This window comes from Hyperolius riggenbachi, chromosome 5 (genome assembly GCF_040937935.1).
Source record: "Hyperolius riggenbachi isolate aHypRig1 chromosome 5, aHypRig1.pri, whole genome shotgun sequence".
In the NCBI taxonomy this organism is placed as follows: Eukaryota; Metazoa; Chordata; class Amphibia; order Anura; family Hyperoliidae; genus Hyperolius; species Hyperolius riggenbachi.
The window spans coordinates 141,625,572-142,202,287 of NC_090650.1; the positions used below are offsets into that span (position 1 = coordinate 141,625,572).

The window sequence follows — 576,716 nt, forward strand, 5'->3', positions numbered from 1 at the left end:
TTGCTAGCTAGCGGCTACTTAGCGACAGCAAGCGTCCAAAACCAGACAGACTGGAATGAGGCAGCCAATGCGTTGCGGCGATGGCGTGCCTCACAAAGACAGGACAGGATAGTCAGAAAATAGCAGGATCGAGATAGATGAACGTAACACAGATAAATATACAATAAGTATGTTTTCCTAGCGTATTACAATTACAGCCATCAAAGAAACTATTTGTAACGTCTGACCAACATATGTATATATCGGCAACGAACCGACACACGACACAAGCAGGAACGCCGACTAGGACTGGAGCAATACAGGGAACAGGACTCCGAAGGATTCGCTATCTCCTCGCAGAGATGAACGCAATCCACAAACGGTAACAGAACAGGATTCAGAAGGATTCGTTATCTCTTCGCAGAGATGAACGCAATCCACAAACAGTAACAGAACAGGATTCAGAAGGATTCGTTATCTCTTCGCAGAGATGAACGCAATCCACAAACGGTAACAGGACAGGATTCAGAAGGATTCGTTATCTCTTCGCAGAGATGAACGCAATCCACAAACAGAACCAGAAGCAGGGTAACTACCTCAGCACGGGTGGTCACGGTACGCGCAACCCACCAAAACGTGCTGGAAAGCTGACTAACTGCACACAGGATACAAACAGTCCGTGTACGTATACATCAGCGACACTGACGCATTAACGCAACACAAATACAAGGAAAACAACAAACGTGCTGGTATGCATATATATCGGCAATGAACCAATACATGACGCAAAGACCAGCAAAGTATCTTTATAACAAGAAACACGATCGGGGGCTAAAGCGACAGCAAGACTGGCTTACACTGAAGCTATGAAAACCCAAGGAAACCCTGCAGGAAGCAGATCTTTATACTGAGGTCATCCAATGGGAGCAGACATGCAGATTCCCACACAGGTGAATGATAATCAGTCACAAGCTGACAGCAGGGAAAGACAGACAAAGCTATGCAACTTGCATGGAAATAGATCAGAACTGCCTGAGCTGCAGCACTACTACTTCCAGTAATAGCTGCTGCAGCAGCGATCATTACAGTACCCCCGCCTTTAAAAGCGGATTCCAGACGCTTTTCAAAACCGAAATTCCCAACAAAACAGTCTGACTGATAATTCATGATGACCGGGACAGCCCGGCAAGACCGAATTCCAGAATCAGTCCCCACAAGACTGGACCCATCAGAACCAGAACCTACAGAACCACGCCCATCAGTACCACAAGCCCCAGTGTGACACCCATCAGAACCATGATTTCCAGAAGAAAGCCCTCCGAAATTCCCTGAGCGATACCCACCGCCTTCCAGGAACCGTTCAGAAACGCCAAAGCCTTTGCAATGCCCACCGGTACTGTCTTTACCAACACAAAACCCACTGTTGAACCAGTCCAAGGTACCAGGACAGGTTTTTTCAGAGACCTCCCAGAACACCTTGAAGCTCCAAAGAGATCCCCATATGTCAGAACGCCCCTTAGGCTCACATGGAGAACTATCAAGAACCCCTATGGAACCTAGGGCAATTCCCGAGTCAGGGCCACAAGGACAAACATCAATATCAGGGCTTTCAGGGACCAGAACCATCTCTGGGCATGCAGGCAGACTGGCAACATCAGAACGTGTTCCCACTAAGGAAGCATCAGAGCACGCTAACACCTTAGACACACTTGGGCATTCTGGCACACAAAGAACATCTGGGCACACCGGCACAAGAGAAACCTCTGGGCATGTCAAGGAACTGTGAGCCTCAGGGTCAGCCAAGACAGGACCAAAACCAGGACTGGCCAAAAAAAAATCATCATGACTAAACTTCGCAACCACTGGACTTTTACACGAGAATGCTGGATCAGACTTAGATGTCGCTGATTCCAGCAAAGTCAGTAACAAATCAGATTCAGGGGCACCAACAAAACTGGACAAATCTTCTGATGTATGCACTGAACCAGATAGGGACTCCACAACTACCTCTGGACTGGACAGAGACTCATTTAATACACTGGATTGGAGCTCATGAGGCGCTGCAGAACAAGTCAGTATTGCAGCAGCCCCCACTGGACTAGGCAAAACTGAGGAATTCCCTGGACAGGAAGGGGACTCTGGAACCTCTGCCACAGCGGCCAGAGAACTAGAATCTTTCAGGATACAGGGCTGGGTTTCAGGAACACTTATCGGACCGGACTGAAATTCTGAGATTTCTATTATTTTGACCAGAGAATCAGAATTATCCATGTTACAGGGCAAGACTTCTGAAACATTCAGAGGACAGGGCTGGAGTTCCTCGGCTGTTACAACACTGGAGAGGGACTCAACAACATTGGTTAAATCAGACTGTGTACAGGGCAAGGTATCTGACACACTTGCTGACGAGGACAATATTTCAATGGCTTCTGCTTTGCTGGGCAGAAATTCATCAAGTTTTATTAGAGCAGACTGTAATTCCAAAACAGCTGCTAGACAAGTGAATATTACTGCAACACCAACTGAGGTAAGCAGTGCTTCAGCCTCCTCTGCTAGAGGGTTTAAAGTGTCCAAAATACTGGGTGAAGCATAAGACTCTGCGACCACAGCTTCACTGGACAGGATCACTGAACAGTCCATATTGCAGGGCAAAACCATGGAAGCACCTGCTGGACAGCATAATGATTCTGTGACCTGAGTTTCATTGGAGAGATCTACTGCACAATTCATGGTACAGGGCAAAGTTATTGGAAAATTTTCTGAACAAGGTAATGAAGATCCTCAAAAGACTGGCACCACACAAGGTATAAATAGCTCAGTGGATGTTTATTGCAGCATCTAGCAATAAAAGGGCAACGACAGCCCGCTGTTTCGGCCTGTAAGGCCTTTGTCAAGTTGCACAAAAACACAGTGAAAAACACATAAATATATATATAATAACCCCGCCCCCTTAGGACATGAGCCAATCCAGTCTGGAGGAGAGAGCGGACCTGATGGGAAACAGTCTCCCAGAATATGCACCAATAGGCATGTAACATCTAAATATTTAAAATGGAGAACTCACCAATCAGGGAGCGCTGCACCGTCAATGTGACTCAAGTGTTAACGGCTAAGGACGGCGCATCAAGCCCACACCGCAAACCCTGTCATCGGGAAGCAGTAGTGATGACGCCAGAGGTCATGTGCATAAGGCACATGACTCAAGCGTCCAATCACGCGTGTCGTCCAGCCGCTCTGTACGTAACGTACACAACACTAGACAGTCAGCGGTGGGAGGAGCGGCAGGTGTTGCCAAGCAACATACAAACATAAACAAAGCTGCATACTCACAATACCGCCGGCTGTCACAAAAAAGGTTAGCAGCGCTCGCTCCTCATCACAGGCTGGACCTGTGAAAATAAAAACAATAGCAAATAGATGCATTAAGAAACAAACACAAGATATAAACCATATATATACATACAGATCAGAAGATGATGGACATGACAAAATTACTCAATAAAGTAGGGACGCAGTCAACTATATCAAATACAAAAATTCAGGTCATATTCCCTATTAAGGCCAACTCTACCCATGGCGTCAAGGCGCCTGATCCACCCAGCCTCCCTCCTTAATAGCTCTTTAGTGCGATCACTACCCCTCCATGAGGATGGCACTCCATCTATGGCCATCACTCTTAGCTGAGCCACACTATGATGGCAAAGGGTAAAATGCTCAGCCACAGCTTGACCTGCAGTTTTGTTACGAATTGCTGTCTTGTGTCCAGAAATGCGTACCTTCAGACTTTTAGTGGTCATGCCCACATAAACATAGCTACATGGACACTTGATAAGGTAAACCACATAGGCAGAATCACAAGTGAATCTGCCCCGTATGTGGTATGTGGTACCCGAGGAAGGATGTTGAAATGTATTCCCACGCATGACGTTGCCACACATGTGGCACGACATGCATGGGAACATGCCACACTTTGATGATGGAGCCTGGGCCATGGAAACAGCTCGACCACGCAATTTATCTCTGACCGTAGGTGCACGTCTGAATGACATGAGGGGAGGAAAACGAAATTCCGGTACTCGTGGAAGGCCATCACGGAGAAGATGCCAATGTCTGCGTAAACTTCTAGATATCATGTCACTGCAGACGTTATATGTAGACACAAAAGGAACCCGAACAAAATTCCGCCTAGGTCTATTGCGTCGTACGGCAGGTTCCGTATTTAACGTCGCCTCCGGATAACCTCGCAAACGAAATTTGTGAGCAAGTTCTATCTTACGTGTTTGACACAACCCAGGCTCACTAACAATGGAATCAATCCTCTTAAATTGGCTACTCGGGATGCTGTCCCTAATTCCCATTGGATGGAAACTCCGGTAATGCAGGGTGGAGTTCTTATCTGTGGGCTTAGTATACAAATCCGTAGAAATGGTACCATCACGCCTACACACAAGTACATCAAGAAAAGAAATGGAAGTTAAACTCCAATTCACAGTGAGCCTGATGGAGGGACACTGTAAGTGGACCTGTTGTATAAATTGATCCAATGTCGAACGCGGCCCCCTCCAAACGCAGAAAATGTCGTCTATGTATCGCCACCAGCAAATCGCATGGCGGCGAAACAAAGAATTAAGATAAACAAACGACTCCTCATATAACCCCATATACAGGTTTGCGTAGGAGGGGGCCACGTTCGAACCCATGGCAGTGCCACGGCGTTGTCCATAGTATCGTCCCCCAAACTCAAAGTAATTGTATTTCAATACGATACTAAGAAGTTGGATCAAAAAAGCACGTTGATCCGATGAACAATCTGTGTGTGTCATGATGTACCAATCCACAGCCTCTACACCCCCATCATGTGGGATGGAGGTGTAGAGGCTCTCCACATCCAATGTGACGAGTGCCACCTCACCATCCAGATCAGGCAAATTCGCTAGCTTTTCAAGAAACATACCAGTGTCTCGCAAATAAGAATCAAGTGACTGCACCACCGGCTGTAACAAACGATCAAGATATTGTGCCAGTGGAACAAAGACGGAGCCCACCCCAGCCACAATAGGTCGCCCAGGAGGGGACACAAGAGTCTTATGTATTTTTGGTAAAATATAAAATTGTGGCGTGGATGGGCTCCGCCGTTGTAAAAAGTTAAACAATTCACGGTCAATGATATGTCTCCTCAAAGCCGTCTGTAGAACCTCCACTATACATCTCTGTATCTCAATCAAAGGGTCGCTATCTAGTACACAATAGACGTCTCCATCAGCCAACTGTCGATTGATCTCATAGTCGTATTGGCTGCGATTCATGACTACTACGGCACCACCCTTGTCAGCCGGGCAAACTTTAATACTCTGGTTTGCCTGAAGAGATTTCAAAGCTGCACCTTCCAAACTAGAAAGATTGTGTGCTACCCTGAAAGAACCACCCCTAAAATCCTGTTCAATCTGCTTTAAATCATCTAATACTCTCTCTACATAAGAATCAATGAGAGCATGACTTGGGGGTTTAAAACTACTGGTGTTCCGTAGGCCAGAGTCTCTAAGACGTAATGTGTTCATAGGATCTTCGTCAACCTCCCCAAATCTAAATGGGAGGGGAACACTAAAATAATGTTTCAATTTAAGTGTCCTAAAAAATCGGTGGAGGTCCTGTTCTAACTTGAAAAAATCTGGTAAATTGGTGGGACTAAAAGAAAGTCCATAATTGAGAACCTGTGTTTCAATGGCAGTCAATTCATAATCGGAAATATTTACCACAAGTGTGTCCTCCACTAGTGGCCCCGTCTGGGCCGAAGGTTCATGACTTTGATAGGTGGTTTGCCTTTCACGCCGGCGCCTATACCGCCGGCCCCCTCTGCGTTGCCTACGTCTTGGGGGCGTGCTGGTGAGGCCTCCCGTGAGGTGTTTACATCCTCTGACGCAGAAGAACCAGCCCCAGAGCCTTCTCCCATGGGTCTCCTCTTTGGAGGTATCCTCCTGGGGCGTCGTGAGGGTGTCTTCTGTGACGCAGTTACCACCTTCTGCCATGGATAAACATACCCAGTCACATAATCTGCCTTGTCACGATTGAATTTAGATCTCTTCGTATCCTCCAGGGTCTTAGTATACAGCTCCATCTTTTTCTCTATACCATCCTTGTAGCTTGTCCAATCCTCCTCAGATAGATGTTCTTTAATTTGGCTCATTATCTGGGCAATCTTATCCTCAAGTATCGGCATCTCCTGCTGGATCCGGACTATTGTCAGTAACATGGCATCATAAGATGCCTTGTTCCAAATTTTCTCCCAAGTGCCACAGAATTCAGTATCTTTTGAGAACAATTGGGGGGCCACATGTGACCTAATACCCCTTGGTATTCTATGAGCACGACAATAGTCAGCTAATGTCCTTGCATGTAGATCCAAGCCAATGAGATTCTTCTTGAGGGACTCCAATTCAAACTGCAAAGGTTTAACATCAGGTTTGGAGAGGTAGGGTGTCCCAGACCCCACCGACGCCAGGATAGAGGCAGCCTGTACACCCGAATAAGAAAAAGTGTCCACCACTTGTCCATCTGCATCAGTCATGGTGCTACACTGGTGTTGGTACAATATCCAGCAAAAGCAACAAATCAGGAGCACCACAAAAATTATTCCAAAAGAAAGGTGTGCCTGGTCTTCACCCCTGTACCAAGGGGTCAAGCAATGAAGATCCTCAAAAGACTGGCACCACACAAGGTATAAATAGCTCAGTGGATGTTTATTGCAGCATCTAGCAATAAAAGGGCAACGACAGCCCGCTGTTTCGGCCTGTAAGGCCTTTGTCAAGTTGCACAAAAACACAGTGAAAAACACATAAATATATATATAATAACCCCGCCCCCTTAGGACATGAGCCAATCCAGTCTGGAGGAGAGAGCGGACCTGATGGGAAACAGTCTCCCAGAATATGCACCAATAGGCATGTAACATCTAAATATTTAAAATGGAGAACTCACCAATCAGGGAGCGCTGCACCGTCAATGTGACTCAAGTGTTAACGGCTAAGGACGGCGCATCAAGCCCACACCGCAAACCCTGTCATCGGGAAGCAGTAGTGATGACGCCAGAGGTCATGTGCATAAGGCACATGACTCAAGCGTCCAATCACGCGTGTCGTCCAGCCGCTCTGTACGTAACGTACACAACACTAGACAGTCAGCGGTGGGAGGAGCGGCAGGTGTTGCCAAGCAACATACAAACATAAACAAAGCCGCATACTCACAATACCGCCGGCTGTCACAAAAAAGGTTAGCAGCGCTCGCTCCTCATCACAGGCTGGACCTGTGAAAATAAAAACAATAGCAAATAGATGCATTAAGAAACAAACACAAGATATAAACCATATATATACATACAGATCAGAAGATGATGGACATGACAAAATTACTCAATAAAGTAGGGACGCAGTCAACTATATCAAATACAAAAATTCAGGTCATATTCCCTATTAAGGCCAACTCTACCCATGGCGTCAAGGCGCCTGATCCACCCAGCCTCCCTCCTTAATAGCTCTTTAGTGCGATCACTACCCCTCCATGAGGATGGCACTCCATCTATGGCCATCACTCTTAGCTGAGCCACAGCCATCAAGTGTCCATGTAGCTATGTTTATGTGGGCATGACCACTAAAAGTCTGAAGGTACGCATTTCTGGACACAAGACAGCAATTCGTAACAAAACTGCAGGTCAAGCTGTGGCTGAGCATTTTACCCTTTGCCATCATAGTGTGGCTCAGCTAAGAGTGATGGCCATAGATGGAGTGCCATCCTCATGGAGGGGTAGTGATCGCACTAAAGAGCTATTAAGGAGGGAGGCTGGGTGGATCAGGCGCCTTGACGCCATGGGTAGAGTTGGCCTTAATAGGGAATATGACCTGAATTTTTGTATTTGATATAGTTGACTGCGTCCCTACTTTATTGAGTAATTTTGTCATGTCCATCATCTTCTGATCTGTATGTATATATATGGTTTATATCTTGTGTTTGTTTCTTAATGCATCTATTTGCTATTGTTTTTATTTTCACAGGTCCAGCCTGTGATGAGGAGCGAGCGCTGCTAACCTTTTTTGTGACAGCCGGCGGTATTGTGAGTATGCGGCTTTGTTTATGTTTGTATGTTGCTTGGCAACACCTGCCGCTCCTCCCACCGCTGACTGTCTAGTGTTGTGTACGTTACGTACAGAGCGGCTGGACGACACGCGTGATTGGACGCTTGAGTCATGTGCCTTATGCACATGACCTCTGGCGTCATCACTACTGCTTCCCGATGACAGGGTTTGCGGTGTGGGCTTGATGCGCCGTCCTTAGCCGTTAACACTTGAGTCACATTGACGGTGCAGCGCTCCCTGATTGGTGAGTTCTCCATTTTAAATATTTAGATGTTACATGCCTATTGGTGCATATTCTGGGAGACTGTTTCCCATCAGGTCCGCTCTCTCCTCCAGACTGGATTGGCTCATGTCCTAAGGGGGCGGGGTTATTATATATATATTTATGTGTTTTTCACTGTGTTTTTGTGCAACTTGACAAAGGCCTTACAGGCCGAAACAGCGGGCTGTCGTTGCCCTTTTATTGCTAGATGCTGCAATAAACATCCACTGAGCTATTTATACCTTGTGTGGTGCCAGTCTTTTGAGGATCTTCATTGCTTGACCCCTTGGTACAGGGGTGAAGACCAGGCACACCTTTCTTTTGGAATAATTTTTGTGGTGCTCCTGATTTGTTGCTTTTTCTGAACAAGGTAATAATTCTGCGATTTCAGGTTCACATAGCAGATGCTCTGAGCTATTCACGAAACTAGAGCGAGGTGTAGAAACAGGAAGATCAAGACACAATGTTTGCGCATCTGCTGGATCAGACAGGAGTTGAACTTTATTAACACAGGTAATTTCTGCAGAAGTGTTTGCAGAGACAGACAAGATTTTTCTGGTGTCTGTTTCACTAAACAAAGAGTCATGAGTACTGGCTAGGCTGGACTCGGAAGTCAGCAGGACCTCTGGATTCTCTGCTGAGAAATTTGCGCAGGGCAAGGTTAAGAATGTATCAGTGGCTTCTGTTTTACTGGGAAGTAACACTGAGTTATCCATGGTACAGGGTGGAATTGCAGGAACTTCAATTTCACACAAAAAGAGCTCCGAATCACCTGCTGAATCAGCCAAAGGTGCTGAAGCAGGCGGGTCAGAACGCCAAATTTGCGAATTCGGAGTCACAAAAAAATCATCCAAAATCAGTTCCCACACATCAATCAATGGAGCCACAAAGTCATACTCACACACACCAGTTTTTATTAGGTTATAGGCAGACTTAATGCATGCATTCAATACCAATTCACTTTTTGCACTGTAAAATTGACAAAATGAACTTGAATCATTCTTCCATTCATTGACCAGAGCTTCCATCTTTCCTTTCTCAAATGGAGGATTCCAAGCATACTTAACAGGCAGATCATGGTTTGCAGATATGATTGTGGCAGGCACATGTATAGGGTTAATTAGCAGGTGATTGGCAGATTCCTTATTCTTAAGAATCTCCAATACCTGTAGCAAGTGTTGAACTGTAGTGTATGCAAACTTCCCTTGGTTCACAAATAAGTTGATTTGTTCAATACTCTGTAATATCTCATCATAATCATACTCAGATAATTCTTTTAAACAAAAATCTTTATTTTCCCTAGCCAGGGAGGAAAGTTCATTAGTAGTTTCATAAGTCCATTTAACTCCCCTGAAAGACAATTGCATTTCATTATCTGTTAATGGCAGAATCTCATTATAGGTCTCAGTCGCTAAGGATAACGATTCTGCAGATTGGACACGTTTCTTAGAACGTTTGCGTTTTGCCTTTGACCTTGCGGTTTTTGGTGATTTATTCAAAGCTGCAGGAAAATTATCAGTAACACTTTCTGCTTGCTGCTCATTCTTGCAAGCAATTGAAGGAGCAGCTGATTGGCCTGCTGCCAGGAGTTCATTAAGAGGAAAAGGCAATGGATCTATGCGCAACCAGTTATGGATCACAAACGCTAGAAATTCCAGTGGTCTCTCTTTCAAATCAGAATGATTGAGAACATCAAATGCCCACTGGAATAATTCCCCTTTAACCTCCCTGGCGGTAACCCCGTGTGTGACACGGGGTAAGCCGCCGGAGGGTGCCGCTCAGGCCCTGCTGGGCCGATTTTCATAATTTTTTTTTTGCTGGACGCAGCTAGCACTTTGCTAGCTGCGCCAGCACTCTGATCGCCGCCGGCCCCCGCCCGATCGCCGCTATTTGCTGCGGCGCGCGCCCCCCCCCCCCCAGACCCCAGCGCTGCCTGGCCAATCAGTGCCAGGCAGCGCCGAGGGGTGGTCCGGGACTCCCAATGACGTCCCGACGTCAGTGACGTCGGTGACGTCATCCCGCCCCGTCGCCATGGCGACGGGGGAAGCCCTCCAGGAAATCCCGTTCTATGAACGGGATTTCCTGATCGGAGATCGCCGAAGGCGATCGAAGCGGGCGGGGGGATGCCGCTCAGCAGCGGCTATCATGTAGCGAGCCCTCGGCTCGCTACATGATTAAAAAAAAAAAATTTTTAAAAAAACTGCTGCGCTCCCTCCTGGCGGTATTTTTCATACCGCCAAGGAGGTTAAACAAAATATAACTTAGTTGGAGTGCCCAGGTTGAAACAGGAGTCGCTTGGAGATCAGGATTGGTCAGGAACCTGGCACATTCAGAGAAAAACTCATTTTCTGTTTCAGAGCTAAGTTCTTCAAATTTCTTAAAGGAACAGGAACCATAATTAACAGTGTCATACTTTCTGGGAATCCCCCCCACAATGGGGATTGGTAATGGGGTTTTCATAATGTGAGGCTTGGTGGTGTATTCTCCACAGTCAGCATGCAACGCATGAGCTGGCGTGGAGGAGGTACACACACTAGCACCAGGAAACAGGCTATCCCTAGTATAGTGGAGGGGAGGACTGACTCCAATAGGAGATTGTGGCGCACAGAGCTGGTGCAGATCTGACAGCCACAAACAATGCTTTCGATATAACGTCTCAGCGCAAAGTAGCGCTGAGCGCACAAATCAGAACTGAGGAGATCAGGACAGGTAGACAGAATGAACGCTTGCTAGCTAGCGGCTACTTAGCGACAGCAAGCGTCCAAAACCAGACAGACTGGAATGAGGCAGCCAATGCGTTGCGGCGATGGCGTGCCTCACAAAGACAGGACAGGATAGTCAGAAAATAGCAGGATCGAGATAGATGAACGTAACACAGATAAATATACAATAAGTATGTTTTCCTAGCGTATTACAATTACAGCCATCAAAGAAACTATTTGTAACGTCTGACCAACATATGTATATATCGGCAACGAACCGACACACGACACAAGCAGGAACGCCGACTAGGACTGGAGCAATACAGGGAACAGGACTCCGAAGGATTCGCTATCTCCTCGCAGAGATGAACGCAATCCACAAACGGTAACAGAACAGGATTCAGAAGGATTCGTTATCTCTTCGCAGAGATGAACGCAATCCACAAACAGTAACAGAACAGGATTCAGAAGGATTCGTTATCTCTTCGCAGAGATGAACGCAATCCACAAACGGTAACAGGACAGGATTCAGAAGGATTCGTTATCTCTTCGCAGAGATGAACGCAATCCACAAACAGAACCAGAAGCAGGGTAACTACCTCAGCACGGGTGGTCACGGTACGCGCAACCCACCAAAACGTGCTGGAAAGCTGACTAACTGCACACAGGATACAAACAGTCCGTGTACGTATACATCAGCGACACTGACGCATTAACGCAACACAAATACAAGGAAAACAACAAACGTGCTGGTATGCATATATATCGGCAATGAACCAATACATGACGCAAAGACCAGCAAAGTATCTTTATAACAAGAAACACGATCGGGGGCTAAAGCGACAGCAAGACTGGCTTACACTGAAGCTATGAAAACCCAAGGAAACCCTGCAGGAAGCAGATCTTTATACTGAGGTCATCCAATGGGAGCAGACATGCAGATTCCCACACAGGTGAATGATAATCAGTCACAAGCTGACAGCAGGGAAAGACAGACAAAGCTATGCAACTTGCATGGAAATAGATCAGAACTGCCTGAGCTGCAGCACTACTACTTCCAGTAATAGCTGCTGCAGCAGCGATCATTACATCGGGCTTCTGCAATTTCTACCTGGTCTGATTGGATCGTTTGTGCTCTTTTTAAGGGCAAACTTTTTGATTGGGCAATCGATGTCTTAGATCACACTCAGTTTAGACAAAGTCCTTTGCAATTTATAGCTTTTGTAATTCACAATTGGTTGCGCATAGATCCATTGCCTTTTCCTCTTAATGAACTACTGGCAGCAGGCCAATCAGCTGCTCCTTCAATTGCTTGCAAGAATGATCAGCAAGCAGAAAGTGTTACTGATAATTTTCCTGCAGCTTTGAATAAATCACCAAAAACAGCAAGGTCAAAGGCAAAACGCAAACGTTCTAAGAAACGTGTCCAATCTGTAGAATCGTTATCTTTAGCGACTGCGCATCAGACCTGCAATGAGATTCTGCCATTAACAGATAATAAAATGCAATTGTCTTTCAGGGGAGTTAAATGGACTTATGAAACTACTAATGAACTTTTATCACTGGCTAGGGAAAATAAAGATTTTTGTTTAAAAGAATTATCTGAGTATGATTATGAGGATATATTACAGAGTATTGAACAAATCAATCTATTCGTGCAGCAAGAAAAATTTGCATACACTACAGTCCAACACTTGCTACAGGTATTGGAGATCCTTAGGAATAAGAAATCTGCCAATCGCCTGCTAAATAATCCAATGTATGTTTCTGCCAAAACCACATTTGCAAACTGTGATCTGCCTGTTAAGTATGCTTGGAATCCTCCATTTGAGAAAGGAGAGATGGAAGCTCTGGTCAATGAATGGAAGAATGATTCAAGTTCATTTTGTCAATTTTACAGTGCAAAAAGTGAATTAGTATTGAATGCATGCATTAAGTCTGCCTATAACCTAATAAAAACTGGTGTGTGTGGGTATGACCTTGTGGCTCCATTGATCGATGTGTGGAAAATGATTTTGGACGATTTTTATGCGATCACATACGTGGGAGCACCCAGATCCGTAGTCAGATCCGTTAGTGTGCCGGGACCAGCTGGAGCTGTAATCCTACACTAAGCTAGATTCTGTTGATAGCTTAAAGTACTAGTTTGATTGTGATTATCTGTTATGACCTTTGCCTGCCTCGACTATTCTTCTGAACTCTGACCTTGTACCTCGTTATATCTGATACTCTGTTGCCGAACCCCGGCTCGTTCCTTGACTCTGCTTCTGCCTCCTGATTTTGTACCCCGATATATCTGATACCCCGTTGCTGAACCCTGCCTGTACTTTGACTCCGCCTTTGCCTCCTGATCTTGTACCTTATCTGTCCGTGTGTGTACGACCTGGCTTGTCCGACCTCGAGAACCGACCTTATTGTTAGAGGCGGTTCCTCGCTCTGTTAGTAATCCTTCCTCCTGAAGGTTACTTCCAGTCTGTCCTTCCTACTGTCAGTCTGACTCCTCCCGTCTTGGAGAGCTCAGATCTGCGGAAGGAATCTGTGCAGTCCTCCTTGCTGCACTGAGGCTTGTCCTCTGTATTACTGTTGCACCAATCACAACACTCTACTCAGGTGAACAGAGGTTAGCTAGTATATTGGATTATCGGTGATACTGCAGATCACATATAATCTGGTATACGTCTGTATTTCCTGTGATACTGCAGATCACCGGTAATCAGACCTCTCTGTGCTTCACCGATCGTTACACTTGTCCAAAGCTTGTTAGACTTCCAAATGTAAGTGACAGCCACATCAGAAAAAAGTGATTAATTTGCAAGCTCTCAAGGGCAGGTCCCTGGCACCCTCTTGTGTCTTGGAATTTGTTATTCATTTCATAGCTTGCACTCTGCTATACATTTTTATTCATCATGTTACATTTGTCATTGTAATCACCAATTCTGTATTTTGTACCAGTGTCCATATTTGATGTATATCATTGTATCATTATGTACCCCTTGTTTGTTTTCCTACATTGTACAGCGCTTTATAAATCAATAACAATAATAATTTGTTGTTCATTTTGCTCTGGTACATGTGACCATCATGTAATTATGCATAGATATGTATGGTTCAAAAGACTTCAGTTGTAAAGGACTTTAGACATCCCATTACTTTCCAGGTATTACAAGAGTTAATGACTGTTACTTTTGAGGTTTGTTTATTTAGCTCTGAAGCTCGTCTTTGTCAGACAACCTTCTATTTCGTTTTCTTTGGGGCTTTCAGAATATATGAATTAGTGTTTAGATCTCAGAATGCTCCTGCTTCTTAGCTATTTTAGGATGCCTTACTTAGAGATAATACTGCTTACATCTATGTAGTCATTCTAAGACAGATAGGTATTCTAGGGGGTGTTTGCATCTCTTTGTTTCCTGCGGCTAATTCTCGTGTGTCCTGTTTCAGTACTCACTAACGTTTTGTCTTTTAGTCCTTGTTCTTCATCATCAGTATAATTCCCCACTAAGAATGTTTCAGTTTAACCCTGTTCTTAAAAATGTTTTAAATTTAGGTATTATGTGCTCTGTCTATATATTAATTATGTATTTCTTCGTTCAGGTCAGCTCTGGGTAATACATCAGGGCCGCCATCAGAAATGTTTGAGCCCCATACTGGGCAAACCTACTGGGCCTCCCTCACTCCCTTCTGCCCCCACATGGAAAATCACAATCTTTGAAGGGCTGAACATACCAACATCTGTCCACTTTTCACGTGCTCCCTTGGCTGGGAGCTCTCTGTGTATGCTCAGTTTGTCAGACTGTAATTGCGCTTGCACAGAACGCTCCCAGCTATGGCAGCACGATGGGGGAGGCACGCGGCCCGGAACAGTGCATGTACAGAGCCCAGCAACCCAGCTGGATTGTGTGGACTTCACAGGAGCACAATGGACTGAACTGGAAGGGTACTGAGAGAGCTAATGGATTACAGGGGATTGGAAGGAACCCAAGGTAAGTAAAGATCCTTTTCTACCATTCGTCTGTTTGGTGTACTTTAATCACTAACTGACTAAGGTAACTCCTGGATGATCCTCCCGGCACCTCTCATCACATTAATGGGCAACCCATGTTTGTCACTGTTCGCTGGGCCCCAGATTCACTAGGGCCCCATACAGCAGTCCCCCTGTGATGCCCTGAAGGCGGCCCTGTAATACGTGGTAGGCCATTTATATGGATACACCTTAATAAAATGGGAATGGTTGGTGATATTAACTTCCTGTTTGTGGCACATTAGTATACAGTGGTGTGAAAAACTATATGCCCCCTTCCTGATTTCTTATTCTTTTGCATGTTTGTCACACTTAAATGTTTCTGCTCATCAAAAACCGTTAACTATTAGTCAAAGATAACATAATTGAACACAAAATGCAGTTTTAAATGATGGTTTTTATTATTTAGTGAGGGAAAAAAACTCAAAACCTACATGGCCCTGTGTGAAAAAGTGATTGCCCCCCTTGTTAAAAAATAACTTAACTGTGGTTTATCACACCTGAGTTCAATTTCTGTAGTCACCCCCAGGCCTGATTACTGCCACACCTGTTTCAATCAAGAAATCACTTAAATAGGAGCTATCTGACACAGAGAAGTAGACCAAAAGCACCTCAAAAGCTAGACATCATGCCAAGATCCAAAGAAATTCAGGAACAAATGAGAACAAAAGTACTGTAATTGAGATCTATCAGTCTGGTAAAGGTTATAAAGCCATTTCTAAAGCTTTGGGACTCCAGCGAACCACAGTGAGAGCCATTATCTACAAATGGCAAAAACATGGAACAGTGATGAACCTTCCCAGGAGTGGCTGGCCGACCAAAATTACCCAAGAGCGCAGAGAAAACTCATCCGAGAGGCCACAAAAGGCCCCAGGACAACATGTAAAGAACTGCAGGCCTCACTTGCCTCAATTAAGGTCAGTGTTCACAACTCCACCATAAGAAAGAGACTGGGCGAAAACTGCCTGCATGGCAGATATCCAAGGCGCAAACCACTTTTAAGCAAAAAGAACATTAAGGCTCGTCTCAGTTTTGCTAAAAAAACATCTCAATGATTGCCAAGACTTGTGGGAAAATACCTTGTGGACCACCGAGACAAAAGTTGAACTTTTTGGAAGGTGCGTGTCCTGTTAAATCTGTCGTAGAAGTAACACAGCATTTCAGCAAAAGAACATCATACCAACAGTAAAATATGGTGGTGGTAGTGTGATGGTCTGGGGTTGTTTTGCTGCTTCAGGACCTGGAAGGCTTGCTGTGATAGATGGAACCATGAATTCTACTGTCTACCAAAAAATCCTGAAGGAGAATGTCCGGCCATCTGTTCGTCAACTCAAGCTGAAGCGATCTTGGGTGCTGCAGCAGAACAATGACCCAAAAGACACCAGCAAATCCACTTCTGAATGGCTGAAGAACAACAAAATGAAGACTTTGGAGTGGCCTAGTCAAAGCCCTGACCTGAATCCTATTGAGATGTTGTGGCATGACCTTAAAAAGGCGGTTCATGCTAGAAAACCCTCAAAAAAAGCTGAATTACAACAATTCTGCAAAGATGAGTGGGCCAAAATTCCTCCAGAGCGCTGTAAAAGACTCGTTGCAAGTTATCGCAAACGCTTGATTGCCGTTATTGCTGCTAAGGGTGGCCAAACCAGTTATTAGGTTCAGGGGGCAATTTCTTTTTCACACAGGGCCATGTAGGTTTTGAGGTTTATTTCTCACTAAATAATAAAAACCATCATTTAAAACTGCATTTTGTGTTCAATTATGTTATCTTTGACTAATAGTTCACGGTTTTTGATGAGCAGAAACATTTAAGTGTGACAAACATGCAAAACAATAAGAAATCAGGAAGGGGGCAAATAGTTTTTCACACCACTGTATATGAGGGGGGAAACTTTTCAAGATAGGTGGTGACCATGGTGGCCATTTTGAATCCAACTTTAGTTTTTTTAATAGGAAGAGGGTCATGTGACACGTCAAACTTATTGGGAATTTCACAAGAAAAACAATGGTGTGTTTGGTTTTAACGTAACTTTATTCTTTCATGAGTTATTTACAAGTTTTTCTTTGTTTACAGCCATTGACATGTTGCCGAGATTAACACATGAGGAATGGGTAGAAATTGTGTTGATGTCTGGTGAACGCAGTAACTGGGCCATTGCAGCAGATTTCAATGCAAGACACCGTACGAGTCCACCCATCTCCCATGCTACAGTTAGAAAACTGCTTGCTAAGTTTCGTGAAAGGGGTTCAGTGTTGGCTTTGCCAAAATGTGGACGCATGAAATCTGTCACTAATGAAGAAATATCAGTGGCTGTCCTAGCTTCATTCAGCAAGAGCCCACAGCGCAGCGCTCGCTGCATGTCACTGGAGAGTGGCATTAGTTGAACATCCCTTTGGCGGATATTAGCTACTCACACATGGCACCCTTACAAACTCCAGCTACTGCAACATCTTTAAGAGGATGACCCAGATCGGTGCACTGAATTTGCAGAATGGGTAAAACAAAAATTGGAACAGGACCCTCAGTTTACGCAGAAGATTTTGTTCAGTGATGAGGCAAACTTTTATGTGAATGGTGAAGTTAACAAACAAAACCACCACTATTGGTCTGACACTAACCCACATTGGATAGATCCCTCCAAGACTGTTGGAACAAAAAAATTGATGGTATGGTGTGGTATAAAGGGTACAAAGATAGTGGGGCCATTCTTCATCAATGGAAACCTCAAGGCCATTGGGATATGCGAAATTGCTACATGATTATGTGTTTCCCTCTTTATGCACTGAAGCTGGCACGTTACCTGAGTTTTTCCAGCAAAATGGTGCACCACCACATTATGGGTGTCAGGTCTGAGCATTCCTAGATGAAGTTTCCTAGAAAGTGGATTGGTTGTCTTGGCCAGTTGAATGGCCCCCAAGGTCTCCCGATCTGACCCCCTTAGACTTTTATCTTTGGGTTCATCTGAAAGCAATTGTCTATGCTGTGAAGATATGAAATGTGCAGCACCTGAAACTACAGATACTGGAAGCCTGTACTAGCATTTCTCCTGCGGTGTTGCTATCAGTGTGTGAATAGTGGGAGAAGAGGGTTGCATTGACAATCCAACAAAATGGGCAGCACATTGAACACGTTTTAGTGGTCAGAAACTTGTAAATAACTCACGAAACAATAAAGTTACGTTAAAACCAAGCACACCATTGTTTTTATTGTGAAATTCCCAATAAGTTTGATATGTCACATGACTCTCTTCCTATTGAAAAAACAAATGTTGGATTCAAAATGGCCAACTTCAAAATGGCCGCCAGAAACCCTGGGGCGGTGGCTGCCAACCAAGCTGTCTGCGTGGGACAGACAGCTGTGAAGGGCTGGAGGAAGCCCCAGGTAAGTAAATCACATTTAGTATATTAATGCCTGATGATTTCTTTAAGTTCAAAGGCAGATAAAGCATTAGTACATCTGGGTACCAATGACCTGGATCAGGGCCGGATTTACCATAAGGCACTTTAGGCATGTGCCTACAGATGGCTGATGATGGAAAGGCGCTCATTCCCTTCCCTAAGTGCCTCCCTCCCTCCTTCCCTATGCAGAGTCTTGATAAGAGTGTAAATGAGAAGTTACTCACCCAGTTCCACTAACAAAATCACCCATCAGTCAGGGGCACCTCTATCTACTTAATACTGAGGGTCCTCTAGCTATTTAATACTGAGGGTACCTCCCTAATACAAATTGGCACCTGTAGCTACCTATGACAGGCAAGGGAAGAAGAGGAGTGATAGCTGGGTCAGCCTGCACACTTCAGGTGCAGTTTGGTAGTTGTTTGTAGGCTCACGGAGGGAGAAGTCTAAGGTGCCAGGACATCTGTGCCTATAGGCTCCTGTGAAGTAAATCCGGGCCTAACCTGGATAGAGTGAACAGCCTGGCTTTAGAGCAGAAAATTAGAGCTAATGTTTAATGTTATTCATCAGCAGCTGAGTTCTGCATTCTTTTTCAAAAATGATTCCAGGGCAGTTATGGGCTGATACGACACTGACCTTTATTTGCAGGGATAAGATATGGGCCAGCAGAATGATGCCTATATTTGTTCTCTCTTTAGGGGTTTCTCTTACAGGCATTAGGAAGTTGAGGGTTTACTGATAGGTTTGTTCAAGAATGGCACAGTTAATCTTGGACATACGTAATATGAGCTTACTGGAAATGGTTGAGTTGGCCATGGGTTTGGGTCAATCAGGCTTTTAGCCCTTGTTGGATGGTAATGCCACCAACTTGTTGGGGGGGGGGGGGGCTGGATTAACTGTTTATAAGTACTAGAGCCACATGGCCAAGCATACTTAGGGCACTGTGTTGTTATTAGAGTTTTGATGGTTATTGTTTTATTTATATATTCATTTGAAGTTCTAAAACTGTTTTAAATCATTCAATCTGGTAAAGGGTTGTGCCCATTTAAACTGCATAAAGGGGTGCTGGGGAAGACATATGCAGACATATGGCACCACACTCTCCAGATCTGTGAATATTGACTTTGTGGAAGCATTGCTAAGGCAAGCTATGCTTTAAGACAGCTGTGGTAGTCAGTATGGGAGAAAAGAAGAATCAAACTGTCTACAAAGCTTCAGGTGTACAAGGCAGCCATACTGCCCACACTATTGTATGGCAGATTGACATTTACTATATATGAGCGCCATGCCAAAACACTGAGTTGCTTTCACGGGTATTACTTAAAGTGGGATTATACTCTCAGGGCTAAAATTTCAGTAACTCTTGGGTACATAAAAGAACATTTGAAAGCATTGCCAAGCAATACCTGTATGTAAAAAGCTAAAATCAGAAGTGCACCCACAAGTGTAGGTTGGTATACAGCATATATATAAGTATGTATGGTTATCTGTCCAGGGCTCCTGCAGTGTCTCACAGCTACCCTCCAACAAATCCTTCTATGCTAACACCAGCATCACCTTGCTCACACAAGATAAAAACCCATGCTATGGTTAGCTCTACCCAAAGCAATTCATCGTCAGTATTTATCCTGGTTTTTTTTTGCAGGTGCTCAAAACTTAGCCATTGTAGGATTTCAGGAGTCACAGGAATATTCGCAACCTGCTGCACTGTGCAGCCATACTGCTTATTTGCATAATCTTTGATATCTATTATTGGATTACAGCATGCCCACATTTAAAGTAAGTTTTATAAACTGTATATTTAGCTGCTGAAGGGCAGTAGAAAGTGTGTGGACAGCTGTTGCTGCATTAGCAGCATCTGCATTTATATACATGCATGACATGCGGCAGAGCTTTCCAAGTCCAAATCATCAGCAGCAGCTGGACATAACATACCCAGCGTCACTGAAGCGAAAAAAAAAATATGATATCATGAAATGGTTGTGTAGTAGGGGTAATTACTAGAACATTGGTAGCAAAAACATATTCTCATATTTTTATTTTCAGTTAAAGAGTTTTTTTTATAACATTGCATCATTCTCTAATTTTTGCAGTTTACACACTACTCGGCATTCTAAAAGTTTTTGCAGAGCAGGCAGTGAACTTTTGACCTGTCCTGAACTGTTCTCTGCAAAAGAAAAACACAATACAGTAGAGATAACCAAATCAGAACGCAGAGCTCAATGGCTATTTGCATAGATAACAACTGGAGTTTCTTAACTCTTCCTGTACTGGAAACAAATATAAGACATAGCTCTGCTCCTAATGCTTTATTTCTTAGCTGTACTACACATAAAAATCATTATATCATCATTTTTTTTTCGCTTCAGTGTAACTTCTTCAATGTTATGTACTTGGTCATCCTCATAAATGGGGGATGATGTGGGGGAAAGAACAGTCAGCAGCCCCACGCTGTGCTTGTGAAAGCCATAAATTGACATGACTGAACCTCATAGCCGGCCTTTGATATGAGCGACCGGAGCGGTCGCTCAGGGCGCCAGCTTCCAAGGGAGCGCCTATAGCTGGTTGCCTATACTGAGGGCACCTACACCTGATTTCCTATACTGAGGGCACCTATAGCTTTACTGAGGGCTCCAACACCTGTCTACCTTTACTGATGGCTCCAACACCTGGCTACCTATACTGGAGGCAACTACGCCTGGCTACCTATGGGGGGGATGGAGACCTTCAACTGAATTCCTATACTGGGGGCACCTATACCTGACTACCTACCTATACTGAGTCTGAGGGCGTTTTGGGGGGGGGGGCACTGGGGCTATAACGCATGACGCAAATTGTCAGTGCTGTGCTATCATTCTAAATGGGGGGAAGGCGGCTAACTGTCCCACTGATTGTTTTTATTAATATTCCTGAAAGGTTCTAGCCTTTATTTTTAAGTGAATTCAGGATAATGCACTCTTTCCATCCATTCGTGGTCATTAATAGTATTTTTTCTATTATACATACGTGACACAGAGATCTGAGCATTTGGCGTGATGTGTCACAACGTCAAAAAGGTTGGGAACCACTGTTCTAGGAGATATCTCAGGAGAAAAGGGGAATTGCATATGGGCTTGTGTGTGTGTGTATACGTGCGTGTGTGTGTGTATATGCACGTTCGAGGAGGATGAAGGGGGGGCATAAAAACCAGGTTTCGCTCAGGGCGCTGTGAAACCTAAGACCGGCCCTGCTGAACCTGCAGCTGAACTGCCATAATCTTCAGCATTTTGTCACAGCATATGGAAGTACCTTATACATGTCATATAAGCATATCCAAAAACACTGTTCAAAAGTCAAATAAATATGCAGTATGGGTACTCTTGAAATGTTACAGCAAGTACTCAGTGTTAGGTATATTCAGGGAAGCAATCCTTTCTGACATCTGAACAGCTAGCTTTCTTCTATCTGCTTCCACTTGCTGTGACAGAATGTTTACAGACAATTATTTTGAGGACTTGCAGGTCCTCCTCCTCGGTGTAACAAACAGTGGCCAGGTTTAACCCATATGTAGCTTAACATTTGACCTTTTTGCCCCACATAATCAGAAGAGCTCTATCTGAGCATATAACCAGCAGGCAGTGCCACAGGCAAATTCCTAAGCATCTAAGCCTAATGGCCCTGATGGAAGAAGGCAAAAAGGGAGAACACAAGCTCCATGCAGAATCTACCACTGTTGGGACCCAAATGCAAACATTTACACTAGGCACTGTAGCAGCAAAGCAGTTTACTGACCCCTTAGCTACTGTTCTGATTCATGTCACCATGTGTAATGATATTATGACATTAGTTTAAACACTGACATGCAATAATGTGGAAAAAAAGCATTATTTTTCTTTGTATTTTCTGCTATTATTGCACATTGTTCAAACTGAATGGTTTCCAAGCTACGCTCCCTTCTGCCACAAGACAAAGAATGATTGCCAGTCTATACCAAAGCTATTTTCAGTCATTTGAAGAAAAAGGGTAATAAAAAAGTGATGATTAGTTTCACAGGCCCTGCTCTACTGAGTGCAGTCGCAGTACTGATTTAGGTGGCGCCATAGGAAGAAAAGCTACTGTACTTACATAGCTCACAACTCACCCTATTTTGGAGGTACAGTCCCTCTTTCAGAACCAGAGCCCACTGTTCTTCTTTCTGCCTCAGTTGTCCCATCATTTAGGATTGATGTAAATATATATATAAATACATAGATTAAAAGAGGAACTGTAACCAAGGATTGAACTTCATCCCAATCAGTAGCAATCTGTAGCTGACACCCCTTTCCCATTAGAAATCATTACATTTTCTCGAATAGATCATCAGGGGTGTCTGTATGGCTGATATTGTGGTGAAACCCCTCCCACAGTGTGATGTCAAGACCTAGGTTTTCACAGTTTCCCGTCTGTGAGCCTTGTTGAATTATGGGAAATAACAGCTGTTTCCAACTGCCAAGCAACCAGTATCTCTCGCTGTGCATTTGTAGATCTATAAAAAAGCAACCTCTTAGCTCATTGCACTGTTAGTGGGTGTAGTTATAGATAATGACAGTTGGTGTTTTCATGTCTGCCAGTAGTAAAGGATTATTATGTCCAGGCTAATTGTGGATCAAACAATATGAACACATTAAATGGCGAATATCTATAATTTCTTGATCTCTCTCTATTTTTTAAATTCTCACTTTGCAATGTATTATTTTATCCCCCCCCCCCCCCCTTTTCGCTAAAGTTCCTCTTTAACTACTAAAAGTTATGTTAAAGAGTAACTGTCAGGCTGCAAAAGTTAATTTAAACCTCTATTCTCCTGTGTTAAACAGTTTAGAAGGAAGCCAAAAAGGCAATACTAAAGTTAAAAATCTCTCTTACTTTGATTTTTGCTGAACAACAAGGCTCCTTATTCCCAAGCTCCTAAGGAGGCCTGCAGGATGCATAACAGATACTGCAAAGCATTCTGGGGCTGCTTCTTCTCCCCACTGCACTACCTTGGTCCTCCCCTTCATTTCCCTATCCAGCCCTAAGGCTGCTTTCACAGTGAGAAGTTACAGGCTCATGTTACAGCAGCTTGTAACTTGCAGCCCAGCTAAAATCAATGTGCTGTTCACAGGGCACATGTTCCGTTAGAGTATACTGCATGAGTCCGCTATTGTTCCTAGCCACATGGCTAATTAATATTCACTGCACAGTAGTGTTGTCCAGATCATGAACCATTAGGATCTTTGATCCTGATCTTTTTTGTGAGTCAAATCATCTGGAAGCAAGGTAAGGGAGGATATTACATCACAATTGGCTTCATACAAGACAGACAAACATGGAACCTGCCATGAGCTGTCAGGAGCATCATTCTCTGCAAATACTATATAAAAATTCTGTAAAATCCAAACGTGGACAGTGAAATGCATATGTAATGTAAGTACAGCCAATATTTAGCTACTGATATATGTGTTTTTTTTTCTCTGAGACCCTATACCTAACAACTCCTCTTTAAAAGAAAGGATTGCTGTAATTTTAAAATGAAAATATTTATTTGCTTTTGATTTATGCGTGGTGTGAATGGATGGGGTTGTGCTGGGGGCATGGCTGGAGAAGAAGAGGTGCATCTTTAGCCCAAATGTTTTAGTGCTTAAAGGTCTTGTCACAGAAGGTTGGGAGGTATATACACATTTCCAGTATACTTCTTGGAAGGCACACATATCTACTATATACTGGTACTTAGGAATAGAATGCCTCAGGCTTATGCTCAGATCATTCCACACAACCCAGATAGCATAAACAATCAACAATATCAACTGCTGTGCTCATTACTGATGACAGGCAAAAGATGTAGGATTCACTTAGAAAGAAAAAGATTCCATATAATGTGATCAGGAAATTCGATTTCCTTTTAAGTGGGTCCCACCAAGCATGCTGAAGATTGTCCCCAGGCAATGATTGTTTCCTCAAATGCTCATGATGAAATCTGATGTAATGCTCATTACCATTAGTTTAGATGGATTCTAGAGTTTCATATTTGTGAATGACGCCAGATACAAAGCTCATAATGATTGCTTTGGACTTGGTTAGTGAGCCCCACACACAATGCTTTTAAATAGTTCACATCACATTTCTCCAATATTTTTTCTTATACTGAGGGATGTGTTATTGGGTAAAAATGCTCACACTTTAATACAGAACAGTTTTCTATTTATATCTCCTTTACATTGATGTGATTACCCTAAGGAGTGACTTTCTATTTTAGAGCCCCTGTATGAAGTGGCAAAAGATGGCTGCTTCATACATTGCCTTGTACTTCTTCTACTTGCAGAAGTTTTTAAACGCTGGTGACAATTTGCAAAGGAGGAACACCACTGCATTCAGCAGCTATCTTCCATCTCTGACTCCCAGCTGTCATCTGGTTCTCTAGGATCACTTAATGGTGGAAATATCAGTGACCCTAGGTGACCTATTGTGAGGAAATATCTAACCCCTCAGTAAAGCAATTGCCTTGACTGGTAGTCAGAAGCTAACTCAGGGCCCTTTTCCACCAGCGCGTTTGCGCTGGCTGAATCGCAAAACCGCAAACCGCTAGCGATTTTACAATCGCTACGGTTTGCTTTTTAACATAGGAATCGCGGTAGGTCATTTCCACTACCGCGATTCGCTTTTGTCGGGAACGCGAACGCGCGGCGGAGCGATAATTGCCGCGATTTTGCTATGCAGTGCATAGCATAGCAAAATCGCGGCCGCAAACGTCGGGGGAATCGCCGGTTTTGCGATTCAGCAATCGCTAGCGTTCAGCATGAACGCTAGCGATTGCAGGTGGAAAAGGGCTCGGTCATTGCCTGCATAAGAGGAGCTTCCAATCACTGGTGATAATAGGCTCCTCTGTGGACAGAAATTTAAAATGTTTCAGGTGGCCAAGCCAATCATAAAAGTTGGAATGAAGGCCACCTTTGCAATAAAGCTGACAGTTGGCATTTTCAAGGCATAGTTTACACAGATATTTGTAAAATGGCAGGAAAAGCACATACAGATTTTTGTACATCTGTCCAGATATTTCTAAAGCAGTGGCGTAACCAGGCGGTGTGGGGGCAGTCAGACTTCTTCCTATTCCACCAGTGCTGTCTCTTCTCATTCAGACCCACATATTAGTGTGCTCACAGTGACAGGTCTTACCTCATCCACCGTCAGGTATCTCCAGCGCTGCGGAGGTACTCTGCATGTCGCGAGACTTCACTGGTGGAGGAGGATGGAAGAAGTCTGCCCCCTTCTTTCCACCGGGGAGGGATCTGAGTTTAGGAATGGGGGCCCCATAAAAGCTTTGCAAGGGGGCCCTGTGACACAGTTACTTTATGTTATCAAACATTTGTTGTGCTAGAAAGACTGTGACAGTTAGGGGCATAACTAGAAATCACTGGGCCCCACTGCGAACATTTGGATGCCCTCCCCCCCCCCCCCCCCATAGGTGCCAAATAATCTTAATGGGGCAGAGTTTCACCATAAAGTAATCGTAATGCACCAGAAATGAATCGTAAAGTGGACAGCATTTCACCAGAAATTAATCGTAAAGTGGGCAGCATTTCATCAGAAATTAATCGTAAAGTGGACAGCATTTCACCATAAAATATTCGCAATGTGGGCAGCGCATTCACCAGAAAATCATAATGTGGGCAGCAGTGACCAGAAAATAATCGTAAAGTGGGCATCAGTCACCAGAAAATCGTAATGTGGGCAGCAGTCACCAGAAAAATCGCAATGTGGGCATCGTTCACCAGAAAATCGTACAGTGGGTAGCAGTCACCAGAAAATTGTACAGTGGGCAGCAGTCACCAGAAAATCGCAATGTGGCAGCGTTCACCAGAAAATCGTACAGTGGGCAGCAGTCACCAGAAAATCGTACAGTGGGCAGCAGTCACCAGAAAAATCGCAATGTGGGCAGCAGTCACCAGAAAAATCGCAATGTGGGCAGCGTTCACCAGAAAATCGTACAGTGGGCAGCAGTCACCAGAAAATCGTAATGTGGGCAGCAGTCACCAGAAAAATCGCAATGTGTGCATCGTTCACCAGCCATCTTCCCGTAGCCCTGCTCTGCCTCCCGGGAGACTGCAGGCTGCAGGGAATGAACTGGCGCAGCGTCTATTAGACACCGCGGCCAGTTCAACACCTGGCTGGGGGGTCCCACAATTGGCGGGGCGGCAGCACTCCCCCTGCACACGGTTGGCAAGCCCCAGAGGGGCCCCCTGCGGCCGATGGGGTCGCATCCCCGGTAGTTATTTTTTAATGTTCACACACACGCGCACACGCACACTCTGCAGCAGCGGTTTTAACTGATACCTCAAACACAAGAATTTACAGCAACATTACAAAGGCAGAATTCACGAGAGTTCAGATTCCTTTGTGCACTCCAAGGCAGGGACAAATGGCTAAATCATTTTGAATCCATGTACGGTAAGTAGAGAGAAAAGAGCGAGGACAGCACGGTGGCATAGTGGTTAGCTATTGACTGGTGCTAGGACTATGTTGTGAGCTGGAGAAATTCAAGTCATATTGGTGAATCGCAAAGGACAGGGGTGGGGGTGCGCGGAGTCTGACGTTTCTTTCTGGTAGGACTCTTTATTTGCACGGCCCTTTTCTAGAGACTTCATTGTGGTACCTGGTCATTTTTCTTCACTCTGTATTCTCTGTTGGTACATTCTATGTTATCTTCTGTGATATTTATATATATTTTTCACTGGTTCACTTCACTTTTGGGATATATCTTTGTGGTTTAGGTAACTCTTTGGGTGTCCTTACTTACTGGTCACTGGTTATATATGCACCAGCACTTTATGAATTGCCTGTATCTAACTTAGTTTGCACACATCTGTGTGAAATGCATATTACACATTGTGATATTTATATATGTTTTGTAATTTGAAGCATTTTCAAGTTCATGGCAATTACTGTGTATCTGAAGGCAAATTTGGAGAAAATTATACCTTAATTTGGCATTACACATTTCTGCACATTTGAACCCTTGAATCCGCAGAATTATTAGCATGGTATATAAATAGGCTGGTTCAGCAAAATTATCAATGCCAAATACTGGGGATGGTGGATTGGTGGTGGGTGCAGAGCAATGGAGCAATGCTGGGGTCAGACTCCCAGGTTAGGGGTCAGAGAGCCTTAGTAGGTGCTGCATTTCCTACCCTCATCTTATACTCGGATCGTTCATTTTTTTTTGGGGGGGGGGGAGGGGGGAATAAGCTTATACTCAGATCCACTTATACTCGAGTATATACGGTACATCAATCCTTTTTATGAAAGTTTGTACTAAATTCTTCTTGCATTAATAAAGAGATTGAAAAAGATTTTTTACAAATCGATTTCTTGATTGCTATTTAAACAGATATTCTTTAGTTGTACATTATAATGGTGGAGCGCGCCAGATGATACAGGTGAGTCACTACACTGCTGAAACCTGCAGGGGCCTCGGGGACTACAATGAAGTTGGAGGTAGACCTGGGGGAGCACGGCAGATGGCTCAAGGGCCCTAGGGGTTGGTGGGGGAATTTGGCAGAAACCCTAATGCCACTGAAAGGGGTTCTTTTTGGGGGAGGGGGGGGGGCAGGTTAATTTTGACAGGGGCCTCATTGTAACTGTTACTGACCCTGTTTACAGCATGTTGTAGCTCCCTATGGCTCCCAATGTAAGCCATGTGACTTGCATCAGGAGCTATGCAGAGCTAAGGTATACTGTACAGAGTGGCTGCAAATAGCGGACTGACCTGCCACTGGAGCAGGTAAGGCTCCGCTGCGCAACTCTACCAATTAAGGGAACAATATGTTGGAGACTGAGCAAAGGAGAGCAGCTAACGCTTATGCTAGGTACACACGATACAATTTTCTGGCACATTTACCTGCCAGATCAACTTTTTTCCAACATGTCCGATCTGAATTTAGATCAATATTCTGAAAATCGATCAAGGAATCGATCGAAGTTCAGATTGGACATGTTGAAAAAATTGATCTGGCAGGTAAATCTGCCAGAAAATTGTATCGTGTGTACCTAGCATTAGGTAATTATCTACTTTTTTTTTAACAATTATTACACCTCAGGTTCTCTTTAAAGCTAATGTAACCCCAGATTAAAAAAAAAAAGTCAGATACTCACCTGAGAGGGAAGGCTTGGTCCTAATGAGCCTACCCTTTCCTCTACCGGTGCCCTCCGTGCTGCGCTGTCTCCCCCGTTCGCATCCGTGGGGACTTCGGAAGTCTTCGGGAGCCGAGTCCTCCCGAAGACAGGCGGCGTACACGCGAGTGCGTCATAGAGGGCGCGTGCGCAGTGTAGAGCGGCCTGTCTTCGGGAGCACTCGGGCTCCCAAAGCATTTCCGAAGCCTCCCTTCGGCCGGGAGTAAACGGTATTTGACCAAAACGGTTGAATACCGCTACGGGGGAGCCAGGACAACAGCGGGCACCGGGAGAGGAGAGGGAGTGCTCTATGGGACCCAGAGCCTCCCTCTCCTTAGGTGAGTATCTGACTTTTTTAAACGGGTTCCCATTAGCTTTAAAACTTTTAGTAAGTATTCCTATTTCAGTTATTGTTCCCGACTCAAGGACCAGTTTATGCCTCTTTTTTTTACTGTATTCAGTCTTAACCTAAACATTTTATAGGTTTTTCACTGTGCCATGAATGAAACATCCGCGTGTGAGCTTTTTTTAATTATATTCAAATAACCATCTAAACAAAACTTAATGTTAAACCATTGTAGTGAAGGTAATGACATCCTGCCCACTAGTTTTGATGATGTAATGGAAAACAGTAGGTCAACCAAGCAATTTCTGTGTGGAATAATCATCGAGAATATTCGCTTTGTCTTTTTCTTTTCTCATTATTAATGCATGAGTTCTGTTGTTATGAGTCAATTCATATTAAAAATGTAGAAGTTGACTTGGAAAATCTAAAATAAAACACATCAATATCACTTGGGTCTGCAGAGACAGTTATCTGGCTCTGATTGTGATTCTGTTATTTCCGCCTCAGCATACGTTAAATTAACTTCCTTCTGCCCATGTGCCACTTGCAGACATACTAGAGCCAGTCCTGCGCGATCATTACACTGTTGGTCAATCTAAATCATTAGCGCAGCACATAATCTAGTTTTCCTGGATAAGGAATTGAAAAATATCTGGAGATATTTTCTTCTGCTTGTACAGTGTATTTACAGAAGGACTAGCAATCGGAATACTGGGCAACATGACAAAACTTTATCTTTATTGGTAATTATTCCCTTTACTTCTAATTAACACTAATTGCGTTCAGCACTTTAAATCTCAGTTAGAAATTCAGCGCAACTGATCCCATCTAGCAGCCTCACTGATCCATATTTGTGATTCATGCATGATTACCATGGGAATAACCTAGCTGCACTTATCATGGCAATGAGGAGAAACATCCCAGTGTCTCCTGACATATGGTTAACCGGAAATCCTCTCCCTAAAGGAAACACTGGACTGCACAACTGTATATGGCTGCTGATTATTACAAAATGATGATACTGTTATATCAAAGTAAACCTGAACCGAGTAAAATCATTTAAAGTAAACACATGATGTACCTGCAAATTAATATTGTATACTTGCCTCACCGTCAGTTCCACTCATAAGCTCACCATTTTCTTCTTATAATGATTCCTTCCAGTTCTGACAAGATTTTGTCAGAACTGAAATACAGTACATCAACTGCTGTCAGTTATATATCAGTTGCTGTCAGTTATAACTGAAAGAACAACTGATATGCAAGGTTATATCCATGTTTCCCTATTGCTCAAGTGGACAATATTATAGTTTAAAGAGGATCTGTAACCTCAAAAAATCCCCTGGGGGTACTCACCTCGGGTGGGGGAAGCCTCCGGATCCTAATGAGGCTTCCCACGCCGTCCTCTGTCCCACGGGGGTCTCGCTGCAGCCCTCCGTGCAGCCATGACGTAATATTTACCTTCCTGGCTCCTGCGCAGGCGCTCTGACGGCTGTCGGTTTCGAACTACACGGAAATACCCGATCGCCGTCGGGTCTGCTCTACTGCGCAGGCGCAAGTTTCCGGCGCCTGCGCAGTAGAGCGGACCCGACTTTGATCGGGTATTTCCGTGTAGTTCGGAGAGGAAAGCAGCCACAGCACCCCCGCTGGAGCCAGCAAAGGTAAATATTGAAATTACAGTCGGGCCTGTCGCCGGCTGTTCAGAGGGCTGCAGCGAGACCCCCGTGGGACAGAGGACGGCGTGGGAAGCCTCATTAGGATCCGGAGGCTTCCCCCACCCGAGGTGAGTACCCCCCAGGGGATCTTTTTCATGTTACAGAGTCTCTTTAACAGTGTACTGACCCGAAAGCTGTTACGGGTCATTGCCTTTCGGGAGTCATTGGCATTTTTAAAATGGAGGACATGGAATTCCATTGATCGCAATGGACAAACAGGAGAAAGAGATTGATGAGTAGACTACACAAGAGGAAAGTATGACGTATGTTTATTTTGAATTTGAATTTTCAGTTTATGTTTGCTTTAAGTATATATCCAGTTACAAACACAGGATATCGACTGAAAGTGAAATGATAAGTAGGGTCCCCCTCGACTGTCCTGTTTGTAGTAGACCTTGGATCCGTGTGACCTGCAGAGGCTCCCATAGCAGCACGCAGGGCCGGGCCGAGGCATAGGCTGGAGAGGCTCCAGCCTCAGGGTGCAGTGTAGGAGGGGGCGCACAATTCATTCAGCTGTCATTCCTAATTGTGTTTGAAGCAGAAAGAAATAAGAAAAGGAGATACATGGAAGTGACTACAAGCCAGATAACTAAAGGTTAAGGTGTTGGGGGCCCTGTGGTGCCTCTTAGTCTAATAGCAATCAGTGTGTGACGGCTGGGGTGGAGGGATGGAGGGGCACACTTTGGTGTCTCAGCCTTGGGTGCTGGAGGACCTTGTCCCGGCTCTGGCAGCACGTATACTGGAAGCAGTTACTTCTACTATGGGAGCCGCTGCAGGTCACGAGGATCTGTGGTTTATAACAAGCAGGACAGGCGGGGGGACCCGGTAAGCCCATCCTGCTGCAGGAGGCGGCTGCTCAAAACCAGCGGTGGCTGAGAGCGAAGGGGTGGGCAGGATGACATCTGACGTGTGACGCGCCTGAGAGAGCAGTGTCACCTGGTGTCATGAGTGGGACGGCCCTGTTCTTCAGAGTCAACCAAGATTAAAGAAATTGAAATTGTGACTCACTTTATATTAAACATTAAAGAAATGATTACTTGACTCTGTATAGCAATCATTTAAAATCCCAGCATAAACATTCTACTGGTCTTTTTGGCAATAAGGCCATTGGCCAGCCCTCAATATTTTATTCTGCTATTAAAACACCTATTTTTGGAAAAATCCCTGTTGCATCTGTTAACACCAGCATTGATGGAAGAATACTGTATTTCACATTTTCACAGCCATCAGAGTGCTTGCGAATTAAACCTGTGTTCCTCTAGCTTCAAGAGTGCCCTTGAGTCTTTGAGTAGTGAAGTACTTTTCTCTGAATTACCTATATGGGCTATTATATATTTCTACAAGTTGATCAGATCCTCTTTCAATCTTTCCTCAGTAGTAACATTTCTCTTGGGAGATCTTAACACAGGGACAAGACACTGGCACACGGAAGGGGGTGTCATGTGTGCGGCGAGGGTCTCAGACTCTGACTGGTGGTATGAGAGTGGGCGGGGGCGGCGCAGAGATACATTACCTCTCGGCGGCAGTGATGGCGTCCCAGGTCTCCATGGCTACCTTCATCCTGGCTCTGACGTGACGTCATCACGCCGTCCAGCCCCGCAGCGGCCACGCTCCTCCCCCTGAAGGCCATTGGACGTCAGAGTACGCGTCCATGGAGAGAGGTCTGCCTGTGTACTATAGTCAGGCAGAATGAAGGCAGCATATCCGCCCTACTCTACAGCTCCAACCAATGAGCTGAGTGAAGAGGGGCGGGACATGGGACCAGCCAGGATGGAGGGAGTCATGGAGGAGGACACACAACAAGGGGAGGTCTCGCTGCGCCGCTGGGGCGGACGATCAGAATACCTCGGGTGCAGGTGCAGAGTGAGGCCTCCTGAAAACAGAAAAGCCCCTCGGCCCCCACCGCCTCTAGTAGTGAAGACGCACACGTGACAGGCAGCAGGAAATCTGATCCAGACAGGCTCTAATGTAAAAGTGACACTGCTGAGCAAGTGGGGTAAAAAGAATATGCTGGTCAGCATCAACCTACGGTACTAGTTTTACTGATCTCCCTCTGGCCTTCATTAGCCCCCACTATCCAGGGTCAGTTACAACAGGGCCTTGTCAAACTGAATCTGAGTGCCCACCAACACCCTCCTTTCCCCCACAAAAGGTATTAATAACAGCCCTTCCCCCACCCAAAGACCCCTGAGCTGGCTGCTGCATCCCCCAGGTCTCTGGGTTCCCTTTCAGAGTTTATAGCTTAGCAAATCTACTCCCCAGCTGGCGCCCTCCTCTGTGGCTCCATGTGTTCCCGTTAAGACATCCTCACGACCTGCAGCATGTTAAAGTAATATGCCGCCAGGTGACTGAGAAGATGGTGGCCAGCGGGGATGAAGATGGGACCGCACAGATCAACGGAGGAGCATAGGAGCCAGACAGGTGAGAAGCAAAGCTGTGTAAAATTTTACCAGGGACCACAATGAAGTTGGGGGTGAGGGGAGCAGGCAGCCAGCTTGGGGCCCTGGTGCAATTGCCCAAGTTGCCCCTATGGCCACCATCACCACCAACTAAAGTGGGAATCTCCTACTAAAGGGAGATCTGGCTATATATACTGAACGGGGATCATCTAGCTATATAAAATGGGGAACATGTTGGTTACCTATCCTAAATGGGAGGTCATCTAGCCACCTATACTATAAATGGGAGGCCATCTGGCTTCCTGTGCTATAAACAGGGGTCATCTGGGCACCTATACTAAAAAAAGGGGGGTAGTTTTGCCACCAATACTAAAGGGGGATTATCTGGCTATCTAAATGCTGCCACATTATATATATATATATATATATATATATATATATATATATATATATATATATATATATATATATATATATATATATATATATATATATTGGGGAAACACTGCTGCATCGTGTATTTTATGGGCAAATGCTGTGCATGATGTGTATTTTGTGGGCAAATGCTGCGTCAGTGCATGCGCATGCGCAGTAGCATGTGGCTTGCCGAAAAAGACCTTTCTGGAATCCCCCCCATTAAAATCCTGGGTTTGCCCCTGGATGAGACAGACGTGTATTTAAACTGTGTGGTACAAATCAGTTGTGTAAAAAAGTGCCTATCAAGGGTTTTCCAGATTTCATTTTATGTTAAGATTACTTTTCTTTCTTAAGATCAGGTGTGTAACTAGAAATCAGCGAGGGTCTCCAGCAACATTTGGGATGAGGCCCCACCCAAAAAAGGCCTCTATAAACAGTACAACAAGATGTAATAGAGTATATGCGGTTTTCTATTGCTCTAAAATAATAATTAGACAACAACAGGTCTAAAGAAAAATAAATAAGCAGGCAAGTTTCACAAAAAACATACCATATTTTTCGGAATATAAGACACAATTTGTCTCTCCCAAAAATGGGGAGAAAAAGTCACTGTGTCTAATATTCCAAATACAGGGACCAGGGGGAGTGGAGGAGGGCAAAACTGAGGGCGCAGAGGGGCATAGCGGGGGACAAAAAATGAAGACATGAAAGCAAACGACACAGGGCCCAACTAGGACAAAGAGGAGCACACAAGACCCAAGGGGGATAGAGGACAAATGGGGGACACAGAAGGGCACATGGGGACACACAAGGACACATAGATGGGGACACAGGAGAACACATGGGGGATACAATAATTGGGGGAGAACATCTTCAAGACATTCCTGGAACATGGATGCAGAAGTTCTGTGTCCCTCCGCCACCCCCCCCCCCCCCCCCCAGAAAAAAACACACACTAGAGAATATAACCCATGTGCTGTATAGGGAAGAGACTAGACTATCCTAGACTAGTCTACCCTAGTTTGCAAGTGGCTACCTTCTAATGGCTGGCCGAAGCAGTCACAGCGGTACTAGAATTGGGCAGAGGGCTGGTGCCATTGCCTGCTGAATGCCCAGTTTACAGCAGCCCTCCGTGAGGGCTATAGTTATGCCACTGCTCAAGAAATGTTCTACATTTAGCACCTAACTTTTTGTGTAAATTAATGCATATGCATACAGTAGAGTCTCGGTTATCCGGCACCGATGGGGATTGGCCGATGGCAGATAAGTATGCTTTCTGGTTGCTTGAAACTCAAAGTTAAAAACAGGCTAAAAGCTAATTCTGCACTATATTCCACTCTATATACAGTAGCATGAGCTCTGTAATAAATGTTTAAATACAGTAATTGAAAGTATATTAACCTTGGGGGAGCTGTGGAACCCAGTCTTTAAGAGCAGAGCCCACAAACAGCCTAAGACGTTGGCCTTCACTATTGTAAGTACTTCTAGCTAGAGCCGGATTAAGGCCAAATGGGGCCCTAAGCAAAATAGCAAATCTGGGCCCCCTCCCTCAAGCCACCTCATATCTCCCTCTGTTCCCCCTGTGCCACCTCTTGTCCCCATGCCCCCTCTGTTCCACCTCTTGTGCCCGTGTCCCCTCTGTAGCCCCTGTGCCACCTCATAGACCCCCGTGTCCCCTCTATTCCCCCTATGCCTCTCACACAACACACAAGGACACTGCCTGCCACACCATATCACACAGAGACACTGCCTGCCACTCCGTAACACACAGAGACACTGCCTGCCACACCGAAACACACAGAGACACTGCCTGCCACGCCGTAACACACAGAGACACTGCCTGCCACGCCGTAACACACAGCGACACTGCCTGCCACGCAGTAACACACAGAGACACTGCCTCTCACACAACACACAGAGACACTGCCTGCCACACCGTAACACACAGAGACACTGCCTGCCACACCGTAACACACAGTGACACTGCCTGCCATGGCGTAACACACAGAGACACTGCTTGCCACACAATAACACACAGAGTCACTGCCTGCCACGCCGTAACACACAGAGACACTGCCTGCCACGCCGTAACACACAGCGACACTGCCTGCCACGCCGTAACACACAGAGACACTGCCTGCCACACCGTAACACACAGAGACACTGCCTGCCACGCCGTAACACACAGCGACACTGCCTGCCATGCCGTAACACAGAGAGACACTGCCTGCCACGCCGTAACACACAGAGACACTGCCTGCCACGCCGTAACACACAGCGACACTGCCTGCCATGCCGTAACACAGAGAGACACTGCCTGCCACGCCGTAACACACAGAGACACTGCCTGCCACACCGTAACACAGAGACACTGCCTGCCACACCGTAACACACAGTGACACTGCCTGCCACGGCGAAACACACAGAGACACTGCTTGCCACACCATAACACACAGAGACACTGCCTGCTACGCCGTAACACACAGAGACACTGCCTGTCATACCACAACACACAGAGACACTGCCTGCCACACCACAACACACAGAGACACTGCCTGCCACACCACAACACACAGAGACACTGCCTGCCACACCGTAACACACAGAGACACTGCCTGCCACACTGTAACAAACAGAGACACTGCCTGCTACACTGTAACACACAGAGACACTGCCTGCCACACTGTAACGCACTGTAACACACAGAGACACTGTCACACCACAACACACAAAGCTTTGTGAAATAATCCAATCATATTTTGAGTGCTCTGAAAGTCATAACGTTTTTTCTACCCCTGGTAATCCATAAGCCTGTGCAATACTTCTGTGGCTACCAATATCAAACTAAATGCAGTAATCTTCCAGACATAGAATGTGTCCCAGCAGCACAGAACAATACATGTGTAGATTGTGTGTACAAGCAATGAGTTACTGAAAAAGGAAGACAGCATTGTGACAGGGTAGAGTTTGCCTGCTGTCCTTCTCACCATCTTTGCCTGCCAGAGAGCTGCCTGGGACTGGAGATCAGAGAGGAGAGAGGAGGAGGCTGGAGCTGATGGAAAGCCTGTTGTAAGCCTGCTCTGGAAATGCCTGCTCTCCTATCCTGATTCATGCTGAAGCCCATATTCCTGTGATGGGAGGAGAGAGAGCATACAGTGCAGGGAAACTGCCAGAGCAGAGACATGCAATGCATAGCCCCCAACCATCCCGTTTTCGTCGGGATGGTCCCGATTTTTTATCCCGCGCTGCCCCCCTTGGTCCCGGCCGCTGGGGAGAGAGGGGGAAAAAAGACAATCGAGGCACCAGCCCCGGGGATGCGGTATGCGGATGGATGGCCGCCGCCATTAAATTTCTTCCTCCCTCCTAATGTGCCCCCAGTGTCCCCCCCCCCCCCTGCAGAGTAAAAAATGCGCAGCGGAGCGGGCTGTCATCTTACCATTGCCTCTCCGTGATCTCATCTGGTCTTCTCGGCTTCCTGTGACGTCACAGGAAGCAGAAAGCCTAGAAGAGCCAGATCCCGGTACGCACGAAGAGGCAATGGTAAGATGACAGCCCACTCCGCTGCGCATTTTACTCTGCAGGGGGGGGGGCGACACTGGGGGCACATTAGGAGGGAGGGAGAAATTTAATGGCGGCGGCCATCCATCCGCATACCGCATCCCCAGGGCTGGTGCCTCGATTGTTTTTTTTCCCCTCTCTGCCCACCCATGGCCACCCACACCCTCCTCCCCACCCACTGGCACCCTCACGCGCCTCCCCTTTTGGGAGTAATTAATATTACTTATTAATTAAAAATATTTATTTAAAAAACTTTTTGGTGGATGTGACTAGGGGGGTTGAGGGTGTGGGCAGGGGTGTGGCCTAAGTGCCCCGTTTTCTATAATTCAAATGTTGGGAGGTATGGCAATGCAATGCTGCAGGACGCTAGGGCTGCTTCCGTTAGAGCAGAACTCGGCTTCCTGCTGTTGCCTGGCAACACACAGCCACAGCTCAGCAGCGTCTAAGGGCTAAGCTATTAACTGTAGGGGGGGAGCAGAACTTTAGAAGTTAAAAAAACAGGCAGCTCTGTTCTCCAACGTTCTCTCCTTCCCCCCACATCCTGCAGCAGGACCACAGGAGCCTTGCTGGTATTACAGTCATGGTGATACGCCAGCAACTAGGATACCAGGCCGGATTACATGCTGATGGGGCCCCTTAGACTTTGACAGGGCCCCAATCAGGTGCTTAAAATGATTAGTGGGATAATCCGGCCCTGCTGCTAGCGATGTGTGCTGGTTGGTTGAGACTTAAGCAGCCCATACACTCAGCCGATTTTCTGGCCGACCGATCGATCGCGATCGATCGATCGATCGATCGATCGCAAATCGGTTGGCCAATCGACCGATCGACGGCCGATTTCGATCGATTTCGATGGATTTCCATCGAACTAGCAGGGTGGAAAATTTAGGTCGATCTGATGAGATTGCTTATCAGTTTGCATTGGCCTTAATGGAAATCTGATGGCAAAAAAATGCCATCAGATCGAATTTCAACAGATTTCAAACTGAAATCTATTGGAATTCTATCCTGGTAAAAAATGTTCTAAAAACGCATCAGATAGATCATCAGATGCATTTCTTATCTGTCTGCTGCCAATCTGACGAGTGTATGGGCACCTTAAGTTGAGTTTCTGAAGTCTCTTGTGAGTGGCCTAAGGATTAGCACAAGACCTGCACACAGCAGACATTTACTGCCAAAGCACACAGCTTAATGAGGTGCTTAGTTAGTAATGACACACCTGCTCACATGTGCTAAACCTCTTAAATCTTTAATGAGTTAGCAGTGCAGTAAGTTATTTTTTATATAAAGATAGGTGTACTGGTTTGTAGTTCCTTCTATATGTGTGCTGGGGCACAGCATCAAAATGTCTGATCAGCCCTCCCCTGCAGAAAAGACACTTTCAGATAGAAGCGAATGGATCAGAGTTTTTTTTAACACTGATGCTAGGCCACAAAACGTATTAAGATCTGTTCTTTCATCAATGATATACTTCAGTCACTTTATATGGGGAAATACAAGCACCTAGTCTGCATAAAATATATTAAAATTAGATTCTGAATGATAATGCAATATACTTGTAATAATAAGTTTGCTTTAGTTCTAAAGTAGCAGCTTATCACTGACAATGTTTACTTTACAAAAATTATTTTCACATTTTTTTCCCAGCACTTAAACAAGAAAATCACACGGAGTTAATTTACAACTCTAGAAACAGCATGGGCCATTATTCAAGCAGAGATCAGCACAGACTGGAGCTTGTTTATTTCAGTATATGTACAGAGTGACAGTTTATACTCTTCATCCTACACTATAAAAGGATAATATACAGTATATAATGTAAATATACTGCATTATTAAACAGCACTTGTTTCCATTCAAGTTAATGTGCATTTCTCCCATGCCTTGGTGCACTTTTCTGTTGCATTTTTGGCTGCTATGGAAATATGTATTTTCCTGAAAATATGAAGCATGGTGTGCATACGTCTGACAACTAGTATGGTTTTCTTATGGAAAACACACAAGAAAATGCAATTTATAAATACACTCACAAAAAAATCTCACAAACACACACCTGGCCTGAGGCACAAACAGCAATAAAATTGCCATGCACAGGGGAGCAGTCTGTGTTACCCATAATGCACCTTACATGAGTAACGCGTGACGTACCATGGATTACCATAGCAATGCATGCGTTACCCCGCTAATAGGGTAATTCGCGGTGCCATTTGTGCTGGTGAAAGTCTTACTGCTGCTTTGTGCATCAGGCCTATAATGTAAAATTAAAGTCCCACACTTGCAGCTTGCCATATCAGCTATTTTCAGCCACTGGGATCGTGTTTACTACATCTGGTTGGTTCAGATGCCCTTTGTTTCCTTGGTGTCCTTATTGTGCATTGTCCACAGGATTAGCAGACAGCGCTTTCTGCAATTTGGCCTGATGAAGGGCCCTCTGTGCCCGAAACGAGCGTGTCGTTGCCTTTTTTCAAAATTTGCATTAAGTCTACAATAAAATTGATGTCTGCACTATAAATTCTGTATTGGAAATATCCACAAGGAACCTCCAACAGAGAACGTTTTTACCCTTTTCTATGTCTGTGTCAATAAAGTTTTGATATTTTTTGCATTGAAAAGGTCCTGCTGCCCGTACTTTTTTCACTTCTATGGTCCTTTCTACACATGTGAAGCTTTGATAGGGGAGAGTGGATCACCCCAAAAAAGGATCAAAAGGTTTTTTCTTTTTCCCTTTTGTGTAAAAAGATAATACTCCCAATTATATATGAAACTGAGGCACAAACAGCAATAAAATTGCCATGCACAGGGGAGCAGTCTGTGTTACCCATAATGCACCTTACATGAGTAACGCGTGACGTACCATGGATTACCATAGCAATGCATGCGTTACCCCGCTAATAGGGTAATTCGCGGTGCCATTTGTGCTGGTGAAAGTCTTACTGCTGCTTTGTGCATCAGGCCTATAATGTAAAATTAAAGTCCAGATAAACTTCAATGCTGGTAAATGGTGAAAAGAGTTGCAAATTGTTTGAGGGATGATAGCACCTCCAAGGGATCTACGGACAGCAGTAGAGAGGTGGTGAATTTGCTCCCACCGGTGGGTAAGGGAGTGTACAGAGCAATGTTGTGAGTATTGGAAAAATCGCACTTCCAGTGGCCCTAATCCGCTAGGGGGGAATTGCTCTCTGCCCAAATCAAAATAACAAATTACATCCTTGCCTGTGCTATGCTTAAAGCAGGGGTTCCCAAACTTTTTTGGTCAAGGGCCAGAACAACATACTTCAGACTGCTGGGGGGCCGGAACATACATAAAATGATGTTGAAAAACATTACATTGAATCTAGGTACTGATTCCCCCCCAATCATGGCCGGAGGAGAACTCCCAGCAGCAGCCACTCAGTCATGCGGCGCCCAAAGAACGTCTTTGTGCACCAGACAGTGAAGCATACCTAAGTGACAACCTGCCACCCAGTTGGACAGCAGTGTCACCTGAGGCAGAATTGGATTGGAAGCCAGCAAATTACTGCTTGCTGGCTTCTACATACAGTGGGTTGCAAAAGTATTCGGCTCCCTTGAAGTTTTCCACATTTTGTCATATTACTGCCACAAACATGAATCAATTTTATTGGATTTCCACATAAAAGACCAACACAAAGTGGTGTACACGTGAGAAGTGGAACGAAAATCATACATGATTCCAAACATTTTTTTACAAATAAATAACTGCAAAGTGGTGTGTACATAATTATTCAGCCCCCTTTGGTCTGAGTGCAGTCAGTTGCCCATAGACATTGCCTGATGAGTGCTAATGACTAAATGGAGTGCACCTGTGTGTAATCTAATGTCAGTACAAATACAGCTGCTCTGTGAGGGCCTCAGAGGTTGTCTAAGAGAATATTGGGAGCAACAACACCGTGAAGTCCAAAGAACACACAAGACAGGTCAGGGATCAAGTTATTGAGAAATTTAAAACAGGCTTAGGCTACAAAAAGATTTCCAAAGCCTTGAACATCCCATGGAGCACTGTTCAAGCAATCATTCAGAAATGGAAGGAGCATGGCACAACTGTACACCTACCAAGACAAGGCCATCCACCTAAACTCACAGGCCGAACAAGGAGAGCGCTGATCAGAAATGCAGTCAAGAGGCCCATGGTGACTCTGGACGAGCTGTAGAGATCTACAGCTCAGGTGGGAGACTCTGTCCATAGGACAACTATTAGTCATGCACTGTACATAGTTGGCCTTTATGGAAGAGTGGCAAGAAGAAAGGCATTGTTAACAGAAAGCATAAGAAGTCCCATTTGCAGTTTGCCACAAGCCATGTGGGGGACACAGCAACCATGTGGAAGAAGGTGCTCTGGTCAGATGAGACCAAAATGGAACTTTGTGGCCAAAATGCAAAACGCTATGTGTGGCGGAAAACGAACACTGCACATCACTCTGAACACACCATCCCCACTGTCAAATATGGTGGTTGCAGCATCATGCTTGGGAGGTGCATCTCTTCAGCAGGGACAGGGAAGCTGGTCAGAGTTGACGGGAAGATGGATGGAGCCAAATACAGGGCAAACTTGGAAGAAAACCTCTTGGAGACTGCAAAAGACTTGAGACTGGGGCGGAGGTTCACCTTCCAGCAGGACAATGACCCTAAACATTAAAGAGACTCTGCAACAAAATTTTGAGCCTTATTTCTTCTGTCCTATAAGTTCCTATTACTGTTCTAATGTGGTCTGTCTTACTGCAGCCTTTCCTACTTGCACTGTCTCTGTAATAAATCTTATCTCCTCTCCTCTGTCGTGTCTGTCGGGCTGAGGCTGGAATGTGTGGAATGTGCAGCACTGCTTGTCATTGGCAGAAGTTTTACACACACCCTCCAAGCTCTGCATGAGTCACACAGTAAGCTAGTTCTCAGCCTATGATACTCTGGTTAGAAGCCAGTCTTTTGTTTGTAAACACTGCCTAAAACTGTTAATTACAAACCAGGATTGCAGCAGGGAGTGGCAGAAACAGCACAGAGGGGCCCAGGAGAACATAAGGAATAGAATGGTATGCTTTTTATTGTAAGAATTTTAGAGTACAGATTCTCTTTAAGCCAGGGCAACAATGGAATGGTTTAAAACAAAACATATCTATGTGTTAGAATGGCCCAGTCAAAGTCCAGATCTAAATCCAATCTAGAATCTGTGGCAAGATCTGAAAACTGCTGTTCACAAACGCTGTCCATCTAATCTGACTGAGCTGGAGCTGTTTTGCAAAGAAGAATGGGCAAGGATTTCAGTCTCTAGATGTGCAAAGCTGGTAGAGACATACCCTAAAAGACTGGCAGCTGTAATTGCAGCAAAAGGTGGTTCTACAAAGTATTGACTCAGGGGGCTGAATAATTACGCACACCCCACTTTGCAGTTATTTATTTGTAAAAAATGTTTGGAATGATGTATGATTTTCGATCCACTTCTCACATGTACACCACTTTGTATTGGTCTTTCACGTGGAATTCCAATAAAATTGATGCATGTTTGTGGCAGTAATATGACAAAATGTGGAAAACTTCAAGGGGGCCGAGTACTTTTGCAACCCACTGTATGTGGTTGGGCGATGCCAGCACTGCTATTCTATATGCAACCTTAGGATCCTACTGAGGCTTCACTTGCTGATCAAAAGCACCCCGTTTTTGAGCGTGGCCCCCTTTCACGTTGGGGCCATGCAGCTCTTTTTTTTTTTTTTGTATTCTTTTTATTAACATAAAATATAAATACAATCCAACATGACTTGTACATATCAGGAATATTCAGTCATTTTACATTTAAGTACTGATCATACTAATCTCAATTACAGATAGTCATGAAGGTATATCATACAGGAGAGAAGCATAAAAACGACGGATTATTTAACGGATCATATATACAACACAAGTGCCAACAGGACACTTGTATAACAAAACTACATCTACATGAGGGCATATCGTGTAGTTCAGTGGCGGACACAGCCAGCAGTGGGCCCCTGTGCAAAATATCAATTGTGGGCCCCCCTGACCCGTGGCAAAAAATGGGCGTGGCGGTAACCGGCACAAAATGGGTGTGGATAGAACCTGCGGCGCACAGCGCCGCAGCAAAAAATGGGCATGGCAATGACCGGATAAGGGCGGAGCTAACTGTAATTTAAAGTGATCCCGGGGTGAGAGTGATATGAAGGCTGCCATATTTATTTCCTTTTAAACAATACTAGTTGCCTGGCGGCCCTGCTGATCTATTTGGCTGCAGTAATAAACTGAATTACACCAGCAACAAGCATGCAGCTTAATCTTCTCAGTTCTGACAATATTGTCAGAAACCCCTGACCTGATGCATGCTTGTTCAGGGTCTATGGTTGAAAGAATAAGAGGCAGAGGACCAGAACGGCAACCAGGCAACTGGTATTGCTTAAAAGGAGAGAAATATGGCAGCCTCAATATTATTCTCACCTCAGGTTCCCTTGAAAAGTGCAACGCAAAGACAGTGGGCCCAAGTTTTGGTGACCCTTTCCCCAGAAAATTCACATAATTGTGCAGGTTTTCTCAAGAAAATACACATAATGTGAGCAGATTTGCCCAGAAAATACATTCAATCATGTCGGCAGATTTGCCCAGAAAATACGTGCAATGATGTCGGCAGATATGCCCAGAAAATACGTGCAATGATGTCGGCAGATATGCCCAGAAAATATGTGCAATGATGTCGGCAGATATGCCCAGAAAATACATGCAATGATGTCGGCAGATATGCCCAGAAAATACGTGCAATGATGTCGGCAGATATGCCCAGAAAATACGTGCAATCATGTCGGCAGATATGCCCAGAAAATACGTGCAATCATGTCGGCAGATATGCCCAGAAAATACGTGCAATCATGTCGGCAGATTTGCCCAGAAAATACGTGCAATCATGTCGGCAGATTTGCCCAGAAAACACATGCAATCATGTAGCAAATTTGCCCTGAACATACATGCAATCATGTAGCAGACCTGCCCAGAACATACACGCAATCATGTGGCAGACCTGCCCAGAACATACACCTGCTAAAATAAATAATAAAAAAAACATTTACTCACCTGCAGCAGCAGACCTCCTGTTCCAGCCTCCATCCGGCGCGCAGCTCCCATGGGTGGTTGGGTGGATAGGTAGCCTGGTGGGTGAGTGGGTAGGTAGCCTGGTGGGTAGGTAGGTAGGCAGCCGGGTGGGTAGGTAGGTAGCCCTTAGCCGGGTGGGTAGGTAGCCTGGTGGGTGGCTGGGTAGCCGGGTGGGTGGGTAGCCTGGTGGGTGGCTGGGCAGGCGGGTGGGTAGGTAGCCTGGTGGGTGGGTAGGTAGGTAGCCTGGTGGGTCTTTAGGTAGGTAGCCTGGTGGGTGGGTAGGTAGCCGGGTGGGTGTGTAGGTAGCCAGGTGGGTGGTTAGGTAGCCGGGTGGGTGGTTAGGTAGCCGGGTAGGTAGCCGGGTGGGTGGTTAGGTAGCCGGGTAGGTAGCCAGGTGGGTGGTTAGGTAGCCGGGTTGGTAGCCAGGTGGGTAGGTAGCCGGCACGGTGGTTAGGTAGCCGGGTAGGTAGCCGGGTGGGTAGGTAGGAGGGTGGGTGGTTAGGTAGCCAGGTAGGTAGCCGGGTGGGTGTGTAGGTATCCGGGTGGGTAGGTAGCCGGGTGGGTGGTTAGGTAGCCGGGTAGGTAGCCAGGTGGGTAGGTAGCTGGCAGGGTGGTTAGGTAACCGGGTAGGTATCCGGGTGGGTAGGTAGCCGGGTGGGTGGTTAGGTAGCCGGGTGGGTAGGTAGCCGGGTAGGTAGCTGGGTGGGTAGCCGGGTGGGTGGTTAGGTAGCCGGGTGGGTAGGTAGTCGGGTGGGTAGGTAGCCGGGTGGGTGGTTAGGTAGCCGGGTAGGTAGCCGGGTGGGTGTGTAGGTATCCGGGTGGGTAGGTAGCCGGGTGGGTGGTTAGGTAGCGGGGTAGGTAGCCGAGTGGGTAGGTAGCCGGCAGAGTGGTTAGGTAGCCGGGTAGGTAGCCGGGTGGGTAGGTAGTCGGGTGGGTGGTTAGGTAGCTGGGTGGGTAGGTAGTCGGGTGGGTGGTTAGGTAGCCGGGTAGGTAGCCGGGTGGGTAGGTAGCCGGCAGAGTAGTTAGGTAGCCGGGTAGGTAGCCGGGTGGGTAAGGTAGCCGGGTGGGTGGGTAGCTATCCGGGTGGGTGGCCCGACTCCTATCCTCCCTCCCTCACCTCGGGGGGCCCCCCTCCCGGTATGCGCGGCGGCCGGCGGGAGAGCAGAAAATACAGGAAGACTCCGGCCGGGGCTGCAGCAGACGCTAGAGGCAGCTGCCGCTTGGTCTCCCGTGTCTCCCACTTTGTACACTGCTCGCTACTTCCTGGTTTAGTAGCGAGCAGAGATACAGAGTTGAAGACAGGGGAGACCAAGCGGCAGCTGCCTCTAGCGTCTGCTGCAGCCCTGGCCGGAGACTTCCTGTATTTTCTGCTCTCCCGCCGCATGAGGGGGGGGGGATGAGGTGAGGGGGAAGGACAGGAGTCGGGGCCCCCCAGGTTAAAAAAAAATAAAAAGTAGAGTTAAAAAAAAACCCAGCAATACTTAATGGGCCCCTGAAGCAGGGGAACTTCAGGGGCCCTCGTGCAGCGGCACGGCCTGCACGGCCGTATGTTCGCCACTGGTGTAGTTACAGATTGTTATTGCAGCTCTTTTTCTTGATGCGGGGCTGCACAGTATCCACGTGAACCCGTCTGCACATGTGCAGTACAACAGAGCCCGTGGCTCCGGCTTACTGTGCATGCGCGGGCGGGCTAGGTCAGCTATTGCGCAGGCCACGCTGGAGCAAGAAGGGCTGCGCAGGCCCATTGAGATTAGCGACAATACATTGTCGCTAATCATCTGGGGGGTTGCGCTTAGCGACGGGGGCAATACAGCAGGGAGGGAAGCCTAAATAGGATCCTGAAGCTTCCCTCTCTTTAGGTAAGTATCTGATGTTGTGTACCCGAGCTTTCGCTCAGGTACTCTTTAACAATCTTATGTGTAGATAGGGAAACTAAAAAAAAAAATGTAGCCACCTTATGAGGGGAATCCTACTTCAGCAGTAATTATGTTTTTCCTTTCATTATTTTAAACTGATAATTCATAATAAGCTGACTAAAATAATACTTGTTTTCTTTTCAAGGATGTTGATGAGGAATATGACTGACAGGACACATCCCTGTTTTTGTTTAAAAATTCAAATTTATGAATGTGATCATGTGGTTTGATTGATATTCCTCTTAACTTTATAGCTAAATATTGCAATGAAGAATAGATTTTGAAAATCGTTAATAATGTAATGACGTATTTTGTCAATGAGGACACATTTTCTTTTTATGTTGCTGACCTCCTAGACCTCTTTTCAGAGCTACCCTGATATAATAACAAGAGCTGTATAACTTATCATAATCAATGTCATCATTACCAGTTTTTCCCAGTTTGCTGCAGACCGCCAATTAAAAAGTAGATGTACATGGCTGCAAAATTCGCGGACCGCATACCACTAATTTTTCTACTGAGAAGCAATGTATGGTGCTCTGTAAATCCATTTAAAGAGGAACTGTAACCAAGGATTAAACTTCATCCCAATCAGTAGCTGATACCCCCCTTTCTCATGAGAAATGTTTACATTTTCTCGAATGTATCTTCAGAGGGGTCTGTATGGCTGATATTGTGGTAAAACCCCTCTCACTGTGTGATGTCAGGACAGTTTCCTGTCTGTGAGCCTTGTTGGACTGTGAGAAATAACAGCTGTTTCCAACTGCTAAGAAACCAGTATCTCCCTCTCTGCATATGTACAGTATATCTGTATATCTATAAAAAAAACAACCTTTTAGTCTATTGCATTGTTAGGGGGTGTGGTTACAGATAACAGCAGTTGGTGTTGTCTGTTTTTTTCATGTCTGCCAGTAGTAAAGATGATTACATGCAAGGTGATTGTTTATCAAACATAATTAAAAAATTACATGGCTGATATTAATCATTTCTTGATCTCTCTTCTATTTTTTTACTTCTGAATTTGCAATGTATTGACCCCCCCCCCCCCCTCCACCTTTTCCTTTTTGCTAAAGTTCCTCTTTAAGGGGAAGGAGCTACTGATCTTTACATTTGTGGAAGTACAACACTGGTGGATAAAGCATGGATTACAAGCGAGTGAAATACTACATAGGAAGTAAAAATAAAAACTATAGTACATATAGTATGGATAGCACTCTCGCCTTTGCATGAGCAGTAAGCAGTAACTGTTTAAATAGAGCATATCATGAGGATTTCACTCTAACTGAATGTCCAATGTGAAACTGATTACTGCACGGTGCACAGTGCTTTTTTTTTAATTTCTGTAGTTTCCTCCCACATCCCAAAAACATACACATAAGATAATTGGCTGCCTACTAAAATTAGCCCTAGACTACGATGGACGGATGACTATGTTGGGGAGTAGATTGTGAGCTCAGTTAGTAACATGACTATAGATACTCTGTAACGTGCTGTGGAAAATGTTGGTGCTAAATAAATACTAAGAAGAAGAAAAATTCAAGATGTAAAGTAAACATACAAATATGATCAGATCAGTTTTCACAATCCGTTTGCCAATGTAAATAGAGCCATCCGGATCCGGTGAAGCGGATACCGGATCCGTTTGGCTCAATATTTCTAATGTGAACCGGGCCTAAGCATGTTGCCTGTCTGGTTAATAATTTTCCATGACAAATAGTCACTTGCTGCAAAACAGGTCAAATATTAGTACTGGTAAATGGATCTGATCATTGCTAACTATTTAAATTAGTGTAATTTTTTACTAGACTCGGCATATATGGATCCATTACGGATCAAACTGCAATTTACATTATTTGACTCTGCTAAAGTCTATTTAATGGATGATTCCCTCAAGTGTCATTGCACTGCAAATTAAATATGAATTACATTTCCACAAATGTCTGAAAATTAGCTAATTAAACAGATACGTTAAATGACAGAACTAAAGATAATAGCATCACTTTATGGAACAATAGTCTCTGCCTGGTAGAGCTTGCTTATCTTTGTTAACACAGCAAGAAGTAGAAACACCTTCAGACAGGTAATTAAATGTGATTCCAGTACACATACTTTTCAGGGAGTGAAAAGGCATATTTAAATGACCTTACAAAGTAAATTATAAGACAAAGATAACAAAATGAAACATGAAAAATGAGTTGCGATAACAGATATAACTTGAGAGCTACTTTATTTAATAATTTGTGTCATTTTGTTAATTAAAAAAAAAATATTCAAATAAAATGTGGAGGCCTTTCTTAGCTTTTTTTACCAAGTGATTACTTAGTGACATTAGCAACTTGTCTTCTTGTGTAATGTGTACATGTATTCATTTTGTGTTCTAATCTTAGTGTTTAAGCGATAAGCTGGCTCCTGCGCAGAATTGTTCCTAATTTAAAATACAACTGAGGCTTCCATTCACTTGCTACCAGCCTCTGCAGCCTTTTCAGTAAAGCGAGTTCCTGATGGCTTTGAAAATGTACTTTCTGATGGCTTTGAAACCTGAACTTTGAAGAGTCATATTAATAAGTGGTTTGGAATATACAAGCGCTACATTGTGTCAGCCTACATCAACCTCTTAGCCTTCCACTTCACAAATTTCCGCATTCATTTTTATGCATAATCAATACCTCAGGTAATTATGTGTTCCATCTGACATTTTCTTTGAATCTAGAGGGAAAAGAACAACAAACCAACTTGTTTCTACATTATGAAGGAATACAAAAAGTGGTCAGAAAATTTCCACGGAATTCTGTTTCAAGTTTCTGAATTGAAATGTGCTTACTGCAGCCTTGGAAATTAGTATTATGTGGAAATATCGCATTTCCACAACACTGAAATTTTAACCCAATCACAGAGCTCGGATGCATTGGACCAATCACAGGCTGCAGAATTTTTCAGTAGAAATCGGAATACTGCGGGAATTTTAGACCAATCACAAGACTCAGTAAACTCGGGGCAGTATCTGTCTTGTGATATTCTGATTTCCGAGATACACCTATGCATTCTCTGATTGGTCCAATTCTACTTTCCCAAATTCTGATTGTTGTGATTGGCCTAAAAACTGAAATTTTAGGCCAATCACAAGACTCTGAAATGCTAGGTAGTATTGGTTCAATCAAAGAGTGCAGAGGTTTACCTCGGAAATGGTAATACCCCATAAATATTAGACTTATCACAAGACTTGGATACTACTGAGTTTTACCAAGTCTTGTGACTGGTCTTACATTTCTGGTATTGGTATTCAAATTTCCACTGAAAAATTCTGCAGCCTGTGAAGGGTCCAATGCTTCTGACTCCAAACAGAGAATTTGATATTGTGTCAAAGATGTCTGCATAATCTGAAAAAATAGCATAACAGTTACAGAACTTAATTTAACCACTTCCCGACCGCCTAACGCACAGGGGCGGCCGGGAAGTGGAGCCCGCAAGGACCAGCTCACCCACAGAGGCGGCGGTCCTTGTAAGGGCATGGGCGGAGCGATCGCGTCATCCGTGACACGATCCTCCGCCGGCGCCTGTCTCCGCATACCCGCCGCAGCATCCCGCCGGCCATACGGAAGTGCCGGCGGGATGTTAACCCGACGATCGCCGCATACAAAGTGTATAATACACTTTGTAATGTTTACAAAGTGTATTATACAGGCTGCCTCCTGCCCTGGTGGTCCCAATGTCCGAGGGACCACCAGGGCAGGCTGCAGCCACCCTATGTCGCACCCAAGCACACTGATTTCTCCCCCCCTGCCCCAGATCGCCCACAGCACCCCTCAGACCCCCCCCCCCCGCCCACCCCCCAGACCCCTGTTTGCACCCAATCACCCCCCTAATCACCCATCAATCACTCCCTGTCACTATCTGTCAACGCTATTTTTTTATCCCCCCCCCTGCCCCCTCCTGATCACCCCCCACCCCTCAGATTCTCCTCAGACCCCTCCCCCCTGTGTACTGTATGCAACTATCCCCCCTGATCACCTGTCAATCACCTGTCAATCACCCATCAATCACCCCCTGTCACTGCCACCCATCAATCAGCCCCTAACCTGCCCCTTGCGGGCAATCTGATCACCCACCCACACCAATAGATCGCCCGCAGATCCGACATCAGATCACCACCCAAACGCAGTGTTTACATCTATTCTCTCCTCTAAACACCCACTAATTACCCATCAATCACCCATCCATCACCCCTTATCACCACCTGTCACTGTTACCCATCAGATTAGACCCTAATCTGCCCCTTGCGGGCACCCAATCACTTGCCTACACGCTCAGATTGCCCTCAGACCCCCCCTTATCAATTCGCCAGGGCATTATTTACATCTGTCCTTCCCTGTAATAACCCACTGATCACCTGTCAATCACCCATCAATCACCCCCTGTCACTGCCACCCATCAATCACCCCCTGTCACTGCCACCCATCAATCAACCCCTAACCTGCCCCTTGCGGGCAATCTGATCACCCACCCACACCAATAGATCGGCCGCAGATCCGACATCAGATCACCACCCAAACGCTGTGTTTACATCTATTCTCTCCTCTAAACACCCACTAATTACCCATCAATCACCCATCAATCACCCCCTATCACCACCTGTCACTGTTACCCATCAGATCAGACCCTAATCTGCCCCTTGCGGGCACCCAATCACCCGCCTACATGCTCAGAATGCCCTCAGACCCCCCCCCCCCCTTATCAATTCGCCAGGGCATTATTTACATCTGTCCTTCCCTTTAATAACCCACTGATCACCTGTCAATCACCTGTCAATCACCCATCAATCACCCCCTGTCACTGCCACCCATCAATCAGCCCCTAACCTGCCCCTTGCGGGCAATCTGATCACCCACCCACATCAATAGATCGTCCGCAGATCCGACATCAGATCACCACCCAAGCTCAGTGTTTACATCTATTCTCTCCTGTAAACACCCACTAATTACCCATCAATCACCCTTATCACCACCTGTCACTGTTACCCATCAGATCAGACCCTAATCTGCCCCTTGCGGGCACCCAATCACCCGCCTACACGCTCAGATTCCCCTCAGACCCCCCCTTATCAATTCGCCAGGGCATTATTTACATCTGTCCTTCCCTGTAATAACCCACTGATCACCTGTCAATCACCTGTCAATCACCCATCAATCACCCCCTGTCACTGCCACCCATCAATCAGCCCCTAACCTGCCCCTTGCGGGCAATCTGATCACCCACCCACACCAATAGATCGCCCGCAGATCCGACATCAGATCACCTCCCAAGTGCAGTGTTTACATCTGTTATCTACCCTAAACACCCACTAATTACCCATCATTCACCCCCTGTCACTGCTACCCATCAGATTAGACCCCTATCTGCCCCTAGGGCACTCAATCACCCGCCCATACCCTCAGAACGCCCTCAGACCCCAGCCCTGATCACCTCGCCAGTGCATTGCTTGCATCTATTCCCCCCTCTAATCACACCTTGCGACACCCATCAATCACCTCCTGTCATACCCTAGCACACCTACCCATCAGATCAGGCCCTAATTTGCCCCGTGTGGGCTCCTGATCACTCGGCCAAACCCTCAGATCCCCCTCAGACCCCCTTCCGATCACCTCCCCAGTGCATTGATTGCATCTATTTTCCCCTCTAACCACCCCCTGAGACACCCATCAATCACCTCCTGTCACCCCCTAGCACTCCTATCCATCAGACCAGGCTCAATACAACCTGTCATCAAAAAGGCCACCCTGCTTATGACCGGTTCCACAAAATTCGCCCCCTCATAGACCACCTGTCATCAAAATTTTCAGATGCTTATACCCCTGAACAGTCATTTTGAGACATTTGGTTTCCAGACTACTCACGGTTTTGGGCCCGTAAAATGCCAGGGCAGTATAGGAACCCCACAAGTGACCCCATTTTAGAAAAAAAGACACCCCAAGGTATTCTGTTAGGTGTATGATGAGTTCATAGAAGATTTTTTTTTTGTCAAAAGTTAGCGGAAATTGATTTTTATTGTTCTTTTTCACAAAGTGTCATTTTTCACTAACTTGTGACAAAAAATAAAATCTTCTATGAACTCACCATACTCCTAACGGAATACCTTGGGGTGTCTTCTTTCTAAAATGGGGTCACTTGTGGGGTTCCTATACTGCCCTGGCATTTTAGGGGCCCTAAACCGTGAGGAGTAGTCTACAAAACAAATGCCTCAAAATGACCTGTGAATAGGACGTTGGGCCCCTTAGCGCACCTAGGCTGCAAAAAAGTGTCACACATGAGGTATCGCCGTACTCAGGAGAAGTAGTATAATGTGTTTTGGGGTGTATTTTTACACATACCCATGCTGGGTGGAAGAAATCTCTCTGTAAATGGACAATTGTGTGTAAAAAAAATCAAAAGATTGTCATTAACAGAGATATTTCTCCCACCCAGCATGGGTATGTGTAAAAATACACCCCAAAACACATTATACTACTTCTCCCGAGTACGGCGATACCACATGTGTGGCACTTTTTTGCACCCTAACTGTGCTAAGGGGCCCAAAGTCCAATGAGTACCTTTAGGATTTCACAGGTCATTTTGCGGCATTTGATTTCCAGACTACTCCTCATGGTTTAGGGCCCCTAAAATGCCAGGGCAGTATAGGAACCCCACAAATGACTCCATTTTAGAAAGAAGACACCCCAAGGTATTCTGTTAGGACTATAGTGAGTACATAGAAGATTTTATTTTTTGTCACAAGTTAGCGGAAAGTGACACTTTGTGAAAAAAAACAATACAAATCAATTTCCGCTAACTTGTGACAAAAAATAAAATCTTCTATGAACTCACCATACTCCTAACGGAATACCTTGGGGTGTCTTCTTTCTAAAATGGGGTCATTTGCAGGGTTCCTATACTGCCCTGGCATATTAGGGGCCCTAAACCGTGAGGAGTAGTCTGGAAATCAAATTCCGCAAGATGACCTGTGAAATCCTAAAGGTACTCATTGGACTTTGGGCCCCTTAGCACAGTTAGGGTGCAAAAAAGTGCCACACATGTGGTATCGCCGTACTCGGGAGAAGTAGTACAATGTGTTTTGGGGTGTATTTTTACACATACCCATGCTGGGTGGGAGAAATCTCTCTGTAAACGGACAATTGTGTGTAAAAAAAATCAAAAAATTGTCATTTACAGAGATATTTCTCCCACCCAGCATGGGTATGTGTAAAAATACACCTCAAAACACATTGTACTACTTCTCCTGAGTACGGCAATACCACATGTGTGGCACTTTTTTGCAGCCTAACTGCGCTAAGGGGTCCAAAGTCCAATGAGCACCTTTAGGCTTTACAGAGGTGCTTACAATTAGGCACCCCCCAAAATGCCAGGACAGTAAACACACCCCACAAATGACCCCATTTTGGAAAGTAGACACTTCAAGGTATTCAGAGAGGGGCATGGTGAGTCCGTGGCAGATTTCATTTTTTTTTGTCGCAAGTTAGAAGAAATGGAAACTTTTTTTTTTTGTCACAAAGTGTCATTTTCCGCTTACTTGTGACAAAAAATAATATCTTCTATGAACTCACTATGCCTCTCAGTGAATACTTTGGGATGTCTTCTTTCCAAAATGGGGTCATTTGGGGGGTATTTATACTATCCTGGAATTCTAGCCCCTCATGAAACATGACAGGGGGTCAGATAAGTCATAGATGCTTGAAAATGGGAAAATTCACTTTTTGCACCATAGTTTGTAAATGCTATAACTTTTACCCAAACCAATAAATATAGGCTGAATGGGTTTTTTTTCATCAAAAACATGTTTGTCCACATTTTTCGCGCTGCATGTATACAGAAATTTTACTTTATTTGAAAAATGTCAGCACAGAAAGTTAAAAAAGTAATTTTTTTGCCAAAATTCATGTCTTTTTTGATGAATATAATAAAAAGTAAAAATCGCAGCAGCAATCAAATAGCACCAAAAGAAAGCTTTATTAGTGACAAGATAAGGAGCCAAAATTCATTTAGGTGGTAGGTTGTATGAGCGAGCAATAAACCGTGAAAGCTGCAGTGGTCTGAATGGAAAAAAAGCGCCTGGTCCTTAAGGGGGTTAAAGCCCAGGGTCCTCAAGTGGTTTAAAAAAAACACCTTTCTGTAGAAATCAGGATTTTTTAAATTCCAATTTTCATGGAAATATGTGGAACTGGCAATTGGCATTTGCGATTGTATATAAACAGGGGCGTAGCAATAGCCATTGCAACTGCTATGGGGCCCTGGAGCATAGGGGGCCAGGTGGGTACGTAATGCATTCACCATTAACTAGCTTGAGCCAAAGGAAAGGGAGGAAACCGGCACTGCTGTCATATACTTTATTCCAAATACTTAAAAAGCGAAGTGACATTATCCATTTCAGTAGACAAAATCCAAAGACACATACCATTGGTGACTGTGGGTGGTGCGGTGGGTGCGGAGGGTGCAGAGCCTTACAGCCGTTTCGCGCGTCTTGTGCTTCTACAGAGGCTGCCTCCGTAGAAGCGCAAGACGCGCGAAACGGCCGTAAGGCTCTGCACCCTCCGCACCCACCGCACCACCCACAGTCACCAATGGTATGTGTCTTTGGATTTTGTCTACTGAAATGGATAATGTCACTTCGCTTTTTTAAGTATTTGGATTAAAGTATATGACAGCAGTGCCGGTTTCCTCCCTTTCCTTTGGCATTTAGATACTACTTTGACCTGAGCACGCTGAAGATATACAACAGACAGCGCATACATGATAACATTGGACTGTGTATAACGCCTTTCCCCCCCTTCTCCTCCCTGGACAGCATATGGCTAGTGCACTGCCAGCATTTCCCTTTTTTCTTCCATCTATATGGCATATTAACTAGCTTGTGTTTCCCCACCCTCTGACTTTGTCTCCTTGCCTATGAACCATGGGCAGTGTTAATTACATGAGAAAAGAAAATTGCCCAATTAACTCATATCTATAGGGTAGGGGCAGGTGGCATTGCTTAACCAATTTAGGACCACGGGCTTAAACCCCCCTAGTGGCCAGGCTATTTTTTTTACAAAATAGGCCACTGCAGCTTTAAAGAGACTGAAGCAAACAAAAATTGCTATTTTTACCTGGTAGTACGCTTCGGTAGTCTCAGTAGATGTAAACCGCCGCATCCCCGAGCCAAAATGAGGGGTTTGTACCCCCGAAATCCCGGGGCAAACATCCACAACTTTCTTGGTCATGGATTTTGCTGCCCGGGAGGCAGAGCTTTGAGCTGCAGCTTTGCCTCTACTGATGTCAATCGCCGTGCAGATCTCCGCCTCTTTCCCCCCCCTCTCTGTGAAGGAAGACTAAAAGGGGCGGGGAGAGGCGGCGATTGCCGCTGGGAGACTGATGACGGAGCAGAGCTCCGACACTCAAGTGGAGATACTCAAGTGGAGATGCGCACGCATAGGCGCGATCTCCTGCAAAAACCCCGCCCCAGGACTTAACGCCAATTGGCGTGGAGTGGTCCTGGGGCTGCCATCGCGTTCACACCAATCGGCGTGGAACGGTCGGCAAACGGTTAAGAGTGGCTACATCTGAGGGCTGCATGAAAGTTTTGCCATGGGGCCCCATGATCTCTAGCTATGCTACTGTATATACACACTGCTCATTCAAAGAGTTTTATGTATTTTCATGACTACGAACATTGTAGATTCACACTGAAGGCATCCAAACTATGAATTAACACATGTGGAAGTATAGTACATAACCAAAAGGTGTGAAACAACTGAAAATATGTCATATTCTAGGTTCTTCAAAATAGCCACCTTTTGCTTTGATTACTGCCTTGCACACTCTTGGCATTCTCTTTATGAGCTTCAAGAGGTAGTCACCTGAAATGATCTTTCAACAGTCTTGAAGGAGTTCCCAGAGATGTTTAGCACTTGTTGGCCCTTTTGCCTTCACTCTGTGGTCCAGCTCACCCCAAACCATTTCGATTGAGTTCAGGTCTGGTGACTGTGGAGGCCAGGTCATCTGGCGCAGCACCCCATCACTCTACTTCCTGGTCAAATAGCCCTTACACAGCATGCAGGTGTGTTTGGAGTCATTGTCCTGTTGAAAAATAAATGATGGTTCAACTAAATGCAAACCAGATGGAATAGCATGCCGCTGCAAGATGCTGTGGTAGCCATTCTGGTTCAGTTTGCCTTCAATTTTGAATAAATCCCCAACAGTGTCACCAGCAAAGCACCCCCACACCATCACACCTCCTCCTCCATGCTTCACGGTGGGAACCAGGCATGTAGAGACCATCCATTCACCTTTTCTGCGTCCCACAAAGACACAGTGGTTGGAACCAAAAATCTCAAATTTGCACTCATCAGACCAAAGCACAGATTTCCACTGGTCTAATGCCCATTCCTTGTGTTCTTTAGCCCAAACAAGTCTCTTCTGCTTGTTGCCTGTCCTTAGCAGTGGTTTCTTAGCAGATATTCTACCATGAAGGCCTGATTCACACAGTCTCCTCTTAAAGTGAACCCGAGGTGAGAGCGTTATGGAGGCTGCCATATTTATTTCCTTTTACACAATACTAATTGCCTGGCAGCCCTGCTGATCTATTTGGTTGCAGTAGTGATTGAACTGAATTACACCAGAAACAAGCATGCAGTTAATCTGGTCAGTTCTGACAATATTGTCAGAAGCCCCTGACCTGCTGTATGCTTGTTCAGGGTCTATGGTTGAAAGAATTAGAGGCAGAGGACCAGCATGGCAGCCAGGCAACTGGTATTGCTTAAACGGAGATAAATATGGCAGCCTCAATATTATTCTCACCTCGGGTTTCCTTTAACAGTTGTTCTAGAGATGTGTCTGCTGCTAGAACTCTGTGTGGCATTGACCTGGTCTCTAATCTGAGCTGCTGTTAACCTCCGATTTCAGAGGCTGGTGACTCGGATGAACTTATCCTCCGCAGCAGAGGTGACTCTTGGTCTTCCTTTCCTGGGGCGGTCCACATGTGAGCCAGTTTCTTTGTAGCGTTTGATAGTTTTTGAGACTGCACTTGGGGACACTTTTAAAGTTTTCCCAATTTTTCGGACTGACTGACCTTCTTTTCTTAAAGTAATGATGGCCACTCATTTTTCTTTACTTAGCTGCTTTTTTCTCGCCATAATACAAATTCTAACAGTCTATTCAGTAGGACTATCAGCTGTGTATCCACCTGACTTCTCCACAACGCAACTGATGGTCCCAAACCCATTTATAAGGCAAGAAATCCCACTTATTAAACCTGACAGGCAGAGCCGGGACAAGTTCCTCCAGCACCCAAGGCTGAGACACCAACGTGCGCCCCCCCCCATCCCTCCCAATCCAGCCGTCACACACTGATTGCACCCCAGGGCCCCCAACACCTTAATCTCTAGTTATCTGGCTTGCAGTTAATTCTCTGCTTCAAACACAATAGTGGAATGAAAGCTGAGTGAATTGTGCACTGCACCCTGAGGCTGGAGCCTCTGTCGCCTCTACCTTGGCCCGGCCCTGTAAATGGGGGAATACTTAGTACAAGGGGGAGTATTTAGTAAAATGGGGAGAATTAAGTATAAATGGGGGAGTATTTAGTATAAATGGGGGAGTATTTAGTATAAATGGGGGAGTATTATGTATAAATGGGGGAGTATTTGGTATAAATGGTGGAGTATTTAGTATAAGAGGAGTATTTAGTATAAATGGGGGTGTATTAAGTATAAATGGGGGAGTATTTAGTATAAATGGGGGAGTATTTAGTATAAATGGGGGGTGTATTTAGTATAAGGGGGGAGTATTAAGTATAAATGGGGGAGTATTAAGTATAAATGGGGGAGTATTTAGTATAAATGGGGGAGTATTTAGTATAAATGGGGGTGTATTTAGTATAAGAGGAGTACTTAGTATAAGTGGGGGTGTATTTAGTATAAATGGGGGTGTATTTAGTATTATTGGGGGAGTATTTAGTATAAATGGGGGAGTATTTAGTATAAGAGGAGTATTTAGTATAATTGGGGGAGTATTTAGTATAAATGAGGGAGTGAAACGATAGGGTGTGCAACTCAGACGTCTGATTATTGTGTGATCTGCAGAATCACAAATAATGCAGATTCTATACCTGATTATGTGGTGATCTGCAGTATCACCAATAATGCCAGTATAGATGAGAGGACACAGGAGTGTAGTGATTGGTGCAACAGTAGTAAAAATAATAGACCTTACCAGTGGAGCTGGTAAAGTACTATTAGTCACTGGAGCTGTATAACTTAAACTAAACCTCACCAGAGGAGCTGGTGGGTATTTAGTCAAAAGAGCACCTCACCAGTGGCAAGGGCCCACTGGTGAGTAGAGAGGTCAGACAGGCAAGGTTTGGCAACTGAGAGGCGAATAGAGTACAGAAACGTGAGGCAGAAGAATAGTAAATAATCAGGCAGAGGTTCAGCAACTAAGTCAGATAGGCAGAAGTACAGAAACGATAAGCAATAGCAAGGTCAGAGTATAGCCAGAATCATACACAGGTAATCAGTAATACAATATAACAATAGTCCTAGTCTTGTGTGAAATCCCTGGTTTCCTCCCAGATCAAAGCACACCGGATACTAGTCTAAGGTCTGAGCGCTAACACGAGTGTATTCGCAACAGCAGACGAGTTGCGAGTGATCAGTGAAGGCTTAAGAAGTAGAAGAGAGCCCACAGTCGCGCCCCTCACTAATCAGCCAATCCAAGCGGCGTGAGTCACGTCTGACATCAGCCGACCGGCAGGTCAGCTGACGCGCCTTCCTCCAGCATAAAGTCCTGTCTCCGTGCGTGCACGCACGAGACAGCGACCCTATGAGCAAGAGACAGCTTCGTTCCCGGCATGCTAGACGCCGGCGGAACGGATGAGGCCTGAGGACAGGGAACAAAGGCGGCTGCAGGTATAACCTGCGTGTCCACAGCCCCCATATTTGCAGATGTTACATGGAGTATTTAGTATAAATGGGGAGTATTTAGTATAAGAGGAGTATTTAGTATAAATGGGGGTGTATTTAGTATAAGAGGAGTATTTAGTATAAATGGGGGTGTATTTAGCATAAATGAGGGATTATTAAGTATAAATGGGGGTGTATTTAGTATAAATGGGGGAGTATTAAGTATAAATGGGGGTGTATTTAGTATAAATGGGGGTGTATTTAGTATAAGAGGAGTATTTAGTATAAATGGGGGTGTATTTAGTATAAGAGGAGTATTTAGTATAAATGGGGGAATATTTAGCATAAATGAGGGAGTATTAAGTATAAATGGGGGAGTATTTAGCATAAATGAGGGAGTATTAAGTATAAATGGGGGTGTATTTAGTATAAATGGGGTAGTATTTAGTATAAATGGGGGAGTATTTAGTATAAACGGGGGAGTATTATGTATAAATGGGGGAGTATTTGGTATAAATGGGGGAGTATTTAGTATAAGAGGAGTATTTAGTATAAATGGGGGTGTATTAAGTATAAATGGGGGAGTATTTAGTATAAATGGGGGTGTATTTAGTATAAAGGGGAGTATTAAGTATAAATGGGGGAGTATTAAGTATAAATGGGGGAGTATTTAGTATAAATGAGGGAGTATTTAGTATAAATGGGGGTGTATTTAGTATTATTGGGGGAGTATTTAGTATAAATGGGGGAGTATTTAGTATAAGAGGAGTATTTAGTATAATTGGGGGAGTATTTAGTATAAATGAGGGAGTGAAACGATAGGGTGTGCAACTCAGACGTCTGATTATTGTGTGATCTGCAGAATCACAAATAATGCAGATTCTATACCTGATTATGTGGTGATCTGCAGTATCACCAATAATGCCAGTATAGATGAGAGGACACAGGAGTGTAGTGATTGGTGCAACAGTAGTAAAAATAATAGACCTTACCAGTGGAGCTGGTAAAGTACTATTAGTCACTGGAGCTGTATAACTTAAACTAAACCTCACCAGAGGAGCTGGTGGGTATTTAGTCAAAAGAGCACCTCACCAGTGGCAAGGGCCCACTGGTGAGTAGAGAGGTCAGACAGGCAAGGTTTGGCAACTGAGAGGCGAATACAGTACAGAAACGTGAGGCAGAAGAATAGTGAATAATCAGGCAGAGGTTCAGCAACTAAGTCAGATAGGCAGAAGTACAGAAACGATAAGCAATAGCAAGGTCAGAGTATATCCAGAATCATACACAGGTAATCAGTAATACAATATAACAATAGTCCTAGTCTTGTGTGAAATCCCTGGTTTCCTCCCAGATCAAAGCACACCGGATACTAGTCTAAGGTCTGAGCGCTAACACAAGTGTATTCGCAACAGCAGACGAGTTGCGAGTGATCAGTGAAGGCTTAAGAAGTAGAAGAGAGCCCACAGTCGCGCCCCTCACTAATCAGCCAATCCAAGCGGCGTGAGTCACGTCTGACGTCAGCCGACCGGCAGGTCAGCTGACGCGCCTTCCTCCAGCATAAAGTCCTGTCTCCGTGCGTGCACGCACGAGACAGCGACCCTATGAGCAAGAGACAGCTTCGTTCCCGGCATGCTAGACGCCGGCGGAACGGATGAGGCCTGAGGACAGGGAACAAAGGCAGCTGCAGGTATAACCTGCGTGTCCACAGCCCCCATATTTGCACATGTTACAGGGAGTATTTAGTATAAATGGGGAGTATTTAGTATAAGAGGAGTATTTAGTATAAATGGGGGTGTATTTAGTATAAGAGGAGTATTTAGTATAAATGGGGGAGTATTTAGCATAAATGAGGGAGTATAAAGTATAAATGGGGGTGTATTTAGTATAAATGGGGAAGTATTAAGTATAAATGGTTGTGTATTTAGTATAAGAGGAGTATTTAGTATAAATGGGGGAATATTTAGCATAAATGAGGGAGTATTAAGTATAAATGGGGGAGTATTTAGCATAAATGAGGGAGTATTAAGTATAAATGGGGGTGTATTTAGTATAAATGGGGTAGTATTAAGTATAAATGGGGGTGTATTAAGTATAAATGGGGGAGTATTTAGTATAAATGGGGGAGTATTTAGTATAAATGGGGAAGTATTATGTATAAATGGGGGAGTATTTGGTATAAATGGGGGAGTATTTAGTATAAGAGGAGTATTTAGTATAAATGGGGGTGTATTAAGTATAAATGGGGGAGTATTTAGTATAAATGGGGGTGTATTTAGTATAAGGGGTGAGTATTAAGTATAAATGGGGGAGTATTAAGTATAAATGGGGGAGTATTTAGTATAAATGGGGGTGTATTTAGTATAAGTGGGGGTGTATTTAGTATAAATGGGGGTGTATTTAGTATTATTGGGGGAGTATTTAGTATAAATGGGGGAGTATTTAGTATAAGAGGAGTATTTAGTATAATTGGGGGAGTATTTAGTATAAATGAGGGAGTGAAACGATAGGGTGTGCAACTCAGACGTCTGATTATTGTGTGATCTGCAGAATCACAAATAATGCAGATTCTATACCTGATTATGTGGTGATCTGCAGTATCACCAATATTGCCAGTATAGATGAGAGGACACAGGAGTGTAGTGATTGGTGCAACAGTAGTAAAAATAATAGACCTTACCAGTGGAGCTGGTAAAGTACTATTAGTCACTGGAGCTGTATAACTTAAACTAAACCTCACCAGAGGAGCTGGTGGGTATTTAGTCAAAAGAGCACCTCACCAGTGGCAAGGGCCCACTGGTGAGTAGAGAGGTCAGACAGGCAAGGTTTGGCAACTGAGAGGCGAATAGAGTACAGTAACGTGAGGCAGAAGAATAGTGAATAATCAGGCAGAGGTTCAGCAACTAAGTCAGATAGGCAGAAGTACAGAAACGATAAGCAATAGCAAGGTCAGAGTATAGCCAGAATCATACACAGGTAATCAGTAATACAATATAACAATAGTCCTAGTCTTGTGTGAAATCCCTGGTTTCCTCCCAGATCAAAGCACACCGGATACTAGTCTAAGGTCTGAGCGCTAACACGAGTGTATTCGCAACAGCAGACGAGTTGCGAGTGATCAGTGAAGGCTTAAGAAGTAGAAGAGAGCCCACAGTCGCGCCCCTCACTAATCAGCCAATCCGAGCGGCGTGAGTCACCTCTGACGTCAGCCGACCGGCAGGTCAGCTGACGCGCCTTCCTCCAGCATAAAGGTCCTGTCTCCGTGCGTGCACACACGAGACAGCGACCCTATGAGCAAGAGACAGCTTCGTTCCCGGCATGCTAGACGCCGGCGGAACGGATGAGGCCTGAGGACAGGAAACAAAGGCGGCTGCAGGTATAACCTGCGTGTCCGCAGCCCCCATATTTGCAGATGTTACAGGGAGCATTTAGTATAAATGGGGAGTATTTAGTATAAGAGGAGTATTTAGTATAAATGGGGGTGTATTTAGTATAAGAGGAGTATTTAGTATAAATGGGGGAGTATTTAGCATAAATGAGGGAGTATTAAGTATAAATGGGGGTGTATTTAGTATAAATGGGGGAGTATTAAGTATAAATGGGGGTGTATTTAGTATAAATGGGGGTGTATTTAGTATAAGAGGAGTATTTAGTATAAATGGGGGAGTATTTAGCATAAATGAGGGAGTATTAAGTATAAATGGGGGAGTATTTAGCATAAATGAGGGAGTATTAAGTATAAATGGGGGTGTATTTAGTATAAATGGGGTAGTATTAAGTATAAATGGGGGTGTATTAAGTATAAATGGGGGAGTATTTAGTATAAATGGGGGAGTATTTAGTATAAATGGGGGAGTATTATGTATAAATGGGGGAGTATTTGGTATAAATGGGGGAGTATTTAGTATAAGAGGAGTATTTAGTATAAATGGGGGTGTATTAAGTATAAATGGGGGAGTATTTAGTATAAATGGGGGTGTATTAAGTATAAATGGGGGAGTATTTAGTATAAGAGCATAAATGGGGGAGTATTAGGTATAAATGGGAGTGTATTAAGTATAAATGGTGGAGTATTTCGTATAAATGGGTGAGTATTTAGTATTTTAAGAATAAATGGGGGAGTATTTAGTATAAATGGGGGAGTATTTAGTATAAATGGGGGTGTATTTAGTATAAGAGTAGTATTTAGTATAAATGGAGGTGTAATAAGTATAAATGGGGGAGTATTTAGTATAAATGGGGGAGTATTTAGTATAAATGGGGGAGTATTAAGTATAAATGGGGGAGTATTTAGTATAAATGGGGGTGTATTAAGTATAAATGGGGGAGTATTTAGTATAAGAGCATAAATGGGGGAGTATTAGGTATAAATGGGAGTGTATTAAGTATAAATGGTGGAGTATTTCGTATAAATGGGTGAGTATTTAGTATTTTAAGAATAAATGGGGGAGTATTTAGTATAAATGGGGGAGTATTTAGTATAAGAGGAGTATTTAGTATAAATGGGGGTGTATTTAGTATAAATGGGGGTGTATTAAGTATAAATGGGGGAGTATTTCGTATAAATGGGGGAGTATTTAGTATAAGAGTATTTAGTATAAATGGGGGAGTATTTAGTATAAGAGGAGTATTTAGTATGGGGGAGTATGAAGAGACGCCGGCGGAACGGATGAGGCCTGAGGACAGGAAACAAAGGCGGCTGCAGGTATAACCTGCGTGTCCGCAGCCCCCATATTTGCAGATGTTACAGGGAGCATTTAGTATAAATGGGGAGTATTTAGTATAAGAGGAGTATTTAGTATAAATGGGGGTGTATTTAGTATAAGAGGAGTATTTAGTATAAATGGGGGAGTATTTAGCATAAATGAGGGAGTATTAAGTATAAATGGGGGTGTATTTAGTATAAATGGGGGAGTATTAAGTATAAATGGGGGTGTATTTAGTATAAATGGGGGTGTATTTAGTATAAGAGGAGTATTTAGTATAAATGGGGGAGTATTTAGCATAAATGAGGGAGTATTAAGTATAAATGGGGGAGTATTTAGCATAAATGAGGGAGTATTAAGTATAAATGGGGGTGTATTTAGTATAAATGGGGTAGTATTAAGTATAAATGGGGGTGTATTAAGTATAAATGGGGGAGTATTTAGTATAAATGGGGGAGTATTTAGTATAAATGGGGGAGTATTATGTATAAATGGGGGAGTATTTGGTATAAATGGGGGAGTATTTAGTATAAGAGGAGTATTTAGTATAAATGGGGGTGTATTAAGTATAAATGGGGGAGTATTTAGTATAAATGGGGGTGTATTAAGTATAAATGGGGGTGTATTAAGTATAAATGGGGGAGTATTTAGTATAAACGGGGGAGTATTTAGTATAAATGGGGGTGTATTAAGTATAAATGGGGGAGTATTTCGTATAAATGGGGGAGTATTTAGTATAAGAGTATTTAGTATAAATGGGGGAGTATTTAGTATAAGAGGAGTATTTAGTATGGGGGAGTATGAAGTATAAATGGGGAGTATGAAGTATAAATGGGGGTGTATTAAGTATAAATTTATACTAAATACTCCCCCATTTATACTAAATACTCCCCCATTTATACTTAATACTCCCCCATTTATACTAAATACTCCCCCATTTATACTAAATACTCCCCCATTTATACTTAATACACCCCCATTTATACTAAATACTCCCCCATTTATACTAAATACACCCCCATTTATACTTAATACACAGTATACAGTATAAATGGGGGAGTATTTAGTATACAGTATAAATGGGGGAGTATTTAGTATAAATGGGGGAGTATTTAGTATAAGAGTATTTAGTATTAATGGGGGAGTATTTAGTATAAGAGGAGTATTTAGTATAAATGGGGGAGTATTTAGTATAAATTGGGGAGTATTTAGTATAAATGGGGAAGTATTTAGTATAAATGGGGGTGTATTGAGTGTAAATAGGGGTGTATTAAGTATAAATGGGGGTGTATTTAGTATAAGAGGAGTATGTAGCATAAATGGGGGAGTATTAGGTATAAATGGGAGTGTATTAAGTATAAATGGGGGAGTATTTAGTATAAATGGGGGAGTATGAAGTATAAATGGGTGAGTATGAAGTATAAATGGGGGTGTATTAAGTATAAATGGGGGAGTATGAAGTATAAATGGGGGTGTATTAAGTATAAATGGGGAATGTTTAGTATAAATGGGGGTGTATTTAGTATAAGATGAGTATTTAGTATAAATGGGGGAGTATTAAGTATAAATGGGGGTGTATTAAGTATAATTGGGAGAGTATTTTGTATAAATGGGGGAGTATTTAGTATAAATGGCCAGAGCCGGGACAAGGTCCTCCAGCGCCCAAGGCTGAGACACCAAAGTGCACCCCCCATCCTCCCCACTCCAGCCGTCACACACTGATTTCTTTTAGACTAAAAGGCGCCCCAGGGCCCCAAACACCTTAATCTCTAGTTATCTGGCTTGCAGTCTCTGCCATGTATCCCCTTTTCTTATTTTTCTGCTTCAAACACAATAGTGGAATGAAAGCTGAGTGAATTGTGCGCCCCCTCTTACACTGCGCCCTGAGGCTGGAGCCTCTCTCACCTCTACCTCGGCCCGGCCCTGCTGACAGGGCACACATGTGAAGTGAAAACAATTTCAAGTGACTACCTCTTGAAGCTCATCAAGAGAATGCCAAGAGTGTGCAAAGCAGTAATCAAAGCAAAAGGTGGCTACTTTGAAGAACCTAGAATATGACATTTTCAGTTGTTTCACACTCTTTGGTTATGTACTATACTTCCACATGTGTTAATTCATAGTTTGGATGCCTTCAGTGTGAATCTACAATGTTCGTAGTCGTGAAAATAAAGAAAACTCTTTGAATGAAAAGGTGTTGCAAAAATGAGTTCACCTCAATTATAGTCTTATGAGAAAAGCCACATTTAAGACTACAAAATTCTAGTTAACAGGCATTCAACCACAGGTAAGTCTAATGATTCATTTAAGAGGTGTCCAGCAGACAGGTGAATGTAAAAGGGTATTTCTTAACAAAGAAAAGCCCTTCTCATTTAATGCTGTCAGCAATGGCTCCACATAGAAGAGAAATGTCAGAAAATCTGAGAAAGGAAATCATTACTTTACACAAAAAATGTGAGGGCTACAAGAAGATCAGCAAAGCTTTGCATGTCAGTCAAAATACTGAAGCAAAAGTGATCCAAAATTTAAGAAAGATGGAAGTGCAAAAATCTTACAGAGACGTCCAGGCCGTCCACGGAAGTTAAACTCTCAACAGGAGCGAGAGGTTATTCTTGAAGAATGGAAAAAGATAGATGTTGCAATATGTCGCCAACTTGTTCATTCCATGCCTAGAAGACTTGGGGCTGTCCTTAAAAATCACGGTGGTCACATTCATTGAGCTACTGATTAAATTCATACTTTTTAAAGGGGGTGTACTCATTTGTGCTGATTAGCTAAAACCCAGGTGTATAACTAGAAATCATTGGCCCACCCTGCAAAACTTTGGATGGGGCCCCTCCCAGCTGTCGTTGCTGGAGGGGAGATCGCTGAAGGTAGAGCCTGAGGTGAGGGAGGGGGTGAGTCAGGCCTCCCTCCCTGCTGCTGTTTGTGCATGCTGCGCTGCACCCTTTCCTACCCCTAAAAATGGCCCCGGAGGGCCCCAGAGCCAGGGTTTCCCTTCTCAGGCTTCTCTCCCTAAGGGCCTCCCTGCGGCTGCATCACTTGCAGGGGCAGAAGCGGACAGAAACTCACTAAGTGGAAATGAGGCCTAATAGCTCATTAGACTAATGATTGGCAGTGTTTGGGTGACCTTCCTGGAGTTTATCTATGGGAACTAGTACTAAGTAATAGCAATGTTGTCATAGTTGCAAGGATAATGGGGGACTCAAATTAGAATTCCATTGATCTCAGTTGGGGTAGAATTCTGGTGGTGTCATGTTCTAGTGTCAGGAGAAAGTAAACAGTAGCCAGAGGCAACAAAAATAATGCACCAATACAAGTATCCGTTTTAAGGTTTAGACCTTGGAAAATAGCCATATACATGTACACCAATTATTGTTTTTTGAATTGAAGGGCACACAAAATATAAAAAAAAAACACCTGTCTCAAAACAATTAAAGGGACATTTGCATAGATAAATCAGTGGCAGTGATTACAAAAAGCAACTGAAACGTAAACCTTCATTAATGCCCTTTAGTTTTATTGTTCCCAACTAGTCGATCCAACAATCCTCATGCCTCAATAAAATACTGGTGTGGATGACTCTTTCAATCATAGTCACTTCTTCAAGTGTACACCAATGCTGAGGCTGAAGGGTGTACTTTGTGAATCCATTCACTGACAGAATCATCTCACTGTTCTATTCCCATCCTCCTCACCCAGTTTATATCTTCTTAATCTCTGCATTTCCTTTGATGTACATTGTACACTGTAGTTAAAGAGAAACCGTGACCAAGAAGTGAACTTCATCCCAATAAGTAGCCGATACCCCCTTTTACATGAGAAATCTATTCCTTTTCACAAACAGATCATCAGGGGGCTCTGTATGGCTGATATTGTGGTGAAACCCCTTCCACAAGAAACTCTGAGGACCATGGTCTTGGCAGTTTCCGGTCCGTGAACCTTGTTGCATTGTGAGAAATAGCTGTTTACAGCTGTTTCCAACTGCCAAAAAAGCAAGCGGCAGCTACATCACCTACCAGCAGGGACGGATCCAGACCAAGCTGCGCCTGGGGCAAGGTCAGGTTTTGGCGCCTAAAGGTCAGGTTTTGGTGCCTAAACTGCCATTCCCCATCCAGTTTTGGCGCCTAAAGGTCAGGTTTTGGCGCCTAAACTGCCATTCCCCATCCAGTTTTGGCGCCTAAAGGTCAGGTTTTGGCGCCTAAACTGTCACTCCCCATCCAAATTTTGCTGCCTTTTTAGGAATTCAACAAACTGCGCCTGGGGCAAGATACCCGCCTGCCCCCCCCCCCCCCCTACATCCGTCCCTGCCTACCAGCAGTAAAAATGTCACCATGTGACGAATGTCAGACTGTAAATCAGGGATTTAAATATTTTACAATGGGTAAACACTGACTAAATCATTTATACATAATTATTGTAAAAATAAAGAACTTTTTTATTACATAATTTCCATGGAGTTCCTCTTTAAGTGAACATCACTGATTTTTTTTAATTTGTTCAAAACTTTAATCACCCCATTTCGTCTGACAGAAAAGAGATGAATGAGCAGACAGCTAACGTCTATGGTACTGTTCTTTACACTTCTACATTAAGGACTATTCACTCACAGATCCATGAAGCCACTGTTCTTTACTTGTTTCTGTTCCCCAAAACATGTACATATACATGTATGTAGTCTTGCAATTTCACATTCTTTATATCACATTCTCACATTCAATACTTTTGCAACATCATTTGAAGATGGGAATTAACTACTTTATGACCGGAGCCCTGGTCTTTTTTTTCTTTTTACATTTCTTGATCACTGTGGCTCACAATGATCAAAAGCCAATGAAAAGGGCTCCTGACCAAGTTACGAAGCTCTGCTGTCTTTAGACAGCAGAGATCTGTGCCAGCGGGGGCATGCTTTTGCAGCTTTTAAATTATGCCGCACCAGGCTTAGGCAGCAACCAGTGCGGGGTTGTTTTAACTACATACAGTCCCAATGGCAAATATGTTTCATTAGCCAAGGCCACCCAAAGGTATTGAGATATCCCCTGCCACAGCTATCATTGTTTCTGCCAATAACACATGACAACATCAAAGTGGATGAATACTTTTTATAGGCACCATACATATGACTATATCTAACGTAACAGCTGGTAAACATTGCTATATACTTTTAGGACTATGTGCTTTTACCAGAAATGTTCAAGATAGAATGGTTAGCAAGAAGAATATTTTGACAGGATTACAGTGGCAATTACAAATTACAGTTGCAGGCTACCGATATAAATATGAACAAAACAGTTTGAAAATGATGTCCCAGGGATTCCAATACATTAGATAGCAGCAGTACTTTGTACTCTTTCTGTCTGATAATATGGTATTATTATGGTTTGGCGGAAGCAGCAGAACCCCACAGTGATTTAGAAACCTCAACTTTACAGAAAGGAATTCAAACAAAATTTGGAAAATGAAAGCACCTCTATTGGGATGTTGAAGAACATTAGATAATGGCTTGGTTGGATGGCAAACGATTTTGTTATTTGCAAGCGTAGCTTTCACATGAATGCTGAATTTGCTCTTTTGTCTCTTTATGGGTTTCAGGAAAATAAACTGTAAATCAAAGCAACTGAACAAACTAAAGGGTTACATTACATTGAGAATGCTGTGCAGGTTCACAATTGCCTGTCTATTAGATAACACGAGATATTGGTACAAGTCCCAGATGTGATGCTCATATAACTGCAGACTATCTCAGCTCTTTGCACATAATGAGCTGCGATTTATGAAGGCAATAGGAGTGCATGTGTTTGCATGTTATAAAAATTATTATTGGGCAGAAGAGTAAAAAACCAAAACAATCACGTGACAGGCAGCCTATTTGGCCAATCAAAGTGCGGGGATCATTTCCTTTAAAGTTACTGGCCCCGAAGGGATCCAGGGCAGGATGATTGGAGCGCCCATTATTGGCTAATAGTGGGCGTAAGCTACTAGTGCTCTCTAGGCCGTGCAAACCGAGTGCTCCTCTGACCAAAGTTAATAATGCACACTATGCTGCCAATAGCAGGCATATCGTGCATTAAGGCGTACAGGGTTAACTAGCACGAGTAACAGGAGGTTATTTGTGCTATTTTTCTTAGTGAATCAACCCCATATTCCTTTGCAACCTAGGCAGGTACTAGCACTGGTTAATAAATCATACTAAAAAACATAACACACTTACAGTATGTGCTGTTTAACTGCCACAGTGGTGTATTGATATCAATTTAAAAAAAATAATAATAGCAGGTTACATACATATATGCAATCAAAACTGGATCAATCAATCCTCATAAAGGGTCCCATACACTGAGCCGATTAGCGGCCAGTCGATCGATCAGAAATTGATTGCCCGGCCGATCGATTGCGGCCGATTTTGATCGATTTCAATCGATCAGACATGCTGGAAAATCTAGGTAGATCTGTTGAGATTGCTTATCATTTTGCATTGGACCTAATGGAAGAACCCAAGAAAATGCCATCAGATCGATTTTCAATAGATTTCATACTGAAATCTATTGGAAATCTGTTCCGAGTAAAAAATGTTCCCAAACATATTCAGATAGATCAGAAATATTTCTGATGATGTATCTGCTGCTAATCTAACGAGTGTATGGCCACCATTAGACGGGTTAGGTTACATACCCATCTATGATCAAGTCTAGGATTAATGATCTCTTTAGAGTCAGATTAATGACTATCAGTTCAAGACACTCAGCTGGAAACAATCTTTACCCATGATGCTAAATATTAACCACTGACATTTTTTGCTTTTTATTACTCACTTAACCACCTCTTATTTCCCCCCAATCCTTTAGATTGTAAGCTCACAAGGGCAGGGCTCTCTCACCCTTTTGTGTCTTACAATTAGTTACTCATTTCATAGCTTGCACTCTGTTATACATTTTATTCATCATGTCAGATCTGCCATTGTAATCACTAGTTCTGTATTTTGTACCAGTGTCCATAATTGATGTATAGCATTTTCTGTATCATTATGTACCCCTTGTTTGTTTTCCTACTTTGTACAGCGCCACGGAATATGTTGGCTATTTATAAATCAATAATAATTTAGTGCATAAAAACACTACACAACACCCACGTGGGTTTTAAAGTGAACCAGAGACGAAGCACCCTTACGAGCACCCTTATGTATTTTACCATATACTGTATATCAGTGGGAACATTAGAGAAAACACCTACCCTGCTCTCTGTTTTATTCTTCACTGCTCAGTCTGCTTCTAATCAGCCCTGATGAAATCCCCGACTGAGCATTCAATGGTCAAGTGAAAAGTCCAGGTTAGCACACCGTTTCAAGATAAAAAATGCTTAAATTTTTTGCTTCATAAGCACGTGAACATGACAATTGATTCGGGGCCACAGCGGGTCCCCGTTTTGTTTGCACTATCTGAAGAATAAATTGAAGCATTTTGCATCTTGAAACAGTGTGCTAAGCTGGACTTTTCACTTGACCATTGAAATACCGGATGCTTGGGTTCAGCACCCACATTTTAAGGCACCCACTCCTTGGGCAAGGTGTGCCAACTCTGCAACACAATTGCATCGACTGAGCATTCAGTCTGGCTTTGCTCAGGAATCATTATAGCTAAGTCATTATAGCAGAGCCAGAAGGGGGCAGGCTTAGGCTTGAAAAGACATCAGAGAAGACAGACTCAGCTATAATGATTCCTAACCAAAGCCAGACTTAATGCTATGTCAGGGTTTTATCAGGGCTGATAAGAAGCAGACTTAGCAGTGAAGAATGAAGCAGAGAGCAGGGTAGGTGTTTTCTCTAATGTTCCCACTGATATATATGTAAAATACATGAGGGTGCTTCGTCTCTGGTTAACTTTAAATTTATTTTGTGTACTTCTATGCAGCATATAGTGGTCAAATTGACAAATAAACCAGCTGTCTGAAGACAGCACCCACTGTTCCACATTGAACTCAACACACACGTCCAATCTCAAATTGTCCATCACATTCATTGCATAATACCATGGAGGAATATCAACTCTGTGTAAGAGCACAATCTGAAAGAGAGCGATCTCATAGCTCCATTAGCTGTATACATATGATGGAAGTTCTATGGACCACAATCCAACAATTTGTTGCACAACCTATTAACTTGGCAGACCAATCAAAGTAGGATTCCAGAATTCCAAAAAATACTGCACAAATACTGTATATGTCAAGGATCTAATGTATCAATACATGGCAGCCATGAAAATTGCAGTAGTCCTTACTCAAGTAATCGCTATTATTTTCTGTATCTGTAAATATCTCATCATTTTACAGCAGATAGGCAGAGCAGTGTGAATCAATAAATTGCTCCTAGCACTTGTGGTAATGTGCACCCTAACATAAAGCATTTTTTAAAAACGTTATTATCAATAGTTTCCTTTAAAGTATTACCGAGGCCCTATTACACGCCGGAGCGTATGCACAGGATGGACCAATCTATTTCAGATGCCTGTTGGAGATGCCACACAGAGCAGGGTTCATTCGTGCATATGTTTTGGTCATGTCCTAGGATTGTTCCCTTCTGGAAAGATGTACTATCAATAATTAATAGACTCTTGAAAATCACTCTCCCACTGGATCCAGGTCTCTTGCTACTGGGGAAAATGGAAGAGGATATTCTAACTCAGCACAAACAGCTATTGGTCAGGACCCTCTGTTTCCAAGCCCGCAAAGAAATACTTAAATTGTGGAAAAAAACCTCTGCTCCTACATTGGGAATGTGGGCCAAGTCTATTAACTGCTCCTTACCTTTATACAAAACTACATATCTGAATAGAAGATGCCCAAAAAAATATTATAAAGTCTGGGGCATATGGGAATCCAGAATTATGGACCCCACGGACTCTGAATATATCCCAATACTGTCATAATATTTTTTCTTTCTCCCTATCTTATAATAAATAGATAAGGCGGACAGCGGCGGCTCCAGCTTCAGATTTTTTGGGGGGCTCAGAAGGGGCACAATGGCTGGCTGGCGGGGCTCAGGGGGAAAATTTGCGGCGTGCGAAAGGAGTGGGCGTAGTCATGACGTCATGTGGGTGGGGCTAACTGTAATGTAGTTGTACCAGCTAACGTAGTTACATAAAAAAAAAAAAAAAGAAGTAAATGCACGTAATGACTGACAGCCGTTCACCAGTAAATGCATGAAATGAGAGACAGCCTTTCAATAGTAAATGCACATAATGAGAGACAGCGTTTCCCCAATAAATGCCCATAAGAGACAGCCTTTCACCAGTAAATGCACGTAATGAGAGAGAGCCTTTTACCAGTAAATGCATGTAATGAGAGACAGCGTTTCACCAGTAAATGCACATAAGAGTCAGCGTTTCACCAGTAAATGTACATAAGAGACAGCTTTTCACCAGTAAATGCACGTAATGACAGACAGCCTTTCACCCGTACATGCATGTAATGAGAGAGCCGTTCAATAGTAAATGCACGTAATGAGAGACAGCGTTTCACCAGTAAATACACGTAATGAGAGACAGCGTTTCACCAGTAAATGCACATAATGAGAGACAGTGTTTCCCCACTAAATGCACATAAGAGACAGCCTTTCACTAGTAAATTCATGTAATGAGAGACAGCGCTTCACCAGTTAATGCACATAATGACAAACAGCCTTTCACCAGTAAATGCATGTAATGAGAGACAGCATTTCACCAGGTAATGCACATAATGACAGACAGCGTTTCCCAAGTAAATGCATGTAATGATATAGATGTCCCCAGTATATGTAACCAGGTGTATGTGTGCCCAGTATATGTAGCCAGGGGTATATGTCCTCAGTATATGTAGCCAGGGATATGTGTGCCCAGTATATGTAGCCAGGGGTATATGTCTCCAGTATATGTAGCCAGGAGTATAGCTGCCCCCAGTACATGTAGCCAGGGGTATATGTCCATAGTATATGTAGCTATGGGTATATGTAGCCAGTATGTGTACCCAGGGGTATACGTCCCCAGTATATGTAGTCAGGGGTATGTGTGCCCAGTATATGTAGCCAGGGGTATAGCTGTCCCCAGTATATGTATCCAGGGGTATATGTCCCCAGTATGTGTACCCAGGGGTATACGTCCCCAGTATATGTAGTCAGGGGTATATGTCCCCAGTATATGTAGCCAGGGGTATAGCTGTCCCCAGTATATGTATCCAGGGGTATATGTCCCCAGTATATGTAGCCAGGGGTATATGTCCCCAGTATATGTAGCCAGGGGTATATGTCCCCAGTATATGTAGCCAGGAGTATAGCTGTCCCCAGTATATGTAGCCAGGAGTATAGCTGTCCCCAGTATATGTAGCCAGGAGTATAGCTGTCCCCAGTATATGTAGCCAGGGGTATATGTGCCCAGTATATGTAGCCAGGGGTATATGTGCCCAGTATATGTAGCCAGGGGTATATGTGCCCAGTATATGTAGCCAGGGGGTATATGTGCCCAGTATATGTAGCCAGAGGTTTATGTCCCCAGTATATGTAGCCAGGGGGTATATGTGCCCTGTATATGTAGCCAGGGGGTATATGTGCCCAGTATATGTAGCCAGGGGGTATATGTGCCCAGTATATGTAGCCAGAGGTTTATGTCCCCAGTATATGTAGCCAGGGGTATATGTGCCCAGTATATGTAGCCAGGGGGTATATGTCCCCAGTATATGAAGCCAGCGGTATATGTCCCCAGTATATGTAGGTAGGACTTACCATGTGATGTCCCCAGTATAGCCAGGTGTATAGATGTTCCTAGGAGGGGTGGCAGCGCAGAGAAGGAGAGCTGTGGGGACAGCGGCAGAGAAGGGGAACTTCTCCCCCCCCCTTCCCTCACCTTGGGGCTCCCCCTCTCTGCCTCGCTCCCCCCTCCAGATATAAGCGGCTGGCAGCAGAACACTTCCTCTCTTCCCAGCGTGGGAGATAGAGATCGATCTGTGCGCTGCTACTCTGGTCTAGACTAGCCGCTGATATTTGGAGGGGGGAGCGAGGCAGAGAGGGGGAGCCCCAAGGTGAGGGAATGGGGGGGGAGACGGCCCCTTCTCCGCTGTTGTCCCCACGGCTTCCTCCTCTCTCCGCTTCCACCCCTCCTGCTGCTTGGCAACCCTGCGGGGGGGGGGGCTTTTGGGTGGGCTGGCAGCTTGTCAGCTGGGGCTTAAGCCTGGGTAAGCCCCAGTGTAGCGCCGCCACTGAAGGCGGAGATGGAGGGTCGGGGGCGAATCGAGGTTCGGGTGGTCATCTCTTTTCTTTTCTTTCTTCCTTCTTTCTTCCTCTTTCTTCCTCTTCTTTTCTCCACTCTTCTCTTCTCATCTACAGGGTGGTTTATTGAATATTGATAACCCAATATGTGACACTAATTTGACACTACAAACTGTATTTATGCGTCTTTATTATTATTGCTTATCAAGAATGTTTGTACAAGAATCTCTCAGACTGATTGTCATATTATGGAAACCACAACTGTACTTTACTGTTCTATAAACACTTTGTTGTATTCTTCCTTTTCAAAAATCAATAAAAATTAAACTGTTAAAAAAAGTATTACCGAGGCGAAGCAGCAGTGGCTGAATAGTGTACTGGTTAAGGGCTCTGCCTCTGACACAGGAGACCTGGGTTCGAATCTCGGCTCTGCCTGTTCAGTAAGCCTGCACCTATTCAGTAGGAGATCTTGGGCAAGTCTCCCTAACACTGCTACTGCCTATAGAGCGCGTCCTAGTGGCTGCAGCTCTGGCGCTTTGAGTCCGCCAGGAGAAAAGCGCGATATAAATGTTCTGTGTTTGTTTGTTTGTTTGTTTGAAGCTAAGGGTAAAAAACAGATAATTACCTAAAAAGAGTAAGCCTTTGGATCCCTCAGGAGCTTGTTGGATTCTCGATTACGACAACGCTCCTCTTCATACACAAGCATAGTTGTGCTGTACCTGCACAAGTACTGCTGAGCCTGCACAATAAGCCGGAGCGACTCATGCACCAGTGGCTCTGTGCTACTGTGCAGGCAAAGCTATGCTCATGCAGGTGCAGCACGGCCACACTTGTGCATGAAGAGTGCGTGGTCACAATCATCAGAAGGGTCTTGAAAAGTTATGGTAGGAGCGAGGAGAATGAGGGAAGCCTTTGCAGGATCTAGAGACTTTCCTCTTCTCAGGTAAGTATTTGTTTTTTTACCCTTAGCTTCTTCTTGGGTTAAGTTTAAGTCTAGCTACCTACAAACCATTGATTTTCTTCAGCCAAAGCTATTTTTCTTGATCATGTCTCCAAGAATGTAAAGGTGCCCACCAATGTTGCTGGCATTCTGGAGCACACGAGACGGAACCCTGCGACTGATTAAGGAGGCGGAACGGGGGAGCGCGGACTCGGCTACACGCACCCGGGCGCCAGGCGGATGGGCATTGGACAGCCATCTGTATATGACATGCGAGATATACTTCTGAAGGTGTAAGTGAGATTGCTATTGCGCATAGAGATATTGTCAACTGTAATACGCTATGTGCGGTTGTTCTTTCTTTTTATGTTTTTATGGAGCAAGCTTTTAACAGTTAATAAAGGAAGGACCTTATGAGAGGCCTTTTTTCAACTATTGAGGACCGTATTTTTGATCGAGTGGTTACAACAGAAAGCGCAGTCTCCACCTGTGATAAGAAAGGTGGGCTACATCTGGTGAGAAGTGTGGTGTGGAATACGTTGAAGTGGCACGGTTGTTGGGTGTTGACACAGAAGCACGGTGTTTGCAGTACCCTGATTGTTCTATTGGTTTGAACTGTATTACCCTATGTGGAGCTCCTCTCTTTTTCTTTAGAGATAACTGGAACTGGATATAGCACCATACAAAAAGTCCATTTGAGAGTATAATCTGGTGAGCATCTAGTGAGAGGGGTGAGGGAGATAGGTTGACAAAACCACCTGGAGCACAAATCACTGGTGACTGTGGGAGCTGGATTATTGTAAAACATAGATTGAACGTTATTGCCCTATGTGGAGTTTGTTTTCTTACAGGAGTGGAGAGCGCAGCAACATCTTTTGAAATATGGCATACTCTTCTGAGTTGACAGAACAGATCATCTTTGCCAATGTTTCTTGTTCTCTGAAGGAAACTCTAAGTTTCTGCAGAGTGGAGCTGCTGGCACATCCGCCCCTCCTCTCACCATAAAGCAGTATACGCTGCTTGGCTGCAGCATAGAGACAATCAGGAACAATTATTCTATGTGCCAATTGTCTGAACTGTGCGCCAGGCTTCTGCCTTAATATATCAGGCCCATTAAATCTGGTACACCTGTGTCTACAGGGCGTTCCTTCCAATGCTCAGCTGTGTGACAAGCTCAACACTTCTATACACAAAATCTGTGAACTGATACATTTGTCATAAAGTTATATTTATGAAAAATTTCTACAGCGAATCTGGTATATGCATGGGCACTGCCTTTACATCACTTTATATCTGCTTTCACTAATAAAATAGCACAAAAAAATGTCACACCCTGTTCCTACCACGCTTACTATCCTTAAGAAATCACCAAAAATAGGATTGTCTTTGAAAACCTACAATAAATAACAGGAAGCTTAATAAGAAACACAAGTATAATTATAATCTCTGGCCTCCAACATACTTCAAGCTGAGCCACCATGACCTTACTATCATATTCACCCCTTTCCTCTTCTTTTGTATTCAGTTCCCTGTAAATATCATTTTTTTCATTATTAAAGGAAACAAGGATATGGAATGTATGCTGTGAGGGATCAGTTTCAAATGGTGAGAATTTAGTGCATACATGTCAAACTCTGGCCCATTAAATTTGGCCTTCAAATGGTTTCCCCACTTTGCATTATGTTTGGCCCACTCTAGCCACTTAAGGACTGCAGTCATAAAACCCCTTAAGGATCAGAGCCTTTTTTTCCATTCAGACCACTGCAGCTTTAACGGTTTATTGCTCGGTCATCCAACCTACCACCTAAATGAATTTTACCTCCTTTTCTTGTCACTAATACAGCTTTCTTTTGGTGCTATTTGATTGCTGCTGCAATTTTTAGTTTTTATTATATTCATCAAAAAAGACATGAATTTTGTCAAAAAAATGACTTTTTTTTAACCATTTACCGGCAACCTAGCGTATTAAAACGTCATGCTTTTGTCTGTTAATGGCAACATGATGTTTTAATACGTTGCGCGTTTCCGCCGCCGCTCCGCACGTGTGAGCGCCGCTACCGCCACCGTTTCAGTCGGGTTCCCGTGCTGGGTGATTGGGGAAGAGGACCGAGAGGTCCTCTACCCAATCGCACTGCCTGGAGTGAATGGACGCGACCGTGAACAGCGGCCGCGTCCATTCATAGAACAGGAAACTGTTAAAGTTTAATAAAGAGTAAAAAAAAAAAAAGTGATCACTTCCTATATGGGAGAGTGCATGGGTATGTGTAAAAATACACCCCAAAACACATTATACTACTTCTCCTGAGTACGGCGGTACCACATGTGTGGCACTTTTTTTGCACACTAACTGCGCTAAGGGGCCCAAAGTCCAATGAGTACCTCACGGTTTAGGGCCCCTAAAATAGTATAGGAACCCCACAAATGACCCCATTTTAGAAAGAAGACACCCCAAGGTATTCTGTTAGGAGTATGGTGAGTTCATAGAAGATTTTATTTTTTGTCACAAGTAAGCGGAAATTGATTTTAATTGTTTTTTTTTTCACAAAGTGTCATTTTCCGCTAACTTGTGACAAAAAATAAAATCTTCTATGAACTCACCATACTCCTAACGGAATACCTTGGGGTGTCTTCTGTCTAAAATGGGGTCATTTGTGGGGTTCCTATACTGCCCTGGCATTTTAGGGGCCCTAAACCGTGAGGTGTAGTCTTGAAACCAAATGTCGCAAAATGACCTGTGAAATCCTAAAGGTACTCATTGGACTTTGGGCCCCTTAGCGCAGTTAGTGTGCAAAAAAGTGCCACACATGTGGTACCGCTGTACTCAGGAGAAGTAGTATAATGTGTTTTGTGGTGTATTTTTACACATACCCATGCTGGGTGGGAGAAATATCTCTGTAAATGACAATTTTTTTATTTTTTTTACACACAATTGTCCATTTACAGAGAGATTTCTCCCACCCATCATGGGTATGTGTAAAAATACACCCCAAAACACATTATACTACTTCTTCTGTGTACGGCAATACCACGTGTGACACTTTTTTGCAACCTAGGTGTGCTAAGGGGCCTAACGTCCTAATCACAGGTCATTTTGAGGCATTTGGATTCTAGACTACTCCTTACGGTTTAGGGCCCCTAAAATGCCAGAGCAGTTTAGGAACCCCACAAGTGACCCCATTTTAGAAAGAAGACACCCTAAGGTATTCTGTTAGGAATATGGTGAGTTCATAGAAGATTTTTTTTTTGTCACAAGTTAGCGGAAATTGACACTTTGAGAAAAAAAAACCAATACAAATCAATTTCCGCTAACTTGTGACAAAAAATAAAATCTTCTATGAACTTGTCATACACCTAACAGAATACCTTGGGGTGTCTTCTTTCTAAAATGGGGTCACTTGTGGGGTTCCTATACTGCCCTGGCATTTTAGGGGCCCTAAACCGTGAGGAGTAGTCTTGAAACCAAATGTCTCAAAATGACCTGTGAAATCCTAAAGGTACTCATTGGACTTTGGGCCCCTTAGCGCAGTTAGGCTACAAAAAAGTGCCACACATGTGGTACTGCCATGCTCAGAAGAAGTAGTATAATGTGCATCAATGCGCGCAATCCCCGGCCCGGAAGAGTACCAGGACTGAATGCCAATGTGCGTTACGTGGTCCTGGGGCTGCCACTTTGCCGCCGCCAATGTGCAGTGGGTGGTCGGCAAGTGGCTAGACCACCAGGGAAGCTATAATTTAGGTGAAGCCCTAGAATTGCAGGGAAGCCGTATAGGGAGGTAAGGGGAAAGCACTAAACACTAAGGAACTGTATAGGGAAGGGTGGGGGCCATTAGACACATGGGAACTTTTTAATGGAGGACGGTGGCCAGTAGACGTTGAGGTTGGCCCTTGACTTGGTCCCAGTGTACAATTTCGGCCCACTTTGTATTTGAGTTTGACACCCCTGATTTAGTGGGACAGAGGAGCTCAAAGCAGGTTTGTATCCCAAGTGAGTGAAGATTTATTTGGCAGCAGTCCAATCATGAAGCAAAGCTACAAAATAAAGGTAAGACCAACTCTGTCCAGATGCCTACTTTCACCTCTGTACCAGGGCCGGATTTCTGGAAAGGCCCCCAAGGCCCGGGTCTTGGGTGCTGCCATACTTGACAATCAGCAAAAGCCTTTCTTCTGGAGCTGCTACATGATGTAGCACCTGAAATACATAACTTCCATGAACATTTGTTCACATTTATTGTTGTCTGTTTTTTTATCTTTAAACTCATCCTTCCATCCAGGTTCCTATCTCTATCCTAAGTTTTAAAAAGAGAGTTGTTTCTTCTTAATTGGTGTGATCGTTAAAGGGAACCTAAACTGTGAAGGGTATGGATTTTTCCTTTTAAAATAATACCAGTTGTCTGATTCTCCTGCTGATCCTGTGTCTCTAATACTTTTAGCCACAGCCCTTGAACAAGCATGCAGATCAGGTGCTCTGACTGAAGTCAGACTGGATTAGCTACATGCTTGTTTCAGGTGTGTGATTCAGACACTACTGCAGCCAAAGAGATCAGCAAGACTGACAAGCAAATGGTATTGTTTACAAGGAAACATCCATATCCCTCTCAGTTTAGGTTCCCTGTAAGCACTCCGTGGCAGACTGCAGAAGGCTCCACAGTAAAAAAAATATATATATTTCCGGAATCTCTCATGAGCTGGCAAAAATATGTATTTTATAATAACGTATGGGTTGGAGATGGCATCTTCTGTACCCCAGGATCATATGTTACAGTGTAAGATTTTTATGTTGTTCAAGAAATGATATTTTTTTGACAGATTGTGATGATTCATGTACTTGGCCCACAACCAGTGCCCCTGTATGAAGCGTTTATTAATGTCTGTAAGCTTTGCTTTTGGTAATTGCCTTAATATAAAATGATCAGATATCAATTGGGTGGTAATCAACAAGCACCTGAAGGGGGAATATTTTATGAGTATTAGTAGATAAGTTATTCATGCACATATACTGTATATTCTGGCATATAAGACTACTTTTTAACCCAGGAAAATCTTCTCAAAAGTCGGGGGTCGTCGTATACGCCAGGTGTCGTCTTATAGGGCAGGTGCTGAAACTTCCGAGCCGGACTGGAGAATCTGCGGTTGCCACATATGGTGGGGGGAGCTCAAAAAAGTCAGTGGCCGCATCTCCACCGTATGTGGCGACCGTATGAAAGCAGCAAGAAAAACACACCTTTTTCACCCGTCTGGCCCACCCTTGTATCCTATTACCTTGCCTCCTTCTCTGCCTCTCAGATCTCGCTCCTAAGGACTGCAGTGAAGCGGCGCAGGCGCGCATGTGCGAGATCTGAGAGGCAGAGAAGGAGGCAATAGTACACAAGGGTGGGCCAGACGGGTGAAAAAGGTGTGTTTTTCTTGCTGCTTTCATACGGTCGCCACATACGGTGGAGATGCGGCCACTGACTTTTTTTAGCTCCCCCCACCATATGTGGCAACCGCAGATTCTCCAGTTCGGCTCGGAAGTTTCAGCACCTGCCCTATAAGACGACACCTGGCGTATACGACGACCCCCGACTTTTGAGAAGATTTTCCTGGGTTAAAAAGTAGTCTTATCCGCCAGAATAAACAGGTATATGTGCATGAATAATGCTCTAATAGTCTTGGAGACAGGGATATCTGACCAATCCAAGCAGGCTTTGTATACAACAACCAGCCAATCGCCAGTAAGGTACATCACTTGCCGTGATTGGCTGGTTGTTGTATACTGTATACCACACAGTACAACACCAGAATCTGTACCTGTTTATAGCACCAGTACAGTATACAAATGTCCAAGAGTCAAGGGATAGTCTCATAGGGCGAGTATATCCTTAAAGAGACACTGAAGCCAGTTTAAAAATGGCTTTTTACCTTTTATTTATGTGAGGCATGTTAAAATGCCGCTATTCCGCGGCAGAACGAGGGGTCTTAAGTTACCCCCCAAACCCCCGGGGCACACTGCGGGAAGCACTTCCTGGAGAGGCAGAGCTTTTGGCTGTAGCTCTGCCTCTACATGCGTCTATTAGCGCTGATCACCGCCTCTCCCCGCCCCTCTCAGTCTTCCTTCACTGTGAGGGGCGGGGAGAGGCGGAGATCCGCAGCTGATGGACGTGCATGGATGCAGAGCTGCAGCCAAAAGCTCTGCCTCCAGGAGCAGCAAAATCCACAACCAAGAAAGTCATGGATTTTGCACAGGGGATTTGGGGGGTAAAGACCCCTCATTCTGCCGCGGGATAGCAGCATTTTAACAGGTGCAAACATGCCTCAAATAAATAAAAGGTAAAAAGTCGTTTTTAAACTGGCTTCAGTGTTTCTTTAAATGTATATTTTAACTGGAAAAGTTGGGGGTCGTCTTATACACCGGAATACGCGGTATATAAAGCTGACTTCTGCATTCTGCAGCGCTTTACAGAGAATACTGAGCAGTTCACATCACTCATTTTTACCTCAAAGGGGCCCCATCCTGTGTCCTTATACAGAGCAAGCTTTAGGCACAATGGGGCCCGTGGCAAAATAGACATAGGGCCTCTTAGTTTTTAATATTCTACTGACAGTAAAACACTGTGGAGAAAGGCACTGGAAAGCTGCAACACAATAGATGGTGAGGGAGGGAATCATAGAAAGCTGCAACACACTATAAATGGTGATGAATGGTGCCATAGAAAGCAACAACACACTATAGATGGTGAGGAAAGGAAACATAGAAGGCTATTACACAATATAAATGGTGAGGAAGTGTGCCATAGAAAGCTAAAACACTCTATAGGTGATGGGGGGGGGGGGGGGGAGGGTCATAGAGAGCTACTACACAATATAAATTGTGAGGAAGGGTGTCATAGAAAGCTACAATACTCCATAGATGGTGAGGGAAGGAATCATAGAAGGCTATTACACATAATAAATTGTGAGGAAGGGTGCCATAGAAAGCTACAACACTCTATAGATGAAGGAAAGAAGTGTGGTCCGCTTCAAAGTCATTCCAACAGTTTATTTGGGACTTGACCCAGAACAGCCACAGAAACACTCAGCTAACATGTTTCGGACCTGTAGTGGTCCTTAATCATAGCATAATTATGGCAAGCTCATCACAAGTTTTAAAAAGCATGGCAAGGGGAGTGGTTGGCCCAAACCCACCTACTAAGAGGCGGAGTTGGGCAAAATACAACCTCCTTCCCCTCCTCATGTTACAAATATAGAAATAAAATCCAATGTAAGAAACAACGAAATGTATAAAAAAGGGGTAAAAATTATTTACCTCAGAGGAGAACACTGCATGAAAAGCTGGTATACTGGAGATACCTCAGAGCTACAATCAGAACACACATAATATATATAAGTAAAAATGTACAGAAATCGATCTAAATACAGGCCAAGGGGGATATAGTGAGAATACACAATAAAAATAATAATGATAGTAACCCCAAAGTGGGGGGATCGACCAAAAGGGGACAACTAGGTTGTAACAAGTGCCAAGTCCCATCTCGCATTTAGGCCCCGTGGGGCTCTTGTCTCTAAACGAGACCCGCACCATTCGATCATTTGCCACGGGGATCTCCTTCACTATGAAACATTTCATTAATTGTGGAACAAAAAACGTGATCTATTTGGTGACGTGTCTGGCATGCTCGTTGCAGTATGTGGGCTGTACCACCAGAACCCTTAGAGCCAGGATATCAGAGCATTTCTTGGGGGCTGGTTGGTCCACTACCCACATATTTAATGTAGCTAAACATTTTAGAAGTGTACATGGAGGTGACATGTCTTCTTTCTCCTTTCAGGGTGTTGAGAGGGTATTTCTGCCCAAGAGAGGGGGGGACTTGCAGGCCCTAATTAAGAAGAAAGAGGCACTATGGATTTATATAGATAAAGGAGGATGAATAAGAGGGGGAAAAGTGGTCAAAGTGTTAATCTCAGAAGGAGGAGAAGTGGGAAGTGTCATAGTATGTATAAGAGGAGGGGAAGAGGTAGGGGAGGGGGTAGGAGAGGGCTGCTGCAGCTTGGCTAGAAGCTCCCTAACAGACAATACTAAAGCAGACACGTCACAGGCAAAGCCTGCAGCTAACTCACCAAGCCCAAGCTGATCAGCAGGAGGACACAACAGAGCAACATCAGCTCCAGAGGATTCGCTGTCGCTGTCCTCAGGGTGAAGGCTTCCAGGGGCAGGTGCAGGGCAGGCTAGTGGAACAGCCCCTGATACTTGTGGATGGCCTGGCCGATGCCACAGGCTGCTGCTGGGAAGATGATGCTGAAGGACCCTTGGCTTGCGACCCGGACTGCAGCTTTTGCAGCCTCTTGCTGCTGTGGGGCCTCTGTTGTGAAGTGACTGGCGGAGAATATGGTCGTTTAGGATTTTTCTGCCTTGTGGATGGAGGGCGGGCGGAAGCTCCGCCCCTTCCCCCGCATCGCATGAAGCACTTCTGCCGCGGAACTGACCGGCCGGGCGATCCCTGATACTGCACAGGCTCGGGCTGATATCAGAAGAAGCAGAGCCCAGGCTGCGCAAACCATCCAAGACGTCCTCAGACCTGCCGGCGCCTTGAACATCGGGGGATGAAGCCTCTGCCCCAGCGCTGTAAAGCGGGTGGTCTCTGCGGGATCTGGCAGACTTTCCCTTCTTGTTTTTCTTCTTCCTCACTTCGGGTAGGACAGCCGCCGGAGAAGGAGCTGATATGGCAGCAGGTAGGCGGGCAAGTAGCTCTTGGACCCATCCTTCCCCACCTTGCGATCCAGCCTTCAGACACACAGCCTCCAATATATCAGCCATAGCTAAAGGCAGCTCAAAATAAGGAAACCTAAGTGATAAAAGAATGCAGCAGGTGCTCTCTCTCTGAAATCTCTCCACAGAGTGGTCCGATCAGGTGACCCCAGCATATATGTATCAACTTGACCTTGACCCCTGATAGGTCAAACGTCTCTCCAATCATATCCAGCCTTAGGTAACTACATCAGGCAAACACCTTCTCACCCAGCAGTTGCTAGGCAGAAGTTGAGAAACTTCAAGACCTGAAAGAAAGCAGATAACAATATGCCCTGCCAAACACTTCTCCTCAAAGCTTAACCCTTTTATTACCTCACCTAGGCCTCAATGTGAGGTGCTGCTGTTATTCCACAGCAGCTCCTATACATTACCATAGAAAGCTACAAGCCACATTACCATAGAAAGCTACACTACAGATGGTGAGGGGGAGTACCATAGAAAGTTACTACATACCACAGATGGTGAGGGGAAGTACCATAGAAAGTTGCTACACACCACAGATGTGAGAGGCAGTACCATAGAGCGTTACAATACACCACAGATGGTGAAGTGAAGCACCATAGAAAGCTACAACACACCACAGATGGTAAGGGATAGTACCATAGAAAGTTACAACACACCACAGATGGTGAGGGACGGTACCATAGATAGCAACAACACACCACAGATGGTGAGAGGGAGTACCATCGAAAGTTACTACACACCACAGATGGTGAGGGATGGCACCATAGAAAGCTACAACACACCACAGATGGTGAGGGACGGTACCATAGATAGCTACAACACACCACAGATGGTGAGAGGGAGTACCATAGAAAGTTACTACACACCACAGATGGTGAGGGATGGTACCATAAAAAGCTACAAGACACGACAGATGGTGAGGGACGGTACTATAGATAGCTACAACACACCACAGATGGTGAGAGGGAGTACCATAGAAAGTTACTGCACACCACAGATGGTGAGAGATGGTACCGTAGAAAGCTACAACACACCACAGATGGTGAGGGATGGTACAATAGAAAGTTACATCACACTACAGATGGTGAGAGGGAGTACCATCGAAAGTTACTACACACCACAGATGGTGAGGGATGGCACCATAGAAAGCTACAACACACCACAGATGGTGAGGGACGGTACCATAGATAGCTACAACACACCACAGATGGTGAGAGGGAGTACCATAGAAAGTTACTACACACCACAGATGGTGAGGGATGGTACCATAAAAAGCTACAACACACGACAGATGGTGAGGGACGGTACTATAGATAGCTACAACACACCACAGATGGTGAGAGGGAGTACCATAGAAAGTTACTGCACACAACAGATGGTGAGAGATGGCACCGTAGAAAGCTACAACACACCACAGATGGTGAGGGATGGTACAATAGAAAGTTACATCACACTACAGATGGTGAGGGGCAGTGCCATAGAAAGCTACAACACACCACAGATGGTGATGGGGAGTACCATAGAAAGATGCAACACACTATGATGGACACCAGAAAACAGCATCACTCTGTGGGGGGCATTTAAAAGGTGGGCTGGCGTATGTGAGTCCTATGGCTACATTCATAACATCTCAATATACATACACTCAGATGTGCCATAAATCATGAGGAATAAAACACTAGCCACTTTAAAAGACAGAAAATATTTTAGGTGTTCCCACAGGAAAATTGTAAAAAAAGATTTGTTGAAAGGAACAGAGGAATAGATAATTCTCCATTTAACAAAATAGCCCTTTAATTTCCTTCTTACATTGTCCTTCAAGAATAAGAGAGCAGTGAAAGCATAAAGAGAAACTTGGATAATTTTGGAGAGCATGGAAATTTAATCAAGGATCTGCTAAAGCAAGCTTAGAATGCAATTCAGTACAAAATGAGATATGAAGATTTACAATAATTCAATTTAATGTCACATAATGAATGCTCAGTTCTTATAACCAGTCAATCCCTTTATTGGATAAAATACTACATCTTGCCTTATAAGTGAAATTATTGTATGATATTGATTTTCCACAGAATTACACCCTGAAAACAAGATTACTTGCTGACATTCTATGTGACCAAATGTATCATTGTATGTTATGTCATATTTGGCTTCTAAAGCATTTTTTATTGGTGCTCAGCTGCAAGTATTTTAAACTAGACAGTTAGTCTTTTATTCTGATTCCTTTTAGAAAAGTAACAGATGGTGTTCCAGGAAAAAAAATTAAATTAAAGTTTCTGTGTGACATACACAAGTAAATAACACAAAAATAGCTCTGGATGAAAGTCAAACACTAATAATTATGCAGCAAGTGAGCTGTGTCTTATTCAAAGTAGTCAGAATTGTTTGAAGAAAGTTTGAAGGAAGTTTCCAATTTAATAACAAATGCCGGAGGGAAATTTAACTTAGCTGATCACTTTGGTTTAGGGCTGTACATGTAAAACATTCTTATTTCTTTGTTTAGCATTATTAGGCCTGAAATTGTGATGTAGTTGATCTTAAAGAGACTCTGTAACAAAATGTTAAGCCGTATTTCTTCTATCCTATAAGTTCCTATACCTGTTCTAATGTGGCCTGTCTTACTGCAGCCTTTCCTACTTGCACTGTCTCTGTAATAATTCTATTATATGTCGGTCTGAGGCTGGAAAGTGTGGAATGTGGAGCACTGCTTGTCATTGGCAGAAGCTATACACACCCCCTCCAAGCTCTGCATGAGTCACACAGTAAGCTAGTTCTCAGCCTATGATACTGTGGTTAGAAGCCAGTCTTTTGTTTGTAAACACTGCCTAAAACTGTTCATTACAAACCAGGATTGCAGCAGGGAGTGGCAGAAACAGCACAGAGGGGCACAGGAGAAAATAAGGAATAGAATGGTATGCTTTTTATTGTAAGAATATTATTAAGAGTACAGATTCTCTTTAAGGAATTACTAAAGGCACTTATCAATTGACTGGAAGCCAACACGGTATCACTGCTGTAGTGGGTGTATAGGTCAGGTAGGCTTTAGAGAGGGTTGGTGTGAAGGTCAAGTTATTGTTAGTGACAGGTTTAAGTATAGGTTTAACAGTAAGGGCTAGTTCACACTTGGCGCTTAGCGTGCCGCTAGCCTGTGATCGCGTTCGGCTCCGCGCTTTTAACTTAAATCTTGCGAGTCTCCCACAATTGGCGCTTGTGATTCCCGTTCAATAGAATGGGAATTACAGAGCAATCGCCCGCAAAACGCTGCATGCAGCGCGTTTGCGATTGATCGCAATCACAACCGCTGCAATGTGAATGTATCCATAGGGAAACGTTGTAGCAGCGCTTTGCTGATCGCCGGCGATCAGCAAAGCGCTCAAGAATCATCCCAATGTGAACCAGCCCTAAGGGTTAGTCTCAGTTTCTGGGGATAATGGTAGGGTAAGAAAATGATTGTCATTGCTTACCCATTAGTCATTGATTATGAGATTAGCAATAGGGCTGAGAAGTTTAGGATGAGTAGTTACAGTAAGTGTGAGGGTTGGGTTCCAGTGTCTGTTTAGGAGTTAATGAGATGTTAAAGCATATCTGAACTAACATGGTGAGATAAGCATGGGTTTATATAGTTCCAAGCCTACTTCAAACCTGCCTGTTTTCACTTTTATTTATTTATTTGCATTTAAGAAGTAAAGAGAACAGTGTTATACGTATGTAAATGAAGCAGTCAAACATTAAAATGAATGCAGCAGTATAACAGGTGCACCTAGTGTGTTCCCCATATGACAAGATCAGTCATTATGTCACCAAATAATAAGTGCAGCTATTAATATATTCCATCTCACAATATTACAAATGCAGCTATCATGCCCCAATTCAGAGGCGTAGCTAGGTAAAATAGCACCCATGGCAAACACTGAAATTGCGCCCTAACCACCACCCCCCCCCCCCCCCCAGTCAGAACACCTTGAATAACAGCATTGTACCTCACAGTCTTCAGCTGGCCACTAACGGTCTAATTTCTAGCAAAAAATCATCAGAGCGATCAGAAATTCTGATCGGACAAAAATTGTTCACTATGCCATCAACGAATCAATCTTTGCTTCCTATCTCACAACCAACAAGAAAATTTTGGTTTGACAAAAATCCAATCGGACAACTACTTTTGTAATTGATTGTGCCCATCAACTGAGATTATTTTCAACCAATCCAATCTGAATTTCTGATTGCTCGAACGATTTTTCACTAGAAATTAGACTGTTAGTGGCCACTTTTAGGCAGAGCAACCCCTTCACACAATCAGAGGCCCCCTCACACTCAGTCAGGGAACTCGTCCTCCAATAGAGGCTTCACTAGCCACACAATTGCATTATCAGGGCAAACCTCCTCCCACAAGCAGAGCACCCTAACACTCCATCCATTCCCCCAACACACACACAATCAGGGCACACTTGCCACAGGCAGAGCAAAAGATCCAGATTAAGACCATAAAGGGCCCTAAGCAGACCAATGAATTTGGGCCCCCCTCCCTATCAATTGAAAAAGTGCCCAGACAAGTTAAAAAGTCTCAGTCCAACGGGCAATGTGAGACCACAATTCATTATAATTCCACAGAAGCAGTTTAACTAATATATTACACTACAATCAAATAGCCATATTCTCTAGATAACAGAATTAAGTAGCCATGTGCCCCTAGATATCAGCATCACCTAGCCAGATGTACTCCAGTCAGTTTGCTAGCCCTGTGAGTTCCCCAGGTAGGATTATTAGGAAGCAATGTATGGACACATCCTCAAATAGTAGTATTAGGTAGGTAGCTAGCATTTCATCAGACATCCCCCCTGTAGAGGTGTCCAGAGTAGGGAGGCCCCAGTATAAGTAGCGTCTCTCCAGTATAGGTAGCCCTTTAGTATAGGTGCCAATATAGGTAGGTCCGCAGTATAGGTAGTGAAAGTTTTCTCGGTATAGATGTATAAGTGTTAGTGGCGGGGGATATGTAATTATCTGAGCTCCTCCCATTCTCCGCTGCCATCCCCAACACTCACAGACCTACAGATTAGAGGCAACCCAAGAGGAGAAGAGAGAAGTGAATATACAATGCACCACACACTTCAAATGCAGAAAGTGGCAATGATGTCACTGCTCCGCCATCATTGTGTGTCACTGTCCTCTCTAATATAAACCAAGCTTTTATATTGCTGCTTATCTGAGGTGTTTGTAAAGGGGAGGCATGGGAGAGAAGAGGGGCCCCTAAGCACAGTAGTAGACTTAGGGCCCACTAGAGTGATTTCTGCTGCACTTTGGTTCCACCAATGAAGTGAATAGTGAACCCACAGAAGTATTTGAAATTTGTCCAAATCACAATCACTGGTCCTTCAGTATTTTTAGAGCAATAGCGCTCCAATGCAAAGGATGGAAGAACTGCCAAAATGCTTTTCAAAAGTGCTGTGACTTTATAGGCAATTTTGTTTAAATACAGTTTTATCTACCTACCGGGTCTCCCAAGGTTCATGCATGCTGGCTTCTGGCATATTACCACACCTTCTTCCGGTGTGCAGTTTAAAGGAAACCAGAGACGAACATACATACAAGATGTATACATACCTGGGGCTTCCTCCAGCCCCATGGGCACAGATTGCTCTCACGCCAGCATCCTCAGCCTTCTCTAATGCAGGTACCGGGTCCCGTAACTTCCGCCAGTTTTATGCATGTGCAGATTGCTCTCTCTGTCTCTCCAGTGGAGAATAGTACTGCGCCTGCACAGTACTATTTTTCGCTGGAGAGAGCACACTGCGCTTGCTCAGAGTGGCCGAAGTTAAGGGACCCGGTACCGGAGCTGAAGAAGGCTGAGGACAGTGGCGTGGGGCTGGAAGAAGCCCAAGGTATGTATACATCTTCTATGTATGTCCGTCTCTGGTACACTTTAAACTTAATTGACAAAAAAAGAATCAAGTGGTGCACAATCCCAGCTTTTGCAATCACAACTGAAACCGTGCCACAAAAAGCAGCACAAAACACTAACCAAATCACTTGCTGTAAGACAAAAAGTGAAGAGAAACACTAATCAAATCACTTGCTGTAAGACAAGAAGTGAAGAGAAGAGAGGTAGGTGAGTAAGTGAGTGAGTAAGGCCTGGCTGAACAGAGCGGTGTGTTGCCATGGCAACAAGCACCGCAATATGTCAACAGATGGCGCAGGCAGCTGGCCGGTAGAGTTTTGTCACACTTATTTGAGCCATGCCTGCACCCCTGAAAATACGCCACTGCCCCAATTTAACATGTAAATCCATCACTATTCTCATATGACAAGCACATCATGTCCTGCATGAAACTACTGCAATCATCATGCCCCATTCATATAACAGGTGCAGGCATTATTTCCTGCACAAACAACTCAAGCGCCTCATCCATATATTAACATAGAAGCCATATTGGCCATATTTACCTGCTCCTGTAGCTGTTCATCTCTCTCATCTGTGCTCCTCCGTGCAACCATAGGAAAGTAGTGTCAGCCAAATGGCTGCAGAGAAGCCACCCTCTGAGCAAGTAAATATACCCAGTTCAGATGTTTCCTCTTCTTTCCTTGTGGCATTAATTACTGTTCCCCCTCCAAGTCATAGTAACTTGGCGGGAGAAGTAATTCGGGGTCCAGCAATTTTCGGATCCCCTAATTACCCGTGTGCAGGCCATGGATTATAGCATTGCTGGTATAGCCACGCCAAACTCAGGCGCTACACGGCGTGCGCCAAGAATCCCTGCCTCCACAATTACGGTATGTGAACCACTGGGAATTTAACAGGAAAATTCACAAAAACCCCTAATGGGTAATTCTGGGTTTTTTAGTGCAAAGTTTTCCTATTGGTTCATTTGTAGGGTTCACGTTTACTTGCCCTCATACCTGTATCATATCATAGTCTCATAATGAAATATGGAACAGAAAAGTTTTCTCAGAAAATAATGGCAAAGCGGATTTGGCAATCACAGGAGAATTCCAATAGCTTAAAATCTGAAAAACTACAAACTGGGCTTGCTGCAGAAGCTGGCTTTTGGGGACTGGACCAGGGCAAAAGGAACATAAATATAATTTTCTTTGTTACATTCTTTTGTTTTTTTACTGTGTTCTATTTTTTTATTTTGCAATTTTCCTTTTCCTGTACGTATTCTGCACACATCTGCTTCTACTTCCAATGAATGAGTTAAAATCATTTCTCTATTTCTTCATGATTTGAAGTATAGGTGAATGGAATTTTGCTACTATAAAATTACTGTATAATCTTGTGTGGTTGAAATTTTTTATCATTCTGTCTCGCCAGAATGTCAGTGAGTTTCTCAGACTTTGCTTAAAATGTGCTAAAATCTCAACTACATTGCCAGCTTTGTATGCAGGTCATGTCTGTGCTGAAAAAAACCCAACACTTGGAGGCAGATAAGTGTGTGTGTGTGTGCGCGCGAGCGCGTGTGTTTGGTCATTGTCACATGGGAGACAAGAAGTTAAAAGGGCTTGGGGAAGAGGGGCACGCTGTTTACTATTATGAAAAAAAAAACAAGAAAGACAAATAATATAGCAAGGAAAACTGCACACTGTAAATGCTTTGGTTTAGCAGCTTCCCCTGCTGTTTAGCAGGTGCACCCTGTGCCAATGTCAGTGGATGGGATTCAATTATTGAACATCATCACCTGAGGCAGTGCTTCAGCATGCAAGAAATATTCTGTTATTTACAGTACAATTACTCTTGTAACAGATTGATATTGCCATGAAAATCAATGTGTAGAATTAAATTTTTTCTGTAATTGTCAGTTTAATGATTTTTTTTATCAGATCTTTTCTAATATATAAGTTCAATTAAAGTAATTTTAACGTATACCTGGCCTGAGACAACGCTACATAAGGTAAGCACAGAGGTATTTTCATGCTGGATCCACATACTTTTGTGTGTTGTCAGTTCCTGTCCTCATTCCCCCTGGTCTCTGTAATCACTCCTTGAAAAATCTGACTTTTGGCTATAAGTATAATTTTCAGACAGGAAGAGGCAGGCTTGTTGCGATGTTCCCTCCTATCAACCTCTCATTCCCTGCTCTTTCCTCAAAATTTTCAAGGACTGATTACCGGGCCGCAGGGAATGAGGAGAGGAGGAACAGACAAGGCACAGAGGTAAGTGGATTCAGCATGAACATACCGCGTTACATACCTTAGATGGCTTTGCCTCGGGTCATGTACCCGTTAACCACTTCCCGAAAGCCCATAAGCAGGGAAAATGTGCCCATTGGTGCTATGCTGGTAATGATCACCTCTATACAGTATGTGCTTTGAATAGTGGCAATCATTAACAAGCTGTTGTGCTGGGAATACACAATGAGTTTTTTCGGCAGATAGATGACTCGATAGATAATTTCTGACAGGTCTGATTTGATTTTGATTGATTTTCTGATTGATTTTCTCATAGAAGTGAGTGGAATCGATCAGAAAAATGATTGGAAAATCGTTTGGACAGTAAATCTGCCGACTAAACTCATTGTATATTTCCAGCATTACTCTCACCTCCTCACACCTTTCTGACACAGTGGATATACTTGCCAAGGTTTGGTGCTCCATTTCAATTGTATTGTTTAGATTGCATGAGGAGGCCCAATGTAAAACTTAGCTCCTTCGCTGTAAAAGACCTCTTTAGCATTAATGCCCTACCTGAAACGCCACATCCCGAAGCTGAACACTCAATGAATCAGCCCAAACTCCCGGGGAAAAAATCCACGACTTTCCAGGTCGAGGATTTTGCTGCCCGGGGGACGTAGACCTTTGGGCTGTAGCTCTGCCTCCATTCGCGTCAATCTGCGCTGATCGCTGCCTCTCTTTGTCTTCTTTTACTGAGAGGGGCGGGAGGAGGCAGAGATCTGCGCAGATTGACGCGAGTAGAGGCAGAGCTACAGCACAAAGCTCTGCCTCTACACGGAAGGGGAGTTTGGGGTGATTGAGTGTTCAGCAGCGGAGATGCGGTGATTTAGGTAAAGCATTAATGCTAAAGAGGTCTCTAAAGTAAAAACATTTTTTTAAGAGAATAACTGGGCAAGTTTGGAGCTGGCTTACTAATACCACAATCAATCCTGTTCACCAATGAAATAATTGTATCACATAATATACAGTACAGGTAGTCCCGGATATACAGACTATTGACTTATTATTATTGATTTATAAAGTGCCAGCATATTCTGTGGCGGTGTGCAAAGTACAAAGGATGATTTTTAATAAAACTGGAGCTAGATTTCACATATTACGCTGAAGTAAATGGTGCCACATTTTGTGGTTAATCGCAAATCCTCACCAAATTTGCAATGAGTATTAAGCAGAATAGGGTAATAAGTACAACAAAATTGAAAAGACCTCCTAGTTTTGTGGGAAAATTATTTTAAAGTTAGGGTAGGAAAATGGTTTCTGGCAGGGGCTTAACTAGAAATCACTGGGCCCCCCTGTCTACAAATCTTTGTCTACAAAACTTTGTATGATTTGTTATCAGTGGCTGAGGTGCAGTCATTAGAACAACTGTGCAGAGAGCAGAAAGCTTTTTCTCTCCGTGCCCTTAGTTGTCAGACACTCAAGACAGGGAAAATAAACTTCTACCCCCACTGGCCCCCTGCTGCTCCTGACCCCCCCCCCCCCCGTGGCTGCATCCCTTCCAGGGTCTATTGTCACACCCCTTGTTTCTGGTGCTGGTGTAAACTTACTGGCCTAGTGCTAGCTGCAGACCCTCCAGCATGACCCATGCCATTCTAGGTTGTAATCTTATGAACACCAGGTCCTCTTCCTAGTGTTTCTTGCCTCACACATATCTGTATTGATGGATGTTGTCACACAATGCATTAACCATGTATATAATTTTGGACTTGTGCTGCTGGGTACTGTGCAAGAACTACAATATGTATGAATTTATGGCACCCACTATTGTCTGTATCCTATTTTCTACAGTTTCACTATGTAAGTAATACACTACTAATTATTCTTCACATATTTTTCTATTATGATTATTTATAGGTACACAATACTCTGCTTCTGAACTTCCCACACTATTCTTGATTAAACGCTCATGTTTTTAGCCATACTTCTGTGAAGGGTTTTATTAAAAGCCAGGAGATTTCAGCTAAATTGCAATACACATTCCAGTGTGGAATAATGTTTACCTGCAGAAAAAAATCAGGTTAGGCGGTCTCAGCTGTTGTGGCATTGATGAGCTGGGGATGGGCTGGTTCTGAAGTTGCAATGACTTCATGTCACCTTTTCTGGGAATTACATTCTTGGTGAATGGGGTACAAAGGCAGCCACATAACAACACTCTCAGACTAAAAATGCAATATTCAGAAGCATATTTCTGGCTTTTACCCATTGCTATCTCAGTGTATACTTTCAGAAGCAGGGCAGAGATGAGGAGCTGGTATTTCCATTCATTTATTTGTAATATTCTGCTTAATTTCTACTGAAAGACACATACTTGAGAAAAGACAATAATAACGCTGACATGCAGCCTCCACAACTAACAGCTAGCAGAAAGGCAATGCAACATTATACACGCAGAGGAGATGGAACATGACAGAAATGGTAAATGTAGAATCCTGTCTTCACTTTTAACAGGTCCAAATGTCAAATCAAATGTCAGTCAGTGAACCTGGAAAGAATACATCTGTGCTAAAGTCTGATCGTGAACTCGAGTGACCTTCAAGCTGAGTTTTACAAAAATCCATTTTAGCTACTTTCAACAGGCTTCTCGGTTATTTTGGCAGTAATGCAGCCTTTTGTTACACGGCTGTGGTGTTTATCCACTCTCTCATACTTCAATGTGTGAGGACAAGTCTGCAGGGTTCCTAAACAGAGGGTGAAGTGATAAAGCGCCGGCCTATATATTTGTAATCTGGAACTCAGGATCATTCAGACCGAGCTGGTTCACACTAGGGGCTCGATTCACAAAAGCGTGAAAACTGCTATCACAGCAGTTATCATGTGATCTGCCGCGCGCAAAGGTTTGCACGCGTAAAGGATTACTCCGCGTGATAAACAACCGTTTGTGCACGAAGATGCAAACGTTTGTTTATGACGCGGGGTAATCCTTTACGTGTGCAAACCTTCGTGCGCGGCAGATCGCGTGATAACTGCTGTGATAGCAGTTATCACGCTTTTGTGAATCAAGCCCAAGGTCCAGAAACGTATCCGTGGCTCCGTTTTTAGAACCTGATCAAAACCAGAGCCACAGATAGCAATGTTAAAAAGAGCAGTAGTCTTTATCCAAACAAAAAAACGATCCATCTGCGTTTGCAGGGACCTGTTTTCAAAACGTGAATGGAAGGTCCGGATTTGCTGCATTTTCACGGGCCGCATATGGATCCTGATACATGCAGGGGTAGTGAAGGGCAATAGGAAAATGGATCCCCCTCTACACCGGCATCTTTTGAAACAAAAACGGATCTGTTTTCTGTGTCCGAGCCCTGCCTGTGGATGGGGAGGGGGCCGCCATGCTGGAGGGGGTAGCAGCCAGGATGGGGTGTTTGCAGCAGATGGCGGGGAGGGGGGTCGTTCCCCCCCTCCCTCACCTGGGGCCCCCTTTCCCCGCTGCCCTTCCAGCTAGTTTCTGCTTAAAAACTTTAAAAATCAATGTTATAAAGCAAGCTGCGAGCTGGGAACTACTCACTTCCTTGTGCTCCACTGCTCGCCGCATCACTTCATGTATGCCGCCCAACGAAGTACAGAGGGCAGCATTACAGGAACTGACGCGGAGAGCGTCTAAGCGCAAGAAAGTGAGTAGTTCCCTGCTCGCCGCTTGCTTTATAACATTGATTTTTTAAGTTTTTAAGCAGAAACTAGCTGGAAGGGCAGTGGGGAAATGGGGGACTCAGATAAGGGAGGGGGCGTCCCCCATCCCCACCGCTGTCCCCCTTCTTGCTTGCTCTCCCCTCCAGCATGGCGGCCCCCCCACCCACGGCCAGGGTTGGGGACACTTTCATGGACTGGAAACGTCCCTGCAAAAAAGTATTTTCTTTCAAAACACAGAGAAAGAAAAATTGCTTACAAAAACAGATCCATTTTAAACGGATCCGTTTTGCAGGGGACAAATGTGAACCTACAGATTTCGGATTTTAACACAGGGAAGCAGACTTCATCATACCTTTTGCAGGGCCACATGTCCATGCCATAGGAGAAAAACAAGAAACCCATGTAAAGGAGGAGCATGCGCCGTGCTGTCATGCCGGCCGCCGTCATGACGTGCGGCGGCCGGCGTGACGTCATTCGTGACGTATACGGAAGGAGAAGGCCCGACACTCGCCAGTGTCGCCCGGGGGACCGGCCTGTCCGCGCTATGCGGACAGCCGCCGGGAGAAGAGCCAGGAGTCCGGCGTGGGACATCCCGACCAGGGCTGGGATGGAAAAAGCCCCGGGTAAGTTCAAATTTTATTTTTACTCTAAGCTCGGAGTCACTTTAAGTGTGTAGCTCTGCCACCTTGAAGAAAAAGGCCTCTGCCTTTTATATATCTGATATAGAAAAGGCCAGGGCCATTTTCTGCAAGGAAGCAGAGCTATACACCAGAACCCGGCTGTTACATGGTTCCAGTGAATCTTATTAAACAGACAATATGTTGGGACACTCTAACTTTTAAGCATTAGTGTACCTCTGTGTTTTTTTATGTATGCATTTTAAGTAAACTTAGGACATAGCTGTAGAGTAGCTGTTACATAGAAAGCAAAAGTAGTCCTTGGTAAGAGTACATTGATCAGGCCCTAGGCAATCTAACTGTGGGTACAGCTAAGAGTGATGTGCAGGTACTCTGCAGGAGTATGAGGGGATTCTCCCTCTATTACACATTCTTCATGCACAATCTGAACCAGGTTTGCGGGTGATAGACAACACCTCTTTGTTCAATGTGTACAAGATTCTCAGTGCATTCACTACAACTCTGCAGAGAGTGCATATGTAGAGTATAGTACTTCTGTATAACCCCAAATTTAAAAAAACATATCAAATGAATGAATTTCATGAGAAATGGGAGTGCATATATTTGCATACAAAATTTGCACAAACCTGCATTAATGCAGAATTATTTGCATGTCACTGTCATCCCTACTAATGACTCAACTACACATTGAGCTTTAGTCTTACAGCAGAGATGTTCTTATATATAAAAGATTCCTGTGTACACAAATATCTAGTCACAATCAGATAGGTACTGTATATCGGATTTTAAAAACATAATGACTGCTTTATTGCAGCAGCACAAGTAACTTGTTTTTTGATTGGTTGATTTCATTTTTGTGGACTAAGCACTGCTATTACTGTATATACAGTATACAAGTTATTTATAGTGACTATTGTCTGAGAAACAGAACATTTTATCATATTTTTTCTTTTTATTACAGTTTCAATTTATTAGGCGTTGGAGTTAGTGCATTTTGTTCCCGAGTACGGGTACCCAAAATTGCTCTGACTCCGACTCCTCAACTCTGACTCCAACTCTGACTCCACAGCCTGAGTAGAATGTAATAAATTATTCTGGACTAGTAGATCCAAGCCCGTTTAAAAATGGGCTCTAGGTCTGTTTCCGGCCGCTGCCAGTGCGCATGAGCGCGCCTGCCTCGCGCGCAACCGCCGCATGCACGCTCCTCCGCCCACCTCGCTCCCCCATCAGCACCAGCCCACCTCGTTCGCCCGCCTCACTCTCTGGTCCCATCCAGCTTTCCGTTACTGCGCAGTAACAAAAAACCTGGGACACAGGGACAGCTGCTGGACGCCGCGACAGTTAGGGTTTTATTATAGAGGATTACTCACTGAGGAAAGATTCGGCAAACATTGACCGAACAATGTGTTGACTAAACAATTTATAATGTAATATTGTTAAAAATAATTATATTCATTCATTTATATTCAGTTCCTTTTTATATATTCTATTTTGCACAATATGAACTTGTACATAATTCTACAATCCATAATCATCAGCTAATTACACAAAAGATACAAACAAATGGAAATACACAAAACACCAGAACTTCATAAAATAAAATGCAAACAACACAAAGCACAAAACAATTGCCACTTCCTTCCAAATCAAACTAACATTTTATTTCTTTTTTTTGCAAAAACTGTAATATGAAAAAAACAACAACAACAACAACAAACCTGTATAGACCTACACAAAAACTACTAAACATTAAAACTCACTTTGAATACTATAAATGTAAGCGCAAGAACAAGTAAAAAAACAAAACAAACCTACAGTCAAACACTGATTATAAAGGTAAGAACAAAAAAATTAAATGAATGAATACACTGATACACAAGACATTAGCTGAATACATTTTGGCTGTGGTTTACTAAGGGCTGATGTGACCATCCAAGTTTTCGTGCAATTACCTTTAAGGTGCCCTAATGAATCACTATCTTTATATCTCACGTCCTACCTACCTTCCACTAAATCTCTCTCCAACGCTCTCACTAATTTCACAGATATCCATTTCCCTCTCTGCAGCTCCATCATTAAAGCAGACCTGTACTATAACTTACCATGTTTTGCACAATTAAGTAATATTACATTTTAAAATGAAGCCTATTTTTTTAAATTATAAACATTAAAGTAACTACCAAAGCTGAAGTCTCTCCCCCCCATACCAACATAGATAAAAGCGTTCTACCAACTAAGCATAAACCATACTGCCAAGACTGCTGATAAAACAGGGGTACCAAGAAGAACCCTGAACTGTTTCCCAAATAAAATGTTACAACTACTGTATGTTCTATTTGCTCTGAAGGCAGGAATAGCTTTTTAAAAGAGGGTGGGGCTAAAGCCTCATACACATGTATGAGGACTGTCACCCGGGAGGGATCAGGACTTGATCTCTCGTACAACAATGCGGTGCCAAGGCTGTACAGACATGACGCAATGTGTCCTGTGGCTATGCAGGGAGGAGGAGGGTCTACGGAGTGGCGTACAATGGAGCAGCACATACATTACAGCACATAAAATTGCATTTAAACTCAGTTTAATTATGTATGATTTTGATACATGCATTAATGTATGTGCATAATAATTAGGTGCTAATTAACACAAACTTTGCTTATACCTTTTTATTGTTAGTGAATGATGTGATAAACTGAAGTTTTCTGAATAAACTGCTATCTTTCTTGCTTGAAATCTAAATATTTCATATAACTTCTATAATAAATCACTTATTTTATACAGTCAGATTACAATTCAGTTTTTTTCAGATTTTTGTAGGTTTTCCACTGCAACAACTAAAGGCTAGTTCACAGTGCTCAGTTGCGTTGCAAAATAATTCTGTCAACTCACTGCGCACACAATTCTATGGTTAAAACGACATGAATTTGGAAATACTTACATATTATTGATCAACACTAGTCTGTTCACAGTACTGCACTGTAACAGACTGCATTCAGGCTCTGAATTAAAGTCTATGCCCAGTCTCCATTCCAGTTCACACACATTTTAACACGTGTTATGCATCTGACCACTGTGAATCCAGCCTAAAACTTTTTCTAATTTCAACAATTTTCTGGAAGAACTGATGCATAAGGTATTCACATGCTTGTCCATAAATATCTCAAAAATTCTCTTGCAATGTTCTCTTAAGTCGGAAGGTGGGATTTTATTTTTTTCAGACTTTTACAAACAAGTGCCTACATGTTTTGATTTTCTTAATCTGCATAATTGTTCCAGGAAAGTGACTCAAAAAAAATGTTATAGCGGACAGATGAACATTGCAGGCTAGGCGTCTAGCACTTTCAGAGGAAGGTCAAGAATGACACCTGCACACTTTTATCATAACAGGATTACTGGCACCCACGGGCTTAGCATGCATGGCAAGGAAGGAGTGCTAACCATACTACCACTATGCTGTATTGTCTTTTGAAAGTTTCACACAATAGGGCTGTAATTGGTTTTATGTATTTTTAGCATATAAATAACAGTTCTTAACTTAGTAAAGCTATTTTGGCATTCTAACATAAACCTGTGGTTTATTCCTTTATTTTCCTGTTACAGTGTGTTCTGAGGTTTAGGAGCATTCATCAAGTATATCTACTGTGCCAATGTCATCTACAGCTGATGGCAGCATTTCAAAGCACTATTTCTGACAAAGCTGCTGAAAATGTCTTGTGTGTTAATGATTTTTTATTCATAAGAGGATTATAGTATATGCTGAAAGAAAAAATGGAAAGAGAAACCTTAGCACCGTTAGAGACAAAATCCAGCATTTTTGTGGAAGGTAGACTTGTGCAGGAAAGTGAACTCTTCTTTAGTTAAATTTACTAAAACGCTATTGCATTTTGAAGTAACTGAAAAAAAAAGTTCAAAGGTACTAAAAAAAATGGTTACCAGGTTAAAAATTATTTTTAGAGACTTTTCCGGTTCTTCATCATCACAGGCCTGGGAGCTGCTTATTGGCAACATGAATGGAAGTGAGTGCTGGAGTCACCTGAAAAGCAGCCTTTGCTGGTTGCAAAGTCTTTAAATAATATTTTATGGTGTTTATACTCTGCTGCACTTCCAGTTTGTGGCTTGCGGTTGGTTTGTCTAGATTCCTAGAGGAGTGTGTAGTTGATCAATTAACTGAATCAGCAGGATGCTACAAAATGAAAAAGCTACAGGAGTTCACTCAATGGCCAAGACACCATCTTTTCAAGATCCTTGATCCAGCGAAGATGATGAGTGGTATCTCCAGGACAGGCAGCGATTTCTGAAGTGGCAGCAGCCATATGCTCACCTCAGTGCCCACACACTCTCCCTCTACAGAAGGCCGCGTAGGCACAAGGGAGGTGGATTCCACTGTGTTGAAGAGCCATGTCGCCGCTTATTACTTTCATTTTAATGGACAGTGAGGAGAGGGCCAGCGCATACCACAAAGACTGCATCTGAAATGCCCAACAGTTCACATGTGTGTGCAGCACCTCTAATAAACTATCTGCACACTTTGCATTCAAATCAGATGCAAAACATATGCTTAACTACTATTACTTACCATGCAAACGGGAAACTCAGAAATGCGGGCTGGGAGCAGCGGACCTGGTAGTTACATACTAGCAAAATTAGGAAGGAGGGGGGTGGGGGGTGGGGGTGGGGTGCACATCCCTAAAAACATGATGCAATTGACTGGTTAATTGCTCAGGCAATCATTATGGTTGATTGGAGACTGATCTAGTAGTATTCCATTAATTGATAAGCACTGATTCTTTTGGTTTACGACCGAACATAACAATTGAATTGGATGATTAGTCATCCAGGGGGATTATATCATTAATGGCCACCTTAACTTTGTGGCATTTAGTAAATCTGACAAAAGGGGAACCATAATGGCACATTTTCCTGGGTCGACTTATACTTGAGTTGTCAATATATCCAGCCAAAAAGGATCAAATATTTGGGTTGACTTATACACAAAGTCGACTTACAGTCAAGTATATGGGAATAAGTATTTAAAAATTGAATTGATTTTGCAAAATCTATTTATACGCAAATAATTTTTCGCAGTGTCTACTGAGCATGCTCTAGGCTGTGGCTTACTCATGTCTATTAGGCAGCCTCCAATATCTGCTAGCAGTCATATTTGTCCCCCAGTATACGTCAGCAGTTATAGGTGTCCCCCAATAGCCACCTGTATTAACCTTCTTAGTGGTAACCCTGAGCCAGGTTTGGGGTGGAAATCTGCAGCTCAGAGCGGTAACCCCGAGCTGGATTCATGGGAGGTGTGTATTGTACAGGGCTGCCGCAGATCTATCTAGTTGTATGATTTTTAGGGTCTAAAAACTTGTGAACAAATTGCACCATATTTATACAATAAAATCCAGAAATAATCATACCGCCAGGGAGGTTAACCTTCCTGGCATCTAATTTTTGCTGGATTTCTGTGCGAAAAAAGTGGTTTAATTAATTTTCATGAATTTTTGGCTGCAACTTGCCAAAATGTGTCAAGGTAAAAAAATGGTCAATTGTCAGGCAATACTGTCCAACAACGGCTCAAAGAGGGTTTTCCTAGGTGCCCCAGTAAAAGGGAACCTAGAGTGCGGTGCCTGCGTCAGTCCATCTTGCACCAAGTGTGTACACCACTAACTGGCCTTTCGCTGGTGGTCTCAAATGCCAATGACAGGTCTTCTGGCACATCACTGTCTTTCAACTTAACCAGGGACTACATGTCACTGTCTTCCAAGATGTCCATCAGCACTTGGTCAGAGAGACACCTAATGGAGCTTCACGTCATGACAGCAAGCAGGACGCAGTGTTTGTACACAAGTGAAAACATAACAGGTGAAGTGATTTAACGGTGGTAAGTTTCAACCTCCGTTCTGACAGCCGACTCACATAACCTATGATGCAGACATACTGCGCCGCGCATGCTCAGTCTGTCCTGCACCCTTATTACCGCGCTTAATGCAGTCACCATACAGGCGTGGGCTTGCACCCCTCGCTCCTGCGTCACAGCATGCATGCTCCACTTTAGTGAGCAGTACATGCTGTGGAGACATGCTGGATGTAGGACAAGGAGTTATGAGGGTTGTTTTCTTCAGAATTTGCCACTCTAGGTTCCCTTTTACTGGGGCACCTTCTGTAAGGGGACACTTATTATTAATATTATAAAATAATTGGATTGGACATATTTCTTTTAATAAAATCAGTACTAATAAATTATGCTATTACAGTATACTGCACAATATATGGATCCATGAACACATTTATCTATATATAGATAGATAGATAGATAGATAGATAGATAGATAGATAGATAGATAGATAGATAGATATTTTGGAAGTGTAACGAAAGAGTTAATGGGAATAGTGCTGGATGGGGAGGTACTTTTCTCCAAGATCTCTATAGTGTGCAGGTCTGGTTGGTTAATTAATGCAGCTGGAGCTTACCTGTGAGATCAGTTAAGTGGTCTGAAACTCCAACATAACATTCAATAAAAATGTGTTTTCCTACTTTTTATTACTCATACAGTTATTATATTTGCGTTTGTACATAAGTAATATTGTCTGTTTACAAATTACAAGTTTCCAAAGTGTAGTTTATCGTACCCTGAAAGCTGGCATTGCATTTTATTCAAACTACTTTTTATATATTAGCATCTTCTAATGAGCTTTTCTGAACTGTGTGTGTGCCTTAAGCACAGAGAGTTTCTTTTCACTTGTTAGACTGTGTTTACACACATTGTAACAACATTGGAATGTAAACAAAGATACTGTTATCTACAGTTTGGATGCGGATTTAAGCTGAATAGCAGGAGAAAGTGCTTTTGTTTATTTCAGTATTGTTCTGCTAGAATTTTTTTTCTAGGATAGTAGCTTTCAAGCTGTGAGGAATCTTTTAGAGCAAACTAGAAATGCTGGCTTTCTTTTTTTGTATTAAACAGCTTTATTGAGCAGATCAACAGATGTACAAAGCTTTTGAAAGCAGAACAAATAAAACACAAGGTATTAACATACCAACTAAACATCAAGAAAATAAAGGGGAGCATATGAAGGACAGAGCTGGGATAGTTGGGCCGTCCGGCCTGGGAAATGGGGTATCTAGTACCTCCTTCTGAGATCCCAGGGGTCAGTCCGTCCTATCCGCCCTTGATGTATGATTATATTGCTCCCTCTGACACATACATAGAACTACAAAAAAACATACATAAAAACAAGAGACAGAAAACAAAAAAAAAAGGAAAGAGCAACCTATCGAGATACATTCCTGCATATGGTATCTGGTTACCGGAGTCCTGAATAATTCCAAACCTGTATATCATTCTATAATAAATGAATACATATATCCAAGGGAGGTTAAGAACTCCTAAATGTTTTCCAGGGTTCCCAAATGAGATCAAATCTTGTCATATTCTCATTACTATAAAAATATACCCGATCCATTATCATCATTAGGTCTAGACGTTGGGTAACTAGTGATAACTCTAGATCTGTGGATTTCCATTTGAAGGCTATTGACCACTGAGCGGCTAGTAGCATATATCTATATAAAGGCCTAAATCTACCTGGCACATCATCATTGAAGGTATATAACATGGCCTGGGAGGCGGATAACGAAACCGGAAAGCCAAACACCTCCCGAATCATGGTTTTCCATGAGTCCCAGAACCGCTGTGCTCTGGGGCAGTCCCAAAAGACATGCAATATCGTTCCCTCCATTCCACACCCTCTAAAGCAAGTCGATGGGACCGAGGGATATATTTTATAATTTTAGCCGGGGTGTAATACCAGCGAAACAAGATCTTGAGCGCCGTGTCTTTAACCATATTAGATTTGACTACTCCAGAGACAGCGGTTCGGATATAAGACCAATCTGTTAGATCAAATTGAGTTCCTAAGTCGCGCTCCCAGGCTCTCATATATATCAATTTATTCTTACTATCGCAACCTAACAACAGTGCATATAGGGATGAAATTAATCCTTTTCGTCGTGAAAATCCAAAATAGAGTGACTCAAACATTGAAGGTTCAAACTCTGGGGGTGAAGGAAAAATGGAGGAGAAGTAATGTTTTATTTGACAAAAGCGGAATACCTCCTCCGGGGGAGCGTCTTGACTAAATCTGAGCATGTTAAATGTAATTGGAACATCACTAATCCAGAATTTATTAGCAGTAAAAAGGCCTTTATCCCTCCACCAGGAAAACAGTTGTGGGTTCCTAAAAGCCAGGATAAAACAAGGATTACCAAAAATGGAGATCCTGGAGGAGGGAAGGGTCATAAGCTTATATGAAGTGGCAATTGAGATCCACAGCTTAGTCAGTGACGATACAATCCTGTTCCTGCCAGCGAGAGTTGATATGTCTCTTTTAGATACAACCGTGACCAATGTAGATAAGTAAAATGGGAAGACTGTGGTAGATTCAAATTGATACCAGGTGGGGGGGGGTTAGAATTTATTCCCCAATCTAAGATTTGACTAAGTTTAGAAGCCAAGTAATAATGCCATAAGCTGGGTAAACCAATACCACCCTGTAAAGGGGGTCTGTACAGGACTTGTGCTCGAATTCTAGCTGGTTTGCCATCCCAAATAAACTTATTAATCTTTGACTGTATGCTAGATAAAGCTTTTTTAGATATAGTTATTGGGAGCATGCGGAACAAATATAACAGCTTGGGGAGAATGATCATTTTACATGCCACACATCTACCTAGCCATGAAACCTTAAATGAGGACCATGTTTTCAAGAGTTGAGTAATATTATTAACTGCATGTGAGAAGTTAGTACTGTACAGGTCCCTGTAGCCGGGTGTGAGAAAAACTCCCAAATATTTAAATTTAGTTTTACTCCATTTGAACCCATAAGTAGAGTCTAACCATTTAATTGTATGTGGATAGAGATTAATCGGGAGGGCTGTGGATTTAGAGGGATTTACCTTAAGGCCTGAAAATTTGGCGAACTTATCCAGTATTTGGAACAAATTGGGCATGGTTGTTATAAGTCTAGTCAAGAACAGGAGAGCATCGTCAGCATACAAGGTTAATTTAATATTGTCAATTCCATAACCATGGATGTCAGGATGTCGTCTAATCGCCACCGCCAGAGGCTTTAGAGCGAGAGCGAATAGCAATGGGGAGAGAGGGCAACCCTGACGGGTTCCACGTTTGAGTTGAACAGGAGCAGATGATGCACCAGGGATGCGGATCACTGTAGATGGGGAGTCATACAATGCTGAAACTGCTGTAATTATAGGGCCATTTAGGCCAAAGCCTTCCAAAGCAGCGGTCAAATACTGCCAACCCACTGAATCGAATGCCTTACTAATATCTAAACCCAACATCATAAACCTTGAGTTTTTAAGTTCAGCATCCTGTAAAATGTTAACAGCTAATCTAACATTATCAGAGCCTTGCCTGCCTGGGAATTATCCAGTTTGAGTAGGAGCGACAAGATCACGCACCATAGAGCCTAATCTAGAAGCTAGGATTTTAGCAAAGAGTTTGATATCATGGTTAAGGATAGATATAGGTCTGAATCCTGCCGGGGTAGAGTGATCCGTATCCGGTTTAGGAAGCAGTGTCATATTGGCCAATAGCATTTCAAAAGGGAGTTTTTCACCATGGAGAACAGCATTAAACATAGATGTCAGAGGGTGCAATAGTGTGTCAGCAAATTTTTTATAATATAAAGGAGAAAACCCGTCTGGGCCCGGGGCAGTAGAGGATCTAAGCGACTTAATTGAAGCTAATACTTCCATGGGGGTGATCGGAGCATTAAGAGCATGCAGCTGCTCTGGTGAGAGGGAGGGCAACTGTAAGGTGTCCAACCATGCTTTAAGTTCCGTAATGTTGGATGATATTTCGGTTCCCAACAGATTTTAATAATATTCCTCAAATATTTTTAAGACTTTAGGAGGTAGTACCTCCTCTCCGCCTCCAGGACTTTTTAATTTAAAAACATGTGGGGGTTTATAATATTGATTTAATTTACGTGCAAACTGAGTAGAGGGGTTATTGCCTCGTAGGAGGAACTTTGCTTTAGAGAACTTCAACGCTTTGGCATAAGAGTTATCTAGAATAGAGTTCAATTTGGTTCTCTTCAGGTTAATTTCATGTAAAATTTCCCTAGTTGTTGTTCCATAATGTCGTTTATATAGTAAGTCTAGCTCGGCTGTTAATGTCTGAATTCTTTGTGATTTTAGTTTCTTTGCCCGTGCAGCTTTTGTCATAAAGATACCTCTCAGAACTGGCTTATGTGCTGCCCACCTTAGAATAGGGGAGGTGTTTTCCTCATTGTTAAACAAGAAATATTCCTCCAACTCTCCCATCACAGATTGTCTATCTAAATCCTCAGCCAAAAGAGAGTCGTTGAGTCTCCAGTTGCCGGGATTGAAGGGTATGCCAAGACCAGTCAAGGAGGACTGAACCATATGATGGTCAGACCAACCACAAGTAATGATATCCGAGGAAGAAGAGTTGGAGGCAAGTATTGGGGACAAGTAAATGTAGTCTAAGCGGGCATAGGATTGACGAGGGTGAGAGAAAAAGGTATATTGCCTACATCCGATGTTATGGGCTCTCCATATGTCTATAACTTTAGCTCTAGAAAAGAAGCTAGTGAGTTTTCGCGGGAAGGTTTGCGCAAAAGGAGATTGAACCGATCTATCCAGAAGTGGATTAGCTACCGCATTGAGGTCTCCTGCAACTATCAAGTGTGTTGAGGATAGTCTATCCAGTTGGGATGATAAAAGTTGTAAAACGGTAGTTTTAGAGGCATTGGGAGCATAACAATTAATCAGTGTAACAGCTTTACTCTCCAGAATACCTTTGAGAATTAAAATTCTGCCCTCCGGGTCCATGAAGGAATCAATAAGTCTGAATGAGACTGAATTATGAAACACTATGGCAACTCCTCTAGCTTTTTTAGTAAATGAGGCATAATAGGCCTTGTTATATGACCGGTGCAAAAAAGTGGGTATTTTAGAGTTAACAAAATGCGTCTCTTGTAAAAATAAGATTGAGGCTTTCAGGCTCTGATAATGTTGAAATGCTTTTCTACGTTTGACTGGCTCATTTAACCCCTGGACATTATGTGTTATCATATTGAACAGTCTAGGCATGAGAAAACTGTAACGATAAACAATATAGCATTTACACTTTGTGGCTCATTATCTTTTTGAATAGACAGGACTCCTGTGGAATGAGAAGAAAAACTCAAATATACTAAGATTGCAGGAACATAGCTACTTAAACCAAACATATAAAACAGACATAAAATCAACATTATCTCTGGGCAATCACTCCTAACTGTCCCACGACTAGTAGGCCCAGAAACTCTCAGTGGCTTAACCAGGACCACACTGAGAGGGGGGGTAATACCCGTATCACTAAACATAAATTGGGTAAAGAACAGTTAAAGTGGTGCAGCGGTGAAGGACCGTTTCCCTGCCATTTTACGTGTTAGAGCGCCAAGAGCGGGGAGCGTTGTTCAATGGTTGTTTACAATATTTCTCCAATTGAGCGAGAGTGACTTGTAGGCTTAGTGAGTTCAAAAGAGACACTCCTTGCTCCAATGTAGATATGACATGGACTTTGCCAACACGGGAAAGTAGAAGTTTAGTGGGGAATCCCCACTTATACTGCAACTGTTGCTCTCTGAGAAAGGCTGTTAGAGGAGCCAGGGACCTGCGTCGTTGTAACGTGAACTGTGACAAGTCAGTGAAGACTTTGATGTTGCTATATGGATCCGGAAGTTGCTTATTCTGACGCATGAAAGAAGAAAAAGCATCTTTAACATGGTAAAATTGAAAGCATGCTATGGAGTCTCTAGGAATCCTCTCAGGTAGAAAAGCGGGCTTAGGCAGTCTGTGAGCCCGTTCAATTGTATACTCAATGCTGGAAAACTGAGGTACCGCTGACCTGACCATTTCTATCAAGTAACCCTTCAGTTGTGCACTATTTATCGATTCATCGATACCCCTGAATTTAAGATTACAGTGGCGATTACGGTCCTCTAGGTCAGCAATCTTCAGCTGGGTAGTCTCGTTAGCAGAATCATGGCGTTCCAGCTCAGTAACAGTCTTATTGTGTTCCTCAATTAACATGGAGACACTGTCTTCAGTAAGTGACACACGAGCTCCCAGATCATCATGAAACTGTTGCATAGAGTTTGCTATAGTCAGTATCTTGTTTGACATGGAGGTTTCCAGAGCAATCATCATATCTTTAAGAAAAGCACGGTCCACAGGCTGATTGGAATCAGGAATCTCTGCAAATGCACTGCTGTGGCCTGTGACTGCTGTGAGCAGGGAGAGAGCTTCTGCCTGTGAGTCTACCGGGCCTGACAGCCTGGGCTTAGATTTGGCTGGGCTAAGAAAGGTGGGGGAGGGTATCCCTTGTTCAGAGGACTCTGAGGCTGATAGGCTGTGGGGCAGGGCCACATTGGATCCCTGCTTAGCGGGTACTTGTGAGGCGCTTCCGCGGCTGGATGCGGAATTCTGTACGCTTGCCGCCTGTTTATTGCTATGGGACGCGTTTGTCATGCGTACTGGCAAAGCGGACTTACACGTCCCGGAGGAGCCGGCGCCATCTTGCTCTCCATGCGGCCCAGGTCTTCTCCGCTTGAACATGTCGGGGATGCGTTGTGGGCGCTGGATATCCTGCTGTGAGGTGCTGGAGGCTTCCATCTCCTCCTCCGCTGGGGTTTGGGTCTGATTTTCCCCGCCTGGCATGCTTTAATGTGTCGCTTTTGTTGGCTGAGATCAGGAGCTCTTCACACTGCTGCCATCCACGCTGAGCTCCAGCCACGCCCCCCGAAATGCTGGCTTTCAGACCACTTTAAAGGAAGGAAAAAATGGGCGGGCAGCTGCTCATTCTGGAGCTGCTTGTGATAGAGTAGGAGTCTGCAGGACTGTTCTGTGAGATTAAAGAAACAAAACCAGGTATCGAAAGTACAGATCCTCATCAGAAATCTAGTGGAAAGGAATTTAATCCACTAGACTACAGTATTACAGAATCAGAACTGTGTCATTCAGAAGCACTGGAGGAGGAAATACTATGGAAACACAGGAACCTACCATCAATCCTTTGAGAAATTGCACACAAATGAGTACATTTATTTTGTTTGAATCATGTTTAGATGATTTGCTGATGAAAGTATAGTGTTAATCAAAATCAAACTGTCAGAAACCTGTCAAATAAATTAATAAGCAATTGGTAGTCTCAGTTGTTGTAGTACATTGGTTGTGCGAGGATGAAAACTGCTTTAAAATCTTTGAGTCCCAACCAAACATTAAAAGGTTCTATGTTGGCAACATTCTTCTTGTGGCATCAATAGAATGTTTAGGATCTATTTATTCAAACATTGCACATTTCTTGGATATATTTGGAAATAAAAAACATTTCAGACTTTCTTTTCCAAAAATCAGAAACGTTACTGTTGTTCAGCTCTCCATAATGCGTGGTAAAAAGAAAAATAGGAAATAGTAGATCTTTCCCACAGGCCAGTGGAAATTGCAGGTAACGGGCAGTGTGACTCTCCTGGTCACAGATACAAATACTGTGCATATACATTCATGGACTTGATGACAAATAAAGTAATTGACTTTGAGGAGGTCCAAGTAACCCAATGTAGTTTATCAGCTGCTATGGAAAAATTTGGGTTCCAGAAATATATGGCATGGGCAGTCGACAATAACTTTGACATTTTACATCTTGCTTCACAAATGCGTAACAGAAAGTTACCCAGAGATCAACCATCAATTTGATGTATGGCATTTCTCAAAAAACTTGAGCAAAAAAAAAAAAAAAAAAATTATATATATATATATATATATATATATATATATATATATATATATATATCGGGCGGGGGGATGTCACCACCCGACCAGAAACTGCAGAGGGACAACCCAAGGAGGCTCCGGAATGTCCGTACACACGCAACCAACGCCGGACATAATCATCAATCTGTCTACAGCGGAGCTGCAGGCAGACGAGGTACGTGTATTGAATGAAGGGTTGGGATTTGCCCCTAAGACCATAATGGATAGGTTCACACTACAGCAAGACATGTACAGGCTATATCGCCAGATCAGGCTCAAGGCCCACTTTGCTATGCGTCCGGGAGTGGAGAGAGGGGGTGGTTCCTCCAGTCTAACGAGCCGTTCATTTGGTCTATTTCCTAAAAGTAAATTTGTACCTCCAACTTCATACTCAGGGGTAGAGACCTTTATAACTAGGTTTTCTAGAGACATTAAGGCTCTGTTAGATAACCCCGTACCTGATAACACACCTCATAATCTGTCCGGAGCAGAACGGACTGCCTTATTGAAACTTAGTAGCCGGAAAGATATTATAGTGAAACCGGCCGACAAGGGCGGAGCCCTTGTGATACTCAACACCAAAGACTATGAAAATGAGATATATTCTCAACTGTCGGACCCTTCTGTGTACCAACGCCTCCCTGGGGATCCCATCAACAGTTTGAAAACTACGCTGAGGAGTATATTAGAAGATGCCCTTAAAAAAGGAATCATTGCGAGAGATCTCTATGGCTACTTGTATGTACAGTACCTGATCACTTCGGTGCTGTACATATTACCCAAAGTACATAACAACCCTATAAAACCCCCGGGACGCCCTATAGTGGCTGGGATAGGGTCTATCTTCTCTTCTGCGGCCACATTGTTGGACAAGGTTTTGGCCCTCTTGGTACAATTAACACCATCGTATTTAAAAGACACTAGTGAGTTCTTGAGCAGATTGGGACGCCTGACCTTTGACCCAATGCAGGAATACTGGCTTGTGAGCTGGGATGTAAGGTCTTTATATACCTCTATTCCCCAGACAGAAGGGATCAAAGCCTCATTGAAGTTGATTACTGAGAGCGATTTGTATGATGAAGCACAAATTGTTTTTTGAGAAATTATTCTCTTTTGTGTTGAATAACAATTATTTAATGTTCAAGGATGCATTCCTCTTACAGCAACGGGGGACAGCAACGGGATCCAATGTCGCCCCGGCCTATGCGGGTGCGTTTATGCACGATTTTGAGAGTTGTTACATTTATACAAATGAAACGTTCACTAAACACTGCAGAGTGTGGTGGCGTTTTATTGACAAAATTTTTTCGATCTGGGCGGGCGACATTGGAACCCTTCTGTCATTCCATGAGGAGCTGAATCAGTTATATTCCAATATAGGATTTGACATTGCATATGAGAAGGAACAGCTACCTTTTTTGGATACTATGGTTAAAAGAGTGGGGTCCTCTCTGACTACAGACATATACCATAAACCAACAGATCGCAATCAGTTGTTGAGGTTTGAAAGTTTCCACCCACCTGCTGTCTTTCGCTCAGTGGCAAAACGTCAGATGCTGCATGTCAATAGAATTATGCAGGACGCAGAGTTGGCCACTGAGCGGAGGAAGGAGATGACTGAGAAGTTTTGTGACAGGGGCTATCCTGAGGAACTATTATCCGAAGTGGAACAAGTGACTGAGTTCCAGTCAACCCCCACTTCGGTTAGTACAGTTCCAGGACCGAAGAGAATACCATTTGTGTGTCAATATCATGGCCTGTCTAGCTAGGATAGTACTATCATGTATTCGGAAACACTGGCATATTTTGAGCAACACATATCCTGAGATCCCTGATTTTGCATTACCCTGTTACTGCATATAGGAAAAATACTACCATTGGGGATAAATTGGTCCGTGCTGACCTCTTGCCAGAAACCAGACAGATCACCACAATTTTAGGCACCCCCCGTCTGGGTTGTTTCCCCTGTTTATCCTGCAGTGAGTGTACAAATTTGATCAAGGGCCAATGGTTTGAGGATACCCAAGGGAAGAGATAAAAAAATGGTAATTTCCTCACATGCCAGAGTTCCTATGTTGTCTATCTTTTGAGATTTCCATGTGGATTATGCTATATCGGTGAAACGACGCAGAGAGTGCGCGACCGTATTGGACAACATAGGAGCTCTGTGCGTGGCAAACGCTGTGAGCTTCCGATGGCTAAGCATTGTGTGGAAAAGGGACATAAGGATAACGATTTAAAATTTATGGTAATAGATCATATACCTAAGATGAGGAGGTGGTGACCGTGTCATGAAACTAAAACAGCGTGAAGTATTTTGGATATGTAAATTAGGGACTCTGTTCCCATCTGGCTTAAATAGGGATTATGACCTGCATTTGTTTCTGTGATTTTTCTAGATCACCATGGATTTTATCCACATCACCATGGATTTATTGTTGGACCTTGAAATGAACTTATATTTCATTTTCATTCTTTCAGATAAGTGTGATTGTACACATGTGTTATATTGATCTGTCACTGTTTTTGTTTTGGTTGGATTAGTTTCCAGGCAACTATGAGTTCACTTCCTGTGTGGGAGTATATATAAATGTATAATTTCCTGTATGTAATTAGCTTGACAAAGGGTGGGGACGCCTGAAACTGTTGCTGCATGTATTTGTTCCAGTTTGGCTCCAATAAAGAGCATTGTGTGCTGCAGACTCGTGTGGATAGTCTATGATATCGTTAGGACCTGGGGATTCCTCTGTCTGCTTGCATACACTTCCCGTGAGTGGAACAGACTTGTGGTGCTGCTGATCCCCTGTCTCTCTCTCTCTCTCTCTGTATGTATATATATATATATATATATATATATATATATATATATATATATATATATATATATATATATATATATATATATATTAGAATATTAGTGTGAGGATCCGTGTGGCTGCCTGCTCAGATGCTTCCTCGGTGGAGACATGCTCTGATATGGCCTGCCTGCTTGCATGCCCAGAAGTGGTCCCTGAGAGTCTTGATCTTGATGGGTGTCCTCGTAATTCTGAATCCAGAATAGTCATTGGTTCCATAGGAGGGCTTGATAGTTCTCCATGTGAGCCTGGTGATTGTTCTGCCCTCTTGGGATCTCTGTGGAGCTTCAAAAGGTTCTGGGAGATTACGGGAGAAATTTTGCTTGGTACCCTGGATAAGATCAACAGTGGCTTTTGTGCTGTAAGGGACACTTCAAACAGGTATTGTGGCAGGTTTGGTATTTTCGGACACTCCTTGGAAGGTGGTGGGTATTGTCTGGAGGGTGTCGATGGCTTCTTCTCTGGTGTTCACAGTCCTGATGGGTGTTATACTGAGACTGGTAGTACTGATGGGCATGTTTCGGTGGCGTTTGCTTCCGATGAGGTCGGTTTCGGCTGGACTGACTCTGGAATTGGGCCTTGTCAGGCTGTCCTGACCTTCATGAGTCTTCAGTTAGAGTCTTTTGCAAATATCAGGTTGGAGGGTCGTCTGGAATCCGACCCTAGAGGGGGGTACTGTGAGGATCCGCGTGGCTGCCTGCGCAGGCAGGCAGCCTTTTGACCACTGTTCAGGTCTGCATTCTGCAGGTCTCTGGAAGAGAGACCTTTTGTCAGTTGTTAAAGCAGTTAAAAAATCTGTTTTTGTTATCACAGATAATAGCAGCTCTGACTTGAGCGAGTTGCTGGGGGAATCTCTGTTGGTTGGGTGGAGGGTTGAACTGTTGTATATATTTTTAAATGCTGTGTTTCACATACTCCTGACGACGCCTCAGTTTGAGGCGAAACAATTGTTGAGTGGCACCCTCTGGGCATCTGTTTCACTGTTCACACACCCCAATGGTGATAATATTCTTACCGAGCTACCTTCTATGAAGGCTCTCATGTCCCCTATGGGGACGATGTATGATACAGACATCAGAAAGGCCATATATGTATAGGCCAATTTCTGACATCGTTCATGTGTGTGAAATTGGACATGAATGTCTCACCGCATATTTGGCATATCTAATTGGTTCAAGTATATTGAAGGAGTAAGAGCTGTGGGATAGCTACACCCCACAACACCCGTGTGGGGGGGATCAGCAAAGACCCCTATAGCAATACTCACCGTTTCAACCAATTACGGAAAGAGTCAGTAGTGAGACCATTGAATTTTGCCCAACACACTGTACAATTTCTAGCAAACCCCTGCGAGCAGATACACAACTGATACACACTGCTACCCAGGGATATGTTTTAATTAACTATAGTTTGTACAATAAGGTCAAGCCTGATCGGCAATGTGTGATAGATAGTTTTTACCTGTACATTTATCTTTCGGTAGTGAGACTCTGAAGCATCTTTGCTGGGTCCAGAGAAAGTTTCTCTGAGCCTGCCCTGTACCATGAATAACAATATGATGTCCAATCACACTGACATTTGTGAGTCCCTTTCTTGTTCCGAGGAAAATGCTGATTCTGCACCCTGTACTCTGGATGAGTTAATATGGCCTTGTGTAGAGTCTCCTGCAGTGTCCCTAGAGGCTCGTCTAGGTATTGCTACTATACTCACCTGTTTTTCTGCAGTTTTTGAGTTGCAAGCTAGTTTGACTGCTACGCAGACTTCTGGGTGCAGTGAAATTAAAGTTAGGGAGTCAGTGTGTGTTCCAGTAAATATTCCTGTACGTTCCACTCATGATGATGTTCCTGAGGTCTTGCCTGATGTCCTGGAGACCTCCGAGTTCCTCCCAAAGGGTGCAGAACTTGTAGGAGATGTCTCCTGCCCCCCAAGTCCTTCTGAGGTGCTGCCCACTTCAGTAGGCATTGCTGTTGTGCTGACTACCTTTGCAGCTCTGGTGGAGCTTCACTCATATGTAGTCAATGATGATATTATTGTCACAGAGATTTCTAGGTTTGAGTCCAAGCCTTCTTTTGAAAGTCCTGTGCTTGAGACCACTGCTCATGATGATTCTCTGCCCGGTGCTGGTTTTGGTCCTGTCGTGCGGGACTCTGAGGTTGGCAGTTCCCCGACATGTTCTGAGGTTTCTCCTGTGCTGGTGTACCCCAATGTGCTCTGTGACCCAGAAAGCCCAAGTGTGCCTCGGTTACCAGCATGCTCAGATGCTTCCTCGGTGGAGACATGCTCTGATATGGCCTGCCTGCTTGCATGCCCAGAAGTGGTCCCTGAGAGTCTTGATCTTGATGGGTGTCCTCGTAATTCTGAATCCAGAATAGTCATTGGTTCCAGAGGAGGGCTTGATAGTTCTCCATGTGAGCCTGGTAATTGTTCTGCCCTCTTGAGATCTCTGTGGAGCTTCAAAAGGTTCTGGGAGATTACGGGAGAAATTTTGCTTGGTACCCTGGATAAGATCAACAGTGGCTTTTGTGTTGTAAGGGACACTTCGAACAGGTATTGTGGCAGGTTTGGTATTTTCAGACGCTCCTTGGAAGGTGGTGGGTATTGTCTGGAGGGTGTCGATGGCTTCTTCTCTGGTGTTCACAGTCCTGAGGGGTGTTATACTGAGACTGGTAGTACTGATGGGCATGTTTCGGTGGCGTTTGCTTCCGATGAGGTCGGTTTCGGCTGGACTGACTCTGGAATTGGGCCTTGTCGGGCTGTCTTGACCTTCATGAGTCTTCAGTTAGAGTCTTTTGCAAATATCAGGTTGGAGGGTCGTCTGGAATCTGACCCTAGAGGGGGGGGGGGGTACTGTGAGGATCCGCGTGGCTGCCTGAGCAGGCAGGCAGCCTTTTGACCACTGTTCAGGTCTGCATTCTGCAGGTCTCTGGAAGAGAGACCTTTTGTCAGTTGTGCAGCTTGCTGCTGAGGAATTTGCATATGTTTGTCATGCAGATTGCCTAGCCACATCCCTTGTGGGCTTGCTCTATAAAGAGCTATGTTTCCCACAGTAAGTTGCTGGTCATAAGAGTTAGTCCTGTGGAACACTCGCCTGGAGTGTCAGCCTTGCTCTTTGTTTGAAGATTAGCCTAGAGTAATTCCTGGGACTGCACTAGGCAGGTTTCCCTAGTGCAGTTAGGATTGCATTATTTGTATTGCCTGTTCTGTCTGTCTGTGGGGTGCTAACCAGAGCAGCGGTTGTTGCTGGTAGGCCCTTCTGTTCTGTTGTTGCCTTACTTGGATCGCACTCGCTCTGACGGAAAGAGCAGTGGATCGTATCTCTTACGTATTCCTGTTTCCGTGTATCTGACTTGTCTGCTACGAACGCTTGCTGGAGGCTCGGTGAGGTAACCGTTAAGCAAGCGCTCGCGTCCTCTGCTTTATGTTTGTCTGTCGGTGGTTAGTTAGGCGTGCTTGTCCCTGTTGTGCTTATCACGCAGGGTCCGCGCGTAAACGCGTGCACTGTTGCGAATGAGTGAGGTTTTCGCGTTTAGTTAGCGTTTGTTATTTTCCTTATCTCCTCATTGTATGATTTGCTGTGCCTTTGCTACTCTCGTGCTCTGCCTTGCTGTAGCCTTGTGTGACCTCTGGCAATCGCCTCTCCCGCGATTGCGTTCCTACTTCATATCTGCTGTTGTGTATGCACCGTCGCGGGTTGGCGACTAGTTTGGTGCACACACATACAATCTGTCGCTTTACAATTCCTGTCTGGCGTGTGTGGCAGGGCAGAGGAGCTGTTCCTCTGCACTCCACAGCTCCCCCTGTCGACAGGAATTTCCCTCTACAGGTGCATTGCACCTTTTGCTGGGTTCCCGCAAATTATACGCTTGTGGAGGATTTCCGCAGTGTCAGCGCACGTCTTATGCGCTGATCACGGAGAGAATTCCACAACCGTTACAATTAGAACATTTTTTGGTACATTTAATAAGAAATAATGTGTTCTTCATTAATTTTGAAATTCTGACAGTTTGTTTGTTATGGTAACCTCTATAAACATGCCATATTTTTTCTTTAGTTACATAATCTGTGCCATCCTCTTTAATTGGGGGGTGCACGAACAAAAGTGGAGGCTTATCATCTCAGGAAGGAATCATTCTACGTTTTCCCAAATGATCTGCATATTGTAAAAAGCTGGCTGCAGAGCACATGACAATCTTATCACAATATTGACACCATGATTACAGAAATATTAGAGTGAAAACCCAATGACCTTTTCAGAATTTGTCCTGTCCATTTTACAACTGATAGTTATTTATTGAGAAGAAAACTGAAAGTTTTGGAAAAGGAAGCATTACCTTCAATTTTCCCTTCATCAACAAATAACAGTATATTACACATGAGGATTTTGTTATAAAATCAGGCTTAAAAAGACCATTTAAAAAAAAAAATCAAGAAGAAACTGTTGAACGTTCTCCATGGCCGCCCGCTGCCCCCCCTGGCCGCGTGCCCGTGTGACCAGCAGGAGGGGAGCAGCGCAGAGAAGAGGGAGAGCTATGGGCACAGTGGGGAAGGGCGGACGTCTCCCCCCCCCTTCCCTCACCTTAGGGGGCTCTCCCTCCCTCGCTGTCCCCTCCGGAACGAAGTGTTGTGCAGCGCTGGGCGGAACTTACCTCCGTCTCGCTCCAAGCACCGGAAGTTCTGGTGCCGCTGTTTGGTCTAGCAGCAAATCCATCCGGCGCCTGAACGAGACGGAGGTAAGTTTCCGCCCGATGCCCAGCGCTGCACAACACTTCGTTCCGGAGGGGACAGCGAGGGAGGGAGAGCCCCCTAAGGTGAGGTAAGGGGGGGGGGAGACGTCCGCCCTTCCCCACTGTGCCCATAGCTCACCCTCTTCTCTGCGCTGCTCCCCTCCTGCTAGGGGCACACCTGGCTACTTATTCTGGGGACATATACCCCTCTCCTGCTTACATATACTGAGCACATATAACCCTGCCTACATATACTGGGCACATATACCCCTGGCTACATATACTGGGCACATATACCTCTGGCTACATATACTGGGCACATATAACCCTGCCTACATATACTGGGCACATATACCCCTGGCTACATATACTGGGCATATATACCCCTGGCTACATATACTGGGACATATACCTCTGGCTTCATATACTGGGCACATATACCCCTTGTTTCATATACTGGGCACATATACCCCTGTCTACATATACTGGGCACATATACCACTGGCTACATATTCTGGGCACATATACCCCTGCCTACATATACTGGGCACATATACCCTGGCTACATATACTGGGCACATATACCCTGGCTACATATACTGGGCACCTATACCCCTGGCTACATATACTAGGCACATATACCCCTGCCTACATATACTGGGCACATATACCCCTGCCTACATATATTGGGCACATATACCCCTGGCTACTGTAACGATTGGTGTAGCAACACAGACGTCTGATTATTGTGTGATCTGCAGAATCACCAATAATACAGACTCTATACCCGATTATGTGGTGATCTGCAGTATCACCAATAATGCAAGTATAGAAGGCTGAGATACTGAGGTGAATAGTGTTTGGTGCAACAGTAGGATAAATGGATAGAAGTCACCCGAGGAGCTGGTGAGTACTATCTGAGCCATAGTGCTAGACCTCACCAGGGGAGCTGGTGGGTACTAGCTGCAACAGTAGCTGAATAGTAACAGAACCCCCACCAGAGGAGCTGGTGGGTACTCTCAGCAAATAACTGGATAGTTTAACTAAACCTCACCAGAGGAGCTGGTGGGTACTATCAGAGCACTTCTCCAGTGACAAGGGCTCACTGGAGAGTAGAAAGGTCAGACAGGCAGAGATCGGCAACAGAGAGGTATAGAGCAGTACAAAGTCGGCAGGCAAGAGAGTAGTAGAATTTCAGGCCAGGTTCAGTAACAGAGTCAGATAGGCAGAAGTACAGAATCGTATAGCAAGTGCAAGGTCAGAGGTAAGCCAGAATCATACACAGGTAATCAACAACATAACAATAACAATAGTCCTAGTCTTGTGTGAAATCCCTGGTTTCCTCCCAGATCAAAGCACACCGGATACTAGTCAAAGGTCTGAGCGCTAACACGGACGTATTCGCAACAGCAGACAGGTTGCGAATGACCAGTGAAGGCTTAAGAAGCAGAGGAGAGCTCACAGCCGTGCCCATAACCTAATCAGCCAATCTGAGCGGCGTGAGTCACCTCTGACGTCAGCCGACCGGCAGGTCAGCTGATGAGCCTTCTACCAGCATAAAGGTCTTGTCTCCGCTCGCGCCCGCGTGAGACAGCGACCCTATGGATAAGAGACAGTGCCGTCCCCGGCGTGCTAGACGCCGGCGGAACGGATGAGGCCTGAGAACAGGGAACAAAGGCGGCTGCGGGTACACCCTGCGTGTCCGCAGCCGCCATACTTGCAGATGTTACAGCTACATATACTGGGCACATATACCCCTGACTACATATACTGGGGTCATCTATACCTCTGGCTACATATACTGGGGACATATACCCCTGGCTACATATACTGGGGACATATACCCCTGACTACATATACTGGGCACATATACCCCTGACTACATATACTGGGCACATATACCTCTGCCTACATATACTGGGCACATATACCCCTGCCTACATATACTGGACACATATACCCCTGGCTACCTGTTCTGGGGACATCTCTACCCCTGGCTACCTGTTCTGGGGACACCTATACCGCTGGCCACCTATTCTGGGGACACCTATAGACCTGGGGCTACCTATTTTTGGGGAACCACTGCTGTCAGATTGAGTGTATTTTAGGGAACTGCTGCCAGGTGAGAGGTTTCTACCATATTAAGGGGGCATTCTGCCTATTTATGTGAAATGCTGTCTATTTATGTGCCTCATGACTGCTGAATTTGTCTTGTTGGGGGCCTCATGGTTACTGAATTTGTCTTGTTGGGGGCCTCATGATTTGTTGGGGGCCTCAAGATCGCTGAATTTGTCTTGTTGGGGGCCTCATGATTTCTGAGTTGGTCATGTTGGGGGCCTCATGATTGCTGAATTTGTCTTGTTGGGGGCCTCATGATTGCTGAATTTGTCTTGATGGGGGGGGGGGGGGGGGGCTCATGATTGCTGAATTTGTCTTGTTGGGGGTCACATGATTGCTAACTGCAAGACTATGGAAAAAGCTGGATCATCATCATATGAGACAATAGCATTAAACCTACTTTTTCAGCTGTTTAAACCCGAAAATGAAACTGGGAGGTTCTAAAAAAAATGAACACATTTTTCAGGAGTCGGATGGATGAAATTGTTTATCTTCACAGTTTATTTTCAACTTGGATTTTCCATAAGGTTCATGTAGGAGTTAAAACGTTTGTATTTAGTTTAAATTGCTGTTGGCACTTTGCGATACTAAAGTGACTTTTGGGTTGCAGTTTGGGCACTCGACCTTCAAAAGGTTCGCCACCACTGTCCTAATCTAATGTCCCACCATTGCTAAGTTCATGTAAACTTGTCTCCACCCGCGACCACATCCACATTCTGGTTCATGGCGTAGCCCCACTTTTTGGCGCACTGCGCACGCCACACAACGCCACCCCAAATTTTCAGCGCGCCCACTTCTTCCCCCCCTTTTTTTGCCCTCCCCCCGGAAAATTTTCTGCAGACGCCCATGCATATACATTCATTGACTTGATGACAAATAAAGTAATTGACTTTGAGGAGGTCCAAGTAACTCAATGTAGTTTCTCAGCTGCTATGGAAAAATGTGGGTTCCAGAAATATGTGGTATGGGCAGTAGACAATAACCTTGACATTTTACATCTTGATTCACAAATGCGTAACAGAAAGTTACTAAGAGATTGACCATCAATTTGATGTATGGCATTTCTCAAAAAACTTGAGCAAAAATAAAATAAATAAAAAAAAAAAAATATATATATATATATATATGAAATATTTTTGATAATTTAATAAGAAATAATGTGATCTTCATTAATATTGACAGTTTATTTGTTTGTTATGGTAACCTCTATAAACCTGCCATATTTTTTCTTTAGTTACACCATCTATGCCATCCTGTTTAACTGGGGGGTGCACAAACAAAAGTGGAGGCTTATCATCTCAGGAAGGAATCATTGTACGTTTTCACAAATGATCTGCATATTGTAAAAAAATGGCTGCAGAGCACAGGACAATCTTACTACAATACTGACGCCATGATTAAAAAAATTATTAGAGCGAAAACCCAATGACCTTTTCAGAATTTGTCCTGTCCATTTTACAACTGATAGTTATTTATTGAGAAGAAAACTGAACGTTTTGGAAAAGGAAGCATTACTTTCAATTTTCCCTTCATCAACAAATAACAATATTATAGATTAGGATTTTGTTTTAAAATCATGCCTGAAAACAACATTTAAAAAAAAATCAAGAAGAAACTGTTGAATGTTTTCATTTGTATGAGCATTGAAAACAATCTTTGACTCAAGATGCAGAAATCACGTTTACCAATGAGAAAATATACACAAATGAGTATATTTATTGTGTTTGCATTATGTTTAGATGAAAGTAAAGTGTCAAGCAAAATAAAACTGACAGAAACCTGTTAAAGAAATCAATAAGCAACTGGTAGGCTCAGTTGTTGTAGTACGTGGGTTGTGCGAGGATGGACACTGCTTTCAATTCTTTGGGTTGCAACCAAAAGTTAAAAGGATCTATGTTGGCAACATTCTTCTTGTGGTATCAATAGTATGTTCAGGATCTAATTATTCAAACATTGCACATTTCTTGGATTCATTTGGAATAAAAAAAATCAGACTTACTTTTACAAAAATCAGAAACGTTACTGTTGTCTAGCTATTCATAATGCATGGGAATAAGAAAAACAGGAAATGGCAGATCTTTCCCACAGGTCAGTGACAACTGCAGGTGATGGACAATGTGACTCTCCTGGTCACAGTGACAAATACTGTGCATATACATTCATGGGCTTGAAATAAAGTAATTGATTTTGAGGTGGTCCAAGTAACCCAATGTAGTTCCTCAGCTGTCATGTAAAAATTTGGGTACCAGAAATATATGGCACGGGCATTCGACAATAACTTTGACATTTTGCTTATGACAGACATGTAAACATTCGCAAATGCTTGAGAGAATGTTACCCAGACGTCGACCATCAATTCGATATACAGTATGTCATTTCTTAAAAATAAGAAAATTTGCGCTGCAAGCAACCGAGCAGGTTGTGCTCCTCTAAAACACAGACTAGACAAGATTAATACTGATTTGTGGTGGACCATCAAAAACTGCAAAGATAATGTTAACATACTGGAAAAGAACTGGCTGACACTAATACATGACATGATTAATGAGCAGGAGTGGATTAAGGATGGAGTTGTGCTAAAGGTGCAGACATTCTGCATTGTCTGATTCACAGGATGAGCAATCACATTGGCTACATGGTGAAACAACACAGATACATTTTATCACTGACAAAGACCTTATCTTGGATTTGAAACATTTAGTATGGACATGTCAGACAGGGCCATTGGATTTCTACCATAGCTCTGTGCTGAAGTACAGGACAAACAGAATCCACTTTGGAATGGATATTATGTATGTCAGAACCATCCTTGCTGTGCTCTCAAATAATCACATCACAGAAAGACAAAAAGCTGAGGTTACAAAAGACTTGTCTTAGTGGACTGTTGAGCTGTAATGCTGGGAATACACCATGAGTTTTTGGGGCAGATAGATGGCTCAATAGATAATTTCCAACAGGTCCAATCTGATTTTGATTGTTTTTCTGATCGATTTTCTCATAGGATTGAATGAAAATCTTTCAGAAAAATTATCGAAAAATCGATCAGACAGTAAATCTGCTGATGTATTCCCAGCCAAAGAGGGAGAAATTCTCAGCTCCTAAAGGATGAGACATATGATGTACAAAACCAGTGTATAAAAAGCGCACATTTTTTAAAGATATTATGGTAGAGATATTTTTGTGAAGGAAGCATTTCCTCAAATTGGGAGTCAAAGTCTGATCTTCCAGCTAACATTGCAAAGATCCTCAAACCTGACAAAATAGAATTACTAAGCAGGATGCCATCACGTTTTGGGTCATCTAGCTGATTTTGGAAGCTTGATAATGTAATATATTTTTTGCATTCTTATTTTTGAAATCTGTTTGTTTGTGAACAATATATTATGTGCTTCCAGTCTTTATATTTTCTTGAAACAAAGCATGACGAACTTTCGTCCTCACATCAAGAATTGCAAGCTGACCATGAAAATCTTAAAGGGAACCTAAAACTGAGAAGGATATGAATTTTTCCTTTTAAAATAATACCAGTTGCCTGACTATCCTGCTGATCCTGTGTCTCTAATACTTTTAGCCGCAACCTCTCAACAAGCATGCAGATCAGGTGCTCTGACTGAAGTCAGACTGGATTAGCTGCATGCTTGTTTCAGGTGTGTGATTCAGCCACTAATGCAACCAAACAGGTCAGCAGGACTGCCAAGCAAATGGTATTGTTTAAAAGGAAACATCCATACCACTCTGTTTAGGTTCCCTTTAAGGTATCGGTGAAAATACTACAGTTGCAGTTAGGAATAAGACAACCAAAACCGTAAAAAACAACCTCCGTATTTGAGGCCTGCCAGAATCGCACTCAGAATTTAATATTCATGTCCTAAACATTTTTCAATCACTTTTACAGATGAACCGGAAGGGCCCTTTATATATGATAGGATCCATCGGGCACTTTGAGTGCAACTTAACCCAGATCAAACCTTGTTGTTCTGTGTTTGAAAGATTACTTGATTAAAGAAAAAATACTGCAAGCAGCTTAGGCCCAGTTCGAACTGGATTATGAGACCCATCGTATTCAAATATATCAGGATACAGTCATGAAACAATCGCAGTCGCTTGAAACAATCTTACTTATCTACAATTTTGGAAGGGTGCCAATTATTTTGTTCAGCCCTTTTTTTGGAGTTGTGTGACATCATGTCCAATTTTATTTTTTTGTTTTGTTCCAATACAGACAAAGGTAAGAAACGTGTATAGCAAAATGTGTTACTGCAATACTTTTCTGTGAAATGCTTGATTTTCTAGAAAAAATGACTGTATATCTTCCATCACCCTTGAGAGCTGTACAATGAGGGACAGTACTTCTGCTCTTACAAATATTTGCTAGAGGTGGGGCTTTCCTGTCAAGCTTTTGGTAATTCACAATGGTATCACCCATGTGGCGTTAACTCCAAAAGATGGCCACTTGCCAAACTATGACTGCAACTTCAGGCCTCACCGCAAAAAGCCCCAGATCACCCTTTCACCTATCTGGATCCCACTGAATGCCACCTGAGCCTTTTTTTTCTATGGAACTTTCTCGATTGAAGGTTGTCTCGTACCAAGGTCACTTTCTCCTGAGGCTGCGGCAGCAGTTTTGAATGTCACTCTTAAGCAGCATTTTGAACTTTCGCCACTGTTGGACTTCCTCTTCCCCCCCTTCAACCTGTGAGTGAATCTTATAGGTCGTTGTACCTCAGATTTTTCTATCCCTCGTAAGGGTTAGGCCTGTGGAACCACTCAGTGTTTTTGCCCAGACTAGGCCTTTGATCTTGTGGTTGGGTGTTTATTAGGATGTCTTCACAGTTAACATTAACTGTAGTTGCTGTCTCTTCTCTCCTACTTCAGTAGTTATATTTTGTCCATTTTTTGACTGCACACCGGTCAGGATCTCTCCTGTAGCATGTTCTTTTGGTTGCAGTGGAAATGCAACTGGGCACTTCTGACTTATCTGCTTGCATTCGGTTGCACATTCGCAATAAGTCTCATTGTCATTTGCAATCACTCTGCAGTTCAGAGAAGCTCAGGATGTTGTCATGACTCCTCCTATTGCTTGCTGCAGTTGAACTGCAGCCAGATAGCCCTGTATTTCCTACATGCATGTTGTTGCATAATATTGCATGTATTTGTTATGAGAGTCTTTCAGCTAGCAGCATCAGGATTGAGTAATTACCATTCAGCTGTGTGGAAATTTGCATGCCTGCATCCATTGGCTGTCAACATAAAAGTCTGCCTACCATTTCAGACTCCGCCCGACATAGCGTACAGCTCCCTGAGTTGTTGCTGGGTCATTCATGTGAATTGTATATTGCATTGTTTAATCTTGTTTCTTGCTTGGACGTTTGCTGTATCCACGTGGATACATTGAAGTCCTTCTGATCCTGATAGCTTGGATTCTGTCATCACCAGGGCCGGCGCTACCATTAAGGCAAAGGAGGCAGCTGCCCCAGGGCCCCAGAGCTTGTAGGGGCCCCCAGTGGCTACAAGAGGAAAAAAAAAATTTCAAATCGGCCTTATCGTTTTTGAGAAAATCGATTTTAAAGTTTCAAAGGAAAAAAAAACACATTTAAAAACCTGCCGACTTTAATGGTTATTAACAAATCCACCTTAAATGCTAGAAACCCTAAATTTGCAGGATATGTTAAGGAGATCATTAGGAATAAGAGGAAAAAACAATTTCTCAAAAAGACCTTATAGTTTTTGAGAAAATCGATTTTAAAGTTTAGAAGGAAAAAAGTATAGTTTTAAATGCGGTAAATGTCACTTTTAGTAGCAAACCTAACGGTAGTGTAATTTTACATGCATCAAACAAAAGCGCAATAAATTTCCTGACGGGTTTTTAATGGGGTCTATACGCAGCCGCAGCGCTTTGGCCAGGGATCGCTATACTGCCGCAATATGGCTGTATGAAGATCCCTGGCATTTTTTCCTATTTTCCCAATTTTTTTATGTTTAGAGTGTGGGAATTTTTTTTTTAAAAAAAATTATGTGGGGTCCCCCCTCCTGAAACTTTTTAACCCCTTGTCCCCCATGCAGGCTGGGATAGCCAGAATGTGGAGCTCTGACCGATTGGGACTTCACACCCTGACTATACCAGCTGCAAAAAAGGTCCCCTAATGCCGATTTTTGTTCCAGGGTATATGTTGGGGGAGCCCCCCAGGTTTATTTTGCCCTGGGGCCCCATTGTTGGTTAAACCGGCCCTGGTCATCACCACGTTGGTGACTGGTAGTATTCCTTCTTGCCTTGTTCCTGAGGATGTAACTAAAGCAGCGGTTGCCATTAGTTACGTTCCTACCGGTTAGTCTTGTCTACGTCAGTGTGAATGTTTGCCGTCGCTGGGGCAGCGACTAGATTGGCAAAGCAATCTGTCTGGCTTTTGTTTGTCTTGTTAATTGTTATTACTTGTGCTTTAGCTAGTTTCTTGATAAATATATATGCAGATCTGCGATATATATTTATCCGTTAGTTGAGCCGTTTGTTATTTTTCTGAATTAACGTGTATGACCTTAGCCTGTTACCAACTCCGATTCCTCCTAGTCCATTGTACCGCAGCCATCTGATCTAATGTGTATGACCCTAGCCTGTTACCGACTACGTCTGTTGTGTATTGTATCACACAGCATCTAGCGTGATAGGCGATATCGGAAGCCCAGAGCTGCAGTTGCTCTGGGCAATCTTGCTCCCTTGTTCATTACTCCTGTGGCCACCTGTGGAGCCTCTTCCATTACCCAGCTACATAGTCTTGAGCATACACGCTCACTCAGAAAGTATACCCCCCCCCCCCCCCCCCAAGCATTACAGCACCTTCCTTCTCTGCAGACTACTTTTATTGATATACTATTGCAGAGTGTTAAAGATGGCAACCTCCCTTGGGAGGTATCAGTAAACAATGCTATATGGAATGCTATATGGACCAGATACACCACTGATTAATGGCAGTGCAAATTATAAGTCACAATGTACAGGGTTTAATTCTCCTAATAAACGTAGAAAGAACTATAAACTGCCAAAGGTCGATATCCTGTTTTTACAGGAAACACACTTCTTAGCTGAGAATTGTCCATAATTTCTTGAAAAGGTGTTCACAAAATCATATTTTACTACATATTCTAACAAAACCAGGTGTTTCGCCAATCTGTCATTTAATGTGAGAAAAGTGTACAGGGATCGAGAAAGTAGGTTTATAATTCTTCAAGGTTCCCTTTCTGGTATAGAAATAAATCTTTGTAATGTTTATGCTCCACACACTGTGCAGGCACAAGTTTTTTACAGTAGAACAAATGGAGACGGCACACAAAAGGCTTCAGCAAGTTAACTGTATTGACAGCATACAAAGGCACACGACATGTTTCGGGCGAAGCCCTTCCTCAGGTCACCCTTCATCAGCAACACTTTAATACCCCTCCCCGGAAGATCATGTTATCACCTGACCACCAGTAACCATAGTGACAACAATAAACAACCAAAGCACTGGCACTACGGTCGAAGGTCAGCCTCTGAGGTAGAGGTGGTGTGCATGAGAAATACAGTTTGGTCACCAACGCACCGAATACCTTAGAGGAAGCTTTGGCAATCACGTTCGCCTATGGAAAGGAGGACATTGAGAGGATATTAAGCCAGGCAACCTGCGAACCACTGGAGGAAGATGAAAAGTCCCTAGTGGAATATAAGAAACCCCACTGGTCCTCCTTGAAGAAATTGGAAGTGCGATATACATCCCATCAGTCGTTTTTAGTGGATTATGTTAAAGCAAAACGAATACCAAGAGGCTATAGGATTACGCTGCGCTCAACTCTATTAGTGCAAGATGTGACATTTCAAACAAGATATTTTGAAATTTTGAATAAAGGCAGTCTGGATGTTATGGTCTTAACAATAGAGAGACTGCAAGTGCACATCGTGGAAATCTGAACAGAGGTGGGAAAACTGCAGGAGGAATTGCTGACCTCTCTTCCACCATTTGACTATACTGCACTAAACACTGAACAGAACATCCAACTTGTTGCACTGAAAAAGAGTTGTTAGCGATAAAGCAAATGAAAATCTGCCGCGACATTGAGGACTACAAACAGGGGAGAGTATATACCTGGCAGAAGGATCGGCACCTAGCCAGAGGGGATCCGCAGTAAGATCCAGCAAGCCGAGGATCGGGAGGCAGACCGCCGCGTGCAAAGTGGTGCAATACAGGTGTCAGTATGTGGAAGAAGCCTTGGCACAACTGTATTGTGAATGTCATTATAAATGGTGTGACAGAGATCCAACTGCTGAAATTAAGAAAAAGGTAGAGATGTTGGTACAGCAGGGGGTGGAGGATGGCATCCTCGACAGTCAAATGGCGTCCTTTTTGACGGTTGACTGCCCGCAGATCCCAATACTGTATCTCCTACCCAAGGTGCATAAATGTTTGAATACGCCGCCAGGACGGCCTATCGTTTCAGGCGTGGGGTCCGTTCTTTATCCACTAGCTAAATATGTTGACATTTTTTACAGAATCTAGTGAAAAACGTAGACACTTGTTTGGTGGATACAAAGGATCTGTTGTGCAGACTGGAAAGACTAGGCTCCCTGCCGGAGGGCATCATGCTGTGCACATTGAATGTACAAAGTCTTTTTATTTCGATTTCCCATGAGGAGGGGATGCAACGGATTGAGGATAAGATACTAGAAACAACACTTCCCAATGAGAAAATCTTTTTTTTATTTTAGATGCTTTGGAACTCATTTTATGTTCCAACTGTTTTCGGTTTTTGGACACATTTTACATCCAGTGTCAAGGCACTAGCATGGGCTCTCAGGCAGCCCCCTCATTCGCAAATTTGTTCCTCCTGGACCCGGAAAAGAGCATATTCATCAACTATGAGGTATATGGAAAGCATATACTTGCATTTTTCCGGTTTGTGGATAATGTACTCATCTTATGGGATGGCCCTGTCTAACTTTTTGAAATGATGGTGAAAAAGGCAGATTCAGCCCATCCCACCATCAAATTCACAGCTGAATGGTCTACAAGTAGTATTCACTACTTGGACGTGACAATCAGCAATGAAAACGGGAAGCTGGCTACAAGCTTATACCAGAAGCCGACGAAACTGAACAATTTGTTGCGGACGGACAGCTTCCATGCGGCCACGGTCAAAAAGGGCATTCTAAAAAATTTTGAGGGCCCAGAGGATTTCGTCCAAGCTAACGGATTACGATAAAGCTGCAGAAATTTTGATTGCCAAAATGGTAGAGAAAGGGTATGATGAACACGCTCTTAGAAAGGTGAGTGAGGAGGTGAGATTTGTCACAAGAAAGGACTTGCTGCTCCCCAAAGAGAGAGATTTGTCCAATCGGTTGCCCTTTGTGTGTAACTACGGGTATCTGTCGGAACGAATTTGTTCCGTAGTGCGAAAATTCTGGCCAATACTTAGGCAAGATCGAGAGTTTGGTAAATTGTTTGTTGAACCTCCAGTGTTTGCTTATCATAGGGGTAAGACCATAAAAAATTGGGTATGTAAATCGGACATTGCCATCAGGCATGGTGAGAGCATGCCCAATGCTAAAAAGGGCACCTTCCCATGCCTGAGTTGCAATTGCTGCAGTGCAATAGTAAAAGGGAGCAGCATTTTTCACCCCTCTACTGCTACTAATATAACCATTAGGGAAAGGTTTTCCTGCGTGGTGTACGGTCTCAGGTGTCCCTGCGGTCAGGTGTATATTGGCAAAACCGAGAGACCAGTAAAACAAAGGATTCAAGAGCACAAAAGGGACATCACAAATTTTGCAGAATGTAAAAAGAGTATGAAACCTCAGTATCTAGGCATTTTTTGCAACTCCGACACAGAGTCAGTCAGTTAGGATGGTTCCTGATGGAAGGAGTGCCAAGACTGAATAGAGAGAGGGGGGGGGGGGGGGGCAGTTAAAAATTGCTGCTACACTGTGAAGCAAAGTGGATAAACAAATTTAATTGTGTTTACCCCAATGGTCTGAATGAGGACCTGAGTTTGAAATGCTTTTTGTAATGTCGCTCTTTCTTCTAGGTGAAATGAATGCACAGAGTATCTGAAACAGGAATGAACCAGTTTTGGCATCGTAAAGGATTATGAATATATGAACTGTTTATTACTGTTCTGTGTTGTACATATGTATCTGGGTGACCTACTCCTCAGTGGTTAGCTGAGGTAGACATTTAAGTGTAGTTCCTTGGATTGAATATTATGTAACTTTGTATATATTTGGTTGTTTATTTTTGTCACTATGGTTACTGGTGGTCAGGTGATCACATGGACTTCCTGGGGAGGGGTATTAAAGTGTTGCTGATGAAGGGTGTGGCACACCTGAGGAAGGGCTTCGCTCGAAATATGTCGTGTGCCTCTGTATGCTGTCAATACAGTTAACTTGCTGAAGCCTTTTGTGTGCCGTCTCCATTTGTTCTACAGTTCATGGTATGGCAGGAGTGGTGTACCTGCAGGAGTTGAGCACCGACGCTGAGGTCGAAGGTCGGCCTCTGAGATCGAGGTGGGGTGCACGAGAAATACAAGTTTTTTACTCACCTAGAAAGGTTGGCATCTCTGCACTTACTGGTGGCAGGAGATTTTAACTGTGTAAGCAATCTACTTATAGATCGAAGTAGTGTCGCAACTCACAGTAGGACTTTTCCGAAGTTCCTTCAAAGGGCCCTAGCTTCAAATCAGCTGACGGACATGTGGCAGACACTTCACATTGGTGATTGTAGTTACATGTATTATTTCCATCCTCAAGATGCTTACGCTAGACTGGACTACGTTTTTCTTTCCCCTGTGCTTTTAGCAAATCTTAAACAAGCAAATATACATTTGTGTGTATGTGGTCAGACCAGATCAGATCAGATTGTAAATTACCTTTTATTGCAAGATGTTGGCATTCTCAGAAAACTTAACACTGCCCTGGAAGAGTTTTTCATTTTTAACAATAATGGTGAAATATCACTGGGAGTTTTGTGGGCATCGTACAAAGCAGTAATTAGAGGCAAATTGATACTGATGGCTACCAGGCATAGAAGGGAGGGTATGGCTACTATCCTTCGTCTAACAGCTGAATTAGAAGCTTTATATAAGTGACATAGCACATCCCTTAATCGCAATACCCTTGAACAGATTAGAACAAAGAGACAAGAATTAAATCAACTCTGCGCAGGCCCAGTATGGTCTGTGTCTGCACAGTAAGCTCCTGGTGACATCAGGAGCGAAGACACGGCAACGCAGGCGTAGTGGTTTTCATACTTTAAAGTCTGAAATTCCAGAAGTGAACCGGAGGCGGGGCTGGAGCATCGGTGAGTGGCTGCGCGGGCACAGGATGTCTGCGGGGGACCATTAGAAGCCCCAGGTAAGTTCAACTCATTTTTCCCCAAACCCCCTACAGTATTCCTTTAAAGAGTATGCCAAGGGGTGAGTGTGCATTAAAGGGAATCTGAAGTGAAAATAAACTTATGATATAATAATTTGTATGTGTTGTACAGCTAAGAAATAAAACATTAGCAGCAGAGATGAGTCTAATATTGTTTCCAGTACAGGAAGAGTTAAGAAATTACAGATGCTATCTATGCAAAAGAGCCACTGATCTCTCTACGACTTTCAAAGTCGCAGAGAGCTCTGTCTTATGAAGCTTATTAACTCAAAGTGTCACTGTATTGTAACTCCTGTGTTTAACTAATTGAATTCTGTTCTAGTAAAAAAAATGGTGGTAGTTTATATGGTGTAAATAATATTTTAGAGCAAAGAAGAAATGCTGGGTTTCATTCCTCTTTAAGTAGTATTGGAAATATGGATGAATCTCCAATGAATTTTGATATGGTTGGAAATAAAACTGTCTATCAAAAAGGTGAAAAAACGATATTAATTAAAACAACAGGACATGAGAAGTCCAGCTCTACAATGGTACTACGATGCACAGCTGATGGCGCCAAACTGTGTCCAATGATTATTTTTAAAAGAAAAACCATGCCAAAACTCGTTTCCTGCTGGTTGTTTTGTACATGTGAATGAAAAATGCTTGATGGATGAGAAAGGGATAAAGCTATGGCATGATAATGTATGGAGTAGGCGACCAGGTGGACTTATTCAAAAACGTAGTCTACTGGTGTGGGATATGTTCAGGGCTCATTTAACTCCCAGCACCAAGCAAAGGCTCGCAAGACTAAACACGGATGCGGCTGTTATTCCTGCAGGATTGACACCGTTGGTACAGCTACTGGATGTGTGCCTAAACAAGCCATTTAAAGATCACATTCAAGAACAGTGGAATGAATGTATGGTTAGCGGTAAAAAGTCATTCACAAACAGAGGAAACATGCATGCTCCACAGTTGAATGTTTTGCGCAAGTTTCTCATAAAAGCCTGGAGTATTGATGATGAAACAGTAATCAAGACTTTCAAGAAGTGTGGCATATCAAATTCATTAGATAGTATGGAGGACGACTATTTGCGGCAAGACGAAAATGAAGCCAAAGCTGAGAACACACCAATACGGAATTCGATCCATACGATGACTGCCTAACAAATGTATCACAAGATCTCATTGATGCACTTATATCAGATGACAAACAGGAGGATTTTGAAGGCTTTTAAAGGAAAACTGTCACAGCAGCAAAACTGCTTGCAGTTTTTATGATGGGCGTTGCTAACTCACCAGGGACTTGCCCGGAACTTGTTCTCTAATATTTGTCTTCCTCCTACATCAGTTCCAGTTCCTACATCAGTTCCAGTTTGGTTGACCGCTTACAAAACAAACAGCATAGCAGCTCCCATGGATTGTCCGACGCATCCTTCCAGCTTTAGAGGAAAAGTTTAATCCACTTTCACTGTTTCATGTTTACATGGTCCTTATGTTTATAAGTGACAGTTTTCCTGCTAAGTACCTGCATGTCAAAAGCATTAAAATTAAAATTACTGGTACCATATTGAAATCAAATCTGATGTTTTTTTTACTTCTATTTGGTGTGCATTGGAAGAGGGGTATTCTTATACGGCGAGTATATCCCAAACTCTATAATTTAACTGGAAAACTTGGGGGTCGTCTTATACGCCGGAATATACGGTAGTCCACTAAAATTGTCTGCCTGTGAAATAGACACAACAATGATTAGTTAAGGCCAAGGCAAAGGGTGGATGTGTCAGGTTAAAGCACCAGAAGGAGGAGGTGTAAGGCTTGGTTCACACATAAAAAAAGTGTCCAGTCCTGTCAGTTTTTGATGGTTGGTATCAGTTTTGCATGTATTTCTATGTGTGTGTGTTCAAACATAAAAGGTGCACATTTCCGGTCCAGTCAGGTAAAGCAGATAGAAAACTGATGAAAAACTGGCAGGACAGACCAGGACAGTACCGGATATTAATATTAGTATGGTATTTAATATTAAGATTTCTATGTGAACAAAGCCTAAGGAGGGAGAAGTTAAAAACTAACCTGGAAGTTAAGGTCAGCCTATCCACAAGTATATGAGGTAATACCTTTCTATTTTTCCATATTATTGAAGTTTTGATTTCTACAGTTAGTAAAGAAAGTCATGCAATACATCATGATATTTTTAAATTATTTGTGCTAAAACAGTGCTGACAGAAATACCGGGGGCCATATGCAATTCACTTTTTCACCTGAGTTTTCTCCAAGGAGATAATTTTTCATCTTCAATTTAAAATAACTTTCCAGCACTTTTCAACTAAAAAAGTACCAAAAAGTAGGTGAAAAAGTACTATCAAAATTATTTTGAGTATTTTCTTGCTTTCTGGTGGCTTAAAAGGCATTTTATTGACAAGTTTAAAAATATCACCCAGGAGAAAACTCAGGTGAAAATGTGAATTGCATATGGCCCCTGGAGTCCAGATATAAAATGCTAACTTTGCATGTATTAAAAATACTAATAACCCACATTATTGCAAACAGTGTTCCCTAAATCAATAAACTTTTCTCAATAGATTTATCTCAGATTTTTTTCTGTATAAAAGGCTCTGTCTTTAATACAGGAGGTACTTTTTAACCACATCCCGCCCCTGTACAGTATATCTACGCCACTTTAAACTTTACTTCTGTGCCTGGGGCGTAGATATAGGTACTCCCGCTGCCACCGCCCGCTCGCCCGGAGATCAATGAATGGGAACGCAGTTCCCATTCATTGATGGAAGTCCCCGTAGCAATGATCGGCAGCTTCTATGAGAAGCCGCACAACCATTGTGAGAAAGAAAAAATTTCCCGAGGCCATCTTGTGGTCAAATAGTAAAATTACATCAACAACCTTTTTTTTCCATTAAAAGCATTTTTTTACATTTAAAAATAACCATTTTCCTCCCACAATCTTCTCAAGGTACCCAAATATTTTTTATTAAAATTGAAAAAAAATGTGACAAAAAAATACATAAATAGTTACCTTAGGGACTGAATTGTTTAATATGTATGCCAAGAGGGTATATTACTATTATTTTTTTAATGATGGGCTTCTAAATAGTGATGGACGCAAAACTTTAAAAATGCACCTTTATTTTCAAATAAAATATTGGCACCAGACATTGTGATAAGGACATACTTTAAACACTGTAATAACCAGTACAAATGGGCAAATAAATTATGTGGATTTCAGTTACGGTAGCGCGCATTATTTAAAAACTATAATGAACAAAAGATGAAAAATAATGATTTTTTCCCCAATTTTTTTCTTATTTTCCTGTTTAAAAATCAGTTAGAATAAAATAATTCTTGGCGTAATGTACCACCCAAAAAAATGCCTAATTGGTGGCAAAGAAAAAAAAAGATATAGTTCATTTCATTGTGATAAGTAGTGATAAAGTTATTGGCAAATGAATGGAAGGAGCACTGAAAGGTAAAAATTGCTCTGGTGCTCAAGGGGTAAAACCCCCTCGGTTGTGAAGTGGTTAAAGGACACCTGAAGTGAGAGGGATATGGAGACTGCCATATTTATTTCCTCTTAAACAATGCACATTGCAAAATAAACAAAAAGAGGGACACACAAGAGCCCAATATAGTGTAGTATGCACTGGAAAGTGAAAGTGTGTGGAAAGAGTAGGTGCAATATACTCACAAGTCAGGGTTACCGCATAGGCAACCACTGTAAAAGCAGGTGGGGAGATTAGACCGGTCCCAACTCAGGATTAAGAAGTCACTCTCTGTAGATCAAGGAAAAAAGGGGTAACACCCCTCCACCAAGGGTGGATATGTATAATGTAGTATGGATACAGAGGCGCCAGAAGGATAAAAAGATCTAAAACGTTTAAAAGTGAGTAGGTAGTGGTGAACTTACCTCCTCCGGGCAGACACAAGAAAATACTGATCAATTTTTAGCAAATCTATTTATTTACATACTCCAGTAAAATACAACACGTTTCGCGGGAGTGACCCGTCTCCTCAGGCAATAAAATGGAGCATATACAAAAACATGTCTGATACTATGCTATGCGCATCTGCACATTGCTTGGCTGTCCTGTTGATCCTCTGCTTTTTATACTTTTAGCCATAGTCCCTGATCAACCATGCAGCAGATCAGATGTATGACTGAAGTTTGAGTGGACTTGTTTCTAGTGTGTGATGCAGACATTACTAATACATGAAAGATCAGCAGGACCCCAGGCAACTGGTATTTTTATAAAAGGAAATCAATATGGCAGCCTTTGTATCCCTCACTTTAGATGTCCTTTAAGACAGCCCCCCCCTCCTCCCCCCATATGGGTATCACATGGTGGTCTAATGGTCCCCTCTCCCTCCTATAGTTCTAAAGGAGCTTACTCCCCTTTATATAGCTTTTCTGGTATTCTAATATGCTGGTAGTCTGGTCTACATTAGTGGCTGAATAGAGTACTGGTTAAGGGCTCTGCCTTTGACATGGGAGACCAGGGTTCGATCCTGGCTAGAGTCAGTACCTATTCAGTAAGGAGTTCAAGGCAAGACTCCCTAACACTGCAGGGTGGCCTCCTGAGCGCATCCCAGTGGCTTCAGCTCTTGAGCGCTTTGAGTCCAACAGGAGAAAAGCGCTATACAAATGTTCGGATTATTATTATTATTATTACTTTCCATCCTTCCAAAGCACTGCTCTGGTTCCCCCTCATATAGGTTACTTCGAAGAACTAATGTTCCACCTCTCCCATTATCTAGTCCTCAATAGTGGTGTAATGGTTCCTCTGGTCCTTTATAGTTTTCCCTGGTGGTCTAGAGGTTCTCCCAACCCCACATAAAGTTTCCCCCCAGTGGTTCCTCCTGCTCCTTATAGTTTTTCCTTGAGTTCTAGTTGTTCACCACTTATATGACTTCCACATATAGCATTCCGTGGTCTAGTGCTTTTTGACTTTTTATAGCTTTGCCTGGTGACCCCCCCCCCTGGTTTTCTTGGAGTTTAAGTGGTTCCACCCCCCCGTCTAGCTTTCCCTGGTGGTCTAGTGTTTCCCCCTCCCCATATCTAATTTTCCCAGTGGTCCCCCCTTACAATTTCCCCTAGTGGTCTAGACCCCCATTATATAGTTTTCCCTGGTGGTCTAGTGGTTCCTCCCTCCCCTTAATATAGCTTTCCCAGGTGAAGCAATTACTTTTATATAGCTTTCCCTGTGGGTCCAGTGGTGTAGCTTTCGCTGGTGCTTTAGTGGTCTTTCTGCTATTAGATGCACAACGCACACGTTCTTAATTAGTGTATCCCGCCAAAAACGAAAAACCGAAGAATGAACAAAAGCGAATGCACTGAGGAGACCTGGGAATCACAGGGAAAAATAAATTTCCCTGTTGGTCTTGTGTTTCTGTCCTCCTTATGTAGCTTTTCCTGGTGGCCTAGTGGTTCTTTATTACACAGCTGGTTGAGTTTTTCCCCCACATACTGCTTATCCTGTTGGTGTAAGAGCCTCCCTCACCCCATACCGTATATAGCCTTTCCTGTTGATCCAGTAGTTCTGCCACCTTATATAGGTTTTCCTAGTGGTCTAGTGCCCCTCCCCCCTATAGCTTTCTCTGGGTGTCTAGTGCCCCCCACCCCCTTATATAGATTTCCAAATCCAAATCAACTTTATTGGCAGGACCAAATACATTTAGCATTGCCAAAGCAAAACAAAACATTAACATGGGGAGGGGGGATTGTGGGAATAAGGAAGGGATATAGGGGGTTGGGGTATATAGTCCATAGGTGTGTGGAGGATGTAAGGGACAGCATGAGGGACTGGGATATACAGTCCATAGGGGGGTATTGGGGGTATACAGTCCATGTGGTATCATGTTCCTCTCAGTTGGTGGCAGGCTGTGACATATCGGGCAGCTATTTGCACGGTTGTTTCCTCCTCCCCCAGTAGGATGTAGAGTTTCCTCTCCTCATCTGTGGAGGTAAAATCCTGGATGTGGGCTGAAAGTCTCTGGAAGTGGGTGGTCCTCACAGGTGCGTATTTGCTGCAGTGTAGCAGGAAGTGGGCCTCATCCTCCAAGACCTCCTGGTTTTTTGTCTGCACAGTCTCTCCTCCCGGGGCTTCCATGTCTGTCTGTGCCGCCCTGTCTCTACCTCCAGGTTGTGGGCGCTCAGACGGTACAGGCTCAGGGTCTGTCTGTCTTTGTGGTGGTGTAGCCTCTCCAGATATGGAGCCATTATGTACTCCCTCTGTAGTGATTGGTAGACAGCGAGTTTCTTGGAATTCTTGATGTCACTTCTCCATTCCCTGTTGATCTAGCCCTCTCTCCTTCCTCCTTATATAGTCTTTCCTGGTGGTCTAGTGGTTCCCCTGTCCCTGATAAATTTCCCTGGTGGTTCTCCTTTTTATAATTCTCCCTGGTGGCCTAGTTGTTGCCCCATCCTCCATATATGGCCTTTCCTAGTGGTCCCCCTCATGTATCCTTCCTTAGTGGTCTCCCCCCTACTTATATTGCCTTTTCTTGTGGTCTAGTACTTCCCCCCCCCCCCCCCCCCAATATAGTTTTCTGTTAGTCTAGTGGTCTCCCTCTTTACATAGTTTTTCCTGGTGGTTTGTTTCTCCTGCTTCTTATAGTTTCTCTGGTAGTCCTCCCTTGTATACGTTTCCCTGCCCAGACCACTATATAAACAAGCATCCTATTGGACTTGAAGTGGCCTTAATGTTCCTTGGCTTCTACCCAATGAGCCATTCACTCAGTAAATACAGTGTGTGTGCTCTGGACTGTAGGTTATAGCTCTGCACAACCTCAATAAATTGGATCTGCTTCGACAGTGCTCAGACTTCTTTACTGGTTTTGTCTACACATTTGTCTCATTGCACTCTGCCATGAGCACGCCCAAACTGCAGTGGCGGTTAACACCTTGGAAGGGTGAGTGCAATTTTGTTTTCTTAACCTCTTGACGACCAGCTAACGCCGATTGGCGTAAACTGGTCGTCTGCGGGTTTCCATGGAAACGGCCGCCTTTCCATGTCCGTTCCCGGAGGGTGTCTCCGTGAACAGCCGGAGAGCCGCCAATCCCGGCTCGCGGGCAAAATGTAAACACGCGGGGAAGAAATCCCCGCTGTTTACATCATACGGCGCTGCTGTGCAGCAGCGCCGTAAGGCAGATCGGCGATCCCCGGCCTCTGATTGGCCGGGGATCGCCGGCATATGATAGGCTGAAGCCTATCCTACAATGCGCAGGACGGATATCCGTCCAGCGCAGCCCACAGAAAGAGATCAAGGGATGGAGAGGAAAGGAACGCCAAAAACGCTGCGGAGGGGGGCTTTGAAGAGCCCCCCCCCCTGCAAACGCAGCAAGCCAGCGGCGATCAGACCCCCCCCAGCAGGACATCCCCCTAGTGGGGAAAAAAGGGGGGGGAAGTCTGATCGCCCTGGCATAATCCTGATCTGTGCTGCGGGCTGGAGAGCCCACGCAGCACAGATCAGGCAATAATCCCCTGGTCGTCAAGTGGTTAAGAACAATTTCCACAATGGAGTGCCATGATTTTACTTCATGTCTTTGCATTGGTTATATTATTTTCCCTGGTGGTCTAGTTGTTCTCCACTTATATAGTTTTCCCTGGGTGTCCAGTGGTTCCCTTTATATAATTTTCCTTGATGGTCAGCTGGTCTCTACATTCTATACTTTTTCTTAACGGTATACTGGTCTTGTGGTGCTATATATAGTACTTTTCCCTTGTAGTCCCATCTTATATAATTTCCCTTGCAGTTTAGTGGCCCCCCTTATTTAGTTTTCCCTGTAGTCTAGTGACCCCCTTTTATAAACCTTTACTTAGTGGATAGCTCTCCTTTGTAATTTAGCAGTTACCCCCTAATATAGTTCTCTCTGGTGGTCCACCACTATATTTTCTTGTCTCCCCTTCCATATCTTTACTTGGTGGTCTTGTGGTTACTCTCTTACATAGGCTCCCCTGCTGGTCTAGCAACGTATATGGTATACATACCCCTTGGTGTACTTGGACTGGGTTCAGGGGGTACTTGAACTTTTCACAATCAGGCTGTTAAAGTGAGTTCTGAAAAGTATGAGGAGATAAATCCTCTATAAATGAGCATACACATAATGCTTTATAATAGCATAAATGAATGTTTGAATATATATATATATATATATATATATATATATATATATATATATATATATATATATATTTTCCCTTCATAGAAAACTCCAAGGGACCAGGAAAAAGTACAGTAGAATCCCTTTACAGAAAACTCCAAGGAACCAGGAAAAGTGGTTTACTATATCAGAATCGATCATACATTATATATGTATGCAGACACATTTGCTGGGACTTTACTATAGCGCACGCGTGCATGTGTGTGTGTGTGTGTGTGTATATATATATATATATATATATATATATATATCTCAAGGGGTACTTGAGTTATTCCTTTTCAGGTAGGATATTGGTTACAGTAGTTACAAAAGGGGTAGGAAGCAAACTCCAATCTTTCTTAAAGGGGTACAATCTGTACTAACGTTAAGAAACAGTGGTCTAACAGATCCCCTTATAAAAATGTCCTTAATGGTCTACCCCTTACATTCCTTTCCCTGACAGACGAGTTGCCCCCCCCCCCCCCTAAGTTCCTTACCCCAGTGGTCTCATGGTGGTCTACTGGTCCCCCTCAGTGTTGCCAACTCATCTCTTTAATTACTGACACATATGAATTATACAGGTTTTGTGGCTAGGTAAATGCAGTTAAGGCACTGATTATGTGCAAATAGCCCCAGAACCTGCATAACTTAGATGTGTCAGTAATTAAAGGGATGAGTTGGCAACACCCCCCTCCACTTATTTAGCTTTCCCAGGTGGTCTAGTTATGCCCCCTCATGTAATTTTCCCTGGTGGTCTTGTAGCCTCCCACCCTACGCGGAGTGCGGCAGCAGGAAGCGATTGCACATTGCAGCGGCGATCCCGGTGCTCTGCTCTCCAGTCTCCTGCCTACACTGCAGCCAAACTACTCGCCCGGAACCTCTCTCCCGCTACCACCACACCAGCTGTCACATGGGCGGCTGTCACATGGCTCTGTGACCTCACCAAGGTCCTTTACCCACTAGGATTTAGCATCTTCCGCACGAGGAAGCCGGTGGAAGCCGACAGGAAGGTGAGACAGATTGTTGTCATTTCCTATGTGCTAACATGCTGCCAGCGAAAAGCGTATTTTCCTATAATATACTCCCATATATTTGATTCTATTACGTTTCTGGACTCCAGTCTGCAGCCTTCGCTATTTATTCCTCAGTGTAGTAAATACGTCCATCAGACAGTGACGTGCTGTCAGTGCTCTCCTCTCTGTGTTCCCATTGGATGAATTAGCACTGTGTTGAGTGAATGAAATGACCGCCCTACACTCAGAGGTTATGCAGTACTTTAGTTGAACTAAATAATAAAGTGAACATTTGGAACTTAGGGTCTCTTGTAGAAAGTAGTTTTTTGTCAGGCACATTGCTGGTTTCAGTTTAGTACTGTCAAAGTTATTATTGCAACCCTGACGTTTCAGAGAACTAAAAGGTCAATGTCCCATGCAATGAGGAAATCATATGCAGACACACATGCTGTGCTTACTATTGCAAAAAAAAAAAAAAAAAAAAATATAGCAGGCACAGTTCAGATGACAAGTCTTTTGACCTCTTAATCGATTTAGCACTCTTTCAGACGAATGGCAAAACCGTACATTAAATGCGCCATTTAGAGTTAAGCGCCATTTTGCAACCGAATGAGAGCGCTTGTAACCACAAGTGTGTCAGCGGTTGTCACTGCACATCACGTCCAATGTCTGCTGCCACCTGATGCCGGTGCAGTGAACGCCACTAGTGCTGGAGCAAGTGCTCTGCACATAAGCAGGAGTGGCTGACAAAGAGTTAAAGTGGACCTGGACTCTTGCACAAGACACAGGGAAAGCAGAGAGCAATGCACGCTGTGTGTTTTTAGAGAGAAGAGCCTGTCTAATGCCTGGTACACACAATGCAATTTTCCATCAGATTGACAGTCGAATAGATTATTTCCAACTGATTCGATCTGATTTCTGATAATTTTTCTGATCAATTTTTCAATCACTTTCTATATAAAATCAATTGGAAATCAGATCGGACCTGTCCGAAATAATCGTTTCGACCATCAATCTAATGGAAAATTGCATCGTGTGTAACAGGCATTATCCTCCCTCATCTGTTAGTAATCAAAAGTGTAATTTGATCTCCTAAGCCTTGTACACACATCCAATTTGGATTGGCCAATTATTATCCAACTTTACGACTTCCAATGTAGTATGAGGGCAACAGATTTTGAATACTGTCAACAAATTGTGTTGGTAAGCTCTTATACAACATGGCAGTGGTAAAATTGGCCAATCAAAATTGGATGTGTGTATGCACCCTCAGTTGTGTCCGCACAGGAATTCGTCAGTCCTTGGCAGATACAGCTAATATGTAAAAAATAGGATGTTAACCCTTTTTCTGCTTCTATAAAAGCAGGAACTATACATACTGCAGATGTGTTGCAGCAGTTCTGTAAGCAGTAACAAAAAAAGGTTTTTCTTTAAATGTTATGCTGTTGCTTATCTTTCAGAACAGAGAGGAAGTTCTGAGTTCAGGTCCGTTTTAAATGTACTGTTGTCAGCTGAAAAAGCCCTAAGCATGTTTTTTTTTTTTTTTTTCAAATGCAGTTTTGAATATTTATATTGTTTGATCATCGGTATGGTTACATCACACATTATCCTTAATTGTATTATGACATTTATAGGTGAAGGGACAGTTTGTGCAGCTAATGATAAGCAGTTCTTCAGACTAGAAATGGCACATGGTTCAGGATCAGGACCAGGGTCTTGCATGGCTTCAATTCACTAAGCTTATCTTCTGTCTTTAATAACTCTTCTAGAGTTATCACCATGGTGATAAGGCATGTAGTATTCTGGAAACATTTTACCTCAGGCAAACCTAAAGTAACTCTTCTGTCTTTAGGTTAAATCAATACTTAAAATAACTCCAGAGTTAGACAGGCTGTTTATTAACTGCTGTGTGAAATTAACTACAGAGGAGGTAAAGTTATCTGTTGCCTTATTATCTCCAGCATGATCTTAGTGAATTGAGGCCATTGGCCTCAATTCACTAAGCTTATCTCCTGTCTTTAATAACTCTTCTAGAGTTGTTACCATGGTGATACGGCATGTAGTATTCAGGAAACATTTTACCTCAGGCAAACCTAAAGTTAACTTTTCTGTCTTTAAGTTAACTCTTCAATCCTTAAAATAACTCCAGAGTTAAAGACAGGCTGTTTATTAACTGCATGTGAAATTAACTACAGAGGAGGTAAAATAACAACTACAGAGGAGATGACTTAAGAGATAAGATAACTCTCTCTTATGTGGAGGTAAGTTTTCTCTTGCCTTATTATCTCCAGCATGATCTTAGTGAATTGAGGCCAATGTCTGTTGCAACTCTGGTTTCTGATTGGGGTTGCTGAGCTGAGCAGCAAAAATCTAATTTGGTGATGGGGGTCTTGCGGGGTACGGGAAACTGAAACTGAAGGAAATGAAACAGTTCGAACGGAAGTCGTTCCCCTGAAAGTACCAGAGTGAACCGGCCCTTGTAAGGAATCAATAACTTTTTTGAAAGGACACCTGAACTGCCGTAAAGAAATTGTAAAGTAAACATAATAATGTGTGTATTAAAGGGGAACTGAAGAGAGAGCTATATGGAAGCTGTCATGTTTATTTCCTTTTAATCAATACCAGTTGCCTGGCAGCCCTGCCGGTGTATTTCTCTGCAGTAGTATCTGAATGAAACCAGAAACAAGCATGCAGCTAGTCTTGTCAGATCTGACTTTAAAGTCTGAACCACTGAAACACCTGATCTGCTGAATGCTTGTTCAGGGGCTATGGTTAATAGGATTAAAGGCAGAGGATCAGCAGGTCTGACAGGCAACTGGTATTGCTTAAAAGGAAATAAACATGACAGCCTCCATATACCTCTCTCTTCAGTTCCCCTTTAAGGGGTTTAGTTAGTTACAGCTCTCCATTTTTTGGCTGGGTTCCCCACTATTGCACCTCTCTGACCCCCATTTGTGGCTCCAGCTGGAGCCATTTGAACCAAAGCTCTGACCCAGGCCCTTGTGCAATTCACTTTTTCTTCTGAGTTTTCTCCTAGGTGATATTTTCACAATTTGGCATAAAAAGCCTTTTTTCAGCCACCAGCAAGCAAGAAAATACTCGAAAAATAATTTTGATAGTACTTTTTCACCAACCTTTAGGTACCGGTACTTTTCTCAATTGTAAAATGCTAATAATTTAGTGTAAAGAGAAGATGAAAATTATCTCCTAGGACAGTGTTTCTCAACTTTTATGACCCAAGTACCCCCTATCGCAAATCAGTTCCAGTCAAGTACCCCCCCCCCCCCCCCCCTGTATATATATACACACACACACACACACACACACACACACACACACACACACACACACACACACACACACACACACACGTATAGGTGCCCCCAGTATAGATAGATAGCCATGTATAGGTGCCCACCCCCAGCATAGGTGCCCTCAGTATGGTTAGGTATAGGTGCCCCCAGTATAGCTAAGTATAAGTGCCCCTAGTATAACCAGGCATGGGTGGGTGCCCACTGTATATCTAGGTATATGTGTCCTCAGTATACTGTAGCTAAGCATAGGTGCCCCCCAGTATAGCCTGGCATGGGTGCCCCCCAGTATAGCCTGGCATGGGTGCCCCCCAGTATAGCCTGGCATGGGTGCCCCCCAGTATAGCTAGGTGTAGGTGCCCCCAGTATAGCTAGGTATAGGTTCCCCCAGTATAGCTAGGCATAGGTGCCCCCAGTATAGCCAGGAATGGGTGCCCACAGTTTAGTCAGGCATGGGCGCTTTCAATATAGCCAGGAAGGGGATGCAACGCAAAATGGGGGAGCATGCCCACACACCGCAGCGGGGAGGGTGGTCCACTCCCCCCTCCCTCACCTTGGGCCCCCCCGTCAGCGCTCCCCCCCCCCCCCCCCCCCCCCCGACACTCATTAATAGCAGCAGCAGCGGCGTCATCACTGACAGAGAAGGACCTCCGGCGTGGAATGTGGAAGTAAGTGTGCGTTCCTTTTACCATGCTGCCACCGCTGCTATTAATGAGTGTCGGAGGGGGAATCGCTGACGGGGAGCCCAAGGTGAGGGAGGAGGGAGTGGCCCCCCTCCCCGCCGCTATGTGTGGGCATGCTCCCTCATTTTGTGCTGCGTCCCCTCCTGGCTGCGTACCCCCGTCTGTGGTCTCGCGTACCCCCTGGGGTACGCGAACCGTGTGATGAGAAATACTGTCCTAGGAGATAACTCAAGGAAAAAAATAATTTGCATATAGGCCCCAGTTTTCATTCCCTGTATTTCTACATTTCCACCCGTTGTATATAAAACTACGTTCACAATGGGGTCTCACTGTGCACCGGACAATATAGTCACATTGCTAAAGCGATGAGATTGTATTGTAATGGTACATTTACATCAGCGTGTTACGAGCAGGGCTGTAAAGTCGGTACAAAAATCATCCGACTCCAATTCCAACTCCTTAATTTATGAAACCATGACAATGACCGCAAAAAATTTCTCTGACTCCACAGCCCTGTTTACTAGTGCATTGTGTGAAATCCATTGACAAAACATGGTGTGGTATCGCATAGCACGCACATTAACAATCACAGTGAAGCATATTTTGTATGTACTGTAAGCGTCACATTGCACATATGAAGCACAATGCAACTTTTCTCCTTTGCTTCAATCTGCTTCGCTTCGATCCTTCTTTTGCAGGTGCACAATGAAGTACCTCGCCATGAACAGAACCTTAAAGAGAGCCCGAGGTGGGTTATCAGCTGCCTCGGCTGAGTTTTGTCTGACTTGTGTACGAGGCTTAAAGAGAACCCGAGGTGGATTTTAAGAATCCTATTAGCACACAGAGGCTGGTTCTGCATATAATCACCAGCCTCTGTCACTATACTATTCCCCCCCCCCCCCCGGCCCCCTTGCGCCCTCTGCTGTCCCCCATAAATCAAACCGCTGTGCTAGGGACACGCAGCGTGTCAATAGCAGGCTGTTTACGTGCAGACTGTCACACTCCACCGCTCCCTCGCCTCCTCTATAGCACCGCTCCCTGCCTGCGTCCCTTCCCTCCAATCAGCTTACAGAGGCAGGGAGGGAAGGGATGCAGGTGGGGAGCGGCGATCTAGAGGAGGCGGGGGAGCGGCGGAGAGTGACAGTCCGCATGTAAACAGCCTGCTATCGACAAGCTGTGTGTCGCTAGCACGGCGGTTTGATTTATGGGGGACAGCAGAGTGCGGGGGGGGGGGGGGGGGGTACTAGGGGGGGGAACAGAATAGTAACAGAGGCTGGTGATTATATGCAGAACCAGCCTCTGTGTGCTAATAGGATTCTTAAAACCCACCTCGGGTTCTCTTTAAGCCTCGTACACAAGTCAGACAAAACTCAGCCGAGGCAGCTGATAACTACCCCCTCTGCTGAGACTCTAGCCTGAGTACAACAGTACGGGTGGATCGATCTGGCTGAGATCATTGATCATCCCACTCACTTTGGCCACCGTGCACATCACTATATCCCCACCCTGCATAGCAACTTTGAAATACAACTAGAGTTGCGCACCACCCAATTAATTGTAAATGGCTACATACAGTGTACTAGAAAACGCGTATAACATAGAGAGGCAATCGGGAGCTTTCCTGTAGCAGCATCACTGTTATAATATATACCAAGCTTCTACGGCATATCCATGTTTCAAAAAACATAGTTTTATTTATATAAATAACTATTTAAGAGACATAACATAACCTTAAAAACATTAAAAAAAATATATACCCGACCTTATGAGTCCATGCCTATTGAGGAGCCAGTTGAATGCAATGTTTATGCAAAGAAGACCTCCCCGGCAGGGGATTATAATAACTTCTACAAGAGTATGACCCGGGTCATGGAATGCCACAGTAACAATAATAATAATAATAATAATAATAATGAATTAAAAAAGTGCCAGTTCTATCATTAATAAATCAATCATAATGTGCAATATAAATATGTGTAGCACCTGAAAAATCTTTTAACAGAGACTCAATCTATTAAGGGTGGATGCTCACACTGTACAGCGGACCTCTTCCCACCTGCCCACAATTGGTTTGTATGGTATCGACCTCAGGGGGCATCTCTCACTCACAGGGGCGTAGGAATAGGCCCTGCAGCCCCTGCGCCCGCGGGGGGGCCCGGCCCCCCCCTGGGGCCCGCTTGGGGCCGTTTTGTGGGTGCTGGAGGGGTGGCAGCATGAGGGGAAAGCCTTGCCCACAGTCGGCGGGGAGAGGGGTAGTTCCCCCCTCTCCCTCACCTCGGGGCTCTCCCCTCTGTGCTCCCCTCCAGCTCTTTAGTGTGTGGGGCTGTGGTGGGCAGCGAGCGGCGGGCAGATACATACCTGCTTCCGTGCGTTCCATCGACGACTTCTCCCTCTAGCGGCTGACGTCACTTCCGGAAGTGACGTCAGCCGCTAGAGGGAGAAGTCTCCGATGGAACGCACGGAAGCAGGTATGTATCTGCCCGCCGCTCGCTGCCCGCTGCCCACAGCCCCACACACTAAAGAGCTGGAGGGGAGCACAGAGGGGAGAGCCCCGAGGTGAGGGAGAGGGGGGAACTACCCCTCTCCCCGCCGACTGTGGGCAAGGCTTTCCCCTCATGCTGCCACCCCTCCAGCACCCACAAAACGGCCGCGAGCGGGCCCCGAGGGGGGGGGGGGGGGAGGGGCCCGCTCAGAAAATCTGCAGGGGGGCCCGGTGGGGCCTAGTTACGCCCCTGCTCACTCACAGGTACTTGAAAAACAAAGCAGATCGAGAGACCCAATAGTGCAATATATCAAACCAATTGGTCAATAAAGTAAATATATGAGAATATACTCACAAAGATGGGTTACCTCTGGTAACCAATCAGTAGGCAGGTGGGGAGATTTGACCAACCTGACCCGATTCAGGTTAAAAAAAAGTCACTCTCCATACAAGGAGAAAAACAGGGGGTAACACCCCTCCACCAAAGGTGGACACTCAGGATAAACAATCGTTTAAAAAGGAGGCACCAGATAAGGATAACATAATTAAAAAACATTTAAAAAAGGGGGAAGTAGTGGTGGCCTTACCTCCCACAAGTGGTCACATGATCAGTTATTCACTGAAAAATATCTTTATTCAAATAGACTACAAAGTAATAGCAATGCGTTTCACACGACATCACACTGCATCAGGCAGTATGTAGAGCACCTAAACAGATTGTGCACATAAACAGTTGTAAAACAAATGCTTACCTTGCTATCCATCTTTTTTAGTTCATTTTGTAACATTTATATTATAAAAGTAGCCATACACTTTTGGGTCATGTAAACGGTTGATATCTACCTGAGATTGATCAGTCATGTGCATTCCAAGATACACCTTTTCATACCTTGTGTCCCTCAAAATAAGACCGTGCTAGGGCTTATTTTTAGGGTAGGGCCTATATTTCGAGCATGCTCAAAATTCCAGCTAGGGCTTATTTTCAGGGTAGGGCTTATTTTCGGGGAAAGAGGGTATTAGCTACTGCATAACTTCCACTACTTCCTTTATACTGTTCCATGCAGTTACTAAGCTATGCTATTTTCAAACTACAGAAAATTGACCTGACATCCTCGGATAACTGTAGTAGTTGCTATCAGGGTGCTGCAGGCTTTTCCTTGTAGAATGGGGATGACCGGATATCCAATTATTTGGGCTCCAGGTGCAGCCTAAGCTACAAAACCTATAGAAGGTTTCGCTAGACAAGCAGTTGGAATCTTTGCTGTTGGATTTTCTATTCCATTTATCTTTGTCAGAATCAAAGACAGATACTCTACAAACCCTACTGTTTTATGCTAGGGAGCAAATTATGATTAAATGGAATCACAGCCCGATTTAAAGGGACTTGATCTCTCCTATGCACTGAAAGCTGTTATTTATCAAGGGAGTATATATTAACAGGAAAAGCAACACATTTTTCTTGAGTAGTAGCAGTAGGGTATTGTACCATGTTAGTCATCAGTAAAAGCAAGTTTTAAATCAGGATGATACAATTTATTGGCTAACTAAAGCCATTTATTGGCTAACTGTCTGTACCATCAGCCTGCAAGCAAACAGGATTTAAGCCCGACGAAGGCTGCAAAGCCAAAAGCTCGCTTATTCTTATTCTTTTTTAGTTAGCCAATAAATGGTATCATCCTGATTTAAAACTTCTCACATTTTTCTTGAAAAAGCTGGGGGGTATTGGATTTCCTTACATGATCTACATTTGGACTTATGCAGCTTGCAGCTTTGGGGTTGCCTTCATTGCAGGGTCGGTGGAAGGGGGGGATATTTAGCTCAAGAGGGAAGACCCACGACCAAGGTACAAGATTTTTGGGGGTTTGTATATGGACTGGTCTGTTCCTCACACTTGTGGAGGACCAAGGCACCAGGTACCCTCTTTTTACATGTAATTTGTAAAGGGAAAAAAAAAGATATACTATTGTTGACCATACGCTTGTTCCTTCTGCAAGCCTTGCTGCATTCAGTCAGGGAAGAACAGCCTTTCCTGATCCATGTGCAATTGATATAAAGGACGATAATGGTGAGGGCTTTAAATATATATATATATATATATATATATATATATATATATATATATATATATATATATATATATATATATATTTTGCTTAGACGCAATGTTTTTGTTTAGTATAACTCTTCATCTATTAAAAGTATGACATATGATATGAACACCTTAAAGGGGACTTGTAATGGCTTATAGCAGAATTCAGCGTACCCACTTTTCTATTAAAACTTTTAATCTAGCAGTGCCACACGCTAGGGACATGGCAAGCTGTAACTTAATGGTGTGATGGCGCATAGTCTTTAGTGGTTGTACCACTGCAGAGGTAATTGCCCATGTGTAGTAATACCCCAGCCAGGCTAAGTTTGACATGTCAACAAAGTCTGTGCAGCGTTTCTCTTTTCAGTTGCTTAACTTTTTCCGGACCGTCGCAGTATAAATCTACTTCGGGCGCCACGCTGCGGTTCTGACCGGACGTAAACTCTACATCCCATTCACCAATCCCATTGGCTTACATTGAGTGACAGGGTCAGGAGCCAATGAAAGCGGCTCCTGACCGGCGCACAGCGCTCTGCCGTCATAGAGACGGCAGAAAGAGCAGCCTGCGGCGGGGACAGAGCGACGTGACCGGCGGGACCGACGGATTATTGTGGCGATTCGTCGGGATACGGCGTTTTACTGTACCAGCAGACTCTGGTCCTTAAGGGGGCAGAGGCTGCTGGTACCGAAGTGGTTAAAGCTGCCTTTAATAAGTTTACAGAAAATGAATGTTAGCATAGCTTCCATTGCAGATATTTGCACTATATTTACCCAGATATTCAGGAGAATGGATTGATTTGCCTGAGCAGGAACGAGGTTAAGCTGTTCTGACTGATCACTGACTTTGAAGCTGCCTCCTTTGTTGATAGTCCATATTGGAAGAGTGTCAGAGTTCTGTCAGACTCAGTCATAGCTGCTTTTCAAGACAGAGCACAGGCCGCTACTGCCATAGCATCAAAGTTTGTCGCTTGGCTCTGCTGTGCTCCGCTATCTCTTAACAGCATGCATTAAGTTAATGCTTTAGGCTAGTCATGCGTAAATTGATGTGGAAGCAACAATATCACTTAAAATTAATTGACCTTTTTTATTACCAGACAAATTATTTTACATGAAGTGGTGTGTGTATACCACCTTTCCCCTAGTCGTTTACAGACAACAAGCAAACCAGGTTGTGCTATAGCAATGGTCATAAGGGATTTGAGCAGTGGGCCAGGTGTCAAAAGCTTCCTGGAAATTTCCCGTTTCCTGCAAAGCATCCTTGAAGCTCCCGCCGGGGCTCCCCTTAGGTCCACCGTCTGGACCAATGGGGAGCCCCGGCTGGAGCTTCAAAGATGCTTTGCCGGGGCTTCGTAATACTGTAATTACAACGTTGGAGCAATTTTGGTTACCTGGAGTCAGAGTTGAAGTTGGTGGTTTTATAAACTGAGGAGTCTGAGATTTTTATACCAAATTCACAAACCCGGTAAGTATTAGACTAAGGAGTCGAAGTCGAGGAGTCTGAGCCATTTTGGGTACCTGGAGTTGGAGGTTTCATAAACTGAGGAGTTGGAGTCGGCTGATTTTTGTACCAACTTCACAGACCTGGTGACAAGAGGGGACGGATGTCCAGCGACTGTAGGTAAATTACTCACGGGTGCCTGGCTCAACTGCAGGGGCTACAGATATGTGTGGACGGCCCGACGGGGAGTTCTCGTGGTCTCCTTATTAAAGGAGATCCCCGGGTGCAACAGCGGAAGGCAGCGGCAGATGTTCGGCGGGTGTGCGCGCATCTTTGTGGAGCGAGGGAGCAGTGCTGTGGTGTTGAACACAGCACTACCGCGCAAAACCTCACTCACCATTATCCAGGTCATGGGAGCATTGCTCAGGCTTTTGCCTGAGTAATGCTCCCTAATGATCAGCCATCGCACGAAGGAAAGCGGCAATAGGATGTGCCAGTAATCCTCGTATGATGGCAAGGTGATAAGTAGCTCACATCAGCATGCTACATATCACCTTTCAATAGCATTTGGCCCACTGTTTGCTCAAATTCAGCTAAATCCAGTCAAATTAATTGGGCGGCGTTTCATGATACAGATGGACAATGACCCAAAATATCATTAATTAGCTTGATGTCATTTGTGTGACAGTCAGAGTGTGTGCTGCAGGCACCTACTATTTGTGTGTGTGCTGTGCACAGACCAGGCCAGCTGCTGCCTGCTGGCCAGCTATTAGCCTTAGGTATAGGTTAGGTTAGGGATTAGGGGATAGGATTACTGTGTTATTGTGTAGTTAGTACTGTAGTACTGCAGTCAGTGCTAGTAGTTGTTAGAGTAGTAGTACTACTGTGTTAGCTTTCTACAGAACTGCTGTGAGCAGTGCCAGTGTGACAGTTAGTGTGCACTAGTGTCTTCTCGTCTGCTGTCTGACTGTCACTCGGCACGTGTCACGTGGCACTTGGAACTTGCTAAGTGACACGTGGCAAGTGCCAATTGCCACGTGCCACATCCGGCATGCTCCTGGCACACGTAACACCTGCTGCTGCTGCATTGCCCTGCTCCTGCTGCATGTGCAGCTCCCACCGCCAGGCCAGGGTGCCACAGGACACTGATACCACCTTTATTTAACCCAAAACACAATTGCTGCGTAATTTTTGGGAGGTGTCTTGCCTGAAAACTGTCATGTCCCAGTTGTGCAAGTTGGACTTTGGACACAATGGCCTCGATTCATAAACAGCAGTGCGATACAAAAATCTTGTCGGTAAAAATACCGCACTCTGTATTTTCCCGCTCTGTGTGCTAATTCATAAAGATTTCCCCAGCTGACCTTGGAGGTCGGTAAATTACCGCAGCCCATTGAGCATAAAAGTATCTTTATTCAAATTTTTTTTAGTTCATTTTGTAACATTTATATTATAAAAGTAGCCATACACTTCTGGGTCATGTAAACGGTTGATATCTACAGTACCTGAGATTGATCAGTCATGTGCATTCCAAGATGCACCTTTTCATACCTTGTGTCCCTCAAAATAAGACAGTGCTAGGGCTTCTTTTTAGGGTAGGGCCTATATTTCGAGCATGCTCAAAATTCCAGCTAGGGCTTATTTTCAGGGTAGGGCTTATTTTCGGGGAAAGAGGGTATTAGCTACTGCATAACTTCCACTACTTCCTTTATACTGTTCCATGCAGTTACTAAGCTATGCTATTTTCAAACTACAGAAAATTGACCTGACCTCCTCGGATAACTGTAGTAGTTGCTATCAGGGTGCTGCAGGCTTTTCCTTGTAGAATGGGGATGACCGGATATCCAATTATTTTGGCTCCAGGTGCAGCCTAAGCTACAAAACCTATAGAAGGTTTCGCTAGACAGGCGGTTGGAATCTTTGCTGTTGGATTTTCTATTCCATTTATCTTTGTCAGAATCAAAGACAGATACTCTACAAACCCTACTGTTTTATGCTAGGGAGTAGGCCTGAACGATATTAGGAAAAAATTGAATTGAGCGATTTCTGTCCGAAATTACGATTTCGATTTGATTCACGATTTCCTTCAAATCAAGCTTTGTTCCCCCCCTTTGTGCCTGTTTGTTCCACCTCTGCCCCCGTCTCTCCTTGTGCCCCCTTTGCGTCTTCATGCCTCCTCTTGGTCTCTCTCTCGCCCCCTTTTGTCTCCGTGCCCACTCTGTTTCGCTCTGTGCCCCTTCTGTGTCTCTATGTGCCCCCTCTGTCGCCCAAGCTGCATTAGTTCTGGACATATGATGTATAGTTACTGCTGTGCTCTCCAGACCTGCAACAAATATAAGCTCCACATAGGTAATAACGTTCATGCAAGCTAATGCAGTCCGACTTCTACTGCCACAAGTGCCACGTGCTCCCCAGGTGACAATCACTTCAAATGCCCTGGTCCCCTATGTCTAGATGCTCACCAGATCTGAGCCACCTCAGCTTTCACGGACACGAACCCCGCGGCTGAGGGTGGAAGCGGGACTGAGTTACCACGGACACTCAAGCGGCATCCAGTGGATGGGCACTGGTATTCGTGACTTGTGATATGCTCAATCAGACTCTGGAGGTGTAAGTGCAATTCCCTTAGCGCACAAAGGTTATTGTGTAACAGTATTATGCTATGTTGGCATTTTTATGTTTTTTTCTGAGTTATTTTACTGGATTAAAAAGGAGAAACCTTGAGAGAGGTATTTTTAACAAGAGAAGAGTCGTGGCCTTTGATTGGTTATCATCACAAAACGCATTATCCACCTGCAGCTAGAGGTGGGCCATATCTGGTGAGAAGTGTGGCATGTAGAGTGTGGGCCAATGTGGGCTGCACGGCCGATGTCTGGAACCTAGGCCTAATGTTAATTGACAGCCATTTTTTCTTTGGGGGGGGGGGGGGGTGATTTTAAGTCCCCACATCATCCATGAGTGTTCCACTTTAAAAATAATGATGCTACATGCCTCATTTACCCTAAAAAACGTTTTTAAAGCAATTTAAAGGGCACTTCTGGTTTTTCTATGTGGATATACGAATCCACCCGGATAGCCCAGATAATGCGTTCGGATTTCCGTATGAATGCGGATATCTGAAAGTTCGGATTCGGATATCCGATCCGGATATCTGGGTATCCGGATCAATTCGGATTTTGAAAAGGGGTATCCGAGCACCCCTGCCCAGGAGTTTAAGGGCTGGTTCAGACGGACGTTTGGAGGCGTTGCGTTTGCTGGCGTCGCGTTCAGCAGCGTTCGTGTGCGTTTGGATGCGGTCGCGTTTTTTTCTTCCCCTAGGGGGACATTAGCCGTCGCAGTTAACCTCCCCTGGAAGCTACATGTAGCTTCCAGGGGCTCCTTGAACGCCAGAGAAAATCGGGACCCAAACGCCGCGTTTGTGTAAACGCACTTGAAAGCTTGGTACAAACGCTCCCATTCACTTGAATGGGAGCGTTTAACACCAAGCCCTGAACGCTGGCTGTAAACGCTCTGCAAACGTCCGTGTGAACCAGCCCTAAAGCAAAAAAGTGGAAAATTCTTCCATTCAGACCACTGCAGCTTTCACGGTTTATTGCTCGCTCATACAACCTACCACCTAAATGAATTTTGGCTCCTTTTCTTGTCACTAATAAAGCTTTCTTTTGGTGCTATTTGATTGCTGCTGCGATTTTTACTTTTTATTATATTCATCAAAAAAGACATGAATTTTGTCAAAAAAATGATTTTTTTTTAACTTTCTGTGCTGACATTTTTCAAATAAAGTAAAATTTCTGTATACATGCAGCACGACAAATGCGAACAAACATGTTTTTAATAAAAAAAAACCCATTCAGCCTATATTGATTGATTTGGGTAAAAGTTATAGCGTTTACAAACTATGGTGCAAAAAGTGAATTTTCCCATTTTGAAGCATCTATGACTTTTCTGACCACCTGTCATGTTTCATGAGGGGCTAGAATTCCAGGATAGTATAAATACCCCCCAAATGACCCCATTTTGGAAAGAAGACATCCCAAAGTATTCACTGAGAGGCATGGTGAGTTCATAGAAGATTTTATTTTTTGTCACAAGTTAGCGGAAAATGACACTTTGTGAAAAAAAAGAAAAAAAAAAAGTTTCCATTTCTGCTAACTTGCGACAAAAAAAATGAAATCTACCACGGACTCACTATGCTCCTCAATACCTTGGGGTGTCTACTTTCTAAAATAGGGTAATTTGTGGGGTGTGTTTACTGTCCTGGCGTTTTGGGGGGTGCCTAATTGTAAGCACCCCTGTAAAGCCTAAAGGTGCTCATTGGACTTTGGGCCCCTTAGCGCAGTTAGGCTGCAAAAAAGTGCCACACATGTGGTATTGCCGTACTCAGGAGAAGTAGTATATTGTGTTTTGGGGTGTATTTTTACACATACCCATGCTGGGTGGGAGAAATATCTCTGTAAATGGACAATCGTTTGATTTTTTTTACACACAATTGTCCATTTACAGAGAGATTTCTCCCACTCAGCATGGGTATGTGTAAAAATACACCCCAAAACACATTATACTACTTCTCCTGAGTACGGCGATACCACATGTGTGGCACTTTTTTGCACCCTAACTGCGCTAAGGGGCCCAAAGTCCAATGAGTACCTTTAGGATTTCACAGGTCATTTTTGTTTCAAGACTACTCCTCACGGTTTAGGGCCCCTAAAATGCTAGGGCAGTATAGGAACCCCACTAATGACCCCATTTTAGAAAGAAGACACCCCAAGGTATTCCGTTAGGAGTATGGTGAGTTCATAGAAGATTTTATTTTTTTGTCACAAGTTAGCGGAAATTGATTTTAATAGTTTTTTTTTCACAAAGTGTCATTTTCCGCTAACTTGTGACAAAAATAAAATCTTCTATGAACTCACCATATTCCTAACGGAATACCTTTGGGTGTCTTCTTTCTGGAATGGGGTCATTTGTGGGGTTCCTATACTGCCCTGGCATTTTAGGGTCTCTAAACCGTGAGGAGTAGTCTCGAAACCAAATGTCGCAAAATGACCTGTGAAATCCTAAAGGTACTCATTGGACTTTGGGCCCCTTAGCGCACTTAGGGTGTAAAAAAGTGCCACACATGTGGTACCGTCGTACTCAGGAGAAGTAGTATAATGTGTTTTGTGGTGTATTTTTACACATACCCATGCTGGGTGGGAGAAATGTCTCTGTAAATGACAATTGTTTGATTTTTTTTTTTACACACAATTGTCCATTTACAGAGAGATTTCTCCCACCCAGCATGGGTATGTGTAAAAATACACCCCAAAACACATTATACTACTTCTCCTGAGTACGGTGATACCACATGTGTGACACTTTTTTGCAGCCTAGGTGCGCTAAGGGGCCCAACGTCCTATTCACAGGTCATTTTGAGGCATTTGTTTTCTAGACTACTCCTCACGGTTTAGGGCCCCTAAAATGCCAGGGCAGTATAGGAACCCCACAAGTGACCCCATTTTAGAAAGAAGACACCCCAAGGTATTCCGTTAGGTGTATGGTGAGCTCAAAGAAGATTTTATTTTTTGTCACAAGTTAGTGAAAAATGACACTTTGTGAAAAAAAAACAATAAAAATCAATTTACGCTAACTTTTGACAGTAAATAAAATCTTCTATGAACTCGTCATACACCTAACAGAATACCTTGGGGTGTCTTTTTTCTAAAATGGGGTCACTTGTGGGGTTCCTATACCGCCCTGGTATTTTACGGGCCCAAAACAGTGAGTAGTCTGGAAACCAAATGTCTCAAAATGACTGTTCAGGGGTATAAGCATCTGTAAATTTTGATGACAGGTGGTCTATGAGGGGGTGAATTCTGTGGAACCGGTCATAAGCAGGGTGGCCTTTTAGATGACAGGTTGTATTGGGCCTGATCTGATGGATAGGAGTGCTAGGGGGGTGACAGGAGGTGATTGATGGGTGTCTCAGGGGGTGGTTAGAGGGGAAAATAGATGCAATCAATGCACTGGGGAGGTGATCGGAAGGGGGTCTGAGGGGGATCTGAGGGTTTGGCCGAATGATCAGGAGCCCACACGGTCAAATTAGGGCCTGATCTGATGGGTAGGTGTGCTAGGGGGTGACAGGAGGGGATTGATGGGTGTCTCAAGGTGTGATTAGAGGGGGGAATGGATGCAAGCAATGCACTGGCGAGGTTATCAGTGCTGGGGTCTGAGGGCGTTCTGAGGGTGTGGGTGGGTGATTGAGTGCCCTAGGGGCAGATAGGGGTCCAATCTGATGGGTAGCAGTGACAGGGGGTGATTGATGGGTAATTAGTGGGTGTTTAGGGTAGAGAACAGATGTAAAAAATGCACTTGGGAGGTGATCTGACGTCGGATCTGCTGGCGATCTATTGGTGTGGGTGAGTGATCAGATTGCCTGCAAGGGGCAGGTTAGGGGCTGATTGATGGGTGGCAGTGACAGGGGGTGATTGATGGGTGGCAGTGATAGGGGGTGATTGACAGGTGATCAGTGGGTTATTACAGGGAAGAACAGATGTAAATAATGCACTGGCGAATTGATAAGGGAAGTCTGAGGGCAATTTGAGCGTGTAGGCGAGTGATTGGGTGCCCACAAGGGGCAGATTAGGGTCTGATTTGATGGGTAACAGTGACAGGTGGTGATAGGGGGTGATTGATGGGTGATTGATGGGTAATTAGTGGGTGTTTAGGGTAGAGAACAGATGTAAAAAATGCACTTGGGAGGTGATCTGACGTCGGATCTGCGGGCGATCTATTGGTGTGGGTGGGTGATCAGATTGCCCGCAAGGGGGTGATTGATGGGTGATTGACAGGTAATTAGTGGGTTATTACAGGGGGGATAGAGGCATACAGTACACAGGGGGGGGGGGGTCTGGGGAGAATCTGAGGGGTGGGGGGGTGATCAGGATGGAGCAAGGGGAAGTTTAGGGAATACAAAAAAAATAGTGTCGACAGATAGTGACAGGGAGTGATTGATGGGTGATTAGGGGGGTGATTGGGTGCAAACAGGGGTCTGGGGGGTGGGCAGGGGGGGGGGGGAGTGAGGGGTGCTGTGGGAGATCAGGGGGCAGGGGGGGCAGAGGCGTAGCTAGGATTTTCAGCGCCCGGGGACAAAGACTATTAATGCGCCCCCCCCAAAGTCAAGGTTGCAGCGCGCCGCGCCAAAAAGGGGCGTGGTCACATAATAAATGTGGGCATGGTTATGGGTGGAGCCAAATGTATATGGAGGTTAGCAGGCTCACGCTCACCCACCCTCCCTCAGTATGTACCTTCCAGCATGTTCCAAGACAAATTCAGCAATCATGAGCCCCCCCCATCAAGACAAATTCAGCAATCATGAGGCCCCCAACATAACCAACTCAGCAATCATGAGGCCCCTAACAAGAAAAATTTAGCAATCATGAGGCCCCCAACAAGACAAATTCAGCAATCATGAGGCCCCCAACAAAACAAATTCAGTAACCATGAGGCCCCCAAAAAGACAAATTCAGCAGTCATGAGTCACATAAATAGACAGCATTTCACATAAATAGGTAGAATGCCCCCTTAATATGGTAGACACCTCTCACCTGGCAGCAGTTCTCCAAAATACACTCAATCTGACGTAGTTCCCCAAAAATAGGTAGCTCCAGGTCTATAGTTGTCCCCAGAATAGGTGGCCAGCAGTATAGATGTCCCCAGAATAGGTGGCCAGCGGTATAGATGTCCCCAGAACAGGTAGCCAGGGGTAGAGATGTCCACAGAACAGGTAGCCAGGGGTATATGTGCCCAGTATATGTAGGCAGGGGTATGTGTGCCCAGTATATGTAGCCAGAGGTATATGTGCCCAGTATATGTAGCCAGTGGTATATATGCCCAGTATATGTAGCCAGGAGAATAATATGTGCCCAGTATATATAGTCAGGCGGATATGTGCCCAGTATACGTAGCCAGGGGTATATATGCCCAGTATATGTAGCCAGGGGTATATATGCCCAGTATATGTAGCCAGGGGGTATATATGCCCAGTCCACGTAGCCAGGGGGTATATATGCCCAGTATATGTAGCCAGGGGTATATATGCCCAATATATGTAGGCAGGGGGTATATATGCCCAGTGTATATATAGGCAGGGGTATATATGCCCAGTATATGTAGCCAGGGGTATATATGCCAAGTATATGTAGCCAGGGGGTATATATGCCCAGTATATGTAGCCAGGGGTATATATGCCCAGTATATGTAGCCAGGGGTATATATGCCCAGTATATGTAGCCAGGGGGTATATATGCCCAGTCCACGTAGCCAGGGGGTATATATGCCCAGTATATGTACCCAGGGGTATATATGCCCAGTATATGTAGCCAGGGGTATATATGCCCAGTATATGTAGGCAGGGGTATATGTGCCCAGAGTAGGTAGCCAGGGGTATATGTGCCCAGAGTAGGTAGCCAGGGGTATATGTGCCCAGAGTAGGTAGCCAGGGGTATATGTGCCCAGAGTAGGTAGCCAGGGGTATAGGTGCCCAGAGTAGGTAGCCAGGGGTATAGGTGCCCAGAGTAGGTAGCCAGGGGTATGGGTGCCCAGAGTAGGTAGCCAGGGGTATAGGTGCCCAGGGTAGGTAGCCAGGGGTATATGCCCAGTATATGTAGTTAGGGGTATATGTGCCCAGAGTAGGTAGCCAGGGGTATATGTGCCCAGAGTAGGTAGCCAGGGGTATATGCCCAGTATATGTAGTTAGGGGTATATGTGCCCAGAGTAGGTAGCCAGGGGTATATGTGCCCAGAGTAGGTAGCCAGGGGTATATGCCCAGTATATGTAGTTAGGGGTATATGTGCCCAGAGTAGGTAGCCAGGGGTATATGTGCCCAGAGTAGGTAGCCAGGGGTATATGCCCAGTATATGTAGTTACGGGTATATGTGCCCAATATATGTAGCCAGGGGTATATGTGCCCAGAGTAGGTAGCCAGGGGTATATGTGCCCAGAGTAGGTAGCCAGGGGTATATGTGCCCAGAGTAGGTAGCCAGGGGTATATGTGCCCAGAGTAGGTAGCCAGGGGTATATGTGCCCAGAGTAGGTAGCCAGTAGCCAGGGGTAAGGTATATGTGCCCAGAGTAGGTAGCCAGGGGTATAGGTGCCCAGAGTAGGTAGCCAGAGGTATAGGTGCCCAGAGTAGGTAGCCAGGTCAGCCAGGTGTCCCCCTCCCCAGCAGGAGGGGAGCAGCGCAGAGAAGAGCTGCTCTCTCTCCCTCGCTGTCCCCTCCAATGTCTGTCCGGTGGCTGGCAGCGGCGGGCGGAACTTACCTCCGTCTCGTCGCAGCGCCGGATGGATCTGCCGCTACTCGGTCTGGTCCAGACCAGAGCAGCAGCTGCGCACCCGAACTTCCGGCCGGCACTGGAGCGAAACGGAGGTGAGTTCCGCCCGCCGCTGCCAGCCACCGGACAGACATTGGAGGGGACAGCGAGGGAGAGAGAGAGCACCTAAGGTGAGGGAAGGAGGGGGGAGATGGCCCCCCTTCCCCACCGTCCGCACAGCTCTCTCTCTCTTCTCTGCGCTGCTCCCCTCACCCCCCGCAAGAAAAAAAAAAAAAAAACGAAGCTCAGCTGGGCGCCCTTGGGGACCCGGCGCCCCGGGGCACTTGTCCTACCCCGACCCCCCCTAGCTCCGCGCCTGAGGGGGGGGGATCAGTGTGCTTGGGTGCAGACTAGGGTGGCTGCAGCCTGCCCTGGTGGTCCCTCGGACACTGGGATCACCAGGGCAGGAGGCAGCCTGTATAATAGGCTTTGTATACATTACAAAGCCTATTATACGCATTGATCGGCGGAATTCTGTATTCCTCCGCCCGCCGGCGCTGCTAAGTGGCCAGGGAGCTGGAGGCTAAATCCCCGACCATCGATCCCCGGCGGAGGATCGCGTCACGGATGACGCGATCGCTCAGCCCATGCCCGTACAAGGACCGCCGCCTCTGTGCATGCGGCGGTCCTTGCGGGATCCACTTTCCAGCCGCCCCTGTGCAGTGGGCGGTAAGTGGTTAATGGCCAAGTCAGTTACCTGACCCAATTGAGCATGCATTTCACTTGTTCAAAACTTAACTTCGGATAGAAAGGCCCACAAACAGCAAGTTAAAGATGCTGCAGTAAAGACCTGGCAGAGCATTAAAAAGGAGGAAACCTAGCATTTAGTGATGCCAATGAGGTCAAGACTTCAGGCTGTCATTGCCAGTAATGGGGTTTCAACCAAGTATTAGAAATGAACATTTTATTTTCAGTTATTTAAAGTGGATCCGAGATAAACTTTTACTCATTGCATAATTGTGTTCCTTTCATATAGTTTATAAGGCATTCCTCAAGCCAAATACTTTTTTTGTTTTGTTTTAATACTCTGATTCCCTATAAACTAAACAAGCCTCGCCCACAGCTTCTCCAGAGAGCCTTGGCATTCTCAGCCTTAGTTGCAAGGGCTTATGGGAGCTCAGTCTGGGCAGGAGGAGGAGGTTACTAGCCAGAGATTTCAGAGGCTGAGGGGAGGAGGGAGTAGGAGAGAGGAGTTGGAGATACAGATCAGTTTGCCTGTGTGTAATGTGACAAACAGAACATGGCTGCCCTCGTATCACAGGAATAAATAATCATAAACTGTTGAAGCTTTTTGCAGCTACATTTGCTGTGTAAACTATCTAAACTTTAGATAAGATATATAGACAAGTTGCTTGTTATAGTAAGTTTTTCATCTCGGATCCGCTTTAATTGGTCCAACTACTTTTGAGCCCTTGAAATGAAGGGATTGTGTTTAAAAAATGTGTGCCTCACATTTTTATGTGATTGTGTTGTTCACCCCACTGAATTAAAGCTGAAAATCTGCATTTCAACTGCGTCTGAGTTGTTTCATTTACAATTCATTGTGGTAATGTACAGAACCAAGATTAGAAAAAAGTTGTCTCTGTCCAAATATTTCTGGACCTAACTGTGACATTGGAAGCCAAAACAGCCAATAACATATAACTGGCCAATAACTTATGAGTCACTGGAGAAAAGTAGCTGTTCAATACCCGAGTTCTGTAGTACTTCTACACACAGCGGATAAGGCATAGGCTTCAATTCATTAAGACACATTCTGTAAAAATGTTGTATTCGGTAATTTACCTCATGTGGTATTTTAGACTTTTTTGTCAAATTCACTAAGAATTTCACATATGCGGTAGTAGTTCAGTAATTTACAGAAAAACTGAATGACAATTTACTAAGATTTTAACCTCATGCAGTATTTCATTAGGTATTTTTATTATACTGACTAGTAAAGTGCAAGTCCAAACTACATTAAATTAACATTACATTTGTATCATCTCAAAACCTTTACTATATAATAATGTTGTGAAATTAGGTACATTTATTATTAACTATTTTATTTTCAAGAAAAAGTTTAATTAGTTTTCATATTTTCTCTGCTTTGTTTCCTCCTTTCTATAACCTTACCAAATGGCTGTTTGTTACTTACCAACAGCTACCGGCTGGATATAAATACCGAACATCTCACTTGGTTTTACTCCATCTTTTTGAATTGACACTTATTGAGGTATTTACCTTAAAAGTCGGTAATTTAACTCCCTACTTTGTCATTTCAGTTTGCCATGCGTTAACAGCCTTAGGGAATTGACTTTTCACAGATCGTTTGGTAAAATCTTGGGTTACAGTTACATAGTTAGTTGAAATAAGACATCCTCCATCAAGTCCAACCAGAATAATAATAATTAAAAAACAACAAATAGTTAAAGAAGGTTATTTTAAACAATTTGTGTAAATCAAGCAAACAGGCTAATCTGCTGGTACTTGTTATTTAACCACTTAAGGACCATGGGCTTAAACCCCCCTAAAGACCAGGCCATTTTTCACAAATTGGGCCACTGCAGCTTTAAGGCCTTGCTGCAAGGTCGCACAACTCAGCACACAGGTGATTCCCCCTCCTTTTTCTGACGATCCTATGATCGCTCCCAAGATGTTTATTTTTGTTTATTTTTCTAATAAAATTTAGTATTTTTTTATTTATTTTGTCTTCCCCCTTCCTCCCTCCCCCCGCCAGCCAATCACTGTGATCAGCTGTCATAGGCTTCAGCCTATGGCAGCAGATCACCCCTGAGCCTGCCAAGGGGACAGCCCCGTCATTTAAGCAGAGATGCACGCGCATCGGCGAGCGCGATCTCCTGCAAATCACCGCCCCAAGACTTTATGCCAAGCGGTGTTAGGCGGTCCTGGGGCTGCTGCTGTGGCCACGCCCATCGGCGTGACGCGGTCGGCAACAAGTTAAAATACAGTGAACACCTTTACAGAGCTACAGAGTACCCAGCAAGCTCATGGTGAACCAGAACTCCGTTAAACACATTTACAATGAGAATCCCCTCAATAATGTAGTTGAACAGAACAATACCTGTTATAACAAGACAGTACTATGATCATTTAGACATCACCCTGCCTGCTATGACATTCCTATACATGTTACGGCATGCATCACGCTAATAACTTGATTGTAACATCGAAGTACTAATAAGACTGAGTCTTAAACTCTATAATACCTTCACTACACAAAATGACTGCTATGTTATCCGGTCTGTAATTCAGTGCTTTTTGACTGACTCCAGTGCATCCTTACAGTCCTCATTATCCAGGGTCCAACCATTTATCTTCTGTGCTTTGAGTATGTTCTGTCTCCCTATTATCCACCATTTCTTTGTATAGGTCACCTATCTAATGTTTCATGGGGCCATTTTCAATTAGGGAGAGAAGTGGGTGGGCAAACATTGGTATAGGCCCAGCACCAAATTGTCTGATCAAAGTGTGCTCCCATGTGATTGGAGAAAATAGATGAGGCACTGTGGATGCTTTGGTACCTTTAATTGCAGATTCATATAGACAGAGTGGTTAGCAGTGGGGGTTAATAAGCCTGACCGTTGTTTCGCGTTTACAAACGCTTCCTCAGAGTCTACAAGGGGCCTGTTAACCGCACTGCTAACTACTCTGTCTATGTAAATCTGGAATTAAAGGTACAAGAGCATTCACAGTGCCTCATCTCTTTTCTCCAATCACATGGTAACTTGTTGTTCAACTGAGAGCACGTATATGTGTCAACGAATCCATAGTAGCCTACATGTATTCCAGCTGCATCTAGTGCCAGGCTTTACACTCTCCAAACCATTGATTGGAAAGCGTGTTCCAGCTGCATGCATCTAAAATAGTGGGGGGAAAGGTTAGATGTGCTGCTCAGTGAGCTTGGCAGATGAGGTTGGTTTTCCCTGGTCCACGTTTTGACCTAAAAAGGACACCCCCACACTTCTGCCAGAAGTGTGCAACAAGTATTGAAGTAAACTTAGGTAGCAAGGTGTTATCTCACAACGGGGTATGGAAATCATGGCTCTGCAATGAGTAGGAACTAAATGCCCATTTCCAGACAAGATGAGCCTGCACCAATATAGTATTGGATCATTTTTTGTTGGTGTTTTTTTTTTTTTTTTTTGGGGGGGGGGGGGGGGGGGGGTGTATTTTGGCTAAGAAGGTCCAGTGCTACACTATATATGTGTGGATCCAAGCTGTATCCCAAGGCCTCCAGATTGTACAAATTACCTGTAGAAAACATTGATGTGAAATAATTTTGATATGGAAGTACCTATAATAACAAAGAAATACTACTGTGAGTATGACACTGCTGCACAGTGCTTGCAGGATCCTTTGATAAACATGACACTTTTTTGTGGGAGCAAGTAATGAGAGGGGGGCTTTAGTGGTCTCTTCTGTGTCATCTTCCTATATGCCCTCTTTATTACCTGTCTTTCTAAATGTCAACCTTCAGCTTCCTCTTCACTGGTCACCTGTCTTACCTACCACCACTAACTGCTCTTCCCACCCTGCTTCCCCATCCTACCAATCTCTCACACCACCTCCCTCAAAGAAGTGTAAAGCTGAGGCCTGCTTGGATAACATTTTGCTGTATATAGCACAGGCTGACTTTTTTCCTCTGTCTGCTTTCCTAGGAGTTCCAATGAATAATGGCTTCTGCAGTAGTAGGTCTTGGATTCTGCAGCTCATGTGTAAAAGGAAGACTGAATGGACTAGCATGGTGTAAAAACTGGCGATGGGTTACATACCACGGACTTGCACGGACCATTTACAGTGAGACGGGACAATGGGAAAAAGCATACAGAATGGAAACTAGAAGAAAAGTAGAACGATTTTGGCGTCACAGAATAAAGGATCAGTTCACTAAAATAAATGAAGAAGATGTAAGCATTTGTGCCAAAAATTAATGCCCAGCATTTTTTTTAAAGTGTATCTGAAAAGACATGTGACATGGGGGCTGATTCACAAAGGTTTTCTGTTGGATTACCTCACCTTACTTATTAACTCCCAATGTATCTCTCCTTAACTGACTTAACCCATGGTTTATATCTCCTTATTTGACTTAACTCATGATTTATCTGTTTGGCTCATGAATGATTTCTCCTTATTTGTTTATGTCATGCATTAGCTCTCCTTAAGATGGGTACACACCTTTGACTAATGTCTCCCGTCAGGGATCAGGACCCGATCCTCTTGGGCAACATTGCTGCCTGGGCTGTACAGACCCAAAGTCAGTTGTATAGCTATGTGGAGGGTAGAGGCACAACAGAGCGGCATGTGCGTGACGGCAGGTGTGTGCAGTGGTGTGCACAATATAATCAGGTGTTGCTCGGCCAAGTTGATCTGCCTGGTGGATCGCTTGTGAGATGGCGGCCGGGGGCTACTGTACACATGCCTGATTATTGGCTGAGGATGCCTCGGCTGACTTTGATCAAGCTTGTGTATGTAGCTTTACAGTTAAAGTGGATCTCGTTCCAAAAATGAAAAACCCGTCAGTGCAGCTGTAAAGAAAAGTTATATTTACCTGCAGAATCTCGTCCCACGAAGCCGTCCCGAAGCCCCTGAATCACTCCACTTCTGGCGCCTGGCCCCGTCTCCCCTCTCTCTTCGGACAAAAAAACAGCAAGCTATTTACGGCGTTTTTTTCTCCGAGGGGAGACGGGGCCAGGCGCCGGAAGAAGAGTGATGCAGGGGCTTCGGGACGGCTTAGTAGGACGAGATTCCGCAGGTAAATATAAGTTTACAGCTGCAATGACGGGTTTTTAATTTTTGGATGGAGATCCACTTTAAGGTGAAAAATAAGTAAGCTTTGAGTATCAACCCCATGATGAGATAAACATGTGTAGGTACAGTCCCAAACCTACTTAAATCTAGGCTGTTCCCTTTTTTTATTCTTTCTCACGGTAAGGCTTAAAGAGACTCTGAAGTCTCGTAAAAATCATGTTTTTATTTAAAAAATGTGTTTAACATTAATGCCCTACCTAAACCGCCGCATCCCCGCCACTGTAATCTAACTAAATCTCCCTAACTCCCCAGGGGGCAATCCGGGCAGCGCTTCTGTGAGAGACAGAGCTCTGCCTCTCAGTGCGTCTATCAGCCCGGATCGCCGCCTCTCCCCGCCCCTCTCAGTCTTCCTTCACTGAGAGGGGTGGGGTAGAGGCGGGGATACGCGTCTGATAGACGCGTAAGGAGGCAGAGCTGCGGCTTAAAGCTTTGCCTCCAACAGCAGCAAAATCCACAACCAAGAAAGTAGTGGATTTTGCGGGGGAGAGGGAGGGTGGGGGTTAGGGGGACTTAGTTAGATTTCAGCGGCAGTTTAGGTAGGGCTATGATGATAAACACAATTTTTAAATAAAAACATGATTTTTACGAGACTTCAGTGTCTCTTTAAAGTGGTATTAATTTATTATGTAAAACTAGGTATTTATTTATTAAAAATGTTTTTGGATGTAGTTTTACTATTTGGCCACAAGATGGCCACAGTAATTTTTTGTTCATGCAACTTGTAAGCGTGCGGAAGTACACTTACAGGAAGCAGAATGAGGCTGGGAAAATCACAATGATCGCGCTGCTTCTCATAGAAGCAGCCGATCATTGCTGGGGGGCAGAGATCAACGAATGGGAATGGTTTTTCCCGTTCATTGATCTCCGGGCGAGCGGGCGGCGGCATGCACAGGAGTGCGAGCGGGAGCGCGGACAGCGGCGGCACCACCAGGGGCGGTACGCATTTCTACTCCCCTGGTGGTAAAGTGGTTAAACAAAAGTGGCTTACTGTCCTGCTGATCCTCTGCCTCTAATACTTTTAGCCATACATCCTGAACAAGCATGTTGATGAGACGTTTCTAACTAAAGATTGACTGGATTTGCCATGTGCTTGTTTCAGGTGGGTGATTCTTTGAATCCCTACTGATACATGAAAGATTGTCAGGGCTGCCAGGCAACTGGTATTGTTTAAAAGAAAATAAATAAAGCAGCTTTTATATACCTCTCACTTCAGGTGTACTGTGTGAACAAAGTAGAGAAAGTTATTTTTGTCCCTCCTGGATACATCAGAAGATTTTCTGTATTGTGTACACAGCCTAGTATAGCTGATCACAATCTGATCATTTTGCTATGGCAATGGCAATCTTATCAGTTAGCTCCTGAGTGAAGTAAAGGTTTGAGTATTTACTCTTCCAAACTATTTATAACATTTTTGCTATTAATTTTTATTAGTAATCCCTTGATTATTTTTAAAAGCCCCCCCCCCCTGCTGGGTGGGCTGCAACTTGCTATGGCTTGTGCTTACCACGCCAAGTATTACAACTACCTTTTGGTTATATAGATGCTGTAATGCTTCATACCATAGATGAAATGTGAGTTTCATTCGACTTTAACCGCTTTAAAGAGACTCTGTAACTTAAAAAAAAACCTATGGGGGATACTTACCTTCGGGAGGGGGAAGCCTCAGGGTCCCAATGAGGCTTCCCCGACCTCTGTAGACAGCAGGAATCCAGCTCTGGCTCCCCCTGAATCCTCCCCTGACAAGCTTGACAAGCAAGGATTTATGTACCTTGCGGGATCCAGCCCAGGCGCAGTAGTGGCTCTTCCTTCAGGTAAGGCAGAAATGGCTGAACCCGACCGTATCTGCATCTACTGCGCATGCACAAAGACTCACGCCTGCGCAGTAGAGCGGATCCAATCGGATTCTAGTTCCGCCTTATCCCAAACAGAAAGCCGCTAGTGCGCCTGCTCAGGATTGCGGTAGTAAATATTTACCTCGTCGCACTTCGGGGGACCCGTGTAATTGAACAGAGGGAGGGAGAAGGACGGGGAAGCCTCATTAGGATGCAGAGGCTTCCCCCTCCCGAGGTAAGTATCCACCAGAGGGTTTTGTTTCCCTCACAGATTCTCTTTAAGAATTATTTCTGTGTATTATATTGATCACAACAGTAGTACTTAACCTCTTCTGGACGCAGGTAGTTGAAATCTAGTTTTTACTTTTATTCCTGCTAGAGCATAGATTTCAACTACTCTCGCTGAGTGCTCCCATCGATTGAGCCATTCACATCACTCCCACTTATTCAGCTGTCTGACAAACAGCTGAGCTCCTTATGCCGTTCAGGAGCAGATTTTATTGCCTCCTGGCCCTGTGTACACTGTGAGCCAATCACAGTGAAACACAGCTAAGTTTTTAAGAAAAAAAAGTCTGAAACCCTTAAGGGGCCAGAGACCTCTGGACGGGAAGGTCGCAAAAAACTATAAAACTTGGTACTTGTCTATTAAACCGATTTTGGCAAATTCTATCCAATCCCCTGGTGAGATCAAAGTGCTTTAGTTTATGTTTGTTTCAGGTCCCAAGTCGTTCCAATGCATCATTCTAGAGTTATGCACTATTGAAGCAGAGGTGTCCACTGTACCTGGCTGGTGTGTCTGCCGCCGGATGTTCCAGAAGTGCCAGCTCATAGCCGGTATATGAAGATGACCTAGTAGACTGGGTAGCCTCAACCCAGACTGGGAGCTGTGAGAAAATTGTCAGTGTAGCAGCTACTAGTTGCCTTGGGACTGAACCGAGGAGGAGGGAGTGGTTAGAACAGAGCCGGAGGTTTGCCTGCTGGTTGGAATAAAGCATAGAAAACAGCAGGAGCATCTCAATTCTGATTGGGTCCCATTGGATGTTGTTTTTGTGCCTAAGCCTCTAGACATGGGGAACTCCATCTTGGAATGGATGCGACTCGGTAACAGAGGGCATCAACTGACACTTCTTGGATGTCAAGGAGTTGATACAGCAACTAGGTACAGTGGACACCACTCTTTCAACAGCGCAGAACTTGGGAACGGCTAGGAACCTGGAGCAAACAAATGCCCAAGGCTTTCAACTACCTCACTAGGGAAGTGAATAAAATTTTATGAGGCTGCCAAAGTCATTAATGGTATAATACATAACTACCTAAAATTTAAAATATGCATTATATGCATATATATAATGCAGTAAAATGAATTATAAATTACTTTATTCACGTGTTGCTGTCACTTGAGAAAGGTAGTAAAAGATTTGACAGTGTAATGCCTGGCAGATATCCTGCTTTCTTTTCAGCTGCTATGCCCCAATCTACCACCACCTTCTTTAGCCTATGTGGCGCGTCCCTGCTTGAACAGGAGGTTAAGAGCAACACCTACCTGACTTCGGTTACACCCAGGCCTTTAAGGTGCAAGGTATAGCAGCTGAGGGCAAGAAAGCCAGAGTTCCACCAGACAACAAGCATATGTAGCTGGGTGATGGAAGAGACTACACAGGTTGTCACTGGAGTAATGAACAAAGGAGTGAGATTCCCAGAGTAACCGCTGTTCTGGACTTCCGATACCGCCACAAATAACAAGACACAATGGCTGCTTAGTGCGGCACCGCACTAAGCCTCAGGCTGAATACAAACAACAGACAGACAGAATGCTTTGCCAATCTGGCAAACATTCACACTGACATAGACAAAGACAAACAGGAGCGTTACTAATGGCAACCGCTGCTTCAGTTACGTCCTCAGGAACAAGGTAAGCAGGATAACTACCAGTCACCAGCGTGGTGAAGGCAGTCTCCAACTAGCAGGATAGTGGACTTCACTGACCCCCGCGGGTGCAGCAAACATCCAGCAGGCAGGGAAATACAAAGCAAGGCAATACACAATACTTTCACAGCATGGACCCAGCAACAACTCAGGGAGCTGAATACTGTCAGGCGGGGTCTGGAATGAGAGGTAAACCTTTATGTGGACATCAGCCGGTGGATGCAGATATGCAAATTCCCACACAGCTGAATGGTAATTGTGCAATCCTGAGCTAGTCTAATTACAAGCTGCTAGCTGACTGTGAATGGAAAGAACTCTCATAACAAATACATGCAATATCATGCAACAACATGCATGTAGGAAATCCAGGGCTATCTGGCTGCAATTCAACTGCAGCAAGCAATAGGTGGAATCATGACAGCATCCTGAGCTGCTCTGAACTGCTGAGAGAGAATTATTGCGAATGCAATCCAAACTGAGCAACTGAATGCAAGCAGATACGTCAGAACTGCCAGGTTGCAGTTCCACTGCAGCCGACAGAACATGCTACAGGAGAGATCCTGGCAGACTGTTCTGGACTAGTCCATCTATTCATTGGGAATTCTCTGTATTTCCTACAATCCTTACAAAAGCTCAACCTGGAAAGGACCTATAAAATATGTCAACCAGCCTCCCTACTCATTTGCACACTATTTTGGCAGCTAAACTGAACAACTGCAGTTCAGTAAGTACTCTTAAAAATAAAGAAATCCCTGAGAATCCACCATGTAGAGATAGGGTAGGCCATAACCTCTCAGATTTCACAGCTGCATAGGAAAAAAATAATTTGTAGTGCTTTCCATCATGTGATTAATGTACATTTTATATCTATGCATTTTACATTTTACAATTTATTTTTTTTTACAATCTTTCTAGAACCTTACTTAAAGAGAAACTCCAACCTAGAATTGAACTTTATCCCAATCAGTAGCTGATACCCTCTTTTACATGAGAAATATAATGATTTTCACAAACAGACCATCAGGGGGCGCTGTATGACTGATTTTGTGCTGAAACCCCTCCCACAAGAAGCTCTGGGACCGCGGTACTCTGGGCAAACTGCCACAATGTAACAATGCTTACAGACAGGAAATAGCTGTTTACAGCTGTCTCTAACAGCCAAAACAGCTAGGAGCAGCTACATAACCTGCCCACAGTAAAAATGTCACCATGTAATAAATGTCAGAATGTAAATCGGGGAGAGGAAAGATTTTACAATGCGCAAACACTGACTAAATCATTTATACATAATTATGGTAAAAAATGAAGCACTTTTTTTACTACATTATTTTCACTGGAGTTCCTCTTTAAGCTTGAAGTGAAACTCCGGACTAAATATCTACTCAGCAGAACTGAAAAGGCTTGGTGTTTCTTAAAGAGGAACTGTAACGACAAAACGTCCCCTGGGGGGTACTCACCTCGGGTGGGGGAAGCCTCCGGATCCTAATGAGGCTTCCTACGCCGTCCTCCATCCGTCAGGGGTCTCGCTGCAGCCCTCCGTGCAGCGGTGACGTAATATTTACCTTCCTGGCTCCTGCGCAGGCGCTCTGACGGCTGTCGGCTCCGAAGTAGGCGGAAATACCCGATCTCCGTCGGGTCTGCTCTACTGCGCAGGCGCAAGTTTCAGGCGCCTGCGCAGTAGAGCGGACCCGACGGAGATCGGGTATTTCCGTCTATTTCCGTGCCGAAAGCCGCCACAGCGCCCCCGCTGGAGCCAGCAAAGGTAAATATTGAAGCTACAGTCGGCTCTGTCGCCGGCTGTTCGGAGGGCTGCAGCGAGACCCCCGTGGGACAGAGGACGGCGTGGGAAGCCTCATTAGGATCCGGAGGCTTCCCCCACCCGAGGTGAGTACCCCCCCAGGGGAGGTTTTTGTTGTTACAGAGTCTCTTTAAAGGGGTTCTTTCACGAAAAAAGTAGGCAGTTCAAAAATGTGACAGATGACAGGTTTTGGGCCAGTCCATCTTTTTATTCTCAGGGCTTTCTTTGTTTTCAACAGCATTTCCTGAACAGCAGTTTAACTGCCAAAATAGCAAGATAACAGCCGGCCTCCCTAATCACTTGCACACTATTATGTCAGTTACATTTTGCAACTATTGTTCAGGAAATGCTGTTGAAAACAAAGAGAGCCCTGAGAATCCCCCTTAAAAAGATGGACTGGCCCAAAACCTGTCATCTGTCACATTTTTTAACTGCCTACTTTTTTCGCAAAAGAACCCCTTTAAACAGTTTCACGGCATCAGAACTTTGTTTTTCTTACCAAAGCATCATTTTTAGCTGCATTTATAGCTAAGCTCCACCCATCAAAGAAAACTGCCTGGGCTTTTTTCCCTGATGCTGTGCAAAGCATGATGGGATTTCCTATGTTGTTATTCACGTTGCCTAGCAACTGGGAGGGGTGATCAGCACACAGGACAGTTGGAACTGTGTCTCATGCTCCTTGCCACCTCCTTTCAACCCAAAAAATCGCTGCCCTCATGAAATCAAACATTTGCCTGTTCTTTTAAAACAGGGTGGGTAAGAGATTATATTACCTATCTATTTTAATTAACATAACTAATGTAACTTAATGACAGTATGCTTGTTTAGGCTGAAGTTCCTCTTTAAGTGCCCATTACCTCGTGTGTTTATATATTAAGTGCTAGGTGACAGGCAATCTTTACTTTTTTAGGTAATCCAGTTCTTCCTTATTTACTCACACAGTACTTTTGGTTGTCCACTGTATTATTTTACACTACTGGAGGCATATTTATTTCTGCACTTTTAGAGACATATGGTCCCATATGCTGACTGGTCAGTACTATATGTGAGAGCCACAGAACATATAGACAGAGACGTGTTTCTATGGTGACTATAACTAAACTTTTAAGGGTAGTATTTTCAGATTATGCTTGACGAAGGGGTGTGACACAGTTGGACGGCAAGCCCACCTATTGCATCGTTCGCCATCATGCGTAGGGGAGAATGTGACATGGGGGATTATGTCACCAATACAATTTCTAAGTGGGGTTGTGTATAAAAATTCTGGGTTTAGAATGTCCCCAGCACATCTAATGTAGCATAAATGTACAAAACTGCTTTAAGATAGGAGCATATTATTCCTTATTCTCTTAAGCTGGCCATACACTGACCCGATTTGCGCCCGTTTTGACAGCAGATTCGATCACTGGGATCGAATCTGCTGCCAATCGTTCACGCTACACGCCGAATTTCGATCCATTTCGTCCGATCCCGTCGATCGTGCCATGCGGAAAATAACCGTCAATCGCCCGCGGGTAAAGAGCGCATCGCTAGCGGCGTTCGAGTGCCCGACGACCGACGCAATAGAGCCCGCATACATTACCTGCTCCGCCGGCGCGACTCCAGTCTCCCGGTCACCGCTGCTCTGTCTGCGCTCTGGTCTCCAGGTCCGGCATGCCTCACTTCTTCTAGCCCGGCAGGAAGTTTAAACAGTAGAGCGCCCTCTACTGTTTAAACTTCCTGCCGGGCTAGAAGAAGTGAGGCATGCCGGACCTGGAGACCAGAGCGCAGACAGAGCAGCGGTGACCGGGAGACTGGAGTCGCGCCGGCGGAGCAGATAATGTATGCGGGCGGGGGCAGCAGCACCACCACAACAGATTGTGAACGGTTTCAGGCTGAAATCGTTCACAATCTGTTTGCTGTAAAGGTAGCCATACGATCCCTCTCTGATCAGATTCGATCAGATAGGGATCTGTCTGTTGGTCGAATCTGATGGCAAATCGACCAGTGTATGGCCACCTTTAGTCTTTGTACTGCTGTAATTGTTGACAACTCGGCTTCTAATCTTCTTGTAGCTTTTGCTTTGGTGATGTGAGCTGCAGTGAACTACAGATAGTAAACAGATTTGATTGGCTATCAGTAATGATTGTCCAAAGGCATTTCCTGAACGTTGAGTAGCTGATTTCTAAGCGACATACACATTACATGTAAGCTGTAATCATTTCCACCCCCTGGCCGTCTTTAGTATTAAAATGTATAGATAAACCAGGAAAATCACCTGCATAAACTTTCATAGGCATCATTGTGGCGTACGTCTAAAAAGGGTGCCAAGGTAATTTGGACAACGGGGAAAGCCACTAGTCGAATACTGGTAAAATGACTGATATTCTACTATTGGGCATTGGCTAATTCCAATAGTAGTATAGTGGTCATTTTTACTGATATTTTACTATCACCTAACCCCCTTCTCACACTAACCCTCCATCTAACTACTCCTAAGACTACCCTACCCTCCACCCAACCCCCTAGGATCCCTCCACTGATATCAGCACCTCCTTCCACCGCTAAACAATCCCTCCACCTATATATCTGCACTGCCTAAAGCCGGTATGTTTGGTGTGCTGCCGGCACTTAAATTACTCACTGTGCACCAATATAGCTGCAATTAACATTGCAGTTTATGCGACCACCATTTTATGTCGCCGGCACCTAAATTATCTGCTTCGCTCATTGTGTTTCTGTCTGCGATCCAACACATTGTATATTTTGCCGTGTTCACCACTCTGAGAATTGCAGAACAGAATAAACCTTTTCTTTTAAGTTCAATCACAGTAGGTGCCCACAATGATAGCCCACCATGATTCCCTCACACCTTTGTGTTATGTAACCACAAGAACAGCTTTCCGGTGATCAGAAATGATTGCAGCAATTTGTTGTATTCCCAGCGCACCTTTTGAGTTAAAGATTTCAGTTCTTTCTTTTTGCAGAGTCGTCTGACCCTTGAAAGAGCTCTTTTATTCGAGCACTTGCAAACACTGTTCAGTGCATGATATCTTCACAATATGCGGATCTTGGCACAAGTTTCGATTTCTGTGATCAGCATGAAAAGAAGTCTGTCTGAAAAAAAAAAAGCAACGTGTTCTTTATACTTGACTTCTTTTAGTTTTCCTTTTGCTAAGGCTACATGCAGACATGAGATGAAAGACGTACCATAACCATACCATAACGTTTACATTTGCATTATGCAGCTATCCTGTGTATGTATGGGAATCCCCCAAGCTCTTATTCTGACCGTTCTCATGGGGAAAAGGGCCCAGTTGACCTGGATGGATCTTCTCATTTGAGCTAACATGTGAACATATACGCTTGGTCAAGCAGTACTGAGCATGCATGTTCTTGTGTCAGTAGTAATACGCTACATTGCTGAGAGGGCTGTCTTAAAAGGCAACTGTAACCCAGTACTGAACTTCATCGCAATCAGAAGAGGATACCCCTTTTCCATGAAAAATCTTTACATTTTGCTCCAATAGATTATTCTATTTTTAAACTTCTCACTTTGCATTGTATTTATTTATTTTTTTCCTCTTTTCACTAAAGTTCCTCTTTAATGTGCCTGGTCATTCAAAATCCCCCACCCATATTTCTATCTAGAATTAGACAAAATTTGTAGTTAAAAATGAATACTCAGCTCTATCTCAGAGCTTCAAGGAGCAGCGGGTGGCAGTGGCAGTACTTCACCCGGGACCTGTAAATCATTAGCAGTCTGAAACTCCTCCCGCTACATCGGCAAGATGGCCACGTCCATTTTTATCCAACGTGTTCTGAAACTCTTCAGTCATGGAGCTTTAGATCACGTTACATAAAAAAACAAAAAAATACTGTGGCAGCGTTGCCAAGGGTGTCACAGATTGTGCGACTGATGGCTGAAATGTCTGCACAGACAAGCAGATAACCACATTTACAGTAATGTACTGAAGACCAGACACTTGGTATAGTGTAATAATAATTGTTTATTTAAGGTTAGTGCACTATTTACAAATGAGAATGCTGCACACATGAACAGAACCACAAATCCCAGCAAGCCCCACAACACCAGCAAACAACAATCCTAACTTATTATCTAACTAATAAGCCAAGTGAACAGCCAGCACAAATATATAAAGCAAATATACAGGGATGTGTGATACAAAATGAGCAGTTAAGTAGCAAGGCCGCAAAGCAGAGTCAAAAGCCAGGTAAATCGGACAAAACAAGAACACGTATATCACATTTTTCTCCTGGCGTACTCAAAGTGCTTAAAGGGAATCAGAGAGGAATGAAATGTGAAAATAGAAAAAGCTTTTATACATACCTGGGGCTTCTTCCAGCCCCATAAGCCTGGATCGCTCCCACGCCGCCATCCTCCGCTTCCTCTATCGCCGCTACCGGGTCCGGTCACTTCCGGCGGACGCGGCCAATTGTCCGCATCACAGGGGCTCCCTCCATACCCTTACGCATGCGGCTGTGCAGTAGGCAGCCGCAAGCGTAAGTGTATGGAGGGAGCCCCTGTGATGCGGAGAATTGGCCGCATCCGCCGGCCGACTAGCGGTAATGACGGGACCCAGTACCGGTGGATCCAGGCAGCGGAGGACGGCGGCGTGGGAGCGATCCGTGCGTATGGGGCTGGAAGAAGCCCCAGGTATGTATAAATGCTTTTCTTTTATCCTCTCTGGTTCTCTTTAAGGGCTGCAGCCACTTAGGGTGCAATCCACGGGCGACCAGAATCATTAGGGAGCCTTGTCCAAAGACTCCTTACTGACAGAGAGATCAGGACAGGAACAGGTACAGGTTTGTCCAGCATCTAGCAGCACTAGGTATGAGCTACCAAAATAATCTGGCAAGGGTTGATTGTTGAACAGACCCTTAAATACACAGGCCCCAGTGGCTGAATAACTAATCCCAGGCTATATGGGAACAGCTAGAGTTAAGTAGTCCATACAGCCTTAAGATGACACCCACAGGTGACACAAAGCATAACAGGCTTATTCCAAGGGCTGGAGAGGGCCACCTCCTGGTGGGCAGCAGATGTCCACCATAGTCCATAGCAATACTACCACCAGCAGGTGAAAGGTGATAATGGTCCTGACAATGGGGAAGGTTACAGGTGATTTATGGGTGAGTGGGTGAGGTAGTGCAGGTGATGTGTGCCGATCCTTGCAGCTCCGAGATAAAGCTTTACATTAGATGTTTTATAAACTAAGTATTCTTGAGGCAGTAAAACTCATAAATGATAAACGCTGTGCTCTAATAAATCAGTGCTGTTTCAGTTAAACTTTTGTTTCTCTTTTTTTCATAGAATTCAAAACCAAAATTTTATGTCTTATCCATGTTTCCATATCCCTCTGGAAAACTGCACATGGGGCACGTCAGAGTTTACACGCTAAGTGATACGGTTGCTCGGTTTCAGAAGATGAGAGGCATGCAGGTAAGGGAAAGCTGTGAGTAGGTTAAAGAATGCCTGTACTTTAATCTACCTGACTACAGTGTAATTTGCACCTGTTGTTTGAGTAGTAATTCTCATAGTTCTTGTAACAAGAGAGTATCTGATTACCGGTGATCTGCAGTATCACCGAGAATGCAGATATATACCAGATTATTGATGATCTGCAGTATCACCGATAATCAGATATATCTCTAACCTCTGGACACCTGAGTGATAAGAGTGTTTTGGTACAACAGTAATACTTTGAGGATCGCACCTGGAGGACAGGTGCAAGAGCAGATAGGAATACTGCTCGGCAACTGGTTCCTTCCGTAGTCTGGACTCTTCATGGGGAGGAGTCAGACTGCCAGTGGGAAGGACAGAACATGAGTGACACCAATGGAGGAGTGTCACTGACAGATCTGCGAGCTATCTCCTAACAGGAGAGATAGTTCTCGAGGTCGGACAAGCCAGGTCGTAAACACACGGACACATAAGGTACAGAGACAGGAGGCAGGTGCAGAATCCAGAGACTAGCCGAGGTTTGGCAACAGAGTATCAGAATGACAAAGGTACAAAATCAGAGATCAGAAGAATGGTCAGAAAAGCAGAAGGTCATAACAAATAATCAACAATGTCTAAGCTAAGGTGTGAGTTCCGTAGCCGTCAACACCTTGGAAACTGATCTAGAATATAATACAGATAACAGACTTACTAGACTAAGGTGTGAGATCCTTGGCCATCAACACCTTGGAAACTGTCTAATAACACAGATACAGACAAGGTCTGAGTGCTACCACGTAGTGATCGCAACGGCAGACAACCAGAGAATGACCAGCACCCAGTATATATAGCAAGGCGCTCTCCAGCGCCTCCCCTAAGTGCTGGACCAATGGAAGTTGCTGAAATTGTCAGCTGACTGGCTTGGTCAGCTGACTCCCTTCTGACTGTCATAAAGGCCCTGCCTCTCTGCGCACGCGCGTCCTCCTGAGCCAGTGTGGACTATCAGTCCCAGCCACACCAGACATGTGTTGTAATGTGTCAGCCTGTTCGAGCGCGGGGGTAGCCGCACCGCCAACCGAGCATGCGGCGGTTTCCCCGCGCTCAGCCACTGTGTCAGTAGTAAGCCTATGCGTACCGACTGCCGCGTTGGACGCGGACTCCGCCGCCCTGACCGCTGGGCATGCGGTGGTTTCCCCGCGTTCTGTCCCGCTAGTGGATGCGTGCCTAAACACTCCAGATGCCATGCTAGACGCGGAATCAGCCGCCTCACTCTGAGTATTTGCGGTGGCTCTTCCGCGTTTTCTCACAGTTCTCCTTATTTTCTTAACTAATCTATTACGCTGTGAAAGCTTTTATATGCTTATGCATCGCCTTTAATATTTAAGGTTTCTATACAGACTTGTACTGAGCTGACACATAGTACATGACGTTTGTAGAAATGTGTCATGTTCCAGAGACATAGGGACTCTATGGCAGTTGATATGGGAAAAGGCTTGTGCATCACCTTCCCTAAACTATACCCCTTCCCTCTGATTCCCCCCCTCCAAATTCCATATCTTACTCACATTTACTTTTGTTATTATGTTTACCCCTTCCTATTCACCATATATTGTTTTGCTTTATTAGCTATGCCTATTAGATTTTGGAATTAGTTGACACATTAAAGATGTGAGCAGAGCATTCTCTTCCTTCTCCTGACCTAAACTACATCTTGCAGTGGATTGTTCTTACCGGGGTATGTTTCATCATTATTTCTTTACTCACTTGCAACCATTCTTGCCCAACATACACTGCTCAAAAAAACAAAGGGAACTCAAAAATAAGACATCCTAGATCTGAATGAAATATTCTTATTAAATACTCAGTTCTTTACATAGTAACATACATGGGCAGCATGGTGGTGTAGTGGTTAGCGCTCTCGCCTTGCAGCACTGGGTCCCTGGTTCGAATCCCAGCCAGGTCAACATCTGCAAGAGGTTTGTATGTTCTCCCTGTGTCTGTATGGGTTTACTCCAGGCACTCCGGTTTCCTCCCACATCCCAAAAACATACAGATAAGTTAATTGCCTTCCCCCTAAAATTGGCCCTAGATTGTAATACATGCACTACACGATACATGCATAGACATATGACTATGGTAGGGACTAGATTGTGAGCCCCTCTGAGGGTGTTAAGCTTGGAGGTGTAATCTCCACAGTCAGCATACAACACATAAGCTGACGTGAAGGAGGTACACACACCAGCACAAGGGATCAGGATATCCCCAGTTTAGTGGAGGAGAGGACTGACTCCAATAGGAGATTGTGGTGCACAGAGCCGGTGCAGATCCGAAACGGCCACAAACAACACTTTCGTAATAACGTCTCAGCGCAAAGTAGCGCTGAGCGCATAAACCAGGACTGAGGAGATCAGGACAGGTAGACAGAATGAACGCTTGCTTAACTAGCCACTACTTAGTGACAGCAAGCGTCCACAATAAAACAGACTGGAATGAGGCAGCCAATGCGTTTGCAGCAATGGCGTGCCTCACAAAGACAGGACAGGATAGTCAGGAAATAGCAGGATCAAGATAGATGAACGTAACACAGATAAATATACAATAAGTATGATTTCCTAGCGTATTACAATTACAGCTATCAATGAAACTATTTGTAACGTCTGACTAACATATGTATATATCGGCAATGAACCGATATATGACATAAGCAGGAACTCTGACTAAGACTGGAGTAATACAGGGAACAGGACTCAGAAGGATTCGCTATCTCTTCGCAGAGATGAACGCAATCCACAAACAGGACCAGGAACAGGATACTAGCTCAGCACGGGTGCTCACGATACGCGCAAACTACCAAAGCGTGCTGGAAGGCTGACTGACTGAACACAGGAAATAAACAGTTCGTGTACGTATATATCAGCAACACTGATGTATCAACGTAACACGAATACAAAGAAAATAACAAAATGCGCAAGTATGCGTATATATTGGCGATGAACCAATATATGACACAAGACAAGCAGAGTAACAACTTCTAGAACAAGAGCAGAACTAGGAGGACTCGCTGACCCCTTCGCAGGAGGCAGCGCAGTCCACACGGACTAGGAACGAGGTGGGGCACGGGCAGAGTAACAGACAGAATCTGAGACTATGGTAGCCCATGAGGCATTGCAGGAAGCAGTTCTTTATACTGAGGTCATCCAATGGGAGCAGACCTGCAGATTCCCACACAAGTGAATGGTAATTAATCACAGGCTGATAGCAGGAAAAGGCCGACAATGATATGCAGCCTGCAGGAAAGGGATTGCCCCTCCATTGCAGCAGACAATGTTTGTTTACACAAAAGCATATTAAACTGTCATTAACTTCAGAGCGACTGCAGATGGAATCAGCAACTAGTTTAAGTGCAAACCAAACTATGCAAGCAAATGCATGTAATGACATTAGAACTGCTTGGTTTGCAATACCACTGCAGTCAGCAGTAAACGCTGCAGACATGATCATAACAGAGGGACAGTTAGTGACAAGACAATATACCCTGTACAGCGTTACGTAATGGGTTGGCACTATATAAATACTAAAATAAATAAATAGTTGAATGTGCTGTCAACAAAATCACACAAAATTTATGAATGGAAATTAAATTAATAAACCCATGGAGGTCCGGATTTGGAGTCTCACTCAAAATTAAAGTGGAAAAAACACTACAGGCTGATCCAACTTTGATGTAATGTCCTTAAAACAAGACAAAATGAGGCTCAGTAGTGTGTGGCGTTGGTGGATGCAGCAAGACATGATGTCCCAGATGTGCTCAATTGGATTCAGGTCGGTGGAATGCCGTGGGAGCCGTCCATAGCATCAATGCCTTTGTCTTGCAGGAACTGCTGACACACTCCAGCTACATGAGGTCTAGCATATGCATTAGGAGAAACCCAGGGCCAACCATACCAGCTTATGGTCTCACAGGGGGTCTCAGGATCTCATTTTGGTACCTAATGGCAGTCATGCTACCTCTGGAGAGCACATGGAGGGATTTTTAGGAGAAGGAAGATAGATACAGTTGTTTATTTTGTAGGTACAGACTAACCAGCAAGCTCATGGTGAACCAGAACTCATTGGAGTGTGTAAGGGGCTACAATGGTCCTAAAAGCCCCCTCACTAAGATGTTTATTTCATTCGATTATTTTTGCCTCGGGTGTCCTTTAAAGGGACCCTGACCTCAAAAAATAAACGAAAATGGTAGTTACCTGGGGCCTTCTGCAGCCCACCGTAGGTTGGGAGGTCCCCCGGCATGGTCCTGGCTCCTCTCCCAGTCCCTCCGCCGCATACCGCACTGCGGACACCCAGGCCGGGTGTTGAGCTTCCACTTCCTGAACTGGGACGCTCTTCGTCATCACGTCGGCCGCTGCGTGTCATTACGGCAGCCGGCGTGACAGTACTGCGCATGCGCGGTTAAATCGTGCATGCGCAGTACTGTCACGTCAGCCGCCATGATGATGCGCAGCAGCCGACATGATGACAAAGAGCGTCTCGGTTCAGGAAGTGGGAGCCCGCCACCCGGCCTGGGTGTCGGCGGTGCGGTATGCGGTGGAGGGACGTGGAGAGGAGCCAGGACCACGCCAGGGGGACCTCCCGACCTACAGTGGGCTGCAGAAAGCCCCAGGTAAGTACCAATTTCGTTTCTTTTTTAGCTCGGAGTCCCTTTAAGTGTTCCCTTTATTTTTTCGAGCAGCGTATATATGTTGGTCTGTTATTCATACCATAGTATTATAGAATTTGCTACTCATATCACAGCATTATGTTATTTGCCAGTGATTGTCCATGAGTATATCCTTCTAATTTGCAATGACACTTTGGTGGTTCACTTGTCTTTTATTGCACCCAGGTCGGGTTAAGGGAACTGTGCAGGACTGAGGTCCCACTCCATTTTTGGATCCAATAGATCCAACTTTGGATGTCCATGCAGATAATAGGTAGGCATAAGGCAGGAGGTTACCGGTAATACTCTTTATCCTACATGTTATAGAGGTGGCTGTTTGTTGTGTTTTGCAACATTTTAATTTAATTTTATTGTTAACTTTTTTACATGTGCCTACTTTTTGAAATTTGATGAAATTATTATTGTTACTCATTGGTGGTTCAGCTAATTTAGCTAGATTCTTTTTTGTTTTTTTTTCTGATTGTTGCAATTGTCCTGCAGCTTGCATACCCTTAATTCATTAACTTTGAATTTGATGTGCAGATATGCATTAATACTATTGAAAATAAAAATATTACACTCTTTTCTTTGCTACTTCTGTTCTATTTATTATCCATACTACATATACAACTCAATGGCCTCAATTCACAGAGCTTTATCAAACACTTTATCAAACGTTTGATAATTTTCCTCATGGGTAAAATCTAACTTGGAATTCACTAAGGGGTTATAGATTTATTGAACATTTCATCGATAAAACATTCGATAAATCTATAACACCTTAGTGAGTTCAAAATTAGATTTTACCCATGAGGTAAATTATCAAACGTTCGATAAAGTGTTTGATAAAGCTCCGTGAATTGAGGCCATTGTCTCATACAGGGAGTGCAGAATTATTAGGCAAGTGGTATTTTTGAGGAATAATTTTATTATTGAACAACAACCATGTTTTCAATGAACCCAAAAAACTCATTAATATCAAAGCTGAATAATTTTGAAAGTAGTTTTTAGTTTGTTTTTAGTTTTGGCTATTTTAGGGGGATATCTGTGTGTGCAGGTGATTATTACTGTGCATAATTATTAGGCAACTTAAGAAAAAACAAATATATACCCATTTCAATTATTTATTTTTACCAGTGAAACCAATATAACATCTCAACATTCACAAATATACATTTCTGACATTCAAAAACAAAACAAAAACAAATAAGTGACCAATATAGCCACCTTTCTTTGCAAGGACACTCAAAAGCCTGCCATCCATGGATTCTGTCTGTGCTTTGATCTGTTCACCATCAACATTGCGTGCAGCAGCAACCACAGCCTCCCAGACACTGTTCAGAGAGGTGTACTGTTTTCCCTCCTTGTAAATCTCACATTTTATGATGGACCACAGGTTCTCAATGGGGTTCAAATTAGGTGAACAAGGAGGCCATGTCATTAGTTTTTCTTCTTTTATACCCTTTCTTGCCAGCCACGCTGTGGAGTACTTGTCGTGTGATGGAGCATTGTCCTCCATGAAAATCATGTTTTTCTTGAATGATGCAGACTTCTTCCTGTACCACTGCTTGAAGAAGGTGTCTTCCAGAAACTGGCAGTAGGACTGGGAGTTTAGCTTGACTCCATCCTCAACCCGAAAAGGCCTCACAAGCTCATTTTTGATGATACCAGCCCAAACCAGTACTCCACCTCCACCTTGCTGGCGTCTGAGTCGGACTGGAGCTCTCTGCCCTTTACCAATCCAGCCACGGCCCATCCATTTGGCCCATCAAGACTCACTCTCATTTCATCAGTCCATAAAACCTTAGAAAAATCAGTCTTGAAATATTTCTTGGCCCAGTCTTGACGTTTCAGCTTGTGTGTCTTGTTCAGTGGTGGTCGTCTTTCAGCCTTGGCCATGTCTCTGAGTATTGCACACCTTGTGCTTTTGGGCACTCCAGTGATGTTGCAGTTCTGAAATATGCCCAAACTGGTGGCAAGTGGCATCTTGGCAGCTGCACGCTTGATTTTTCCCTGTTCATGGGCAGTTATTTTGCGCCTTGGTTTTTCCACACGCTTCTTGCGACCCTGTTGATAATTTTGAATGAAACGCTTGATTGTTCGATGATCACGCTTCAGAAGAAATTTTAAGAGTGCTGCATCCCTTTGCAATATATCTCACTATTATTTACTTTTCTGAGCCTGTCCAGTCCTTCTTTTGACCCATTTTGCCAAAGGAAAGGAAGTTGCCTAGTAATTATGCACACCTGATATATGGTGTTGATGTTATTAGACCACACCCCTTCTCATTACAGAGATGCACATCACCTAATATGCTTAATTGGTAGTAGGCTTTCGAGCCTATACAGCTTGGAGTAAGACAACATGCATAAAGAGGATGATGTGGTCAAAATACTCATTTGCCTAATAATTCTGCACTCCCTGTAAGTTTATTTTCATTTCAGATTTGCTTTAACTCGTTAACTCAAACTGGGCGTTTTTATGCATCCAGTTTGAGCACTGTTCTCACTTACAGGACGTGCTGGTGCATCCTGTCAATCAGCATCGGGTGCACGCACTCCCATTGCTCACTCACAGCTGGACTTTACTGGTTGGCAACTGGTGAAGGTGAACATGTGTTCTCTGAGCCAATTAAGTGCCTAGAATGAGTGAACATGACTCCAAACAGGAGACATGTTCATTCATAATAATGAAAGTAAAACCTAAATCACAAAAACAAATTAATACAGTTTCGCTATACATTGTACTGGAAAGATCATTTAAATGTTTTGTGGTAGCCGGGACAAATGGGCAAGTCAAATGTGGGATTTATCTATAGTAGCATTGTTTATTTTAAAACTATGGGGGTGGAATTGAAGAAATGATGTATTTTTTCATTTTTTCCTTGTATTTCCCTATTAAGTGCATAGAATATAACGTAATTACTGAAAACCAGTATCACTCCTGAAAAGCCGAATTTGCAATGAAAAAAACAAGATATAGGTCATATAGGTGTAATAAATAATTATAAAGTCATGGCCAAATGAATGGGAGGCGCACTGACAGGGGAAAATGGCTCTTGGCAGTAAGGGTAAAATAGACTGTGGGGTTAAGTGGTTAAAGGAGCACTATCTTGAAAAATTGTAAAATTTAAAATTTGTTCATAAAAGATTTCCATTTGTCCCAGAGTGAATTTATTTTTTCCAATCTTGCTGTCACTTATAATGGGTAGTAGAAATCGTGACAAACCTGGAGGAGCACCAGGAATTAAAAATGTGTTAATTGAACATCCCCATAAGGGAGATTTGTAATAGAAAGTGCATGGGGGGGGGGGGGGATGGTCAGGGTTTGCATAGACTACATTATTTACTTACAGGGTACTGGCCTCCCGTCTGTATGGGATCCACTAGCTTCTCCACGGATATATATGAACGAACATGTTCGCCAGCGTACAGTACGTGGCAAAATATGTTAATGACTGCCGACTTTAGCGGTTAATAACAAAGCCCCTGTGCATGCCATAATCACTAAATTTGCAGGGTATGTTAAGGAGAATACTAGGGAGGGGGGAACTGCATGTCTTTTTTTCTTTAACTTCTTAATGGCCGAATAATGCATTAACCACCCTGGCGTTCTGATAAGATCGCCAGGGAGGCTGCGGGAGGGTTTTTTTTTAATAAAAAAAAAACTATTTCATGCAGCCAACTGAAAGTTGGCTGCATGAAAGCCCACTAGATGGCGCTCCGGAGGCGTTCTTCCGATCGCCTCCGGCGCCCAGAATAAACAAGGAAGGCCGCAATGAGCGGCCTTCCTTGTTTTGCTTAGATCGTCGCCATAGCGACGAGCGGAGTGACGTCATCGACGTCAGCCGACGTCCTGACGTCTGCCGCCTCCGATCCAGCCCTTAGCGCTGGCCGGAACTATTTGTTCCGGCTGCGCAGGGCTCGGGCGGCTGGGGGGACCCTCTTTCGCCGCTGCTCGCGGCGAATCGCCGCAGAGCGGCGGCGATCGGGCAGCACACGCGGCTGGCAAAGTGCCGGCTGCGTGTGCTGCACTTTATTTCATGCAAATCGGCCCAGCAGGGCCTGAGCGGCAGCCTCCGGCGGTGATGGACGAGCTGAGCTCGTCCATACCGCCAGGCTGGTTAAACAATTCCACCTCCTAAGCGTCTTTAAACCCTTGTCATCCAAGCAAGCTGGGATAGCTAGAATGTGGAGCAGCCTGAGGTATACCAGCCCACATGGTCCATGTTAGGAGGTGGCTGTGGAAGAGGGGGCAGCCAAGGCTCTCCCTCTCATCCCCCGACCCCTTGTCCAGTCCATGTGCCCAGGAGGAGGTGGGGGTGTCGATACCTTGAGGGGCGTTCATGGTGGCTTCTGGGGGTCAAACTGGAATTAACCTCCCTGGCGTTCTATTAAGATCGCCAGGGAGGCTGCGGGAGGGTTTTTTTTAAATAAAAAAAAAAACTATTTCATGCAGCCAACTGAAAGTTGGCTGCATGAAAGCCCACTAGAGGGCGCTCCGGATGCGTTCTTCTGATCGCCTGCGGCGGCCAGAAGTAACACGCAATGAGCGCCTTCCGTGTTTCGCTTACCTCGTCGCCATGGCGACGAGCGGAGTGACGTCATGGACGTCAGCCGACGTCCTGACGTCAGCCGCCTTCGATCCAGCCCTTAGCGCTGGCCGGAACTTTTTGTTCCGGCTACACTGGGCTCAGGCGGCTGGGGGGACCCTCTTTCGCCGCTGCATGCGGCGGATCGCCGCGTTGCAGCGGCGATCAGGTAGCACACGCGGCTGGCAAAGTGCTGGCTGCGTGTGCTGCTTTTTATTTTAGCCAAATCGGCCCAGCAGGGCCTGAGCGGCAGGCTCCGGCGGTACTGGACGAGCTTAGCTCGTCCAGACCGCTCAGCAGGTTAAAATGCAACCACAAAAAAAAGTCCTTTAATGTTCTTAACTAACCATAAATACTTACCTTTTGTTCCTCCCACAACAGTATCCTCAGAAAAATTATCTAGCTCAACATCCTCTTGATACCCGCACGCATCGATCCCTTCCCCCACGACCTACAAACAGCACCGCACACGGCGATCACATTCCCAGCCCTGGATTCGCAACACTAAATATAGCAAGCCCCAGATCAATGGCATTCTGAATTCTGCTGCAGAATGTCATTTTGTGGAATTTTTTCTTTGAAGTATTCAAAATGTATTTTCTCAAAAACTTTGAAAACATTTTTCCCTTTTGTGCCCACTTAACATACCCTGTAAATTTTGTGAGTCTAACATGTATGGGGGCTTTGCTATTAACCGCTAAAGTCGTCAGCCATTGAAATCTCTTTTAAAAACCGTTAAAGCATTTGCATATGTACTTTTGGCAAATATTTTGCCATTGTGCCTCCTCCGCCTTGCCACTGTATGGCTTTTTAGAGATTTTGTACATCTTTTTGAAGCTTAATCTACCAATACAGAATATCTACATCCTCTGTGACTTTAGCCAAGCCACGGGGATGTAACTTTACTATTTTCATTTGAGGCACATCTTTGCATAATCGTGGACAACCCTGTGTGCACCCCGGCACAGCACTAATTGGTATAAGGGAATATATGTTCCCTTAGCTAATCTGTTACTCCTTCACGGATGAGCGGTCACTGCTGTAGCCAATAGCAGTAATCATTAATTCCTCCCTCTTCTGCAGACATCGTGGAAAAGCCTTGTCTCACCTCTTCTGGTTCCAGTAGCGATCGTGCTGCAGGAGCCACTGTGCACCGCTCTTCACTCAGCCCTGTACTGCCGAAAACAACGGGTCCCGGCTTATTGATACCATCAGCACAGGGCTGAGTGCAGTGCTGTGCACAGCGACTACTGCAGCAAGATCTTTAATGGGGGGGGGGGGGGGGGGGGCTGCCTGATTGATTAGGGGCACATCTGGCTGGGGGTAAAATTGGACTATCTATGGGGGTGGGGGAGGTAGGTGAAACTGAATACTGGGGTAACACCAGTAGAAAGAAGCACTTGTGTACGGAGGAAAAAAAGCCATGCATGATCAGCTTCGTTCCATTGTGCATACATGAACCTTACTCATACATGCCCAGTTGGCGAGGCTTCTCCCCTCCGCACTTTAGGTTTGCTTTAATTCCACACATTTGCAAATAACTGGTCCTCTTAACTTCATTTACCCTGTGCCAGGGGGAGAAGTGATATGGAATGTGGGGTGGAGAGATAGGGGAAAGAGCAGAAGAAACAGGAGGAGAGGAGATAGAGAAAGAAAAGAGAGAACAAAGAGGAAAGGAGCAAAAGAAGGATTTACACAGTTTTCGCTGAAGTATTCTAGATAACACATGGTTCTGGGTTTCATAAGTGCTTTGTATTCATCTGCGCATTGGAAATCCACCCACACTGACCAAGTCAGTGTATACTGTTGAGAAGACCGATCTTGCGACATGAGAATTTGTTCCACCATGGCTTCAGTTGCTTCCACTCTTCTGAGCCATGCTTTAATGGAGGGTGGTATAGGTGATTTCCAGTGCTGAGGGGATCATTGCTCTTGCAGCATTAATTAAGTGTACAACAAGGACCTCTTATATGATATGATGGACTCATGTAAATGGTATCTTATCGCAAGATTATCTGCTCTGTAAGTTTGTACTATATGGAGTACCTCTATGATAGAATTTCCTCATTGCTTGCTAAAGCTGATGTCAGGTTCCCTTTAAGCTGTCTATATTAAATATCTTGATATATCTACAGAGAGAGCAAAACATTTTTAGTAAAGGAGAGAGAGAGAAAAAATCACTGATTTATTGTATGGTGCATTTTACAGTTTAGAGCTTTTGAAAATGAATTGTAATTGAAAATGTGTTTTCATGATGGATAGGAAAACGAAGAATATGAACCCCAGGCATGTCATCCACTTTTATTTGTGTATCGGAAATAAAATTACTTTCCAGTGTTTCATTTCTCTGTAGGTTTTCTGTGTTTCATGGCTTTCCTTGTTGCTTCTGTGCTTCTGTGGAAAACAGTTGGAATTAGATATGTAAAGGAAAAATGCCTGTGCCATGCTCTATATATTTATATTTTTTTCTTCCTGAAAACAAATCTGTAGATACTAAGCATGTGGGAGTAGAAGAGCGGTTCCCCTGGTATTGTTTGCGTCTAACAAAGCACTATTTGTTAGATGAATGCCCAACTAACTCCAAATTGAAATGATTGAATTCTTAAAGCGGACTATAACCCAGCATTTCATCTTTGCTCTAAAACATTATTTACAGCATATTATATGCAACCAGCATTTTTTTTTAACTAGACCAGCATTCAAAGGGTTACACACAGGGCTGGAAAGGTCAGTGCAGTAAAATGTGGACGCATCCGGAGTTGTAGATTATGTTATCTTGTGTTTTCTTAAATGTATCAAGTGAGGAATGTGACACATTCTCTGACTGTGGAGAAGCAGCTCGACACAGACAAAGAGTCAAAACATTTCTGCCTTCAACACATAATGAATAAAACCAGTTATTAATAAAATGCAAAGTCAGCTCACAAAGCAAAAAAACTGTACTTTTGGGAACCTATAATTTCTAAATGAATAATAATACTTATGCACAAATGCAAATATGATAACCGTATGGCATATAAAAAGTAGGAAAACATGTTTTTATTGAATATTATGTCAGGGTTTTAAACCGCTTTAAAGCACACATTTTATAGCTGTGCCTACCTGCATCAATCCAAACAACATCATTAACTCTGTTCTAGCCGGTTTCCTGATTAACGAGAGGAATCTTGAAAATTCCACTTCCTGTAAATTCCAAGTCTGCAGCTTGATGACTGGCTCAAGCTCCTGCCCTTCTCTTGAGCATATAACTGAATATGGATGTGGTGGACAGTAAGCTGTGTAGCTAAAGAACAAATTAACAAACTGATTCCATGCTCCACACTTGTCACTGCCTCCATCGTAGCTCTTTGCAACCAGCTTCAGCCACATGTTCTCTACTTGGAAATGTAGCCTGGCTTATATAGTTCTTCCTACATTTTGAATAGACATGGTCAGTAAGATGCTAATAATTCTGGCTTGCGCTCAAATTTAACCCTTTACACTCCTATGTTAAACTATGCCTGGTATTGGCATTTTCCTGCATAGGTCCAATGTTGGACATAGTCCAACAAAGGAAAACTGGCTACTGCTAGATAACGCTGTTGCCTGATAAAATTCTGCTCATCGTCTTCAGATCAATGTGTAGGACTAAGTCTGACACTTCGATCACTTACAGCACCATGCTCTTCCTCTGCAGCACGCGCATTTGGGCTCCTCCCTCTGATTCCGGATTGCCTCCTCGCTCTAGAGTGAGGAGGTACAGACCCTCTGGATAACTGCTGCAGCTGCATTTGTGCAATCGCCCACGTCCCCCCACGGTTGCCACTGTTTGCCACAGTGACTGACAGCATGTTTGGACCAGTGGTAGCCGCACAGTTCGGGTTCGTTTCAGAGTGACTCATCTGCTGTGGCCACGGCAACGCATCAGTTCGAGGATAGAGGTGGGGTGGAGTTAAAGTAACAGAGGGCTACTTTCTGCTGGGCACATTCTAGTACGAAGGCACTGCAGGGACAAATAGGTTATTGTATAAATATATACATTTATTAAAAAAGGTGGTTTGGAGGAACTATGTTACTAATACTCTTGTACCTAGCAATTGATGCAAGAGTTTTCCAAGTCCGGTTTCATCCCCCTTTGCTTATTTTTTTGCCCTACTCTTTTTTTCCCACCCTTTTATCTTTCTAACCCCCACTGTTTACTATAAAAGTTTAATAATGACAGGTAGAAAGTGGTGACAAATAAGAAAAAGATTAAATCTTATTATCGCCAAACTTAGCTTCTGTGAATTGGTTCTGTGCTATAAATGAAAGCACACGAGTGGTAATTTAAGAATTCCACCAGTAATTTATCTTTTCAATCAGTAATTTAAGAAGTTATTTTATCACACACGGCTTCCACTGTTGGTAAAATAAGAATAAGTAGCTTTGTGGCTTAATCCAATGAAGAAAACACATATGCAAATTGTAAGTAGTAAGTAAGTCAGAAAATTATAACTCCACTACAGAGACTTTGTGAATTTACCCCAAACTTCCACACGTATCTAATTACTCATACAGCAAGGCAACAGTTTGAGAGCAGCCTATGCTCTAAATAGGGTAATGCTGTCATGTTTACTAAAGGAGTTCAGTCTGATAAATTTCAATCATTCTTAACAGGCTTCAGAATGAAATGATTATTTCTAATTCAATTTTATTACAAAAATACTTTTGTGGTGCTGATATATGTTTTTGGCAAATTTATGACAAGAGTACAGTTTCCCTTTGAAGATTAACTTAGGGCAAAGAGGTAAAATAAAGCATGAAAATAAAGCTGCCTGCTCTCTCGTCTACTAGCACTGGCAGGTTCTTGATATCTTGCTCTATACTAATTTCTATAAAACAGCTGTATGTGCTGGTGCACCTATTCCCTCTAAACACATGCTGCTGGAAGCTCTATTTATGATCACCAGCCAGTTCAAATTGCCACAAAGCATATGGCTGAGTAAATTTTAGTATATGTTATAGTGGCCATCCCTATGAAAACTACTGGGCCAGAGACAGAATTTCTGAAAAGTCTAGTTACACAGTCAGGGTAGGTTAACGGTGCTTGTGTGAGCAGAGTGGCCCCAACTGCCATGAAGCTGAACCATTACACATCGCCTAGTGTTGAAAAATAAGGATGGACTGGGGTCTCCACTGTAAAAGTGAAAACACACACAATATAATTTTTTATATTTGTTTTTTTTTCGGTTTAAGTATTACATTTGATTTTTTCAATTCATTGTAACTTAAAAAAATTAACCAATGTATCATATATGTAAATCAACAAATTTGCAATCTATCCTACAACAATTTTCTGAAAAACTGATTTGAAGTTTCCTCCACTACAGACTGAAAAGTATTGGAAAAAGAACAGATAGATCCAATCACATTTCTCGGTCTAAAAATATATAACCTTCTCTCTCCCTATACAACTGATGTTTTAAAAGTGGCCACACACGATACAATTGTTCAATAAAAAAGGTGAAATTCAATTACACCCCCCCCCAAATTTACGACATAAAATTTTTCTGTACCACTTATCATTTTTATCATACAAATAGGAACATTAAATGTTATATTGTATCATGTGTTTTGATGTTAAAGGATTACTATCAATTAAAACAACTTTTTTTTTGAATGCTGTATGTTAGGGCACACATTACCACAAGTACTAGGAGCAATTTCCTTCCTCACACAACTCTGCCTCTCTGCTGTAAAATCAACTGTCAGTTTTAGATACAAAAGTGTCGGGCTCTGCAGGGCTAGACCATGTTCCTGCACAGGGGGGTTGCAATCAACTCCTCCGTGTATTGTTTATTAATCACCTTGCTGAAAGAATTTTATTCAGATGGTGGTAAGGGGTTAAAGATTCCAGCAATGTGTGTTTATTATCTCTGCTTCTCTGACGCAGCGTATTATCGCAAGCTGAAGCAGCCAGTCAGTCAGGAGTAGGGTATACACATCTCCCTGACTGATAGTTATATTACAACAACATTACAGCACATCTAGAAACCTGTTACCTCCTCTGATCAGCTTGTCTACCTCCTCAAACCCTCCTGCATGTTGTGACACAGGGAAGTATATTTGTTAGCTGTGTGAGGAATGAGGGAGGATTTTTAAGTAGGGAGAGAGGGAGAGAGAACTGGGTGAATAAGTAAAACGCCCCCGGCATTAGTGGTAATGAGTGGTAATGTGTACCCTTATATTGAGTATTACATTGACAGTAGTTTAGAGGGTTTAGAGCAGGATATAACTTTAATAACTGGAATAGGGTCTTAAGTGACACTGAAGCGAAATAAAAACTTATGAGATAATGAACTGTATGTGTAGTACGGATAATTCATAGAACATTAGTAGCAAAGAAAAGAGACTCATGTTTTTATTTTCAGTTAGATAGCTTTATAACATTGCATAATTCACTAATATTTGCAGTTTACAAACTACACTCTGTATTTTAAATTATGAAACAGAGCAGAGCTAATGACCGTTTTAAGTTTCCTGCAGTAAAACCTTAAACAAGAAACAGTAAGAGAGAGGTTTAGAAAATGCGCCTCAGAGAACAGCACTGTAGCCGACTAAGCTTGGTCAGAGAGCTCAGAGAAGCTCTTTTGCATAGATAACAACTGACGTTTCTTAACTCTTTCTATACTGAAAAACAATATGAGACTCCTATATGTGCTACTAATTTTCTATTTCTTAGCTGTACTACACATACAAATCATATCATAAATTTATTTTCACTTCAGATTAAATAATCTTTATATTGAACAAATGAATAATACCTTGTCTGGAATACCTGACCACCTTGGCATCTGTTTATGACCTCAAAGAACACGACCTCGCAATATGTTTTTAAATAAGTAAATCGCCTTTGTTAAAGGTGAAGTTTCTTTATGTAACAATGTAAAATTATCAATGAGGGGTTTTTTTTTTTTTGCATGCTGTCAATTTATTATCTTTTTTTCATACTTGAATTCCAATCATTTTTGATAGGGATTAAGGAGCTCAGAGAGTTTACTGTGAATTAAGCTGATTTGGTGAAGTGGGATTTATCAAAACAGAAATAACCTCATTTGGTTACTCTTGCTAAGAGGCAGAAAAAGAAATTAAGAAATTGCTTCATTATGTAATCTTTGCTGACATGGTCAGAGAGGTGAGGGATTTGCAGCTATTTAGTTTTAGCATAAAACTAACAAGCCGGGATTAGTCATTTTCAGATGCTCTGAGATAATGCTTTCAGGAAGGTTCTGAATGTTCAAGATTTTAAAATTGCCAGTAAAGTTACCATTGTCTAAGACGTGATATAAGTTGTCAGCATCCCCATATAAATTCAGCAAAACCATTGAATCTTCAAATTGTGATCATATTTTACAATAGATCTACTAAATGTGATGATTTGCTCAGCTGCCTGTGCAGGCAGCCAGCCTTTTGACCATTGTGTAGGTTTGCATGCTGCAGGACTCTGGAAAGAAGAGCTTCTGTCAGTTTTGCAGCTTGTGCTTGCAGAGGAATTTGCATATGTTGTCATGCAAATTGCCTGGCCACATTCATTGGAGGCGTGTACTATAAGTACTATGTCTTTCCCACAATGCTTCGCTGTTCATAAGGATTTCGTCCTATGTAACACTCCTGGTGGGGTGTCAGCCTTGCTCTCTGTTTGAACATCAGCTTAGAGTAATTCCTAAATCTGCGCTAGGCAGATTTCCCTAGTGCTGTTAGGATTGTATTATCTGTATTGCCTGTTCTGTCTTGTCTTGCCTGTTTGCCATTGTCCTGTCCCTATGGTGGTTGACAGGAAATGGTTCTGATCTCTGTTCTTGGAGTATAGCTGGTGCAGCGGTTGCTACCAGCTATCTCTTCTGTTCTGTCTCCTGGGATCGCACTAGCTACTTTTTGCTAGCGCTGGGGATCCTTCTGTTCTGTCTCCTGGGATCGCGCTAGCTACTTTTCGCTAGCGCTGGGGATCCTTCTGTTCTGTCTTCTGGGATCGCACTGGCCACTTTTCGCTGGCGCTGGGGATCCTTCTGTTCTGCTACTCTGTACTTGGATCGCGCTAGCCACTTTTCGCTAGTGCTGTGGATCCTATCTCTCGCTTGTCCCTGTTTTCGTGTGTCTGTCTGCTACGCTTGCTGGAGGCTCGGTGAGGTAACCGTTAAGCAAGCGCTCGCGTCCTCTGTTTCATGTTTGTCTGTTAATGGTTAGTTAGGCGTGCTTGTCTCTATTGTGCTTATCACGTGGAGACCGCGCATAACCGTGTGCACTGTTGCGAATGAGTGCAGTGTTCGCGGTTAGCTAGCATTTGTTATTTTCTGTATCTCCTCATTGTATTATTTGCTGTGCCTTTGCTAACCTCGTATTCTGTTCTGATCTGCCTTGTGTCTTGTCTGGCGATCGCACCTCTCGCGATCGCGTTCCTATTTCATATCTGCTGTTGTGTGTGCGCGGTCGCGGGGTGGCGACTGGATTGGCACACACACATACAACCTGTCCCTTTGCTCATTCTCATTCGCAATCGCCTCTCTTGCGATTGCGTTCTGCGTTTTGTACAATTCCTGTCTGGCATTTGTGGAGGTACAGAGGATTGGTTCCTCTGCACTCCCCAGCGCCATCTGCCGACAGGAATTTTCCCTCTACGGGTGCGTAGCACCTTTTGCTGGGTTCCTGCAAATTATACGCTTGTGGAGGATTTCCGCTGTGTCAGCGCACGCGTTGTGCGCTGATCACGGGGAAAGTTCCACAATCGTTACAGTATGAACAGCCCAACCCAAAACCCCAGTGTAGACGGAAATTCCGATTTGTACGATTTTGTCGAGTTTGGGTCCTGTGTCTTTAAGAGCTTTAAAAGGCTTAATTCAGAGACCAAGGCGGAATTTCTTTCTGAATGTGTGAGGTTTTGTCTGAATCCCACCTTTCAGATTTCTGATCCGTCCACGTCGGCTCTTCTGTTTGCCTATGTGCTCTTAAAAGACGATTTGTTCACCTGGGCTTATAATCTGTTAAAAATCAATTCTTGGAATGGTAATCTGTATCAGTTGCTTGCAGTGATATTCTCTCACTGGTTTAAACTGCCTGGCTTACCACCTGCTCTGATTGAGTGTGTAGCTGCTGAAAAGTCAGCTGATCTTTCCCTTCCATGCAAAACTTTTCAGTATGACAATCAGTTCAATGTGTCTGTTGCCACTTCAGGTTTTAAACAGCAGACATGCAAAGTGGCTAAAAAGAGAAAAACTAAAAAACGCAAGCATCGGAATAAAACCCTTCCTATTGATGTTTGTAATGATGTTGTTCCGTCTCCGGCTTTTTTGCCCCAATCCAAAGCTTATGTGGATCCTGCTATAGGTAGGATCGCACACTACATTAAAGCAGTTAAAAAATCTGTTCTTGTTCCTGAACTCCAACCCTATGGAGATTATCTGGATACTGGCCTGTTTGAACCCCCATTTGCTTCCTGGAATGTTGGGGCCTTGCTGGAGGAATTCGATTTTGATTGGAAAGCCTTTTGCGATTTTTACATCGCAAAAAGCGAAGATGTCTTGAATGCTTGTCTTGACTCTATGTACCTTCTGATTGATTCCGATGAATGTGACACGGATGATGTGGATCTGGTGAGCTATGTATGGCAAACGATTTTGGATGAGTTGCACACACACCAACCAATTGATTCCAATAAAGAGACATCGTTGTCGGATGATTGTTCCTGCCTTTCTGGGGTAAAGCATGTGAGTCTTGACTTTGTACAATCTGAAATGAATGAGTGTGCCGCTGTGGTTGATTCCTGTGCGAATCCTGAAGGATTCGCTCCTGACAGTGTGCAGTTTGAATCTGTGCAATCTGATGCCTGTTTCTCGGATGTTCCTGCAGATTGTGATCGGCATGAGTCTGCCGGTTTCCTCAAGGATGTGTGGGATCCTTTGTCATTTAGAAACAGATCTTTGAGATCTTCCGTCTGTGACCCTGCTATGGGGAAAAGTTCTCGACTATGCAGCGTCAAAAGTAAATTTAATATGCCTAATAAAGTTTGTCCTGTTGATGTCACTATTTCTTCTGCAGATGAGTCTCTGTCTCACCCTGTTCTCACCTGTAAGGGCCCGTTGCCTGGAGACAGTTGCTCCAGTGTTTCGATCCTAGATGCCTTGCAGTCTGCTCCGCAGATCGCGGAGGTTTGCGCTATAGAAGCGTCAGTTTCACAACCTAAAGTGAATTTTGATTCGCAGGTTTTGCGTTCTGATTCCTCGGATTCAACATTGTTAGCCGAATCTAAGAGTGAGACAGCGCTTCGGTTTTGCGAATCTGATGCTGAACCCTCTTTGCCTTATTCAGAGACGCTTTCTCTGAACCTGCCCTGTACCATGAATAACAATATGATGTCCAATCACACTGACATTTGTGAGTCCCTTTCTTGCTCTGAGGGAAGTTTTGACTCTCCACCCTGTACTCTGGATGAGTCAACATTGCCTTGTACAAAATCTCCTGCCCTGCCCCTAGAGGCTCGTCTAGGTATTGCTGCTATTTTTACTTGTTTTTCTGCAGTTTTGGAGTTACAAGCTAGTTTGACTGCCACACAGAATTCTGGGTACAGTGAGAATGAAGTTAGGGAGTCAGTGTGTGTTCCAGTAAATATGCCTGTACATTCCCCTCATGATGATGAGATCCAGTCTCAGGTTATGGTGGAACCATTCCTGGGACATCTGCCCTGTCCACAAAATAAAGTTCAAGTTTTGCCCTGTAACATGGATAGTTCAGAATCCTTCCTAGAAAACTTGAAAAATTATGTTCCTGAGGTCTTGTTTGATGTTCTGGAGGTCTCCGAGTTCCTCTCAAAGGGTGCAGAACTTGTAGGAGATGTCTCCTGTCCCCCAAGTCCTTCTGAGGTGTTACCCTCTTCCGTAGGCATTGCTGCCTTGCTGGCTACCTTTTCAGCTCTGGTGGAGCTTCAGTCATGTGTAGTCAATGATGATATTGCAGTCACAGCAATTTCCGAATTTGAATCAGAGTCTTCTTTTGAAAGTCCAGTGCTTGAGACCATTGCTCGTGATGATTCTCTGCCCAGTCCTGGTTTTGGTTTCCTCGTGCCGGACTCTGAGGTTGGCAGTTCCCCGACATGTCCTGAGGTTTCTCCTGTGCTGGTGTACCCCAGTGTGCTCTGTGACCCAGAAAGCCCAAGTGTGCCTCGGTTACCAGCGTACTCAGATGCTTCCTCGGTGGAGACATGCTCTGATTTAGCCTGCCTGCTTGCATGCCCAGAAGTGGTCCCTGAAAGTCTTGATCTTGATGGGTGTCCTCGTAATTCTGAATCCGGAATTGTCATTGGTTCCATGGGGGTTCTTGGTAATTCTCCATGTGAGCCTGGTGATTGTTCTGCCCTCTTGGGATCTCTGTGGAGCTTCAAAAGGTTCTGGGAGATTCCGGGAGAAATTTTGCTTGGTCCCCTGGATAAGATCAACGATGGCTTTTGTGTTGTAAGGGACACTTCGAACAGGTATTGTGGCAGGTTTGGTATTTTCGGACGCTCCTTGGAAGGTGGTGGGTATTGTCTGGAGGGTGTCGATGGCTTCTTCTCTGGCGGTCACAGTCCTGATGGGTGTTATACTGAGACTGGTAGTACTGATGGGCATGTTTCGGTGGCTTCTGTTTCCGATGAGGTCGGTTTCGGGTGGACTGACTCTGGAATTGGACCTTGTCGGGCTGCCCTGACCTTCATGAGTCTTCAGTTTGAGTCTGTTGCTAAGAGCAGTTTTGAGGGTCGTCTGGAATTCGACCCTGGAGGGGGGGGGGGGTACTGTGATGATTCGCTCAGCTGCCTGTGCAGGCAGCCAGCCTTTTGACCATTGTGTAGGTTTGCATGCTGCAGGACTCTGGAAAGAAGAGCTTCTGTCAGTTTTGCAGCTTGTGCTTGCAGAGGAATTTGCATATGTTGTCATGCAAATTGCCTGGCCACATTCATTGGAGGCGTGTACTATAAGTACTATGTCTTTCCCACAATGCTTCGCTGTTCATAAGGATTTCGTCCTATGTAACACTCCTGGTGGGGTGTCAGCCTTGCTCTCTGTTTGAACATCAGCTTAGAGTAATTCCTAAATCTGCGCTAGGCAGATTTCCCTAGTGCTGTTAGGATTGTATTATCTGTATTGCCTGTTCTGTCTTGTCTTGCCTGTTTGCCATTGTCCTGTCCCTATGGTGGTTGACAGGAAATGGTTCTGATCTCTGTTCTTGGAGTATAGCTGGTGCAGCGGTTGCTACCAGCTATCTCTTCTGTTCTGTCTCCTGGGATCGCACTAGCTACTTTTTGCTAGCGCTGGGGATCCTTCTGTTCTGTCTCCTGGGATCGCGCTAGCTACTTTTCGCTAGCGCTGGGGATCCTTCTGTTCTGTCTTCTGGGATCGCACTGGCCACTTTTCGCTGGCGCTGGGGATCCTTCTGTTCTGCTACTCTGTACTTGGATCGCGCTAGCCACTTTTCGCTAGTGCTGTGGATCCTATCTCTCGCTTGTCCCTGTTTTCGTGTGTCTGTCTGCTACGCTTGCTGGAGGCTCGGTGAGGTAACCGTTAAGCAAGCGCTCGCGTCCTCTGTTTCATGTTTGTCTGTTAATGGTTAGTTAGGCGTGCTTGTCTCTATTGTGCTTATCACGTGGAGACCGTGCATAACCGCGTGCACTGTTGCGAATGAGTGCGGTGTTCGCGGTTAGCTAGCATTTGTTATTTTCCGTATCTCCTCATTGTATTATTTGCTGTGCCTTTGCTAACCTCGTATTCTGTTCTGATCTGCCTTGTGTCTTGTCTGGCGATCGCACCTCTCGCGATCGCGTTCCTATTTCATATCTGCTGTTGTGTGTGCGCGGTCGCGGGGTGGCGACTGGATTGGCACACACACATACAACCTGTCCCTTTGCTCATTCTCATTCGCAATCGCCTCTCTTGCGATTGCGTTCTGCGTTTTGTACAATTCCTGTCTGGCATTTGTGGAGGTACAGAGGATTGGTTCCTCTGCACTCCCCAGCGCCATCTGCCGACAGGAATTTTCCCTCTACGGGTGCGTAGCACCTTTTGCTGGGTTCCTGCAAATTATACGCTTGTGGAGGATTTCCGCTGTGTCAGCGCACGCGTTGTGCGCTGATCACGGGGAAAGTTCCACAATCGTTACAGTATGAACAGCCCAACCCAAAACCCCAGTGTAGACGGAAATTCCGATTTGTACGATTTTGTCGAGTTTGGGTCCTGTGTCTTTAAGAGCTTTAAAAGGCTTAATTCAGAGACCAAGGCGGAATTTCTTTCTGAATGTGTGAGGTTTTGTCTGAATCCCACCTTTCAGATTTCTGATCCGTCCACGTCGGCTCTTCTGTTTGCCTATGTGCTCTTAAAAGACGATTTGTTCACCTGGGCTTATAATCTGTTAAAAATCAATTCTTGGAATGGTAATCTGTATCAGTTGCTTGCAGTGATATTCTCTCACTGGTTTAAACTGCCTGGCTTACCACCTGCTCTGATTGAGTGTGTAGCTGCTGAAAAGTCAGCTGATCTTTCCCTTCCATGCAAAACTTTTCAGTATGACAATCAGTTCAATGTGTCTGTTGCCACTTCAGGTTTTAAACAGCAGACATGCAAAGTGGCTAAAAAGAGAAAAACTAAAAAACGCAAGCATCGGAATAAAACCCTTCCTATTGATGTTTGTAATGATGTTGTTCCGTCTCCGGCTTTTTTGCCCCAATCCAAAGCTTATGTGGATCCTGCTATAGGTAGGATCGCACACTACATTAAAGCAGTTAAAAAATCTGTTCTTGTTCCTGAACTCCAACCCTATGGAGATTATCTGGATACTGGCCTGTTTGAACCCCCATTTGCTTCCTGGAATGTTGGGGCCTTGCTGGAGGAATTCGATTTTGATTGGAAAGCCTTTTGCGATTTTTACATCGCAAAAAGCGAAGATGTCTTGAATGCTTGTCTTGACTCTATGTACCTTCTGATTGATTCCGATGAATGTGACACGGATGATGTGGATCTGGTGAGCTATGTATGGCAAACGATTTTGGATGAGTTGCACACACACCAACCAATTGATTCCAATAAAGAGACATCGTTGTCGGATGATTGTTCCTGCCTTTCTGGGGTAAAGCATGTGAGTCTTGACTTTGTACAATCTGAAATGAATGAGTGTGCCGCTGTGGTTGATTCCTGTGCGAATCCTGAAGGATTCGCTCCTGACAGTGTGCAGTTTGAATCTGTGCAATCTGATGCCTGTTTCTCGGATGTTCCTGCAGATTGTGATCGGCATGAGTCTGCCGGTTTCCTCAAGGATGTGTGGGATCCTTTGTCATTTAGAAACAGATCTTTGAGATCTTCCGTCTGTGACCCTGCTATGGGGAAAAGTTCTCGACTATGCAGCGTCAAAAGTAAATTTAATATGCCTAATAAAGTTTGTCCTGTTGATGTCACTATTTCTTCTGCAGATGAGTCTCTGTCTCACCCTGTTCTCACCTGTAAGGGCCCGTTGCCTGGAGACAGTTGCTCCAGTGTTTCGATCCTAGATGCCTTGCAGTCTGCTCCGCAGATCGCGGAGGTTTGCGCTATAGAAGCGTCAGTTTCACAACCTAAAGTGAATTTTGATTCGCAGGTTTTGCGTTCTGATTCCTCGGATTCAACATTGTTAGCCGAATCTAAGAGTGAGACAGCGCTTCGGTTTTGCGAATCTGATGCTGAACCCTCTTTGCCTTATTCAGAGACGCTTTCTCTGAACCTGCCCTGTACCATGAATAACAATATGATGTCCAATCACACTGACATTTGTGAGTCCCTTTCTTGCTCTGAGGGAAGTTTTGACTCTCCACCCTGTACTCTGGATGAGTCAACATTGCCTTGTACAAAATCTCCTGCCCTGCCCCTAGAGGCTCGTCTAGGTATTGCTGCTATTTTTACTTGTTTTTCTGCAGTTTTGGAGTTACAAGCTAGTTTGACTGCCACACAGAATTCTGGGTACAGTGAGAATGAAGTTAGGGAGTCAGTGTGTGTTCCAGTAAATATGCCTGTACATTCCCCTCATGATGATGAGATCCAGTCTCAGGTTATGGTGGAACCATTCCTGGGACATCTGCCCTGTCCACAAAATAAAGTTCAAGTTTTGCCCTGTAACATGGATAGTTCAGAATCCTTCCTAGAAAACTTGAAAAATTATGTTCCTGAGGTCTTGTTTGATGTTCTGGAGGTCTCCGAGTTCCTCTCAAAGGGTGCAGAACTTGTAGGAGATGTCTCCTGTCCCCCAAGTCCTTCTGAGGTGTTACCCTCTTCCGTAGGCATTGCTGCCTTGCTGGCTACCTTTTCAGCTCTGGTGGAGCTTCAGTCATGTGTAGTCAATGATGATATTGCAGTCACAGCAATTTCCGAATTTGAATCAGAGTCTTCTTTTGAAAGTCCAGTGCTTGAGACCATTGCTCGTGATGATTCTCTGCCCAGTCCTGGTTTTGGTTTCCTCGTGCCGGACTCTGAGGTTGGCAGTTCCCCGACATGTCCTGAGGTTTCTCCTGTGCTGGTGTACCCCAGTGTGCTCTGTGACCCAGAAAGCCCAAGTGTGCCTCGGTTACCAGCGTACTCAGATGCTTCCTCGGTGGAGACATGCTCTGATTTAGCCTGCCTGCTTGCATGCCCAGAAGTGGTCCCTGAAAGTCTTGATCTTGATGGGTGTCCTCGTAATTCTGAATCCGGAATTGTCATTGGTTCCATGGGGGTTCTTGGTAATTCTCCATGTGAGCCTGGTGATTGTTCTGCCCTCTTGGGATCTCTGTGGAGCTTCAAAAGGTTCTGGGAGATTCCGGGAGAAATTTTGCTTGGTCCCCTGGATAAGATCAACGATGGCTTTTGTGTTGTAAGGGACACTTCGAACAGGTATTGTGGCAGGTTTGGTATTTTCGGACGCTCCTTGGAAGGTGGTGGGTATTGTCTGGAGGGTGTCGATGGCTTCTTCTCTGGCGGTCACAGTCCTGATGGGTGTTATACTGAGACTGGTAGTACTGATGGGCATGTTTCGGTGGCTTCTGTTTCCGATGAGGTCGGTTTCGGGTGGACTGACTCTGGAATTGGACCTTGTCGGGCTGCCCTGACCTTCATGAGTCTTCAGTTTGAGTCTGTTGCTAAGAGCAGTTTTGAGGGTCGTCTGGAATTCGACCCTGGAGGGGGGGGGGGGTACTGTGATGATTCGCTCAGCTGCCTGTGCAGGCAGCCAGCCTTTTGACCATTGTGTAGGTTTGCATGCTGCAGGACTCTGGAAAGAAGAGCTTCTGTCAGTTTTGCAGCTTGTGCTTGCAGAGGAATTTGCATATGTTGTCATGCAAATTGCCTGGCCACATTCATTGGAGGCGTGTACTATAAGTACTATGTCTTTCCCACAATGCTTCGCTGTTCATAAGGATTTCGTCCTATGTAACACTCCTGGTGGGGTGTCAGCCTTGCTCTCTGTTTGAACATCAGCTTAGAGTAATTCCTAAATCTGCGCTAGGCAGATTTCCCTAGTGCTGTTAGGATTGTATTATCTGTATTGCCTGTTCTGTCTTGTCTTGCCTGTTTGCCATTGTCCTGTCCCTATGGTGGTTGACAGGAAATGGTTCTGATCTCTGTTCTTGGAGTATAGCTGGTGCAGCGGTTGCTACCAGCTATCTCTTCTGTTCTGTCTCCTGGGATCGCACTAGCTACTTTTTGCTAGCGCTGGGGATCCTTCTGTTCTGTCTCCTGGGATCGCGCTAGCTACTTTTCGCTAGCGCTGGGGATCCTTCTGTTCTGTCTTCTGGGATCGCACTGGCCACTTTTCGCTGGCGCTGGGGATCCTTCTGTTCTGCTACTCTGTACTTGGATCGCGCTAGCCACTTTTCGCTAGTGCTGTGGATCCTATCTCTCGCTTGTCCCTGTTTTCGTGTGTCTGTCTGCTACGCTTGCTGGAGGCTCGGTGAGGTAACCGTTAAGCAAGCGCTCGCGTCCTCTGTTTCATGTTTGTCTGTTAATGGTTAGTTAGGCGTGCTTGTCTCTATTGTGCTTATCACGTGGAGACCGTGCATAACCGCGTGCACTGTTGCGAATGAGTGCGGTGTTCGCGGTTAGCTAGCATTTGTTATTTTCCGTATCTCCTCATTGTATTATTTGCTGTGCCTTTGCTAACCTCGTATTCTGTTCTGATCTGCCTTGTGTCTTGTCTGGCGATCGCACCTCTCGCGATCGCGTTCCTATTTCATATCTGCTGTTGTGTGTGCGCGGTCGCGGGGTGGCGACTGGATTGGCACACACACATACAACCTGTCCCTTTGCTCATTCTCATTCGCAATCGCCTCTCTTGCGATTGCGTTCTGCGTTTTGTACAATTCCTGTCTGGCATTTGTGGAGGTACAGAGGATTGGTTCCTCTGCACTCCCCAGCGCCATCTGCCGACAGGAATTTTCCCTCTACGGGTGCGTAGCACCTTTTGCTGGGTTCCTGCAAATTATACGCTTGTGGAGGATTTCCGCTGTGTCAGCGCACGCGTTGTGCGCTGATCACGGGGAAAGTTCCACAATCGTTACAGTATGAACAGCCCAACCCAAAACCCCAGTGTAGACGGAAATTCCGATTTGTACGATTTTGTCGAGTTTGGGTCCTGTGTCTTTAAGAGCTTTAAAAGGCTTAATTCAGAGACCAAGGCGGAATTTCTTTCTGAATGTGTGAGGTTTTGTCTGAATCCCACCTTTCAGATTTCTGATCCGTCCACGTCGGCTCTTCTGTTTGCCTATGTGCTCTTAAAAGACGATTTGTTCACCTGGGCTTATAATCTGTTAAAAATCAATTCTTGGAATGGTAATCTGTATCAGTTGCTTGCAGTGATATTCTCTCACTGGTTTAAACTGCCTGGCTTACCACCTGCTCTGATTGAGTGTGTAGCTGCTGAAAAGTCAGCTGATCTTTCCCTTCCATGCAAAACTTTTCAGTATGACAATCAGTTCAATGTGTCTGTTGCCACTTCAGGTTTTAAACAGCAGACATGCAAAGTGGCTAAAAAGAGAAAAACTAAAAAACGCAAGCATCGGAATAAAACCCTTCCTATTGATGTTTGTAATGATGTTGTTCCGTCTCCGGCTTTTTTGCCCCAATCCAAAGCTTATGTGGATCCTGCTATAGGTAGGATCGCACACTACATTAAAGCAGTTAAAAAATCTGTTCTTGTTCCTGAACTCCAACCCTATGGAGATTATCTGGATACTGGCCTGTTTGAACCCCCATTTGCTTCCTGGAATGTTGGGGCCTTGCTGGAGGAATTCGATTTTGATTGGAAAGCCTTTTGCGATTTTTACATCGCAAAAAGCGAAGATGTCTTGAATGCTTGTCTTGACTCTATGTACCTTCTGATTGATTCCGATGAATGTGACACGGATGATGTGGATCTGGTGAGCTATGTATGGCAAACGATTTTGGATGAGTTGCACACACACCAACCAATTGATTCCAATAAAGAGACATCGTTGTCGGATGATTGTTCCTGCCTTTCTGGGGTAAAGCATGTGAGTCTTGACTTTGTACAATCTGAAATGAATGAGTGTGCCGCTGTGGTTGATTCCTGTGCGAATCCTGAAGGATTCGCTCCTGACAGTGTGCAGTTTGAATCTGTGCAATCTGATGCCTGTTTCTCGGATGTTCCTGCAGATTGTGATCGGCATGAGTCTGCCGGTTTCCTCAAGGATGTGTGGGATCCTTTGTCATTTAGAAACAGATCTTTGAGATCTTCCGTCTGTGACCCTGCTATGGGGAAAAGTTCTCGACTATGCAGCGTCAAAAGTAAATTTAATATGCCTAATAAAGTTTGTCCTGTTGATGTCACTATTTCTTCTGCAGATGAGTCTCTGTCTCACCCTGTTCTCACCTGTAAGGGCCCGTTGCCTGGAGACAGTTGCTCCAGTGTTTCGATCCTAGATGCCTTGCAGTCTGCTCCGCAGATCGCGGAGGTTTGCGCTATAGAAGCGTCAGTTTCACAACCTAAAGTGAATTTTGATTCGCAGGTTTTGCGTTCTGATTCCTCGGATTCAACATTGTTAGCCGAATCTAAGAGTGAGACAGCGCTTCGGTTTTGCGAATCTGATGCTGAACCCTCTTTGCCTTATTCAGAGACGCTTTCTCTGAACCTGCCCTGTACCATGAATAACAATATGATGTCCAATCACACTGACATTTGTGAGTCCCTTTCTTGCTCTGAGGGAAGTTTTGACTCTCCACCCTGTACTCTGGATGAGTCAACATTGCCTTGTACAAAATCTCCTGCCCTGCCCCTAGAGGCTCGTCTAGGTATTGCTGCTATTTTTACTTGTTTTTCTGCAGTTTTGGAGTTACAAGCTAGTTTGACTGCCACACAGAATTCTGGGTACAGTGAGAATGAAGTTAGGGAGTCAGTGTGTGTTCCAGTAAATATGCCTGTACATTCCCCTCATGATGATGAGATCCAGTCTCAGGTTATGGTGGAACCATTCCTGGGACATCTGCCCTGTCCACAAAATAAAGTTCAAGTTTTGCCCTGTAACATGGATAGTTCAGAATCCTTCCTAGAAAACTTGAAAAATTATGTTCCTGAGGTCTTGTTTGATGTTCTGGAGGTCTCCGAGTTCCTCTCAAAGGGTGCAGAACTTGTAGGAGATGTCTCCTGTCCCCCAAGTCCTTCTGAGGTGTTACCCTCTTCCGTAGGCATTGCTGCCTTGCTGGCTACCTTTTCAGCTCTGGTGGAGCTTCAGTCATGTGTAGTCAATGATGATATTGCAGTCACAGCAATTTCCGAATTTGAATCAGAGTCTTCTTTTGAAAGTCCAGTGCTTGAGACCATTGCTCGTGATGATTCTCTGCCCAGTCCTGGTTTTGGTTTCCTCGTGCCGGACTCTGAGGTTGGCAGTTCCCCGACATGTCCTGAGGTTTCTCCTGTGCTGGTGTACCCCAGTGTGCTCTGTGACCCAGAAAGCCCAAGTGTGCCTCGGTTACCAGCGTACTCAGATGCTTCCTCGGTGGAGACATGCTCTGATTTAGCCTGCCTGCTTGCATGCCCAGAAGTGGTCCCTGAAAGTCTTGATCTTGATGGGTGTCCTCGTAATTCTGAATCCGGAATTGTCATTGGTTCCATGGGGGTTCTTGGTAATTCTCCATGTGAGCCTGGTGATTGTTCTGCCCTCTTGGGATCTCTGTGGAGCTTCAAAAGGTTCTGGGAGATTCCGGGAGAAATTTTGCTTGGTCCCCTGGATAAGATCAACGATGGCTTTTGTGTTGTAAGGGACACTTCGAACAGGTATTGTGGCAGGTTTGGTATTTTCGGACGCTCCTTGGAAGGTGGTGGGTATTGTCTGGAGGGTGTCGATGGCTTCTTCTCTGGCGGTCACAGTCCTGATGGGTGTTATACTGAGACTGGTAGTACTGATGGGCATGTTTCGGTGGCTTCTGTTTCCGATGAGGTCGGTTTCGGGTGGACTGACTCTGGAATTGGACCTTGTCGGGCTGCCCTGACCTTCATGAGTCTTCAGTTTGAGTCTGTTGCTAAGAGCAGTTTTGAGGGTCGTCTGGAATTCGACCCTGGAGGGGGGGGGGGTACTGTGATGATTCGCTCAGCTGCCTGTGCAGGCAGCCAGCCTTTTGACCATTGTGTAGGTTTGCATGCTGCAGGACTCTGGAAAGAAGAGCTTCTGTCAGTTTTGCAGCTTGTGCTTGCAGAGGAATTTGCATATGTTGTCATGCAAATTGCCTGGCCACATTCATTGGAGGCGTGTACTATAAGTACTATGTCTTTCCCACAATGCTTCGCTGTTCATAAGGATTTCGTCCTATGTAACACTCCTGGTGGGGTGTCAGCCTTGCTCTCTGTTTGAACATCAGCTTAGAGTAATTCCTAAATCTGCGCTAGGCAGATTTCCCTAGTGCTGTTAGGATTGTATTATCTGTATTGCCTGTTCTGTCTTGTCTTGCCTGTTTGCCATTGTCCTGTCCCTATGGTGGTTGACAGGAAATGGTTCTGATCTCTGTTCTTGGAGTATAGCTGGTGCAGCGGTTGCTACCAGCTATCTCTTCTGTTCTGTCTCCTGGGATCGCACTAGCTACTTTTTGCTAGCGCTGGGGATCCTTCTGTTCTGTCTCCTGGGATCGCGCTAGCTACTTTTCGCTAGCGCTGGGGATCCTTCTGTTCTGTCTTCTGGGATCGCACTGGCGACTTTTCGCTGGCGCTGGGGATCCTTCTGTTCTGCTACTCTGTACTTGGATCGCGCTAGCCACTTTTCGCTAGTGCTGTGGATCCTATCTCTCGCTTGTCCCTGTTTTCGTGTGTCTGTCTGCTACGCTTGCTGGAGGCTCGGTGAGGTAACCGTTAAGCAAGCGCTCGCGTCCTCTGTTTCATGTTTGTCTGTTAATGGTTAGTTAGGCGTGCTTGTCTCTATTGTGCTTATCACGTGGAGACCGTGCATAACCGCGTGCACTGTTGCGAATGAGTGCGGTGTTCGCGGTTAGCTAGCATTTGTTATTTTCCGTATCTCCTCATTGTATTATTTGCTGTGCCTTTGCTAACCTCGTATTCTGTTCTGATCTGCCTTGTGTCTTGTCTGGCGATCGCACCTCTCGCGATCGCGTTCCTATTTCATATCTGCTGTTGTGTGTGCGCGGTCGCGGGGTGGCGACTGGATTGGCACACACACATACAACCTGTCCCTTTGCTCATTCTCATTCGCAATCGCCTCTCTTGCGATTGCGTTCTGCGTTTTGTACAATTCCTGTCTGGCATTTGTGGAGGTACAGAGGATTGGTTCCTCTGCACTCCCCAGCGCCATCTGCCGACAGGAATTTTCCCTCTACGGGTGCGTAGCACCTTTTGCTGGGTTCCTGCAAATTATACGCTTGTGGAGGATTTCCGCTGTGTCAGCGCACGCGTTGTGCGCTGATCACGGGGAAAGTTCCACAATCGTTACAGTATGAACAGCCCAACCCAAAACCCCAGTGTAGACGGAAATTCCGATTTGTACGATTTTGTCGAGTTTGGGTCCTGTGTCTTTAAGAGCTTTAAAAGGCTTAATTCAGAGACCAAGGCGGAATTTCTTTCTGAATGTGTGAGGTTTTGTCTGAATCCCACCTTTCAGATTTCTGATCCGTCCACGTCGGCTCTTCTGTTTGCCTATGTGCTCTTAAAAGACGATTTGTTCACCTGGGCTTATAATCTGTTAAAAATCAATTCTTGGAATGGTAATCTGTATCAGTTGCTTGCAGTGATATTCTCTCACTGGTTTAAACTGCCTGGCTTACCACCTGCTCTGATTGAGTGTGTAGCTGCTGAAAAGTCAGCTGATCTTTCCCTTCCATGCAAAACTTTTCAGTATGACAATCAGTTCAATGTGTCTGTTGCCACTTCAGGTTTTAAACAGCAGACATGCAAAGTGGCTAAAAAGAGAAAAACTAAAAAACGCAAGCATCGGAATAAAACCCTTCCTATTGATGTTTGTAATGATGTTGTTCCGTCTCCGGCTTTTTTGCCCCAATCCAAAGCTTATGTGGATCCTGCTATAGGTAGGATCGCACACTACATTAAAGCAGTTAAAAAATCTGTTCTTGTTCCTGAACTCCAACCCTATGGAGATTATCTGGATACTGGCCTGTTTGAACCCCCATTTGCTTCCTGGAATGTTGGGGCCTTGCTGGAGGAATTCGATTTTGATTGGAAAGCCTTTTGCGATTTTTACATCGCAAAAAGCGAAGATGTCTTGAATGCTTGTCTTGACTCTATGTACCTTCTGATTGATTCCGATGAATGTGACACGGATGATGTGGATCTGGTGAGCTATGTATGGCAAACGATTTTGGATGAGTTGCACACACACCAACCAATTGATTCCAATAAAGAGACATCGTTGTCGGATGATTGTTCCTGCCTTTCTGGGGTAAAGCATGTGAGTCTTGACTTTGTACAATCTGAAATGAATGAGTGTGCCGCTGTGGTTGATTCCTGTGCGAATCCTGAAGGATTCGCTCCTGACAGTGTGCAGTTTGAATCTGTGCAATCTGATGCCTGTTTCTCGGATGTTCCTGCAGATTGTGATCGGCATGAGTCTGCCGGTTTCCTCAAGGATGTGTGGGATCCTTTGTCATTTAGAAACAGATCTTTGAGATCTTCCGTCTGTGACCCTGCTATGGGGAAAAGTTCTCGACTATGCAGCGTCAAAAGTAAATTTAATATGCCTAATAAAGTTTGTCCTGTTGATGTCACTATTTCTTCTGCAGATGAGTCTCTGTCTCACCCTGTTCTCACCTGTAAGGGCCCGTTGCCTGGAGACAGTTGCTCCAGTGTTTCGATCCTAGATGCCTTGCAGTCTGCTCCGCAGATCGCGGAGGTTTGCGCTATAGAAGCGTCAGTTTCACAACCTAAAGTGAATTTTGATTCGCAGGTTTTGCGTTCTGATTCCTCGGATTCAACATTGTTAGCCGAATCTAAGAGTGAGACAGCGCTTCGGTTTTGCGAATCTGATGCTGAACCCTCTTTGCCTTATTCAGAGACGCTTTCTCTGAACCTGCCCTGTACCATGAATAACAATATGATGTCCAATCACACTGACATTTGTGAGTCCCTTTCTTGCTCTGAGGGAAGTTTTGACTCTCCACCCTGTACTCTGGATGAGTCAACATTGCCTTGTACAAAATCTCCTGCCCTGCCCCTAGAGGCTCGTCTAGGTATTGCTGCTATTTTTACTTGTTTTTCTGCAGTTTTGGAGTTACAAGCTAGTTTGACTGCCACACAGAATTCTGGGTACAGTGAGAATGAAGTTAGGGAGTCAGTGTGTGTTCCAGTAAATATGCCTGTACATTCCCCTCATGATGATGAGATCCAGTCTCAGGTTATGGTGGAACCATTCCTGGGACATCTGCCCTGTCCACAAAATAAAGTTCAAGTTTTGCCCTGTAACATGGATAGTTCAGAATCCTTCCTAGAAAACTTGAAAAATTATGTTCCTGAGGTCTTGTTTGATGTTCTGGAGGTCTCCGAGTTCCTCTCAAAGGGTGCAGAACTTGTAGGAGATGTCTCCTGTCCCCCAAGTCCTTCTGAGGTGTTACCCTCTTCCGTAGGCATTGCTGCCTTGCTGGCTACCTTTTCAGCTCTGGTGGAGCTTCAGTCATGTGTAGTCAATGATGATATTGCAGTCACAGCAATTTCCGAATTTGAATCAGAGTCTTCTTTTGAAAGTCCAGTGCTTGAGACCATTGCTCGTGATGATTCTCTGCCCAGTCCTGGTTTTGGTTTCCTCGTGCCGGACTCTGAGGTTGGCAGTTCCCCGACATGTCCTGAGGTTTCTCCTGTGCTGGTGTACCCCAGTGTGCTCTGTGACCCAGAAAGCCCAAGTGTGCCTCGGTTACCAGCGTACTCAGATGCTTCCTCGGTGGAGACATGCTCTGATTTAGCCTGCCTGCTTGCATGCCCAGAAGTGGTCCCTGAAAGTCTTGATCTTGATGGGTGTCCTCGTAATTCTGAATCCGGAATTGTCATTGGTTCCATGGGGGTTCTTGGTAATTCTCCATGTGAGCCTGGTGATTGTTCTGCCCTCTTGGGATCTCTGTGGAGCTTCAAAAGGTTCTGGGAGATTCCGGGAGAAATTTTGCTTGGTCCCCTGGATAAGATCAACGATGGCTTTTGTGTTGTAAGGGACACTTCGAACAGGTATTGTGGCAGGTTTGGTATTTTCGGACGCTCCTTGGAAGGTGGTGGGTATTGTCTGGAGGGTGTCGATGGCTTCTTCTCTGGCGGTCACAGTCCTGATGGGTGTTATACTGAGACTGGTAGTACTGATGGGCATGTTTCGGTGGCTTCTGTTTCCGATGAGGTCGGTTTCGGGTGGACTGACTCTGGAATTGGACCTTGTCGGGCTGCCCTGACCTTCATGAGTCTTCAGTTTGAGTCTGTTGCTAAGAGCAGTTTTGAGGGTCGTCTGGAATTCGACCCTGGAGGGGGGGGGGGTACTGTGATGATTCGCTCAGCTGCCTGTGCAGGCAGCCAGCCTTTTGACCATTGTGTAGGTTTGCATGCTGCAGGACTCTGGAAAGAAGAGCTTCTGTCAGTTTTGCAGCTTGTGCTTGCAGAGGAATTTGCATATGTTGTCATGCAAATTGCCTGGCCACATTCATTGGAGGCGTGTACTATAAGTACTATGTCTTTCCCACAATGCTTCGCTGTTCATAAGGATTTCGTCCTATGTAACACTCCTGGTGGGGTGTCAGCCTTGCTCTCTGTTTGAACATCAGCTTAGAGTAATTCCTAAATCTGCGCTAGGCAGATTTCCCTAGTGCTGTTAGGATTGTATTATCTGTATTGCCTGTTCTGTCTTGTCTTGCCTGTTTGCCATTGTCCTGTCCCTATGGTGGTTGACAGGAAATGGTTCTGATCTCTGTTCTTGGAGTATAGCTGGTGCAGCGGTTGCTACCAGCTATCTCTTCTGTTCTGTCTCCTGGGATCGCACTAGCTACTTTTTGCTAGCGCTGGGGATCCTTCTGTTCTGTCTCCTGGGATCGCGCTAGCTACTTTTCGCTAGCGCTGGGGATCCTTCTGTTCTGTCTTCTGGGATCGCACTGGCCACTTTTCGCTGGCGCTGGGGATCCTTCTGTTCTGCTACTCTGTACTTGGATCGCGCTAGCCACTTTTCGCTAGTGCTGTGGATCCTATCTCTCGCTTGTCCCTGTTTTCGTGTGTCTGTCTGCTACGCTTGCTGGAGGCTCGGTGAGGTAACCGTTAAGCAAGCGCTCGCGTCCTCTGTTTCATGTTTGTCTGTTAATGGTTAGTTAGGCGTGCTTGTCTCTATTGTGCTTATCACGTGGAGACCGTGCATAACCGCGTGCACTGTTGCGAATGAGTGCGGTGTTCGCGGTTAGCTAGCATTTGTTATTTTCCGTATCTCCTCATTGTATTATTTGCTGTGCCTTTGCTAACCTCGTATTCTGTTCTGATCTGCCTTGTGTCTTGTCTGGCGATCGCACCTCTCGCGATCGCGTTCCTATTTCATATCTGCTGTTGTGTGTGCGCGGTCGCGGGGTGGCGACTGGATTGGCACACACACATACAACCTGTCCCTTTGCTCATTCTCATTCGCAATCGCCTCTCTTGCGATTGCGTTCTGCGTTTTGTACAATTCCTGTCTGGCATTTGTGGAGGTACAGAGGATTGGTTCCTCTGCACTCCCCAGCGCCATCTGCCGACAGGAATTTTCCCTCTACGGGTGCGTAGCACCTTTTGCTGGGTTCCTGCAAATTATACGCTTGTGGAGGATTTCCGCTGTGTCAGCGCACGCGTTGTGCGCTGATCACGGGGAAAGTTCCACAATCGTTACACTACATAATGTTATTGATAACAACAGATTAATGTTATCAGAGAGCCTGGGCAAGAGATTTGACAACCACTGTTGAGAAGCAATGCTGCTCCCAACTGGAGACAGCAGAGATATACAGTACAGTAATAGGAGAAGTTGTTACACCTGACAAATAAAGCTACTCTGTTTTAACATGGTAAAGTGGAACTACACACAGAATTTCCTCTCTGCTCTAAAAGTTTAGCCACAGCATGATAACCTTTATGGAAAAACATTTCCTCATTACAATTTCTGGAAATCCTAAAAAAAAAAACTTATATTTTACTAGGTTTCTCTTTTGCAGGAAGCACTAGAAGGGTTAAGCCTCAGTGTTTACTGTTTGCCAGCGATGCCTCGGCAGAGCTATCCTGCAGCGAAGCAGGAAAAAAAGGGCACAGGAGCCCTTACGAAAAAATCATTACCACCATAGGTGCTATGATAACAGCTGTATTTTTAGCGGCATAAGAAGGAAATTTGGGTGCATCAGGGCACCCAATTTTACTTTTTTTGCTGCAAATTGTGGCTTCTGCTAAGCCGTGATATAAAGGTAAATTTGGGCACATGGAGGCGCCCGATTAGTGTCAAGAGGAGCTATTTTTTTGTGGACAGGCTTGCAGAAAAAAACTGGCTTGTGGATAACTACATTGCGGAGCGCCCGCTATGCAATGCTGCAATGTAGTTATCAGCAAATTTACCTTCATAGCCGCACTTCATGGCTTTGCGGAAGTGGGAGGGTTAGCTTTAAGGAAGGGGATTTAGGGTTAGGCACTACCAGGGGGGTCTAAGGGTTAGGCACCACCGGGGGGAGGGAGGTCGTAGGGTTAGGGTCCACTAGGTGGGGGTCTTAGGGTTAGGCATTGGTAGAGGGAGTGTTCTTTGTGAGAGTAGGGTTCGGTTTAGCCATAATAAAATATTGGTAAATATTACCGATATTCTACTATGGAAATTCGGTTGTGGAATATCACAAATTTTAGTAAGATTCTACTAGCGGAAAATCCTTTGCCATTTTTTCCAGGCACCTTTTTTCATGTATGCCTCCTGCAGTCTATTCACAGTTGCTACTGAGAGCTAATTAGACAATTTGATCTAATATTTGAAACACAGATAAGTGAAGGCATCAGTAAAAGTATATAAAATTAATATATACAGTAGCAAGAAAAAGTATGTGAACCCTTCGGAATTATCTGAATTTCTGCACAAATTGGTCATAAAATGTGATCTGATCTTCATCTAAGTCACAACAATAGACAATCACAGTTTGCTTAAACTAAAACCATACAAATAATTAAATGTTTCCATGTTTTATTGAACACACCATGTAAACATTCACAGTGCAGGTGGAAAAAGTATGTGAACCCCTAGACTAATGACATCTTCAAGAGCTAATTGGAGTGAGGTGTCAGCCAGCTGGAGTCCAGTCAATGAGATGAGATTGGAGGTGTTGGTTACAGCTGCCCTGCCCTATAAAAAAACACACCAGTTTTGGGTTTGCTTTTCCCAAGAAGCATTGCCTGATGTGAATGATTCCTCACACAAAAGAGCTCTCAGAAGACCTACGATTAAGAATTGTTGACTTGCATGAAGCTGGAAAGGTTTATAAAAGTATCTCCAAAAGCCTTGCAGTTCATCAGTCCACGGTAAGATAAATTGTCTGTAAATGGAAACAGTTCAGCACTGCTGCTACTCTCCCTAGGAGTTGCCGTCCTGTAAAGATGACTGCAATAGCACAGCGCAAAATGCTCAATGATGTGATGAATAATCCTAGAGTGTCAGCTAAAGACTTACAATAATCTCTGGCATATGCTAACATCCATGTTAGCGAATCTATGATATGCAAAACACTAAACAAGAATGGAGTTCATGGGAGCATACCACAGAGGAAGCTACTGCAGTCCCCCCAAAAAAATTGCTGCACATTTACAGTTTGCAAAAGAGCGCCAGGATGTTCCACAGCAGTACTGGCAAAATAATCTGTGGACAGATCTAACCAAAGTTAAGTTGTTTGGAAGACACACACAACACTATGAGTGGAGAAAAAGAGACACAGCACACTTACATCAAAACCCCATTCCAACTGTGAAGTATGGTGGGGGAGGCATCATGGTTTGAGGCTGCTTTGTTGCTTCAGGGCCTGGATGGATTGCCATCATTGAAGGAAAAATTAATTCCAAAGTTTATTAAGACATATTTGCTGGAGAACTTGAGGCCGTCTGTTCACCAGCTGAAGCTCAGCAGAAGATAGGTATTGCAACAGGACAATGACCCAAAGCAGAAAAGTAATTCAACAACAAAATGGCCTAAACAGAAAATATGCCTTCTGGAGTGGCCCAATCGGAGTACTGACCTCAACCCGATTGACATGCTGTGGCATGGCCTCAAGAAAGCGATTTACATTAGACATCTTAAGAACATTGCTGAACTGAAACAGTTCTGTAAAGAGGGATGGTCAATAATTACTCCTGACTGTTGTGCAAGTCTGATCTGCAACTACAGGAAACATTAGGTTGAAGATATTGCTGCCAAAGGAGGTTCAACCAGTTATTAAATCCAAGACTTCACATACTTTTTCCACCTGCAGTGTGAATGTTTACATGGTGTGTTCAATAAAAATATGGAAACATTTAATTATTTGTGTGGTATTAGTTTAAGCAAACTGTGATTGTTTATTGTTGTGACTTAGATGAGGATCATATCACATTTTATGACCAAGAAATGAGCAGAAATCCATATAATTCCAAAGGGTTCATATACTTGTTCTTGCTACTGTATATGTAATAAGAGCTTTTAAATGTGTGCTGTGCACGAGTTTGGGTCCGCTTTAAGGTTGTTTGCTCAAATTATTTCAAAAGTCCTTTTGTGACTGGTTCTCTTTAAATATAAAAGGCTTGTGCTGTTTTCAGTTTTATCAAACAAAATTACATATTTTTCTTTTTAAGTGAAGTAGTCTGTCTGTAATCACTAATTTAGTTTGGTTGAATATATTGGTTATGTTTCTGTGCAAGGAAGCTCAGCTGGCGTCTGGCCTCACCAAACTAGATTTGTGTGCCATGACATCATCTGCCCTTTTCAAACCTGTGACATAGCGGGTACCCAGAACACAGCAAAACCTGTCACAGACAAGAGAGAGCCTTAACAGTGTACCGTAATAATATTTTATGAATGCTGTTCTTTATGGATGAAATGTAAGAATTCACACTTTTTTTGTAATTATTTCTTTCCAGCTTATTGCCATGACAACACCAAAAGCACTTGACTTTGTAATGTACTAATTTATTCAGTTTAAATTATGTCACAAAAATGCTTTTTGTTGCAAGGCTGAGTTTTTTGAATTTCTGATTATTAGGCTATATATCCATTCAGAATATGGCAAAGGTGCAAAGGGAAACACAAAGTACAAGTTCAGCATTGCTTTCTTAACAAAAGCTGCTTACATGGCATCAAATCTGTTGATGATTCATAAAAGCTTTCAAACAAGCATGTGACATAATTCAGTACTTCTTTGTTTGCAAAGGATTTGCAGAGGTCTCTGTATGCTTTTGCAGCATCAGCACCAGTAGTCCTGGACAGCTCAGAGTAAAAGCTTTGCACAGATTCCAGACTGATTTTTGTAAGAAATAATCGATGCACCTGTAAGAAGTGGTGGTGTGCAGGGTTTATGTTGAGGCAGTGCTATTCTTTAGCAACATACAGTACAATCAGTAGCTATGTCACAGCAAGTCTGTATCAGAATCTTGTTACAGCAGCTCTGTACATCTCTGTTGTGTCATTCCAGAGCCTAGGGCAGTGTATAAAGCCATGTAAATCTTTATTCTACTGAGGGCAGTTGTACATCCATAACTGCTTGTATATTGTACAGGTGCAGTCAGTTTCAAAGCATTTTTATTCCAGAATGTGTACTGCTGTACCATGGTTGCTGGCTGTCATTAGTGAGAAGTATAGCAACATCTAGCTCTGTAGACTTGAGCTTAGGAAATATACAGATAGGATAGCTATGTAGTATTTTCATGGCAGGAATCAGAATACTGCAGAACAGAACCTTGCCTTCATACAAATGTGCCCCTCATCATATCTCAGTTTGTAACCTTTATCCATTCTTCTCAATCCTTATTCCGTTCTTTGCCTTCCATACCATGCATGAACTTTGGCTAAGTAGCTATGTTCAGATTGGAATAACTGGCACTGCAAATTTAGAATGTACCGTGCCATACTCCAGTAATTCTGGATACTCAATTAGTCAAAAGCATGTGAGGGAATATTTTGCTTGACTCTTTCCCTGTCCTTAAATGAACCACAAATACATTAATTAGGGGGTAATTGTGGCATGTAAATATGTAATGTTTTAAGATGCCAGGGCATAGCTGATATGTCAGAAATGTATTCATAGCGTACCAATTTACTGGTATGTCATGCAGTAATAACTGCCAGCAAGGGATGGGTGTGAATGCTGATCACTGGCAGGCCTGGTAAAGTATTACAAATAAAGCTTCAGTTTTATTAGGGACCATAAAAAGCATAGTTTTCCCAATTCATTTTAAATGTGTTAAAATGTCTTACTAAACTTCAGTGACAAATTATAAACAAGTGATGTCTACATAATAAACCAATCAAAAATAAAATATCCTACCCAGTAGCAAGTTATAAAACTGCAGTAAATCATGTAGAAGCACGTGTGCTGAGCTGGCCACTAATTCAATTACTACATCTCCGAAGTGCAGGTACTGTATACCAGGGGCGTAGCTAGAAATCATGGTCCCCATAGCAACATTTTGATAGCCCCTCCCAAAAAATAAAGTACCCTTGTGCTTTGGGTAGCCCCCAAGTATAGGGAGTTTGAGATAACTTCCCAGTATAGGCAGAACTCCAAAGTATAATGTACTTACTAGCTCCACAAAGTACAAGTAGCCAGATTATCCTTCCCCCAAGTATAGGTAGGCAGATTAACCCCCTCCCCCCAAGTACCCTTTCCAAGTATAGGTAGGTTGATTACCTCCTCCCTCCAAGTAAAGGTAGGCAGAGAAAAAAAACACCAAGTATAGAGTGGTAGATAACACCCCCCATGCCCAAGTATAGGTAAGCAGATCACCCCATCACCACAATTAGAAGCAGGCAGATCATTCCCCCCAAGTATTGGTAGGCAGACAATCCCCACCATGTAGGTTGGCAGAATATCCCCCCCCCCCCTTCAGTCTTACTGTGCAGAGTGGAATCAGCAGCCTTCAGCAGCAAGCACCCTCTCCACCTGTCTTGCGGTGCGATGGAGGTTGGATGGACGTCACGCTGCCTGACAGGACTCCACCCTCTTCTCCCGTGCCGTGCAGCCACAGCAGCCTCGCCTCCCTCCATGGCATGAACTACAGAGTAATTGCCAGGGAAATATCCATGTGCCAGTAGCAGACTGGTGGGAAAATAGTCCCCCCTCACCTGTCTGCTGCTTAGTGAACTCTTGGCGGGAGACAGAGGCCTGGGGGAAGTTGTGTGTAAGGATGGTAGCTGCAAAGTGTGTTTGTGTGTGAGGGGGGGGGGGGGGGGCTAGTTTTTTTTAAGTTGTTTTCAGCTGGGTCTCCAATGTTGTAGGGCCTATAGTAGCGCTATGTTGATTCCTACGCCACTGCTGTATACATTTTTTTTCTCGGGATTCACCAATGTGACAGATATCTTGTTGTGTTCTTTAAGGTACTTTTAACGGTTCCCGATCTAGTTATAAGGATGCAGCGTCTCCCTCTCACTACGCAGTTCTTAAAGTGGTACTTTAATGGTTCCCCGATCTCTAGTTATAAGGATGCAGCGTCTCTCCCACTAAGCAGTTCTTAAAGTGGTACTGTAGTGATACAGTGGTGTGAAAAACTATTTGCCCCCTTCCTGATTTCTTATTCTTTTGCATGTTTGTCACACTTAAATGTTTCTGCTCATCAAAAAACGTTAACTATTAGTCAAAGATAACATAATTGAACACAAAATGCAGTTTTAAATGATGGTTTTTATTATTTAGTGAGAAAAAAAACTCAAAACCTACATGGCCCTGTGTGAAAAAGAATTTGCCTCCTGAACCTAATAACTGGTTGGGCCACCCTTAGCAGCAATAACTGCAATCAAGTGTTTGCGATAACTTGCAACAAGTCTTTTACAGTGCTCTGGAGGACTTTTGGCCCACTCATCTTTGCAGAATTGTTGTAATTCAGCTTTATTTGAGGGTTTTCTAGCATGAACCGCCTTTTTAAGGTCATGCCACAACATCTCAATAGGATTCAGGTCAGGACTTTGACTAGGCCACTCCAAAGTCTTCATTTTGTTTTTCTTCAGCCATTCAGAGGTGGATTTCCTGGTGTGTTTTGGGCCATTGTCCTGCTGCAGCACCCAAGATCGCTTCAGCTTGAGTTGAGAAACAGATGGCCGGACATTCTCCTTCAGGATTTTTTGGTAGACAGTAGAATTCATGGTTCCATCTATCACAGCAAGCCTTCCAGGTCCTGAAGCAGCAAAACAACCCCAGACCATCACACTACCACCACCATATTTTACTGTTGGTATGATGTTATTTTGCTGAAATGCTGTGTTACTTCTACGCCAGATGTAATGGGACACACACCCTCCAAAAAGTTCAACTTTTGTCTCGTTGGTCCACAAGGTATTTTCCCAAAAGTCTTGGCAATCATTGAGATGTTTTTTTTAGCAAAATTGAGATGAGCCTTAATGTTCTTTTTGCTTAAAAGTGGTTTGCACCTTGGATATCTGCCATGTAGGCCGTTTTTGCCCAGTCTCTTTCTTATGGTGGAGTCGTGAACACTGACCTTAATTGAGGCAAGTGAGGCCTGCAGTTCTTTAGATGTTGTCCTGGGGTCTTTTGTGGCCTCTCGGATGAGTTTTGTCTGCGCTCTTGGGGTAATTTTGGTCGGCCGGCCACTCCTGGGAAGGTTCATCACTGTTCCATGTTTTTGCCATTTGTGGATAATGGCTCTCACTGTGATTCGCTGGAGTCCCAAAGCTTTAGAAATGGCTTTATAACCTTTACCAGACTGATCGATCTCAATTACTTTTGTTCTCATTTGTTCCTGAATTTCTTTGGATCTTGGCATGATGTCTAGCTTTTGAGGTGCTTTTGGTCTACTTCTCTGTGTCAGATAGCTCCTATTTAAGTGATTTCTTGATTGAAACAGGTGTGGCAGTAATCAGGCCTGGGGGTGACTACAGAAATTGAACTCAGGTGTTATAAACCACAGTTAAGTTATTTTTAAACAAGGGGGGCAATCACTTTTTTCACACAGGGCCATGTAGATTTGGAGTTTTTTTTTCTCACTAAATAATAAAAACCATCATTTAAAACTGCATTTTGTGTTCAATTATGTTATCTTTGACTAATAGTTAACGGTTTTTGATGAGCAGAAACATTTAAGTGTGACAAACATGCAAAAAAAATAAGAAATCAGGAAGGGGGCAAATAGTTTTTCACACCACTGTATATAGTAGGATGTAGCAAATTATTCAGAATACCCACATTTTTGTTAATTACAGTACCCTGGTTTTAGCACTAGAAACATTTTATATATCAGTATATAGCTATATATTAGTATGTAACCCTGCCCTCCCAGTGTTTTTTAGCCAAGGCTGTTTAGTTATGCAGAATTCTCTTCCCAGACCATTCTGGGACACCAGGTGTTGTTTCTTCTTACTTTGAAACACACAGGAAACATTCCACATTCATGAACCTACCGACAGTTAAAGGACTACTGTAGAGGGAGAAAGAACTTACCTGGGGCTTCTAATGGTCCCCCACAGACGTCCTGTGCCCATGCAGTTACTCACCGATGCTCCGGTCCCCGCCTCCAGTTCATTTCTGGAATTTCCGACTTTAACCACTTTACCACCACGCGTGCGTATATATACGCTCCTTTTAATACCCTTTCCCCACCAGGAGCGTAGATATACGCACCTACCGCCGCTGTCCGTGCTCCCGCTCGCTCTTGTGCGTGCTCCCACGCTCATGCACGCTGCCGGAGATCAATGAATGGAAAAAAACGTTCTCGTTCGTTGATCTCAGCCCCCTAGCAATGATCGGCTGCTTCTATGAGAAGCAGCACGATCATTGTGAAAAAAAAAAAGGTTTCCCAGCCTCATTGAACGTCCTGTAAGCGTACTTCCGACGCTTACAGGTCGCATGAACAAAAAATTACTGTGGCCATCTTGTGGCCAAATAGTAAAACTACATCCAAAACATTTTTCATATACAAATACATACTTTTACATTATAAATTAACTCATTACCTCCCACACTCCCCAATTTATTTATTTTTTATAATAAAAAGAAAAAAAAATGACAATAAAAAAACAAACATAAATAGTTACCTTAGGGACTGAACTCTTTAAATATTTATGTGAAGAGGGTACAACACTGTTACTTTTTAAACTATGGGCTTGTAATTAGGGATGGACGTAAAACTGAAAAAAATGCACTCTTATTTCCAAATAAAATATTGGCGCCAAACATTGTGATAGGGACATAATTTAAATGGTGTAATAACCGGGACAAATGGGCAAATAAATTTCATGGATTTTAATTACAGTAGCATGCATTATTTAAAAACTATAATGGCCGAAAACTGAAAAATAATGATTTTTTTCCACACATTTTTTCCTATTTTCCCATTAAAACATATTTAGAATAAAATAATTCTTGGCATAATGTCCCACCTAAAGAAAGTCTAATTGGTGGCGAAAAAAACAAGATATAGTTCATTTCATTGCGATAAGTAATAATAAAGTTATAGACGAATGAATGGAAGGAGCGCTGAAAGGAGAAAATTGCTCTGGTGCTCAAGGGGGTAAAATCCCTCAGTTGTGAAGTAGTTAAAGTCAGAAAACCACTGCGCCTGCGCGGCCGTGTCCTCGCTCCCGCTGACGTCATTAGGAGCATGCTGCGCAGACACAGACTGTACTGGGCCTGTGCAATACACTTCTGGTGACATCAGCGGGAGAGAGGGCACGGCCGCGCAGGCGCAGTGGTTTTCCAACTTTAAAATCGGAAATCCCAGAAGTGAATCGGAGGCAGGGATCAGAGCATCAGTGAATGGCTGCGTGGGCACAGGACGTTGTTTTGCCTCACGGGAAGGGTTTTTAAACCTTCTAACTTCGCTCACCACCGTAGTGGGTAAAATAAATTGCAGCAAAACATGAGGAAAGGTTCAATAATAATATTTATTGAGCTACAATCCTGTTATAATAATCATCTAGGCTTGCAAAATCATAGTTAAATTGTATTTGAATAATTAGTGAGTACCAATATTCTTACTAAGTATTGTAACATCACCCAGAGAAGATCGGGGGACCTCAGCGACCTTGGAGGGGAAAATACCTGGCGACTCAAAACGGACGGCACGTCTGCTTGTCCTTCGAAAGCCCCAACTCAAAAGTATTTTCCCTCCTTTATATAGACTGAATTAAATGTCTGCGCAGGCGTAGAACATGTTTCGTCCATGCACTTGTACAGATAAGGGTGCGTGATCACCATGTGCTTTTTTCATTGCGCCTGTGCAGACTAGGCACATGACTGCGTGATCACAACGTGCTTTAGAGGCGTCACAGAACACGTCTGACTATTTTTGTTTATGTGAGAACTCTGCACATCATCTCATATTTTGACTAGTCTTGTAGATAGCAAAAATTCTCATGGTCATTCTTCCATGAAAATATTATGGTTCTCATTGTAGATAGCACCACTCTCATGGTCAATCCTCCATGAGAATGTTATGATTAGAAATATCTCATAGCCAGCTTTTGATGAGAATGAACAAATGTGTTCATGTGTGAATTATAACTCCCAGTGTTGCATAGAACATCCAATATTAAAAGAAGCTAACCTATATAACGTGAACAGTAATCTCTTATCAATCAATCAGACATTCATGTCACTTTTGTATCTCAGACGTCTGCGAGGGATCATTAGAAGCCCCAGGTAAGTTCAACTCTTTTTCCCCCTACCCTTCTACAGTACTCCTTTAAGATGTCAAATTTAATACTGTAAATCAGGGAGGGGGAGATTTTACAATAAACAAACATGGACTAAATAATTATATAATAATATTTATTAATTAAGCTGCATTCAGTAAAGTTCTTTAACCACTTCACCACTGAGGGGTTTTACCCCCTGAGCACCAGAGCAATTTTCACCTTTCAGCGCTCCTTCCATTCATTCGTCTATAACTTTATTATTACTTATCGCAATGAAATGAACTATATCTTGTTTTTTTCGCCACCAATTAGGCTTTCTTTAGGTGGGACATTATGCCAAGAATTATTTTTTTCTAAATGTGTTTTAATGGGAAAATAGGAAAAATGTGGGGAAAAAAATAATTATTTTTCAGTTTTCGGCCATTATAGTTTTTAAATAATGCATGCTACTGTAATTAAAACCCATGAAACGTATTTGCCCTTTTGTCCCGGTTATAAAACCATTTAAATTATGTCCCTATCACAATGTTTGGCGCCAATATTTTATTTGGAAATAAAGGTGCATTTTTTTCAGTTTTGCGTCCATCCCTAATTACAAGCCCATAGTTTATAAAGTAACAGTGTTATACCCTCTTGACATAAATATTTAAAAAGTTCAGTCCCTAAGGTAACTATTTATGTATTTTTTTTAATTGTAAATTTTTTAATTTTTTTTAATTACAAAAAAAAAAAAAAATGGGGAGTGTGGGAGGTAATGAGTTAATTTTATGTGTAAAAGTCATTTATTTGTATGTGAAAAATGTGTAGGGTGTAGTTTACTATTTGGCCACAAGATGGCCACAGTAACTTTTTGTTTTAATGCGACCTCCAAGCTTCCTTCCGGAAGCTTGGAGGAAGAATAAGGAGGCTGGACACGTGAGTTTTTTCTCACAATGATCGCGCTGCCCATAGGAGAGCAGCTGATCATTGCGGGGCTTAGATCAACGAACGGGAAGGGATTTTCCCGTTCATTGATCTCTGGGCGAGCGGGCGGCGGCGTGTTTACTAGCGGCGGGCGGCGTGTTTACGAGCGGGAGCGCGGGCAGCGTTGGGAACGCGGAAAGTACGTGTTTCTCCGTCCCTGGTTTTTAAAGGATGGAAAAAGGGGCGGAGAAATACGTACGCGTGGGGGTAAAGTGGTTAAAGTGTAACTGTCAGGCATAAAATCAAAAATCAATTCTTTATTTTTATCTGGTAAACAAGTAATAAGGATGTTAACCAGGCAATCCAAAAGTTAAAATCTCTATTACTTTTCTTCATTATAAATGATCATTCCCCAGTTTACCTGACTCTTATTTGGTACGTTGCCACAAAAAAGGAAGTTGCAGGGCATGCTGGGTTGTCTTTTTTTGCTTCTTTATTTCCCCTCAACCCAGCATGCCCTGCAACTTCCTTTTTGTGGCAACGTACCAAATAAGAGTCAGGTAAACTGGGAAATGATCTTTTATAAACAAGAAAAGTAATAGAGATTTTAACTTTTGGATTGCCTGGTTAGCATCCTTATTACTTGTTTACCAGATAAAAATAAAGAATTGATTTTTGAATTTATGCCCAACAGTTACACTTTAACCACTTCTGTACCAGCAGTCTCTGGCACTCAGTCTCTTGCCCCTTAAAGGGGTTCTCCGGTACATATAAAGAAGCTAAAATTGACACTTACCTGGGGCTTCTATCGGCCCCCTGCAGCTTTAATGTCCCGCGCCATTTTCCTCCGATGCGCCATTCCTTGCCACCGCCACCAGGCTAACTATTCTTGCACTGCGCTTGCGCAGTAAGCTCCTGCTGACGCGCAAGGGAGCGAACGCACGCAGTTCTATTAATCTAGTTAGGCGAATAATTAGCCCAGTGCCGGTGGAGGAGGACAGCACGGGTCATTACAGCTGCAGGTGGCGATAGCAGCCCCATGTAAGTGTCAGTGTTAGCTTCTTTATATGTACCGGAGAACCCCTTTAAGGACAAGAGACTGCTGGTACCAATAAAGGAGCTTACTGATGTCTTGCCACATGGAACCGCCACAGTCGCTTTTCACCCGTTGCTAAAGTCCACTCGCTCTGTCGTCGCTATGACAGCAGAGCTCTGTGACTGTGAGCTGGTCAGGAGCTGATTTCAATGACCGGCTCACAGAGCTCTGCTGCCATACTGACAGCAGGGCGAGTGGGCGTTAGCCACGGGAGAGCGGCGCATTCAATGGTAGTGGCGGGAGCGTGTGATGGGGCTAATTTAAATCTACACCCTGGCAGGGATAACCGGTCCCAAATAGGGTGTAGATTTCAATTAGCATGATACGGAAGCTGTTAAAAGTAGTTTAAGCAGATAAGGCGTGTTTATAAATACATTTTTTTACGGAAAAAATTTGTGTTTTCCTATTTGCTGCAGTGTTTTGACTGGGCCCTGCAGACTCTGTAACTTAGGAGTCTCTCCTCCCTCACCTTTCTCATCTCTCCTGCACTGATTAATATGTTGGAAAAAACAACAACATGATAATAGTATAATTTCCCTGCATTGAAGAACTCACACTACACTAATGCTTAGGCCCCTCCTCTCCCCTCTCCCAGCAGACTTGTCCCCTGGAATGGAGCATGGAAGAGAGCATCGCAGAATTGCTTTTCACCATCTTTCCCATGCAGGTCTCTCTATAGAGGAATACACACTAGCATGTATGGAGGTTGGCCAGCAGAGGGGGTCTGGGCTCTGAAAGGTAGACTCCTGAGTAGTCTGTCAGCTTCAGAATACTAAAAAAGGATCACATGAGAGAATTCTTCAGGAGGTGTATTATGGTATTAAGCTTTTTCATACATTAAGTTGTGTTTATTCACCATGGGGGTGGAAAACCTGTTTTTTTTCCCCAAAAGGTATTAAAATGTAGCTTTCATTTCTTTATATGAGAAACTAAACCTGGATTAGTTATAATCCTGTTTAGCATGGCTACAATGTGAATGTCAACATCTGCAGATCATACTGTATGAAATAGATATGGAATGAAAAGTCTGGAAGGTGCTTTATAAACTATAGGTAGTTTCCATTTCCTTTGCTTCAATGTCACAGTGGGAAGGTGCTGTCATTTACCTTTGTTCTGTATGTTATTATTCAGGTGATTAATCCAATGGGATGGGATGCATTTGGACTGCCTGCAGAAAATGCAGCCATTGAACGTGGTTTGAACCCTGATGCTTGGACACAAAGGTAAGACTGTATATTAACAGAAGAGGGTTATGAAACATACAAGCAACTTTCATCCGCCCACCCTTAGATGTTTGCCTTTGCCTTTATGGTGAAGAGTGGGGGTCACAGTCATACACATCTAACAATTGGGTGTTGGCTTTTTGTCATAATGTGACTTTAACATCATTAGTCCTGAGTCCTGAACTTGCTTCTACATATATTGTGTATCTGTTCTTGTAATTTGGGAGTACGGTTTGGGTAATTAAATATTTGGATAGTGGCCTACCAAGGAGTATTAAGGACATGCTTCTAAATTAAATGAGGCCTAAATATTGTTGGAGAAAGTTTGTTTTAATTGTAATTTACCTGTTATGGACACAAGTGAGCGCTGTCCCAGTGTTGCTGTTCAATAGTTATTTTCTTTGTACTTTAAACTTGTTGGAAAATTGAATGGCAGAAGTACCATAATAGTGTGTGTATGCTATAGTAACAGTCTTTTCTTGTCCCCTAAATCATCTACATGTTCTGCAGAGTTGGTGAGCATATGGGTTGTATTGATTTGGCTGAAGGCACACACAAATTTTTTAAACTGGTGATATAGTCTGATCCTGTTGTGTGTGATCACAATAAAGTAGTTTCAGTGAGTAGATTATAATCAATACCTTTAGTTTAAAATCAAATGTTTGAAAAAGAAAAGAAATACAGAGCTCAATATGCATTATGTCAAAGTATTGGGTATAAATTAGTATAGAGGTGAAAAATTCTTACAGATATGGGTTACCACTAAGGCAATCACTGAGAATGCAGTTGGGGAGATTAGACCCGACCCCACTCAGGTTTAAGAATGTTGCCCTCCATAGATGTAGTAAAAGGGCGGTGACAGCCCTCCACCATGGGTGGACTCAAATTGACAACAAGGTTAGAACAAAGGCACCAGATGAGCATAAAACAATGAAAAGCAGTTTAAGAAGGTAGGCTGTGGTGGACTTACCTCCCAAAAATCAACAGGGGATTTTACCTACTAGGACGGTAGTTCAGCTCCTTTTATTGCCTGATGAAGCGGGTTATGATCCATGAAACTGGTTGCAAATATTTAGTGGAGTTATTTGATTACAAAAATAAAATTCAGTGGACTGTTGACTGTTGAGTGTATTTTGGGGAGGTAATTCCACCACTGCCTCCCTTCTTAAACTGTTTTTAATTATTTTATGTTTTCCTGGCGCCTCCGTTCTAACCTTGTTGTAAAATCAAATGTTTGTTAAATGCTACTGTATAGAATATAAGTGTAAACCTATTTAAGTAGTATCTAAGGTCCCCAGCTTTACCTTTCACATCATAGCCATCCCTCCCCATCACTGTTCTGGTTGCTATTGTCCTGGACTCACCTCCCTGCCACTGTTCTAGTTCCATTTCTACTACTCACCTGCCCCGCTTCTACTGCCCCACTGCACACAGAGCTTACATGCAAAGTATGCCAGGTGTCATCACTGCAGCTACCTTTCATCGCCTCCAGGACTCTGGCCACAACTGCCAAGGTCTGCAAGTCCATTCAGCTTACTTTAAACTAGTATAGCAGTGCTTTCCTATTTCCATGACGAAATAAAACATTCAAGATTTAGTTGAAGGCAGAGATGGGAACCATATATTTTATTCCTTTACTGTTTACACCTAGTGACCAAACTGCATGTCCAGAGCCACTAGGTTTAGTATGGCTACAGCCTTTATTAGGCTCACGTTTTATTAATGCAATTATTAGTTTAGTGATTTAAACAAAATATGGAGTTTTTTTTTTTTAAAAAAAAGGAGTTTTTGCATTTTAAAAATAGGTTACTTGGGGCAGAGGATAATAGCTTCTCATCTCCTTACTCCAACTTTATGTGCTTTCTCAGGACCTGGGGCACAAATTAGGCTTCATTTGAGTGGTACTTTTTGCTAAGAATTATTTTATTTTATCTGCATTTTATAGGAAATAGTAAGAAAAAAAAGAAAAAAGTCATTATTTCTCAGTTTTCAGCCATTATAGTTTTAAAATAAAATGCGATACAATAGATAAAACGTGCACGTTTTATTTGCCCCTTTGTCCTGGTTATTATGACGTTCAAATTATGTCCATAGTTCAATATATGATTTTTTTTTCATATGCTGTCACCTTTTTTTTTTTTTTTTTTTAAACAAGGTAACTATAGTAGATGGGGAAATAAGGGGTTAAAATTGGGGATTTTTTTTAATTATTTAAACATTTGTAGGTGTATTTTTTAATGTTTGGCCACTAGATGACCCTATACTATCATGTGTACTAACAGTACACAGGAAGTAGTGAAGAACTCTGATTTTTACTTTCATTTGTGAATGACCATCTGCATCTCATTGATGCTAGATGATCATTCACTACTGGCACTGTGATCGGCGAATGGGAATGTCTCTATTCCCCGATCAGTACTTTGCGGCAGGGGATCGACGGAGTCACGGGGTGTGTGTGCCGTTGTAAACCGCAGGATATGTGTATCTCCGCCCGTGGTGCTGAAGTGAAGTCCACAGGGTCGTAGGTATGTGTACCAGTGGTGCTCAACTGGTTAAATAAATGTGCGATGCTAGAGAGTGCCCACCCCAAATATGAAATTTTAGTTCTCAGGGGAATTGACTTTCATTTTTATGGATGAGGTAATTAGAAAAGAGAACAGTTAATGTAATTTTGGTTAATGTATTTTTTAATTAATCTTAGTAATTCATGGCAGAGAATCTTTAAAGTGCAGCTTATATACAAAAAAAAAATACATTAGTAGTTTTACTTTGGTTTGTATAGCAAGGCAGATAGTTCTTTATGGAACTGTAAACATTCTGCTTGTAAACAAAAAAAAAAAGTAATTATGCCTAGAACTGGACTTGGTACACTCTTATGTAATTTTTAAGTCAAACTTGTACCCAATGTCAATATTTTGTGTGCCCAGCATTGCCTGAACTATATTGGGAATCGACTTCACTAGAACTTCACAGGTTGGAACTGGAATCCTCTTCCATTCCTCCAGGAGGAAGATGGTAGATGTTAGAGACCACACAGATGCTCAATAGGTTTTAGGTCTGGAGACATGCTTGGCTAGTCCAGAACCTTTACCCTCAGTTTCTGTAGCAAGGCAGTGATCATCTTGGAGGGTTTAGGGTTGTTATCATGTTAGAATGCTGAGCTGTGACCCAGTTTTCGAAGTAAGGCCATGCTCTGCTTCTGTATGTCAGTGTACATGGTGGGATTCATGGTTCCCTCAGTGAACTATAGCTCCCCAGTCCCAGCAGCAATCATGCAGCCCTGAACCATGACACTCACACCACCATGCTTGACTGTAGGCAGGACGCACCACACGTGTGACACAATCTGAACCAAATGCATTTATCTTGGTATCATCAGACCACAGAACATGGTTCCAGTAATCTATATCCTTAGTCTGTTTGTCTTCAGCAGACTGCAGGCTTTCTAGTGCATCATATTTAGAAGAGGGATCCTTCTACGATGACAGCCAGACCAATTTGATGCAATGTGTGGCATATAGTCTGAGCACTGGCAAGCTGACCGTCCCATTCCTTCAACCTCTGCAGCATTGCTGCTAGCACTCCTACATCTATTTGCAAAAAAGACAACCTCTGGTGATGATGCTGAGTACATGCCCTCAACTTTTTTGCTTGACTATCTTCAGAGTGGAACCTGGCTTGTTAAACTCTTTGCCCACTGTGCTGCAGCTCAGTTTCAGGGGGCTGGCAACCTTATTATAGCCTATTCCATCTTTATGTAGAGCAGTGATTCTTTTTTCCTCATAGAGTTCTCTGCCATAAGGTGCCATGTTGAACTTTCAGTGACCAGTACGAGATAGTGTGAGAGCGATAACACCAAATTTAACACACCTGCTCCCCATTCACACCAAAGACTATGGCATAATTTTGACATTTTTTGACATTGTACTCACTTTTTTTTATACATTATCTGGTCATAAAAGTACAATTCCCCACAACTTGTTAGCAAACCTGGTATTAATCCGGAGAGCTCTGTTGTGGAAACCTGACTACTGGAATTGTGGATAATAAATAATTTATTTTATTTTTTAATAAAGAAAAGGCTTCTTTTTCTTTAATTTTCCCTACCCAACATCCCCCCCTCCCCACGGGGAGCAAATCATTGTGATTGGCTCTCATAGGCATCAGCCTATGAGAGGCGATCATATTTTTGGCCAGTCGAGGGGACAGCTCAGTGACAGAGCTGTTCCCGTACAGCACTGCAGGAGATCGCAACACTGTACAAGGTAAATAAACTGCGGTTTTTCCATCTAACAATCTGCCAGCAACGATCGCCGCCGGCAGACTGTTTACGGAGCTCCTCTCCATTACTCAAGCCAGGATGCATGGGATCCCCTGAAATACACTTTCCTTGACCTTTTCCTAGGTCCTGGGGGAGCCACCTTGTTGCCGCCAATTGGCGTTAGGCAGTTGTAAGGTGGTTAAAGTAGGAAGCAGGCAGTTGATTTTATAATCCCTTATTCGAGTTTACAGGCTACGGATTTCCTGTGACAGCTATCTATTTACAGATCATCCATGGAACACATTCTTACATAGTGACTGGGCATTGCAAATGACAGTGAGCATTGCATTCTGCATACTCTGAATCATAATCAATTGATCCATGCACTCGATTTTCTTCTAAAACCCTAAATAGTCAACTTTTCAATCCAATCTCCATGATAAGATGAGCGATGACTATGGCAATTATCACTGCCTCCAGAAACTGATATGTACAGAAAGCATAATGCATACACTGTGCACATCCCTTCAGCTCGTTGGAATGCAACAAAGCATTGGCAATAAAAACAATGAAACAAAGAAAAAGATTTAATCTGGTACACTGCAAACACACAGATAATGTATTCAGAATGATTAACAGGAAAGCAATTATTTCCAGTTACAATTTTTGGCGGCTTCACTGATCCATGATGTACAAACCTAATCCCCTTGCAAGATATGCAAATCAGACTGGTAAAAAGAAAACTTACTTTGCTGCTAAATCCCTAATGAAGAACATTTACCTCAAACACCATGAGGGTAATTTATTAAGCTGAAGGATTGCAAATTGCAAAGCTTTGGCTTAGTAGAGCAGTTTCAGTGAGCAGCTGCAATGTGCAGGAACCGCGAGCAACCGCGATACGGAGTCATGTCCAGCTCTATCAAGTCCACAACCAGATCACCTAAAATGAATAGGGAAACAGTACAGTGTGAATTTTTTTTTCAGCAGCCTGCATCACATTGTGTATGCAGTGCACTGCAACATTTATGAAATAAATGGATGGTAGCCCTGCAGTGCAATTAGCCTGTGTTGACAGCACTGTGCATGTGCAAGTGTTAAGTCCCGTTCACACTCGGTACCGAAAACCTGATCACAATTGCCTTGTGATTTTGCTTTGCGGTGTTCCGTGGTTTTGCGATTCTCATTCTAATTAAAAATACTATAAGTAGCAAGTTTGCAATCGCCGGAAAGCGTAAACACGCTGGAATCGCTGCAGTGTAAGTAATCCTATAGGATTACTTGGGCAGCAGAACTTTGCTGATCGCCAGTTATTAGCAAAGCGGGAATCACATGCCCGAGTGTGGGCTAAAGGGTACACCAAAGCATTATTTTCATATCCATTCATTATCAGGAGACGTTTCCACTGGCATTTGTGTTTTTTTCCCAGAGACCATGCACAATTGTATGTGCAAAAAAGTTTTTGGTTTTCCACAGAAGCACAATGTAACATAGACAACAAAAAACACATGGGGCTTGATTCACAAAGCCGTGCTAATTGTTTAGCGAATCGCGGCACTTTACGCGCGCAAAAGTCCGCGAACGGCACTTCGCCTGCTAACTGTTGAGAACACCCGTGCTAAACAGTTAGCACGGCTTTGTGAATCAAGCCCATGATGTCTGGAGAACAGTGACTGGCTGGTTGGTTGAAGAGAATAAGATGATATTTTGTATTACTTCTTCAATAAATTATATGTAAAAACAAAAAACAAAAAAAAAAAAAAACAGGTTGGTTGGATCCAGCTCATCAATTATTATGCGGTGTCAGATCTAATGCGTTTTCATGTGCAGAAAATCGCTGACAGCCCCATGTAATGGAAAGGACCCCTGTGGGAGACCCTTTCCCACTGTCCACACCCCTGCTGAATTTATATGGTGATCCTTTGGTATTTCTATGTAGAATTTCGCTCCCAACCATTGCTAGCATGGCCATTTTCAGAAAGAACGAAGAGGGCAATGGTTTCTAATGCTCCTGTCTTAGCAGCTCTCACATGTATGCCATCATCTTTTATTTGAAGCTACATTTTTCCTTCATGCAGTAGTATGATGTAAGATAATGGAGAACCTTATAATGCTAGGTACACATGATACAATTTTCTCAATTTTCTAGCAGATTTACCTGCCAGACCGATTTTTTCCAACATGTCCAATCTGAATTTCGATTGCTTTTACTATCATTTTTACCATAGAAGTGAACAGAAATCGATTGGAAAATTGATCGAAATTCAGAACAGACATGTTGGCAAAAATTGATCTGGCAGGTAAGTCTACCAGAAAATTGTATTAAGTGTACCTAGCATTAACACTTTCACATGTTGAATTCACTTTTCATCCAATGATCTCCTTTTAAAGTGAATTTCTGCAGAGATTTTTGTTGAAAAAATAAAAGAAATTCTGCTTAGGGCTCTTTCTACAGTGTGCATTGCAAGGCTTTAGGAAACCTTGGGGAGAGAGTTACTTATGCCTCTATTGCCTCTGATCAGGAAACAATGAATATATATATATATATATATATATATATATATATATATATATATATATATATATATATATATATACTGTATATATATATATATATATATATATATATATATATAACAAAATTTTAATCCCACCTCCCTCACAATTTTCCTTGGCGAGCCTTATTAATCCACATTCAGCGATGCAGTCAGGTGACCATGAGACCGGGACCAATGAGCTACTTACTTTGCTCCCTAGCCAACAACTCACATGGTCTTAAACATTGTAGCGGTACCTACCGCCACTTTTTCTAATGTTTTGTTTAAGGGTCCCATCAGTGAGATCATATCACCAGTTCTGCTGCATATACATGCTGGGTCACTGATTCAAAAGAGCTAAAGCAGGGAGTTTTGAATCAGGATGATACCATTTATTGGCCAACTTAAAAGAAAAAGAGGAAGCTTTTGGCTAACAAGCCTTCTACAGACTTTTTTTCATGTATGCTGACAAGATGTTAGAAAACACAGCTTATATACATTGATATATACATTGAACATCAGAAGGAGGTACATAGACTGTTTAGTAGTTATAAAAATAAATGTCATTCCTATCCCATAATTACAACAAGACATAAAAAGGGTTTTTACAAGGATGTTTGCTCATTTCTATCTTTTAGTAATTAGCACACATCTACGCAAGAACCATGATTCAAAACTTCATGCTTTAACTCATGGCTAACAACACAATACAATGCTCTACTGCTACTCATAAGAGTTACAGGACCACTATCGTGAAAAATTGAAAAATATAAAACATATGTAAACACATACAAATAAGAAGTATGTTTCTTCTAGAGTAAAATTAGCTATACATTAACTTTCTCCTATGTTGTTGTCACTTACAGTAGTTAGTGGAAAGCTGACCCCCGCCTATTTGCACTCTATTCTGGCAGTTGGACTGAGCAACTACCATTCACTAAGTGCTTTTGAAAATAAATAAAACCCTGAGAAAACTCCAAGAACTGTGAGATTTCTACTGCCTACTGTAAGTGACAGCAAAGTTTGAATTTTTTTTGAGATAGTGGTCCTTTAAACAATCAGCAATCGGCCAGGTACATAAGAGTTTTCAAAGAATTTCTAATAGTGTTACCTTCTCTTTCTTCAGACTTACTTAAAATAATACCTACAACCATAACAACATACGTGTGTTTGTGTTTTTCAGTAATATTCAGCACATGAGGCAACAGCTTGACAAAATCGGTCTGTCGTTTAGCTGGGATAGGGTAAGTGGCTGAGCATTAGTTTATACATATCTTTTTTTTATTTGCTAAAATCAGACCTGTTCCCATGTAACCCACAAGATAAAATGCAATTTTCAACTTTTTTTTTTTTACTTTTTTTTTTTGTTAACAATCTTTTTTTTTATATACTCTGTATAATAAATTACAATTGTAAGAAAATTGCTCCAGACTATTTCAAGTTGACAAGGAAGAACATTAATATAATAACTACCGTATTTTTCGGACTATAAGACGCTCCTGACCATAAGACGCACCTAGGTTTAGAGGACAGAAACCAAGGGAAAAAATATATACTAAACCTGGTGCATCCATGGTGATGGGGCATCTTGTGGATTATGCCTCCATTATACCTCATACCCCCTTGTACCTGTTGTGTCTCCCTGTATCCTCCTCTGTCCCCTTTGTGTCCTCCTGTGTCCCCATGTGTTTGCCTCTGTGTCCTCCTTGTGTCCTCCTCTACGCCCCTTTGTATCTCCTTTGTGTCCTCCTTTATGCCCCTTTATGTCCCTGTGTGTCCTCTATTTGTCCCCCTGTGTCCCCCTCTGCATGGGCACAGTACAGGTAGTCCCCGACATTGCAGCGGGTTGGAGGTTCGTATTGGCAGGTGTTCACAAGTCTGGAATTCCCTGCATTTGGACTATAAGATGCAGTGGCTATTTTTCCCCACTTTTGGGGGAGAAAAAGTGAGTCTTATAGTACAAAAAATACAGTATATATGAGTCTTAGACAGTATGCATGGTAACTATATCCTGCCATATACAACAATGAAATCACTGTCACAGAAATACTTGTATTAATAAAAATCCACAGTTACAGAATGTCCTTTTTAATGAAATCTTCAGTTTTGCAAATAACGTTGCCAGTCTTGTTTGAATATACTGTATCTGTATGATGTCTCTATATCCCTGCATAACATCACTGAACGAAAGGTTTGCACACTCTTTTCATGTTATGTGGATTTCTCTGCGTTTTCCCACTCAACCCAAAAACATACTTGCAGGTAAATTGATGTGTAAGTTAAATGTCCCACTTTTGACTAATGTCACTTACAAGAATCATGACCCGATCAATTGGGCAACAGTATGGGGTTGAGCTTTGTACAGACCTGTTGCTAGCCTACAAAATCACAGCACCAGCACAATATATGTAGTGTTAACATAGCAGAGATCATACAAAAAAATTGGCATCTTTTAAGGGAGGGACATCTACAGGTTGAAGAATTCCAGGCCCAGACACTTATGTCTTACAAACGTGCCCCCTACGTTACAAGATAAGTTGGTACATGCTGATTTTGGGTCTTCCGGACATGTGGGTGACATGTCCTCAAGACCAAATTGTACCTACCTCTGTAGGAACTGTGTACACTGTAGCAGATATCATCAGAGGTAGTGAGATCACACATCCATAACTTAGTGCCCGATACAATTTTCGGGACCAATTTAATTGTAACTGTGAGTATGTAGTCTATTCTCTCAAATGCCCATGTGGATTATTATGCATGGGACAGACTACCCAAAGGATACAGGAGAGATTGTCAGTTCACAAATATACGATTAGAAAGAATTTTACAGTTCAGGCGGTATCATATAATTTTTCCTAAACTGTGTGCCAGCTATTATTCCAAATTTTGGAACAGGTAACTCCCCTTAGAAGAGGTGGGGATAGAGTTTAACTACTTTGGCCTCCTGGACGTACTAGCTACGCCCAGGAGGCCATGTGCGCGTCCGCCCGCTCCCGCGCGTGCACGCGCGCTCCCGGCCGCGGATTGTTAGCCCACGAATCAGTGAATCGGGCTATGGTGCCCGATCACTGATTCCCCTCCCCCGCAGAAAAAGCGACAGCTTCTCTCAGAAGCTCCGTTTTTTTCTGGCTGTTGCGTCCCCCATACGTCCCTCTAAGCGTATGTTACGCTTAGAGTGACGTCATGTAAACAAACTCATGGCCGCCATCTTGTGGCCAAAAAGTAAAACTACAACTAAAAGTAAAAAAAACAAAACCTTAACACACATTTACATTATAAAAGTTCTGTTTACATCCCACCCTCCCAAAAAATACCCAAATAAAATGTTTAATATAAAAAATTTTTTTACAATAATAAAAAAAAAACATGTAAATATTTACCTAAGGGTCTAAACTTTTTAAATATCAATGTAAAGATGAAATATTTCTATACTTTTTTTTTAATTTTAAACTTGTTAATAGTGATAGATGCAAAACGGAAAAAAAGCACCTTTATTTCCAAATAAAATATTGTTGCCATACATTGTGATAGGGACATCATTTTAACGGTGTAATAACCGGGACATATGGACAAATACAATACGTGAGTTTTAATTATGGAGGCATGTATTATTTTAAAACTATGATGGCTGAAAACTGAGAAATAATGATTTTTTTCTGTTTTTCTCTTATTCTTCCTGTTAAAATGCATTTACAGTAAAGTAGCTCTTAGCAAAATGTACCACCCAAAGAAAGCCTAATTGGTGGCGGAAAAAACAAGATATAGATCAGTTCATTCTGATAAGTAGTGATAAAGTTATAGGCTAATGAATGGGAGGTGAACATTGCTCGGATGCATAAAGTGAAAACGACTGAAGGCTGAAGTGGTTAAAAAAATATATTTTATCGAGAAGCGGGGTGGATTCATAGACTTGATACATTAGATCCACAAGGAATGAATAGAGAATATGAGCTAACCCCATTCTTTTAAACTAATCTGTGTGTTTTCCTTTGTAATAAGAGATTTTTTTATGAAGTACTTCATTGTATTACTGTTAATCATGTTTGTTCTTTTTTTATTTATTAGTTTTTATTACAGTAGAATGATTTTCTGTTTCAATATTATTATTGAATCATCTTATAGCAACAAGGAGTAAAGTACAGTAGAATAGCACAAGTAATGTGAGAGGCAAAGACATTGCTTTAAAGGACAACTGTAATGAGAGGGATGCGTAGGCTGCCACATTTATTTCCTTTTAAACACTACCAGTTGCCTGGCTAACCGGCTCATCCTCTGCCTCTAATAATTTTTGACATAGACCTTGAACAAACATGCAGCAGATCAGGTGGTTCTGACATTATTGTCAGATCCGACAAGATTCACTGTATGCTCCTTTCTGGTGTTATTCAGACACTACTGCAGCCAAATAGATCAGCAAGACTGCCAGGCAACTAGTATTCTTTAAAAAGAAACAAATATGGCAGCCTCTATATCCCTCTTGTTACAGTTGTCCTACATGCAGCAGGTTTGCCATTTTAGAAAAATCACAACGCTGCTGTGGGAACACCCTCATAAGGTTTCCGTAGCCAAACGCTTTTCAAAGCGATGGCAATCTGAAAAGCGCTTAGAAGCGCTTTTGGTGTACACTAGCCCTTACTTTGAAAAGGGCCACATTGCGATGGCTAGATGACTAGGTCAAAGCATCTCCATAACAGCAAGTACTGTGGGGTGTTACCAATATGCATTGCTTAGTACCTACTAACAGTGGCCCAAAGAATAATATTTGGTTTACCAGCAACAAGGTCATGGATCATTAATACATGTGTGGAGCGAAAACCAGCCCGTTTGGTCCAAACCCACAGTAGTGCTGCTGAAAAAAATGTAATTCTGACCACAAGAGAAAGATTTCATTACACACAGTACATTACTGCTTGCTGGAAAAGGTGCTGCATAACGGCAGACCAGTCAGAGTGCTCATGCTAATCGCTGTCCACTACTGAAAGCACTGATAGAGATAGTGGGCATGCAATTGGCACATAATGCATCAATAAGTGCTTATATAAGTGCTTATATAATGCATCAATAAGTGTGTATGCAGTAATAAATATGGTTGTAGGCTTTCTCTACTAGGGCTTGTAGTTTTGTTCACTTTGCTCCTTCTATATGTAGTTCATCTGCTGTTGGAGTCTGTGACAGTGTTTTATGTAACCATCTTCTGGCCATTTTTGTTCTGAACTGTGAGTCCAGTTAAAAGCCCACCTTTTAGCTTTTGTTATGTCTTCCAATGAGTTCCTCCGCTTTCAGTCCTTATGCCCCTGAGCTATAATCATTTCCCAAGTAATCTGGAATATGGACATACATCACAGTAAGTATGCAGCAAAAATGGATGATCAGCGCCAGCACACTACAAAAGGACCAGAAGGATTCTTTTTTTGCTGTCTCGGTGTACTGAGCAAAATGTATGATGCATGGTGGCAACAGAGACATGCTTGAAGTCACACGCAACCTGCTGCATTGTCAGTGATAGAGATGAGCTGCATCTTGCCAGTTTTGTGACATCTCTATTTAACACACTAAAAATAAGCTATAGCTTCTGCCTTATGAATTTAAATATGATCTTATTTTTAACTTTATTAGGTGGTTGCGGTAAGATTACTGTCTGTTGGTGCGGCTAAGACTACTGAAACCAGTCTCTAGTAGTGCTACAGGCCATTGCGTGCTGACTGGGAAGGAATATAACATCAACCGGCCAGAAAAAACAAATGTTTTCAAATATTTTTTGTCCAAGAGGTTAAAGCTTCTACTTATAATGTTGGAAGTTTTACATAACATGAAAATCTTCACTGACACAGGAAAGGACTGAAATTAGAAAAGGAAAACCACAAGCTGCTAATTAAAGCGCACCTGAGCTATTGTGCAGCACACAGTGAAAAGTCTTCATTCAACATATAGTTGCTGAAGAAATCCACTTCTCCGTGGTTTGTGTGTTTTTAGGCAGATCAACCTGTCAAATGAATTATTATCAGCAACTGTAAATACTACAGGAGATCCTAAGAGATCCGGGGCTGTGGTCATGACACCAAAATGTGGGTGTGGTCATGGATGGAGCACATTTTCATGAACTTAACAGTGGTCTCAGTAGGCCTGCCCAGCCAAATGTTGCATTAAGCATCCCTTTTGATTTATATAAAAAATGCAGCATATCCCATAAATAGGCAGCGTCACTTGAACATAACTAGGCAGAGTTACCTGGCTTCTGTGCTAGCTGGTCTGGCTTTCTGCTGGGCAGGCTGGCCTGCTGCGAGGTTATCTGGCAGTTCCCCCCATAGCATTCCATGACCTTCTAATAGACGTCCTCCCATGCTCCCATGGGCCTTCCATTGAGGCACCACAACTTCCAGCATGCCGCCACAGAAGAACCACAGCTCCCTGCATGCCCCCATAAAGGCATCACAGCACCCAGCATGGCACCACAGCACTCAGCATGACCACATAGATGCCCTGTGTGGTGCCATGCTGAGTGCTGTGGTGCCTCTGTTGGGCATGCTGGGTGTTGTGTTGAAGAAGGGGGAGAAGTCCAGAAGAGAAGATGTCTGCAGAATTTGGGGACCAAGTGTACTTCCACCCATTGCATGACTCTGCCTGGGGGACATCCGGGGCACCCCAGAATAGATCTGGGGCACGTGCCACTGATCTTCGGGGACAGCAGTGCACCTGGTAAATAGTCTGCAGGATAGATCTGCAGAGGCAGCTCTCCATTTAGTAAACACCAAGGCTTAACCCTTTCAGCATCTTCTCCAAAGTGAAACCAAGTAAAACTTTTTTTTAGGCTTTCCATAACTTGAAAAGCAGATTTTTTTTTATAGAAAGGTTATTATGCTGATGCTATTATTTTAGAACAGAGAGGAAGTTCTGAGTTTAGTTATAATTTAAATTCTTTGGTTAGTCAGTGGAGGTATGTACAGTCCTTTTCTGTAATTTCTGCAAAAGGAGGATCTACTAAATATTGAATTCATTTCTTTTTTGTGGTGTCCAAATTTATGCACCCGCCTAATTTTATTTAAACAATTATCGCGCACTTTAGGTTCGATTCAGTAAACGGCGCTAAGTGTTAGCACGCCTACTTAGCATGCCTCTTCATGCCTAAACCAGCTGTTCGCACATTAAAACGCGTGCAAAAGGCATCGCGTGCAAAGTCCCGTGCGCAAAACTTTGCGCGCACAAAGTCTGGTGCGCGCAAAACGTTGCATCGCGGTGCGACGAAAATGTCGCTCCTAATAGCCCCTATAACATCCTTAATGTCGCACCCATGCGACGTTAAAGTCGCACGCATGCAATGTTAAAGTCACATCCAAAGCGACGTTATAGGGCCATCGCGATATGACATTTCGCACGCACTGTACTTTGCGTGCGGACTGATTTGGAAAACGGTGCTTACCTAGTATGCACCCTAGTTAACACGCCCAAAGTGTTTAGGCGTGCTAACTGGGTTAGCACCGTTTACTGAATCGAGCCCTTTCTGTAAATCTGTAACGATTGTGGAATTCTCTCCGTGATCAGCGGACAAGACGTACGCTGACACTGCGGAAATCCTCCACAAGCGTGTAATTTGCGGGAACCCAGCAAAAGGTGCAATGCACCTGTAGAGGGAAATTCCTGTCCACAGATGGAGCTGTGGTGTGCAGAGGAACAGCTCCTCTGCCCTGCCACACACGCCAGACAGGAATTGCACGAAGGGAAGAAACGCAGAGCAAGATAGCCCTGAAAGAGAGAGATCAAAGCGACAGAGGGTATGTGTGTCCACCAAACTAGTCGCCACCCTGCGACGATGAACACACAACCATGAAGACAAAGTGAGAAGGCAATCGCCAGAGATGGCGATTGCTAACAGCGACACAAGACGGAATAAGCACACATGAGGAATGTATGTATGTCCACCAATCTAGCCGCCAACCTGCGACGGTGGACACACAACAGAAGAAACCAAGTGAGAACGCAATCGCAAGAGAAGCGATTGCGGAAGAGAACGAGCACAGGGACAGATTGTATGTGTGTGCACCAAACCAGTCGCCAACCCGCGACGGTGCATACACAACAGCAGATATGAAGTAGGAACGCAATCGCGAGAGAGGCGACTGCCAGAGGTGACACAAGGCTACAGCAAGGCAGAGCACGAGAGTAGCAAAGGCACAGCAAATCATACAATGAGGAGATAAGGAAAATAACAAATGCTAGCTAAACGCGAACACCGCACTCATTCGTAACAGTGCACGTGTTTATGCGCGGTCTCCGCGTGTTAAGCACAACAGAGACAAGCACGCCTAACTAACCACCGACAGACAAACATGAAACAGAGGACGCGAGCGCTTGCTTAACGGTTACCTCACCGAGCCTCCAGCAAGCGTCCGTAGCAGACAAGACAGATACACGAAAACAGGAACAAGTGAGAGATAGGATCCACAGCACTAGCGCAAGAGGCTAGTGCGATCCAGGAAGACAGAGCAGAAGGATCCACAGCACTAGCGCAAGAGGCTAGTGCGATCCAAGCAAGACAGAACAGACGAGATAGCTGGTAGCAACCGCTGCTCCAGCTATACTCCAAGAACAAGGATCAGAACGACTTCCTGTCGACCACTGCTGGGACAGGACAATCGCAACAGACAAACAAAACAGATATGCAATCCTAACTGCACTAGGGAATCTGCCTAGTGCAGTTCCAGGAATTACTCTAGGCTAATCTTCAAACAAAGAGCAAGGCTGACACTCCAGGCGAGTGTTCCACAGGACTAACTCTTATGACCAGCAAAGGACTCTGGGAAACATAGCTCTTTATACTGCCAGTCATCAAAGGAGGCAGGTAAGGGATTTGCATAACGAGTTTATGCAAATTCCTCAGCAGCAGGACAGACCAGAAACTTGTAATGGAAAAACAGGTCTCTCTTGCAGAGACCTGCAGCCCACAGACTAGAGGAATGGTCAAACAGCTGTCTGCCAGTGCATCCAGCTGAGCGGATCATTACAAAATCCAATAAACTTCATTTCACTTCTCAAATATCACTGTGTGTGTCTCCTATATGATATATTTAACTGACATTTTTTTTGACAAATCAATTTTTTATTGATTTAAAAATAACAAAAACAAACAAGGTCAACATGTACAGTAAAGATGAAAGTATCAAGTCATCATCAATACAGCATATAGGGAAATACAAGGAGCGAGGTGACAAAAATAACCCATTAAAAGTGGAAGTATAAGCTTGTAAAGCATATTACATCTTGTATGGGTAATCCGCTCATGGAACAGTGGAACAGTGGTCAGGCTTAACTGACATTTTTTATCGTAACAACCAATGATTTATACAGGTAAATCATGACGATTAACAAGGTTGCCCAAAATTTCGCATCCCACTGTATGTTCCAAGTTTCTGGTCATCACCAGTCCATTTCAAGATGAGCTAATGAGCTAGATTTTGGAAAACTGACCACACTTAGCTGAACCGTAGCTTGTATTTGTTAGCTGTGAAACTATGTTCAACCTCCCCCCCATTTTTTCACATTGCTGTACAGCTAGCAGGAATCATTGTTGTCCCTTGCGATTGTCACTGCTTTCAACGAATCTGCAAGTATGTAGGACAAATGAATCAGTTCTGAAGTACATCTTGCAAACTTGTAATTCTTCAAGCACAGCATGGCATCAGTAACATCCGCATCTCTCATATAATGTCATTGTATCTAAGTGCTGTCTCTGTTATTTACTTCATATGACAGCAGCACCAAGCTGAATAAGCTTATTGTAGTCTCTGGAGCCTCTAAGCTGGAACTTCCTGTCAGTACAAAGGAATTTTGCTGTTAAGTGTTCACATTACATTATATGCCTGCCAGCAGAGGTTCTCCTATCACACATGGTGAAGGGAGATAAAGTTGTCAGCAGAGCATGTTAAGTGGCTATTTCAACAAGGAGTATTGTGTTCATTATCTGTATATAAGCAACAGCAACATTTTCATATACAGCAAGTATATTTAGTTTCTGAAGGGTTACCCTAATCTTCAATGCAGTGGTCAAAAAATATTAGATTGCCCTGAAGACCCTTATTGGTGTGACTGACAAGTATTTCTATTGTAATGGCTGACAGAATGGAACATCTACAACTTGAGATACATATTTTTCATTATTAGAAGATAATCTTAGATGCAGCAGTGTTTGCATGTTTAGCTGTGGCTTCCTCTTCCCATTTGCAGCACCACACATCTGCTATGGATCTAAAATTTGTAGTTCCAGGTTTCAACTACAAATTTAGATCCATAGCAGTCTACGCCACCTTCACCACCTGAAGGGGTTTTTAAAATGGGGAAATTACAGGCTTTGGGCAGAAATAAAATGTTGTTTTGCAAGGTAGATAAAGGAGTTAAACATAAGGAAAGGAAAAGTGCATCGATTGCCATCTCTTCATAAGAATTTATTTTAACTGGTGGAAGAAAATATTACAATGGGAATATACAAGTAGCAATACGAAATAGTGCAGAGTTTTTATACAAATTTAGTTCCAGTTAAAACTCAAGGGCCTGTTTATAGACAAGACACATAGGGCCATATTCTATTGCTGAACTCGCCAGCGCTAAGCACTGGCGAGTTCTTAACTTAGGCGATGGGGGCATCGCCTAATCTAATTAAACTTTAGACCCCCCCAGGCGGAAAAGAACTCGCTTGGGCGATATAATCGCCCAGCGAGTTCTTAACACGGAATCCAATTACCCTTATCATGTCTCCGGGAAGCGATGCTTCCCGGCAGACATGAGCGTTAGCTTAGACCTGCAAAAAGCAGGTCTAAACTAGCTAACGCACGTCGTCGCCGCAGCATCTGGGGGTCTCCTTTAAGAAGGAGACCCCCAGAGCTCCCCGTCGGGTCGCCGCACAGTTTAGAAGCCAGCGCGCAGCTCTGCCCAGCTCCTCTGTCATACGTACCGCCGCCAATCACCCGCCGCCTCTCGCCGCAAAATCCGTCACGTAATTACAGTGTATCTAACACTGTAATTACTGTGCGCATAGAAGGAGCCCGGGCAAAGCATCTTTGAATCTGCAGCCGGGCTCCCCATTGGTCTGCTGTGTGAGCCATTTTATTGGTTCAGACAGCAGACCAATGGGGAGCCCGGCTGCAGATTCAAAGATGCTTTGCCCGGGCTCCTTCTATGCGCACAGTAATTACAGTGTTAGATACACTGTAATTACGTGACGGATTTTGCGGCGAGAGGCGGCGGGTGATTGGCGGCGGTACGTATGACAGAGGAGCCCGGCAGAGCTGCGCGCTGGCTTCTAAACTGTGCGGCGACCCGACGGGGAGCTCTGGGGGTCTCCTTATTAAAGGAGACCCCCAGATGCTGCGGCGGAATATGTCGGCGATGTTCGGCGGACGAGTGCGCATGTGTGGGGAGTGAGGCCGTGGTGCTGATGGACAGCACCACAGCGTAAACCTCACTCCCCATCGCTCGGTAACAGGGAGCATCGCTCAGGCTTTCGCCTGAGTAATGCTCCCTAACGATCGGCCATCGCGCGAAGGATATGGGCAATAGGATTTGCCGGTAATCCTCGCGCGATGGCAAGGTGATAAGTAGCTCGCATCTGCAAGCTACTTATCACCTTGAATAGGATATGGCCCATAACGTTTATATGTGTGTATTGTGTGTTTCAAAGCGTTTCAGGGCTGCAGCCACTTGGGACTTAAAGAGACTCCGTAACAAAAATTGCATCCTGTTTTTTATCATCCTACAAGTTCCAAAAGCTATTCTAATGTGTTCTGGCTAACTGCAGCACTTTCTACTATGACAGTCTCTGTAATAAATCAATGTATCTTTCCCCTGTCAGACTTGTCGGCCTGTGTCTGGAAGGCTGCCAAGTTCTTCAGTGTTGTGGTTCTGCTATGAACTCACCCTTTCTGGCCCCTCTATGCACACTGCCTGTGTGTTATTTAGATAAGAGAGAAGAGAGAAGCTGCTCTAATCAGCTGGATAAATCTTCCTCTGAGCTGGCTGGGCTTTCACATACTGAGGAATTACAAACAAGGACAAAGCTGTTTGCAGGTAGAAAAGAGCAGCCTGAAACTTCAGTGCATGGGGGAAAAAAACACACACAAATGATCTCTTGAGATTCAAAAGGAATGCTGTATACAGCCTGCTTATGTATGGATGTATTTTCTATGTGTGGACATACTGTACATCAACCTACTTCCTGTTTTGGTGGCCATTTTGTTTGTTTACAAACAAACTTTTTAAAACTGTTTTTAACCACTTTTAATGTGGCGAGGAGCGGCGAAATTGTGACAGAGGGTAATAGGAGATGTCCCCTAAAGCACTGGTATGTTTACTTTTGAGCGATTTTAACAATACAGATTCTCTTTAAGCTCAACACACACCATACAATCTTGGTTGTTCAATCTTACCACTTTCATGTAGTATAAGAGCTTATCCAATCAATGATTAAAAGTATTTTCAATCTGTTGGCCCTTATACTACATAGATTTGGTAAATCTGTACAACTAAGATTGTATGGTGTGTGTTGAGCCTTCGGGAAATTAGGATCATTAGGCAGCCTTGCCGAAAGAATCCTTATTGATTTACATACTGGCTTGAGCCAGGATTCAAACCCTGGTCAAAGGCTCAAACTCTACATCAAAGGCAACACCCTTAACCAGTACGCTATTATTGTACACAGCCTGATTAATGTAATTTATCGGGTTCATAAAAGAAAATGTGAGGGACTAGATAAAAGATTATGCAGATATGTGTATTAATATAGGTACTGAATATATCAATATGGCCACTAGACGAATCTTCCACTTCTCACTTCCATTCCACATAGTCATAGACAGGAGCATAACTAGGGGGGGAGCAGCCCCTGCAACTGCGGGGGGGGGGGGGGGGGGCAGAGGTGTGGGAGGGCCCCAACTAGTAACTTTTTCTTTCTCTAATACTCCAGATCAGATTTTTTTGTTGGCTACACATGTTATGAGAGTGAAGATCCTGATGGCCAATCTTGTTTTATGACCATAGTATGATGAACCCCCATGTTGTGAGGGTCACCAAGGGAGGCAAGGAAAGGGTTGTGAACATTAAGGGGGCCCGTCAAAGTTTTGCTGGGGGCCCCATGATTTGTAGTTATGCCCTGGCCATATACAATGCATGCAGATTGCCAGCTAGATTAATAATTAGAGCTGGAGAGCTAAGACTAATCTGACTTTTTTAAATTGCATAACTTGCCTTTGTTGATATAAATGAACAGATATTCCAAATTTGAATTAAAAGTTGTATTCACTTTTTTATAAGAAGTATTCAAATTAATTTAATTAACTGGATTAATTATTCTCTTTAATCAAATTACATACTTTATTTAAACAGTTTAAGGTCAACAGCATATTGTTTCCTTTATGATATAGTTTTTAAAATATGCCAACCATTATTATCATATACCAAAGAAATGGCAAAAAATAAAAACAAAATCCAATGTTATAGAAGGATGACTCTTGGTGGTTACTGGTAACCTTTTTAGACTTTAAAAAAATTGAGAGAGACCAAGAGCCCAATGGTGCGATATCGCTGGTACAGGTTGGTATAAGAGAAAGGAGTATACCACAAAGGTAGTGATGGTCAAGTAGATGCAAATAACTTCAAGTTGATGCACATTTTTGCAGCTTGAAAATTAACCAATTGAATTGTACCTTAGCAGGATTTGATTGGTTCATTTTCAAGCTGCATAAATTTGCATAAAAATGTGCTTACATTTGCATCAACTCAAAGTTCTCTACTTGACCATCACTACTTGCAACCACCATTAGAACTTTCTGAAAATAACTGTCCACGGTCTGCTGTGCAGGTACTAGATGGTTGCTCTCTGAGAATTTTAAGAAACACGTTAAAAAAGGTAAAAAAAAGAGAAATGCTAAACCCCTGGCAGGGATATAAGACTATCTAATACAGTGATGTGAAAAACTATTTGCCCCCTTCCTGATTTCTTATTCTTTTGCATGTTTATCACACTTAAATGTTTCTGCTCATCAAAAAACATTAACTATTAGTCAAAGATAACATAATTGAACACAAAATGCAGTTTTAAATGATGGTTTTTATTATTTAGTGAGAAAAAAAACTCAAAACCTACATGGCCCTGTGTGAAAAAGGAATTGCCCCCTGAACCTAATAACTGGTTGGGCCACCCTTAGCAGCAATAACTGCAATCAAGCGTTTGCGATAACTTGCAACAAGTCTTTTACAGTGCTCTGGAGGAATTTTGGCCCACTCATCTTTGCAGAATTGTTGTAATTCAGCTTTATTTGAGGGGTTTCTAGCATGAACCGCCTTTTTAAGGTCATGCCACAACATCTCAATAGGATTCAGGTCAGGACTTTGACTAGGCCACTCCAAAGTCTTCATTTTGTTTTTCTTCAGCCATTCAGAGGTGTATTTCCTGGTGTGTTTCGGGTCATTGTCCTGCTGCAGCACCCAAGATCGCTTCAGCTTGAGTTGACGAACAGATGGCCGGAAATTCTCCTTCAGGATTTTTTGGTCGACAGTAGAATTCATGGTTCCATCTATCACAGCAAGCCTTCCAGGCACTGAAGCAGCAAAACAACCCCAGACCATCACACTACCACCACCATATTTTACTGTTGGTATGATGATCTTTTGCTGAAATGCTGTTACTTCTACGCCAGATGTAACGGGACACACACCTTCCAAAAAGTTCAACTTTTGTCTCGTTGGCCCACAAGGTATTTTCCCAAAAGTCTTGGCAATCATTGAGATGTTTTTTAGCAAAATTGAGACGAGCCTTAATGCTCTTTTTGCTTAAAAGTGGTTTGCGCCTTGGATATCTTCCATGCAGGCCGTTTTTGTCCAGTCTCTTTCTTATGGTGGAGTCGTGAACACTGACCTTAATTGAGGCAAGTGAGGCCTGCAGTTCTTTAGATGTTGTCCTGGGGTCTTTTGTGGCCTCTCGGATGAGTTTTCTCTGCGCTCTTGGGGTAATTTTGGTCGGCCGGCCACTCCTGGGAAGGTTCATCACTGTTCCATGTTTTTGCCATTTGTGGATAATTGCTCTCACTGTGGTTCGCTGGAGTCCCAAAGCTTTAGAAATGGCTTTATAAACTTTACCAGACTGATAGATCTCAATTACAGTACTTTTGTTCTCATTTGTTCCTGAATTTCTTTGGATCTTGGCATGATGTCTAGCTTTTGAGGTGTTTTTGGTCTACTTCTCTGTGTCAGATAGCTCCTATTTAAGTGATTTCTTGATTGAAACAGGTGTGGCAGTAAACAGGCCTGGGGGTGACTACAGAAATTGAACTCAGGTGTGATAAACCACAGTTAAGTTATTTTTTAACAAGGGGTGGCAATAACTTTTTCACAAAGGGCCATGTAGATTTGGAGTTTTTTTCACACTAAATAATAAAAACCATCATTTAAAACTGCATTTTGTGTTCAATTATGTTAACTTTGACTAATAGTTAACGGTTTTTGATGAGCAGAAACATTTAAGTGTGACAAACATGCAAAAGAATAAGAAATCAGGAAGGGGGCAAATAGTTTTTCACATCACTGTATGTTGGTGCTTTATAAAAACAATAAATAATATTAATAATCAACAAAAGAAACCACATGGGAATCACAGGGGAGTGAATTACTGAAGAAGATGTGCAGTGAAAGAGAAGTAAATTTTTTTTCACTGATCACCAGAAACATCTAATTAAGAATACAGATACTTAAAAGTGACACTGAAGCGGAAAAAAAACGTATGATATAATGAATTGTATGTGTAGTACGGATAATCCATAGAATAATAGTAGAAATGAAGAGTCTCATTTTTATTTTCAGTTTTATAGCTTTTTTTTTTTTTTTTAATAACATTTAATCATTCTCTAATATTTGCAGTTTACAAACTTCAATCTGTATTTTAAACTATGAAACAGAGCAGAGCTAACGACCCTTTGAAGTTCCCTGCGGTAAAACCTTATCTGAAGTTGTCTTTCACTTTTTCTTTGATGTATAATTGATTCAGGAAACAGCCCTTTAGCCGACCCAAGTTGGATCTGAGAGCTCACAGAAGCTCTTCTGCATAGATAACAACTGAAGTTTCTTAACTCTTCCTGTACTGGAAACAATATGAGACTCATATATTTGCTACTAAGTTCCATTTTGTGGCTGTACTACACATACAATTCTTTATCTCATAAGTGTATTTTCACTTTAGATTCCCTTAAAACCTGAGGTAAGAGGGATATGGAGGCTGACATGTTTATTTTCTTTTAAACAATACACAATGCCTGGCTGTCCTGCTGATCCTCTGCCTCTAATACTTTAAGCCATAGCCCCTGAACAAGCATGCTGATCAGGTGTCTATGATAAATCTGACAAGATTAGCTGCATGCTTGTTTCAGGTGTGTGATTTAGACCCTACATATTTAGGTGGGTTGAAAAAAGACATACGTCCATCGAGTTCAACCAGAAAATCCCTACTGACCAGAAAGATTAGCAGGGCTGCCAGGCAACTGGTATTAATTATAAGGAAATAAACATGTCAGCCTCCATATCCCTCTCACCTCGGGTTCCCTTTAAAAAAGTTTCATTTGTGCAGGATTGGATATAAATCACACTTTAAGCCTGATCCAATTCACGTTTTCTCCTAAGTTTTCTCTCATATTTTCACATTATAAATAAAATGCCTTTTAAGCCACCAGCAAGCAAGAAAATCATTTTAGCAGTACATTTACAACAACGATTTGGGACTTTTTCAATAGCAGAGTGCAAAAGTTATTTTAAACAGGAGATGAAAAGTTATCAACTAGGAGAAAATGTAGGAGAATTAGTGAATTGGATCAGGCCCCTTTAGCTCTAATTAACACCTGCATAAGGCATTTCATGGTCGTAAGATGAATAGCTTATATTTATTGAATATGGAGATAACTTTTCACAAGTGTTCAAGCAAATATGATATCACAACTACCATGGGTTTCCCTAAGGAGTGGAATCCAGGTGAACACTGGGTTTTCACCAGCACACCCTGCAAAGGACGATGGGACAACACACTTACCGGTACAGGCTGATTCCACAAAAAAGGCAGTTAAAATTGACATGTGCATATAGTCATAGCAGCAGTTTTCATCACTCTACCCTGCTTGTACTGAGGAACCATTTCTTGCTGCTCTTTTTTTAACCCTTCCAATGACAGGAAGGTATACACAACTTGGTTAAAGTATACATGTGATATATAGGATACATACTTGTGATCTCATGGATAAACACAATGGGAACATATAACAAGACAGAAAGAAACATAACACCCACTCTTTGTAACCTATGAAAACAGGAATAGTGAGGGACCAGACAACAAATGTACACTGGATCTAAGACTGGGATTTAGAAGGGGAATGTATGGACCACATACTGTATTGAAATACGACCATGATTGGACTTCACCAAATTATTTATTTCAGACAGCATAAGGCCTCTTGCACATTGCAAGCGATTCAGATTCAGATTCCGCTTTTTAATCGGTTTTTACTTCCGATTCCGATTTGCAGTTTGCTCCCTGCACACTGCAAATCGGAATCTGAATCGGATGTAAAAGCTGATTAAAAAGCGGAATCTGAATCGGAATCGCTTGCAGTGTGCAAGAGGCCTAAGACATGATTACTAAGTGGCTACAATTTCTTATTACCTCTGGATATTATTATTGGAATTTTACTGACCAGCAGGTAATAGACAGTTTAAAGACACTGCTTTTTATCAGTTTTCTATCAATCCTGATTTTTGGTTAGTTTAATTAGGACTAACTGCATTAACTAGTTTTATTCCTGAATGGTAAGCGAGTATACAAGCTGAATGGTGCTAGTTTCAGATTTAATACACTCAAGCAGAACTCTTTTGTGCATTTCCTGGTTCATTTGAATGAGCTTACAAATAGTACAGTCTTGTTCAGCCCATTTTCATTAATGGGAAAGATGTATTAGCACAGCTGTTTTAGTGCCACATAATGTGCCTGTTCTCTTCATCTGTCACATTAAGGTGCTTGTTCTGGTCTAGACTGTGACAGGGGAAAGAGAAGCCTTGTCGCTAACTGTTGTTCAGAGAATAATGAAGGTAATTGCGGCAGGCAGGTTAGACCCTTGTGAAAGATGAGGTCTGCATGATAACTAAAGAGAAGCTGGCTGCTGGCATAGTGCAGACTAAGGAAATGATGTTGCAATTCTTTTGTGAAATCATTCAATATATACCACTAGTAGACCCAAGCCTGTTTAAAAACGGGCTCTAGGTCTGTTTCTTGAATGTTAGCACCCGCGCGCATCCATCCATCCGCACACACACCCGCTCGGCTCTCTGTCCCCGTCCTCCTGTCTCAACGGCTGTCCCAGTCCGTGCCGCGCACATGCGCAGTAGCAAAAAGCACAGACCCAAGGACACAGAGACAAAGGAGGACGCAGGGACACTTGTATATTATTATATAGGATTATTTATTACATATATGAAAAAGTTTCTTTTGGGCAGTTTGGGAGGTAGAGGGTGACTGGTCAGTTGGTAAGTGCATGAAAGCCCTTAGGCAGCAGAGACAGTATGCCTGCATCCTGTGCTCTCTCGTATGCAGTTTACAAATACTGTGCATTCACCTGACTCTGATAGCCAGAAACAGCCAGTTATAAGAGCTGATTGCAGCACAGTGGGGGTCCTACAGAACAGAAAACAGGAGTACTGCTGTCAGGAGAAACATGCCCAGAACGTGCCCGTGCTGCTAAAATCACATTCAATATGAGCTTGTATTTAAAAGGCTATACATATTGAACAGCTTCAGCATTTGAGCAAGGCTTGGTGTACAGAGGCGCCAGAGTAGAATTAAAATGTTTAAAAACCGTCTAAAAGAGGGGGATGTTCAGGTGGACTTACCTCCCTCAAAAATATAGAACTCAATTGAGTCACAATATATCAATACAAAAAAAAACGTTTTATTTAACTCCACTTAGTGCAACGCGTTTCGCAGGTGTGGTCCTGCTTCATCAGGCAAACAGGAGTATAACTCAATGGGTCTAGATGCAGAAGTGAGCGCTCACTTCTGCATCTAGACCCATTGAGTTATACTCCTGTTTGCCTATATTTTTGAGGGAGGTAAGTCCACCTGAACATCCCCCTTTTTTAGACGGTTTTTAAACATTTTAATTCTACTCTGGCGCCTCTGTACACCAAGCCTTGCTGAAATCTTGATTCCACCCTCGGTGGAGGGGTGCTACCCCGTTTCCTATCTACAGAGAGCGACATCTTAATAACCTGAGTGGGGTCAGGTTCTAATACTCCCCACCTGCATTTGAAGTGGTTGCCTATGGGTAACCCATGTTTGTGAGTATATCTTAATATTTTGCTTTAAACCACAACCAACTTAACAATACTACACCATATTGGGCTCTCGATTTCTCTTTGTTCTTCCAAGCTTCAGCATTTGACATTTTCTCTTTTTATACTAGTTTCATTTAAGTATAGGGAAGGCCGGATTTATACTTTTTCCAGCCCTAGGCCATTCCATGTGACGTCCACTCTTCCATATCATCCTTGTACTATAGACCCTCTCTTTCATGTACAGCTCCGTTGGGCATCAGCGTCTGTTTTCATGTGCTGCTTAACATTTGCAGCCTTCTCTTTCATATATAGCAACCCCTATTTCATATCCAGGAGCGCCCTCGTGCTGCAGCTATCCAAGGCCCGGGCCTTTGTGGCCTTTCCAGAAATCGTGCCCTGAGTATAGGATTTTTATGATTTGCATGGTTTTACATTTTATATCGACACAGGTTTGTGTTTGTTTTAATAAGGAGTTGTAAAATGGCTGAGATCATCCTTGATAACATGGCTATAAGGGCCCTTACACCCTGAAAATTGCAATTTTCAGCATACATTCGGCCACAATTACAGGTGCAATCGGTGGGTTGCGATGCCAACTGTTGCTATTTATACTACTTGGCAGGAGCCAATCAGTACTGGACTGTCTGTCGCTGTTAGTGCCTTCCCTGGTGTGCAGCAAGCACTGCATCGCTTACAGGGAAGTAATTGTAAGATGAAAGTGCAGTTTATCAAGCTCCACTGTAAAGCTGAGAGAGAGGCTGCAAAACGCCGGGCTGTCTGCCAGCAGAAACTGGAAATGGCCAGGAAGCAGACATCACACTGAACTTCATTGCAGACCTCTCCAGAGCCAAGAGAAGCACATTTGCCAATAAACCCTAAAATGACTTCATTGTACAATGTATCTACTTTAGTTGTGCTTATGATATGACCAGGAAACCCCTAATTCTTAAAAGAATTGCACTAACTGGTGCACTGAGCTACAGCCCACAGTAAGCCGCTTCCGCCCACAGGGGCGTCCTGCATACTTATGTATGCATGGACGCACCTGCAGCTAGTATGTAGGATGGGTTTGAAATAATACTGGTCAATATCCTAGTAATATAAAAGATTGTAGTTGCCAAGTTGTCATGATGATCTCTCAGCTTCTAGGTCAGTGCAAACAAGTGTGGTGCCTATTGCATCCAGAATTTGCGTGTAGTGGAAACAGTGGGTAAATTCCTGGCAGATCAGCTGTTGAATGAGAAGTTGCTGCTTGCTAACTGTGCAATTTAACTGCTGCAGTGTGTCCTCACTGTACATATTAAAACTGCATTTTATTATATTAGATGTTCCTCAGGAATATGCTTAAATGACTTGAATAATAAGTATTATGATTACGGTTGTATAACTATTAAAGTTTTTCATTCAATAAAATATATTGAACCAGGACCCTAAAATGATATTTCTTGTCATAGAGAAGAACACAGGAAATTCTTTAAAAAAAGCATGGCAACAGTATCACTTGCCCTATGAGTAGTGGACCAAATACTTAAAGTGGATCCGAGATTAACTTTTACACATTGCATAATTGTGTTCCTTTTCTATTGTTTATGGGGCATTCCTCAAGCCAAATCGTTTTTGTTTTTTCGTTTAAATACTCTAATTCTCTATAAACTAAACAAGCCATGCCCACAGGTTTTCAGAGAGCCAAGGCACTTTCAGACAGTAGCAAGGGCTCATGGGAGCTCAGTCTGGGCAGGAGGAGGGGGAGGTATTACTAGCCAGAGATTTCAGAGGTAGAGGGGAGGAGGAGGGAGATTAGGTTTTTTTGCTCAAGATGCAGATAAGCCTGCCTCTATGTAATGTTTACAAACAACATGGCTGCTGTCATTGTATCACAGGAAGAAATAATCATATTCTATTAAAGCTGTTTGCAGCTAGATTTACTGTGTAAACTATCTAAACTTTAGATACGATATATAGACAAGTTACTTGTTATAGTTAGTTTTTCATCTCGGATCCGCTTTAACACCACAGGAGAAATACCAGCCAACAAGGGCCCACTGGTGCAGCGTGCAGGCACAGTAGCAGTTTCTAATGGGCTGCGGTGGAAATAGCCGCGTCTGATTGAGTCCGGTCTACTGGGCAGATGCAGACAGTTCGTGTCTGTGCAGTAGAGCAGACACGATCAGGCTCAGCTATTTCCGCCGCAGCCCAAGCAGGAAAACCACCAGTGTGCCCGCGTGCCCCACCGAATGTAACTATTGCTGTCAGTGTCGCAGTGGGGAGACCCAGTGCTGCAACAAGCTAGTTGAGGAGGACAGGGGAAGCCTTCCCCCTCCCAAGGTAAGTACACCCCCCCCCCCCCAGCACTTTTTTTTCCTCTAAAAGTTTACTTTAAATTGAGGGATGGAAGGTTGAAGCCATTTCTTCCTGATCATATCTCTAGATTCCAGAATCCCTATGATTATTAATATCTAGTTTATTATTGTTTTTGATTTCTAGAAACTGTTTGCCAGTGACTGGATCTCTAAGCAATGTAATGGGACACATATACACACCATATTCGCTTGGAGTTCTGCTTGCATATCTGGTGGTGCTGTACGAAAAGATATATAAGGAGCAGGGGTATACTGATAACGCATACATCAAATAAGGGTGCCAGGAAAAAAGGGCGCAGGGTATAGCTAAAATGTTAAGATATTGTCTACAGTGTTCTCCCCAGAAATTTTTTCCAGCCGGGTGGCATGAAAAAGCAGCCGGGTGGGATGAGATGAAAATGCAGGGCAACTCTGCTTACAGCATAGGAGGTGGTGAGGTGAGCCGATGACAGCCGGGTGGTCACAAAATCTAGCCGGGTGGAGCACCCGGCTAAAAGAGCCTGGGGAGAACACTGCTCTATAACAATATTTTTATTGTTTCTTAATCTTTATCTTAGATAGAATAATAAATATGTTAAAATAACATTCATAAAAATCTGAAAATATTGTCTATACCCATGAAAACAAAAATATATTTACAGTTGTAATAAGCATAGTAAAACATTGATAAATATTACCGATATTTTATTACAACTAAACCTAACCCTTCTCTTACACAGAACCCTTTCTCTACCGATGCCTAACCATAAGATAAGACCCCACTTTGGTGGTGCCTATCCCTAATACCTCCACCTTGTGATGCCTAACCCTAAAACCCCCCTGTTGGTGCCTAACCCTGAGACCCCTCTAGTGGTGCCTAACCCTAAGACCCACCTGGTTGTGCCTAACACTAACCCCTCCCCCCTCCTGACGCCTAACCCTAAAACGCCCTTTCTCCGCTGCAAATAGTGTTAATACAAAAAGCAATACATTTCTTAAATAATTCAAAATGATAATTTACGACATTCTAATTGTCAAAACAAATTTCAAAATGATTAAAAAAAAGTTAAAATGATAATTTACAAAAATAATTGTGAAAACTTATTTCAAAATGATATTTTTCACAACACGTATTCTCAAAATAAAAATTTAGGTTGGATGGGCCTGGCGCCCGCTATTTATTGGGTGCCCAAATTTCTTCTTCAGCGCCCAATAGCCAATATTTTGCATTAGCACTTATGGGGCACCTAAATAGTAAATTAGCCCCAGGCGCCCAAATTTCCTGATTCCACTGATAACTACCTAGACTGTATTAAAGAATAAATGTATAATGAATGCATAGGTCTGGTTTATGGTAAACAAAACATGTTTTGCTGTGTTTGCAGACTTTATATTTTCGCACAGTGTAATGAAACCCATTATTTTTTTAGCGGATAATGCATGTTTCTTAGGTTTACTTTTCCAGAGATCTGTTTGAAAATAAATTGTAGCAATTCACTTGATGAAATGGCCTTATGCTGTGCGCCATTGATATCCTGTGATGGAAATACTGATTGATTTAGATACTCTATCAATGCAACTTCAAGTCTGGTCAGATTTCAACCTTAAAGCGGAATATAACCCTGCATTTCAACTTTGCTCTAAAACATTATTTACAGTATATTATATGCAACCAGCATTTTTTTTTTTTTACTAGACCAGCATTGGAAGGGTTACACAGGGCTTTAAAGTTCCTGGAGATTTCTGCAGACGCATCCGAAGCTGAAATAGATACATTTTGTTTACATAAATGTATCTAAGTGTTGAATGTGACTCATCTCTCTGACTTAGAAGGAGCTTGGATGACAGCCAAAGAGTGTGTAACATTTATCAATAGATACATCTAACTAAATATAATGTAACAATCTGAACTTCTGCATATCTCTCCACAGAACTTGAAACCTCTGTGTTTAACCCTTCCAATGCTGGTCTAGTAAAAAAAAATGCTTTTTGCATATAATATGCTGTAAATAATGTTTTAGAGCAAAGTTGAAATGCAGGGTTATATTCCGCTTTAACTACCACTGTGCATGAGTTTGCATGGCTCGGTGCAATACAATTTCACGGGATTACGTTTTTAAGCCAACTGCAATCAGTTTGGTCATAGAAAATAATATAATTACTAAAGCTCAACACGCACCATACAATCTTGGTTGTACAGATTTACCAAATCTATGTAGTATAAGGTCCATTAGATTGCAAATACCTTGAATGATTGATTGGATAAGCTCTTCTACTACATGAAAGTGGTAAGATTGAACAACCAAGATTGTATGGTGTGTGGCCACCTTAACACTGAACATTATAATTAATTATTAAACATTTTCAGAGGACCAGGGGATTTTTGTCACATTTTATGACATTGACATACATACACCCCTTTCAGGGATATTTCTTCTGTGTTCACATTGTATATCTCGGATAAAAACTGCGGAAAACCCCCACATTGGAGTTAACTTGTACAGACAGCAGTCAAAACTTGCCATTAAATCAAACCCTTATTCACTCGTTAGAAAAAACTTACTTAACATAATAGACTTTTTTAAAATGCTCCTTTAAAAACTGCTGTAGAAAGTCTAATTTTTAACTCTATTTAGCACTAGTAGAAATCAATATGCTGTGAACGGGACCTGCTTGACAGGACCAGCACTTCAATTACTGTGACTACATGCTGTCAGGGATCAGCAGGGAGGGCCACATCCTGCTTTAGCTGCTCTTTTGTCCACAGCTGTGAAGGTATATTTTCTGGAGACATTGAAACGTATGACTATTTATGGTTGTAAGAAGTTTTTCATATTGAGATGCAACCTTGGTCCTTTTTATGCTCATGTGGGTCAGGTAAGCTGTTTCTTCACTAGCAGGTTTAGAGTTGCACCATAGAAAGCTACGGTCTCAGAAGGTGTCCCTATTTGAGATGCCCTGATTTAACTGGTTGCAGATGAGGATGCTACAAGTTTTAGTCAAAGGCTCAGTCTATATTGTGTAGATGATCTGTTGGCTTATTTCTTCTTGTGTTGTACTCTGTGGGTTGACTTTAGAAAGCTTTTGATAAATCTTCTGTGAATTGATTCACTTTGTGTTCATTTGGCACTAACAAAAACAAATGAAACTTGTTTTCATGATATTGTCTTACAAGCCATGTGTATTGCTATGGATACGCATAGAAGATGCGATTGACCTTTCTCCCTAGCCAGCAGAATTTTTTTTCATTAAAAATTGTACATAAAAGGTTTTTTGCTTTGTTGAAAATAATATATTATAGCAATTTTCAAAAGCAAAATGTTCTCTGACTTCAGTTTGGTGTAGAGCTCGCTGATATACCTCAAGTTTTCCATTCATTCGTTATCCAACCCTTTCTCTTAACTTTTCCTCAGCTCTATACACTTTGCAAGTCCTCTTAACTGTTAGAGGGTTTGTAATGATGAAATCATTCCATGTTGGAGCCACATCACTGCAGTACTTTTTGTTCCTACTTTTTTATGCTCCTACTTACCTCACTGAACAAGGATTCCTACTTGTCATTCATAACTACAAGTTACTGTTACTTCCTCCTCTTCATTCATTTAGTCAACTCGCTGCTCAACTCGCTGCTTCATGACCATATGTACTCTGCTATCCTCGTCTTCTTTTGTGCTCAAGCATCAAGGATTTCTCCAAAGAACGTGGCCTTCTCATTATGTGTCCATAGTATTTACGTTTTAATAGTAGTATCAACCCTTCTAGTGAACACACTCTGGCCTTATTATTGTGCTTTACATCATAAGATCACTCCCCTCCCCCCCACACACACACCACACACACACACTAAAAAAGGTGCCTGTGCAATAAAGTTCAGATTTTCATTTGGGCCTCAGACAGCATCAAAAATGTAAACCCCTCCAAAGATTAAAGATTTGTATCCAGTGGTCTGCTGACACTCCAGTTCATTCTTGCAGTTGAAGACATATCCTTTTACGCAAAGAAGTTAGGGGGAGGACAAAAAGTGGGCTTCTGGTAGCTGAAGGTGAAGCTTCTGCTAGTCAAGGACCAGGGATGCACATACAAATCATGGGAAGCCCTTGAAAAGCTTTGATGGGACCCCCAATGTTCACACTCCCTCCCCTTGCCTCTCCTTGGTGACCATCACAGCTTGGTCACAAAGAGCCATAAAACAAGTGTGGCCATTATGATCTTCACACCCATAAAGAGTGTAGCCACAAAAACACCTGATCTTGAGGATGGACTCCTGTATCAGTGGTAGGAAGGGTCAGTAATTGAGGCCCACCACAATTTTAGACCTCCTGCTGTCACAGGAGCTGCTCCCCTATAGTTACACCCCTGTCAGGGATGCACTTTCAACATCATAGCCACAGATTGCCATTGCCTTCACCTGACACCAGAATCCTCACCTCCTTTCTACCTTAAAGGGAATCTGAAGTGAAAATAAACTTATGATATAATGAAATGTATTTGTAGTACAGCTAAGAAATAGAACATTAGTAGTAAAGATATGAGTCTCATATTGTTTCCAGTACAGGAAGAGTTAAGAAACTTCAGTTATCTATGCAAAATAGCTTCCCTGAGCTCTCCGACTAATTTAGTCAGAGAGCAGTGCTATTTTCTGAAGCACCTATACATCAAAGAAACAGTGAAAGACAGCTTCAGATTGGATTTTACTGCAGGGAAGTTCAAAGGGTCATTAACTCTGCTCTGTTTCATAGTTTAAAATGCAGAGTATAGTTTGTAAACTGCAAATATTAGAGAATGATGCAAGGTTATAAAAAAGCTATATAACTGAAAATAAAAATATGAGACTCTTTTCTTTGCTACTAATGTTCTATTAATTATCCGTACTACACATACAGTTCATTATATCATGTTTATCATGTTTTTTTTCTGCTTCAGTGTCACTTTAAGGTATCTAGAATTGACCTGGGATCCTGAGGATAGCACTGTTATGAATAAACACTGCCCAGACATAGTGCTTTGCCATAGCAGAGTGACAGTCTATTGATATGGAAAGCAGAGTAGATATAACAGAGAAGTAAATGATGGGAGTGGTGAGAAGGAGAATAATGTGCTCTCTTGAGATGATCCGGCACACTGAATCTTTCGGCATTGCATCAGGGAAGCTGTATGCACACTACATTCTCGCCAGAGAAGCACACAACCAGCCGCCTCAGCCAAGTTTAATCTAACATGCGTACAAGTCTCTTTGTATAAACATGAAATAACTTACTTGTATACAGTAGGCTACAGTGGCCAGATGTCGGCATCCAGACATCCTAGGTAGGAGGTTCCGTTTTTTTTTTCCATTGAGGCCCGCCTCCCATGTGAGCAAGCATTGCATGGTTCGATCTTTGCCCCCGCACCCACCCCCTTCTTATAACTTACACTGCACTGTAATTTTACTGTTACAGCAAAGCAGTTTACAAAGTCTATGCACTGTAATTAGATTAATGTATAAGTGCAGTAAATACCACTTTACTATGGATGGTGCCATTTGTCTTATGTTCAGCAAAATGCATCACATTTCCTTCTTGGATTACTAGGCCTGAATTTTAATTATATGCAAACAACTGTTATTGCCGTGGCAGAGAAGGAGAATAAGCGGTCTGTAGACTTCAACAGTGGCACTGCTCCACTAACAGGCATAAAAAAAATGTAGCAGTGGCATAGAGGAGTGGAGAATAGAAAAGCAAATATTCCAGGCTTGTAAGCATATAACATACATCTTACGACAAAGCCAAATAAACACTGTAACCAGTGAAGGTGATTGGCTCAGTTTCAAGTTGCAAGCGATTGACCTGCAAACCCAGAATATTTTCCTTTGTTGGTGATGATCTGTGGTGAGACATGGTGATTATGAGAAAAAGTGATGGTGTGACTTACAGGGGTTGGACAAAATAATGGAAACACCTAACATTTTGGCATCATAATCTTGGAACATGTTTTAAAGGGACACTTAAGTAAAAAAAAAAATGAGTTTTACTCACCTGGGGCTTCCAATAGCCCCCTGCAGCTGTCCGTTGCCCTCGCCGTCTTCCTCCGATCCTCCTGGCCCCGCCGGCAGCCACTTCCTGTTTCGGTGACAGGAGCTGACAGGCTGGGGGCGCGAGTGATTCTTCGCGTTCCTGGCCACAATAGCGCCATCTATGCTGCTATAGCATATATCATATACCATATAGCAGCATAGAGGGTACTAATGTGTCTGGGAACGCGAAGAATCACTCGCGTCCCCAGCCTGTCAGCTCCTGTCACCGAAACAGGAAGTGGCTGCCGGCAGGGCCAGGAGGATCAGAGGGAGACGGCGAGGGCACCGGACAGCTGCAGGGGGCTATTGGAAGCCCTAGGTGAGCAAAACTCATTTTTTTTTGTTTGACTTAAGTGTCCCTTTAAGCAATCAAAACTTGACACATGTTAATTTTTTTTTCGTTTATTATTTTTGTTATTTGATATGTTTAATTAAAATAATTATTTTTTACAGATATTTAAACCAAAGTATAAAAATGGCAGATCTCTCAGACTTTCAAAGAGGCCAAATTGTTGGTGGTCGTTTGGCAGGCGCTACTGTAACAGAAACTGCCCGAATGCTTGGCAATTTAAGAGGTACCGTCCCAAAAGTAATGACTGCCTTTGAAAGAGAAGGAAAAACGTCCTCAGCAAAGCAGAGTTGTGGCCGAAAGTGGAAGTTGTCTGAGAGAGACCGTCGGACTCTAAATCGAATTGTTAGAAAAGCTCGCAAGACCACGGCTGCTAAAATCACTGCAGAGCTGAATGAACACCTACAAAACCCAGTTTCCACAAAAACTGTTCATCGGGAGCTGCATAAATCTGGATTCCATGGAAGAACTGCAATTAGAAAACCTCTTCTCTCAAAGACAAATGTTTCAAAGCTTTTAGAGGGGTGTAGAAACCACCAGAATTGGTCCCTCGAACAGTGGAAAAGTGTGATTTTCTCTGACGAATCATCGTTTACCTTATTTCCGACCTCCAACCGAGTGTACGTTTGGAGACAGCCGAAAGAAGCATTTTATCCAAACTGCCTTCTCCCAGCCGTGTTCTGTGATAATCTGGGGTGCTATTTCTTGGAAATCCGCCGGGCCAATGATTTCCCTTCATGGAAGAATTAACAGCTGAGACTATTTAGGAATTCTGTGCGACCAAGTGCATCCTATGGTTTAAAAACTGTTTCCGGAGAGGAATGCCATCTTTCAAGATGATAATGCCCCAATCCATACAGCTAGAATTGTTAAAGAATGGCACAAGGAACATTCTAATGAAGTTGAGCATCTCATCTGGCCACCACAATCCCCAGACCTAAACATTATTGAGCATTTGTGGTCGTTATTAGAGATTCAAGTAAGAAGTCGATTTCTGCCGCCATCATCTCTAAAAGAACTGGAGGGTGTTTTAACTGAAGAATGGGCTAAAATTCCTTTGGAAACAATTCACAATTTGTATGAATCAATACCTTGGAGAATTGAGGCTGTAATTCCCACAAAAGGTGGACCTTTATATATAATTTGTTGATTTTCAAGGTGTTTCCATTATTTTGTCCAACCCCTGTACTTCTCACTGTTAGAAAGTTGTGAGGGCTGATGGTTTTCGTACCTCGGCCAGGTCTATGTTTAGGTATCTGTGATGATTTTTGTACAGTGCTACAGTGCAGAGCCAGAGCCTGTACAATCATAGCTCCCAACAGTCTCTCTTTGGAAACCAAATCCCCTTGTCCCTCTTTCTTTTTCTTTATTCCTCTTTCAGGACTAATGTATGGATTTATGGAAATATATGTACTGTATTTTTCAACTGAAAAATGTGTTTAGCTGACTCCAGACTTTATTCCCATCATTTAAATCGATATATTTATTATTTTCAAATGTTAAAATGAAGGCAAACTACTGTTGATAGTAGAGAGGACAAGTTTGGTTTGATTGATAAGACTACATCTTTTAGTTCTGAATTCTTTGTGATATTGCATGACAAGGGGTGTGGTGGAATCATGGTTAGAGGTGTGGCAGGGGCATGTCTTAAAGAGAACCCGAGGCGGGGTTCTTACATCGCAATCCCCATACAGAGGCTGGGTCTGCCTATAGACCTCAGCCTCTGTTGCTATATAGCTGCCTCCAAAGCCCCCCCTGCGCGCTGTGAGACCCCATAAATCACAGCCGCGCTGGCGACTTGCAGCGTGTCGCAGCGCGCTGTGTTTACCTCACTAATGCCAGTCTCGCCGTTCCCCCGCCTCCTGAATCGCTCTGGTCCCCGCCCACGTCCCTTCCCTCGCCGCTGATTGGAGGGAAAGGACGCGGGTGGGGACTGGAGCGATTCAGGAGGCAGGAAAGAGTGGAGACTGACATTAGTGAGGTAAACAGCGCGCTGCGACACGCTGCATGTCGCCAGCGCGACTGTGATTTATGGGGTCTCACAGCGCGCAGGGGGGGGGGGCTTTGGAGGCAGCTATATAGCAACAGAGGCTGGGCTCTATAGGCAGACCCAGCCTCTGTATGGGGATTGCGATGTAAGAACCCCGCCTCGGGTACTCTTTAAAGTGTTTTTCTTTTTTTTTATCTCAAAATGTTGGGCGTTATATGTACAATGGTGTCTTGCTGCACTCTTTAGAGAATCCGCTTAAGGTTGCCACTAACAATCTAATTTCTAGCAAAATCATTCGAGCGATCAGAAAATTCTGATCAGAAGTGAAGTCGTTCACTACACTATCAACGAACCAATCTTTGCTTCCTATCTATTACAACCAACAAGAAAAAACAGATTTTGGTTTGACGAAAATCCAATCATTCATAATCGATTGTGCCCATCAACTGAGATCATTTACAACCAATCCGATCAGAATTTCTGATGGCTCAAACGATTTTCCGCTAGAAATTGGATTGGTCACCTTTAGGTCTAAATTAGTGCATTTGGAATAGTTTACTGTCATAGAAATACTTTTTTTTTTTTTTTTTTTTTTTTTTTTTTTACTGAAAAAAGCCTTATTTGAAACCTATTGAAATCACCAGAGGGTTATGTGCTTGATAGGAAACACATGCCAAACATGTGCATTTCTAGTGTTGTGTCATGATTGTTTATCAACCAAACATGCATGAACAGACTAACAACAAAAGGATTTGAAAGTTACACGATTGCTGGTGAGAAGTATCCCCAGTTATTTCTCACTGCAGATGTTTGTAAGAAGCACTGCTGGGTTAGACATAATTGTCATGATCTGTGTGCATTGCATTGAGCTTGAGGTCTAATCGTAGTTTGTTTGAAGAGCTGCCACATAGAGTCATACACTTGTGAAATCCCATGCAGCTTTCTTATGGCATCATTTCACAGCTCCCTTGTTCCTAGGCGAGCTGACAGTGAGATAAAGTAGCAGCCTCACCGTCTGTTCCATTCCCCAGTCTCCACTGTTTTGTACAAGGTGAAGCAAAGCTTGCAAGGTTCATGCTGATTCCTCAAAGTCTTGTCGTGAGCTGGCATAGCGAATGACACTTGTGTCCCTGAACACTGTGCCTCTTACAAAGCTAGCTTCCCCTTCATTGCTAGATGAAATTCTATTAATAGACTCACACTATTATGCTTGGTAAAATTCATCATTCAGATTCTAGTAACAGCAGTATTCATTAAGCATGTTAATTTAAACCACTTCGGTATTTGTCGGTATCTGTCTCACTTTGTGTGTTGCAGTGAGTATTTATTTTCCCCGCTCTTTTACAGGAAATAACCACATGTTCAGCAGATTATTACAAATGGACTCAGTATCTTTTTGTCAAGATGTATGAAGCAGGACTTGCGTATCAAAAAGAGGTAAGTAACATTTAACTACGATTTCAACGTCTAGTTAAACAACGATCCAATGACTAATACAGTATAGCTCAGGGGTAGGGAACCTATGGCTCGGGAGCCAGATGTGGCTCTTTTGATGGCTACATCTGGCTCACAATTAGGGGTTGGTTCACTAAGCTACACTGCTCAAGCAGCACAGCTTAGTGTGGCAGCGCAAGTAACATTTTCTAAGTAGGTTTCACTACTGCTGTAGCATGCACTACTAACTTACTCGCATTACCCCCAAAACTAACGGCTGCTTCAATTGTCCCACTCTGGACCCTGTCAGGTCCAGTGACTTTGTAAGAAGAGATCCCCGCACTTTGATTGGCCCAATAGGCTGCCTGTCACGTGACAAGCAGCCTATTGGGCCAAAGTGCTGGGACCTCGTCCTACAAAGTGAATCAACCACCAAGTCAGCTAGCTAATTGTAGAAGCTGTTAGTCGGTATTTCTCCTGTCTGGCTTTCGGGGGAAATTGCTGATGCAGCTGAAACCTAAGAGAAGCTGAAGACGTGTCTGACACTTCTGCTGCACGGCGGATCAACTGTATACACATCACCATGAGAACAGGGACGTGAGTCCTCTGCTGCGCATGCGCACTGTCCCAGTTTGAAACATACTGTATGGCTCTCACGGAATTACATTTTAAAATATGTGGCGTTTATGGCTCTCTCAGGCAAAAAGGTTCCTGACCCCTGGTATAGCTGATCAAATAGGACTGTTTCAAAAACGAGCTCTAGATTGAAAGCCAGCATTCTGCGCCTGCGAACTCGGGCGTAACCCATGGATACAGCTTCTTGGGCCTTTATTAGGTAGGATTATAGAAATTGGAATGTTGCAATCATTACCACTGCACATCTAAAGGCAGTGTTGCCAACTGTTCGTATATTTATGGCCTATCTATAAATAAGGGGTTAATTTTGGCTTGTCCATGACGTCTGTTTGATTTGCGGCAATCTCCAGAAATGTACTCCAACAAGCTCTGTGCCCCCCCCCCCCCCCCTCACCTCAGGCTCTCCCCTCTGCGCTCCCCTCCAGCATCAACACGATTGTGTATGCAGGCGGCGGGGCAGCGGCAGATACATACCTTCGACCAGCGTAGACGTTTCTCCCTCTAGTGTCTGACGCGACGTCCTGTTCATACAGGAAGTCGCATCAGAAGCTAGAGAGGAACATCCATGCTGGAGCGCACGAGACATATTTATCTGCCGCTGCCCCGCCGTCTGCATACACAATCATATTGATGCTGGAGGGAAGCGCAGAGAGGAGAGCCCGAGGTAAGGGGGGAGGAAACCGCACCCCCTCCCCACTGAAGTGCAGCATGGCTTTCCCCTCATGCTGCGACCCCTCCAGCCCCCTAAAACGGGGGCTCGCTCAGTATTTCTGCAGGGGGGCCCGGTGGCACCTAGTTACGCCCCTGGCGAATATGTTTACTGTGTAAATTAGGACCTTCCGAGTATTTAAACTACGCAACACATGCGTCATCACGCAGCACGTTCTGATGAAGCCCCAAGTAGGCGGAGGCGAAATGCATTAACGTAAGCCGTTGTTGGTGTGCGGCCTGTACTGTCGGAAAACACTGGGTAGATCCTCACATGGCGGTGTCGGAGACACCGAGACCTACTGTCTGAGCACCTGGATTGGCATTAAAAGTGGGCAGCAAGTCTGCTGTGCGGAAGTTTGAGCCTTTGTGGCGGGGCCGTGTCATCTGGATGACGTTTGCCTTATATAGCACTTTGTCCTCTGAAAATCGCTCTAAGTCACTGCCGCAATTAGCAGGCCTAAGAAGGGTAAACTAGCCCAGGAGGATAAACGTTGGATGGAAGTCTCCTTAGGGCCGCTTCCACTAGAGCGAATCTGCATGCGTTTTCTGCATGCAGATTTGCATAGACAATACAAGTGGATGGGACTGTTTCCACTTGTCAGGATTTCTGAGTGTTTTTCTGTGCCGAAAAAATCTGCACGGCAGAGCCATCAGAATTCGCATACCACATACTATTATTTGATTCGCATACAATTTTAGTAGGAAATTTGCATACGGTTTTGGTATGCAAATTATCATGCGAATTCACATACGATTTCATAGAAACAATGGAAAAGCACTCAGGCAATGCCATGGTTAAATTCCCATACATAGTCATCCATGCGAAATCGTATGCGAATTCGCATGAAAATTCGCATACAACCGCATGCGAAATTCGCATCTGTATGCAAATTTTTTCCGCGGCGATTCCCACCGCACAATTGGAAATGGGCCCTAACTTTATGGCTGAGTTACTCGTGGTTTGAGATCATCCAGAAGGACATTAATTTGGCTCAGGTTGTATGCTTTTTTTCATAATAGGGCATTTATTACTACCACCAGTGACATTGCTCTTTGGATTTCTGGGATTTTCCAACTACTGTGAAAAGAACTGTTTTTTGTATTTTTGATGAGAGATGGATTATTTATCTCCCCCTTTTTTGATACAACAGTCTTTTTGTAGGATTACTGGACTAACTATAGATACAATACAGGTATTGTGTGTGGACACATCAAGTATATTTTTTGAGGTTTTGTTCCAGTATGCATCTAGGTTGGTTTGTTTGTGAAGAATTAACTGCTCCCATGACATTAAACTTACAGTATGGTGGCCACTAATGATCCAATCTTTTTCATCCAATCTTACCAAATCTATGTAGTGTAAGGGTAAATTGAGTGAATATTCTGAATGGATAATTCAGGCAGTTACCTTATATTACATAAAAATGGTAAGATTGGTTGAAAAAGGTTGGATCATTAATGGCCACCATAATGTCATTATCCCAGGGTTAGAATCTATTAACCCTTCGCACTCTCGCATGCAAATGTTCAAACAAATGCATTCACAGATTCACTCATCCAGGCACAACTGTTATCCCTACAGCTAAGTTAAAAGCCGGGGTCTTAGTTCACAGAAGAATGCATTCTCATGCTTGGTCACCTATACTGCGCAGAAGTACCTAGGTAAACATAGGCGTCCTAACTCTGGCCCTGTAACATGCATAGTGCAGACATGCAAACACATTCATTGCATCAAACCTATCAATGGATTAGGAGCACACATCCTGACGTCCTCTCCTGGGACAGACAGTGCATCTTACCAATCGCACAAGGGAGCTAACGTTATGTGTCCATGTGAACCATGCACATACACCAGCATAAGCTGTGTGCATGCTGACAAACACATACAGGGGAAGGAGGGAGTGCACCGAATTAGACCCTAGCCACAGGGGTCAGTAACAAGAAAAAAATACATATATCCAGGCACATCGCCTCTAGTTAGGACATTAAATAAGTTTTCTAGCCACACCCCCTTCAGCACCTCCCTTTCCTTAATAACTTATTTAATGTCCTGACTAGAGGCGATGTGCCTGGATATATGTAATTTTTTCTTATCCCAGGGTTAGGTGGGGTTGTATGTTCCTTTTGTGTATTGAGAGGTATGCAACGACACCTCTATTTTAAGGGGCTCTGTTCATTTTGATTAAACAGCAAAGCATATTTTTGCAATAAATTTTAGCTCTTTTGAGTGCAGCTATACTGGTTTTGTTCTTTCTTTTTGATATGCTTCCAATGTGCACTCTGCACAGGGCAGACCGCACATAGTATATAACCCACATAATATTTAACCCCCATAGTATATAACCCACAGATAAGCAGACTCCCCCACTTTTAGTCACCAACCAATGTACTGTGAGTGGCCAACCGGTTATGAATTGCACTACCCAAATAGGAGCGACTCCAGTGTTTGGCTAAGTCCCCCACTTTTAGGCCCAACATTTGGGTGCAAAAAAGTTTGCTTATCCGCAGTAATATATGGCACTTCATGAATAAGGGCAAGTTTAATTAATTGTGTTCACACAACAGCCGCGCCAGTTATCCGTGTTTTCTCTTGCAATCCAAAGCCCTTAAAAATAAGAAGCTGGGCGGAGCTTGGAGGACGCATGCTGTACTACCACTAACTGTGAGAGGTGACCGGAGCTGGCGGCGATGTGGTATTGTGATATGCTATATTGCAAGATTTTTTTATGTACGCAGTTTTAACTTGGGGGCCATTGGGAGCCTATTAAAGCGGTTTTATGCTATGAGAGACTTCTTGATGTTTTTAAGGTTTTACAAACCGGATGTTTTATGATATGCAATACTGCCAAGAATTTCTCTGGTGAGCAGGGAAAGCAAGGGGGGTGTGTGATCCCCATTCAATCCCGGTGATAGCCATTTATTCCCTCACGCAGTGTGTGTTTATGCACAAGGGTGTCACTGATGAGGCAATACTCACTATGGGCTGGTGCACACCAAAACCCGCTAGCAGATCCGCAAAACGCTAGCAGATTTTTAAACGCTTTTTTTTATTTTTATGAGGCGTTTTGCTAGCGTTTTGCGGATTGCTGCTGCGGTTTTCAGTATAGTAGATTTCATATATTGTTACAGTAAAGCTGTTACTGAACAGCTTCTGTAACAAAAACGCCTGCAAAACCGCTCTGAACAGGCGTTTTTCAGAGCGGTTTGCGTTTTTCCTATACTTAACATTGGGGCAGAAACGCATCCGAAATCCAAAAAATGCCTCACCCAGGCATTTTTCGTTTCTGCAAAACGCCTGCCGCTCTGGTGTGCACCACCCCATTGAGATACATTGACCAAGCAGATCCGCAGCCGCAAGCGGATCTGAAAACGCGGAAAAAGCCGCTCTGTGTGCACCAGCCCTATGAGAAGGATTGGGCCGTTGTGTTCTTATTTTTAAGGGCTTTGGATTGCAAGAGAAAACATGGATAACTGGCGCGGCTATTGTGTGAACATTGTATCGTGACTGGGACTTGTCTCTGTGTATAGTCAGCAGCCTAACGAGAGAGTGAGGACTGAGCGCAACATCACGGTGAAAAAGTTTAATTAATTGGCATGATGCACTTCAGGTGCTTCCTTGTTTGTAGGCTTGTACTTTTCATCAGTATAATGGGCTCTATTCTCAATGAGTTACCGCATGAGTTAAATTAGGTAGTGATAAACACCGACCAAAATATCTCCATTTTGAAATTCGCTATTTTTTTTACCTCATGTGGTAATAGTGAGGTGAAAGTGTGGTAATTACCTCAAAATTTATCTCCAATTTGAGATTCACAATTGAAAAGTTGGTGTTAAGTAAGGATTTTTTTATCACCTACAAATGGTAGGTGATAATTATCACTTCTCTGCTTTTGGCTTTCAGGATGGAGCCTTTTGAGCTTTGTTTGCTCGAGTTTATGTCAATTTTACATAGAAGGCAGAAAAGACGAGTGTGTCTAATTTCAAGGCGCACTTTCAGACCTTGTACAGTCTTTTAGATGATTTAATAGATGCCGAGGAGGAAATTCTTCTCTGCTCTAAAAGATAAGCAACAACATAATTACCTTTAAAGAAAAACATTTCTTTGTTACAGCTGATACAAATCCAGCAAAATATCTCCAGTGTATGCACTTCCTGCTTTCATGGAAGCAGACATAGGGTTAACATACTGTGTTTACACATTAGCTGCTCTGCCGTGGCAGCCAGCTGGCACAGCTGAGAGCTAAAATTACAGTTGTGATTATTCACAGATGAGGGGGAATTAGACAGGCTAAATTATATACATACAGGGTGCATTTCTATATGTTTTCCTTCTGTCCTGTGCAAGAGTTGAGGTCCCACTTTAAATGTGACAGGCTTTCCTAGGTGGTCTCTGTGTAATGGGTGGCAAGTATATGGGCTGCCCTACAGTGGTCAAAAAAGCTTTATTTCCTGACATATTACTGACAGTTTTATCACCTGTTTTACCACACTTTTATCAAACATTTATCACACTTGGTACATTTTTAGTAAATACTCACTTTTTTCACTATTTTTAGTGAATTATCACTGGAGGTAATTTTTCACCCAAAAAAGTTACCGCACATGGTTTTGTGAATAGAGCCCAATGTAGTTATAATGTACCAGGGTTTCAGGGGAGTCTGGTAAAAGGCTGTAATTTAGTTGAGGTTTAGTTGTTTAATTGTTTACAACAATGGAAATTGACAAACTACATTAAAGGGCAACTGTTAGGCAAGAAATGCAACATTAAATCTCTATTCCGCACTGTTAAATAGTTAAGAAGGTTGCTGAAAAGGCAATACTAAAGTTGAAAATAATTCTTACTTTTTTGTAGGCTGAATAATAATCTTCATGTTCCCCAGCTCCTTAAGCGTACGCAGGCCTCAAAAGAGAAGTTGCAGTACATGCTTGGAGGTTTTTTTTCTCTCTATTTCGCTCCTTGTTCCTCCCCTTAATTTCCCTATTCCGCCCTAATTCACTACTGCAGCCTGATTGGCTGCTTCCTCTGTCTCTCCTGGTTTCCCCACCCACGCCTCTGTTCCCCTCTCCCCCCTGACGTCATTTGTAGCTGCTGGAAGAGTGGAAAGAGGGCGCATAGGGTTTGCATGCATGGACAGTAAATTGAAAAGCCGGAGCATGAATTTACTTTTATACCGTTACCCCTCCTGACTCCTGATACTGCCCGCTCTCTCCCTTCCCTCAGAGAACCGCAGCAGCCTGTATACTTTCTGTATACGGCTGTCATTGTCACTGGGCATCGCTCACACTCTCATCACTGTGAGCCACCACGTGGTCTGCAGCTCTCTGTCTGCAGAGCAGTGAGTGATGTGGGCTGTAAAGAGATGTGAGCAGGGCAATATATCACTGACTGTCAGACATCTGAGGACAGGCAGAGAGACCAGCGGTCACAGTCACGCAGCTGTAGGAGAACAAAAGCTCTGCACACATGTCATTATGAAACAAATCACACTGACCTGTAAGTAAACTAAACAAACTACCATTTCCTACCTAATAAAAGCCCTGTGTCGCAGCGTCCAGTAATTTAGCAGCGTCCCTGGTAATTTGTTACTGTGCATGTGCGCAGTAACGTACAGCTGGAGGGACCAGGGAGGGAGTTTGGTGGGCGGGCAGTTGAAGCCGGCGCACATGGTGGGTGCGCGCGCATGCGCAGTGACTGGCGGCGGCGGCATTAAAAAGAAGACCTAGAGCCCGTTTTTAAATGGGCTTGGGTCTACTAGTATGGAAGATAAGTGGACTTGCCAGCTCCAGCTGGGAGCTTTGTCTCAGCCTGCCTGATTTATTGCCCATTCCCTGTCACTCCACTGTGACATGTTAGATCTTTCTTTTCCTCCTCCACTCTTTTTACTTTCTACAGAGCTTGGTGGGAGTGTCTGAGGGCTGGGAGTTGGGAGGGCTAATGCACACTAAATCAGGAGGAAGAAGGGTAAAGAGGAAATTACATCACAATTGGCTTCAGACACAGAAAGTCAAAGATGGAAACTGTCAGGAACATAAATCTCTTTATATACTATATAAAATCACTGAAATAAAAATATGGACAGTGCAATGCATATGTTATGTAAGCACAGCCTGTATTTATCTGCTGATATGTGTTTTTTTCTCTGAGACCCTATACCTAACAGCTCCTCTTTAACAGTCATTTGCTAACCATCTGCTATGCATGTGAACTTTGTTTATGGGAGTCCACAAGTTGCATACATGGGAAAAGGGCAATGGAAAATTTAGGCTCCATATTTAGCTGCTAGAAGAATATCGACAATACTGCTGATATTCTACTAATGCTTTACATAACCTTCCTCTCAAACTAATCCTCCCTCTATCGACTCCTAGCACGAACCGTCCTCCTAGCTACTCCTAAAACGAATCCTCCTGCTGCTGTATGCCGACCACTGCCTATCCCTTCCTGCACATAATCCCCTACCAGTTATAAGTCTGGCGCCCAAATTATATACTGGCCACTGCTATTGCTGCAATTAACATTGCTGTCCATGGAGGGCACCCAAATTATCAAGTGTGGCGTACCAGGCATTAAAGTGTCCATTCAATATATGACACCAACCTGATTTGACAAACATTCGTATACTCACCAATAAGTGATCTTTTATCATCCTGCATGCAATATTTTTTACTTTGTATATTTCACAACCATATACACTTGATGGTGCAACAGATATAAAGTGGGTGTGTAGTTCTGCTGTATCTGCTTCTTTTGTCCACTCAACAGCATGTTTGTTTAATATCCAGGTCAAACACCCAAATTGACAGTTATGGTGCATATACAGTAAAAGCTCATGGAAAAGCATGTTGATCAAGTTATAGAATTGTAAGACTCTGATTTGTTGGTCACAATCATGTGTTAAAGAAGGAAATGACTGTACCACATTCTTACTTGTCCATGGGTTCTCATACAAGTAAGCTTCACTACTAACCTTTGATTGATTGGGGTTTTTGCATCTCAAAATAAATGTTGAAAATTCAATCTATTTATGTATGGCCATCTTAAAATAGATCAATAAATTTTAAATGCAAGTATATTTTTCGGTATGTTCAGTATTTCACATGCATTACGCTAGTAACGTATTAAAAAACACTCTAGACTATTTTGTGAAGCAAAGTGTGGTATGAAAATGGGTACCGCAGTATCAAATTGAAACACTATCACTGAAAGTTATATTATATAACAAAACAAGCTTCATTGCCGAATATACCAGTTCTGTCTTACTGGAGAGTTGTGACAATCATGGTTCGGTTTTCCCATGAACAGTTTGTCTATGTTCCAAAACGGAATTTTGCTGGCCAGCTTTGAACACTTAGATGAATCATAGCAATTTTCATCCTTTTGCTGGCGTTCTGATTGAATGAGCCCAGGAGAACATTTGTTCCTCTCTCTGTTATTATTGTATTTGGTCGCTGGCTGCTCATCAGAGCTCTGTGTTCTTTTTACAGTTAATTAAAGGACTTTTTGTAGTTTTGATGTGCATTTTAGTTGTCCACCTTCTGCCATGACTTGTTTTGGGATCTGTTTGAGGTTTAAAAAGCTTGTGACAGCCAAAGCAGGTTGCTACTGTGGAAAACCCAGATAACTGAAATAAGGATTATCGGCATAAATCATGTGTGACAAATATAAATATGCAGTTACTAGATATCACCCATTATTTTAAATATAGCTCTAGTCAAAGAAAATTTACAATACAGTCATGCAAAGTGCTATCCATGCAGAAAAATCTAACCAATACAATGTTGTTATGGAATCTATGGCTCTCGGCAGTGGCAGACACAGCCAACAAGTGGGCTCATGTACAGAACTAATGTAACAGGCCCCTAACTACACATACCATGGCAGAAAAAGTTGGCATGGTTACAACGATGTAGGTGGGGCCAAATAATTTCCATAAATAAAATTACATTAACCCAGAGACTGATTTGTACTCTTCACCATCCAAGGCCCCTCTTCACCAACCATCCGAAACGTCTAAATCTAGCCAGTATGTGCTCACAGTGTACATTGTGGGCTGTGGTCATTATATTTTCCTTCCACATCTCAAGTAGTCACATGGCTGCAAAAAAAAGGATCAAGTAGTCACATGCCTCTACATACAGAAATCTAGTAGTCCGGTACCTCTAGATAAAAAATGTAAGTAGTCACCTCTCCACATAAAAGAATCAAGTACTCACATGCCTCCAGATAAAATAATTAGTGACATGAATTCAGATAAAATAATTAAATAGGCACTTGCATCCACACAAAATAATAAAGTAACCAAGTGCCTTTAAGTATTAATATCAAGATAAAATAATTAAGTAGCCATGTTGCCAAGATAAAATAATTAAAGAGGAGCTGTCAGCCATACTATCTCAGAAAAAAAACAACACATATGTAAGTAGGTAAGCAGGTAAATAGTGATATTTCTATAGTAAAAAAAAGATAAAATCCTTCGGATTCTCCATTTTAACTTTGTCTATCTTGAAGCCAATCCTGATGTCATTTCCTCCCTTTCTCTCCTCTGCCTGATTGTGTATGCATTGCCTGCCCCCCTCCCAGTCTTCAGGCACTCCCCAGCTCTGCAATAAAAAGTGCATTGTCTCAGCATGAGAAATATTGGCCAATCAGAGAGAAACAGAGGTGTGCGAGGGGAAAACAGGAGGGAAAGAGGCTTCAGCCAATCAGACTGTATTAGTTAAGTCTGAGGGGATATAAAGAAGCAAAAAAAGACAACCCAGCATGCCCAGCAACGTCCTTTGTACAGCAATGTACCGAATAAGAGTCAGGTAAACGGGAATGATCATTTATCAACAAGAAAAATAATAGTGATTTTTAACTTTTGGATTTCCTGTTTAGCATCCTTACTACTTGTTTACCAGATAAAAAATAAGAAAATTGATGTTATACCTGACAGTTACACTTTAAAGAGGAACCACCAATGTGAAGCTGATGGTAGGCTTGTCAGGGAAAACCCAGGTCTTAGAGGGGAAAAAGTCCTGCTGCCAATGGAAATCCAGCTTAAAAGGTGAAAACCCTCCCACAGTGTAGGCTTAATTAAAATTTGGTCTAATGATGCACAGCCTTGTGGGTAATAATCTCACATGCAGCACTCGTAGCTCCTCCAAATTTTAACCCCCCCCCCCCCAAAAAAAAAACAACGCCCCACTGGTTCACAAGATAGCTTTGATATACCATCTCAGGTCCCAGGATATCTCAGGACCCAGGTAGTTGGAGTGCATATGAGCGCTGAGATATCAAGCCTTTAACCACTTTACCACTGAGTGCTTTTCCCCCCTTGAGCACCAGAGCAATTTTTACCTTTCAGTGCTACTCCCTTTCATTCCCCAATAACTTTATCAGTATTCAGTACAACAAAATGATTTATATCTTGTTTTTTTTTTTGCCGCCAATTAGGCTTTCTTTGCATGGTACATTATGCTGAGAATTAGCCAGAATCTGATCTGGTTTGCATGTATTCATATATTGTCTTATTGCTGTATGTCACCCCTAAATATTGTCTGTACCCTTAACTAATGTACAGCGCTACGTAATATGTTGGCGCTTTATAAATACAATAAATAAATAATAAATGAAATAATTTTATTCTAAATGCATTCTAAGGGGAATAAGAAAAATTGGAAAAAAAAAATATTTATGTATCATTGTAGTTTTAAAATAAATTCTACTGTTGATAAAACAGCAACGTTTAAAAAATTTCCCTAGTACAATGTATGGTGCCAATATTTTATTTGGAAATAAAAGTGCATTTTTTCAGTTTTGCATTCATCACTAATTAAAAACCCATATTTTCAAAACTAACAGTAATATACCCTCTTGACATACATATTAAAAAGTTCAGTCCCTAAGGTAATTGTTCATATATTTTTTTTATATTCTCTTTTTTTTTTATTCAAAAGATTTATTTGATAATTATATTTATTTGGTAATTATATGAGAGAGTTGGAGGTAAGCAGTTAGTTTTAAAAGTATTTGTAGGTCTTTTTATTAAAATACATGTACAGTATATAGGTGTAAATTTACTATTTAGCCACAAGATTTTCCTGTTAGCACACTATTAGTACAGAAACAGGAAATAATGCGTGCAACTTTTTTTTTTTTTTCAATAAACGTGGCTTCTCATTGAAGCCTGCGATCATTGACACGGCAGCTTAGATCGATGAATGGGAACTGCGTTTCCATTCACTGATCTCCCTACTAATGGGTGGCGACTTTAAAAAGCGTGGGAGCACATGAGTGAGCGGGAGCGTGGGCAGTGGCAGTCGTAGCGGAGATGCGTATATCTGCGTCCCAAATACTGAGATGAAATCTGCCAGGGTTCAGATATACTGTATGCAACAAGTGGTTAATATTAGTAGCGTAGTATAATAGGAGGACATAGGAGGATCAGACACAGCATTGGCATGGCAACCTTGTGGAGAGCAGAGAAATAGCAGCACAGGATCAGACACAGCACTGACATAAAGTCGTGGGTGAAATTGATGGCACTCCAGCATTGCAGTAACACATTGCAGTAATGCAGTAACACATGTTTTGCTATACACATGTTTATTCCCTTTGTGTGTATTGGAACAAAACAAAAAAGGGAGGAAAACAAGCAAATAGGACATGTTACATAAAGCTCCAAAAATGGGCTGGACAAAATAATTGTCGCAGTTTGAAAATTGTGGATAAATAAGATTTCAAGCATGTGATGCTTCTTTAAAATCACCTGGTGCAAGTAACAGGCGTGAGCAATTTAAAAATCTCACCTGAAAGCAGATAAAAAAGAGAGAAGTTTACTTAAGTCCCATACACACTTCGAATTTTTTTAAATCACGGGTCGTTTGGACGTCCAGTCGTTCAGACGCCAAATCGGGCGTGTGTACAGTACGTCGTTCAGCTGATATCAAGACCAGTCTTATCAGCTGAACGATGGACTGTACACACGCCCGATTTGGCGTCCGAACGACTGAATGACGGGACGTCCAATCCGACATGTGTATGGGCCTTTAGTCTTTAGCATTGTGAGTCTGTGTGTGCAACACTAAGTAGAAAGAGGAGGATAAAACTTTCTGATGAATAGAAAACCAAAATTATGGAAAAATATCAACAATCGCAAGGCTACAAGTCCATCTACAGTTATCTAGATTTTCCTTTGTCCACAGTGTGCAACGTTATCAAGAAGTTTACAACCTAGGTCACTGTAGCTAATCTCCCTGATCGTGGACGGAAGATAAAAATTGATAAAAGGTTACAATACAGGATAGTCTGGACGGTGGATAAGCAGTCCCAAACAAGTTCCACAGAATTTCAAGCTGTCCTGCAGGCTCAGGGAGCATCACTGTCAGCTTGAACTATCCGTCGACATTTAAATGAAATTAAATATGATGGCTGGAGACCCAGGAGGACCTCACTGCTGACACACAGACACAAAAAAAGCAAGAATACAGTTAGCCAGAATGTACTTGAGTAAGCCAAATTCTTTCCGGGAAAAGTCTTGTGGACAGATGAGACCAAGATAGAGCTTTTTGTTAAAGTACATCATTCTATTGTTTACTGAAAATGGAATGATGCCTTCAAAGAAAAGAACACCGTACCTACAGTGAAATCTGGTGGAGGTTCAATGATGTTTTGGGGTTGTTTTGCTGCCTCTGGCACTGGTGCCTTAAATGTGTGCACGGCATCATGAAATCTGAGGATTACCAAAGTATTTTGGGTCACACTGTAGAGCCCAGTGTCAGAAAGCTGGGTTTGCGTCTGAGATCTTGGGTCTTCCAGCAGGACAATGACCCCAAAATTTGTCAAAAAGCACCCAGAAATGGATGGCAACAAATCACTAAAGAGTTCTGCAGTGGCCAGCAATGAGTCCAGATCTAAATCCCATTAAACACCTGTGGAGAGTTCTTAAAATTGCTGTTGGGAAAAGGCTCCCTTCCAATAAGAGAGACCTGGTGCAGTTTGCAAAGGGAGAGTGGTTCAAAATTTCGGGTGAGAGGCGTAACAAGCGTATTGATGGTTATAGGAAGCGACTGATTTCAGTTTTTTTTTCCAAAGGGTGTGAAACAAAATATTAAGTTAAAGGGATACTTAAGTCTCCTAAAAAAAGACTTTTAACCACTTCACCACTGAGGGGTTTTACCCCTTGAACACCAGAACAATTTTCACCTTTCAGCGCTCCATCCATTCATTCGTCTATAACTTTATTATTACTTATCGCAATGAAATGAACTATATCTTGTTTTTTCGCCACCAATTAGGCTTTCTTTAGGTGGGACATTATGCCAAGAATTATTTTATTCTTAATGTGTTTTAATGGGAAAATGGGAAAAAATATTATTTTTCAGTTTTCGGCCATTATAGTTTTTAAATAATGCATGCTACTGTAATTAAAACCCATGAAATGTATTTGCCCATTTGTCCCGGTTATAAAACCGTTTAAATTATGTCCCTATCACAATGTTTGACGCCAATATTTTATTTGGAAATAAAGGTGCATTTTTTTCAGTTTTGCGTCCATCCCTAATTACAAGCCCGTAGTTTATAAAGTAACAGTGTTATACCCTCTTGACATAAATATTTAAAAAGTTCAGTCCCTAAGGTAACTATTTTGTTTATTTTTTTATTGTATTTTTTTTTTTTTTTTTTTTAAATAACAAAAAAAAAAAATGTAGTAGGAGGCTGGGAGAATCACAATGATCGCGCTGTTTCTAATAGAAGCAGCGGATCATTGCGGGGGCTTAGATCAACGAACGGGAATGGATTTTCCCGTTCATTGATCTCCGGGCGAGCGGGCGGCGGCGTGCACGAGCGGCGGGAGCGCGGACAGCGGTGGTAGCGCGGAAGGTACGGATTTCTCCGTCCCTGGGGGTTAAAGGATGGAAAAAGAGACGGAGAAATTCGTACCGCCGGGGGTAAAGTGGTTAATTACCTGGGGCTTCTACCAGCCCACTGCAGCCATCCTGTGCCCGCGCAGCAACTCACCGAAGCTCTGGTCCCTCACCGCGGGTTAGTTTCGTTTTCGCCAACTGGGAGTTGGCGACCACTGTGCTTACGCAGTCCTGGCAACGCGTATCCTTGCTCGTGTTGCCGTCCGCAATAGCTTCCTGCGCAGGACGCTATTGCAGACGGGAACCTGAACAAGGATACGTGTGCATAAGGATAAGGGTGCAAATAATTTTGTCCAGCCCATTTTTGGCGTTTTGTGTGACATGTCCAATTTGCTTTTTTTTCCTTCTTTTTTTTTATTTTGTTCCAATGCACACAAAGGGAATAAACAGGTGTATAGCAAAATTTGTCTACTGCAATACTTTTCTGTGAGAAATACTTGATTTTCTGTACAAATTTCTGGGGTACCAACATGGCAATGATTGTAGCAGCCTAGTGGGGCGCAAAGAAATGGCAGAAAATAACACAGTGTGAAAAGCAGTCTGTTTCATACTTAAAATTGTGGCAAATTATTGCTGCAATTGCACTTGCACTTGCACTTGCCCCTTCACCATGGATGCACCAGGTTTAGTATATATTTCTTTCCCCTGGTTTTTGTCCTCTAAACCTAGTGTCACGGTCAGTAACCTGGGCGAGTGCAGCGGCTGGCACAGACGGATGTCCGTGGGCGTCCGAAGGCTCGTCATCGGGCTGCCACTGTTGTTGGTCCAGTGGTGGGTGTTCGCGGGCGCCGTGCATGCACGCTTAAACTGTTGCGCCGGAAGGTGTAGTGGTGGGCGTGCCGTACACGCGCACGACATCAGTTCCGCTTGTTGGTACACATGCGCGTGCGCATGCGTACGTCATTACGCATAACGTCACTTAACGCGCCAAACGGCCTATCTAAGCTTGCCGAGGGATTAGCTCAGTGCTGTAGTATTGCCGTGACCTGACGTTTGCCTATCTGTTTCTTGTTCTGTTAATGCTGACCCTGGCCCGTCTGATTACCTGCTCCGGCTTTGACCTCTGCTACGTCCGACTACCCGCTCTGTTGCCGACCTCTGCCTGCGTGACTACCCGCTCTGTTGCCGACCTCTGCCTGTCTGAGAATCCGCTCTGTTACCGACCTCTACCTGTCTGAGAACCCGCTCTGTTTTCGACCTGCTATCCAAGTGAACCAAGAGATCAACCAGTGAATCATCTGTCATCATGCCTTGTGAATGGGTCATTGCAGTACCAGACCCGTCTCGTAGGAGTCCCCAGTTCCTACCAGACCACACTGTTGGATCTGCGAGCACTCCTGCCCCTTGTTCACCGGAGATTCCAGTTTCCAGTCTGAAAAGTACGGAAACCATAATTCCTCCCCCCCCCACCCCGGTATAACTAGCCATAATTCCCCTTAGTATAGGTAGCCACGTGTTACCACAGTAGAGGCAGCCATAATCCCCCCCAGTATAGGTAGCCATGTGTCCTCTCAGTATAGATAGCCACGTTTTCCCTCACTATAGGTAGACATAATCCCCCTTAGTATAGGTAGCCATTTGTCCCCTCAGTATAGATGGCCATAATGTCCCCAGTATAGGTAGCCATGTGTTCCCTCACAATAGTTAGCCATGATCCCTCTTAGTATAAGTAGCCATTTGTACCCTCAGTTTAGGTAGCCATGTGTTCCCTCCGTATAGGTAGCCATGTGTCCCCTAATAATAATGCACCTAGTATGGGTAGCCAGGTGAAATATCTAACCTCTTTAGGTTCTTGTGCCACATCTCCAGTTTCCTCTTTTCAGCACAGCCAAATGTCCGGTCTTCATGGCACCAGCTGTTGTCTCTCACCAAGTGACTCATTGGAATGTACTGCTGCAGCCATGAAGACCGAACTCTAACGATCCTGATGTGACGAAGTTGAAAAGGACCTAGAAAGGTGAGATATTCCTGTAAGCTCCCGGCTGCATTTTGCTTACGTGTTCCACCCGCTGTCCTCTTCTTGCTCCTCAAGTCTTCCACTCTTCTGTCTGCCTCACCCCTCTGTGTAATGGCCATAAAGAGGGTTGCAGAGCAATCATGGAAGACTCAAAGAGGGGAAAGAAGACAGCAAGGTGGCACATGTAAGTATAATACAGCTGCTCCGCGGCCATGTTGGCTCAGTGGTACTGCACTGCCCAGCAACATTGCCCCCACCATCTGCCGCCCTTTGCCCAAGCCTTTGTGGGCTTCCTTCAAATCTGGCCCTGTGGGAACCTATGTTACATGCTGGTGGCACTGTATTAAGGTAGAATACTTGCTTTACCATACATTATATTTCATATATTTCATAGTGGCTGGATGGTGTACTGGTTAAGGGCTCTGCCTTTGACATGGGAGACCAGGGTTCGAATCCTGGCTAGGTCAAGTACCTATTCAGTAAGGAGTTCAAGGCAAGACTCCCTAACACTGCAGGGTGACCTCTTGAGCGCATCCCAGTGGCTGCAGCTCTTGAGCGCTTTAAGTCCGACAGGAGAAAAGCGCTATACAAATGTTCGGATTATTATTATTATTATTATTATTATTATTATATATATGATTGAGCCACAAGCAAGCATTATAGCGCCTTATGCCTTAGTGTCACGCATGGCTCTAAAGACAAAGACTTGTAAAAATTAAAATTGGAAAAAACGAAAAACATAATTTACTAAGTAAACACGTTACTAAAGATAAGTGAATTGCAAATTTTAACAACTTCATGCAAATTGGTTGCAGTTTGTATGCATATTGATATTGGTCCAATCAGAATCGACTACAACTACATTTGATTTGTCCATTTTAAAACTGCTTACAAATTGCAACCACATTTGTGTTATCTAGGAAAGATGAACATATCAGTTGTCTTCTTTTGATAGTCCTAAAAATAAGCAGATCTAAATGACAAGAAGATATTACCCACAGATATCAATGATATATTACCAGAGACAAGCAGGTAATACCAACAGGCAGATATCTGTAAAAAAAATATGAATATTTTGAATATATATACCAGATAAAACAGGAAAAATGTTGCACACGGAGTGCCATGCTGCAAACAGTGGAAGTGGTCACAAAATGTTGAGGTGTGGAAAAGTAATGTGCATAGCTTAAAAGTATGTGAACTAAGTAAGTAAGTGTACCTACAAAACAGTGGGCCCCTTGATGCCCTCCAAAACATAATAAATAATCATTCATGATGTAGACAGCAACCACTTTTAGAAATCTTGGATCATATCTTCCAATAATATATTTAGGCGCCGTGTATCCCATGAGTAACATAATTATGCCACAGTTGCCCTAGTAACCTAATTAGATTGCAGGTGACTTCTAATAATATAATTATATAGCATGTGTCCCCCCAATAACATCATTATGCAATGTGTCCCCCATTAACATAATTAGACTACAGGTTTTCCCAATAATATAATTATGCCACAGATGTCCCCAAAATATCTTCACAGTCTGGTGCCCTTTCAGTGTTGCACATCCTCTAGTTCAGTGGTTCCCAACCTTTTCCGGGCCGGGGAACACTTTCTGACCATACTTTTCTCCGGGGAACGGCGGCGGCGGCGGGGGGGGGGGGGGGGGAGGGGGGGGGCTGCGCGGGTGTTTGCGCGACCTAGTGGACAGTGCCGTGCTATATGGGGGGGGGGGGGGGCGGCTGCATAGCTAGCATAGTTGCCCCAGTATAGGGAGTTTAGTTGCCCCAGTATAGTTAGTATAGTTACCCCAGTATAGCTAGTATAGTGCCCCAGTATAGCTAGTATAGTCCCAGTATTGATAGGTAGTGCCCCAGTATAGCCAGTAAAGTGCCCAGTATAGCTAGTATAGTGCCCAGTATAGCTAGCATAGTGCCCAGTATAGCTAGCATAGTGCCCAGTATAGGTAGGTAGTGCCCCAGTATAGTGCCCAGTATAGCTAGTATAGTTGCCCCCAGTATAGCTAGTTTAGTTGCCCCCAGTGTAGGTAGTTTCGTTGCCCCCAGTATAGCTAGTTTCGTTGCCCCCAGTATAGCTAGTTTAGTTGCCCCCAGTATAGCTAGTACAGTTCCCCCCAGTATAGATGCCCAGGAGGGGGGGGAAGCAGCGCTAGAAGGAGGGGCAGTGGAGGCAGCGGTGGGGAGGGGGGAAATATCCCCCCCCCCCCTCCCTCACCTGGGACCCCTCCTTCTGCCTCTCTCCCCCTCCGTTTAGCGGTGGCAAGTGCGGCTCGGCGGCGGGGAGGCATACGGAGAATTACTCACCACTTCTGCGTTCCAAGCGCCGGCAACGTCATGTCGTCACACATCTCCGCCTTCAATACCGCCCACTGTGCTTCCGCTAATCAGGAAGAACAGTGGGCGGCATTGAAGGCGGAGATGTGTGACGACTTGACGCTGCCGGCGCTTGGAACGCGGAAGTGGTGAGTAATTCTCTGTATGCCTCCCCGCCGCCGAGCCGCACTTGCCACCGCTAAACGGAGGGGGAGAGAGGCAGAAGGAGGGGTCCCAGGTGAGGGAGGGGGGGGATATTTCCCCCCTCCCCACCGCTGCCTCCACTGCCCCTCCTTCTAGCGCTACTTCCCCCCTCCTGCACCCTAAAAGTAGGTACAGGTCTGGCGAGAGGCCAGACCTGTACGGCACACCGGGCAACATGCCGCGGCACACTAGTGTGCCGCGGCACACTGGTTGGTGAAACACTGCTCTAGTTTACTACCACTCTTTGGCCTGGGAAACTTGACTGCTGGTGGTAATGTGAGTTATAGCTTTGTGGCTATCGAGAATTGTCACAATATATCATCCGATACACAACAGGAATACATCTCAAAGTTGTATGCCTTTGGAGCTGATTACTTGGATTCATTATGAATATGCTGGACTTGTATGGATACTGCACCTAAGCAACTGAGCAATACTCAATTGCAGTTACCACTGATAGGAAATCAAAAGTATTGATATTCCAGCAGCCGCACAAATACCATAACTTGAATTTATCAGATACAAGATTTTTTCTTGTCATAAGACATCAACTCATATATACTAAGTACTATAGTATATACCAAATAGACTCTAAGGGTGCAATAATGAAATGTATGGGACTGCTTTTATACAGAATTTCTTATAATGCAATAGCAGCTATGACCACTAGTTAGTTAGAAGCATATGTGTATTGTTAGGTGTAATTCAACCAGATATGCATTATCATATTGAATATATTGGTCGGTCTAGTTATCCTCTATTAGCTATTATAATCTATACCTAAGCCTTTCAGACTATTTACAACTCTTATGAGGTTACCTCACTGTGCCTAATCTGACCTAAGATCAATATTGGTATGTATTGATGGCTTATGATACTATTGTGCCTAGTTGCTAATAATTGTATGTGCCTTGGGGAATTCTAATAATGTGCGATTATATTCCCTATCAGTGTCTAAACTTATTGTAGGTATTAGATAGACTGGCGTTATACCTTTATGACCATATTATGTATGTAACTTATTGATCTATATTAATGTTCAATTAAAATTGCAGTTTTTTTGTGTGTAGTCTATACTGGTTTTATGCTTTTCTTTGGTTTCGTAGTATCTTTATTACCAGTGCTTGCACCTGAAATATAGATCATGCTTAAATAACCTAAATCCAGTATAATTGTTACTACCACTCTTCCACTGTACTCTTACCACTGAGGCTGCCTCTTCCCATCACACAGCAGCAACACACTGCATCCTCTATGGACATAGATCAATTTCTTAATTTTTAAGAAGTAATATCGAGTCAGTTTATTTCTAGTGATATAGGCTTAGACAGCTTACTTTAGTAAATCTAATATTTAAATTTAAATTATATACACTCGGTTTATCCTTCTACTATATAGATTTGGTAAGATCAAGATTGTAACATTAGGGGGCGCCTTTTAATTGGCAGACCTTGACCTTGGAGTTCATCTTGTACCACTTTGGAAGATGTCCTTGACTTTGTTTTATTCTCACTATTCTTCTGAAGTTATTTTCCCTGTTCTGGCCGCTTCCAGGTTACTTGGCTACAGTTCTATGGACCTAAACCTTTGTAATATATCCCACTGTTGTCACAGGAACATGTAGCTGCATAGAGATGGTCTTATATCCTTTTCATTTAACATGCTTGTCTGTTTATTCTGATTACCTCAGATAACACACCGTCTTACTTTTTCTGGTCCATGTTCAGTGTGGGACACAAAACGATGGCAAACAGCAGGGTGATTACTTTTCTTCATTTTAATAGACTGAATTACCTGATTGCTTGATTGGAGACGTGGTGCTAATTAGAGAAAACCTCTATTTTGAAAAATCAGTTATCCAATAATTTGATATTTTCTAGGGGCAACACCACAATAAGGATCTCTTTGTAGAATAAGCAACACTCTTTTTTTTTTTTTTGTCATTCCTTGCTTCGCTTGATGATATATCAGTGGCATGCAGATGTACATGGGGCAAGGGAAATAGTGTGAACAATGGGGGCCTCATCAAAGCTTTGCCGAGGGGCCCCATATTTTGTAGTTATGCCCCTAGACAATAGCTTTTAATGTAAACACTTTTCAGGAGGCATAAAGAACTTTCTTACAGTGCTTTATAGCAACTCTGGTAGTTTGGTGGTAATTTGAGAATAGTGCCTGAAACTGAAAACACCAATATTGTTCTGTCTGAGTCTCTTGTAAACTAGGGATGGTCACATTTTTTTAAAGTGGACCAATCAAATTCCAACTTGATGGGATTCGATTAGATATTTTTAAGATGCATGAATTTGCATTCAAAATTTGCACAATCGTGCATCAACTCGGAATTATTTGCAATCATTGACTATCCCCATTCTATTGATCATGATGGTTAAGATCTTTGCATGAGCGTGTTTAAATCTTCACAGTAGATGTGTTTGTTATTGCAGGCCGTGGTGAACTGGGACCCAGTTGATCAGACAGTGCTCGCCAACGAGCAGGTGGATGAAAATGGCTGCTCATGGCGCTCTGGAGCAAAGGTGGAGCAAAGACATCTGAAGCAGTGGTTCCTTAAAACAACAGTATATGGAAAGGTATCAATAAATGTAGGACCAAACTGGTTGTTTTTGTAATGAATATACCTTAACACACAATAATAATATGTGACAGCCCGGAAATATCCCACTTCCTAAAAATAAAAATAAAATGAATGTGAAACATCCCTGTGGCATTAAGATGAACAGCTGTTGCCATTGTCATTTCTGTTGAGGGATTGCTTTCTGGGTCTTATCTTGCTTTCTTGCATCAGGACAGGGACAAGCTTCTTGCAGTACTTATTGTTTTTCATGAATGAGTCTCTTGAAAGCAAAATTCTTCTAACACATCAAGGAGCTTGTCTTATAACTTCCACCAAGTACCTCTTATTGTTATCAACTTCAAAAATTAAATTATTGCTGAGAAATATCTTGGTTTTTTTTTATCCTGAGTAGTGGTTAGTGGTCTGTAATCACTCCAAGCTGCTTGCTCCAGAGATCAAATTAATGTGAACCTGATTAAAGCATAATACACATTCTGCGCAGCTTTAGCATCTGTCTACAGTGCTTGTATTGAAAGACTTGTCAGTAGGGAGTTGTATGACATAGTTCTGTTGACAGCAGCTGCCTGTACAACAGCAGATGAGCTGGGAATGTGGAGAATGTGGAGTGAGAAAGTATTGTTTTTCCACCTGACAGGAAAGAGAAAGAAAAGCCTTTCAGAGTCAGAAGGAGAGGTGGCATTGTGGCCACACCCCCTCTCCCCACTCATGTTATAAGCTATCTAGCCTCTATAGAGGATGTGTATGGCCAGGTTGGCATAGCTACAGCTCATTTTGAAGTACAAGCATACAGAAAGCTGTAGCAGGTTATTCTACTTTCACTCTTGTTAAAGGAACACTTAAAGGACTATCGAGGCTATTTATAAAAACTAAAACTAAAAAAGACTTATCCTAAAGAGAATGCTAGTAGAAGGGATAGGGAAGGGTTGTGAATTAGTTAAAAAATAAATCACACTGCTGTTTACACATTCATGATGGCGTGAAAGTGTCGGGGGACAGCTCGTATCTGCCTGGCTAAGATCAAGAGACTACTGCTGGTTGCTAACAGCATTTCAGCTAGTAGTAAAACTGTCTCCTGATCTAAGACAGGCAGATACGAGCTGTCCTCCATCGGTAAGCCATCACATTCATACTGGCTTGAATGTGTAAACTGCAGTGTGATTTATTTTTTAACCCGTTGCCGACCGATCCACGCCCAGTGGCGTGAACGCGGCGGCAGCCCCAGGACCTCTCCACGCTCATTGGCGTGAACGGCCTTCTATGGGGCTAGCAGGAGAGCAAGCGCAGGCTCCGCCTTCAGTCTCCCATCGCCGCTCGGAAGACTGTTAGACGGTGAAACCGCCATCTAATTACTTTGTACAGCGCTGCGATCCGCAGCAGCGCTGTACTGGGGACAGCTGTGTGACACTTGTGTTGGGGATCACTTGTGTGCTGTATTGTGCGCCCTGCAGCTTGGCCTTAAAGCTGCAGTGCCCCAATTAACAAAAAATGGCCTGGTCACTAGGGGGTTTAACACAGCGTTCCTCAAGTGGTTAACTAATTCTTAACCCTTCACTATCCCTTCTACTAGCATTTTCTTCAGGATACGTTTTTTTTTAGTTTTATTTTCTATAAATTTTGCGGTAGTGTTCCTTTAGGCAAAAAAGTAAGCATTTAAAACCTGACATCACCGACAGGTTTTGGACTAGTCCATCTTCTTATGGGGGATTCTCAGGGATTTTTATGTTTTTATAAGCATTTCTTGAAAGTTAGTTTCTAAGTCTAAGGGCTCTTTTCCACTATGAAATGCGATCACGATCGCGTTTCAATTTCCACCATGCGATTGTGATTGAGCTACTATACTCATTATAGTACAGCTCAATCGCATCCAAAATGCGGCAGGACAACGATTGCGCTTGGACCAAAATCGCATTGCAATCGGATCGCACTAATGGAAATTGCTGCTGCAGTTTCCATTAGTTTAATGTACCTTGTGATTTGCAATCAGAATCAAATCGCAGGGTAGTGGAAAAAGGCCCTAACTGACAAAATAGTGTGCAGGTAAGTAGGGAGGCTAGCTGGTATCTTACTATTTTGGCAGTTAAACTGCCGTTCAGGAAATACTTTTGAAAACAAAGGAAACCTTTCACGCTGAGGCGGTGCAGTACATTTACCGCACCCCACCGCAGCTAATGTTAGTCTATGGGAAAGTTCACGCTCCCCATGTTGCAGTACGCTGTGCCGGAAGTGTCCTGTCTAACGCGCTTCTATACTTACGTTACCGCGCGGCTCCTGTGGCGATCTACATCGGGCTGGAAGTCATGTAAGTCTATGGTAACGCACGTTCATTTAAAAACCTGCCGCAGTTATCTGCGTTGCACGTGTGCGGAAGTGTATCGATTGCCAGACAGGAAGTGAGCATCACTTCCTGTTTGGCATGGATGCCAGATGGGGATTAACGCGTACTAGCGCGGTAATCCCTGAAGGCCAATCTGCAGTGTGAAGCCGGCCTCAGAATTCCCCTTGAGGGGGTGGACTAGTCCAAAACTTGTCAGTTGAGATTTTAACTGCTTACTTTTTCAATGGAATGGACAACTAACGCAAAAATACTAAAATTTAAAATACTTACAAATGAGAATTATGTTTTTTCCAGAGTAAAAGGAACCAAACCATAATCCGGGACACTAACTTTATATGTTCTAATAAATTACGATAGCCGCAATTTCCTGTACTCACCCTCCCTGTCCACGCCACGCCACCTTATAAGGTGAAGGTCCCATCCCATCTTGCAATAACACCACAGTGTGTTTTCTGAAAGCTGGGTTACCTCCTCCACAGCCCAGCCTCTAGCTCTGTAGCCACAACATAATTGCACAAGATTTCCTCTCTCCTCAAATATAAATGTAATACGATTACACTGCGGCCACAAAGCTGGGAGCGGCTACATACCTGGAGGCTGGGCTATGGTTACCTCAAACCAGCCTCCAGAAAAAAACACCATGGCGTTATTGTGTGACGGGGTGGGTGGCTTACATGGCGTAGCGTGGGCCGAGGAGGTGAGTAAAGGAAATTTCAGCTATAGTTATTCGTTATAATATATGAAGTTACTGTCCCTGACACTAACTTAAAATTACACTGGAGATCCACTTTAACAATAAATCCAAGCATCAAATTTGAATTTTATGTTGAAAGCAGAGGTAAGTAGTGAGGGTTAAAAAGCTTACATATTTGTGAATATGAAATGCTGCTTTAAAGCTTTAGTTCATCAACCTTGTATTTTATATCTGTGTATTTTACATTTTTAATACGTGTTATAATAATACCTTCTGTGTTAATACTCACTAAATCAGCATGGCTATATGTTCTGCTTCTTTACACGGTTTTCATTGGTGAACTAATATTGTTGATCTTTTTCATATTCGTATACGAAGTATATTATGTTTTATTACTATTATTGATTTATAAGGCGCAAACATATTCCGTGGCGCTGTACAAAGTAAGAAAAGAACATGGGGTACATAACAATACAGACTAATGGAATACACCAATATACAATATACTTAGTGACTAAATACAGAATGGATACAAAATACAGAATTGATGACAGTGACAAAAGTAACATGATGAATAAAATGTATAATGAATTCCAAGACACAAAAGTGGGGGAGAGCCCTGCCCTTGCGAGCGTACAATCTAAAGGATTGTGTTTGAATTTTTCTATTAATAAAGCTTTTTGTACACTAAGGTGGCTTGTGACCTATATATGCTAATTCTTTATGAAGAATGCATTACAAGCCTGCAGGCCAGCATTGTGTCTGTGTAAAATTTGGCCTTGCACTGTCACCCAAGGAATCAAGTCCTGATCCCTGTAGGCAACAGTCCTTGTACATGTGTACGGGGCTTCAAGCGGAATGAAACCCAGCAATTCTTCTTTGCTCTAATATATTATTTACAGCATATTATACTGTATACTACCACCATTCTTGTTTTACTAGAACAGCAGTCAATTAGTTAAACACAGGAGTTACAAGCTCAGTACAAAGAAAGATGGAGCATCCGAACTGGAGATAATTTTATCTTGTGTTTACTTAATTGTATCAAGTGAGGAATGTGACACATTCTATGACTGTGCAGACTCTCCTGAACACAGACAGACAGACAATCAGAAAGCATTTCTGCCTTCAATACAAGATGAATAAAACCAGTTATGTATAAAATGCAAAGGCAGCTTTCAAAGTAAATAAACTGAACTTGGGGAATTTATAATTTCTAAATTAATAATAATACTTGTGCACAAAAGCAAATATGATAATTGTATGGGTTATAAAAAGTAGAAAAACACATTTTTATAGAATATTTTGTCAGAGTTTAAAACCGCTTTAAGAATATCTGACTGTACGAACACAAAGAATCCAGCGCAGATTTGGGCACAGCCGGCGCCACCATAGACCGTAATAGGTATTACGGCTATAGCAGTGCACAGAGTGTAACTTTGGCTCTGTCAGAAGACGGAGCAGAAGCTACATTTAAAACACTAATTCAGCTGCTAGCAATAGCTGGAAGCCGAATGACATAATTCCCCACTATCCACGTGGACCTAGAGAGGGAGTAGTATTTAACACGGCCGGGTCTTGTGCAGCAGCAGGATCAGCTATATACCGGCTGTATCCTGCGCCCAAGTCTCCCGGTGGCCAATTATCTCGTACGCCTGCCTGAAGCCATGGGGGAGGGAGTTGATACTTACCATAGTAAACTGTTGTAGAGATATTATTAGGCAATGGCTGTGGTAGGGATTAGATTATGAGCGCCTCTGAGGAACAGTTAACATGACTGTGTGCCCTGTAAAATGATGTAGATTAGAAGATGCCAGGATCATAATAACACATAGTAGTATCTAAGAATCATGTTTCCTAAGCTCTGGTCTCTTACAAACAAAATATTTGTTCAGTACCAGAAATATTAGCATTTACTTGGGTGCAAGTGAGTCATAACCATCAGACAATCCTCCGATTATTTACCGTAATCTTTGAACAAACAGCTCAATTTTCACATCATGCAGCCATCTTTCACATGTTGTTTATGCCAGCCTCTGCCACACCAAGTGCCAAAATGCAACACAGGGTCATACCATAATCATGCCTGAGCTAGGTCAGTCGGCATTTATTACTATTTTTTTTTGTGCGTGTTCCTGCAAATAACTAATACCTAGAAGTTTTCTAATGTATAACAGAAATAAATAAGATACTGTAGCTACTTCTAACCATGTATTTTAAATCATGCTTTTTGCATGTTTTAGAGACTTGGGCAGACGTAAGTTGTTGCCATGGTGACTGTTTCCCACATGTGAGTCTGTGTTTTGAGGAGTCTTTGTGATTGTCAGCAATTGTGTTGCCCTGAGGAATACAGTGAGATTTTCCCTATAGAAGCTAGCTTTCATAACACGTTACTGACATTTAACACAGACTTTCCCAGATTGATTTTCTACTGTATGACTTTTTCCATTTTCTGAACTAATAAAATATGAAGTAATACTGCAAAAAGTATCTATCATAAAGAGTTTAACTAAATTAACCATAATATCAATATGGGATATTTTGGTCAGAGTATTTACAATCTGGAATTTTCAGATGCGCTCCTATGTAATACATAGTTATCCATACAAACATTGATATATATTTTTTTTAATGTTATCATCTGCCAAACTGTGCTGATGCTCTACTTGGCTGGGTTCCGTTTAAATGATTTGCTCATAGTTAGAGTGGTATGAAACTCAGCATTTCCTCTTTGCTCTTAAAAACTATTCACAGGCACAGCATAAAAACTACTACCCAAAAAAATGTAGAAGAACAGCATTCAAACAGTCAAAGAGAATCTGTACTGTCCAATTTGTACAATAAAAATAATAATAATAATAATGGCAGTATTTGTATAGCGCCTTTCTCCTGTCGGACTCAAAGCGCTTGTGAGGCAGCCACTAGAGCGCACTCAGTAGGCAATAGCAGTGTTAAGGAGACTTGCCCAAGAAACTCCTTACTGAATAGGTGCTGGCTTACTGAACAGGCAGAGCCGAGATTTGAACCCAGGTCTCCTGTGTCAGAGGCAGAGCCCTTAACCATTACACTATCCAGCCACTGCTTAATAAAAAAGCATACCAATCGAGTCACTGTGATCTCCTGGATCCCTCTTCGCCGTTTCCGCTGCTCCCCACCATGATCTTGGCTTTTAATCGCCAGTTTTAGGCAGTGTTTACAAACAAAAAACATGGCCGCTAACCAGGAAGTGATGTTTGTGTATATATATATATATATATATATATATATATATATATATATATATATATACACTAATATGTGTGTATGTGTGTATATACGTATATATATATATATATATATATGTAACTCATGTTACAGTATACTACACATTTTTATTACATAGTAAATTATCTGCACTCCAGTCTGGCATTTTCACAGTTTCACAGCATGTGACAGGCAGCTCCTCCCCCCTCAGCCTCACAAACTGCATCAGCTGAAACTGAGAGCAGTCTGTGAGGAGTAAACAAAGTACATAGAGACTGCAGGGAGCGTGCATAACTTGTATTCATTACAACAGAGGCAGCCCATTCCTACTTGGGTCGACAAAGTTTGACAAAGAAAAGAAGATTAGATATATTACAAAGACTGTGCAACTAGAAAAGGCTGCAGTAATCCAGACCACATTAGAACAGGTATAGGAACATACAGGATAGAAGAAATAAGGCTGAACATTTTGTTAGAGGGTCTCTTTGAACACAGCACTTGAAAGCTTCAGGGGAAAGCTTCTGGCCGCATCCAAAGAGGTGATAACTTTATCTTTTGTTTACATTCCTTCCTTGAATACATTTAGTAAACATTAGCAAAGTGCAGAAATTGAGCTCTTTCTGCTTCTAGTATATATGCGACTGAGAAGTGATCACTAGATAGATTTTAATATATAAATACAGCAGCTACACAATAAAATGCAATGGCAGCATTCTGAACAGATAAAGTGTACTTTGTGAATTTGTAATTTGTAGACAGACAGCATTACTTGTGCACAAAAGCAAATATGATAACTGTATGGGTTTAGAAAAAGTAGGAAAACACATTTTTATTGACTGTTATGCCAGCGTTGTATCCCACTTTAAGACCACATTTTGTTGTTGTGAATGTTCAGATGTTACTCTTTGGGGTTAGTGATTTGTTCATGCACATGGTGCAACTTCTTCTATTCCTCATTCCCGCAAAGCCCTGCTGATGCCTAAGACAAATGTCTGCATTGAGGCAAATATTAAAACACACATCAGAGCTGCTTGAAGTATTTACTCAGCTGCACTTCTATATAAACCATTTATTGGAATGAATTGTGCTTTCAGTCCTGCAACTCTTGTTTGATTGGCATTTGCTTAGCTGCTCCTTGCGCTTTGTTAAATTTAATGTGGATTACAGAATGTAAGGATGGTGACAATATATTGTGTTTCCTAAACAGAGAAAACGCGCACACTTGTCTCAGGGCTACACAAAAAGATCAAACAGTCTCACAGTTCAGGCAAATTAGGGTACTCCTCCCGATTCCAACCGTAGGGTGTAATATGCCGTCCTTTGTATCTTTTTTCCCAGACAATCACGATCACATGCCAAAGAAAGAAAAGGCAAATATAGTGTAATACTGACACTTAAAGGTTTTCACATGGGCACCGTCACCATACTAAACCAAACTAAACCAAGTAAAAACACAATACAGGGTCACCTCAAGCCAGCTCCAGTGCCTGGACACCCCCCTATGTGCCCGCACTCACCGCACTGGCCTCCTGACTCTCCGGAGGTGGGATTGATAATTGAGGGGGTAAAGATCGTTTCACTGCTTAAAAACATCCATCAATATCAGGCTGTAACTAGTGTGCTGCTCCTAGCCTGAAGTAGGATGTGTACTTCTGCAAGGAATAGTCATCAGTCATAGGCCCTGATAACCTTTAGAAAAAAGCACACAGACACAAGTGTCCTGCTTTCAGCTGGCTGCTTTCTCCTTCTTTTGCAGGCTTGTTTTTTTCATGATTTTATAGCATTTATGTAATGATCCGCTCAGCTGGATGCACTGGCAGACAGCTGTTTGACCATTCCTCTAGTCTGTGGGCTGCAGGTCTCTGCAGGAGAGACCGGTTTTTCCATTACAAATTTCTGGTCTGTTCTGCTGCTGAGGAATTTGCATACACTCGTTATGCAAATCCCCTACCTGCCTCCTTTGATGACTGGCAGTATAAAGAGCTATGTTTTCCAGAGTCCTTTGCTGGTCATAAGGGTTAGTTCCTGTGAAACACTCCAAGTGTCAGCCTTGCTCTTTGTTTGAAGATTAGCTTAGTGTAATTCTTGGGACTGCACTAGGCAGGTTCTCCTAGTGCAGTTAGGATTGCACATCTGTTTTGTTTGTTTGTTGCGATTGTTCTGTCCCTGCGGTGGTCGACAGGAAGTCGTTCTGATCTTTGTTCTTGGAGTATAGCCGGAGCAGCGGTTGCTACCAGCTATCTCCTCTACCTGTCTTGCCTGGATCGCACTCGCCTTGCGCTAGTGCTGTGGATCCGTCTCCCTCTCTTATTTCTGTTTTCATGTGTCTGGCTTGTCTGCTACGAATGCTTGCTGGAGGCTCGGTGAGGTAACCGTTAAGCAAGCGCTCGCGTCCTCTGTTTCATGTTTGTCTGTCGGTGGTTAGTTAGGCGTGCTTGTCTCTGTTGTGCTTATCACGCGGGGACCGCGCATAAACGCGTGCACTGTTGCGAATGAGTGCGGTTTTCGCGTTTAGCTAGCGTTTGTTATTTTCCTTATCTCCTCATTGTATGATTTGCTGTGCCTTTGCTACTCTCGTGTTCTGCCTTGCTGTAGCCTTGTGTCACCCCTGGCAATCGCCTCTCTCGCGATTGCGTTCCTACTTCATACCTGCTGTTGTGTATGCACCGTCGCGGGTTGGCGACTAGTTTGGTGCACACACATACTATCTGTCCCTTTGCTCAATCTCATTCGCAATCGCTTCTCAGGCGATTGCGTTCTCACTCGGTTTCCTTGTTGTGTGTCTGCCGTCGCAGGTGGCGGCTAGATTGGTGAACATACATACATTCCTCATCTGTGCTTATTTGGTCTTGTGTCTCTGTTAGCAATCGCCATCTCTGGCGATTGCCTTCTCACTTTGTCTTCATGGTTGTGTGTTCATCGTCGCAGGGTGGCGACTAGTTTGGTGAACACGCATACCCTCTGTCGCTTTGAACTCTCTCTTTCAGGGCTATCTTGCCCTGCGTTTCTTCCCTTCGTGCAATTTCTGTCTGGTGTGTGTGGCAGGGCAGAGGAGCTGTTCCTCTGCACTCCACAGCTCCCCCTGTCGACAGGAATTTCCCTCTACAGGTGCATTGCACCTTTTGCTGGGTTCTCGCAAATTATACGCTTGTGGAGGATTTCCGCAGTGTCAGCGCTGATCACGGAGAGAATTCCACAATCGTTACAATTCAGTTACATAAGATTGTAAGTTAATAATTACAATATAGTGTTTGGAGGACCCATAGGAAAATATTAATGTAGCATACCCTTGGGACCCGTTTATCAGGTTATTAATGTCTTAATCAAATTGAAATAGGATAAGCAAAGAATAAAAAGAACTTTTGGAATCATTTGTCATGAAATGAAATGAAAATCAATATTCTGAAAACTTGCATCAGAATTTCTTATTATGCTCTAAGTGGTGGATTAGAGAGAACATGTCATTGTGATTTTTTAACCATTATTTTTTTTTTTTAAAAAACTACACACTCTAACAAAAGGCTCACCCAGTACCCACATTAATTAACCATGATAGTATAGGTATGTGAATCAAGGAACAGGCCTGTTTATTGCCATAGGGAAGGGTATAGTCATACCATTCCCTTGCATGAAGCACTATTGGCTTTCAAGGGTGCTGATGGAGCTTGGAGTGCACACTGCCACATGCTCTCATCAGCCTGTACTTGCCTGTCAGACTCCATTCACATTTTTTTTCTAAACTGTCGCCTCTAACACAACCATACGCCTGCAGGGCCAATAGAACAAAGCAATTTGCTTTGCTCCGTGTTTAAGACCCCCTTTTACCCTCTCACCACAGGGCCAATTGCTCTTCTCCCCATCTGTAACTCTGCCCCTGGGCCACATGTGCACAGGCGCTGTCTTAGCTGACACCCAGCGCCGAGCATGAGAGAAGCTTTGGGGTGAGCGAGGGCCAGAGTAGGTGGAAGAGAGAGCAAGTGGCAGTCCAGGCAGAGAGACAGACAGCAGGTGCGGACTGATATATGGCATTGCCGGCTGCCATGGACCTAACTACAGTCACGAGTGAAGCCCGGCAACTGACTGTAAGATTTCCCACCCCTATCCCTTATAAGCCCCACTTCCCACCCGAGAGAATCCCTTGGGGAGCATGACTCTTGGGGTTTACAGAACAGTCTGCACCCATCTTCCTAGCATAGGATAGAGAGAGACTGGGAAGTCTTTTTCAGTGTTGTCAAGTAAATAAATGAACAAAGGTAATACATACACTTACTTACTTTGTCTAAGATAAAGACAGAACCAATCAAGTACATTTATAGGTAAAACCAACTAAAAGGAACTGAAGCCACAGCCTAAAGAATCAGGCTAGTCATAATTTGTTACATTAAACCAGAGATTCTCAAACTGGGTGCCGCAGCACCCTGGTGAGTTCCATTTCCTCCTCAAGCACCTCCCAGGGTTGACTCAGGATTCATTCCCATCCTTTGTGCATTGATATCAGGTAATGCAACCACACATTGATATACAATGCAGTTGCATTACCTGCCAGTTAACCTTTAATCCCGGAAGCCGTGGTTGAAGGTGGACATTGGAGAAATCAGGGTGGAGCAAAGGATCAGTGTGCCTTGTCCTGAATAGGTAAGGAAATGTTTATCCAGCTAATGGGGGTCACTTACAACCTGTGGGCACTGAGGTGATGCTGGATAATTAAAGTTGGGTGTAACTACACACGTCTCAACTTTTTCGAACAACTTGTCGTTCGCCTTGTCGTTTGAACGACTTGAAGTGCAAACATCAAGTCGTTCAGAGGTCATGTACACACTGACTAACAAAGCGGCTGATATGCTAAATTACCTAATTTACATGTAGTTTAACCAACTTGATAATGAACAATGGACTGGATAGAACAATGGCCTAGATTAAATGATTGATCAAACGACTCGTTGTTTGAACATCTAAAAGTCTTTAGAACACATGTACTGACCTAACAGTCGTTTGAATGACAGTTGGCCCAACGGATCGGCAAAGCGAATCGGTTAAACCGGCTGTTATCAGTCGCTGGACAGCGCGTACACACATTCAATTTGTCGTTCAAACAACAAGTCGGATGACAAGTTGTTTGAAAAAGTTGAGCGTATGTACGTACCTCTACTGCAGTTCCCATGTGGGGTAATGGGGGGTGCTGCCTACATCCATAATGGCATTTCGGTAGTTTTTGCCGATGGGTGACTTGAAAAAATTTCAAAGCCATCAAGGGCTCCTTCATCCCCCAAAATGTAAGAACCACTGCATTAAACAAAGTAAGAAAGAAGCAGACACCTTCCGTTGCAGTGGTTTTTGTGTGTCGACAAACAGGTCACATAACATGTCAACACATTGCGTGAATCCCGTGGCTGGCCACTGTTCAAAGCATATGGAGAGGCGTGGTAGTGGAGGTGGGAGCAGGGACACTAGATGGATGCCCGCTTCTTTGGTATGTTGATTCACTTACTTACTTTTTTTTAGCCATATTGAGCTACTTTGCTGAGCACTTACTGTAAAAGTGGTGCATGCAGACTACGAGAGACATGATGAGATCTAAGCTTTTTTACTTGCATTAACCATTTGAGTGCCGCACAGACTGTTTCTGCCTGTTTACACTAATTAGTTACATTAATAGTGTAATTTTGTTTTCTGTGGACAAGTTGCTTATGACCATGACACATGCCTTAGGCAGAATTTGTGCTGATCGATTGTTCGTAATGAAACACAAAGAGGTTATATAGTGTGTGTGTGTGTGTGTGTGTGTGTGTGTGTGTGTGTGTGTGTGTGTGTGTGTGTGTGTGTGTGTGTGTGTGTGTGTGTGTGTGTGTGTGTGTGTGTGTGTGTGTGTGTGTGTGTGTGTGTGTGTGTGTGTGTGTGTGTGTGTGTCTTTCTGTCGCAGGAGAAAACTTTGGAGATGAAGTGAATTGCATATGGCCCTCTGTCTCTATCTATAGCCTCATCTACACAGTACAATTTTCCATGAGATAGACTAACCTATTAGATAGATCTAATAAGAAATTGCATCATGTGTACACGTCCAAATTGTTTCAGATCAATTTTGCAATAGATTTTGCTTTGATAAGTACCCAAAATCTATTGCAAAATCTAACACCATCCAAATAGACCGGTTGGAAATTATCTAATACATCCGTCTAATAGATCCGTTCTGCCGGAAAATGGTACCGTGTAGATGAGGTTTAACTCTCTCATTTGTATTCATTTTCTTCTGAATGTCTTTAAGGGCCCACTTTAGTACGATTTTCGGAGCCCATGTATTTTGCCGATCGCAAGGGTACTATAATTAACACAGTCATTAAGATTCTTTGTACAGAATGGTGCGATTCATCCCAGTTGCAAACTAGTCTCTGCAGTACAGTTATGACTGTATCTAGTGCATCTATGACTGTATCTAGTGCGTCTATGACTGTATCTAGTGCATCTAAAGGGATTGAAAGCTGCTAATTCCCCTATTCCTGTGCACGTTTTAGACATGCAAATATTGGGATTCTTATGGCGGCCATATAATGCAGTCTTCAGAATGATTGAAAGGTCATTGTTGGCATGCATGCCTACAAACAATACGATTGCTTTGGCGATGAAGCTTAATTTTCCAACTGTTTAATTTTTTTAATTTTTTGGAGGGGAAGGGGGGGGGGGGAATGATTGACAAAAACATTTTTAGCATCAGAGAAGGTGAACTATGCGTTTGATTTCACAATCAATTAAGCTGTTTTCTCAAACTGGTCATTTTATCAAGTGCGCTATTGTTTTTGCTCTTTTTTGTGGTTTGTGTTAAACCACTGATTGAAATGCAAGTAGAAACATATCCTTGATAGCAGCCATTTTCCATGGTTTTGTATGTGCCGTTTAAAGAGAACCAGAGATGAAGCAACCTCATGTATTTTACCTTATAAATCAGTGGGAACATGACAGTAAACACCTAATCTGCTCTTTGTTACATTGTTCTCTGTTTAATTTGCCTGTTATCACCTCTAAGATAAGAATCCCGACTAAGCAGTCGGTCTGGCTTTGCTACAGAATAATTATAGCTGAGACTGTGTTCTTTGCTGTCTTCAAGTCCAAGCCTGCCCCCTGCTGGCTTTGCTCAGGAATCATTATAGCTGAGTCATTATAGCAAAGCCAGAATCAATGCTCAGTCCGGGATTCTTATCTCAGCTAGATAACAGACACTTTTAGCAGTGAGGATGGAACAGAGAGCATGGTAAATGTTTTCTCTAATGTTCCCACTGATTTCTATGGTAAAATACACAAGGGTGCTTCGTCTCTGGTTCACTTTAAATATTTGAAAGAAACATTTAGGTCAGGTAATGTCATCCCCCATCATGTGCAGGACCTGCAAGGTGCTGGCATCTGTATTCTGCTGTCTACACACAGGACAGGGTGAATGTGCACGAAATCTGCAGAGACATCATGTCCTGTGTGCTTGGAAATGTCAAATAAGACATGCTGTCAAAGTCCAGTTTCCTCACCATGGGGACTGAAGGGTGAAGTCCTGCAAAACTGTAGCTTGCTCTCTTAGGCAACCATGGTCTGAATGTTAAAATTATAGGCGCACAATAGGCTTCTACTTTGAATGCTGTACATAGCCACAATTGACTTGTGACAGAGCTCATTTGATTTAGTATAAAATTGGTTTGGCATAGAAACAAAGTCAAGAATGACTTCCAATGATTGGCTCATTTCTTGATGAAAAAATATTCATAAGCAACAAAGTCCTATGTTCATTTCATTGTCTGTAATATGCACTACTGTATTGCAGTGCCCTTTTTTACGGCTAATCTGCAAAGGCTACAGGCACAGGTTTAGGAATGGATCAAGTCCTGTTTCATCGAGCAATGTTTATGTCAATACATAATACACATACTTAACACTTTTTAGTAATAGCCACCACAACCATTTTGCAAAGGAAGATGCAATCATTAGCAAGGTAAAAGAGCTTACCCAGCCGTCCTTATAGTTTTGGATAGAGCAGGGAAGATTGGAAGTTGTTTTATTGTCTCTATCCCTACCAGAGACATTTTCATCACAGTTCCCAGTCACATTACTTCTGTAACCTAAATGAGATAAATAAGATAATTCCCTGTTAGGTGCTTCAGGAAAGCTTCTGTGTGAGGAATGTTGTTTCAGTCATTAATTGAAATGATAACCTGCAATGACTTTCTGTTACAAAAGGCATGGCTGTACTGCACAGTAAAAAGCACGCTGTAGAACAGGGGTGGCCAACCTTTTAACTCGTGATCCACAAAATTTGACAGAGGAGCCAAACTAGCATAATTAGCTGAGGTTCCCCACCCCTCGACCAGCAGATAGGAAGCCAAATGTGCCCTCATTCTTAGGACAACCCTCAATTCAGGTAGCAGATGAGCCTCCCCCAGTATAGGTAGACAGGTGTCTCCAATATTCGGTAGCTAGGTGGGCCGCAGTATTAAGAAGCCCCATCCCCAGTAGGTGTTCCAGCCAGGTGTTCCCCAAGTACTAAGTAGCCCCTCCCCAATATAGGTAGCCAGGTGTGCCCGAAGTATTAAGCAGCCCCCTTTGCCTGTATAGGTAGCCAGGTATGTCCCCACTATTAGGAAGCCCACTCACCAGTATAGGTAGCCAGGTGTGTCCCCAGTATTTAGGAAGCTCTCCCCCCAGCATAGGTAGCCAGGTGTGCCTCTCCTTTTCACTCTATGCAAAGTCACGAGTGGAGCATAAATGAGGGTACTCACTGGCTCTCAGCTACCACTGCCGATCTTCCTTCAGACATGTCTAGTGGCCTCTCTATGGCTACAGTGTGTCACTCTTCATGCGACCCACTGGTATGTACTGGCGGTTGGTCACATTACAAGTTGCCACTGTAGTATAGAGATGGGACCCTGGTGGTGTGGCCGAAGGCAGATCAGTGGTGGAAGCTGAGAGACAGTGAGTAACCTCATTTATGCTTGCAACTTTACACAGAGAGGAAGGAAAAGTAGAGGACATATTTCCCGATTCAGCCCATTAATTAATGTAAGCTGTGCCAAAAAAGTGTAAGGACCTTGGCCCTCGAGGACTGGAGTTCGACATTCCTGTTTTGAACAGAAGATAAAAAATGACCTTCCTTACCGCTCCCTAGGTTAGGTTAACATGCATGTTGCCATAGCAATGCGCATGTCTCAAAGTCAGCATCTATTGAGTTGGATTGGTTTGATTTCAAGTTGCATTTTATTTCCAGCAAACTCTAAAGGCTATATTACACAGACAACAAAACGGCACATTTAATGCGTTGTTTAGATACCCAGTTGCTGGGACTAAGCACCTTTCAGTTGTACAATAATGCGATCGAAAGGAGCATTTGCAAGCAGGTGGGTAGTCGACAAGCGATGCACATACTGATGGGGAAAAAAACACTGCATGTTATGTCTAAGGGCAGCTGCTGCCTACTCAGATGTGCATGCAAGAGACCGCTAGCAGTGGTGAATGGTTACAGCAGCCTGCAAGCACCGAGCTGATAAACAGGAGTGGCTGTCAAACAGATGAATTTACTTTTGTCAACTTTTCATGTGAAAGCCCTAAAAATTAGCATCCCCAATGTGGGCTATTCACCTGTTCCTAGAAATTATATTCTTACTAATGGTGATCTTGTGAATACTAATGCAGGCAAGATGACGTTCCACTGCTTTTGGAATTGCCCCAACTGCTGCCACACTACAGAAACAATAACCGCTTTCTCTACCAGAGTTCCTCCATTTCTATCTGCAGGTCGTGGTATTTTATGATCTTCGGCTGCTTATTCTCAGCCATCTTCTTATACTGTCATACCTATTGTTTTGTACCTTCTTTTTATCAATCACTTTGATATGCGGTGTATTACATGGGAGATGTCTATCCATTTGTATTTTTGTATTTGTTTGTCAATTTTCTTGATTTTGAGTTACCATAAATTTTTGCTAGCGAGGAGATGATGGACCTTACTGATGTTCCTATGCATCTTTGATGCTGCTGTATTGTCCTTGTCATTTATTGTCTGGTTGCAGTTTCCTTAGCCAACAAGAAGTAGTTTACGGTTTCTTCTGTTTACTTGCAAAATCAACAGTTACTGTTGTCTGCTGTTCTGTCTATCTTTCACTCGCTGTTGTGTTACAAAGATTACTGTAGTCTATTTATGTTTCTTCAGATTTCTTGGAAGTGATGTTATCAACTTTTCCTTTCAGTTGTTTCACATATTGCTGTAATTTGCTGCTCCACCTTTCTTTTCTACTTTTCAACTGATCTTTCTTGTAGGCTTGTTCCCTGTCTTTAATTTTCACTATGCCTTTCAGTTTGATGGACTTTACTATATCCTCCACAATGTCCTTTATATAACTGGTAACCCTGTCTCTATGTCCACTTGTGTTGTATGGAAGACAAATTCTGTCTACAGCACTGCAAGGGTGTAAGGTCATGTTTAATGGTCAAAAACTTACATGTCTATTTTCCAGCTGTAGTTGTTTAGTTTCCTTGCACGACATCTGATTACTGATAATTAGAGATAGTCAGTGAGATGCTAATACTGTTGAGTTTATGCTAATTGTGCACAGCCTGATATTGGATCAATCATATGCAGCATCTAATTATGGGATTGGTCTATTTCCAAACTACATACGTTTGACAGAAATTGTCATTACATTTTCAATGACACAAAATTAACCATATTTTGAAAATACGCTTATTAACTCCGCCTAAAGGAACCAAGTTTGGGGATAGCAAATCACAGCTTTTCATAGTTGACTTAGTTTACCAGAAGCATTGTTGATTGTTTAGTGATTGGATTTCCCCAACTTCTCCATCGCTGGTTGAGCTAATGTGCATGTTCGGAGGATTTTTCCCTCATCTCAAGAGCTGATGAGAAGAGTAACTCAACGTTTAATGGATTTGATGGTATTACCAACATTGAGTTTGGATTTCAACATTTTTCAACATCAGCGTGATTTCTATGTTTCCAAAAGGCTGCGCTCACAATCCTTTGCAATTTAAGTGCACCCGGATTACCCTGTGAATAACAGAGAAAGCCGCACATAGCGCTCAATACTGCATAAATCAATTAGAAGTGTTCCTCAAACAAAACAGCACTTCACCAGGATGTGCCACCACTTGGAAGGATCAGTATTATTATTGATGTATGTCACTTCCCCATTGGGGTTTCACTCACCAGAGCACTGCTTGAATTTGGCACATCCTAACAATGTTAAAGGGAACCTTAACTGAAAAGGATATGGATTTTTCCTTTTAAAATAATGCCAGTTGCCTGACTCTCCTGCTGATCCTGTGTCTCTAATACTTTTAGCCACAGCCCCTCAACAAGCATGCAGATCAGGTGCTCTGACTGAAGTCAGACTGGATTAGCTGCATGCTTGTTTCAGGTGTGTGATTCAGCCACTACTGCACCTAAAGAGTTTAGCAGGAGAGTCAGGCAACTGGTATTGCTTAAAAGGAAACATCCATATCCCTCTCAGTTAAGGTTCCCTTTAAGTCTCTCCTCCAGAAGGATAACAGCTGGCAATGAAAGCTGAGAAACATCTCCACAAGGTGAGTGACCTACTGATCCTTCCTGGTGGTGGCACATCCGGTTGGAGTGCTGTTTTGTTTGAGAGACACTTTTAATTGATTTATGCAGTATTGAGCACCATGTGCTGCTTCCTATATTATTCATAAGGTTATCCAGGTGCACTTGCATTGTGAAGGAATGTGAGTGTAGTCTTTTTTGAAACAGTGGTGATTAGAAGAGTGAGGTGACACTTTCTAAGCTGAGAGCCCCTGAATACTTTTCATGTGTGTGTGTCAATTCATTGATTGCAGTTTTCTCTACAAATAAGTGAGATCTTCTATACTGATTTTTCTTTTCTTAGCATGCATGATCAGTGTTGTAGCTTAGGGCCTCTGGGCCCCAGTGCAAGTTCTACATTCCCCCCCCCCCCACCCCCATCACTCTGTACATAACAATTGACAACACCTGCCAAAGACAACCACAGTGTCAGATGTGCAAGAAGGGGCTTAGAAACAGTTTGTTAATAATTACTACAATTTAAATCATCTATGAAAGTGATTATTACAAACACAGGACCAATAAAGAGCTAATACTGCAGTTGAGGCAGGGCCCCTCTGGCCCAAGGGCCCCGATGTGGTCGCAACTTCTGCATCCCCTATTGCTACGTCACTGTGCATGATGTTGTTTGCCTGAACAATACCCAAATGCTTGTGTCTTTCTTCATCTATGCAATTGACAATGATTACTATAAACAATCTGTTTCTTCTTCGCTTCATGACTGATTAGACACATTATGTCTAATCTTGGCTTGGTTGGTTTTGGGCACTGCTTAAAATCTCTTTAATTGTGGTGTGAAACTTAAGTAAGACATCATATTTTAAAGTGTTGTTTCTTGCAGGCGATGCTGGATGCTCTAGCTGATCTACCAGAATGGTATGGAGTGAAAGGCATGCAAGCTAACTGGATCGGTGATTGCACTGGCTGCTTTTTTGACTTCATGTTAAAGGTAAGGTGCACCTTTGTCTCCAGCTCTTTTACCTTACTATTTTCTTTCTCTCCTGATGTATCGTCTACATTCACAAATCAAGATAATTTGGGTTTAGTTACTGAAACAGCAGAAGTACAAGTAATGGCAAGTACTGCTTATAAGCTATTGGTCCTTAGCAAGCATGTTTCAGTCTTACGAACTTATTCCAGTGTACAATAAAAATAGTTTTTTGTGGATTACTCCTTTGCAAACGATGACTGCTCTGCGCACTTCTTTATATAACATGAAAGCCTTCAGCTTTCCCACCATGCTGTTACAGGCTATACCACTGCAGCACTTGACATTTCAGCCTTGGTTGCACTGATCAGGGTAGGAAGCTCAAGAGGTCTTGCAAAGCAAAAGTTTAGAATCAGGATGATACAATTTGTTAGTTAACTCAAAAGGTTCAAAGAATAAGCTTTGAATATAAAGGTATAGGCTTTGAATATATATCTTTTTCTGGCTCCCTTCCTGTTGCTGTTTCTTATCTTTAAAACACAAATCTGGACTTAAAAAAGAAATACAAAGATTGTTTTGCTAATGCAGATCATTGAGGTCATTAATTTGCTGTAAAGTTATTTGTAGCCTTGTAAAGCCACGTACAGAAGTACTGTCACCTGCAGAGATCAGGACTTAATCCCTCAGACCACACTTGAGTGCTGTACAGATGCATTGATAGCCTAGAGGCTAGCAATGCATCTGCTGCTATGGAGGGTGGAAGAGGGATGTTATAAACTGTTCTTATCACCTTGCTTCGACACCATCGTCTCACAGACTGTGAGATCACTTGACTCTCCACACAGCAAACAGGAAATAGACTTTCTCAGGCTTCTCCAATGTTTCCGTTATTTATTCAAGTCACAGAAAGACAGATAGATACAGTCATCATATCCTAGCTATGCAAATCTTCATGTTGCGTTACAAGCTCATGATTAGACTCCCTACTGAAGTCACTCAGGCACTTCTTGCTAACCTACGTTCCACTAAACTACCTATGTACAGCAGACATTATATCAGATTACATAAAGGAAGAACATGCTTAGAGAAATAATTGGGTTCCAGTCAGTATTGCGAGCTAGTTCCAGGAAGGAAGAAGCAGAAGTGAGTTCCCCATCGCTCGCTCCAGATTTAATACCGACTAGGAAAGAGTTAAATATGACATCATCTTCGCCACCCCCTATATCAGTCTATTGGTGGACCCACTCGTGGTGTCATCATACCCGCCTACTCGATTAATAATCAATGAGGCACTTGACCCAGATGCAGGCATGTGGATGTTTAGTAAATATGGCCAATGTTTACTGTTCCTGTCCTGTAAGTGGAGGTCAGAGTAAACCGATGGCCTTCTCTTAGGAACATGTTCTCAGTATCTGCGTGTATCTTCTGCTACACGCAGACCCTGAGATGCCTCTGCCTGCATCACCAAACCTCTATCTATTTTAAAGGCATACACTGCGGACAAGCCTTTTACATAAAACTCAGGCCAAGTAACTGAGGCCTACTTAAATTATAACAATCCCCCCTAAAACGGCTTGACCCGCAGATCTCAGCGTCTGAACCTCCCAGTACCTGGTTTCTTTCTTGTATGTTTCACTTTTCGATGTTCGTGCTCACACAACTTCTCTGCTCTAGGCGGTTACCCCTGGAAGAGAGAGAGCAAGACCTCTTGGTCTTCCTGTAACCAGGCTCTCTGGGGAGGCCCTACTTCTAAGTCCCTCAATACCACATGCTCAGCATTTGCGTCACTTGCGTATCACTCACAAACTTGCATGACCACAGAAAAGTGAAACTCGTTTGTTTGTTACAAAACGGAGCAGTGCCAGGTGCCTTCTAAAAGAGCGCCTTTATACAATCAGCCCCATCATAGGTACTACTAAACCTATACCCGTAACCCTGTATATCCCTTAATTTAAACTATTGGTTCAGGAGATTGTTTATGAGGCACCAATCTCTGGACCAGGTTAATTTATTTTACGTAATTTTAACCCGCAACCTCACCTGGATAATGATGCCTAAAGTTGTCATCCCCATCCAGACGACCAGTGGGTGTAGAAAGAACTTTGGAACTGCAGATGCCCCGTCCGAGTGTCCCTGGAACATCACCGGAACCTTTGTCCACCAGGTCAGACTGGAACTCACCTGCTCATTTTTGTGTTCTACCTCGTTAAGATCACCTGTATCATGGTGAAATCTTACCTTTAACTTAGTGTACTGTTTGTTTAACCTTTGTAACAAAATGTGGTCGTCTTGAATCAAACCCTGTTCCCCTTCGTCCCATGTCGTGTTCTCTTTCAGGACGGGAACTACCCGTGAAACTTTGACCTTTAGAGTTCTCTTAACAATTTGAGAAACAACGTCATCCAGCCTGGATGACAGGATCCATATGGGATCTCCACTCACACAATATGTTCCCCTTGGAAAATCCCCCTTATCGGAACAATTATGAGAATATACCTTGAATGTATCATTAGACCTTATGTTAAAAAACCAAACCCTTCCTTCAGCCACCGGAACTATTGGTTTGGCTTCAGGGTGGATCTTTTGAATGGTAGCCTCGCATTCTGCGTTATTGAGCCTGCAGGCTTCTTCACTAAATTTGGCTTGCCCCGGCCAACGCAGATACTTCTGCAAGAATTGCCCGCATGAGGACAACTCTACTTGCTTCACCTCCCCGTCTAGCACCAAAAAAGGTTGACCTCTCAGGTCCTGGTGTAAGACACGGGTTGAGGTGGGAACTAAGGAAGTAGCGGTGCCTAAAGGAATGTTGCACCGTTTCCATTTGTTCACCCAAACATCTCGAAGCTGCCATGCAAAAGATCCTTCTCCAGAAAAATTAATATACCTCCCCTTGTCCAATCTCTCGCTGACAAAATATGTCCCCAGCTGTCCTGATTGGACCTCTTCCCCCCTTACATCCTGAGGCACAATATGTACCTGAGGTCGGGAAGACTGTACTCTCTGCAATCTTTCGATTAAGAGTACCTCTTCACTTACCCAACTATCATGAGGATAAGCTGCTGCATATGGACTGTGTAATATCGTCCCCGGTTGTGACCCGTGTGGTGTGAATGGGGTTCCCTGTGTGGGCTTTCCCTCCCCCGGGACCGCTCTCCCCACCCTCTTTGTCACCTGGAAATGTGGCTTGATCTCGCTTTTTACTTCTTGTTTTGAGAACCACCCACCCTTGGCTTTCCAGCCTTTACGTGTGTATAGTTGTTTCAGAGGCACTCTCTGTTGGTAGCTCCAGAGTGTGATGTGGTCCCCTGCGTCTCTCTGGTAAGAGAATTGACACCTCCTGCTCGTTCCTCTCCAATCTGGACCCATCTCACTCTGCATAACCAAGACAAGGTACCCCTGAATCACACACTCCACCTTTTGCATGTACCCATTGTACTGCAATGTACCTTTTAACAAACCTTTGGATCGGTGCATCGATTCTGGGAGTGTGGCATTCAATAGCAGATTTACACTGCCATTAAATTCCCACTGCCCGCACACTTGACCCTTCAGACCTTTCACCCACCTTGTGCCATGAAATTTGCTTTCTCCTGGCACAAGTGCTCTTTTCCTCCGTCCCTGCATGGTCCGTCTGTGCCAAGCGGAGGGAGGTGTGAAAGGATTAGTACCTTTGTCACCAAACATTAACATGCTTGGGCCTTGCATTCTCATTAACCCCTTATTATACATGAGAATGTCCTCTCTTCGTTCTCCTAGGACGAAATGGCAACCTAGGATCACCATCAGCACGGTACTCCTCATTATAAAAGCACCACCTTGGGAAAGAAAAACATTAGCAATTTGCACTATGCTTTGCTCAGACAGTTCTTTTAGACGTTTTCCGATCTCAGGAATCTCGTGTTTTAGTCTCTTTCCACTCTCAGGAATCTCGTGTTTTAGTCTCTTTCCAATCTCAGGAATCTCGCTGTTCTCCAAGCTTAGATTGGCATCTGGAACCTTTCGCGTATCCGACTGACATCTCCAGCTTTGCTGCCAGCACGGCATCTGTCTCAAATCCATATTGCCAAACACCTGAAATCGAAATACAAACAAATCAATTCTTATTAATGATTTGGGATTCGCCCTGCGGCTTGTACTCTTTACACTTTAAATTGATCAATATATATCGTAATTGATCTCGTTGCTTTATGGTTCTCATGAACACTGTTTACTCTTATTGGTAGATTGGAGTTAAACTTCACCCCCCTACCTCAGTACTATCCTCAGTACTTACCTGTTTAAAATATGCTCCCGCGGACTCCACCTTTGGACGCTCGCTTCACCTTTGGAAGCTAACACCACATTGCAGCTCACTCCACATCCCCCCCTATCTGTCCATGCGCGGCCGTCGCATGCACAGATTACGGATGCCACACCTGTTGCTGCTTTGCAGGTGAGCCTGCAATGCTCTTACTCATTATTGCATTTACTTATCTAGAACTTCATTGCGATACCAGCTCTGCTAGAAGTTCTGTGTGTTGTACCCTCTGATCAATGTTTGCCGTGCCACCACCTAAACTACCAAAAAATTGCTGCCTCCCTGTCGGAAGGAGCACTTTGCACTTAAACTACACAGGGTGCAGGGCTAAGCATACCAGCGTCACATGCCTGTATGCAGATCCCTGAATGCCCACTTGGTAGGTAGTCACATGGCAAACACCGTACTGATACACTGTCACTCTGTAAACGGCAATTCTATCATCTGCATAATTGCCCCATGAACTGCTGTCAGTCCTTGTTCTTTGTGCTACAATTGATAGGAGCTGGAAAAAACATATTTGACCAATCAGTGGACGGAAAAAAACGCACAAAAAACAGCCCCGGCCCAGCATAGACCTCTCAGTCAAGCTCTGGCCCTGTCCACGAAAAAAAAACGGAAAAAAACGTTACCGCTCTGCAGCAGCGGCGACGGAAACCCGGAATCGGTCAACTCCCTTTTTTCCACCTCCGGCACCCCCCTGATGCACTGTCCCCCATTTCCTATTGGGAACTTATGCTGCACCACCCATTAAGGTGCCTCACTTACAGGAATAATCCCATAAGCAACACAGTACAGACCCATTTCCGATCTGTACTGCTCCGTGTGTCCCTGCACCGAGCTGGGAAACACTTCCTATTCTGGCATTCCTTTCCATGGACCCAGGGAAAATCTCTGGGGAAATACTTTGAGAACCGAGACACACAGGAGAATGTCTCTGTATTTCTACCCCCCTCCCTTTCAGCTGCTCTGCCCGGAGCCGCGAGCACAGCCTGACGTGACGTGGATCCCCCAGCCCCTCCTCCCCCCTGCCATGACGTGTGGGGGCCATGACTCACGGGGGCGGGCTCTCTCCACTGCCGCCATTTTGAGTCCTGGACTGCCAGCCAAGATGGCTGCTCCCATAGCAGCCTCTCGTTCCTATAGACCTAGGAGAGAGAACAAAACTCACACAGAACATACATTTGTAATGCATAGTTACACACAGCATCTATACATTTTACCGAGAGTCAGCCTTCCGCTACCTATACTCTCTGGGATGCTTGCCAAAAGTGAGACAAACTGCGTCACAGCTGCAATGCTAAATATTTTACATCCTAGCATCACCCAGGAACGTGGAACCCTCTCTCTCCTCACAAATCATCTGCAGCATAACACAGAACTATTCAAGCGTGCAGCGTAACTCTAAACCATATTAACAGCTAGTACTTCTGAGACGCACATTTATCAGTCTGACATGACTACAACATTAAACCTATATAACTTTTAGCGGCGCTGACTGGAACTAGATAAGCTTGCACCTCTCACTACACTCCTCTCTATCACCTCTCCCTCCCATCCAGTACTAACAGAAGCACCGCTGGCTTATCTCCTGCTGCGGGGGACCCCCCCCCCCTTTTTTCCCAGCCTCTGTAGAGACGGGGAGAGAAGAGAAGAGAAAAAAAAAACCCAATCGACTTCTTTCCAGCAAAAACATGCCTGAGACAAATGCAGAGATAACCACTACGTAAATATACAACACAGGAAGCTTGAATCCGAAGAAAAAAAAAACCAAGCACCTAAACTCTGAAAGCAGCCTCCCCCCTCCCACCACGCGCGAGAGAAAAAAGAAGCCCGCAGCCACCATGCTGCAATTAACACAGAATGTACACATTAACACATTATACTCTCCTTGTTATAACACCAAATACAGATAACGCCATACAACAACGTAAACAAACTTGCCTGAGCAGCAGATTCTTGGCACTTCATCAGCATTCCCGCAACTACACCTGCGAAACTTCCATGGACTCCGGAACCTTCTGAGCGTTTAAACACCGTCATCTCCGTCCCCACACTGGACTGGCTCAGTGGATCTACATCTCCCACAGCGAGTTGCAAGCTGGCCTCGGAGTGTCCCGTCTGACCCATATTTCGGCTAGTGGCTACAGTGCACAATGCAGTCACAGTCTAACGTCCAAGAGTTTCGCCGCTGATTCTCGAATTGCCGCCGTGTGCTTGGCTCCCGCACACTCCCACTTATCAGTATCAGCTTGATAAGCTTTACCGTCTGCGTCCGTCTATTCCGCTTGTTTTGCTGTGGAATATCTTGAAAACTTCTTCTGCCCCCGGCCCGTCTGCCTGTTTTGCTAGGCAGGGAAGGATTTCAGGCACCAATTGTTATAAACTGTTCTTATCACCTTGCTTCGACACCATCGTCTCACAGACTGTGAGATCACTTGACTCTCCACACAGCAAACAGGAAATAGACTTTCTCAGGCTTCTCCAATGTTTCCGTTATTTATTCAAGTCACAGAAAGACAGATAGATACAGTCATCATATCCTAGCTATGCAAATCTTCATGTTGCGTTACAAGCTCATGATTAGACTCCCTACTGAAGTCACTCAGGCACTTCTTGCTAACCTACGTTCCACTAAACTACCTATGTACAGCAGACATTATATCAGATTACATAAAGGAAGAACATGCTTAGAGAAATAATTGGGTTCCAGTCAGTATTGCGAGCTAGTGCGGAAGGAAGAAGCAGAAGTGAGTTCCCCATCGCTCGCTCCAGATTTAATACCGACTAGGAAAGAGTTAAATATGACATCATCTTCGCCACCCCCTATATCAGTCTATTGGTGGACCCACTCGTGGTGTCATCATACCCGCCTACTCGATTAATAATCAATGAGGCACTTGACCCAGATGCAGGCATGTGGATGTTTAGTAAATATGGCCAATGTTTACTGTTCCTGTCCTGTAAGTGGAGGTCAGAGTAAACCGATGGCCTTCTCTTAGGAACATGTTCTCAGTATCTGCGTGTATCTTCTGCTACACGCAGACCCTGAGATGCCTCTGCCTGCATCACCAAACCTCTATCTATTTTAAAGGCATACACTGCGGACAAGCCTTTTACATAAAACTCAGGCCAAGTAACTGAGGCCTACTTAAATTATAACAAGGGACAACTTGTGGGGCATGATGGAGCGGCTTCCAGGAGGTAGAGTGAGGAGAACCAATCACGGGAGGGGGGGGGTCCTCATCTTTCCACTTCCCCGCCCTGTACAGTATATCTACACCCCTTTAAACTTTACTTCCCTGCCCGGGTCATAGATATAGGTACTCCCGCCGCTGTCCGAGCTCCCGCTTGCTTGTGTGCGTGCTCCCATCACCATCCGCTCGGCCTGAGATTAATTAATGAGAATTCATTGATCTTAGTCCCCGTGGTAATGATCGCGGCTTCTATGAGAAACCTGCACGATCATTGTGAAAAAAAAAAACAGTTTCCTATTCATAGTATACTTCCTGTAAACATACATAGTATGTTTACAGGACCATTCAAAAAAAAATCACTGAGGCCATCTTGTGTCCAAAAAGTAAAATTACATCAAAAACATTTTTTTCATTGAAATCATTATTTTACATTTAAAATTAACGGTTTCCCTCCCACACTCTCCCCAAGCTACCCAAACAATTTTTTTTAATACATAAAAAAATTGACAAAAAAACCACATAAATAGTTACCTTAGGGACTGAACTTTTTTAATATGTATGTCAAGAAGGTCTATTACTGTTATGGGCCTGTAAATAGTGATTGACGCAAAACTGAAAAAATACACCATTATTTCCAAACAAAATATTGGCACCAGACATTGTCATAGAGACATAATTTAAACGGTGTAATAACCGGGACAAATGGGCAAATAAATTACATGGATTTTAATCACAGTAGCATGCATTATTTAAAAATTATAATGGCCAAAAACTGAAAAATAATGTTTTTTTTTCAATTTTTTTCTTATTTTCCTGTCAAAAATGCTTAAAACAATTCTTGGCGTAATGTACCACCCAAACAAAGCCTAATTGGTGGCAAAATACCCAAGATATAGTTCATTTCATTGTGATAAGTAGTGATAAAGTGATTGACGAATTACTGGAAGGAGCGCTGAAAGGTGAAAATTGCTCTGGTGCTAAAGGGGTAAAACCCCTCAGTTGTGAAGTGGTTAAAAGTATTGCATGCTGGATCTTTGGGGGGGAGGAGTCTCCTGTGCAAACCCCAGATTCTTCCATCAAGGACCTTTTTGGCTAGGTTTAATCCAGTGTTTGTACTTGCCTTAAGACCTCTTGAGGCGTTTTGTCTTACTTTGGAAAGTCTGACTAGGCATAAAAGTACTGGATTTTAAATCCAGAACATACATAGATAAAACAGTTTAAAGCTGAATTAAAAAAAAAAAAAAAAAATATATATATATATATATATATATATATATATATATATATATATATATATGTATGTATATAATCAATCGAATGCCCATCTGTCCGCTGCGGTTTCTAAGTGGTAGTGATTTGAAAAAGCTCTTGCTAATGCAATGCTATGGGAGATTTTTATAAAATCACGCTCAAGTGGGATCACACACACATAGCATTACATTAGCAAGAGCTTTTTTAATCACACATCGCTCAGAAAAGCGCTCCTAGTGGGTTCCAGGCCTAAGGTAGATGGACACTTGGTATTGATCCAAGGGTGAGTGTGCCTTCATCTTTTCAGCTTACACAAGCATTTCTACAGCATACTTATAGGTGGACCTAGTGTAGTGAACCGTATGCACTGCGACGCGGAGGAAGCTGTACTTCCTGGCTACTGATGCCCTCTGCGTAATGGTGCACGTGGTGCATGAGGGCATCAGTAACCAGGAAGTACTGCGCCCTCATGGATTAGTGCAGTGTATGGCAGCACGATCTGATAATGACACGTGCGCTCCCATTCTCCCAGCTATGCAGGGTGGCGTTAGGTCACACAGCGGATGTTGGTGCTGGTGGGTGGAGGCCCGTGCTGTGAATGCATAGGCCTTGCGCATTCTTGGAGCTGCTCTCATTTGGACTATATGACGCACTGATTTACCCCCCCCCCCCCCCCCAACACTAACTTTCCTCCTATTCATACTTAGGTAAATAATGTGGAAACTGGTGAAATCATTTCTGCGTATTCCTTCAACCCAGAGGCTGTTTATGGAGCATCTCATATTACAATATTACCAAGCCACAGGCTGCTGCATGGAGGCAGCAGTGTGAGGGAAGCCCTACAGGAGACTTTCATACCAGGCAAAGGTGAGAAAAGGAGCAGTGGTGAGTAAGGTCCTTTTACACTAAATCAGTTGGTGTCAGTTATAACTGAACAGACAACTGATGTGCAAAGATAATGCCCATGTTTACCTTAGGTTCAGTTCACATTATACGCATTTTAACTGAAAGTTTTTTCACAATACACTCCTATGGAAAGTTGATGCATCCGTTTTTTCAGTGTATATTGTAAAAGAGGCCTTAGTGATCACAATATGATGTATTGATGTGTAACACTGGGTACAAGTGAGTGTGTTTATGTGTCAGACACTCAAACTTCTACTTCCTCTCAAGTTCATTGAAACACTTTGTTGTGGAGAGATAACACGTTTTTAATGTAATGCATACACAGTTCAGGGTTATAAAGAGATTACCAATTTACAGTATTGCTAATGCCAAATAATTTAAAGAGCAGAGGCAGAACAGGAGATGCTAGCAACAGCCCTATGATTTCTGTATATGGTATACCAACTGCTAATAAAAGGGAAATGTGTGGAACAATAATCTGTGTCATTGGATGCTCAAATCTCTGCAGGAGTGAAAAATTACGAATAATTTACTATTGCAAAGTGTATTAAGGGACAATTTGCTGTTACTTTAGCATATGTAGGGTATAGCTATGCTGTTTCTGAAAAAAGTATCAGGTCTGTCCATTGTAACTAGCATTCCAACTGGAATCTGGTAGTTCAGGGTACCTTCACACTTTGCATTTTTTTTCCCAAATGTGAATCTGCATGTACAAATTTTCGGATGCAATTTTGACTATTTTTCTATGTGTTTTGAGTGTGAAAATTTATAGTGGAATTTTTGTTTACAGCTATAGCTTCCTGTCCCTCCCCTCTATTTCCCGTGGGTTCACCAGGGGAGCATGTTGAGCATGTGCTTGGGTTTTTTTTTTTCGTTTGTTTTTTTTTTTTAGAAGTGTTGCTAATACTGTGTTTCTTATTTATGTACATTTTGGTATTCCCATGCAAATTATTGCATTTGGAGTTCAAAAATGTGCATTTCATTGCTAGCATTGTATGCAATTCCCATATCCATTGCGTAATATATACATGTCATGTAGGCCATTTTTTCAGAAGAAAAATCAGATGTGAAAATTTGCTTTAAAACGCAATGCTGTTGACTTGCGCTAGATGTGTGGCGAACTTGATTTTGCAAAAATGCAATTCGCATGCAAATTGTGTAATGTGTAAAAGGGGCAACACAGTCACTTCCCTGTGTAACTTTTTTTTTGTAAAAGTATAACGTCAGTAACAGTTCGCTCTTCATCATTTCTTCACATAGCATCTTGCTTTGGTAGCAAAAGTAAGAAGAAAAAAAAAAAAAAAAGAAAAGAAACTGAAAGTCAAGCATCACTGGAAATTGAAAGGCTTTTGTGAGATAGCAGTTTTCTTATGTTCAGTATTCTCTTTTATGTTGTGACTGCAGACTGCCTCACTCGTGTATCAGCAATCAACCTGCTTACTAAAAAAGAGATTCCAGTTGTCATCTCTGAGAAAAGTGAGTTTGAAGGTTATCTGGACAGTAAGATTGGTAAGTTTGCTTTTGTGTCATAAAAATACCTCATTCAAAAAGTACTTTCCACTAATTTCTGTCTTTGCAATAGATATTTCTGTCTAGAGTGGAATCAAAAGAAACAACACTACAACCAGTGGCGTAGCTAGAGATTAGAGGGGGAGCCCGTGGTCTTTAAGAGGTTAAAGGGTTACAGTCGGGCATAAAATAAAAAATCAATTCTTTATTTTTTTCTGATAGACAAGAAATACGGATGCTAACCAGGCAATCCTAAAGTTAAAAATCACTCTTATTTTTCTTTTCCATAAAACATCTTTCCCCAGTTTCCCTGCCTTTTATTTGGTACATTTGGTACATCTGCCACACAAAGTACGTTGCGGGGCATGCTGGGTTTTCTTTTTTTCTTCTTTACTTTCCCCTCTTAACTAATGCAGCCTGATTTGGCTGAAGCCTCTTTCCCTCTTGTTTTCCCCTCCCACACCTCTGTTCCTCTGTGATTGCTCAAGATTTCTCAATGCACTTTCTACTGTAGACCTGGGTGGGAGTGTCTGAAGACTGGGAGAAGGGCGGGCAATGATACACAGACAGAGTAGGGGAGGAAATGATGTCAGGATTAGCTTCAAGATAGACACAGACAAAATGGAAAATCTTCTCTTTTTTACTATAGAAAAATCACAAAAATCTAAATATGGACAGTGCAATACATATGTTATATAAGTAGAGAAAGTATTTATCTGCTTATATATGTGGATTTTTTTCTGAGATAGTATGGCGGACAGCTCCACTTTCAAAGTGAACACATCAAGTACCACCTGGCTCCCCTCTTCTCCGGGGGCCCCATAGCAGCTGCTATAGCTATTGCTACACCCCTGACTACAACCCTTTGTGTGTCACAATTAATATTGTCTGCATAGGCCTCGATTCATAAAGCATTACAGCATACGGTAGCTGACTTTACCGAGCACTTAGGAAAATGTCAATTTATAAAGGCTGCTACCACATGGAAAGCTGAAATTACCGAGCAGTGAGGTAAATTACCAACTTGTGTGGTAAATACCTAAGCACATTAGTAAATGTAAATTTATAAAGGCTACAACATGCGGTACAGTCCAGAAATATTACCTGCACTGGTGTGGCGTAAACAGTGCGGAGACTGTGGGGAGCCAGCCGTGACTCGCAGAAGCAGAGAGAGCTATAACTGACAGGAGCAGAGCCAATAGAAACAGCCCCTGTCTCCTGCAAGTCCCGCTGATCGGATTTTGATAGGTTGTGAAGGCTTCTCGGGTGGAACAAGCTTTTCTACCCCCCCAGGCATCGAGCAGGGAGAGCGGAACAAATGAAGTTTCCCCTGGAGCCCTTCGGCCGTTTATGATGATGCAGAGGAGCTAGTGGGGAAAGGCATGTGTAATGTCTCCTGTAAGTTCTTTTAAGCTGGGGCAATTAAATAAAATGTTAAGAAAGACTAATAGACAGATTCAGAGGCATTATAACAAACATGTACATTCTAAAGGGATATCGGGATGCCTCTTAATATTGTAATGCCCTCATTGCACCGAACAGCTTGTAACAAAACAGAGACAGCTCCACACAGCTTTGCTGTTACCAAACAGGTTTTCGTCAATGGGCTTCTGTAAATTACCTAACCACTACCTCACCTGTGAAATTTTTTTATGCATTAGCACACAAAAGTCTAGAATACCAAATAAGGTATTTTAATGTCCAGAATATGAATCAAGGCCAAAGTGTTTCTATGCACTTGAACCAAAAGTCAATCCAAAATTGAACAATAGAAAATTCTCAAAGCAGTCTTGTTGAACAGTGTAATTTTTTCAATTTCAACTTGTATTTATTTTTTTTAGCAGTGTACATGCTTTATAAACATATGTGGATACAACCTTGAAAATCTGTTGATTAGTGTAAGTCCAGTTAGTGCTAGATTGAACATTTCTATGGAAACCAGCCTTGTATCCAAGTCTGCATGGATCAGAAGTATAGTATGCATAAAATGTTAATATAATTTGAGAATAAATCTAATGAACTATAAAACCATCAAAATATCTCTTGTCTTGGCATATGATTGGTTCTGTATATTACCTAAACTCCATATATGCACTTGATTAAAGTCTGCTGAGGTGGCTGATAAAGACCACCTCAGCCGATAATCCGGCGTGTATATAGCAGCCTTCGACTTGAGCCCTGTACACGATCCATCAGGTGGATCAAATTGGCCGAGCTACAACTGATTGCTTTGTGCTGCCGATTGCACCGCCCCGCCACGTGACATCTTGAGTGCATCGCTCCGTCGGCCCTCTACCCCCTTGCATAGCAACAGAACGTGTCATCAGCTGTACAGCTGACTTCTCGTCTGTACAGTGTTGGCCCAGCTATGTCGCCCTTGGGATCTGCTCTCAATGCCCGACAGGCACGTGACATCTTGAGTGCATCGCTCCGTCGGCCCTCTACCCCCTTGCATAGCAACAGAACGTGTCATCAGCTGTACAGCTGACTTCTCGTCTGTACAGTGTTGGCCCAGCTATGTCGCCCTTGGGATCTGCTCTCAATGCCCGACAGGCAACATCAGACTCAGGACTTTTACATTTTCAAGGTAAATAAGAACCCTGTTTGGCGTGTGATTCACTGCCTTTCATTCTTGCCATTAAGCATTAATTACTGCAGATCTGGTTTATCTTAGCAATAGCGATAGAATAATTGGGCTGGGTAATTTCCAAGATTTAGCAGTAGGACTTATTGCCATTAAAGTTGTACCAAGTTTTTGGCACTATATAGTTATATAGTGCCAAAAACTTTGCACCCTTCAAACACCCTTCAAACACATATGAATTGAAGGGTACGTGTAACGATCGGTGTAACACAGAGAGGATCTGATTACCGGTGATCTGCAGTATCACCGAGAATACAGATATATACCCGATTATTGATGATCTGCAGTATCACCGATAATCAGATATATCTCTAACCTCTGGACACCTGAGTAATATGAGTGTTTGGTGCAACAGTAATACTTTGAGGAGGGTCCCCGTAAAGGGGATACAATGCAGTATGGGATACTGCCTGAAGGACAGGCTCCTTCCTCGGCCTGAGGCTCCCAAAGGGGGGGGGAGTCAGGCTGAGTGAAGAAAGGACCAGAGTGTGAGTGACACCAAGGGGGGAGTGTCACTGACAGATCTGTGAACTATCTCTAAACAGAGGAGATAGTTCTCGAGGTCGGACTAGCCAGGTCGGCAACAGACAGACAGATAAGGTACAAAGACAGAAGGCTGATTCGGTATCCAAGACAGGCAGGGTTTGGCAACGTGATATCAGATATGCGTAGTACCGAATCAGAAAGCAGAGGGATGGTCAAGAAAGCAGAAGGTCATAACAGATAATATACAATGCCTAGTCTCGGTGTGAGCTCCGTAATCATCAACACCCTGGAACTAGTCTGAAGAATAACAGAATGATAATACAAGTCCCTAATCTGGGTGTGAGGTCCGTGATCATCAACACCCTGGAACTAGTCTGACGTATAACAGGTTGAGAACACAAGTCCCTAATCTGGGTGTGAGGTCCGTGATCATCAACACCCTGGAACTAGTCTGACGTATAACAGGTATAACACAAAATCTGACAAAAGGTCTGAGTGCTTCCACGTAGTGATCGCAACGGCAGACAACCAGAGAATGACCAGCACCCAGTATATATAGCAAAGCGCTCTCCAGCGCCTCCCCTAAGTGCTGGACCAATGGGAACTGGTTGAATCGTCAGCTGACCGGCTTGGTCAGCGGACTCCCATCTGGCTGTCATAAAAGTTCTGCCTCTCTGCGCGTCTTTCTGAACCTGTGTGGACTATCAGTCCCAGCCACACCAGACATGTGTTGCAAATCACCTGCCGTGCTGGACGCGGAATCCGCCGCACCGCTATCACGGCATGCGCGGTTCCTCCGCGTTCGGCCATCTTACTGGATGTAGGCCTATGCGTGCAAACTGCCGCGTTGGACGCGGAATCAGCCGCCACGTTCTGAGTACTCGCGGCGGCTTTTCCGCGTTTCCTCACAGTACGTAAACCAAATTTTGTAATTAAAATTAGTTGACGGGTAGTGTCCCTATAATTTATTGAAAGTACTTACGGGCCTTGGTTTGTGCCAGGGTCCCTCCTTTCCCTGTTTAAACGGACTTTAATTATTTGACCCACAGCCAGTCAACCAGAAGCATCCAGGAGCTGGGGATCCACACTTAGCCAGATTCTGTTGATAGCTTAAAGTACTAATTGAATTGTATTATTTGTTATGACCTTCTGCTAGCTTGACTACTCTTCTGCTTACTGATCCTGTGCCTTTGCCTATCTGATATAGTTGCCGACTCTGCCTGAAACACTACTCTGATTTAGCTTTCTGTCTCTGTACCGTATCTGTCCGCTCGTTGCCAAATCTGCTTGTCTGACTCCTGTCCTCATCAGTGAGCCTAGTCACTGGTGAAGGATCCTCTGCTAGTATCGCCTGCTTCACAGGTGATTACTAGCCGCAGTACTATCTGAATCACCTGCTCCTCAGGTGGTCAGTAGCTGCAGTACAGTCTGAATCACTTGCTCCTCAGGTGGTCAGTAGCTGCAGTACAGTCTTTATCACCTACTCCTCAGGTGAATAGTCACTACAGTACTATCCTCTCTACCTGCTCCTCAGGTGATAGGGGCTACACTACAGTCTGAATCACCCGCTCCACGGGTGATCAGTACACTTGTCTAACATATTACCGTACTACCCACTCCTCGGGTGAACTATCTCACTATTGTCTGCATCTCCAGCTTGCTAGAGTTTGTACTCCTGTGTTATATAGAGATATTCCTCTCTCCCAGCTCCTCTGGGAAAGCGAGTATCTCTATGGTTACTGTTGCACCAAACACCTACCCTTACATTGGTTGTCCTGTTTCTGGCTATACTAGTATTATTGGTCATTCTGCAGATCACACATAATCAGGTATAGCATCTGTATTATTGGTGATACTGCAGATCACCAATAATCAGCGAAGTCTGTTCTCGCTGACACCAATCGTTACATGCTCTCAATAAAGTATCGGTGCATTGCTCATTATTTAATTTTAATTGTAAAATTCAGTTGAGGCTTACTTTAGCTTTCTACTGCTCACTAACTTTGCTGATTTGTATTTTTTCTTTAGATAGTGTGCATGGTTTGTGTACAGTAGTTATTGGAGAAAGACACTAAAGATTTGAGTTACTTGCACAGTAGGGGATTGCTCTAATTTGACCCTCTCATGTGGAGTTTTTCTTGCCTACATTATTACTTAAGATGTTCAGCTATGAATTTTACTTTCTTTTATTTTTTACAGCTGGGGCCATTAAACCTCCTTGTGTTTGTGTTAACAGAATATCTCTTTTTGGATTGTTTGCTTTCCATGTTTCTATAGAAACATCATACACTTTTGTTGGAGATTCTGCATTGTCAATGCAGGAATCAATACACTTGCCAACTTGTCAACCATTATTGTTTTGGGTCTCATGGGGTCTGTTGAGTGTCATTATTTTGGGGATGTCTGCTTTTCCTTGGTGAAGGGTCTATCTGCCCTGTGGCATTCTATTGCCAATATATTTTACTTTTTTACATGTATACTGTAGCTGCTTGGAAACTATTTAAATTGTCTTTTTATGAACTGAAACTAAGGCTTATTTTTGTAGTAGGGCTTATATTTTGAGCATCTTCAAAATTCCTGAAAAATCATGCTAGGACTTATTTTTAGGGTAGGTCTTATGGTTGGGGAAATAGAGTATATTAAGGTATTAAATGGATGTTGGGGTACTTTATTTAGCCTTTTTCCATGCGTATGTAGAGCTTTTAGCAAATGAGGCAGGACATTACAGGCCGGGTCACACTTGTTTCTGCAAGAACGCAGAAAGTGGATTCTATGTTAAAAATAGGTCCCACTTCCACTCGTGCAGAAACACGGATCGCACACGGATCCATGTGGCATGGATTGAAAATGTCACAGAGAGTCCGGATTTGACACTTTTTTTCCCAGACTGAACAGGAAAACGTGCCCAATGCAAGCCTATGAGAATGGACACATTCCATTCTCATTAGGCTAGTCGCCGCATCCGCGTCGCCCGTTTCAGCTGCATCCCGTCTTCATCATGACATTGTACTTGAGCGTCCCGCCATCCATCTCTGCCACTCGGTCCATTCTGAAGATCCCGGAGGCCAACAGAAGCATGGGATTCTCCATGGGGCTGCAACAGACCCAAGGGAATTCTCAGCAACAGAGAGAATTTTCATTGGTTCATGTTGAACCAATGAAAATTCTCCCTGTTGCTAGGCAGAATTGGCCTGTTGCAGCCTATGGAGAGCCATGCTTCTGCTGGCCTCCAGGCTGTGGAAGGGACCAAGCGGCGGGATGAGCGGTGGTGGCGAGACAACATGAGCATCCAAAGCGTACGTACCGACACACGGAATGTTCCATACATCCAGATTAGATCTGTGTCAAACTGATCAGTTTTTCAGAAAAACAGATCCCTTTGTCACGGATCTGATCTGGAACCGGACAAGTGGGGACCAAGCCTAAGCCATTAACCTAATAGCTGACTGTACTTGCTCAGTTTATCATGTGAAATGGGGACAGACAATACTGGATTAATTATAGATAAGTGCACACCACCCAAAAAGAGAGATTTTATAAGACTCTTTGCCCACCTCTACCCGTTATATTCTGCTAACATCTTAAAATCCCTAGCTTAGCCCATTCAGTGCACACAATCCCCACTTACAAATGACTCGAGTTACAATGTTCCAGAGATGCAAACAAAGTTGTCTTTATGTACAAAATGTCATTCTTCATTACATATTTCTGTTGTTAAATGTTACAGCATTCATTTGCTGGCCTCAGGGTCAACTGGACTAAGTCTTATGTTCTCCCAATAGACCTTTCTCCTCCTACAGAAGTACATTTAAGTTCACAAGTACAATGGGTCAGTGAGTTTAAGTATCTAGGGATAATAGTATCCAGATTCCCGCTGGAATTTGTGGCACTAAACCTCTTACACCTATTGCAATCAGTTTTTGCTAAACTCCTGCCTGGGAAAAACTCCTACTAAGCACAGTTGGCCGCTCCATCTTATTTAAAATGATCCTACTACCTTAAGTCCTATACATTACCTGGCAGTCACCAATGTACTTACCACCAGACACGTTTACCAATCTTAATATGCATTTAACACAGTTTATATGGGCCATTTGAAGACATAGATTACTGGGAGGGAGGAGGTGCCCCAAGATGTGATTTGTGGAAGGGTTAATGTCATCTGGATAAAACATAAATAAATAGGCTTACTTTTAAAAGAAGGGGGTAGCCCAAATAAAGTAATAACATTTTTAATAGAAACCAGACACTTGAATGATAACTCGTTTCGTGGATCGCAGTCCGCTTCCTCAGATCAAATAATTAAAGTGTCTGAAACAATTAAAAAACATTGGCACTCCTCAGTGTGCAAAATGGAAAAACATAAAAAATAACTTTATAACTCATAAAATATTACCTAGGACAATATATATACAGTATGCAATCAGCAATCAACTATCTATGTCAGTTGCTGCAAGATGGTAGGCTCAAATTCTTTGATCAGCTAGCAACCGCTTAAACACACTCTTCTATGTCAATTTGATACCCTCTCCATCAGTATGACGGACTATAGCATTTTGGAAATCCCTTGTAGCCTATCCTCTAATCAACTGATCTCGGCACTGTATTCTGTAATTCTGTAAATGGCTAGTAGGAAGGCTGAGGCTCGCAGGATGGTTTGGGAAAGGGGCGTTGGATCTATATTGGAGGAAGGACGGGGAGGAGACATTAGATAGAGTAACTAAGGTAGCCCCTGCTACTCCTATACATTATTTATCAGGCATATCTCACTCCCATGTGACTAGCCAAATTCAAGCCTGGTGCCTTGCCTAATTGCCCAAAGTGTTTTGTAAAGCTGGGTACCTTTCAGCACATGCTGCGAACTTGTCCATTAGTCAATACTTATTGGACTTGGATTGTAAAATTACCGGTACTTAATGACTTCATGGAATGTCCGATCACCAGTGACCCAAATGTCCTTTTCTTGATACTTTAAGCAGAAAAATTTGAAACAGTTTAACATAGGGGTCCTACACCTGGCCCGAAAATGTCTTAACAGATATTGGATACTTGCTAAAGTCCCTACTTGTAATGAGTGGATCAGGTCAGTGAAACAAGTGCTTCCTCTTAGTAGGGCGGTGTACCAGTGCAAACATGCAGAAGATAAATTTGTGAAAATATAATCTGTATAGTTCAATTCCTCTCAAACTAGACTATAAAGAGATACTAAATGGAGATTACATACATGCATAATGACTGATTTAATGTTCTGTATATGTGCGATATCTTGTACTGAGAGACTGATGTACATACCTCAGAAAGGCATTAGTTTGACAGGGTTCCTGAGTTATCTTGTTCTGTTTTGTGTCATGTATGCAAAACTTAAGTTGGTTGTGTCTATATCGCTTTTATATTTTGTATGTCGATATTTTTCAACACCACTTGCTTTAAAAAAAAAAGTTACAGCATTGCATAAACTGTTTTAAGTTCTAAAAAACACTTTAAAACCACCTCGAAAACAACAACAACAAAAAAAAACCTGTTTATACTGTATGTCCAAACCCAGAGTTGTCCAAAAGTAAATATATTATTCATGTTTCACCATGTTTAATACACCACCTAACTTGCAAACAAATTCAGCTTACAAACAATCTTCCAGAACACAAGTTGTTTGAAAGTAGGGGGCCGCTTGTATAGAGAAATTTGGTGTATTTAAGGCAAGATATACTGTAGAATTTATTATAGCTGCAGGCTGCAATAAACTACAGGATTTAGAAATCCTCCTTAGTATCTTGCCTGTTTTAATCTTTGGAACATAAACAGCTATTGTAGCTTGTCAAATTCTTTTCCTGCATCTGACATTATAGCAGAGGTTCTCTGTTAGTTGAGAACAATTATAATTACCGTAGTTCTAGTATTGTCTCTTACTGTATTGCACCATCTTTTTGCCCACCACTTTGATTCTATATTTCCATTAATATAACATAGCCTGGGTGTGAATGAATTGGTACACCATTAGGTGTTGGTAGAGTGCACTCACGTATGCGCAGTACACAGCGGCCCATTTTCAGGAGCACTCGGGCTCCCATTCTCTGTCCTCCATTTTGAAAATGGCCATTACCCCATAACAGCTTTCTGGTCAGCACACTGTTAAACTGTAATATCGCCCACTTGAGCAATAGGGAAACATGAACATTACCGGGCACATCAGTTGTCCACTCAGCTATAACTGACAGCAACTGATATATAACTGACAGCAACTGATATATTTCAGTTCTGACAAAATGTTGTCAGAACTGGAAGGGATCATTGTCAGAAGAAAATGGAGAGCTTCTGAGAGGAACTGATGGCTAGGTAACGATTTAATGTTCATTTGAAGTTACCGCATGTGTTTATTTTATATAAGTGTACTCAGTACAGGTTCCCTTTAAGGTAAGGTTATACTGCTGCTGGGAATATATCTACACATGAGGGAGGAGGTGCACATGTGCAAGGCTTTTCCGCTGGGATGGCCCAAAACAGCATGTGTTTGAGGCTTCATATAATATGGGAAGAGCACATTTTATAAAGATGTTCAGCTTTGTCAAGCCACTGTACTCCTTACAAACACTTGTGAATGGTTTAAATGCTGTTTTTGATAAAGTCATCTGGAAAGATAAAAGAACCAGAAGTGCTCTGAATAGACTGCAGCAAGCTAGACCTTAAATAGGCCTGATTATTCCATAAACCAGACTTTACAACTTGACAAGCATTTTCAAGCATACCTGCGCTTGGTTGAACACTCCATTTTTATTGTACTAAATGCCTGTACACACGCTTGATTAAAGTTGGGTTAGCTGATAATCAGGTGTGTGTACATGGCCCCCAACTGCCTACTGCGCAAGCGATCTGCTTAGCAACTCACCCAATAGATGGCCAACCGCTTTGAAGCTGACGCTCCCTCACCCGCCATGTGACGTCACCCACGCACTGCTTTGTTGTCCCTCCACCATCGCCCTCTGCATAGCAATAGAATGCTTTGTCAGCTGCACAGCTTACATGCGTCTGTACAGGCTGGAACGCGATGTCGTCCTAGGGGTTCGGGTCCGACGGACGACATAAGTCCGCACCTTTACACTGAAGGAATCCAGGAGGTCAAATCCTTAAACAGTAATGCCAGTTTGCAAATAATTCAGACATGTGCACTTTAAAGATTTTGAAGCTATGCTCAGTTTTGTCCAGCTTTTACTCATAGTAGTTGAACCTGCAGTGTGTTAGTGCTTGTCAGAATAACAATCAAGTAATCATTATGACAAGCAACGTAATAGGAAACATCTCAAAGATGTTTCCTTTGTTCAGTGGGTAATTGAACTGTTTGTTTTTAATGTAATATTGTATGCCTCAGTAACTCTGCATTGTCTATTGATAGGTATTCCAAGCACAAACTTAGAAGATGAAATCTTGGCAGACAAATTGGGTCTGGCTTATTCAAGGGTTACTGAAACGCTTGCTGATGGCTCAGAGAGAGTAATAAACTCTGAACAGGTAGGATTGATACCTTCGGAATGTACAATAATGTCCCTAATGTATGTTAGCTTAATTAAAAAAAAAAATACACATAGGATTGTTAGTCTAAGTGGCCATATAACTTAGAACCACTATAGCCTTAGAAAAACTGCAGTCAAGTCCGTGTTTCCCAGACTGGGCATCAAGTGTCAGCAGGCCCGGATTTACAGGAGCCTATAAGCACAGATGTCCTGGCACCCTAGACTTCTCCCTCCATGAACCTACAAACTCCCACGAACTGCAAGTGTGCTGACTGGCTCTTCTCCCTTACTTATCTTTCCATCACAGGTAGCTAGAGTTGCCCCTTAGTAGTAGGTAGCCCAAAGTACCCTGAATAATAAGTAGCTACAGATGCCCCCAAGTATTAGGTAGCTAGCAGACCCTCAGTATTAAGTAGCTAAAGGTGCCCCTGACCGAAGGCAGCTCTTGGCAGTGGAATGTCGAGCAGGGTGTGTAACCTCTCATCAGGACTCTGCATAGGGAAGTAGGGAGGGAGGGGCCCAGGGAGGGGAGTCGCCCTTCCATTACAGTGCCTTATGGTAAATGCGGCCCTGAGTGTCATTAATGATTGTCATGATTTTTTTATTTTATTTATTATTTTTATAGTACTGACATGTTCCACAGCACTTTACAGAGAATACAGTTTTATCACTAACTGTCCCTCAAAGCTCACAATCTAATCCCTACCATGGTCATTTGCCCATCATAGTCTAGGGTCAATTAGGGAGGAAGGCAGCTGACATACCTGTATGTTTTTGGGATGTGGGAAGTAACCGGAGTGCCTTGAGGATACCCAAGCAGACACCCACTTTTTGTGCAGACTGCACAGTCAACCCACACCCCAATCATAAATTAGTCATGACATCATAAATTCTGTTAACAAGTTTTTTTTGTTGTTTTTTTATTTCCATATATTTACTTTCATTTTCCCTTGGGGCTTTAATAGTCACTGAGCTGTGCATGCTGGGCACAGCACTGAACTATCCAGGCTGACAGGATTGCTCTTTAATCACCCAGTGCAAGACATAAGACTTGATAGCAGGGAGCTGCTGTGTGTAAGCTGCAAAGACAGAAAGCTGTGCAGGCTGAATATAGCACCGTGCTGTTTACAGGTTTAACGGGATATGAATTATTATGGAAGATGGCTGCTAGCAGCTCTAGTTGAATGTGACTGGTGGAGATTGGGATTTCCACACTGATGACATTACTTTGTGTTATAATTTAAGTAGGCCTCAGTTATTTGGACTGAGTTAGTCAAAAAGGCTTGATGAGCAGACCTGCCCTTTAAGGGGATTTTCTCTTAGAGAGAAAATCTGCAGTTCTGTCAGCAGAACTAGAACATACCAGGAAGCTGTTCTATGGACAAGGCCGCAGGTCTCCCTGACCTGGGCATGTACCGCCACTGGAACAATAAACATCAGCCATGTTTTGTAAATATCCACATTCCTGCATGTAGGTCAAATGCCTCATTGATTATTAATCGAGTAGGTGGGTATGATGACACTACGACTGGGTCCACCAATAGTCTAACAATATTTGAGAGGAAGAGAACAGTACCTGGCACCAAACGCAGCAGGGCAGACACACCGGACCCGGAAGAAGGAGCGTGCTCATCCACAAGTTTGTTGCATCCAGTAGACTTGAAGAGAGGAAAAGGAGGCACCGCTTCTTTAAAATTCCTTTATTCCGGTGGGGGAAGTAGCAGGTACACAGCAGTGGGGGTAAAAAAGGCCTGACAGCTGTTTCGCTGGTTTAAACCAGCTTCTTCAGAGGCAGAGTGTACCACCAATAGTCTGATTTAGGAGATGGCGAAGATGATGTCATATTTAACTCTTTCCTAGTCGGTATTAAAACCGAGGTGGGCGATCAGAGCTCACTCTGCTTCTTACTTTCGCACTAGCTCGCAAGGCTGACTGGGACCTCTAAGTATGTTAATTCCTTTCTGTAATCTGATATAATGTATGCTGTACATAGGTAGTCTAGTGTAACTTTGGTTAGAAAGAAGGTACCTGATTAGACTTCAGCAGGAAGTCTAATCAAGAAGCTTGTAACGCAACATGAAGTTTGGCGTGGCTAGGATATGATGAACTGTGTCTATCTGTATTTCTGTTCTTGAATAAATAACGTAAACCTTGAAGAAGCCTGAGAAAGTCTATCTCCTGCTTGCTGTGGTGAGAGTCAAGTGGTCTCACAGTCTGTGAGACGCAACTGTAAGAAGTTAATGGTGTCGAAGCAAGGTGATATAGAATAGGTTCTAACACTTTGTGCTAAACATAAGGCATTTAGGATAATAACCTGAGAGGAGAAAAATCTTTTCAGTTACTTACCTAAATCGTGGGAAGCCTCTGAATGATCCAGAGGCTTGCCAGAAGATCCTTCACAGCCCCACTTGCTATTGGCCAGGACCCTCTTCATCTCCATGGCCACTCTCCCATTTGTGCACAAGGGTGACTCTACTGCGCATGCGCGAGTATGGTCCACGCTTGGCCAGTTGCATAAAGCCGCTTATGCATGGATGAAAAGGCATGCACAAACTGCAATATAGTCGCGCTCTTACACGGATGGGAGAGTGGCTGGCCACGAGAACATATTCAACAAGCTTTTGTCAAATATGTTCAAGGGAGCCCAACGGTAGAATGAAGGCTCAAAGAAGATCGGGGAAACTTCTGGACTATCCAGAGGCTTCCTACAAGTGATGGTTAAGTAGATGCAAAAAACGTCGAGTTGATGCAAATTTATGAAGCTTGAAAATGAACCGATCAAATTTTACCTCAGCAGGATTTGATTGGTTCATTTTCAAGCTGCATAAATTAGCATCAACTCAAAGTTATTTGCATCTACTTGACCATCACTACTTCCTATTACTTAGGTAAGTATCTTCCATTTTTTCATCCACTTCAGTTATGTTTTAAGGACATCTTTATATTCCTTTTATTACATCACAGCCAGCACACAATGTTCATCCCAGCAGATTACTAAATCGGCCTTGCCTTCGTTTTATACATCTTCTGTCATAGAAATTGTTTTATATACTGGTAAATACTTATTTGAGTCTCAGTTCAATAACAGCAGTAAAATGAATAGCCAGTGGTCCTTGGCTTTACAGTATGATTAAAATATATTTATTAGATACCTGTTTACTAAAAGGGGAACTTATGAAAACATGAAAAGCTTATAAAAAGCGAAATTTTGCACATCATTTTAGCTACCAGAATCTCTGGAACTACTTATTATTTTAACTTTAGGTAACCTCTGGTAATATTTTATTTTAATATTATGTTCGGTTTATGTTGCCTAGGTTTGTGACAGGTGTGCTTTAAAGGACAGATATTATGGAAGAGTTGGCATTATGAAGCACTGATGAATCTAAAGACATTGGCCTCAATTCACTAAGCTTCTCTCCTGTCTTTAACCCTCCTGGCGGTATAAAAAAATCCGCCAGGAGGGAGCGCAGCAGTTTTTAAAAAAAAATGTTTTTCCTATATCATGTAGCGAGCCCAGGGCTCGCTACATGATAGCCGCTGCTTAGCGGCATCCCCCCGCCCTCTTCGATCGCCTTCGGCGATCTCCGATCAGGAAATCCCGTTCAAAGAACGGGATTTCCTGGAGGGCTTCCCCCGTCGCCATGGCGACGGGGCGGGATGACGTCACCGACGTCACTGACGTCGGGACGTCATTGGGAGTCTCGGGCCACCCCTCGGCGCTGCCTGGCACTGATTGGCCAGGCAGCGCACGGGGTCTGGGGGGGGGGCGTGCGGCGTGACGGATAGTGGCGATCGTGCGCGGAGCGGCGGCGATCAGTGTGCTGGCGCAGCTAGCAAAGTGCTAGCTGCGTCCAGCAAAAAAAAAATTAAACAAATCGGCCCAGCAGGGCCGGAGCGGCACCCTCCGGCGGCTTTCCCCGAACTACGTTCGGGGTTACCGCCAAGGAGGTTAATAACGCTTTTAGAGTTATCACCACAGTGATAAGGCATGTAGTATTTAGGAAACATTTTACCTCGGGCAAACCTAAAGTTAAAGAGACTCTGTAACAAAATTTTCATCCTTATTTCTTCTATCCTATAAGTTCCTATGCATGTTCTAATGTGGTCTGGCTTACTGCAGCCTTTCCTACTTGCACAGTCGCTGTATTATCTCTGTTATATGATATAATCTTCTCTCCTCTGTCGGGCTGAGGCACTCAGACTGGAATGTGCAGGGCTGCTTGTGATTGGCTAGAAGCTATACACACCCTCTCCAGGCCCCCTGCAGCAGAGAGTGGCAGAAACAGCACAGAGGGGCCCAGGAGAACATAATGAATAGAATGGTATGCTTTTTGTTGTAAGAATTTTAGAGTACAGATTCTCTTTAACTCTTCTGTCTTTAACCAGTTCGGCCTATCTGGACGAGCTTCCTTGTTCAGATAGGCACTGCTGCTGCCGCCGGCTGGTGCCGCGATCGGGCGCGCCCCCGCACGCGCTCCCGCTGCCCGCCGCTAGCCCCCCGATCAGTGAATGGGAATATAATTCCCATTCACCGATCTACCTTCCCCGCAGAAATACCGACGCTTTCTCTCCAGAGAGCGCGGTATTTCTGCCCCCAGGAAACATCTCCCCAACATTTTAGTTCCTGGATGCGAGATCGTTCGCATCCAGGACTTTTTTCACTGTGGCCATCTTGTGGCTAAATAGTAAACTGCACCAACATACAATTTTAATTAAAAAAAAATATTATTTTATATTTAAAATTAGAAGTTTCCCTCCCACACCAAAAATTACCCACATACACTTTTTTTTATTAAAAAATAAATAAAAAATACAATAAAAAAAAAAACAAAAACAACATAAATAGTTACCCAAGGATCTGAACTTTTTAAATATGCATGTCAAGAAAATATGTTATTATATTATTTAAAATTATAAGCTTATAAATAGTGATGAACGCAAATTGAAAAAATGCACCTTTATTTCTAAATGAAATATCGGCACCATAAATTGTGATAGGGACATCGTTTAAACGGTGTAATAACCGGGACAGATGGGCAAATAAAATACATGAGTTTTAATTACGGTAGCGTATATTAATTTCAAACTATAATGGCCAAAAACTGAGAAATAATGAATTTTTTTCATTTCTTTCTTAATCTTCCTGTTAAAATAGATTTAGAAAAAAATAATTCTTAGCAAAATGTACTACCTAAAGAAAGCCTAATTAGTGGCGGAAACAACAAGATATAGATCAATTCATTGTCATAAGTAGCAATAAAGTTATAGGCGAATGAATGGGAGGTGAACGTTGCTCGGATGCATGAGATTTTCGGACTGCGGTGCTGAACCGGTTAAGTTAAGGTGAGATCTCTGAAGTTAACTCTTTAATCCTTAAAATAACTCAAGTTAAAGGAATACTATCGATACCCAAGTGTTCTAAAATGACAGTGTGTAAATAATGTCTAAATAGCTGTGTAAACATTTTCCTACTTTTCATGTTAAATATCAGAGGCAAAAGCTGTAATTTATTGAGGGTAGGATTTTGCTATATTGGGACAAATCAATTGCAGAAGGGGTGTCTGCTTCAATGCGCAGCCAGAGTTGCATATCAGACTACAGAAAGCAAATATCAAACATATCAAACTCTGAAAGCAAAAACAGTATGAAAAAGCTGTGACAATTAGTTACATTTCCTCTGCTCTCTTCAGACACTTCAGTCAGAAACACAGGACACAGAAGCTGCAGCTGTTCTCTCTGTCACACATAGAGCTACACATAGAGTTAACTGATCAAGTGTGAGGAGAATTTCCCCTCTCCTCATGGCTCAGTCAGTCGTCCGTTTTGGCGTCAGTAAAGTTTGAATGTATTTTGATAACAGTAAACAAAGAAGTTGCTACTAAAATGTATACACCAGTACTTAGCAGCACTTCCCAAACAATTCCTGTGTCAATTGAAAAAAATATGTGAATCGATAGTATTCCTTTAAAGACAGGCTGTTAATTAACTGCATGTGAAAATAACTACAGAGGAGGTAACTTAATAAAGCTGAATATAACCCTGCATTTCAACTTTGCTCTAAAACATTATTTACAGTATATTATATGCAACCAGCATTTTTTTTTACTAGACCAGCATTGGAAGGGTTACACAGGGCTTTAAAGTTCCTGGAGATTTCTGCAGATGCATCCGAAGCTGACATAGATACATTTTGTTTACATAATTGTATCTAAGTGTTGAATGTGACTCACGGTCTCTGACTGAGAAGGAGCTGGAGGACAGCGAAAGAGTGTGTAACATTTCTCAATAGATACATTTAACTAAATAGAATGTAACAATCTGAACTTCTGCATATCTCTCCAACTTTAAACCTCTGTGTTTAACCCTTCCAATGCTGGTTTAGTAAAAAAAAAATGCTTTTTGCATATAATATGCTGTAAATAATGTTTTAGAGCAAAGTTGAAATGCAGGGTTATATTCCGCTTTAAGGACTGAAGAGATGAGATAAATCTCTCACTGTGAAAACTTATCTCTACACCTTAATAAGGCAAGATCGATGTGTTGCGGTAAGTTTTCTCTTACCTTAATATCTCCAGCATGATCTTAGTGAATTGAGGCCAATATTGCATACATTGAAAGCCATAGATTAAATTACCAGTGAGCTAAATATTATTTCATTTTATAGGCATTTGGTATGACTGAGACACGTTAATGTATGCCTGTTTCTCAGTTCACAGGGCTGTCTAGAGAGGAAGCTTTCTCTGCCATTACCCAACAAGCAAGAAATGAGGGAGTAGGTGGACATCTGACCAGCGACAAGCTAAGGGACTGGCTCATATCAAGACAGAGATACTGGGGCACACCAATCCCCATCATACACTGTAAATCCTGTGGTACTGTCCCTGTGCCACTTGAGGACCTGCCTGTTTTCTTGCCCAGTGTTCCCTCCTTCACGGGAAAGGGCTCTTCTCCTTTATCATCAGTTTCAGAGTGGATAAATTGCAAGTGTCCAAAGTAAGTACCTCAAAAAAACATTCCATGTAGCGTATATGAAACATTCCTGAATTAATTAATGCAATAATCTTGTGTTTGCTACTTCCTGCAAGCACTGGTGCCCAAGTGCCAAGCAGGGCTGGATTTACCATAAGGCACTGTAGGCATGTGCCTACAGGCGCCTGATAATGGAAAGGTGGCTCACTCCCCTCCTCTCACATCTCCCTCACTCCTTTACTATATAGAGTTCTGAGCAAAGTGTAAATGGCAGGTTACTCACCAGCTCTCGGCATTCCACTGACAAAATCTCCCTTTAGTCAGGGGCACCTCTAGCTACTTAATACTGAGGTTCCTCTAGCTACCCAATACTTGGGAGCACCTCTAGCTAATTAATATTGTGGGTACTTCTGGCTACCTAATACTAAGAGGCACCTGTTTCATTACAAGGGAGAAGTGACAGCTAGGACACAGCCAGCACACTTGTGGTGCTGTTTGGTGGGGGTTTGTGGGTTCATGGAGGGCAAAGTCTAAGGTACCAGGACATCTGTGCCTATAGGCTCCTGTGAGGTAAATCCGGGCCTGGTGATAAGTAACTATTTTATGTGTTGGGAAACATTTTTTTCTAATGATGTTTCAATAAAATAATATGACAATATTTCTTAGCACAGAAAGTGGACTTTCAGGCAAGGAACTCACAGGGACTATATTCATACTCTCCACCACTGGAAGTCTACCGCTGGCCTCATATGTGCTCTTTATTAAGTGGTCCTGTCTGCTTTGGTGCCAGTATGTTAGAGATGATGACCCTACAGATATGTCTTCTAACATAACAGGTACTCTGAAACAGTAAGAGAAGCTACTTTGATGTAAAGGACCACTACCCACTTGTCTTGTGACCGACACCGCATGAAAGATGGGCATCTGAGAATAGGAAACTCGCCAAACAATCCATGGCTGTGTTGGGAGAGAAGACTCCCGAGAACTAAAGAAAAAGAGGACCAGCCTTCCTGGGGAGATATGTTAGTTTTCTCCTAAAGGTTCACGTTTTAGTACATGCCTGAAAATGCACTGAAAGTGCAGCTATAAAAGTTACATTATGAATAACGTTAAATAATGTAAATTGGCCGTACCTTGGGACTACTTAGTCTGGTCTCTCTGTAAACATACGTAGAAGAATGATTCTAGGAATTGCTTCTTTTTGTGGATTTGTAGCAGTCTCTCAGGGTGAGCTTTCATCTGCTTTTATAGGAAGGAATGGGTGATTAGTGCCATCTGCCTGGTATAAACATGACTTTGCTTGCAGCATTACTCTTTCATATCTAATGGAACAGATAATAACATTCTTTCTCACATCCCTTTTTATAAGATGCAGGTGGCATCATATTTTTGTAAACTCTTTTCCTACCAGTATCCAACAATACAGACATAGACTTTAGTAAAAGCTCTTATAGGCTAGCAGTTCTTATAGCTGAACGGATTTATGCTGTAGACAGGTATGAAAATAGTGCAAGAAAAATGCTTGTAACGATAACATATGCCTGTATTTACAGAATATGTTCTACTGAAACAGCTGTTATATTAAATCAGTTAAATTAGATTAAGTTAGTGCACAGCTGCACAGATTCCTCCCCTCAATACGTGATTTGGAAAGAGGTGTACTAAGGGTGGATGTAGAAACCTAGGGATCTCTGAGAACATCTCATGCTGAGACATCTGTCCATCATTGAAGGATATAAAGGAGTGAGGTATGAGGACATTTAGGCCATTTTACACTAGGGCACTTTTTTGCATTGCATTACCCTTTCTGCACGTAGGGTAACGCAGCAGCAAAGATAGTGTATGGGCTTTAGTACACTAACCACGTTAAGTTGCGCCAGAAGTACCTGATTCACTGCCGACCCACCACAAAGTAATCAGCGCGTTACCGTGCGACTTCTGCAGCGACGTACTTCCTCTCCAGCAAGGAGTACGTCACTAGGTGCGGTGAAGGGTGTGCGGGGGGGGGGGGGCTTGTTGGCTTTGCAGCACTATACATATAACCCTGTCGATGCCGCAGGGTCATTTGAATCAATTTTTGGGCATTCCAGTGCGATGCAAGGGGGCGGAGCGTCACACTGCAATGCTCGATGGTGTAAAACCGTCCTCAAGGTACAGTGGAGGATGAGGCCTGTTTCCTATTTTATCACAGGAAATGATTTTGATGCAGGCACTTGCCTTAGCTTTAATATTGTGCATGTGTGGTGTCATGTTAAGGCTGGCTCTGGAGATTAAGTAGAACAGTGCATTCATGTTCATAAACTACCATATTTTCTGAAAATAGTGTATATGTGCTCAGCAGCTTACCAGTGAGGGCTTAAAGAGACTCTGTAACATCAAAAAGATCTCCTGGGGGGTACTCACCTCAGGTGGGGGAAGCCTCCGGATCCTAATGAGGCTTCCCACGCCGTCCTCTGTCCCACGGGGGTCTCGCTGCAGCCCTCCGAACAGCCGGCGACAGACACGACTGTAATTTCAATATTTACCTTTGCTGGCTCCAGCGGGGGCGCTGTGGCTGCTCTCGGCTCCGAACTACACGGAAATACCCGATCTCAGTCGTGTCCGCTCTACTGCGCAGGCGCCGGAAACTTGCGCCTGCGCAGTAGAGCAGACCCTACAGCGATCGGGTATTTCCGCCTACTTCGGAGCCGACAGCCGTCAGAGCGCCTGCGCAGGAGCCAGGAAGGTAAATATTGACGTCATCTTTCTCAGAGGGCTGCAGCAAGACCCCTGAGGGACGGAGGACGGCGTGGGAAGCCTCATTAGGATCCGGAGGCTTCCCCCACCCGAGGTGAGTACCCCCCAGGGGATCTTTTGACGTTACAGATCCTCTTTAAAGGAAACCTACAGAAGTTTTGACAATTTTAGTATAGGTCAAATTAACAGGTGTGATTAGGGCTGGGTTTTCACTAGAGCCAAGTGTTTCCATCTCCAAGACGGATGCCGGCTCTCGTGTAGCGCAATTAGGCATCTGAATCTCTGTAGCCGTGCCATACATGGCTTCAGGGATTCAGATGTGTTGTCTCAAATTTTGAAGCAGTGCTTCAGGTTTTTTTTACACATACAAATTTGTACGCAGCCTATTGATTTCAATAGGCTGCAATTCCAGATTTGTGGGTGTGAAATTGGGCAGAATCACCTCTAATGGAAACGACCCCTTATGTGAGGAAGATGGGGTCCATGCTGCTACTGCCCTGGTTTTGTTCTTTTGTAAATACAGGATTATTAAGCTATAGCAGTTGGATTAAAGTTGGCTGAGGCAGTCGACAATGACAATGTACGTTTTACTATGCAGCACACAGGACTCAACTTACAAACAAATTGAAACTACAAACTCCTGAAACGTAACCTGTCTGTAAGTAGGTTACGCCTGTATACTCAGTAAACCATAGATGCTTGAATGCTGTTTTTATGCTTCAAAAGCTCAGCTTAATAGTTTTGATGACACAAAGCCCACTGGGGATAAATAAGAGGGGAAAGCAGTGGGGAGGGAACAGTAGAGTTTCCTGGTTTTAGTCTTTACTGTTTGCTCAGGTAAGGGAGGGGAGGTAAATATATGAGAAATATGCCCCTTAACCCTCCTGGCGGTCAATTAAAACTGCCAGGGGGCAGCGCAGCACTATTTTATTATTATTATTTTTTTAAATCATGTAGCTAGCCCAGCGCTAGCTACATGACAGCCTCCGGCGATCAAGCCCGTCTGGAAATCCCATTCTGAACGGGATTTCCATTAGGGCTTCCCCGCCCTTCGGTATGGCGACGGGCGGGATGACGTCACCGACGTCATCGACGTTGTGACATTAAAGGGAGTCCCGATCCACCCCTCAGCGCTGCCTGGCACTGGTTGGCCAGGCAGCGCATGGGGTCTGGGGGGGGGGGGTTGCGCGGCGGGTAGCAGCGAATCGGCGCGGAGCGGCGGTGATCGGGCAGTACACGCAGCTAGCAAAGTGTACCAAAATAAAAATTATGCAAACCTGAGAAATCCTCCTGCGCGGCATAGCCAGCTCAGGCTTACCGCCAGGAAGGTTAAGGCATCTGCTTTGAATTCTGAGCTAGCACCTTTGATGGTTTTGTTTCTTTTATCTCTGATGTTTGTCTTTTGGAAAAGTGTTAATATGTGATTTTGTGTTTCTTAGGTGTGCTGGAAGTGCTGTGAGAGAGACAGACACAATGGATACGTTTGTTGATTCCGCTTGGTACTACTTCAGATATACAGATCCTCATAATTCAGAGAGGTATGAAATGGAAAGCGTTCTATTGTTTACACAAACCGAGGCTGTAACTTTTAGTAGTTGATCTAGGATTTAACACTATCTGGATCATTGTTTAACCACTTCACATCCAGACCTTGTTTCCCACTTATGGACCAGAGCAGTTTTGACAGTCTAGCTATCTCCTTATTTAATCAGAAATAACTTTATTCCTACTTATGACACAGAAATGAAATATATGTTGTTTTTTTCAAGACAAACTAGGCTTTCATTGTATGACATTTTTTCCCTCTAACACTTTTGTTTTCTATGAATTTTAATGAGAAAACAAGGGAAAAAAATAGAAAAAAAACACATTATTTCTCAGTTTTACCAATTCCAGTTTAAAAATAAAAAGTGCTACTGTAGATAAAAAACACTTTGGCTATTGTTTGGCTATTCTTACCGCTTATCACAAAACAGATTATGTTCCTGTCACAATTAATGGTGAAGATATTTAATTCTGAAATACAGTAATGCTACAGTGTGTATTTTTCACTATGAACTGAGAAAATAAAAGTATTTTTAATGGTAAAAATCAATCTCATTAGCTCAGGAAACATATATTCATATATTCATGTTAGTGCTGCATCAAATAGTGCCAGAAATGTGCACAGGAGCAAGCCCAATCCTGCACAGCATTGCTTCTGCTACAAGACGTATATCTACTGACTCGTGGCTTAGATGAAGTCACAGAGGACGCAGATATACTGTAGTGGTGGATAAAGTGGTTAAAATCCAGGGCCATTTTTAACCATTTTAGGCTATTGCCCAGAGTGCCATTGGTCCTGGGGGGCACCAAGCCCCTGTATTAAGCCCTACCCCAAAACAAAGCCCAACTTCCCGTGGTTGTTTGACAACCTGCTTCTGCTGCACGTGTGCAGAAGCAGGAAGTTCAGTGTACTGAAGAACAGCAGCGTTGAATCACACTCCTGAAACAAGCATGCAGCTAATCTTGTCAGACTATGACAAAAAGTATTAGAGGCAATGGTAATTCGCTTGAGGTAATTAGCCTCCATAAAGCTCTCACCTCAAGTTCCCTTTGAACTGAAGACCATGAAATTTAAAAAATAGGCTCAAAACATAAACTCACAAATGCAGAATGACTTTATTGGTGTAGACACTTAAATAACTTGAACCATCATCAACAACAATATATTAAAATCACTTGAAAAGTGGTGCCTGCGGGGAAAAATGAGGTCAACCTCAAATTGCTAATTCATACAACCATTCATGCTGCACACACACAGCAGCCGTGCATATGCATATTTGTAATGCGAAATGCTGTTTTGGGGAAGAGAAAAGAAGTGTGCTTAGTGCTGCTGCCTTCTCATTCTTCCCCTTTGCAGATGTATGAAGCAGAAAAGCATTCAGGCACACCGACTCCTCTCCCCAGTCAAGGTGTCTGCAGCTTTTCTCTGCTTCTCCCACTTCCTCATCCCAAACAAAGTGTTGCATCTGGTCTCCTATCCGTCTCTCGATGGGACAGATAGCTGGATTGCTTCCCCTGCTTCATTGTTCTGCAAAGCAGGGGATGCATGGGCAGCACGGTGGCGTAGTGGTTAGCTCTCTCGCCTTGCAGCACTGGGTCCCTGGTTCGAATCCCAGCCAGGGCACTATCTGCAAAGAGTTTGTATGTTCTCTCCGTGTCTGCGTGGGTTTCCTCCGGGCACTCCGGTTTCCTCCCACATTCCAAAACATACAGATAAGTTAATTGGCTCCCCCTAAAAAAAATTGGCCCTAGACTACAGTACTTACACTACATAATATAGACATATGGCAATGGTAGGGATTAGATTGTGAGCTCCTTTGAGGGACAGTTAGTGACAAGACAATATATATATATATATATATATATATATATATATATATATATATATATATACACTGTACAGCGCTGCGTAATATGTCGGCGCTATATAAATACATAATAATAATAATAATAATAATGCATTCCAGCTATCCGTCCCATTGAAGTGCTGTGGCTGCTCTTCAATACTTTAGGCACATAGCTACGTGATTACTGACTCAGGTCTGGCGCTCCTTTGATGATGTTAGTGCTAGCAGCTGATTATTAAGAACCCAGTCGATGGGCACTGCAATGTAATATCAGTATGTTGTTGTTTTGTTGTTCAAATTATTATTTTTATTTTTTATTTCAAAACAACGTTCAGAGAACTTGAAAAGAGAGAAAAAAATAACATTAGTGCAGAAAATTATTGAATTGTCTTAACTATAAATCAATCAGGTCTGTTTTTGAAGTATAAAGGAGATAAGAGGTGCCCAAGATGAAGTAGAACTACATTAAAAACAGATAAAATATGAAAAAGAAGACACTCGGATTTTGCAGGCTGTTGCCCACTTCTTCAGGCCAATAATTCTGCCAAAGTAACAACTAAGCCAAGCTCTCAGGGCTCGTTTCCACTGTTGCGGTGCGGAATCGCCTGGATTCCACCGCGGAAGAAATCGCATGCGGATGCGTTTCCGCATGCTGTTTTCCCCGCGATTCCGCATGCGATTTCGCATGGCTAAGAAGCAGGCGAATTTAACCATGTCACTGCCTGTGTAAATTGTCATAGCAGTACATGCGAAATCGCGGGGAAAACCGCATGACAAAGCTGCATGCGATTTCCCTATTAAAAGCATTGCGGGCGATTTGCCCGCATTCCAGCCGCACGCGAAATCTGACGGCTCTGCCGTGCAGATTTCCCCCGCACACCAAAACGCACCCGCGCGACGCACAAGTGGAAACTACGTACCGTAGTTCTATTTCATCTTGGGCGCCTCTTATCTCCTTTGTGCTCCATACCCTCCTATTGGAAGAAACCTGGTCCCCAGATTCTCACCTGTAGCTGGTACCCAGTAGTAACTTTTTTGTTAGAGAGTTACCACATCATAAATATCCAAGATAAACATAATAGAGATGAGGTCGAAACATCTACCTGTTCTCTCAGTTGATTGCCCTTGCTGCAACCACTACTTTTTAGTACTCTTTTTGTAGTGAGGTACTGCACCATTTGGGCTTTTGCTGTGTTTTTGGAAGTTGCATTGACATCTTATCCTACCTATGTTTTTGAAGTGCCCCCCAACTGCATCACTCTGCATAAGGGAGAAAGTGAAGAGGAGAATGACTACAGCATAAGTTGGGGTAACATTATGGTAAACTGGGTCAGGGGAAAGAGATTATAGCAAGGGATGTATACGTAATGATGGCTCTATTTGAGGGGGCAGTGGCAGAAAAATGGAACAAATTCTAGTACTGCAATCTAGGTGAACATAACTAGTGCCACCAATATATATTCTTCTTTGACCCATTAAAGCAGGCCATACACACATTCCAATTCACTAAACTTAACTCCTGTCTTTAATAACTCTTCTGAGCTGTTTTACAGTTATCACCATGGTGATATAATTGTAATAACTGTAAAACAGCTCAGAGGAGTTATTAAAGACAGGAGTTAGGCCTCTTGCACACTGCAAGCAATTCAGATTCCGATTCCGCTTTTTAATCTGTTTTTACTTCCGATTCAGATTCAGATTTGCAGTTTGCTCCTTGCACACTGCAAATCTGAATCTGAATCGGAGGTAAAAACTGATTAAAAAGCGGAATCTGAATCTGAAACGCGTGCAGTGTGCAAGAGGCCTTAAGCTTAGTGAATTGAGGCCATAGTTGTTTCCCATCAGATTTGATCACTCTGATCATTTCTGCCAGAATTTGCACAACATTGGCAAAACAAAAAACATTGGGCTGGACTGAAATTTCCGTCAGGCGTCTTGCACACTACATGCGATTCCAATTTTTTATACGATCAAAAATCGGATCATATCAAAAATTGAAATTGCATGTAGTGTGCAAGAGGACTTAATCGAAAGCTATGGAGGACCAGCTGTAGATCGATGGCCCATAGCATTGCACTGTATCAAACAATCACTGCTGCGGCTCGATAGATATTCAATAGATTTAATGGTGTAATTAATCGGCTAGTATAACTCTTGGTCTATGTTTGCCGATATAGTAGCCAACGGGCTAACTAGTATTGAATGGAGAAGAGTGAGTGCTAAATAAATAGATGTCAATGAAAGAAATACAATTGGGTAAAAGAAGCAGAAAGAAGCTGGGCAGCTTACCCACAAGATGGTGAATCACAAGCGCTTGGCGTCCCCAACCTGGTAACTATCATGGCATTCTATTAGATGCCTGCCAAAGTCAGTGTCCAAATAACCGGATCTGATTGTTTTACAAAACTACAAAGAGGAAGACCAGAGCACCATGTGTTTGATTTGAGGATCACTGATCCAATATTATATATTACAAACTGTTCTGAAGTGTGAGAGTCAGCAGATTGGATGGAACGTTAATAGATTTTTAGGCAGGCAATAATACAACATAGATTTGCCAGTGTTGTAATATGGTTATTATGCAATCAAGTTGTAGGGTGTATGGTCAGGATTACGTTGAAAACTGAACATAGAATATCAATTTTATTTTTCAGGCCATTTGACAAGTCTATGGCTGACTTCTGGATGCCGGTTGATTTATATATCGGAGGGAAGGAACATGCCGTAATGCATTTATACTATGCCCGCTTCTTCAGCCACTTCTGCAAATCCCAGGATATGGTGACGCACAGGTTAAATGCAATTCTCAGTCAATTCATTCAGCAGTATTTCCTCAAGCACATGAGTGATTGCCTATCAATCTTCCTCTTGATTCAAGTAGGATAGCTATGTGGAGCACAAGATTTTGCTGAGGCTGCCCCACTGGCATGCATAGCACATTGCTCATTTAAATTCTTTTCAAACTATTTTTTCTTTAAAGAGAATCTGTGAGGATCTTCTGTTGCTAAATTTGTGAAAGCTTTGTTAATTGTTAATATGAAAACTTTAAGCTGTCATTCTAGTCTTCGTTTCACTTCATAGTAAGTTATTGATGATAAAAGGTCTGGATTCTGGTCTTGCCTGTTTGTCCCAGGGCAGTGACTGTTTAGGTAGTAATGTCAGGACTGAAGTGACGGCCCTGAAGTCAGGGTATGTTTAGGTAAAACTGGCCTTGTGCAAAAACTAATGTAGTTTACTTCACATTTTAATATTGTAATGATAGAAAAGTGCCATTCCACGAGTAAATAAAACAATTAATGTAATTCCAAACATATTTTAAATAGTTGTTCATTACGTTATTATCACTACAGGTCCTCTTTAAGTCCTGATTTCCCCACTCCTCAATTGATGCAGCATTCTAAGTCATACTTGTTATGCTGTTAAACAAAGAGAAAAATGTATAGTTCAATCAATGGGTTTTAAAAGCCATTATAACTATACAGAAGCCTTTACACGTGCCCCAAGTGGCACATGCAGCCCTACATCTGGTCATATTACAAGTATAGCTTTCAAGGGGAACTTCAGCCTAAACAAACATACTGTCATTAAGTTACATTAGTTATGTTAATTAGAATAGATAGGTAATATAATTTTTTACCCACCTTGTTTTAAATGAACAGGCAAATGTTTGTGATTCATGGGGGCAGCCATCTTTGTCATGGGGGCAGCCATCTTTTTGGTTGAAAGGAGGTGACAAGGAGCAGGAGACACAGTTCCAACTGCCCTGTGTCCTGATAACCCCTCCCAGCTGCACACGCTAGGCTTCAAATGTCAAATTCAAAATGTTAAAAAAAAAAAAATTGCACCAAAACAGCAGAACGAGAGCAACAACATCAGAAATCCCATCATGCTTTGCACAGCATCAGGGGGAAAAAGCCCGGGCAGTTTTCTTCTGTGCAGCTAAAAATGATGCTTTGGTAAGAAAAACAAAGTTCTGATGCTGTGAAACTGTTAAAGAAACACCAGGCCTTTTCAGTGCTGCTGAGTCGATTTTTAGTCCGGAGATTCACTTTAAGGGCCTATTTGCTGTTATGAAGATTGCTTGGCTTTAGTAAGGGAGGGATCACATTTGGATCCACGGGAATTGCAGACAATGCCCCACAAGTGTTTTGCCATGGCATACGTATTGCAGTCCGTTTCAACTTATGATTTTTTAGGGTTTTATTTTTTTTTACAGTAGCCTTTGATTTCAGTGAAAAAATCCATGCATTGGGCTCAATTCTGGTAGCGTTTAGTAGATAACTACCTCATGGAATTTGATTTACCTCATGAGGAAAATCAACTTTTGAATTCTGGTAGTTTAAGTAAAATTTTACCTCATGTAATTTCATGAGGTAATTCTTGTGGTAATTTTCGACTAAAAATGTGCAGTATTTAGTAGTAAAATACCTCACACTTGAATTCTGAAGTGAAATAAGGGACATGTTTGCATGTCTTTTACCTCACATAATAAAACCTACCTCTACCACACGGTAAATGCAGTTCTGTGACAGGTGTAATTGTATCCAGTATAGCTAAAAAAGGTATAAGTGTCCCCAGTATAGCTAATACAGGTATGTGTCCCCAATATAACTAAGAAAGGTACAAGTGTCCACAATAAAGCTAAGACAGGTATAAGTGTCCCCAATATGTACCAGGCAGGCATAAGTGTCTCCGGTATGGACCAGGCAGGCATTAATGTCCCTGATATGGACCAGGCAGGCATTAGTGTCACCAATATGGACCAGGCAGGCATTAGTGTCCCCAATATGTATCAGGTAGGCATTAGTGTCACCGATATGGACCAGGCAGGCATTAGTGTCCCCGATATGTATCAGGCAGGCATTAGTGTCACCGATATGGGCCAGGCAGGCATTAGTGTCCCCAATATGTATCAGGCAGGCATTAGTGTCACCGATATGGACCAGGCAGGCATTAGTGTCCCCGATATGGACCAGGCAGGCATTAGTGTCCCCAATATATACAAAGCAGGCATAAGTGTCACCCATATGGACCAGGCAGGCATAGTGGCCACCAGTATGTCAGACATCACCTTCCCAGTAACCCCCCCCCCCCCCTTTCACTAATCCCAGGCAGTGCTGAAAGATATGAGCAGTACTACAAAGCAAAAATGATAGCCCACTAATATACCCCCATTCCTTCCCCATCCCCACTACCTCCCAATGCCCCCTCTCATTCCCCCGCACCTATGTTAGATATGAGCGCCCCCCGCTCCTTCCACCATCCCCACTACCTTCCAATGCCCCCTCTCAATCCCCCGCTGCTCTGTGAGATATGAGCGCACCCCCGAACCTCCCCTCGCGCTACCATCATTTGCCCCCGCTCTATCCCCTGCTGATATCTATCAGAGGTGCCGGGGCTTTCAGAGGGGGCAACAGGCGGTAGCGGGAAGGTTGCGGAACGGAGGGAGGTGCACTCATATCTCTCAGCTGGGGATACAGAGGGGGCAAACGACGGTAGCGCGTGGGGGGGGGGTGTCGGGGGTGCACTCAAATCTCACAGAGCAGCGGGGGATTGAGAGGGGGCAACGGGAGGTTATAGGACGGAGCGGGTGTGCTCATATCTAACAGGTGGGGGGGGGGGGGAGAGGGGGGATTGAGAGGGGGCATCAGGAGGTAGCAGGAAAGTTGCAGGGAATAAACAAAAAAAACTTCAGCTGCATCTTTGCCTGCCGTCCAGGAGTCTAGCGTCCACACATAGGTAACTGCAGTGGCGCCAAGATCCCCCTAGGTCTTTTCACATGACAGTCGGGAAAATACCGCACAGATTTACCCGATTTCCGCATGATTACTGCATGCTTTCTCCCTCTGTCGGTAAGTTAACAAATTACTTTCTCATGTGGAAAAATGTACCAGAATTTAAAAATAAATTAATAAATAACGAATGCAGTATTTTCCTGACTGTTATGTATTTAACGTAAACCCCTACCAGAATTGAGCCCATTGAGCGGGAAAGTATTGCAGGCTGTATTTATTTTTTACCACTGTTACGGAATCGCATATGCCTCCAGAATACTCAGCAGCACCATACACTATCGTTATTCGCAATTTTTCACTGCAGATTTTCTCAAGTGTGAACCCTGCCTAAATTTGGATCACCCCCCTGACTTGTGCTCTTATGCTGGGTTAATGATTTAAAGGACAGCTGTAGTGAGAGGAATATGGAATCTGCCATATTTATTTCCTTTTAAACAATACCAGTTGCCTGGCAGCCCTGCTGATTTATTTGGCTGCAGTAGTGTTTGAAAAACACCAGAAACAATCATGCAGCTAATCTTGTCAGATCTAATGTCAGAAACATCTGATCTGCATATGCTTTTTCAGGGTCTATGGCTAATAGTATTAGAGGCAGAGGATCAGCAGGATAGCCGGGTAACTGTAGTATCCCTCTTGTTGCAGTTGTCCTTTAACCTGCTGAGCGGTCTGGACGAGCTCAGCTCGTCCAACACCGCCAGAGGCTGCCGCTCAGGCCCTGCTGGGCCGATTTTCGTCAAATAAAGTGCAGCACACGCAGCCGGCACTTTGCCAGCCGCGTGTGCTGCCTGATCGCCGCCGCTCTGCGGCGATCCGCCGCGAGCAGCGGCGAAAGAGGGTCCCCCCCAGCCGCCTGAGCCCAGCGTAGCCGGAACAAAAAGTTCCGGCCAGCGCTAAGGGCTGGATCGGAGGCGGCTGACGTCAGGACGTCGGCTGACGTCGATGACGTCACTCCGCTCGTCGCTATGGCGACGATGTAAGCAAAACAAGGAAGGCCGCTCATTGCGGCCTTCCTTGTTTATTCTGGGCGCCGGAGGCGATCGGAAGATCGCCTCCGGAGCGCCCTCTAGTGGGCTTTCATGCAGCCAACTTTCAGTTGGCTGCATGAAATAGTTTTTTTTTTATTTAAAAAAAACCCTCCCGCAGCCACCCTGGCGATTTAATCAGAACGCCAGGGTGGTTAAAGGGAATCTAAAGTGAAAATAAACTTATGATATAATGAATTGTATGTGTAGTACAGCTAAGAAATAGAACATTAGTAGCAAAGGTCTCATATTGCTTCCAGTACAGGAAGAGTTAAGAAACTGCAGCTTCTCTGAGCGGAGAGCTTGGTCAGCGTGGTCAGCTATACTGCTATTTTCTGAAGCACTTATACATCAATGAAACAGTGAAAGAGAATTTCAGATAAGATTTTACTGCAGAGAAGATCAAAGGGTCATTAGCTCTGCTCTGTTTCGTAGTTTAAAATGCAGTGTAGTGTGTAAACTGCAAATATTAGAGAATGATGCAATGTTATAAAAAAAGCTATATAACTGAGAATAAAAATGTGAGACTCTTTTGTTTGCTACTAATGTTCTATTAAATATCCGTATTACACATATAATTCATTATGTCATAAGTTTTTTTGCTTAATTAGTGTCACTATAAATGCTCAATATTGGCAACCAGTCGAGTAGCATTTTTAAAGGAAGTCAGCAATGGAACAGTCCACATACCTCTCACTCTAATGTCAGTTTTACTGCTTATTTGTTCTTCTAAACATACATTAACAGGGAAGGTTAGAATTCAGAGATGGTAGGAGTGGTAAGGGTGATTGCATTGAGATGTTTGTTTTCCTCATGTCATGACTGCTTGAAGTGTCCAGTTCTTAATACCGTTAGGTTCAAAATAATAATTTCAGTAGAAGTTTCATCTTAATTGTTATCGAAACTATTATTTGGTCAGTTTACATAATGACATTTAGAGAAATTCTTTAAATGTTTTCCTGAAAGAAGCAGTGAAGGAAATGATTTTCCCTGTGGCTGAACTTTTCATCTCACCACATGCAGTCATTCTGTGCGATGGCATGCTTGGCTACTGCTGTTGTCCTTCTAACCAGCTGATTTACTTTCTGTGCCTCAATAATGTGTATTTAATGTGGAATATATTAGCCAAAAAGGAGAATGCAAAGTGCTTCCATCACAAAAAGAAAGGGACCCTTTTCTAAAAGTATTTATTTAAGTATTTATATAGCGCCGACATATTACACAGTGCTGTACAGAGTATTTCTAAATAGATCATTAGACTTTTACACATATCTATTTGTCATTCCTGTATGACTATATTTAATCTCTGTTATAGCAGCATAAAGATGAAAAAAAGAATTGTTGCGTTGGCAACAACCACTTTACTATTTTCTTTTTTCTTTACTTGACAATCAGAGTGAATCCTGTAAAGAGTGCAGACTTATGTCATGTGACATGCTTACTTATTAGGGAACTGAGGAGATTTCTGTGGACCCATTCTGTTAACAGAGTAGAGAATGATTCAGTAACTCTCTATTATTGCAGCATATTAGCCCTGGAGCCAGTAATGTCAGGAGAAAGAGGTACATATGAGATCTCCTCGCTGTCTCCAGAATGTCTGGTCCTAGTCAATAGTTTCTGTGGTGCAGGCAAGATGCATGTATAAAAGAGGTTACTCACCCGAGTCTCGGCATTCCGCTGACCACTTCTCCCTTCAGTCGGAGCACCTATAGCTATTTAATACTGAGTATCGCTCTGGCTGCCTAATGTTAAGGAGAACCTGTAGCTACCTGTTATGGGCAAGGGAAATAAGGTAGAATTGACAGCTGGGACACAGCCAGCACACTTGCGGTGCGGTTTGGCGGCGGTTTGTAGGTTCATGGAGAGCGAAGTCTGAGGTGCCAGGACATCTGTGCCTATAGGCTCCTGTGATGTAAAACCGGGCCTGCTTTTAATAATCCCGTGATTTCTCTGTTTCTCAAAATTGAACACATTGTTTCATCAAATGCAATTGCCACTCACAGATAAGCAATTGTTTTTTTCAGATGTGTTGTGTGTGATAGGTGAGAGTTCCATTCTTCAGAGTACTTCCTAACTAGGGTAAACAAGAAGTGGCTGTAAGTAGTAATTATTTGCGTCTTAACAAGACAGTGAAGATTCTTAATTTACCGTATATACTCGAGTATAAGCCGAATTTTTAGACCCAAAAAAGTGGTCCAAAAGTGGGGGTCTCGGCTTATACTCGAGTCTCTACTTTGAATAACCCCCAGTGCCTCCTTGCCTTTACCCCCCGGAGTGCTCCCTCCGCCATATGCGGGTGCAGAATTGTGCCGAATGCTAGGCAGAATGGTGCGGTCACCTCCGAGTCTTTCTCCCTGCCACCTGACCTCTCACCAGAGGGGAGCGATGTATGCAGTTTTTCAGCTTCCCACGGGCCTTTCTCCCTGCCACCGCTCACCGGAGGATGCAATCTATCTTACTTTTGGCTTCTCCCTGCTGTTCCCCCTGGCAGGTGGCATATGCAGTTGAGGTCTTCTTTTGCAAAAAAAAATAATAATATATATATATATATATATTTCATAGTCGCATACACTATTGCACAGAGGCCCCTCTGACCTTATAATATGCATAATGCAACATACAAGCATACAGTGTATTAACCTATCAAAAGATTAGGAGCACATATCCTAACGGCCTCTCTTTGGACAGATAGTGCTTCATACTAATCCCATAGGGTGCTACAATATACATCCATACACCGTACACACAACAGTGGGAGCTGTGTAAATGCTGACACTGGTTTTAACCCTGGCCGGAAGGATTATAGTTACAAGAAAGACACAGCACACATGCTACCCTCTTGCGGGGGATGACCCCAGCCAGTTGCCTCTTCCAAGAACCAGCTAGCATGTGTAAAAGACTTTATAGTGTAGGCTAGACAGGAGCCAGATTTCACTATAAAATATAGAGAGCAGAGAGTTCATGGAAGTGGCATACCTTGTCCAAGGGGTGTGTGCATAGCCTGTAGGTCAGGCATGGGCAAACTTGGCCCTCCAGCTGTTAAGAAGCTATAAGTCCCACAATGCATTGCAGGAGTCTGACAGCCACATTCATGCCTCATAAAGGCAAATGCATTGTGGGACTTGTAGTTTCTTAACAGCTGGAGGGCCAAGTTTGCCCATGCCTGCTGTAGGTGCTAAGCCCAAGCACCAATTCACATAGACAGTCAAATGTAATTTCAGGCTAGCACACCAGCTTCCAGTTGCAAACAATCCTGTTTTATTGCTTTATCAGCACATACACGTAACAATTGTTTCGGGGCTGCAGCGGGTCCCCTTCTTCAGACAGTGCAAACAAAGCCTTTGTGTATGTGCTGATGAAGCAATACAACAGGATTGTTTGCAACTGGAAGCTGGTGTGCTAGCCTGAACTTACATTTGACTATAAACTATAGAGGGGATGTGTTTTCATGCAAAGATATTACTGATCAAAGCACATTTTTAGGCATTTTAACACCACTTGGGGCTAGCACATATGAGGGTATCTGCAGCCAGTGTTTTGGGTGATTGATGTTTGATATCACAATCAGTAAATATTTGAACTGGGTCGCCACACAAAGTTCACTTGTGAACGCAGGAGCAATCATTTATCTCTACACTCCATTATTTAACATCTGAAAAACCAATAATTTCTTCAGTCATTTCATATCAACTGGCAGGATAATTCACTCCCAATCATTTTCATGCTCATTCCTAGCGCACACTTCTGATACCGCTAGGATTTCAATAAATGGCATTGCTAATCCTGTTCTATGATCACATAATGCAGATATTCCTCAAATAATGCTAGTCTGTCTATTGCATTTATACTGAATATCCACAGCAACTCCAAAGATTGTAAAACAGAATTCTCAGCATTCCTCCACAAATATCTCTCTCCTCTAGTGTTCTGTAAATTGTTACTGCTGTGTAGTGCATATCAATTTCCTTGTAAGGAAGATATCCCTCCAATTATAGATATTCCTTTTGACATGCTCTCCCGGCATGTACTTTTGCTCTCTCCCTGTTTTGACTTGCTTTTCTCTAGCTCTACCCAAACTGTAGCCTTTTTTCCTTTTGATCAGATCATTTGTCGATTAAGAGTAAATATCGGCTGATGTATACAATAACAGTTTAAAGGTTATGACAGGTGCAAAACAAAGGCCCATTTCTAAAAGATGAAATTGTTAGAAGAAAAAATACGACAAATTGAACACTTGGTAGAAACAAAGTGAAGGCGTTATAAATAAATGTTTACTGGTACATTTCTTTTCTCCTCCTGTGTAAATCCAAGTGTTTGTATTCCTGAGATATCTCTGTATACTTCCAAAGGGTCACTGAGCTCTGAAATTGATTAGGATTGGGTTCACACTGGCATGAAAAAATGCTCCATTCATCATAGCAGAACTGGGCAGATCAATGGAATTTATGAATGGATCCTATGCAAGGAAATAGGATCCATGTTTGTATGTCTGTTTGAAGTGGATCAATTTTTTCAGTTACGATGAGCGGAAGGCTGGGTTAAAACTGGTACAAAAATTGTTCCATTTATCATAGTGAACCTAAGCAGATCAATGGACATTGGAACAAATCCTATGCAAGGCAATAGGTTCAGGTCACATATGTCTGTTTGAAACTGAAGGTTGTCTGAATGAGATAATTTTGGACATGGAGACGGATCGTCGATGCATCTGACGCCAACGGAATCAATTGCAGCCTATGAGACAGTATCCATTCTCACTGGGGTGTTTGCTGCATACTTTCCTGCACTCTTCTCTCCTCCCCTGTCTTTTGTCATCTTCTGCCTTTTGGGTCCACCACTGCTGCTTGGGTCCACAAATGCTGCTACACAGCTTGGAACCCAGGCAGAAGCATCATGGGGCTCCCCATTGGATGAACAGAACAATGGGAATACTCCCCTCCCAGATAGGATTCTCATTAGTTCCTTGAGTGATGTATTCACTGCTGTTGCGATTTAGCAGGGAGCCCCATAATGCTTCTGCCAGGGCTCCGATCTGTGCAGCAGTGCTAATTCCCTCCAGTGGACCCAAGCAGCGGTGGCAGCAACAGAGGTGGTGGTGGAACTGTATTGTGTTGGCAGTGTAACAGATGCACAGCAATGTACACTGTAAGTCAACGGACAACGCAACAGGCGTTACGTAAACCCAGCCGAACTTAAATCTGTGCTGTACGTGATCATTTGGGGCATGGAGATGGACTGTTAATGTAGCAAATGTCAAAGAAATCAATGGAAGCCTATGAGAACAGACAGTCTGTCTGCTGCATACTTTCCTGCACTATTTTCTACTCATTTCGGTCACCTTCTGTATTCTGTCATCTTCTGCATTTGGGTCCACCACCGCTGCCACCACTTGGGTTCACTGCAGAGGGCAAGCAATGGGAGGGAGGATTCTGTTGCAATACAGTGGGGAGGCTCTATTATGCTTCTTCCAAGGCTTTGATCTGTATAGCAGTATTTGCCCCTGCAGTGGACCCGAGTGGCAGTTACAGCAACAGAAGTGGACCTGATGGGTGGCGGACCAGATGCACAAAGGTGCGTAATGTAAACAAGTCAATGGACATTGTGTGGGGCACAATGTATCTGCTCATGAGACGCTGTGAATGCACTTGCTGTTAGTGCCATGAGATGGGAGCAGCAAAGTAATACTATTGCCTCTAGCAGGTTGGGATTGACGGTAACTGTTGGCAAACATGACAGTAAAATTCACTGTGAGGATATTTATTTCCTTACCACAGGATAAAGGAAAGTCACATCACCAGATGGAAAGCAACTGCAAATGTCTTTATCAGAGATGGGATGCAACTTTAAAGGGAACCTAAACTGAGAGGGATATGGATGTTTCCTTTTAAACAATACCAGTTGCCTGGCAGTATTGGCTGAATCACACACCTGAAACAAGCATGTAGCTAATCCAGTCTGACTTCAGTCAGAGCACCTGATCTGCATGCTTGTTGATGGGCTGTGGATAAAAGTATTAGCAACACAGGATCAGCAGGAGAGTCGGGCAACTGGTATTATTTTAAATGGAAAAATCCATATCCTTCTCATTTTAGGTTCCCTTTAACCTCACAGTACAACATTTGATTAATTGAACTCCATCTACACTTGTGCACTGCTTGTAGCGCAGGTGGTATCAATGCACGGAACATGTGTTGCTCTCTGAAGCGATGCTGATCTCATGTGTGGTTATCTTTGTGGATATAATGGCTCAATAAAAGAGCGTGAATTATTAAAACAATGGTGTGCTGATATATTGGATTGTTGTTTGAAAAGCAGGGCTCACATCTGGATTACTGATGTGGCAGGTGCACTGATTCACCCAAAAAAGGCAGACAGCTTTTTTTCACTGTACAGCTTAACAGGGTATGATTTATAAATGCAGTAGCTGCCCCAACACTGTGACCTCTGTGTTCATTTTGATTTTTACACATATGGCATTACTTAGAGAAAAATGTACACAGGGTAACTATATTGGCAACAAAGGGGTGGGAGATGGGTTTTTATTGTATGTCTTGCCAGGCTGTAAAATTGGCCACACATTTACAGGGCCAGATTTCCCACAAGGCAACAAAGGCAGTTGTCTAAGGCCTGGTAGGAGCAGGGGGCCTGTATTGGGTGGGATGTTTGATACATAATCATTGGCAGTTCAGGGGTCTCAATGAATAACACTTGTGACTGTACTGTATCTTTCCCCAACCAGCGTCCAGAACGCTGCTTTTTCATTCTCTGGTGTTTGTGCACCATTCTGCAGAACTAAAGCTTTAGTGTGGTGCTATCATAAGTGTAGCACAGAAAAGAGGGGAAGGTACAGCAAGTGATTACAGATCTGTGCCTATGAGATGGCTTTATGGCTTCCTTCGGTCCATTGCGCTCTCACTCTTCAGTCTGTGTTTGGCCAACCTATAAAGCAAACAAACTGCACATTGCGTAATTCTGTCAGGGATACGTAACACACAACCTCTGTGTAGTGTGAACCAAGTGTTGGCACTCGTGCACCCGTCACCCACAATCAGAGAGGCTCACCAGATTTTAACCACCTCACTATTCAGGTGTATCTCACGTTCAAATTATGTTTCACCAGAGTACTTCAGTGAATCATATCAGTTATCTTGATAAAAAACTTTTTTAATCTTCAATAAAACACAATAAAAAACGTAATTGCGCAAACTTACTTTAACAATTAATTGCTCACAACAGCACTTCTCGCGCCATTCGCGCCACTTACAAGCTCCAGTAGTGGTGTCCGGCACTTCGAGATCCCCAGGCTTGATTGGGCAATGTTTCCGCGTTCCACCGCTCCTCCGAACGTGATTGCGTCAGGCGTACTGGCTCCGCCCTACACATTTCGTCATCAGACCAGACTCATCAGGGGCTAGTACACACACAGTCTACTGCTGCTACTGCATGTGTGAGGGGGGAAGATATACAAGAGACGCTGCTCTTAACCATTTATGCCTCCTGGACGTAGTACCTACGTCCAGGACGCCATGTGCGCGTCCGCGCGATCCCGCGGCCGATCGAGCGCGTGCACGCGCGCCCACAGTTCGTTAGCCAGGCAATCAGTGAATCGGTCTATGGTGCCCGATCACTGATTCCTCTCCCCCGCAGAAAAAGCGACAGCTTCTCTCAGAAGCTTCACTTTTTCTGGCTTCATGCATCCCTCTAAGCGTATGTTACGCTTAGAGTGACGTCATGTAAACAAACTCATGGCTGCCATCTTGTGGTCAAAAAGTAAAACTACAACTAAATGTAAAAAAAACAAATGCACATATATTTACCCCAAACAAACACTATTTACAGTCCACCCTCCCAAAAATACCCAAATAAAATGTTTAATATAAAAAAACAAAACATTACAATTAAAAAAAAAAAAAAAACATGTAAATATTTACCTAAAGGTCTAAACTTTTTAAATATCAATGTAAAGATGAAATAGTTCTATTTTTTTTTTACTTTTAAACTTGTAAATAGTGATGGATGCAAAACGGAAAAAATGCACCTTTATTTCCAAATAAAATATTGTCGCCATTCATTGTGATAGGGACTAGGGATGCTCATTCGGATTCCGCGGAAATGCAATTTCCGAAATTCCGATCGGAAATTGCAGTGAATCGGTCTATGGTGCCCGATCACTGATTCCTCTCCCCCGCAGAAAATGCGACAGCTTCTCTCGGAAGCTTCGCTTTTTCTGGCTTCATGCATCCCTCTAAGCGTATGTTACGCTTAGAGTGACGTCATGTAAACAAACTTATGGCTGCCATCTTGTGGCCAAAAAGTAAAACTACAACTAAATGTAGAAAAAAAAATGCACATATATTTACCCCAAACAAACACTAGGGATGCTCATTCGGATTCCGCGGAAATGCAATTTCCGAAATTCCGATCGGAAATTGCATTTCCGCATCGGAATGCGGAAATTGGTAATTCAACTGCGTTAGGCGGATTTCCTGCGGAAATCGCGGAAATTTCCGCCGGAAATCGCGGAAATTCCGCCCGACTTTAACATTGATTTTCTCAAAAACTATAAGGTCTTCACAAGATTCAGTTTAATAACCCCTGAAAATTTGGTGTTTCTAGGACTTACTAGGGCTTTGCTATTAACCGCTAAAGTCGGCAGATTTTTACTGTAATGTAAAATGCTGAAAATCTGCTTCTGCCTATTTTCTGCATTTACTCTACAGGAAAAATCCGCCGACTTTAACGGTTAATAGCAAAGCCCCCGTACGTCCTAGAAACACCAAATTTTCAGGGTTTATTAAACAGATCTTCTGAACAAGATGCAAAAAAAAGTTTTCAAAAAGACCTTATAGTCTTTGAGAAAATCGATGTTAAAGTCGGGCGGAATTTCCGCGATTTCCGGCGGAAATTCCGCATTGGAATGCGGAAATTGGTAGCGGAAAGCGGAATCGGTATTTGGCAATGGCGGAATGCGGAATTACCGCGGAATCGGAAATTGGCATTTCCGACCATCCCTAATAGGGACATAATTTAAACGGTGTAATAACCGGGACAGATGGGCAAATACAATACGTGAGTTTTAATTATGAAGGAATGTATTCTTTTAAAACTATAATGGCTGAAAACTGAGAAATAATGATTTTTTTTCCGTTTTTTTTCTTATTCTTCCTGTTAAAATGCATTTACAGTAAAGTGGCTCTTAGCAAAATGTACCCCCCAAAGAAAGCCTAATTGGTGGTGGAAAAAACAAGCTATGGATCAGTTCATTGTGATAAGTAGTGATAAAGGTATAGGCTAATGAATGGGAGGTGAACATTGCTCGGATGCATAAAGTGAAAACGACTGAAGGCTGAACTGGTTAATCCGGCTCTGTTAACAATTTTTAATATTTTTATATTTTGCATTCGAAAGTTACAATTAATTTTTCTGATTATATAATTTGAAAAATCTGACCAATGTATCACATACATATCTTAAATGTTTCCCCAATTATGAAAAAAAAATGATTGTAAATTCTGAAAAAAATTGCTTGGCATCTGTACACCAAGAAATTCAAATCTACACCATTCAATTATAAAAGTTGATCCGAAAAGAATGGTCTGGGGATGTGGGCTTTGGGGGACATGTGGGCGTCCTCGGGGCTCGGTGTCACTTTATTTTCTTCTTTCTCTCCTTTCTTTTTCATTCTTTGTTCTTCTTTTTTTTTCTATCTTACCTGGTTATTTGCCAGGTATTTTTTCTCTTAAACAGCATTGAGAGCATAGAACTGCTGCAGTAGTGGGCAGTGGCCACAAGAACAATGATCAGAAGAGCAATTTTAGTTTCAAAATCTTTTTTATTAGGTAACTACAAGATCATGTACAAGCATTAAGGAGATACAGAGGAGATAGCAGATATAGATGCTGAATTCTTCAGTGACACAGGTAGATAAAATGTGCAGGTCAAAGCATTGTTCAAAATAAATGAATCAAAACCAGTATGATTTCTAAATGATACCCGTCAGCTTAAACTAGACAAAGACAAACACTTATATAGCGCTGCGTAATATGTCGGCGCTATATAAATACTAAATAATAATAATAATAATAATAATAGCGCTTTTCTCCTGGTGGACTCAAAGCGCCAGAGCTGCAGCCACTAGGGCGCGCTCTATAGGCAGTAGCAGTGTTAGGGAGACTTGCCTAAGGTATCCTACTGAATAGGTGCTGGCTTACTGAACAGACAGAGACGAGATTCGAACCCTGGTCTCCCATGTCAGAGGCAGAGCCCTTAACCATTACACTATCCAGCCAAGTAGTAACACCCAATGATTTTATAAGTAAATGAGATAAAACAATTTAACATGAAAAAAAATAATTATTTAAATATGGAAAAAGTGACATATTATCAAATTAGTTAATTATACTGCTCACACTGCGACACATAGGGGCTCAAGGTTAGATGTAGTCTGCTTTTAGCTATTTAAAGTTAGAAGTTATAAATAGCATTCTGGACACCCTGGGTGGAAGTTGCCTGGATCCAATGAAGCCAGATTCTATCAAAATGTTGGTTCCTGTCTCAAAGATTAGCCTTTATTTTTTCAGAAGAGCCATTTTAAGCATTGTGTGATTAGAACAGCCCATTTGCTCCCATTTCGCATGTATATTTTCATACCGAGAGCATAATGCTATGCATTTGTGCCCACTATTTGCTTGATTTGCTATAATGTATGGTGGTGAAAATATAAAAAATGTAATAAAAAATTTGAGATAGGAAAGTTGATCATAAGAATCAGCCAGTCCTGATCAACTTACATTGCTAAAAACAAAATTCGATCAGTATAAAAGAAAAACTTTTAGTATTTCTGTACAAATGTTTTTTTTTGTTTTTTTTTTAGCAAATTACAGTAAAATCAGGTATTTTCTTTAGTTTGTGTGTTGCTACATTAATTCTGCTTTGAATTAGGACATCTTATTTTTATTAGCGTTTTGCTTGCTGTAGGCTAAAAAGATATTTTATTGGTAAGATACAAAAACACCCTATCACAGGCCCCCTAGTGGCCGGACCGCTCAATACCTTCCAATTTATTTCAACCGACAAACCCTCCAACCTGGTAGACACAATCGATGAGCTGAAACAGCTGGAATTTGGCAGCAGACAGGCTAGAAGGGAACTTGCGAGCTACAGTAACACAAGCTACCCACTGTTTCAGGGTACAAAGCTGCCACCACCTCTGTAGGAGGACTGAGGACCTGCTCGCAATGATTGTAAAACCTGTGAATAAAACGATTAGAATACACACTATTCTGGCTATAGCAATACAGTTCTCGGTAGCATCTCTTCCAAAACCTAGGATTTGTTCTGGTTGACTAAATAGTAGGGTGCAGCTGAGAAAATAAATGACTTAAAGTCTTTTATTTTAAATGCAATATAAATAATTAATATATACAGAAACATAATTAAAAATAACGATTAAAGAGAACAGTAACCCAGTGTAAAATAAAAATGAAAAGAAATAAACGAATACTTAAGTTCAGATGAAATAAGTTCCTTGGTGAAAACAAGTTAAAGTCCTTTGTTCTAGATTGAAGGAAACCAGGAACCCAGCGTCAAGGTATCTCCAGCTGGTTCCGGTCAGATGGAAAATGGGAGAACTGGGGTGAAGTTCCAGCCTGGTCCTTTTCAATGATCTAGCTTTTCAGGCGGGATCTCAGGGTCTGCCACTGCCACTCTCTCTTTTTGGGCGGGAAGCTTAAGCCCAACAAAATATGACATTTCCATATTTCAGCTCACTCTTCTCGCACATTAATAATCACATATTCATAATCCTCAAGAAATAGACATCAAAATATAGTAGACAACATGGGTGGTGTAAGATGTTCTGGTACTGAGCAGCTGAATAACTCAGTGGCTGGGTATATCAGCGGCATAAATTTTATATTAAAATACCCAGCGGATCCTGACTAACAAAATAATATAATTTCGATACCTATCATATGTATGGCATCCTTTACAAGGTACAAAAATTATACTACACTTATTTTCAATCTGCTCCCAGTGGAGCCAGCAGATCTCAGTCATGCTGAGAGGAAAGCTTGCTTCTGCTGGTGTCACCAACTGGTATCTTTTCAGATAGCATGTTCACACTTAAGGGGCCCATACACTCAGCCGATTTTCTGGCCGACCGATCGATCCCGATCGATCGATTGCAAATCGGTTGGCCAATCGACCGATCGATGGCCGATTTCGATGGATTTCCATCGAACTGGCAGGGTGGAAAATTTAGGTCGATCTGATGAGATTGCTTATCAGTTTTCATTGGCCTTAATGATGGCAAAAAATGCCATCAGATCGAATTTCAATAGATTTCAAACTGAAATCTATTGGAATTCTATCCTGGTAAAAAATGTTCTAAAAACGCATCAGATAGATCATCAGATGCATTTCTTATCTCTCTGCTGCCAATCTGACGAGTGTATGAGCACCTTTAACTGTGATCTGCCTGTGAAGGGAAACCTTTTGTTCTTGTTAATTCAACATAAACACTGGCTTCCCTGGAGAACAAAAGTGATTCTGTGAAAAATCTGCTGGGATGGCCAGGTTTCAAAGGAAGATCCCAAGGCATTTGCATTCTGCTAGAACTATACATACAATTGGAATTGTACCATTAATCACAATCACTGCAGAAAGAAAAAAACCCTCAGGTTTACTGAATAATGCCCGTATGTTGAAAATATGGTAGTTTCATTTTGTAAAGCAGAACTTTAAACGTATGATGGGCTACTTTCTTTCTTTCTTTCTTTCTTTATTTGATTCATATTTTTTTCATGCATCAGCAGTAAGCTTTGCCCTACTTTAGATTATGTGTATGTTGCAGTGTTTGTCATTCAGCTCAGTTGTGTGCTTGCTGCATGTCACAGAGCGTGTTGTAGGGAGGCAGCATAGCCGAGGTTTACAGAAAATTATAATATATAAATAACAAAAAAATAAATAAATTGTAGTCTTACTCTTTATATGAAATTCAAGTAGCAACTATGTGCTGAGTATTTCCTAAGATGAAAGGTATGGTTGAATGAAAGGGAACACATCTTTTGTGCATATTATTGTAATGTGTTTTAACATTTAAAAAGGTTCCACACTGAATTTTTAAAATATTATCAGTTGATTTGAATTGCCCAAGAAACGATTTAGCAAGTATTCTGTATGTTAATTGGGACATGATTGCAAGCAACCTCTTTCTAGTATTGCTATTGTAATACGTGCTCTGGGTAAGAGCAAAACTCATTATATATGAATGCTGGGAGCTCTTTCGTCATCCTATTTGAAGTATTTAATAGCTGGCACTCGGAACCTGTACCAAATCACTTTTTGTTTTGTAAATAATGGGCAAATTTGCTGCCCAGGAAACACATAATTTGGCAGATGTTTATGGAAATATTAAAGCAGTACTTCTCTTTATCTCTTTATCTCATGGCTTCCTTATATTTAATTCACAAACTAGCCTGCGATTCATCTATTAAAACCAACTGTTTTTTCCACTGGTATCCACTCGTATAGCAGCTGTTAGCTTTCTGTAGCTGTCAGGATATTAAAGTCCCTAGCTAGTTGCTTGGATTGCTCTTGACATTTTTCTGCAGTTTTCTTGAATCTGTATGATTAAAAAAATCTTAATGTAAACTGTAACAAGCTGCATTCCTGTACATGAAGTATGTGCGGTCCTAGATTGTGATGTAATTCTGATCATTTAACACAATTGAAAATGTTCTACTGATTTGATTTTTTTCCTGGCTAAATCTGATATTTATTAAAGAGGTTGACAAGTAAACAATATTTTCATTTATCTCTGGAATAAAAAGCAAATGCAATAAAAAAAAAATCTGGTAGTAGGGGAAGTGCCCCTTAGGGCCTGTCTCCACCTATCAGTTTTTCTGTGCATTTTCTGAACAGGAAAATTGCGCCCCATGTTAATCAATGGGCTATTTCCCACATCAATGCATTTTTCACATGCAGAAAAACAATTGAACAAAATGCAAAACTGTCAGACAACCCATGTAGAAAAACTGACACACAGAAAAACTGAGTGGAGACAGGCCTTTAGTATTCAATTTACATTCCATAACTGGAATAGATAAATAAGTAAGGGGCAACAACTGGGCCACTCACAGTGACATAAATTAGAAAACAAACAATTTATACCAATAAGAAAAAGTGATTTCAAATAAAAATAAAAATACCAGCTGAGACTAGCAAACAGTTGAGGCTCCAATGGTGGTGCTGATTTTTATTTTATTTTTTGTTTTCTTCTATCTCTTTGATGTCTTTTCTGCCTTCATGATTAGACTTTTTTTTCACCATGACATAACCTTTTCATGAATTTATGTACTCTTCCAAATGATGTATTTTGGGGAAATATTAAGCGTTCATTAGGTTGCAGAATAAATAATATATTATGCTGTCTCACCGCAGATGTGTCCAAAGAGAATAACATTTTCATGAATATCCTTTCTGTAAAAGAAGATAAGTGAAAAATATGTTTAGGTCAGGGAATGCAGTACTTATTAAAAATCAACTACCAGGAATTTGCTGTATGTGACTAGTATGTTTGAGATATCTGCCTGTGCATAGCTTTTATATTTACTGAGTGTTTTATTGCTTTCTTAATATCCCTTTGTTCTTGTTACAGAGAACCATTCAAGAAACTCCTGGTACAAGGTCTCATCAAAGGTCAAACATATAAGCTTGAATCTTCAGGGAGATATCTCAAGAGGGATGAAGTGGATCTTAGTGGTAATTGTGGCAACAAAAATTTGGAAACAGAAATCAGGCATAATTCCCAGTGGTGCTGCTCTATTAGGGTCGACCTTGAGGAGGCTGGTAGAATCTGTAAACAGGAACAAAGCAAAAGAGCGCACTCATGGCTAAGATAAACAAAATGGCTGGCCAGCCATGGAATATTATCACCTTTGGGAGATGCTGGTAACCTGTACAGGTGTTCCAGCTGTCAGGCTTTTTGTTCCACTTGCTGGGGAACTGGGCTTCTCAGGCACAAACTGTTCCCTCTAAGGCCCGGTTCACATTAGCGGTTGTTTGCCAAACGGACCGGATGACCTGATCGGATCCGGACCGGATCCGGATCGGAACCGTACGGTTCTGATCCGGATCCGATCCGGATCCGGTCAGGTTGCATCAGGTGTCCATCAGGATGCGATCCGGATCCGTTTGGCAAAAGTTACGTTAAAAACAAAAAAAATGTTGGGGTCTGGGAGGTCAGCAGAAGGGGGACCTGTGGAATCAGGCCCTCTGCTGTTTGCACTCACCTCCACCTCCGACATGCTGCCAACATCTCCGGATCCGGATCCAGCTGTGCTGCTCCACTCCAAAATGCTTGCCCATGTGTCCCCATCCAATATCGCCGCAACAATCCCCATAGGAAGTGGGGTAGAACATCCGGATTTCTCAGCCAGTGTGTTGTGCGCTCTCCGGTTCCCATTGGTGTGTATTGGCCGGATGGTGCAGTCCGGCTCCGCCCCGGATACGGCTGCCGGAGGAGCCGGATGAAAAAATAGCGCATGTTGAAACGGAGGCCGGAGTCCGGATCCGGCCCGGATCCGGTCCGGCTCCGGTTCGGCAGAACGGACGCATGTGAACGGACGCATAGGCTTTCATTGCTATGCCGTGCGTCCGTTCCGTCCGTTCTGCAAGCGGTGCGGCTCCGGCACGGCGATTCCGGAGGGCCACCGCAAGTGTGAACCGGGCCTTAACCTTTGGTCTCATCCTACTACCTGTCCAAACCATGTGTAGCTCTAACACACTGTGGGCCAGATTTATCAAAGCATTACACATAGTTTTTTTCTTCTTAAACAGTTCTAACCAGCTGGGGGAACCGTTCTGCATTATAATATTAAAATGTTTAAATCCTACTTAATAGCGTCAGTTTAGCGGGAATTTCTAGAACTGCACTACAGATTAAAAAAAATGTGCAATCCATTCCTAAACTGACGCAGATTAAGAAATGCTTAATAGCACTTCTACAGATGGTGCAGTGTAGACTAGACATGATTTGTGAAATGGTCCTCCCTCCCTGCTGAATCATGTGAAGCTGTTCTGTGCTTAATCCTTCCAATGCTGGACATTGATTCCTAAGCTTATTTTTTTTTTCTAGCTCTAATACATTTAAATTATATATTTATTTATTTACATTACATCTTGTCAATAACCTAAAATAATCTACCGTAAATGTTATATTTATGCTATTACAACTTCTCTTTTCTGTATGAATACAGCAGATGTATTGGTTACCTCAGCAACAGCCATTTCCCTCACATGCTGTCTGAGAAACCTTCCTAACTCCTCCTATTTAAGAACAGTTTAAGAAGGAAACTGCACTATCTAGCAATTTTTTAAGATGTTTTATACAGTTCTGCATTAATTTCTACAAACCTACCGAGATATTGTCTTTGACACGCTTGATAAATGTCCCCCTGTGAGCACTCCATGGGTCCTTTTCTGACACACACGATGGTCACCGTGTTATTACTGAACTCTAACCCACCAGAAATGTTTTTGTCACCACCCTACCACACATAGCTGCAGTGTGCAGACTTGCTTTGTGGCGTAGGCGTATTCCCAGTGTGTAGAAATTCAACAGCTTCACTACCACAGCAGTCAACCCACCTACGGAGTGCTTACAGTGTGTTCGAGCTGCTTGTGGTTTGGACAGGTAGTAGGATGAGCCCAGTAGCCTCAAGGACCTGAAGTTTGGAGACAACCGTTTTTGCCTGAGAATCCCAGTCCGTGGCAAGTGGGACAAAAGCCTGACAGCTGGAACACCTGTACTGGTTACCAGCATCTCTCAAAGGTGAGAATATTCCACAACCGGCCGTTTGGTTTATCTTAGCCATGAGTGTGTTCTTTTGCATTGTTCCTTTTTACAGATACTATTAGTTAGAGTGGAACCCAGTGTGTTTAGAAAGTAACCGTAAGATGGAAGGAGTTCGTACTGAGGCACCACAGCATCAATTGGGGTCCGGGTGGTGCCCCTGAACAGTAAAATATTGGTAACTTAAATTACCAATATTTAACTATGCACTACCCAGCTCCTTTCGTAACCTTATCTCTTCAATCGATGTGCCTAACCCTCCCCTCCCACCCCCCCCCCACACACCTAATGCCTAATTCCCGCTGCAGGTGCCTAACTTTAACCCCCACCACACCTAATGCCTAACTCTAACCACAGGTGCCTAAACAGCTGATAGTTGTAGCCGATTGCTTACACTACATCAATTAAATACTATGTAATAGCCTATCAGCTACTAGGTGAATCGGCCACCCAAATGACCTGCTGGGTGCTTAGATAACCTGATCCGAGGTGAAAGAGCTGACATGAAGCTGCCAGATTCTTAGGCTTACAGGTAGCATATACTGTGTCAGTACTTGCATTTAAAGGACAACTGTAATGTGAGGGATATGGAGGCTGCCATATCTATTTCCTTTTAAATAATTCCAGTTGTCTGGCAGCCCTGCTGGTCTATTTGGCTGCAGTAGTGTCTGAATAGCACCAGAAACAAGCATGCAAATAATCTTATATAAAAACAAATAATGTCAGAAACATCTGATATGCTGCATACTTGTTCAGGGCCTTTGGCTAAAAGTATTAGAGGCAGAGGATCAACACAATAGCCATGCAACTGGTATTGCTGGTAAAGGAAATAAATATGGCAGCCTCCATATCCCTCTCACTTCAGTTGTCCTTTAAAGTGAACATGAAGTCAGAGGCATGTGAAGACATGCAAACTTTTCCAATTATCATCAAGCAGGCAGTCTTTACTAATATCACGCCAGAACATTGTTCACATTTTTTGCACCACATTTGTAGGTACATTTCATCTTCTATTACAGTTCTGTCAGACAGAATAGAGTAGTAATTTTCTGGGGATTTTTATTTCAACAGTCTTCGATGTTACTGAAGGCAGCACATTATTCACATCAGAAAGCTCCCACTGTTCTGTTACATTTTCATCGCCAATTAATAGTTTTCTTTGTTTTCCTTTTTTTGGTGAACTGTACAATATCCCAGTATCTGAAATGTTTGGTTGATGTGAGTAGCACAGACTCTCTTGATCTCTGGGTCTTTTATGTCTAATAGCTAAAATTTGCCAGATAGTCATGATTGGACTCTTTAGCTTTATACTGCTGTTGTGTACAGTACACTTGCTATTTTATGCTACTTGGACACTTTGGTTACTATACAGATCAAAGGAAATTCCATGTGTATTATTGTTATATTTAAGTTTAAAGGTAGCCATTAACAGTCCGATTCTATACAAATGATTAAACATTTTGATCAGAAAATTTAACCAAATTGTTCAGGAAGGTCAGTCGTTAATGTGCCAGATTGACTAGTAACAATAGTGTTATTGATCATCAGATCCATGTTTTGTGAACTGGTGCTACACAATTTTTTTAGTTGATTGTGGTCGGATTGTATTTTAGGATTGAACCTTAATTGGATAATCGGCATTCACAATTGATCCATTTCAAGGTTTTGAACCGACTGTAAGAATTGATTGAATTGCTTGATTATCTTTATACATTTGCACAGGTAATGGCAGCCTTTTGTACTAAATCACTAAACAGAGTTGTTGTTTTTTCTGAAAATAATTTTTATTGATGCAAATATATAACACATACAAAAAAGTGTTTGCAAATGGTTATCAATACAAACTATTGCGTAACATTTTCAATATACAAAGATAATTATTGAACACAATGTAGGCATGGGAATCAAACTCAAACATTATTAATCATTCTCAGTAGAAATTTTGAATAAACCAGTATTATTTCCTTAACTCAACAGCCCTGATCTTACACAAGAAAAACAGGGGGCATCTCTCCCACAGGGGTTCAGACCAGTGTTGCCAACTCATCCCTTTAAATACGGACACTTATGAATTATACATGTTTTGTGGCTAGTTAGAGGCAGTTTAGGCACTGATTATGTGTGAGAAGCCCCAGAACCTTTATAACTTAGATTTGTCAGTATTTAAAGAGAACCCGAGGTGGGTTTGAAGAATATTATCTGCATACAGAGGCTGGATCTGCCTATACAGCCCAGCCTCTGTTGCTATCCCAAACCCCCCTAAGGTCCCCCTGCACTCTGCAATCCCTCATAAATCACAGCCACCCTGCTGACAAACAGCTTGTCAGAGCTGGCTGTGTTTATCTCTATAGTGTCAGTCTGCTGCTCTCCCCGCCTCCTGCAGAACTCCAGTCCCCGCCTGCATCCCTTCCCTCCCTGCTGATTGGAGGGAAGGGACTAGGGCAGGGACCGGAGCTATGCAGGAGGCGGGGGAGCAGCTGAGACTGATACTACAGATTTAAACACAGCCTCACAGCATGGCTGTGATTTATGAGGGATTGCAGAGTGCAGGGGGACCTTAGTGGGGTTTGGGATAGCAACAGAGGCTGGGCTGTATAGGCAGATCCAGCCTCTGTATGCAGATAACATTCTTTAAACACACTTTCTCTTTAAAGGGATGAGTTGGCAACCCTGGTTCAGACTAGTGGCACCCTTCCTTTAGGACAATATGACTGCTATTTTTCTATCCATACAACCTCTCTTATATTAGTATCCTTCTGATTTGATTTGTATAAAATGCCTACAAGAAGACGCAAACTATACCAATGAACAGAGTTTTCCTTAAAGATGTTAAGAATTCCACCATCTGTTTTGAATGCCAAGCTCTTAGTTCTAGAAAGGTCAAAATGTAAATTGCTACATTACAGAAATATGCCAAAAGGAACACTATATGTACGCATTAAAGTGGACACCAATGTCTGTTTGTTTCGTTATTCTAACATCATCCTTTCAAGATATAGATTATAACCAGGTAATTTATTATTAACTGTAAATCCGCAACAAAAATATTCATTTTTTCAGGGATGACAATTTGGTTTTTAGTGGACATACCAAAATATAAAACTGCCAGCATGTTCTGATCGTTAAGCTGGCCACTAACGGTCCACTTTTTAGCGAAAAATCGTTCGAGCGCCCAGAAATTCTGATCGGATTGGTTGTAAATAATCTCCATTGGTGGACACCATCGATTATGAACGAGTGAAAAAAATGTCGCCCGAATGAATTTTCGTCGAACGAAAATTTGGATTTTCTTGGTGGTCGTGATAGATAGAAAGCAATGATTGGTTAGTTGATGGTGTAATGAACGATTTTTCGTCCGATCAAAATTTCTGATCGCTCGAACGATTTTTCGCTAGAAATTGGACCGTTAGTGGCCAGCTTAAGGAAGATCTAACCAAATCAGGCTGATATCGAGATACAGAATAACATTTTTTCTATTAGTAAAAATGTTTTAATTTACCTATAAATTTGCTTCTGTGAGTCCAGATGATGAAGTTTATAAACTGATTTTCTAGTTGCCTTAACAATATGTGACCGTACTTTTCCTCCTATTTTTATGTGTTCAAAGGGGCTGAACCTATATACCCTGGTTCTGGAGAAAAGATACAGGTAACATGGGAGAAGATGAGCAAATCCAAGCACAATGGTGTGGACCCAGAGGAAATGGTGGCGAAATATGGCATTGACACAACTCGCCTCTATCTCTTATTTGCAGCTCCTCCAGAGCAAGATATTTTATGGGACATAAAGAGTAAGTATCTGCCTAAACCACTTTGCTACTAAAAATAATTAAAGTGGTTACTGTCCACCCTGAGGAAAGGAATTTGTGATATGTGCCGATAGTCATGAACCCAGCTGTGTACTTCCTACAGTCTGAAGAAATAGTGGTCTATAACCGTCCATTAACTCCCATTTAGATGGGTTTAGGGTCAAAGGCTTAGGAATGTTGCCTGGCTTTAAAGCGAACCTGAACTCCGAGCGTCCACTTTGCTTTAGAAGATACACAACAGCATAATGACCTTTAAACAAAAAAAACATTTCTTTGTTATACCAGATACAAATCCTTAAATAAATCTTCACCGTTTCTACTTCCTGATTCATGGAAGCAGATATATTGTTAACCTCCTGCGCTTTCAAAAGGCCTTATGTCATGTGACACAGAGGAGAGATCAGATTACAACTTGTGATTAGACACAAATGAGGGGAAATTAAACAGGCTAAGCTCTCTAAATACATACAGGGTGCATTTCTCTATGTATTTCTTCAGTCCTGTGCAAGAATTCATGTCCACTTTAAGCCCCCAGGCTACTTTCCACAATCACCTGTTGGCTGCAGTTACATGCAGCCAAATGGCAACGTTTTCTAATACACCTGTCACGCTTGACATGCAGTGGCATTACCAGGTAGCAAAAGAAGTCTCGTGTTGGGATCCCACCTGTAGTTAAAAATTTGCAGGTTCCATAGTACTTAATTTAAATATCAAGTAAACCTCATGCTTTAGGAGCTTCCTCTGCAAGTGTCCACCCCTACTATCGAGGCATAGTCTTGTGGCTTGTGGCCTGAAAAGTGGTATTGCCACTGCACGATTCTCACCAACCCTGGTGAATTTGTACTTGGGGTGGTGAGAAGAAGGCAGCTTGCTCTCAGATGCCAATTGATATGCTGACTATTCCTTATAGTATGGTTGGTATATGCCCTTCTAATGGTCTGGTTGCATAATGTAATGGAGGTACTGCATGGTATGACCACACGAGGCATACAATATAATGAAAGTATGCCTGACTCCACTGGAAATGCATGCATTGCCCTGTTAACGCACACAATGCTGTGCATTACTGTTTTGGAGCCTGTTGCACCACACCAGATGTGACAGCCCCATAGGAATATCATTGCATTGTTTTGAGATACAATTATCAGGAATCAGGAATAGTTTATATTGTCCACTGTGATGCAATGGACTTAGTGTAAAAAGGCCCTAAAGGCTATGTAATACAGAACATTTCTTCAGTATCTTTATTTTACCGAAAATGTGTCTGTGAAAGAAAAAGGATAATTACAGTATATCCCGGTAATTCTATTTCTAACAGAAAGCCGTGTTTGCTGTATAAAGAACAATATCTTACATTAGAATGATTACCATTGCAAATACATGTGTTATTAAAGAATAAAAAAATGCTCTGATTGCTCCAGTAGTGAAGATTAACATTGCATCTGATTGGGAGCAGTTCATCTGACATGACAACAAATCCTCTCCACCAATTTATATGTCAAATTCAAACTCAGTCTTAGCCTCAGGGGCGTTTCTAGCCTTTTTGTTACTCCAGGCAAGAAGTCCTGTCCCCCCCCCCCCAAAAAAAAAAAAGCACACACACACTAAACAATATGAACCATGTGGTGTATAAGGTGGATGCTTAACCACTTTACCCCCACGCGTACGGATTTCTCCGCCCCTTTTTTCCCTCCTAAAAAACCAGGGACGGAGAAATCCGTACCTTCCGCGCTACCGCCGCTGTCCGCGCTCCCGCCGCTTGTGCGCGCGCACCCGCCGCTCGTGCACGCCGCCGCCCGCTCGCCCGAGATCAATGAACGGGAAAATCCATTCCCGTTCGTTGATCTAAGCCCCCGCAATGATCTGCTGCTTCTTTCAGAAACAGCGAGATCATTGTGAGTCTCCCAGCCTCCTACTGCTTCCTGTAAGCGTCCTTCCGGACGCTTACAGGTCGCATGTAAACAAACACTCTGTGGCCATCTTGTGGCCAAATAGTAATCTACACCCTAAAAGCATTTTACATATACAAACATTACATTTACACGATAAATTAACTCATTACCTCCCACACTCCCCAAATTTTTTTTTTGTAATAAAAAAAAAAAATACAATTAAAAAAAAAACATAAATAGTTACCTTAGGGACTGAACTTTTTAAATATTTATGTCAAGAGGGTATAACACTGTTACTTTATAAACTGCGGACTTGTAATTAGGGATGGATGCAAAACTGAAAAAAATGCACCTTTATTTCCAAATAAAATATTGTCGCCAAACATTGTGATGGGGACATAATTTAAATGGTTTTATAACCGGGACAAATGGGTTAATACATTTCATGGGTTTTAATTACAGTAGCATGCTTTATTTAAAAACTATAATGGCCGAAAACTGAAAAATAATAATTTTTTCCCACATTTTTTCCTATTTCCCCATTAAAACACATTTAGAATAAAATAATTCTTGGCATAATGTCCCACCTAAAGAAAGCCTAATTGGTGGCGAAAAAAACAAGAAATAGTTCATTTCATTGGGATAAGTAATAATAAAGTTATAGACGAATGAATGGAAGGAGCGCTGAAAGGTGAAAATTGCTCTGGTGGTCAGGGGGTAAAACCCCTCAGTGGTGAAGTGGTTAATACAGTTTCTGCTGCCCTATACTCATTTTTTACACACTGGGCTTGCAGGAGGTGGACAGGGACAGATAGTGGCACAATGGGACATAAGGAGGCACAGGGGGACAGAGAGGAACGGGGGACAGAAGGAGCATAAGCACAGTGGGATGCCCAGGGTGGCAGAGGAAGTACAAGGGGACAGAAGGAGGCATAAGGGGACAGAAAGAGGCATGGGGACAGAGGGGGGATAGGAGGAGGCCTGAGGGATGGGTGTCGCAAAGAGGGACAGAAGGAGGCATGGGTACAGAAGGAGGCACAAGATGGTCAGAAGGAGGCACAATGGGGGACAGAATGAGGCACATACGGGGAACAAAAAGAGGCACAGAAATGCAGACATCCAACCAACAGGTTTGATGTCTGCATGCTGTAGGTTCTGATACAGTTCTGTATAATGCCTGAATAAGAAACTTAACGTTTTGAAAGCTTGCAATAAACCATGTACAGTTAGTCATTAAAGATATCACTGGAATCAATGTTTGTTGGTTTGATGGCTGCATTTCTGCTCCTCGACTAACACCGGATCACACTTCACTCGCTTCACCAAGGAGGCACAGGAGGACAGAAGGAGGCACAGGGGGACTGAAGAAGGCACCCAGGGGGACAGAGGGAGGCACAGGGAGACAGAAGGAGGCATGGGGCCAGAAGGAGCCAATAGTCACCAATAGCTAATAGTCAGCAGTTTAAGATGCAGTTATTTGTTATTGCCAATGATTTTCAGTACATATTTTACTAGCATAGTATTTTCTAGCTTGAGCCCTAATTGTTCATGTTTTCATGGTTTGCTGACAACAATTTCATCATTTGAGGTCAAAATATTTAATATTCCAGGTCAAAGTACTCAACATAAGCGGAAAGCAAAATGATAATATTTAGCAGTAGCCCTGCATAGGCCGATTCCATACTCTGGAGCTTTATGGCTGCCAAACATCTGTTCCATGCTTGGAATATTCATCATGTTCTGGTATCAGCGTTTCAGTTATGATAACACAGTTTCCCTGTATTCTTTAAGGAAAAAAAAAAAAGCATTTTATGAGAGCCATATTTGCAGTAGCTGTTCTCAGTTCTAAAAAGGCCATTTTGGAGAACATTTAGCAAGGACAGTTGAGACAACATGTGGCATTGGTCCAGTGCAGATCAAGCTGCTAAATATGGCAGAACAATCTTTGCAGGACCGGTTCAACCCCCGACTCTGGGAGAGTTTATTTTGTGCTTCAAGAGAGGCAAGATACATTGGGTCTGATGCACTATTCTGTGGTAAAACAGACAGCAATTTTACCGTTACTAAAGGTGGCCACACACCATACAATTTTTTAAATATCTGTTCAATTTAAGAATTGCAATCAATTTTTCTGACTGATTGTAACATTTCAAAAATATGACCAATGTACCACACACGTATGTTCAATCTTTCCCCAATTATGATAAAACTGATTGGAAACTCTGACAAAATTGCTAGGATGTGTATATTAATAAATTGACAATCTAACACACACCATACAATCTTTAAAAAAATTGAAGAGAAATATCTGGCATTCCGGATCGATTTAAATAAAAAAAAAACGGGAAATCTGATCGTATTTTTCAGTCGAATGAAAAAAAAGCTTTCGATATTTTCGGGAGATACGATCGTTTTTATCGAATTGCTGGAAAATCGGATCATTTTATTGTATGGTGTGTGGCCACCTTAACGCTGGGGGAGCACCGCATGTTAACCCTTTAGCACCGCCAGTGTTACCAGAATAATGCACACGTTGCTATGGTAATACTTGTTACCATAATGCTATACGTATTACCATGGAAATGCCCCCAGTTCTAAAGATTACAGCATTTTTCTTCTTTTCTGGGGGGAAGGGGGGAGTGTGTGCACCTTACTTGTTGAATATACCATAAAATGTTGTGCAGAGGGCACAGGGAAGCACTTACCGCGTCCAGCACGTGACCCCGACGCACGTACGCCACTGGTGTTACAGTAGCTGGACCAATATGGAAGTACAGAGGCCATGTGGAATGGTGGACCCGGAGCTGTTTAGTGGCAGGTGGCTGCAGTGTACCGCTATATTGGAAGATGCCAGAGGAGAAGAGGAACATGTGGTGAAGCAGGCCACAGAGTGATGGGGAGAGGAGCGCGGTGCTGGATGTGTAAGAGCCGAAGAGTTAGTGCATTGTAGCATAGCTGGGAGGCAGCAGGGATTTGTGTAGTGTAGTGTGTAGTTTAGTCTAGTGTAGTGTGTAGTCTGGTGTAATGCAGTGTACTAAGGCTTAGTTTCCACTTGTGCGTTTTGTGTCAGATTTTTCTTTTCGAAAATTCGCATTGATTTTGCAACTAATGGCAGTGAATGGTGCTGTTTCCATCCAATGCAAATTTTCGTTAGCATTCGAACGCGCGAAAAAATCGGATGTCCTGTATCATTTTTTCGGACATCGCGTATGATTCGCGTACACTGCTTTGTATAGGCAATACACGAATTTCTGCATTAATTGCCCGAAAATTTGCATTAGATACATGGTTACAGGAAGTTGTCAGCAGTCATGACTAAGCTGTTACTAGGCAGATTATGTTACATTTAACTAATGCAAATTTTCACGTACGAAAATGTGCATAAAACACGTAAAAATTTACATGCAAATTTTCACCAATCAGAAAAATCTTATACCATTTTTTGCAGGCAAAAATGTCAAGCTATAGTGGAAACGTTGGGGCAGCAGGGGTTAGTGTAGTGTAGCTGGTCAGAGCAGCTTAGATAGAGTAGCTTAGAGACGGGGTTTTTTTTTTGGGGGGGGGGGTCCATAAGGTGCTCCTGCACTATAGATACACCTGGTATTTTATTTTTTTCCCTGATTTTTACCTCTAAACCTAAGTGTGTCTTCTATTTCAAAATCTACGGTAACGTGCAGTGCTCCACCGGCGTTAGTAATGGTAAAATAGCTGTGCACGGCTTGCGCATGCCCACTTTACCGTACTATAGTGCATCAGGACCAGTGGAGTTTATTTACAGAGGTTGTACAATCATAAGTGATCCTGAAACCCTGGACTTTTTTTTAACTTGTCCCTGTCACCGAAGTCATATCAATAATAATAATTATCAAAGATAATTTCTGAAAAGATACTGTAGTTTGTACTATTGCAGTTGTATGCACACAAGCACAACCGTAATAAATTAAAGATATCTTCTATCTATTAAAGAAATAATTCTCAGTTGTGGTGTGTACATGACGGCACATCCAGTAATTTAATAATTTTCTGCAACCCCATATCACTCAAGCAAGGGTTTTTAACTTTGGCCACCTTATAGCATTCAGTTTTTACACCATCCAGTAAATGTTTGTTAGATTACTTAGATTGTTCATCAGCTTTAAAGTGGACCTGAACTCTTGCACAGGAAAGGGAAACAGAGAAATGCACCCTGTATGTATTTAGAGTTTAGCTTGTCTAATTCTTCCTCATCTGTGACTAATCATTAACATTATATGATCTTTCGGCTGTGTCAGCTCAGGATACTCCTCTGTCACGGCAGAGCTGCTAATTTGTAAACAAGGGATGTTAACAATATGTCTCCCTCCATGAATGCAGGAAGTAGACACATTTCATTCATTGTGTTATTTTGATTTCAGGTCCTCTTTCAAACAATATTTCAGCTAATTGTTTTCCTGTATTCTGATAGCTGATGCTATCCCTGGAGTTCAAAGATGGCAGTCTCGAGTATGGACGATAACCAGCAAGTTTATTGAAGCCAAAAATCCTTCAGTTGTTCCTGATGCCAAACTGTTGAATAAGAAAGAAGCTGCTGAGGCTCAGAAGATTTTACAAGACAGAAACAATACTGTATCTGAGGTAACTGATGCTCCACATGTCAAATCAAAATCACCTCCAGTCCTGTAGGGCACTAAAAAGAATAGACATTGTTCTGATGCAATTAACATTTATCCTAAGTTCTCTAAGAGATGTTTTCTCACCTTATCAGTAAAATACTTTTTTTTAGAACCAAACAAGCAAAAAAATACTCCAGATATCTTGTCCCAAATTAACATTACTTTTCTTACTTGGTTTGATACTTTTTCACTTTCTAGATTATGAAAACCCAAGAAATTGGGCTTAGCCTGGGAATGTTATCCTCCTGATAAATGGGCCTATTCACACTTATCCTGGCATTTTCTGCATGTGATTTCCTGCATGAATGGATATGCATTTGCACTTTTTCAGGTCATTCCAGTTTTTAACTTTTGTGTGCTTTATTGCATTTTAATGAGCATTTGTATGCAATTTTTTAATGCAAAGTTAACTTACATGAAAATGTATGTAATTAACTTTAGAATCGTGTGATTTATCATAGAATGCAATTTTGCAAGTTGTGCAGAAAATCATGCAAATTCATAGAAATGTGAATAGCCCCTAATTCTTCAGTCTTTCTGTAACTTTTTCAGAATATCTTTTCTCTCATTACGTTGATACTTTTTTCTAATAGTGAATGTGAATAGAAAAAAGTCAGCCAGATACTTACCTAAGGAGAGGGAAGGCTCTGGGTTCTATAGAGCCTTCCCGCTCCTCTCATGGATCCCTCGTTCCAGTGCTGGCTCCCCCGGTAGCAGTATTTGACCAAATTGGTCAAAAACTGCTTTCCTCCACCGAAAGAGGCTTCAGAAGTATTCGGGAGCCCAAGTGCTCCTGAAGACGGGCGGCTCCATACTGCGCCTGTGCAAGCACGCTCTCTCGCGCGCTCATGCAAGCGCAGTACAGAGCTGCCCGTCTTCTGAGCACTTGGGTGGGGGAGTCAAAAGGGGGGCTGCCGTTTAAAAGAGGGAACCCGGAAAGGAGCAGGAAGGCACTGTATAATGTTTTTAAAGTTCCCACTAGCTTTAAAGAATACTTGAGGCAAGGGCAGGAAGTCCTACTTAACTTACCTGGGAATTCTCTCATCCTCCCGCAGTCTATAAGGTCCCTCACTGTGGCTGCAATCCAGTCCAGTGTGCCTCTGCCCTCTCCAAAAGATCTGCAAGTGATGCTAAGTCGTCCATGCGTAGTTTAAGTCTTTAGGAGTCTTCATGCGCATAATGCTCCCAGCCATGGAAACGGGCGACGGGGCCATGCATGCTCGACTTAGAGTGATTTTAAGATCGTTCAGGGGTCATCAGCACACTGGAGTGGATCGGAACCGCAGTGAGGGACCTGATAGACTGCAGGGGGCTGAAAGAATTCCCAGGTGAGTTAAACAGAAATACTTGCCCTCTGGTATCCTTTAAAGAGACACAGAGATGAGTCATAAGGCAGTTTTTTTTACTTACCCGGGACTTCTTCCAGCCCCATAAGCACGGATGTGTCCCTCGCCATCCTCCTGCTATCTCACGTTCAGCCGCAATGTGCCCTGGTAACGGGCTCAGTCAAAGCCAGTCTGTGTCTTCTGCGCATGCGCAGTAGACTTAGACTGACGTCACTGAGCCTATTACCAGGGTTCACCATGGCTGAACAGGAGACCGCAGGAGGACGGCGAGGGCCGCATCCATGCTTATGGGGCTGGAGGAAGCCCCGGGTAAGTAAAAAAAACAGCCTTATTACTCGTCTCTTTACGTGAAAAAAATAATATTAGACCCATTTAAATATGATGATGAGGAATTGATGAATATTTACTTATCTGCCTATTTATTTAGTTGGTAGATTTGAACTTTTGAGCTTTCTGTTTCCTCCTCCAGGATCTAGAATAGAATGTGTAATTGTCAGATTCTACTGCATGCTGATTACAAACAAACAACAGTAATAGCAGTCAGGAAACTACTGGGGACTGCAGAATTAATTGTGCAATAAAACATAATGTCACATGGCAGCTAGAGAAAGATCTTTCTTTAGGGTTTCTTATTAACTTATAGCTGAGAACACATAGCTTCCAAATTCACATTTATATATTTATTTTAGTAATTTCCTCTTTTTACTTTATACCAGCAATTGTGGACTTCATGGTCGTCATGCACATTGCCAGGATCCAGGCATTTCTGGACAGTAATGAAGGAGGAATTGTATGTGCAACATGTACTGCTGCAAAAAGTGGCCATGGTCATTACCAAATGTGGGAGGGGTCAAATAATGTACATGAACCTAGAAGAGATGTAACTAAATAGAATGTGTTTGTGCTACTCCCCTCGATGTCTCCCAGATATTAGAGCAAGTTGCCCCACCACCAAACAATGTGCCCTTCTGCCAAACTAAATAATTAAGGACAGTGCCCCCAATATAATTAGGTAGAGTTTTCAGCATAATTAGGCAGCATACCAACAAACGCATGGCCAGGCCTGCGCAGGCACAGTGAGCCTGTCGGTCGAAAATGAAACTAGCTGGGGGCAGTGGACAGGAGGATCCGCGAGTGACTGCGAGGGCATGGGACGGATGCAGGGGGCTGGTAGAAGCCCCAGTTGAGTACAGGCGATTTTTTTTTTTTTTATGCAAAGCTTAAAGGGAACCAGAGAGGAACTTAATAAAAAAAAAGAAGAAGCTTTTATACATACCTGGGGCTTCTTCCAGCCCCATAACCCGGGATCGCTCCCACGCCGCCATCATCCGCTTCCTGGATCGGCGGTACCGGGTCCCGTCACTTCCAGGGGGACGCGGCCAATTGTCCGCATCACAGGGGCTCCCTCCATACCCGTACGCATGAGGCTGCGCAGTGGGCAGCCTCACGCGTACGTACATGGAGGGAGCTCCGTGTGATGCGGACTATTGGCCGTGTCAGCCGGCCGACTGGCGGCCATGACGAGACCCGGTAGCGGCGGATCCAGGCAGCAGAGGACGGCGGCGTGGGAGCGATCCGTGCGTATGGGGCTGGAGGAAGCCCCAGGTATGTATAAAATCTTTTTTCTGGGGCCTCTGGTTCCCTTTAAGTATCCCTTTAAAGCTAATGGGAATCCAGGATTAAGTAAAAAAAAAAAGTCAGATACCTAAGGAGAGGGAAGGCTCGGGTCCTTATGAGCCTTCCCTGTCCTCTCCCGGTGCCGTCGGTGCTGCGCTGGCTCCCCCCGTTCCAATCCCCCGCCGCGGGGACTTCGGAAGTCTTCGGGAGGCGAGTCCTCCCGAAGACAGGCGGCTCCATACTGCGCATGTGCGTCTGGAGTACTCGGGCTCCCGAAGCATTTCCGAAGCCTCCCTTCGGCGGGGGAACAGCGGTATTTGACCGAAACGGTCGAATACCGCTACCATGGAGCCAGCGCAACAGCGGGGACTGGGAGAGGAGAGGAAAAGCTCTATGGGACCCAGAGCCTCCCTCTCCTTAGGTGAGTATCTGACTTTTTTTTATTTATAAATGGGTTCCCGTTCACTTTAAGCACAATCAGAAATAGAAGGTGCTTAGCTGCAATTGTAGTGCCAGCTAAACACTTATCTTAACACTGGCCACAAACCTGCAGATGTCTCATGAAAAACAATGAAGTGGGAGAAGTCAAACCATGCAGCTAAAGGTGACAAATTGAGAACAGAGTGGTAAATTCAAGGTTTACTTGTCTCCTATCTTATTGATAAGAACATTTACGGGGTTTTCTCTCCAAAGGAGATAGGTGACAGTTTTCACCAAACAAGTATATACAGTGTATTATCAACCTTTAGTACTGTATTGTGCTTGGATAAATGGAAGTGATTTTGGACTGGTTACTATGGTTTTTTGCCTGACCAAATGAAGGAGCTAAGTTGGCAGTGTTTTTAACAGCTATCATCAAGACTTTTACATTATTTATCGATGTGCATATTTTATGACTCCTTAACTGTCGGGCATAAAATCAAAAATCAATTATTTATTTTTATCTGATAAACAAGTAATAAGGATGCTAACCAGGCAATCCAAAAGTTAAAATCACTATTATTTTCTTGTTGATAAATGATCATTCCCCAGTTTACCTGACTCTTATTTGATACACACAAAATTTGGTACGCACAGAGGAAGTTGCAGGGCATGCTGGGTTGTCATTTTTTGCTTCTCTACTTTCCCTCAGACTTAACTAATGCAGCCTGATTGGCTGAAGCCTCTTTCCCTTCCGTTTTCCCCTCCCACACCTCTGTTCCTCTCTGATTGTCCAATATTTCTCATACTGAGACAATGCACTTTCTATAGTGGAGGGTGGGCAATGCATACACAATCAGGCAGAGGAGAGCAAGGGAGGAAATAACATAAGGATTGGCTTCAAAATAGCCAAAATGTGAAATGCTAAGGGCTCTTTCACATTAGGGCAGACTTTCTGCGTTAACGCAAACGGAAGCCGGTAAGATGAAAGTCCATAGACTTTCATTTTACCTTTTCACACTCGACGCTGCGTTTCGATGCGTTGCGGTTCCGACGCACCCGGGCGCAGTTTTTCCTCCAACGCACCCGCGAGCCGGCGGTTTCCGTCGGGTTTAATTACCAGTTACCGCCGCTGATTGCGTCGCACCGCAGATACCCGACGACACGCCGCAGGCAGACAACGCGTGCAGGAGAACGGCTCCTGTTCGCGTTGTCTGATGTGAAAGAGCCCTAAGAAGGATTTTCTCTCTTTTTACTGTAGAAAAATCACTAAAATCAAAATGTCGACAGTGCAATACAAATGTTATGTATGTAGAGCAAGTATTTACTTATATATGTGTTTTTTTTCTGAGATAGTATGGCTGACAGCTCCTCTTTAAGTATCTGCTGGCTCTGAATGCCACATTATTTGACACATTCATGTTTCTCAGGTTTATTAATTATTGTTTTAGAATTACCGCTCATTTAACAAATCATATCCCTGGGGGACCACCTCTACATCTTTGGACGACTTTATTTGGCCATACTGTTTGCTTATTTATTATTATTTATAGAAAAAATATATAAGTGCATTGTGTATGAAGAGTGCTCTATGGGGAAGGCAACCAGTCAGATTCATTATTCCATGTTCAAATCAGTAACTCTAACGATAAAAATAAGCTGCGTAGCAGTTTCTGTAGCACCTATTTCATACATGAGGGTCACTGTTGCTTTGCTTACCACTTTAACCTGCCTGGCGTTCTATTAAGATCGCCAGGGAGGCTGCGGGAGGGGTTTTTTTTTAATAAAAAAAAAAACTATTTCATGCAGCCAACTGAAAGCCCACTAGAGGGCGCTCCGGAGGCGTTCTTCCGATCGCCTCCGGCACCCAGAATAAACAAGGAAGGCCGCAATGAGCAGCCTTCCTTGTTTTGCTTACATCGTCGCCATAGCGACGAGCGGAGTGACGTCATCGACGTCAGCCGACGTCCTGACGTCAGCCGCCTCCGATCCAGCCCTTAGCGCTGGCTGGAACTTTTTGTTCCGGCTACGCTGGGCTCAGGCGGCTGGGGGGACCCTCTTTCGCCGCTGCTCGCGGTGGATCGCCGCAGAGCGGCGGCGATCAGGCAGCACACGCAGCTGGCAAAGTGCCGGCTGCGTGTGCTGCTTTTTATTTGAGCCTAATCGTCCCAGCAGGGCCTGAGCGGCAGGCTCCGGCGGTACTGGACGAGCTGAGCTCGTCCAGACCGCCCAGCAGGTTAAGCTATAAGTGATGTTTCTTTATTTTTACTCATCCATTGCCATATTTTAAACCCATACAGAAAAATGAATAAATTCACCTGTGCTAGAGAATTAACTTCCAATAATTCTAAAAAGGATTTTTTTTGTTTGTGTTGCCTAGGTAACTAGCTACTTCACTGAGGACATTGTTTTCAATGCAGCTATTTCCCGTCTAATGGCTCTAAGCAACACACTCTTGGTAAGTGCATCTGCAGCCTGCCCTCCTATTGAAAAAGTGTGATTATGACCTGTGATCGTTCATAATAAGACCATGAGGATTCCTTTTCTCCTGCTTAGGCTCATATGTGCAGTATATTGTTATGCCGGTGATTTGTGTTCATGCAAAGACTGGTTTGAATCATTTTGCACATTTTTCTACAGACACAGCGGGCATACGGACAGTGCTTTCTCCCTCCGCTCTATATGTGGATTGTTTTGTTACAGTAAAGTAGAAAGGGATGATGATAATATATTTGTGACATCTGTAACTGAGTTGTCTTTTAACTACAGTACCTAATCTTTCCTGAACAAAACTAATGGTACTCGTTTGATTTAGGCTTCTTGCACACCAAGACATTGTGTTAGGTGCCACGTTATGGTCGCATAACGTGCACCTAACACAACGTATGGTGCTGCAAAAGCCGACGGTAGAGTGAGCCGCGTTCGGCGGCTCGATTCCTATAATGTCTCCCAGAGTGGCGCTGATTGGCCAGCGGGACCACGTGATGCGGAGCGAGACACTCCGCATCACGTGGTCCCGCCGGCCAATCAGCTACCGCCAGTGCAGTGAATATTAAGTAGCCATGTGCGCGGCTACTGTAGCTGGCTCTCCCCGCCTCCTCTCCGCCCCCCACTGCGCATGTGCAAACAGTCTAACGCGGCTATAGCCGCTCCAACGCCGTAGCATGCTGCACTTTGCACAGAACGTGCAGCGTTACATGTAACGCAACGTGGGCTGTGTGAACAGCCCACTTGTGTTACATTGCTGTGCGTTGGGGGAGCGTTACAGGCGCACTAACGTGCGCCTGTAACGTCTTGGTGTGTAAGCAGCCTTAAAGAAAAATGTGTGTGTATATGCTGTATACATTACACTGACTTCACTGCCAGCTACTCTCACTACACTCCCAGCTACACTGACTACACTCCCAGCTAGTCTCTCTACACTCCCAGCTACACTGACTACACTCCCATCTAACTGCAAGGTCTTACCGATCCAGCAATGTGCTCACGGTCCTACGTTCATCCGTCTGTCTCAGCAGCTGTATACATTACAGACGATTCCACTGCTGTATATACCCATCCTCCACGGCCTCCGTACTTCCGGGTCCACTGGTGCCCTCTAGCTACGCATGGCATGTCATGCGCAGCTAGAGGGCACCAGTGAGACTAGAAAGACGGAAGCCATGCAGGATGAGTGTATACAGGTAAGGAGATGGACGGAGGAGACTAAGCACGTTGCTGGATCAATAAGAGCTTGTGGGGGGGGGGGAGACACCTGGCCAGACCTGCGACATATAAGATGCACTGACTTTCTCCCCCAATCTTGGGGTAGAAAAAGTGTATCTTATATGCTAAAATATTATATATATATATATATATATATATATATATATATATATATATATATATATATATATATATATATTGCATCCAGAAAGTATTTGCAGCGCATTACTGTTTCCACATTTTGTTATATTCGTATGTTACAGCCTTATTCCAAAATGGATTAAATTAATTTGTTTCCTCGGAATTTTATACAAGACACCCCATAATAACAAGGTGAAAAAAGTTTACTAGAGGTTTTGGCAAATTAGATAAAAATAACAATAACAAAAATAAGAAATCAGATGTACAAAAGTATTCACAGCCTTTGTGCAATGCTTTGTCGATGCACCTTTGGCAGCAATTACAACTTCAAATTATTTTTTGAATATGATGCTACAAGCTTGGCACACAAATCCGTTTTCAATATTTTTTTATTGGAATTTTCAAATTTTTTTTTTAACATATATGTCAAAGAGGGTCTATATGAAAAGGGCGCCGGTAAAAAAGGGCGCCTGGTGGAGCCCATATATACCAACTTCGGCTACAAAAAAGGCGCCTGGTGTAGCCCATATAAACTTCGGCTACAAAAAGGGCGCCTGGTGTAGCCCATATAAAAACTTTGGCTACAAAAAAGGCGCCTGGTGTAGCCCATATAAAAACTTCGGCTGCAAAAAAACTCCGGGATGTGTTAATTACTATTCCCCCTCCAGGCCACCATGGATAGTGGGGGAATGAAATAATTCGGCTTACAGTGCTTGTAGCCCATATAAAAACTTCGGCTACAAAAAAACTCCGGGATGTGTAAATTACTATTCCCCCTCCAGGCCGCCATGGATAGTGGGGGAATGAAATAATTCGGCTTCCAGCACTTGTAGCCCATATAAAAACATACAAAAAATGCAATTCATATGGGCTACAAAGGGGCGCCCTACTGTAACCGAAAATCTTGTAGCCGAAAAAATATGGGCTACAAAGGGGCGCCCTACTGTAGCCGAAAACCTTGTAGCCGAAAAAATATGGGCTACAAAGGGGAGCCCGCTTGTAGCCTATATCAAAACTCGGGCACCCTTTTCTACACCTTGTAGCCCATATTTCCAGAAATAACATTGATGTCTATGGTGGCGCCCTTTTCATACAGGCAGCTCGGGCGCCCTTTTCAACCGATACCGTCAAAGACATATTATTACACTTGACAAATAAAATACTTTATACATAATAAAGTGTTGTTAAGTAACCTTAATATTAATAACAAGCTTTATAACTTATTATAGAGATGTACCTTAAACATATTTATACATCCTTAGAGTAAATATACAGTAATTTTACAATATCTGAGCTAATATAGTGTAATCTGAAAACTGTCAAACTCTGTTCTAGATAATCTCTGAGCACACAAATCCTTAGGCCGTTTCACCCATTCCTCTTTGTAGCACCTCTCAAGCTCCATCAGGTTAGATGGGAAGCATCGGTGCACAGCTATTATAAGATCTCTCCAGAGATGATCGAATTCAAGTCTGGGCTCTGGCTGGACCACTCAAGGACATTCGCAGAGTTGTGTGCAACGTGATGCCTGGCATTCACACTAAAGAGTTCAATCTTTGTGTCATCAGACCAGAGAATTTAGTTTCTCATGGTCTGAGTCTCATAAAGGTGCCTTTTGGCAAACTCTAGGCAGGCTGCCATGTGCCTTTTACTAAGGAGTGGCTTCCGTCTGGCCACTCTACCATACAGTCCTGAATAGTGTATTGCTGCAGAGATGGTTGTCCTTCTGGAAGGTTCTCCTCTCTCCACAGAGGACCTCTGGAGCTCTGACAGAGTGACTATTGGGTTCCTAACTAAGGCACTTCTCCCCCGATCGATCAGTTTAGATTGCCGGCCAACTCTAGGAAGAGTCCTGGTGGTTTTAAACTTCTTCCACTTACGGATGATGGAGGCCTTTGTGCTCACAGGGAACTTCAAAGCAGCAGAACATTTTTGGTAACCTTCCCCAGATTTGTGCTTCGAGACAGTCCTGTCTCGGAGGTCTACAGACAATTCCTTTGAGTTAATGCTTGGTTTGTGCTCTGAAATGAACTGTCAACTGTGAGGCCTGGTGCACACCAGAGGAGTTTTTCTGAGCGTTTTGAGTTTTTAAATCTGCTGCTAATGTTATCCTATATGTCTGTGCACACTGGAACAATGAGGTTTTGTGAAAAACTTCATAGCATTACATTGGGAAGAGCTTTTGAAAGGTTTCAAAAGCTCTTCCCAATGTAATGCTAGGGATTTTTTTACAAAACCTCATTGCTCCAGTGTGCACAGACACATAGGATAACATTAGCAGCAGATTTAAAAACTCAAAATGCTCAGAAAAACTCCTCTGGTGTGCCCCAGGCCTGAGATCTTATATAGACAGAAGTGTGTCTTTCCAAATCATCTCCATTCAACTGAATTTACCACAGGTGGACTCCAAAAAGGCAGCAAAAACATCTCTAGGCTGATCAAGGGAAACAGGATGAACCTGAGCTCAATTGTGAGCTTCATGGCAAAGGCTGTGCATACTTATGTACATGTGCTTTCTCATTTTTTTTTACTTTTAATAAACTTGCCAAAACCTCAACTAAACTTTTCTTTACAGTTTCATTATGGGGTGTTGTGTAGAAAAATGTGAGGAAAAAAAATAATATAATGCATTTTGGAATAGGGCTGTAACATAACAAAAAATGTAAATATACAGTGGCTTGCAAAAGTATTCGGCCCCCTTGAAGTTTTCCACATTTTGTCACATTACTGCCACAAACATGAATCAATTTTATTGGAATTTCACGTAAAACACCAATACAAAGTGGTGTACATGTGAGAAGTGGAACGAAAATCATACATGATTCCAAACATTTTTTACAAATCAATAACTGCAAAGTGGGGTGTGCGTAATTATTTAGCCCCCTTTGGTCTGACTGCAGTCAGTTGCCCATAGACATTGCCTGATGAGTGCTAATGACTAAATAGAGTGCACCTGTGTGTAATCTAATGTCAGTACAAATACAGCTGCTCTGTGACGGCCTCAGAGGTTGTCTAAGAGAATCTTGGGAGCAACAACACCATGAAGTCCAAAGAACACACCAGACAGGTCAGGGATAAAGTTATTGAGAAATTTAAAGCAGGCTTAGGCAACAAAAAGATTTCCAAAGCCTTGAACATTCCACGGAGCACTGTTTAAGCGATCATTCAGAAATGGAAGGAGTATGGCACAGCTGTAAACCTACCAAGACAAGGCCGTCCACCTAAACTCACAGGCCGAACAAGATGAGCGCTAATCAGAAATGCAGTCAAGAGGCCCATGGTGACTCTGGACGAGCTGCAGAGAGCTACAGCTCAGGTGGGGGAATCTGTCCAGAGGACAACTATTAGTTGTGCACTGCACAAAGTTGGCTCTTATGGAAGAGTGACAAGAAGAAAGACATTGTTAACAGAAAAGCATAATAAGTCCCGTTTGCAGTTTGCCACAAGCCATGTGGGGGACACAGCAAACGTGAAGCAAGGTTCTCTGGTCGGATGAGACCAAAATGGAACTTTTTAGCCAAAATGCAAAATGCTATGTGTGGAAGAAAACTAACACTGCTCATCACTTTGAACACACCATCCCCACTGTCAAATATGGTGGGGGCATCATCATGCTCTGGGGGTGCCTCTCTTCAGCAGGGGCAGGGAAGCTAGTCAGAGTTGATGGGAAGATGGATGGAAACAAATACAGGGAAATCTTGGAAGAAAACCTCTTGGAGTCTGCAAAAGACTTGAGACTGGGGTGGAGGTTCACCTTTCAGCAGGACAACAACCCTAAACATAAAGCCAGTTCAACAATGGAATGGTTTAAAACAAAACATATCCATGTGTTAGAATGCCCCAGTCAAAGTCCAGATCTACATCCAATCGAGAATCTGTGGCAAGATCTGAAAACTGCTGTTCACAAACGCTGTCCATCTAATCTGACTGAGCTGGAGCTGTTTTGCAAAGAAGAAAGGGCAAGGATTTCAGTCTCTAGATGTGCAAAGCTGGTAGAGACATACCCTAAAAGACTGGCAGCTGTAATTGCAGCAAAAGGTGGTTCTACTAAGTATTGACTCAGGGGGCTGAATAATTACGCACACCCCACTTTGCAGTTATTGATTTGTAAAAAATATTTGGAATAATGTATGATTTTTGTTCCACTTCTCACGTGTACACCACTTTGTACTGGTCTTTCACGTGGAATTTCAATAAAACTGATTCAAGTTTGTGGCAGTAATGTGACAAAATGTGGAATACTTTTGCAAGCCACTGTATGTATGTATATATATATATATATATGCTTTACCTGACTGGATAATCTTCAACATGTACACTGACAAGATGAGCTATGTTACAGGTACATGAGTAGAATATTATCCAAAACAGACCATATATTTGTATCAGTCAGCACTCTTAAAGAGGAACCGTAACCAAGAATTGAACTTCATCCCAATCAGTGGCTGATACCCCCTTTCCCATGAGAAATCTATTCATTTTCTCAAATGGATCATCAGGGGATTCTGTATGGCTGATATTGTGGTGAAACCCTTCCCACAGTGTGATGTTAGCACCTCACAGCTCTGAGGTCCTGACATCACACTGTGGGAGCATTGTTGAATTGTGGGAAATAACAGCTGTTTCCAACTGCCAAAAAAGCAAGCAGCATCTCCTTCCAGTGACATCACCTGCCAGCGGTACAAATGTCACCATGTGATAAATGTCTGAATGTAAATCAGGGAGAGGAAAGATTTTACAATGAGCAAACACTGACTAAATCATCTATACACAATTTTTGTATAAATTAAGCACTTTTTTAATTTAATTTCCCTGGAGTTCCTCTTTAGGTACATACAAGGTCATTGAATAAACAGTTATTTTCAGGAAATGAATGTATTTCATTTATACAGTGCCAAATAGCAGTGACTGCTTTGTGTTTCTGTGTTCCTTGTTCTTCTTCAGGGGCGTTTTTAGGTATAGGCATTACAGGCCACTGCCTGGAGTGCCATTGGTCCTGGGGGGTGCCATGCCCCTGATTAAGCCCCATCCCCTAAACTAAGCCCTGCCCACAGGACTAAGCCATGCCCCCACAGGTGCTTGTCCCTCTTTCTGTCCCCTTGTGCCTCCTTCTGTCTCTTTGAGCCACCTTCAGACCCCCAGTCTGGCTGTGTGTCTCTCTGTTCCCTGTGCCTCCTTCTGTCTCCCTTTGTGCCTCCTTCTGTCTTTGTGCCACCTTCAGACCCCCTGCGCCAACTCTGCCCCCCCCCCCCCCCCGTGCATCCAGAGATGGATTAAAGTGAAATGGTGCGCTAGGCAAGCAACGAATTTGGGCTCACGCTTGATGGCCACCTAGCTCTTTTGGCAAGATTTGTTGGGGTAAGCATAAACTGGGCCCCTAGACTCTCGCCAAGCCCTAGGCTTATTGTCCTTGTGGATGGTTCGGCTCTATGTGCATCCCTCTGTCCCACTGTGCCTCCTTCTGTCCCCCTTTGTGCCTCCCTCTGTCCCCTTGTCCCACTATCTGTTCGCAACCCCCTCCTGCACCCCCCACCCAGTCCAGTGTAAAAAGGCAGAGTATAACACAGCAGAAGCTGTGCTCTAACCTCCTCTCTGGAGTCCAGTACTGTGCCTGTGCAACCTTCCTGTCTGTGTTCTGCTCCCGCTAGTGCTGGCACTGCTACATGCGGTAGGAGATGCTAGGCACTAGGTTGAGTGGTGAGCGGACAGGCAGAAGCATAATACTAGACTCCAGCGGCAAGGTGAGAGCACAGCTTCTGCTGCACTATACTCTGCATTTACACACTAAGCTGGGGTAGTGCAGGAAGGGGGTGAGCAACGAAATGCAACAGGATTTGCAGGTTGCTTGTTTCTTGGGGACTCCCTGTATTATGCATCCAACCTATATGGCACATGGTTTATATTCTCTAGAGTGTGGTGTTTTTTTTCAGGGGGGGGGGGGGATTGACACAGAACTTCTTGGCTGGAGTGACAAAAAAGGCTAGAAACGCCCCTTTTCCTCTTGACCCTACTGGACAGTGTATCACTGTCTGGTATTTTCTTAACCAGCATTTCCTGTAACCTCAGGGTTCACTAAGGACTTTGCAGGTGTTCCCTGGCATTTTTCCCTGGCCCTTAAAGGAGAGGAAGAGTAAACAAATCACAATATAAGGGAAGAAAGTAAAAATTAGCACAGTCTATTACAATGCAAGAATGACTGATAACACAAAGTTACATATTATCTGCAATACCTCGCATATGTTATTATATCAGACACACTTGGGAAAACGCATTATCCAGTCTGTCCATATGTGATTAAATCTGAACAGATTTGATTTTAGGGAATATAAATTTATCCCATTTGGTAGATCCACTGCATTCTACTCAGGAGTGATCTGTGAAAGGCCCCTTCTAGCACTTGGCGATTGTGCATCTAGCCACCGAACGCAGCCAAAGTATTCTGGTGTTTGGAAAGTTGGGGGATCTTCTGACCAAACAATGCAATGCAGGGATCTGGATCAACTTTGCGTTAAAGGTCAGACTGACCTCCTTGAGCAGTTTTTCCACACATGCTGAATAGGAGGGCAATGCCACCAGCAATGAGCTGCATCCATGTTCATGTCGGGACAATGAAAACATCAGAAAGGGCGGGCATTATAAATCCTTGAAAGAGTTGTAGGAGTTTGATACCATTCATAAAATATTTTATAACATTTCTCCTTAATAATGATATTCATAGATTTTTTTAGCCATACACTCAAACAGCTTGTCCCACTCAACTGGATTGGAGGTGGGGAATGTCAAAGCTCATTTCTTCATGGGGGGATGGTGTCTGGCAAGGAGTCATACCAGATTATATTATATTATAAAATTTAGAGATAAGACCATCTACATCAAACATATAAATGTGTTCTAAAGGGGATATATTCCAGGTAGGCTTAGTCTGTAAAATTCCAGAAAGATAGTGACAAATCTGTAGGTAGCATTAAAAGGTTCTAGGAGAAAGATCGTATTTTTGCTGGAACTCAGGCCGGGTAAGTATGTTTTGATCCGTCACAATGCATTTCAAAGAGACTACCCCTGCCAGTTGCCACCCCACCGAAGTGTAGGACAGGCCTGGATTATGGAACAATGGTTCCACAAAAAATGTGAGGGACAAAAGGCCCAAGAGAACACACACCATCTCCAAGAGGATAAAGCTACTATAATAATTGGGGATTTCTTTAGGGAGACTAGTAGTGGGTGTGTTCTTGGAAGCCAAAGAATGTCTCAAATTTTGTGTGGAGCAGTAAGACATGGCTCAAAATCCACCCATCTAGGTCTGGGAAGGCTAGACTCCCGATAAAGGTTCTGAGCCACTCTAGGAGCTTTGTAATAGGCTAACAGGTTGGGTAATCCCATGCTCCCCTGCAATTTAGATCTAGAAATATATCTAGAGCCTCACCCATTTTAATGACCAATCCTACTATAAAATAAATGATCGCTTCCTCCAATTATGCAGGGACTCCCTGAGATCCGAAAATTATTTGGAGGGTTCCTCCAAGGTAAAAAGGTTGACTGACACACACACACACACACACACACACACACACACACACACACACACACACACACACACACACACACACACACACACACACACCACTAACTCTTAACAAAACCTCCCAAACACTATGCCTTCAGTGACCAGTACTTCACTGGTTATACACTCAGATCTGCTTCAGATGAAGGCTGGGAAGGGAGGCTGTTTACCAGATGTAAGGAAGCAGTTTGGAAACGATGAACTTGAGCCTTTGCCAGAGAAGCTGTTACACAAGGTTTGCTTAGCATATTGTTTTTGTGAAAGTGGAAACTTGTTTCTTTGTATATTGATATATTGAAATGCTATTATTTCTATTCGACACTCAGCAGTCATATGATTACGGGACTCCACCCTTTTTTCACCACTCTATTACCCCTGGGGGTTGGACACTGTGTTCCTCTACTGGGACCACAGTGCCTTATGGAAGGGGGTGGCCTGGACTGCCATGCTCCCTTCCATAAAACAGAACTCCATGGGAAGGAATATGACCCAACTTTGTGGCTCTGTGGGAGTGGGCCAGTCTGACCAGAAGAGGAGAGCCTAATTGACATCATGTGACCTTTGGGGAAGGTCACATGATGTAATTAACAGGAATTATTAAAACTACTTAGAATTAACATCATGCTATTTAGGGGCTGATAAGGGGGAATTACATTTCTTTCATGGAATTCTGCTGTAAAGCTCTTGACCAAAAGTTATTTTTATACAACCCTCCCCCTTTCAGTAAGCAGCAGAGGGTGATTAACAGTCGCCATCTCTTGCTCTCTGATGGGTCATTTTGTATTTATTTTAATAGTTTGGATTTTCTTTAACCACTTGCCGACCGCCCACTACCTATGGGCGGCGGCAAGGTGGCTCCCCCAGGACCACATAACGCCGATCGGCGGCGGCACCTGGGGGTCTAATTAGCCGGGGATCGCGCGCAGGGAGGCATTAGGCTCCGCCCACCTGCAACGTCAACCCGCTGGCCAATTATCAGCGCCGGCGGGTTGTAAATAACCCGATCTCGCCGTTACTAAATATATAATACACCTTGTTAAGCTAACAAAGTGTATTATACTGGCTGCCTCCTCCCCTGGTGGTCCCAGTGATCGAGCGACCACCAGGGGAGGAGGCAGCTGTGTATGTAAACACACACACACACACGCTGATCCTGCCCCCCTGATCGCCCACAGCACCCCTCAGACCCCCCCTGATCACCCCCTCAGACCACTGTTTGCACCCAATCATCCCCCTAATCACCCATCAATCACTCCCTGTCACTAACTGTCAACGCTATATTTTAGATTAGGCTCTAATCAGCCATCTAGGGGCTCCTGATCACCCCCCACACCCTCAGATCCTCCCCAGACCCCCCCCCCCCCCGTGTACTGTATATATCTATTCTCCCCTGTAATCACCCACTGAACACCTGTTAATCACCCATCAATCACCCCCTGTCACTGCCACCCATCAGATTAGACCCTAACCTGCCCGTTGCGGACACCTGATCACCCGCCCACACCCTCAGATCGCCCGCAGACCCGCCCTCAGATCACCTCTCAAGTGCATTGTTTACATCTTTTCTCCCCTCTAATCACCCACTGATCACCCATCAATTAGACCCCTCTGATCAACTCGCCAGTGCATTGCTTGCATATATTCTCCACTGTAATCACCTACTGATCACCTATCAATCACCCCGTCACCCCCTGTCACTGCTACCCATCAAAACAGACTCTAATCTGCCCCTTGCGGGCACCCAAACACCCGCCCACACCCTCAGAGACCCCTCAGACCCCCCCCTGATCACCTCCCCAGTGCATTGATTGCATCTATCCTCCCCTCTAATCACCCTCTGAGACACCCATCAATCACCTCCTGTCACCCCCTAGCACTCCTACCCATCAGATCAGGCCCTAATCTGCCCCCTGTGGGCTTCTGATCACCCGCCCACACCCTCAGCTCCCCCTCAGAACCCCCCCCGATCACCCCCTGTCACTATCCCAGTGATCTAAAAACAGTGATCAGTGAAAACTGTCACTTTTTTAGTTTCACTAGTTATTTAGCTAGGGCCCTTCGTTGGTAGTTAGCGTCAGTTAGCACCCAGCCCACCACACCGCAGTCACTAATTAGTTGCTGATTAGCATCATCACTGTCGCTAATCAGCATTGCTACTATATAGTATCTGTAAGTGATCATTACTGATCGCAGTCAGATCTATATTAGGGTCACTAGGAAACACTAAAAACACAGTGTTTGACCGATCAAGCCTGTTCGTTCGCCTGCATTTGTGTTCAGCCTACCTCACCGCAGTGACAGAATTTTTTTTTTCTGATCACTGCAAAAAACACTGTTTTTTTAATCTAAACTCAGTGACCACAGCTTTCTACTTCACAAGTACTCCCTTTTACTAGGTAGGTGCTCTTTTTCCTGGGTAGTCTCAGAGGAATACCCCCTAAATTTAGCAGTCCACCATGGCAAAAAAGGGGTATTCCGCTGAAGAGGCCGCTGAGGTTCTGGCCCAGTGGGATGAGTGCGATTGGGAAGCCTCATCCGACTAATCATCCGGGTCAGAATACGAACCGGTGAACAGCAGTGGCTCTCTGACCAATAGCAATGACGAGGTTGAGATCCCGGCTAGAGCCAGGCGTACCACACCCCATGTCACTGGACCGCAGGTGGCGCAGGATCAGACTCAAGGGCAGCAGAGTGGTGCTAGCGCTGATTCGAGTTTTCTTGGTGAGGCATGCACCAGCAGCGTAGCATCTCCTGGACCTAGCACCAGTACTACCATAGACCCTGGTGAAGTGGCGAGCACCAGCATGGTAGTAGAAACTGGTTCAGTGGCATGTGCATTAAGACCCGGGTCGCAGCCACCAGCAAAACGGGCCCGTACTACCCATAGTCTCCCAGAGGTGCTTGCAAATTCCAATTGGCAATCCTCTGGTTCCGCCGCACCCGTACTACCCCCTTTCACCGCCCAGGTGGAGACAGATAATCTAGGATCAGCCCTAGACTTTTTTCATCTGTTCTGCACCGTGGATCTCTACGACTTAATTGTGGCTGAGACCAACCGTTATGCCACACAATACGCAACCGCCAATCCGAGAAGCTACCATGCCCAGCCTTTTCGGTAGAAACCACTCCAAGTTTGAAACTTAACATTTTTTGGGCCTTCTCTTTAACATGGGTCTAGTCAAAAAGAATGTATTGCGGTCTTGTTGGTCTACGCACCCAATACATCACATGCCCATGTTCTCTGCTGCCATGTCCAGGTCACGATTTGAGAACATCCTGCGCTACCTGCACTTCAGTGCCAATACAACCTGTCCTCTAAGAGGCCACCCTGCTTATGACTGGTTCCACAAAATTCGGCCCCTCATAGACCACCTGTCATCAAAATTTGCAGATACTTATACCCCTGAACAGTCATTTTGAGGCATTTGGTTTCTAGACTACTCCTCACGGTTTTGGGCCCCTAAAATGCCAGGGCAGTATAGGAACCCCACAAGTGACCCCATTTTAGTAAGAAGACACCCCAGGGTGTTCCGTTAGGTGTATGGTGAGTTCATAGAAGATTTTATTTTTTGGCACAAGTTAGTGGAAAATTACACTTTGTGAAAAAAACAATAAAAATCAATTTCCGCTAACTTGTGACAAAAATAAAACCTTCTATGAACTCACCATACTCCTAACGGAATACATTGGGGTGTTGTCTTTCTAAAATGGGATCAGTTGTGGGGTTCCTATACTGCCCTGGCATTTTAGGGGCCCTAAACCGTGAGGAGTAGTCTGGAAACCAAATGCCTCAAAATGACCTGTGAAATCCTAAAAGTACTCATAGGATTTTGGGCCCCTTAACGCACCTAGGCTGAAAAAAAGTGTCACACATGTGGTATCGCCGTACTCAGGAGATGTAGTATAATGTGTTTTGGGGTGTATTTTTACACATACCCATGCTGGGTGGGAGAAATATCTCTGTAAATGGACAACTTTGTGTAAAAAAAATCAGAAAAAATCTCATTTACAGAGATATTTCTCCCACCCAGCATGGGTATGTGTAAAAATACACCCCAAAACACATTATACTATTTCTCCTGAGTACAGGGAGACACATTTTTGCAGCCTAAGTGCGCTAAGGGGCCCAAAGTCCTATGAGCACCTTTAGGCTTAACAGGGGTGCTTACAATTTAGCACCCCCCAAAATGCCAGGACAGTAAACACACCCCACAAATGACTCCATTTTGGAAAGTAGACACCCCAAAATATTCAGAGAGGGGCATGGTGAGTCCGTGGCAGATTTCATTTTTTTTTTGTCACAAGTTAGCAGAAATGGAAACTTTAAAAAAAAAAATTTGTCACAAAGTGTCATTTTCCTCTAACTTGTGACAAAAAAATAAAATCTTCAATGAACTCACCATGCCTCTTAGTAAATACTTTGAGATGTCTTCTTTCCAAAATGGGGTTATTTGGGGGGTATTGTATTGAATTCTAGCACCTCATAAAACATGACTGGTGCTCAGAAAAGTCAGAGATGCTTCAAACTGGGGAAATTTACTTTTTGCACCATAGTTTGTAAACGCTATAACTTTTACCCAAACAAAAAAAAATCCAATAAGTGTCTACAGTATTTATTGATCAAAGACACGTAGCACAATAAATTTAGACAAAAATGTATATAGAAATTTTACTTTATTTGAAAAATGTCACCACAGAAAGTAAAAAAAAATCATTTTTTTACAAAATTCATGTCTTTTTTGATGAATATAATAAAAACTAATTGTCGCAGCAGCAATTAAATGGCACCAAACGAAAGCTGAATTAGTGACAAGAAAAGGAGGTAAAATTTATTTAGGTGGTTGGTTGTATGACCGAGCAATAAACCATTAAAGCGGCAGTGGTCTGAATAGAAAAAAAGTGTCTGGTCCTTAAGGGGGTTTAAGGCTGCAGTCCTTAAAGTGAACCTCCAGACTAAAAATCTACTCAGCAGAACTGAAAAGGCTTCTTTAACAGTTTCACAGCATTAGAACTTTGTTTTTCTTAAAGAAGTATCATTTTTAGCTGCATTTTTAGCTAAGCTCCGCCCTATCAAAGAAAACTGCCCGGGCTTTTTTCCCCTGATGCTGTGCAAATCATGATGATATTTCCTATGTTGTTGTTCACGTTGCCTAGCAACTGGGAGGGGTGATCAGAACACAGGACAGTTGGAACTGTGTCTCATGCTCCCTGTCACTTTCTTCCAACCAAAAAAGATGGCTGCCCTTATGAAATCACAAACCTTTGCCTGTTCTTTTAAAACAGGATGGGTAAGAGATTATATTACCTATCTATTTTAATTAACATAACTAATGTAACTTAATGACAGTATGTTTGTTTAGGCTGAAGTTCCTCTTTAAGTGGTTAAAGGCCATTTTCTATAAAGAAAAATTTTTTAAGCTCAGCCTTCCTTTTTATCGTGTTCCTGTGCCGTTCTGATTGATTCTTTAATTACATTTTGCAAAATGCTAGCAGGGAAAAATCTGATCATAGTCAAGTGGATGGACCTAATTTATTAAGTGCTTGTTGAGAGGTAGGCAAGTGGGGCAGTACAGCTGCTACATACAGTTCACATTATACGAAAAGTGATTATTCTGATTTGTACCATCATAAAAATGCTTTTCAGCGGCTGTACATTTTATACTGTTACTCTAGCTCTTATGCTTAATGTTCTATATCTTTTCTGTTGTACTTTTTATAGTTTGAGTTCTATAGTTAAGATCTCATTTTACAGGAATAGATATTTTAATCACAACACTCATTTACATTGTTGGCTTAATTTAGAAGTGATTGTTGAAAATGAGGAAGGGGATAATGGCAAGTTTTTTACTTCCATTATGCTATTTGACAAAACTCATACTCTTTTATTCTATGTGAATACTGATTATGTTAGTATGTCTTTTTTTGGGACAATGGAAAGGCAGGAAACGAACCACAAGGGATTAAACAACTGAATTGTGTTACACTGTATCTGCAGCAATTAGGAGCTATATGTTCTCTCCAGTATTTTTAGAGACCAAAAGACTGCTTATACACATACAGACCAGGCGCAGCAGAAATGCAAGCTTCATGATAGCTTGTCTGGAGGCTTTTTTGGTTTTTCCATAGAGTCGGGTGTTTAGAGGAACTTTACTGAATATAACTTTATGAATAAAATAGCTTTTTTTTTTTTTTACAATATTACTTTAGAAATCATTTAGTCAGTGTCTGCACATTGTAGAATCTTTCATCACCCTGATTTACATTCTTAAAGCGGGATTGTCAGCCACAAAATCAAATTCCATTTACCCACTGCTCTGTGTTTATTATGCAGTCTGCAACCTAATCCTGCATTGCAAGCACTCCAATCTAATCAGGAATGTTTCTGCTGTAATAAATCTGATCTCAGTCAGACTGGCTATATTTGGTACATTGCCCATGAGAAGGAAGCTTGTCATCTCCCCTCCCACATTCCTGCTCCTCACTGATTGGTACAAACGCAGTTCAGTATGAAGCTGCTGAAATCTGACCTATGCTGTGCTCACATGTTTACAAAGCAAGCTAGAGATGACAGTGCAGTTTCTAAGAGAAAAAAAAGAGTAAGGGAGGAAATTACATCAGGATTGACTTTAGTCAGAAGAAATCAAAATGGAAAATGTCAGGAACAGTTTTCTCTTTATTAACTAAATAAAATTCACTGAAATCAAAACATGGACAGTACAATCCATATGTTATGTAAGTAGAACAAGTATTTATCCTCTTATATATGCGTTTTCCCCCTGGGATACTATGGCTGTCCATTCTGCTTTAAATGTATGACCAGTGGGGCAGTGGTGACATCTTTACTGCTGGAAAGGGCATCACTATGAAATATTTGTTTGTTTTGTATTCTGAAGTGAGCAAAAATAACACCTGCTCTACCAGAATGCATTGGGATGCTTTGTGACATCGTAGCGTAGGCTTAACCTAACTGGGAGGGTGGGGTTACATACCATTGTACAGCAATATTTAGATATAGGAAGTGCTTCTGATGCTGATAACAGGATAAATAACGTAAAATTCGGTATCCTGAATAATGTAATACGTATGTTGCTGCAGTGCTTTTTTAGAGTAAAGATAAAGATAAAAGATAGATGCTGTGTACTGCTGCCACTGGCATGGAGGTATGCTATTTGTTAAATGAATGGCAATGCAGTCTGCTGTCTGGAAAAATGCAAACGCTCTGATATTGCCATAGTGGGCTCCAATAATGAAAGCATACAAGGAAATGTGATCTGGCCCATCGGAAAGCATTGCAGACTTCTGCCTTTCTATTTTCAGTCCATTGCTGGATCCTTCAAAAATCAAGACAGCAGAGCAAGTACGAGCCCAGCCTACTATATATTGCTGAATACGTTGTCTTTAAAGTTTCTTATATTTATTGTGCTGCCGCCATGGGTCTCAATGAAAGAAATAAATGAAACTATATCACACTTTATTATGCTGACTTACAGGTCTTACTTTCTGCCATCCTCTCTACAGAGATCTCAGTTAAGCACTCGTAGCCACTTGAGCTATATGAGGAAGAAAGGAGAAATGTACACAGCAGTTATTGGGATAACCTTTATTTTATAATCTGACTGTACGTGACTGACATATCTAATGGATATAAAGCTAGGTAAACGGTAGAGACATCTTTTAGGGCACATCAGGAGCAATGCTAAGCACTTTGCATAATTTAGCTGCAACTGTAAAGCAACACAGGGGAGATGTATATTACTTAGCCAATATAACAGAGTAACAAAGCAGCTCGGGGTGAAACAAAACCACTAGGAAAGTATAGGGGACTAAAAGCCAATATACTGTGTGATATTGGCTGCTGACCGACTCCCGATATCTGTCATAGGTGTACCAGTATCCTCCAGCAGTTATAGGTGGTCCCCAGTATCACCCAGCACTAATTGGTGGCTTCCAATATCAGTCGATAGTCATAGTTGGCTCCCAGGATTTCCCAGCAGTCATAGGTGACCCCTAATATTTGCCAGCAGTCATAGATGATTCCCAATATCTGCCAGCAGTCATAGGTGGCCACAATCTCTGGCAAAGCTAAGGACATGTTGCGGGGTAAACTAGAAAGCTGTGATATGTTCTGGGGTAAGTGAAGACAAAACAGGATGCTGAAAAGCAGGAAACACAATGGTGAGCATTGAAAAGCTGAGGCAGCAGTTCTCCATCTCCAGCAACATCCTCCAAGGGCCACTTGGTTGTGTTTGTCCACAAGACAAATGGTCTGAGTCCTCTCCTGATTTTATGCTTAAAAGTATAAAAATGTTTGTCTATCCGCAAGTATGTATAGTTATTTGTCTCTCACCACTTCCTAAGCTTTTAGAAAACTCTGCCTGTTAGAAACTAGTAGGTACTTTAACTGGTTTTTTTTTCTGCCTGTTAGAAACTAGTAGGTACTTTAGGAGTTTTTTGTATTTCATATCTAAATAATCCCCTTCAGAATGCCATTGTGCCTGTAAAGACACGTCCTATCTCTGTATCCCTGTGAATCATACACATTCTAAAGAGCAGTGTTAGGGAGTCTAGCCCAAGGTCTCCTTACTGAATAGGTGCTGGCTTACTGAACAGGAAGAGCTGAGATTTGAACCCTGGTATCCTGTATCAGAGGCAGAGCCCTTAACCCCGTACACTATCTATCTGCAAACAGATTCAGTTTAAGAAAATCTATCAATAATACCTACTGTCATGTGATATGGGCATTTAAAAATGATCTCTCTACCTGAATCATATCACTATGGTGCCTTGAAAATTAATAATGAAGGTGTTGGTTGTTTTCTTCCTGTGACATTATGGGTTCAACACATTTGAACAACTGTACATGGATATGGTCAGGACAGAAAGACTGTAGACTTTTTAGGCAATTTGTTCTTTGGCTTCTTAGGAAGTGGCACAATGATAGAACTTTGGAAATAGACAAAACCCATAGAGAGCAACAGAGGCCGATTAAAAACATACATACATACAGTAGACATTGGTACTCTACATGCTTAATCCTCTCTCTCCCAGCTGACTCCTGCCTGTGTGTATGTATTGAACTTTTAATCGTATCTTCAATAAAGGTCTGTTTTAGTGGATGTGCCCAGCCGCTCCTATCTCTTCAGCAACAATTGGTACTCATTGGCCTGCACAGTAATTGAAGGTGGCAGGAGATACAGAGTCCAGGCCAGTTGATTTTTTGGCGTTCTGTTTCTTAAATAATCTGTTGACATTGTATTCACAGATTGTTAGTATTTGTCTATGGGAGTCAGGAAAGTGTGACTGATTGATGGGAAGTATGTGTATAGTGAAGGAAAGAGTTAAGGCAGAGAAGGGGGGTAGGGACATTGCAGGAAATGTTGACTGGCTGCAGAATGCGAGGTGAGAATGGAATACATGGAAAGGGGAGAAAAGGGTGGCGGGATGCAGGAGATAGTGACTGGATGCTGGAAATTGTTACTATTGATTTTTATAGCGTGATGATGAACAATAGACAGTACAACGTACAGTTGCTTGAACAGTGAGTGGATACAGAAACTTCACAACTGAATAGTTCAGCTTTTATATTGTACATAGAGTTGAAAGATACATTGACAGTAATACTAGAACACACTAGGAGAGAGAGCCTTGCCCATGCAAGCTTACTGCATTAGGGGTTAAGGGATAGAAACAGCAGGTGAAGGACATGGTGATGCTGTAGCAGACAGTGGCCCATATGCAATTCACTTTTTCTCCTGAGTTTTCTCCTAGGAGATAATTTTTCATCTTCAATTTAAAATACATTTTTAGCACTTTGCAATTAAAAAAGTACCAAAAAGTAGGTGAAAAAATTACTGCAAAAATTATTTTGAGTATTTGTTTGCTAGTTGGTGGTTTAAAAGGCATTTTATTTTAAGTTGTGAAAAATATCACCTAGGAGAAAACTCGGGTGAAAACGTCAATTGCATATGTGCCAGTGACTCATACCTCCCAACTTTCTGAGATACAAAAGAGGGACACCTTTAGACACGCCCCTGACACATCTTCAGACACACCGCTAGTCACACATACATTAATCTTTTATGGGTAAAATATATAATTGAATTTAACAATTATAATCTTAGTAGTGAAATACTTATATCTATAGAGCTCTGTACAATCAGTCCTGAAAGAGTAACAGAGGGGATCCGGTTCCAAAATAGGCATTTTCCTTGCCAAAAAGGGCTATTTAGGAGCTTTGTCAACATATGGTAATTTAGGCACATTACTGAATAATATTAAATCAACCACTTCTTGCAGGTAGTAGGTAATGAGCATAGATTTTAGTAGCAGGTTGGTAGATTCTTTAGTGGAGGGCATGTAGTAATATTCAGAATCTTGTGGTGAGTAGGTGGGGATTGGTAATGAAAGGTAGACTCTAATGACTGGTGGTAGGGATCAGTAGATTATAGTGGCAGGCAAGTACTGATAGTTAAAGATTTTAACAGCAGGCAGATAGTGATCCCTCCAAGGACAGTAAATTATGCTTGTCTGTCAATGGGGGTAGTGGAGAGTAAAGATACTTTTATTCCCAATGGAAAGAACTGGGGAAATCTCAAGGTAGTCATTTATTTACCCCTCTTTCATTTAGTATTGATGGTACAGCCTGCATATTGAATGGAACATGTCCTGCAGGTAACCACCTTCATTATAACTATTAATACAACTGACGTAATAAGTAGTAGGAAAACATTTATTAGCAGTCGCAGAGAACTTCATATTTTGTAAAAGAAAAAGTAACTTTGGAGTATCCGAGTATTATTTTTTATTTATGTAATGACATCATCTTCCATGGCACTGTACAAAAGCAGCATAATCTATGGCTTCCATATAAACACTAGTTGGCAATCATGATCCCAGATTCAGGGCATAATGACTGGAAAGTCTATATCCACATTATGAGACAGTGTGGAGCTTATCTGTATACAGAACTAGAATATTATTAATTTTTTATCATCATTATTCTGTTTCAGTATAGTTGCATGCAACTGATGTACCCATGGCAGTTCTTGTAGTTTGCCAGTACTGCTGGTTATTGAACAAAAAGATGGTTGTGTGTAAGGATGAATGTCATGCACTCGCAGACTTAGTCGACATAGACTGGGCTTTTAGGGCCCTTGTTCGGGAAGTAACATACCACCTCAACGGCTTCCCTATGGGGTAACCAACTGTATAGGTTGACTATGTCTGTAGAGGCCAAGACATTACCCTCCACGCAGGTGTACTGGGAGGACCCCCATAAGACATTCAAGGTGTAAACTACGCAGGAAGTGAAGGTATTTAAAAGGAGTCTAAGGAGGTGGTCCAGGTAATGCCATAAGCACTCTGTGACTGACCCCAAGCCTGACACAATGGGGCAACCTGGGGGACTGGCATGGGACTTGTGGACCAGGAAGCGTCAGTGCCCTGGCATGCAGTGTTAGAAGAAGTACAGTAAGGCACAAAATGGCCATCACTTACGTACTCCAACTAATGCATGTATGAACTACAATAAACGACACAGCTGATCTTGCAACTCACAGCAGTGTTAGATATATTTACTCTTCTGATTCTAAAAACAAGTTGTCTCCTCATCCAGAGCAAGCTGTAGCATAGTAAGCTTTCTGAACGCCAGAGGTACTTAAGTTACCTTATTATAGTGCCAACTGCAGCCTGTTCCTTTTTGTTGCCGATAAATACATACTTTTTTTTTCCACTGTTGTTTAGTGGGATTGCATGTAATGATTAGAATGCAGCTGTTTTTCCTAAGTGCCTCTAAAGTCTGAGCAGGAGTCTTTTGCTGTGTAGACCTTTTTAGCTTTTCATAGTATTTGTTGCCTGTTTTCTGTAGTTTGTATTTTTTATTTTTGTAAAGTTCATTGTATCAGCTACCATGTTCCTGTTCATTTTTATACTGTTTCCTAAGTTAAGATGTTAACCAGGAATTGGCCTCACTGTATCTTACTCAACTTTTTTGGAAATATGGTGATTTTTGCAGAAGGTTATTTATGATATGTTTGTCTAGGGTACTGGTTAATTGATTGATTACATACATCCTGTGTCTTGTGGCAGAACTTGCACACAGGAAAAAGAAAAGGAGACCGAGAGCCCAATATGGTGTAGTATGTTAGTACGTCACAAATAAACACAGTATATGACTTTAGTCAGTTATACTCACGAGTGGGTTATCACACAGGTAACCACTGTATAGGCGGGTGGGGAGATTATGACCCGACCCCACTCGGGTTTAACCACTTCCCGACCGCCGTATTGACAATTGGCGGCCGGGAAGTGGACCCCGCAAGGACCGCCGTATTGACAAATGGCGGCGGTCCTTGTAGGGGCATGGGCGGAGCGATTGCGTCATCCGTGACGCGATCCTCCGCCGGCGCCTGTCTCCGCTCACCCGCCGCAACATCCCGCTGGCCATACGGAAGCGCCGGCGGGATGTTAACCCGACGATCGCCGCATACAAAGTGTATAATACACTTTGTAATGTTTACAAAGTGTATTATACAGGCTGCCTCCTGCCCTGGTGGTCCCAGTGTCCGAGGGACCACCAGGGCAGGCTGCAGCCACCCTAGTCTGCACCAAGCACACTGATCCCCCCCCCCCCGCCCCAGATCGCCCACAGCACCCATCAGACCCCCCCCCTGCCCACCCCCCAGACCCCTGTTTGCACCCAATCACCCCCCTAATCACCCATTAATCACTCCCTGTCACTATCTGTCAACGCTATTTTTTTTTATCCCCCCCCTGCCCCCTGCTCCCTCCTGATCACCCCCCCACCCCTCAGATTCTCCCCAGACCCCCCTCCCAGACCCCCCCCATGTACTGTATGCATCTATCCCCCCTGATCACCTGTCAATCACCCATCAATTACCCCCTGTCACTGCCACCCATCAATCAGCCCCTAACCTGCCCCTTGCGGGCAATCTGATCACCCACCCACACCAATAGATCGCCCGCAGATCCGACATCAGATCACCACCCAAGCACAGTGTTTACATCTATTCTCTCCTCTAAACACCCACTAACTACCCATCAATCACCCCCTATCACCACCTGTCACTGTTACCCATTAGATCAGACCCTAATCTGCCCCTTGCGGGCACCCAATCACCCGCCTACACGCTCAGATTGCCCTCAGACCCCCCCCTTATCAATTCGCCAGGACATTATTTACATCTGTCCTTCCCTGTAATAACCCACTGATCACCTGTCAATCACCTGTCAATCACCCATCAATCACCCCCTGTCACTGCCACCCATCAATCACCCGCTGTCACTGCCACCCATCAATCAGCCCCTAACCTGCCCCTTGCGGGCAATCTGATCACCCACCCACACCAATAAATCGCCCGCAGATCCGACGTCCGATCACCTCCCAAGTGCAGTGTTTACATCTGTTCTCTACCCTAAACACCCACTAATTACCCATCAATCACCCCCTGTCACTGCTACCTATCAGATTAAACCCCTATCTGCCCCTAGGGCACTCAATCACCCGCCCACACCCTCAGAATGCCCTCAGACCCCAGCCCTGATCACCTCGCCAGTGCATTGCTTGCATCTATTCCCCCCTCTAATCACACCTTGAGACACCCATCAATCACCTCCTGTCACCCCCTAACACACCTACTCATCAAATCAGGCCCTAATTTGCCCCGTGTGGGCTTCTGATCACTCGGCCAAACCCTCAGATCCCCCTCAGACCCCCTTCCGATCACCTCCCCAGTGCATTGATTGCATCTATTTTCCCCTCTAACCACCCCCTGAGACACCCATCAATCACCTCCTGTCACCCCCCTAGCACTCCTATCCATCAGATCAGGCCCAATACAACCTGTCATCTAAAAGGCCACCCTGCTTATGACCAGTTCCACAAAATGTGCCACACATGTGGTATCGCCGTACTCGGGAGAAGTAGTATAATGTGTTTTGGGGTGTATTTTTACACATACCCATGCTGGGTGGGAGAAATACCTCTGTGAATGACAAATCTTTTGATTTTTTTACACACAATTGTCCATTTACAGAGTTATTTCTCCCACCCAGCATGGGTATGTGTAAAAATACACCCCAAAACACATTGTACTACTTCTCCCGAGTACGGCGATACCACATGTGTGGCACTTTTTTGCACCCTAACTGCGCTAAGGGGCCCAAAGTCCAATGAGTACCTTTAGGATTTCACAGGTCATTTTGAGAAATTTTGTTTCAAGACTACTCCTCACGGTTTAGGGCCCCTAAAATGCCAGGACAGTATAGGAACCTCACAAATGACTCCATTTTAGAAAGAAGACACCCCAAGGTATTCTGTTAGTAGTACGGTGAGTTCATAGAAGATTTTATTTTTTGTCACAAGTTAGCGGAAATTGATTTTTATTGGTTTATTTCACAAAGCGTCATTTTCCGCTAACTTGTGACAAAAAAATAAATTCTTCTATGAACTCACCGTACTACTAACGGAATACCTTGGGGTGTCTTCTTTCTAAAATGGGGTCATTTGTGGGGTTCCTATACTGTCCTGGCATTTTAGGGGCCCTAAACCGTGAGGAGTAGTCTTGAAATGAAATTTCTCAAAATGACCTGTGAAATCCTAAAGGTACTCATTGGACTTTGGGCCCTTTAGCGCAGTTAGGGTGCAAAAAAGTGCCACACATGTGGTATCGCCGTACTCAGGATAAGTAGTATAATGTGTTTTGGGGTGTATTTTTACACATACTCATGCTGAGTGGGAGAAAGATCTCTGGAAATGGACAATTGTGTGTAAAAAAAAAAAAAAAAAATTGTCATTTACAGAGATATTTCTCCCACCCAGCATCGGTATGTGTAAAAATACACCCCAAAACACATTATACTACTTCTCCTGAGTACGGCAATACCACATGTGTGGCACTTTTTTGCAGCCTAACTGCGCTAAGGGGCCCAAAGTCCAATGAGCACCTTTAGGCTTTACATGGGTGCTTACAAATTAGCACTCCCCAAAATGCGAGGACAGTAAACACACCCCACAAATGACCCCATTTTGGAAAGTAGATACTTCAAGGTATTCAGAGAGGGGCATGGTGAGTCCGTGGCAGATTTCATTTTTTTTTGTCGCAGGTTAGAAGAAATGGAAACTTTTTTTTTTGTCGCAAAGTGTCATTTTCCGCTTACTTGTGACAAAAATTAATATCTTCTATGAACTCACTATGCCTCTCAGTGAATACTTTGGGATGTCTTCTTTCCAAAATGGGGTCATTTGGGGGGTATTTATACTATCCTGGAATTCTAGCCCCTCATGAAACATGACAGGGGGTCAGAAAAGTCATAGATGCTTGAAAATGTGAAAATTCACTTTTTGCACCATAGTTTGTAAACGCTATAACTTTTACCCAAACCAATAAATATACACTGAATGGGTTTTTTTTTATCAAAAACATGTTTGTCCACATTTTTCGCGCTGCATGTATACGCAGGAGCAATCAAATAGCACCAAAAGAAAGCTTTATTAGTGACAAGAAAAGGAGCCAAAATTCATTTAGGTGGTAGGTTGTATGAGCGAGCAATAAACCGTGAAAGCTGCAGCGGTCTGAATGGAAAAAAAGTGGCCGGTCCTTAAGGGGGGTAAAGCCCACGGTCCTCAAGTGGTTAAGAAGTCGCTCTCTGTAGACAGGAAAAAAGAGGTTACACCCCTCCACCTGGGGTGAACTAGACTGTGTGTAGACAGGGCCAGTTCTAGACTTTTTGCTGCCTGAGGCAAACTTATGAGGTTGCCCCTCCATGATCGCACAGCACCGAAAAATGTTTACCCTCAGTATAGGTAGGTAGGTAGCCAGGTATAGTTGCCCCCAGTATAGGTAGCTAGTAAAGTTGCCCCAGTATAGTTAGTAAAGTTGCCCCAGTACAGTTAGCATAGTGGCCCCAGTACAGTTAGTATAGTTGCCCCAGTACAGCTAGCATAGTTGCCCCATTATAGATAGCATAGTTTCCCCAGTATAGCTAGTATAGTTGCCGCAGTTTAGCTAGTATAGTTGCCTCAGTAGAGCTAGTATAGTTGCCGCAGTTTAGCTAGTATAGTTCCCTCAGTAGAGCTAGTATAGTTGCCCCAGTAGAGCTAGTATAGTTGCCCCAGTAGAGCTAGTATAGTTGCCCCAGTAGAGATAGTGTAGTTGACCCAGTACAGCTAGTATAGTTGCCCTAGGTGCCCCAGTAGAGCTAGTATAGTTGCCCCAGTACAGCTAGTATAGTTGCCCCAGTACAGCTAGTTTAGTTGTCCCAGTACAGCTAGCATATTTGCCCCAGTGCTGCTAGCATAGTTGCCTCAGTAGGTAATATAGTTGCCCCATTACAGCTAGAATAGTTTACCCAGTACAACTAGCATAGTTGCCCCAGTACAACTAGCATAGTTGCCCCAGTACAGCTGGCATAGTTGCCCCAGTACAGCTAGCATAGTTGCCCCAGTACAGCTAGCATAGTTGCCCCAGTAGAGCTAGTATAGTTGCCCCAGTAGAGCTAGTATAGTTGCCCCAGTAGAGATAGTGTAGTTGCCCCAGTACAGCTAGTATAGTTGCCCCAGTACAGCTAGTTTAGTTGTCCCAATACAGCTAGCATATTTGCCCCAGTGCTGCTAGCATAGTTGCCTCAGTAGGTAATATAGTTGCCCCAGTACAGCTAGCATAGTTGCCCAAGTACAGCTGGCATAGTTGCCCCAGTACAGCTGGCATAGTTGCCCCAGTACAGCTAGCATAGTTGCCCCAGTACAGCTAGCATAGTTGCCCCAGTAGAGTTAGCATAGTTGCCCCAGTAGAGTTAGCATAGCTGCCTCAGTAGAGTTAGCATAGCTGCCCCAAGTAGAGTCAGTTATACTCAGGAGAGGGTTATCACACAGGTAACCACTGTGTAGGCGGGTGGGGAGATTATGACCCAACCCCACTCGGGTCTAAGAAGTCGCTCTCCATAGACAGGAAAAAAGAGGTTACACCCCTCCACCTGGGGTGGACTAGACTATGTGTAGACAGGGCCAGTTCTAGACTTTTTGCTGCCTGAGGCAAACTTATGAGGTTGCCCCTCCATGAGCGCACAGCACCGAAAAATGTTCACCCTCAGTATGGGTAGGTAGGTAGCCAGGTATAGTTGCCCCCAGTATAGGTAGCTAGTATCGTTGCCCCAGTATAGTTAGTAAAGTTTCCCCAGTACAGTTAGCATAGTGGCCCCAGTACAGTTAGTATAGTTGCCCCAGTACAGCTAGCATAGTTGCCTCAGTACAGCTAGCATAGTTGCCCCATTATAGATAGCATAGTTTCCCCAGTATAGCTAGTATAGTTGCCACAGTTTAGCTAGTATAGTTGCCTCAGTAGAGCTAGTATAGTTGCCGCAGTTTAGGTAGTATAGTTGCCTCAGTAGAGCTAGTATAGTTGCCCAGTAGAGCTAGTATAGTTGCCCCAGTAGAGCTAGTATAGTTGCTTCAGTAGAGCTAGTATAGTTGCCCCAGTAGAGATAGTGTAGTTGCCCCAGTACAGCTAGTATAGTTGCCCTAGGTGCCCCAGTAGAGCTAGTATATTTGCCTCAGTACAGCTAGTTTAGTTGTCCCAGTACAGCTAGCATATTTGCCCCAGTGCTGCTAGCATAGTTGCCTCAGTAGGTAATATAGTTGCCCCATTACAGCTAGCATAGTTGCCACAGTACAGCTAGCATAGTTGCCCCAGTACAGCTGGCATAGTTGCCCCAGTACAGCTAGCATAGTTGCCCCAGTACAGCTAGCATAGTTGCCCCAGTAGAGCTAGTATAGTTGCCCCAGTAGAGATAGTGTAGTTGCCCCAGTACAGCTAGTATAGTTGCCCCAGTACAGCTAGTTTAGTTGTCCCAGTACAGCTAGCATATTTGCCCCAGTGCTGCTAGCATAGTTGCCTCAGTAGGTAATATAGTTGCCCCATTACAGCTAGCATAGTTGCCCCAGTACAGTAGGTAATATAGTTGCCCCATTACAGCTAGCATAGTTGCCCCAGTACAGCTGGCATAGTTGCCCCAGTACAGCTAGCATAGTTGCCCCAGTACAGCTAGCATAGTTGCCCCAGTAGAGCTAGTATAGTTGCCCCAGTAGATATAGTGTAGTTGCCCCAGTACAGCTAGTATAGTTGCCCTAGATGCCCCAGTAGAGCTAGTATAGTTGCCCCAGTACAGCTAGTATAGTTGTCCCAGTACAGCTAGCATATTTGCCCCAGTGCTGCTAGCATAGTTGCCTCAGTAGGTAATATAGTTGCCTCATTACAGCTAGCATAGTTTCCCCAGTACAGCTAGCATAGTTGCCCCAGTACAACTAGCATAGTTGCCCCAGTACAGCTAGCATAGTTGCCCCAGTACAGCTAGCATAGTTGCCCCAGTACAGCTAGCATAGTTGCCCCAGTAAAGTTAGCATAGTTGCCCCAGTAGAGTTAGCATAGCTGCCCCAGTAGTGTTAGCATAGATGCCTCAGTAGAGTCAGTTATACTCACGAGTGGGTTACCACACAGGAAACCACTGTGTAGGCGAGTGGGTAGATTATGACCCAACCCCACTCGGGTTTAAGAAGTCGCTCTCCGTAGACAGGAAAAAAGGGGTTACACCCCTCCACCTGGGGTGGACTAGACTGTGTGTAGACAGGGCCAGTTCTAGACTTTTTGCTGCCTGAGGCAAACTTATGAGGTTGCCCCTCCATGATCGCACAGCACCGAAAAATGTGCACCCTCAGTATAGGTAGGTAGCCAGGTATAGTTGCCCCCAGTATAGGTAGCTAGAATTGTTGCCCCAGTACAGCTAGCATAGTTGCACCAGTACAGCTAGCATAGTTGCCCCAGTACAGCTAGCATAGTTGCCCCATTATAGATAGCATAGTTGCCCCAGTATAGCTAGCATAGTTGCCCCAGTACAGCTAGCATAGTTGCCACATTATAGATAGCATAGTTGCCCCAGTATAGCTAGTATAGTTGCCGCAGTTTAGCTAGTGTAGTTAACTAAGTAGAGCTAGTATAGTTGCCCCAGTAGAGCTAGTATAGTTGCCCCAGTAGAGCTAGTATAGTTGCCCCAGTAGAGCTAGTATAGTTGCCCCAGTAGAGCTAGTGTAGTTGCCCCAGTACAGCTAGTATAGTTGCCCTAGGTGCCCCAGTAGATCTAGTATAGTTGCCCCAGTAAAGCTAGTATAGTTGCCCCAGTACAGCTAGTATAGTTGCCCTAGTACAGCTAGTATAGTTGCCCCAGTACAGCTAGTTTAGTTGTCCCAGTACAGCTAGCACATTTGCCCCAGTGCTGCTAGCATAGTTGCCTCAGTAGGTAATATAGTTGCCCCAGTACAGCTAGCATAGTTGCCCCATTACAGCTAGCATAGTTGCCCCAGTACAGCTAGCATAGTTTCCCCAGTACAGCTAGCATAGTTGCCCCAGTAGAGTTAGCATAGTTGCCCCAGTACAGCCAGCATAGTTGCCCCAGTACAGCTAGCATAGTTTCCCCAGTACAGCTAGCATATTTGCCCCAGTACAGCTAGCATAGTTGCCCCAGTAAAGTTAGCATAGTTGCCCCAGTAGAGTTAGCATAGCTGCCTCAGTAGAGTCAGTTATACTCATGAGTGGGTTACCTCCTGTGTCTTGTGGCAGAACTTGCACACAGGAAAAAGAAAAGGAGACCGAGTGCCCAATATGGTGTAGTATGTTTGTACGTCTCAAATAAACACAGTATATGACTTTAGTCAGTTATACTCACGAGTGGGTTACCACACAGGCAACCACTGTATAGGCGGGTGGGGAGATTATGACCCGACCCCACTCGGGTTTAAGAAGTCACTCTCCGTAGACAGGAAAAAAGGGGTTACACCCCTCCACTTGGGGTGGACTAGACTGTGTGTAGACAGGGCCAGTTCTAGACTTTTTGCTGCCTGAGGCAAACTTATGAGGTTGCCCCTCCATGATCGCACAGCACCGAAAAATGTTCACCCTCAGTAAAGGTACGTCTGTAGCCAGGTATAGTTGCCCCCAGTATAGGTAGCTAGTATCGTTGCCCCAGTACAGCTAGCATAGTTGCCCCAGTACAGCTAGCATAGTTGCCCCAGTATACTTAGCATAGTTGCCCCAGTACAGCTAGCATAGTTGCCCCATTATAGATAGCATAGTTGCCCCAGTATAGCTAGTATAGTTGCCGCAGTTTAGCTAGTATAGTTGCCTAAGTAGAGCTAGTATAGTTGCCCCAGTAGAGCTAGTATAGTTGCCCCAGTAGAGCTAGTGTAGTTGCCCCAGTAGAGCTAGTATAGTTGCCCTAGGTGCCCCAGTAGAGCTAGTATAGTTGCCCCAGTACAGCTAGTATAGTTGCCCTAGTACAGCTAGTATAGTTGCCCCAGTACAGCTAGTTTAGTTGTCCCAGTACAGCTAGCATATTTGCCCCAGTGCTGCTAGCATAGTTGCCTCAGTAGGTAATATAGTTGCCCCGGTACAGCTAGCATAGTTGCCCCAGTACAGCTAGCGTAGTTGCCCCAGTACAGCTAGCATAGTTGCCTCAGTAGCTAGCATGGTTGCCCCAGTACAGCTAGCATAGTTGCCCCAGTAGAGTTAGCATAGTTGCCCCAGTACAGCTAGCATAGTTGCCCCAGTACAGCTAGCATAGTTGCCCCAGTACAGCTAGCATAGTTGCCCCAGTACAGCTAGCATAGTTGCTCCAGTAGAGTTAGCATAGTTGCCCCAGTACAGCTAGCATAGTTGCCCCAGTACAGCTAGCATAGTTGCCCCAGTACAGCTAGCATAGTTGCCCCAGTAAAGTTAGCATAGTTGCCCCAGTAGAGTTAGCATAGCTGCCCCAGTAGTGTTAGCATAGATGCCTCAGTAGAGTCAGTTATACTCCCGAGTGGGTTACCACACAGGCAACCACTGTATAGGCGGGTGGGGAGATTATGACCCGACCCCACTCAGGTTTAAAGAGGAACTGTAACGACAAAACGGCCCCTGGGAGGTACTCACCTCGGGTGGGGGAAGCCTCAGGATCCTAATGAGGCTTCCCACGCCGTCCTGCGTCCCTCGGGGGTCTCGCTGTAGCCCTCCGTACAGCCGTGACGCAATATTTACCTTCCTGGCTCCTGCGCAGGCGCTCTGATGCCTCTCGGCGCCGAAGTAGGCGGAAATACCCGATCGCCGTCGGGTCTGCTCTACTGCGCAGGCGCAAGTTTCCGGCGCCTGCGCAGTAGAGCGGACCCGACGGAGATCGGGTATTTCCGTCTATTTCCGTGCCGAACGTCGCCACAGCGCCCCCGCTGGAGCCAGCAAAGGTAAATATTGAACTGACAGTCGGCACAGTCGCCGGCTGTTCGGAGGGCTGCGGCGAGACCCCCGTGGGACAGAGGACGGCGTGGGAAGCCTCATTAGGATCCGGAGGCTTCCCCCACCCGAGGTGAGTACCCCCCAGGGGAGGTTTTTGTTGTTACAGAGTCTCTTTAAAGGGAACCAGAGAGGAACGGGGGGTTGAAAAAAGAAAATGATTTTATACATACCTGGGGCTTCTTCCAGCTCCATAAGCCTGAATCGCTCCCACGCCGCCGTCCTCAGCTTCCTGGATCCGCCGGTACCGGGCCCGTCACTTCCGGCGGACGCGGCCAATTGTCCGCATCACAGGGGCTCCCTCCATACATGTACGCATGCGGCAGCGCAGTAAGCAGCCACATGCGTATCTGTATGGAGAGATAGCACCCTGTAATGCGGAGAATTGGCCGCGTCCGCCGGCCGACTTGCCGACTCGCAGCAATGACGGGACCCGGTGGCGGCGGATCCAGGCAGCGGAGGACGGCGGCGTGGGAGCGATCCGTGCGTATGGGGCTGGAGGAAGCCCCAGGTATGTATATTGAATCCTCTCTGGTTCCCTTTAAGAAGTCGCTCTCTGTAGACAGGAAAAAAGGGGTTACACACTACTGCATGTAGACAGGGCCAGTTCTAGACTTTTTTCTGCCTGAGGTAAACTTATGAGGATGCCTCCCCCCCCCCATGATCGCACAGCACCGAGCAATGTTCACCTTCAGTATAGGTAGGTAGGTAGCCAGGTATAGTTGCCCCCAGTATAGGTAGCTAGTATAGTTGCCCCAGTATAGCTAGCATAGTTGCCCCAGTACAGCTAGCATAGTTGCCCCAGTACAGCTAGCATAGTTGCCCCAGTACAGCTAGCATAGTTGCCCCAGTACAGTTAGCATAGTTGCCCCAGTACAGTTAGCATAGTTGCCCCAGTACAGTTAGCATAGTTGCCCCAGTACAGATAGCATAGTTGCCCCATTATAGATAGCAGATTTCCCCACAAATGCAATCTTATTGGCAGCAGATTTCCCCATAAATGCAATCCATTGACAGCAGATCCCCCCCCCATCGGCCCCCTCGCACCTCCGTCCACAGACCACAGCAGCCATACTTACACAGTCCTGCTGCAGCTTGCCTGGCATTGGGTCGGGTCGCTCCGCTCCTCCTCGGGTCCAGGGCACGCTCCTCTGCTCCGGCTCCAGTCGCTCGCCGCAGCACACTCTGAGGCAGAGGCAGCCAAGCCAGTCCGCAGTCCGCTCCCTCTCCGTGAGGCCGATGCCACGTCACTCCTCCTTCTTCCTCCCTGGCTGGCCAGGAGCCGGAACTATAGAGTAATTATCGGCCGGCCGCCAGGGAGTAATAATGTGCGCCGGCCAAAAGTAGTCCCCCTCCTCACACCAGTCAGGCAGCCACTTTAAGAGAAGAGGGGGACTGAGGGGGGGCGCTGGGCGCTCTTTTATATTTATCGGGGGGGGGGGGGGGGGGGGTCCGGACTAGACCGGTATTATAATAATTTAAAAAAAAAAGTCCTCTCCTGAGCCACGGGCCCCGTGACGTAGGGCTGCCGCGGGCCCCTTTGCAAACACTATGGTTGCTATTCTGATTGTTACGCCCCTGCACATAGCTGTATCACTCTATCTGCAATTCACTGTGCTAATCAAGTTACCATGAAGCAAAGAACAGGTAAAAGGTAAGTCCTTCTTTTGCTGATCAGCAGTTGCAGCTTGTCTGATTTGTAACAAAATATGCCAGTGCTAATATAAAAGAAATCACATTTCCCTTTAAAATGTCTCAAAAATCATAGCTCCTATTGTAATTATAGGTCTTGGGCCAGTTGAAGCCAGACATAATATCATGATTATAGCTCACAAATCAGGGGTGACAGCATGGCTAACAGGCATAGCAACCGAACTCCGATATTCACCAATTCTTACACAGCTCTGCCCAGAAAAGAAAAGATTCACAGATTCATGCATGCTAATTATTCTACTCCTAAGTCTCCAGACATGAGTTAATTTGTACAGGTGTGACATCATCACTTCCCATAGGGAACAAACTACTCCCCAGATACGCCAGTAACAGTTATAGGATGGATCGCTGATAGTCATGTTAGCTGTACATATGCTTGACATATTTCAGCATTAGTAAACCGAATTAGCAGATAGGATTTTCCATCAACAGCGCAGTATCAGACTCCTGGCAGTGAATGTGGAAGCAGCTGATTGACAGAGCTGTTATAACCTATCTGTAATCTCTCTGGTGTCAGTTTTCTCTCTTAATGCAGTGCGAAGGCTGTGTGACAGAAATGGGATTCCTGGGACTCATTTCCATAGAAAACCCTACCGAGGAGCATACACCACAGTTTTGTGTGACTTCATTATATCTACTGATTCTGTTTAGAATTCTTAATTACTAAGACATTTTATAGGCAAATGTTTCATGTGTGTGGGAAGCACTCAGTTTATACAATGATAAGAGTGCCCCCTTGTGTACATTTGTGATATATTTTTTGCCATGTTATGTGGTACTCTGCTTCTGAAGTGCGTCTGTATCAATGTGATTGTAACACAAAAATCACTGAAAGAAGAATGTGATCAACTTAAAGAAAACCTAAACTGAAAATTAAAAGTCAAAATAAGCATACACAAGTCATACTTACCTTCCATGTAGTCTACTCCTCAGTGTCTTTCTCCTGTCCCGCGTCCTGTTTGTTCATAGTGATCAAGGGAATTTTCTGTCCTCCATTTTGAAAATGGCCATTACCCATTACAGCTTTCTGGTCAGCACACAGTTAAACTGTAACATCGCCCACTTGAGCCATAGGGAAACATGGACATTACCTGGTACATCAGTTTTTCTCTCAGCTATAACTGACAGCAACTGATATTTTACTGACAGCAACTGATATATTTCAGATCTGACAAAATGTTGTCAGAACTGGAAGGGATCATTGTCAGAAGATAATGGTGAGCTTCTGAGAGGAACTGATGGCAAGGTAACTATGTAATGTTCATCTGAAGTTACCTCATGTGTTTATTTTAAATATTTTAACTCAGTACAGGTTCTCTTTAAGTTTATAGAGATTGTAAAATCAATAATAGTACGTGTTAATTATCTTTATTTCTTAAAGAGGCACCGTCATGGCACATAGTAGAATGCAGTAAGTTTATTCAGGGTACCCACTTTTATGGTAGTTTTCTTGGTTTCAACATAAGAAAAACTTTCTGTTTCTATATATTGCTGAATTTTAGTATGTAACCCGGCTTCCTAGTCATAGATATGCAGAATTTTCCCCCCACAGCATTCCGGGAGACCAGACTATTATTTTCACTCTTTGAATTCTCCGAAACAAACATTCCGCAGAGATACACCTGTCAGCAGTAAAGATATTGCCACCTGTGATATATTTCATAAAGTAAAGCAGGGAGAGGAAGGATTTTACAATGGGCAAACTCTGAGTAAATAATTTATAAATTAATATTATAAAAAATAAGACATTTTATTCATTACAGTTTTTTTCACTACAGTTCCTCTTTAAAGTGCAACTTTATTTTAACTAAAAATGTATACACAGCAACCAAATAATTTTATAATGTATTTGTTGTTAAACTAAACCTTTCCACTTTAGCCTGCAGCCATCCATTAGACATGCAAAATGATTCAAATTATGCTTCCTATGAAATATGGCAATAACCCATCATTTAGTTGATTGAAGAACACCAAAGTCTCTTGACATCAGGTCAGGAGTTATAAAGTTAGTTTTCATTACCCACAATCAAAATCCTTATGGTTACTTTTGAGGGAGTAGAGAGATTATGCACATGTATTGCCATGGACTAAATGCCACATTTCCTATAGTAGCTCTGGGTGGATCATGTGTGTGGCGAACATTACGGAAAGTCGTGTGCGTAATCGCCAACGATTTTCGCATGGTCCCACACCATCACTGTCAGTGCTGTGTAACTGTACAATAAATGCCTTTCCTTTCTCTTTTCCCCCCTCTGAAAGCATTGCAGAGAGTACAGTAACCTTCCCCCCACATCCTGTGTCAGGTCAGGAAAGAATTTCACACGTGGGCAACCCCCCTGGGCAGAGCCATTTGGCTACCCAGCTCATGTCTCCAAGCCAGCTCAAACTGGCTCAGATAAGAAGATTCCCTCCAAACTCATAAGCTTCAAACAATGAGAACTTTAATTTATTAATAATTCAAAATAGGTTTGGCACAGCAAGACAAAAATTACATTTCCTGATACCTAGAATTTAGTTCTATCATTCACCTGAATTGCAATTTTCTAGCTATCAGGAATCAGTAGAGAAACCACTGTATCCGGCCTACGTAGAGCGAATGCGATAGACTAGGCATGTATAGCCTCGTTTAATACAGGGTCGCAGGCCGCTTATGAATGTAGTCTTGGATTTGCGATGCACCAATCTGGGGCGGAGTCACACAGATTATTAATAAATTGGTACATTTCTTGCTCTGAGTCTGAGGGTGGCAACCTTGCTGCCAGGAGATAACCCTGCCTTAAACACACCTACTTTCCAGGTAGTGACAGCCCCAAAACTCAGGTCCTATAAAAGTGGGGCGGGACCAAACCTGCCCAATTCTCCAAATTCCATCGACCAGGAACGTCCATGCAGGCGCTTAAGGAGAGCCAGCGCCTGCTGTGTTCAAGGACTCTTAACCTGAATGCCTACTTTTAAACTGGACTCTGTTTCTTCATTCTGCTAATGGACTATCAGCCATAACTAAGTAAGAATTTTCTGATTTTATTCCCTTTTATTTTTAAGCTCTGTGTGTATATGTTAATTGGTCTATATAACTGTATGTAATGCATTGTTGTTATTAAACGTTTTAAAAATCGTTTAGCGGTTATGACCTGTTGCTGAACATACACAATCGTACCTATTCTCCTGAAATTGCTACCCTGTGTTCAGGTGTGCTTTCATAACCCGTATGTGAGAACCCGGCCCAGATATAACGATCTGACCCAGGTTCCTGCCTACTGCTAAGGGTTAATAGAGCGTTCTCGAAGTCCTAGTATAATTACAGTAGCGGGCTGTGTAACTCGCTTGGTGGCAGATCTTTGAATTGTATGTGTGAGGTGAGTCCGTTGGCGTCTGAACGCTCCCTCCGCGCGTCGGTTCATCAAATTGCGAAGTCGGGTTACCCTTCGTGATGAACAAAATGACCGTGTGAGAGGATTTCTGACGCTGGTCGACTGACCCCATCCGCAGACCGGCCTTGCGGTCTGTGACAATGTGCAAACACTCCCAGTCACCCCTTCCGTACACCAGCTCACTGCAATAACCGGTGTGAGCATTTCAGGCAGATAGGCTGCAGTGTTTCTTGAAATCCTATCAGTTTATTTAGTTGTTTTGGAGGGTACTGCTTTCTCCTCATTTTCCTCAGTAAGTTACATACATCCCTCCAGCAAGTTCCTTACTTAGATAAACAGGTTAGCTACATAACCGGACACCAAGTGCTTGGCACTGAGACACATATGCATACATGACAGAACACCCCCAATAGAGCGCTTAAATGATAAAAGCAATGCCGGCTTTTTTTAAAACAGTAATTTGTTATATAATCCTGGAATTTCCATTCTGGTGTGCCTGCCTAGCTTTAGGTCTGGCTGTATCCAGGGGTGTAAATAGAGGGGAGCAGACCCTGCGATCCCAGGGGGACCCAGCGCTGTGTGTGTGTGGGGGTGGGTGGGGGGGGGGTCTCAACTACTAACCTTCCCTTCCTCTGATACAGGGGACTATACTTCAGATAAGGAGTTTTTGTAGATACACGTTTTATCTATGTCAAGATTATGATGACTACACTTGTTTTATGACCCTTGTGAGGTCGGCCCCAAAGCCGTGAAGGGCACCAAGGGGAGGCAAGGTAAGGGGTGTGAACATTGGGACTCCACATCAAAGTTTCGCTGGGGGGCTCCATGAATTGTAGTTAGGCCACTGGCTGTATCCATCTCCACATGGCACATCATTGTCCAGAACTGAGTTCCAACACGCTGCTTGCACAAAATACTCTACAGGAATGACACTAGTCATAGTGAAGCAGTCTCTGTCTATAATCTAACTGCACGTTAATCATAGATAAATAACAAACAGATCCATTGGCATAAGAGTCTGCATGAGTGAATTTGATGCTACAGCAATCCTGGACAGTGTTTATTAATACAGAAGCTACCAGGGGCATGTTAAGCCATTTGCCCCAGGGATAACCACCACACATAAAACCAGAATATTGATTAGGTAAATGTAAACTTAAAGAGGAACTTCAGCCTAAACAAACATACTGTCATTAAGTTACATTAGTTATGTTAATTAAAATACATAGGTAATATGATCTCTTACCTACCTTGTTTTAAAAGAACAGGCAAATGTTTGATTTCATGAGGGCAGCCATCTTTTTGGTTGAAAGGAGGTGACAGGGAGCATGATGAGACATAGTTCCAACTGTCCTGTGTGCTGATTACCCCTCCCAGTTACTAGGCAACGTGAATAACAACATAGGAAATCCCATCATGCTTTGCACAGCATCAGAGAAAAAAGCCCGGGCAGTTTTCTTTGATGGGGTGGAGCTTAAGATTTTGTGCAGCTAAAAATAAGGCTTATGTAAGAAAAACAAAGTTCTGATGCTGTGAAACTGTTAAAGGAAGCCTTTTCAGTGCTGCTGAGTAGATTTTTAGTCTGGAGGTTCACTTTAAGCCCCTCCCAACTTTTTCAACTTTTTTTTTTTTACTTCCTGCTTCCCTAACTTCCATTTACAGGGGTTGGACAAAATAATGGAAACACCTTGAAAATCAACAAAATATATTTTAATATGGTGTAGGTACACCTTTTGCGGAAATTACAGCCTCAGTTCTCCAAGGTATTGATTCATACAAATTGTAAATTGTTTCCAAAGGAATTTTAGCCCATTCTTCAGTTAAAACACCCTCCAGTTCGTTTAGAGACGATGGTGGCGGAAATCGACTTCTTACTTGAATCTCTAATAATGACCATAAATGCTCAATAATGTTGAGTTCTGGGTATTGTGGTGGCCAGATGAGATGCTCAACTTCATTAGAATGTTCCTCGTGCCATTCTTTAACAATTCTAGCTGTATGGATTGGGGCATTATCATCTTGAAAGATGGCATTCCCCTCCGGAAACAGTTCTTGAACCATAGGATGAACTTGGTCGCCCAAAATTCCTAAATAGTCTCGGCTGTTAATTCTTCCATGAAGGGAAATCATTGGCCCGGCAGATTTCCAAGAAATAGCACCACAGATCATCATAGAACCCCCGCCATGTTTTATGGTTGGGAGAAGGCAGTCTGGATGAAATGCTTCTTCCGGCTGTCTCCAAACGTAAATTCGGCCGGAGGTCGGAAATAAGGTAAATGATGATTCGTCAGAGAAAATCACATTTTTCCACTGTTCGAGGGACCAATTCTGGTGGTCTCTACACCACTCTAAACGCTTTGAAACATTTGTCTTTGAGAGCAGAGGTTTTCTAATTGCAGTTCTTCCGTGGAATCCAGATTTCTGCAGCTCCCAAAGAACAGTTTTTGTGGAAACTGGGTTCTGTAGGTGTTCATTCAGCTCTGCAGTGCTTTTAGGAGCCATGGTCTTGCAAGCTTTTCTAACAATTCGATTTAGAGTCCGACAGTCTCTCTCAGATAACTTTGACTTTTGGCCACAACTGTGCTTTGCTGAGGAAGTTTTTCCCAGTCATTACTTTTGAGACAGTACCTCTTGAAATGCCAAGCATTCGGGCAGTTTCTGTTACAGTAGCGCCTGCCATACCAGCACCAACAATATGGCCTCTTTGAAATTCTGAGAGATCTGCCATTTTTATAAATTATAACCAACTTTGGTTTAAATATCTGTAAAAAACAATTATTTTAATTAAACATCTCAAATAACAAAATAATAAACAAAAAAATGTAACATATGTCAAGTTTTGATTGCTTAAAACATGTTCAAAGATTATGATGCCAAAATGTTAGGCGTTTCTGTTATTTTGTCCAACCTCTGTAGTTTCTAAATAAATGCCCATATATCTGTATTTTGGTCTTTGTAAGTTTAGTCACATGCTTTAGTGCTTACCAATCCACTGACAGCATTACTGTCTTCTGTATTATGTCATACCTCCCAAAAATATGTTGTTTTATAATTCAAACCACACTGGTCCTTTCTATCCTGGTTAATTTTCCTTCATAGTAACATTTTAAAATTAGTAATATACCAATTTAAAGGATGGGAATAAAGTTTAGAGTCAATCAAACACATTTTTAGTATAGAAATGTATATATTTATATAGAAAGAGGGACAAAGTCCTGAAAGAGGGACAAATGAGGGTGACAGAGGGACAGGCCTCCCAAAAAGGGACTGTCCCTCCGAAAAAGGGACAGTTGGGAGCTATGTTATGTGTAAGTGTTGTGAATAGGCATGCATCTGCCTCTTATGGCCCTGCACCTGCCGACCACAATGGGAAGGAAGGGGGAATGGCAGCCTGGGCATGCTCCCCCTTGAAAGTCTTGCAGTAGGGGGGAATGGTAGCAGCTTGTGCAGGGGTCTAACTAGAAATCACTGAGCTACCCCTGCGAAAATCTGAAGGCCCATCCCAGGTATAGGTGCTAAAGCAGGTGGTTTCGGCGCACGGAGCGCACCGCCATGTGCCCCCAGTACAGATAGCCAGGTATAGGTGCCCGTCCCCAGTATAGCCAGGTATAGGTGCCCATAGTATAGCTAGGTATAAGTGCCCCCAGTATAGTGAAGTATAGGTGCCCTCAATATAGCCGCCCCCAGTATAGCTAGGTTTAGGTGCCCCCAGTATTGCCAGGTATAGGTGCCCTCAGTATTGTCAGGTATGCCATGCCGTCCTCTTACGATTCTCTGTTGGCCGCCACCGGTCCTGGTCTAATTTTTCCTGAATTAGAACTGCAGCTGCACGGCCGTGGGCACGCAGGGCCACGGCCATGCAGCCGCAGTTCTAATTCAGGAATTAACCTGCGCAGTAAACGCCCGATGACGCGCACGGGAGCGAGCAAAATTTTTCTATTTAGACAAATAATTAGACCAGGCCAGCATCGGAGAAGGGAGAATTGAAGGAGGATGGCGTGGGACATTACAGCTGCAGGGGGCCGATAGAAGCCCCAGGTAAGTGTCAAGTTTTGTTTTTAATTGGCTCCACAGAACCCCTTTAAGTCAGTACAAAATATACCTGAACTCCCAGAAAGCTCAAAGAGGGAGAATTCCGCATAACTAATCAGCCTTGACTAAGCATCAATGGGAGGGCGGGGCAACATAGTAATGTACAGCAATATCTAGATATAGAAAACCTGGAAAATTACCATAAAAAGAGGGTATCCAAAATAATTTACTACATTCTTCTATATGTGAACATAGTGCCTCTTTAAGTCTATTTAGTAATATATATGCATGTATAAATAATTTGGGAAGGTAAGCGCAGGGAAACCCAGCTCTGGCACTGGGGTCCAGATTTCACCAGCTATGCTATTGGTTTTCCATATTATGAAGCAGCTGCTTACTTTCTAATTTGCATCTTGCAGTGGTGCGTGGATAAGTAATATGTGACAGTAGATGGATGAATGTAGATTATATAAACATATGATTTACAAGCTGCATGCTCAGTAGTCATAGATAAAGGAAGAGTGTTCTAGGATGCGTGATAAATGCCTTTCTCTGTGATTCATTGTACCTGTGTCATTATCACACATTCCTCATAAACTGAGGTACAAATAACCAAGTAGGATTTATTTCTCATATTTGAGCAAGGCCATGTCACACATTAGTGGTAACAGCTTCTAGCAGAACCGAGTGTTCTCTTGGCAAAAATATCATTTCCTGTCTTATCTCTGACAAGAGAAACAGCTACTTTTATCCTAAGTATGAAAGTGTTATCTGAATGCTATATAAACATGCATTTTATTGAATTCCTTAATTGCAAATACCAGTAAGTTATTTCCACATGCTGCCTTTCCTACTATGGGCTGGTGATTTGTTGTGATTAAATTTGCGGTCATTTTTTTCATTTATATCTAATGATTAAAACAGGCAGGGGGTTGGGGAGAATATTACAAAGGGGTCTGTAATTCCAGGTGACCTTGTCAAAGTGACTTGTGGGCATCGCTGTTAAGCATTGCTACGACTTTGTTATTTCATATTTTTAAAATTCTCCTCTCAATGTGCAGGTTCTACATAGGTTCTACTCCTTTTATAATTCCCATGCAGTTTAAAGCCTTTTATGTGCTCCCTCAGGGCCATTTTTAGAAATAGGCAAACCAGGCAGGTGCCTAGGGTGATACCTGCAGGAGGAGATGCCACAGGGCTATTCCTAGGACACTGTGCTGTATGAAATTCTTATATACAACTGCTAGTTCCATTAAGAAAGGGGCATATGGTAATTCTAACACTTTAACTAGAATGGCTGATTAGCATATCAAAGGAGATTTGGTCAGTACTGATCAATGTAATTCTTATGGATTTCCAGGATATATTCTGACCTATAAAGATCCGGGCTGTAAACAGAATAACATTTTTGTTTTGTTTTTATAAAGATCCCACAACCCATCATGACAATTATAGGAAGGGATTGTTATGTGGTTGTGTGAGTTTGAGGCAGTGAGGTGTATATGGTCTGGTGTTGTGTATCCTGTATAAAGCGATTTTGAAAAACAGCATAATTTCTGTATTAGTTTTAGAGCCAGCAAACCAAATTCATGTAGGTTATGATCTTCCTATTTAAAGAGTAAGGCAAAAAGTGCCTTGCCTTGATCACCAAAATGCCCAGAAACAGCCCCCACTCACATGCAGCCATTATGTGTCTCTATCACACTCTAAATTTGCATCTTATTATAATAACATCCAGAAAACATGCCATCCATTATATGTATCACTATTAATTCAAATACTATTAGACATTCACCCAATTAAATTTGCTGTGACTTATGTGCCACCATTAACCACTTGCCGACCGCCCCCAGCCGATGGGCGGCGGCAAAGACTGGGCCCAAACGACCGCAATACGCCCATCGGCGGGGGCGGCTGCGGGAGTGGCTATGCGGCGATCGCGTCATTCGTGACGCGATCAGCCGCCGGGGACTGGCTCCGCCCACCGCTCGTAGTAACCCGCCGGCCGTTCGGAAGCGCCGGCGGGTTACTAGCACCCAGATCGCCGCATTTACATTGTATAATAGGCTTTGTAATGTATACAAAGCCTATTATACTGGCTGCCTCCTGCCCTGGTGGTCCCAGTGTCCGAGGGACCACCAGGGCAGGCTGCAGCCACCCTAGTCTGCACCCAAGCACACTGATTTCCCTCCCCCTGCCCCCTGATCGCCCACAGCACCCCTCAGACCCCCCCCCCTGCCCACCCCCCAGACCACTGTTTGCACCCAGTCACCCCCCTAATCACCCATCAATCACTCTCTGTCACTATCTGTCAACGCTATTTTTTTTATCCCCCCTCCCCCCTGCCCACTGCCCCCTCCTGATCACCCCCCACCCCTTAGATTCTCCCCAGACCCCCCCCAGACCCCCCCCCGTGTACTGTATGCATCTATCCCCCCTGATCACCTGTCAATCACCCGTCAATCACCCCCTGTCACTGCTACCCATCAATCAGCCCCTAACCTGCCCCTTGCGGGCAATCTGATCACCCACCCACACCAATAGATCGCCCGCAGATCCGACATCAGATCACCTCCCAAATCCATTGTTTACATCTATTCTCTCCTCTAAACACCCACTAATTACCCATCAATCACCTATCAATCACCCCCTATCACCACCTGTCACTGTTACCCATCAGATTAGACCCTAATCTACCCCTTGCGGGCACCCAATCACCCGCCCACACACTCAGATTGCCCTCAGACCCCCCTTTATCAATTCGCCAGTGCAATATTTACATCTGTTTTTCCCTGTAATAACCCACTGATCACCTGTCAATCACCCATCAATCACCCCCTGTCACTGCCACCCATCAATCAGCCCCTAACCTGCCCCTTGCGGGCAATCTGATCACCCACCCACACCAATAGATCGCCCGCAGATCCGACATCAGATCACCTCCCAAGTGCAGTGTTTACATCTCTTCTCTCCTCTAAACACCCACTAATTACCCATCAATCACCCCCTATCACCACCTGTCACGGTTACCCATCAGATTAGACCCTAATCTGCCCCTTGCGGGCACCCAATCACCCGCCCACACCTCAGAACGTCCTCAGACCCCAGCCATGATCACCTCGCTAGTGCATTGCTTGCATCTATTTCCCCCCTCTAATCACACCTTGAGACACCCATCAATCACCTCCTGTCACCCCCTAGCACACCTACCCATCAGATCAGGCCCTAATTTGCCCCGTGTGGGCTCCTGATCACTCGGCCAAACCCTCAGGTCCCCCTCAGACCCCCTTCCGATCACCTCCCCAGTGCATTGATTGCATCTATTTTCCCCTCTAACCGCCCCCTGAGACACCCATCAATCACCTCCTGTCACCCCCCTAGCACTCCTATCCATCAGATCAGGCCCAAAACATCCTGTCATCTAAGAGGCCACCCTGCTTATGACCGGTTCCACAAAATTTGCCCCCTCATAGACCACCTGTCATCAAAATTTGCAGATGCTTATACCCCTGAACAGTCATTTTGAGACATTTGGTTTCCAGACTACTCACGGTTTTGGGCCCGTAAAATGCCAGGGCAGTATAGGAACCCCACAAGTGACCCCATTTTAGAAAGAAGACACCCCAAGGTATTCTGTTAGGTGTATGATGAGTTCATAGAAGATTTTATTTTTTGTCAAAAGTTAGCGGAAATTAGATTTTTATTGTTTTTTTCACAAAGTGTCATTTTTCACTAACTTGTGACAAAAAATAAAATCTTCTATAAACTCACCATACCCCTAACGGAATACCTTGGGGTGTCTTCTTTCTAAAATGGGGTCACTTGTGGGGTTCCTATACTGCCCTGGCATTTTAGGGGCCCTAAACCGTGAGGAGTAGTCTAGAAAACAAATGCCTCAAAATGACCTGTGAATAGGACGTTGGGCCCCTTAGCGCACCTAGGCTGCAAAAAAGTGTCACACATGTGGTATCGCCATACTCAGGAGAAGTAGTATAATGTGTTTTGTGGTGTATTTTTACACATACCCATGCTGGGTGGGAGAAATCTCTCTGTAAATGGACAATTGTGTGTAAAAAAAAATCAAAAATGTGTCATTTACAGAGATATTTCTCCCACCCAGCATGGTTATATGTAAAAATACACCACAAAACACATTATACTACTTCTTCTGAGTACGGCGATACCACATGTGTGACACTTTTTTGCAGCCTAACTGTGCTAAGGGGCCCAAAGTCCAATGAGTACCTTTAGGATTTCACAGGTCATTTTGAGACATTTGGGTTCAAGACTACTCCTCACGGTTTAGGGCCCCTAAAATGCCAGGGCAGTATAGGAACCCCACAAGTGACCCCATTTTAGAAAGAAGACACACCAAGGTATTCTATTAGGTGTATGATGAGTTCATAGAAGATTTTATTTTTTGTCACAAGTTAGCGGAAATTGAAATGTATTGGTTTTTTTTTCACAAAGTGTCATTTTCCGCTAACTTGTGACAAAAAAAAAATCTTCTATGAACTCACCATACTCCTAACAGAATACCTTGGGGTGTCTTCTTTCTAAAATGGGGTCACTTGTGGGGTTCCTATACTGCCCTGGCATTTTAGGGGCCCTAAACCGTGAGCAGTAGTCTAGAATCCAAATGCCTCAAAATGACCTGTGAATAGGACGTTAGGCCCCTTAGCGCACCTAGGTTGCAAAAAAGTGTCACACACGTACTCAGAAGAAGTAGTATATTGTGTTTTGGGGTGTATTTTTACACATACCCATGCTGGGTGGGAGAAATATCTCTGTAAAAGGACAATTGTGTGTAAAAAAATCAAACAATTGTCATTTACAGAGATATTTCTCCCACCAAGCATGGGTATGTGTAAAAATACACCCCAAAACACATTATACTACTTCTCCTGAGTACGGCGGTACCACATGTGTGGCACTTTTTTGCACCCTAAGTGCGCTAAGAGGCCCAAAGTCCAATGAGTACCTTTAGGATTTCACAGGTCATTTTGCGACATTTGGTTTCAAGACTACTCCTCACGGTTTAGGGCCCCTAAAATGCCAGGGCAGTATAGGAACCCCACAAATGACCCCATTTTAGAAAGAAGACACCCCAAGGTATTCCGTTAGGAGTATGGTGAGTTCATAGAAGATTTTATTTTTTGTCACAAGTTAGCGGAAAATGACACTTTGTGAAAAAAAAACAATTAAAATCAATTTCCGCTAACTTGTGACAAAAAAAAAAATCTTCTATGAACTCACCATCCTCCTAACGGAATACCTTGGGGTGTCTTCTTTCTAAAATGGGGTAATTTGTGGGGTTCCTATACTGTCCTGGCATTTTAGGGGCCCTAAACCGTGAGGAGTAGTCTTGAAACCAAATGTCGCAAAATGACCTGTGAAATCCTAAAGGTACTCATTGAACTTTGGGCCCCTTAGCGCAGTTAGGGTGCAAAAAAGTGCCACACATGTGGTATCGCCGTACTCAGGAGAAATAGTATAATGTGTTTTGGGGTGTATTTTTCCACATACCCATGCTGAGTGGGAGAAATATCTCTATAAATAGACAATTGTGTGTAAAAAAAATAAAACAATTGTCATTTATGGAGATATTTCTCCCACCCAGCATGGGTATGTGTAAAAATACACCCCAAAACACATTATACTACTTCTCCTGAGTACGGCAATACCACATGTGTGGCACTTTTTTGCAGCCTAACTGCGCTAAGGGGCCAAAAGTCCAATGAGCATCTTTAGGCTTTACAGGGGTGCTTACAATTAGGCACCCCCCAAAATGCCAGGACAGTGAACACACCCCACAAATGACCCCATTTTGGAAAGTAGACACTTCAAGGTATTCAGAGAGGAGCATAGTGAGTCCGTGGCAGATTTCATTTTTTTTTGTCGCAAGTTAGAAGAAATGGAAACTTTTTTTTTTCTTTTTTTTTGTCAGAAAGTGTCATTTTCCGCTAACTTGTGACAAAAAATAAAATCTTCTATGAACTCACCATGCCTCTCACTGAATACTTTGGGATGTCTTCTTTCCAAAATGGGGTCATTTGGGGGGTATTTGTACTATCCTGGAATTTTAGCCCCTCATGAAACCTGACAGGTGCGCAGAAAAGTCAGAGATGCTTGAAAATGGGAAAATTCACTTTTGGCACCATAGTTTGTAAACGCTATAACTTTTACCCAATCCAATAAATATACACTGAATGGTTTTTTTTTTATCAAAGACATGTAGCAGAATAACTTTTGCGCTCAAATGTATAGGAAATTTTACTTTATTTGAAAAATGTCAGCACAGCAAGTTAAAAAAGTCATTTTTTTGCCAAAATTCATGTATTTTTTGATGAATATAATAAAAACTAAAACCCGCAGCAGCAATCAAATAGCAGCAAAAGAAAGCTGTATTAGTGACAAGAAAAGGAGGTAAAATTCCTTTAGGTGGTAGGTTGTATGACCGAGCAATAAACCGTGAAAGCTGCAGTGGTCTGAATGGAGATAAAGGCTCTGGTCCTTAAGGGGCGAAAAGACTGTGGTCCTCAAGTGGTTAAAAGACCTCCTCTATTAGAATTGCAGGCCTGCAAATGCCCCCTTACATGTCCGGGTCGTCACCTACTGTATCCCCTGCAAATTTTAGCAGTCAGGTGAGCTTTATAAGCATATAGCCCTGCTCTATTCTGGTGATTGCCTTGCAGCTTCTGAGTTCATGTGTGAGCTCCAGTGCAGTTGAGTCAGTTACATGATGGAGTCACATGGATTACACAATTATACAGGATCTTGTGTAAGAAGCAGCTGCGGGTAATTCGTTAGAGCAGGTAAACAGTCTTATGCCACTCACTTGCCAGCCCAAACTCTGCAGGACTGCCTAGGGGAATGACTTCTACCTGGATGATGACATCTCTATATGGTGATTAACTCCATACACAAGGAACTCGCTTACTTCTCCACAGCGAAACACACTATAGTTCTTTTTATAGTTACAAAATTGGGTAGCCTTTCCTTTATCCACAGACAGACGGACTGATGAGGTGATGGTTAGAATCTATTTTTACTCACCTGGGGCTTCTTCCAGCCCCGGGCAGCCATTTCAGTTCCTTGCCGCAGCACTGGTCCTCCTCAGTGTCCCACTGGCCGCCTGTAAAGAACGGCGACCCGGCGGCAGGTCGGCGCTGCTGCAGTAGTAGTATGTAGGCGCAGTCCACTCCAGGTGAAGTGGATGTGCCAGATGACGTGGACCTGCCACTGGGACACCGAGGAGGACCAGAGCTGTGGCGAGGAACTGAAATTGTTGCTGGGTGCTGGAAGATGCCCCAGGTAAGTAAAAATAGATTGTAATCGTTGCCTCCTGAGAAGAAAATTGTATCTGCACTGCTCATTTTGGGACTTGTGGACAGCTCCACCACATATGGCAATACAAACTTGTTGATTGAAAAAAAATTATCAGCAGTGGATTGCTGGGGGATAAATGAACAAAAAAAAAAGTATATTGAGAGGTTAGGAATAGACATCGATAAGTAGGGCTGTTTACATGGATCAGTTATGTTAGATATGGGGGGGTCAATAAAGGAAACCTAAAGTGAGAGTAATATGCAATAAAGGAAACCTAAAGTGAGAGTAATATGAAGGCTGGCATATTTACAGGTTCTTCTAAAAAAAAATTAGCATATTGTGATAAAGTTCATTATTTCCTGTAATGTACTGATAAACATTAGACTTTCATATATTTTAGATTCATTACACACAACTGAAGTAGTTCAAGCCTTTTATTGTTTTAATATTGATGATTTTGGCATACAGCTCATGAAAACCCCAAATTCCTATCTCAAAAAATTAGCATATTTCATCCGACCAATAAAAGAAAAGTGTTTTTAAAACAAAAAGAATCAACCTTCAAATAATTATGTTCAGTTATGCACTCAATACTTGGTCGGGAATCCTTTTGCAGAAATGACTGCTTCAATGCGGCGTGGCATGGAGGCAATCAGCCTGTGGCACTGCTCAGGTGTTATGGAGGCCCAGGATGCTTCGATAGCGGCCTTAATCTCATCCAGAGTGTTGGGTCTTACGTCTCTTAACTTTCTCTTCACAATATCCCACAGATTCTCTATGGCGTTCAGGTCAGGAGAGTTGGCAGGCCAATTGAGCACAGTAATACCATGGTCAGTAAACCATTTACCAGTGGTTTTGGCACTGTGAGCAGGTGCCAGGTTGTGCTGAAAAATGAAATCTTCATCTCCATAAAGCTTTTCAGCAGATGGAAGCATGAAGTGCTCAAAAATCTCCTGATAGCTAGCTGCATTGACCCTGCCCTTGATGAAACACAGTGGACCAACACCAGCAGCTGACATGGCACCCCAGACCATCACTGACTGTGGGTACTTGACACTGGACTTCAGGCATTTTGGCATTTCCCTCTCCCCAGTCTTCCTCCTGACTCTGGCACCTTGATTTACGAATGACATGAAAAAGTTGCTTTCATCCGAAAAAAGTACTTTGGACCACTGAGCAACAGTCCAGTGCTGCTTCTCTGTAGCCCAGGTCAGGCGCTTCTGCCGCTGTTTCTGGTTCAAAAGTGGCTTGACCTGGGGAATGCGGCACCTGTAGCCCATTTCCTGCACACGCCTGTACACGGTGGCTCTGGATGTTTCTACTCCTGACTCAGTTCACTGCTTCCGCAGTTCCCCCAAGGTCTGGAATCGGTCCTTCTCCACAATCTTCCTCAGGGTCTGGTCAACTCTTCTCGTTGTGCAGCGCTTTCTGCCACACTTTTTCCTTCTGCCACACTTTTTCCTTCCGCAACAAGTTCAAAAAATGACTGGGTCTCCACCTGGATAAATGCAGTATCGCTGAACTTTCTTTATTGCACCATAGTAATAAAAAACACAGTGTTTTTTTATTACTATGGTGCAATAAAGAAAGTTCAGCGATACTGCATTTATCCAGGTGGAGACCCAGTCATTTTTTGAACTTGTTGCTGCTGATCGTTACACCCTTAAGGATCCGGGTGTGGACTGGTTGACTCCCTGGTCCCCTTCATATTGTCCAGTTGAGCTCTGGAGACCGTTTGCTACTACTACACTTTTTCCTTCCCACAGACTTCCCACTGAGGTGCCTTGATACAGCACTCTGGGAACAGCCTATTCGTTCAGAAATGTCTTTCTGTGTCTTACTCTCTTGCTTGAGAGTGTCAATGATGGCCTTCTGGACAGCAGTAAGGTCGGCAGTCTTACCCATAATTACGGTTTTGAGTAATGAACCAGGCTGGGAGTTTTTAAAAGCCTCAGGAATCTTTTGCAGGTGTTTAGAGTTAATTAGTTGATTCAGATGATTAGGTTAATAGCTCGTTTAGGCTGCTTACACACAGGGACGTTACAGGAGCACGTTAGTGCAGCCTGTAACGCTCCCCCAACGTACAGCAATGTAACACAAGTGGGCTGTTCACACTGCCCACGTAGCGTTACATGTAACCCTGCACGTTCTTCCGGAAGTGCAGCATGCTACGGCGTTACAGCGGCTTAAGCCGCGTTAGACCGTTTGCACATGCTCAGTCATGTTGGGGAGGAGCGGAGAGCGGCCAGGCACATGGCTAATTAATATTCACTGCACATTGTGACGTGCAATGTTTACTTCCTGGAGCGCCGCTCTGTGCGGCGATTGGCCGGCGGGACCACGTGATGCCGCATGCGTCCAAGAGTACGCATCACGGACGCCAGAGTGAGCTGCACATCGCGGCTCACTCTGACGTCCACATCGAAGAGCACCAGGCCTTGCGTTAGGTGCACGTTATGCGACCTTAACGTAGCACCTAACGCAACGTCTTGGTGTGCAAGTAGCCTTAGAGAACCTTTTTTTTTATGATATGCTATGTTTTTGAGATATAAATTTAGAGTTTTCATGAGCTGTATGCCAAAATCATCAATATTAAAACAATAAAAGGCTTGAACTACTTCAGTTGTGTGTAATGAATCTAAACTATATGAAAGTCTAATGTTTATCAGTACATTACAGAAAATAATGAACTTTATCACAATATGCAAATTTTTTGAGAAGGACTTGTATTTCTTTTTAAACAATACCAGTTGCCTGGCAATCCTGCTAATCTCTTTGGATGCAGTTGTGTCTGAATCACATACCTGAAACAAGCATGTGGCAAATCCTGTCAGACATCAGTCAGAACATCTGATCTGCAGGCTTGTTATGAGTCTGTGGCTAACAGCATTAGAGGCAGAGGATCAGCAGGACAGCAAGGCAATGTGCATTGTTTAAAAGGAAATTAATATGTCAGCCTCCATATCCCTCTCTCTTCAGGTTCATTTTAAGGAGGAGATGGTAGTTAGGGAGTCGGAAAGGGAGATTAGGTTGGGGAATGATGAGAGGGGTGGATGCCATGTCTTCTAACAAACATTAGCTTGATAGTTAAGGCACTTCCCAAAAGTGATCTGTCTGCTTTGGCTTTAGCGTCAAAGTAGACAGATCACTTCGCTGACTGGCTGGTTTGGCCTACTGATCTTTTTGGCTCCAGAGGCATCAGAATCCCACCACTGAGGCAAGCATACGGCTAGTGTAGTCAAACTGTAATCAGAGCACCTGATCTGCATTCTGGGTCAGCTGTTAAAAGTATTACAGGGGGGGCGGAGCCAGCAATGGAAGGGTGAAGACGTGTGCTTGCTGAGCTCCCGGGCCCGCATGTCGTGTTAGCTGGCTTATAGACATCAACCCCCGTTACTTTGGTGATTAAGTGGCATGGAAAAGGAGAAGAAGGGCAAAACTAAAGATCGCCAACACCAGACCCCTTCTCAGAGACCGGTAACCCGGTATTTCCAGAAGCTTGCTCCTGGCAAGGAGGTATCCAAGATGGCGGACCCGTCCTCTCCCGCTTCACAGGCCTCCCCTGATGGCAGCGTCTGCTCCACGCCAGTAAACGGACTGGAAGAAATATGGAGATATCTGCGAAGCTTACCTACGAAGCATGATCTGGATGAGCAGACAGAGCGGATCGTTTCATCTACGAAGGCAGAAACTGCAGTAATCCGCTCCGACATCAATGGCCTTTCAGACCGCGTGTCCTCTGCAGAAGCAGATATCGTACAGCTCCGAGCCGAAATAGCGACACTTAGAGCCGACGGCGAGAAGCATCGCTCGTCCTCTCTGATGATCCGTGCACAGATGGAGGATATGCAGAACAGAGGCCGCCGGAACAATATCAGGGTCCGCGGCCTACCTGAGTCCGTCCAAACGGACGCCATCTTGCCTACCCTACGCACCATTTTCAACAGCTTGCTTAACCGCCCGGCAGACCAGAAACTCAAGTTTGATCGAGCGCATAGAGCCCTGCGGGCTGTGCCTTCTCTCCAAGACCAACCGCGGGATGTCATTTGTCGCTTACACAACTATACCGACAACGAGGACAACATGCGAGCAGCTAGGGACAAGGGCTCACCGACATGGGAAGGCTCCGTGGTTTCGCTATATCAAGACCTAGCGCCTTCTACACTTATTCAGCGCCGGGCCCTCCGACCTTTACTTCAGGCCATGCAGAACTCTGGGGTGAAATACACTGGGGCTTCCCGTTTCAGCTGGTGGGCCAAAAGGGATCTACCGCCAGCATACTACGCCAGCCTAGGGACCTTACCTCCTTCACAAGGGAGCTCTCTCTACCCACGGTCGAGCTGCCGGACTGGGACCCGGATGCGGCATACTCGGGCCGCCCGCAGAAGCAGAAGAAGATGGCCTAAGCCGGGCGGTTCCGTGAGTACTGTTTAAGCTGTGTTGATCGTATTCCCCCTGGTAACCCCCAGTCTTGCCCTACCCCACTACGGATTTACCCTTCTTCTAGAAACTCTATGTCAAGTCACTGGTGCCGCATAGAGGAACTGTCTGCCTGCAAGTTTTTAGGTGATCCCACCAGGACAGTGCCTGCCTGAGGCCTAAGGCCGCGGACCGCACCCTGTGTTTTCTTTGGATGATTTCCCCTACCCCCTGGCTCCCCTGCTCACATCCGATGATAGCCTGCCGCGTTTCCCTCCCATCAAATGCTTACACTCACTCCATTGTATATGGGAACTTTGTCGGCTAAATGCAGTATAGGGGACAACCTATTCATTGGAGCCTGTACTTTGAGATGCAATTTTTATTTAATGTTATACATTATCACTGTACCCCCTATGGGGGTTGCTTACTTGGCTTGGGGAATGCGGTTAGAGGGCTTAGGGGGCGGGGGAGGCGGGGGATAGCATCTGCAAGGTATTGTGTTTTTCGCAGGTCCCACTTAATCGGTTACGGGGACGGTGGTTGGCGGGCAGAATAAGGATGTTATGGTCACGATGGGACTGACTGGTTAGATGGGCCTGTCTTCTCCTCTCATTTTGCTTTCCTTGCGGGGAGGTGGCGTGAGCCATTAATAACTTACGGAGTGAAATGCTTTATTTGCACTTGGCTTGGGCCCCCTCCCCGGGTAGCGGGATCGGAGTGGATGTGGGGATTTTCAGGTTCATGGTTTTGGGGGTGGTGGGGGATTGGAGGGGGCAACTCTCAGGGAGTACTCTAACTGTTATGTCTAATTTTGGCAATTACCGAAAAAGCATGAAGCTGTTTACATGTCACGGTATTAGTTATGGGTTGATGTCTTTATTAAGGTTATGTTCAGATTGACGTGCGGTTACCCGGGGGCTGGGAGGCCTATTGCTCCTTTGTTGCGGGCTTCCTACCCCTGGGCGACTCGCCAAGTAAAGACGAGGGATAACACGTATATCCCTTGGTCAGGAGTCTCATCTCAGGTTTGGACCAAAGTCCGTTCGGTCAATTCAGGTAATATGTTACATATTCTTGTATCTTTGTATAGCGTTGCGTGGTTTCTTACACGCTCTCTAAATGTCTTCTCTTCCTCTTCCTTAACCTCTATTATTTTTTTATCTTCTACTACTGTTGTATGGATCGTGTGTCTGCTCCCTGGGTGCCCATTTTCTGCAATCATTCCAGCAATCACTTAAATTGTTTTCTCTCAACGCCAAGGGGTTGAATGTGCCAGAAAAAAGATCTGCCTTGTTGCACTTATGTCATAAAGAACGTGCCAATATAGTATGTCTACAGGAGACGCACTTTAAGGGACCATCAGTACCAAAACTATTTAATAGATATTATAACACCTCCTACTTTAGCTCCCCCCAGGATTCCAAAACTAAAGGGACAGCAATCCTTTTCTCAAGAGATACCCCCTTTTTACTGATAGATCAATATCAGGACCCTCAGGGCCGATTTAACATTGTTAAAGGCACAATAGGCACTCAGAAAGTTACTGTTGGCTCGTTTTATGCTCCTAATGTGCAACAGGTCAGGTTCTTTCAAACTTTTTTGGATAAAGTAAGCTCATTTGCTGAGGGCAGCATAATGCTGGGGGGTGACCTTAACCTTACCTTGGATCCGGAGATTGACTCCTCCTCTAAGAAGTCCCCGATTTCCCACAAATTGCTTTGTAAGTGCAAGTCCCTACTTCGTTCCTTGCAATTGGTGGATGTATGGAGGCTTTTAAACCCTTCGGTGAACGATTACACTTTTTACTCCTTCCCTCATAACTCTTACACAAGAATCGATTATATATTTGTGTCACACGATTTGCTCTCGGCCTCTAATGCATCCACCATTGGCAATATACACCTATCGGACCATGCTCCTGTCACAGCATGCTTTAATCTGGGGGGGAATAGACGAAGGCCTGCTTCCTGGCGCCTTAACAACTCTCTTATAGAAGATAAAAAAATCTTCTCCAAAATAAAATCCGAGTTGGAAGAATTTTTTCACATAAATACAACACAGGACTCCTCCCCCATGATTGTGTGGGAAACTCATAAATGCTTTGCTAGGGGACTGTTTATCAGAGAGGGGGCTAGGCGGAAGAGGGAGCGGGATAAGGAAATCGGGGAGGTTTTGTCTAACATTGGGGAGTTGGAACGAAGGCACAAAGGCACGGGATCCACTTCGGTTTTGGATTCATTGACCAGAGAGAGGGAGCGTCTTAGATCATTATTATTTTTCAATGCTAAATATGCCGCGCTGCGATGTCGCCGCACCTTTTACGAATTTGGCAACAAGTGTAGTTCCATTTTAGCTAAATCCCTGAAGGCCCAACAGACTGCTAACTATATCCCACAAATTAAAGATAAGCACTCAAATATACACCACAAGTATGAGGAAATTTCCAAGGTCTTCAGGGACTTTTATGCCGACCTATACAATTTACACCCCAACTTACCTCCATCGACTAGGGAAGCCAAGAGGATTAAAATCTCTGAATATCTGATTCGCTCTGGGATGCCTAAACTCTCTTTAGAGGATATTAAATTACTAGAAGAGCCCTTCTCAGAGGACGAGCTCCTAGTAGCTCTCTCCCAAACTCCCTCTGGCAAAGCTCCTGGACCTGATGGGTTCACACCGGAGTACTACAAACGGTTTAGCTCTATCGTCTCGTCCCATATGCTTCAGGCCTTCAATTCCACCCCTGAACAATCCCCTGGAGGAAATCTATTCTCTAATCACATGCTTGAGTCACATATCTCAGTATTGTTGAAAGAAGGAAAAGATCCCGCTCTCTGCAAAAGCTTCAGACCAATATCTTTGATTAATGTTGATCTGAAGCTCTTTTCAAAAATGCTAGCAAATAGACTGGCCCCCCCTCCTGCCAAAACTGGTTCATCTGGATCAGGTGGGATTCGTACCTGGTCGAGAGGCTAGAGACAACACTATAAAAACCCTGAATATCCTACACTGGGTGAGGTCTCAGTCTACACCAACTTTAATACTTTCTACCGATGCCGAAAAGGCTTTTGATAGGGTGGACTGGGACCTTATTGAGGGCACCCTCAGGTACATTGGCCTGGAAGACGAGATGATGCAGCGTATCCTGGCGCTATATTCCGGTCCCTCAGCAAGGGTTAAGGCGAATGGGGTCCTATCAACTCCCTTCTCTATTAAAAATGGGACGCGCCAGGGATGTCCCCTATCCCCTCTAATTTTTGCACTCTCCCTGGAGCCCTTTCTGTGCATGATCAGAGCGAATCTTGATGTCCAAGGGGTATCCCTCCCTAAGTCTTCCACTAAAGTTGCGGCATACGCGGATGATCTCCTGTTTTACCTAACCAATCCGCATATCTCCTTGCCCAATCTCCTTGCCGAGTTTAAAGTGTATGGGGAAATTTCTAACATGTCAATTAACTACGACAAAAGCGAGGCTCTCGGAATCCTTCTCCCAGGCCCCCTCAGAACCTCCTTGCAGAGTAATTTTCCCTTCAAATGGCCTGGTAGATCCCTGAAGTACCTTGGCATCCAAATTACTCCGAATCCCAGAGATGTGTTCTCTTGTAACTTCCCTTCAGCACTGGACTGTATCAAACAAGACCTGCAGAATTGGAATAAACCTCAGTTCTCCTGGTTTGGCAGGAGTTGCATTATCAAAATGACAATTATGCCACGACTTCTATACATGTTTCAGACAATGCCAATTTTGATCCCCTCTTCTTACTTTAAACAGGTTACCCGGGTTTTTTCTCGGTTCATTTGGAATGGTCACAAACCTAGACTGAAATATTCCATTCAGACCGCCTCTAAAGATCTTGGAGGCATGGCAGTCCCAAACCCCAGATTATACTACCTAGCAGCGACTCTCATTAGGGTTATAGACTGGCACAGGCATGCACCATATAAAAGGTGGGTAGGCATTGAAGAGGAATTAATGGGTAACAAATTATCCCTGTTGGTGTGGTCCAAGCGCTTATGGCCCAATTCTTCACCGGCAACAACACTAATCACCCAAACGCTCAGGGCCTTCTCCAAAATGAGGGAAAAAATATCCATGTCCCCCTGGCCCTCCCCCTTACTACCTATATTAGGTAACCCTGAATTCGCCTTAGGCCAAGGCAGGAACAGCTATCAGGCATGGAGGGCAGACCCCCCCTTAAGGGCTATGCATCTGATTGCAGATGGAGAGTGGGTGGGTCTCGGGGATCTTCAGACATCTCGTAGATCACCAAGCCTAGATTTTTGGAGTTTGCTCCAATTTAAACATTTTACACTATCCCAGGGATCGAGGGTAGATTTTTCTAGACCCCTCTCCACCTTTGAAAAAATATGCTTGGGCGAGGGTCCAATAAGAGGCTCCCTCTCTTTGGTGTACTCTTTGCTAAATGATAGCGAGGAACCGTGTCTAACCCTCAAGGCTCATTGGGAAAGGGACTTGGGCATGACCTTCTCTGATAAACAATGGCATAAGATACTGGTCTTCTCCCATAAATCTTCTATATCTTCTAGGAGCCAGGAGGCAGGATACAAGGTCTTCACTAGGTGGTATTACACCCCCTCTAAGATCCACAAAATGTACCCCTCTTCTTCACCACTCTGTTGGAGGTGTGGATTAGAGGTGGGCACGCTAGTGCATATCTTTTGGTCATGTAATAAGCTAGCGGGATTCTGGGCGGATGTGAGAGAGATTATGCATGTCTTGACAGATTTTCTCCCACCAGACTCTCCGGCATTTTTCCTTTTGCATCACAATCACTGGTCGATACGGAGGTATAAAAAAACACTCACAAGGCATTTAATTAATGCAGCCAAAATTTTAATTGCTAGAAAATGGAAACACGTAGAACCACCGTCCTTACAGGATTGGTTTAGGGAGATTGACTGGATTGAGAAAATGGAGGACCTAACAGCTAGCCTTCATGATAGAAGGGAACAGTTTATGAAAACATGGGTTGGCTGGTTTGAGTTTAAGGAGTCTCCTAGATATCTCACCCTCATGTCCAACTAGGTTCCGGTGCTTAATGAGCCAAAGGGAGCCCCCAAAATATCCTATAGGACTCATAATAATCCTGACACACGGCTCACCTTCCCCGTAGGCGTTGACTCTTTTTGTGGATGGGGGCCCGGGAGCGGATACACTTTCCTGATACTGTTTCTTTCTTTTGGTACTTTTCTTCCTTTCTCTCTCCTTTTTTCTTCTACTTTTACTATTATTTTATTCTTTCATTTTCTATGTGCGCCCTAGACGCTCCCTATCTGATTGATTCCTCATGTATCAATAGAAGAATTGTGGATTGACTTCTTTAAGAGGGGCAGCCTACAAGTAGAATAAGACAAGACGATGCCTGAGAGCTTTTGGATTCCCAGGTGTATGATCCCTCTGGGTCCTGGGTCTCTTTCTGCACTTATATTATGATGCTGAACCTTGTTTGTTTACACTGTCTATAATGCGAGGGCAGACCTCTCTAGTCATCTACTATGTTGATCGGTACTGTAGTCTGTGAGGCGGTAATAGCTTCTCGGCGGCGCTGGTTAGTCGCTGGGAACTGTACCAGTTTTATGCACTGTCCTGGGCACATGTTATGTCCTTATTACTGTCTATTTTCTGTATGTTCCTTTTCTTTCTGTGAAAATTCATAAATAAAGAATCTTTAAAAAAAAAAAAAGTATTACAGGAACTGGATCTGTAGGACAGCCAGGCAAATAGCATTGTTTAAAAGATGTATGTGTTACAAATGTATATAGAAAGCTCCACATCCCTCTCACTACAGGGTCACTTTAAAGAGGAACTCCAGTGAAAATAATGTAGTAAAAAAGTGCTTCATTTTTTACCATAATTATGTATAAATGATTTAGTCAGTGTTTGCTCATTGTAAAATCTTTCCTCTCCCCGATTTACATTCTGACATTTATTACATGGTGACATTTTTACTGTGGGCAGGTTATGTAGCTGCTCCTAGCTGTTTTGGCTGTTAGAGACAGCTGTAAACAGCCATTTCCTGTCTGTGAGCCTTGTTACATTGTAACAAACTGCCAAAAGTACTGCGGTCCCAGAGCTTCTTGTGGGACGTGTTTCAGCACAAAATCAGTCATACAGCGCCCCCGATGGGCTGTTTGTGAAAAGCATTATATTTCTCATGTAAAAGGGGGTATCAGCTACTGATTGGGATAAAGTTCAATTCTAGGTTGGAGTTTCTCTTTAAGGATTTGATTAACAGTGAAAGGCAGGCCAGATTCAGGCCTAGCAGCAGTCAAGACAGGTAAAGAAATGGCTTGTTTTTCATATTTTAACCCATGATTACAGATATTTAATTTAAGAAATGGTACATTTTTGTTTTACGCAAATCATTTTATAATGTAACACGTAAAAAGGCCCGATCACAGCCGCTACCTCCCGCAATGCGCACACATACGCTTTTCGCTTGCTCGTTCCCCACCACTCTCTGAAGTATATGCACACAGGGAGCTGCTTGCTTGGCAGTTGGAAAAAGCTGTTATTTCCCACAATGCAATAAGAACCTCTGTGAACCACAGACAGCAAACTGTCAGGTCCGGCCCTGTGTCCTAACTGCCCTGGCTGCGCACATGCTCAGTACAAAAAAGCCAGGGACACACAACCATTCAGTTGATGACACAGGGACACTTGCATTTTATTGTATAGGACTAGTAGACCCAAGCCCGTTTAAAACCACCGCCGCCAGTGCGCATGCGTGTGCACGCAACCGCCGCATGCTGAGCGCCCGCTCAGAATCAATGATGCCAGCATTTTGAGATTTTGTGCACAATTATTGATAGGGCGTCCTGGAGCTTACCTGCGCATTGCGATTTTTTTGTAATGCACTTTTCTAAACGCTTTTGCAGAGCGATTTGTTTTTTCACTTCCTGACGCAAGTCAGGAAGTGAACTTTTTGACCCGGAAAAGAATAAATACAATTTCCGATCAGTTTCAGCATGAATTCTCTTGGGAATCGGCCTTGTGCGCCTCATACGTCGCACCGACGCTGTGCCCCCTAATGATAAATATCCCTGGTGCCCAGTACAAGGTATACATTTCCTTTCCACTGCCTCCGCAGGCCCCGAACGCACTCTGCTCATCATACACGCGCCACACGTCGTTGCCTAGTAACGTGTCTGATGTCTGATGTCATACGCGTGCCCCTTACTAGGAGACCACGTGGGGCGTGCGTGTTTGGCGAGTGGGATGTACCCGGAGCCTGCGGAGGTGGCAGAGAGGTAATGTATTACATGCACTGGGCACTAGGGGAGACATTTTTCATTGGGGGAGTGTGCCGGGGGTTTCATCCCATTCATCACGAAATTGCACGCCGTTACCGTTGTGCACCCGATCAAGCAAGTCAACCCAACATCTTGCAGCATGCGTGATCGACTATGTGACCTGTTTCGGGACCGAAATTGGTCGCATTGTCGGTCGGGCATGCACTTGGCCGCACTTATTTTCATCTGATTTGATTATAATAATCAGATCAATGGTCGACCGGCTGCCAAGTCGCCTGATGTTCGGCCACCTTAAGAACCATACTACTTTGTTTGTCATGATATGATATATTCAATTTTCAATGTTAATTAATTCTGTCTGTAAATTGACCCCATTCCTGCTTCCATGACTCTACTGCTGCTTATACTATTGTTCATGTATTTCTTTTCATTAAAATCAGTACTGATTTGTTAAAAAAAAAAATCTTTGTTTTCTCTTTCAGTACTCTTCACTGCGAGTTGTACAGCACAGCCGAGAATATGAAAATGCCTTAGCAAGCCTTATTATCATGCTGTCCCCCATGGCACCACACTTGGCTTCAGAACTATGGAAAGGTAGAACATATTAAAACAGTCAATAATTGTATTTAAAGCTTTTTTTTAATATGGGATGATTACAGGGGCACTTCAGCGAAAAACTGTACAATGTAAAATATGTGCAAACATATACAAATAAGAAGTACGTTTCTTCCAGAGTAAAATGAGCCATAAATTGCTTTTTTCCTATGTTGCTGTCACTAACAGTAGGCAGTAGAAATCTGACAGAAGTGACAGGTTTTGTACTAGCCCATCTCTTCATAGGGGATTCTCAGCAAGGCTTTTATTGTTTCTAAAGATATTCCCTAAAAAGGATTTAAAGAATGATGCTGGACAGCTTCCCTGCTCCCTACACAGTTTTTTTGGCAGTTGGACAGAGCAACTGCCATTCACTAAGTGCTTTTGAAAATAAATATATCTCTGAGAATCCCCTATAAAGAGATGGACTAGTTCAAAACCTGTCACTTCTGTCAGATTTCTACAACCTACTGTAAGTGACAGCAACATAGGAGAAAGTAATTTATGGCTCATTTTACTTTTTACTCATTTTACTTTTTACTCATTGTACTTCTTATTTGTAAATGTTTGCACATATTTTAAATGTTACAGTTTTTCGCTGTAGTGCCCCTTTAACCTGTACTTTGTTCCAACTTGTTGATGATTATAAATAGCAGCAGTCACCCTAAGCCTGTTATTTTCCGTATTTTAACTTTTAGTCCTTTTTAGTCACAGCAAACCTGTGAGTTTTTTAAAGTTAGATACCTTGAGAGGGAGTAGAAGGAACTTCCAGAGGCCTCCCATGTCTTTCTCCAGACCCCTTCTGGACGCCAGGACCCGTGCGCATGGACCCGCTCAATCTTCCATGGAAACAGTTGAGCATGATTTGGTCCGTTTTACTGTGCAGGCGCGAGCTGTCTACAAAGGCTTGTTAACAGTTTTCTGGAGGTCCCAGTGCTGAAATGGCCTTGTGGTGAAGGATGGGAGAAGCCTCTGGATTATTTTTTTCTGCTGTAGTCAATGTGTTTGGATCATAATTATGTTGAAAAGGCCAAGTGTGTCTCATGCACAGCTTCTGGGCATTATCTCTGACCAAATTACCGGAGGTGCTGTGGCTCACACCCCCAAAACATCAAAGATCTACCTCCTTGCTTTATAGTTGAGATGGTGTACTATTTAACATGGGCCTTGTTGACTCCTCTCCAAACGTAGACTCCATAAAGTTCAACTTTGGCTTCATCATTCCAAATGAATTTTTTCAGGCGATTTGATGATTGTCTAGGTGCTGTTTTGCATATTTTAAAGTGGATCCGAGATAAACTTTTACTCATTGCATAGTTGTGTTCCTTTCATATAGTTTATAGGGCATTCCTCAAGCCAAATACTTTTTTTGTTTTATTTTAATACTCTAATTCCCTATAAACTAAACAAGCCTCACCCACAGATTTTTCAGAGAGCCTTGGCACTGCGCAAGGGCTTATGGGAGATCAGTCTGGGCAGGAGGAGGAGGAGGTTACTAGCCAGATATTTCAGTGGCAGAGGGGAGGAGGGAGGGGGAGAGCAGAGTGAATTTGTCACAGGCTGAGTGCTGGAGATGCAGATCAGCTTTGCCTGTGTGTAATGTTTACAAACAACATGGCTGCTGTCATTGTATCACAGGAAGAAATAATCATATTCTGTTGAAGCTGTTTTCAGCTAGATTTTCTGTGTAAACTATCTAAACTTTAGATAAGATATATAGACAAGTTACTTTTTATACTTAGTTTTTCATCTCGGATCCGCTTTAAGCCTGCGTTCTTGTCAAATTAGTGCAGTAATTACTTTCTTCTGGCAATTATACCATGGAGCCCATTTGTCTTCAAGCGCCTTCTTATTGTGCATCTTGATACATCCACAGTTATTTGTGGTTCTTTTTTCTTGTTTGTTTTTTTCATCCTGAACAATTCTTTTAGCAGTTCTGGCTGAAAATTTGAGTTGGTCTGCATGACGGTGGCTTGTTATCAACAGAACCTTTCAAAATTCTGCTTCTTATGAGACTCTGAATACTGCTGATTGGTATTTGAAACTCTTTGGGTATATTTTTTACACCCTTTGACTGGTTTATAAAATTAAACAAGGTTCTGCTTTCCCTATGGCTAAAATGTACAGGTGGCTGTGAAGAGCCCAGAATTTCACTGACTTTTTCATATTCACACACTACAGTCGACTCTAGTTACTATGTTTCAGAGATACAGGGTTATCGTCATGTACAAAATATATAATACTGTTTTAATACACATTTGTTGTTAAGTCTTACAGTATTGTATAAATTGTTAGGGCTCTTTCACACCAGAGCCCTCTTTTGGCGTTTTAACGCAAAGTGTATACTTTGCGTTAACCAAGGTAAAAGGAAAGACTATAGACTTTCATTTTACCTTTCACACCCGACGCTGCGTTTCGATGCGTTGCGGTACGACGCATCCCGGGGCATTTTATCGTCGGGAATCGGCGCTTCCCCTTCGGGTAAATTAACTACTACCGCTGCTACTCAGCGTCGCACCGCAGATTCCCGACGACACGCCGCAACGCCTGCAGGAGCCGTTCTCCTGCACGTTTTAAGTGTGTAACCGGCCTTATAAGTAGTTTAAGCCCTTCCCGACTGCCTAACGCTGATAGGTGTCAGGAAGGTGACAGCCCCAGGACTGCCTAACACAGATAGGCGGGGGGGGGGGGGGGTTTGCAGGGGATTATGCGCAAGCATCCCAGCTTGAATGATGGAGCGGAGATCCGTCATCAGTCTATCAGTGGCGATCGCCGTTAGAAGACTGTTAGGCAGCGAAACTGTGGTCTATTTACATTGCTGCGATCTACGGCGGCGCAGTACTGGGGACAGCCGCGTCACTCGGCTGTCCCCTGGAGAGGCTCAGAGAGCGATCGGCTTTCATAGGCTGATGCCTATTAGAGCTGATCACTATGATTGGCTGGTGGGGGGAGGGAGGGAGGGGTGCAATAAAAATAGACAAAAAGTAGTCACATTTATTCAAAAATATAATATAAATTAATTAATTTAAAAAAATACCCATGGCAGCAGGGATCAGAGCCCACCAACAGAAATCTCTGTTGGTGGGCAGAAAAAAAGGGGAGGGGGGGTAATCAGTTGTTTGCTCAGTGCTATGGCTCTGCAGCAAGCTTTTAAAGCTGCAGAGCACTGAATTGTAAAAATTTGCCTGGTCACTAGGAGGTGTAAGCCTATGGTCCTCAACTGATCACACACTTTGAAATCACATAGAAAACAGCCCAAAACATAATTCATACTAAATGTCCACATTCAGCGTTGTCTGAAAGTAAATCACCTATCCACATTTCACTATGTATAACACAGGACTCAACTTACACACAAATTCATCTTGCAAACAGTCTCCTGGAACACAACCTGTTTGTAAGTAGGGGACCGTCTGTATTATCATTTCAAGCAAAGAAATGTGCTTGAAATGTGCTCCCAAATGTGAACAATTACCCTTAATATCCAATTAACCTGTGCGTGTCAATTTGTGTGTATATTATCAGGCCTAAATGGAATGTAAACCTTTGTTTCATGCAATTATGGTGCTTCCACTTATCATTATGATGTTAAGAAAACAAAATTGTGTGATAAGAAATGGCTCCGCCTAACCACTAACTATGAATCAAAGAGAACATTTTGAGCATGGTCAATCACTTTACTCTACGCAAGGTTCACAAGTTCTGGGTATGTAAACTTATGATCACAACTGTACTGAGCCATAGGCCCTAATGCAAGTTTTATACTGGGGCCTTAGCAGTGAGTCACTTCATACAGGACAGCCATTGTGTGAGAGAGATGGAATCAGATAACAAGGGATGCTTTGTTAAAGAACAAGCGACACCCATGCTAAGTAGTGGCTGGATAATGTACTGGTTAAGGACTCTGCCTTTGACATGGGAGACCAGGGTTCGAATCCTGGCTAGGTCAAGTACCTATTCAGTAAGGAGTTCAAGGCAAGACTCCCTAACACTGTAGGGTGGCCTCTTAAACGCATCCCAGTGGCTGCAGCTCTTGAGCGCTTTGAGTCCGACAGGAGAAAAGCGCTATACAAATGTTTAGATTATTATTATTATTATTAACCTACAAATAAAAAAACACATATATAAGTAGATAAATACTACTTCTACTTACATAACAGATGTATTGTGCTATCCACGTACTGATTCCTGTGAATTTTATAAAGTAAAAGAAGAAAATCCTATTCTAGGCAGTGGCCATCTTGCCAAGCTAATGCTGACATCATATCCTCCCTGACTCTAGTTTTCCCCCCTCCCTTCTCTTGCTCATTGTGTATTCATTAGCTGCCCTCCTCCCAGAGTCTTCAGACACTCCCACTGAGGTGTATACTAGGAACTACACTGTCTTATCCTCCAATGTGCTGAGTCACCTCAGCCTTGCTTGTAAACACAAGTGAGCAGAGGTGTTTCAGATAAGAAAGCTAGGCAGGGAAAGAAATGGAAGAGGAGGAATTTATTATAAATAAAAAGAACTCCCTGCATTCAACTCTTTGGCACTGTTTGGCACTAGGGTCAGTGCTCATAAAGTATGTGATAACTCCAAACCATAACAGCAGAAAAACTTTTGCAAGTTTTGAATGCAGGATTAGCATCTTTATCACTTAATACACTCAGACCAGTTGCTGTTGAAATTTGATTTTTATGGTGACAATACCGCTTTAATGATTAGCACTATTTAAAGCACATACAGAGGTGCTTATTACCATTATAGCACCAATAAAGAGCTAATGCAGCAAATGGAGAATGGCCTTATATGGGCCCCTCCCAGAGGCGGCCTTTGGGGGGACAAGTGGGGCGATTGCCCCAGGCCCCACGTCATGCCCACCATGCCATGCTCATTTTGGTGGTGGTGAAGGAAAGATCTACAGAAGTCTAGTTGTTTGTATTCTGATCAGTGTGTTATTTACAAATACTCAGATCTTCCAAATTTGTTTTATGCACCTTATATCGTGCACCAACCTCCCTTTTATTGCTTAGGTTTTCGTCTTTAGCATTCTTTACTGTACTATGCCGTTTGCATTTTTGTAATGAATTTCTACACTAACATGAAGCTTGCCAAATGTCAGATTAAGGTAATGTGCTCAGAGCCTCAGCCTGAGGGCCCCAGGGGCATTAAGGTCGAGCATGGACTGGAGCCAGAGGGGGGTCAGGCTGGAGCCTCCAGACTGGCTGGGGATTCATGCTAGGTTTGATGGGGAGCTAGGGATAGGTAGAGGCTGGCTGGGGAGCTAGGGATAGGTACAGCCTGGCTGGGGAGCTTGGGGTGTGTACCAGACTGGCTAAGGATGGGTGTTAGGCTAAATGGGAAACTGTGGATGGGTGCTAGGCCAGCTGGGGAGCTGGAGATGGGTGCTAGGCTGCCTTGGAGAGCTGGAGATTGTTACTAGGCTGGCTGGGGAACAAGGGATGGGTTCTAAGCTGGCTGAAGAGCTGGGGATGGGTACTCCGCTGGCTAGGGTGATGGGGATAGGTAATAGGCTGACTTGAGAGCTGGAGATAGGTGCTAGGCTGGCTGGGGATGGGTGCTAGGCTGGCTGGGGAGCTGAGAATAGGTACTACGCTGGCTGGGAAGCTGGGGATGGGTACTCCGCTGGCTAGGGAGATGGGGATGGGTAATAGGCTGACTTGAGAGCTGGAGATGGGTGCTAGGCTGGCTGGGGATGGGTGCTAGGCTGGCTGGGGAGCTGGGAATGGGTACTACGCTGGCTGGGAAGCTGGGAATGGGTGCTAGGCTGACTGGGGAGCTGGGGATAAGTGCTAGGCTGACTGGGGAGCTGGGGATAAGTGCTAGGCTGGCTGGGGAACAAGGGATGTGTTCTAAACTGGCTGAAGAGCTGGGGATGGGTACTCCGCTGGCTAGGGAGATGGGGATGGGTAATAGGCTGACTTGAGAGCTGGAGATAGGTGCTAGGCTGGCTGGGGATGGGTGCTAGGCTGGCTGGGGAGCTGGGAATGGGTACTAGGCTGGCTGGGAACCTGGGGATGGGTACTAGGCTGGCTGGGGAGCTGGGAATGGGTACTAGGCTGGCTGGGGAGCTGGGGATAAGTGCTAGGCTGGCTGGGGAGCGTTTCTGGATAGAAATACAAAACTTTGGACTCCCTATTCAGCCTAGCACCCACCCCAGTCCAGCCTAGAACCCACTAAACCATCAGAAGAATAATTACAATACGTAATGTAATCAAACAGCGAATGGTAGTACCATTGGCCATTTGATTACATTACGTATTGTAAATGTTCCTATATTGGTTGGCGTAGTGGCCTTTAACAAGTTTTTAAACAATAACAAGGCATACTGCATTAGAGATGGACAAGCCCGTGAGTGTGGTGGTACGGTATATTGCCTACACTTACGGCTCTAGGCCCCGCATGTGACACTCGCCCCAGGCCTCACGTACTCTAAGGCCGTCTCTGGCCCCTCATATTACAGTGCCTCTGTGCTGTCATATCCTCTGCAACTAATGTGACGCCTCTGCTGAGAGCCATTTAGCATGCGTATGAGTCTTTAGCTTGAAAAGCTGGATATATTTATACTTAAAGGGAATCTGAAGCGAGAGGTATATGGAGGTTGTCATATTTATTTTCTTTTAAACAATAACAGCTGCCTGGCAGTCCTGATGATCATTCTTGCATCACAAGTGTCTGAATCACACACCTGAAACAAGCATGCAGCTAATCTTGTCTTGTCACATTTTTGTCAGAAACATCTGATCTGCATGCTCGTTCAGGGTCTATGGGTAAAAGTATCAGAGGCAGAGGATCAGCAGGATAGCCAGGCAACTGGTGGTGTTTAACATTAAATAAATATGGCAGCCTTTATCATTTGCCTCTCAATTTAGGTTCCCTTTCATCGGCAAAGACAAATAGAATATTAGTCAGAAGACTGCAATGAGAAATATTGTCTACTCCGGTGTCGCAGCTCTATGCAGACTTTGCAACAAGTAGATTGTAATGCGGTTGCTGGGAAAGACTTTGAATGAATAGTGGTCTCTCTGCATATTTACCGGTACTCTTGATTTATCACAGGTCTCTGCAACACATAACATATTTCTCTCCCACATCAAAGAACAACAGTGGAAGAATCTTGCACTGTTTCCTATCCAGCTGTGTACACTGTTCATGGCAAATGCATGAAAGAAAACATTTCCCTTTAAACACTTATACCTTAAACATTTATTAAAAATAAAGACAACACACGGGAAGGCATTTAAAGGCTGTGGCCCATTCTTTTTTAGGTTTAAAATTTTTTTTTTTTTACTAAAACCTTAACTTCAGTTAACACAAACCGAACACATTTTTTTTCATTCCACCAGAGCTACTGCATGGTCAGTAGACCCTAGCAATACACCAGTTGCACATAGCAACATACCAACTGCCCGCGCCTACCAGTGGGAAGAACTACCGTCCCCCCCCCCCCCCCAATAAGTAGGTACCGTGACAAGACGATGACTTTCTGAAAGAAGGGGAGGATGGGTGGTGGAAGCTAGCCTGCCACTTCCCTACTGACCAAGAGCTCCATTTACCTCACATTATATACTGTCTGTTATCTCATTACCCACTGGGTTACCTGGGGACCCAGCACCCAGACCTGAGCCAATCACCACACCCTGCCCTCAGTCCGTCTCCTGATGAGGTTGCTACATGGACACTTGTCCATGTAGCAACCTCAGCAACAGCACCTTCCAGAAACTGAGATGAATCTCCTCACAACCCACTAAAAGACAGACCCGAGCTGATTCTGTCACATATAAATGACAGCACAACAGTGACATCCATAGACAAGGAAAAAACTTGATTCCCAGAGCAAAATACAGACCATTTTTCCCAGGCGTCCTTATATGCAGCCCATGTAGCAGGAGTCAGGGAACACTTCACCATGACCTCTATGATTCCCATATTACTATCCACAGGTGGGCTGGATACTCATCCCCTTCCAGCTTCGGCACCAACTGCTGAAATACCTGAAACTGTTGGCGAGAAAGAGTTATCCTCACCAGGGAAATATTTTGCTTCCTGCCAGTCGTTAAACTTCAAGCAGCACACAACTAAACAGTGCAATACCCCCAAAACCAAAGAAGATTCAGAATTTGCTTCCACATGAAAAGGTCGGCTTTCACATCAGATGTCAACCTAACATGCCAGAAGGAATTTTTAATACCCGCAATTGCTAATGCCAGCCTCCTGCAAAAAACTCACCCATTGGCAATACCCTTGTGGAGAACGCTTAAAGGCCCAACACAGACTGGATGTCCATCACTTTTGCTTTTTTGGACGTTCACAGGCCATCAATACCAGTTCTAAGCTTCAACACTTTATCTTCTGAAAGTCTGAACTCCATAGCCACACTGTCGATGCAAACACCCAGGAAAATCAAACACGTGCACGGTTCCTCGTCTTTTCCTTGGCTAATGGAACCCCAAAAAAGTCCATAATAGCACAAAATGTCAACCACAATGATGAACAAACCAAACTATCCGTTAGCCCAACAAATAAACAATCATCTAAATAATGCACTGTTGCACCGTGTTTGTGCTCGTGAGATACCACCCATTTTAAAAAGGACGAGAAAACTTTGAAATACATGCAAGACAACGAGCACCCCATGGGTAGACATTTATCGAAATAAAATTTCCCATCTAAATAAAAAAACCCGAAGAAGAAAAACTACCCAGCCAAATTAGTTATAGCCAAATGTAACGATTGTGGAATTCTCTCCGTGATCAGCGCACAAGACGTGCTGACACTGCGGAAATCCTCCACAAGCGTAATAATTTGAGGGAACCCAGCAAAAGGTGCAATGCACCTGTAGAGGGAAATTCCTGTCGGCAGGTGGAGCTGTGGAGTGCAGAGGAACAGCTCCTCTGCCCTACCACAGACGCCAGACAGGAATTGTACGAAGGGAAGAAACGCAGGGCAAGATAGCCCTGAAAGAGAGAGATCAAAGCGACAGAGGGTATGTGTGTCCACCAATCTAGTCGCCACCCTGCGACGATGAACACACAACCAGGAAGATAAGGTGAGAAGGCAATCGCCAGAGATGGCGGTTGCTAACAGCGTCACAAGACCGAAAAAGCACAGATGAGGAATGTATGTATGTCCACCAATCTAGCCGCCAACCTGCGACGGCGGACACACAACAGAGGAAACCAAGTGAGAACGCAATCGCAAGAGAAGCGATTGCGAAAGAGAATGAGCACAGGGACAGATTGTATGTGTGTGCACCAAACTAGTCGCCAACCCGCTACGGTGCATACACAACAGCAGATATGAAGTAGGAACGCAATCGCGAGAGAGGCGATTGCCAGAGGTGACACAAGGCTACAGCAAGGCAGAGCACGAGAGTAGCAAAGGCACAGCAAATCATACAATGAGAAGATAAGGAAAATAACAAACGCTAACTAAACGCGAACACCGCACTCATTCGCAACAGCGAATGCGTTTTCTGCGCGGTCTCCGCGTGATAAGCACAACAGAGACAAGCACGCCTAACTAACCACCGACAGACAAACATGAAACAGAGGACGCGAGCGCTTGCTTAACGGTTACCTCACCAAGCCTCCAGCAAGCGTTCGTAGCAGACAAGACCGATACACGAAAACAGGAATAAGTGAGAGATAGGATCCACAGCACTAGCGCAAGGCGAGTGCGATCCAGGCAAGACAGATCAGAAGGGGCTACCAGTAACAACCACTGTTCCGGTTAGCACCCAGACACACAGAACGATCTCCTGTCGACCACCGCTGGGACAGGACAATCGTAACAGACAAACAAACAGATATGCAATCCTAACTGCACTAGGGAACCTGCCTAGTGCAGTCCCAGGAATTACTCTGAGCTAATCTTTAAACAAAGAGCAAGGCTGACACTCCAGGAGTGTTTCACAGGACTAACCCTTATGACCAGCACAGGTCTGTGATATCACATGGTATTTATAGTACAAACCTCCACAGGATGTGGCTAGGAAATTTGCATGACCAACGTATGCAAATTCCCTAGCAGCAGCAAGCTGCAAAACTGACCAAAGGTCTCTCTTCCAGAGACCTGCAGAATGCAGACCTGAACAGTGGTCACAAAGCTGCCTGCCTGCGCAGGCAGCCGAGCAGATCCTCACACCAAAAAGCCGATTTGATATTGGATTTCGCCATTGAAGCGCCAGCCCCAAATTTCTTAACCACCATAACTGCTTGTTCAAAAGTAATATACTGATGACCACTCTTCTGGAATGGTGTCATTCAGAGAACCATCCTTTGAGTAAGACAAATGGTGTATGATGTGATATTCACCAGGTTCTTTTTTAGGCACTACCCCAAGAGGGGATAAACGAAAATCCTGAAAAGGTGGGTCACCGCCACTCTCCCCAAAGAAACTGCTTTTTGTATTTTAATGCGCACTATGTCAGGGATATAAAGCACCCATTTTAAGCTTTCCACCCAGGAACACCCATGGCCAGTAAAGGGATGTATGAAAAGTCCTTGAGAGAGATCATCAAAAATAAATTTAGCCATCTGCTGGTTTGGAAAAACTTTGAGCCATGGCAGCAGCAGATTTTCCAGTCTCACTGGACGCTGTGCTTTTAAGAAAGGGCTGTTGTGAGCTGCTAGAATTTTTTAAACACTTCATAAAGGCATGAGAACCACCACAAAATAAGCACTCATGCTTGAATTGACATTTTGGATATTTACACTGGGACTCATTGAATGAAAAACATATGCCTTTTCTCAACTGTTGCGCACTGCTGGAGACCGGCTTCAGCAGCTGGGATCTATAAGGCAGCATAAGTGAAATCCATAAGCCCACATCAGAATCAGAATCTTTTATTATCGCCAAGCACGACTGGGTCGTGCCCGGAATTGGGCTTGGCATAACAGGGCTGAGTGTAGCAAATACGCAAAAATACAACAATCACATCAAAAATATACACACAGAGAGTCAAAAACACAGATAGTACAGAGTTCACAGTGCAACCGACACTATAGGGTGGGAATAAAGTGCATAGCATTCAATGATTTGACGGCTGAAGGGAAAAAGCTGTTCTGGTGCCTTGAGGTCTTGGTGGCAATAGACCAGAATCTCTTGCCTAAGGGGAGCTGACTGAAGAAGCGGTAGCCTGGATGTGAGGGATCACTGGCTATCCTCAAGGCTCTGGAGCGTAGTCTGCAGTCGTAGAGGAGGTCCAGAGGGGGGAGTGGTTTACCAATGATTCTCCCCGCTGATCTAATGACTCTCTGTAGTTTGTGCCTGTCACCAGCAGAGGAACCGGCATACCAGACCAGGATGGAGGTGCAGAGGACAGATTCGATAGTGGCGGATTAGAAACTTGACATGAGTCTCTGGGACATGCCAAACTTCTTCAGTTGGCGGAGAAAGAATAGTCTCTGTTGGGCTTTCCTCTGGATGGAGGTAGTGTTTGTTTTCCAAGTTAGATCGTTGGAGATAGTAGTGCCCAGAAGGCGTGCATAAGGGACTCTTTCCACTTCTGTGTTGTCAATGCAGATTGGAGAAGGAGGGGTGGTGTGCTTCCTAAAGTCGACGACCACCTCGACAGATTTTGTGGAGTTGACGACCAGGCCATTCTCCTTGCACCAGTGGCAGATCCTGTCTACCTGGTGCCGGTACTCCCGCTCATCGTTTTCGGTGATGAGGCCCACAATGGTGGTGTCGTCAGCAAATTTGATCACTTTGACAGAGTTTGCCGTGGATCTGCAGTTATTTGTGTATAGGGAGAATAGAAACAGTGACAGTACGCATCCTTGTGGGGCTCCTGTGTTGATGGACCTAGGTTGCGAGAGTATAGTTTCTTGCTTCATGACTTGGGATCTGTTCATGAGGAAGTCGGTGATCCACAGTCGTAGGGTAGGGTGGACCTCGAGTGCAGTAAGATTCTCCTGAAGTATTTGGGGGCTGATAGTGTTGAACGCCTAGCTGAAGTCTAATAGGAGGACCCTGGCTTATGAGCCTGGCCTATCCAGATGATCATAGACAAACTCCAGGCAGGTGTTTATGGCGTCATCGGTGGACCTGTTTGCTCTGTACGCAAACTGAAGCGGGTCCAGTCGAGCCACTGTGGAAAGTTTCAGGAGGGGCAGAACCATGCTCTCAAAGGTTTTCATGATGACAGATGCGAGTGCCACATCTTTGGTGCCCCAAGAAAGACCAGGGTGAACTGCCATTTTTTGTCTAAACGATTCGTCATACAGAAACTAGCTGAGAGGGCCAACATTTTTGTACACCTACAGTACAATGTCCACATGACGAAAAAGCCCAGTGCAGTTATCAGGGAATTTTTCTCTCAGGATACTAGCATATATGCAGAAAGCCTGCAACCAATCAGAAAATGTTCTGGATACAGGCCTCCTCCTTTCCACCTCAGAGTCCTTCTTCTCTTTATCAACAAATTATTTATTAGATGGTAGAAGAGACAAGTCTATATATTCCAACTGCCAAATCTTTTCTTTAATGCTAAATGGAAGGTGTGATCCCAGGAAACCTCGCAAGCCAAGGCTTTTTTTTTAACATACTTCGGGCACCCATGCTCTGTGATCGGTAGAATTAGCAGAAACAGCAAGTACAGAACAAATCGGATTAGAAGACATAGATGATAGTGTTAACAGCACTTCACTTAAAGTGGTTACTGAAGGAGGAGCAAATGATCCAACCATATGATTGCTGACAGCTCTTCCAGAAACAATAAAATTAATAACAGAACCATGGGATACAGGTGGATAACCACCACTGTTAAGAGGGGCAGAAAAAAGAGGATTAACATAAGAAACTGGAAGAAAGGAGGGATTATAGAAGAGGAAACAGGAGCATCATGTACAGCAGAGCTATGTCCTGTCCATCTCAGTACTGGCAATGCCGGCCCACCTGGCTGAATCTCATTAGTAGGCCCCCACCGGCTGCGCTCACAAACCAGATTGGCCACCGGAGCTCCTAGCGCTGGGGGCAGGCGATGATTGGCTCCTAGATGTTCCGGTGCCTAATGAAGAAGCCGCGCTCTTGCACTTCCTGTTACGCTCGGTGGTATTTTTTTTTTTTTTTTTTTTTGTTACTTTTTTTTTTTTTTTTTTTTTTTTCTTCAGACTCAGCATATTATCATGCCCGGACTTCCATCAACATGACTTCACAGCCGTGCTCCTGTGTCCCTAGGCGCATCTTCACATCATAGTCTGAATCCACTTATGTAGACATAACACAACAGCAACAACAACAACAAAAAGAAGAAAAATCACACGAGGAAAAATATTATAGTAGAATAGAATAAAATAAAAACAAACAAACAAACAAAAAAAAAAAAAACCACCAAAAAAAAAAAATAAATAAAAAAAAAAAAAAAAATGCCCTCACCGGTCTTATAAGTATATGAGAGGAAAAGCTACTAGGAATGGGTGCAAATCCAGCCGCTGAGTGTGAATCCCTGAAAGATTGATGCATTACACCACTTATAGTATCTCACAATAGTTGCAGGGAAAATCGGAACCATAAATCGGAATCAGAATCGGAAACCGGATCTGCAGTGTGCAGGGGAACCCCACACTGCAGCCGCTACTACAACAGCTCTAAAATATCAATGCTGCACTGTGAGTACCTCCTTTCCCCTTTCTTTTTCCCTTCTCTTCTCCTTTGTAATTAACACCACTGTGATATAAGCCTTAGATAGGGCTGCACAGTTTTTCGGTTTAAAACCCATACCGCGGTTCGCGACAAGACGACCCAGCAATCGCCAACATCCTCGGCCCTTGCCCGGCCCGCCGCCCGCACCCGGCCAGAAGCAGCGAACATGCACTAGTGCCAATGAGCGGGGGGCGGACCCACCCGAGCGAGCGGCCGGGCACACACAGCCCCCCCAAAACGCCAGACAGCGACGGAACGACGGCAGGCGGAGCCGCACACTCTGTACAGCCCCGCCCCCCACCGCCACCCAGCAGCCGGCAAGCCGCACGCGCCCGCCCGCGCGGACCCCCCCCCGCCCGTCCACCAACACACCCCCACCGCTCCCGGCCAACCCGCACACAGCGGGGCTATACATAAGCGCACAGACAGCGGACCAGGCAGTGCGGGCACTATGAAAACTGCAAACACTCGTGACGACCACCAGATCGTCCCAACACGAACCGCCCTCCCTCCGCCCCCACATGACCACCCCCCGCCCAGGGTAATGCACACACAGCTAAATGGTCTGACAGAGCGCACCACAGCTGGGCTCCACCCCCCCTCACCACCATCACACATTCCATGTTGAATGTTCAGACCCCTGCCATCAACCCGACAGACCCTGACCCCGCCCTCCCCTCATACATACATATATATATACATATGAATTTGGGGAAGAAAAAAAAATTGGAATCGCCGAGAGAAAAAGAAAATCGCAACTTCAATCTTTCCCCCAAAAACGTGCAGCCACAGCGTTGGATATTAAAAACCCGATAGTGGTAACTGTTACTATAACTACTGAACAGCTGTGCCGCACCCAATTTTACATTTCGCGCTCAGCAAGTAACACTTAAGAGAGGAAAAAACAAACAATAACACAACAGGGAGTAAGGCATTTGCTTCTTTAATGACCTCCTTACTAACAACACAGCAATATAAAGAGTCGTAATCCCTCTAGACATAAGTTTCTAAATTGTCCCGCAATTGCTTTATCGCCCGTAACTCATCTCTCTCCGGTTCTACGTCCTTCCCCGATTCTACATTCAAGAAGGATAACATCTTGCAGCGCCATTCTGCAAAACATGGAAGTATATCATCTTTCCACCTATCTATTATCATTTTCCTGGCAACCAATGAGCAACTATATAAAATATTTTTTAGATCGTTCTCTATATTCAATCTAGTCTGGCCAAATAAGGCAAAAATCTCGTCATTCACAAAATCTGGGCTGTAATATTTCTTAATAAAGGCTTCTATCTCTTTCCAAAAACCACAAAGTTTATAACACTCCCAAAACCAATGTTTATAAGATCGGCTTGGGGCTCCACACCTCCAGCAACCACTCTTTTCCCAGCTTCTTTGTTCATCCATTTTTCTGGGGATACAATACCACCTGGAGACCAACTTATATTGGGTTAACTGGACATTAGTGCTGGCTGGTAACCAAATGTCTTTATATACTCTATTCCAGTCTATGTCATTCATCCTAATACCCAATTCTCTTTCCCACATATGTACCCCTCTGCTTCTTCCAGAGTCTCCTTCCTGACTTAGGAAGTTATAAAGCGTACCTAACCCCTTTTTGGGGATAGTACCATTGTTAACAAGCGATTCAAACTTGTTTAAATTTGTTCCAAAGGGGACTCTCTTTTGGGCTGTCCTTAGGTAGTTACTTACTTGAAGTTTCCTAGCACAGTTGAAGGTATGGTCTTTTCATTTAACAAATCTATTATCTTGATATCTTTGATAAGTCCATTCCGTGTAAACCATCCTAAAGACTGCCCCGGTATAAAGTCTGGGTTGTCTCTTAAGGTTTGGAGTGGTGTTTGCCTCTTTTTTCCATTATGTTTAATTAGTTCTAGCATTGTTTTCAACATTGGTTTAATGAAGGGGTGAGATGTACTTCCCATCAGTTTACTAAGGTTACTCTTATTCCAAGAGAAGATCAAGCCGAAGTTCACCCACGATGCCTCCATTTCTACCCACCACTTCCTCTCGCCTATGCATCCCCATTCCAGGATTCGCTTAAGAAGGTTAGCAGTATGATACCGAGCCATATCGGGAGCTGCCAAACCTCCTGCTTCTTTACTTTTCGTAAGATAATGATAGGCGATTCTGGGAGTTTTGTTGAGCCATATAAACCTTTGGAACAGCCTGTGCAATGACCGGAACCATGCCTGGGGAATATCAACTGGGATGTTTTGTATCAAAAAAAGAATCTTTGGGAGAAGGAAAGTCTTAATAATTGCTACCCTGCCTATACTGTTAAATATTGGTTTATTCCAGGATTCTAGAGAATCCGAACTAGACTTGATTATATCTTTAAAATTAGCAGAAAATAATGCTTCTGGGTTGCTACAAACCTTCGTTCCCAAGTAGGTGATCTCATTTTTCTCCCATTTTAGGTCGGCGAGAGAACTCATCTTCCCAACTATTTCCTTACTACAGCCTATGTTTAAGAGTTGCGTCTTTTTCTCGTTTAATTTGTAATTAGAACAGAGAGAGAAATCCGCCAGGATTTTTAGCGCTTCCCTTGTGGAGGCATATGGGTCCGTCAAGGTTAGAATCAAGTCATCTGCATAGACCTGCTGTTTAATTTCTACACCTCCCACAATCAGCCCTCTAATCTGTCCATTATCCTGAATAGCTCGTATTAGTACCTCCATGGCAAAATTAAATAAAAGAGGGGACAGAGGGCAACCCTGACGGACTCCATTTGATATCTTAAAATCTTTTGTTAATTGCCCATTAATGTTGATACAGGCTGACTGGTTTATATAGAGTTGCCTAATTCCATCAATAAATGTATCCCCTAGATTGAATCGGGATAAGACCGCAAAAAGAAAATCCCTTGATAGCCTATCAAAGGCTTTTTCTGCGTCTATTACTATGAGGACCGCTGCCATTTTTCTTTCCCTGCAAGCAAAAATAAAATTATTCACCACCGAAAGATTATCACTAATATGACGACCAGGCCTAAAACCGTTTTGCTGAGGACCTAATAATTTAGGTAGATAAGGGATCAGCCGGTTTGCCAGAATTTTTGAGTAAATTTTAACATCGACATTAATCAATGAAATTGGGCGATAGTTTGAACAGTCCTTCTTATCCTTGCCTTCTTTCGGAATCAGTGTAATGGTTGCTCTATTTGAAAGATCTGAAAATAAATTTTCCCCCTGTTGTGCTTTAATCAAGGCGCAGAAGGGGGCCGCAAGTTCATTCATACATAATTTGTAGAACTCGCCAATGTAGACGTCCGGGCCGGGGCTTTTGCCCTCTTCTAGATCCACCACAACCCTCTTAAATTCTTCCTCTGTGATTAGGGAATTTAACTCTTCGCATTCTTGTGCATTTAATGATGGAATATCCACTCCAGACAGAAATTTATGTCCATCCTCTTTTGGGCTACCCAGGTTATATAATTTTTGATAAAAGCTTGCAAATACTTCCCCTATCTCCCTGGACCCCGAGACTAGCTCTCCAGTATATCTATATATTGAGTCAATAAATTTCTTTGCTTTGTCTCTTTTCAGTATACTAGCCATTAGTTTACCTGAACGATTAGTATTTATCATAAGTTCTCTGTGATTTTTTTTAAGTTGCTTCTTACACTTGTTATTTAATATATTGTTCAGGTTGTCTCTTGCAATTGTTAACTTCGTGTAATTTAAACTAGATGGCTCTGTCTTATGACTATTCTGAGCTGCTTGTAATGCTGACAAACAGCTGTCTAGGGTACATTTTTTTCCCCTATACAGTCTACTGCTATGCTTAATCAAGATCCCCCTCAAAACACACTTAAGCGTGTCCCATAATACAACTTCAGATATGTTATCGGTTCTATTGCAGTGGTATTTTCTCCACGATCAGTACATAATGCGGATCCTGACGTGAAGGACACACACACACAAGCACATGGAACCAGGATATCCCCAGTTTAGTGGAGGAGAGGACTAACACCAATAGGAGATGTGGCGCACCGAGCAGGCGTAGATCCGAACAGCCACAAACAATACTTTCACTTTAGTGGCTCAGTGCAAGGTAGCGCTGAGCGCATTAACCAGAACTCAGAAGATCAGGACAGGTAGACAGAATGAACGCTTGCTTAACCCATTCTCGTTCCGTCGTTTTCACTTGAGCAATGTTCACCTGCCATTCATTAGCCTATAACTTTATCACTACTTATCACAATGAACTGATCTATATCTTGTTTTTTCCGCCACCAATTAGGCTTTCTTTGGGGGGGTACATTTTGCTAAGAGCCACTTTACTGTAAATGCATTTTAACAGGAAGAATAAGAAAAAAACGGAAACAAAATTCATTATTTCTCAGTTTTCAGCCATTATAGTTTTAAAATAATACATGCCTCCATAATTAAATCTCATGTATTGTATTTGGCCATATGTCCCGGTTATTACACCGTTAAAATTATGTCCCTATCACAATGTATGGCGACAATATTTTATTTGGAAATAAAGGTGCATTTTTTCCGTTTTGCATCTATCACTATTTACAAGTTTAAAATAAAAAAAAATATAGAAATATTTCATCTTTACATTGATATTTAAAAAGTTTAGACCCTTAGGTAAATATTTACATGTTTTTTTTTTTTATTGTAATGTTTTTTTTTTTATATATTAAACATTTTATTTGGGTAGTTTTGGGAGGGTGGGATGTAAACAATAGGTTTATAATGTAAATGTGTGTTGATTTTTATTTTTTTTTACTTTTAGTTGTAGTATTACTTTTTGGCCACAAGATGGCGGCCATGAGTTTGTCTACATGACGTCACTCTAAGCGTAACATACGCTTAGAAAGACGAATGGGGGACGCTACAGCCAGAAAAAGCGAAGCTTCCGAGAGAAGAAGTCGCTTTTTCAGCTGGGGAGAGGAATCAGTGATCGGGCACCATAGCCCGATTCACTGATTACCTGGCTAACGATCCGCGGGCCGGGAGCATGCATGGTTCCTGGACGTAGTTTTTACGTCCAGGAACTAAAATAGGTTAACTAGTCACTGCTTAAGTGACAGCAAGCGTCCATAACAAGAAAGACTGGAATGAGGCAGCCAATGCGATTGCAGCGATGGCGTGCCTCACATGGACAGGACAGAGTAGTCAGGAAATAGCAGAGTCAAGGCAGGCAGACGCAATACACACAAATATACAATAGGTAAGATTTCCTAGCGTATTACGATTACAGCTATCAATGAAACTACAAACGACTGACTAACATATGTATATATCGGCGATGAACCGATATATAACATAAGCAAGGAACACTAGCTAGGAACTGGAGCAATACAAGGAACAGGACTAGGAAGGATTCGCTACTTCTACGCAGAAGTGAGCGCAATCCACGCAAGTTAACAGGAACAGGACTGAACTAACTAAGCACGGGTGATCACGCTAAGCGCAACCTACCGAAACGTGCTGGAAACTGACTGACTGAACACAGGATATAAACAGTTCGAGTACGTATATATCAGCGACACTGATGTATTAACGTAACACGAATACAAGGAAAATAACAAACGCGCTAGTACAGTATGCGTATATATTGGCGATGAACCAATATATGATGCAAGACCAGCAAAGTAACAAATACTGATAAACAGGATCAGGACTAGAAGGACTCACTGACCCCTTCGCAGGAGTCAGTGCAGTCCACACAAGATCTAGGAACGGGTGGGGCCCAGACAGAGTAACAGACTGATCTGAATCTATGATAGCCCGTAGAGCCCTGCAGGAAGCAGATCTTTATACTGAGGTCATCCAATGGGAGCAGACATGCAGATTCCCACACAGGTGAATGGTAATTATTCAATCCTGAGCTGGCCAGAACTGCAGAGCAACTGCAGATGAAATCAGCAACTAGTTTGAGTGCAAACAAAACCATGCAAGCAAATGCACGCAATGAAATCAGAACTGCCTGGGCTGCAATACAACTGCAGCCAGCAGTACACGATGCAGAAGCGATCGTGACACTTCCATGTTGTTGGTGGCGAATAGGGCTTGAGAGACTTCCTGGGTCGGCGCGATGCCATCTCTTCTTCGGCGGATGCTCCTCCCCTTCCCCCTCATGCGCTCCACAGCGAGCAGCAGAAAAAACACATGGCTGATGTGTGGAGGGGTCCGCCCCTGCGGCCCAGCAGCCTAAAACAGCTCCCGGCTCCTAGGTTCCCGGACAACCACAAGCAGCTCCGGTTCTCGATCGGCGGCTACAGCAACATCCAAGGCAAGTGAGCCCACAAACTGGGGGCAGATGCAGTAGTCAAAAGATTCCAAAGCCACTTCTTGCCATCAGGGGCTTGGCAGCAGAAAGCAGGACAAGCAGGGAATCCATAGCAAGTGCACTAGTCCCAATTATAAAAAATGTCAGCCACGCACAAAATTTTGAATAAAAATCCAAAATAAAGAAGGAAACAAGGAATGTCCAATGATAAAACAGGGCAAAATTAAAAACTAAAAGAAAAGTAGAAACTAGCCATAATCAATCTGCAGGAAAAAAAATCCCCACACAGCAGTGACAGGTAACAGAGAAGCTAGTCTGCTCCTTACCAACTGACCCAGAGCTCCAGGTTACCTCACATTATATACTGTCCGTTATCTCATAACCCATTGGGTCACCTGGGGACCCAGCACCCAGACCTGAGCCAATCACCACACCCTGCCAAAGCAGGAGTCTGTCTCCTGCTTGGATTAGTGTCCATGTAGCATCCTCAACAACAGCACCTTCCAGAAGCTGAGATGAATCTCCTCACAGACAGTACCTGAAACAAGAAAAAACACACAGCCAGAAACATCCCATATCTGTATATACATACACTGAATACCTATAGGGAGTTTCCAGCATTTTCCATGAGTTCGTCACCCTATTTGTGTTCCTCCCTAATCATTATCCTGCGTATCCATCCAGTTAATATCTGTAAATTATAGACACTATGTGAAGTTCTTTTTAAATCATGAGTTGCATTTGTTCATCTTCTTCAGGTATGGGGCAGGTGGAGCATAAGCAATGCACGCAGTATAACTGGAACACAGATGTCCTCCATCAGGCCTGGCCCACCATTGACTCAGAATACCTTTGTCAGCCTGAAACAGTGGAAGTGTCTGTTCTGGTAAGACCTGAACATGGTTAAACTAAACTGTAGACAAGCTTATACAAATCTCCATAAGGTTCTATTTTTATTAAAAAATGTTTTATGTGCATTTATATACAATTAGTATAAGAACGTGAATCTTTATCTGTAGCTCTGAGTGCTGTGGCACTAAGACTGAAGGGAAAAGAGGAACATAATCCTGTCACACTTTCACAGTTTTCTTACATGAGACAAAACAGCAATGATGCTGATCAGTGTGCTGCAACTGCGTCAGGCCAGTCTACATTCGTTTTGAGTGAAGTGATAAAAAGTGAGGTCAGGCTGCTAACTGTGCTGTCTAGAGCTATTCTAAGCACAGGACCGGTGGAGTACTAAAAATCTTTAGGAAGTCTATGTTTTTACTTTTCACTATTTATATAGTGTGGGGGCATATCTTGCACCACTTTACAGAGTACATTGGAAAATTAATTCACTATCCCTCAAGTGGCTTACAACTAATGTCCCTCCTTTGGAGAAAGCTAGTTAACCCCTTAATACGTTTTATGCTGTGAGAGGAAACATACACACAAAAGCGAGGAGAACTTACTGACTTCACTGGTAATATTCTTGGTGAAGATTGAGTTCCAGAGCTGCAAGATGTGAGTGTTATCCTCTTTGCCACATGATTACTTATGCATTGAAGGTTCACCTCATTCTTCAATGTAAATCTAAAAGGACCATATGGTAGGGTACCTATAAATAATCTATACTAGATAATAACAAATCACATAGCCCCCAACATCCAATAAAACTTCATAATTACTGAAAAATCATGTAAAGGCCAAAAGGCGAACCAAGAAGGGTCCTCAATTTACAAAAGAACAAGTTCCGTGTGAGTGTGTGATCATTTGCATTCACGACTAATGCATTGAGAAAAAAATAAAAGTCCCCCCAAGTTTTGCAATAGCTGAAAAAAACCTTTCATGGTGCCAACTAGAGGGCCTATCCAAATACCAATACAATCACAACATAGAGCAACACAACTAACATACTATTGAATGCATCAGCGGTCCCACTCATCCATCGTGTCAGATGGGAATGCTGCAGGGAATTAGTTATATGTCTTTTTTGAGGGTAGAGTGACTTCCCCTTCCTTTACTTTGATCAGTTATGATACTGTTAACAGTTCAAAAGCAATAGTAGCACATGTTCAGCTCCTGTAGTGAAGTGAACCTTGTTTAATGAAACTCCTCAAACTGAACAAGATGATCAAACGTGTGTGTGTGTGTGTGTGTGTGTATATATATATATATATATATATATATATATGTATATATATATATATATATATATATATATATATATATATATATATATATATATATATATATATATATATATATATATATATATATATATATATATATATACTAAATAAATTGCATGTCTAACATTCTCTATGCTTTGTTTTGCAGGTTAATAACAAGCCCTTTGGCACAGTGACCATACCATTTGAGGTGTCTAGGGACTTGGAAAAGGTTCAGGAGCTGGTTCTACAAAGTGATTTGGGTACAACACACCTACAGGGATGTACAATAAAGAAGGCCATCCTTTCCCCAAGAACAGCTCTTATAAACTTCCTTGTGCAAGAGCAATAAATATACCACCAGTGATCACAGCTGCCCATTCAACAAAACATTAAAATTACTGCTGATAAATTTTAACAGATATGTATTTTCAACATATTTGGCCCTGGTTGAATAATACATCTGCTTGCACCTTGGCATGTTCTAACTTAAGGAAGTGACAGACCTTGAATCTACCTCTGTTCTGTACAAACCATGACTCAAATTTACTTTTATGAAGTATGTTTCCACTGTGCTCATAAACGGTACAAGTGTAGTAATGTTACAGGTGCCAAGTATGCAGTTGAAAAACCGTAGACTCATATCAAAAATGTGTGAGATATGTTGTATAGATTACTCCAGGCATTATCATCTTATAGGAACTTGAGTAATATTGTTGTATATACTTATTGTTTAGGGAAGTTGTATTATGCTGGATTACTGAAATATACATTTTTCTTTGGAACTACAGCCTTCTATACATTATAAGTCTTCTGTACATTTTTTTATATTTGTAGAACTTTCTGCAAAAAAAATAACCAAATAAAATCTATACATGTATGTATTGCAATAAGAAACTTTTTGATAAGTTGTTTTAATATATTTTTGCCTCAATAGAATGTATCATATGCTAACTCATACAATGTACATGTGCAAGTTATAATACCTTATAATGGTGGTTTAATTCCATTTTCCTTGCTGCAATAATGTACAGTGCATTATTACTCTTGTGCACTTCTGTAACATCTCCTTTGAGCAATTCATGCTGCTGAGCAGAATATACACCCCCCCCCCCCCTCCAAGAACTCGTTTTGTCCCTCCTATAAAATTGTGGACTGGGACAGTTTAAAGAGAACCCGAGGTGGGATTTAATGATGTTAGTGGGGCACAGAGGCTGGTTGTGCACACTATCACCAGCCTCTGTTGCCCTATGGTGTGCCCCCAGGACCCCCCTGCGCTCTGCTATCCCCAGCACCGTGCTAGCGAGGCTGTTTACATGTTACTGTCTGTCAGCGCCGCTCCCCCGCCTTCTCTGTATCGGCGCTACCCGCCCGCGTCCCTTTCCTCCATTCAGTGGGAGGGAAGTGACGCGGGCGGGTAGCGCCGATACAGAGGAGGCGAGGGAGCGGCGCTGACAGACAGTCACATGTAAACAGCCTGCTGGCGACACGCTGTGTGTCGCTAGCACGGCGCTGGGGATAGCAGAGCGCAGGGGGTCCTGGGTGGGGGCACAACATAGGGCAAAAGAGGCTGGTGATAGTGTGCACAACCTGCATTTGTGCCCCACTAACATCATTAAATCCCACCTCGGCTTCTATTTAACACTATTCTGCCCTCCCCCCAAGTGTGAACAGTAAAAATATTCCACTTGCACCTTCTTGCTCTGGAATCTTTACTCGTGGAACTTCCTCCATACATTGCAGACTAGTGCAGGGAGCAGTATAAGACTTACCTGCTCCAGTGCTGCATCAGATATCCTCAATTCACGCCAGCAGCCACATGCACTGTTCTGCCATCTTTGGCAACGAATGCATTTCACGTGATCAGGAGTTGGAGAATGGCTGCACAGAGTGTGTGTCTGCCAAAAAGAATTAAGGGAGACCCAACACAGTACTGAAACAGGTAAATATTACACTGCTTTTCTGCAATACTCTGGAGGAGGAGGGAGAGTGGCCCCCAGAGCCATCTGTTGGATTGACGTCTTATCAGTTGTGTGAACAATAGCAAGCAACTTTTTTTGGTTGTTCAACTTGTTTCACAAAAAAAGTTGTTTGAGAATTGTGCGGCATAAAAGACTGCTGTTGAGCGTGTGTATGGGGCTTTAAAGAGGAGCTGTTAGGTATAAGGTCTCAGAGAAAATAAACACATATATCAGTAGCTAACGATTGGCTGTACTTACATTACATATGCATTTCACTGTCCACGTTTGTACTTCACAGAATTTGTATATAGTATATGCAGAGATTGATGCTCCTGACAGCTCATGGCAGGTTCCATGTTTGTCTGTCTCCTATGAAGCCAAATGTGTCGTCATGTCCTCCCTGCTTCCTGATCACAGAAAAGCTCTCACTGAATAACACAGTGTGCAGTGAATATTAATTAGCCATGTGGCTAGGAACAATAGCGGACTCCTGCAGTGTACTCTGCCGGGAGATTTTTCAGTGCTGTGCGCTGGACTGAGTTACAAGCTGCTGAAACTTGATCCTGTAACTTCTCCTTAGCAGCCGAGGGGAGGGCCCCAGAATGCTTTGCAGTATGGTTTGCGGCTTGCATCCTCTTAAGAGCTTGGGTCTAACAGCTTTGCTGATAAGCACACATCAAATGAAAGAGAGATTTTTATCTTCACTATTGCCTTTTTGGCTTCCGTCTAAACTGTTTAACACAGGAGAATAGAGGTTTAAATTAGCTTCTGCAGCCTGACAGTTACTCTTTAAAGGAGATCTAAATAACATATATAAATACATCAGAGGGCAATATAAAAGCTTGGCGGATAAGCTTTTTGTCCCTAGGCTTTTACAAAGGACTAGGGGACATGATCTGCACATGGAGAAAAAAACATTTTAGCCATTTATTTAGGAAAGGGTTCTTTACAGTAAGGCCCCATTCACACCTAAAAACAAAAATGCAAGTGTTTTGCGTTTTTGTGCGCTGTTTTTTCTTCCCCCTCCCAGCGCTCCACTGTGTGTTTCATTTTTGTAAAAAGTGATTTTCTAAGCACTTTTTCAGAGCAGTTTTGTAATACACTCCCTGACGCGAGTCAGGAAGTGAACTCTTTGAACCGGAAATGAAAATAATGTATTTATTCTTAAAAATGCGAACACAATCGCTGCACAAAGCGATTTGGTGAGCATTTCTCCTATACCTTCCATTATAGCAAAAACGCCTTAAAAATGGTACAGGCACCACTTTGCTGAGCAGAACGGAAACAAACCACTCCGCTGTGAACTCCCTCATTGGGAATCATTGCACAAGCGTTTTGTGGGCAATTTTAAAAATCGCCTGCACTTGAAAAAAGGCGGAAAACGACCATAGTGTGAACGGCTGTCAGAGTGATTAAAATGTGGAATGCATTGCCACAGGAAGTAGTTACGGCAAATTCTATATCTGCATTTAACCACTTAATGACCGCAGTGTTAAACCCCCCTAAAGACCAGGCACGTTTTTTCACTACTGGACTGTGCAGGCTTTTCAGTCTCCTGCACAGCCCAGGTAAGGAATATGGCGATCGGACTCACCTATTTTTGTCCCTAAGGGGACATGCTGCCGGAGGGGTCCGATCGCCGCGGTCAATGTTGTTGTTTTTTTTCTTCAGCCTCATAGACGCTATCATGGCCGCTGTCCCCCTCCCTCTCCTTCCCTCCTCCCCTCTTCCTGTACAATTGAGCAGGACAGCGATCCGTCCTGCTCTCCGCCTCTCATAGGCATCAGCCTATGAGAGGACGGCGATCCCCGGCCAATCAGAGGCCGGGGATCGCCGATCTCATACAGCGCTGCGGCCCCTGGCAGCGCTGTACGCATGTAAACAAAGGGGAATTCTTTCGTTTACAAGCAGCCTGCTAGCCGCGATCGGCGGCTAGCAGGCTAATCACGGAACTCTGTTCCGTAAAGTGGCAGGGAACGATCGCGCATGCTCGCGGCCGTTCCCTGGGAAACTGCAGCCCCAGGACTTGACGCCAATTGGCATTAGGCGGTCCTGGTGCTGCTGCCGCGGTCACGCCCATTGGCGTGAGGCGGTCTTAAAGTAGTTAAAGGGGCTTAGATGATTTCATTGCGCAGAAAGACATCCATGGCTATTGTTACTAGGTAATGCCCAGTGGTGTTAATGAAGGAATTTTATCTAATTGCCTTTTGGAGTGGGGAATGATTTTTTTCTGTTTTGGGGCTAATTGGACCATGCCTTGTAAGGGGTTTTCACCTTTCTCTGGATCAACAGGGATGTGTGAGGGTGCAGGCTGTTGTTGTACTTTATTTCCTGGTTGAACTCGAAGGACGTTTTTTTCAACCCAAATAACTATTTAACTATGGCGTGACCAAACTGTTTGTTTTACAACCCCATTTTCAAAAAAAATGATACAGGGTATGCTTACCATTGTGTTCAACCTCTTTTATTAGCAACACATTGTAAATGTTTAGAAACTGAGAAGACCACTTGCGCTGGTTTTGGAAGTAAAATGCTGTCCCTTTCTTGCCTGGTATAGAAATGAAGGTGTTCAACAGGGTCTTCTAACAGAACTGTTAAACTGCCGTTCAGGAAGATGGTGCCTTACTTGGCAGCCATGGCCAAAGGATCTGGCCTTTTCTTGCCAAACATCAGAAGTTAGGATCCTCAGTAGCATCAGCCATCACCGCCGGGCTCTTTAATGAAGAACCGAGTCATCACCGCTGAACCTTCGCCTTCCTCTGTCCCCTCTCCCCCCCCCCCCCCCCCTTGATGTTTCCTTAGGGGTAACAGATGATTGGTGAGTGGGATTGGTGGCGCCGTAGAATGGCAGCCTCGGCTCTTGGCTTTCTGACATTTTCCCCCCTTACTCTCACCATCCAAACCCCCCTCCTCCTTCCAGAACCTGTGTGAGCCAAAACCAATTCAATGTACAACTCCTTTGTACTTGGCAAAATAAATGATTCTGATTCTTTGTCATCTTTTTTGTTTCATAATGTTTGCTTCCTAATTCACCAGTTTATTGTTTTTTGAATTACTGAATTCCTGGTAGCCCAGTTTAGCACATGTATTATTTGACTATGGAGGCATGCTGCTACTATATATAGAATGCAGAAGCGCGTTGGTGGAGGCGCCCTTAAAGGTTATTAATATGATAATACTGTAATAATAATAAAAAGAGGTCTCTTACCTCGCAAGTAGACTTACATGGATGTAAAAAGGGAGTACATAAAACAGGGATATGTGAGGGAGCAGGCTGGTGTTGTACTTTATACTGGTTGAACTCGATGGACGTATGTCTTTTTTCAACCAAAATAACTATGTAACATGTCAATCGCATTAAAAAAGGTAAACGGTTATACAGTAGACAACGCGTTTCACGGGACACAGTCTGCTTCTTCAGGTCAAAAGTATTTGTTTCAACATTTTGTATAAAATGGCATGGCTACAAGTTTATTCAAATTATGAAGCAGGAATAAGGTGCAATAAACTTGTAGCCGTGCCATTTTATACAAAATGTTGAAACAAATACTTTCATTTTAGGTTATCTGTTTTATTGACCTGAAGAAGCGGGCTGTGTCCCGTGAAACGCGTTGTCTACTGTATAACCGTTTACCTTTTTTAATAAAAGACTCCCTCTTTCCATCCATGTGAGGTTACTTGCAAGGTAAGAGACCTCTTTTTATTATTATTATTATTATTACAGTATTATCATATTAATAACCTTTAAGGGCGCCTCCACCAACGTGCTTCTGTACCCCACTAGTCGGCCTCGTCCACCAGTGCATAGGACCAAAAAAGGAGAGCGACCACCCAGTTCCAGAGGGTTCGGGGACACCGAGCACAGTGGATTTTTCCGCATGCACAGTCTTTGGTTGCAGAAGTGCAACCCACTTTTGTGAGTATATATATTACCCACATTCACCAATACTACACTGTCCTAACGATACTGCACCATAAGGGCTCCCGGTCTCACCCTTTCCATAGGCCAAAGACAATCTCCTCCACAGTGAGGGGACACCTGAAGACCTGCACAGAAACAATATATAGAATGCAGTTTAGTATTAGCTTGCTAAACACAGGCAAAACCTTCCCTGAAAAAGATCTTCTGAATGGCAATACAGCAGTAAATGTGGCTACAAATCTTCATATCATTCAGCATGATCAGTGCCTTTCTAGATGTGCAAGCTATATGTGCACATACATGTCAAAGCACCCCTTACTGCCTTCACAACGGCAACCTGTGAACACTAAAGGTTCGTATACACGTCCGATAAAGATCGTTCGTTACGAACGATTCGTGACATTTACACGATATTCAAATTAGACCGAAATATTGTTCGTAATGAACGATTATGTACACACGTGAACGATATAAGTATAAAGTACTGAACGACGAACGATAAAAAAATGCGTGCGCAAACGGAAGTGACGTTATGACAGGCAATAAGAACATGTGTACTACTCCACAGATAATCATTATCGGACGATCTTTGTACACACTGCAACGATTGAACGATTATCTTTCGAAAAAATCCGCCGGGTTAGATCGGCCGGATTGAACGATAACGGTCATTATCGTCCAAAAAAAAGATCGTTGGAAAATTTGGAACGCACGATTATCCGTCCGATTGTCGTTATCGTTCGTTTTCGAACGATCGTTATCGTACGTGTGTACTCAGCTTAACACACCTGCAGTTTGCCAGCCTTAAAACCGTTAATGTGAACTGAGCCTACTGAAACTATTGTCATTCTTCTCTGCTTACTTTGCTCAAACCAGCAGATGGAGCCACTAAAATGGAAATGTTTAACTGTAATGTTTCTACTGTTTCTTACAAACAAAATAAAGCATTTTTATTTTTGTGCTGAGCAGTATAAATGAGCGGAAAACAAACAAACTATGCATTCAAGTTCAAACAACATAAAGAAATATTAGATTAGAAGCTTTGGAAGTAAGGAGGGTTCCAATCACATAGAAAGCACAAAAGGCATTCACATCAATGATCCGTCACCACCACTTATTGCTACCACAGTAAGGCTAGGGTCACCCAATTATTTAAATTGCTTGCATTTTTGAAAACATATTAAAAAATGCACATGATAGTATATGGGCTGCACAAAAAAGCATTAGTATGAGTTTTTCAATGCGTTTTAGATGCATTTTAAAAACGCTCAACAAGTTCATCCTTTCAGCATACTGCATGCAGTACACATGCGTTCTGCATGCAATGTTTTCCTAGATAAAAAAGCATGCGTTTTTTATCAAATAAGGTAAAATCTAATTTGAAAATTATTTTCTATTACTTGTTAAATATGAATATTGATTACAAAGCAAACCGTAGCGATTGTAAAATCGCTAGTGGTTTGCGACTTCACGATTCGGGCAGCGCAAACGCGCTAGTGGAAAAGGGCCCTAAGGGGGTGCCCCCCAAACAGAAGAGTGGTTAGGTAAAAACTGTGTAGTTGTACTACCGTACTTACAAAAACTTTTTATCTATGTAAAATTTATTGCCAGCTACTGAGAAAATTGTCAAGTATATGATTTATTCAGTGCAGATTTAAATAGGTTAAAACTGTGTGTACAGCAAGGTATTCCTCCAGAGTTCAGTTTGTTTGTTAATTATTATTATTAATTGTATTTATAAAACGCCAACATATTACGCAGCGCTGGACTGCACCTACACCCTGTTCCAAATTACAGTATTATGCAAATACTATTTAAGTGTCATAAAGTTCAGTTGTTTTTTTTTATTTTTAAGTAAACTCTTGGATGGCATTGTTTCTCTGGGCTCTTTTGATTACTGAAATCAATCTCAGAAACCTCTGATAACTAGTTTGCCAGGTGAGCCCAATTAAAGGAAAAACGACTTAAAAGGGTGTTCCACATTATTAAAGCGGAATATAACCCTGCATTTCAACTTTGCTCTAAAACATTATTTACAGTATATTATATGCAACCAGCATTTTTTTTTTTTACTAGACCAGCATTGGAAGGGTTACACAGGGCTTTAAAGTTCCTTTAGATTTCTGCAGACGCATCCGAAGCTGAAAAGAGATACATTTTGTTTACAGAAATGTATCTAAGTGTTGAATGACTCATCTCTCTGACTTAGGCCCAGTGCACACCAAAACCGCTAGCAGATCCGCAATACGCTAGCGGTTTTGGGAGCTGATTTCAGAGCGATTCTAGGTATGTTTAGAGAGGTTTTCTAAACATACCTAGCGGTTTTGCGTGCCTTTTTGTGTAGCAGATTACACATATTGTTACAGTAAAAGCTGTTACAGAACAGCTACTGTAACAAAAATGCCTGGCAAACCACTCTGAACTAGCGTTTTTCAGAGCGGTTTGCGGTTTTCCTATACTTTACATTGAGGACGAAACGCTTCCGAAAACCGCAAACGCGCAGCAGGAAGCGCGTTTGCGGCTTGGCAAAAAACGCAAACCGCCGGTGTGCACCATCCCATTGCAATACATTAGACAAGCGTTTTTAGAGGCGGATGCGGCCGGCGGATCGCTCCAAAAAACGCTGGGCCTGAGAAGGAGCTTGGAGGACTGCCAAAGAGTGTGTAACTGTTTATCAATAAATACATAGAATGTAACAATCTGAACTTCTGCATATCTCTCCACAGAACTTGAAACGTCTGTGTTTAACCCTTCCAATGCTGGTCTAGTAAAAAAAAATGCTTTTTGCATATAATATGCTGTAAATAATATTTTAGAGCAAAGTTGAAATGCAGGGTTATATTCCGCTTTAAGCAGACCACCATTTTCAAGCAATATGAGAAAGAAAAATGATCTTTCTGCTGCCAAAAAGTATGAAATAGTTGAATGCCTAGGACAAGGTATGAAAACTTTTATAATTCATGAAAACTTAAGCATGATCATTGTACTGTTCAAAGATGTGTGGCAGACTCAGAGCAGACAAGAGTTTGTGCAGATAAAAGCAAAATGAGGAAGGATTCTGTCAAACAAATACATCAGATTAAAGTGGTCTAAAACTCTGGCGTAACATTCAATAAAAGTGTTTTCCTACTTTTTATTACCCATACAGTTGTTATTGTATTTGCTTTTGTCCAACATGTAGGCACTCTGGATACAATTGACACCACTTTATTGGTTCCTGACTATGCCTGGATGGTAAACTTGTGACAACTTCAAATGCAGTCCCCAATATCACATTTCATCATAATCTTAGCCTGAAACAAAGCAAGGAAGCATGCGAGGAGCAGCAGATTTAGCAGTGCAGGTATACTTGAGTGACCAATGTTGTGGTGGCAGATCGTGGACTAGGTAGAGGCGAGTGGTGCTGGGTTTCTTCCAGATCCGCTGCCCTTACAGCCGTTCCGCCCATTCATGCTTATGGGCCTCATCAAGAGTGGCTTTCCGCCATTACTGGTGCCCTGTGGTAGCGTGGCAAGTGGGCCTCATACCTGCTGCGTGCAGCGCACTCGTTGGCTTCTAGTGTGAAACGGACGGCGTCTTCCGCTTATTTAGGCGTACCGCCGTCCCCTCACTTCCTGTCAAGTTCCGCCAACGTCATTTCTCCCCGTCATACGCGTCAATGCGTTTGCCAAGCAACCGCTTTAAACCATTTTAACCTCTACCTAATCCTCCCAGTAGAAAATGAAAAAGAGATGTGGAACAGACCAGGAAAAGTGAAAAAGTCCTGTTAATTTCCTTTAATTGAGCTATACATAGAATACATTTAGGTCTACAACAAGTTTGGCATACGGATATTCATTATGAACAAAGTTAAAATGAACAATAGAGCCCATATATAGCAACTTATCAAATTCTTATTTGACATACAGTGGGAAGCAAACGTTTGGGAAACCTTGTTAATTTTCATGATTTTCCTGTATAAATCGTTGTTTGTTATGATAAAAAAATGTCAGTTGAACATATCGGGCTTGATTCTCTAAACAGTGGTAACTGTTAGCACGGGCATGCTAAGCAGTTACCACGCGAAGTGCCGCTCACAAACTTTTGTGCACGCAAAGTCCCGCGATCGCAGACATTGGACTTGCAAAAGTCTGCGTTATCGCGCGCAAATGTCTGCGATCGCGGGACTTTGCACGCACAAAAGTCCATGAGCGGCACTTTGCGTGGTAACTGCTTAGCACGCCCGTGCTAACAGTTATCACTGTTTAGAGAATCAAGCCCATCATATAGGAGACACACAGAGTGATATTTGAGAAATGAAATGAAGTTTATTGGATTACAGAAAGTGTGCAATAATTGTTTAAACAAAATTAGACAGGTGCATAAATTTGGGCACCACAAAAAAGAAATGAAATCATTATTTAGTAAATCCTCCTTTTGCAAAAATTACAGCCTCTAAACGCTTACTGTAGGTTCCAATGAGAGTCTGGATTCTGGTTGAAGGTATTTTGGACCATTCCTCTATACAAAACATCTCTAGTTCATTCAGGTTTGGTGGCTTCTGAGCATGGACAGTTCTCTTTAACTCACACCACAGATATTCAATTATATTCAGGTCTGGGGACTGAGAAGGCCATTCCAGAACATTGTACTTGTTCGTCTGCATGAATGCCTTGGTGGATTTTGAGGAGTGTTTAGGGTCGTTGTCTTGTTGAAAGATCCAGCCCTGGGGCAGCTTCAGCTTTGTCACTGATTCCTGGACATTGGTCTCCAGAATCTGCTGATATTGAGTGGAATCCATGCGTCCCTCAACTTTGACAAAATTCCCAGTCCTTGCACTGGCCTCTGGGACACTAGAGAGCGATCGGCTCTCATAGGCAGAAGCCTATGACAGCTGATCGCCGGGATTGGCTGTCTAGGGGGAGGGAGGGGGTTGACAAAAAAATAAATACATAGTAAAAAATAATAAAAAAATAAAGACACAAATATTTAAAAAAAAAAAAAAAAACACTAGGGGGGCGATCAGACCCCACCAACAGAGAGGGGGAGAAATCAATTGTGTGCTGAGTTGTGCGGCCCTGCAGCGAGGCCTTAAAGCTGCAGTGGCCAATTTCCACAAAAAAATTTTATGGTACAAAAATAAGAACCTTATTTTCTGTGATAAAATCATCTTCATGCATGACCATAAACCATCTCATGCTGCAAGGATTACCTTTGAGTCACTGGCTGCTATTGGCATAAAAGGAGAGAAACTCATGGTGTGGGCCCCATCCTCCTGTGACCTCAATCCTATTGAGAACCTTTGGAGCAAAAGATCTATGAGAGTGGGATGCAGTTTACATTCAAACAGCAGCTCTGGGAGGCTATTCTGACATCCTACAAAGAAATTCAAGCAGAAACGCTCCAAAACAAGTTCAATGGATGCAAGAATTATAAAGCTACTATCAAATAAGGGTCCTATGTTAATAAGTAACGTAACCTGGTAAGATGTTTTTAATTGAAATACCGTATTTTTCGGACCATAAGACGCTCCGGACCATAAGACGCACCCAGGTTTTGTGGACAAAAATCAGGAAAAAAAATCTATACTTATCCTGTTGCGTCAATGCCCCCTTCAGATGCCCGCTGGCCAATCAGATCTCCACCCATCGCACAATGCCCCAGTGGGTCACTTACTTTAATTGCAATTTCCATTTGGCCTCCTCCCATATTCCTGCTTCAGATGCCGGCCATTAATGTGGCACGCTGACCCCTGCCGTCACACTTCTACTTGGCCTGATGCTTCCGGGGTCGGTGTCAGATGTCCTGCGCGTTTCCAACAAGTCTTCTCCAGAGGGCTGGCTCACTGTTCCTGGAATTTACACCTATTGCGCTGTCGTCATGGCCAAAAACACTGATCCCTGCCATCCATCACAACAGCTGAATCGCTCACTCTTTCCGGGCTCCTGCCTTCACATGTTCCTATCAGACACCGCCAACCAATCAGGTGGGGGTCGATGGTCTTGAGGGCGGGAGCAGGCTCTGCCATTCTGGCCAATCACTGCACTCGCTGGGGCATTGTGTGGTGGGCGGCAGGGATCAGCCTTCTGACCGCAGTGTATGTGTGGGTTCCTGGTGCTGGCCCCAAATGTTACATTCGGACCATAAGACGCAGGTACTTCCCCCCCCCCCCCCCCCCCCCCCATACACACACACTTTTTGGGGAGAAAAAATGTGTCTTATGGTCCGGAAAATACGGTAGCTTTTGATCTCAATCCGCTTAGCGGGAGGGTCTCTTTGGCGGCCGTAGTGCGTGTGCTCGCACCCTAAGTACTGTACTAGTACTTCAACGTCACATTGTTCCTTAAGTAGCTGTATTGTACTACCAACATAGAGAACTGTCATTCCTCGGAGTGAATGTATGACGCTGTAGTAGCTATTTACTTACCGTTCAAGTCCAACCAAGCACTTGTGTTATACTGTGACCATTGCCCATCCCAATAAAAATTGTATTCATTTCATTGTATTTTGACATTTTCCACTTGGTAACACTGCTACATATTGCAGCTTTTAGCGTTCCACAAAGTTGCACACCATGCATTATACCTCTGCCAAGGATTATACAAATTATATGCAGATTTATCTAATTGTTAAAGAAACTGACATGTTTCATATCATTGCCCCACCACTGATTGCACCACATAGGTGTTACAAAAAATTGTACGCTCATTTATTTAATGGTTGAAAACTCTGACGTGTTACATAGTATTGCACTATCATTGACATTACCACATAGGTGTTGTACTAACATGGTGATGAACCAGCTACTGCACAGACATGAGATGCCCTGTGGCCGCACTCGTATGGGCGTGCAAGCTTTGGGGGTCCCAGTGCTGGAATAGTGAGGGGGACTGGGGTGGTCTCTGGAGGATCCAGAGACTACTCAGTACTGAGGTAAGTACCCAAATTAAGTAATGTACAATATTTTTCCAAACATCTGTCTAGTGTGATCTCTGCTGGTGCAATGCTATTGCTATACAACAAATCATTTTCTTAAGCAGTGAAATAAATGATGTACAGTTTTTTGTTGTTGTTTTTTTTTGTTATTTTGCTACACCTATCTTATGGGATCAGTACTGGTGTAACACTAACACATCAGTGTCTTCAACCGTGAAATAAAAAAATGTACAATTTTATTCAAAACCTGTTTGGTGCGATCACTGTTGGTCCCACCGCACACAGTGACATAGGCAAGCCCCGTCTGTCCATGGTGCCAAGTGAGTCGACTTTCTCACGTGGTAGAAGTCTGGGGGCAGCACCAGGCAGAAACAGGAAGTGAAGAGAGTGCCTGGCCAACCTACACTGGGGCAACTGTACCTAGCTAACATATACTGGGGGCAACTGTACCTAGCTACCAATACTGGTAGCACCTATACCTGGCTACCTACGTATACTGAGAGTTTTTTTGGGGGGGCTCACCGCAGATATAATGTGCAGTGCAAAATGTCTGGTGCTATGTGATCATTCCAATTCGGGAAGGTGTGGGGGGATGGGCGCATCCTCACAATCTTGCCTTAGGCAGCAAAATGTTTAGAATCGGCCCTCGACATTGGGATAATAATAGCAGCCAAAGTTGCTGCTATGGTTTCCCTAGGTGGGTTGGGATTGGTGTGCTTGGACTGTGAAGATATGGGAGTCAGCAGCAGCCCACGTTTGCATGTAGTCCAGGGGCTTAATCCCGAGTAGGGTAAAGAAAGGTGCTGTGAATTACTGCTATAGAAGTGCTCAATCAGTAATTTGGGCACCATCACAAGACGAAGCACAGATTACGATAAAAACAGCATAATTTGGCTGCCAGTAATAGCTGGAAGCTGAGTTGCGTCTTACCCCTGACTCAATAGCAGCCTGGAGGGGTAATAGTAATTAACGTCACCGGGAGTACCTTATTGCTACCTGCAGACATCTATCTCTGCTTTCAGTCCAGAGCTGGCACAAACCTCTTGAATCTGGGTAAACACACCTACAGCCCAGAAAAGCTATGTCAAAAGTGGTCAAAGTGGAAGAGTTGCAACAAAAAAAAGTTATTCCTCTGGGGCGTAAAAAAACCCCAATTAACAATAGTACTTCTTATGATAATAAAATGGTTTAAAACGGACCCAAACTCAGAACGTCCTCTCTGCTCTATAAGATCTGCAATAGCATAGTAACCTTTAAAGAAGAAAAATATTTGTTACAGCTGATACAAATCCTGCAATAAATCTGCAGTTTCTACTTCCGGTTTCATGGAAGCAGACATATTGATAACATCATGTGTTTATCAAATAGGTATCTGCCATGGCAGTCAGCTCACACAGCGGGGGGATCAAAATACAGGGGTGCATATTATTTTGGTCCCAGACAGTTTGGCTTAGGGCTAGCTAAAGGACAGCTCTCCTTGCTGCTGCTTAACTCCCCTGCGGTGTTAACCTGTACCAGAGATGGTACACTAGCACTAATTTATACTTACCAGGGGCTTTCTCCAGCCCCATAAGCACCGTGATTTCCCTCGCCATCCTCATCCTCTCCATTCTGGCGGTACGACTCCCAGTAATCCGGTCAGTCGCCTCCAGCCGAAGGCTTATGCGCATGCACGGCTTGGACGCGTGCGCTCTCCCACTGCGCTCCCTTCCCCTGGAGCAGGGGGGACAGGAGTGCGGCGAGGGGTCAAGCCGCACATGCATAGAAGGTCGTGACTGCCTGGATTACCGGGAGTCATAGTGGCTTAACGGAGTGGCCGAGGAGGAGGGCGAGGGACTCAGCGCTGCTCATGGGGCAAGAGGAAGCCCCAGGAACGTATAAATTAGCGCTAGCGAACCATCTCAGGTTCACTTTAAATACTATTCCCCCTCCATTGTAGCAACCTGGAAGGAGATGTAATTTGTGGTCTGGCAACTGCCCGAATTAGGGCTCATTCCCATTTGCGAATGGAAGCCAATGCTACGCATCACTTCCGCTCCCATTCAAGTCACTTCCGCATCGGGAGATGAGGAAGTGTATTGGAGGAGATGGCGTGCGGAAGCGTCGCTCTGCACCACTACGCATAACCAGCACGAATTGGAAAGTGTTCCATTGCCGTGCATTGGTTACAGTGCAGCCGTGGTGCGATGCGTCTATGTAGCCTTATCACACAGCGTACAGTGGAAACGAGCCCTTACCTTTACGCGGGGCGTGCAGCATAACCAGTTTCAGTGTTCGGCGTCGAAATGAACTGCTTTGAAAATACAGTTGTGATTAGTCAAAGATGACGGGGAATTCAACAGACTAAACTCTCTAAATACACACAGGGTGCATTTCTATATACTGTATGTTTTCCTTCTGTCCTGTGCAATAGTTCAGGTCCACTTTAAAGTGACTCTGTAACAAAAATTACAACGTTTTTTCTACCATCCTACAAGTTCCTAAACCTATTCTAATGTGATCTGGCTTGCTGCAGCTATTTCTACTATAACCATCTCTGTAATAAATCAATGTATCTTTCCCCTGTCAGACTTGTCGGCCTGTGTCTGGAAGGCTGCCAAGTTCTTCAGTGTTGAACTGTTCCTCTATGCACACTCCAGTGTGTGTTTTATTTACATAAGCCAGCAGCTTCTCTGCTATCTTATCAGTGATAGAAGAGAGCTGGATAAAAATCCTCCTATGGAGGCTGTGAAAGGAGCTGGTCTGTCACATACTGAGGAATTAACAACATAGGCAGAGCTGTCTGCAGGAAGCCTGTAATGTTCAGTGCATGAGAGAAGCTGGGGACAGAAGGTAAACACACACAAGTGATCTCTTGAGATTCAAAAGGAAGACTGTATACAGCCTGCTTGTGTATGGATGTATTTTCTATGTGTGGACATGCTGTACATCAACCTACTTCCTGTTTTGGTGGCCATTTTGTTTGTTTATAAACAAACTTTTTAAAACTGTTTTTGACTACTTTTAATGCGGCGGGGAGCGGTAATTTTGTGACAGAGGGTAATAGGAGATGTCCCCTAACGCACTGGTATGTTTACTTTTGTGCGATTTTAACAATACAGATTCTCTTTAACATAATATAAAGAGTTTTTGCAAATGGCTCCTCTAAGTGTAATTGCATTTTTAGGATTTAGATTTATTAGGATGAAGACACACACATAAACAGTGAGCTGGCATGACTTCATAGCAATAGAAGACATAACTTATGCATGGCAGACACTATTTAACATTAATTAACCTTTCCTAATATTTCATTAGAGAAAGAAGCAAAAGGCCAGTCAAGTGCAGCAGGGGGAAGGGGAGTGAGAACAAAGAAATCTGTAACTGTCTGTAATCAATTAATTGTAACCACTGCATCAAGACCAGCCGAAAGTATAGCAGTCAGCCAGCTTTATATATACCTCACAAAATAGCAACCTAGTCCACTAATGGTGACTTAAATGAAAATCACTCACATTTTTCCTTGGGTGACATTTTATATGCAAATGTGTGATTTTGTTTGTATTTGTCTGATGGAAAAACACATAAAATAGCATTCTTTTCTTTCACTCATAACACGAGTGGCTGCAGATAAGCATGATGGGAGATTCAGATACAAAGCACACCATTGGTCCTTCAGATCGCAGCGATTAACTCTTGTGAGCACCAGCATCACATGACAGACGCGTTACTAAAGATTCTTTGTCCTGCCTCTTTGACCTAAACAAATGGATGAAACAGGATTTCTATTTTAAACAACTTGTTCCGCGATGAGATGAGCGAAGCCCTCAAGTGAAAAGCCCTATGACATTCCTTTTGTCTGCAGTATGAAAGCAAGCAGCGATGTTAACCCCATTCCCTGCAGTCTTCACAGAGAGACTTCCTGAGGTGGATCAGCTAACCATGCTATCTGTGCAGGAGATACAGAAATACATCAAATATCTGCACAGAATCATCATACCATCCTTTCCTAAGTATACTGCAGTAGTGGATAAATTGCTTTATTTTATTTCCATGCAGTAATCCTGAATATATTGCAATGGCAGGTATGGAATGCACATGTAGAAGATTTCTAGATCTATAGCAATAGTAGATAAATTGCTTTACATTGTTTCCACGCACTACTATCTTCCTATACAGTATACTGCAGTAACAAATACTGTAAATTGCTCTGCATACTTTCATTTTCAAGCAGTCAGTGCCTACAGATCAGTCATGGAACTCATCTGATTATTTGAAATATTGTATACTGTACTTCAATAAAGAGATCAGAGGTATCAAGGTCAGGCCGAGGCAGAGGCAAGAGAGGCTCCAGCCTCAGGGCGCAGTGTAGGAGGGGGCGCACATCTCACTCAGCTATCATTCCCCTATTGTGTTTGAAGCAGATAGAAATAAGAACAGGCAGTGACTGCAATCCAGATAACTAAAGATTAAGGTGTAAGGGCAGTGATGGCTAACCTTGGCACTCCAGCTGTGACAAAACTACAAATCCCATCATGCCTCTGCCACCCCGAGTTATGCTTAGAGCTGTCACAATATTGCAATGCCTCATGGGACTTGTAGTTCGACCAGAGCTGGAGTGCCAAGGTTAGCTATCACTGTGTTAGGGGGTTGGGGGACCTGGGGAGCCTCTTAGTCTAATAGCAATCAGTGTGTGATGGCTGTGGTGGAAGAAATGGAGGGGGGCCCACTTTGGTGTCTCAGCCTTGGGTGCTGGAGGACCTTGTTCCAGCTCTGAGAGGTGTAACTACAGGTCACGGAGCATTGCAGAAAAACTTGATGGTATCTAATTTTCACTTCAGTGCGAGTAAAGGTCATCCACCACCACACCAAAATCAGTGGATACACTTACAAGCTCCTAAGATCCAGTTGACAAGTCCTTATCACGTGCAATCGGTCGATAGCTGGCGCCTTCACCATTGATCACCACTCTCCAAGTAGTCATCAAATGGTCAGACCCATCCAGCTCACACAATCCATTATAGAGGTGTGTAACAAAACATAAAAGAGTCTCCTCTGTAGTCTGCCAATATGTATTGTTCATCTACAAAGCATTAAAAGTTGAAGTTAAAAACTTACATCTGGGCCCGTGTCACAGGGACCCGACAACTTGGTACAGCATAAAATGCATGCAGGGCACCGTCACCGCACACGTCTACATTGCCCAACCGGTTTCACTAATAAATAGCTTCCTCAGGGACTACATGGCGGCAGGTGGTAAAACAGTGCAATAAATAACCTAATGAGTCAGATCCGTGCCCAGCAGATCATATAAAAGCGGAAAACCAGGGAAACTTTGACGGGCATACCTAAGTTAATTCACATCCCCTTCCCGTCACTGTGGTGATGCCTGTGGTCAGGGGCCCATCGGGCATGGATTACATAACAAGTGTGGCCCACAAGACACCCCCACCTATAAGACATGTGGCCACAACACCTGCTCTGCAGGGATGGTCAATTTAATAGTAGGTAGGAGTGAGTGGCACAAGATGCTGTAGACAGGTTGCCTCTGAAGAAGCCAGTTAATCCTGTGAAACGGCTGTCAGGCCTCCACACGTTGTATGTCAGTGTTATGGGGATGGATTAAAGGTTGTTTAGCATCACTCGGCTGCGACTGGTGCCCGGATACTTTTCTCTATTTACCTCTGCAGGGATGGGGCTGTATCGGAGGGAAGGTAAGAAAATGGGTCTCCACAGGCCTGGGTCCCTCCGCAGCCACACAGGCTGCTCCTTAGTAGTTACTCCTCTGGTAGAGATACATGTACAAGTACACCTGAACTGAGAGGGATATGAAGGATGACACATTTATTTATAATACCTGTTACCTGACAGTCCTGCTGATCTGTTTGGCTGCAATTATATCTGCATCCCACACCTGGAACCAGCATGTAGCTAGTCCAGTCTGAAACACCTTATCGACATGATTGTTCAGAGAATCTATGGGAAAAAGTACTAGAGGCAGAAGCTCAGCAGGACAGCCAGGCAATCTGCATTGTTTAAAAGGAAATAACTATGCCAGCTTCCATTTCCCTCTCAGTTCAGGTATGCTTTAACTACTTAAAGGGAACCAGAGAGGAACGTAAGAAAAAAAAAAGAAAACGTTTTTATACATACCTGGGGCTTCTTCCAGCCCCATAAGCCTGGATCGCTCCCACGCCGCCATCCTCTGCTTCCTGGATCGGCGGTACCGGGTCCCGTCACTTCCGGCCAATTGTCCGCATCACAGGGGCTCCCTCCATACCCGTACGCATGCGGCTGCGCAGTAAGCAGCCTCACGCGTACGTATATGGAGGGAGCCCCGTGTGGTGCAGAGAATTGCCCGTGTCTGCCGGCCGACTGGCGGCCATGACGGGACTCGGTACCGGCGGATCCAGGCAGCTAAGGACGGCGGCGTGGGAGCGATCCGTGCGTATGGGGATAGAGGGAGCCCCAGGTATGTATAGAATCTTTTTCCTGGGGCCTCTGGTTCCCTTTAAGCCCTCGGTCGTTTTCACTTTATGCATCCGCGCAATGTTCACCTCCCATTCATTAGCCAATAACTTTATCACTACTTATCACAATTAACTGATCTATAGTTTGTTTTTTTCACCACCAATTAGGCTTTCTTTGGGTGGTACATTTTGCTACCTTACTGAAAATGCATTTTAACAGTAAGAATAAGAAAAAAAAATGAAAATATTCATTATTTCTCAGTTTTCGGCCATTATAGTTTTAAAACAATACATGCCTCCATAATTAAAACCCACGTATTGTATTTGCCCATTTGTGCCGGTTATTTCACTGTTTAAATTATGTCCCTATCACAATTTATGGCGACAATATTTTATTTGGAAATAAAAGAGCATTTTTTCCGTTTTGCATCCATCACTATTTACAAGCTTATAAAAAAAAATATATAGAAATATTTCATCTTTACATAGATATTTAAAAAGGTTAGACCCTTAGGCAAATATTTATGTGTTTTTTTTTTATTGTAATGTTGTTTTTTTTTATTATTAAACTGTAAGGAATAGCGGAGATGCCGCCTCTGAGTCAAGCGGCATGGCGGCTATCTCCGCGTATCAGCCTGCGGCCTCTGCTGCGCGGTTACATGCTCAGGTTATGCCTGGTCCTTCCATTCCTCACAGGTTAAGAGCTACGCACGCGCAAGCAGAGCGACAGGACCTTTATGCAGCTAAGAGGGGAGTCAGCTGATCATGCGGTCAGCTGACTCCAGCTAGCATCCGGATTGGCTGAGTGACTGGGGCAGCGCTGTGGTGCATGTGGGGTATATATGGAGCAGGTCTGTCAGTAGCTCCGCGTCTGCTGTTGCGAAAGTTATAGTGCGTTAGCGCTCAGACCCCAGTCGGATCCCAAAGTGTGCTAGAACCGACCGGAGCCGGGGATCCACACTTAGCTAGATTCTGTTGATAGCTTTAAAGTACTAGTGCATTGTTTATTTGTTATGACCTTTTGCTTCCTCTGACTATTCTTCCGTTTGTCGATTCTGTACCTCAGCCTATCTGATTCACGTTGCCGACCCTGCCTGTCCCTGACGTTGAATCAGTCTTCCGCTCCTGTACTGTATCTCTCCGCTCGTTGCTAACTCTGCCTGTCTGACCTCGCTACCCGCATCAGTGGGCTCTGCCACTGGTGAGGGAATCTAGTTTTCTACACCAAACTCTCAGGTGTAGAATACTGCTGCTTAGTCTGTGATACTCGCCCTTCAGGTATCCACAGGCTGCAGTACTATCTGTGTCACTTGCTCCTAGGCTGCAGTACTGTCTGTGTCATTTGCTCCTAGGCTGCAGTACTGTCTGCGTCACTTGCTCCTAGACTGCAGTACTGTCTGTATCATCTGCTCCTAGGCTGCAATACTGTCTGTGTCACTTGCTCCTAGGCTGCAGTACTGTCTGTATCAACTACTCCTAGGCTGCGATACAGTCTGTTCCACCTGTTCCTCAGGGGATCCTTAGTCCAGCATTACTGGGATTATCCCTCCTTGTACTTTGCACCAAACACTACCCGGTTGCAGTACAGTCTGAATCACTTGCTCCACAGGTGATCAGTTGTACAGCACTATTGTATTCCTTCTCTTTGTTGTGGTACATATTTCCCCTTGGCTGCAGCACGGCCTGTCTCATCCGCCCATAAAGTGAGCACTGGCTGCAGCACACTCGGGGTCACCCGCTCCTCGGGTGAACTCTCTCATCCGTATTACTGTTACACCAAACACTATCTCCCATTGCTTGTTCAGTGTCAGGCTATACTAGTATTATTGGTAATTCTGCAGATCACCATATAATCAGGTATAGCATCTGTATTATTGGTGATACTGCAGATCACCAATAATCAGAGATCTCTGTGTGCTGACACCAATCGTTACATAAACATTTAATATGGGTATTTTTGGGAGGGTGGGATGTAAATAGTATTTGATTTGGGTAAATATATGTGTATCTTAATTTTTTTTTACATTTAGATGTACTTTTACTTTTTGGCCACAAGATGGCAACCTTGAGTTTGTTTACATGACGTCACTCTAAGCGTACAATGTACGCTTAGAGGGACATAGAAGACAGAAAAAGCAAAGCTTCCAAGAGAAGTTGTCGCTTTTTCTGCTGGGGAGAGGAATCAGTGATCGGGTAGAACTACGTCAAGGAGGACAAAGTGGTTAAATACCTCCTACACGCAGAATCTAGGGGCAGCTCTGCTAGCAGCGGCCTTAAAAATTCAGGAATCCACCTGGAGTCCTGGACCCTGTTGGTGGTGGCGGAGAAGGCAGTCACACAGCGTGCAGGCAGCGATGCTGTGTGTGGGGACTGACTTAGTCTTCGGGCAGGCAGTAGCCCTCCGGGATTCATGCCTCATTCATTTTGATAAAGGTAAGTACTGAACACTTTTGTGCTCGCTGCACAGAGAATTTAAATGTGTGCATTAAACACCAAGTGAACACCTGACACAACTGGCTGAGCAAATTTGGCCTGATTGGCTATTCATGAGGCAATGCTCATGCAAATATGCATTTGCTTTCGCATGCCAACTAATGCAGGGTCCATTGAACCAATGCCGCAAAGCGGTTTGCCCTGTGGGAATTAGTTCATGCTATACAGCACTATCCAGGAGCGCCTCGGGGAGGCTTCCCAATGCCCCCATACAACCGGGGGACCGCGGGGTCCCAGGCGCTCTCACTGCCTGGGAACTACAGCAGCACCCCGGAGGGGGGAGGCTGGGTGGCGCAGGCGGCCCCCCCAAGCGTGGCCAGCGCCGGGGAGAGCCATCCGCACCTTTCACCTCCCAATATTTAAAAACAGGCACTTACCTTGACGTCCATTGCGTTCTGCTGCTGAGCATAGCTTGGGTGCAACACATTTGAAAAGGAAAGGAATGAAGCATGGGTCGCACCGAGCTTTGGAGCTCAGGGCTGGCTCACACACTGCACTCCAAGGGGGGTGGAGGACAGGCACTGACAGCCCACTCCAGGACTCACACTACCTAGAATGAGCCATCCGCCACCCGCCTCCAAGGGAAAGAAATTCACAAATCGCTGCACAGAGAATTTAAATGTGTGCATTAAACACCAAGTGAACACCTGACACAACTGGCTGAGCAAATTTGGCCTGATTGGCTATTCATGAGGCAATGCTCATGCAAATATGCATTTGCTTTCGCATGCCAACTAATGCAGGGTCCATTGAACCAATGCCGCAAAGCGGTTTGCCCTGTGGGAATTAGTTCATGCTATACAGCACTATCCAGGAGCGCCTCGGGGAGGCTTCCCAATGCCCCCATACAACCGGGGGACCGCGGGGTCCCAGGCGCTCTCACTGCCTGGGAACTACAGCAGCACCCCGGAGGGGGGAGGCTGGGTGGCGCAGGCGGCCCCCCCAAGCGTGGCCAGCGCCGGGGAGAGCCATCCGCACCTTTCACCTCCCAATATTTAAAAACAGGCACTTACCTTGACGTCCATTGCGTTCTGCTGCTGAGCATAGCTTGGGTGCAACACATTTGAAAAGGAAAGGAATGAAGCATGGGTCGCACCGAGCTTTGGAGCTCAGGGCTGGCTCACACACTGCACTCCAAGGGGGGTGGAGGACAGGCACTGACAGCCCACTCCAGGACTCACACTACCTGGAATGAGCCATCCGCCACCCGCCTCCAAGGGAAAGAAATTCACAAATCGCTGCACAGAGAATTTAAATGTGTGCATTAAACACCAAGTGAACACCTGACACAACTGGCTGAGCAAATTTGGCCTGATTGGCTATTCATGAGGCAATGCACATGCAAATATGCATTTGCTTTCGCATGCCAACTAATGCAGGGTCCATTGAACCAATGCCGCAAAGCGGTTTGCCCTGTGGGAATTAGTTCATGCTATACAGCACTATCCAGGACACTTTTGTGACCTAGGCGACTTCTCTTCTCACTGACAATGCCTCCAGCTGTGCTGAAGGTCCTTTCTGACAAGACTCTTGAGGCAGGGCAAGACAGAAGTTGGATGGCAAATTGCGACAGCTCTGGCCACAGGTCAAGCCTGTGCACCCAGTAGTCCAGGGGTTCATCGCTGCTCAGAGTGTCTACATCTGCACTTAAGGCCAGGTAGTCGGGTACCTGCCGGTCGAGGTGTTGGTGGAGGGTGGATCTGGAATGGCTAAGGCGTTGCACTAAAGAATGTCCGCATGTCCGACATCACCATGAGATCTCTAGAGCGTCCTATCCTTGCCTGTGTGGACATGGGAGGAAGAGGAAGATTACTGGCAGTCAGGGCAGCCATCAGGGGGGGACAACTGACACTGCAGTGAGGGGCCCAGAGCTTCTGGGGGCCCTGGGCCCCCTAAAAGCAATGGAAGGGCCGCATGTGCTGGCTGTGTGCCTGTGGCTCACTAACCAGCACACCACTTTTCAGAACTGAGAGAAGAGTGACATCAGCGCTTGAACGTGGGGTGCAGATGAGTGAGCCCGCTACAGCAGATTTTCTATACTGGGGCACCACCTATATCTTGCTAGAGGCTACCTATACTGGGCCACCACCTATACCTGGCTACCTATACTGGGGCTGGAACCACCTATACCTAGCTACCTATACTGGGGCACCACCTATACCTGGCTACCTATACTAGGGCACCACTTATACTTGGCTTGTTAACTGGGGCCTACCTGTATTTTGCTAGTATTTGGCTCCACCTACAACATGCCATGGTCACTCCCACTCTTCAGTGTCGTAGCCATGCACATTTTTCGCCGCAGCACACTTCACGCACGGACACGGAGTGGGGTGACTAGTGGGCGGGTACAGCAACTAGTGGGAGGGCCCAGGGAGGGGGGCTCAGGCCTGATGATGTGTGAGGGGCCCCAACATTTCTGATGGCAGCCCTGCTGGCAGTGGCACCTTTATTCCGTTGTTCTGTGACATCACCCTTAAACGCACTGTGAAGCATATTTGCCAGCTTGTTCTGCAAGTGCTGCATCCATTCTGCCTTCTGGTGATTTGGAAACATCTCCGCCACTTTGTGCTTATACCGAGGGTCTAGTAGTGTTGCCCATGGCTCCCAGCTGTCCCTCTTTCGGAGGGACAGTCCCTCTTTGGGAGCCCTGTCCCTCTGTCCCTCCTCATTTGTCCCTCTTTCAGGACTTTGTCCCTCTTTCTATGTAAATATATATATTTATCTACTGAAAAATGTGTTTGATTGACTCTAAACTTTATTCCCATCCTTTAAATTTATATATTGCTAATTTTAAATTATTACTATGAAGGAAAATGAACCAGGATAGAAAGGACCAGTGTGGTTTGAATTATAAAACAACATATTTTTCTTGTGAAATCTTTACGGTATGCGTGTCAAGGGGTGTGATGGGGCATGATCAGGAGTGTGGCAGGGGCGTGGCTTCCGTGTCCCTCTTTCTCATCTCAAAAAGTTGGGAGTTATGGTGTTGCCACCCAGTAATGGTCATTCTCCTTAAGTTTTTTTATACGGGGGTCCCTCAACAGGCTGGACAGCATGAAAGACCCCATCTGCACAAAGTCGGATGCCGCCATACTAGCCATCTCGTCTTGCTCTTCCTCAGTGATCTCTGGCAAGTCCTTCTCCTTCCCCCAGCCATGAACAATACCACGGGAAAGGTGAGAAGCACAAGCCCCCTGCAACGCCTGCTGCGGTTGTTCTTCCGCTTCCTCCTCAAAAAAAACACCTTCCTCATCTGACTCCTCTTCCCCAGATGACTCCTCCTCCCCTCCCTCCTCTGTGATGCCGCAGGTGTTGATGATGCCGCAGGTAATGTTTCCAAAAACTCTTCCTCCTCCTCCTGTTCCTGGTCACGCTCCTCTACAGCTCGATCCACCACTCTACGTACGGCACGCTCCAGGAAGAAAGCGTATAGGATCAAGTCGCTGATGGCGCCTTCACTGAGACTCACCAGGTTTGTCACGCATGAGCCTGCAAGCATTACGCACGAGTGTCCAGTACTTCGGCCATAACATCCCCAGCTCCCCAGAGCATGTCCTTTCACTGTAGTTGTACAGATACTCTTTGACGGCTTTCTCCTGTTGTAGCAGGCGGTCAAACATCAGGAGCGTTGAATTCCAGCGAGTCGGGCTATCAAAAACCAAGCACCTTACTGGCAAGCTGTTTCTCCGCTGAATATCGGCCAAGCGCGCCATGGCCGTGTAGGACTGCCTGAAATGCCCACACACCTTCCTGGACTGCTTCAGGACCTCCTGTAAGCCTGGGTTCTTGCACACAAATCCTCGTATTATGAGATTGAGCACATGTGCCATGCAGGGTAAATGTGTCAACTTTCCCAAACTCAAAGCCGAAATGAGATTGCTGCCGTTGTCACACACCAGGTTGCCGATCTCCAGTTGGTGCGGGGTCAGCCACTGATCCACCTGTTTGTTAAGAGCAGCCAGGAGAGCTGCTCCAGTGTGACTCTGGGCTTTAAGGCAAGACATGTCCAAGATGGTGTGACACCGTCATACCTGGCATGCAGCATAGGCCCTGGGAAGCTGGGGGTGTGTAGTTGGAGAGGATGTAGCAGGAGGAGTAGGAGGAGGAGGAGAAGGAGAGGAGGTGGCAGCAGGCCTGCCTGCAAGCCACGGAGTTGTCACAACTAGGTCCACTACACAGCCACGTACTCCATGCTTGCCAGCGGTCACCAGGTTGACCCAATGTGCCGTATAAGTAATGTACCTGCCCTGACCGTGCTTGGCAGACCAGGCATCTGTGGTCAGATGGACCCTTGACCCAACGCTGTGTGCCAGAGATGACACCTCTAGCCTTTCTACATCACGGTACAGTTTGGGTATCGCCTTTTGAGAAAAGTAATTGCGGCCTGGTATCTTCCACTGCGGTGTCCCAATCGCCACAAATTTTCGGAAGGCCTCAGAGTCCACCAGCTGGTATGGTAACAGCTGGCGGGATAAGTTCCACCAAGCCAGCTGTCAGACACCGGGCTAGGGGGTGACTGGCAGACATTGGCTTCTTCCGCTCAAAGATTTCCTTCACGGATACCTGGCTGCTGCTGTGGGCAGAGGAGCAGGAAGCGCTCAAGGTGAGAGGCAGAGTGGAGGAGGGTGGCTGTGAAAGTGCAAGGGATAAAGCTGCTGAAGAAGATGCTGCACCCAAAGGAGGATGCGGAGGGTGGCTTTGCCTTTGTTTGCTGCTTTTCCTCAGGTGGTCTTCCCATTGCTGTTTGTGCTTTTTCTCCATGTGCCTTCGTAAGGCAGTTGTCCCTACGCGGGTCTTGGTCTTTCTACGACTCAATCTTTGATTGCAGATAGTACAGAAGGCATTGCTCTCATCTGAGGTAGACACACAAAAAAAACTCCACACCGCTGAGCCCTGGAATGATGGCACTTTGGTGGTGGCGTCACCAGCTGACCTTGAAGAGCATGTTGGCTGGCTGTCCATAGGTGGCGATACATGCCGACAGACACTGCCACCAGCTGTTTCTGTTGACGAGCTCCCCCTGCTTCTTTCAGCAACTCGTCTCCTCCTACTCCTCTCTTACTCTCCCTCTGAACTGTCCCCCTGGTCATCTTGTCTATTAGGATCCCATGTGGCATCCATTACAGTATCACCATCATCATCATAATCATCCTCCAAAGCTTTGCTTGTATCAGACACCTACAAAACTGCACCAACAACAGGTACTTCATCATCCTCACACCTTACGTCCATACTGGCGCCTTACGTCCATACTGGCGCCTAACTCAGACATATGAGGTGGTGGTCTAACATGCTTAGCACCGTCATCTTGTAACAAGAACGGCTGTGAATCAGTTAATTCCCCACCAAATAACTCCTGCAAAGTGTCAAATGGGCCGGATGTGGTGCTAGAAGTAGCAGTGGTGGCTCCGGAGGAAGATATGTCACGGTTCCGTGCGGAAGCAGAGAAAGATGAGGTGTTCTGTGTTAAATAGTCAAGTACGTCCTGGCAATCTTGGGAGTTGATGGCACATGCCTTCTGAACACTGTACTTTGGTCCAGGGCCGCACAAAATCACGCCACCTCGACCTCGAACAGACCTGCCGGGTGGCCTGCCTCTGGCTCTGCCTGTTGTTTTGTCCATATTGGGGGGGAGGAAGTGAAAGGTATGCACTGACTTGACTAATACAATGTGCGGTTACACAGGCGCAGTGAAAAGGTGGCTGCTGGTACAACAATGTGTGGTTACACAGGTGCAGTGAAGAGGTTGCAGTGAACAGGTTGCAGTGACTGCTGGTACAATAATGTGCGGTTGCACAGGTGCAGTGAACAGGTTGCAGTGACTGCTGGTACAACAATGTGCGATTACATGGGTGCAGTGAACAGGTTGCAGTGACTGCTGGTACAACAATGTGCGGTTACACGGGTGCAGTGAACAGGTTGCAGTGACTGCTGGTACAACAATGTGCGGTCACACAAGTGCAGTAAAAGGTATGCAGTGACTGCTGGTATCTAATGCAATGCGCTGTCAGTCACAGGTGCAGTTACAGGTATGCACAGACTGGTATTACACAATACAATGTGCAGCTGTCACACACACAGGTGCAATGAACAGTTATGCAGTGACTGGTATTATATAACACTGCGTGCTGTCACGCAGGTGCAGTGGACATGAACAGGTATGCACGGTCAGACTGGTATTACAAATGTGCAGCTGTCCCACACAGGTGCAGTGAACAGTTATGTAGTGACTGGTATTATATAACACTGCGTGCTGTCACGCAGGTGCAGTGAACATGAACAGGTATGCACGGTTAGACTGGTATTGCAAATGTGCAGCTGTCACACACAGGTGCAGTGAAAAGGTAGGCACTGAATGTGCTGGGCCTTGCACAGTATAGCAATTAGCAAGGGCCTGCTGCGACACACAGGGCTGTATAATGCAGTGTCAGTGGCACACACACACACAACAAAAAAAAACTTCACAAGAACATTAGCTCTGAAAAGAGCTCTTTTTGTGGTGCTTTTCATCAACAAATATCAGCTAGGAGCAAGCTACAAGAGCCTAACTAAGCTTTCCCTAATATCTGCAGCAACTCTCTCCCTTCTCTCACTACTGCAGCAACACCAAGTGAGATAATGGCCGACGCAGCTGCCTTATATAAGGAGGGGGGGGGGGGCTCCAGGAGGGAGTGCAGCCTGATTGGCTGTCATGTATCTGCTGACTGTGATGTAGAGGGTCAAAGTTTAGCCCAATAATGTAGTATGGGGGCGGGTCGAACTCGCCATAAAGTTCGCGTTTCAACGCGAACGCGAACTGCCGATGTTCGTGCGAATATGTTCGCGGCTGAACCATTCGGGACAACTCTATTTGTTTCACAATCCATCTGTAGGTTTGACCAGCAGCCTACTCCAGCAGTCCTTATCAAACATCTGATGTAGTTATCTGGCACTTCATAAGGGCTCTTTCACATCAGAGCTTGCGTTGGAGAACGCTCAAAGCATACGTTTTGTTGTATGCTTTTTAATGCGTTTTGATATGCGTTGCACTGCAGTGAGTGTGCGTTTTTAATCCGTTTTCAATGCGTTACAGGACATAGGAAAACGCAGGTCATTTTTTTTTCTTTTAGTTTTCAACTTTCTACATTGTTCCTCTGTTGCATTCTGGGACTGATTGCCTGCGTTAACGGATTCAAAACGCGCATAGTGTGCGTTTTACATTGACTAGCATTGTAACGCATAAAGCTAGCGTTGGCCGAAAAACTGCGCCTCGGTGCAGTGTAACGCAACGCACAAAAAGGCTGCGTTATATGTGAAAGCTAAAATGAAAGTCTATGGACTTTTATTTCACCTTGGGTAACGCAAACTTTATCCTTTGCGTTGAAACGCAGAAAATCTGCCCTAATGTGAAAGAGCCCTAAGCAACTCCCATCCATGTAATTGGCAACCTATAGCCCAAGCTAGCAATGCTGTCTTGCTTCATGCAAAATGCCCCTTAAACACTCCAGGCACTGGGGGGGTAGTAGGATGGTAAGTATAAAGTCGGTTACACACATTTTTTCTGTGAAAAAATACACATACTTACACAGATCTGTACTTCAGTCCTGAAAGAGGGACAAATGAGGAAGAAAGAGGAACAGAGAGATTGGGTACCCAATGAGGGACTGTCACTCCAAAAGAGGGACAGTTGGGAGCTATGCAAAATGGTTGGTGCTTCAAAAAACACTTCACACTACAGATGTCAGAAGCTACTCGAATGGATATCTGTAATGGGACACTCGTTTGTGCAGCACATACCCGCCACACATCATCAACAGAAACCAAGCTAAGAAATAATATTGACAATCTTTTATTAGTGCAGTATTTCAGCAGCATAGCAACCATTCTATAAATCCGATTGCAGTTACTGTAATGCTAGGTACACACAATGCGGTTTTTTGATCGATTTTCTGTTCGTTTGATTTTCCATTCGATTGTCTGGTCGATTTCCCGCACGATTCTCTGATCTCTTCTTATTTATTTCCATTCACTTCTATGAGAAATCAACCAGAAAAATTATTGAAAATAATATCAGACATGATGGAAATTATCTATCGAACCCTCTATCTAACACGAAATTGTATGGTGTGTACCTAGCATGAGGCCCCATTTCCACTGCAGGCCACAATTTTATAATGTAAATGGAGGTGTCTCATTTCCTCTAGTGGGAGATAATTCTAGCAGAATCACAAACGCTGCATTTTTCGTATGTTTGAGCTTCTAGTTCAATGGAATCACAAATTTGGGTATAACCTCTGCGCAATGTACGTTTGCAGAACAACTTCAGTATACTGTATTAGCCAATCCTGATCATTTTCCTTGACAGAGAATGCAATGGGAGGGAAAATACACACACTCCTATTACAAAAAAAATACCAGAAGGCATAAGGCACCAAAAAGAAAAAAAAAATATTTCGTAAAGAAGGAACAAGCCCTACATGTGTGTCGTAAACCACTTGCTGCTTGAATTTCCTTACTGTGCCAAACCCTGCAATCCATAGCATTCTGTTAAAGGATTTGCCTATACTTTAAAAATAATCTCACTAAGAAGCATTAATCAAAGTAGTCATGCTCCTTATCCCAGATCCCCTAGAAACAAAAAGGGATTTCTGTAATTCACTATACAGCTAGGTATGCATCTGATACTTGCAGTTCTCCTTCACTACAAGAGAGTGAAGCACCCTTTACATGCACTTGTAAATATGCTAAATTGTCATTGGCCTAACGACTCGGGACATAATTTAGCATTATTAAAGGCATCTTCCAATGTTTTCTTCCACAAGCTGAATTATCTGCTGATTAAACCTGTAGTTACTGCTGCTGCTTGCACAGGACTCCTCCCACCTGCAGCATTCTCTGCCACAAAGAACACAAACAAATGGGACCACCAGAGCATACAAATATAACGTGGGACAATAATTGGCACAGACAGGGTCGGATTTGTACTCTTTACCGCCCAAGGCCACTGTCACCAGCCGCCCCCTTCAGTATAGGTAGCGAGATGACGCCTCCCCCCTTCCCTCTAGTATAGGTTCTGGATGTCCCCTCCCCCCTTCGTTCTAATATAGGTAGCCTGATATCTCCCTTTCCCCCCAGTATAGGTAGCCAGATGAACCCTCCCCCCATCCCTCCAATATATGTAGCCAGATGGCTCCCTTAATCCCTCCCCCCTCCCCCTTTCAGTATAGGTAGCCAGCTCGCCATCACCTCGTCTCCAGTGTAGAAGCTTCCTCTTTCTTTCCGTCTCCAATACTGCCAAAGTCCACAGCCACCGGCCACAATGCAAACTAGCGGCTAGCAGCAGAGTACTGCGGTCAGGCGCTCGCCTGATCTCCCTGCATTGCAGCATTTACAAGCTTGCAACTTCTGCACAAGTTTAGCCTGCTGCTTTGGTGCCCTTGCTCCTGTGGTGCCCTAGGCCATGGCCTAGGTGGCCTTGGCCTAAATCCAGCCCTGGGCACAGATATACTGTATCTCACAGGAGTACACTTCTCAACTTTTTGTAAATAATTTATTACATCTTTTCTTGGGACAACCCTGGAGATATGATACTTTGATATGATGTAAAGCAATCAGTGTACAGCTTGTATAACAGTGGAAATGTGCTGTTTCATCAAAATAACTCAACACACAGCCATTTAAGCCTAAACTGCTGGCAACTAAAGTGAGTACACCCCTAAGTGAAGAATGTTAAAATTGTGCCCAATTCATTCCCTGGGGTCATGTTACTCGTTAGTGTTACAAGGTTTTAGGTGTGAATGGGGAGGTGTGTTAAATTTGGTGTTATTACGCACACATACTGGTCACTGGAAGTTCAACTACCTAATAGCAGAGAACTCTCTGGAGATCTCAATCAACAATAATTGTTGCTCTACAGAAAGATAGCCTAGTCTAGAAGGAAATTGCTAACACCCTGAATCTGAGCTGCAGCTGCAGTGGCCAATACCATACAGCGGTTTAACAGGACAGATTCCACTCAGAACTTACTGCCATGCATTTATCGGCATGTCAATAAGTGCTTGGCTATGCTTGGTTCACTGGAGATACACCTAGAGAAATGAAAATTATGATTTGCTGCAATTATTAAAAAACAAATTATATATACCGGTATATATATTTTGAAAAAGGCAACATAGCATTGATTTATTGAAAGGCTGATGATCAGGAAGGTTTGGACCCTGAGAGCCCCTTTTGAAGAAAGGAGTGTGCTTAGGAGCTGGTAGTTATTTGTTGATATACAGTAGCAGCATTCCGAGTGTTGGTATTAGGATGTAGTCATCCCTCTATCTGGCCTGTGCTATCCATATATCAGCTAATCAGCTTTGTTTATGTCCTCGTGCTGGCTTCCAGGATTAGTATTTGAGCTGCCCCCATTTTTTTATTTGCTTTAGTGAGCCTTGTTGTACAGAATTTTCATGATAAAAAGGGGGTTTAACATAAACAGGGTGTCTTCCTTGTACTAATGTACAAGAGTCTCCAGTCATGTGCAAATGTCCCTTTTAGCTGAAATGGATGCAGCAGCCTACTCATTAAGTGTAAGAATAGTGGTGGCTCCTTAACAGTGTTTGTAGCTTTACATAACCTTTATTATTCAAGGATAGATCTGTATACTCAACACAGTCAGAGTTCGTTCACAAGCGCTTAGAAAAATTTTTCTAAGCGCTTGTGAACTTTTTTCTACGCACTTTTTTTTCTAAGCACTTGTGAACCAGCCCTGACTGTGTTGAGTATACAGGTCTATCCTTTTTCAGGTCTTTTTTTTTTTTTTTTACTTTTTTTCTAAGCGCTTGTGATTTTAAAAGCTCCTGCTCATGTAATGCTATGTATATGTTCTCACTTGACTGATGTGATTTTATAAAAATCCCCCATAGCATTGCATTAGCAAGAACTTTTCAAATCACTAGAGCTTAAAAAGCACTTGCAGAGTGAACCAGCCCTAACAGGCTTACACAATATCCCTGAGCCTTCTATATCAGGATCATATTGATGGACATATGACTATGGTAGGGATTGGACTGTGAGCCCCTCTGAGGGACAGTTAAGTGACAAGACTATATGCCATGTACAGTGCTGCAGAAGATGTCATCGCTATATAAATACAAAATAATAATAATAATATGGCTAAGTAAGTTTACACTTACAAGGAATTTGACTTGGCAGTTGCTTAACAGACACAGACAATATAGCAATCATATGAGACAATATAGCTATAACAATCTGAAAATATAGGGATTATTGTAATGGATAACAGTACTTAAGCATTCATATTCCAAGTAAATGGCTCTGTGGTGTAATGATTTCCTGCTCCAGCAGTCCCAGCATTACTGTTAAGGTAGCCATACATCTAGCAATGATGGGCAGATTCGACCAAGAGACAAATCTCTCTCTTAATCGAATCTGATAAAGGAGAGATCTGTCAGCTGCCCGTACACCACAGGCCGATTCCTGATTCCTCATGCTGAAATCTATCCAAAATCAGGCTTGTGACACCGCGTCTGTCCGCCTCGCTGCCCCAACGCTGTCCCCCCTAATGTTAAGTGTCCCCCCCAGTGCCCCGTACATGTTATACATTACCTGTCCACGACGTCCGCTTGACCCCGCTGGCTCCGGGTGCAATCTATTCTTCATACACACACGCCACATGGTTGCCTAGTAACGTGACTGTGACGTCTGATGTCATACGCGCGCCCTTACTAGTAAATGTAGAGTGGATTGCGATTTTAATAGGGATAATGCAAGGCAAATAAAAAATTGCAATTGCATAACAAAATTAATGAAAAATCGCAATCCCTGGCGTTTGTGATTGTGATTGCTAGTGGAAAAGGGCCCTTACACAGGACGCTGAATGGCTTGCCTGTCAAGCAGTTCAGCCTACCGACTGCTGACCATGAGCACCTGATGTTTCATGCAGTGGAATGGCAGTGTTTGAACCACATGTGTCTTTGTTTGGCACGTGTTGGTGTTACCAACCAGCAAAAAAAGTGACAGGCCGCATCTGAGCACAGCCTCCCATGTAAAAGGGGACTTAGTGCTAAAGGGATTTGCATAGTTTATCATTAAACTGTTTTTTATGCCAGGACATTTCATTTTTAATAGTTGGCTATCTCACACCTGAAAGAAGAAGCTGGAATAAGGAGTGGACTGGGTGAGAGGGTCGCTGGCAATATAGATGGCTCTGTTCCGGCTCCTGCTGATGTAGAGGTCCTGCAAGGAGGGCAAGCTACAACCAATGATCCTTTCTGCTGATTGGACTCCACTGCAGTCTAACCTTCTCCTGTACTAAGCATGAACCATACCAGACAGGTACTGAACATGCCCATGCTCAATAGTTTGTCAATACCAGGCCTCAGCCACATAGGCCAAACAATAGCAGTTTCTATGCTGAAACACCTCTAATATGACAACAGTATTCTACATCAGCAGCTGCACCCCAACAACAGTCATGTGCAACATGCAGCATCAAGCTTTAGGCTACTTGCACGCCAAGACGTTGCGTTAGGTACTACGTTAAGGTCGCATAACGTTCACCTAATGCAAGGCCTGGTGCACTTCGATGTGGACGTCAGAGTGAGCCGCGTTGTGCAGCTCACTCTGGCGTCCGTGATGCCGTGCGTACTCTTGGACGCATGCGGCATCACGTGGTCCCGCCGACCAATCGCCGCACAGAGCGGCCGCACCAGGAAGTAAACACTGTACGTCACAACGTGCAGTGAATATTAATTAGCCATGTGCCTGGCCGCTCTCCGCTCCTCCCCAACCTGACTGAGCATGTGCAAACAGTCTAACGCGGCTTAAGCCGCTGTGACGCCGTAGCATGCTGCACTGTCGGGAGAACGTGCAGCGTTACATGTAACGCAACGTGGGCTGTGTGAACAGCCCACTTGTGTTACATTGCTGTGTGTTGGGGGAGCGTTACAGGCTGCACTAACGTGCGCCTGTAACGTCTTAGTGTGTAAGCAGCCTTAAAGGGGAACTTCAGCCTAAACAAACATACTGTCATCAAGTTACATTAGTTATGTTAATTAGAATAAATAGGTAATATACTCTCTGACCCACCCTGTTTTAAAAGAACAGGCAAATGTTTGTGATTCATGGGGGCTGCCATCTTTGTCATGGGGGCAGCCATCTTTTTGGTTGAAAGGAGGTGACAAGGAGCAGGAAACACAGTTCCAACTATCCTGTGTCCTGATTACCCCTCCCAGCTGTACACGTTAGGCTTCAAATGTCAAATTCAAAATGTAAAAAAACAAACATCCCACCAAAACAGCAGAACGAGAACAACAAAATCAGAAATCCCATCATGCTTTGCACAGCATCAGGGGAAAAAAGCCCGGGCAGCTTTCTTCTGTGCAGCTAAAAATGAGGCTTGTATAAGAGAAACAAAGTTCTGATGCTGTGAAACTGTTAAAGAAACACCAAGCCTTTTCAGTGCTGCTGGGTAGATTTTTAGTCCGGAGGTTCACTTTAAGGCTCATACACATGAGCCACAGCGGTGGCTCGAGCCATAAACAAAAAACAGCGACAGCTCATCTACAGGTCCCTCTGTGCAACAGCCGTACACACGGCGCACAGAGGGACACAGATTCGGCAGAAGCTGTCGCCGAAGGTTCCTCCCCCCCGCCGGAAGCTCCATACATTGTGTATGGAGTTGCTGTCGCTAGTCCGCATACACACGGCGGACTAGCGACAGTTGCGTCAATGTTGCGGCGAAGTTGCGGCGACAGCAGCGACGAGCGACGGTTCGGGGTGCGCGCCTCATACACACGGGCGACCTGTTGCCGCAACACGCGCGTGCCACGTGGTTGCGGCGACAGTTGTAGCCCGTGTGTATGGGCCATTACACAGGTCCAGTGGTATAAGAAGTTGAACTTGTGGTGTGGCTGTGTCTCGTAGGAGATGGGGCAGGCCAAGCGTGTATGAAATGAGTCATGTTAACTGCAGATAAGAATTTCTCATTACCCTAGGTGGGAACAGATGTCCGGGCATCTCCACATTATTAGAAATGGGCTTCTGCTGCTTATATGAACTTTGTCCTTACTTTAAGATGTCGATACTTAGCCACATGCAGCAATGTAGCGACAGCTCTCCTGAAAGGTAAATACTGAAAGCAAGCAATCCTGATAGCATGAGAGTGCTGAAAAGCTGAGAAGCTAATAATTTTTTTTTGGGGGGGGGGGGGGGGGGGGGGTGGAGCTGTAAGAATCAGATTTTACATGACACTGACATGGCTGCTGTGTGCAATTCAAGGTTAAAATGTACCCCTTTATACTGAAAGTAAGACCCAAGGAACATTCTATATACCATTGCTACTACAAATACAATTATTTTAAGTTTATTTTAATTTTACAATGTGATTAATTTATTTACATTTACTGCACAATTGTTAATATTGGAATTTAATGCAGGGGCAATAGTTTGAACATACAAGGCAAACACTGTGTTAGTGATACGAAAAATAAAAATTCAAGACATCCAAGTGAAAAATATTCTTCCTTCATAGAGGCTCTTGTTTGCTTTCTTATAAATTCAGCCAGTCCTGCTAAACAAAATGCAACAGTAGCCAAAGTGAGGAGGAATATAAAGTTCCAAGTCACATATTTACTTTGGCAAAAATAGTCCTTGCTGTTCTGTAAAGGCTTAGAAATACTGTTGCTCCAAAATAAAAGGCATAAGAGAATTGGGGGAAAGTGATGAATATAAAAGTTGTAACGTTTCTGCCAGTTTGACATCCAAATATTTATTTATCTTTAACAGATGCAAAACGGTAGTAATGAAAAAAAATATACATTTTCAAGTAAGAATCCTACATAATAAAACCCCTTTGTCTCTGCGTCCGTGTGTGTGTCCGTGTATCCCTGCGTTTGCGCTACTGCGCATGTGCCGCAGGGACATCCTTTGGACGGAGCAGGACAGCCAGGGGGCTGACGGGTGCGTGGCACGCGGCGGGCAGGTGCGCGTGTGGCGGGTGCGCGCGCGCTGGCCACGGTGACGGACCTAGCCCGTTTTTAAACAGGCTGAGTCACTAGTATGTTCATAAACAGCTAAGCACAGTGGAGGTTTTTTGTGCACTCACTTTTACGCATTTAAAGCCAATGACTATGACAACACGTTAGTGGAAGTTCCATCAAAATTTAGCAGCTCATTCACAAAATAGCAAAGACTTATTTTAGTATTTGGTTACTGTTTTATTAACCACAGCTTCATCCCTGTATAAAAGCAGTAGGAAATAGAATAAGGTAAACTTATTGACACGGTCCTCCTCATATTTTATAAAAAATAAAATTTACTGTCTGAAGTCACTACAGCTATTTATGAATCTGCGAAATGTATTTTCACTGCTTAAAGGGACACTTAAGTCAAACAAAAAAAATGAGTTTTACTCACCTGGGGCTTCCAATAGCCCCCTGCAGCTGTCCGGTACCCTCGCCGTCTCCCTCCGATCCTCCTGGCCCCGCCGGCAGCCACTTCCTGTTTCGGTGACAGGAGCTGACAGGCTGGGGACGCGAGTGATTCTTCGCGTTCCTGGCCACAATAGCGCCATCTATGCTGCTATAGCATATATCATATACCATATAGCAGCATAGAGGGTGCTAATGTGTCTGGGAACGCGAAGAATCACTCGCGTCCCCAGCCTGTCAGCTCCTGTCACCGAAACAGGAAGTGGCTGCCGGCGGGGCCAGGAGGATCGGAGGGAGGCGGCGAGGGTACCGGACAGCTGCAGGGGGCTATTGGAAGCCCTAGGTGAGTAAAACTCATTTTTTTTGTTTGACTTAAGTGTCCCTTTAAAGAGGAACTTTAACCCAGGATCGAATTTCATTCCAATCAGAAACTGATACCCCCTTACCCATGAGAAATCTTTATCTCAAATACATCATCAGGGAGTCTGTGTCCCTAATATTGTGTTGAAACCCCTCCCACAGTGTAATGTCATGACCATGGGCCTGACAGTTTGCTGTCTGTGAACTGCATTGCATTGTGGAACGGCCTTTTCCAACTGCCAAACAAGCAACATCTCCCAATGTACATAGAACTCTCAGTACAGATCACCTGGAAGAACTAAAGATGTCACCGCCAATTATACATTTCAGGGAGAGGAAAGATTTTACAATGAGCAAACATTGACTAAATAATCTATAAATAAATATAGTAAAAAAATAAGCAAATGTATTCATAATGTTATTTTCACTACAGATCCTCTTTTAACTGTTGCCTATAGACTTCTTTGTAGGAGGTGATTGTCAATAGAAGTCAGTGGAGGAAAAAAAGTTTAAGTCAGCACTTTCCTCTGCTGAATACTGCTTACTTTTTGTTATTAAACTTCACTGAAAAGCACTAGAAACATCAGTTTTCCATGAGGGGTTTTACAGTTGTGTTCTTACCTGGAAATATTCTTTCCTTTATGACCTAAATGCACTATAGTTGCATACCTCTTAACTTTGTGTGATAAGAAAGAGAGACACCTCTAACACATGTCCCTGCCACACCTCACATCACGCCACTGCCATAACCCTAGTCATCCATACTACAAAGAACTCTTAACCACTTAACCACCAACCAAAGACTGGGCCTAAACGACCGCAATACGCCCATCGGCGGAGGCGGCGGCAGGCGTGGTTATGCGGCGATCGCGTCATTCGTGACGCGATCAGCCGCTGGCAACTGGCTCTGCCCCCCTCGCGCTGTAACCCGCCGGCCGTTCGGAAGCGCCGGCGGGTTACTAGCACCCGGATCGCCGCATGTAATATGTATAATAGGCTTTGTAATGTATACAAAGCCTATTATACAGGCTGCCTCCTGCCCTGGTGGTCCCAGTGTCCGAGGGACCACCAGGGCAGGCTGCAGCCACCCTAGTCTGCACCCAAGCACACTGATCCCCCGCCCCCTGATCGCTTACAGCACCCCTCAGACCCCCCCTGCCCACCCCCCAGACCACTGTTAGCACCCAATCACCCCCCTAATCACCCATCAATCACTCCCTGTCACTTTCTGTATGCATCTATCCCCCCTGATCACCTGCCAATCACCTGTCAATCACCCATCAATCACCCCCTGTCACTGCCACCCATCAATCAGTCCCTAACCTGCCCCTTGCTGGCAATCTGATCACCCACCCACACCAATAGATCGCCCGCAGATCCGACATCAGATCACCTCCCAAGTGCAGTGTTTACATCTGTTTTCTACTCTAAACACCCACTAATTACCCATCAATCACCCCCTATCACCACCTGTCACTGTTACCCATCAGATTAGAGCCTAATCTGCCCCTTGCGGGCACCCAACTATCTGCCCACATGCTTAGATTTCCTCTCAGACCCCCCCTTATCAATTCGCCAGTGCATTATTTACATCCGTTCTTCCCTGTAATAACCCACTGATCACCTGTCAATCACCTGTCAATCACCCCCTGTCACTGCCACCCATCAATCACCCCCTGTCACTGCCACCCATCAATCAGCCCCTAACCTGCCCCTTGCGGGCAATCTGATCACCCACCCACACCAATAGATCGCCCACAGATCCGACGTCAGATCACCTCCCAAGTGCAGTGTTTACATCTGTTCTCTACCCTAAACACCCACTAATTACCCATCAATCACCCCCTATCACCACCTGTCACTGTTACCCATCAGATTAGACCCTAATCTGCCCCTTGCGGGCACCCAATCACCCGCCCACACGCTCAGATTGCCCTCAGACCCCCCCTTATCAATTCGCCTGTGCATTATTTACATCTGTTCTTCCCTGTAATAACCCACTGATCACCTGTCAATCACTTGTCAATCACCCATCAATCACCCCTGTCACTGCCACCCATCAATCACCCCCTGTCACTGCCACCCATCAACCTCCCCTAATCTGCCCCTTGCGGGCAATCTGATCACCCACCCACACCATCAGATTGCCCCAGACCTACCCTCAGATCACCTCAAAAGAGCATTGTTTACATCTGTTCTGCCATCTAATCACCCACTGATCACCCATCAATCAGCCCCTGTCACTGATACCCATCAGATTAGACCCCTATCTGCCCCTAGGGCACCCAATCACCCGCCCACACCCTCAGAACGCCCTCAAACCCCAGCCCTGATCACCTCACCAGTGCATTGCTTGCATCTATTTCCCCCTCTAATCACACCTTGAGACACCCATCAATCACCTCCTGTCACCACCTGTGACCCCCTAGCACACCTACCCATCAGATCAGGCCCTAATTTGCCACGTGTGGGCTCTTGATCACTCGGCCAAACCCTCAGACCCCCTTCCGATCACCTCCCCAGTGCATTTATTGCATCTATTTTCCCCTCTAACCACCCCCTGAGACACCCATCAATCACCTCCTGTCACCCCCCTAGCACTCCTATCCATCAGATCAGGCCCAATACAACCTGTCATCTAAGAGGCCACCCTGCTTATGACCGGTTCCACAAAATTTGCCCCCTCATAGACCACCTGTCTTCAAAATTTGCAGATGCTTATACCCCTGAACAGTCATTTTGAGAAATTTGGTTTCCAGACTACTCACGGTTTTGGGCCCGTAAAATGCCAGGGCAGTATAGGAACCCCACAAGTGACCCCATTTTAGAAAAAAGACACCCCAAGGTATTCTGTTAGGTGTATGACGAGTTCATAGAAGATTTCATTTTTTGTCAACAGTTAGCGGAAATTGATTTTTATTGTTTTTTTCACAAAGTGTCATTTTTCACTAACTTGTGACAAAAAATAAAATCTTCTATGAACTCACCATACACCTAACGGAATACCTTGGGGTGTCTTCTTTCTAAAATGGGGTCACTTATGGGGTTCCTATACTGCCCTGGCATTTTAGAGGCTCTAAACCATGAGGAGTAGTCTAGAAAACAAATGCCTCAAAATGACCTGTGAATAGGATGTTGGGCCCCTTAGCGCACCTAGGCTGCAAAAAAGTGTCACACATGTGGTATCGCCATACTCAGGAGAAGTAGTATAATGTGTTTTGTGGTGTATTTTTACACATACCCATGCTGGGTGGAAGAAATCTCTCTGTAAATGGACAATTGTGTTTTAAAAAAATCAAAAATGTGTCATTTACAGAGATATTTCTCCCACCCAGCATGGTTATATGTAAAAATACACCACAAAACACATTATACTACTTCTCCTGAGTACGGCGATACCACATGTGTGGCACTTTTTTGCACCCTAACCGCGCTAAGGGGCCCAAAGTCCAATGAGTACCTTTAGGATTTTACAGGTCATTTTGCGACATTTGGTTTCAAGACTACTCCTCACGGTTTAGGGCCCCTAAAATGCCAGGGCAGTATAGGAACCCCACAAGTGACCCCATTTTAGAAAGAAGACACCCCAAGGTATTCCGTTAGGAGTATGGTGAGTTCATAGAAGATTTTATTTTTTGTCACAAGTTAGCGGAAAATGACACTTTGTGAAAAAACACAATTCAAATCAATTTCCGCTAACTTGTGACAAAAAAAAAAAAAAATCTTCTATGAACTAGGGGCCCTAAACCGTGAGGCGTAGTCTTGAAACCAAATGTCGCAAAATGACCTGTGAAATCCTAAAGGTACTCATTGGACTTTGGGCCCCTTAGGGCAGTTAGGGTGCAAAAAAAGTGCCACACATGTGGTATCGCCGTACTCAGGAGAAGTAGTATAATGTGTTTTGTGGTGTATTTTTACACATACCCATGCTGGGTGGAAGAAATCTCTCTGTAAATGGACAATTGTGTTTAAAAAAAATCAAAAATGTGTCATTTACAGAGATATTTCTCCCACCCAGCATGGTTATATGCAGTGGCGGACATACGCCTGTGCAGGCCGTGCAGTGGCACAAGGGCCCATCAGCCTCTAGGGCCCATGCCGCTGCAGCCCGCACTAAAATCTCTCTTCATTCTCCTGACCGCAGCGTGTGTAGGAGAAGTGAAGCTAGCAAGTGCCGCCGACAGGTTAGGGGAGGAAGCGGAAACCAGCCAGCGGCAATAACACATGTGCTCCTGCAGCTACTGTGTGTGAGAGCTGAAGATCATCGGAATGCCGGGAGATAAGGGAGCATCAGAAGGGAGGGGGAGAAGAGTGAAGCCCAGCCTGTCACTGGACAGGGAGAAGAGGAGCCTGAAACTGGAGGGGGAGAGGTGAGCTGACACTGGAGGGAGAAAGCTGGAGGTAAAAGTTTCTACCGATATGACTGTTGCTCAAGCTATCAGGGCAGATAACTTTTTTCTTAAATTTCATAGGAATTCTTAATATTCTTTTAGCTTAATACAGTTAAATAGCTGGCATATGGTTCTACTTCTCTTCTGTGCCCTAGCTAGTTGTCTACATTGCTGATTTTATTCAAATATAATTGCTGACTATTTTGAAGATTTTTGTGAATGTTCTATGCCGTTAATACTGTCTTCGTTATCATGTACTCCCTTCGAAAGCACTGTATTTGCTGTACTTGTTCTAATACTTTAATAAAACTTTTGTTTTTTGGATAAAAAATAAAGAAAGAAAAAAATCTGGAGGGACAGAAGCAGAGAGCAGCCTCAGCCACTAGTGTCCTGCATGCTGTGTGCACTGTGTAGGAAAGTCCAAGCCTTTACCAGCCAGTACATTAAAATAAGCTAGACCTTACAGATGATTCCTTATCTACCCCTAAATTATGGCCAGTACCAGGATATGGGAAGTTCACACAGCAGACACCTGTATGCATGCTTGTTATATGCTAATTGTTAAAGGAAACCTGAGATGTTTTAAGGAAACCAGAGACAAAGTAAAATAAAATATTTATACATACCTGGGGCTTCCACCAGACCCATCCGCACGGATTGCTCCCACGCCGCCATCCTCAGTCTTCTCCAGCTTTGGTACCGGGTCCCATAACTTTGGCCAGTCGTGGCCTGTCTGAGCATGCGCAGTACACTCCCGCCGTTGGAGAATAGTACTGCGCAGTACTATTCTCCAATAGAGAGAGATGGAGAGAGTGCACTGCACATGCTCAGACAGGCCACGACTGGCCGAAGTTACAGGACCCGGTACCAGAGCTGGAGAAGACTGAGGATGGCGGCGTGGGAGCGACCCGTGCGGATGGGTCTGGTGGAAGCCCCAGGTATGTATAAATATTTTATTTTACTCTGTCTCTGGTACACTTTATTAGTGGTATTTTTATACTTACAGGGGGCTTCCACCAACCCCATGAGGTATGTGGGCTCCCTCACCGTCCTCCCCAGCCACTCTGTTATCTCATTATCCCCGCCGGTAATCTGGCCTGACGCACTTTTTGGTGCATGCCCAGCTCGGTCACCCTGATGCCTGGGAGTGTCACATTCCCACAACCGGGAGCATTCTGCCGGAGTGCGTAGTAATACTGTGAAGGTGTAGAATGCTCCCAGGCACCGGGGCGCACACACAGCCAGGCTGCACATGCACAGAAGAGAATGACTTGCCAGATTACCAGTGGGGATGATATAACAGAGTATATGAAGAGTTAACATATGCCAGTAAGAAATGGGGGACACGTTCTTTATTTATGCATGCAGGTCATGTTTACTTGGGAACTACTACACACCTAAGGCCTCTTTTGGATGGACAGCTGAACTGGGCGCTTGTCAGGCAGTTCAGCTTCCTGTCTGCCGCCCAAGAGTGCAATTCAGGTGTAATAAAAATGCAGCCGAATTGCAGCTTTTATAACACCACAACATGTTGCGTTTGAACACGGCAGGGGCCGTGCTCGGATGTGACTCCATGGAGGGCTGCTTGTCCAGAGCCAGTACCGATTGTTAGCAAGTGCTCAGCCAGTGTAGTAGAGCAGCTGACAGTGAATGAATTCACCTCCTGTCAGCTACCTGTCTGAATGAGTTCTAATGGAGATTAGCAGCTATGTGTCACTTTGGGCACCGTGTATTTGATTTTAACTACTGTGTGTAGTCATATGTTGGCGTTAAGGAATAGCACTTCAGCTGGGCTTTGGTGCTTTTCTGTATTATAGCTGAGAGTTGCACCCAAACCCAAATGTGCATACACACATGCAATTTTGATTGGCCAATCACTGACCAATCTAACCACCTCCATGTAGTATGAGTGTCAACAGACTTTAAATACTATGAGCAGATTGTGTAGGTAGGATCTCATACTACATGAAAGTGGTAAAATTGGCCAATTATTGGCCATTCAAAATTGGATGTGTGTACAGGCTTAATACCTGTGAAGAAAGGCCACAGTGTCAGTAAGGGCTACAGGTTAGGGTTGGTTATTATTTTAGGATGAGAAGACTGGGTTGGGGCTACCCATTAGAAGCAAGTTATGTAATGAGGAATTTTGAAAAACTAATATAATTTTTTACAGCAGGGTGATGATTATGGGAAGTTGAGCTTTCTCTTGTAATTCCACGTATGTTGTTCCTGTTCTGTGCCCTTCTCTTTTTTCTTTACTCTTACTCATTTATGCCCAGTCTCCCCCTAGCTATAGAAGACCTACTATTTCTTCTACTGATAGTTTGGAAACTCCCCTAGATAAATGCATTTTAGAGATATACCGTTTTTGGGATATTTTGGGATGATGTCTGAGGTACCTTTCTAATGTTTCCTTTGCGGTTAAAGTGCACAATATATGTAAAATGAAACCTCCCCCCTGAGGAAGGTTTGTAACTGATGGGGGTAAATTAACTTACCTACAGGTAATGCTCCATCTTGCGTAAATATGGTGATCAGGTCACGTCAACACTGAAACATCATAATTGCATAATAATCCGTTTACATTGTTTTGCCGATTATTTTTTGTGGCTTCTTCCAAATACTGAGAGGGCCAGAGGACTCCTTCACATCACATACAGTGATCCAATTTCTACCTCAGGGCCCCAAGAGAATCTGTACTCTAAAATTCTTACAATAAAAAGCATATCATTCTATTCATTATGTTCTCCTGGGCCCCTCTGTGCTGTTTCTGCCACTCTCTGCTGCAATCCTGGCTTGTAATTGCCAGTTTTAGGCAGTGTTTACAAACAAAAGACATGGCCTCTAACCAGCATGTGACAGGCTGAGAGTAGCTTAGTCTATGGGCCTGATTCACAAAGCGGTGCAAAGTGTTTGCATGCCTGTGAAAAGCCCTTTATCATGCCTAAACTCAGTTTAGGTGTGCTAAAATGAAACTCGCGCGAAATCCCGCGCGCAAAGTTTTGCGCGCGCAATCACGCGGCGCATGGTGCAGTGCGCGCGATGCGCCCATTAAGCCCTATGGGCGCTGCGCGCGGAGTTGCGCGATTGCGCGCGGAACTTTGCGCGCGATAAAGAGCACAAAACGGTGCTAACAGTGGTGCAAAGCTTATCACGCCTAAAGTCTTTTAGGCGTGATAACTGAGTTATCACCGCTTTGTGAATCAGGCCCTATGACTCATACAGAGCCTGCAGGGGGCGTGGAGAGGGTGTGTATAGCTTCTATCCTATCACAAGCAGGGCTGCACATTCCTGCCTGAGCCCGACAAAGCCGTCAAAGGAAAGAAGATTAGATTATATAACAGAGATAATACAGCCACTGTGCAACTAGAAAAGGCTGCAGTAAGACAGACCACATTAGAACAGGTAAAAGAACTTATAGGATAGAAAAAATAAGGCTGAAAATGTTGTTACAGAGTCTCTTTAAGCCTGGTACACACATCTAATTTTGAATAGCCAATCACTGGCCAATTTTACCACCTCCCTCATGTAGTAGGAAAGCCAACAGATTTTGAATACAATGAACAGATTGTGTAGGTAAGCTCTCATACCACTTGAAAATGGTAAAACTGGCCAATCAAAATTAGATGTGTGTATGCACCCTAAGCTTGATCTTGCAGGCAACACATCAGGATACTGAGTGCCTTGCACACAGGGATGCTCTGATATGCAGCATCCCATTTGTTGCTGTGCAGTGAGGAAGTGGGGCCAATGGTGCTCACATGATGGAGCACTTCCTGTGGGCAGGGTAAGGGCATGTGAAGTGGGCTTTTTTTGCCACTCGGTGGAGATATAGGCTTTATATGCTCTATAATTGTGTTTTTGCTTCATTACTTTGTTATTTGGATGGCCATGTTGCATAACTGTTATTTGGGTGGCCATGCTGCATAACTGTGTTAAATGAGTGGTCATGCTGCATAACGGAGTTTGAGTGGCCATGCTGCATAACTTTATTTGGATGGCAATGTTGCATAACTGTGTTATTTGGGTGCCCATGCTGCATAACTGTTAAATGAGTGGTTATGCTGCATTACTGTGTTATTTGGGTGGCCATGCTGCATAACTGTGTTAAATGGGTGGCCATGCTGCATAACTGTGCTATTTGGGTGAGCATGCTGCAACTTGGTTGGCCATGCTGAATAACTGTGTTAAATGGGGTGGCCATGCTGCATAACTATGTTATTAGGGTAGGCATGCTGCATAACTGTTACTTGGTTGGCCATGCTGCATAACTGTGTTAATTGGGTGGCCATGCTGCATAACTGTGTTATTTGGGTGGCCATGCTGCATAACTGTTGATTGGGTTGCCATGCTGCATAACTGTGCAACTTGGGTGGTTGCTGCAATGGTTATTTGGGTGCCTCACGACTGTTACATTTTGTGATTTGAGGCTAAGAAAAGATAAAAACCAATGAAGAGTTATATTTTTCTGACTAACTGAGAGAGACTAAATTTCCTTTAGTTTGTCAGCACTTTTGGGCCTCTGGGAAGTTTACCACAGGTTGTTTTCATAAATATGTGCAATGTTTATTTGCATAACGTTCTATTGTGGCCACACCCACTTTTTCCCGCACGAGAGGGGCCCACTGTTGGTAATTTGCACAGGGGCCCACTGTTGGCTGTGTCCGCCACTGGTTATATGTAAAAATACACCACAAAACGCGGACGGAGGTCCAGCGAGCGCGTAAGGCAGCAACCCCCCACGCCAGTATCCTTGACACACAGGTAGTACCCAGAGTTCTGACTATTTGAAGCACTTTACTTATTGCACAATATATGTATGTATATGTTTGTATGTTTGCATGGTAAACAGAGGAATTTTTTATGTAACCACTTTGGCACCTTATTAGAGTTGTGGTCTGTGATGCATATCCTGATTTCAGGTGTGTTTCACAGTCCACGACCATAACTAGTATATTTGAGATATACCTTGATGTTTTGCACTTAGCACTTTTGTTAATGGTCAGCACCTGTGGATCTGTGACTATATAGTGGATTTTTGATGTGAATACTTATCTATTGTGGATATTCATTTTGGACTGGCGGTCCACGTATTTGTAGGACTTATATGGGGGTATTTTATGGATTTTAATGTTTGTGATTGTGGAGCTATAAAAAAAACATTTATTTTACTGACATGTGCATATGAATCATTGAATCATTTTTTCATTTTTGGACTCCACGAATAGGGGATACTTTTCTGTTTGATATATAGCGCATACTGCACAGAGCGCAGGGCGCTTCGCGCGAAGTGCCCATTAAAGCCTATGGGACTCCGTCCGCCTCGATTGAAGCGGACGGAGGTCCAGCGAGCGCGTAAGGCAGCAACCCCCCACGCCAGTATCCTTGACACACAGGTAGTACCCAGAGTTCTGACTATTTGAAGCACTTTACTTATTGCACAATATATGTATGTATATGTTTGTATGTTTGCATGGTAAACAGAGGAATTTTTTATGTAACCACTTTGGCACCTTATTAGAGTTGTGGTCTGTGATGCATATCCTGATTTCAGGTGTGTTTCACAGTCCACGACCATAACTAGTATATTTGAGATATACCTTGATGTTTTGCACTTAGCACTTTTGTTAATGGTCAGCACCTGTGGATCTGTGACTATATAGTGGATTTTTGATGTGAATACTTATCTATTGTGGATATTCATTTTGGACTGGCGGTCCACGTATTTGTAGGACTTATATGGGGGTATTTTATGGATTTTAATGTTTGTGATTGTGGAGCTATAATAAAAACATTTATTTTACTGACATGTGCATATGAATCATTGAATCATTTTTTCATTTTTGGACTCCACGAATAGGGGATACTTTTCTGTTTGATATATAGTGTTTAGCTATATCCCTGTAATGGAGAACCATGTGTTATCAATACTTTAGAGCTCGTTATCTTAGTTTGTTTCTGTGCAGTATGCGCGTAAAGTTTTACGCGCATAAAGTTTTGCGCGCGTAAAGTTTTATGAGCGAAAAGCTTGTTTAGACGTGCTAAGGGGGTTTTCACAGGCGTGCTAACAGTTAGCACCGCTTTGTGAATCAAGCCCTATATGTGTAAAGTGAACCTTTGGCAAAAAAGGGCAAAAGTTAGATAGTCTCCTCAGTAGAGCAGCAAAACGGGAGTATGCGGAGAGGTTGAGACAGAACCTCAGCTCAAACGACCCAAGGGCTGTCTGGAAAGGGCTCAAGTTGGCCACAAACTACAAGCCTCCCCCTCAACATGCCACACCAAGCATTGAGCTAGCCGAGGAACTAAGTGACTTCTATTGCCGGTTCGAAGACCCAACGGAACTGCAGCGGCATCCTACACACACTGCCCCCCTCTCTGGAAGCCCGAGCTCTCCCACCCCAGCAGTAAGCGAGGCTGTGGTCCTGCGCCACCTGTCGATGCTGAATGCAAGGAAAGCCTCAGGCCCTGATGGTGTGTCCCCAGCCTGCCTGAAAACCTGCTCACGGCAGCTGGCTCCCATCCTTACTCCCATATACTCCAAGTCCCTAAATGAAGGCAAGGTCCCTACATGTTTTAAAAAATCCACCATTATCCCTGTCCCCAAAAAGCAAGGTGTCACGGACATTAATAATTTCAGACCAGTGGCCCTCACATCCGTTGTCATGAAGATCTTTGAGAAAGTGATCCTATCCTTCCTTAAGGACTCCACACTGCACCAACTGGACCCGTTTCAATTTGCGTACAGAGCAAATAGATCCACTGACGACGCGATCAACATCTGCCTGGAGTACATCACGGACCACCTGGACAGACCAGACTCATATGCCAGAATGCTCCTTCTGGACTTCAGCTCGGCCTTCAATACCATCAGCCCCTGGATACTGCATAACAACCTTGTAGACCTTGACGTTCACCCCACCCTTCGCTGCTGGATCATGGACTTCCTAACAGGCAGGTCCCAAATTGTTAAGCTGGGCAACATCTCGTCCAGGCCAAGAACTACTAACACTGGAGCCCCTCAAGGCTGTGTCCTGTCACCTTTCCTGTTCTCGCTCTATACCAACAATTGTATATCCATGACCAACTCCGTTAAGGTAATCAAATTCGCCGACGATACCACCATTATTGGCCTCATTAACAAGAACGACGAGCGGGCTTACAGGCAGGAGGTGGACAGGATCTGCCACTGGTGCCAGGAGAACAAGCTGGTTCTCAACACTACCAAAACTGTTGAGATGCTCATTGACTTCAGAAGGCAGAGCACCAGCCCCGGCCCGATCTACATAGATGCATCCGAAGTTGAAAGAGTACCCAACGTTCGCCTCCTGGGCACAACAATCTCAGATGACCTGAACTGGAAGGAGAACACTACCTTAACCCAAAAGAAGGCCCAGCAGAGGCTGTTCTTCCTGCGTCAATTAAAGAAGTTCGGCATGGCCCAAGAACTACTTAAGTCCTTCTACTCTGCCACTATCGAGTCGCTCCTCTGCTACTCCATCCTCGTCTGGTACTCTGGTGCCTCGGCCGGTGACAGATACAAACTACAGAGGGTCATCAGAACAGCGGAGAGAATAATTGGGAAGCCCCTCCCCCCACTGGAGCTCATTCACAACTCCAGGATGGGCTCCAGAGCAAAGAAGATTGCCAATGATCCATCACATCCAGGTCATCGTTTCTTTACACGGCTACCATCGGGCCGGAGGTTTCGCGCTATCCACACCAAAACAACGAGACACAGAGACACTTTCTTCCCCACAGCAGTGAGACTCTTAAACTCCGACTAAGCCCCCCCCTCCCCAATGTTGCACCTTTCTTTCTAGCTGCTGAGCCCATGTTGCTGAAAGTGTTACCTTTAAGTTTTAATTTTATGTAAAAAGTCTGTTCTTTTTTGTCCCTCATTGTTACTTATCTTTTGTTCTCTTTGCACTGTTACTGTTACGGCTACCAATGCAGGGTCTGCCTTTATCTCGCACTGTCCTTTTCTCACTGTCTTTCTACTGCTGCAATTCAATGCTATCGCCAAATTTTCTGTCTTTGTGCCTGTTTTGTTGCTAAAACCAATTCCGGGCACGACCCAGTCGTGCTTGGCGAAATAAAAGGATTCTGATTCTGATTCAGTAGAGAGAAACTTCTGTACGATCCAGAGGCTTCTCTGATCCTCCTGCAGCCCACCATGACTAGTACACAGAATGGCCGGGCCTGAGCAATAAGCTGGAGTTGCTGGTGCTACTGCGCAGGCACCATCGCACTCGAGCATGAAGAGGAGCATGGCTTGGATATACTGGAGGGTCCTGAAGGGAAACGAGGAGCACATGGGAAGCCTCATCAGGATCCAGAGGCTTCTCTCTTCTTCGGTAAGTAAGGGGGTTCAACTAAGGTTCTCTTTAAATCACAACCCTGTCTTACCTCAAACTATGCTCCCATGCGTACATGCAAAAAGGGAGTCGGGAAAAAGGGGCGCGGGGTGTAAACGATAAGCGGTAATAAAAATATTGTGTTGTATTTCGTTTACAAATAATGTTTTACAAATTAAAAAACATTTAATAATGTGTATGAATTTGCAAATTGTGAAAATGATAATCTTCTTTAAAAGTGAAACTTATAATTACGGTTGTTAAAAAAACGGTAATATATGTTTAATCGTTATAATTGCATATTATTGTGAATAACCTTCATTTATCTTTTCTTCATATAATAAAATCTGAAAATATTGTTTATAACGATGCAAAGAAAAAAAATATAAGTATGTTCGTAATAACTATTGTACAACATTAGTAGATATTACTAACATTTAACTACAACTAAACCTAACCCTACTCTCACACAGAACCCTCCTTGTGCCTATCCCTAACCCTTAGACTTAGGTGCCCAACCCTAAATCTCCCCTGGTGGTGCCTAACTCTAAGACCCCCCCTGGTGGTGCCTAACCCTAAGACCCCCCTGGTGGTGTCTAACCCTAAGACCCCCCCCCTGGTGGTGCCTAACCCTAAATCTCCCCTGGTGGTGCCTGACCCTAAGAACCCCCTGGTGGTGCCTCACCCTAAACCCCCCTTAGTGATCGCTTTATTGCGTGGAGAATAATGTTTTACAAATAGTGACTGTAAAAGATATATTACAATTTACGTTACCTACTGACCACTTTATTTTGTGAATAATAATGTTTTACAAACAGTAAGGGATAAAATTTTAAACAATGTTTTAGTTAAATACGATAAATATGTTTAGTATTTTTGTAAACGTTATTTGTCACGGGCGCATTTTGTAAACTTAAAGCATCACAAGCGCCGTTAGAAAACATTAAAAATCCCCGGGCGCCGTTTGAAAACGTTAATAATCTCTGGTGCCCTTTTTTCCTGTACAGCGCCCATCAAACGATATTTATTATGGGAGTGAATGGCCGCGCCCTTTTTGTCCACTTGCCTCATGCTCCCAAATTTCCTGCTTCCACTCCCATTACTCCCCCAGTCACTCATACTACAAATAATTAGTGAAAAAGGGTATAGTTTATAATTCAAACCCCTGTGGTACTGATGTTGACACTACCTTTCCTTCATATTAAAATACAAAGATAAGCAATGTGCCGCACAGTGCCGTAGTGGTAAGCATTTTCATCTTGCAGTACTGGGTCCCTGGTTTGAATTCCAATCAGGGTACTTTCTACATGGAGTTTTTATGTTCTCCGTGTGGGTTTTCTCTGACCACTCCGGTTTCCTCCCACAACCCCAAAAAAAATACAGATAAGTTAAAGGACAACTGTATTGAGAGGTATGTGGAAGCTGCCATATTTATTTCATTTTTAGGCAATACCAGTTGCCTGGCAGTCAGTCCTGCTGATTCTCCGCTTCTTATAGTTTTAGCCATAGACCCTGAACAAGCATGCAGCAGATCAGGTGTTTCTGACATTACTGTCAGATCTGACAAGATTAGCTTCATGCTTGTTTCTGGTGATTCAGCCACTACTGCAGCCAAATAGACCAGCAGGACTGCCAGGCAACTGGTATTATTTAAAAGGAAATAAAGATGGCAGCCTCCATTAACCTCTCACTACACTTCTCCTTTAATTGGCTTCCCCTAAATTGGCCCAAGCTATGATACATACACTACACAATACAGACATATGACTGGTAGGGATTAGAATGTGAGCCCTTTGGAGGGACAGTTATGCTAAGTACACGCGATGCAATTTTCTAACAGATTTACCGTCAGATTGATTATTTCCAAAAATGTGATTTTCCATTCAATTCTATTAAAAATTGTTCAAAAAATTCATCGGAAATCAGATCGAACATGTTAGGAATAATCAATTTGAAAGTGAATCTGTCTGAATATTGCATCGTGTGTACCTAGCATTGAGTGACAAGACAAAGGGCTCTATTCACAATCACACATGCAGTAAGAGATTTTTGACCGCTATATTACCACCAGTGATAATTTCCACGATCACTAAAATTTTCTGCATGTTTTCCGCATGCAGGAACAATGTGTAAAACATTTTGGGGAAACATGCGTAATTACGTAACCATGCGGAAACCATGCGTAAAAAAGTGGCATAAAAAAAACTTGTCCAAAAATAATATTAAAGTCCTGCAAACACAGCTCTCAATGCTCCAGACTACATTTAAGTCAATGGGAAACGAAATACAGTATAACACCAAGTACTAGTAGGTGATAAAAAATCGGTAGTTAAAGAGACTGTGCAGTCTCCTAAAAATTAGGCTTTTACTTTAAAAACCATAAATCACCCCTAACTCCCCTGGCAAAATCCACGACTTTCTTCGTGGATTTTGCTGCCCTAAGGAGGCAGAGCTTTGGGCTGTAGCTCTGCCTCCATGCGCGTCAATTAGCGCTGATCGCCGACTCTCTCAGTGAAGGAAGACTGAGAGGGGCGGGGAGAGGTGGCGATCCACGCTGATGGACGCGTGTAGAGGCAAAGCTGCAGCCAAAAGCTCTTCCTCTATGTGGAAGAAGCCCCGCGCTGTGCCCCAGGGAGTTTGGGGTTATTTATGGAGTTTTCAGCTGCAGGGATGCAGCGTTTTAGGAGGGGCAATTATGTTAGAGGTTTTTAAAGTAAAAACCTCATTTTTTGGAGACTTCAGAGTCTCTTCAAGTCAGAAATAATGCGCCCCTTTTTGTTTGTAAATTTCAATTTTTTGCGGGAATTCCCGACTTTTGCGGACTTTTACCACAATTTTTACGTAAATAATGCGTACAATTTTATCATGATCATGTGTAAAATTTTGTGAATGTCAAGATGGCCCCATTTCAGTCAGGAATTTAGTGCAAGTGCATTTCCGCATGTGGAAAATGATTGTGAATAGAACCCGATATACTCTGTCAGGCCCGGATTTACAGCACAGGAGCCTACAGGCACAGATGTCCTGGCAACTTAGATTTTGTCCTCCACGAACCTACAAACCCCCACCAAACTGCACTGCAAGTGTGCTGGCTGTCTCTTCTCCCTCACATTCCTTGTCCGTCGTAGGTAGCTACAGGTGTAGTATTAGGTAGCTAGAAGTCCACTCAATATGAAGTAGCTAGAGGTGTCCCTGACTGAAGGGAGATCTCCTCAGTGGAATGCCAAGAGCAGGGTGAGTAACTTCTCATTTACATTCTCATCAGGACTCTACATAGGGAAGGAGGGAGGCGCTCGGGGAGGGGAGAGAGCCACCTTTTCATCATCAAGCGCCTGTAGCAACGTGCCTACAGTGCCTTATGGTAAATCTGGCCCTGTACTCTGTACATTGCTGCAGAAGATGTTGGTGCTATACAAATACAAAATAATGCTTTGTTTGGTTACCAAACTGTCCCTCTAAAAATGGGACAGTTGAGTGATGTGGACTATGCTACAGAAAAGATAGAAATCTAAGTCCAATTGCATACCTCCCAACTTTTTGAGATGAGAAAGAGGGACACTTAAAGAGACTCTGAAGCGAGAATAAATCTCGCTTCAGAGCTCATAGTTAGCAGGGGCATGTGTGCCCCTGCTAAACTGCCGCTATCGCGCCGCTAAACGGGGGTCCCTTACCTCACAAATCCCCTCCGAGCAGCTGGGGATCTCTTCCTGGTTGAGGCAGGGCTAACCGCCGCAGCCCTGCCCCACGCGCGTCTGTCAGCGCGTATCTCCGCCTCTCCCCCGCCCCTCTCAGTCTTCCTTCACTGAGAGGGGCGGGGGAGAGGCGGCGATGCGCCGCTGATAGACGCGACTAGAGGCAGGGCTGCAGCCGTTAGCCCTGCCTCTAGGAGCAGCAAAATCTACGACCAATTGGGTCGTTGATTTTGCGGGGGGGAGGGGGGTTGGGGGTGAAGGGACCCCTGTTTAGCCGCGGGATAGCACACGTGCCCTTGCTAACTATGAGCTCTGAAGCGAGAATTATTCTCGCTTCAGTGTCTCTTTAAGCCATGCCCCTGCCACACCCCTTCATACCCCTAGTCACGTATACCAAAAAGATTTCATAAGAAAAATATGTTGTTTTATAATTCAGACCATACTGGTCCTTTCTATTCTGGTTCATTTTACTTCATATTAACATTTTAAAACTAGTAATATATCATATTAAAGGATGGGAATAAAGTTTAGAGTCAAACACATTTTTTTTTACATAGAAAGAGGGATAAACTATTGAAAGAGGGACAAAGTCCTGAAAGGACAAATGAGAAGTAAAGAGGGACAGGGCCCCCAAAGAGGGACTGTAGTTGGAAGCTATGTAATTGTTCTGCTGTTATAAATATTTCACACGCTGCATCTGATTTGTTATAAGTGGTTTGTGAAGGCTGTGATTTACATCCAAGATAGTGTATGAGGCAAAGTTAAAGCCGACACGATTCGTCTTCATTTAAAGCGAGCATTGTATTCAGCAGCTCTTCTTGTCTTTTTCTCCTGATGATAGATAGACAGTAGTACGTACTCGACTCTACAAAATAAAGACTCAGGCAGTCAGCCCACAGAGAGGATATTTCAACTAGTGTTGTCCGGATCATGAACGATTCGGATCTTTGATCCGAATCTATTTAATGAGTCGATCATCCGAATCATCAAAATGAACGATTCGGATCGCTAAAGGGGCGGGGCCAGGAGCGACACGCCCCCTCTCAGCGGGCAGCGGGGTCCTGGAAGCAGAGCTGAGATGGATCGCTCTGTTGGATGCGAGGCAGCCTTGCAGGGACAGCAGGTAGATGAGAGAGAGGGGACATGGGTGCCACTGCCAGATATGTGTAGAGCACACATACTGGCTGAAACGTGCTTCTCATTATAGGCTGGCTGTTCCGTAGTGCTGCACAGTGAACACATTTGAAGCTTTTGGCTCAGCACAGCTCAGTAACTTTGCAGGCACTGTGATTGCAGCGTAATATGATCCTCCTCCACTCGGCACTAAACAGCTGCACTTATCTTCTGGGAATGCTTTCCTTCACTGTGTGACGTTTGCGTGGAAAGTACACAGATGAGCATATAGGTGAAATAAATACATGTAAAGCATATGATTGCAGCATGTGGGTATTGTGTGCACAAACATTTCTGCTCTCTGCTCGTCCCTCCTCCCTTCTCTGTCCACTCCCTGCCCTCTGTCCATCTTCTCCCCTTCTCTCTGTGTGTCCACCCCCCTCCCCTTCTCCTGTCCACAGCACGGAAAGACCTGTCCTGCTAGTCATCTCACCCCGAATGCTTCGGTAGTAAAATGATCCGAGATTCGGATCAAAGATCCGGATCTTTTCAATGATCCGATTCGAATCATCCGGATCATTGAAAAGATCCGAACTTCCCATCTGGAAACGACTTGCTACTTTTCAATGAAGTCAGTTCACAGAAACTACAGCTGTGTTCAGACTTCACCCATTTGCTAGCAACATGAAACGTGATTGTGACGTTCGGTGTCACGTGGGCGCTTCGGGCTCTCCCACATAACTACACACCGACCGTTAACGCGTCCAGCAACTACTAAAATTCAAACTGAAACCGCCCACGTTCTTCCTCCTCCCGCCATTGCACGCAGCGCGTACTCATTCAGTGACCGTCATCAATTCAGTAGTGTAATATTTAATGTCACTTGGCATATGTGAACACATTCACTCACTGCTAATTTGTGAAACCGGGCTTTACATACAATGACAAGTGTTGCTCCCTAGAGGCAGCGCGCTCTTAGCGGGCTGACACGGGTGCTTTGCAAGGGCATCTTTATTTATGGACAGGGTGAGTAGCGAGAAAGCCGGGCGGAAAGGAAGCAGCGCGCGCCCCCGAAACAGGAAAAGTAGAACAAAGGAGCCGGAGTGCACGGCTGCATGAGGGGATCGCTGGCGCCGGCTTCGTTTCCCTCTCTGCTTTCCTATTGGATAGGAAGACTTCGGGCGCCGCTGCTGCCGCCAATGACAGGGCAGAGAAGAGGCACCGGTGTGGGCGGGACTGTAGCCGGGGAGAGGGTGGGCGGGGAGAGGAGGATCACGGAGTCTAGTTTGGCGCCCGGGGCCGGTGTTGGTGAGTGAGCCTGGCCGGCATATACAGACTGGGGAGAAGGAAGAGAGAAAGAGGAAGCGGAGGACCGGAGGAGGCGGGAAGCACGCGCACGGTAATTGCCGCTGTCTGCTTGTTATAGTGCTGATGTATGGGCCTGTGTGAGTGCAGGCGAGGACAAAGGGGCCGCCCCCAGCCTGGGAGAAGGAGGGGCTCCGGCCAGCAGCCTCAGTGTGTATAGGGGGGCTCAGGGGATAGGGTCAGTCCGGGGACAGGTGCTGCTGCTAGTGGTGGCTTCACAAGTACATCATGTAAACTTTCCTAGGGGACAGTGTCTGGGGGGAGAAGGGGGGCAGTAGCGGCGCGTCTAGGTGGCTATACAAGTTTCATGCTGTGCCTGCTATAGCCATCAATGGGAAGAGCGCTTCAGGGGAATTATTCCCACATCTGTGCTAGGCGCGCTGCCCAGGCTATAGGCTGATCCATGACATATGTCATATCTGTTTCCCCTACACTGCAGTCATTTCTGGGGTCTCGTCTGCTGCAGTGTGTTCACACCAGAGAGGAGCTGCGAGCTGACTGCCTACTACATCTAGGGAAGGTCGCTTCTAAACTGCAGCAAGTGCACCAGTTGCTTTCACTGATTATCAGTGATTTGCAAGAACGAATATCCTTGGAGTTTGGAACTTGGCTGTATTCTCACGTTTTATACTATGATAGTAAAAGTTTAATGCGATAAACTGGAAAGATCTTCTGAAGTATGCAAAGCCTGTTCTGAATCTTGGTGGTCTTGTTACAGTGATTTTCATTGTCGTACTAAGATCATGTTGTTTCATCAATTCAAACACACAAATAAAATAAACACATAAATATATAAATTTCCCCTAAAGGTTCTTTCAATGCAGTGTTGTGGATTTTGTCCATATTGACTATATAAATGTAAACATGGCATTTAGGTCAGATGTTTACTTCCTGCAAGCATCTGAATTTTGTAGTTTTACATGAAGAAAGGTGTTTAGTATGTTGCCAGGCTTCCAGAAGAGATAATATTCTACCTTTCACTGGGCTTCCTGGATGGAAATATGTGCAGGAAAGTCTTGCCCCTCCCACTGAAAGATGGTTGAGGTGACCCAATGAGAAATTCCTTAGGGAAATTCAGTAACGTGATTTGGTGGACAGCACCCTCTCTTATTGCTAGGTATTTTCTTGTATATTTTTATGACAACAGGACTTTTTGTATTTTTAAAGTTACTTTTCAGTAATAGAATTATGTAATTTTTTTATTAGCATTTTCCGGGGGCAATAACTGGAGCTTGTTGCTGCCCTTAGCATCATTCTGATCAGTGCATTTTGTCACACTCTTATGCACTGCTTTACATAGTAAATTGAGAAGTTAATTTCACTGTCCTTTAGATGGCCTCACAATATAATGTCCCTAGTATGGTACAGTCTAGGACCAGTTTTGGGCAATTCTAATTAGATACTGAAGGGAATGAAAATTGCTATTTTTACCTTGTAGTTTGCTTCAGGAGTCTCGGTAGAGGTAAATCGAGGGCTTTAGAACCCCCCCCCCCAATCCCTGGGGAAGATCCAGGGAGCGCTTCCTGAAAGAGGCAGAGCTTTCTGCTGTAGCTCTGCCTCTACTGAAGTCAATCGCTGTGGATCTCCGCCTCTCCCCGCCCCTCTCTGTCTGCCCCCTTCAGGCTAATCAGTCCCTCTCTGTCCTCTTCCACCACCTTGATCTTCTGCTATGAGTCCCGGTAATCCAGCCAGTCAACGCAGTCTGGCCGTGTGCCTCTTCCACAGCCAGGAATATTCTGCATCTGCGCAATAGAGATGTGCAGGTGTAGTACGTTCCTGGCGGCGGAGTGTGTGCATGAGCACTGCGCCCGTCTAGCTCAAGTGCATGGACCCATTGCAGAAGATCCAGGTGGCGGAGGAGGACAGCGAGGGACTGATTAGCCTGAAGGGGACTGGAGGAAGCCCCATGTATGAATAAAACTTAAATTTGTCTCAGGTTTACTTTAAGTTACACAGTAGTTTTATACTCTACATATGCATTCCCCACAGAGCTGCAGGGAATCCACTGAGAATGTTGTGCACATTGAACACAGAGGTGTTGTCTATCACCCATAAACCTGGTTCATATTGTACATGAAGAATGTGTAATGGAGGAAGAATCCCCACATTCTCCTGCCGAGTACCTGCACATCACTCTTACATGTACCCACAGTTACATTGCCTAGTGCCTGATAGATGTTGTTTGTTCCTGTCTGTACCTTCTACAAGTACTTTTACCAAGGATTAGTTTTAGGCCTCATTCACATCTATGCAGCGCAGATGGGCGTGCAATTGGAACACAACACGTATGATTACAATCCATCTGCACTGCTACCCGCTGCACTGCTGATCCCATCCATTGACAGTGAATGGGTCAGCTCAGCGCTTGCGGGCAGAATGCATGCAGCAGTACGCAAGCGCATCACAGCACATCGTACTGCTGCGCAGCACATTTTATGTGAACGACAGAAGGGCTGTCTATACCCTTCTGCCGTTCTTGCATGTTACCACGTCATATGTGTCATAAATATGGCAGCCTCCATATCCCTCTCAGTTCAGAATCAGAATTTTATTTCGCCAAGTACAATGTGAGTTGTACACGGAATTGGTTTTGGCACTACAGGGTCGGTGGTGGTACATACAGTAGTAGATACATATAGCATGTACAGGTATATACAGCAGATACATACAGGCATATACAGTAGATACATACAGTGGGAACAGTGGAACACAGGCATAGAAATAAAGCATAGATAGAAGCATACGTAAAAGATGAACCCTGGGGAAAGGACCAGGGGGGTAATCCGCTGCCGTCTATGGCACTCAAAACTCTTTGCAGCGATACTTTGAATCAGATGCCCCCCCCCCCTCTAACCCTAGGAGAGAAACAGAGAGAGGAGAGGAAAGGCAAAGAGAGAGAAAGTGAAAAGTACAGTGATAAAGAGTAGAGTCCCCCTAGGATTGCAGCGCAAACCTGGTTGGTTAGTGTCCATTTTTGTCTCACTGGGTGGCTTTGTCCGCTGCAGAGATTGGTACCCTAGTTAGGGAATGTGCTAGTCGTCGAAGTGGCTGAGGTCGATGCATGGCTTCTGCTATGCAGTTTCCATAACTTCTATGCAGGGCTGAGGCTGCGTTAGACCTACAGCTAAGGCTACTGCTGTGCTGGATCTTTAGCTTGGAATGCAGTGGCCTAGCCCAGGGGAAGATAGTAGTTCCAGGCAGAAGACTTCAGGATGGTTAACTGGGGAAGTGTGCTGGCAGCAGCAGCATCTGATGGCCTGGAAGTGTGCAGGCAGCTGTGGCAGCATCAGACCTACTTTGGCGGTGAAGCGGACTTTGTGCCTTTAAATGCGGCGTCCTCCGGTTCCCCTGGCAGCGGTGGTGTAGCTGCCCACGTGGTTCATCTGCGGGGATGCAGGAGCCGGGATGATCTTTGGAGCCATGGACAGACCACAACGGTGAGCGGCCAGCCTCCTCTGGTCTTCGGTCTCCTCGGGCAGCAGTGATCCGGAAAAGACACCGTGGATGCCAGGTCTGCATCTCAGCGTCCATTGGTCTCCACGGCAGCGGCATCACATGGAGCGGAGGAGTAGCGTTGGATGCCGGGGACAGGCAAGCTCAGCCCTCTGCCGCCGGTCTGTGCGATGTGCACGTGGTGGAGAGATGAGCGGCAGCTGAGGCCGGCGACTACGTGGCTGGAGCTGACCTCGTGGTGAGCCAGCGGGGGTAGCCGGCCACTGTAGCTCGGTGAGTTTTGCTTCCTCCCGGTGGAGTTGCAGAGCTGGAGGGGGGACCACCAAGGCTGTTACTAGCCATTGGTCCCAGGGGAAAAGTAGGAAAAAGGGATTAGAGCCGGAGCCCTGTGGCCGTGGCTACCTCCTTAGCGCCATCTTGATCGTTCAGTTCAGTTGTCTTCTAAAATTCCTAAGCGTTGGCAGTTAAAGGACACTCGAAGCGAAAATAAATGCATTCTTCCTACTCCTAAAAATGACTTTTTAAGATATTCCACAGTTTTATTTTAGGTTTAAATCTACTTTTTAAGTTTTAACTGTTTTTTATTTTTGCTCAATGATAAATTAATTGAAGTATGCCAGAGCTAAAATCTATGAACTATTGACCCTTTTTATCTCTTTCCTGCTCTCAGAAGCAATTTTCTGCTAGGAAAGTGTTTTTATAATTGGAATTTCTTATCAACCAGTTTCAGACTGTAGTCCCTTCCTGTCTGAGTCAGCCGCTTGCATACCTGATATTTAACTCTTTCAGGCAGAGAAAGAAGGAACACAGCATAGTTATTTGTGTGCTAGGCACTGCACATACCCATGTCTATCTCATCATGTCACACGGCGCTTTGGGTATCCTTTAAGAGATGCATTTTATGTTACATACTTTCGATCAACATGATTGTAATATGCAAATTAGAGGTGTCTGAGTCGGCGGAATAGTAACCTGAGGAGTTTTTTTTGTACCGACTCCACAGCCCTGGAGAGAAGTGCATGTTGCGATTTCCCAGGCCACAGGCTTGTTGCATTTGCTTCTCGTGACCGTGCTTCCATCATGTACAAGCTTATCTTTACTGGGCATGTGTGGGTAAGGGTCTCCCATGCCTAGCAAAACAAAGCTGCTTGTGCACAGTTTTTTTCCTCTGTACATGAGTGCTTTGTTTATACTGGCCATGCACCAAACTTACTCCTGCATGGCCAGTATGGAGAAACTCATACACCAATGTGAGTGCAGCCACAAGAAGAATAGGGCAGCAGCGCTGGGCTTTGTACAATCCAGACGCTTCCCACTACTTGGGTCAGTATCCATATCATACCCCTCCCCTCGTCACAGGTTTGCTTTAAATAGGAACTCCAGTGAACATTTTACTGTTGGCAGGTGATGTAGCTGCTGCAAGGTTTTTGGCAGTTGGATTTTCCACAGTGCAACAAGGTTCACAGATAGGAAACTGCCAAAAGTTCGAACTTTTCTTGTGGGAGGGGTTTCACCACAATATCAGTCATACAGCGCCCCCTGATGGTCTGTTTGTGAAAAGGAATAGATTTCTCGTGTAAAAGGGGTATCAGCTACTGATTAAGATAAAGTTCAATTTTTGGTCGGAGTTTCTCGTTAATACTAAAAAAAATTAAAAATTAAATGTGTGAACTGGAGATTTAAATACAAAACTGCCACTGTAGCAGAGTGCATCCTATTGCAGGACTGACATAATTAATGGTTTATGCAGGAGTTAAGCTGCTGCATATTGAAAACTGATAAAAGAAAATACGTCAATGTACCATAATTTAATAGTATTCGTAAGAGAGCTTTTTGTTGGCCATTCAGGGCTGATTTCCCCCCCCCCCCCCTTTTTTGTCATTACATACAGTGCTGCCCATAATTATTATTCATACTCCTGGCAAATGTTTGACTTGGTTACTTTTATTCAACCAGCAAGTAATTTTTTGACGGGAAATGACATAGGTTTCTCCCAAAAGATAAGACAATGTACAAGAGGCATTATTGTGGAAAAAAAAATCAGCTTTTATTTACATTTGAGCACAAAGTGACCTTCACAAACTGTCACAGTCTGTGGGAAAATTCAAAATTCTATACCATTCCAAATAGTCCAAGCTGTTGTAAAGCATCCTAATTACCCTGATTAATTGGGAACATCTGTTTTAATCAACTCAACAGGTGAAAAACGTCAGCTCACTGCAGTTGGTTTGTGGATATATATTGCTAAGACAAAGGAGCACTGTGAGGACCTGTGGCTGCTCACAAGTCAGGAAAGGGCTACAAGGCCATTTCTAAATGTTTTCAAGTTCCAGGGGCTACAGAGTAACATTAAAAAATGTTCCACACCGTGGATAATCTCAAAGGACGTGGTTGGAAGCTAAAAGTGACACCTGTCCTGGCCAGGAGGATAGTGAGAGAGGTGAAAAAGAATCCAAGGATCACCACCAAGGCCATCCCGGTGAATCTGGGCTCCGCTGGTGGCAATGTCTCAAGGCAGACAATCCAGCGGACACTGCACACTGCTGGGTTCTATGGATGCAGCCCAAGGAGGACCCCACTTCTCCAGATAAGGCACACAGAAGCTTGCTTGGCCTCTGCAAATGCTCATCTGGACAAAGAAAAAGACCTCTGGTCTTCTGTGTTATGGTCTGATGAAAAACAAAAATTGAATTGCTTGGTCACAATGATGTTTCCTTCATTTGGCATAAAAAAAAAAAAAAAAAAAAAAAGGAGAAGCCTTCAACCCAAAGAACACCAACCCCAGTGTCAAACATGGTGGTGAGAACCTAAAGCTTTGGGGGTGTTTTCAGCCAATGGACCAGGGAACCTAATCATAGTATTTTCAACGACTACATCAGGCAGTCTGCAGAGAAACTTGGCCTTGGGCAACAGTGGACATTTCAGCATGACAATGACCCAAAACACACAGCAAAAGTGGTGAAGAAATGGTTAGCAAACAACATTAACATTTTGGAGTGTCCCAGCAAGAGTTCTGACTTTCCAATTGAGAATCTGTGGAGGGAGCTAAATATCAGGGGGATGGCAAGAAGACCCTCCAACTTGAAAGATTAGGAGCTCGTTGCTAAAAGATGAATGGGCAAAAATACCTGTGGAGACATGCAAAAAGAAAAGTTTTATACATACCTGGGGCTTCCTCTAGCCCCCTTCAGGCTAATCAGTCCCTCGCTGTCCTCCTCCGCCACCTGGATCTTCTGCTATGGGTCCCACGTACTTGAGCCAGTTGGGCGTAGTGCGCATGAGCACACTCCGCCGCTGGGAGCGTACTACACCTGCACAGCACTATTGCGCAGATGCAGAACGCTCCTGGCTGTGGAAGTGGCACACGGCCGGACTGCGCTGACAGGCTGATTTACCGATTTCTATAATTGCAGATCAGCTTTTTTCTCTGTCTCAGGTACCCTTTAGTCACCAACCCAAATTTTAACATATCAAATTATTTGATTTCATGAGCAAAAGGAGTGCATAAATTTGCATAAACCAGCATCAATGCAGAATCATTTCCATCTCATTGACCATCTCTTAGTGACACAGCTTATCTGAGAAATAGAACATTTTGTCATATTTTCTATGTTATTTACAGTTTAAATTCATAAATAGTCGGAGTAATTTTTTTTCCCCGACTCCAGGTACCCAAAAATTGCTCCGACTCCATAGTCCTGAAAAAAATGCTTGGAAAATCGCTGTGTTTTAGTGCTTTTTAGAGCGATTTACACTTTCCTATTCTGAACATTGAGGCTGAATCACCTCAGAAATGCTGCAGGACCCGGGTTTGGGAAAAAAATCGCATTGCTCTGGTGTGATCCATCTCATTCAAATACATTGAAGCGCCAGCATTTTGAAAAGCGCTCTAGGTGTGCACCATCCCTCAGATATATTAACCCTTTCCAGTTGGAGTTTTTTCCTAAAGGGAAGCATTTCTGCTCTGAGGTGTGTTTTTTTTTTTGTTTTTTTTTGTTTTTTTTTTGTTTTTTACAGAAATGCACTCTCCCTCCCATTTTAACATGGACCATAACATAGTAACATGGTATATCTTATTTTAACCACTTGCAGACCGCCCCCAGCCAATGGGCGGCGGCAAAGACTGGGCCTAAACGACCGCAATACGCCCATCGGCGGAGGCGATCAGCCGCCGGCGACTGGCTCCGCCCCCTCGCGCTGTAACCCGCCGGCCGTTCGGAAGCGCCGGCGGGTTACTAGCACCCGGATCGCCGCATGTAAATAGTATAATAGGCTTTGTAATGTATACAAAGCCTATTATACTGGCTGCCTCCTGCCCTGGTGGTCCCAGTGTCCGAGGGACCACCAGGGCAAGCTGCAGCCACCCTAGTCTGCACCCAAGCACACTGATTCCCTGCACCCTGATTGCCCACAGCACCCCTCAGACCCCCCACCCCCCAGACCACTGTTAGCACCCAATCACCCCCCTAATCACCCATCAATCACTCCCTGTCACTTTCTGTCAACGCTATTTTTTTTTTAACCCTTAACTGCCCCCTGCTCCCTACTGATCACAACCCTCCCCCCCTGTACTGTATGCATCTATCCCCCCTGATCACCTGTCAATCACCCGTCAATCACCCCCTGTCACTGCCACCCATCAATCACCCCCTGTCACTGCTACTCATCAATCAGCCCCTAACCTGCCACTTGCGGGCAATCTGATCACCCACCCACACCAATAGATCGCCCGCAGATCCGACGTCAGATCACCTCCCAAGTGCAATTTTTACATCGGTTCTCTACCCTAAACACCCACTAATTACCCATCAATCACCCCCTATCACCACCTGTCACTGTTACCCATCAGATTAGACCCTAATCTGCCCCTTGCGGGCACCCAATCACCCGCCCCACACGCTCAGATTGCCCTCAGACCCCCCCCCCCCCCCTTATCAATTCGCCAGTGCATTATTTACATCTGTTCTTCCCTGTAATAACCCACTGATCACCTGTCAATCACCCATCAATCACCCCCTGTCACTGCCACCCATCAATCAGCCCCTAACCTGCCCCTTGCAGGCAATCTGATCACCCACCCACACCATCATATTGCCCCAGATCTACCCTCAGATCACCTCCAAAGTGCATTGTTTACATCTGTTCTGCCATCTGATCACCCATCAATCAACCCCTGTTACTGATGCCCATCAGATTAGACCCCTACCTGCCCCTAGGGCACCCAATCACCCGCCACCAACACCCTCAGAACGCCCTCAGACCCCAGCTCTGATCATCTCGCCAGTGCATTGCTTGCATTTATTTCCCCCCTCTAACCACCCCCTGAGACACCCATCAATCACCTCCTGTCACCACCTAGCACACCTACCCATCAGATCAGGCCCTAATTTGCCCCGTGTGGGCTCCTGATCACTCGGCCAAACCCTCAGACCCCCTTCCGATCACCTCCCCAGTGCATTGATTGCATCTATTTTCCCCTCTAACCACCCCCTGAGACACCCATCAATCACCTCCCGTCACCCCCCCCCCCCCCAGCACTCCTATCCATCAGATCAGGCCCAATACAACCTGTCATCTAAAAGGCCACCCTGCTTATGACCGGTTCCACAAAATTTGCCCCCTCATAGACCACCTGTCATCAAAATTTGCAGATGCTTATACCCCTGAACAGTCATTGTGAGAAATTTGGTTTCCAGACTACTCACGGTTTTGGGCCCGTAAAATGCCAGGGCAGTATAGGAACCCCACAAGTGACCCCTTTTTAGAAAAAAGACACCCAAGGTATTCTGTTAAGTGTATGACTAGTTCATAGAAGATTTTATTTTTTGTCAAAAGTTAGCGGAAATTGATTTGTATTGTTTTTTTCACAAAGTGTCATTTTTCACTAACTTGTGACAAAAAATAAAATCTTCTATGAACTCACCATACACCTAACGGAATACCTTGGGGTGTCTTCTTTCTAAAATGGGGTCACTTGTGGGGTTCCTATACTGCCCTGGCATTTTAGGGGCCCTAAACCGTGAGGAGTAGTCTAGAAAACAAATGCCTCAAAATGACCTGTGAATAGGATGTTGGGCCCCTTAGCGCACCTAGGCTGCAAAAAAGTGTCACATGTGGTATCGCCGTACTCAGGAGAAGTAGTATAATGTGTTTTGTGGTGTATTTTTACACATACCCATGCTGGGTGGGAGAAATCTCTCTGTAAATGGACAATTGTGTGTGTAAAAAAAAAAAAAAAAAAAAAAAAAAAAAAATTCATTTACAGAGATATTTCTTCCACCCAGCATGGTTATATGTAAAAATACACACCAAAACACATTATACTACTTCTCCTGAGTACGACGATACCACGTGTGACACTTTTTTGCACCCTAACTGCACTAAGGGGCCCAAAGTCCAAAGAGCATCTTTAGGCTTTACAGGGGTGCTTACAATTAGGCACCCCCCAAAATGCCAGGACAGTGAACACACCCCACAAATGACCCCATTTTGGAAAGTAGACTCTTCAAGGTATTCAGAGAGGAGCATAGTGAGTCCGTGGCAGATTTCATTTTTTTTTTTTATCACAAGTTAGATGAAATTGAGTTTTTTTGTCACAAAGTGTCATTTTCTGCTAACTTGTGACAAAAAATAAAATCTTCTATGAACTCACCATGCCTCTCACTGAATACTTTGGGATGTCTTCTTTCCAAAATTGGGTCATTTGGAGGGTATTTATACTATCCTGGAATTTTAGCACCTCATGAAACATGACAGGTGGTTAGAAAAGGCAGAGATGCTTCAAAATGGGAAAATTCACTTAAAGCACCATAGTTTGTAAACGCTATAACTTTTACCCAATCCAATATACATACACTGAATGGTTTTTTTTTTTTTTTTTTTTATCAAAGACATGTAGCAGAATAACTTCCGCGCTCAAATGTATAGGAAATTTAACTTTATTTGAAAAATGTCAGCACAAAGTTAAAAAAAGTCATTTTTTTTTTGACAAAATTCATGTCTTTTTTGATGTATAATAAAAAGTAAAACTCGCAGCAGCAATCAAATAGCACCAAAAGAAAGCTGTATTAGTGACAAGAAAAGGAGGTAAAATTCATTTAGGTGGTAGGTTGTATGAGCGAGCAATAAACCGTGAAAGCTGCAGTGGTCTGAATGGAAAAAAAAAAGCTGTAGTCCTTAAGGGGCGAAAAGACTGTGGTCCTCAAGTGGTTAAAGAACACATTATAACATTTAATTTAATACCTTGTTTGGACAGTTTGGCATCTTTTATTGGCTGGTAGCAGAGAAGAAAGCCAAGATATGGTAAATTTTACAGCAATTTCCTGGGTGTAATCCAGGCTTGCGTGAGCAAGTTTCGCAATAACAGGTGGTTTTATGCCTGCCACCCAGTGTCTTCATGTCACTACACACCATGCAATCTTTGGTATTTCGATTGGGAACTAGAACAATGAAATGCTGGCTAGTATTGAGATGCTCCTCCACGTCCATTACATAGGATGCCATTGCTCCTCTATGTAATCTGCAATGGAATCTGCAGAAAGGAATCAGCAAGTAATTAGTAAGGAATAGGCAAGGAATCAGCAAGGAAAATGCAATGCATTGGTCACTTCCTGGTAGCGCTGTTCGCGCACTTCCGGTTTCAGCCAGGGGGTACTAATGGTGTGGGCATGTAGTCCTACATGCTGGAGCACACTATGGGAGAGAGATCGGGCATTGTTTGGGGACCAATGTGCCTGCAAACCGCCGCTATATTTATGTCCTGCTCTGCCAGACATATGAGTGGAAAAGGTTAAAGACCAGCCCACAGCAGACTGACCTAAAAACAGTTACTTATCTAGTAAGTAGAAAGACTGAATCCTCCAGAAGCTTGCCGTGGCCTCCTCCAGACCGCTGCCCGGGACCCTCTTTAAGAATACCCGAACTGACATGTGACATGAGATAGACATGTGTATGTACAGTGCCTAGCACACAAATTACTATGCTGTGTTCCTTTTTTTTTCTTTCTCTGCCTGAAAGAGTTAAATATCAGATATGTAAATGGCTGACTCAGTCCTGACTCAGACAGGAAGTGACTACAGTGTGACCCTCACTGATACTCACTGATAAGAAATTCCCCTTTTTACCTCTTTCTTGCTCTCAGAAGCAATTTTCTGCTAGGGGAAAGTGTTTTATAGTTGGAATTTCTTGTCAGTAAGGATCACACTGTAGTCCCTTCCTGTCTGAGTCAGGACTGAGTCAGCCACTTACATACCTGATATTTAACTGTTTCAGGCAGAGAAAAAAAAAAAAAGGAACACAGCATAGTTATTTGTGTGCTAGGCACTGCACATACACGTCTATCTCATCATGTCATGTGTCAGCTCGGGTACCCTTTAAAGGGAACCTAAACTGGATATGGATTTTTCCTTTTAAAATAATACCAGTTGCCTGACTCTCCTGCGTTACAGTTCCCTGGTTTCTAGTGGTCCCCCCCCTCACCCTTCTATATACAGTTCCCTGGTGTTTAGTGCTTTCCCCCCTGCCTTCCCATATGCCGTCCCTGGTGTTCTAGTCTAGGGCTTCACCTCCAATCTTGTTTGCCTGGTGGTCTAGAGTGGTCCAAACATAATACAGTACACCACTTGAGGGCCAAATTGAATGGCCAGGAGGGCAGGATTTGGCCTACGGGCCAGAGTTTGACACGTATGATCTTCTCTAGATCATATAATGTATCGACTTGTTGTACATGAACTTACCACCAGGACCTTCTCTGCATCTGATTAGATGTTTGATATGAGCAGTGTTAAAGTGGATCCGAGATTAACTTTTACTCATTGCAGAATTGTGTTCCTTTACTATTGTTTATAGGGCATTCCTCAAGCCAAATACTTTTTTCTTTTTGTTTTAATACTCCTTAATAATTCCTTATAAACTAAACGAGCCTCGCCCACAGGTTTTCAGAGAGCCAAGGCACTTTCAGACAGAAGCTTTGGCTCATGGGAGCTCAGTCTTGGCAGGAGGAGGGGGAGGTATTACTAGCCAGAGATTTCAGAGGCAGAGGGGAGATTGGGTTTTTTGCTCAAGATGCAGACAAGCCTGCCTCTGTGTAATGTTTACAAACAACATGGCTGCTGTCATTGTATCACAGGAAGAAATAATCATATTATATTAAATATGTTTGCAGCTAGATTTGCTGTGTAAATAATCTAAACTTTAGATAAGATATATATATATATATATAACAACTTACTTGTTATAGTTAGTTTTTCATCTTGGATCCGCTTTAAAGCTCATCTAAATCCAAATTTGAACAAGGCAAATTCTCAGCAATTAGGATAAATTAATATAAATTGTGTATATGCAAAATTGATGGGACAGACGTCTAGATACAGCCAGTAGGTAGGTCAGTCAGGTATGATCATTGGACATTCAAAGTATAAGGAACAATTGATGCTACACTACATTTCCCAGCATCCTTATGTATCAGAAATTGAGTTCCAGAGAATGGAAACAGTTTGTGCTCATACTCGGTGTTCACTGCCAGATGTTCAGGAGAGGTGAACATAGCTTGTATGTGCTACTCACTGCTATTTTGCTGCCTCAGAATCCTGGGTTGCTTCTCTCACAGATGGGCTAGCCCTGTATGAAAGGTAAGAATTAGGGGGCTGCTCACTTCACCTCCCTCCTTCTGGTCCACCTCTCCAGATTTATGCATATGGTATGGATCTTGTTCTATCCTACTGCTTGTTAACTGCATAAGAAATGGTGTCAATCTGGTGACTGCGATCCAATTACTTGTTTGAGAAGGGGAAAGCCAATGACATAAGGGGCACCTGTACTCGCCCCAGATTCTCACCCAAGACGATCATGAACCACAATCACAGGCAACAATTTAAGAATAAAAATTTAATTGCGTGCTCATAGCTCAAGTTTCTGTGCATAGATTCACAACTGCAAGCCAAGTGTCACAGGGGATTGTTGAACTTGGATTTTCAGTTCCAAAGGTAATGATTCTATTTAACACTAGTTAACATGGTTGCTTTGAGAATTTGCCTTGTTTAATTTGAGGTACAGCTTGATTTTAAACTACATATACACATTTTCAGGTGAAAGGGTACTTTGTGTACAAGTTTCACATCCTCTGTAGTCTGTTGTATTTTACTGCTGTTGCAGGAAGTCTGTGCTTGTCATCTTCTTTCCATGTGACAGAATGTGGTGCTCAGTAGCAGTGAACAGACCAGAATATCCATATTGATACCATGAAAGTATTCATAACACAACGTTGTAGTTGACCTATCCATTTTCTATGCCTAGCTTAAGTTGACTGTATTTGCTTTTAGAAATGTTGTACACATGCGCTCTCTCTCTCCTCTATCCCCACCCCACTTCTGCAACTTGTTAAAAGTCATCGTTCTCTAATCCTCCTGTCCTATTTAAAACTATTCTCCCCTTCTTTTCATACTTCATTCTCAGTCCTCTCTGTGTCTTGGGCCTCATTATATTAGTGCCCTTTATATACAATACATGTTGTCCCCGACTCACGAACGGCTCAAAAAATGGGAAGTCAAAAATAAAACATTTCAAAAACCCCTCACTTTTTAATAAAATAAAATCAAAGGAAAATGTTCTTTAAGGGCTTGTACACATTTAGGACGTTTTTGGCCTTTTTTCAAGCGCAGGTGATTTTCAAAATCGCCTGCAAAACGCTTGTGCAATGATTCTTTATGAGAAGGTTCATATCAGTGCGTTTCGTCTACCATTTTTTTTTTGGGCGATTTTCCTTGAATGGAAAGTATAGGAAGAGCGCTTAACGCTCACAAAATCACTTTATGCAGCATTTGCGTTTGCATTTTTTTTTTCCCAGATTCTTTTATTTTAATATAAAAGAGAAACAGTGAAATACATAGACAGTTATCATAAATGCCATAAGTCATAGCATACAAGACACATAAGAGATATATCACCAGACCTATGTAGTTCAACAATAACAGAGTACGGTAGCATATAGGGTCAGTGTACAATTTAGTTTTGTATGAGGATATAAAGGATGACATATATGGGTCTTGGGGTCTTGAAGGAGAGAAACAATGGTCACATAATGTTATTACTTTATATCTTTAGTTTAGTATGTGATAAAGATAATAAGACCAACGTACAAGGTGAGACGGTCATTGTTATTATCACGGCCTCCCTGGGCCCATGAGGGTCATACACCAGGGGGGCCTATAATAGAGAGAATCTAGTCTCACCTGATATATCTAGTGAATATCATCCTCCCCTGCTCATTCTGAAAGTATAAGGGAAGTAAGAGAAAGAGAGAGAAAGAGCGAAAAGGAAAAGGCGTGTGCAGCCGTGGTGGGAGTCCAGAGCGGGGCACGGAGAGACCCCGGGTAAGGAGTAAGTGTTCTCTTCTCCTCACACCAGGGGGGGAGGGGAGTGGGCCAGGCGGGACTGTTCATCTTATCCGGGAGAGTGTGTGCTCCGAGCCGTCTAAATTAATTATTAGTGACTTGTATCGTTGTGTTTCTTGGAACTCGAACCAGCTAAACCATGTTTTCCAGTACTGATCGTGTCTATCATGTAGCGTGGCCGTGAGATCTTCCATATGTTGTATCTGCCCTATAAGTTTCAGCCAGTCACCAATTCTGGGCGACTCTTCTGACTTCCAGAGCCTAGCAATCAGAGTCCTAGCCGCATTAATTAGATGTCTTGTTAGTGTTTTTTTATATCTTCTGATGGACCATGTGTTGTGATGCAGTAAGAAGAAAGCTGGGGAGTCGGGTGGGAGAAAGTCAGTTAGCTCATGCATAATGCTTCTAACTTCCGTCCAGAATTGTGTGAGCTTAGAGCAAGACCAGAATGTGTGAACTAGAGTTCCCACCTCCTGTCCACACCTCCAGCACAAGTCAGACACACCAGGAAACATAATATGTAAGCGAGATGGGGTCAAGTACCATCGAGTTAATAGTTTATAGCCTGACTCCTGAAATCGAGAAGCCAGGGATGATTTGTGGGCAAAAATAAGAATCTTGTCCCATTGCTTGTCTGTGAATGTTAGTCCCAAATCAAGTTCCCACTTGTCTCGAAATTGTGCTGATGGGGTGGCAATATCATTTAGGATAGAGTACATTAGTGAGATTGTTCCCCGTATTTGGCCCTCATCCATGCACGTTCGTTCAAAGATAGTTAAGGGTCTGTTATAGCTAGCCCTAGGCCCTTGGGACAACAAGAAGTGCTTAAATTGGGTCCAGCTCCAGGGATCCAAAGTCTGTGCTCCTACATTTTGAGCCAATGTCTGAAGGTGTGTCCAGTCCCCATTTTCCAACATATGATAGGCTCGTATAGCTGGTCCCACCCTCCAATTTGGGTAACTTTTAGCTGGTAAACCTGGCGGGAAAGCGAGGTTATCCAGAATGGGCAGCAGGGGGGTGGGCCATGGGGATATTTGGGGTAAGATCCTAAACCTGGTGAAAACACTAATGGTGTGGGCAACCATCGAGGCGGCAGGGTCAGAGATTTTCCTGGATTTAGTGGCCCATGGAACATTGCTTAATTTATCCTGTAAGAGCTCCTCCTCCATTCCTACCCATCGTTTATGGTTAGCGTGTCTGTGCCAGTCAATTATGCGGATAAGCACCGCTGCGGTATAATATAGTTTAGGGTTAGGGACGGCCATTCCCCCCAATTCCTTGGGAGCTGTCTGGGTCTGATATTTCAGCCTGGGTTTACGGCCATTCCAGATAAATCTGGAGAAGGCTCGGGTCACCAACTTGAAGAACGAGGATGGGATATAGATAGGAAGGGTCTGGAACAGGTAAAGTAGCCGAGGCATAATCGTCATCTTTATTATACTAGATCTTCCAAACCAGGAAAATTGCTGTTTGTTCCAGTTTTGGAGGTCTTTATTGATTCGTTCTAGCGCCGGGGTAAAATTATTGGAGACTAATTCTCTTGGATCTGGTGTGATATGAACCCCTAGGTATTTCATGTAAATAGGGGGCCATTTAAAGGGAAAGTTACTTTGAATAGTGGACTTAAGCGTTCCTGGTAGGAGGACTCCCATCGCCTCGCTTTTATCATAATTAATTGACATGTTTGAGAGAAGTCCATATTCCCGAAATTCCAGAAGAAGGTTGGGTAAAGAGATATGTGGGTTGGTCATATAAAATAGCATATCATCTGCGTAAGCAGCAACCTTATGTTGGGATCTCGGAAGTTGCACCCCCCCCAATGTCGGGATTGTTGCGTATTGTGCAGAGGAAAGGTTCAAGGGTCAGTGCAAAAATGAGTGGGGAAAGCGGGCATCCCTGACGAGTGCCATTTTGAATGTTAAATGCCTCAGATAGAGTTCCATTAGCTTTAACTTTTGCATTAGGACACGAGTACAGGGCAAGGATTCTTTTGCGCATCATCCCCCCCAGGCCTATGTGCCGCAGTGTCCCCTCGATGAAGTCCCAGTCCACCCTATCAAATGCTTTCTCAGCGTCCGTAGATAGTAGTAAAGTAGGGGTGGACTGGGATCTCACCCAATGCAGCACATTAAGGGTACGGATAGTGTTGTCCCTTGCTTCGCGACCCGGGATAAACCCGACTTGATCTAAATGGACCAGGTTAGGTAGTAAGGGGGCTAGCCTGTTGGCAAGCATTTTGGAGTATAGTTTCAGGTCCACATTGAGGAGGGAGATTGGCCGATAGCTTTGGCATTGGGCCGGATCCTTTCCTTCTTTGTGTATGACAGTGATATGGGATTCGAGCATTTGGGGGGGGAACCAGTGCTGATCTAATGGTTGATCTGTGATTAAGTTACAGGCCCGTAATAAGTGTGGGGAAATTAAGTTCTTGAATTTTTTGTAATATTCTACGGAGTACCCGTCAGGGCCTGGGGCTTTACCTGTGGGCATTTGTGAGAGAGCCACTCCCAGCTCGTCTTCTGTGAAGGGCTCTTCCAGAGCCTCCACGTCTATCTGTGACAGATGGGGCATTTTAGATTCCTTCAGATACTTTTTAATCTTGTCTCGTTTTTCAGCTGTAGAGAGGTTAAGTGACGAGGAGGGGAGATTATATAAATTAGCGTAATATTCCTTAAAGATTCTTGATATGTCCCTGTAATCATGATGCAGAGTCGAAGCCCTGTCCTTGATACAAGAGATGTATCTTGAGGTTTGCTGAGATCTCAAGGCTCTTGCTAACATAGAGCCGCACTTATTACCCCATTCATAAAAAGAGCGACGGCACCTTTCTGCTGCAAATTTGGCCTTATGGAACAATAAGGATTTAAGGCGCTCCCTTGCCGCTGTGAGGTCAGACAGTGTGGGCGTGGACATATCCCCCTTATGTTTGGATTCTAGCTCGCTGATAAGCGATAGAGAATCTGTTATATCTTTTTCTCTTTCTCTCTTGCGGCGGGCTCCTTCGCGGATCAAAATGCCACGCACAAAACATTTATGTGTTTGCCAAATTGTCATAGGGGACATGTCCTCGCTCACGTTTATCTGAAAGAATTCCTCGATTTCGTTCTTAATTTTTTGGTAAATTTGCCTGTCTTGTATCAGGGAGTTGTTTATGCGCCATGTGGGTGGTCTATTTCTAATATCTCCCCAAGATAATTCAATCCAGACTGGGGCATGGTCTGACAAAGTCATGTTACCTATACCGGGGGAGGCAGAGACTGACAATAAGTTATGTGAAATAAACATAGTCTATCCTGGTGTAGGAGCTGTGCGTATGTGAGAAGAAGGTATAATCCTTTTGAGAAGGGTTATGAAGCCGCCAGGCGTCTACCAGCTGCATGTCACGTAGCAACGCTTTACATTTACGGAGTAGTTTATTTGAGAGTGGAGACTTCTGAGAAGAGGAATCTAGTGTAGGTTCCAGCGCCACATTTAGGTCTCCTCCTAGAATTATACTGCCTTCTGCAAAGGTGTTTCATTTGGAGAGGAAGTTTTGAAGAAAAAGAGCTTGCCGAGTGTTAGGTGCATAAAAAGAGCCGATCGTAACCTTTTGGTTGCAAAGTATGCCTTTGATTAAATTAAAGCGCCCTAATTTGTCCCCAAATTCTTCTATAAGCGTAAAGGGTGTATCTTTAGCGATCAAGATCGCAGATCCTTTTGTTTTAGTATCTTGTGGGGTACTATAGAAGGCAGACTTGTAATATCTGCTAAATAGTTTAGGTGGCGAGGGGCCTTTGAAGTGAGTTTCTTGTAAACACACGATAGTGGCTCTTTCTCTGCGACACAGATTCAGCACAGCTGATCTCTTCTCTGGTATATTCAAACCCCTGGCGTTTAAGGAGAGAACCTTAAGTGACTGCTTGAATGTAGAGTAAAAATCCCAGGGACCCCCCAGCCCGCCCAGACCCCCCCACCGTCCGCACACTCGGAAAGAGCAAGTAACAGAAAGAAAAGTAGGAAAAGAGAGAAATACTAAAGATCAAGAATTGCATAAGAACTCGTGTAACAAACCACAGTAATACCATAAGAAGTATGTTTCTACATATCTTCTCAATATTAGGCCCGTAACAGGCCTGCTTATGGATACTAATATCCAGTATTCCCACAAGCCTAAAAGGCTCATGTGGGCGAGGCGGCCAAACGCCCTGGGGTAAGTGAGTCCACACCATAGTTAGGAGTGGAGTCGCCGATCCCGTGTCCCCGCGTGCGCATTTTAAATGCAACAACCTTAATGTGTCCCATTAGGAGAGGAGAACAATTTTAAAGGAATATGAGAGCTTTTAACAGTCTTGAACATAAGAGCGCGAATAGTTACAGTGTAGAGATATTCCAGCAGTGGTCCTGCTTTCGCCATCCCTCTATCTAGGTCATTCTATGGTTTCCTATATCGGGCACCTCCACAACACCCCCCCCATCCCCCCCCGTATGCCTTGGAAGCACAACACTGCTCTGTACTAGGGTGTTTACCAGAGTGAAGCCCATCTCATCCAGAGCTCTTCAAGTTCGCCGCGGCAGAACCCCCCGTCCCCCGCCACCTCCCTCCCCCCCCCAGCAGCTAAAAGCAACCTTCCGAACCCCCCAGGCCAGATATCCCCCACCACATGTGCATAGTCAGACACTTCACATTGCTTATGTTCACACAAATACATTTTCCAATATGCAATAGAGATCTCAAGAACCCGCGAGCGTGGTCGGGTCGGCCAGCAAATATCAAGCATGTGTGGAAGTCACTGGGAGGGGGGCTCGGGACTCCATCATCACAGCAGGGGGGAAAAGCAGGGCGGCCCGGCGACACAGGACCCCACCGCAGCACCGTTTCCAGTATAAATCTTATTTTATTGTGCCGATATTAGCGTGTGGGAGAGAGGGGTCAGGCCGCGGGGGCCACAGCACCAATTAGTGTTCTCAGGGGATCTCTGTAGGCTTCAAATGTCAATACGTCTCAAGATGGCAAAGCCTTTCAGGCCGGTGTTTGTGGTTACTCGTACGTCTCCAGGGGGGGGCTCAGGGGGGAGCCCCGCGGAGCGGGCCCATGCAAATAAGTCTAGGCGAGGGCCATAGGGCGGGCAGGCAGGCAACAAAGTACTCACTTTACTGGCGTCTCGGTCTCCGATTCTTCGGTAGGCGCGATGGGTCAAAGGAGTCTGGATCCCATTCAGAGAGCTCAACCGCGGACATGGAAATGTCCTCAAAGAAGGCCGGGAGCTCACGCGGATGCCGCAGGATGGCGGTTTTGGTTCCTTTCCGCGCCACTAGCTGGAAGGGGAAACCCCAATGGTAGGTGATTCCAGCCTGCTGCAGTGCTTTGACTAGCGGGCGTAGGGCCCAGCGCTGGGCCAGAGTAGATGGGGCTAGGTCTTGATATAGGGAGATTGAGGCGCCCTGCCACTCCACCTGATCTTTGTTACGGGCCGCCGCCATGATCTCCTCTTTTTCCTTGTAGTTATGCAGACGGCAGATGATGTCTCGTGGTGGTTCTTGGTTGGATGGCACAGCCCGCAGGGCTCTATGCGCACGGTCGAACTTGATTCCTTTATCTTCCTTTATCTTCCTGTCTGCCCAGGACTCCATTGAAAATCGAGCAGAGCGCAGGGACAATATCGTCCGCTTGTACCGTTTCCGGCACACCACGGATCCGTATGTTGTTCCTCCTTCCCCTGTTCTGCAGGTCCTCCAGCTGCCACCGGAACGATTGCGAGTTGGCGAGTTGCTTTTCGCTTGCTGCTCTGAGAGAGGCCACCTCTGCTTGCAGCGTGGCGATGTTAGCTTCCGCGGTGGTAACACGGTCAGAGAGGCCTGTAATGTCCGCATGGATCGCCGCTATTTCAGTTTTTGTAGACGTGACGATCCTCTCTGTTTGTTCGTCTAAGTCTTGCTTTGTGGGCAGACTACGGAGGTAGCGCCATATATCTTCCAGATTGCATAGGGCTGAGGGTCCCGCCTTCATAGAGGAAGACGTTGCGGCCTGGTCCGCTGGGTCCACCATCTTGGGTGGCTCAGCAGTAGAGCGAGCTGCTTGAAAATATCGGGTTACTGGCCTCTGCGTAGGGGATGGTGGGCACCTCTTCTTTGCGGGTTGTCTCTCCGCTTTCCTCATGCCCCTTAGGGATCTTTTTGATAAGGTGTTGCTTGTTAGTAAGCTTTCTAAAGCACATCGGGACAGGAGCTCAGCTTCCACGCGACCTCACTCCTCCATGGTCGGCTCCGCCCCCTGCGTTTGCATTTTTAAGAATAAATTATATTTATTCTTTCCCGAGTTTACTTCTTGACTGACATCAGGAAGTGAAAAAATGGAATTGCTCTGCAAAAGCACTTTGCACAAAATCGCTGCGCGCAGTGGAGTACTGGGGAGGGGGGGGGCAACGCCCAAAACATAGAAAATTGCTGCCGTTAACGTTTTTTGTTTTTAGATGTGAACAGAGCTTAAAGGTATTCTGAAGTAGAAATAAACTTATGAAAGAGTGCATTGTATGTGTAGTACAGCTAATGCTGGGAATACACAAGGAGTGTTTTTTTTTTTTTTTTTTTTATGTTTTTGTTTTTGTTGGGATTTTCAACAGATTTACTGCCTGACCGATTTTCTGATCGATTTCCATTCACTTCTATGAGGAAAAAAGCTATCGAAATCGGATTGGACCTGGCAGAAGTTATCTATGGAGCCATCTATCTGCCCAAAAATGTATTGTGTATTCCAAGCATAAGAAATAGAACATTAGTAGCACAAAAATCAGTCTCTTATGCTGGGCATACACGGCTCGTTCTATATTATCAATCGAGCCGCTGATGGCTCGATTGATAATATTCAACCTGTCCGATACCCCGCCAGATCGACTCTGTGCTCGATACCGGCGGGGAGAATAATGGGAGCAAACGAAAGGCTGATCAGCAAGCGCCCGCGGGGACGAGCGGGAATCGAGCCGCTGGCTCGATACCGGGGCATTCTCGAGCCGTGTATGCCCAGCATTAGGCTTTGTTCACATCTGATTTTTATGATTTCTCTGAGCTCTCCAACCAAGCTTGGGTAGCTGTTTTCTGAGGTACTTATACATCAGAGAGACAGTAGCAGGCAGCTTCAGATAAGATTTTTATTGCATGGAAGTTGAAAGGTTCATTAGCCCTGCTCTGTTAGGGCTCAGGCGCACTATGAGCATTTGTGGATTTTATTTTTTTTTTAAAGTGATGGCGATTTTTGAAATCGCCCTAAGGGCCTGTTCACATCTGAAACCGGGAGTGATTTTTTTCCGCGATTATTGCGGAAAAATCACTGGACACTGCGGCGGTTTTGGAGTGATCGCGATTATTGTGCTTTGCACGCTAATCACGATCGCTAATCGTGGAACGCTAATCGCCAGCTAACCGATGCATGCAGCGCGTTTTGCGGTTATCGCTAACCGCAAACGCGGAAGAACACTGCTGATGGCTACAATGTGTAGCAGTTTTTACAAAACTGCTAGCGGTTTGCCCTGAGCGGGAATCGCGCGATTCCCGCTCAGGTGTGAATGGGCCCTAAAAGTGCTGTTAATGCTCGCGGAGGGCGGGCGCAACGTGTTGGAGGGCAGGGATACACCCCGTGAGGTCCTGTGGAGCGCTTCGTTACTGTGGTCTGGTGACCTTCCATGGCAGTGGATAGCGTGCACGCCAACGGCTTCTGAAATCAGCGCAAGTTGGGAGAAGCAACGTTTGTACTGGGGCATCTAACCAGGCGGGTGAGTTTTGGGCAGCAGATGTGCCTGGGTCTACAGGCGAAGAATGCAACTGCAGCGAATATCCATTCAACACCCTGAGGTCTGGTGAGATTAACCATTGTACTCTGATGGTCAGTAAGCACCTTATACTGCAACTGCATCATAGCCTAAGTGCTACCTTCCCCCTGTCACCATGAAGACGCCGGAGTTTGCGTGGTTGCCGGTACCGGTGCAGGGTGATTGTGTGTGTCATATTAGTGTGATGTTTGGAGTGGAGCGCTCCACTGGGGTCTTTTTAATGGTTTTAAAAAATGTTGACTCGCTTTTTTACAAGATCCCTAATAAAGATTGCTTTTTCATTTTTGCATATCCTTTGAGTGATGATGAATTTTTTCATCTTTTTGTTTATGCATCATTTTGTTGTCACTCCTGCCTTGTGCAGTTTATAGGTGCATTATACTGGGTTGAGTTTGTGCAATTTTTACTATTTTCGAAACGCGCTTAATGTACCCTTTTTTTTTTTTTGAGCGTTTTTGCTCAATGGAAGGAGCTTCCTAACGTCAGGAAGTGAAAATCACAACCGCTCATCAAAAGCGCTTAGAAAAGTGCGTACAAAAGTGATTTTTCTAAACTCAAAGCGCAGGGAAAAGTGATTTTAAAAAGCTCAATCGCTCAGAGCTTGCAATAGCCATTTATAATGTGAACAAGGCCTTGCATAATTTAAAATTCAGTGTGGTTTGTAAATTGCAAATATGATAGAATGACGCAATGCTATTTAAAGAAAAAAAAAAGCCATATACCGGAAAATAAAATCATGAGATTCTATTTTTTTTCTTCTCTTTGCTACTAATGGTCTATTGTCTATGCAGAGGTGGTACAGAGGGGAGTGCGACCAAAGGTGGCACAGAGGGAGGGGGACACGGAAGGCACGGGGAACTAAGGTGACACAGACGGGAGGACACTGGAGGTACAGGGGACAGAGATGGCACAGTGTTCCAAATTAAAGTGAACCAGAGATGGTTCGCTGGCGCTTATTTATACTTACAAACACTGGTCCACATGACAGCCCAGGGGCCCCAGGTCTCTCTCACTCGCTGGAGCCCCCAAACCACTATGCGACACCTAGAGGGAAGTGTGGGCAAGCCCTGGACTTTTCACCTCCAGGGAACTCACCCCACCACCTCTAAACTGAATGCCAACTGCAACAAACACAATTGCTAACTTCCAGCTAGAGCAATATCCTGCCTCTATCTGGCCAGCAGATGCCAGTCAGCCAATCAGGTGTACTGTCATACACCCTTTGCCTGCTGTACCAAATCTAGCAGGAATTACATAAATTAGCATTCAGGTGGGAGGCTTTATACTTGCCTGGGGCTTCCTCCAGTCCCATGATCATCGTGGCCTCCCTCGCCACCCTCCTCGGCCCCTCCGCTAAGCCGCTATGACTTCCGGTAATCCGGACAGTTGCAGCCTTCTGCACATGCTCTGCCACAAGCGCACCCCTCTTCACGCTTCCGTCCCCTGGAGCATTTTGCTCCTGCACAATAGTATTGTGCAGGCGGCTCCAGGGGACGGGGGAACGCGTACGGCCGCACATACACAGAAGACCTCGACTGACCGGTGGTGATTAACCGGATTACCGGCGGTCGTATAGCCAGAACGGAGGGGCCAAGGAGGACTGCGAGGGAAGCCACTGTGTTCATGGGGCTGGAGGAAGCCCCAAGTATAAATAAGCTGTAGTGAACCATCTCTGGTACACTTTAAAGGGAAACTTCAGCCTAAACAAACATACTGTCATTAAGTTACATTAGTTATGTTAATTACAATAGATAGGTAATATAATTTTTTACCCACCCGGTTTTAAAAGAACAGGCAAATGTTTGTGATTCATGGGGGCTGCCATCTTTGTCATGGGGGCAGCCATCCTTTTGGTTGAAAGGAGGTGACAAGAAGCATAAGACTCAGTTCCAACTGTCCTGTGTCCTGATAACTCCTCCCAGCTGCATGCGCTAGGCTTTAAATGTCAAATTCAAAATGTAAAAAAAAAAAAAAAAAAATTGCACCAAAACAGCAGAACGAGAACAACATCAGAAATCCTATCATGCTTTGAACAGCATCAGGGGAAAAAAGCCCGGGCAGTTTTTTTCTGTGCAGCTAAAAATGAGGCTTGTATAAGAGAAACAAAGTTCTGATGCTGTGAAACTGTTAAAGAAACACCAGGCCTTTTCAGTGTTGCTGAGTCGATTTTTAGTCTGGAGGTTCACTTTAAGAATGAATTCCAAGTGAAGAGCGACCCTACAGGCTCTATCTTGTTCGTTTACCGGGGACTACTACATCCCTACTCAGCATCACTATAACCTTAAAGCGTACCATGTTACATAGTACTACACATACAAGAAGCACAGAAAGTAGCTGTTACTGCATAAAAAAACCCACTTTGATTACCTTATTTTTAACTGCTAATCTATGAGCACCATGTTAACGTCAATGCTTTTGATCTGTCAGCAGCAATCTGGTTTATCTACCTCCATATACATTCCAGGCCCTTTGTACCTCGTGCCCCAGAACACTTTAGTCCCATCTGTGCTTTGCCTAATGCTGGGGATACACGGTACGTTTCTGTACCGTGTATCGTGCATCTGATCCGGCCAGCTGGTCCGATCACGCTGCTTGACCCCCGCCCGCTCGATCCCCGCCGCGGACAATGGCAGGGAATCGAGCAGCTGATAAGGAGCGCCGGCGGGGACGAGCGGTAATCGATCCGCGCGGACGAGCGGGGACGCAGTGGGAATCGATCCGGCAGCTAATCGGCCGCCGGATCCACCCGTGTATTCCCAGCATTATACTTGTTACTCTTTTGTCCTTTCTGTGATTTGTCTTCTTAAATTGTAGTCCTTTCTGCTTCTCATACTTCATTATGCGTCACACCTTGTTATAAGTTAGTTGTACCTCATACACCCTTCCTCTTCTATAAAGCTTGCCCTTCCCTGCCTGTATGTTCTATGCTACAACACACACTCGTTTTTCTGGATTATTCATAGGCATAGGGTTGCATGCATAGATGTAAAAAAACAAAAAAACCTGTGCTGAGAATGAATTTACAACTTGCAAAATCATGTCAGTCTTCATTCTTTTACCTTTATAGATGAGTAATAGTCTTTGCTTCATGCTCCAAATGACTGCTGCTTGACTGATAAAATTCTATGAAAAAGACTTGTCTGGCATCCTGGGTTTGAAGAATTATGTGCTTTATGCAAAGTATATGTAACTTGGAATTGGAACAGAATTGGCAAGAAGTAGATCTGGTTCGGTACCAAGCAGCATGCAATTTGCATCAATTGTGCATGGATGTCGGAATTAGCATCTCATTGACCTCACTACTCACAATTTGGAACTATGGAATTGGCAAAAAGCATAATGCATTGATCTCCCCATTTTTTCTAGTCGGGTGGCATGAAAAAGTAGCCGTGCGGGGTGCGAGTGGGCAATGCAGAGCCAGCAAAGTAGGAGAATGAGGAGGCAAGCCGATGACAGTAGGGTACTCACCAAAATTAGCCGGGTGGAGCATCCGGTTAAAGGATACTGTACAAAAGCAGCGTGTCTGTACAGAACTTTCCAAAATGGTCACCCTAACTATTAATGATCATTAAAAACAACAGAAATGACGTGTCTAACGAGGTCTTAGTACATCAACTTCTGTGATTGAGGCTGGTGCAATACTGCTCTATTAAATTTTATTGAACTCTGATAGGACTGATTCTGACTAATTTCCCCTTCCAACAGTATTGGGAGTCTGTAATTTCATTCACAAAATAATACTGTAGAGCTTGAGGAAAAAGTCTTTCTCTGTAGGGTACTGTTACTTTTATGTGTATAGTCAGTTTTGTGGTTTCTGTTTCACACTCTGGGGCTGCCCCTTCATCCTATTCTGGTAATTTAAAAAAAGTTTCTTATCTTTTTCTTTCCATACATGCACCGCAAATACTAAAACAGAAAAAGCATGAAAATTACTGAATTCTTCAGTTTAACATAGCCTTTGCACAGATATTGGGCTTGTACCTATTCATCTTATCACATGCTACTAGGTATTAATTAGTCCTATCCTGTTCTGTTTTATCATAGATTCGTGAACGCAGCTATGTTTCTATTTATCGGTAACTATTTAGAACATACAAACAATGTATTGCTTAGTTTTGCATGCAGGAAAGAAACGGACAGCCTGTAAGCATATCTTTGCACCTCTATCTTAACATTAGCTAGTGTTGTAGACTGTAGTTTTCTGCATATGCACACCCGTGGTATGCTTGATTTGATCTTAAATCTCATACTACTTGAGCTAGGTATACATATCAGTTTATCTGGCCAAGTGACTTTGATCGATCACCTGGACATAGTTTGCCTCAGCATATCTGATGAATTAAAGGACAACTGTAGTGAGGAGAATATGGAGGCTGCCAGGGGCATAACTAGAAATCACTGGGCCCCCCTGCAAAACTTTAGATGGGGTCCCTCCCCCACGCTTTCTGCACAGGTAAACTGAGAAGCAATGTTATTCTGCTGGCTAGTGCACACTTGACTGTGTTATGCAGATAAAACAGACAGCCGTGAAGTACTGCATGCATTTTCTCTATCAATTATATTAGCTTCTGTGAGAAAACACACATACAGACACACATGGTATACAGAAAACGGACGAGTGTGCTCCCATCCTCAGCTTATTACACTCACTCTGTCCATCTCTGATAAAGCAGAACTGGCTCTGCAGACTTCTCCAGCATCACTACAGTACACAGTTCTTTGGGAGGGGGCACTGTACACAAGACCCTGCTGCACACTGAATAGGGACTTTCTACAACTCTTTGTCTACAAAACTTTTGTATGATTCCTTATCAGTGGCTGAGCAGATGCAGTCATTAGGACAATTGTGTAGAGAACAGAAAGGTGTTTTTTTTTGTTTGTTTCTCCCCCCTCCCTCCCTCCCTCTCCAAGCTTTTTAGTTGTCACTCATTCAGGACAGGGAAAAGGAACTCTTCCCACCCCCCATGGGGCCCCCTGTGGCTTCTGCCCCCCGCATGGGTCTATTTTTAACACACACACACACACACACACACACACACACACACACACACACACACACACACACACACACACACACACACACACACACACACACACACACACACACACACACACACACACACACACACACACACACACACACACACACACACACACACACACACACACACACACACACACACTTTGAAACAATACCAGTTGCCTGGCAGCTCTGCTGACCTATTTGGCTGCAGTAGTGTCTGAATGACGCTGTCTGAATACAATAATGTCAGAAACACCTGATCTGCATATTCCATAATCCATACATTTCTGCTGAAATGTAATGGAGATCAAGTGTGCAGTTTGTAAAGAACTGATCATTAACCAATCAAGTGGCTTTCCATATTGGGTCGTTATCGACCTGTATATGCCTAGCTTCATGCAATGGTTGATCTTATTCAAGGAAGAGCAGAACTCCGTAAACAGAAATGACTAATCAGTGCAACAAATTAAAATGATTACCGTACATGTCAAATTCCTGATCTACTGTATTTTTTGGGACTATAAGACTAACTTTTTCTCCCCCAAAAGTGGGGAAAAAAAGTCACTGCATCTTATAGTCCAAATTACGAACCTCCAACCCGCCGCAATGTCTGGGGCTCCCTGTACTGTGCCCATGCAAAGGAGGGCACGGGGGGGGGGGGGGGGGACACAAAGGGGCATAGAGGACGACACAAGAGGTACAAAGGGGCCATAATCCACAAGATGCCCCATCACCATAGGTGCACCAGGTTTAGTATATATTTCTTCCCCCCCCCCCCCCTTTTTTTTTTTTTGTCCTCTAAACTTGGGTGCATCAAGAGTGTTTTATAGTCTGAAAAACACAGTAAAACCACATTTGTAGTAAGATCTTTTTGAAGTCAGGATGATTAAATTGAAGTAAAGGAAGTAAAAAAATGTAATGTTACCTTTTTGCTGCAGTTAGCAAGGATTGATTAAGAAAAAAAAATTAAATAAACCCTACTGTACATGAAATGTTGAGTGGGGTTCTTCCCCTTTTTTGGATAGCAAACCTTTTTTTTTTTTTTTTTACTAAACAATGAACAATTTTTGATAAGCAAGGATTCTTTGTAGCTGTTCATAAGCCTGTAAATCAGTTTGATCACTCAGATATAAGTAACAGACGAGGATTTTTACAGTATATCTACAGTAAGATATACTGTATTTAGCTTGTTGTAGCTGTATTCAACATATATATTTTTTCTTTTACACGTGCTATAACCAATGCATTGTCTGTATAGTGCAGCCAGGGTGACATGAAGAGTTATAAACGTATGTACAGTGCAATAAGTAGCTATAAAAGGAGTAGGAGAATAAATACATTTGTTTATCTCATCCGTTTTTCACCTTGGTTTCACTTTAAAAATAGTATCGAATTCCTGTTTTCTGTTTATGAAGTGAATTCTGGAAATACCCCTGTGAAAAATCCACTGGGGAACCAGTGAACCAGTCAACAGCTTATGCTGAAAATAATTATTCTTTGGAGAACGCGCTCAACGCAGGGTAAGGGTCCTTTTCCACTAGCTACAGATTCACAGCATTTCCCCGCATGTGAGCTGCATGGGGAAAAGCTGCCGATCTGTAGCATGGCCTGGCGTCCAGATTGCACTTTAGTGTGAATCTGCACGGCCTGCTGCAGATGTATGCAGCATGCAGCCGAATACTAAGCCCTGCATGGCACAGCTTAGCGATTCGGGCTGCAGCTACGCAGCTGAACGGGTGATGCAGCTGAATCAGAAACTGCGGCAGCTCCCATTGGAAATAAGCCCTAAACTGGAATTTCAAATAACAATTGGGTCTTGGGTGTTATCAGGACATGACAGGATTGGGAATCTTTCCAAATACAGATACCCAATGAAGGCTTTTAGGGCCCATTTCCACTGGGGTGCTGCATCCATTTCCGAATTGGACATTGCTCTTGTGCGAAGTCCCACCCAAGTCGCTATAGCTGTGTGATGGGGATTTGGATGCACGTAAACTGCAGCATGCCGTCCTAATCGGAATGACATGCAATTCAGACGGCAAGCCTGTTGACAGAATAAGCGGCTTTTTCCCTACTCAAATTGCATGTGGAGAAATGCTGCAGGTTTTGCAGATATGGAAACGGGCCTTGTTTTTGCTTCTCAACACTGTCTAGAATAAAAAGTCCAGCTTCAGCTACATTTTTTTTTTGTTTTGGGTAGAAAGGGAACGGTTAGGGCCTCTGTGCAATTGCTAATGCTGTCTATGTTGCCATTCCAGCAGATTTCCCCTCTGTCATACATAAATAGGATCAGATATTGGTGTCGGTTGGACATGTTGCAGAGTGATCAAATCTGCCAGGAATCAAACGGGAAAATCAACGTGTGTGGCTACCTTTGGTCCCTCTACTATTTGTATAGTGCAGGCCACAAGATACAAATTTTGCTTAGTCTCTCGTGACACACAGGCAACAGGAGAACCTCTGCTCCTAAAATGATCACGTGGAAGGTTTAGAACTATTCCTAGAATTAGGCTTTAACCACTTTGTCCACTGCTACAGTATATCTACGTCATCTGGGGCACCCTCCAAGCCACCATGACGTACCGTAGATATACGGACTTACTTGCAGCCCTGCTGTGCACGATTGGGTGGTTTCCTTATAGCCAATTAGTGACACCCCCCCGCAGATGAACGATCACCGCTGTAGCAAACAGCGGTGATCCTTCATCTCTCCCCCTGCGCGCCAGATCGATAAAAAAAAAGCCCCTGCAAGGATAATATCTCACTTTACCTGGTTCCTGCGATCATCCTTCAGCCCCAGCTTCCATTCACCGCGGTGCACGCAGCCCTGTGATGCTGAACATCCGGGTCCCGGCTTAATGACGTCATCAAGCCGGGACCCGGTGTTCAGTATCACAGGGCTGAGTGCAGCATGGTGAATGGAAGCTGGGGCTGAAGGATGATCGCAGGAACCAGGTAAGGTGAGATATTCTGCTTGCAGGGGCATTTTTTTTATCGATCTGGCCACGGAGGGGGCAGAGTAGTAAGGGAGGGCACATCTGGCTACCCATAACGGAGGGTGGGGGTAGTGTTCCAAAAGGGGGAGGTTGAAATGTATTTTGGGGCCCATCAGGGTAACGGGGTGGGGAATTAATAATGGAGGGCACATCTGATGGTCCTGGGGGCCATAACATAACACTGGGGGCACATTTGGCTATAATGGGGAGGGGGCGCTAATCCTGGGGGCACATCTGGCTACAATAGGGAACATTGATCCCGGGGACACATCTTGCTATAATGGTGGACCCTATTCCGGGGGGTGCATCTATCTATATGGGGGGCTAGCAAATACGGGGGACAGATCTGGCTATACTGGGGGGGGGGCTGATATTGGGGGCACATCTGGCTATACTGGGGGGGGCTGATACTGGGGACACGCTTGGCTATCTATCCTTGGGGGACGTAATACTGGTGGCATGTTTGTTATCTACTGTAGCATTTTTTATTTTTTACTAGAATTGGTGAAACCTAAAAGTTAATGCAATTTTTCATTCCCCCCCCTCATTTTTCCCCATTAAAATGCATACAATTTTTTTTTCTTGGGTCAAAATACCCCCACCTATGAAAGTCCAGTATGTCCTGAAAAAAACGATATCTAGATCATTTAGGTGTCGTGAGTAGGGATAAAGTTATGGCTGTTTAAGTAGGGACATGGCTAAAGCATCAAAACTGCTCTGGTCCATAAGGGGAAAAGAAGGTCTGGATGCGAAGTGGTTAAAATTGCTATTTTGAAGAACTGGGCTATACGGCAGAAGTCTTGTATTACTGATGACTTGCTTATTGCCAGGATCATCATCCCTGTCTGACCTTCCTGGTTGTGTGCCCAGTATCCTGGCTTTGTGGTTATGGAGCTGCTTTTCGTCTCCTACATATTTTATTAAATGTCTTGTACAGGAAAGTGATTGTGCCATATATCATAGAATTATCATACTCCTCTCAATTACCATTGTTACTTAGTGGAATAGAAAATGCTGACAAAAGCAAGTTGTAATTGAGTGTTCGACCTGCAGTCTTGGTATGTAGAGGAGACTGGAGCATTGATGTCATCATAGAAGGTTATATGCGTGACTGATTACCTACTTACACAGTGTTGTCATTCATGTACAGTATGTGCCAGTGATTATTGGGCTGCTTCTTTTCTGCTGAAGAGAAGAAAATAGGGCAGTATGTCAGACAGGCTTCTCAAGGGTCAGATCAGCACATTTTTACAGTCACAGAAAGAAAACCTAAAACAAAATTAGACAAAGTGGGAGAAAGATGAGCCACATATGCATCATGTAAAGTGTTTGCACAAATATACTGAGGAATTCAGTAAATGACAGTTTTTGTAATTTATAGGCATGTCGACACTAAAAACTGTCCTTGCTTAATTGTCTGGTGAGGAATGCATACACCAGGAACATAGAAAATATGTGCAATGTCAATCACATGACTTAGATTTGTTTACAAAACAGCCTGGAAAAAGAAGCCACCATAAACTACTATATATATATATATATATATATATATATATATATATATATATATATATATATATATATATATATATATATATATATATATATATATATATATATATATATATATATATAATGCATATAAAAAAAATTCTTCTCATGCTTTTTCTATTGGCCCTTGGAGTGTAGAGAAAGGCACATGACTTCAGTATCCATCTCTGCAGTACAGTAGTTCATTACTGTTTGCATATCTCTGTTGTACCATATGCTAATTTTATGTTTCCTAACAAGCTTAAAGCGGAATATAACCCTGCATTTCAACTTTGCTCTAAAACATTATTTACAGTATATTATATGCAACCAGCATTTTTTTTTTTTTTTTTTTTTTTTTTTTTACTAGACCAGCATTGGAAGGGTTACACAGAGCTTTAAAGTTCCTGGAGAGAACTGCAGGCTCATCCGAAGCTTACATAGATACATTTTGTTTACATAAATGTATCTAAGTGTGGAATGTGACTCACTCTCTCTGACTGAGAAGGAACTGGAGGACAGCCAAAGAGTGTGTAACATTTATCACTTGTTACATTCTATTTAGTTAAATGTATCTATCTGAACTTCTGCATATCTCTCCACGGAACTTTAAACCTCTGTGTTTAACCCTTCCAATGCTGGTCTAGTAAAAAAAAAAAATGCTGGTTGCATATAATATGCTGTAAATAATGTTTTAGAGCAAAGTTGAAATGCACGGTTATATTCCGCTTTAAGATGTGTTCCCTCGTGAGCAGCTGAGGTTATTAGTACACACCACAGTAGACGTTTGTGTCTTGAAGCGATTGTGTTGGAAGAAAATCTGTAAACGTGTCTTCTGACATAATCTGCCTCCATCTCAGCAATCCACCATTTTGGAAAGTGTTCTGGTTTCCTGTAGCATGTGCCAATAATTTGCTTACCGCCTGTCCTTTCCACTTCATAGGAGAGAATGCACTGCCAAATACTGGCAAACTGTTCTTGTTGAAAAACGGTCACCTAAAATGCTTACTAAAGATTTTTTTTTTTTTGGTGACTAAACTGTAATATGCACACATGACTTAAAGGGACACTTAAGTCAAACAAAAAAATGAGTTTTACTCACCTAGGGCTTCCAATAGCCCCCTGCAGCTGTCCGGTGCCCTCGCCGTCTCCCTCCGATGCTCCTGGCCCCGCCGGCAGCCACTTCCTGTTTCGGTGACAGGAGCTGACAGGCTGGGGACGCGAGTGATTCTTCGCGTTCCTGGCCACAATAGCGCCATCTATGCTTCTATAGCATATATCATATACCATATAGCAGCATAGAGGGTGCTAATGTGTCTGGGAACGCGAAGAATCACTCGCGTCCCCAGCCTGTCAGCTCCTGTCACCGAAACAGGAAGTGGCTGCCGGTGGGGCCAGGAGGATCGGAGGGAGACGGTGAGGGCACCGGACAGCTGCAGGGGGCTATTGGAAGCCCTAGGTGAGTAAAACTCATTTTTTTGTTTGACTTAAGTGTCCCTTTAAGATAGCTTGTAGATGTGTAGTTTGCTCAAATAATTCATAGTGGTCTGTTCTTTACAGATTATTTGGATGTGATGAAGGATTATGTACTGAGGTGGCTGTGACTATATAGCCTGCATGGATACAGACCTAGTTGACCTGCTAGACTCAAAGCTGCCACTAAGCATTTTGCGGAATAAAGATTAAAATATCATTTTACTCGTCAGTTGCTTTTGCTGTGTGTTTAATTATTTACAAGATATTATCTGAAAAGGTTACATGTAGTGGCTGTGTATGGTTGTTATGATTATTTCGGTAACTGAAGAGAACAGGAATAAAACTACAGTATTGCATACTGGCACAGGGCAATATTTAATTTACCTATTTTGATTGAATTTTTGCTTTTGAGGTGTCTAGAGTGAATATACGTTCTTGGGTACCTTAGTTCCTGTGTCATGTCTTTTTAGCTTATCAGAAATTTCCAATCCACACCCCTCAGTACAGTGATTCTTCATAAATAACTGCTAACCTGCCAAAAAGGGGAAACAAATACTGTATATTCTGGCCTATAAGACTACTTTTTAACCCTTGAAAATCATCTGAAAAGTCGGGTCGTCTTATACGCCGGGTGTCATTGATGCCGGGTGATACGCCCTAACCTGTTACCGATTCTTTCAGATCTCACTGCTGAGGACTGTAGTGAAGCGGCAATATCTGAGAGGCAGAGAAGGCGGTAAATAGGTGGACCAGAAGGGTGAAAGAGGCGAGTTTTATGGGCACAGTGCAATCTGTTCTTCCATACCTCTCTGATAAACAGGTAGACAAGGAGAGCTGACCAGTCCACTTAGGGAGAGGGAGAGTTGACCAATCCAACCAGTCAATCGCCTGTATACTGTTATATAGTGGGTTTCACATACAGTACAGCAACAGTATCTGATCATACATAGCACCAGTGCATGATTTTTTTTTTTTTTTTTTTTTTTTTTTATTATTTGGTGTGTTTTGGAAGAGGGGTAGTCTTTTATATGGCAAGTATATCCCAAACTCTATATTTTAACTGGAAAAGTTGGGTGGTTGCCTTATATGCCAGAATATACGGTAAGTTGATTCTTATCCAGCCATCAAAAAGCCACAAAACCTTGATCTATCCAAGCCACATGCGTTGCTTGTTTTTTGGTAGATGCATCATTCATTCCTGTTAAGTGTTTCTTTTTGTTTTTTTTTGTGGGATAAGATCAGGTGACTAACTTGACCATTGAGGAATTGCCCACTTCTTTGCTTTAAAGTGAATGGGAACCACATTTAAAAGCTTTCCTGCTCCTCTCCTGGTCCCCTCGTTCCGGTGCTGGTTCGCCCGGTAGCAGTATTTAACTAAACTAGTCAAATACTGCTTTACCCGTCTGAAGGAGGCTTTTGAAGTCTTCAGGGAGCACGAGTGCTCCTGAAAAAGGGCGGCCCTGTACTGCACCTGCGCAAGCATGCTCACGCCTGTGCAGTGTGGAGCCGCACGTCTTCGGTAAGGACACTGCTCCCGAAGACTTCCAAATACCCTTTCGATGGGGGATTGAAATGGGGGGGGGGCGCCAGCACAGGATAGAGAGTACTGAGAGAGGAGACGGAAGGCTCTATAGTATTTGCTTAAATTTATTTTTTTTTTAAATGCGGTTTCCATTCACTTTAAAGAGACTCCGTAACAAAAATTGCATCCTGTTTTTTATCATCCTACAAGTTCCAAAAGCTATTCTAATGTGTTCTGGCTTACTGCAGCACGTTCTACTATCACCATCTCTGTAATAAATCAACTTTTCTCTCTCTTGTCAGACTTGTCAGCCTGTGTCTGGAAGGCTGCCAAGTTCTTCAGTGTTGTGATTCTGAGATGCATCTCCCCCCTACAGGCCCCTCTCTGCACACTGCCTGGGTGTTATTTAGATTATGGCAGGTTCTCTCTGCTCTATTATCTTTTACAAGCTGGATAAATCCTCCTCTGGGCTGGCTGGGCTTTCACATATTGAGGAATTACATACAGGAAGAGCTGTCTGCACTCTGCAGGAAGAAAAAGCCTGATACTTCAGTGGAAGATAGCTGCAGGGGGAAAGAAACACACAAATGATCTCTTGAGATTAAAAAGGAAGGGTGTATACAGCCTGCTTGTGTATGGATGTATTTTCTATGTGTGGACATACTGTACATCAACCTACTTCCTGTTTTGGTGGCCATTTTGTTTGTTTATAAACAAACCTTTTAAAACTGTTTTTAACCACTTTTAATGCGGCGAGGAGCGGCGAAATTGTGACAGAGGGTAATAGGAGATGTCCCCTAACGCACTGGTATGTTTACTTTTGTGCGATTTTAACAATACAGATTCTCTTTAAACTCCTGGGCTGCTTTGTCTGTATGTTTTGGGTCATTGTCCATCTGTATCATGAAACGCCGCCCAATCACTTTGACTGCATTTAGCTGGATTTAAGCAGACAGTATGTCTCTAAACACCTCCATTCATAAGGCTGCTTCGGTCCTGTGTATCATAATCAATAAACAAGTGTCCCAGTGCCACTGGCAGCCATGCATGTTCTGTGTTGTACACATGCTAGGCTAAATTCGGCATAGACAGCTGGTCATTAGCCCTCCTCCCTCCTTTTAACAGAGTGTGTCCCTGAGCTGTAGCCCATTAAAGGGAATGTCCAAGCAAAATAAAAAAAATGAGTTTCACTTACCTGGGGCTTCTACCAGCCCCAGGCAGCCATCCTGTGTCCTCGTAGTCACTCACTGCTGCTCCAGTCCCCCACTGGCAGCTTGCCGACCTCGGAGGTTGGCGGGACGCATTGCGTACATTTTTACGCATTCCCTCTAGCGCAGGAACATTAACACATACATTTTTACGCATTACTGGTTCAATGCGTAAAATTTTTACGCATTGAACCAGTGACGCGTAAAAATGTATGTGTTAATGTTCCTGCACTAGCGGGAATGCGTAAAAATGTATGCAATGCGGAGGTCGGCAAGCTGCCAGTGGGGGACTGGAGCAGCAGTGAGTGATTACGAGGGCACAGGATGGCTGCATGGGGCTGGTAGAAGCCCCAGGTAAGTGAAACTCATTTTTTTAATTTGCTTGAACCTTCCCTTTAGGCTGGTTTCACAGTGGGGCGTTACAGGCGCACGTTAAAGCAGCCTGTAACGCACCCCACCGCACAGCAATGAAAAATCAATGGGCTGTTCACAGTGCCCACGTTACGTTACATTGTAACGCAGCTCGTCCTGATAACGTACTGCATGCAGTACTTTACACGCGGCGAAGCCATGTTAGACTGTTTGCACATGCTCAGTACGGGTGGTTTTTTTTATTTTGGGGGCGGAGAGGAGGCGGGGAGAGGCCGCTACATAGCCAGGCACATGGCTACTTAATATTCACTGCACTTGCAGTGTTTCTTCTTGGAGCGGCCGCTGATTGGCTGGCGGGACCACATGATGCGGAGAGCTCCACTCACGTGGTCTCCGCGGTGCCTCCGACAGAGCAGGCGCACCAAGAGCTGCTTGTAACGCGGCTCTTGGTAGCGTCCTGCTCCAACACCACCAGGCGTTGCGTTAGGGGCACGTTATGCGACCTTAACGTCCCCTAAAACGCAACGTCCTGGTGTGAAACCAGTCTTAAAGGGAACCTAAACTCAGAAGGATGTGGATTTTTCCTTTTAAAACAATGCCAGTTGCCTGACTCTCCTGCTGATCCTGCTGTGTGTCTAATACTTTTAGCCACAGCCCCTCAACAAGCATGCAGATCAGGTGCTCTGACTGAAGTCAGACTGGATTAGCTGCATGCTTGTTTCAGGTGTGTGATTCAGCCACTACTGGAGTCAAAGAGATCAGCAGGACTGCCAGGCAACCGGTATTGTTTAAAAGGAAACATCCATATGCCTCTCAGTTTAGGTTCCCTTTAAGAAAGCCATAAACTGAAGTCTCCTACAAAACCTATACTGAACTCTGCTGAGGCAGCCATTCTGTGTTGGCCGAGAAGTTTTGTACAGGTGTTCCTGAGGCATGCTATATCTATAAGTGGCAACAGTTTCCTTATTCTGACCACCAGAAGTCTCGACTGAAGTCTGAAAGTGCAAGAGGTGCTCTCACTCTGTGTACACTAGTGTTCCCCAACCCTGCCCTCAAGGCCCACTAACCGTGCATGTTTTGTGGAAATCCACACAGATAGTTAATCAGCTCTACTGAGACACTAATTACCCCACCTGTGCATGTTTATGGATTCCTGCAAAACATCCTGGCCCGAATGCAATTCCCTTTTTCACCTGAGTTTCCTCCTAGGTGATAATTTTAAACTTGTCAATAAAATGCCTTTTAACCACTTGCCGACCGCACGCTTATACCGTGCGTCGGCAAAGTGGCAGCTGCAGGACCAGCGACGCAGTACTGCGTCGCCAGCTGCAGGCTGATTAATCAGGAAGCAGCCGCTCGCGCGAGCGGCTGCTTCCTGTCAATTCACGGCGGGGGGCTCCGTGAATAGCCTGCGGGGCAGATCGGCGATCCCCGGCCAATCAGCGGCCGGGGATCGCCGCCATGTGACAGGGGACGTCCTGTCACTGCACTGGCTGCACAGGACGGATAGCGTCCTGTGCAGCCCGGATCACCGGGGGGAGAGGGAGGGGGGTGAATGTCGCAGCGGAGGGGGGGCTTTGAGGTGCCCCCCCCCCCCCCCGCAACTAGCCTGCACGCAGGAGCGATCAGACCCCCCCTGCACATCATCCCCATAGGGGGGAAAAAAGGGGGGCGATCTGATCGCTCTGCGTGCCCGCTGATCTGTGCTGGGGGCTGCAGAGCCCACCCAGCACAGATCACAACAAACAGCGCTGGTCCTTAAGGGGGGTAAAGGGTGGGTCCTCAAGTGGTTAAGCCACCAGAAAGCAAGAAAATACTCAAAATAATATTGATAGTACTTTTTCACCTACTTCTTGGTATTATTTTAGTTGAAAAGTGCTGGAAAGTTATTTTAAATCGAAAATGAAAAATTATCTCCTAGGAGAAAACTCAGGTGAAAAAGTGAATTGCATATGGCCCCTGTGTCTCTTAGGGCTCGTTTCCACCATAGCGAATCCGCATGCGGCGCCGACATGCGGATTCGCTTGGTACATTGAAGTGGCCGGGGCTGTTTCCATATGTGCGGGAGCGATTTGGCGGCGGGCCAAATCTGCACGACGGGACCCACAGAATTCGCCTGCGTCGGGAATCCATGCGAATCGCCGCTAATGTATTTAATAGGAAAAACGCATGCGTTTTTTACATGCGTTTTTACCCGCGATTCGCGTGCGATTTCGCACCTTTTTCAATGTTATTTTGCCCTGGCAGAGTCATGGTTAATTTCACATGGCACCCTGCCATGCGAAATCGCGGGTAAAAACGCATGCGGAAACGCATCCGCATGCGTTTTTACAAGCGTCGGGATGCCGGCAAAATCGCGTCGCAACAGTGGAAACGGGCCCTCATACTTTCAGCCACAGCCCCTGAATAAGCATGCAGATCAGGTGCTCTGACTGAAGTCAGACTGGATTAGCTGCATGCTTGTTTCAGGATTGTGATTCAGCCACTTCTGCAGCCAAAGAGATCAGCAGGACAGCCAAGCAACTGGTATTGTTTAAAAGGAAACATCCATATCCCTCTCAGTTTAGGTTCCCTTTAAAGCATCTTATATTTTGGGCTGAAGGCAATTTTTCCAAAAATACTTAAACAGGACATCAAATAAAATTACTGAAATGCTAAGGAATGTGTACTGGAACATAATTCCAAAAATAAACTGGACACACTTAACCACTTAACGACCGCCCACTGCACAGGGGCGGCCGGAAAGTGGATCCCGCAAGGACCGCCGCATGCACAGAGGCGGCGGTCCTCGTACTGGCATGGGCGGAGCGATCTCGTCATCCGTGACGCGATCCTCCGCCGGGGATCGATGGCCGGGGATTTAGCCTCCAGTTCGCCGGCCACTTAGCAGCGCCGGCGGGCGGAGGAATATACGTCCGCATAATTAAAGCGTATAATAGGCTTTGCAATGTATACAAAGCCTATTATACAGGCTGCCTCCTGCCCTGGTGGTCCCAGTGTCTGAGGGACCACCAGGGCAGGCTGCAGCCACCCTAGTCTGCACGAAATCACACTGATCTCCCGCCCCCTGACCGCCCACAGCACCCCTCAGACCCCTGTTTTCACTCCCTGTCACTATCTGTCGACACTATATTTTTTTTTTATTCCCTAAACTGCCCCCCTGCTCCCTCCTGATCACCCCACCCCTCAGATTCTCCCCAGACCCCCCCCCCCTGTGTACTGTATGCCTCTATCCCCCCTGTAATAACCCACTGATCACCTGTCAATCACCCCCTGTCACTGCCACCCATCAACCTGCCCCTTGCGGGCAATCTGATCACCCACCCACACCAATAGATCGCCCGCAGATCCGACGTCAGATCACCTCCCAAGTGCTTTGTTTACATCTGTTCTCTACCCTAAACACCCACTAATTACCCATCAATCACCCCCTGTCACTGCTACCCATCAGATTAGACCCCTATCTGCCCCTAGGGCACCAATCACCCGCCCACACCCTCAGAACGCCCTCAGACCCCAGCCCTGATCACAAGACAAGACAAATAACATTTATATTGAGTCCGCAAGGAGAAAAGCGCAATATAAATGTTATTTGTCTTGTCTTGTCTATATTGCGCTTTTCTCCTTGCGGACTCAAAGCGTCAGAGCAGAGCAGCAGCCACTAGGGCGCGCTTTATTGGCAGTAGCAGTGTAAGGGAGACTTGCCAAAGGTCTCCTACTGAATTAGTGCTGGCTTACTGAACAGGCAGAGCCGAGATTCGAACCCTGGTCTCCTGTGTCAGAGGCAGAGCCCTTAACCATTACACCTTCACCATCAGCATTGCTTACATCTATTCCCCCCTCTAATCACACCTTGAGACACCCATCAATCCCCTTCTGTCACCCCCTAGCACACCTACCCATCAGATCAGGCCCTAATTTGCCCCGTGTGGGCTCCTGATCACTCGGCCAAACCCTCAGATCCCCTTCCCATCACCTCCCCAGTGCATTGATAGCATCTATGTTCCACTCTAACCACCCCCTGAGACACCCATCAATCACCTCCTGTCACCCCCCCCCCCCCTCCCCTAGCACTCCTATCTATCAGATCAGGCCTAATACAACCTGTCATCTAAAAGGCCACCCTGCTTATGACCGGTTCCACAAAATTCGCCCCCTCATAGACCACCTGTCATCAAAATTTGCAGATGCTTATACCCCTGAACAGTCATTTTGAGACATTTGGTTTCCAGACTACTCACGGTTTTGGGCCCATAAAATGCCAGGGTGGTATAGGAACCCTACAAGTGACCCCATTTTAGAAAAAGACACCCCAAGGTATTCTGTTAGGTGTATGACGAGTTCATAGAAGATTTTATTTTTGGTCAAAAGTTAGCGGAAATTGATTTTTATTGTTTCTTTTCACAAAGTGTCATTTTTCACTAACTTGTGATAAAAAATTAAAATCTTTTATGAACTCGCCATACACCTAACGGAATACCTTGGGGTGTCTTCTTTCTAAAATGGGGTCACTTGTGGGGTTCCTATACTGCCCTGGCATTTTAGGGGCCCTAAACCATGAGGAGTAGTCTAGAAAAGAAATGCCTCAAAATGACCTGTGAATAGGACGTTGGGCCCCTTAGCACACCTAGGCTGCAAAAAAGTGTCACACATGTGGTATCGCCGTACTCAGAAGAAGTAGTATAATGTGTTTTGTGGTGTATTTTTACACATACCCATGCTGGGTGGGAGAAATCTCTCTGTAAATGGACAATTGTGTGTAAAAAAAAATCAAACAATTGTCATTTACAGAGATATTTCTCCCACCCAGCATGGGTATGTGTAAAAATACACCCCAAAACACATTATACTACTCCTCCTGAGTACGGCGGTACCACATGTGTGAAACTTTTTTACACCCTAAGTGCGCTAAGGGGCCCAAAGTCCAATGAGTACCTTTAGGATTTCACAGGTCATTTTGCGACATTTGGTTTCAAGACTACTCCTCACGGTTTAGGGCCCCTAAAATGCCAGGGCAGTATAGGAACCCCACAAATGACCCCATTCTAGAAAGAAGACACCCCAAGGTATTCAGTTAGGTGTATGGCGAGTTCATAGAAGATTTTAATTTTTTGTCACAAATTAGCGGAAAAGGACACTTTGTGAAAAAAAACTTCAAATCAATTTCCGCTAACGTGACAAAAAATAAAATCTTCTATGAACTCACCATACTCCTAATGGAATACCTTGGGGTGTCTTCTTTCTAAAATGGGGTCATTAGTGGGGTTCCTATACTGCCCTGGCATTTTAGGGGCCCTAAACCGTGAGGAGTAGTCTTGAAACAAAAATGACCTGTGAAATCCTAAAGGTACTCATTGGACTTTGGGACCCTTAGCGCAGTTGGGGTGCAAAAAAAGTTCCACATGTGGTATCGCCGTACTCAGGAGAAGTAGTATAATGTGTTTTGGGTGTATTTTTACACATACTCATGCTGAGTGGGAGAAATATCTCTGTAAATGGACAATTGTGTGTAAAAAAAATCAAACAATTGTCATTTACAGAGATATTTCTCCCAACCAGCATGGGTATGTGTAAAAATACACCCGAAAACACATTTATACTACTTCTGAGTACGGCAATACCACATGTGTGGCACTTTTTTGCAGCCTAACTGCGCTAAGGGTCCCAAAGTCCAATGAGCACCTTTAGGCTATACAGGGGTGCTTACAAATTAGCACCCCCCCAAAATGCGAGGACAGTAAACACACCACACAAATGACCCCATTTTGGAAAGTAGACACTTCAAGGTATTCAGAGAGGGGCATGGTGAGTCTGTGGCAGATTTCATTTTTTGTTTTTGTTTTGTCACAAGTTAGCAGAAATGGAAACTTTTTTTTTGTTTTTTTCTTGTCACAAACTGTCATTTTCCACTAACTTGTGACAAAAAATAATATCTTCTATGAACTCACTATGCCTCTCAGTGAATACTTTGGAATGTCTTCTTTCCAAAATGGGGTGATTTGGGGGGTATTTATACTATCCTGGAATTCTAGCCCCCCATGAAACATGACAGGTGGTCAGAAAAGTCAGAGATGCTTGAAAATGGGAAAATTTACTTTTTGCACCATAGTTTGTAAACGCTACAACTCTTACCCAAACCAATAAATATAGGCTGAATGTTTTTTTTTTTTTTAATCAAAAACATGTTTGTCCACATTTTTTGTGCTGCATGTATACAGAAATTTTACTTTTATTTGAAAAATGTCACCACAGAAAGTTAAATCTTTTTTTTGACAAAATTCATATCTTTTTTGATGAATATAATAAAAAGTAAAAATCGCAGCAGCAATCAAATAGCACCAAAAGAAAGTTTTATTAGTGATAAGAAAAGGAGGTAAAATTCATTTAGGTGGTAGGTTGTATGAGCGAGCAATAAACCGTGAAAGCTGCAGTGGTCTGAATGGAAAAAAAAGGTCTGGTCCTTAAAGGGGGTAAACCCTACGGTCCTCAAGTGGTTAAGTGGGAAAACAGTAGAGAAATTTGCATCTCATGGAATCTAAATAGTTTAAAACAAAAAACAAAACAAAAAAAAATCCTGTTCCTTGCGTTTGTCTTGTTGATTTAGACTGCTTTCACAGTGTGACGTTAAAGTCCCACGTTACAGCAGCCTGTAACGCAGCCTAACTCAGGGCCGGTTCACACGGACGCTTGGCGGCGTCTACCGTCAAGCGTTCGGGACCCATCGGCTAAACTCTCCCATTCAAGTGAAATAGGAGCGTTTAGCATTGCGCGGTTACCGTCGATTACCATCGATTGCATAAATGCGGCATTCTGATCCCGATTTAACGCATCGTTTCGGCCGTCCCTAGAAGCCGCATGCAACGTCCAGGGACGGCTAGCCGGCGCGGCTTCATGTCCCCCTGCGGGGACGAGAAACGCCGATGGTGACGATCTCCGTACTGCCGCCACCGAACGAGATGTCACAGGACGACGCAACTTCCTGGCCGCCCCAACGCTGCCTGCCGCCCGTGTTAACCGGCCCTCACAGTAATGAAAAATCCATGTGCTGTTTACAGTACCCACGTTGCGTTACATTGTAACGCTACACGTTGAATGAAAGTGGAAAGTGCAGCATGCTGTGCGTTATAGTGGGCTTTAGCTGCGTTAGACTGCTTGCACATGCTCAGTGACTAGCCACATGGCTAATTAATATTCACTGCACTGTGGTGACGTAACCTGGACTCCTGGTGTTGTCCGAATCATGAATGAATGGTTCATTTGATCCGGATCTTTTTGTGAGTCGAATCATCCGGATCATCACAATGAACGATTCGGTTCACAGTGGATGTCTGTCTGGAAGAAACAAGAACATACAGAATGTACAGTGCAGGGAAAGTCGTGTCCTGCTAGTCATGTCACCCCCAGTCTGCTTCCCTAGTAAAATGATTAAGTTCAAAGATCCGGATCTTTTCAATGATCCGATTGGAATCATCTGAATCCTTGAAAAGATCCAGACTTCCCATCACTATCCTGGAGCTGCTGTTCTATCAGTATAGATAGAAAGAAAACAGCTCACCAAGAGCTGCATAACGCAGCTCAATCTGACATCCAACTTCAACACCATCATGCGTTGCGTTAGGGGCACGTTATGGATAACGCACGCGTAATGGGTATGAACTGCAATGGAGACTGGACAAAGACTAATACAAAGCCCGCAAGCAGGGAGTTAGAATGAAGAACGCTATCAATTACAATGAAGTACTGTGAACAGCCCAATAGAATTGTATGGGCAGTATGCAGAATTATTCTGCAACGGAACTGACCCCTGTGAACCGGGCCTAAAGATGCTGATGCTATAAATTTGGACTGTCACTGGGCTTGAGTTTGTCCAACTTCATTATTTCAAATAACCTTGTAGTGGTTCCATGTTATAGCATGTAACAAGTGTGTAATAAAAGCCCAAATGCTTACTTGGAATTTAATTTATCCTCTTTCATGAAGCTAAACCAATATTGCAGCTCAATTCAACTCACTTGCTGCTTACCCTCCCTTACCATGACTCATGTGGTGCTTCTGTAGCAGAACTGACAGCATGAGTCATCATGTGAGAGGCAGCAGCAGTTAGGGTAGCTTGAGCCATTTTAAGACTATCCCTATCGTAAAATTTTCAGTGAACTTTTGAAGTGTCTGCATAAAGGGAAGAAGAGATTAACAGGCTGAGAATAAACAACTGCTTTCATTAAACTTTATAATTTCAGTAAGGAACTGTGAATTCTAATATAGGAACTTGTAGTTTCACTTTAATGTGTGAATCCACCACCCTGGAAAAATGTTCAGCACTAGGCAGATAAAGCACTATATTTACTCCCTAGCAAAACCAGGCAGGGAGACTGAGGGCTTGTTCACACCTAGGGCATTCTCTATTTTTTTAAGCGTCCTGGCGATTTGCAAAATCTCCCTGAGAACGCTTTTGCAATGATTCCCTATGAGAGTCTCATAGCGAGTGGTTTGTTTCTGATCTGCTCAGCAAAGCGCTGTCAGTACCATTTTTAGAGCAATTTTGCTACAATGTAAGGTATAGGAAAAACTCTCACAAAATCGCTTTGTGCGGCTATTGCGTTTGCACTATGATGAATAAATATTGTATTTATTAATTTCAGGGTCAAAGAGTTCACTTCTTCATTTGCGTCAGGAGGTGAAAAAACAAATCGCTCTGCAAAAGTGCTTTGAAAAGCGCTTTTCACAAAATCTAAGCACACAGGTAAATGCCGGGAGGAGAAAAAAAACACACAAAAAAATTGAAAACCACTGGCGTCACCGATTTCGATTTTTTTAGATGTGAACAAAGCCTCAAATGTCCCTCTTTGAAACCATTAGTATACCTTTTTCACATGCAGTCTGATGTATACTTTGTTATATTCTCGTCAGCATCAAGCATCCTCTGGTCTCAGATATAACTATTATGTTAGCCTGGGGAAAAGACCTTCAAACAAAACTTGAAAGGATAACTGAACTGAGAAGAATATGGTGACTGCCATATTTATTTCCTTTTAAACAATACCAGTTACCTGGCAGCCCTGCTGATCTATTTGACTGCAGTTGTGTCTGAATAACACCAGAAACAAGCATGCAGCTAATATTGGCAATAATGTCAGAATACACCTGATCTCCATTTGGTTGTTCAGGATCTTTGGCTAAAAGTATTAGGAACAGAGGATCAGCAGGATAGCCAGGCAACTGGTATTGCTTAAGGCGCGTACACACGCCATACTGTAGCGAACAACTGGTCCGTCAGACCCTCCCGTGGGAGGGCGTTCTGCTGACAGTAAAATGCATGTACACGCTGTCGCAGCGGATCTGTCTTACCAGTCTGCTGACAACGTGTACACACGTGCTACTGTCGGCAGAACGTCCGCCCAGCAGGAGGAAGGTCTGATGGACCCATCATTTGCTACAGTATAACTGAAAATGGGAATACACGGTTCGTTTTTTAGGTGATTAGATGGTTCGATAGATAATTTCCGACATCTGATCTCCCTTTCAATTCTTTCGCGCTCAATTTCTGATAGAAATTGGAAAGTGAATTGGAAAGTGAATGGAAAAAGATAAGAAAAATGAGCAGAAGATAAGAGAATCAACTGCATAATCGAGCGGCAAAAACGATTGACTAATGCACGGCAGAAACGAACCGTGTATTCCCAACATAACCGATTTTTCTGTTAGATTTTTCTAACAGAAAATTGTATGATGTTTACTAGGCATTAAAGTGTGTGTGTGTGTATGTATGTATGTATGTATGTGTGTGTGTGTGTGTGTGTGTGTGTGTGTGTGTGTGTGTGTGTGTGTGTGTATATATGTATATATGTATATATATATATATATATATATATATATATATATATATATATATATATATATATATATATATATATATATATATATATATATATATATATATATATATATATATATATTATATATATTTGGTCAATTTCAGCACGTTATCAAAAGATAGTATACCACTTAGTTATCTGGAGCTTTGCCTGAGAGTATCGCAGAGGGCTGCTTTGGTTCAGGGCTCATTTCCACTATAGCGAATTCGCATGCGTTTTTCGCATGAAAATTCGCATAGCAATACAAGTGAATGGGACTGTTTCCACTTGTCAGGATTCCTTTGCGTTTTTCTGTGCAGAAAAAATTCGCATGGCAGAGCCATCAGAATTCGCATACCGCATACCGCTATGCGAATCGCATACAATGTATTTAATAGGAAATTCGCATGAGGTTTGGGCATGCGAATTTTCATGCAAATTTTCGTGCGAATTCGCATACAAACAATGGAACAGCACACCTGCACTGCCATGGTTAAATTCGCATACATCGTCATCCATGCGAATTCGCATGAAAATTCGTATAGACCCGCATGCGAAATTCGCATCCGCATGCGAATTTTTACCGCGGCGATTCGCACCGCACAAGTGGAAATGCAGCCTTAGACAAGGTTATGTAAAGTGGATCCCACCAGATCACCCCTCTTTTTTTCATAATGTACCACATTTGGTGATCTTCCCTGTAGTTTTGGGCCAGAATTAAGAATCTAATAGCACAGGCACTACACATTACTCTACTTATAGACCCTAAGGCTGGTTTCACAGTGGGACGTTGCGTTTTAGGGGACGTTATGGTCGCATAACGTGCCCCTAACGCAACGCCTGGTGGTGTTGGAGCAGGACGCTACCAAGAGCCGCGTTACAAGCAGCTCTTGGTGCGCCTGCTCTGTCGGAGGCACTGCGGAGACCACGTGAGCGGAGCTCTCCGCATCACGTGGTCACGCCAGCCAATCCGCGGCCGCTCCAGGATGTAAACACTGCAAGTGCAGTGAATAATAAGTAGCCATGTGCCTGGCTACGTAGCGGCCTCTCCCCGCCCCCTCTCCGCCCATAAAATGAAAAAAAAAAACCTACTGAGCATGTGCAAACTGTCTACTGCATGCAGTACGTTATGTAGACGTGCTGCGTTACAACGTAACGCAACGTGGGCACTGTGAACAGCCCATTGATTTTTCATTGCTGTGCGTTGGGGTGCGTTACAGGCTGCTCTAACGTGCGCCTGTAACGTCCCACTGTGAAACCAGCCTAAGAGTGGTAGTAAAACCAGATAACAGCTGGTTGAATATGTCATAGCTGCCACTATGGTTGACTTTTAAAGCAGGTCTTGACGTATAGCTCTACTTGAAGATACTGCTGAGGGATGTGTAAAGCACAGCAGTACAAAAAGAATATATAACGCATGTATGTATTTTGAATACAGAACTGATCTATTTAGTTTTGGAACCATGAAAAATACAAGGACATTACTGTTGCTTGACAACCGCAGATATTCTTGGATACATAATGAGAACTAACCTAGTTTACAGCAATAGAAGAAAAAGACTGAGTCTCTATCTGGATAAATGCAATTATAGCACTATTTTATTGCACCATAGTGACAAAACAACACGACGTTTCGGGTAGAGACCAAGTCTTTCCTTTAGGCTAGGTTTCCATTTGTGCGGCGGCATGCGTCTTGAGAGACGCGATGCCGGCACAGCTGTTGCCTCTCGCAGCCGAATCCCTCTAGCCGTGCTATGCACGGCTATGGGATTCGGACAGCTACGGACGAAATTATGCTGCAGGGCCTCAGATTTTTCCTCGGCCACGAATTCGGATGGCTCTCATAGACTTCTATAGGCTGCTGAAATCCATCCGAATTCGTGGGCGGGGAATCGGCCTGGATTCGCAGCAGTGGAAACCCGGCCTTATTGCTGTGGATTGTTGCACCTTGAGGGATCCGGGTGTGGACTGGTTAACTCCCTGGCTTTACATATTATAACAGTTGAGCTTCTAGGACTGCTTCTTTTTTCTTTGAACTAACCTAGTTTACCCATTGTGGCAGAACTACAGTATTTTATTACGTATAGTACGTGCTACATAAAATAATGCCTTGAGATCACAAAAGACTCAGCTCCTGAACATATTTAACTCCCCTGTCTCTAGTACAACTTGAGAAACCACCTGATTAATCTAGTAATTTATAGCAATGTTGTTGATTGCATAGGTACACGTCCATTTAATAAATAGCTGATTAATTTGGCAAATGATCATTTTCTCCCTGTTCTGAAATGAACTAAAGTGTAGCAATCATTTTGCCACCTTGCAAAACTCAATCTTTCAGATTTCAGTAGAGATCTTAATCGAAAATCAATTGAGCTGTTGCACTCGATAACTTTGTAAAAAGCTATTGAAACGTCTGTCCCTCACTACGGAAGTCCATGATCACCATCCTCTTCTAAAACAGCATGAGATGTGGAAATGTCTTTGTGATGCGAACTCATGCATAGCATGATTGCAGAAATGTTCCTGTACACTAAAGCCCCATACACACGCTAGATTAAAGTCCTTGAACCACTTATTCTGGATCATATTTTGTAAAAAAAAAATAAAAAAAAAAATTGCCTATCGCTATACTAAGAAGTTTCCCTTTCAGCAAAAATCTACATGTACACCTGATTAGGGTTGTGGCGGTATACCTGTATGACCTGATCGAATCTGATGGAAATCTAGAGCATTATTTCAATTCATTTGCGGCAAATTTTGTTAGAAATTACAATTGGACAGTGTTGTACTGTATTGAACTGTGCAGTGCTGCTGTTTTGATAGTTTTTCAATTGATTTTATGGGGGGGAGGTTTGGGGTTTTTGGTAAGAGTGCTATTGCCAGTAAGAATGTCCAATGTTCAGTGACACTTTGTAAAATTTATCTATCTTTTAATCCACCTTCATTGAGATGAATGGAGGCAATCTATAAAGTTCAGATACAGTTTTTCCTCTGTCTGTGTACTGTAGTGTTTGGAATGCTTAATGCCTGCTCTCTAATCATTTTTAACTGCTTATCACACATCAAGAAAACAGTAGCTGTGTTTGTTAAATTCCCATGAGAACTTTTTTTCCCCTCCCTTGCCTTGCTCAGGATCTCCCACATGTGAGCCTGGGGGCAGAATTCTTATTACACAAGAGAATTCAGAGTAGCAGGGTGCGTCCTTGCAATGTATAGACCTCAACTCAAGGAACTGGATTGGCTTATGTTTCTTCTCAAGTGGAACTTCATGTCAATAGAGCCAGCCTAGTGTGTAGCTAAAAGCAAAATGTCACACTTCCTGTGCAACAGATTTACTTTAGAACTATGTGTAGAATGGTGTTAGTTTCCTTCTTTACCCATATCTGAAAATTTCTTAGAATAAGGGATAAATATGGGTCGCCTCTCAGAGGGATATGGGTAAAGATCTAGGTAATTTTAAGGCCTCTTTCAGACAGACAACTGAACTACAGGCTTGCAGAGTAGTTCAGCGTCCTCTCTACCGCACCCGCGAGTGGAATTTGGGTGCCATTTAAATGCAGCCGAATAGCAACAGTTTTAACACCACACGCTTGACACGTGGTGGCGTAACCTGGCGGCACGGGACCATAACATGTTGTGCCTGAGCACTGCTACAGCTGAGCTCAGATGTGACTATAGGAGAGACGTCTGTCCAGGGCCAATACCGAGCACTAGCAGGCACTCGGCCTTTCGTATAGAAACGCTTACGGTATTTTCCACCGTATAAGAAGCTCCAGAATATATGAAGCACCCAGGTTTAGAGGCACCCGGCTGGTGCAGGAGAGCAGCTTGCAGGCGGTGAATTCACCGCCTGTCAGCTGCCTGCCTGAAAGAGGCTTTAGGAGCTTCTGCTACCTTCCATAACTTGTGTTTGCTTGTAGAAAGTTTCTTGGCCTGCAGTAAAAAAAACAAAAAACAAAACCATAATCCGTGAATCATGTGATGGTAAGGCCATATAGCAGGGGTCTCAAACTCGCGGCCTGCGGGCCATTTGCGGCCCTCGATACTATATTTTGTGGCTCGCGCCGGCAAAAGCTTCCTTATAGTTCGCTTCAGTGCTCCCAAGTAATCCGCCGCATCCCCGCCGCTAAACGAGGGCTGCAGAGCCCCCAAATCGCCTGGGGGGCAATGCGCCGGCATTTCCTGGAAGGGACAGAGTTTTCAGCTTCAGCTCTGCCCCTCCTGACGTCAATTGCGGAGCATCGCCGCCTCTGCCCGCCCCTCTCACTCTTCCTTCACAGAGAGGGGCGGGGAGAGGCGGCGATGCGCCACAATTGACGTCAAGAGGGGCAGAGCTGAAGCTGAAAGCTCTGCCCCTTCCAGGAAATGCCGGCGAATTGCCCTCTGGGCGATTCTGCAGCCCTCGTTTTGCGGCGGGGACTCGGCGGATTACTTGTAATGGGAGCACTGAAGCGAACTATAAGGTAAAATAGGCAAAATAGTTCGCTTTAGTGTGAATTTGATTTTGAAATAAAAATCAATGCAAGGGACGGGGGGGAGTCGGGGCGGGAGCTGCTGATTGAATTTTTTTGTGAAATCTCTTATGCGGCCCAGACTCATCCTGACTTTGCCTCCTGCGGCCCCCAGGCAAATTGAGTTTGAGACCCCTGCCATATAGTAATAGCAAGAAAGGAGAAAACTACAAACATTCACAGGTGAGGAGGTAAGAATTGTCTCAGCAGTGCTGATTAACTACCTCTGTGAATTTCCACCAAAAAATGTACTGTTCGAGGTACTTGAGGATATGGTTGGGCAGCTAAAGTGCGGCATCAGCCTCGGACCGTTCACAATGAGTAGAATTCGTGTGCAAAATGCAGAATCAGACTTGCAGAAAATTTTCTGCATGTGGAATGTAAATGGATAAACATGGGCACTGCATAAGTTGCATCAGGAGCTTTCTCTGCAGTTGCTTTATCTCTCCAGTGTGCAAATCTTATATTGTATGCAATTCAGTGTACTGAGGAGTGCAAGGATTTGTTCATTGTGGGGATCAAGCAATCCCTGATTAAGAAACCTGGCTGGAACAACCTCTTAAAACGAGTGGGGTGTTTGACACCATTTGCCACCAGCACAGAATACAGTTCTGTTTTATCATCTTCACCCAGATGATTTAAAGAGAGCCCGGGGTGGACTCAAAAGATGGGAAAAAAAAAAAAGTAGGCTACCTGATCCGCGGGGCCGTGCAGATCAGGTAGCCGCAAAAACCACCACAATGGCTCACTTTCATGACCTTTAGGTCACGACCCTGCACTGAGAGACTGTGTGTCTCTCATAGTGTGCAGGGAGGCGGGGGAGCGTTAGGAGGCGCAGACAGGGATAGAGAGCTGCCCAATGGCAGCTCAGTATACCCTGCAGGAACGCCACTGGCGGGTGTTTTAAACCGGGAATTCCTCTCTCCTGTGTTTAAGATTTGTCGCTAACTTGGAGGGCTATAGCGCGGTGGCAGGGGGGCAGAGAGCGGCGGTTTGGGAACACAGAGCCATGTCATTCGGCAGAGAACATGGCTCTGTGTCCCATCTGCCCCCGAAGATCCACCTCGGGTTCTCTTGAAAGATAATGCATCAGTTTAAACAAAGCCTCACTCGTTTCCTAGGTTTGTATAGGCACTCTGTTGCAGAGACGGTTTTTGTTTGTGATTAAGCTCCTAGAATACATTTTAGCTCTTGTAGTATGAACGGGCTCTTATGTTGGGAATACACCATGAGATTTTTTGGCAGATAGATGGTTCGATAGATCATTTCCGACAGGTCTGATCTGATTTTTGATCGTTTTTCTGATTGATTTCTCATAGAAGTGAATGGAAATCGATCAGAAAAACTGGAACATCGATCGGACAGTAAATCTGCTGAAAAATCTCATTGTATATTCCCAGCATTAAAGTCAGGATCCCACACAATGGCTATCATTCATAAAGCATTCCCGCATGGACAGAGAATATCGCTTGCTTGGAGGAGGCGATAAGCATGCGGATAAGGGCAAAGTAGGCTGTGCAGGGAGCCGAAGTCTGTGTGAGTCTCATCTCTGCAGGGAGCCAAAGTCCCATATTGATAGGATAGCATCTTGCAGTTGATGGCAGTGTTCTCCCCAGACATTTTTTCCAGTGGCATGAAAAAGTAGCCGGGTGGCAAGAAAAAGTAGCCAGGTGGGGCGTGATAACAGAATGCAGGCCGGTGCTTCTCTGCATACACAGCAGAGGTTAAGATGAGCCGAAGACAGCCGGGTGGTCACCAAAACTAGCCGGGTGGGGCACCCGGTTAAAAGAGCCTGGGGAGAACACTGGATGGAGATTTGTGGGATGCACATCCAGGGCACAAAGCTCCCATTCCATCACATCCCAAAGATGCTCTATTGGGTTGAGATCTGAAGACTGGGGGGGCCAGTTTAGTACAGTGAACTCATTGCCATGTTCAAGAAACCAATTTTAAATGATTCAAACTTTGTGACATGGTGCATTATCCTGCTGGAAGTAGCCATCAGAGGCTGGGTACATGGTGGTCATGAAGGGATGGACATGGTCAGAAACAATGCTCAGGTAGCCCGTGGCATTTAAACGATGCCCAATTGGCACTAAGGGGCCTAAAATGTGCCAAGAAAACATCCCCCACACCATTACACCACCACCACCAGCCTGCACAGTGGTAACAAGGCATGATGGAGCCATGTTCTCATTCTGTTTACTCCAAATTCTGACTCTTTCGAGACTCATCAGACTAGGCAACATTTTTCCATTCTTCAACTGTCCAATTTTGGTGAGCTCGTGCAAATTGTAGCCTCTTTTTCCTATTTGTAGTGGAGATGAGTGGTACCCGGTGGAGTCTTCTGCTGTTGTAGCCCATGAACCTCAAGGTTGTACGTGTTGTGGCTTCACAAATGCTTTGCTGCATACCTCGGTTTTAACGAGTGGTTATTTCAGTCAGAGTTGCTCTTCTATCAGCTTGAATCAGTCGGCCCATTCTCCTCTGACCTCTAGCATCAACAAGGCATTTTCATCCACAGGACTGCCGCATACTGGATGTTTTTCCCTTTTCACACCATTCTTTGTAAACCCTAGAAATGGTTGTGTGTGAAAATCCCAGTAACTGAGCAAATTGTGAAATACTCAGACCGGCCCGTCTGGCACCAACAATCATGCCACGCTCAAAATTGCTTAAATCACCTTTCTTTACAATTCTGACATTCAGTTTGGAGTTCAGGAGATTGTCTTGACCAGGACCACACCCCTAAATGCATTTAAAGCAACTGCCATGTGATTGGTTGATTAGATAACTGCATTAATGAGAAATTGAACAGGTGTTCCTAATAATCCTTTAGGTGAGTGTAGATTTCCACCTAATGTTCAAAAACAATTGATTCCTTTCCAAAAAGAATCGATACTTACCATACACTTCACATCAATTTCTAATACATTCCAGCAGGGAATCTATTGAAAATCGATCAAACTGTAGAGTTGGACTGTTTGATGCAAAGCTATAGGCCATCGATCTGCCAATGCTATTGCCGTACTCCTGATTGCTTTAAATTTTCCATCCTTTCTGATCCATTCTTTCAATCTGTTTTTGGTGAAAATTAATAAAAAAATCTGACCTTTTTAGGGATCACATCTGCAAGGAATCAAACACGGTTGGGGGGGGGGGGGGGGTGTAATGTATGGCCACCTTTAGAGTTTGGAAATAACTTTATGTACTTAGGTGCTTTTGGTCAAATTATCTAAATTTCAGGACAGAATCCTTTGCTGCAGAGATCATATTTTATAAAAAAAAAAAGATAATGCTTAATTGTTCTAAATTACCCTTTATAGTAAAATCCATGTCCCTGTGTCCGTGCGTTTTGCCCAGCACGCATGTGCGGCACACGGGCAGACTTCGGACAGATGGAGAACGTGTGTGTGCGCGTTGCAGCTGTGCGGGAGCATACAGGTTGTTAAAGGCACCCTGTAGTGAGACGTTTTTGTAGCCAGCCTTATTTCACTGAAGCGAAATAAACCTTGTGATATAATGAATTGTATGTGTAGTGCAGATAATTAATAGACCATTAGTAGCAAAGAAGAGTCTCCTATTTTTATTTTCAGTTATATAGCTGTCCTGATGTTCACCGCCACCCCTCACCCCTTCCTCATTTTGCCCTTCCGCTGCATGTAAATGCCCTCCACTACCCTGTTCCGGGTCGCTGGAGTCGGGCATCACTGTGCCTGCGCTAGCCCGGCTTTGCGCTTCCTATATCGCGCAACTGATCTGCACATGATTTCACAATGTCATAGTCCCTGTGTGCTGATCTCTGGCTGCAGTAGTGTCTGGCTCACACACCTGAAACAAGCATGCAGCTAATATGGCCAGATTAAATTGCAGCACCTGATGTTCATTCTCGCTCTGGGGCTGTGGCTGAAAGTATCAGCAGGGTAGCCTGAAAATTGGCAGAGTTTAATGCTTAGTACACACCATGCAGTTTCTTGTCAGGTAGTCGGGTCGAATTTATTATTTCTGACTTGTCCGATCGTTTTTCTGACCACATCTATCTGATCACATCTATGCAAAATCGATTTGAAAAAGATTAGTATTAGTAAAAGGGTTAGGTATACGTAGGTAAGTTTTTTTTTTTATTTTTTTTATTTTTTTTTATTTTCACCCGAGGTTCTTTATATTAAGTCATTTGTGTTTTGTTGAATGTTAATTGCTACATTGGTTATAGATATTAGTCATTAGCTTGTGAAAATCCTGTTTTTGCAATGTTATTTAAGGCCCTAAAATCTGTTCCTGACCCTTAAACATGATGTTAATTTTGAATGTATTTGGTATCTGTAAGGGAATCCCAAATGTTGGTTATGATGCTGGGACTATTGAAGCACAGGTTGTGCATCACCTCCACTTCTTCTTCTGCAGATAACTGCCTGCACAGGTGGCTGATAAGATGACTCCTCTTTATAATTCACCTATTTATGGTATTGCTATGCGATATAAAATCTTTGCGTATGACCGTATGTTGAAAATCTGCTGTATTAGATGTTCTTTCTCACAGAGAAGTAATATTTTTTTTATCTTTTCGTTAGGTTAATCATGGGCCAGACAGGCAAGAAATCTGAGAAGGGACCGGTGTGCTGGAGGAAACGGGTGAAATCGGAGTATATGCGCTTGCGGCAGCTCAAGAGGTTCAGACGAGCTGATGAAGTCAAGGTACATAGATACATGTGGGATAGATACAGTACTGAGTGATTTGTATGAAATTACATTGAGACCTTGGTGTTTACTGACCTACTTATTGAACCAGATTACAGCCTGGTTATTTTTGCAGAGTTATATTACTGCTCATTAACTCCCTGCCTGACTTAAACAAAACAAATGTAAAAGTAAGCTTGAATATATAATAATAATAATAATAATACAAACATTTGTATCGCGCTTTTCTCCTGTCGGACTCAAAGCGCTCAAGAGCTGCAGCCACTGGAACGCGCTCAAGAGGCCACCCTGCAGTGTTAGGGAGTCTTGCCTTAAACTCCTTACTGAATAGGTACTTGACCTAGCCAGGATTTGAACCCTGGTCTCCCATGTCAAAGGCAGAGCCCTTAACCAGTACACTATTCAGCCACTATACATTTATTGAACCCCATTGGATTACCTGCCTTGCTGTTCTTGCCTGAGCATTTACTTACAATAACTGTGTTAATAGTTCTGTGTAAGTACATAAATGATGTGTGTACTACAATAAATACCAATTGTGGCTTTGTGAGGTTACTGATATATGGTGCTTCATTCATCTTTTTTTGAAAATATGGAGATGACGGTTCTGGCCTAGGGACTTTGCTATTTGTCCCAGTGATTAACTACTAAGATAAAAACTTTCCAAAAAGAGAGCCCGCAGTGGGCTCATAAAATAAAAACAAACTAGGCTACTTGTTTCGGGGGGCTGTGCGGATCAGGTAGCCGCCAAAACTGCCGGTCCTGTGGGCCGCACTGGCCCACTTTCAGTTTTGTGACCTCTAGGTCACAACGCTGGAAAGAGACTGTGTCTCTCATTCACAGTGTGCAGGGAAACTGGGGAGTGGCAGGGGGCGCAGCCAGGGAGAGAAAGAGCTGCCCAATGGCTGCTTTGGAAAGCCTGTGGGCGCTTAGAACAGGGAATCCCTCTCCCCCATGTTTACCTTCGAGATGGCGTCAAATAATGTCCCTAATTTCAGGGGGGGGGGCAAAGAGAGCAGCGGCGGGGGGACACAGAGGCATGTCAAGACTAGGCAGAGAACATGCCCCTGTGTCCCATCTGCCACCTGAAGATCCACCTTGGGTTCTCTTTAAAGATAATACAGTTTAAACAGATCCTCACTCGCTTCGGATTCTCTTTAACAGGAACTTAGGATGGGAGGGATATAAAAGAGCCTGCATACCTGGGGCTTCCTGCAGCCCAGGGCTTCGGAGTCAGATCAATTTTGGGTACTTGGAGCCGCTGGTTTCATAAACTGAGAAGTTGGAGTCATGTGATTTTTGTACCGACTCCACAGCCCTGCTCCAGCCCCCTCCAAGCATGAAGCAGACATGCTGGAAAATCTGACGTGTGCTTGATTGGGTGCATGAATCCCAGCCTCCTCCGCTGGTACCACCGTTACTGTGAGTGCTTGTATCATGTAGTGTTGTCTGGATCATGAACGATTCGGATCTTTGATCCGAATCTTTTTTGTGAGTCGAATCATCCGAATCATCAAAATGAGTGATTCGGATAGCAAAGGGGGCGGGACCAGAAGCGGCACGCCCCCCTCTCTCAGCGGGCAGCGGGGTCCTCCTGGAAGCAGAGCAGAGATGGATCGCTCTGTTGGAGGGGAGCCAGCCTTGCAGGGAGGTAGATGAGAGAGAGGGGACATCGGTGCCACTGCCAGATATGTGTAGAGCACACATACTGGCTGCAATGTGCTGCTTATTATAGGCTGTCTGTTCCGTAGTTGTGCACAGTGAACGAATTGGAAACTTTGCTGCTCATTATAGGCTGTCTGTTCGGTAGTTGTGCACAGTGAACAAATGGGAAACTTTTGGCTCAGAAGCACAGCTCAGTAACTTTGCAAACAGCGCGCTGGGCAAGAATGACAGGGGCACTGTGATTGTAGGGCAATATGATCCTCCTGCACTGCTCTAAACAGCTGTACTTCACTTCTGGGAATGCTTTGGGGAATGCTTTCTTTCACTGTGCGACGTTTGCATTCAAAGTGTATACAGATGAACATATAGGTGAAATATATGTAAAGCATATGATTGCAGCATGTGTGTATTGTGTGCAAAAAATCATCTCTGCTCGTCCCTCCTCCCTTCTCTGTCCACTCCCTGCCTGTGTCCATCTTCTCCCCTTCCAGGGCCGGCCTTAGGTTTCACAGTGCCCTGAGCGAAACCTGATTTTTGTGCCCCCCTTCATCCTCTCCATGCATGCGCGCACACACACGCACTCACACACACACAGGCCCATATGCAATTCACCTTTTCTCCTGAGATATCTCCTAGGACAGTGGTTAGCAACCTTTTTGACGTCGTGACACATCACGTTAAATGCTCAGATCTCTGTGACACGTCACATATGTATAATAGGAAAAATACTATTAATAACCACGAATGGATGGAAAGAGTGCATTATCCTGAATAAACTTAAAAATAAAAGCTAGAACCTTTCAGGAATATTAATAAAAACAATCAGTGGGACAGTTAGCCGCCTCTCCCCCCCCCCCCCCCCATTTAGAATGAAAGCACAGCACCGACAATTTGCACCACGCGTTATAGCCGCAGTGCGCTCCCCCCCCCCCCAAAAAAGAATGCCCCCCGATCTCATGTGTAGGTGCCCTCAATATAGGTTGCCAAGCATAGGTGCCCCCAGTATAGGAAGTAATTTGAAGGTCTCCATCTCCCCCATAGGTAGCCAGGCGTAGGTGCCTCCATTATAGGAAATCAGGTGTATGTGCCCTCAGTATAGGTAACCAGCTATTAGGTGCCCCCTTGTAAGCCGGCGCCCTGAGCGACCGCTCTGGACGCACAGGTCAAAGGACGGCTATGTCCCCTTCTCTGTGTGTCCACCCCCCTCCCCTTCTTTGTCCACTGCAGGGAAAGTCCTGTCCTGCTAGTCATTTCACCCCCGAATGCTTCCCTAGTAAAATGATCCGAGATTCGGATCAATGATCCGATTCGAATCATCCGAATCATTGAAAAGATCCGAACTTCCCATCTCTAGTATCATGTGGCACACACTGGGTGTGTATGCGCTCATACACCTACCTCTGACAGATTGCCCAGCAAGCTCATGGTGAACCAGAACTCCTAGAAGTGTGTAAAAGGCTAAAAGAGACCAAAAAGCCTCCTTACTAAGATGCAATGCAAAACAGAAGGTATTTGCATTTATTCAGGTTGGCGTATGCTTTGAGATGTCTCACAGTGCATCCCTGCTGAATATGCAAATAATTTTTATTGCACCTGATAGCTTTACACACCTCCAGAGCTAATGGAATGCAATGATGTGTCCTTTTCCACGGGCAGTCGATATGCAGTGAAAAGACTGTCGCACTCTCAGAACTGCTTACTGCTGCTTGTTAACTGGTCACTGAATGCGTAGTTCAGCTGCCTGTGCAAAAATGCCCTTATACAACATGTTAAGTTTTTAGGTGTGTGTGTGTATCAGAAACCTGGAACTGGTTAAATGGCACTTTGCATAAATTGATTTAAAGAACAAGTGACACCCATGCTATCCTAGAAATAAAAAAAACACATATACAGTGTGTAGATACAGTTAATACTAGTTCTATTTACATAACAGATGTATTGCACTGTCCACATTATGATTCCTGTGGATTTTATAAAGGGAAAGCAGAGAATCCTATTCGAGGCAGTTTCCATCTTTGTTACCTTTGACCTCCTGACATTTCCTCCCTCACTTTTTTTCACCTTTTGCAAATTGTGTATTTGTTACCGGCCTTCCTCGCAGAATCTTCAGACACTCCCACTGAGGTCTATACTAGGAAGTGCACGGCCTTATGTCATTAGGAGGGGGAACTAAAGGGAAGAGGAGGAATATATTATAGATAAAAAAGACCCCCAGCATGCAACTGTTTGGCAATGGCACTTAACCACTTCTCTACCACAGTGTTTTTCACCTAAAAACCACAGCAATTTTCACATTTAAGGGAGGCAAGGGTTAATGGGCTTAATGGGGGTATAATTTATTTAAAAGAAACCTCACTGATGCTGATCAGTCACTAATGCTGTGTTAGTTATCTGAGATCCTCTCAC

General features: G+C 43.7%; 2 protein-coding genes across 3 annotated transcripts in view; both read left to right on the forward strand.

The window, feature by feature from the left end:
* Positions 1-141,045: 141,045 nt before the first annotated feature.
* On the forward strand, positions 141,046-461,273 carry LARS2 (leucyl-tRNA synthetase 2, mitochondrial). Of its 2 annotated transcripts, none has more exons than XM_068236332.1 (21): positions 141,046-141,133; positions 165,151-165,399; positions 177,171-177,299; positions 225,994-226,085; positions 234,064-234,124; positions 264,308-264,397; positions 285,587-285,730; positions 304,436-304,543; positions 313,975-314,134; positions 315,578-315,682; positions 326,200-326,315; positions 333,030-333,313; positions 337,465-337,563; positions 342,072-342,209; positions 360,894-360,997; positions 366,697-366,879; positions 373,234-373,403; positions 379,205-379,282; positions 438,188-438,299; positions 458,982-459,109; positions 460,546-461,273. In XM_068236332.1, the coding sequence occupies exons 2-21, from the start codon at positions 165,166-165,168 to the stop codon at positions 460,726-460,728; spliced, it is 2,718 nt and encodes a 905-aa protein (XP_068092433.1). In that variant the 5' UTR covers positions 141,046-141,133; positions 165,151-165,165; the 3' UTR covers positions 460,729-461,273. The 2 variants fall into 2 exon arrangements, with proteins under 2 accessions (XP_068092433.1, XP_068092434.1); XM_068236333.1 differs by lacking the exon at positions 141,046-141,133 and adding an exon at positions 162,646-162,704.
* Positions 461,274-516,707: 55,434 nt separating this feature from the next.
* EZH2 (enhancer of zeste 2 polycomb repressive complex 2 subunit) overlaps positions 516,708-576,716 on the forward strand; it is a 125,836-nt gene continuing 65,827 nt past the window's right edge. Inside the window, exons 1-2 of the mRNA XM_068236334.1 lie at positions 516,708-516,844; positions 572,519-572,642. Of these exons, the coding sequence (XP_068092435.1) occupies positions 572,526-572,642 (117 nt within the window). The 5' untranslated portion in view covers positions 516,708-516,844; positions 572,519-572,525. The remainder of the gene's footprint in view (positions 516,845-572,518; positions 572,643-576,716) is intronic.

Coding starts and splice junctions, on each gene's coding strand:
- LARS2 (XM_068236332.1), top strand. CDS start 165,166: ATGGCTTCTGCAGTAGTAGGTCTTGGATTCTGCAGCTCATGTGTAAAA. Junction 337,564..342,071: donor GATCCTCATAATTCAGAGAG/GTATGAAATGGA, acceptor TTTATTTTTCAG/GCCATTTGACAAGTCTATGG. Junction 438,300..458,981: donor GGCTTCAGAACTATGGAAAG/GTAGAACATATT, acceptor CATCTTCTTCAG/GTATGGGGCAGGTGGAGCAT.